Source organism: Vidua macroura, chromosome 27 (genome assembly GCF_024509145.1).
Source record: "Vidua macroura isolate BioBank_ID:100142 chromosome 27, ASM2450914v1, whole genome shotgun sequence".
In the NCBI taxonomy this organism is placed as follows: domain Eukaryota; kingdom Metazoa; phylum Chordata; class Aves; order Passeriformes; family Viduidae; genus Vidua; species Vidua macroura.
The window spans coordinates 2,717,869-3,153,161 of NC_071597.1; the positions used below are offsets into that span (position 1 = coordinate 2,717,869).

The window sequence follows — 435,293 nt, forward strand, 5'->3', positions numbered from 1 at the left end:
GAATTCCCATTCCAAATTCCCATCCCGAATTCCCATCCCAAATTCCCATCCCGAAATCCCATCCCAAATTCCCATCCCGAATTCCCATCCCGAATTCCCATCCCAAAATCCCATCCCAAATTCCCATCCCGAATTCCCATCCCAAATTCCCATCCCAAATTCCCATCCCGAATTCCCATCCCGAATTCCCATCCCAAATTCCCATCTCTGGAAGCGTTCAAGGCCAGGCTGGACTGGGGTATCGGGAGGGGTCCCTGCCCATGGTGGGACTGGGAATGGGATGGGGTTTGAGCTCCTGCCCACCCACCCATCCCGGAATTCCACAATCCCAACAAAAACCCCGTTCCCATATCCCTGTTCCCGGCCCCGCTCCCTCTTTTCCATCCCAGAGATTCCTCCTCCGGGATAATTCCCGCTTTCGGTGGCTTTAGCTGGATGTGGTGGGCGCCCTAAAACCGGGATCCATCCATTCCTTCCTCCATCCCTGCCCGGGAAAACCGGGATCGGATCATTCCCTCCATCCCTGCCCGGGAAAACCGGGATCGGATCATTCCCTCCATCCCTGCCCAGGAAAACTGGGATCGGATCATTCCCTCTATCCCTGCCCGGGAAAACCGGGATCGAATCATTCCTTCTATCCGTGCCTGCGAAAAACCGGGATCGGATCATTCCCTCCATCCCTGCCCGGGAAAACCGGGATCAGATCATTCCCTCCATCCCTGCCCGGGAAAACCGGGAGAGGGAAGTGGCGGGAGAGAATTCCCGCATCCCACACGGCAGCCGAAGGCGCGGGGTGACACCTAGTGGCATTTTCCATGGATTTGGGGACGGGGACCAGCCCTGACCTCCCCCCGGCTCCGTCCCCGGAGGCGGCGCGGGATGAGCTCGGTCCGGGCTCAGCTGCGCTCGGATCCCGGGAATGATCCCTCTGGGAACGGCGGGGAGCGCCGCGATGGCGGCAGCTGGAAGGCAGCGGTCACCCCTCGGTCACCCCCCAGTCACCCCTCGGTCACCCCACGGCCACCCCACGGTCACCCCGCGGTCACCCCTTGGCCACCCACCGGTCACCCTCCGGTCACCCCCTGGTCACCCCTGGTCACCCCTGGTCATCCCTCGGTCACCCCCGGTTATCCCCAGTCACCCCTGGTCACCCCTGGTCACTCCTGGTCACCCCTGGTCACCCCTGGTCACCCCCCGGTCACCCCTGGTCACCCCTGGTCACCCCTGGTCACCCCTCGGTCACTCCCGGTTATCCCCGGTCACCCCCGGTTATCCCCGGTCACCCCTCGATCAAGCCCCGGTCACCTCCGGTCACACCCCGAGGGGTGATCACCCTTCGGTCACCCCCGGTTATCCCCGGTCACCCCTCGGTCACCTCAGTCACCTCCGGTCACTCCTGGTCACCGCTGGTCACCCCTGGTCACCTCCGGTCACTCCTGGTCACCTCTGGTCACTCCTGGTCACTGCTGGTCACCCCTGGTCACCGCTGGTCACCCCTGGTCACCTCTGGTCACTCCTGGTCACCGCTGGTCACCCCTGGTCACCGCTGGTCACCCCTGGTTACCTCTGGTCACTCCTGGTCACCGCCGGTGATCCCCAGTCACCGCTGGTCACCCCTGGTCACCCCGGTCACCTCGGTTACCTCTGGTCACTCCCAGCCAGCCCTGGTCACCCCAGGTCACTCCTGGTCACCCGTGGTCATCCCTTGGTCACCCCTGGTCACCCCTCAATCACTCTCTGGTCACCCCTTGGTCACCCCGGTCACCTCTGGTCACTCTCAGTCACCCCCAGCCACCCCTTGATCACCCCCCCGGTCACTCCTGGTCACTCCTGGTCACTCCTGGTCACCCCTGGTCATCCCTGGTCACCTCTGGTCATCCCTGGTCACTCCTGGTCACTCCTGGTCACTCCCGGTCATCCCTGGTCACCTCTGGTCACTCCTGGTCACCTCTGGTCACTCCTGGTCACTCCTGGTCACTCCCAGTCATCCCTGGTCACCTCTGGTCACTCCTGGTCACCTCTGGTCACTCCCGGTCATCCCTGGTCACCCCCTGGTCACCCCTGGTCACCCCTGGTCACTCCTGGTCACTCCTGGTCATCCCTGGTCACCCCTCGATCACCCCCTGGTCACCCCCTGGTCACTCCTGGTCATTCCCTGGTCACTTCTGGTCACTCCTGGTCACTCCCGGCCATCTCTGGTCACTCCCCGGGACAGGGGCAGGGGCAGGGACGAGGCTGATCCCAAACCGCCCAATCCTCAGGGATTCACCTGCGCGTCCCCGGATCTGCATCCCAAAATTTCCTCATCCCCAGGAATGAATCCTGGGAGCTCCTGATCCTGAATCCCAAAATTTCCTCATCCCCAGGAATGAATCCTGGGAGCTCCTGATCCCGAATCCCAAATCTTCCCTCATCCATCCTCACCTGCACATTCCTGGTGCTCCATCCCAAATTTTGGTGTTTCTTCCCAGATTTTGGTGCTCCATTCCAAATTCTGGTGCTCCATCCCAAATCCCGGATGCTCCATCCCAAATTTTGCTGCTCCATCCCAAATTTTGGTGCTCCATCCCAAATCCCGGATGCTCCATCCCAAATCCAAGATGCTCCATCCCAAATCCAAGATGCTCCATCCCAAATCCCAGATGCTCCATCCCATATTTTGATGCTCCATCCCAAATTTTGATGCTCCATCCAAATCCCAGATGTTCCATCCCAAATTTTGATGCTGCATCCCAAATCCCGGATGCTCCATCCCAAATTTTGCTGCTCCATCCCAGATTTCGCCCCTCCGCAGGGATTTCACCCGCCCATTCCCGGGATAACCCCTGGGAAAAGCCGGAATTCCGTCCCACTCCCGGAATTCCGGGATCGGCTCCGTCCCTTCCTCACCCCGCGAATCCCGGGAGGCCCTCGGGGCCGGAATTCCCAGGAATTTGGGGAAATTCCCACATTTCCCTGGGAATTCATCCCTGGGAATTTCCCGGGATGAGCCTCGAGTGGGCAAATGAATTCACTTAATAAATGCAATGAACTCAATTAATTAATTAATGGAATAAAATAATTCGTTAATAAGCAGGGACATGAATCTATTCTAAATTAATTCTAAAATGTGAAATAATAAATTAATTAATAAACGGTTATTAATAGTTAATAAATAATCGTTAATTAAGTTTAAAGTAATAATAAATAGAGGATATAAATTAATTATAAATTAATAAATAAGCAGGTAAATTCCTGTTAATCAATTAATAAATAATCATGTAAACTAATGTTAATTAATTAGTAAGTAAACAGGGAAATAAATAAATTATAAATTAAGGTAAACAAAGAGGTAAATTAACGTTAATCAATTAATAAATAATCGGGTAAACTGATGTTCATTAATTAATAAAACAGGGAAATAAATCGATTATTAATTAATAAATGAACAGGTAAACAAACAGGTAAATTAATGTTAACTAATGAATAAACAGATATTTAAATACGTTATAAATTAATAAATGAACAGGTAAAAACCAGATAAATTAATGTTAACTAATTAATAAACAGATATTTAAATACGTTATAAATTAATAAATGAACAGGTAAAAAACAGGTAAATTAACGTTAATCAATTAATAAATAATCGGGTAAACTGATGTTAATTAATTAATAAAACAGGGAAATAAATCGATTATTAATTAATAAATGAACAGGTAAAAAACAGGTAAATTAATGTTAACTAATGAATAAACAGATATTTAAATATGTTTTAAATTAATAAATGAACAGGTAAAAAACAGATAAATAAATGTGAATTGATTCATTATCAATTAGTAAATAAACAGGTAAATTAACTCATCAATTAATCATTAATTCATTGTCAATTACTAAATAAAGGTGGAAACAAAGAGGCGAATAAATGAGAATTAATTCATCATTAATTACTAAATAAACAGGTAAATAAACGGGTGCATGAAGTCCTTAATTAATTATTCATTATAAATTAATAAACGAACATGTAAACGAAGAGGTAAAGAAATTGTAATTAATTTATTGTAAATTAGTGAGCAAACATGTAAACAAAGAGGTAAATTCGTGTTAATTAATAATAAATAATAAAAATAATAATATGAATAATAAACAATCAGGAAATTGTAAATAATAAATAATAATAAATAATAATAAATAATAATAAATAATAATAAATAATAATAATTAATAATATAAATAATAATAAAAATAATATAAATAATAATAAATAATAATAAATAATAAATAATAAATAATAAATAATAATATAAATAATAAATAATAATAAATAATAATTAATAATAATTAATAATGAATAATAATATAGATAATAATAAATGATAATAAATAATAATATAAATAATAAATAATCAGGAAATTGCAAATAATAAATAATACTAAATAGGGAATGGTGAATAATAAATAATAGAAAATAAATAGGATCTAATAAATAAAAATAAAAAATAATTAATAGCAAATGGCAAATAAAAAGAATAATAAATAGGAAATGGCAAATACCAAATACTATCTAATAAATAAAATTAAAATGAATAAAACTGCAATTAAAATAACAACAAATAGCGATTTAAAAGAATAAATGGCAGAATTAATAAATAAAGGGGAAGTAAACACATTTATTCATTTCAATTAAATTAAATTAAATTAAATTAAATTAAATTAAATTAAATTAAGTTAAATGAATTGAATTCAATGGATTACCCCGCATTAAATCTGGGATTTTTTTCCCGGGATTTGTTCCGGGGCCGGGCAGAAATTCGGGGTTGGGGAGCGGGGGCAGAGATTTTCTCTTTCCTTCCTGCTTGAATTTCGGATTTTCCATTTCTTCCTCCCTGTCTTGTACTTCAGAATTCCTCGTTTCTGTTGTCAAATTGACATTTTTAATTTTTTCTATTTATCATTTTTTCTATTCTGATTTTTAATTTCAATTTTTTTTTTACTTTTTAGATTTTAATTCCTAATTTTTATATTTATATTTTTATATTTTTATTCTTATTTTTATTTTTTAATTTTTTAATTTTTACATTCTGATTTTTAATTTCTTTTTTTTTTAATTTTTAGATTTTAATTCCTAATTTTTATATTTATATTTTTATATTTTTATTCTTATTTTTATTTTCTTAATTTTTAATTTTTAATTTTTAATTTTTAATTTTTTAATTTTTTAATTTTTTATTTTTAATTTTTTAATTTTTAATTTTTAATTTTTTATATTTTTTAATTTTTAATTTTTTAATTTTTAATTTTTGATTTTTATATTTTTAATTTTTAATTTTTAATTTTTTAATTTTTAATTTTTAATTTTTATATTTTTAATTTTTTAATTTTTAATTTTTATATTTTATATTTTATATTTTATATTCTATACTTTTGTATTTTAACTTTTGCATCCTACATTTGACACTTTAAATGTTGCATTTTATATCATTTTTCTATTTTTTTTTACATTTTACATTTTAATTTTTATATTTCTCATTTGATTTTTTTATATTTTACATTTCAGAGCTTCTACTTTATTTTTTGCATTTTTCTAATTTACATTTTCTTACATCTTTGCACTTTTCACCTTACAATTGATATTTCAGCCTTTACATTTAATTTTTTACATTTTCTCTTTGATTTTTTTTTTTACATTTTGCCTTTTATGTTTTCTATTTTTTACTTCAAGGTTTTTATTTTTATATTTTACATCTTACAGTGCAATTTTTTCCACTTCTTGTTTGATTTTTTTATATTTTAGAATTTATGTTTTGTGTTTTATATTCTGCCCCCAATTCCATCCTCCCGCACCCACCCCGCCGGCAGATTCGGGAATTTTGGAAATTCCATGGAAAAGCACGGGAAAAGCAGAGAAACTGGGGGGGAAAAACAATCCCAAAACATCCCAGAAATCCCCAAAAAATCCCAGAAATCCCAAAAAACCCAGAAATCCCAAAACATCCCAGAAATACAAAAAAAACCCAGAAATCCCAAAAAACCCAGAAATCCAAAACATCCCAGAAATCCCAAAAAAACCCAGAAATCCCCCCCCAAAAAAAAAAAAACCAAAAATCCCAAAACATCCCCGAAATCCCAAAACATCCCAGAAATCCCAAAAAACCCTGAAATCCCAAAAAACCCCAAAATCCCAAAACATCCCAGAAATCCCAAGAAATCCCAGAAATCCCAAAACATCCCAGAAATCCCCAAAAAAACCAAAATCCCAAAAAAAACCCAAAATCCCAAAACATCCCAGAAATCCCCAAAAAAACCAAAATCCCAAAAAAACCCCAAAATCCCAAAACATCCCAGAAATCCCCAAAAAAACCAAAATCCCAAAAAAACCCCAAAATCCCAAAACATCCCAGAAATCCCAAAAAAACCCGAAATCCCAAAAAATCCCCGAAATCCAAAAAAAATCCCCGAAATCCCAAAACATCCCAGAAATCCCAAACAAATCCCCGAAATCCCCGGGCTCCTTTTCCCGGAGCTGACCCCAAATCCCGGCGGGAATTCTGCAGATTCCGGAGATTCCCGGGCTCTGTTCCCTCCGGAATCCGCGGAATTCCCGATCCCAAACAAATCCCGAGTTTAAAACGATCCCAAAAAAAAAAAGAAACAAAACCAAAAAATCATCCGGGCTGGGGGAGCCTGGATTTGGGGGAAAATGGGAATTTCCCAGCTCCAAATCCCGCTGGCTCCGGCCTTCATTCCCGGTTTTTTCAAAATCCTTTTTCCAAGCTGTAAATGAAGGAAAATCCCGGTTTTCTGGAAGGGGAGAAGGGAATTTGGGATCCCTAAAAAAGGCTGGAATTCCGGGAATTGTCCCCAAGAAATGGGGATTTAATGAAAACCCCGGGAATCCAATCCCAGTAATCCCAGTTTGGGATCAGAGTTGGGAATCCAATCCCAGTAATCCCAGTTTGGGATCAGAGTTGGGAATCCAATCCCAGTAAATCCCAGTTTGGGATCAGAGTGGGGAACACATTCCCAGTAACTCCCAGTTCCAGATCCGAGAGAAAAACCCAATCCCAGTAATCCCAGTTTGGGATCAGAGTTGGGAATCCAATCCCAGTAATCCCAGTTTGGGATCAGACCTGGGAATCCAATCCCAGTAATCCCAGTTTGGGATCAGACCTGGGAATCCAATCCCAGTAATCCCAGTTTGGGATCAGACCTGGGAATCCAATCCCAGTAACTCCCAGTTTGGGATCAGAGTGGGAAACCCAATCCCAGTAATCCCAGTTTGGGATCAGAGTTGGGAATCCAATCCCAGTAATCCCAGTTTGGGATCAGACCTGGGAATCCAATCCCAGTAATCCCAGTTTGGGATCAGAGTTGGGAATCCAATCCCAGTAATCCCAGTTTGGGATGGAGAGGAAAACCCGATCCCAGTAATCCCAGTTTGGGATCAGAGTTGGGAATCCAATCCCAGTAATCCCAGTTTGGGATCAGAGTTGGGAATCCAATCCCAGTAATCCCAGTTTGGGATCAGAGTTGGGAATCCAATCCCAGTAATCCCAGTTTGGGATCAGACCTGGGAATCCAATCCCAGTAATCCCAGTTTGGGATCAGAGTGGGGAACACATTCCCAGTAACTCCCAGTTCCAGATCCGAGAGAAAAACCCAATCCCAGTAATCCCAGTTTGGGATCAGAGTGGGAAACCCAATCCCAGTAACTCCCAGTTCCAGAGCCCAGTGGGGAGCACATTCCCAGTTCCCCCTATCCCAGTTCCCCCTATCCCAGTTCTCCCAGTTCTCCCAGTTCTCCCAGTTCTCCCAGTTCTCCCAGTTCCCTCCATCCCAGTTCTCCCATCCCAGTTCTCCCATCCCAGTTCTCCCAGTTCTCCCAGTTCCCCCCATCCCAGTTCCCCCCATCCCAGTTCTCCCTTCCCAGTTCTCCCATCCCAGTTCCCCCATCCCAGTTCTCCCATCCCAGTTCTCCCAGTTCTCCCAGTTCTCCCATCCCAGTTCCCCCCATCCCAGTTCCCCCCATCCCAGTTCTCCCAGTTCCCCCTGTCCCAGTCCAGGCCCCTCTCCCAGTTCCCCCCCCACGGGTTCCCCCACCAGGGGTCCCTCCCCCTTTCCCCACATCCCCAAAATTCCCAATCCCGAGGGGAAAATTCCCAAATTCCCAACCTGAGGGGAAAATTCCCAAATTCCCAATCCCGGGGGATTTGGGATCACCAAATCACCGGGATCAGGAATCCTGCTGGAAGGAGCACGCGGCGCTTTGGGGAAAACCCCAAAATTCCCAATCCCGGGGGATTTGGGATCACCAAAACATCGGGATCAGGAATCCTGCTGGAGAAGGAAGCGGTTGGGATTGGGATTGGGATTGGGATTGGGATTGGGATTGGGTTGAAAATCCGGGAAGGCAAGGGCCGGTTCTGCCAATTCCCTATAAAGTTGTGACGCGTCCGTGTCCGGTTCCCAATCCCTGTCCCTGCGCTGCCCCCAAATCCCCTTTCCCTGCCCCAAATCCAGGGAATCCCCGGGAATAACCGCAGGGAATTCTGGAGGGGGAAGCGGCCCCGGGGTTTTGTCTGGAAAGCGATTTTTGATGGGATTTTTGATGGGATTTTTGATGGGATTTTTGATGGGATTTTTAATGGGATTTTTGATGGGATTTTTAAATGGAAATTTGATCGGATTTTTTTTTTTTAATGGGATTTTTAATCTGATTTTTAAATCGGATTTTGGATCTGATTTTTGATCCGATTTTTGATGGGATTTTTGATCCGATTTTATCCCGGAACCGGCACTCGCTGCTCCCAAATCCGCAGCCCGCTCCCTTCTCGGGGATTTGGGATTTGGGGTTCGGGATGGATGGATGGAATTATCCCGAACCCTCCCCGCAGCTCCGAGCTCCCCCGGCCGCTCCTCTCCATCAGGCGCGGCGTTAAAGCCGAAAATCATCGGCCTCAGAGCAAATTTGGGAACCGGAGCGCGCGATAAACCAAATCAAAATCACTCCCCGCTTTTTTATTTCATTTCATTTCATTTTTTTCCCCTTTTTTTTTTTTTTTTTTTTTTCCCGCTGGGATAGGCGGGAAAGGTTCATTTTTTATTTTTTTTTTTTTTTTTCCCCTCTCTCTCCCTCACAACTCTGCCATTGAACTCGAGCCGGGAAGTTGTTTTTTTTTTTTTTTTTCCCCCGTGAAAAACGGCCAATTTTGGTGTTGTTCTCCCCGCTCGGCAGCGGCGTTATTAAAATGCTAATTTAAGAGTGGAAGGGGAAAAAAAAAAAAAAAAAAGGAAAAAAAAAAAAAAAAAAAAGAACAACAACAAAAAAAAAAACGAGCTAAATATCTGGCGGTGCCGCAGCCTAATTGCAGCCCATAATGAGCTCTGGAAATGCGAGTGCCCCCGACACACGGAGAGCATCAACAGCCGCCGACACCTCATTAGCGCCCGCCTTCATTAATTCTGCCGGCCCCGCGCTGACCCCGCCGGGGGCCGCGGGGCGCAGGTGGAGCCGCCCGAGCGGCCCCCGGGGAAGCGGCGGCGGGGCCCGCTCCGGTTGCCGCGGCAACGCGGGGGATGCGGCAGAGCCCGGGCGCGTCCTCGGGGCTCCCCGAGCTGCGCTGCAGAGCCCCGAGTTCAGCGCCGCCACTGCCGGGGATGTCAAAGCCCCCCCCGGTTCTGGTGTTTCACCCCGATTCCGGAACGTTCCCCCCCCGATTCCAGCACGTTCCCCTCGATTTGTGCACGTTTCCCCCCAATTCCGGCACGTTCCCCCCGATTTGTGCATGTTTCCCCCCAATTTTCGGCACGTTCCCCCCAATTTGTGCATGTTTCCCCCCAATTTTCGGCACGTTCCCCCCAATTTCCGGCACGTTCCCCCCAATTTCTGCACGTTTCCCCCCAATTTTCGGCACGTTCCCCCCGATTTGTGCATGTTTCCCCCCAATTTTCGGCACGTTCCCCCCAATTTCCGGCACGTTCCCCCCAATTTCTGCACGTTTCCCCCCAATTTTCGGCACGTTCCCCCCAATTTCTGCACGTTTCCCCCTCAATTCTGGCACATTTCACCCCGATTCCGGCACGTTCCCCCCCAATTTCCGCATGTTTCCCCCCAATTTCCGCCACGTTCCCCCCAATTTCTGCACGTTTCCGCCCAATTTCTGCACGTTTCCCCCTCAATTCTGGCACATTTCACCCCGATTCCGGCACGTTGCCCCCCAATTTCTGCATGTTTCCCCCCAATTTCTGCACGTTCCCCCCGATTTGTGCATGTTTCCCCCCAATTCCGTCACGTTCCCCCCAATTTGTGCATGTTTCCCCCCAGTTTCCGCACGTTCCCCCCAATTTCTGCACGTTCCCCCCTAAATTCTGGCACATTTCACCCCGATTCCGGCACGTTCCCCCCAATTTCTGCATGTTTCCCCCCAATTTCTGCATGTTTCCGCCCAATTTCTGCAGGTTCCCCCCCGATTTGTGCATGTTTCCCCCCAATTTCTGCACGTTCCCCCGATTTCTGCACGTTTCACCCCCAATTTCTGCACATTTCCCCCCGATTTCTGCATGTTTCACCCCAAATTCCGGCACATTTCACCCCGATTCTGGCATGTTTCCCCCCAATTTCTGCATCCCTAAAACTCCAAATCCCATGGATCCTGCATATCCCCCCAATCCCTGCTCATCCCTGCACCCCCAAACCCTCCCTGCACCCCCGGATCCTCCCTGCACCCCAAAAATTCCTGAATCCCGAGCGTCCCCCAATCCCTGCAACCCCTGAACCTCCAAATCCGACATTTCCTGCACCCCCAAACCCTCCCTGCACCCCAAAAATTCCTGAATCCCGAGCATCCCCCAATCCCTGCAACCCCTGAACCTCCAAATCCGACATTTCCTGCACCCCCGGATCCTCCTGGACCCCAAAAATTCCTGAATCCCGAGCATCCCCCAATCCCTGCAACCCCTGAACCTCCAAATCCGACATTTCCTGCACCCCCAAACCCTCCCTGCACCCCAAAAATTCCTGAATCCCGAGCATCCCCCAATCCCTGCAACCCCTGAACCTCCAAATCCGACATTTCCTGCACCCCCAAACCCTCCCTGCACCCCAAAAATTCCTGAATCCCGAGCATCCCCCAATCCCTGCAACCCCTGAACCTCCAAATCCGACATTTCCTGCACCCCCGGATCCTCCCTGCACCCCAAAAATTCCTGAATCCCGAGCATCCCCCAATCCCTGCAACCCCTGAACCTCCAAATCCGACATTTCCTGCACCCCCAAACCCTCCCAGCAACTTTCCCGCAGATTTCTTTATTTCGATTTTTTTTTTTTTCCGCGCGCCTCCTTCTCTCCCCCCCAGCCCCCCTCAATCCCGGCGGCTCAGGACCCCAAATCCCTGGGAATTCCTCCCAAAGCCCACCCCGTGCCCTCCCCCTGCCCTCCCCGTGCCCCCCGTTCCGCCGTGCACTCCAGATGAACCGGCGCGGTGGCGGCAATGGCCCTTGAAGCGCGCCGGGGAGGTGATTTAGGAGAATATTAAAGGCGATGCGGAGCTTCGGCGGCGCCTCTCTCGGGGCGAGCGGCAGCAACGCGCGGCACAGATGGGCCCGGCAGATGAAACATTTCCCCCGCATCGTCCCCCAGCCGCGCTCGCCGCCTCGGGCTCGGCGCCGCGCTCAGCCGTGGAATAAAGATCAACCCCGCGCTCCCGAGGCCTTGGCCCGGGATCCAGGGGTGGAGTCCGGACCCCGGTGTCACCCCGGTGTCACCCCGGTGTCACCCCGCTGTCACCCCCGCTGTCACCCCGGTGTCACCCCGCTGTCACCCCCGCTGTCACCCCGGGGTCCCTCGGGCAGGGTGGGGCGGTGGCGGGGCTGTGGTTGGGTGTTTTTGTGGGGAATCGTCGACTGGATAAGTCTTGGATCTCTGGGACGTGTGGATTCGGATGGGTTGGGATGGGATGAGGAGACACCAACGGGATGGGACAGATCCCGGTGGGGTGGGACAAGGGGATCCTGGTGGGATGGGACATGGAGACCCCATTTGGGATGGGACATGGAGACCCCAACAGGATGGGACATGGAGACCCCATTTGGGATGGGACAGATCCCGGTGGGGTGGGACAAGTGGATCCTGGTGGGATGGGACATGGAGACCACAAAGGGATTGGACAGATCCTGTTGGGATGGGACATGGAGACCCCAACAGGATGGGACTGATCCTGTTGGGATGGGATGGATCCTGCTGGGATGGGACATGGCTACCCCAACGGGATGGGACAGATCCCAGTGGGGTGGGACAAGCGGATCCTGGTGGGATGGGACACGGAGACCCCATTTGGGATGGGACATGGAGACCCCAACAGGATGGGACTGATCCCGGTGGGATGGGACAAGTGGATCCTGGTGGGATGGGACATGGAGACCCCAACGGGATGGGACAGATTTTGGTGGGATGGGACATGAAGATCCTGGTGGGATGGGATTCCCAGTTTGGGGATTCCTGGGATGGGGAGAACAGAGTTGGGGTGATCCCAAATCCAGTTCCCAGCTTCGAAAGGGAATCAGATTCCCAACTCCCTGCTTCCTGCTGATTCCTGGAAACGGGGAGATGGAGTCAGGGTGACCCCAAATCCAATTCCCAGTGACCCCAAATCCATTCCCAGCCTTGAAAAGACGCCAGATTCCCAATTTCCCGACTCCTGCCGATTCCTGGGAATGGGGAGATGGAGTCGGGGTGACCCCAAATCAAATTCCCAGTGACCCCAAATCCATTCCCAGCCTTGAAAAGACGCCACATTCCCAATTTCCCGATTCCTGGGAATGGGGAGGACGCTGCTCCGCTTCCCAGTTGTTCCCAGTGCTCCCAGTGCTCCCAGTGCCCCCCTCACCACCCCCAGGATCCCTTTTCCCACCCATCCTCTCCTTTCCAGCCCTTCCCATAAAATCCCCGAAATCCCCTCCCCGCCCAGCGCGGCAGAGCCCTCATTAAGCCCTAATTAACCAAACTCCAACAAAACCCCTTCCTCCTCCTCCTCCTCCTCCTCCTCCTCCCGCTCCCCAAAACCCCGGAATTCCAGCGGGCCGGGAAGGAGCGGAGCAGAGTTCAGGCAGCTCCGCCGTGCCAGGGCTCGGCGTTAATGATTTAATAAAAATTAGCATAATTAACGAACATCTGCACGAGGCGGCGCGGGGCAATTTGGCAGCGCCAGCCGAGGCGCGAGCGCGGCTGCCGCGGGATTTTAATGCGCTTTTAATTCTTCCGGCGCCGCGCGGGGGGAAAAATTCCAGCTGGGCTGGAGAGAGCTCGGGGCTCTGCCCCGGCCCCGGGATTTAGGGAAAATCCCGGGATTTAGGCCCAGCTTTATCCCCGGATCCGGCAGAGCAGGAATCGGGATTGGTTTAAAATCTGGGGACTGGGGATTGCGGAATGGCCCGGCCTGCGGGGTTTTAGGGATAAATTTGGGTTTCAGGGATAAATTCGGGTTTTAGGGATAAATTTGGGTTTTAGGGATAAATTTGGGTTTTGGGGATTAATTTGGGGTTTTGTCCGTGCTTTTGGATGCTGGAAAATCCCGGGATTTAGCCCCAGGTTTATCCCGAGATTTACCCCGAGATTTAGCACAGAAGGATTCAAATTGGTTTAAAATTGGTTTAAAATTGGAATTGGTTTAAAATCGGGATGGGGGATTGTGGAATGGCGCGGCCTGCGGGGTTTTAGGGATAAATTCGGGTTTTAGGGATAAATTCGGGTTTTAGGGAGAAATTTGGATTTTAGGGATAAATCTGGGGCAACAATAAACATTTTTTCCCTCTCTTGGCCCAAATCCTGACCCAGAGGATTTGGGGTATTTCTGTGGGATTTGGGGTATTTTTGTGGGATTTGGGGTATTTTTGCTGGATTTGGGGTTTTTTTTTGTGGGATTTGGAGTATTTTTTGTAGGATTTGGGGGATTTCTGTGGGATTTGGGGTATTTCTGTGGGATTTGGGGTATTTTTGCTGGATTTGGGTTTTTTTTGTGGGATTTGGAGTATTTTTTGTAGGATTTGGGGTATTTCTGTGGGATTTGGAGTATTTTTTGTAGGATTTGAGGTATTTCTGTGGGATTTGGGGTATTTCTGTGGGATTTGGGGTATTTCTGTGGGATTTGGGGTATTTTTGCTGGATTTGGGTTTTTTTTGTGGGATTTGGAGTATTTTTTGTAGGATTTGGGGTATTTCTGTGGGATTTGGAGTATTTTTTGTAGGATTTGGGGTATTTCTGTGGAATTTGGAGTATTTTTTTGTAGGATTTGGGGTATTTCTGTGGGATTTTGAGTATTTTTGCTGGATTTGGGATATTTCTGTGGGATTTTGAGTATTTTTTGTGGAATTTGGGGTTTGTTGTCAGATTATGGGTATTTTTGTGGGATTCGGGGTATTTTTGGTGGGATTTGGAGTACTTTTTGTAGGATTTGGAGTATTTTTTGTAGGATTTGGGGTATTTCTGTGGGATTTGGGGGATTTCTGAGCCCCAGAGGAAGGGCCTGACCCCAATCCCGGTCCCACAGGAGTACCCCGGGTACGGTTGGTGGGTCGGGGAGCTCGGCCGGGAAATCGGGATCGTCCCGAGGGAATTCCTGGCGCCCGCCTTCGACCTGGAGCAGTGACCGGGACAGGGACAGGTGAGGGGCGCGGGTCAGGTGTGGGATTTGGGGTCTGGGGCGTGGGGTTTGGGGTTTGGGGTCAGGTTTTGGGTTTGGGATTTGAGATTTGGGATGTGGGGTTTGGGATTTGGGGTCATGTTTGGGGGCTGGGGTTTGAGATTTGGGGTTTAGGGTCAGGTTTTGGGTTTGGGATTTGAGATTTGGGATGTGGGGTTTGGGATTTGGGGTCATGTTTGGGGGCTGGGGTTTGGGGTTTGAGATTTGGGGTTTGGGGTCAGGTTTTGGGTTTGGGATTTGAGATTTGGGATGTGGGATTTGGGGTCATGTTTGGGGGCTGGGGTTTGGGGTTTGAGATTTGGGGTTTGGGGTCAGGTTTGGGATTTGGGGTCAGGTTTTGTGTTTGGGCGTTTGGGATGCGGGATTTGGGGTGCGGGGTGTGGGTTTGGAGTTTGGGATTTGGGGTTTGGGCTGCGGGGTTTTGGATTTGGGATTTGGGGTCCTGGATCCATCCCCGGTGTCTGCGGTGTCCTCGTCTCCATCCCCCATTTTCCCTGGAGCAGGCGGGACCGGGAATGGCAGCGCGGGGACAACGCCAGCCCGGCCCGTGGCATTCCCTGGATCCCAAATCCCACAGATCCCACAGATCCCACAGATCCCATGGGATTCATGCAGCGGAGCCACGCACGGAGGACCCAGCGCTGGCACCGAGCAGATTTATCCCAAAAATCCCATTCCATAGGGAAACTGAGGCACGCATCCAGCTTTTCCCAAAAATCCCAAATCCCCTGGAGATCTCCCGCTCTCGTTATCCTGCTTTTGCTGGGCCAATCCCAAATTCCCCGGAGATCCCAGATCCAGGTGTTCCCTATCCCAGATCCAGATGTTCCCTATCCCAGATCCAGATGTTGTCCTTCAATAAATCCCTTTTCCCTCTCCAAGTTTGGCTGCTCTGGGAATGGTTGGGAATGGTCAGAAAAAATTGGGAATGTTTGGGAATGACCAGGAATGGTTGGGAATGGCTGGGAATGATCGGGAATGATTTGGAATGACCGGAAATGGCTGGGAATGGTCGGGAATGGTTGGGAATGATTGGAAATGGCTGGGAATGGCCAGAAATGATCGGGAATGATCGAGAATGGTCGGGAATGGTTGGGAATGATCAGGAATGGTCAGGAATGGTTGGGAATGGTTGGAAATGGTCGGGAATGATCTGGAATGGCAGGGAATGATTTGGAATGATCAGGAATGGTCGGGAATGATCTGCAATGATCTGGAATGGCCAGGAATGGTCGGGAATGGTCGGGAATGGTTGGAAATGGTTGGAAATGGTCAGGAATTATCTGGAATGGCCAGGAATGGCCGGGAATGATCAGGAATGGTCAGGAATGATAGGGAATGATCAGGAATGGTCAGGAATGGTCGGGAATGGTCGGGAATGGTTGGAAATGGTCGGGAATGATCTGGAATGGCCGGGAATGATTGGAAATGGTCAGGAATGGTCGGGAATGGTTGGAAATGCTCGGGAATGGCTGGGAATGGTCAAAAAGGGAATGGCCCCTTTGCCGTGAGGGTGAATCCTGCGCAGCCGCCTCCTGCTTTTCCTGCTGCTCCCGGTCTCCCTCCCCTCCCGCACGTGGCTGCGGGGCCATGGACAGTGGTAGGGCCCTGCCAGCCCCAGTCCCTCTGGAATTCCCAAACTGGAATTCCCTCTGGAATTCCCAAACTGGGCACAGATCCCTCTGGAATTCAGCTCCAATCCCTCTGGAGTGGATCCCTGGGCACAGAGCGGATCCACGGGCTGGGATCGGATCCACGGATTCAGCGCAGATCCCTGGGCACGGAGTGGATCCATGGATTCAGAACGGATCCCTGGATTCGGGGCAGATCCCTGGATTGCAAGCAGATCCATCGATTCTGAGTGGATCCCTGGATTCTGAGCGGATCCATAGAATCTGGGCGGATCCCTGAATTCAGATCGGATCCCGGGCACATCTGCGCCATGGCAGCGATGCGCTCATGAATATTAATGACTCTCATGAATACTCATGAGAGGCTCAGCCAATCACAGCCACGCTCAGGGCCCTGAACTCCTCCTGCCATTCCCGCTGCGCCTCCAAGGCATTCCCAACATTCCCGGGCCTTCCCTGGAGCCAAAACCTCCCCAAAACCCGCCCCGAGCCCTGGCTGAGGGGGAAGAATTCCCAAATTCCCGAAATTCCCGGCGCTTCTCCCACCCCCGAGCCCGGCAGAACCCGGAAAATCTCCTCCACTTCCCTCTGGATTTTATTAATTTTATTTTTATTTATTATTACCTTTATTTCCTGCCCACACCAAGTGCTGAGGGAGGGGAAGACACCAAAACCACCCCAGCTGCTCCTGCTTTCCCAGAAATCCCTGGAATTCCAGCGGGAAGGGGACACAAACTCCAGCCCCATCCCTCCCTTTTCCCGGCAGGAAGCTCGGCTCCGATTGTCACAGTTTGGGAATTCCAGAGGGATCTGAGCCCAGTTTGGGAATTCCAGGGGGATTTGGGCAGGAGCAGAGTGAGGAAAACACTGCTGGGAATATCAGGGAATATCAGGAATGTGCTGGGAAAGAGCTCGGCCACGGCTGGGGCCGCATTCCCAGTGCTCCCAGTCCAACCAGTCCAGCCATCCCAGTGGCTCCGCGCTGATCCCTCTCCCAGCGAGGGCTGCGGGGCCTGGGGGTGTCCAGAGGGGTCACTCAGTGTCCAGCTGGGAATTCCGGGAATCCCAGGCTCTCCTTAGGGGTCACTCCATGTCCGGCGGGACTCTCTGGCCTGTCCAGAGGGGTCACTCTGTGTCCAGCTGGACACTCTGGCCTGTCCAGAGGGGTCACTCCGTGTCCGGCCGGACTCTCTGGGCTGTCCAGAGGGGTCACTCGGTGTCCGGCCGGACACTCTGGGCTGTCCAGAGGGGTCACTCGGTGTCCGGCCGGACACTCTGGGCTGTCCAGAGGGGTCACTCGGTGTCCGGCCGGACACTCTGGGCTGTCCAGAGGGGTCACTCTGTGTCCAGCTGGACACTCTGGGCTGTCCAGAGGGGTCACTCGGTGTCCGGCCGGACTCTCCGGGCTCTCCGGCCGTGCCTCGGCCGTGCCGAAGTCACTCCAGTAGGGGAAGCTCTCCAGGCAGCCCTGGGCGCTCCCCGGGCCGGCACAGCTGGAAAAGAGCAGGAAAAGGGAATTATCCAGGGAATGCCGGGATTTCCTGGGCACAGCCCCGCCCGGGCAGCTCCATCCCAGCTGCAAAAGGGGGATGTTCCCACCCCAGGGACATTCCAGCCCCCTGGCCTGGGCTCCAGTGCCCCGGGATCCACAGGGAGGAGCTGGGAATGCCATGGGATCCACAGGGAGGAGTTGGGAATGCCATGGGATCCACAGAGAGGAGCTGGGAATGTTCTGGGAGGAGCTGGGAATGTCCCAGGATCCACAGGGAGGAGCCGGGGCTGTCCCGGGCCGCTCCCCCTGTCCCGTGTCCGTTTCCCAGGGCACAATCCCAGCCCGGGATGCTCAGCCCGGAGCAGGTCCCTCCCCTGCAGGCTGGTTTGTCCCCTCACCTGGCAGCGGCCAGCCCCACACTGTCCCCACGCTGTGCCCAGGCTGTCCCCTCACCTGGCAGCGGCCAGCCCCGTGCTGTCCCCAGGTTGTCCCCAGGCTGTCCCCACACTGTCCCCTCACCTGGCAGTGGCCAGCCCTGCACTGTCCCCAGGCTGTCCCCTTGCTGTCCCCTCACCTGGCTGCGGCCAGCCCCACACTGTCCCCTCACCTGGCAGCGGCCAGCCCCGCGCTGTCCCCGCGCTGTGCCCAGGCTGTCCCCACACTGTCCCCTCACCTGGCAGCGGCCAGCACCGCGCTGTCCCCTCACCTGGCAGCGGCCAGCCCCGCGCTGTCCCCACACTGTCCCCTCACCTGGCTGCGGCCAGCCCCGCGCTGTCCCCTCACCTGGCAGCGGCCAGCCCCGCGCTGTCCCCACACTGTCCCCTCACCTGGCTGCGGCCAGCCCCGCGCTGTCCCCTCACCTGGCTGCGGCCAGCCCCGCGCTGTCCCCTCACCTGGCAGCGGCCAGCCCCGCGCTGTCCCCGTGCTGTCCCCTCACCTGGCTGCGGCCAGCCCCGCGCTGTCCCCGTGCTGTCCCCTCACCTGGCAGCGGCCAGCACCGCGCTGTCCCCAGGCTGTCCCCGTGCTGTCCCCTCACCTGGCAGCGGCCAGCCCCGCGCTGTCCCCAGGCTGTCCCCGTGCTGTCCCCTCACCTGGCAGCGGCCAGCCCCGCGCTGTCCCCGCGCTGTGCCCAGGTGCCGCCGGCCATGGCGTAGTGCAGGATGGCCTCGGTGACCGAGTGCGGGCCCCGGCCCTGCACGCAGGCCTCGATGGCCGGCACGGGCAGCTGGCTCTGCAGGAACAGGTGCAGGCGGCTGTCGGAGAGCAGCACGGCGCTCTGCACCACCCTGGGGACACAGGACACGGGCACGTCACCCCTGCCGCACCTGCTGGCACCTTGTCACCTGCTGGCACCTCCCACCCTGCGGGGACACGGTCACCTGTGCTGGCACCTTGTGAGCTCCCACCCTGGGGACATGGACAGGCCACCTCTGCTGTCACCTCCCACCCTGCAGGGACAGTGTCACCTCTGCTGTCACCTCTGCTGTCACCTCCCACCCTGCGAGGACAGTGCCACCTCTGCTGTCACCTCCCACTCTGCAGGGACAGTGCCACCTCTGCTGTCACCTCTGTTGTCACCTCCCTCCCTGGGCAGACAGAGAGGAAGGACAGCAAGGACAGCAGGGGGACAGGAGTGGGACAGCAGGGACAGCAGGGACACAGCAGGGACACAGCAAGGACCACAGGGGGACAGCAGGGACACAGCAGGGGGATAGCAGGGACACAGCAGAGGGACAGCAGGGACACAGCAGGGACACAACAGGGACAGCAGGGACACAGCAGGGACAGCAGGGACACAGCAGGGACACAACAGGGACAGCAGGGACACAGCAGGGACACAGCAGGGACACAGCAGGGACAGCAGGGACACAGCAGGGACACAGCAGGGACACAGCAGGGACACAGCAGGGACACAGAAGGGACACAGCAGGGGGACAGCAAGGACCGCAGGGGGACAGCAGGGACACAGCAGGGACAGAGCAGGGACACAGCAGGGACACAACAGGGACGGTCACCAGGGTCACCCAGCCCTCCCTGCTGCCACCTCCCGGCCACCCCTGGGCACTGAACCCTCCCCTCAGCCCTTCCAAAATCGCAACCCCCAAATATTCCAAATATCCCAAATGCCAAATAATGCCAAACCCCAAACCCCAAATATCCCAGACCCCAAATCCCAAATATCCCAAATGCCCAATGTCTCAAATCTCAGATGTCCCAAACATCCCAAACCCCAAACAAACATCCCAAACCCCAAACTCCCAAATATTCCAAACCCCAAACAATCCCAAATATCCCAGACCCCAAACCATCCCAAACCCCAAGCAAACCCAAATCCCAAACATCCCAAACCCCAAATAAACATCCCAAACCCCAAACATCCCAAATATCCCAAACAATCCCAAATATCCCAAACAATCCCAAACCCCAAGCAATCCCAAATCCCAAACATCCCAAACCCCAAACAAACATCCCAAACCCCAAACAAACATCCCAAACCCCAAACATCCCAAATATCCCAAACCCCAAATATCCCAAACAATCCCAAACCCCAAACAATCCCAAACCCCAAGCAATCCCAAATCCCCCAAACATCCCAAATCTCCCAAACATCCCAAACCTCCCAAACCCCAAACCATGCCCCAGCGCCGCTCCCACCTCTCCAGGAAGCGCTGCAGCCCCCGCCGCCGCCTCTCGATGAACTCATCCGTGCTTCCCACGAAAAACGCGGATTTTCCCGGCAGCTCCGGCACCGGCCTGGGAAAACGGGGGGGAAAACTTTGGGACTTCGGGCCCCGGGCGACCCCAGACCCGGCAGCGGGGGCGGAGTGCCGGGAGCTCTTACACCAGGCCGGCGTTGCGCTGGAGCTGCCGCCGCAGCCACACGAACTCGCGGTAGCGGCGCCGCACGCACGAGGTCTTGGCGGTGAAGGCCTTGCTGTTGGTCTGGGAAAATCGCCGGAATGGGAGGGATCCCGGGGGGGATCCGGGGGAGGGATCCCGGGGAGGGATCCAGGGAGGGATCACTGGGAGATAGATATCCCAGAAAGGGATCGCTGGGAATGACCCTGGGAGGGATCGCTGGGAGGGATCTCTGGGAGGGATCCCAGGGGGGATCTGGGGAAGGATCGCTGGGAGGGATCTGGGGAGATATCCCAGAAAGGAATCGCTGGGAATGACCCTGGGAGGGATCACTGGGAGGGATCTGGGGAGGGATCGCTGGGAATGATTCCTGGGAGGGATCGCGGGGAGAGATCTCTGGGAGGGATCCCGGGGGGGATCCGGGGAGGGATCCCAGGGAGGGATCACTGGGAGATAGATATCCCAGAAAGGGATCGCTGGGAATGACCCTGGGAGGGATCTCTGGGAGGGATCCAGGGAGGGATCACTGGGAGGGATTGCTGGGAATGACCCTGGGAGGGATCGCTGGGAGAGATCTCTGGGAGGGATCCCAGGGGTGATCTGGGGAGGGATCACTGGGAGGGATCACTGGGAGATATCCCAGAAAGGGATCGCTGGGAATGACCCTGGGAGGGATCTCTGGGAGGGATCTGGGGAGGGATCGCTGGGAATGATTCCTGGGAGGGATCGCGGGGAGATATCCCAGAAAGGGATCGCTGGGAATGACCCTGGGAGGGATCACTGGGAGAGATCCCTGGGAATGACCCCAGGAGGGATCTCTGGGAGGGATCCGGGGAGGGATTGCAGGGAGGAATCACTGGGAATGACCCTGGGAGGGATCCAGGGGGGGATCTCTGGGAGGGATCTCTGGGAATTGAAGGTTGAGGGATCCAGGATGGGAATGATCCCTGGGATTGATCTCTGGGAATCATCCACACAATTGAGGGCTGCATCTGAGGATCCAGGGTGGGAATTATCCCTGGGAATCATCCCTGGGATCGCGGGGCTGGATCTGCCTGGACAGAGCTCAGGGGCTGAGGGATCCAGGATGGGAATAATCCATGGGAATTATCCCTGGGAATTATCCATGGGATCGAGGGGCTGGCTTTCAGTCACCAAGGGATCCAGCATGGGAATCATCCATGGGAATTATCCATGGGATCGGGGGGCTGCATCTCAGTGACTGAGGGATCCAGCATGGGAATTAACTGTGGGAATTCTCCACAGGAATTATCCCTGGGATCGGGGGGCTGGATCTGGCCTGGACAGGGGATCCAGGATGGGAATTCTCCACGGGAATTATCCCTGGGATCGGGGGGCTGGATCTGGCCTGGACAGGGGATCCAGGATGGGAATTCTCCACGGGAATTATCCCTGGGATGGAGGATCAGGATCCCCGTCCCCGCGGGATCCCCTCGATGCCGGGTCCGGGAGCCAGCCCAGGACAGGATCCCGAGGATCCCCCCCGTGGCTCGGGACAATCCCGCTCCAGAGCCTCTCCCAGGGCGCATCCCGGTCCCGTCCCCGGCTCACGTGCAGGAAGATCTTGTAATCCACGTAGGAATTCCAGGAGCCCTCGTTCTGCACGCGCGGATCCTGCACCCGCACCGTGGTCAGCTCCTGCGGGACACCGGGATCGGGGTCAGGGATCCACCCGGCCCTGCTTCCCTGGAATGGGATCAGGGGTCAGGGATCCACCCGGCCCTGCTTCCCTGGAACGGGATCAGGGATCCACCCGGCCCTGCTTCCCTGCAATGGGATCAGGGATCAGGGATCCACCCGACCCTGCTTCCCTGGAATGGGATCAGGGATCCACCTGGCCCTGCTTCCCTGGAACGGGATCAGTGATCAGGGATCCACCCGGCCCTGCTTCCCTGGAACGGGATCAGGGATCCACCCGGCCCTGCTTCCCTGCAACGGGATCAGGGATCAGGGATCCACCCGGCCCTGCTTCCCTGGAATGGGATCAGGGATCCACCCAGCCCTGCTCTCCTGGAATGGGATCAGGGGCTCTGGCATCAGGGATCCACCCCATTCCTGCTTTTCCAGCTTCCTGGGAATGGGATTGAGGGCTCCAGATATTCCCATTCCCATTCCCACTTTTCCAGACATTCCCATTTTTCCAGACATTCCCATTCCCATTTTTCCAGACATTCCCATCCCTGCATTTCCAGACATTCCCATTCCCATCCCTGCATTTCCAGACATTCCCAATCCCATTTTTCCAGAGATTCCCATTCCCGCTTTTCCAGACATTCCAATTCCCATTCCCACTTTTCCAGACATTCCCATCCCTGCATTTCCAGACATTCCCATTCCCATTTTTCCAGACATTCCCATTCCCACTCCCAGCTGGCCCTGGACGCAGCCCCGCGGACTCCCAGGAATTCTCCACGGGGATGGAATTCCCAAGGATTCCAGAATTTGGGAATAAACCAGGACTGCTCCTCACTTCCTCTCGGTTCTCCAACATCCTAGAGCCAGAGCCCAGCGGGAAACATCTGGGAATAAAAATTAAAAAAGGGATCCTGAGAAATCCTTTCTGTGGGTTTTCCACGGATTCCAGAATTCTGGGATACAGCAGTTTTTGGGAAGATGGGAAATCCCCAGAACCTGGGAAAAGCTTCAATTTAACGATTCCCAGTTTGGGGTTGTTTTCCTCAAATTCGGGATTTTCCAAGGCTCTGCTGCCTCTCACCTGCCCGGGATTGAGGTTCAAGGAGAGAATTCCAGGGAAATTCCTCATTTCCAGGGAAATTCCTGCCAGGGAAAGCGCTCACTGTTATCTCGGGCTCCTTATCTTTCATCCTAATCCACCCCTGAAAACCTTTCCCAACCCTCTGGAACAGCAGGAATCCTCATTCCCACCCATGGAAAACCTCCAGAGCCAGAAAAACGGGAATGAATCCCAGTTATTCCCGATTTTCCCTGTGGCCAGTGAATTCCTGAGGATGTTCATAAACCCCATTTATTCCCTATTTTCTTTGGACACACTAAAACATTGGAAGTGGGGTTTTTTTGGTTTTTTTTTTGGTTTTTTTTTCGGGAATTCTTTTGCAGGCTCTTTTGCCTTCCAGGGAAGGAAAGGATTCCTCATCCCACCCCATTCCCCCTCCCGGGGATGCCCCGCACCACGACGAGCCCCCCCCAAAACCCCGGGGAAAACGGGAAGGAATCCCAATTATTCCTTTCCCACGCCGCCTGGAAAACACCGCGGGGGGAATTCCCGAGGCTGCTTCGCCTTTCCAGGGAAGGAGAAAATTCCTCGGGGCCGGGGCCGGGCCCAAGCCGAGCCCCGGGCCGGGAGAGGCCGCGGCCGGCGACCGCAAGGAGTCCCAAAAACCCAGGGAAAACCGGGAATGAATCCCATTTCTTCCTTCCCCGCGCCGCCTGGGGAACGCCGCGGGGGCAATTCCCGAGGCTGTTTGGGGAATTCTCGGCGCAGGGATCGGAGCCGCGGCCCGAGCCCACAGCCGGGCTCCGGGCGCTGAGGGCGAGCCCCGGGCCGGCCCCGCCGGGAGAGGCCGCGGAGCGGGGCTGAGGCCCAGCCCAGCGCCGCCGCCGCCTCCCGGGGCTCTGGGGACACCGGGACGCCCCGAGGGCACCCGGGGACCCCCCGAGGGTCCCGGGGACCCCCCGAAGCTGCGCCCTCCCCTCAGGGCCCCCTCACCTCGCACAGCCCGCGGCCCCTTTAAGCGGCGGCGGCGGCGCGCGGTTTTATAGCGCGGGCGGTGCCGGAACTTCCGGTGCGGGGCATGCTGGGAGTTGTAGTTCGGACGCCGCTGTGGGTCCCGGGTGCCACCCCCGCCCTGGGACAAGGAGGGGCTGGAGGGCCTGAGGGAGCTGGGAATGTTTATCCTGGAGAAAAGCGGGATCGGGAGGGACCTTCCGGCTCTCCGCAAGTCCCTGAGAGACGGGGCAGCTGTGCGGGTCAGGCTCCGCTGCCAGGGGACGGGGACAGGGGGAAAGGGAACGGCCTCAGGCTGGGCATCGGCGGGAATTTCTCCCTGGAAACGGGGATCCAGCACCGGCACGGAGTCCCCGTCCCCAAAAACACGAGGAAGCGGCGCTTGAGGGACCCGGGTTAGCGGTGCTGGGGGAAGGGTTGGCCTTGGCGATCTTTTCCAGCCTGAGCGATTCCAAGATTCCCTAAATAAGATTATTTATGGAGCCCATAAACCGGACCCTTCCCTGGGCGCTGGCACAGGCCGGGCACGGCCCACTGGAGGTGGCGCTCGGGGCTCTGACCTGAGGGACAAGGCGCTTTTGGGTCACGGCTTGCGCTCGAAGGCTTTCCCACCGTTAATTACTCTAATTGTTTAATTAACAACGGGCGGAACGGAGAGGCCTGACCATCCCGGACTACACCTCCCATCAAGCCCCGCGAGCGCCGCGGTCCACACCTCCCTCACGCCGAGCCGCCGTACCCCACGGACTACACCTCCCATCAGGCCCCGCGCCCCGCAGCGGAACGCACCGCGGCTCGGCGGCGGCGCGGACTACACCTCCCGGCGCGCCCCGCGCGGGCGCGGCGCAGGCGCGGTGCGCGCGGCGGGCAGCGGCGCTGGCCGGGCTCTTTTGTTCAGGGCGGCGGACGGAGCGCGGCCAGGCCCGGGCCCCCCCCGACCCCCGAGCGCGCCCCCCGCGCCCCTTCCCTCGGACACCGGCGGCGGGGCTGTGCAAGGTCAGCGGGGAACCGGCACCGCCGGCGGGGGGGGCTCGGCGGCGTGTGGGGGGGGGTCGGTGCTGAGGGGGGGGAGGGGAGGGGCTGAGGGGGGATGGGGGAGGGGAGAGGGGAAAGGGGGGTGGGGGTGCTGGGGGGGGCGGGAGTGGGGGAGGGGAGGGGGGAGGGGGATGGGGTCGGTGAGGGGGTTTGGGGTGGGGTCGGTGTAGGGAGGGATTTGGGGCTGGGGTCGGTGAGGGGGGATTTTGGGGTGATAGGGTCAGTGTAGGGATGGGTTTTGCGGTTCCAGGGATGGGGATTTGGGGCTGGGGTCGGTGTAGGGAGGGATTTGGAGCTGGGGTCGGTGAGGGGGGATTTGGGGGTGATGGGTCAGTGTAGGGAGGGATTTTGGGGTGATGGGGTCAGTGTAGGGAGGGATTTTGGGGTTCCAGGGATGGGGATTTGGGGCTGGGGTCAGTGTAGGGAGGGATTTTGGGGTTCCAGGGATGGGGATTTGGGGCTGGGGTCAGTGTAGGGAGGGATTTGGGGCTGGGGTCGGTGAGGGGGGATTTGGGGGTGATGGGGTCAGTGTAGGGAGGGATTTTGGGGTTCCAGGGATGGATTTGGGGCTGGGGTCAGTGTAGGGATGGATTTTGGGGTTCCAGGGATGGGGATTTGGGGCTGGGGTCAGTGTAGGGAGGGATTTGGGGGGGCTGGGGGTCGGGGAGGGGGGATTTTGGGGGTCAGTGTAGGGAGGGATTTTGGGGTGATGGGGTCAGTGTAGGGATGGGTTTGGGGCTGGGGTCAGTGTAGGGAGGGATTTGGGGCTGGGGGTCGGGGAGGGAGGATTTTGGGGGTCAGTGTAGGGATGGGTCTTGGGGTGATGGGGAGGGGATTTGGGGCTGGGGTCAGTGAGGGGGTTTGGGGATAGAGTCGGTGTAGGGAAGGATTTGGGGCTGGGGTCTCAGTGTAGGGATGGGTTTTGGGGTGATGAGGAGGGGATTTGAGGCTGGGGTCAGTGTAGGGAAGGATTTGGGGTTCTAGGGATGGAGATTTGGGGCTGGGGTCGGTGTAGGGATGGGTTTGGGGCTGGGGTCAGTGTAGGGATGGATTTTGGGGTGATGGGGAGGGGATTTGGGGCTGGGGTCGATGTAGAGAGGGATGTGGGGGTCAGTGAGGGGATTTGGGGCTGGGGTCAGTGAAGGGAAGGATTTGGGGTGATGGGGTCAGTGTCAGGATGGGTTTTGGGGCAGGGGTCAGTGTAGGGATGGGTTTTGGGGTGATGAGGAAGGGATTTGGGGCTGGGGTCAGTGTAGGGAGGGATTTTGGGGCGATGGGAAAGGGGAATCAGTGGGATGGGATGTGTGAAATGTTGGGATTTGGGTTCTGGGGGTGCCAGTGGGGCTGTGACCCCAAAAAGGAGCTGCACAGGGGAAAGGGGAGTTTTGGGGTCCGGGAGTTTTGGGGTGAGGCAGATCCCTTGGGAGAGAGAGAGACGTTGGGAAATGGGCAGCTACGGGGTGGAAATGGGGGTTTTTGGGGGGAAAAAGTGGAATTTGTGAGGGAGAAAAGGGGATTTTGGGGGAGAGAAAAAGGGATTTTGTGAGGGAAAAGGTGGGATTTGGGGGGGAAAGAAAGTGGGATTTTAGCAGGGGGAAAAGTGGGATTTGAGGGGAGAGAGAAAGGGGGATTTGTGAGGGGAAAAACGGATTTGTGGAGGAAAAAAAGTGGGGTTTGTGAGGAAAAAAAAGTGGGATTTGTGAGGGGAAAAACTGGGATTTATGAGGGGAAAAGTGGGGTTTGTGAGGGGGAAAACTGGGATTTGTGAGGGGGAAAACTGGGATTTGTGAGGGGAAAAACTGGGATTTGTGAGGAAAAAAAAGTGGGGTTTGTGAGGGGAAAAAAAAGTGGGGTTTGTGAGGGGAAAACTGGGATTTGTGAGGAAAAAAAAGTGAGGTTTGTGAGGGGAAAAACTGGGATTTGTGAGGGGGAAAGTGGGGTTTGTGAGGGGAAAAACTGGGATTTGTGAGGGGGAAAGTGGGGTTTGTGAGGGGAAAAACTGGGATTTGTGAGGGGCAAAGTGGGATTTGTGAGGGGGAAAACCGGGATTTGTGAGGGGAAAAACTGGGATTTGTGAGGGAAAAAGGGGAATTATGAGGGGGAAAGTGAGATTTTGGGGGACGGGGCTTTAAAACCCCCTTGGAATGAGGGGAGGGGGATGTGGATGGAAAAGCGGGAACCGGGCAGGGAGCGGGATCGGGGAGGGACAAGCGACAACTTTTGGCGGGAAGCAGGAAAAAAATCCCGGGAATCCGGGCTTGGAAGGGAAATTCGGGAATTTGGGGTGGAGCTGGGGTCGGGAACGTGCTGGGAAGGGAGGAGGAGCTGTTTTGGGGGAATTTTGCTGGAATTTCGGGAGCCGGGGGAGCCAAAGCTCTGAGAATTTTGGGAGCTGGAAAATGTTTTTGGAATCCCAGCGGGATTTGGGTGTCTGGAGAAGGAGCTGGGAAAGCTTTTCCCAGGAAAAAGTGGATTTGGAGCCAGGGTTATCCCGGGAATCTTCCCTGTGTCCCGTGGGGGAGTTTTGGGGGTGAGAAAAGAGGATTTTGGGGGTGAGAAAAAGGGAATTCTCCCTGGAATGCGGATGGGATTGGGTTTGGAAGCAGCTCCCTATCCTGAGGGATCCCAGGATAAAAACTGGGATTCTGGCAGGATAACTCTGGGATTCGCTGTGAAAGAGGCTGGAAATGCAGGAAAAGGACAGGGATAAATCCCAGAATTCCTCCGGAAAGTGAGAGGGGAGGGTCGGGCTCCTGGAATCCACGGAATTCAGCTGGAGCTGCTCCAGCCGCTGGGAAATGCCCAAAAAAAAAACAAAACAAAACTGGGAATGGGTTTGGAATGCAGCCCTTGGGAATTCCTTCTGGGAATCTGGGAAAAATGGATTCAAAAATGCCCCAAAATGTTCAGAATCCAGGCTTTTCCCATCTCGGGATCCAGAGCTTTTCCAGCTGGGAATTCAGGCTCTGAATCCAGAATATTCCCAGCTCTGAATCCTGAGTTTTCCTGGCCAGCAGTGGATGGAATTTCAGGAATTTTTGATTCCCTAAACAGCTGTAGGGTGGAGAGCTGGATAAATATCCCAGAGTGTCCGTGATCCAGCAAGGGAATGACCACGGAGAGGTCGGGATCTGGGAATGTGACCTGGGATTAACTGGGATTAACAACTCATGGAATTTGACTTCGTGGAAATCCCACTTTTCCCAAGGGCTGAAGGGCAGCTCCGGGAGGTCAGGAATGAGCTGGGAAAAATTTGGGAAAGGCTGGGAAAAAAAAAACTGAGTAGCTTTTAGGAAAAAAAAAAAAAAAAAGTATGGAATTGCTGAAATTAAAGAGTGGGGAAGGCAAAAATCCAAATCTTTGTGTCAAATTCCTGGTGTGAATCCACCGGGGTTGCTCCGGGAATTCCCAGGAAATTCCCACCTGGATTCCTGCCCTGATCCCAGCTTTTTTTCCCGTTTTTGGTGGGAATATCCCAGTGTTGCCAAGGAGCTCCAGTGGGGCAGGGAGAATACCTGGGATGGGAAAATCCCGGTGTTCCCAAGGATTTCCCATCCCAGGGAAAATCCCGGTGTTCCCAAGGAAAATCCCAGTGTTCCAGGTGGAAAAATTCCCATGTTCCCAAGCAAAATCCCCATGTTCCAGGGTGGGAAAATCCCAGTGTTCCCAAGGAAAATCCCAGTGTTCCAGGGTGGGAAAATCCCAGTGTTCCAGGGTGGGAAAATCCCGGTGTTCCTAAGGAGAATCCCAGTGTTCCTGGGTGGGAAAATCCCAGTGTTCCAGGGTGGGAAAATTCCCATGTTCCCAAGTAAAATCCCAGTGTTCCAGGGTGGAAAAATTCCCATGTTCCCAAGTAAAATCCCAATGTTCCAGGGTGGGAAAATCCCGGTGTTCCTAAGGAAAATCTCAGTGTTCCCAAGGAAAATCCGAATGTTTCCAAGGAGCTCCAGCAGAGCAGGAAGAGAAGAACCTGGGTGGGAAAATCCCAGTATTCCCAAGGAAAATCCCAGTGTTCCAGGGTGGGAAAATCCCAATATTCCAGGGTGGAAAAATCCCGGTGTTCCTAAGGAGAATCCCAGTGTTCCAGGGTGGGAAAATCCCAGTGTTCCTAAGGAGAATCCCAGTGTTCCAGGGTGGGAAAATCCCAATATTCCAGGGTGGAAAAATTCCCATGTTCCCAAGGAAAATCCCAGTGTTCCAGGGTGGAAAAATCCCGGTGTTCCCAAGGAGAATCCCAGTGTTCCAGGGTGGGAAAATCCCGGTGTTCCTAAGGAAAATCCCAGTGTTCCTGGGTGGGAAAATTCCCATGTTCCCAAGGAAAATCCCAGTGTTCCAGGGTGGGAAAATCCCGGTGTTCCAGGGTGGAAAAATTCCCATGTTCCCAAGGAAAATCCCAATGTTTCCAAGGAGCTCCAGCAGAGCAGGAAGAGAAGAACCTGGGTGGGAAAATCCCAGTATTCCCAAGGAAAATCCCAGTGTTCCAGGGTGGGAAAATCCCAATATTCCAGGGTGGAAAAATTCCCATGTTCCCAAGGAAAATCCCAATGTTCCAGGGTGGAAAAATCCCAGTGTTCCTAAGGAAAATCCCAGTGTTCCAGGGTGGAAAAATTCCCATGTTCCCAAGGAGAATCCCAGTGTTCCAGGGTGGAAAAATCCCGGTGTTCCCAAGGAGAATCCCAGTGTTCCAGGGGGAAAAATCCCGGTGTTCCTAAGGAGAATCCCAGTGTTCCAGGGTGGGAAAATTCCCATGTTCCCAAGGAAAATCCCAGTGTTCCTGGGTGGGAAAATCCTGGTGTTCCAGGGTGGAAAAATTCCCATGTTCCCAAGGAAAATCCCAATGTTTCCAAGGAGCTCCAGCAGAGCAGGAAGAGAAGAACCTGGGTGGGAAAATTCCAGTATTCCCAAGGAAAATGCCAGTGTTCCAGGGTGGGAAAATTCCCATGTTCCCAAGGAAAATCCCAATGTTCCAGGGTGGAAAAATCCCGGTGTTCCTAAGGAGAATCCCAGTGTTCCAGGGTGGAAAAATTCCCATGTTCCCAAGGAAAATCCCAGTGTTCCTAAGGAAAATCCCAGTGTTCCCAAGGAGCTCCAGCAGAGCTGGGAGAGAAAATCCCGGAAAATCCCACTGTGCCAGGGTGGGAAATCCCATTCCAACCTGGAAACAGATCCTGGAGGGATTTCCCCCCCTCAATCCCAGAGTGGGATGCAAGGAATTCTCCCCTGGGAAGGGAACACAATCCCACCTGGATGGGGCCAAACTTCCCAAATCGTGCATCCCGACATTCCCAGCGTCCCGCTGACGCCACACCCGGGATTTTTCCGCCTGCAGCAGCCCGGGAAAGCGGAGAAGCTGGCCAGCACAATGGGAAAAAAGCAGAACAAGAAAAAGGTGGAAGAGGTGCTGGAGGAGGAGGAGGAGGAATACGTGGTGGAAAAAGTCCTGGATCGGCGCGTGGTCAAGGGAAAGGTGGAATATCTGCTCAAGTGGAAGGGATTCTCCGAGTGAGTCCTTCCCGCCCGGATCCGCGCCTTTCCCGGGAGAAACGGGAGCTGGGCGGGGTCCTGGGGGTTTGGCCTGCCAGGGAGAGGGAGGGGACAAGGGGAGAATCCCAGTGTTCCCGAGGAGAATCCCAGTGTTCCAGGGTGGGAAAATCCCAGTGTTCCAGGGTGGGAAAATCCCAGTATTCCAGGGTGGGAAAATCCCAGTGTTCCTGGGTGGGAAAATCCCAGTGTTCCTGGGTGGGAAAATCCCAGTGTTCCAGTGTGGAAAAATTCCCATATTCCCAAGGAAAATCCCAGCGTTCCCAAGGAAAATCCCAGTGTTCCAGGGTGGGAAAATCCCAGTGTTCCAGTGTGGAAAAATTCCCATGTTCCCAAAGAAAATCCCAGCGTTCCCAAGGAACTCCAGCAGGGCAGGAAGAGAAAATCCAGGATGGGAAAATCCCAGTGTTCCCAAGGAAAATCCCAGTGTTCCCAAGGAAAATCCCAGTGTTCCCAAAGAAAATCTCAGTGTTCCTAAGGAAAATCCCAGTGTTCCCAAAGAAAATCCCAGCGTTCCCAAGGAACTCCAGCAGGGCAGGGAGAGAAAATCCGGGATGGGAAAATCCCAGTGTTCCCAAAGAAAATCCCAGTGTTCCCAAAGAAAACCCCAGTGTTCCCAAGGAAAATCCCAGCGTTCCCAAAGAAAATCCCAGTGTTCCCAAAGAAAATCCCAGTGTTCCCAAGGAACTCCAGCAGGGCAGGGAAAGAAAATCCAGGATGGGAAAATCCCACTGTTCCTAAGGAAAATGGCAGTGTTCCCACAAAAATCATGCTGTTCCCAAGGATTTCCCATCCCAGGCAGGGAGGGAGGGACAATCCTGGAAAATCTGAGTGTTCCCAAGGGAAATCCAAGTGTTCCCACAAAAATCATGCTGCTCCAAAGGATTTCCCATCCCAGGGAGAACAGGGAGAAGAAATCATGGAGAATCCCACTTTTCCCAAGGAACTCCAGGCAGGGCAGGGAGAGAGAAAAACGGGAAAATCCTGCCATGCCAGGGTGGGAATATCCCAGTGTTCCCAAGGATTTCCCAGGGAAAATCCCAGTGTTCCCAAGGAGCTCCAGCAGGGCAGGGAGAGAAAATCCTGGAAAATCCCACTGTGCCAGGGTGGGAAATCCCATTCCGACCTGGAAACAGATCCTGGAGGGATTTCCCCCCTCAATCCCAGAGTGGGATCCAAGGAATTCTCCCCTGAGAAGGGAATTTCCTGCTTTTCCTCCAGGGTTTTCCCAGCTCTGAATCCAGAGTTTTCCCAGCCAGCACTGGATGGATTTTCAGGAATTTTTGATTCCCTAAACAGCTGCGGAAGCTGAGAAAAACTCTGGGATGAAGAGCTGGATAAATATCCCAGAGGATCCATGATCCAGCAAGGGGAATGCCCATGGGGAGGTCGGGATCTGGGAACGGGATCTGGGAATTGGATCCAGCATTCCCACCTGGATCAGTCCAAACGTCCCAAATCGCCTCTGGTGATGCCACATCCGGGATTTTCTGGGCTGGGGAAACTGGGAAAACTGGGAAAAATGAGAGCCTTGTGTTTGCTGGCAGCGAGGACAACACCTGGGAGCCCGAGGAGAACCTGGATTGCCCGGACCTGATCGCGGAATTCCTGCAATCCCAGAAAACCGCCCACGAGAGCGAGAAATCCGAGGGCAGCAAGCGCAAGGCCGAGTCGGACACGGAGGACAAAGGGGAGGAGAGCAAACCAAAGAAAAAGAAGGAAGAGGTGAGGCTGGAGTGGGATCCTGGAGAGAGGATTCCGAGGAAAAGCCCTGGAAAAGCCATTCCAAGGGTTTTTTTCAAGGAATGGGAGGCTGGAGGTTTGGGAAGGAGGAAGGAGGTGATGGCTGAGCTTGGCTTGCCAAGTTTCCCAGTCTGGGTTCCCAGTCTGATCCCAGTTTGCTTTCCCAGTCTGATCCCAGTTTGCTTTCCCAGTTTGCTTTCCCAGTCTGATCCCAGTTTGCTTTCCCAGTTTGCTTTCCCAGTCTGATCCCAGTTTGCTTTCCCAGTTTGCTTTCCCAGTTTGCTTTCCCAGTCAGATCCCAGTTTGCTTTCCCAGTCTGATCCCAGTTTGCTTTCCCAGTTTGCTTTCCCAGTCTGCTCCCAGTTTGCTTTCCCAGTCTGATCCCAGTTTGCTTTCCCAGTTTGCTTTCCCAGTCAGATCCCAGTTTGCTTTCCCAGTCTGATGCCAGTCTGCTCCCAGTTTGCTTTCCCAGTCTGCTCCCAGTTTGCTTTCCCAGTCTGATCCCAGTTTGCTTTCCCAGTCTGATCCCAGTTTGCTTTCCCAGTCTGTTCCCTGCCCTCTCCCAGTTTAACCACCTCCCTGTGTCCTGTCCCTCTCCAGCTCTCCCTGGATCTTTCCCTTCTCCAGCTGAACATTCCCAGCTCTCCTGGAGCCCTGGGAGCATCCCCACATCCCTGGAACTCCAGCCTGATCCTCCCTGCCCATCCCAGAGCCGGGAACGTCACTCTGGGAATTCACAAACGGAATTTTCTCCCTTTTTCCACCCCCCCCACTTTTCCCAGTCGGAGAAACCGCGAGGCTTCGCCCGAGGCTTCGAGCCGGAGCGAATCATCGGAGCCACGGATTCCAGCGGGGAGCTGATGTTCCTGATGAAGTGGTGAGGGCTGCGGGGGGCTGGCACCTCCTCCCTGATTCCCAGGGCATCATCCCACTGCATCCGTGGCACCGGGAACCGCCTGGGATCAGGGATTGTCCCTCTGGGCCGTGTCCGCTTCTGGAGCGGCTGGAGCGTGGCCAGGGAAGGGTTTGGAGCTCCAGGAGCGGCTCAGGGAGTGGGAATGTTGGTCCTGGAGAAAAGGGGGATCAGGAGGGACCTTCTGGGTCTCCGTAAGAGACAGAGACAGGTTGGGAGATCCAGGAGCGGCCCAGGGAGTGGGAATGTTGGTCCTGGAGAAAAAGGGGGATCAGGAGGGACCTTCTGGATCAGGACAGGAGGGGACATCGGGCTCTGACCCCAGGGAACCGTCAGGGTCAGGGGTTGGGGTCGGGGTTTAAGTTTAGGGTTCAGGGTTAGGCTTTAGAGTTAGGGGTTAGGGTTTAGGGTCAGGGTTAAGGGTTAGGGTTTAGGGTCAGGGTTTAGGGGCCTTTGGGACATCCCGAGCCCCTCAGGAATTCCATTCTCCCCTGACTCCCTGTCCTGTCCCCTGCAGGAAGAACTCGGACGAGGCCGACCTGGTGCCCGCCAAGGGTCAGGGTTAGGGGTCAGGGTTTAGGGTTAGGGGTCAGGGTTAGGGGTTAGGGGTCAGGGTTAGAGGCCTTTGGGACATCCAGAGCCCCTCAGGAATTCCATTCTTCCCTGACTCCCTGTCCTGTCCCCTGCAGGAAGAACTCGGACGAGGCTGACCTGGCACCCACCAAGGGTCTCAGGGTTTAGGGTCAGGGTTAGGGTTAGAGGCCTTTGGGACCTCCAGAGCCCCTCAGGAATTCCATTCTCCCCTGACTCCCTGTCCTGACTCCCTGTCCTGTCCCCGCAGGAAGAACTCGGACGAGGCCGACCTGGTGCCCGCCAAGGGTCAGGGTTAGGGTCAGAGTTAGGGCTTAGGGTTTAGGGTCAGGGTTAGGGGTCAGGGTCAGGGCTTAGGGTTTAGGGTCAGGGTTTAGGGACAGGGTTAGGGGTCAGGGTTAGGGGTCAGGGTTTAGGGTTAGGGGTCAGGGTTAGGGACCTCTGGGACATCCCGAGCCCCTCAGGAATTCCATTCTCCTGCTGCTCCCCCATTCCTCACGTTCCCCTTCCCTGACTCCCTGTCCTCTCCCCCGCAGGAAGAACTTGGACGAGGCCGACCTGGCACCCACCAAGGGTCTCAGGGTTTAGGGTCAGGGTCAGGGTTTAGGGTTAGGAGTTAGGGTTAGGGTTAGGGTCAGGGTTAGGGTTTAGGGTTAGGGTTAGGGTTAGGCGTCAGGGTAAGGGACCTCTGGGACATCCAGAGCCCCTCAGGAATTCCATTCTCCCCTTTCCCCTTCCCTGACTCCCTGTCCTGTCCCCTGCAGGAAGAACTCGGACGAGACCGACCTGGTGCCCGCCAAGGGTCAGGGTTAGGGGTCAGGGTTTAGGGTCAGGGTTAGGGGTCAGGGTTAGGGGTCAGGGTTAGGGACAGGGTTAGGGGTCAGGGTTTAGGGACAGGGTTAGGGGTCAGGGTTAGAGGCCTTTGGGACATCCAGAACCCCTCAGGAATTCCATTCTCCCCTGACTCCCTGTCCTGTCCCCGCAGGAAGAACTCGGACGAGGCCGACCTGGTGCCCGCCAAGGAAGCCAACATCAAGTGCCCGCAGGTGGTGATCTCGTTCTACGAGGAGCGGTTGACATGGCACTCCTACCCCTCAGAGGACGATGACAAGAAGGAGGACAAGAACTAAGCCCTGGCTGTCCCCTCCTCGGGCAGCTTTCGGGGCTTTTTTTTTTTTTTGGGAAGACGATCCGAACTTTTGTGGGGTGTGAGCAAAGGAGGGGTTTGGAGGTGCCCTTGGAAGAGCCCCCCCAGCCCGGTTGTTGTGCCCTGCAGCCACTCCTCTGCTCCCGGCCGTGTCCAGATTCCCAGCAGAATCCCACGGAATTCCAGATTCCATCGGGGAGAGGGCGGGGGGGGGGAGGGAGAATCAAGGGGGATGTGGAAAGCTTGGGATCGGGTGGGAATTTTGGGGTGGGGAGGGGTCTCAAAGCAATGGGAGCGGAAGCAAAGCCCCTTCCATGAAGGACTCGCCGGGATGGCCGGGCTGGGCATTGGGACTGGGACTGGGATTGGGACTGGGATTGGGATTGGGAATGCAGGGGGAGCCTGCTTCCCCTCCAAAGCCCATCCCACAGCCCCCAGCCTTGTTCCCAATTGTGTTAACTCTGCATTTTTAAGGCGTAGCATGTGTGTAGGTCTTTTGATTCGGATTTTTATTTTCCTTTTTTTTTTTTTTTTTTCCTTTTTTTTTTTCTTTTTTTTTTTTTTTTTTGGCTATTTCCTGGTGTTATCCTTTGGGAGGGAAGGGAGGGATTTTGGGGGGAATTCCATCACTTAAGGAGGTTTGGTGATGACATTCCCAAATTGTTTCCATATTTTTGGGGTTGTTTTTTTTTTAAGAAAAAAAAAAAAAAAAAGAACCTGAATTCAGTCTTTTTTCTAAAAAAAACCCTGAATTCAGCAAAGAAAATCAATGGATTAAAAAAAAATAAAGGGAGAGAGGGAGAAGATCCCAGAATTGCTGCCAGAACTGGGGACAGAGACACTGAAACTGTGAATGTCCAAAATCTCCGGAGCTAATCCCGAGCGATTTTTAGGGGCAGTTTTTGGGGGAAAGGGGGAGGGAATTTTTGGGGTGGGAGGGGGAACGAAGGGGAGACTTTGTGAAAATGCAACTTTGTGATTCTGTATCGTCCTGCAGCAGAACTGCCACTCCTGACACGTGCATTGTATGGGGGGGATGGATTTTAACCCTTTTATTGCCTTTTTAACCCTTTTTTTTTTTTTTTTTTCCGTTCTAAGGTGCTATTTCTCCAAATTGGGGGGAGAAAAAAAAAATCCCCCTAAAAAAAAAAAAAAAAAAAGAGATTTCCTGAATTTCTGACCACTTGTTCTTTTTCCCACTCTGGATTTTCCTGCCAGCAGGGAGGGAATGTGGGAGGGAGAGGAACCAACAGCAGCACAAGGAAAAATCCAATCAATCCCAATTTCTCCCCAAAGCGAGGTTGGGAGCTGCTTTCCCAGAACCTCGGGGGTTTTTTTTTTGATTTTTGAAATCAGATTTATTTCCCAAGTCCTGAATTATTTAAGTGACTCCAGGGGTGGGATCTCGACGTGCATTGTACAAACCTTTTTTATGAGCATGTGTTTGGGTTCCTGTGCAAAACTCCGTGTGCAAATGTAAAAGTTCGTGTTTGGATTTTAACTTCATACCGAGCTCTGTCCAGTTTTTATTTTGGATTTTGTTTTGATTTTTTGTTGCTTTTTTTGTTGTGGTTTTTTTTTTTTTTTTTTTTTGGTCTCAATAAAATTTTAGATTTATAATCCCGATTTTTAAAAATTTTTTTTGTAAAATTTTTTTTATTCTTTTTTTTTTTAATCTTTTCTTTACCTTGCTCCCTTTCCTCCAGCGATGAGTGACCAGGTAGAGCAGGACACGGAGGGAAGGTGAGCCCTGAGCCAGGTTAGAGCTTTGGAGAAGGTTCTGGAGCAGGTTCTGGGGTTCTTTTGGCCTCCAGCTGCAGAAGAGAGGCTCAGCCAGAGCCCTGAGCCCGGGACTGGGAGCGTGGAGGGAGTTGCCAGCACCTCGGGTGGGTAAGTGACCTTTGGGGGGCTTTGAGGGATCCGGCAGAGGTTTGGGGCTGGAGGTGGATGGATCCTGTTAGCCTGGAGAGGAGGGGAGGTCCTGGGCAGGAGAGCGGGCTCTGCGCCTGGAGGAGGAGGAGGAGGAAGGTTCTTGGATGAGGAGGAAGGTTCTTGGATGAGGATGGAGGCTCCTGGAGGAGGAGGAAGGTTCTTAGAGAAGGAGGGCTCCTGGAGGAGGAGGAGGAGGAAGGTTCTTGGAGAAGGAGAGCTCCTGGAGGAGGAGGAGGAGGAAGGTTCTTGGATGAGGATGGAGGCTCCTGGAGGAGGAGGATGGTGGTTCCTGGAGGAGGAGGAGGAGGAAGGTTCTTGGATGAGGATGGAGGCTCCTGGAGGAGGAGGATGGTGGTTCCTGGAGGAGGAGGAGGAGGAAGGTTCTTGGATGAGGATGGAGGCTCCTGGAGGAGGAGGATGGTGGTTCCTGGAGGAGGAGGAGGAGGAAGGTTCTTGGAGAAGGAGGGCTCCTGGAGGAGGAAGAAGGTTCTTAGATGAGGATTGTGGTTCCTGGAGGAGGAGGATGGAGGCTCCTGGAGGAGGAGGAAGGTTCTTGGATGAAGATGGTGGTTCGTGGAGGAGGAGGAGGATGGAGGCTCCTGGAAGAGGAGGAGGATGGTGGTTCTTGGAGAAGGAGGGCTCCTGGAGGAGGAGGAGGAGGAGGAAGGTTCTTGGATGAGGATGGTGGTTCGTGGAGGAGGAGGAGGATGGAGGCTCTTGGAGAAGGAGGGCTCCTGGAGGAGGAGGAGGAGGAGGAGGAAGGTTCTTGGATCAGGATGGTGGTTCCTGAAAGAGGAGGAGGATGGTGGTTCCTGGAGGAGGAGGAAGGTTCTTGGATGAGGATGGTGGTTCCTGGAGGAGGAGGAGCATGGAGGCTCTTGGAGGACGAGGATGGTGGCTCCTAGAAGAGGAGGAGGATGGTGGTTCCTGGAGGAGGAGAATGGTTCTGGAGGAGGATGAGGCTTCCTGGAGGAAGATGATGATTCCTGGAGCAGGAGGGTTCTTGGAGGATGATGATGATTCCTGGAGGAGGAAGGTTCTTGGAGGAGGATGGTGGCTCCTGGAGGAAGAGGATGGAAGCCAGAGCTTCCTCAGGCTCCAAAGGCTCCGGGCTCAGCTGGAGATTCCCAATGGATTTGGGCACGGGGAAGGAGCTGTGAGAGCCCAGGAGCAGAGAGAGATCCCGGGAGGAGCGGTGGATCCCCTCAGTGGATCCCTTCCCTGTGAGCAGAGATCCCGGGAGGAGCGGTGGATCCCTTCGGTGGATCCCTTCCCTGTGAGCAGAGATCCCGGGAGGAGCGGTGGATCCCTTCGGTGGATCCCTTCCCTGTGAGCAGAGATCCCGGGAGGAGCGGTGGATCCCTTCAGTGGATCCCTTCGGTGGATCCCTTCCCCGTGAGCTCCATCGCAGGGAATCCTTGTGGGGTTTCCTGCCAGCTGGGATCCAGCCCCGAAGGAATGTCTGGAATCATCACCCAGGGGGAGAGCAGGGGGCACCTTGGATCCAGTGTGGATCTGATGTGGATTTATTGTGGATCTGATGTGGATCCAGTGTGGATTTACTGTGGATCCAGTGTGGATTTATTGTGGATCTGGTGTGCATTTATTGTGGATCCAGTGGGCGTTTATTGTGGATCTGATGTGGATCCAGTTTGGATTTAATATGGATTTACTGTGGATCTGATGTGGATTTATTGGGGATCTGATGTGGATCCAATGTAGATTTATTGTGGATCTGGTGTGGATCCAATGTGGATTTACTGTGGATCTGGTGTGGATCTGGTGTGGATCCAGTGTGGATTTACTGTGGATCCAATGTGGATTTACTGTGGATCTGGTGTGGATCCAATGTGGATTTATTGTGGATCCGGTGTGGATTTACTGTGGACCCCGCGTGGATCCCGCGTGGATCCGGTGTGGATTTAACGCCCCTCATCCCCTTGGCTGAGCTCAGATCCGGATCCGACACCGGGAGCGGGACTCGGCCCCTTCCCATCCCGAGGAGAAGGGATTTGGGCACCTCTGGGATTTGGGCACCTTTGGGGTTGGATTTTCCGCTGGGGCTCGGCCGAGGGAGGCGGGGATGGAACCCCTGGGGAAGGGCTCGGCAGGACAAAACGCTGGGAACAGCCGGGACTGGAGCCCCGGGATTCCACCCTGCAATCCCAGCAGCTCTGCACTCATCCAGCCCCACGAAGAGGGGCTTGGTGCTGCTTCTCCAGGGGAAATCCGGGCAGGATTGAGGCGCTGGAAGCGCTCCCAGTGAAGGATTTGGGGCAGGATTTGGGATATTCCACCCTCAGGACAGGATCAGCTCCGGCCGCGGGGACGTGAGGGACAGGAGGGTCCCAGGCTGTTCCCAGCAGGAATCCCAGCCCCTGGGAGTCGAAATTCCAAAGAGAGGGATCTGGGCCTGCAGCAGCTTGGGGGGCTCGGCCCCGGGACCCCCGAGCTGGGAATGCAGCCAGGAGCTCGCTTCTCCTGGGGTCTGAGGAGGAGAAAGGACAAAAGGGCCAGAGCTGGTTGTTCCCACAGAGGAGTTTTTGCTTCTCCTTTTCCTTCTCCTTCTTTCTTCTCCTTTTCCCTTCTAGTTTTTCTTCCTTCTCCTCTTTTCCTTCTCCTCCTTTTCCTTCTCCTTCTTTTGTCTCCTTTTTCCCTCTAGTTTTTCTTCCTTCTCCTTCTTCTTTTCCTTCTCCTTCCTTTTCCCTCTTCTCCTTCCTTCTCCTTCTCCTTCTCCTTCTCCTTTTCCTTCTCCTTCTCCTTCTCCTTCTCCTTCTCCTTCTCCTTCTCCTTTTCCTTCTCCTTCTCCTTTTCCTTCTCCTTCTCCCTCTTCTCCATCTCCTGCAGGGCTGGAACAACTCCCTCCCATCCAAGCTGGATCTGGAGCAGCTGTGATGGCAGAAAATCCCTGAATTCCCCCAATTTCATCCCCAAATAAAACCCCTCGGAGCCGAGGCTGGTACAGTGAATAAGCCGTTTTTATTTTTTTTTTTTTTGTCCTGTGCTCACAACAATCTCTCTTCTCTCCCTGACAGGTCACAGATCATTCAAATCAAAAAAAGTTTCTAAGAGGAAACAAACAAAAAAAAAAATAATTTAAACCACACGCACAGGGCTCTCTCTCCATTCCATCCTCCCCACATCCCAACTTGTGCTTCATTCCCGGGAAGCCGGAGGGGGCTCGAGGGTCCCACCCGGCCAATCCCAGCTCCAAGCATTCCCAAAAAAACCTGGAAAACATTCCCACAAACCCACACACATCTTGCCAGCGGGCCTTCCCTGCTGCTTTTCCAGGTGGAAGGACCACCCTGGAATCCTCCTTGGATCCCGTGCACAGGACTGGCTCGGAAAAGCCGTTATTTCATTTTATTTATTTTTTTAAGCTTTTTTTTTTTTTTTTTTTAATTATTATTATTTCTATTTTTTTTTTTTTCATTTCTATTTTGGTTTTTATTTGGTTTTTTTTTGTTTTTTTTGTTTTTTTTTCCGGTTGCTGGTAAAGTCAGAACACTCCCAGCTGTGCTATATGGAAATACAGCTCTAGGATGGTCTCCGAGGTGTGGAGACCTGACCGTGATCAAGGCACTACCCCCACCCCCCTCCTGAAAAACAAAGGAAGTCAGACCAACACCTCTAGGGACAGAAGAGAATCCTATAATGTGATCACACGGTTACACGGAGTCTTTATGGCAAAGAGAACATTGAGCAGCTTTGAACGTTTGGGCTTCTCCCTATTTTTTTTTTTTTTTTTTTTTTGGCTTTTTTTGCTTTTTTTTTTTTTGTAATTTTTTTTTTAGGGTTTTTTTTTTTTCTTTCTTTCTTTCTTTGTTTTTTTACTCAACACAAGCACTTCTAGACCCTAAAAGGGGGGAGGAAAAAAAAAAAAAAATTCAAGGCTGGAACCCCCCCCCAAAAACCCAAGCGTGGTTACGGGACGGGGACCTGCAGCTCGAGGTGACACCCCAAGGCCGGGGCTGAGGTTGGGATTGGGGTCCCAGCGCTCCCCTTGTGCTGTTCCTGACCCAAAATTCCTTCCCAGGAGAAGCAGGCGGGGGCTGAGTGCTCGGGAAGGGATCCTGCTGCTCCTCCAGCCCCGCTCCTCCCTCCCTTCCCCATCCCAAAGCTCTGCGTGGATCCCCCCTCGTCCTCCTTTCTCCCAGGATGGATTTTTGCCCTTTCCCCAGGCAGGAAAGGGTTAATGGGAGTCACCCCCTGGCTCTGCTCGTCCTCGGGCTGGAAGGGGTTAATGGAAGTCACGCCACTTCTGTGTCTCTCCACGTGTGCCCTGGTCTGATCTCCCATCGAGGAAGGAGAAATCTGGAATATCTCACACACACCGATGGCAGAAACGGGGTCGGGAAAAGGAAAAAGAAAAAAAAAAAACAAAAAAACAAAAGAATTTAAAAAAAAAAAGGAAAAACAAATTAAAAACAACCAACTACCTGAAATCACAGAACTTTGGAAGTTCAGAAAAACGTCTCTCCTATAACTTGGTTTGAAGTCCATTCGCTTAAATCTCTTTTTTTTTCTTGTTTTTTGTTTTTTTTTTTTTCTCTTACTTAAAGCCAGTTCCTAACAGTAGTTTGTTTTTTTTTTTTTGTGGGAATATTTTTTTTTTTTTTGTCGGGGTTTTTTTTTTTGTTTTTTTGTTTTTTGTTTTTTTTAACGCTTTATCCACCTCGTGCCAACCTCCCCAGCAGCGATGCCAGCTCGTCCCTGCTCTCCCAGCGCCCCGGGGGTGGCCGGTGGCAGCTGGGCTTGGGGTGGGCTCCGTCCCCCCACCCCCTTTATTCCGGGACGGCCGCTCCCGCAGAGTCCCCGGCGCGCGCCGCCGGCGCCGCGTGCGCTTGGAGAAGACAGAATCGGATAAGAAGGCATCAAAGTTCCCTCCGCAAGCACTTCCAGGCTCGGCCCTCGTCCCAGCTCTCCCTTCCGCCGCCGCCTTCACTTCCTCCTGTCCTTCTGCTTGCGCTCCTGGCGCCGCGGCTGCGGCTCGGCGGGCGCGGGCGCGCGCGGGATCAGCAGCACGCTGCCGTCGCTGCCGTACTGCAGCGCGTACCGGCTGGGCGAGTAGGGCCGGCCCTGCTCGTCCCGCAGCCGCCCGAACACCTCCTGGTACAGGCTCTGCACCTTCTGCTTCATCTGCCGGATGGATTTGAGGAACTCCACCTTCTCCCTGAGCAGTTTGGACTTGTCGCGCTGCAGCTCCTCCACGTCGCGCTCCAGGTTGAGGATGGTGTCCAGTTTCCTCTTGCGGCAGTTCTGGGCGGCCATCTTGTTCTTGCCGCGCCGGCGGATGTCGCGGATGAGGCTGAGCTGGGCCTCGCTCAGCTGGTACTTGGACAGGAGCTCGTTGAACTCCTCCACGGGCAGGTTGATGATCTTGTCGTTGGTGAAGGGGATCTTCATGGCCCTGGCGCGGTGCTCGTCGCGGCTCAGCTGCTTGTCCAGCAGCTCGGACGGTTTCTCCTTGCCGCTCTTCTTGCCGGCGCCGGGCGCTTTGGGCTCCTCGGGGTCCAGGGCGCCCGGGGCCATGTTGTAGGTGTGGTTGTGGCCGACGTGCTCCAGGTAAGGCAGGTAATGGAGCTGCGCCGGGTCCTGGTAGCTCATGCGGCAGAACTTGCTGTACTCTGGCTGGTAGCCAACCGCCCCTTCCGCTTCCTCAAAGTCCACGTTCTCCGAGTCCGAGCTGTAGCCCACGGCGCCTTCCTCGGAAAACGAGGAGGAGGAAGAGGACGAAGAGGAAGAGGACGACGAGGACGAGGCTTCGGAGCTGCTCAGGGACGCGGGGCTGTGGCCGGAATCCAGGGAAAGCCCCGAGTCGGAATCGAACTCCTCTTCCAGCTGCGAGGCCTGCACGGGGTTGAAGCCCTCCTCGATGGCCAAGTCCATCAGGCTGATCTCATCCAGCATGGCCTCGTCCAGCAGCCCTCCCAGGGGGTCGGGCAGCTCGGGCCCGGCCGTCTCGTTACCCGTGCTGTTCATCTGGGGCGGGAAGAAGATCCCGCTCAGGTTGGTGGAGCTGAAGGTGCTGTTGAGGCCGGTGGAGTTGTCGGGCGTCAGCTGCAGCAGGGCCGAGCCGCCCGCCATGGAGGGGCTCTCCATGTCCGAGCTGAAGAGGGAGAAGTCCTGGGAGCAGCCGCCCAGCGAGGCCTGATGCAGGCTGACGTTCTGGTTGATGGGCGTGCCGGGGGCCAGGCTGTAGTTGGACGCCAGGAGGTCGCCGCCGCCGCCGCCGCCGCCGTAGAGGCTCTCGGCGCTCGTGCCGTTCACCTCCATGGCCTGCAAGAGACGGGCACGGCTCGGTGGAGGACCCCCGCACGGGGAGCTCGGGGACGGCGCCGCGGCGTCACCGCGGCCGGGAGCCGAGCTCGCGCGGCCACGCCTGGAGGGACGAGGCCCTTCCCGCCCCTCCCGGGGCTCACCTGCATCTCCATGATGGACATCAGGTCCTGCCACTGCTGCTCCAGGTCGAAGGGCGACTCGGTCTCGGCCAGCAGAGGGGACAGCAGGCTGGGGGGGCCGCCCGGGGCCCGGCTCTGCCCGGGCACGGCTTCGCTCAGGGCGGGGACATCCGCAGCTGGGAACTGAGCACGCCAGGGAGTCAGGGCTGGCACCTCGGGGACACTCGGGGACGCTCAGGAACATTCGGGGATGCTCAGGGATGGACACTCAGGGATGCACAGGGATTCTCAGGGATGGGTGCTCAGGAATGCACGTGGATGTTCAGGGATGCACATGGATGCAGCCAACCCCCCAGCCCAGCGCCCTTCCCGCCTGCTTTGCCGTGAACTAACGAGGAGCAAAGCCAGGAGGTTTTAATTAACGGCGGCCCCCCCCCTCCCCGCGTGGTTTCGCAGGGGGCCTGGAGCCTCCTGGAGCAGCCAAACCCAATTTGCTGCTGCGGGAGAAGCACGGGAGGCACCGAAACCCCAGCGAGAGAGGCAGGGAGAGCCTGGGGATCCACCCCGGGGGCTCACCTCGGAATTGTCCCCGAAGGGGAAGGTGGCCTCCAGCAGCCTAAGGCACTCCTCCAGGGACAGGGCTGTCTGATCCTCCGCTCCGGGCACCTGGGGGGACAGCAAACACACGGGCTGGGAGGTGCTGCTGAGGAGCACCGCGGGCTTTGGGAGGTGCTGCTGAGGAGGAATCAGCTCCCTTCCAGCAGGGCTGGATCACAGCGCATCCAAAAAAGAGCCAGAGCCCCACCCAGTGCTCCTGTGCTGGCTCCATCCTCCCGCTCCGGGCTACGGGAAAGCGCCAACGCCGCCGCTCCCGGCCAGCCTGCTGTCCCCTGCTGTCCCCTGCTGTCCCCTCCGGCCACGCCGGCCAGGGGGACTCTGCGGCGGCCCAAGGGGACACGGCCGGCCCTGCCCAAACGCTGCTGCCCACCTGGGCAACCCCTGCTGCTGCTGCTGCTGCTGCTGCTGGAGCAGCCCCCGCGCAGGCACCGGCACCGGCAGCGCCGGAGGGCCCCGGGAGCGCAGCCCCAGCCCGGCCGGCCCCGGGCGTTACCTGCGCAGGGAAACTCTCCCCGGTCTCTCCATCAACTAGCGGGATTCTATCCAAGACCTCATTCCCTGCACTCCTCCAGCTGTCCCCGCGCTCCCTCCCATCGCTCAGCTCTTTGTCCACTTCGCTCTCTTTCTGACGGTGGCTGTAGTCAAAAATCTCTCGCCCAGCGCCGAGATCAATATCCTGTCTCCACAGGATGTCAATCAAATCGATGTCCTGCAAGACAGACCACATTTCCTTCAGCCCCCCTGGCCTGGGGGGGGGGGGGTGGGGGTCCCCACCCAGCGGCCCCTCCCCAGGGACCCCCCGCCCGGCCCGCAGCCCACCCGCCGGGCCCCCCTCGGCCGCCGCCGCCGCCGGGGCTCCGGAGCCCCGCGGGCCGGGCGGGAGCGGCTCTGCGGGCTCCGCATAGCCGGCGCTGCCCTGCCCGCCGCCCATGGCCGCCCGCCCGCCGCCGGGGGAGGCGGCGGGGGCCGCCCGGGCCCGCGTCGCGGCGGTGGCTGCGCCGTGCCCGCCTTGCATCAGCCCGTGGTGCCATCCCGGCCATTTGCATAAGGGGTGGGGTGGCAGGAAAATCCCCGCATTCCCACCCACCTGATGCAACTTGAGCCGCCGCCGCCGCCGCTCCGCCGGGCCCCTGCCCGCTCCCCGCCGGCACCGGGCTGCCCGCAGCCCCCCGGGCACCCCCCGCAGCCCCCCGCTCCTCGGGGCGGCCCCGGTACCTTTCTCATGTCCCCAGCTGCCGCCCGGGCCGCGGCGCACGCCGATCATGGTCCCCGGGGGAGGAAGAGGAGGAGGAGGAGGAGGAGGAGGAGGCGACGGCGGGGCGGGCTGGCCGGGGCGCGGCGCCGCGCACGCATCGCCGGCCGGGGCGGCGGCGGCGGCGGCGGCGGCGGCAGCGGCGGGGGGGAGCCGCGCTCCGCTCCGCCCCACCGGCCACAGGTGCCCGCGCGGCCCCGCTGCGGCGGCAGCAGCCGCCCCCGCCCCCGGTGCGGAGGATGCTGCTGTGGCTGCGGCGGCGGCCCCCGGGGCCGGGAGGGGCTCGGCGGGGCCGGGAGGGGCTCGGGAGGGACCGGGAGGGGCTCGGCGGGGCCGCCCCCCCCCCACCCTCCCCCCGCCGTTCCCGGCTGCGGCGGGCGCCAAGCCCCGCCCCCTCCGCCAGGCCACGCCCCCTCCCCGCCGGGATGCGGCGCTCCCGGGCCACGCCCCCTCCGCCGACGGCCCCGCCCCGCCCCGGGCGGTGGCCACGACCAATCAGCGCCAATGGGGGCCGCCGCCCTGACCAATCAGCGCCGGCGGGGGCCGCCGGCTCAGCCAATCAGCGCCCGCGCGGCGCCCACCGGGCCGCGCCCCCGCCCTGGCGCAGCGGGGCCGCCCCCCCCCCCCCCCCGGCCCCGCCCGCACCGCACCGGGAATGGGGAACGGGGGGCGGGGAACGCCGGGACCCCCGGCCCGGCAGCCCACACAGCCCGCGGTCACCTTGGCCCCGTCCCCCGGGACAGCCCGGCCCGGAGTGCGCGACCCCCGCTGAGCCCCTTCCCCTGCTGCCCCCGGTGCTCCGGGCACGCCCCGGCCCCGGTAACCGCGGCCAAGTGTAAGGAGATCCCCCGGCCGGCGGGGGGGGGGTGACGGCGCTGAGCCCCCGCAGCTCATCACATGCCCCACGTATTTTTATCCTCGTGTTGTGGAAACGGCCCCGGGCACGGAGCCTCCGCCGCCCTCCCCACCCCCAATGCTGCAGAGGGAAGCGCTGGGATTTAATCCCAGCTTTGTCTTTAGTCCCGGCTCAAAATGGGCATTTTTTTATCCGTGGGATAAAAATCAAGTGGATTTCATAATTCCCCTGATCCCCCCCCAACCCCCACTGCCGCCCCGCCCGCTCTCCGGGTGCTGCAACGCCCAAAAAAGAAAGAAAAAAAAAAAAAAAAAATCCCGCACAGCATTCCCGGAGCGAGTTCCAGCTTCCCGGAATTATTTATATCGCCCGTATTCCCCCGGCAAGGTCGCGCCTGGACCGCGCACAACCCACCGGGAGTCGCAATGTGCCAGGAAAAGTCATGGAAAAATTTCCAGCCCGGCCCCTGGAGCCATCTGCAGCTCCATCCCCGCCCGGGCCGGCGGGGAACAGCCCCGCGCCGCTCCCGGGGCATTCCCGGGGGGAAGATTCGCGGCTGCCCCGCGCCCTCCGCCGAGTCGGGGTGAAAAATCGCACCCTAAAACAAAAAAAAACCCAAAAGGAAAATGCGGGAGGGAGCAGCGAGCTGGGGGAGGAGAGCGGGATGGGGAGAGGGAGCGACGCGCGAGCCAGACACGGGATTTCCTGGAGCCACAGCGGCCTGGGGGAAATCGGGGAGAACAGAGCCTGGGAGCGAGCAGGGAAATCCGGGAGTGGGAAAATCGGGGAAAACACAGCCTGGGAGCGAGCAGGAAAATCCGGGATTGGGGGAAATCGGGGAAAAAACAGCCTGGGAGCGAGCAGGGAAATCCGGGAGTGGGGGAAAAAGGGGAAAAAACCGCCTGGGAGCGAGCAGGAAAATCCGGGATCGGGGGAAAATGGGGAAAAAACCGCCTGGGAGCGAGCAGGAAAATCCGGGATCGGGGGAAATCAGGGAAAACAGAGCCTGGGAGCGAGCAGGAAAATCCGGGATTGGGGGAAATCGGGGAAAAGAGAGCCTGGGAGTGAGCAGGAAAATCTGGGATTGGGGGAAATCGGGGAGAACAGAGCCTGGGAGCGAGCAGGAAAATCTGGGATTGGGGGAAATCGGGGGAAAAAACAGCCTGGGAGTGAGCAGGAAAATCCGGGAGTGGGGGAAATCATGGAAAAGAGAGCCTGGGAGTGAGCAGGAAAATCTGGGAGTGGGGGAAATCATGGAAAAGAGAGCCTGGGAGCGAGCAGGAAAATCCGGGAGTGGGGGAAAACGGGGAAAAAACAGCCTGGGAGTGAGCAGGAAAATCCGGGATCGGGGGAAATCATGGAAAAGAGAGCCTGGGAGCAAGCAGGAAAATCCGAGATTGGGGGAAATCATGGAAAAGAGAGCCTGGGAGCGAGCAGGAAAATCTGAGATTGGGGGAAATCAGGGAAAACAGAGCCTGGGAGCGAGCAGGGAAATCCGGGAGTGGGGGGAAAACGGGGGAAAAACAGCCTGGGAGCGAGCAGGAAAATCCGGGAGTGGGGGAAATCAGGGAAAAGAGAGCCTGGGAGCGAGCAGGAAAATCTGGGAGTGGGGGAAAACGGGGAAAACACAGCCTGGGAGTGAGCAGGAAAATCTGGGAGTGGGGGAAATCGGGGAGAACAGAGCCCTGAGGAAGAGCAGGGATCCTGTCCGGCACAGTTTTGGGAGAAATCACAGAAAACAGAGCCTTGGAGTGAGCAGGGATGTAGGAAAAGCTGGGATTGGGGGGAAATCATGGAAAACAGAGCCCTGAGAACAAGTAGGGATGCAGGAAAAGCCGGGATCAGGGAGGAAATTAAGGAAAACAGAGCCACGAGGACGGAGGGGTGCGGGAAGGGCCGGGATCGGGGAAGGTGCGGCCGCAGATCTCCCCCACCCAGCCCTCCCTGATTCCCAGCCCGGGTTCCACTCCCAGCACGTCCAGGCCCGAGGAGGCCTCTGGAAAACGGCAGCTCCCGGCATCTCTGCCCCCAAATTCCCTAAAAATCCTGGAAAACGGCAGCTCCCGGCATCTCTGTCCCCAAATTCCCTAAAAATCCTGGGAAACGGCAGCTCCCGGCATCTCTGCCTCCAAATTCCCTAAAAATCCAGGAAAACGGCAGCTCCCGGCATCTCTGCCCCCAAATCCCCCCAAAATTCTGGAAAATGGCAGCTCCCGGCATCTCTGCTCCCAAATTCCCCCAAAATCCAGGAAAACGGCAGCTCCCGGCATCTCTGCTCCCAAATTCCCTAAAAATCCTTGAAAACGGCAGCTCCCAGCATCTCTGCCCCCAGATTCCCTAAAAATCCTGGAAAACGGCAGCTCCCGGCATCTCTGCCCCCAAATCCCCCCAAAATTCTGGAAAACGGCAGCTCCCGGCATCTCTGCTCCCAAATTCCCCCAAAATCCAGGAAAACGGCAGCTCCCGGCCTCTCTGCCCCCAGATTCCCTAAAAATCCTGGAAAACGGCAGCTCCCGGCCTCTCTGCCCCCAGATTCCCTAAAAATCCTGGAAAACGGCAGCTCCCAGCATCTCTGCCCCCAAATTCCCTAAAAATCCTGGAAAACGGCAGCTCCTGGCATCTCTGCCCCCAAATTCCCTAAAAATCCTGGGAAACGGCAGCTCCCAGCATCTCTGCCCCCAAATTCCCCCAAAATCCAGGAAAACGGCAACTCCCAGCATCTCTGCTCCCAAATTCCCTAAAAATCCTGGAAAACGACAGCTCCCAGCATCTCTGCCCCCAAATCCCCACAAAATCCTGGGAAACGGCAGCTCCCGGCCTCTCTCCTGGCAAATCCCCCCAAAATCTGATCCCGGTTTTCCCGCCCAAAGCTCCCCAGAGCCAGGAACCCCAAATTCGGGAAGGGCGGCGGAGCCTCCCCCGAGTGACCTTGCACAAGGCAGGGATGCAGCCGCTGCCGTGCCCGGGGCCGGGAATCGCCTCCCTGGGAATGCCGGGGATCGGCACAAGGGGGGAACACGTTCAGCCTCTGTCCCGCGTCCCTCTGGCACCTCCAGCTCCGAGCAGGGAGTTCCCCTGGGAACAGGGAATTGGGGATGACGTTCCCAGGGCCGGCTCCATCACCTCCAGCTCTGTCTCTGCAGCGCTCCCCACAGCCCGACCCCGATCCTGACCCTGATCCCAATCCCAACCCTAACCCTGACCCCAATTCTGACCCTGATCCCAACCCTAATCCTGACCCTGATCCTGATCCCAATCCCGATCCTCACCCTGATCCCAATTCTGATCCCAATCCCAATCCTGATCCCAATCCTGATCCTGATCCCACTTCTGATCCCAATCCCAATCCTGATCCTGATCCCAAACCCGATCCTGATCCCAATCCCGATCCTCACTCTGATCCCAATTCTGATCCCGATCCCAATCCTGATCCCAATTCCAATCCTGATCCTGATCCCACTTCTGATCCCAATCCCAATCCTGATCCTGATCCCAATCCCGATCCTGATCCCAATCCCGATCCTCACTCTGATCCCAATTCTGATCCCGATCCCAATCCTGATCCCAATCCTGATCCTGATCCCACTTCTGATCCCAATCCCAATCCTGATCCTGATCCCAAACCCGATCCTGATCCCAATCCCGATCCTCACTCTGATCCCAATTCTGATCCCGATCCCAATCCTGATCCCAATTCCAATCCTGATCCTGATCCCACTTCTGATCCCAATCCCAATCCTGATCCTGATCCCAATCCCGATCCTGATCCCAATCCCGATCCTCACTCTGATCCCAATTCTGATCCCGATCCCAATCCTGATCCCAATTCCAATCCTGATCCTGATCCCAATTCTGATCCCAATTCCAATCCTGATCCTGATCCCAATCGTGATCCTGACCCCAATCCCAATCCCGATCCCAATCCCTGCTGCAGCACATGCCAGAGGCTCCCTGTGTCCCACTGGGAGGGCAGAGCCAAGCTGGCAGGACCTGGGGCCATGGATCAGCACTGACAGCCCCATTCCACACACCTGGAAGGACCTGGGGCCATGGATCAGCACTGACACCCCCATTCCATACACCTGGAAGGACCTGGGGCCATGGATCAGCACTGACCCCCTCTCTCCACAATCCTGGAAGGACCTGGGGCCATGGATCAGCACTGACCCCCTCTCTCCACAATCCTGGAAGGACCTGGGGCCATGGATCAGCACTGACAGCCCCAGTCCACAATCCTGGAAGGACCTGGGGCCATGGATCAGCACTGACACCCCCATCCCACAGCCCTGGAAGGACCTGGGGCCATGGATCAGCCCCCGAGGCCCCACAGAAGATGGGATGTGAGGAACCACAACCACAGCAGCAGCTCCCGGGGCTGGAATCGCATCCCGGCCTTCCAAAGGTCGTGGCTCAAGCAGGAAAACCAAACCCCTCCCAGCCCAGCTCTGCCCAGCCAGCTGGGGAGGAAAAGTGAGGGAGAAACTGGATTCTGGGGAGGAAAAGTGAGCGAGGAACTGAATTCTGGGGAGGAAAACAGGAACTGGATTCTGGGGAGGAAAAGTGAGGGAGAAACTGAATTTTGGGGAGGAAAAGTGAGAGAGAAACTGGATTCTGGGGAGGAAAAGTGAGGGAGAAACTGGATTCTGGGGAGGAAAAGTGAGGAAGAAACTGGATTCTGGGGAGGAAAAGTGAGGGAGGAACAGAATTTTGGGGAGGAAAAGTGAGGGAGGAACTGAATTCTGGGGAGGAAAACTGAAGGAGGAACCAAATTTTGGGGAGGAAAACTGAGTGAGGAACTGAATTCTGGGGAAGAAAACTGAGGGAGGAACAGGCTCCTGGGAGGAAAACTGAGGGAGGAACAGGCTCCTGGCCAGGCTCCAGCCCAGCAACCCAACCACCTGCTCCACACCTGGGCCAGGGCTCTTTCCCAACACTCCTGTTTATTTCCCAGCTGGATTGCTCGCTTTCCCAACCCCCAGAGTCACGAGGGGCCCCCCCCAGCTGCTTCCCCCTCCTTTCACTGCTCCTCTGGAGCCAGAACAGAGCAGACAAAAAGGGAAAACCACCCCGGAATTACCCCGGGAGCGCTGGAACCCAGCCCCGATCCGGGATTGCGACATCAAACGCAGCGACGTCCAAACCCAGGCCCCAAAAACCTCCCTGAAAACACCCCCAGAAACGCCCCTCTTCCCTACCTCCTTGGTGAGATCCCCATTGCCAGGCGCTGCCACGGCTCCCAGATCCTCCAGCTCTTCCCCGAATCCCTGCTCGGCTCCGCTCTCCCTCACGCCGCCGTCGCCGGCGCCGCCATCCTGCAGCCCGCCGCCGGCCCCGGGCTGCCCTCCGGACACGGATCCCTCGGGATCCCGGTGCACCAGCCAGGCACTGACCTCGGTGCTGGGCACCTGGAACCTGTCCAGAGCCCTCACCTGGCTGAGCAGGCGGCGGGCGGTGAAGTAATAGTCCAGCTCGACGCTCTTTGGGTGGATGCCATATCCGTCCAAGGTGTTGCGCAGGTTGTGGAACTGGGTCTGGGTGTAGGCCGAGCTCTGGCCCAGGATGATCTCCCGCAGGGGAGGGAGCTGGGAATTCAGGTAGGTGTCCACGTCCACGCGCACGCCGACGAGGCTGAGCAGGATGGTGAACTGGATCAGGCCTTCCGTGAAGTATTTCTTCAGAGAGAGCATCTCTGGTGGAGCAAAAACAAAATAAAGTTAATAAAAAACCCAAGGTTGGGAATGGGGATGGACAGCGAGGGGGCAGAACGGTGAACTGAAGTATTTCTTCAGACAGAGCATCTCTGGTGGAGCAAAAACAAAATAAAGTTAATAAAAAACCCAAGGTTGGGAATGGGGATGGACAGCGAGGGAGGCAGAACGGTGAACTGAAGTATTTCTTCAGACAGAGCATCTCTGGTGGAGGAGAAACAAAATAAAATTAATAAAAAAACCAAAGTTGAGGTTGGGAATGGACAGTGAGGGGGGCAGAACGGTGAACTGAACTATTTCTTCAGACAAAGCATCTCTGGTGGAGGGGAAACAAAATAAAATTAATAAAAAAACCAAAGTTGAGGTTGGGAATGGACAGTGAGGGGGGCAGAACGGTGAACTGAAGTATTTCTTCAGACAAAGCATCTCTGGTGGAGGAAAAACAAAATAAAATTAATAGAAACCCCAAGGTTGGGAATAGGGATGGACAGTGAGGGAGGCAGAACGGTGAACTGAACTATTTCTTTAGAGAGAGCATCTCTGGTGAAGGGGAAACAAAATAAAATTAATAAAAAGCCCAAGGTTGGGAATAGGGATGGACAGCGAGGGAGGCAGGATGGTGAACTCAAGTATTTCTTCAGACAGAGCAACTCTGGTGGAGCAGAAAAGTAAAATAAAATGAAAAAAAAAACTAAGTTGAGGTTGGGGATGGACAGCAAGGGAGGCAGGATGGTGAACTGAAGTATCTTTTCAGAGAGATCATCTCTGGTGGAGGGAAAAACAAAATAAAATCAAAAAACCACAAAGGTTGAGGTTGAGGATGGACAGAGAGGGAGGCAGGATGATGAACTGAAGTATTTTTTCAGAGAGATCATCTCTGGTGGAGGGAAAAACAAAATAAAATGAAAAAAAAAAAAAAAAAAAGCTTGAGGTTGGGGATGGACAATGAGGAAGGGCGAAGCCTCCACACAACAGGTCGGGTGGGTTTGGCTTTGCTCTGCCCCACTTTCAAGCAGCCGTTTCTGCCCTTCAGGGCAGAGCTGAAAACCGGGAGAAAAGTTTAAAGAACGCACGAAAAGGATTTTAGTTCAACGAGGCTCGGTTTTCCTCTGCTAAAGCCAGGAAATCGCTGCGTGGAGAAGTGGGGGAAAAAAATCAAAGTTTAGACGCGGGAGCTCCCCCCAGCAGCTCCACCCTCGCCTTCCCTTTTGTTTTTATCCCGCAGACCACGCGGAGACGCGGAATTCCCCGTCCCACGGGACTTACTGTCCGAGAACTCCACATGCAGCGACTTTCTCCGTGCCCCCGCAGCTCCCCCCGGCTCCGGGACGGGCTCCGCTCCTTCCAGCAGCTCCCCCGGCTCCTCTTCCTTCCCTCCCCTGCTCCCGACGCTTCTTGCGGGAGCCTTTTATGAGTCAAAGGTCCCGGGCATGGGAAGATCCAAAGACTCCGACGCTCCCGGCTGCGATTTCATCAGCAGCTGCCCTGTAACCAGAGAGCAAACACGCTGACACCGGGGGCACCACCCCGCTCGCACGGCGCCTTCCCCGCGCCGAATCCCGGGAATTGCGCTGGGATTCCCCGCTTTCCTGCCGGGGCCCCGTTACCTCCGGCGGCAGCCCCGGCCGCGCTCCCCCTGCCCGAGCTATTCTTAGGCCGGCGCGTCAACTTCCCGCCGGCCGAAGGAATCCGGCTGCTGTTCCCTGCTTAGCCCGGTTTCCAGCCGGGCCGGGCCTCTTCCATGGAGCACCGGGAACGCTCCCGGGCCCGCCCCGCTCCGCTCCCGCCGCCCCCGGCGCGCCGGGGCGGCTCCCGCGGTGCGGAGCCCTGAGCCGGGGGGACCCCGATTTTTGAGGGGGTTTTGGGGGGGGGGGGGGTGTCCCCGTTTTTTGGTTTTTTTTTTTTGGGGGGGGTCCCCGATGGGGGTCACGTGCGCGCCCCGTTCCCCCTTCCCGGGGCCCTTTAAGGCCCCACGTGACCTCACCCACCCCCCCCCCCCTCAAAACCCGGCGCGGCCACGTGACCCCGCCCCGCTCGCGCGCGCGCTCCCGCGGCCTCGCCGTCCCCCTCAGCGCCGCCCGCCCCGCCCCGCCCCGCCCCGCGCGCGCCGCCGCCGCCGCCACCACCACCACCCCCACCGCGACCTCCCGCACGCCACCTCCCCGCACCCTCCGCCACAGATTCCGGTACCCGCCGGGCTCCGCCGCCGCTCCGGCCCCGCCGCCGCCGCCGCCGCTCCCGCTCCCCGCCCCGGCCCAACCGCCCCCCCCCACCCTCCGCCCGCCTCGCGCGGCGCCGCCGCCAATCACCGCCCGCCGAGGGGAGGCGGGAGCGCGGCGCGGACCAATGGGAAGCGGGCGGCGCAGAGCGCCTCCCGCCTCCCCGGCGCCGCTTTGATTGGCAGGCGGGCTGACCAACGGGCGCGCCAGCAGGCGCGGGCGGCCCTCGCGCTCGGCGCAGCCGAGCCAATGGGAAATGAGAAGGCGGGAAGCGCGGCTCGCCCCGCTGCGTGATTGATTGACCGCGCGCCCACCCAATGGCGCGCAAAGCCCGCACTGAGTGACAGCGGCGCGAGCCAATGAGAGGACGCGCGGGGCCCGCGCGCCTGAGTGGCAGCGGCGCGCACCAATCGCGGCGGGGCGGCGGCACCGCCCCCTTCGCCCCGCAGCGGTTGCCAGGGCAACGGGCGGGCCGGGCCCTCAGCGGGGTGAGGCCGCCATGGCGCCCCCGGCGCTCTGAGGGGCCGGGAGCCGCTGCCGGGCTGGCCCCTCAGCCTTGCCTCCCTCGGGAGCGCCCAGGGCCGCCGCAGCCCTTGGGCATGGCGATGCTGGTGAACGTCCCCCCGTCCCCGCGGGGACAGCCCCGAGGGAGATTTGGGGGCCGCCGGGGGGACACGGGGACAGGCGCGGCCTCGGCCGGGACCGGCGTTCAGTGACTGCTGGGGTGGGCAGGGGGTGAGGGCCAGGCTGCGGCTCTTCCCAGCGCCCTCAGCTGCCCAAAAATCTGCTCCGGGCCAGGATCTGTGGGAAGAGAGTCGGAAAAGCGCTGCCGGCGCCAGAACCTGCCCTTCCCTTTCCCTCCCAGCGACGTCGAGCCCCGATGCGCCCTAAAACCCCAAAGCCGAGCTGAGCAACCACGGAGCGGGGCTCGAACCCGGCCCAGCTCCTTCACCCATCCCCACACGGAGCCACGCAGGATTCCTGCCCTTCCCACATGGATCCTTGTGGGATTCCTGCCCCTTCACCCATTCCCACATGGATCCACGCAGGATTCCCACCCATCCCCGATTCCTGCCATTCCTGCTTCTTCCCACATGGATCCACACGGAATTCCTGCCCCTTCTCCCCTTCCCACAGGATCCACACAGGATTCCTACTCCTTCCCGCATGGATCCATGCAGGATTCCTGCCCATCCCTGCTCCCTGTGGAATTCCTGCTTCTTCCCACATGGATCCACACGGAATTCCTGCCCCTTCTCCCCTTCCCACATGGATCCACACAGGATTCCTGCCCCTTCTCCCCTTCCCACAGGATCCACACAGGATTCCTACTCCTTCCCACATGGATTTGTGCAGGATTCCTGCAGATCCCTGCTCCCTGTGGAATTCCTGCCCTTCCCACATGGATCCACGTGGGATTCCTGCCCATCCCTGCTCCATGTGGGATTCCTGCCCCTTCACCCATTCCCACATGGATCCACGCAGGATTCCTGCCCCTTTGCCCACATGGATCTGTGTGAGATTCCTGCCCGTCCCTGCTCCCTGTGGAATTCCTGCCCCTTCCCACATGGATCCCTGTGGAATTCCTGCCCATCCCTGCTCCCTGTGGGATTCCTGCTCCTTCCCACATGGATCCACATGGGATTCCTGCCCTTGCCACATAGATCCCTGTGGAATTCCTGCCCACCCCTGCTCCCTGTGGGATTCCTGCCCCTTCCCACATGGATCTGTGCAAGATTCCTGCCCATCCCTGCTCCATGTGGGATTCCTACCCTTCCCACACAGATCCCTGTGGAATTCCTGCCTTTCCCACATGGATCCACGCAGGATTCCTGCCCCTTTGCCCACATGGATCTGTGTGAGATTCCTGCCCGTCCCTGCTCCCTGTGGAATTCCTGCCCCTTCCCACATGGATCCCTGTGGAATTCCTGCCCATCCCTGATCCATGTGAGATTTCTGCCCTTCCCACACGGATCCATGCAGGATTCCTGCCCTTCCCACACAGATCCCTGTGGAATTCCTGCCCGTCCCTGCTCCCTGTGAGATTCCTGCCCTTCCCACACAGATCCCTGTGGGATTCCTGCCCTTCCCACACGGATCCCTGTGGGATTCCTGCCCAAACCCGTGCCAGCAGGTGGGAGGCCCTGGCAGCACCACCCCAATCCTGCCATTCCAGCCCATCCCAGACAGCTCTTCCCTGCCCCAGAAACCTGCCGGGACAAACAGGATGCCACAGAGGCTGCTTCATCCCAGGGAAAAAAAAAAAAAACATGGAAAAATCGGCGTGGGATCCAACGCCTCGCGGCAGGGTGAGCTTGGCCAGGTTTTCCCAGGGTTTTCCCAGGGTTTTCCCAGGTTTTCCCAGGGTTTTCCCAGGGTTTTCCCAGGGTTTTCCAGGCTGATTGTGCCCCACCAAAAAAACCTGCAGAGATCCAGGGAGGCAGGGATGACTCCAGGGAGACGAGGGAAGGTTTGGAGAGGCTGGAAGTGCCCAGATCCCGGAGATTTTGGGTCACGTGCTCCCCAAACCCTCCCTGGATGCATTTTGGGGGTGTTTTCCATCCTGAACCCATCCTGCGTTGGATTTTGGGGGTATTTTCTACCGTAAACCCACCTAGGTTGGATTTTGGGGGTGCTTTTCACCCTGAACCCCCCCGGGTCGGATTTTGGGGGTGATGCCCACCCTAAACCCATCCTGGGTTGGATTTTGGGGTGTTTTCCACCCTAAATCCATCCTGGGTTGGATTTTGGGGCTGTTTTAGACCCTAAACCCATCCGGGTTTGGATTTTGGGGCTGTTCTCCACCCTAACCCCCCCCCCCCCCAGGTTTGATTTTTGGGGTATTTTCTACCCTAAACCCCCCCAGGTTGGATTTTGGGGCTGCTCTCCACCCTAAACCCCCCCAGGTTGGATTTTGGGGCTGCTCTCCACTCTAAATCCCCCCAGGTTGGATTTTGGGGCTGTTTTCCACCCTAAACCCATCCGGGTTTGGATTTTGGGGTTGTTCTCCACCCTAAATCCCCCCAGGTTGGATTTTGGGGCTGTTCTCCACCCTAAATCCCCCCAGGTTGGATTTTGGGGCTGTTCTCCACCCCAAACCCCCCCAGGTTGGATTTTGGGGCTGTTCTCCACCCTAACCCCCCCCAGGTTGGATTTTGGGGCTGCTCTCCACCCCAAACCCCCCCAGGGAACAGGGGGTGTCTGGCAGCCCCCCCAAACCCCCCGTGACTGCCCGGGGCAGTTTCCAGCTGGGAACCCGAGCCGGGCTGTCCCTCCCGGGTTATTTTTAGTGTCCCCAGGGCTCTCTGGGGACAGCTGGCCCTGTCCCCGTGCCCACCTCATGCCACTCAGGGGGGCACCGAGCCCCTTCCCCCTTTTTTAATCCCCAGGAAAACGCTCCAGCCCCAAAAATTAAAGGGAAAACCTTCCCAAACAAGGCAAGATTTGGGTGAGTCACCAGAAAATTCCAGGCTGGGAGAAGTCGGGGAATGGGAGCAGGGACATGGAAGGGTTGGAATTATTTGGGATGGATCCAGGAGCCCCTTCCCTTTTTATTTTTTTTCTCCCCAGGAAAATGCTCCACCCCAAAAATCAAAGCAAACAAGGCAAGATTTGGGTGAGTCACCAGAAAATTCCAGGCTGGGAGGGCTCAGGGAAGGGGAGCAGGGACTGGGATTATTTGGGATGGATCCAGGAGCCCCTTCCCAGGTCTGGGATCCTGGGAATATCCAGGATTAATTAGGCACTAATGAAGTTTGTCCTTCCAGCTGCATCCAGCCACAATTAAAGATTTTCCTGCCCAATCCGGTGTCGGGGTGGACCCGGCTCTTTCCCTCCTTGCCGGGGTGGTTTTTTGGGGTATTTGTGGGGTTCTCTTGTTAAATCCCAATCTTTATGGAGCGATCACTTCCATGGGTCCAGCTCAGGGGTCCCGTGGGGCTGGGACCCCCCACTCCCCATGGATGTTCCCGACAGACCCCCCCAAACCTTGGGACAGCCATCCTAAGGACACCCCAACATTGGGATCACCCCCTTTTTGGGAACCCCAACCCCACAGACCCCTCCCCACTTTGGGATCACCCCCTTTTTGGGAACCCCAACCCCACAGACCCCTCCCCACTTTGGGATCACCCCCTTTTTGGGAACCCCAACCCCACAGACCCCTCCCCACTTTGGGATCACCCCCTTTTTGGGAACCCCAACCCCACAGACCCCTCCCCACTTTGGGATCACCCCCTTTTTGGGAACCCCAACCCCACAGAGCCCCCCAGGCTGGCACAGCCTGTCCAGGGCCCCCCACGCTCCCACGGCTCCCCAAAATCGGCCCCTGGCCCCCCAAAATTCATCCCTGCTCCGCCCCCCAGCGCCTCTTTCCCAACGCGCCTTGCGACACCTGATTTTTATTTGCATGGCTCCGCCCCTTTCTACACGCACAATCCATATAAGGTGTGAGGCCACGCCCATTCCCACCGTGACCCGCCCCCTCGTGCCCCGCCCCGGGTCGCGCATTCGCGGTCCTGCGGCGCCACCTGCCGGCGGCTCTGCGGCAGCGCGGGGGGCCGCGCCCTGACCCCCCAAAACTGGGACTGCCCCCTGCGGGACCCTTCCTGACCCCCCCAAAACCGGGACTCCCCCCGTCCGGGACCCTTCCTGACCCCACCCCCAAACCACGACCCCCCCTCCGGGACCCCGCCCTGAGTCCCCAAACCAGAGCCCCCCATACAGGACCCCGCCCTGACCCCCCAAAACCGGAACTCCCCCCTCCGGGACCCTGCCCTGACCCCCCAAAACCGGGACTCCCCCCCTCCGGGACCCTGCCCTGACCTCCCAAAACCGGGACTCCCCCCTCCGGGACCCTGCCCTGACCCCCCAAAACCGGGACTCCCCCCCTCCGGGACCCTGCCCTGACCCCCCAAAACCGGGACTCCCCCCCTCCGGGACCCTGCCCTGACCCCCCCAAACCAGAGCCCCCCATACAGGACCCCGCCCTGACCCCCCCCAAACCAGGATCCCCCCTCCTGGACCCCTCCTGACCCCCCCAAAACCGGGACTCCCCCCCTCCTGGACCTTTCCTGACTCCACCCCCAAACCACGACCCCCCCTCCGGGACCCCGCCCTGAGTCCCCAAAACCGGGAGCCCCCCTCCAGGACTCCGCCTTGACCCTCCAAAACCGAGACCTCCCTTCCTGGACCCCGCTCTGAGCCCCCGAAACCGGGACCCCTACTCTGGGACCCTGTCCTAACCCCCCCCCAAACCGAGACCTCCCCTCCGAGACCCCACCCTGACCCCCCAAATCGAGATCCCCCCTCCTGGACCCCATCCTGACCCCCCAAACCGGGATCTCCCCTCCGGGACTGCCCTGAACCCCCAAACCGGCACCACCCTGTGCCCGAGACCCCCCACAACTCTGCCCCTACGACCCCCCTTCCCCTCCTGGGGACTCCCCAGTTGTAGCGACCCCCCTCAATCACAGGGGGTCCCTCCCCTGGGACCCCCCCCGGGACACCCCAAACCGGGAACCCTCCCCATGCACCCCTTCCCCCACACCCCTCCCTGGTGCCCCCCAAGCCCCCTGCCCCACCCCCCCCCGTGGTCACCCGCACCCCAAAGTTGTCCCCCCAAAAGGCGAGTGACACCCCAAACTGTCCCCAGCTCTGGGGGGGCTTCGGGCAGACAGTGACGGACGGGACCCCCCCCAGGAGCTCCCGTATCCCCCCCCCAGGGGGAACCCCTCAAAGAGACCCCCAGAGACCCCCTGGTGTCCCCTGGGTGTCCCCTGGTGTCTTCTGGGTGTCCCCTGGCCTGGGTGTCACCCCCTGAGCGGGTGACAAAGGCTCGCTGGGGCGGGGGTCGCCCCCTGGGGACCCCCAAAGCGGAGCCGCCGGGGGTGGGGCAGGGCACGCAGCGCCCCCCAAAGCCCAGCCCGGTCCCCTCGTGTCCCCGCGGGGGTGTCCCCATCCCCGGGGGGGCTCCGTGTCCCCTCCGTGTCCCCCCGGGTGTCCCCCCCCTCCGCAGCCCGAGAACAAAGAGGGGGAGGAGGAGGAGGAGGAGGAGGAGGAGGAGGAGCGCGAAGGCCCCGCGGTGCCCGGCGGTGGCAGCTGGTGCCCCGCGGGTGACACGGGGACAAAGGCACCGCTGCGGGGACACAGGGCCCGAGCGGGGGGGACAGGGCTGGGGGACAGCGGCCCCACGGCGCCCCACGGCACCCCAAAACACCCCACAGCGCCCCAAAACACCCCACGGCGCCCCACGGCACCCCAAAACACCCCATAACGCCCCACAGCACCCCACAACACCCGGGACCCCCCCAAAGCATTCAGGACCCCTCCCCAACACCCGGAACTCTCCAAAGCATTCGGGACCCCCCAAAACTGGAGACTCCCCCCCCAACTCCCGGGACCCCCCCCAAAGCATTCAGGACCCCTCCCCAACATCCGGAACCCCGCCCCCCCCAGCATTCGGGACCCCCCAAGTCTGGGGACTCCCCAAGGCATTCGGGACCCCCCAAGTCTGGGGGCTCCCCAAAGCATTCGGGACCCCCCAAGACTGGGGACTCCCCCCCAACTCCCGGGACCCCCCAACACCGGGGACCCCCCCCAAAGCATTCGGGACCCCCCAACACCGGGGACTCCCCAAAGCATTCGGGACCCCCCAAGACTGGGGACTCCCCCCCAACACCGGGACCCCCCAACACCGGGGACTCCCCAAAGCATTCGGGACCCCCCAAAGCCGGGCCCCCCCCCCCCCATGACCGGGACCCCCGGGCGGCTCCGGCCGGGCCGCGGCCCGGCGTGTCCCCCCGGCCCGCGCGGAGCTGTCGCCGGCGCGGTGACACATCGGTCCCCGGGCGCGCCGGGGCAGCTGCCGCCCCGCTCCGCGTCGTTTGAACGGGGAGATTTGGAGGCCGCGGAGCAGCTGCAGCGCCTGCCCGGGGGAAGGAGCGGGAGCGGGGCCTGGGGGGGCTCGGGGGGTCCCTCGGTTGTCCCCCTTCCCCGGGGGGATCTCGGGAGAGGCTGCCTGGTGCTGAAAATGTGCAAATGTGAGAGGGGGTGGAGAGGGAGAGGGGGAGAGCCCCGAGCGGGGAGAGGGATCCGGGGGTTCGGGGGTGCGGGAGGGAGGGATGGGGAGAGGGATGGACAGAGGGATGGACAGAGGAATGGACAGAGAGATGTGGGGAGAGATCGGGGAGGAAAGGAGGGAGAGAGGGATGGGGAGAGGGATGGACAGACGGATGAACAGAGAGATGTGGGGAGAGATCGGGGAGGAAAGGAGGGAGAGAGGGATGGACAGAGGGATGGGGAGAGGGATGGAGGGATGGACAGAGGGATGGAGGAAAGGATGCCAGAATGGAGAGAAGGACACCTGGGGGGCACCAACCCCAAATCCTGACACCCCCCACGAACACCGTGACCCCCAGTCCCGGGGGATGGGAGGGAGGGATGGACAGAGGGATGGACAGAGGGATGTGGGAAACAATGCCGGGAGAGCTGGAGGGACACGGGGATGGATGGACGGATGGATGATGGATGGATGGATGATGGATGGATGGATGGATGGATGGATGGATGGATGGATGGATGGATGACGGACGGATGGATGATGGATGGATGGATGGACGGACGGATGGACGGACGGGCGGGGCGTGCAGAGGACAGGCAGGGCCGGGTGGCCCTGGGGGTGGCCGCGGGGACAGCTGGGGACAGCGGGAGGGGGCTCCGAGCCGCCCCGCAGCTGGCGGGGCCGCGGGGGCGCCCCCGCAGCGGCTCCCGGCGTTAATGGAGCGAGCGGCGCGGGCAGCGGGGACGGGGCCGGGACAGATGGAGGGACCTTAATTGGTCATTAAATCCCTCCCTGGCAGGTGAGACGGAGCGGCAGCCGGCCCGGGGGAGGGGAGGTGACACCGCCGGGGGGGGAGGTGACACCGCCCGGGTCCCCGTTCCCGGCCCTGTGCCATCCCTTTGTGTGGACCGCTCCCCCCAGGCTGGGGACAGTCACCGCATGGCAGGGACAGCCGAGCGGGGGACAGGGACACACGAGGGACCCCCGCTTTTTGGGGGGGCTGGGACTGTGGGTCCCTTCTGTCCCTTCTGTCCCTTCTGTCCTTGTCCCGGGGGGGATCAGGGGCCGGGGGGGATCAGGGGTCGGGGTACCGGGGGGGATCAGGTGCCAGGGGTACCGGGGGGGATCAGGGGTCGGGGTACCGGGGGGGATCAGGTGCCAGGGGTACCGGGGGGGATCAGGGGTCGGGGTCTCAGGGGGGATCAGGGGTCGGGGTCCCGGGTACCGGGGGGGATCAGGGGTCGGGGGTCTCAGGGGGGATCAGCAGTCGGGGTACCGGGGGGGATCAGCAGTCGGTGTACCGGGTCCCGGGGGGTATCAGGGGTCGGGGGTCTCAGGGGTCGGGGGTCTCAGGGGCCGGGACCGGGTGACCCCCGCGGTGGGGGGGGGGGGGTCCGGCCGGAGGATAACGGCGCTTTATGGCCCGAGCCCCCCGCAGTGCCTTCGCCATGGTGACGATGGGGACGGTGACCCCCAGACCCCCCCGGAGCCCCCCATCCCCCCCGGGGGACCCTCCGCGGCTCCCGGCTCCGGGCGCGGCCGGCCGGCAGTGACAGGCGGCGGGTAATTAGTGAGCTCGTTAATCACCGTCCGCGGCGTAATGAGGGGCTGCCCGGAGGCCGGCTGTCACCGAGCGGGGACGGGGACGGGGACAGGGACGGGTCTGGGGACAAGGACAGGGACAGGGACAGAGGGGGGAGCGAGAGCTGGAGCCGGGCTGGGACCCCACAGCCCCACAAGGGGATCCCATGGGGCCAGGACCCCCCAGATCCCTGCGAAAGGGGCTCTCTGTGCCCCCCATTAGGGACCCCCAGCCCCATTAGGGACCCCCAGACCCATTGGGGACCCCCCAGACCCATTGGGACCCCCCCAGCCCCATTAGGGACCCCCCCCAGCCCCATAGGGACCCCCAGCCCCATTGGGACCCCCCCAGCCCCATTAGGGACCCCCCCCAGCCCCACTGGGGACCCCCCAGCCCCATAGGGACACCTCCAGCCCCATTAGGGACCCCCCCCAGCCCCACTGGGGACCCCCCCAGCCCCATAGGGACCCCCCAGCCCCATTGGGACCCCCCAGCCCCATTAGGGACCCCCCCAGCCCCATAGGGACACCTCCAGCCCCATTAGGGACCCCCCCCAGCCCCACTGGGGACCCCCCCAGCCCCATAGGGACCCCCCCAGCCCCATTGAGGACCCCCAGCCCCATTGGGACCCCCCCCAGCCCCACTGGGGACCCCCCAGCCCCATAGGGACCCCCAGCCCCATTGGGGACCCCCAGCCCCATAGGAACCCCCCCAGCCCCATAGGGACCCCCAGCCCCATTGGGACCCCCCCCAGCCCCATTTGGGACCCCCAGCCCTGTGTGGGGGCGGTCCCACAGCAGAGCCGGACCAATGAGCGGCCGTGACGTCTCAAGTGGGCAGGATCATATAGCGACAACAACCAATAACCTGTCGGAGTGGGTGCGGTCAGTGAATGACGTCAATGGGCGTGGCAGCCCCGCCCCAAAACCGCTGCGGAGCTCCCGCCCAGTCCGTCCCAGTTTGTGCCGGTCTGGGCGGGGTCTGGGGGGGGTCTGGGGGGGTCTGGGGTGATCGGTGGGGTCCCGGCGCTCCCCGCAGCGGTCCCGAGCGGTGTCACCGCGCCCGGGGACAGCCATCGGCGGCCACAGCGCCCACGAACCGCCCGCTCTGCTGGGAAATGGAAACCGCGGCACCCGCGGGGGCCGGGGGCTGCTGGGACCCCCCCGGGCACCCAAAGGAGGGGCGCTGGTGGCCCCGAGCCCGCCCAGAGCCGCGGGGCTGTCCCCAGGCCTGTCCCCGTGCTGGGCAGAGCCGCGAGTGCCTCGTGGAGGGCTAAGAGGGGGTCCCAGCCCGGCTCCAGCTCTCGCCCCACTCTCCTGTCCTTGTTCCTGTCCTTGTCCCTGTCCTTGTCCCTGTCTCTGTCCCTGTCCTTGTCCCTGTCCCCATCCCCATCCCAGTCCTTGTCCCCATCCCAGTCCCTGTCCTTGTCTCTGTCCCTGTCCTCGTCCCCTGTCCCCATCCCCATCTTCATCCCCGTCCTTGTCCCCCATCCCAGTCCCCATCCCTGTCCCCATCCCCGTGCTTGTCCCCTGTCCCCGTCCCTGTCCTTGTCCCCAGCCTTGTCCCCTGTCCCTGCCCCCCCTCGGTGACACGTGGCTCCTCTCCCCGCCTCACACCCAGCTCGATGTGACACCAAATCCGGGTTTATTCACCGACACCCCCAAACCCCGCAGCACCCCCGGGTGGGGCGGGACACCCTGGGGACCCCCCGTGTCCCTGGGGGGCACAGACTGGTGTCCTCGGGTGTCACACTCTGATGTCCCCAGGTGTCACAGGTTGATGTCCCCAGGTGTCACAGGTTGACGCCCATCAGGTTCACCGGGCGCCCCCCGTAGCGCTTGGAGATGTCGGCCTCGATCTGCAACGGCACCGGGAGGGGCTCAGGGGGGCCCGGGGGGCTCTTGGGGGGCCCGGGGGGCTCAGGGGGGCCCAGGGGGGCTCAGGGGGTGCCCCCATCCCTCACCAGCTCCTGCAGCTCCTTGGTCCTCTCCTGCAGCCGCTGCAGTTTGGGCTCCAGGGCCGCCTGCTCGGCCAGGGCCTGGCGGCGCCGCTGGCCCAGCGCGGCTCTCTTGGCCAGCAGCAGCTCGGCCTGCAGCAGCTGCTGCCGCAGCAGCGCGGCCACCCGCTCCACGTACCTGGGGACAGCGGGGACACGGGGTCACAGCGGCACGGGGGACAGCACCGGGGACACGGGGTCACAGCGGCACGGGGGACAGTGGGGACACGGGGTCACAGCGGCACGGGGGACAGCACCGGGGACAGAGGGGACACGGGGTCACAGCGGCACGGGGGACAGTGGGGACACGGGGTCACAGCGGCACGGGGGACAGCACCGGGGACAGCGGGGACAGCAGGGACAGCAGGGACAACAGCGGGGACAGTGGGGACAGCGGGGACACGGGGTCAGAGTGTGGGACAGGGGACAGCACCGGGGACAGCGGGGACAGCGGGGACAGCAGGGACAGCACCGGGGACAGCGGGGACAGCGGGGACAGCACCGGGGACAGCGGGGACACGGGGTCACAGCGCAGGACCGGGGACAGCGGGGACACACGGTGGGACAGGGGACAGCACAGGGGAGAGCCAGGACACACTGCAGGATGGGACAGCCCTGCATGGCCTGGGGACAGCAGGGACACCTGGGTCACGCTGCGTGGCCCCCCTGGTTGAGGGCTGGTTTGGGGCTGTTTTAGGGCTCTTTTGGGGCTGTTTTGGGGCTTCTTTAGGGCTATTTTAGGGGCAAGATGGGGTCTATTTTAGGGCTATTTCAGGGGCTGGTCTGGGGCTGGTTTAGGGCTATTTCAGGGGCTGGTTTAGGGTCTGTTTAGGGTCTGTTTAGGGCTGTTTTGGGGCTATTTTAGGACTGTTTCAGGGGCTGGTTTAGGGCTATTTTAGGGGCTGGTTTAGGGCTATTTCAAGGGCTGGTTTAGGGTCTGTTTTGGGGCTGGTTTAGGGTCTGTTTTGGGGCTATTTTAGGACTGTTTCAGGGGTTGGTTTAGGGCTATTTTAGGGGCTGTTTTGGGGCTGTTCTGGGTCTGTTTTGGGCTGTTTTGGGGCAGTTTGGCCCGGTCTGGGGCAGTCTCAGGCACCTGGGCGAGGCGAGGATCATGCAGAGGTGCTGCACGCTGCGGGAGCAGAGCTGGGCCAGCAGCTCCCGCGTGGTGGCCAGCTGGGCCTGCACCCGCTCGCGGCTCTGGCCCTGCAGCACGGCCGGGGCCAGCTGCAGCTGGCTCATGGCCACCACGTCGGCCTCGTCCTCCAGCTCCAGCAGCCGCTGCGCCAGGAACAGCTCCAGCTGTGGGGACAGGGCCACCGTCAGGGCCACCGCCAGGGCCACCACCAGGGCCATCTCTAGGGCCACTGTCAGGGCCACCATCAGGGCCACTGCCAGGGCCACTGCCAGGGCCACCGCCAGGGTCACCTCCAGGGCCACTGTCAGGGCCACCATCAGGGCCACTGCCAGGGCCACCGCCAGGGCCACCAGCAGGGTCACCTCCAGGGCCATTGTCAGGGCCATCTCTAGGGCCATTGCCAGGGCCTCCACCAGGGCCACTGTCAGGGCCACCTCTAGGTCACCGTGACGGTCACCTCCAGGGCCACCACCAGGGTCACCACTAAGGCCATCACCAGGGCCACCTCCAGGGCCATTGCCAGGGCCACCTCCAGGGCCATTGCCAGGGCCACCTCCAGGGCCACCACTAAGGTCATCGCCAGGGTCACCACCAGGGCCACTGTCAGGGCCACCTCTAGGTCACCGTCAGGGTCACCTCCAGGGCCACCACCAGGGCCACCTCTAGGGTCACTGCCAGGGCCACCATCAGGGCCACCAGCAGGGTCACTGCCAGGGCCACTGTCAGGGCCATCTCTAGGGCCATTGCCAGGGCCACCACCAGGGCCATTGCCAGGGCCACCGCCAGGGCCACTGTCAGGGCCACCGCCAGGGCCACCATCAGGGCTGCCATCAGGGTCACCTCCAGGGCCATCACCAGGGCCACCAGCAGGGCCACTGTCAGGGCCACCTCTAGGTCACCGCCAGGGCCACCTCCAGGGCCACCAGCAGGGCTGCCATCAGGGCCACCTCCAGGGCCACCACCAGGGCCACCACCAGGGCCACCGCCAGGGCCACCAGCAGGGCCACTGCCAGGGCCACCGGTGTCCCCCGGTGCCCACCTCCATCAGCTCGTCGATGAACTGGTTCCGTGTCTCGGGGTTCTCCAGCAGGGTCAGCGCGTCCGAGCCGCGCGCGACGTCCTCGGGGGCTGTGGTGGGGTGGGACCCCAAAGCCAGCTCAGCTGCACCCCGGGGAGCCCAAAATCCCTGCCCAGCACCCAAATCCCTGCCCAGCACCCAAAAACCCCTGCCCAGAACCCAAAAATCCCTGCCCAGAACCCAAAAATCCCTGCCCAGAACCCAAAATCCCTGCCCAGAACCCAAAATCCCTGCCCAGAACCCAAAATCCCTGCCCAGAACCCAAAACCCCTGCCCAGAACCCAAAATCCCTGCCCAGCACCCAAATCCCTGCCCAGCACCCAAACCCCTGCCCAGCACCCAAAAATCCCTGCCCAGCACCCAAAAATCCCTGCCCAGAACCCAAAATCCCTGCCCAGAACCCAAAATCCCTGCCCAGAACCCAAAAACCCCTGCCCAGAACCCAAAATCCATGCCCAGAACCCAAAACCCCTGCCCAGAACCCAAAAATCCCTGCTCAGAACCCAAAATCCCTGCCCAGAACCCAAAAACCCCTGCCCAGAACCCAAAATCCATGCCCAGAACCCAAAAACCCCTGCCCAGAACCCAAAATCCCTGCCCAGCACCCAAAAACCCCTGCCCAGAACCCAAAAATCCCTGCTCAGAACCCAAAATCCCTGCCCAGAACCCAAAAACCCCTGCCCAGAACCCAAAATCCCTGCCCAGCACCCAAAAACCCCTGCCCAGAACCCAAAAATCCCTGCTCAGAACCCAAAATCCCTGCTCAGAACCCAAATCCCTGCCCAGCCCCCAAATCCCACTCCCTGTCCCATCCCAAATTCTTCTGGGGTGTTCAGGGGCACTGGGGGATGAGGGAACAGGGATGGGACCCCCAAATCCAGCTCAGCTTCACCCCAGGGAACCCAAAAATCCCTGCCCAGCCCCCAAACCCTGCCCTGTGTCCCACCCCAAACCCCTCTGGGGTGTCCAGGGGCACTGGGAACGGGGAATTTGGGGGGATTTGGGGCCTTCCTGCGCCCCCGGGACCCCCCAGCCCTGCTCACCCTCAGTTCCAGCCTCCAGCACGGTGATCGTCCCCTCCTGTCCCCCCGCGTCACCCCAGTCGATGCCATCGTCACCCTGGGGAGCAAAGGGTGACAAAGGGGGACACCGGGTGACATCAGGGGGGTTTGGGGGACACAGGGACACCCAGCCCTGGGGGTGTCACCCACCTGGGGAATGGGCTCTGCTGAGATTGTCCCCTCCTGTCCCTTCTCTCCATCACCCCAATCGATGCCATCGTCCCCCTGGGGAGCAAAAGGTGACAAAGGGTGACACAGGGGGGGGTTTGGGGACACAGGGACACCCGGCCCTGGGGGTGTCACCCACCTGGGGACTGGGCTCTGCTGTGATTGTCCCCTTCTCTCCATCGCCCCAGTCGATGCCATCGTCCCCCTGAGGAGCAAAGGGTGACACGGGGGGGGGTTTGGGGACACAGGGACATCGCCCCAATCAGTGCCACCATCCCCCTGAGGAGCAAAGGGTGACACGGGGGGGGTTGGGGACACAGGGACATCACCCCAGCCAATGCCACCATCCCCCTGAGGAATGAAAGGTGACAAAGGGTGACACGGGGGGGTTTGGGGACACAGGGACATCGCCCCAATCCACGTCACCATCCCCCTGAGGAATGAAAGGTGACAAAGGGTGACACGGGGGGGGTTAGGGACACAGGGACATCGCCCCAATCAGTGCCACCATCCCCCTGAGGAATGAAAGGTGACAAAGGGTGACACGGGGGGGGTTAGGGACACAGGGACATCGCCCCAATCAGTGCCACCATCCCCCTGAGGAATGAAAGGTGACAAAGGGTGACACAGGGGGGGTTTGGGGACACAGGGACGTCACCCACCTGGGGGCTGGGCTCCACCGTGATGTCCCAGTCGATGTCCCCGCCCTGGGGCGGCTCCGCGGGGAAATCCCCCCAGTCAATCTGCGGCAAGAACCCCAAACCCCGCTGAGGCACGGCCCGACCCCGAGCCCGCCCGGCAGAGCCATGCGGGGGGGTCCCCTCTGTCCCCCGTGTCCCCCGGGCGGCACCCACCGTGTCCTCCCGGGGCGGCTCCGGTGCCCGCGGCGGCTCGGGCCGCTCCAGGCGCCGCGGCTCCCGCCCGGTGCGCCACCGGAACACCGAGGAGTTCCCGTTGGCCGCCACGTGCCGCAGCAGCGGCAGCGCCTCGGCCCCGGGGCTGCGGGACACGGGACAGCGGCGGGGACACGGGGACATAGAGTCAGCATTGGGGACACGGGACAGTGACGGGGACACGGGGACACAGCGTCAGCAGCGGGGACACGGGACAGCGGCGGGGACACGGGGACATAGAGTCAGCATTGGGGGACACGGGACAGTGACGGGGACACGGGACAGCACCGGGGACACGGGGACATGGAGTCAGCAGCGGGGACACGGGACAGCGGCGGGGACACGGGGACACGGCGTCAGCAGCGGGGACACAGGACAGCGGCGGGGACACGGGACAGCACCGGGGACATGGCGTCAGCAGCGGAGACACAGCGTCAGCACCGGGGACACAGGACAGCGGCAGGGACACGGGGACATGGGACAGCAGCGGGGACACGGGACAGCGGCGGGGACATGGGGACAGCACCGGGGGCACAGGACAGCGGCAGGGACACGGGGACATGGGACAGCAGCGGGGACACGGGACAGCGACGGGGACATGGAGGGGGACACAGGGACAGCGGCGGGGACACGGGACAGCAGCGCGGACATGGGGACAGCGGCAGGGACACGGGGACACGGCGTCAGCAGCGGGGACACGGGGACAGTGGCGGGGACAGCGGCCGGGACATGGATGGGGACAGCAGAGGGGACATGGGGACAGCAGCCGGGACATGGGGACAGCAGCAGGGATGGGGACACGGGACAGCGTCGGGGACATGGATGGGGACAGCAGGGGGGATGGGGACACCTCAGCATCCGCAGTGCCAGGGGCTGGGAGGGACCAGGAGCTGTTCTGGGGCAGTTTTGGGGGAGCTGGGGGATGTTTGGGGGCTGTTTTGGGGGGCAGGGTCTGTTTGGGGGGTGCCAGGGCTGTTTTGGGGCTGATTTTGGGGTGCCAGGGCTGTTGTGGGGGACATGGTTCATTTTGGGGCTATTTTGGGGGACATGGTTCATTTTGGGGCTGTTTTGGGGCTGTTTGAGGGCAGTTTTGGGGTGCCAGGGCTGTCCCCACCTGTCACACACGAAGGCCACGCAGGCCTGGTACAGCTCGATGGCGTCCCCGAGGGCGCTGGCGCCGTCCCCGACGCGGGACAGCAGCGATGGCAGCGCCTGCGCCTGAGCCAGCAGCTCCTGGCGCACGTCCTCACCCTGGGGACACCGAGGGGACACTTGGGGACACCTGGGGACGCCCTGGGGACATCGTGGGGACACTTGGGGACACCCTGGGGACATGGGAGACCACTTGGGGACACTGCAGAGACACTGTGGGGACAGTTGGGGACACCGAGGGGATACTTGGGGACATGCTGGGGACACTGTGGGGACATTTGGGGAGACTTGGGGACACCCTGGGGACACCACAGGGACACTTGGGGATGCCCTGGGGACATCGTGGGGACATTTGGGGACACCCTGGGGACATGGGAGACCACTTGGGGGCACTGCAGGGACACTGTGGGGACAGTTGGGGACACCGAGGGGACATTTGGGGACACCCTGGGGATGCCCTGGGGACACCACAGGGACACTTGAGGACACCGTGGGGACACTGTGGGGACACTGTGGGGACAGTTGGGGACACCGTGGGGACACCCTGGGGACAGCGTGGGCACACCCTGGGGACACCGCGGGCACACCCTGGGGACAGTGTGGGGACACCCTGGGGACAGTGTGGGGACACCCTGGGGACACCGCGGGCACACCCTGGGGACAGTGTGGGGACACCCTGGGGACACCTCGGGCACACCCTGGGGACAGTGCGGGCACACCCTGGGGACACCGTGGGCACACCCTGGGGACAGTGTGGGCACACCCCTGAGGACACCATGGGCACACCCTGGGGACACCCTGGGCACACCCTGGGGACACTGCGGGCACACCCTGGGGACACCGTGGGCACACCCTGGGGACAGTGTGGGCACACCCTGGGGACAGTGTGGGGACACCCTGGGGACACCCTGGGGACACCTCGGGCACACCCTGGGGACAGTGCGGGCACACCCTGGGGACAGTGTGGGCACACCCTGAGGACACCTCGGGCACACCCTGGGGACAGTGCGGGCACACCCTGGGGACACCGTGGGCACACCCTGGGGACAGTGCGGGCACACCCTGGGGCCACCTCGGGCACACCCTGGGGACAGTGTGGGCACACCCTGGGGACACCGCGGGCACACCCTGGGGACACCCTGGGGACACCCTGGGGACACCTCGGGCACACCCTGGGGACACCGCGGGCACACCCTGGGGACACCGTGGGCACACCCTGGGGACACCGCGGGCACACCCTGGGGACAGTGCGGGCACACCCTGGGGACACCGTGGGCACACCCTGAGGACACCGTGGGCACACCCTGGGGACACCGTGGGCACACCCTGGGGACAGCGTGGGGACACCCTGGGGACACCGTGGGCACACCCTGGGGACAGTGCGGGCACACCCTGGGGACACCGTGGGCACACCCTGGGGACACCGTGGGCCCACCCTGGGGACACCGTGGGCACACCCTGGGGACAGTGCGGGCACACCCTGGGGACACCGTGGGCACACCCTGGGGACACCGTGGGCACACCCTGGGGACAGTGCGGGCACACCCTGGGGACAGTGTGGGGACACCCTGGGGACAGTGCGGGCACACCCCGGGGACACCGTGGGCACACCCTGGGGACACCGTGGGCACACCCTGGGGACAGTGCGGGCACACCCTGGGGACACCGTGGGCACACCCCGGGGACACCGTGGGCACACCCGTTTTCGGGTCTGTCCGGGGCTACTTTGGGGCCCGTTCGGGGCTGTTCCTGCCCAGCCCGGGGCGATCCCGGCCCGGCCCGGCCGCGGGCACTCACGGCGATGCCGTACTGGCGGCACGAGCCCAGGAAGCGCTCGCGGAGCTCGCCCGCCCGCAGCTGGCACTCGTCCTCGCGCCGCGCCAGCTCCTGCTGCGCCTGCTGCCACCGGCCCCGCTGCCGCCGCAGCGCCGGCAGCTCGTAGGCCACGCTGCGCCCCAGCAGGCTCGAGAGCTCGGCTGCGGGGCACGGCCGGGTCACCCCACGGGGCTCGGGGCGTCCCCGGCGTCCCGGGGGGGCTCGTCCCGCTGGGATCCGGCGTTCCCAGAAACCCTGTGCCCTAAATGCCATCCCGGTCTGGGGGCTGGATTCCCCTTTAAATCCCATCCCGGTCTGGGGGCTGGATTCCACCCACCCAGGGGGTTCTTTGGGACACCTCGGGGAATTGCCATTCCCATTCCCATTCTTCCCATTATCCCATTCCCATTATTCCCATTTTTCCAATTATTTCCAATACTCCCATTCCCACTCCCATTATTCCCAATCCCATTATTCCCATTCCCATTATCCCATTATTCCCATTCCCATTATTCCCATTCCCATTATTCCCATTATCCCCACTATTCCCATGACCCCCGTTATTCCCATTTTTCCCGTTATTCCCATTTTTCCCATTCCCATTATTCCTGTTATTCCCGTTATTCCCATGATTCCCATTTTTCCCACTTTTCCTGCTGTTCCCACTTTTCCCCCCTCACCCAGGTAGGCGTTGTCCTTCTCGTAGAGGGACACGATCTCCTGCCAGTCCTGGGGACGGACACCAGGGTCAGCAGCAGCAGCAGGAGGAGGAGGAGGATGGGGAGGAAGAGGAGGAAGATGGGGAGGAAGAGGAGGAAGAGGGGGATGAGGAGGAAGAGGAGGAAGGAAAGGAGGAGGCAGAAGAGGAGGAAGAGGGGGATGAGAAGAATGAGGAAGATGACGAGGACGAGGAGGAACAGGAGTAAGACGAGGAGGAGGAAGAAGAGGAGGAAGAGGAGAAGGAGGAAGAGGAAAAAGAGGATGGAGGCAGAAGAGGAGGAAGAAGAGGAATAGGAGGAAGAGGATGAGGAGGAACAGGAGGACGAGGAGAATGAAGAGAAAGACGAGGATGAGGAGAAAGAGGAAGAAAAGGACGGAGGTGGAAGAGGACGAGCAGGATGAGGAGGAGGAGGAAGAGGAAGAGGAGGAGAAGAAGGATGGAGGATGAGGAGGAAGAGGAGGGCGCTCCCACCTTCATCCTCTGGGACGAGTAGCGCCCAAAGAGGTTCTTGGTGGAGGCCTCGGTGCCCTTGAGGATCTCCACGATGCGCAGGCAGTGGAAGTAGTGCAGGTCTGGGGGAGCAGCGGGGTCAGGGGGCCTGGGGGGCCCCTGGGGGAATTTGGGGGATCCCTGGGGGGCTTTGGGGGAATCCCTGGGGGGCTTTGGGGGATCCCTGGGGGGCTTTGGGGGACACTTGAGGGGCTTTGGGGGATCCCTGGGGGGCTTTGGGGGATCCCTGGGGGGCTTTGGGGGATCCCTGGGGGGTTTTGGGGGTCCCCAGGGAGATTCAGGGGGTCCTCAGGAGGTTCTAGGGCATCTCCAGGAGTTTTGGGGGATCCCTCGGAGGTTTTAGGGGTTCCCCAGGAGGTTTTGGGGGGTTCTTGAGCTGCCACCACCACCCCAAATCCCAGCTCTCGGTGGGGGGGAACCATCCCCAAATCTCCAAATCCCAATCCCCAAATGCCAAACACCAAACCCCAAACCACAATCCCGGACCCCAAACCCCAAACCCCAAATATGAAATCCCCAATTCCCAGTGGCCAGTTCCCAAACCCCAAATATCCCAGACCCCACACACCAAACCCCAAATATCCCAAACCCCACACCCCAAACATCCCAAACCCCAGACCCCGCACCCCAAATATCCCAAACCCCAGACCCCAAATATCCCAAACCACAATCCCCAAACCCCAAATATCCCCATCCCCAGACCCCACACCCCAAACCCCAAATATCCCAGACCCCAAATATCCCAGACCCCAAACATCCCAAACCCCACACCCCACACCCCAAATATCCCAGACCCTAGACCCCAAACCCCAAATATCCCAGACACCACACCCCACACCCCAAACCCCAAATATCCCAGACCCCACACCCCAAACCCCACACCCCAGACCCCAAATATCCCAAACCCCAGACCCCAGACCCAAAATATCCCAAACCCCAAACCCCAAACCCCAGACCCCGTTCCCGCTGCCGCCCGCACTGACAGGAGCCCTGGAGCAGCGCTCGGATCTCGGGGTGCTCGGGCATGTCCTGCAGCGCCGCCCGGATCCGCTCCCGCACCTGCGCCACCTGCGCGGGCCAGCGCCGCCCGCAGTGCCGCCGGTCCAGCAGCCAGTCTGCGCGGGACAGCGCCGTGTCACCGAGGGGACAGCGCCGTGTCACCGTGGGGACAGCGATGTGTCACCGAGGGGATGGGGACAGCGCCGTGTCACCGAGGGGACAGCGCCGTGTCACCCCCGGGATGGGGACAGCGATGTGTCACCGAGGGGGACAGCGCCGTGTCACCGCGGGGACAGCGATGTGTCACCGAGGGGACAGCGCCGTGTCACCATGGGGACAGCGCCGTGTCACCGTGGGGACAGCGCCGTGTCACCGTGGGGACAGCGATGTGTCACCAAGGGGACAGCGATGTGTCACCAAGGGGATGGGGACAGCGCCGTGTCACCACGGGGACAGCGATGTGTCACCGAGGGGACAGCGATGTGTCACCACGGGGACAGCGATGTGTCACCGAGGGGATGGGGGCAGCGCCGTGTCACCGCGGGGACAGCGCCGTGTCACCCCCAGGATGGGGACAGCGCCGTGTCACCGCGGGGACAGCGCCGTGTCACCGTGGGGATGGGGACAGCGATGTGTCACCGTGGGGACAGCACCGTGTCACCGAGGGGACAGCGATGTGTCACCACGGGGACAGCACCGTGTCACCGAGGGGACAGCGATGTGTCACCGAGGGGATGGGGACAGCGCCGTGTCACCGAGGGGACAGCGCCGTGTCACCGTGGGGATAGCACCGTGTCACCGCAGGGACAGCGCCGTGTCACCAAGGGGACAGCGCCGTGTCACCATGGGGATGGGGACAGCGCCGTGTCACCACGGGGACAGCGATGTGTCACTATGGGGACAGCGATGTGTCACCGAGGGGATGGGGACAGCACCGTGTCACCACGGGGACAGCGCCGTGTCACCGAGGGGACAGCGCCATGTCACCATGGGGATGGGGACAGCACTGTGTCACCCCCGGGATGGGGACAGCGCCGTGTCACCATGGAGACAGCCAGGTTTGGGGACAGCACGGGGTATGGGGACAGCGCCATCACCGTGGGGACAGTCCCGGGATTGGGGACACCCCGGGCTCTGGGGACAGCCCGGGGTTATGGGGACACCCCTGGGTTATGGGGACACTCCCGGGTACGGGGCCAGCGCCGTCACGGCGGGGACAGCCCGGGTTTGGGGACAGCCCGGGTTTGGGGACACTCCTGGGTTTGGGGACAGCCCGGGTTTGGGGACAGCCCGGGTTTGGGGACACCCTGGGTTTGGGGACACCCTGGGTTTGGGGACAGCCCGGGTTTGGGGACAGCCCGGGTTTGGGGACAGCCCGGGTTTGGGGACACCCCCCAGCTCTGGGGACACGGGGACAAACAGCGGGAGGAATTCCCGAGTGTTCTCCCAACCCCTGGGATGGATCCCAGCTCTGCCCCAGGTCAGGAGGGAAAACGCGGGAACTGGGCTGGGAAATCGGGATAAATTCCCGGTTCCTGCCCGGATCTGGAGGAAAAGGGGGATTGGGTTGGAAAACCGGGATAAATTCCCGGTTCCTGCCCAGTCTGGAGGGAAAGCGGAGCCGGCAGCGGCCGGAGTCGGGATTTGTCCCCGTACCCAGCAGCTTGCTGGTCTGGATGTCGATGGGAACGTTCCGGTAGTCCTGGGGAGCGGCCTGCGGGGGACAGGGCAGCAGCGGGGCTGCGGGAACCGGGGCGGGGCGGGGGTCGGGACCCTCCGCTCCTGCGCCAGGCCCGGGCCGTCCCCGCTGCCCTGGGCCTGGACCCGCTCCCGGCCCCGATCCCGCTCCCGATCCCGGTTCCGGTCCCGATCCCGGTTCCTTCCCCGCTCCCGACCCCTTCTCCGATCCCGCTCCCGCTCCCGGACCCTTCCCCGCTCCCGGTTCCGATCCTTCCCCCGCTCCCGGTCCCTTCCCCGGTTCCTTCCCGCTCCCGGTCCCGCTCCTTTCCCCGCTCCCGGTCCAGCTCCCGGTTCCGATCTCTTCCCCGCTCCCGGTCCCTTCCCCGCTCCCTTCCCCTCTCCCAGTCCCGGTCCCTTCCCCTCTCCCGGTCCCTCTCCCGCTCCCAGTCCCGCTCCTTTCCCCGGTCCCTCTCCCGGTCCCTCTCCCGCTCCCAGTCCCGCTCCTTTCCCCGGTCCCTCTCCCGGTCCCTCTCCCGCTCCCAGTCCCGCTCCTTTCCCCGGTCCCTCTCCCGGTCCCGCTCCCGGTCCCGCACCTGCATCTTTCCCGTCTCCGCCCCTCCACTTCCGCCCTCCCCGCCCCAGCCAATCGCCTGCCTCAGCGCCCGCGGCTCGACCAATCAAAACGCGCTCCGCCCAAAGGTCCCGCTTCCGCCAATCAGAAGGCGGCAGCTCGGAAGCAGCGCTACGTCCCTGTGCTTCGATTGGCTGGAAGGGAAAGGGGCGGGGACGGCTCGGACCAATCGGAGAGGGCGGTGGGAGTTTGGGGGTCCCGGTCCCGGTCCCGGTTCCAAACCGGGCACTGATCCCGATCCCGGTCCTGATCCTGATCCCGGTGCAAATCCCGATCCTGATACCGATCCCAGTCCCGGTTCCAAACCGGGCACCGATCCCGGTCCCGATCCCGGTCCCGGTCCCGGTCCCAATCCCGGTGCAAATCCCGATTCTGATACCGATCGCGATCCCGGTCCCGGTTCCAAACCTGGCATCAGTCCCAGTCCCGATCCCGATCCCGGCCATAATCCCAGTCCCAATCCCAAACTGGTCCCAGTCCCAATTCCGGCCTTAATCCCAGTCCCGGTTCCAAACCTGGCACCAATCCCGGTCCCGGTCCCAAGGTTCCCCAGCACCGAGCTGGGGCACCCAGCCCCGGGATGCCCCCCAGCCGTCCCGCGGGGATCCCCAGGAGGCTCCCGAGCAGATCCCAAACCCTGCGGGATCCCCGGGAGGCTCCCGAGCAGATCCCAAACCCTGCGGGATCCCCGGGAGGCTCCCGAGCAGATCCCAATCCCTGCGGGATCCCCGGGAGGCTCCCGAGCAGATCCCAATCCCTGCGGGATCCCCGGGAGGCTCCCGAGCAGATCCCAAACCCTGCGGGATCCCCGGGAGGCTCCCGAGCAGATCCCAATCCCTGCGGGATCCCCGGGAGGCTCCCGAGCAGATCCCAAACCCTGCGGGATCCCCGGGAGGCTCCCGAGCAGATCCCAATCCCTGCGGGATCCCCGGGAGGCTCCCGAGCAGATCCCAGATCCCTCCAGGCCCAACAATCCCCTCCAGAGCCGGGATCCCTGGGGAGCCGCTGGGATCATCCCCCCGGATCCGCTCGGGGCAGCGGCTCCGGCCCCCGGGGGGTCCCGCGGTGTCCCCGTGTCCCGGCGGGGCTGGGGGTGACCAAGTGGGGACACGGTGGGGACACGGTGACGGTGTCACAGCGGGGACAGCGCGAGCTGCGGTTCCCCCGCTCCCGGTGCCCGACCCTCGTGCCACCTCGGCCTCTGCTCGTGCCACCTTGGCCTCTGCTCGTGCCACCTCAGGATCTGCTCGTGCCACCTCGGCCTCTGTTCGTGCCACCTCAGGATCTGCTCGTGCCACCTCGTGATCTGCTCGTGCCACCTCGTGATCTGCTCGTGCCACCTCCGGATCTGCTCGTGCCACCTCGTGATCTGCTCGTGCCACCAAGCCGCTGCCACCGGGCCTCGAGGCCACCGTGCCCTGAGCGCTGCCACAGCCAGCTCGCCATGGTGACGGCCACCCAGAGTCACCCAGGGCCACCTGGGGCCACCCAGAGCCACACAGAGTCACCGAGAGCCATCCAGAGTCACCCAGGGTCACCTGGGGCCACCCAGAGTCACCCATGGTCACCGAGAGCCACCCAGGGCCACCCAGAGCCCCCCAGTCACCCAGGGCCACCTGGGGCCACCCAAGGCCACCCAGAGCCACCCAGTCACCCAGGGCCACCGAGAGTCACCGAGAGCCACCCAGGGCCACCCAGAGCCAGCCGGGGCCACTCAGGGCCACTCAGGGCCACCCTCCCGGGGCTGGCACCGCTCCCTGTCATGAATATTCAGCCGTGCCTGGCCCGGCCCCGCTGTTTGCTCCGGCAGGAGGGGTTTGGGAGCGGGTTCACCTTGACGGGAACACCGGGACAGCGGCAGGTGAACGGCACCTGCCCGCGCTGCCCCCCCGGGACACCCCGGGACACCCCGGGACACCCCCGGGACACCCCGGGACCCCCGGGACCCCCGGAGGCGGCAGGAGCAGGTACCGGGGTGCCGTGTCCGTGCTGGGGATGGTTTGTGGGACCCCCGGGGACACTCCGGGGACACGGCCGGGGATGCTCCCGCCTGGCTCTGGCACGGGCAAGGGGCGTTGGGGACACAGGGGCCACCAGCGGGGTGGCGGCCGCAGTGTCCGTGCCCTTGTCCCCACGTCGCAGAGGGACACGGGGGTTTTATCCCCCAAGCGATGCCCGAGGCGACATCGGGGAGGGATCGCTGGTGGCCGAGCGCCACGGGGACACGGATGGGGACAGGGACGGGGACGCCGGGCTGCGCTGGACGCCGGGACCGGGCCCTGGGAATCCCCTCCGTGCCCGCGGCCGGGGACGCGCCGGGCTCGGGAGCCGCCTTCCCTCGGTTCCTGCCCCGGGGCCACGCTCGGCTCCGGAGCCTTCCCAGAACCTTCCCCGGCCCCTGCAGCGCTGCCGCCCGGCCCCAGCGGGGTCAGGCGAGCCCCGAGCCCGGGGTGGGGCAGGTGGGGACCCCCCGGCAGCGCCCCCGGCACCTCCCCGGTGCCACCTGCGCCCCAGTTCCTGTTCCTGTTTGCTCACCGCGCTCCCTCCCCGCCTGCCCGGCCGCTACACGTGGCTGGTAAAGGCAGCTCCCGGCGCTGCCAGCGGCCTTTTCCCGGCTCTTCTCCGCAATTCCCGAGCCGCGGAACACCCGCCCCGTCCCGCTGCTCCCGGGGGATCCCGCCACGAGCATCCCACGGGAAGGAAGCGCCGCATCCCTCATGCAGCTGCGGGAGCGCAGCCCCGGGGAGGGCGGAGGGAGCTCCGGGAGGGAGCACGACCCCCGAAATCCCGTTCCAGGATGGCCGACGGGCACGGCTGGTGGAAGCTGACGTTCCTGCGGAAGCGGCAGGCAGCGCCCACGGTGCTGTACGAGAGCCCCGACGGGCAGGCGGCGCCGGGCGGGGACGGCGCGGAGGGGACGGGCCCGGAGGGGACACCCGGCTTCGCCGCCCGCCTGGAGAAGATCGTGGACAAGAGCACCAAGGGCAAACACGTCAAGGTCTCGCACTCCGGGCGCTTCAAGGAGAAGAAGAAAGTGAGGGCGACGCTGGCCGAGCATCCCAACCTGTGCGGGGCCGGCGAGCGCGAGGAGAAGTGACCCGGGCTCGTTGTCGCCCGCCGGGGACGCCGATCCGCGGGGCCGCCGGAGCGGGGAGGCCTCCGGATGGAATTTATCTGTGGGATAATCCGTGACCTGCAGGACTGACCCCGGGGCACAGCGGGGCTGGCGCTCCCCGTCCCTCCCGCTGCCCAGCGCGGACTGGTTCGTACTGGGACGAGGACACTCCCCCCGTGGCCCGCCTGGCTCTGCTCCAATCCCATTCTCAATCCCATTCCCATTCCCAATCCCCTCCTCCCGGCACTTTTTGGGGCCGAGCCCCGCTCGTGTCCCCGTCCCGAGGGGCTGCAGAGCCGCCCATGCCGCGTCCTTGCCGAGTCCCCCCCGGGAGGGGATGCGACACTTCCCTGTCCCGAGGGACCCCGCGGGACCGATCCCCCCGCGGGGACCGCGCAGCGCTCCCGGGAGGAGCCGCCGTTCCCCCGGGAATCGCTCCCCGCTGCTGGAAGCGGGGACCCCGCCCCGCCATGCTGGAAGCGCTCCCGCCTGCTGCTAATTAACTGCGGTTAATAAACCGAGCCTGGGAGCGGACACAGCTCCGGGAGAGCTCCGCTGGATCCCTGGATCCAGCCTGGGAGGGTGGGAAGGCTCCGGATCGCCGCGGGACGCGGGTGGGAGCGGGGCGTGCCGGGGAATCCCTGACCCGGTGAAGGACGAGGAAGCAGAGGCGGATCCGGGAGAGCTCCGCGGATCCCGAAACCTGGCATGGAAGGCCGGGAAGGCTCTGGATTCCTCTGGGATCTCTCCGGGAGCCATCCCGGGGAATCCCTAACCTCGAGGAAAAAAGGGGACACGCGGGACGTGGAAGCAGAGGCGGCTCCAGGGATTTCCTGCGGATCCCGGGATCCATCCTGGCAGGTCTGGATCCCTCTGGAACCGCGCTGGGAGCGCGGCCATCCCGGGAACATCCCTGACCCCCTGGAAAAGGGGACACGCGGGGCCGGCTGGAGCCCGGCGAGCCCTGCCAGCTCCCGGATCCCGCGGAGAAAGGGACGATCCGCGATCCCGGGATCCGCGACCCCGCGACCCCGGCTCCGCAGGGCGCGGCTGTTCCCCAGCTCCGCCCGAAGCCGGAGGGTGCCAGGAGCCCGAGCCCAGCCCCGGTTTCCCGGCACGGGGCCGGTGCCAGCTCCTCCCGGGGCCGGTGCCAGCTCCCCCCGGGGCCGGTGCCAGCTCCTCCCGGTCCCGCCCTCGGCTCTGTTTGCTCGCAGCCCGTCCCTTGTCGCGCTGGGATCCCGGATCGTGTCCCGGCGGCACCGGGAGGGGAGCGGAGCCCCTCGCTCCTTTCGCCCCCCGCCCCCGGGATTTGGGACAAGTCTGTGCCCCTTCCTGCGACATCACCCTGTCCCCTCGTGTCCTTGCCAAGGGACGGGCACAGCCGGGAGGGTCCAGAGCCACTCCGGGGGTTGTGACAGTGGCACAAAGGGGGCCACAGCCCCGTGGGCACCGTCCCGGCATGCCAGGGCTGCCCTGTCACCTCCCAGGATGGGAACTCCCAGGACAGGGTGCCCTTGGCACGATCCCGCTCCGGGACAGCAAACACGGAACCGGGGCGCGTTCCTGGGGTTGGTTTCACCCAGGGCCGGGTCCAGGGCCGGGATTCGCGGCAGCTCCGAGCTCCGGCTGTCCCGGGAGAGCCCGGCCCTGCCTGGCTAAACATTAACCCGGTATTAACCCAGAGCCTCCACAGAAATCCCGGTTTATTTTTTCCCAGGCGGCTGGAGGAGGGGACAGGGTGAGGGCCGGGGTCTCACGGCCCTGGGACAGCGGCGACGCGATTTAAGTTAATTAAACAACAGCAGTAATGAACTGGGAATTGAGCACATTCCACGATTCCAGTTAAAACGTGGAGAGAGAGGGGTGGCAGTGGCTGGACAGGGACAGCGCCAGGGACAGGGGGTCACTGGGGTCACAGCCGGACCCTGCACGATCATTAACACGATTAATTAACCACCAGGAGCGGCTGCAGATGGATTTGGGGACACATCGAGGTGAGGCCAGCTCCGGACCAATTCCCCAGTGCACAGCGAGGGACAGGGACAGGGCAGAGACAGGGACAGGGAGGGGGGTTACAGCTGGACCCTGCACGATCATTAACACGATTAATTAACCACCAGGAGCGGCTGCAGACGGATTTGGGGACACACCGGGGTGAGGGCAGCTCCGGCCCCGTTCCGCAGCACACAGCGAGGGACAGGGCGGGGCGGCCGCGACACCTGGGGACATTCCGGAGCGGCCGCGACACGTGGGGACATTCCGGAGCGGCCGCGACACCTGGGGCCGTTCCGGAGCGGGAGCAGCGGCGGGCTCAGGGCGAGAGGCGCTCGTAGACCCAGTCGCCGTGGCCCCGGTGGGTCATGGCCCCGAGCGGCGCCGCGGGGTCCCGCAGGCGCCGGAACACGATCCGGTCGTGCAGCCGGTTCGATTGGCCCTGCCAGAACTCCACCACCTCCGGCTCCACGAGGTACGCGCCCCTGCAAGGGTCACCCGGGCTCGGGAGGGGGCTCTGGGGGGCTCAGGGGGGCTCAGGGGGGCTCTGGGGGGCTCAGCCCCCCCGTGCTCACCAGTAGTCCGGCCTGGGCACTGCCCTGTCCCGGTAGAGCTCCTCCAGCTCCGCGTTCTTCTTCCGCAGGTACTGCGGGGCGGGAGGGGAACGGGGCCGTGAGGGGATCCCAGAGGGAACGGGGATCCCACGGCCGATCCCAAAGGGAAAGGGGCAGCGAGGGGATCCCACGGCCGATCCCAAAGGGAAAGGGGCAGTGAGGAGATCCCAGAGGGAACAGGGATTCCACGGCCGATCCCAAATGGAAAGGGGCAGCGAGGGGATCCCACGGCTGATCCCAAAGGGAAAGGGGCAGTGAGGAGATCCCAGAGGGAACAGGGATTCCACGGCCGATCCCAAATGGAAAGGGGCAGCGAGGGGATCCCACGGCTGATCCCAAAGGGAAAGGGGCAGTGAGGAGATCCCAGAGGGAACAGGGATCCCATGGCCGATCCCAAAGGGAAAGGGGCAGCGAGGGGATCCCACGGCCGATCCCAAAGGGCACGGGGCCCGATCCCGACCCCGCTCACCTCGCGGTCGGGGATGACGGAGCTCTGCCTGCTGACCAGAGCCCCGATCTGGCTCCCCCTGGGCCGGGACTGGAAATAGCGATCGGATTCCTCCTCGGGCAGGCGCCGCACCGAGCCCTCGACCCGCACCTGTGGGGCAGCACCGAGCCCTGAACCCGCACCGAGCCCTGAACCCGCACCTGTGGGGCAGCACCGAGCCCTAAACCCGCACCGAGCCCTGAACCCGCACCTGTGGGGCAGCACCGAGCCCCGAACCCGCACCGAGCCCTGAACCCGCACCTGTGGGGCAGCACCGAGCCCTAAACCCGCACCTGTGGGGCAGCACCGAGCCCTAAACCCGCACTGAGCCCTGAACCCGCACCTGGGCCAGCACAGCTCCAAAGGTGCCCCCGAGCACAGAACTGCCCCATTCCCTGATTTTCCACCCAAAAACCGCAGCCACCCCCACCCTGCCTCAGCCCAGCGCCCACCTGGGGGTGACCCCAGCCCCAAATCCCCCCCCAGGGGTGACCCCAGCCCCAAATCCCAGGCCCAGGGCCGCGGGACCCCCCTCACCTGCCGGCAGAGCGGCTCCCAGTAGAAGACGAGGGAGGCGAAGGGATTGGAGTCCTGGCGGGAAGAGGAGGGAGCTGCCCAATCCCGGAATTCCAGATTTATCCCAAAATTCCTCCTCCCCAGCCCTCAGCAGCTCCAGGAATTTGGGATTTATCAGGATTTATCGGGATTTATTAGGATTTATTGGGATTTATGTGATTTATCGGGATTTCTGGTGTTCCCCAACCCTCACCAGCTCCAGGATTTATCAGGATTTATCAGGATTTATCGGGATTTATCGGGACTTATTGGGATTTATCAGGATTTCCCAGATTTCAGGGTGATTTTGGGTGTTACCGGGTGTTTTTGGGCTCCCCAGCCCTCACCAGCTCCAGGATTTTCCAGGATTTATCAGGATTTTCCAGGATTTATCGGGACTTATCAGGATTTCCCAGGATTTATCGGGATTTTTCAGGATTTATCAGGATTTTTCAGGATTTATCGGGATTTTTCAGGATTTATCAGGATTTATCAGGATTTATCGGGATTTATCAGGATTTATCGGGATTTATCAGGATTTCCCAGGATTTCAGGGTGATTTTGGGTGTTCCCGGGTGTTTTTGGGCTCCCCAGCCCTCACCAGCTCCCGGCCCTTCCTGCTCTCGTAGTTGCTGAAGAAGCGCAGCCCGTCCGGCCCGAGGCCCTTCAGCAGCACCATGCGGGCCGAGGGCCGCCCGTCCCTGCGGGGACAGCGCGGGTCAGCCCAGAGTGTCACCTGTGTCACCTGTGTCACCTGTGTCACCTCAGTGTCACCTCAGTGTCACCCCTTCAGCAGCACCATGCGGGCCGAGGGCCGCCCGTCCCTGCGGGGACAGCGCGGGTCAGCCCGAGTGTCACCTGTGTCACCTCAGTGTCACCTGTGTCACCTGTGTCACCTCAGTGTCACCCGTTTCACCTCAGTGTCACCTGTGTCACCTGTGTCACCTGTGCCACCTCAGTGTCACCTCAGTGTCACCTGTGTCACCTCAGTGTCACCCGTTTCACCTCAGTGTCACCTCAGTGTCACCTGTGTCACCCCTTCAGCAGCACCATGCAGGCTGAGGGCCACCTGTCCCTGCGGGGACAGTGTGGGGTCAGGCCCTGTGTCACCTCAGTGTCACCTCAGTGTCACCCGTGTCACCTGTGTCACCTCAGTGTCACCTCAGTGTCACCTGTGTCACCCTCTGAGTGTTACCTCTGTCACCCCCTGTGCCCCCCTGTGCCCCGGTGTTCCCGGTGTCCCCCCCCGTGTCCCCCCCGTGTCCCCCCCCGTGTCCCCCCCGTGTCCCCGCTGTCCCCGCTGTCCCCGCTGTCCCCGTGTCACCTGCCGCAGGTGGCCAGGCACATGGCGTTGGGCTCGGCGATGCCGGGGCACTGCAGCGCCTCCTGCAGCCACGCCTGGAGCTGCGCCAGCGGCTCCAGCGACACCAGGTGACACTCCTCGAACGCCTGGGGACACCGGGACACCGGGCAGGGGTCAGGGACACCGGGGGGGGTCAGGGGACACCGGGGGACACTCCTCGAACGCCTGGGGACACCGGGCGGGGGTCAGGGACACCGGGGGGGGTCAGGGGACACCGGGGGACACTCCTCGAACGCCTGGGGACACCGGGCGGGGGTCAGGGACACCGGGGGGGGTCAGGGGACACCGGGGGACACTCCTCGAACGCCTGGGGACACCGGGCGGGGGTCAGGGACACCGGCGGGGGTCAGGGGACACCGGGGAGGGGTCAGGGACACCGGGCGGGGGTCAGTGGACACCGGGTGGGGGGGTTGGGGACACCGGGCGGGGGTTGGGGACACCGGGGGACACTCCTCGAACGCCTGGGGACACCGGGCAGGGGTCAGGGACACCGGGGAGGGGTCAGGGGACACCGGGGGACACTGCTGAACGCCTGGGGACACCGGGACACCGGGCAGGGGTCAGGGACACCGGGCGGGGGTCAGGGGACACCGGGCAGGGGTCAGGGACACCGGGGGACACTGCTCGAACGCCTGGGGACACCGGGCGGGGGTCAGGGACACCGGGGAGGGGTTGGGGACACCGGGGGACACTCCTCGAACTCCTGGGGACACCGGGGAGGGGTCAGGGGACACCGGGCAGGGGTCAGGGGGACACTGCTCGAACGCCTGGGGACACCGGGACACCGGGTGGGGGTCAGGGGACATCGGGGGGGTTTGGGGACACCGGGGGACACTGCTCGAATGCCTGGGGACACCGGGGGGGGGGGGGTCAGGGACACCGGGGAGGGGTTGGGGACACTGGGCAGGGGTCAGGGACACCGGGCAGGGGTTGGGGACACCAGGGGACACTGCTCGAACGCCTGGGGACAGCGGGCAGGGGTGAGGGGACACCGCGTGACACTCCTGGAATGCCTGGGGACACGGGGACACCCGGGGGGCGTTTGGGGACACGCGGGGGGGGCACACGGCGCTCGAGGGCACGGCCAGCGCAGGGGACAGAGCGGGGACAGCACTGGGGGACAGCGAGGGGAAGGTGGGGACACCCCAGGGCCTGGGGACACTCTGGGGGGGTCACCCTGGCTGGGGGTGTCACCAAGCCTTGGGGACACTCTGGGGAGGGGTCACTCTGCCTGGGAGCTGTCCCCAAGCCTTGTCCCCCCCGGTCCCACCGCGCTGTCCCCCCGTGCCAGGTGTCCCCCAGGCCCCCCCGGTCCCACCGCGCTGTCCCCCCACTGTCCCGGTGTCCCGGTGTCACCTCGCTGTCCCCCCAATGTCCCGGTGTCCCGGTGTCACCTCGCTGTCCCCCCGATGTCCCGTTATCCCCCCGCTGTTCCCGTGTCCCCCCGCTGTCCCCTTGTCCCCTCTCTGTCCCCGTTATCCCCTCACTGTCCCGCTGTCCCCTCGCTGTCCCCTCTCTGTCCCGCTGTCCCGTTATCCCCCCACTGTCCCGCTGTCCCGCTGTCCCCGTTATCCCCTCTCTGTCCCGCTGTCCCGTTATCCCCCCACTGTCCCGCTGTCCCGCTGTCCCCGTTATCCCCTCTCTGTCCCGCTGTCCCGCTGTCCCCTCACTGTCCCGCTGTCCCGGTGTCCCCCCGCTGTCCCCCGCTGTCCCCTCTCTGTCCCCCCGCTGTCCCCTCTCTGTCCCCCCGCTGTCCCCTCTCTGTCCCCCCGCTGTCCCCCCGCTGTCACCTCGCTGTCCCCTCTCTGTCCCGCTGTCCCGTTATCCCCTCACTGTCCCGTTATCCCCTCACTGTCCCGCTGTCCCGTTATCCCCTCACTGTCCCGTTATCCCCTCACTGTCCCGCTGTCCCCCGCTGTCCCCTCTCTGTCCCCCCGCTGTCCCCCGCTGTCCCCTCTCTGTCCCCCCGCTGTCCCCCGCTGTCACCTCGCTGTCCCCCCGCTGTCCCGCTGTCCCGTTATCCCCTCTCTGTCCCGCTGTCCCCTCACTGTCCTGCTGTCCCGCTGTCCCCCCGCTGTCCCCTCTCTGTCACCTCGCTGTCCCCCCGGTATCTCTTCCTCAGCCGCTCCAGCTCCATCGCGGCCTCGCGGAGCCCAGCACCGCGCCGGGGGCGTGGCTAAACACGGACACGCCCCTCCCCGTCCGACACAGCCAATAGGAAGCGGCACAGCGCGCGCGCCGCCGGAGGAGCTGGCGGCCCATTGGAGGAGGAGGAAGGGGCGGGGACAAGAGACCCGGAAGTAGTGGCAGGGTATGGAGAGGCACGCGCGGCTCTTAAAGGGGCCGCGACCTCGGGAGGGGACACGGGGACACTCGGGGACATTCGGGGACACTCGGGGACATTCGGGGACACACGGGGACACTCGGGGACACACGGGGGATGGGATCTCTGGGGATGGGTGGGGGGGATCGTGATGAGGGACAGGGGCTGGGAAATGTGGGGACAGCGATTTGGGGACATTGGGATATTTGGGATGCTGTGACAAGGGACAGGGACACGGGGACAGGGATTTGGGGACAGGGATGTGGATATGGCATGTCTGGGGTGTTGTGACAAGGGACAGGGAGATTTCGGGACAGGGATTTGGGGACAGGGATGTGGGGACAGGGATCTGGGGACAGGGATTTGGGGACATGGGGACGGTGGGAGGGGACGTTTGGGACAGGTGGTGACAAGGGACAGGATATGGGAGAGGTGGGGACAGGGATTTGGGGACAGGGATTTGGGGACAGGGATGTGGGGACAGCGATTTGGGGATAGGAATTTGGGGATAGGAATTTGGGGACAGGGATTTGGGGACACGGATTTGGGGACAGGGATGTGGGGACAGGGATTTGGGGATAGGAATTTGGGGACAGGGATTTGGGGACAGGGATTTGGGGATAGCAATTTGGGGACAGGGATTTGGGGACAGGGTTTGGGGATAGGAATTTGGGGACAGGGATGTGGGGACAGGGATTTGGGGATAGGAATTTGGGGACAGGGATTTGGGGACAGGGATTTGGGGATAGGAATTTGGGGACAGGGATTTGGGGACAGGGTTTGGGGATAGGAATTTGGGGACAGGGATGTGGGGACAGGGATTTGGGGACAGGGATTTGGGGATAGCAATTTGGGGACAGGGATTTGGGGACAGGGATTTGGGGACAGGGTTTGGGGACAGGGTTTGGGGATAGGAATTTGGGGACAGAGATTTGGGGACAGGGGTTTGGGGACAGGGATTTGGGGATAGCAATTTGGGGATAGCAATTTGGGGACAGGGATTTGGGGACAGGGATTTGGGGATAGGAATTTGGGGATAGGGATTTGGGGACAGGGGTTTGGGGATAGGAATTTGGGGATAGGAATTTGGGGATAGGGATGTGGGGACAGGGGTTTGGGGATAGGAATTTGGGGATAGGAATTTGGGGATAGGGATGTGGGGACAGGGGTTTGGGGATAGCAATTTGGGGATAGCAATTTGGGGACAGGAATTTGGGGACAGGGTTTGGGGACAGGGTTTGGGGATAGGAATTTGGGGACAGGGATTTGGGGACAGAGATTTGGGGACAGGGGTTTGGGGACAGGGGTTTGGGGACACTGAGCACAGGGATGTGGATATGGGATATTTGGGACGCTGTGACAAGGGACAGGAATTTGGGGACACGAGGACGGGGAGATTTTGGGGACAAACCCCCACTCCTGACCCAGCAGCTCGCGGAGAGGGGGGAGCAAATTTCCTGCAAAAATTCCTCAATTTTCCATCAATTCCTCCAAATCCCACCAGTTCCTCAATTTTCCCGCCACATCCACAAAATTCCCAGGAAAATTAAAAATAAAAAAAAAAGAGGGAAAAGGAGCCTGGAATTGCCTCTGGTGACTGAATTTATTTAGCAAGGAAAAGCTCCCGGCGGCCTCCGGGTAGAGCTCAGAAAACTGGGAACAAATCCATCACATAATCCAGGGAAACGCCCTCAGCCGGGCACAACAGCTACAAAATAAAGTGGATTTTGTTTAATTTAAAAGCTCCAAAGCAATATAATCTATGATACAATGTACACTGTACACGGAGGGGATGCACACGTGGGGGAAAAGGGGGAAAAAAGGGAAAAAAAGGGGGAAAAAAGGGGGGGAAAGGAAAAAAAAGGGGTGGGGAAGGAAAAAAGGGGGAAAGAAAAAAAGGGGGAAAAAGGAAAAAAAAGGGGAACAAGAAAAAAAAGGGAAACAAGAAAAAAAGGGAGAAAAAAAAAAGGGAAACAAGAAAAAAAGGGAGAAAAAAGAAAAAAAAGGGGGAAAAAAGGGGGGAAAAGAAAAAAAAAGGAAAAAAGAATAAAAAGGGAAAAATAGAAAAAAAGGGGGGGGAAAGGGCGGGAAGAAAAAAGGAGAAAAAATAAAAAAAGGGGAAAAAAGGGGAAAGAAGGAAAAAAAAAGGAAAAGAAAAAAAAAGGGGGTAAGGGAAAAAAGAATAAAAAGGGGAAAAATAGAAAAAAAGGGGGGAAAAGGCGGGGAAAGAAAAATGGGGGAAAAATTAAAAAGGGAAAAAAAGGGGAAAGAAGAAAAAAAGGGGAAAAGAAAAAAAAAGGGGAGGGAAGAGGAAAAAACAAAAAAAGGTGGGAAAAAGAAAAAAAGGGAGAAAAAGATAAAAAGGGGAAAAAATAGGGGAAAAAAGGGGGAAATAGGAAAAAAGGGGGAAGATAGGAAAAAAAGGGGAAAATAGGAAAAAAAGGGGGGAAATAGGAAAAAAAAAGGGGAAAATAGGAAAAAAAGGGGGGAAATAGAAAAAAAGGGGGAAAATAGGAAAAAAAGGGGAAAATAAAAAAAAAGGGGAAAATAAAAAAAAAGGGGGAGAAAAAAAAAAAAAGAAAGGATGGAGTCCCAAAATTGCAAATAAAATTTAAAAAAAGGGGAAATGCCAACGTTGCTCGGAAATAAAAATTGGGAGAGAGGAATTGCCCATTTGGGGGGGTGGAAATTGAGTTTTGGGAGAGAAATGAGGGGATTAAATAGATTAAAAAAGCACTCATGATGCACGGGGGGGGGTCTGGGGAGGGGAGTGTAAGGCAACGATTCCATAGAAAAAAAGGGATTTTTCCAAAGGGGTCATAGAGATATTTATAGCTATTTATAGACTTTAAATATAAAGTAGGAATGTGCTCTGGGGCCTCCGAGGGGCCCCGCTCCTGCCCCAGCTCCTGGGGGGCTCTGGGGGGGCTGGGGCACCCCATAAATCTGTGGGGTCACAGGGGGGAGCTGGGGTACCCCATAAATCTGTGGGGTCACGGGGGGGGCTCGGGGCACCCCATAAATCTGTGGGGTCACAGGGGGGGCTCGGGGCACCCCATAAATCTGTGGGGTCACAGGGGAGGGTCTGGGGCACCCCCTGAACCCCTGGGGTCACCCCCTAAACCTGTGGGGTCACAGGGGGGGCTCGGGGCACCCCATAAATCTGTGGGGTCACGGGGGGGGGGCTGGGGGCACCCCATAAATCTGTGGGGTCACAGGGGAGGGTCTGGGGCACCCCATGAACCCCTGGGGTCACCCCCTAAACCTGTGGGGGTCACAGGGTCACCCCCTAAACCTGTGGGGTCACAGGGAGGGTCTGGGGCACCCCATAAATCTGTGGGGTCACAGGGGGGCTCAGGGTCACCCCCTGAACCTCTGGGGTCACAGGGTCACCCCCTAAACCTGTGGGCTCACAGGGAGGGTCTGGGGCACCCCATAAATCTGGGGGAGGCTCTGGGTGACCCCACAAGCCTTTGGGGTCACAGGGGGGGGGCTTTGGGTCACGGGGGGGGGCTCAGGGGCAAACCCTAAATCTGTGGGGTCACAGGGAGGGTCTGGGGCACCCCATGAGTCTGGGGGGGCCTCTGGGTCACCCCCTGAGCCTGTGGAGTCACAGGGGGGGTCTGGGGGGGTCTGGGTCACAGGGAAGGCTCTAGGGCCCCCCATTAATCTGGGGGGTCACGGGGGGGGGGCTCTGGGTCACCCCCTGAGCCTGTGGGGTCTGGGGGGGGCTCTGGGTCACAGGGAAGGCTTTGGGGCACCCCCTAAATCTGTGGGGTCACAGGGGGGGCTCTGGGTCACAGGGAAGGCTCTGGGGCACCCCCTGAGCCTGTGGGGTCACAGGGAAGGCTTTGGGGCACCCCCTAAATCTGTGGGGTCACAGGGGGGGCTCTGGGTCACAGGGAAGGCTCTGGGGCACCCCCTGAGCCTGTGGGGTCTGGGGGGGCTCTGGGTCACCCCCAAACCTGCGGGCTCCCAGGGACACCGCCCCCCAGCCCGATTTTCGGGGTGCTCAGCGCGGTCGGGGGCCGGGGCCGTCCCCGGGGGTCCCTCCCCGGAGCGCTGCGGCCGGCCCCGGATCCGGGGCTCGGCGTTTTTGGGGTGGGGGCTCTGGCAGAGCCTACAAGTTCTTGGTGACCAGGTGGGTTTTGTAGTGCTTGGTCAGGTGGTCGGAGCGCATGAAGCGTTTCTGGCACTGCGCGCACTCGAAGCGTTTGTCACCTGCGGGGAGAGGGGACGCTCAGCGGTGGCACCTGCGGCCACCCCAGGTGACAGCCAGGAGATGGGAGGGAGGTGGTGGCACCTCCAGGGTTTGTCCCCATTAACCCCTGTCACCAGAGATCCCCCCCAAAATCCTCCAGTGCCCCCCAGAACCTGCCCAGATCATCCCTGTGGCTACCAAGGGGGTGGTGGCACCTCCAGGACACGTCCCCTTGATGTCCCCAACCCCTTCCCATGGCACCTCTGTCACCAGAGATCCCCCCCAAAATCCTCCAGTGCCCCCCAGAACCCAGGGAGAACCTGCCCAGATCATCCCTGTGGCTACCAAGGGGGTGGTGGCACCTCCAGGACACGTCCCCTTGATGTCCCCAACCCCTTCCCATGGCACCTCTGTCACCAGAGATCCCCCCAAAATCCTCCAGTGCCCCCCAGAACCTGCCCAGATCATCCCTGTGGATCCTGGGGTGGTGGCACCTCCAGGACACGTCCCCTTGATGTCCCCAGCCCCTTCCCATGGCACCTCTGTCACCAGAGATCCCCCCCAAAATCCTCCAGTGCCCCCCAGAACCCAGGGAGAACCTGCCCAGATCATCCCAGCCCTCCCCTGTGGCTCCCGGGGTGATGGTGACACCTGGGGGTCCTGCTGGGACCCGTTTGGGGGTTCTGTCCTGGGAATGGGAATGTCCAGGGATATCCCAGCCCCGTCTGGGGGTTCTGTCCTGGGAATGGGGAATCTCCAGGGATATCCCAGCCCAGTTTAGGGGTTCTGCCATGGGAATGGGAATCTCCAGGGATATCCCAGCCCAGTTTAGGGGTTCTGTCCTGGGAATGGGGAATCTCCAGGGATATCCCAGCCCAGTTTAGGGGTTCTGTCCTGGGAATGGGGAATCTCCAGGGATATCCCAGCCCAGTTTAGGGGTTCTGTCCTGGGAATGGGGAATCTCCAGGGATATCCCAGCCCAGTTTAGGGGTTCTGCCGTGGGAATGGGGGCCCTCAGGGGATGCAGACCTGTTTGGGGAGGCTGCCCTGTGAACAAGGGATATCCTGGGATATCCCAGCCCCATTTGGAGGCTCTGCCCTGGGAATGGGGGATATCCCAGCCCAGTCTGGGGGAGGTTCCTTGGGAACGAGGGACATCCCGGGATATCCCAGCCCTGTGTGGGGAGGTTCCTTGGGAACGAGGGACATCCCGGGATATCCCAGCCCTGTGTGGGGGTTCTGCTCTGTGAACGAGGGACATCCTGGGATATCCCAGCCCTGTCTGGGTGAGGCTCCTTGGGAATGAGGGACATCCCGGGATATCCCGGCCCTGTGTGGGGAGGTTCCTTGGGAACAGGGGACATCCTGGGGTATCCCAGCCCTGTGTGAGTGAGGCTCCTTGGGAACGAGGGATATCCTGGGATATCCCAGCCCCATTTGGGGGTTCTGCTCTGTGAACGAGGGACATCCTGGGATATCCCAGCCCTGTGTGGGGAGGTTCCTTGGGAACAGGGGACATCCCGGGGTATCCCAGCCCTGTGTGGGTGAGGCTCCTTGGGAATGAGGGATATCCTGGGATATCCCAGCCCTGTGTCGGGAGGTTCCTTGGGAACAGGGGACATCCTGGGGTATCCCAGCCCAGTCTGGGGGAGTTTCCTTGGGAACGAGGGATATCCCAGGATATCCCAGCCCTGTGTGGGGGTTCTGCTCTGTGAACGAGGGACATCCTGGGATATCCCAGCCCAGTCTGGGGGAGGTTCCTTGGGAACAGGGGATATCCCGGGATATCCCAGCCCCATGTGGAGGCTCTGCCCTGGGAATGGGGGATATCCCAGCCCAGTCTGGGGGAGGTTCCTTGGGAACGAGGGACATCCTGGGGTATCCCAGCCCTGTGTGGGGAGGTTCCTTGGGAACAGGGGACATCCTGGGGTATCCCAGCCCTGTCTGGGGGTTCTGCTCTGTGAACAAGGGACATCCTGGGATATCCCAGCCCTGTGTGGGGAGATTCCTTGGGAACCAGGGACATCCTGGGGTATCCCAGCCCAGTCTGGGGGAGTTTCCTTGGGAACGAGGGATATCCCAGGATATCCCAGCCCTGTGTGGGGGTTCTGCTCTGTGAATGAGGGACATCCTGGGGTATCCCAGCCCTGTGTGGGGCGGTTCCCCGGGCTCGGGCCCCTCGGGGGCGCAGACCTGTGTGGGTGCGCGCGTGCCGCTGCAGCTCGTCGGAGCGCGTGAAGCGCTTGCCGCAGAACACCCAGTTGCACACGAAGGGCCGCTCGCCCGTGTGCAGCCGCACGTGCGCCCGCAGCAGCGACGTCTTGCGGAACGTCCGCCCGCACTCGGGGATGTGGCAGATGTGCTTCTTCTTCCCGGGATCGCCCGGCCTGCGGGGAGAGGCGGGGTCAGCCCGGGACAGGCGGATCCGGAGGGAGGAACCGCTCCCGGGACAGGCAGATCCAGAAGGAGGAACAGCTCCCGGGACAGGGGGATCCGGAGGGAGGAACCGCTCTGGGTTAGCCCGGGACAGGCGGATCCGGAGGGAGGAACCGCTCCCAGGACAGGGGGATCCGGAGGGAGGAACCGCTCCCGGGACAGGGGGATCCGGAGGGAGGAACCGCTCCCGGGACAGGGGGATCCGGAGGGAGGAACCGCTCCCGGGACAGGGGGATCCGGAGGGAGGAACAGCTCCCGGGACAGGCAGATCCAGAAGGAGGAACAGCTCCCGGGACATGCGGATCCAGAGGGAGGGAGGAACAGCTCTGGGTTAGCCCAGGACAGGGGGACCTGGAGGGAGGAACCGCTCTGATTTAGCCCGGGAGAGGCGAATCCGGAGGGATGAGCCGCTCCGGGTTATTCCAGGAGAGGCAGATCCAGAGGGATAAACCGCTCTGGGTTACTCTGGGAGAGGCAGATCCAAGCGAGCCGCTCCGGGTTATTCCAGGAGAGGCGGATCCCAGCAGGATGAGCCGCTCCGGGTTATTCCAGGAGAGGCGGATCCAGAGGGATGAGCCACTCCCGGGAGAGGCGGATCCCAGCGGGATGAGCCGCTCCGGGTAATTCCAGGAGAGGCGGATCCGGAGGGATGAACCACTCTGAGCCACTCCCGGGAGAGGCGGATCCCAGCGGGATGAGCCCTTCCCACTTCCCGAACCCACCGCTTGTCGCCGTCCTTGCAGTTGGGGCAGGTGCAGGCCATCCTCCTCCTCTTCTCGCCCGGCTGGATGTCCCCGGATAACGCCTGCTCCATCTGCAGCTGGATCTGGGTGGGGCTCAGCCCGCTGATGGTCACGTTGTTGCCGGACACGTTCTGCACCGTCAGCTGCTGCTGGCCTGGGGAGGGAAGAGGGGCAGTCAGGACCCATCCACGCTCCTTCCACCGGGCCCTCGGGAGCAGGGAATACCCCGAATTTATCCCCGCATGCAGCACAGCCCCCTTTGCCACGTGCCTCTCCCGGTAAGTCCCTTTTTTCTGAATATACTGTGCGGTTTTTCAAAGTTTTCGAAAAAGTTTTCGACCCTTTTAGGGGGGCGGGGAAAAAAAGGCTCAAAAAGAGGAAACAAAAAAGAAACTTTGAAAAAACGTGCAATATATTGAGCAAAAAAACGGGACTTACCCCAGCAGCCTAAGGGCCGCTCCAGGCTCGGGCGTCCCTGGCAGCCGTGGCAGGGGCTGGAAAGAAGAAGACGGGGTCAGCATCAGCAAGCGGGGTCGGGATTGGGATTGGGATTGGGATTGGGATTGCTGCTCCCAGGGCAGCAGCAGCAGCAGGGGGAGGAGGAGGAGGAGGGGAAGAACAAGTGGGGTTTGGCAGCGGAGGAGCAGAGGCAGCAGGGAGGGAGGGAGAGCAGGCGGAGCGAGGGATCCGGCGGCAGGGAAGCGCGAAGCCGAGGGATGGGAATGTCCTGGCTGAGGCCTGGCTCAGCTCGTCACACCCGTGGGCAGCAGGTCCTACCGGTCCCCTCCACGTTCATTGGAATATCTAATTAAATTCAATCCCCCCCCACACTCTCCACAAAAGGCAGTCCTGGGAGAACAGCGGAGCGGGAAACCGCGCCGGGGTTGGGATTTCTGCCGAGGAGGAGCAGAGGCCAGAAACCACGGCAGGCAGCAGGGGTGGCTTTATCTCCCATAAAACGTGATAAAACTCCCTGCAGACACAGCTCCCTCCCCTCGGCTCCCTGGGAAGGGTTTGCCCGTGGAATGGGGACAGGGCGGCTGCAGGGACGCGACGCTCCCGGCACCGGGAGCAGCGGGGCCGTGTCCGGCGGGTCTGGGGCTCGGGAAGATCCCTGGAGTGAGGGGTTCACTCCTGGAATGGTGATCCCTGGGATGTGGAGCTGGACAAATGGAGCTGGGTGTGCGAATGTGCCTCTCCTGGGCTTGGGAGCTTGGGAGAGCTCCTCGATCCCAGGGGTGCAGAGGTTCCAGGAGATGGGGACCTGGAATGGGATCCAAGGGAGATGTTCCAGGGGATGGGGATCTGGAATGGGATCCAAGGGAGATGTTCCAGGGGATGGGGATCTGGAATGGGATCTGGAATGGGATCTGGAATGGTTTTCAAGGGAGATGTTCCAGCCCCGGGAAAGGGATCTGGAATGAGATCCAAGGGAGATGTTCCAGCCCTGGAATGGGATCTGGAATGGGATCCAAGGGAGATGTTCCAGCCCTGGAATGGGATCTGGAATGGGATCCAAGGGAGATGTTCCAGCCCTGGAATGGGATCTGGAATGGGATCCAAGGGAGATGTTCCAGCCCTGGAATGGGATCTGGAATGGGATTCAAGGGAGATGTTCCAGCCCTGGAATGGGATCTGGAATGGGATCCAAGGGAGATGTTCCAGCCCCAGGAAACCTCGGGTGCTTCCTGCAGCTTGGCACGGCCAGTTTGGGCAGGCAGCCATCGCTGTCACCCACAGCTCTCCAGGATGTGCTTGGAATCACCCAAAGGACACTTTGGGAAACGCTCCTGGCTTGCAGAAGGTGCTGACACTGCAGAGCCCCTGGGGGCCAAGAGGGATCTGATCTGATCCAGGGACATCCCATCCTTGGGAGGCTCAGGGAGCTGCTCACTGTCCCTGTCCTCCCTCAGGAGCATGAGGGATCTGATTTAATCTGATCTGATCCAGGGGGGATTCCATTCCACACTCCCATCCTTGGGAAGCTCAGGGAGCTGCCCACTGCCCATGCACCACTCAGGAGCACGAGGGATCTGATTTGATCTGATCTGATCTGATCCAGGGGTGATTCCATTCCCCATCCCCATCCTCGGGAGGCTCAGGGAGCTGCCCACTGTCCCCCTCAGGAGCACGAGGGATCTGATTTAATCAGACCCACTCGATCCAGGGGTGATTCCATTCCCCCTCCTGGGGAAGCTCGGTGATCCCCCCGCGCAGCCCCGTCCCCAATTCGCGCCGGCGGCGCCGCCCACCTCCGCTGTTGGTGATGGTGACAGGGACGCCCTGCACCTGCACGCCGTTGATGCTGATGGTCTGCATGGCCTGGGCAGCCGCTGCCAGCTGCGCCGCGCTCAGGCTCAGGATGCCCCCGGCCGGGGCGATCTTGGGCAGCGGCCGCTCCTTGCGCGGGGCCGGCTTGCGGCCGGGGCCGGCCCCGGGGCTGCGCGGCACGGGGCTGCCGCACGACGTCCCCGACGGCGGCACCATGGGGATGGACGAGGCCTCGTGGAGCACCACGGTCTGCAGCTCGCCGGAGGGGGTCTTGAAGTAGACCTGGAGGGGAGGAGGGAAGAGGAGCGGGATTTGGCGGGGATGGGGCGGGCCCGCGCAGCTCGGGAACGGTGGAGTGGTTTGGGTTGGTGGGATTTTGGAGGTTGTTTTGTTTTAACTTCGTTCTGCTGGAGGAGGGTGGTCCAAGCTGGGCTTGGACGCTTCCAGGGATGGGGAAGCCACAGCTTGTCTGGGAAATGCATCCCAGCGCCTCCCCACCCTCACTGGGAAGTAAATCTGGACCTCTGTGGGACCCCTGGAGAAAGGAGAAAGCTCCTGGATGTTGCCCAAGGCAACACAAAGACACCAACCCCTCTCCCACCTCCCCTCGTGTCCCAGGAGCTCCCAGCAGGATGGCTCATCCCAACCCCAGCTGCGGCACCGGGGAGCTTTCAGTGACACTGAAAAAGCAGCTGGAGCTCCTGAATCCCTGCAGAGGGCATGGCTGCACCCCCAGCCCCCAGAGAATCCACTCAGCAACGCCTGAAGCACCCTCCAAACCGGGAATATCTCACAAAACCCTCCAGCTCCTAAATCCCGGGGGAGGACCAGAGGGCAGCAAGAGGGAGAAGACTCCAAGGAGGCCTTACCTGGGTGGGGGTGGGCTCGGCCGCCTGGATCTGGAAGTTCTGGGAGGATTTCTGGGGCACGGTGGGCAGCGTGGCCGAGGCCGCCTGCACCACGCGCAGCGCCTGCTGCGGGATCTGCACCACCTGCTGCTCCTGCTTGGGCTGCACCACCTGCACCTGCTGCACCACGGCCGGCTGCCCCGAGCCGGGGCTCTGCACGATCAGCAGGTTGTTGCCGGCCTGGATGATGTTCTCCGCCGTGGTCTCGATCAGCACCGTCTCCACCTGCTCGGCCACGGCCACGGCGGCGGGCTGGGCTGGGGACGTGGCCTTTTTCCGAGGTTTCTTGCCAGGTTTGGAAGGGCTGTCCGTGAGCAGCTGGGCCTGCCCGCCCGCCTCGGGGCTCACCAGGTTGTTGACGGGCAGGGTCAAGGTGACGTTGCCGCCCGCGGGCAGTTTGACCACGCCGCCCGCCGCCGGCGCCGCTTTCTGCGCCGGGGCCGGTTTGATGGGCACGGGTTTGTGCGAGGAAGAGGAGGGCGCGAGGATGGCCTGGCTGGTGCCCGGGATGATCTGGATCTGGTTAGGCTGCACCTGGATGGTCTGAGCCCCGCCAGGCTGCAGCTGCGGCACCGCCTGGTACTGGATGTTGGAGGAGGAAGAGGAGGAGGAGGAGGAGGAGGAGGACGAGGAGGAGGAGGAGGAGGAACGCGAGCCTTTATTGAGCACGGCCGCGTTCTGGATGGCGAAAACCAGCTGCCCCCCGGCGTAGGAGGCGCCCACCTGGGAGCCCTGGATCTGGAAGAGGTTCCCCTTGGAGGACAGGATGCCGATGCTGCCCTTGGCCGAGCCCAGGGGCAGCGGGGCGGGTTTGATGGGCACCAGTTTGCGAGGGGCGGGCTGGGCCGGCGCCGGCGGCGCCGCGGCGGCTTCCACGGCCGGGGGACCGATCTTGCTGCATGTGGCTGCCAGCAGCGCCAGGGGAGAGGGCTGCGAGTCCTGGGGAGAGAGGGCACTCAGTGCCAGGCACCTGCAGGAGGAGCTCTGCTGCTTTCATTTTTAAAAGCCTTTTTTTTATAGTTTTTTGGGTTTTTAAAAGCTTTTTTTTTATAGTTTTTTGGGGTTTTTTTTATTCTTTTGTTTGCTTTTTGGTTGGTTGGTTGGTTTTTTGGGGGGTTTTTTGGGGTTTTTTTTTTGGGGTTTTTTTTTGGTTGGTTTGGTTTGTTTTGTTTTGGGGGTTTTTTTGGGGTTTTTTTTTGTTTTTTTTTTAAGTTCTAAAGAGAAAAAATAGTAAGTTTTATTCAAACATCTAATATTTATAGAATTCCAGAAGCAACCGTGGATTGGAGGATGGAATCACCACCTCTCCAACCACACTGGTCCAAAGACCAATCCATCATTTCTCTCCACTAACAGAGAAATATGTAGGCTTTTTTTTTTTGTTTGGTGTTTTTTTGGTGTTTTTTGTTGTTGTTGTCCTTGTTTTGGGTTTTTTTTGTTTGGGTTTTTTTTAAGTTCTAAGGACAAAAAATAGTAAGTTTTATTCAAACATCTAATATTTATAGAATTCCAGAAGCAACCGTGGATTGGAGGATGGAATCACCACCTCTCCAACCACACTGGTCCAAAGACCAATCCATCATTTCTCTCCACCCACAGAGAAATATGTAAACTATTCTATTTACACATGAAATTGTGTAAAAACTCTGACTCTCAAACATGTAAACATTATCCAAAAGCTAAAGAAGCTTTATAACAACTTTGAAACTTTCCAAAAAAAACGACAAAAGAAAACTTAACACTTTTAAAAATCAAACCAGCAGAGCTCACGAGACAGCCCTGATTAAGGCAGCGCATTAATTACCCACACGTGGCGGAATTCCCCAATAAATGAGGCTGGAAATTTGGGATTGTCCAGCCCAACCTGGGGGACACTGAGGGCCACGTCCAGTCTTCCCTTAAACCCCCCCCAGGTGACTCCACCACCTTTCTGGGCAGCTCATCCCAATTCCCAACTTTTCTGTGAAGGAATTCCTCCCCATGTCCAGCACCCCGCTGCTTTCGGCAGTGGTGACACTTGAAATCCCATCCTTGTGTCCTCAAATCCTTTAAAATCCCATCCTTGTGTCCTCAAATCCTTTAAAATCCCAACCTTGTGTCCTCAAATCCTTTAAAATCCCATCCTTGTGTCCTCAAATCCTTTAAAATCCCGTCCTTGTGTCCTCAAATCCTTTAAAATCCCATCCTTGTATCCTTAAATCCTTTAAAATCCCATCCTTGTGCCTTAAAACCATCCTTAAAATCATGCTAAAGCTTAAATCCATCCTTAAAATCATCCTAAAGCTTAGGACTATCCTTAGAACCACTCTTAGAACCATCCTAAAGCTTAGAACCACTCTTAGAACCATCCTTAGAACATTCCTAAAGCTTAAATTCATCCTTAAAATCATGCTAAAGCTTAGAACCACCCTTAGAACCATCCTAAAGCTTAAATCCATCCTTAAAATAATCTTAAAGCTTAGAACCATGCTTAAAATCATCCTAAATATTAGAACCACCCTTAAAAACATCCTAAAGCTCAAATTCATCCTTAAAATCATCTTAGAACCATCTTAGAACAATCCTAAAGCTTAGAACCACGCTTAAAACCATCCTAAAGTTCAGAACCAGCCTTAGAACCATCCTAAAGCTTAAATCCATCCTTAAAATCATCCTAAAGCTTAGAACCACCCTTAGAACCATCCTAAAGCTTAAATCCATCCTTAGAACCATCCTAAAGCTTAGAACCATGCTTAAAATCATCCTAAATATTAGAACCACCCTTAAAAACATCCTAAAGCTCAATTTCATCCTTAAAATCATCTTAGAACCATCTTAGAACCATCCTAAAGCTTAGAACCACGCTTAAAACCATCCTAAAGTTTAGAACCAGCCTTAGAACCATCCTAAAGCTTAAATCCATCCTTAAAATCATCCTAAAGCTTAGAACCACTCTTAGAATCATCCTTAGAACATTCCTAAAGCTTAAATTCATCCTTAAAATCATCCTAAAGCTTAAATCCAGCCTTAAAATCATCCTAAAGCTTAGAACCACCCTTAGAACCATCCTAAAGCTTAAATCCATCCTTAGAACCATCCTAAAGCTTAGGACCATCCTTAAAATCATCCTAAATATTAGAACCATCCTTAAAATCATCCTAAAGCTTAGGACCATCCTTAGAACCATCCTAAAGTTCAGAACCAGCCTTAGAACCATCCTAAAGCTTAAATCCATCCTTAAAATCATCCTAAAGCTTAGGACCACCCTTAGAACCACCCTAAAGCTGTGGACACCCTGGAAACTTGGTGGGATTTGCCCTCGGAACACCACAGGCAGCTCAAACCCCAAAGCCACCCCGGGACATCACTGGGGACATCCGAGATCCGCAGGGAGGAGGAACAGCAGCGGGATCAGGACTGGGATGGAGCCCCCAGAGAGGCCCCAGGGGCTTGTCCTGCCCCCCTGGCTCCTCCTGAATCCCGGGAAAAGCCCTGAGGAGGCTCCAATAGATTGTCCAGCCCCCCTGAATCCCAGGAAAAGCCCTGAGTGGGCCCCAAGAGATTGTCCAGCCCCCCTGAATCCCAGGAAAAGCCCTGAGGAGGCTCCAAGGGCTTGTCCTGCCCCCCTGGCTCCTCCTGAATCCCGGGAAAAGCCCCGAGGGGGCTCCAGGGGCTTGTCCTGCCCTCCTGTCCTGCCCTCCTTTTTCCTGAATCCCGGGAAAAGCCCTGAGGAGGCTCCAGGGGCTTGTCCTGCCCCCCTAAATCCCAGGAAAAGCCCTGAGGAGGCTCCAGGGGCTTGTCCTGCCCCCCTGAATCCCAGGAAAAGCCCTGAGGAGGCTCCAAGGGCTTGTCCTGCCCCCCTGGCTCCTCCTGAATCCCGGGAAAAGCCCTGAGTGGGCTCCAGGGGCTTGTCCTGCCCCCCTGGCTCCTCCTGAATCCCGGGAAAAGCCCTGAGTGGGCTCCAGGGGCTTGTCCTGCCCCCCTGGCTCCTCCTGAATCCCGGGAAAAGCCCTGAGGGGGCTTCAAGAGATTGTCCTGCCCCCCTGAATCCCAGGAAAAGCCCTGAGGAGGCTCCAAGGGCTTGTCCTGCCCCCCTGGCTCCTCCTGAATCCCAGGAAAAGCCCTGAGGAGGCTCCAAGGGCTTGTCCTGCCTCCCTGGCTCCTCCTGAATCCCGGGAAAAGCCCCGAGGGGGCTCCAGGGGCTTATCCTGCCCCCCTGGCTCCTCCTGAATCCCGGGAAAAGCCCTGAGGGGGCTCCAGGGGCTTGTCCTGCCCTCCTGAATCCCAGGAAAAGCCCTGAGGTGGCTCCAGGGGCTTGTCCTGCCCTCCTGAATCCCGGGAAAAGCCCTGAGTGGGCTCCAATAGATTGTCCAGCCCCCCTGAATCCCAGGAAAAGCCCTGAGGAGGCTCCAGGGGCTTGTCCTGCCCTCCTGGCTACTCCTGAATCCCGGGAAAAGCCCTGAGAGGGCCCCAAGAGCTTGTCCTGCCCCCCTGCATCCCGGGAAAAGCCCGAGGAGGGGCTGGGCTCACCTGGGCGGCGGAGGCGGCGGGCTGCAGGTATTCACTGGGGCTGACGGCGGCAGTGGCAGCCATGCTGTCCCTCGAGCTGTGGGGACAGGGCAGGCAGGGATCAGCCCCTCGGGGAGCCCAGCCCCGGGTGATGATCCCAAGGGATTTGCCTGGGATCCCCCCCGGGGACGATCCCGCCGCGCCCTCCCCGCGGTTTGGGGCTTTGTTGGTTTCCCCGCCGCAATCCCAAGGAGCGTTCCCGGGCTCCCATCGTTTTTCTGAATTCCAGCACAGCCTTGGAGCAGCCCCCACCTCCCCCCCAAAACGGGCAGAGCCCAACTTTAAAGCAGGTGTGCCCCGAGAGCTGCAATCTCCCCAGATCCAACCAAAATCTTCCCATTCCCAGCCCCAAATCTCCACATTCCCAGCCAGAAATCTCTCCATTCCCAGCCCCAAATCTCCCCAGTTCCAGCCTGAAATATTCCCATTCCCAGCCTGAAATCTCCCCAGATCCAGCCCAAAATCTTCCCATTCCCAGTCCCAAATCTCCCCATTCTCAGCCTGAAATCTCCCCAGTTCCAACCCCAAATCTCCCCATTCTCAGCCTGAAATCTCCCTACTCCCAACCCCAAATCTTCCCATTCCCAGCCCCAAATCTTCCCATTCCCAGCCTGCAATCTTCCCATTCCCAGCCCCAAATCTTTTTGTTCTTCCAGGGATTTTCTGTGGCTGTTCCCTCCCTTCCATTGGAATTTAGGGCAGAGCTGAGGATCAACAGCCCCAGCTGCGAATCAGAGTGGGGCTGAGCTGGCCAGGGAGATCCCATTTTCCTGGAGAAATCCCATTTTCCCAGGAGAAATCCCATTTTTCCTAAAGAAATCCCATTTTCCCTAAAGAAATCCAAATGGGAGAGATCCCATTTTCCTGGGAGAGATCCTATTTTCCTGGAGAAATCCCATTTTCCCTGGAGAAACCTCCTTCTCCCTAAAGAAATCCCATTTCCCCAGGAGAAATCCCATTTTCCCAGAAAAGCAAATTGGGATATGAATGCAGGGAAGGCCGGTGGGATCTCCCCGTGTGATTCCCACTCGTGGTGAAGCAGAGCCCCCTAAATTTGGGAACCATCCCAAATCCCAGCAGGGCAATGAATCCCAAGGAAATGAATCCCATCAGGAAAAACAGCCCAAAATTCCATGGGGGAGATGAATCCCCTAAGGAAAAACAGCCCAAATCCCATCAGGGGAATGAATCCCATCAGGAAAAACAACCCAAATCCCATCAGAGGAATGAATCCCATCAAGGAAATTCAGGAACCATCCCAAATCCCATCAGGTAAGTTCAGGAATCATCCCAAATCCCATCAGGGAAATTCAGGAATCATCCCAAATCCCATCAGGGAAATTCAGGAACCATCCCAAATCCCACCAGGGGAATGAACCCCATTAAGGAAATTTGGGAACCATCCCAAATCCCATCAAGGAAATTCAGGAACCATCCCAAATCCCACCAGGGGAAACAATTCCACCAGGAAAAAGAGCCCGAATCCCATCAGGGAAATGAATCCTACCAGGGAAATTTGGGAACCATCCAAAATCCCACCAGAGAAATTAATCCCATAAGGAAACACAGCCCAAATCCCACCAGGGAAACGAATCTCATTAAGGAAATTTGGGAACCACCCCAAATCCCATCAGGGAAATTCGGGAACTGTCCTGAATCCTACCAGGGAAATGAATCCCAGGGAAATGAATCCCACCAAGGAAAAGAGCCCAGATCCCATCAGGGAAATGATTCCCATCAGGGAAATTCGGGAACCATCCAAATCCCATCAGGGAAATGAACCCCATCAAGGAAATTCGGGAACCATCCCAAATCCCACCAGGGAAATGAACCCCATCAAGGAAATTTGGGAACCATCCTGAACCCCATCAAGGAAATTCAGGAACTATCCCAAATCCCACCAGGGAAATTCAGGAACCATCCTGAATTCCATCAGAGAAATGAATCTCACCAGGGAAATTCGGGAACCATCCAAAATCCCATCAGGGAAATGAATCTCACCAGGGAAATTCGGGATCCACCCCGAACCCCATCAGGGAAATTCGGGAACCATCCCAAATCCCATCAGGGAAATGAATCCCATCAAGGAAATTTGGGAACTATCCTGAATCCCATCAGAGAAATTAATCCCACCAGGGAAAGTTGGGAACGACCCCGAACCCCATCAGGGAAATTCGGGAACCATCCGAATCCCATCAGGGAAATGAATCCCACCAGGGAAATTCGGGAACCATCCCGAATCCCGCACGGAAATTAAACAAACCCCCCGTGCCCGGATCCCCCAGCCCTGTGAACCCTCCCAAGAGCCCCGACCCCGACCCGAATCCTCCCCCAACTCCCCGCAGAATTCCTCCCCAAATCCCCCAAAACGCCCCAAAAACCGGCGCGGCCTCCCGCCCACCCCGAGCCGGCCGCACGTGAGGGGACCCCGGGCCCGCTGCCCCGGGAGCATCCCCGGGGACCCCCCCCGAGCCCCCCGGGGAGCCCCGGCGCTGCCCCCGCCACCCCCGGGCCGGGACGAGGCGGCGACCCCCGAGGGGCCCCCCCGGGCCTCCCCCAAACCTCCCCGGGCGGTCCCGGGGGAGGCGGGTCCCAAAGGCCGGGCCCGCCCCCGACCGGGCCCCGCTGCCGGAAGCGCCGCCCGCGCGCCGGGCGCTGCCGGACGGCGGCTCGGGGGAGGCCGCAGGCCGCTCCCCGCCCCGGCGGCCCCGCGGCGGCCGCGCCCCGGCCCCGCTCCCCCCGCACTGACCGGCCGGCGGCGGCGGCGGCTCCGACCCGCTCACGGCGCCATCTTCCTCCGCCGGGCACCGCCCTGCTACGCCCGCCCCCTGCGGGGGTTTAGGCCAATCGCCGCCCGGATGCTTTGCGAGATGGCCAATGGGCGGCGAGATGGGGGAGCGGCGGCCAATCAGCGGTGGGATGGAGGTTGATGGGCAGCTGCGCCGAGCAGTAAGGCTCGTGATGGAGGGATGGCTCCGCCAATGGGCGCGGAGCTCTGAGGTGATCGACGGCAGCGGAAAGCCAATAGAAGAGCAGAGCTCTGATTGACAGCGCAGCCAGCCAATGGACGCAAGCCCAGCCTGTGGCCATCCGCTGTTTGATTGACAGCCATCAAAGAGGGGCGGACTTCCTCCTGGGCGTGACCCGCCTTGTGATTGGTCACCAGATTTTGATCGACGGATCGAGGAAGCAATGGGAGGCGCGAGGCGCGCGAGCCGCGCCTGTGATTGGCGGAGGGGGAGCCCGGGCGGTTGAAGCCGGATGACGTCACGGGGTCCCCCGGCGGGTGGGGAGTCCCGGGGATCCCCCTCGCCCCCCACCCAGCAGCGGCTCCTCGGGGCGGGCAGGGCGGGGGTCCGGGGGGTCCCGGGGCCCGCGGAGAGGGAGGGGGTCCCTGCGGAATCGGGGGGGTCCCTGCGGAATCGGGGGGGTCCCTGCCGAACTTGGGGTTCCCCCCAGGCCTCAGGGGGAGGGGGGTCCCCCGCGCCCTCTCAGATTTGGGGTGCTGGAGGAGATCGGGGTGCCTGCAGGGATTGGGGCGCCCTGCTCTCTTGTCGGGTTCGGGGGTCTCCAGCAGAGGTTGGGGTGCCCGGGGGGGTCCTCAGTCCCTCAGGAAGTTTTGGGGTGCCCAGGGAGGATCCCAAATCCCTCAGGAACGTTGGGGTGCTCGGAGGGGGGGGGTTCTGGAGGGGCTTGGGGTGCCGGGGGTTTTAGGGATCCCCAGCCCCCCGTGCAGACTTTGGGGTGCTCGGGAGGGTTCCCAGAGAGTGGGGGGTTCAGGGGGTTCAGGACTATTTGGGGGGGGGGGATGCGGGGGTGCCCGATCCTCTTCTAGGAGGGGATCGGGGTTCCCTGAGAGGATTGGGGTCCCGTGAAGAGGTTTGGGGGTTCAGGGTGCTTGGAGAGTTTTGGGGTGTTCAAGGCGCTAGAAGGGATGGGGCTCCCCAATCCCCTCACAGATTTCGGGGCCCCCAAAAGCGATGGGGCTCCCCAATCCCCTCACAGATTTCGGGGCCCCCAAAAGCGATGGGGCTCCCGAATCCCCTCACAGATTTCGGAACCCCCAAAAGCGATGGGGCTCCCCAATCCCCTCACAGATTTCGGGGCCCCCAAAAGCGATGGGGCTCCCGAATCCCCTCACAGATTTCGGAACCCCCAAAAGCGATGGGGCTCCCCAATCCCCTCACAGATTTCGGGGCCCCCAAAAGCGATGGGGCTCCCCAATCCCCTCACAGATTTCGGGGCCCCCAAAAGCGATGGGGCTCCCCAATCCCCTCACAGATTTCGGCGCTTCAGGCTGCTCGGAGCCTTTTGGGGTGTTCAAGGCGCGGGAAGGGATGGGGCTCCCCGGTCCCCTCACAGATTTTGGGATCCCCAAAACCCATCGGGGGGGGGGGGTCCCTCACCCTCCCCGCTCCCCCCAGGGGCGCTGCCAGCCCGGGGGTGCCCGGGGGGTGCCGGGGGGTGCCCGGGGGGTGCCGGGGGTGCCCAGCTGGCTCCAGCCCCCACGGGCCCGGCAGCTCAGCTCCCTCCCGCTGGAGCCAAATAATTGCCCGGTGCTTTGTTGCGCCGCGTCTGTGGCCGCGGGGCCTCCATTTGTGGGAAGCTGCAGCGGCGGGAGCCTCCCCGCCTCCCGTCCCCGCCCCGCTTACTCAGCCGCCCCGCAGCGCCGCCCCGACCCCCGCCCCGCACCCCAAAAAAAACCACCCCGTTCCCGGGGTCCCCCCGTGTGTCCCGCCCTGGAGGTGGCGCGGAGCGGTGGCGGCGTTGGGGACGCTCAGGGACACCCGCGGGGACAGCGCGGCTGCGCTCGCGGCTCGTAAAGGGCTCCCGGTGGTGGGGACGCGGCGACAGCCACGTGTGGGACGTGGGGACACCTGGACGGGACCCCGGTGCTGTGTCTGAGCCCCCGAGAGGGACCCCGGGGCTGGCGGGGACATCCCCCAGTGGCATTGTCACCCCCAAGGTGGGGACCCTGCGACACCAGCCACGGCTGGGGGGGGACATCCCCCAGCGGCACTGCCACCTCCCCGAGATGGGGACCCTGCGACACCAGCCCGGGCCGCCAGGGGACACCCCATGTGGCACTGCCACCCTCCAGGGAGGGGACACCGGGTGGGGACCCCGAGCAGGGGTCCAGGGGGTCCCCGCGGGCTCAGCCCAGGCTGCCGGGGAGGGAGGGGACAGGGTCGCCCCCCCGGGTGTGACAACTTGCAGGGACAAGTCGCGGCCTGTCGCTCCGTGCCTCAGTTTCCCCAGGAGGGAGCGATCCGTGTCACCGTGCCTGGGAAGGCGACATCGCCACCGTCCTGGGGGTGACACTGGCGAGCAGTGAGAGGGGACAGGGACGCGCTGGCTGGCACGGCACGGCTGCGACGGGGACACGGGGACAGCAGTGAGAGGGGACAGGGACGCGCAGGCTGGCACAGGGGACGCGGGGACAACACAGCGCAGCCAGGCTGCACCGGGGGGTCCCGGCGCACTCAGAGAATACGGAGCGCGGACACGCCATGCCTGCGGTCCCTCTGCCCGCTGTCCCTGTCCCCGCTGTCCCCGTGTCCCGCTGTCCCCGCTCCCCGCCCGTGCCGGGCAGGTTTCCCCAGGCCGTGACTGACAGCCGGGCCGGCTGGGCGCAGATACGGCAGCGAGATTAGCACGGGACTAATTAAAACTCAAATTAAAAATCGCATCTAACCCTCTGCCGAGCCGCCAGCTCCGTCGCCGCGTCGCAGAGGTCGAGTCCCGACAGCAATTGCTGCTCCCGCTGAGGAAACGCCGCCTCCGGGCACGCCGTGACCCGGCCGCGCCGCGGGCAGGGCAACCCCGTCGCGATAATCGCGATAGAGATCTCTGCCGGGCTGGCAGGCGGCCCTGTGCTCGGAGAGCGGGTGGGCAGCGCCGTGCCAGCTGTGCCCCGGGCACGGCGCCTGGCGCGGGGCTCCGTCCTTGTCGCCGCGGTGGCGCGGCTGGAGGGCAGCGAGGGGACGGTGTCCTAGCGGTTATTGGGACACCCCCGGGGGGGCTGCGACACCCCCTGGGGCTGCGACACCTCCATGGTGGCTGTGACACCCCCGTGGGGCTGTGACACCCCCGTGGGGCTGTGACACCCCCGTGGGGGCTGTGACACCTCCATGGTGGCTGTGACACCCCCGTGGGGGCTGTGACATCTCCGTGGGGCTGTGACACCTCCATGGGGCTGTGACATCTCCGTGGGGCTGTGACACCTCCATGGTGGCTGTGACACTCCCGTGGGGGCTGTGACATCTCCGTGGGGCTGTGACACCTCCATGGGGCTGTGACATCTCCGTGGGGCTGTGACACCTCCATGGTGGCTGTGACACTCCCGTGGGGCTGTGACACCCCCGTGGGAGCTGTGACACCTCCATGGTGGCTGTGACACCCCCGTGGGGCCGTGACACCCCGATAGTGTCTGTGACACTCCCGTGGGGCTGTGACACCTCCATGGTGGCTGTGACACCCCCGTGGGGCCGTGACACCCCGATAGTGTCTGTGACACTCCCGTGGGGCTGTGACACCTCCATGGTGGCTGTGACACCCCCGTGGGGGCTGTGACATCTCCGTGGGGCTGTGACACCTCCATGGGGCTGTGACACCCCCGTGGGGGCTGTGACACCCCGATAGTGTCTGTGACACCCCCTGGGGCTGTGACACTCCCGTGGGGCTGTGACACCCCCGTGGGGGCTGTGACACCCCGATAGTGTCTGTGACACCCCCGTGGGGGCTGTGACACTCCCGTGGGGCTGTGACACCTCCATGGTGGCTGTGACACCCCGATAGTGTCTGTGACACTCCCGTGGGGCTGTGACACCCCCACGATGTCTGTGACACCTCCGTGCTGGCTGTGACACCCCCGTGGGGACCGTGCCACCCCGGGGGGGCTGTGACACCCCCGTGGGGGCTGTGACACCCCCGTGGGGACCGTGCCACGCCGGGGGGGCTGTGACACCCCCGTGGGGGCTGTGACACCCCCTCTAGGACTGCTCCACCCCGCAGGGCTGTGCCCACCCAGTGCCACACCATCCCCTCCTCACCTGGCATCGTCCCCGCCGTGCCACCTCCAGCAGTCCCGGGGTCCCCCCCAGGCTCAGCAGGTTCAACGTCACCCCAGCGTCACCCCCTCGGGGCCGTCTGGGCGTGGGGCCCCCCAAAACCCGCGGGGAGGATCCCGGCACTTCCGTCTGTCCCCGTCTGAGGCCCCGCGGCCACCCCCGGGCTGTCCCCGCGGCGCGGGGCGACCCAGACGGCGCAGCCCTGTGGCAGCCGCGGCAGAGCCCCCCCCGGGGCACCCCGAGAGCGCGACCGGCACCCACCCGCGTGGGAGGGCGCGCAGGGACGTGCTCGGGGACAGGGATCAGCTGAGAGCCACGCAGTGACACCCCCCCCCCGTGTGACACAGCGACGGGGACAGTGACACGGGCACCCATTTCTTGGGTGGCCCCGGAGGGAATCGCCGCCTTCCCGGAGCCGGGAGCGTTCGGAGTGCTCGGCCCCGGGGCTGGCAGGGGGTCGGGATGTCCCTCTGTCCCCTCAGCGTCCCCCGGGGACCTGGGGGACATCGCTGTGCCTCTGTTCCCCCGCACACCTCCCCGACTGGGGGGACCACGAGGTGACCGCGCTGCTCCATCCCTCTGTCCCTCCATCCCCCAGCCCCATTTCCCCTGGGGACAGCGCTGTCCCCAACCCCCAGTGCCACCCCCCGCCCGACCCTGCCCTTGTCCCCCTCGCTGTCACCCACCAAGGGCCGTGTCCCCCCCATGCCAGCCTCTGGGGACACCCCGAGGTCCCGCTGCCGTTTTGGGGAGCACCGACCCCTCCTGTCCCCACCCCGAACCCCCCTGTCCCCCCCCGTCTCCCCCTGGTTCCCCCCTCCCCCGCTGCCTGATCACTCGGAGGGATTGGAGGCATTTGCCTCTTGCCTTATAATTTATGCAAATGAGCTCTGTAATTAGCCGTAATTTCAAGGCACGGCTCGGGGTTTCAGACACTCGGTGGTGAGAGGAGATCCCCCCTGGGATGCGCCGTGATTCCCTGCCCTGGGTGGTCCCAGCTCTGCTTGGGGGGGCTCCAGGAGCCCCCAGACCCCAAATCCTGGTCCCCAGTGCCCCCAGTCCTGTGCCACCGCCCCATGCTGCTCCCAGACTCATCCCAGCAGAATCCCAGCCTGGATCTGAGTTTTGGGATGGGTCTGAGGGTCCCAGTGGGGTTTTACCCCAAATCCTGATCCCCTCAGTCCCCCCAGTCCTGTGCCACTGCCTCCTGCTGCTCCCAGACTCATCCCAGCAGAATCCCAGCCTGGATCTGAGTTTTGGGATGGGTCTGAGGGTCCCAGTGGGGTTTTGGGGTGCGGTGCTGGTGGGATGAGGTGGTCGTGGCCCTCCCAGATCCCCATCCCTGTCCCCACGTGTCCCCCACATCCTCCCACCCTGCAGCCCCTCCTGGAGTGGGGAATGGCTGGGGTGGGAGTGCCTGGGATCATCCTGCACTGGGAGCACTGGGAGCACTGGGAGAAGCCCTGGAGCAAAGGGACAGGGACAGGCCACATGTGCAGGGTGGCTGAGGGGCAGCTGGGGACCAGTGGACACGGTACCTGTTCCCTGTGGTGGCACAGCAGGGATGGGGACTGGGATGGGAACTGGGATTGGGATCGGGGATGGGAATTGGGGATGGGAATTGGGATTGGGATTGTGTTTGGGATTGGGATGGGAATTGGGAGCTGCACATGCCAAGTCTGCCCCAGAGAGCTGTTGGTGGCCACGATCCGGCCCCCAGGGCCAGCCAGGGAGCCCAAGGCCACCACCCAAACCCCAGCAACACTCGGGGGTCTCCAAGCTGGAGCAGCCACAGGAACAGCCCTGGATCCTCCTGGGCAGGCAGAGGAGAGGAAACACAGTGGGACCCTGAGATTGGGGTGCACCCAAATCCCCCCAGATGTGCCCTAGAGAGCCGCAGGCGTGTGCTCACCCCCATTTCTGCACAACCAGGAACCCCATCAGCTGCTTGGCCTGCCCCTTCCCATCCCGGGATCCCCATGGCGGGATCCCCATCCTGGTGTCCCCATCCCGGTGTCCCCAACCCACCATCCCCATCCTGGTGTCCCCATCCCAGTGTCCCCATCCCAATGTCCTCATCCCCGTGTCCCCCATCCCTGTGTCCCCATCCCTGTGTCCTCATCCCACCATCCCCATCCCTGTGTCCCCATCCCCGTGTCCCCATCCCACCATCCCCATCCTGGTGTCCCCATCCCGGTGTCCCCTCCCGGGCCGCCCCTCCCGGAGCGCGGCGGGGCCGGGCCGCGGGGCCGCGCTCAGCCCACAGGGCCGCCGCGTTTCGGTGGCGGCGGCGGCGGAGCCGTCCCTGCCGGGATGATGAAAACCAGGAGAGTTTTCCCCGGGGCCAGGGAGGAGCTCCCTGCACCCTCCGCCCTGGCCGGGCGCTTGCCAGGCTGGCCGGGAGATGCGGGCTCCCACGCGCCAGCCGCGATCCCGGCGCTGCCGGCCCTGTCCCGGCTCTGCGGGGCCGCCAGCGCCTTCTCCCGTGGCATTTGGGGACCTGGGGGCTCCCACCGTGCCCACCGGGGTCCCCGCGGGGCTGTGGTGGCCGCCAGCCGGGCGCAGGGCTCGGAAATGGGGACACGACGCGGCGGTGATTAAGTGGCTCCAGCGGCCGTGGTGTTGTCACCCGGCAGCTCCCGGGGATTGTCCCTCCCGGCGGCCTCGGGGGGGGACACGGGAGACAGCGGGGTTGGACACTCCCGGCCGAGCGGGGACAGGCTCGGCCAGCACCTCCCACCTTTGGGCTGCCCCAAATCCGTCGGGGTCGCGGTGGGTCCTGTGTCCCAATCCCTCCTGCCAGCTCTGACCCCAAAATTGTCCCCTGTGTCCACCCCCGTCCCACTGACCCCGCGGCGCAGAACCGAGGCGCAACGGGGGGCACCGAGCCCCCCACGGGGACAGGTGACACCCCTGCGGGCGGGAGCAGGCGGCCGCCTCTGCGCGCCACCCCCGGCGCGGGCACACACACCGGGGGTCCCCGCGGGGCTGGCGGGAGGAGAGGGCGGCCACGCCCGTGTGTCACCCCTTGATGCGGGGACAACTCCGGGGGTCTCCGGAGGGGGTGGCAGGAGGAGAGGGCGGCCACCTGCGTGTCACCAACAGGCGAGGGGGGGGACAGCTGCGGTGCCGGGATGGGGGTGGGGACAAAAGGGGCGCCCGGGGGTCTCCGGGGAGCGGGGGGGGGGGTGGCGGGAGGAGGCGGCCACGGGCGCGGGAGGGAGGCGGTTGTTGCTTTCTTCTTTAATTACCCCCCTGTTTGCGGTGTCTGCTGCGAACTTCCCGTCCCCTCCCTCCGCTTTCATCCGCCGGATCCTGGGACCGGAGCCGGCTCCTGTCAAGCGGCGGGGCTGCGGCTCTGCCTCCAAGGGTTAAAATCACCGGGGCCGGGGGTGGAGCTGGGCGGGGGGGCGGAGGGAAGAGCCGGCCGCCGGGCTGGGACCCGGCCATTCCTGCTCGCCCGGCCCAGTGGGTGCCCCGTCCCTGGGGAGCCGCGCGGGTCCCTCGGGGTCCCCTCGGGAAGCAGCGCCCGCGCCACGCCGATGAGGACGGACCCGCCGGGACCTCGCTGCCGCTAGACCCGTAGGTACCCCCGGTGCTCCCGGGCGCGGGGATGGGACCCCCGGCATGGTCCCGGGGACGTGGCTGCCCTGACCGACGGCAGGGACGCGGCCGCGGCCGCTCCGGCCCCGGCAAGTCCCTGCTCGCCACCCCGCCGCGTCCGCTGGCCACCGAGCTCCGGGGCTCCCGGCCCCGCCACCCCCCGGGGCACCGCGCTGTGTCCCCTCGCTGCAATTTCCAGCGCGACCCCCTCCCCTCGGGACCGCGACTCTTCCCGTGGGTCTGAGACCCCTCCCGTGCTGCCGAGTCCTGCGGGGGGCTGGACAGGCTGGACCCCCCCCGCCGCCACCGGTGCGGCCCCGTTCCCCTCCCGAAACATCCCCGGGGGAGCGCTGCCGTGGGTCGGGCGGGGGGGGACAATCCCGAACCCACCGCACCCCCCCGGCCCCGCAGCGTCCCCCCGGCCCCGGGGCATCCCCCGGGACTCGCGGCATCCCCCCCAAACCTGCGGCATCCCCCGAGCCCCCGGGCCCGGCCCCGCCGCCGCCGCCGTGCCCCCCGTCGGGGCTCCCGGTGCTGGGGGCAGCGGCGCCCGCCCGGCCCCGCCGCGGGGCGAGGCACCGGCGGAGCTGGGAGACGGGGCCGGGCCGCCTCTGCCCAGCCCGGGCCGTGACTCACGGGACGCTTCACCCGCCGCTGCCTCAGTTTCCCTGCGGTGAAATGGCCAACGCGTCGCTGAGCCCCGCCAGGGAGGGAGGGAGGACGCTGGAGGCCCCTGGGGATTTTTGTCATCATTCCCGGATGGAAAAATGTCCTGGGAGGCTCCGTGCCCGGCTGGGGCAGGCCCGTGCAGGGGGGGTTCTCCCAGCGCTCCCCCCATCCCGGTCGTGGCCCTTTTGCCCCGGTTTGGAGCTGGCACGGGAGGGGGGGATGGTGCCGCTGGTCACGGTGGGGCTGCACTGGGGGGTCGGTGGGACCCCCGAGCCGGGGGGGGATCGATGGGATTGGGGTGCTCCAGGAGAGCCCCGTGCTGGATCTGACGGGGTGGGAGCGACCCCGGACCGCGCGGGGGGTCCCGTCCCCTCCCGTGGGGGTTAGGGGGGCTGGGGGATGTCCCTCAGCCCCCAGATCTGGGGGGGCCCTGTCCGTGCCGGCTGCCACCCCAAAGCCCCGTGACGGGCTGGCACCGCGGCGCTCTGTGGCTTCGACCCCAATTTGGGCAGCAGGGGCTGGGGGGGGGGTCTCAGGACCCCACCGAGCACCACTGCGGGTGGGAGCGATGGACCCCGGCAGTGCCAGCCCTCTCCGACCCCGCTGGTGTCCCCAGGAGGCGGGGACAGTCCCCAGGAGGGCGTCCCCAGGGTTGGGGTGGGGAGCAGGACCCCAAAATCTGCTCAGCTGCCACCCCGGGGGGCTCATCCTGCCACCAGCTCGAGGCCGAGCCCCCACCTGTGTCGGCAGCACGGGTACAGGCGGGTCCCGTCGGGGGGATTTTGGGACCCCCCCCAAGCTCCCACCCCGATCTTTGGGGGTCCCCCTGCTTTCCTGGGTGACGCCTGGCAGGGGAAAACGCGCAGCTGAGGGGTCTCCAGCTTTGTGGGGACCCTGGAATCACAGCGTTGGCATCGGGGGGCACTGGGGGTCCGTTCAGGGGATCCCCCACCCCAAATCTTCCAGCACCCCCAAGTGTGTCCCTGAGGGTCTGTCCCTGTCCCACGCGGGCTGGGGGGAGCAGTGTGGGGTGGCCGGGACAAGGGGATGGTGACGAGAGCGGCCAGTGGGAGGGGGGTTTCAGGGAGGGGGGGGTCTCGGCCGCCCCTCACCGCGGCGCCGGTGGGAAGCCGGGGGGCGGGAGCCGGTGGCGGCAGGTGGATTTCGACACCGGGGTGGGGCCCGTCCCCAACCCCGTGGGGTTTGCACAGCTCCCGCTGAGTCACGGCCGCCCTGCCGGGAGCCTGCGGGTGCCCGGGGGTCTGCGGCTGCCCCGGGGGTCTGGGGGTGCCCCGGGGGTGCCCCGGGGGCGCGGGTGAAGCCGAGCCCCGAGCCCGGCTTCAAAGCGCTGCCGGGGGCTCGGCCCGCGGCTCCGCTGCCTCATCCCGCTGCCAACCAGCCCGGGGGTGCAGCCCCCCCAAAAAAACAGCCCGAGGGCTCCCAGCTGGGCCCTGGCCTTGGGGCGGGAGCAGAGGGGGGTGATGCTTTCCCAGCCCGGCTGGGATGCGGGAGAGACAGGTTGGCCTCGGGGGGTGCCGTGTCCCCCCGTGGGCGCCGTGTCCCCTCCATGGGCTTGGGGATGCCACCTACGTCCCCTTGGGGACCCAGGCAGTGTTGGGGGACACAGTCGGGGAGGTGGCCAAGCAGATGTTGGGAGGTTTCCGCGGATTTTGGAATCAGGCACCGACCCCTCCGTGCTGCAGACGCGACCCACCGGCACCAGGGGCTGGCACAGGGTCCGCAGGGGGCGAGGACGGGTGTAAGGGGTGCCCCCCCCCCCAAACTGGTGCCACCATCCCGGTGTCACAGCGGTGTCGCAGAGCAGCGCAACCCCCTCGCTGGGGGCTCAGCGACCCCCAAACCGCGGCTGCCGGGCGCTGCAGACGCCGCCGGTGCCGGTGCCGGTGAGCGCAGGGACGGGGGGTGCGGAGCCGCGCCCCCCCCTCCTCTCACAGCTCTTCTCCCCTCTCCCCTCTCCCTCCCCGCCCGCCCCGCTTGGCCCCGCAGGTCTGTGCGCGCCGCCGCCCCGCAATGCTGACGGCGGTCTGCGGCTCCCTGGGATCCCAGCCCTCGGACGCGCCCCGCGCCTCCCCGACCCACCTGGACCTGCAGCCGCTCCAGCCCTTCCAGCCCCACGGCCCCGCCGCGCCGGGGGCCCCCGACTTCGCCTCGCCGCTGCCCCCGCCCGAGCTGCCGCTGCCGGGGCCCGACGACGCCGCCTTCGCCGCCGCCGGCGCCTACGATCCCCATGGCCCCCCGAGGTTAGAGCTGCCCCCCGACGGCCCCGCCGCCCCCGGAGCCTACGCCAAGCTGCTGCCGGCCGCCCCGGACATGGCGCATCCCTACGAGCCCTGGTTTCGGCCTCCGCACCCCGGAGCCCCCGGCGAGGAGGGCGGAGGTGTCAACTGGTGGGAGCTGCACGCCGGAGCCAGCTGGATGGAGCTGCCCCCCGGGCAGGGCGGGGGGCTGCAGGTGCCCGCGCACCCCGGGCTGCCCGCGGGCCTGGGCGGGTACGGCGGGGGCGAGCACCAGCTCTGCGCGCCCCCCGCCCACCTGCTGCCCCCGCCGGCGCAGCATCTGCTGGCGGCCGAGGGGGTGAAGGCGCTGGAGGGGCCCCCGGAGCCGCGGGGGCCGGAGGGGGAGGGCGGGGGGCGGCCCAAGGGGGCCCGGCGGGCCGTGCCCAGGGGCGGGGGGCAGGCGGCGTGCCGCTGCCCCAACTGCCAGGAGGCGGAGAGGGGGGGTCCGTGCCCCGAGGGGGTGAAGCGCAAGCACCTGCACAACTGCCACATTCCCGGCTGCGGGAAGGCGTACGCCAAGACCTCCCACCTGAAAGCCCACCTGCGCTGGCACAGCGGCGACCGGCCCTTCGTGTGCAACTGGCTCTTCTGCGGCAAGCGCTTCACCCGCTCCGACGAGCTCCAGCGGCACCTCCAGACCCACACGGGCGCCAAGAAATTCTCCTGCCCCGTCTGCGGCCGCGTCTTCATGCGCAGCGACCACCTGGGCAAGCACATGAAGACGCACGACGGGGGCAAGGACGGGGCCGAGCCCGAGGGCAAAGGCGCCGGGGACCCGTCGGCCGCCAAGGGAGGCAAGAGGGAGCCGGAGGGGGGCACGGCCGCCCCCACAAACTGAGCCGCTGAGCCCCGGGGGGGGACACGGATGGAGGTGGGGCGGGGGCCGGGGGGGGACCCTTCGGGGCCGGTCTCCGGAGGGATTTAGGGCGGGGGTGGGCGCAGGGCTGGCACCTTGTGCCGGGAGCGGTGGCGAGGCTGGGGACAGCGCCGGTGGCACGGCCCCGGCCCCCGCCGCGGCGTTGGGAGCGCCGCAGCCGGAGCTGCCCCGCGGCGGTTTCACTTGTCCCGCTCCCGCTCTCCCGCCCCGGTTCTCCCTCCCGCTTCTCCCCCCCCCCCCCCCACCCCCCCACACTCATCCTCCCCCGGCTTCCCAAATCTTTTTTTTTTTTTTTCGGGAGGCTGCTGGCAGGCGGCGGGGCTGTTTGGGAGGAACATCAATGGGAGCCGAAGGAGCAGGAGCTGCCCGGGCACGTCCAGCCCAAAGGGGAGGAAGGAGAAGGAGAAAGGGAGAGAGGAGAGCAGAAACCCGGGAGCCTCCGCTCGGGGAGGGCGGCCGCAGCCCCCCGGCGCCGTCCCCACGGTCCCCTCCAAACTGTGGCACCGCGGGCTCAGCCCCCTCCCCGTGCCAGCCCCGCTCTCCGGTCGCCCACGAGGTGTTGGCACAGCCACCCACGGGCGACGCGCGGGGGGTCGGGGGCTGGCGACATCCCCCTGCCCCAGCTGGGGATGCTGAGCTGGCCCCCACACCTTGGAGCCCCGCTTTGGCAGTGGGGCTTGAGGATGTGAAACCCGTTTTTGGCCTGAATCGTGGCTAAAATGGGGAAAAAGGGTGGGGGGGAAAGAAGTCCCGCGTGAATGTGAGCCGTGGGGAGTTCGGGGTGGGGGGGCTGCGGGGGCCGCGGCGGGCGAGCGGAGGGCGGCGGGCGGTTGCCCAAGCGCGCACCTGCAGCTTTCCCACACCCACCGCCGCGGCCCCGGGCGGGAAGCACCGGGGCGGCCGCGGGCCCGGGAGAGCCGGGACGGCCGCATTCCTCCGGCCTGGCACGGCCGCGCTGCCCGCCCGCCGCCCCGGGACCCCCGCCCCTCCCTGCGGGGCGTCCCCCACCCCCGGGCGAGCTGCCCGCGCCCCCCTTGTCCCTTCTGGGGACCGCAGCCGTCCCCCTGTCCCCTCAGGGACCCCGTGTCCCGTCCGTGCATGCTGCCTGTCCCCCTGTGGCCCCGTAGCCGTCCCTCCCCGGGATCCCGTAGCTCCAGGGAATTCTGCCTGGCCCCCCGTGCATGCTGCCCGTCCCCCCGGGGACCCCGTGCCTGTCCCTTCCCAGGTCCCTGCACCTCCCGGGGGCACCCCGGGCCTTCCCCCACCAGGGACCCCGTAGTTTTCCTGCCCTGGGGTCACCCCCTGTCCCCAGGGCACCCCGTATCTGTCCCACACCCCTGGCTGGGGGTCCGTGAATCTCGGTTTTTCGATCTTTTGGGGTCTTACACCCCGATTTTGGCAGAACCCCTCGGACATAGAAGGAGACGCTAAAGCCGGGACCTGGGGAGGGGGGTTTTGGGGGGGGGGTGGGGTTCACTGGCTGCTCAAGGCACCCGGGGGTCCCCCCGGCGCTGCCCCCCAGCCAACACCAGTTCAAACCAGTTGGGAATCTGGGGAGGGAGGGAGATTTGGGGGGCGCTGACCCCCCGGTACGGCCCCTCCTGGGGGTTCTGGGGGGGGGGCTGCCCAGGCTTGGAGCACCCCGAGATCGGGGGGGAAGGGGTAGAGGTGAAGTCAAGTGGGGTCCGTGCCCAGAGGGCGCCCCGAGGCCTTCGGTTTTGAGTGTTTTATTATTATTATTAATTATTAATTATTATTATTAATTATTAATATTAATTATTATTATTATTATTTTATTAAGGTGAAGCCAGGCTTTGCCGCTCGGGCAGAGTGGATGTCCCAGGCCGAAGCTGTGGCCGTGGGCTGTGCGGATGGGCAGGGGTCGGACCCCTCAAAGGGTCCCATCCCTGTCCCCGTCCCCAGGGATGTGAGGGGCTGGCAGCAGCCCCCTCCCCGCGCCGTGGGGCAGGGGCGAGCCGTGGGGCTGGGGTCCCCCAGCACGAGGTGAAGTCTCGCTGGGGGGGTCCACGAGGACGTGTCCCCAGCCCCAGCACGGCCACCGCTGTCCCTCCGCAGGACTCGGGTGAGCTGGGCTGTCTGCAGCTCTCGAAGGACGTCCCCGACTCCGGAATTTGCCTTTTCCAGCACAAAATTCCCCCCTCGGTGTCCCCCAGATGGGATTTTACCTCCCAAACATTGGGGGGGGCTCAGGACCCTCCCCAATGTCCCACAGGGTGGCACCAACGGGACTTCAGCGGCCGAGCCCGGCTCCAGCAGCATCTGGGGGGGCTCCGGCCTTTTGGGGAGCCGCAGACTGTGGGGGGCTGCACCAGGGGCACCCCACGGGTGGGCTGGGGAGGTCCCACGGCCACGCCGGGACTCGGGGTTCAGCCTCAGCGAGCTGTCCCCGCCTGGCTCAGAGCCGGGGGGCTGCGAGGGGGGGGCCCAGGTGCGCTCAGCCCCCCCAGGTGCGCTCAGCCCCCGCAGCCCCGGGGCTCTGCCTGCCGCGATGGGGCAATGAAGGCTGTAAAACCGGGTGGGGAAGGACGGCGGCCGGGAAACCAGTCCAGCCTGCTGCGGCGTGGGGATCCCGGCCCCGCGCCCCGAACCGCCGCGTCCCCCACCCACCCCCGGGCCGCCTCCCCGGGGCAGGGAGGGACCGGCCCGGCCGGGGCCCCGGGCTGGGGGCGGCTGCGGGGGGATGGAGCGGGGTGGCCCCGGGGGTGCCCGGCGAGGGCAGAGTTTGTGCTGTGAAGAGGCTGCGGGGCTGTGGGGTTTGGGTTTTGTACTGGAATAAACGCCGCGTGTTTTCCACGCTCCGGCTCTCCGGCTCCATCCCTGCCGAAGGACGCGGGGGTCCGGCACCCTGACCCCAAATTTTCGCTGTCAAATGATTCAGGGGTTCGGCAACTCGACCCCAAATTATCCCTGTCAAGGGACTCAGGCACTCCGACCCCAAATCAGCCCTGCCCAAGAGACTCACGGTCTGGCATCCCGACCCCAAACCATCCCCACCGAGGGTCCCAAGGGTCGGGAATCCCGACCCCAAATTATCCCCACCAAGGGTCCCAAGGGTCCAGCACCCCAACCCCAAATCAACCCTGCCGAGGGACCTGAGGGTCCGACATCCTGACCCCAAATAATTTATTTCAAGGGACTCAGGGGTCTGGGATCTCGACCCCAAATCATCCATTCCAAGGGACCCACGGGTCTGGGATCCCGACCCCAAACCATCCCCACCGAGGGGCTCAGGGGTCCCCCCCAGCCTGGCCTCGGCTCTCCAAAGCTTCTCAGGACGGGGACAGCGTCCGGGGGCTGCCGGTTGTGGGGGTGACACGGGCTGGGACCAGCCGAGCCCCCCACGAGGGTCCCATCCTGCACCCCCCGGGCCGGGAGGGTCCCCCCGCGGGCAGGGCGCTGCCCGGCAGGTCCGTCCGCATACCGCGGGCCGGGCGGGGTGCTGCCCACGCCGGTGCTGCCCACGCCGGTGCTGCCCACGGGGGCGCGGGGGTGTCTAGGGGGGCGCCACCCCCGCCGGTGCCGCCCACGGAGCTGTGGGAATGCGCACGGGGGTGCTGCCCACGCGCGGCTCTGACCCACGGGACACACCCGGGTCCGCCGTCCCTGATCCACGGGAGGAAATTCGGGACCCTCGTCCCCGGGCTCTTTTGGGAACCTCCCCCCGGCCCACGCGGGTCCCGGTGCCGGTGCCGGTCCCCGCCGCTGCCGCCGTGCGGCCTCCGGCCACCGGGCGCCGCCGTCGCACGGCCGGGGATGGACAGGGCGGGCCGGGGCGGGCCCGGGCAGCGGCGGAGGTGCGGAAGCGGCGGCAGGTCCGTGGGGACGGGAGGCCCCCGCGGGGTCCCGGTTACCGGCGCTGTGAGGGAGGGGGTCCCGTCCGCGGTCGGTGCTGGGAGGGTCCCGGTTACCGGGGCTGCGAGGGGGGTGGCTCCGCTCGGTGCGGAGCTGCGGGGTCCCGGGGCAGGGGGGTACCCCCCAGGTCACCCCGCCATGGGGTCCCTGATGTCCCCCAAGTTTCAGAGACCACGTCAGCCCCAGAGCAACCCTGGGGACACATCCAGGACAGGGACGAGGGGTTGCCATCCCCCTCGGTGCCTCCAGCCCACCCTGCCGTGGGGTCCCTGGTGTCCCCCAGCTCCAGGCCCCTCTTCACCCCCCAGCCGCCCCTCCACTCTCCCCCCGTCCGGCCCCAAAGGGACTCTGGGGACACATCTGGGGCAGGGACAGGGGGTTGACATCGCCCTCGGTGCCCGCCCTGACCCAGTTTAGGATGGCAGGGCACGGTCCTGTGCCCTCGTCCTGCGACTGCTTCGTGGCAATGCCACCGCACACGGCGTCCCCCGCCGTCATCTTCGGCAAGAACGCCGATCGTCCCCGAGACGAGGTGCAGGAGATCGTCTATGTCCCCGCTGCCACCCACCGTCCTGGGGACAAAGTCCAGGTGAGCGCGTGCTGGGGCCAAAGGGGCTGTAGGGGCTGTAGGGGTCAGTGCATCAGGTGCCAGGTGCCAGGTCACCCGTGTGTGTCCCCCCACTGTGCAGGGCCACCATGGCTGCAGGGACCGAGCACTGGGTGTGCCAGGTGTCACCCCTGTGTCCCCCCAGAGCACCTCGGTGTGCCAGGGTAGCTGCAGGGACAGAGTGCTGAGAGTGCCAGGTGTCACCCCTGTGTGCCAGGGTGGCTGCAGGGACAGAGCGCTGAGAGTGCCAGGTGTCACCCCTGTGTGCCAGGGTGGCTGCAGGGACAGAGTGCTGAGAGTGCCAGGTGTCACCCCTGTGTGCCAGGGTGGCTGCAGGGACAGAGCACTGAGCGTGCCAGGTGTCACCTCGGTGTGCCAGGGTGGCTGCAGGGACAGAGCGCTGAGCGTGCCAGGTGTCACCCCGTCTCACGCCGTGTCACCCCGTGTCACGCCGTGTCACGCCGTGTCCCCGCAGTGCACGTACCTGGAGATCGAGCAGGCGGAGCGCACGCACGCCGTGGTGCTGAGCCGCCCCGCCTGGCTCTGGGGTGCCGAGATGGGCGCCAACGACTGCGGCGTCTGCGTGGGCAACGAGGGCGTGTGGACCCGCGAGCCCCTGGGCGAGGCTGAGGCGCTGCTGGGCATGGACCTGGTGAGGTGAGGATGGTGAGCACGGTGAGGATGGTGAGGAGAGTGAGGAGGGTGACGATGGTGAGGATGATGAGAATGGTGAGGAGGGTGAGGACGGTGAGGACGGTGAGGACAGCCCCGTGTCCCCGTGCTGAGGACAGCCCCGTGTCCCCATGCTGAGGACAGCCCTGTGTCCCCGTGCTGAGGACAGCCCCGTGTCCCCATGCTGAGGACAGCCCCGTGTCCCCATGCTGAGGACAGCCCCGTGTCCCCATGCTGAGGACAGCCCTGTGTCCCCATGCTGAGGACAGCCCCATGTCCCCATGCTGAGGACAGCCCCATGTCCCCGTGCTGAGGCCAGCCCCATGTCCCCATAGTGAGGACAGTCCCATGTCCCCATGCTGAGGACAGCCCTGTGTCCCCATGCTGAGGACAGCCCCGTGTCCCCGTGCTGAGGACAGCCCCATGTCCCCGTGCTGAGGCCAGCCCCCTGTCCCCGTGCTGAGGACAGCCCCCTGTCCCCGTGCTGAGGACAGCCCCGTGTCCCCATGGTGAGGACAGCCCCGTGTCCCCGTGCTGAGGACAGCCCCGTGTCCCCATGCTGAGGACAGCCCTGTGTCCCCGTGCTGAGGCCAGCCCCGTGTCCCCATGCTGAGGACAGCCCCGTGTCCCCATGCTGAGGACAGCCCTGTGTCCCCATGCTGAGGCCAGCCCCGTGTCCCCGTGCTGAGGCCAGCCCCGTGTCCGAGCTGTCCAGCCCGGCGCTGTCTGATGACACTCCCGGCGCAGGCTGGGTTTGGAGCGGGGCGGCTCGGCCCGGGAGGCCCTGGAGGTGATGACGGCCCTGCTGGAGCGCTACGGCCAAGGCGGCAGCTGCAAGGAGGAGCCGGTGCCCTTCGTGTACCACAACACCTTCCTGCTGGCCGACCGCAATGAGGCCTGGGTGCTGGAGACGGCCGGGCGCTACTGGGCGGCCCAGCGGGTCCGCGGTGAGCGGGGACTGGGTGGGACCGGGAGCACCGGGTGTCCCGGAGCGCCCCGAGTGACCCCTGGGCCCCGGCTGGCGCAGAGGGCAGCCGCAACATCTCCAACCAGCTGAGCATCGGCAGCGAGATCACGGCCGAGCACCCGGGGCTGCGGGAGCGGGCGCGGAGCCAGGGCTGGTGGAGCGGGGCCGGCGAGTTCAGCTTCGCCCGGGCGTTCTCCCTGGAGAAGCAGCCCCCGCGCATGGAGGCGGCCAAGGCGCGGTTCCACGCCGGGAGGGAGCTGCTGCAGCAGCACGCAGGTGGGGACAGGGTGGGGACAGGGATGGGGACAGGATGGGGACAGGGATGGGGACAGGGATGGGGACAGGATGGGGACAGGATGGGGACAGGGATGGGGACAGGATGGGGACAGGGATGGGGACAGGGATGGGGACAATGATGGGGACAGGGATGGGGACAGGATGGGGACAGGGATGGGGACAGGGATGGGGACAGGATGGGGACAGGATGGGGACAGGGATGGAGACAGGGATGGGGACAGGGATGGGGACAGGATGGGGACAGGGATGGGGACAGGGATGGGGACAGGATGGAGACAGGGATGGGGACAAGGATGGCGATACCCGTTCATGGCTCCCCAGGGGCTGCTTCCACACTGGCAAGAAGCTCTTGTGGCAGCACTCAGGTGGGGACAGGGATGGGGACGGGATAGCCACCCATGGCTCGCTGAGGGCTGCGTCTGTGCTGGCACATCCCCAGTTCCTGGGGACAGGGCCTGGGGTGGGGACGGCCACCCTCGGCTCACCCACTGCGTCCCCACTGCCCACGGCCGAGCTGGCAGTGCTGAGGTGGCCCTGCCTGTCCCTCCAGGTCACATCACGGCGGAGACGTTGATGTCCATCCTGCGGGACAAGGACAGCGGGATCTGCGTGGACGCGGAGGGGTTCCGCACGGCCGGCAGCATGGTGTCCGTGCTGCCCCGCGACCCCGCCCTGCCCTGCGTCCACTTCTTCACCGCCACCCCTGACCCCTCCAGGTGAGGCCGGCGGTGGGGACAGGGATGTGGCGCTCCCAGGAATTCTGCTCTCTCATCCCAGCTTCTCCTCCAGGTCTGTCTTCAAGCCCTTCGTGTTCGTGGCCGGTATCAAGCCGGCGCCGCAGGTGAGATCCCCGACCTTCCTGCAGGATCCCGCCAAGCAGATCCCGAGGTTCCAGAGCTCCGTGGATCGGCGGCACGAGCTCTACCGCCGGCATCAGGCGGCACTGGAGCTCATGGAGCGGGACCGGGTACTGCAGATCCCACAGACCCCGCAGATCCCACAGACCCAACAGATCCCACAGACCCTGCAGACCCCGCAGATCCCACAGACCCTCCAGACCCCACAGACCCTGCATATCCCACAGATCCCACAGACCCTGCAGACCCACAGACCCCACAGACCGCACAGACCCTGCAGATCCCACAGACCCTGCAGATCCCACAGACCCTGCATATTCCACAGATCCCACAGACCCAACAGATCCCACAGACCCTGCAGACCGCACAGACCCCACACACCCTGCAGACCCCACAGATCCCACAGACCCAACAGATCTCACTGACCCTGCAGATCCCACAGACCCTGCATATCCCACAGATCCCACAGACCCCACAGATCCCACAGACCCTGCAGACCCCACAGACCCCACAGACCCCACAGATCCCACAGACCCTGCCGATCCCACAGACCCCACAGATCCCACAGACCTTGCAGACCCCACAGACCCCGCAGATCCCACAGATCCCACAGACCCTGCACACCCCACAGACCCTGCATATCCCACAGATCTCACAGACCCCGCAGACCCCACATACCCCGCAGACCCCACAGACCCCCACAGACCCAACAGAACTCACTGACCCTTCCCCACCCTGCAATGGGATCAAACTGCGAGCTCTCTGACCCCACCCTGGATTGGCCCAGACTCCCTGAGCTCTCTGACCACCCCCGATCCCATCAGGAGCGGGGCCAGAAGCTCCTGGAGACGCTGCAGGAGCTGGAGCAGCAGGGCCTGGAGGGGATGCGGGAGCTGCTGCAGGGCACCGTGAGCCCCTGCCCCGAGGAGCTGGCCGACCTCTTCTTCGACTGCGTGGAGGCTGAGATGAAGTTTTACACCTAAACCCCACACAGGTGGGTGGGCTCGGCTTCCCCCACAGCGTTTCTCATGGATAGGGAATCACAAAACATTCCCAGAGTCTGACCTTGACTCTTCCTGACTCCCTCCGTGGGTGCCAGCCCCCCAGTTTACCCTGGAGAAAGCACCAAGAGGTGACCTCAGCGTGGAATGAGGGGCAAGGGGAAGGACAGGGATAAGGGATGGGATTGGGAGTCCTGCCCACAGCCCTGTGTGTGCTTTCCCCCATTTCCAGCCCCTCAGGATGGCTGTAGGGTGGCATCCAGCTGGACTGGGGTGGGAATAAAGTCTTTATTCCGGGCTGCTGCTGCAGGGGATTTGGGATAACTGCCCATTTCCTGCTCCTTTGGCAGGAGTCTCCTTCTCCAGAGCCTCGCCTGGGGGCTGGATGGCCCCGGGAGCTCGCAGAGGTGACAGCGGTGCCCCTGGGTTCCCCTGGGGACAGAGCTGGGGACACGGCCGGGGTGTGGCGGTGCCGGCGGCTCCGTCCTGCCCCGGGGCCAGCAGCAGAGCCCGGCGCTCCCACAGCTCCTCCAGCCGGGCCCGGTGCTCCTCCAGGCTCGTCCTCCGCCGCCAGCGCACCCGCCCCGCCAGCTCCCGCCGCAGATCCACCAGGAAATCTGCCAGGGAGGCACGGAGGGACAGCGTGCCAGGAGATGTGGCACTGCCAGCCCTGAGAGCCAGAGCGCCGCGTGTCTGTCCCCATCGGGCACCTTTGTCCACAGTGAAGGGAACGCTCAGCCCAGGGAGCAGCTCCTCCTCCTCCTCCTCCTCCTCCTCCTCGCTGCTGCTGCAGGAGCCTCCTCCCGCCTCTTCCTGGGCCGTGTTTCCATGGACGGGCTGGGAATCCAGCTGCAGGAGCTGGGGCAGGGCTGCCACCACCACATCCCTGTGGGAAAAAATGAAGGAAAAGCCAAATTTTCTGCAGCTGTGGGATTGGGAGTGGGTGTCCCATCCTCCCTCAGCCCACCAGAGCCTGAGGGAGGAGAGCAGGGATTCACATCCCTGGGGTTTGAGCAGGGATTCAAATCCTTGGGGTTTGAGCAGGGATTCACATCCCTGGGGTTTGAGCAGGGATTCAAATCCCTGGGGTTTGAGCAGGGATTCACATCCCTGGGGTTTGGAGAGCAGGGATTCACATCCCTGGGGTTTGAGCAGGGATTCACATCCCTGAGATGAAGAGCAGGGATTCAAATCCTTGGAGTTTGGTGGGACAGGCTGTGTTTGATGTTTCATGTAATAGTTTGGGTGGGAAGGGACCTAAAATCCCATCCAGTTCCCTCCAGGGACACATTCCACTATCCCAGCGTGCTCCAAACCATCCTGGGACACTTCCAGGGATCCACGGGCAGCCACAACTTCCCTGGGAATTCCATTCCATCCTCTCCCCACCCTCCCAGCCAGGAATTCCTTCCCAAAATCCCCTCTGGCAATGTGAATCCATTCCCCCTCGTGCTCTCACTCCATCCTTTGCCCAAAATCCCTCTCCCAGCTCTCTTGGAGCTACTGAAAGGCCACCATTAGGTCACCCCGGGGTTTCTCCCAGTCTTGGGGGGTCGTTCTGCCCCCCCTGACCCACCTGTATCCGTCCTGCCGGGTGCACTGGTTCCCTGTCAGGTCCAGGATCCGGAGGCTGCGGGGCAGCTCCTCTGCCGGGATAAAGGGAAAGCACCGAGAGGCTGGGAGCCAAAATTCCTGCTCCCCCCAAACCCCCCAAAGCAGCAATTCACCCCCCACACCCAGGGAAACTGAGGCAGGGAGGGCAGGAAGGGGGACTCCACACGTCCTTGGAGGGGTTCCTGCTTTCCCACCTGTGTCCAGCACCTGGATCAGGTTGTGGGACAGGTCCAGGGCGCTCAGGTGGGGCAGGCCCTGCAGGTTTTCCACCCTCTGGATGCGATTCCCAGCCAGGCAGAGGAACCTGGAGAGCACAGGGAGGGTGAGGGGGGCATGTCACAGCCCCCCTTGGCTTCCCCAGCCAAGGAAATCCTTGGGAGGAGGAGCTGCTGTACCTCAGGCTGGGAAAAGACTCCAAATTCTCCATCTTCTCAATTTGGTTCTGGAAAATAAAATAGAAAAAAACCCCAATGTGTGGTTGGATTTTTTTTTTTTTTTTTTTTTTTTTTTGCCTACTGAGTGAAAATTCACATTTTTGGGAACGCTCTGGGATTGCTCCAACCAATCCCGAGGGCAACACAGGAGATTCTGGAGAGGACATGGAGAGATCCCAAAATTCAGGGCCCTGAGCCGAGTACCCTCATGTGGGTCTGGGAACACTGGAATTCCAGGGGGGTTGGAATGGGGGGAGGCTCAGAGACCCCCCGTGGTGGGACTGGGGAACAAAACTTTCTGGGATGGAGGGAAACTGTTCTCTTCTGGATATTGGGGAGGGAAACTCGAGCAGAACCGGGGGTGTCTGTGGGAGCAGAACCGGGGTGTCTGTGGGATCAGAACCGGGGTGTCTGTGGGGTCAGAACTGGGGGTGTCTGTGGGGTCAGAACCGGGGTGTTTGTGGGAGCAGAACCGGGGGTGTCTGTGGGGTCAGAACCGGGGTGTTTGTGGGATCAGAACCGGGGGTGTCTGTGGGGTCAGAACCGGGGTGTTTGTGGGATCAGAACCGGGGGTGTCTGTGGGGTCAGAACCGGGGTGTCTGTGGGATCAGAACTGGGGGTGTCTGTGGGAGCAGAACCGGGGTGTCTGTGGGATCAGAACTGGGGGTGTCTGTGGGAGCAGAACCGGGGTGTCTGTGGGATCAGAACTGGGGGTGTCTGTGGGAGCAGAACCGGGGTGTCTGTGGGATCAGAACTGGGGGTGACTGTGGGAGCAGAACTGGGGGTGTCTGTGGGGTCAGAACCGGGGTGTCTGTGGGGTCAGAACCGGGGGTGTCTGTGGGGTCAGAACCGGGGGTGACTGTGGGAGCAGAACCGGGGGTGTCTGTGCCCCCCAGGAGCAGAACCGGGGGTGTCTGTGCCCCCAGGAGCAGAACCGGGGTGTCTGTGCCCCCCAGGAGCAGAACCGGGGGTGTCTGTGGGATCAGAACCGGGGGTGTCTGTGCCCCCAGGAGCAGAACCGGGGTGTCTGTGCCCCCAGGATCAGAACCGGGGGTGTCTGTGCCCCCAGGAGCAGAACCGGGGGTGTCTGTGGGATCAGAACCGGGGGTGTCTGTGCCCCCAGGAGCAGAACCGGGGTGTCTGTGCCCCCCAGGAGCAGAACCGGGGGTGTCTGTGGGATCAGAACCGGGGGTGTCTGTGCCCCCAGGAGCAGAACCGGGGTGTCTGTGCCCCCAGGATCAGAACCGGGGGTGTCTGTGCCCCCCAGGAGCAGAACCGGGGGTGTCTGTGGGATCAGAACCGGGGGTGTCTGTGCCCCCAGGAGCAGAACCGGGGTGTCTGTGCCCCCCAGGAGCAGAACCGGGGTGTCTGTGCCCCCAGGAGCAGAACCGGGGGTGTCTGTGCCCCCAGGAGCAGAACCGGGGGTGTCTGTGCCCCCAGGAGCAGAACCGGGGTGTCTGTGCCCCCAGGAGCAGAACCGGGGTGTCTGTGCCCCCCAGGAGCAGAACCGGGGGTGTCTGTGCCCCCCAGGAGCAGGCTGGCCCCAGCCAGCTCCCCACCTGCTGCAGGTAGAGGCTGTGGATCTCCCCCCGCCTCCGGAGCCTCCCGATGGAGGAGATCTGCTCCCGGTCCAAGCGGATGGTGCAGGTGGGCAGCGGCCCCGTGGAGCTGAAGGGACACGGGGAGGGGGCGCTTTTGGGGTGCCCTGAGCCCCCTCCCTGCCAGCCCAGGCTCTGTGGGGTCCTCACCGGGTGCGGGCGATGACGAGGCTGTCACTGAGGGTCACTCCTGGGGACGGCTCCTCAGGGGCTGCGGGAATTCAGAGTGGGGGTCCAGGCCAGGGCTGCAGCCCCTCCTGCCCGGGAGGAGCCCCCCAACGTCTCGCTCACCCCCACAAAGGGTGTCCCCTTGCTCAGCCATGGCGGGGGTGGCCCGAGGGTCCTTGTCCCCTGCTCAGGGGCGCCGGAAGGTGTCACAGGGTGACAAACCTGTGGGTTGGGGATGTCAGTGGGGAAAGGATTCCTGGGGTGGGAGTCAGGGCTGGCACCCCACGGTGGGGCACAGGGGCTCTGTATCCTGGAACTGGAACTGGGGGGATCAGCGGGGCCAGGAGCCCCGGTCTGGGGATCTCAGAGACCCCCGCGATGGGGCCGGGGGGGGGTCACCAGGACCAGACCCCACTGGACGGGGGCTCTTTGAGTCCCCTGAGATGGAGCCACGGCAGCTCAGCGGGACCAGGCACCGCGGGTTTGGGGCTCAGAGACCCCCGGAGAGGCCAGGGGGGCTCACCGGGACCGGTTCCCCGGGTTTGGGGCTCAGACTCCCTCACTTTGGGGGGCTCCGCGACCCCCGGTCCGCGCTCCGAGCGCCCAGGCCGCGTCCAGGCCGCGCCGCCCGTTGCTATGGAGACGGCGCGCCGGAAGTGGCGGCTCCTCCGCCTTCCCACAAACCCTTGCGCGGTCGTGGCCAAGATGGCGGCGCTGGGAAGCGGCGGGACGCGATGGCGGCGGGGTGAGAGACCGGGAACGGGAACGGGAACGGGAACGGGGCTGGGACAGGAACAGGAGTGGGGATGGGAATGGGAATGGGGCTGGGACACGAACGGGAACGGGAACGGGGCTGGGACAAGAACAGGAGTGGGGATGGGAATGGGAAAGGGCCTGGGACACGAACGGGAACGGGGCTGGGACAGGAACGGGAATGGGAACGGGAACGGGAATGGGAATGGGAATGGGGCTGGGACAGGAACGGGAATGGGGCTGTGACAGGAACGGGAACGGGAACGGGAATGGGAATGGGACAGGAACGGGAATGGGAAAGGGGCTGTGACAGGAACGGGAATGGGAACGGGAACGGGAATGGGAATGAGAATGGGACAGGAACGGGAACGGGAACGGGGCTGGGACAGGAACGGGAACGGGAATGGGAATGGGAATGGGACAGGAACGGGAATGGGAACGGGAGCGGGAATGGGACAGGAACGGGAACGGGAATGGGGCAGGAATGGGAATGGGAATGGGGCGGGAATGGGAATGGGGCTGGGACAGGAACGGGAATGGGAACGGGAACGGGAATGGGAATGGGAATGGGACAGGAACGGGAATGGGAACAGGAATGGGAATGGGGCTGGGACAGGAATGGGAATGGGAATGGGGCAGGAATGGGACCGGGAATGGGAATGGGGCTGGGACAGGAACGGGAACAGGGGCTTGGAATGGGAACGGGGCTGGGAGGAGGAGCGGGAGCTGGGTCAGGATGCAGAGGGGACAGAGGCGGGGAGGCGATGGGGCGGGGGCGGGATGGCGGCCGCCGCGGAGCCGGGGCTGAGCGCTGCCCCGCAGCCTGGCTGCCCGCCCTGCAGCTGCTGCGGCGCGGCTCCAAGGCGGTGACGCGGCACTGGAAGGCCCTGCCCTTCCCGCGGCAGAAGCTGCTGGCCCTGACCGAGTACCTGCCCCCGCGGCCGGCCCTGCCCCCGCGCTGCCTGCCCCGCCTCGCCCCCCGGGCACGCCAGGTGAGGCACGGCCCAGCGGGCACCAGGGGGCTCCGGGAAGGCTGGGATCCCAGGGGGTGGGAAACAGGTGGGACCCCGCGTGTGGGATGGCACCTCGAGATCCAAGGGATCACCTCGAGATCAATGGGAACGCCTGGAGATCCATGGGAACACCTCGAGATCCAAGGGATGACCTTGAGATCCATGGGAATGCCTCGAGATCCAAGGGAACACCTTGAGATCTGTGAGGGCACCTCAAGATACATGGGATCACCTTGAGATCCAAGGGATCACCTCGAGATCCGTGGGAACGCCTTGAGATCCAAGGGATCACCTCGAGATCCAAGGGAATGCCTTGAGATCTGTGGGAATGCCTTGAGATCCATGGGAACATCTTGAGATCCAAGGGAATGCCTTGAGATCCATGAGAAAACTTTGAGATCCATGGGATCACCTCAAAATCCACGTCATCACCTCACAATCCTTGGGACCATCTCCCCCCGGCACCTCCAGCTGTGGGATCACTGCGGGGGTCCCACCCTGCCCTGCTGTCCCCACACCCACATTTGGTGTCCCCAAGAGGACAGCTCCACGCAGGTGCTGTGACACCAGGGCTGTCCCCTGTCCCCAGATCCCACACTCACTGTCCCCAGGGGTCCCACCCTATCCCCAAATCCCACATTCCCTGTCCCCAGGGGTCCCAGCCTGTCCCCAAATCCCACATTCCCTGTCCCCAGGGGTCCCACCCTGTCCCCAAATCCCACACCCGCTGTCCCCAGGGGTCCCAGCCTGTCCCCAAATCCCACATTCCCTGTCCCCAGGGGTCCCACCCTGTCCCCAAATCCCACATTCCCTGTCCCCAGGGGTCCCACCCTGTCCCCAAATCCCACATTCCCTGTCCCCAGGGGTCCCACCCTGTCCCCAGATCCCACACCCGCTGTCCCCAGGAGGACGGCTGTGCGCGGGCGCTGCGACCCCAGGGGTCCCCTGTGTCACCCTGTCCCAATGTGGTGTCCCCAGGAGGACGGCTACGCGCGGGTGCTGCGGGGCCAGCTGGAGGACACGCTGCGTGCCAGCCGCATGGTGGCCGTGTGCCACTACAACTCCATGGCGGACGAGGACGTGGCCACGCTGCGGCACTTCCTGCGCCGGCACGACATCCACGTCAAGTTCGTCCTCAACGAGGTGGGGCTGAGCCTCACAGGGGCTCGGGGTGTCCCGGGGGTGTCCTGGGGGTATCCTGGGGGTTCCAGGGCTATCCCGGTGGTTCTGGAGTATCCCGGGGCTATCCCGGGGGTTCCAGGGCTATCCTGGTGGTTCTGGGGTATCCCGGGGGTATCCCGGGGGTTCCTGGGCTATCCTGGTGGTTCTGGAGTATCCCGGGGGTATCCCAGAGGTTCCAGGGCTATCCCGGTGGTTCTGGAGTATCCCGGGGCTATCCCGGGGGTTCCTGGGCTATCCTGGTGGTTCTGGGGTATCTCAGTGGTTCCATGGTTTCCCGGTGGTTCCATGGGTATCCCAGAGGTTCCAGGGCTATCCCGGTGGTTCTGGGCTATCCAGGGGGTATCCCAGGGGTTCCAGGGCTATACTGGTGGTTCTGGGGTATCCCGGGGGTATCCTGGTGGTTCTGGGCTATCCCGGGGGTATCCCGGGGGTTCCTGGGCTATCCTGGTGGTTCTGGGGTATCCCGGGGCTATCCCAGGGGTATCCCAGGGGTTCCAGGGGTATCCCGGTGGTTCTGGGGTATCCCAGGGGTATCCTGGGGTTTCCAGGGCTATCCTCGTGGTTCTGGGGTATCCCAGAGGTTCCAGGGCTATCCCAGTGGTTCTGGGGTATCCCGGGGCTATCCTGGGGGTATCCCGGGGGTTCCTGGGCTATCCCGGTGGTTCTGGAGTATCCCAGTGGTTTTGGGGTATCCCAGGGGTATCCCGGTGCTTCCAGGGGTATCCGGGTGGTTCTGGGATATCCCAGTGGCTCTGGGGGGGGGTTGTCCTGGTGGTCCAGGGGTATCTCAGTGGTTTTGTGGTATCACAGAGGTTTTGGGGTATCCCAGTGGTTTTGGGGTATCCCAGGGCTATCCAGGTGCTTCCAGGGGTATCCTGGTGGTTCCAGGGGAATCCCAGGGGTATCCTGGTGGTCCAGGGTTATCCCGGTGCTTCCAGGGGTATTCCTGGGTGTCCTGATGGTTCCAGGGGTATCCTAGGGGTGTCCCGGTGGTTTTGGGTATCCCGGTGGTTCTGGGCCCAGTGGTTCCGGGGTATCCTGGTAGTTCCATGGGTATCCCGGTGGTTCCGGGGTATCCCAGTGGGGGTTGTGCCGGTGGTTCTGGGGTGTTGTCCCAGTGGTTCCATGGTATCCCGGTAGCTCCGGGGTATCCCGGTGGTTCCATGGTATCCCGGTGGCTCCGGGGCTCATCCCGGGCTGTCTCCCAGGTTGCCCGGCCGGTGCTGGCGCAGTCCAAGCTCCGGAACCTGCTGCCGCTGTTCGTGTGCCGGAACATCCTGCTGGTGAGCCCGGAGCCGCGGGCCAGGGAGATGCTGCGAGTGCTCAAGGGGGTGCCACAGGTCAACCTGCTGGGTGAGAGCCCTCCCTGCTCCCAAATCCCCGAGCTGGGATCATCCGGGGCTGGAATGGGGGCTCGGGGATGGGAATGGGGGCACAGGGTGGGAATGGGGGCACGGAGATGGGAATGGGGGCACGGAGATGGGAATGGGGGCACGGGGCTGGGAATGGAGGCACAGGGATGGGAATGAGGCAGGGGAATGGGAATGGGGGCATGGAGATGGGAATGGGGGCACGGAGATGGGAATGGGGGCATGGGTCTGGGAATGGGGCACAGGGATGGGAATGGGGGCATGGGTCTGGGAATGGGGCACAGGGATGGGAATGGGGGCATGGGGATGGGAATGGGGCATGGAGATGGGAATGGGGGCACAGGATGGGAATGGGGGCATGGAGGTGGGAATGGGGCACGGGGATGGGAATGGGGGCACAGGATGGGAATGGGGGCATGGAGGTGGGAATGGGGCACGGGGATGGGAATGGGGGCACAGGATGGGAATGGGGGCACAGGATGGGAATGGGGGCATGGGGATGGGAATGGGGCACGGGGATGGGAATGGGGGCACAGGATGGGAATGGGGTCCTGGGGATGGGAGTGGGGGCACGGGGATGGGAATGGGGGCATGGGGATGGGAATGGGGTCCTGGGGCTGGGAATGGGGACACAGGGACAGGAATGGGGGCACGGGGCTGGGAATGGAGGCATAGAGATGGGAATGGGGATCCAGGGCTTCTGGGGCTCATCCAGGACTGGGATTGAGGGCCCAGGGCTGGGAATGGGGACCCAGGGCTCGGGAGGCTCATCCAGGGCTGGGAATGCTAGCCCAGGACTGGGAATGAGGCCCCCTGACGGAGCTGCATCCCTGCAGAGGAGGGGTGGGCAGCCCGCAGGAGGCAGCAGTCCCTCCCCACGGGGCTCTGGAATTCCGTGCCCATCCCAAGCTCCCGCTTTGCAGGCGCCTGCATCGACGACACGATCCTGAGCCGCCAGGGGGTGGAGAACTTCGCCCGGCTGCCGTCCCTGGAGGTGTCCCAGGGGCAGACGGTGGCAGCCCTGTCCCTGCTGTCCTCCCAGACCTCGTCCCTGCTCCAGCGGGGTCCCGCTCACCTCACGGCGCTCCTGGACGAGCACATCCGGCGGCTGCGGGACACCGGCGGAGCCACGGAGCCTCCCCCGGGCCAGAGCGCCGGGAGTCGCTGATGCTGGAAACTGGGAACCAGTTCCTTGCCTGGCCATGGGAAACGGGGAGCCCCCTCGCCCCGCCGAGATGAGGGATTCAAGGATCATGGACACAATTCCCATGGAATTCTCCAGCTCCACGGGGGGGGGGTCAGGGACTGGAGGTTTGACTCTGAGGGTTTTGTGCCCCCAGCCCCAGTCCCGACAGGGAGTCGTGGCCATTCCCTTGTGCTCCCTTGGGATCATCCCAGCAGCGTTCCAGCTGTGGTCAGGGATCTCTGGGATCAGCCAGAGGAGGAGGAGGAGCACGGGATGGACCCTCCAGAGGGGATTTTGGGCACTCCAAGCCCCGTGCCTTCGGAATGGGGGTGTGCTGTAACACTGATCCCACCTGGGATCACTGTCCTGTCCATTAAAGTTTGTGTGGAGATGCCAAGGCCTCGTCTCAGGTTTTGGGGGGTGGGTTGGGGGGTGTTCCTGCCCCCCAAAGGTGGGGGGAGAGGCCAGGGCTGCTCCAGGGGGTCTGAGGGAGCAGAGCTGGGGGTGGGAGAGGGAAATCCCAGGGTGGGAACACCCCGGGACCACCCTGGGGGGTCGGTGATTCCCGGGATCCTCATGGGGTGGTGGGCCCAGGGACTCCCATGGGATGATCAGTCCCGAGACCCCCCCCCAACGGGATGATGGTCCTGAGACCCCCGTGGGCTGACGATTCCTGGGATGCCGGTGGGTCAGTGATCCCTGAGACCCTCGGGGGGTGGCAATCCCCAAGCCATCCATGGGATGATGATCCTGAGACCCTCAGACGTCCATCCTGAGACCCCCGCGGGTCGGTGATCCCCGGGACCCCCGTGGGTCAGTGATTCCCGGGACTCCTGCGGGTCGGTGATCCCCGAGACCCCCGCGGGTCGGTGATTCCCGGGACCCCCATGGGATGACCAACCCCGGGACCCCCGTGCGGCGCTGCTTCTCGCGGGGGTCCCCCCACCCCTTTCCCCGGGGCTGCCCCGGTTCCGTGCGAGCGCTCGGGCGCTGCCCGTTCCCGGTGTCCCGGCGGCTCCCGGTGTCCCGGCGGCTCCCGGCGCTGGCGGCTCCGGTCCTCCACAGAGCAGGGGGCAGAGCCGAGCGGCTCCGGACCGCCCTCCGTGTTCCGCTTCCTGCCGCCGCCGCCGCCGGGCAGGATGCGACCGGCCCCCGCCGCCCGCCCGCCGCCCGCCCAGGTGAGCACCGGCGACCGGGGGAAAAGTCCGACCGGCGCCGCGACCCCCGGCCCCCGCTACCCCGGGGGGTGACACCCCCCGCGGAGGGAAATACGGGGATGGGCTTTGCCCCGCGGGAGGGATGGAGACCCCCGGGGGGTACCGGCACAGCCCCGCTCCGCTGCGAGGGGTCGGTGCCGATCCCCTGCAGCACCTGCGGGAGAGAGCCGGGAGACCCCCGGTGCCCTCCCCTCGGAGCCGCCGTTACCGGTGCCGGGTTGTCTGTGGCAGCGTGGTTATGTGCCCGGTGCCGTGGTTACCGGCGCCGTGGCCGTCCGTACGGCGGTGACCGTGCCGCGGTTACCGGCACGGTGGTCACCGGTGCCGGGGCTTGGCCGCTGTCCCGGGGTTATCCCGGGATCCATCCTACACCAGCGGCTGGGACTCACGGATGCCCCGTCAGGGACAGCGCCAGGGGGGATGGCAAGGCCAGGAGAAGCTTCCCCGTGCCTCAGTTTCCCCCTCTGGAATCGTGAAGGGCAAAGGGAGCAAACGCCGTGCCGGGAGGGCGCGCGGCCACGCCGGGCTGTGGAGGGGTCGTGTCCTGGCTTGGGGCTGCCGGATGGAGCAGGGCTTGATCCCGGTCCTTGCCCCGGTGTCACCCTCCTGGCCGTGCCACGCTTGCCCCGTGGTAGCCGGTCCATGGGGCGGCGGGGCCGGACTCTGGACCCGGACTGGGTGGCACAGCCGAGATAACGCCGGGAGGGTCAAAGGCTCCGGCTCACGCAGAAGTTTCTCGGTGCCGCCGGCGGTGCCATGCAGAGCCCCCCGGGAGCTGGGGACGGGGCCACCCGTGCCACCCGCTGTCCCAGCCAGGCTGCAGGTGCCATCCCTGAGCTCCCTGACCGGCCGGGCCCTCCCCGCAGCCGCTCCCGCCGTGACGGCCGAGCTCGGACCCCCGGCCCCGCAGCCCGGACGGGAGGGGGGGCTCGGCCCGGTGCCCCCCGCTCCCTCTGCTCGCCGGCCATGGGCAGCCACGAGAAGGACCCGTGCTCTCCGAAAAGGGCCCTGTCCCGCTCCAGCAGCACCGTGTCTTCCAAGCACAGCAGCGTCCAGCAGGTTGGAGGGTTTGGATTTGGATTTGGGGGGTTCAGAAGGACCACGGGGAGGCTTTGGGGGCTTCCCCCTGCTTTACGATGGTGCCCCTGTGGGTACCAAATGTCCCTGCCTGGGGACAACGTGGGCAGCAGCCTCTGGTGCTCAGGGACCCCCACGCTGACCCCCGTCCCCGCAGGGCTCCGAGAGCTGGGAGGTGGTGGAGGAGCCCCGTGCCCGGGGCAGCCCCGGGCAGCAGCCGCAGCGGCACGAGGGGTACCTGCTCAAGAAGAGGAAATGGCCCCTGAAGGGCTGGCACAAGGTAACAGGCACAGCTGGCACCAGGAGCCGTGATCCCGGCTGGTCCTGGCACGATTTGGGTGGGGGGCGCTGGCTGTAGGGGCTGCTGTCTGCACCCCCTCCCAAAAAAATCCTTTCCCCTCCATCCCCAGCGGTACTTCGTGCTGGAAAACGGGATCCTGAAATATTCCACCACACGCCAGGACGTGAGTGTGTGCCCAGGCTGTGGCCACGCAGCCTCCCCAGGGGCTCAGGGCTGGGGACACCCCCGTGGCCCCCCTGAAAAAGGGGGGGGGTCTTCCCCCTGACAGGCGTCCCTGGGCTCCCCCAGGTCCTCAAGGGCAAACTGCACGGTGCCATCGACGTCCGGCAGTCCGTCATGTCCGTCAACAAGAAGGCCCAGAGGGTTGACCTGGACACAGAGGACAACATTTATCACCTCAAGGTGCCACTGGGGCCCTGGAGCTGGGGTGGGACAGGGCTGGGGACATCGGCTCGTGTCCCCTCCAACTCACCCCTGTCCCCCAGATCAAGTCCCCGGAGGCGTTCTCCAGCTGGGTGAGCAGCCTGTGCACCCACCACCACGGCGAGCGGCCGGAGCCGTGTCCCCCGGGGGGTCCCACGGGGACCAACACGCAGGTGGGTGACAGCTTGGGGTGACAGCGCCAGGCAGCGCCTCGGCAAGTGGCTCCTGACAGCGATCGATGCCCTCTGTGCCCGGCTGCAGGGCCAGTGGACACGGATCCTGCCCTCGGGCAGCGCCCCTGCCCTGTCCACGCTGGCCAGCTCCCGGGACAAGGTGAACGCCTGGCTGAAGGACAGCGAGGGGCTGGAGCGCTGCTCGGCCGGTGAGCGGGGCCCGAGGGGGTGCGCGGGACCGGGCAGGGTCCCTGTGCCCCCTCCCTGACCTCTGTGCCCCTGGCAGAGCTGTCGGAGTGCCAGGCCAAGCTGCAGGAGCTGACGGGAATGCTCCAACACCTGGAGGCCCTGCACCGCATCCCCTCGGCCCCGCTCATCTCCGGCAGCCAGGTGAGAGGGACGGCCAGGTGAGGGAGGGGGGTCCCGTGCCCCCCCTTCCTGGGGAGGGTCCGGCTGCAGCTCCCTTCTCTCCCTCACAGCCCTCGGCCGCCACGGAGAGGCCGAAGAAGGGCCGGAGGACCACCAAGATCTGGTGCACGCAGAGCTTTGCCAAGGACGACACCATCGGCAGGGTGAGGGTGAGCTGGAGCCCCCACCCCGAGCTCTGACACTGCCTGGGCACGGAGCCCCCCAGGTGACCCCGCTGAGCCCCGTGTCCCCCCAGGTGGGCCGCCTGCACGGCTCTGTCCCCAACCTGTCCCGCTACCTGGAGTCATCGCAGAGCCAGCTGCCCTTCAGCGTCCCCCCGGAGTACAGCCAGCTGCAGCGCAGCTTCTGGGCCCTGGCCCAGAAAGGTGGGAAGGGGCGGGGGGCTGAGCCTGGGCGGGGGTCCCGGGGCGGGTTTTGGGGTGCTGACCCTCAGCCTGACTCCCGCCCGTGTCCCCCGGCAGTGCACGGCTCGCTGAGCAGCGTGGTGGCCGCGCTGGTGGCCGAGAGGGCCCGTCTGGAGGAGATGCGGCAGGCGCTGCACCGGCAGTGTCCGGCCCCACGCCCCGGCAGCGCCGGCACCGCCGGGGTGAGGGAGCACGGGGCACCTCGGGTGCTGCTCTTGGAGTCTCAGCAGGGTGCTGGGTGTCCCCTGTCCCCGTCAGCCCGTTCCTGGCTGGAGGGGACCGGCCGGGGGGGCTCGGCTCAGTCTCACCCTTCTCACAGCCCGCCCTGCGCCGCTTCCACTCCCTGTCCGTGTCCTCCGACACCACCCTGGACTCCTTTGCCTCGCTGCACCCGGATGAGGTCAGGGAGGTGGGATGGGGCGGCCTGGGGGTGCCGTGGCCGCTCTGGGATGGGGGCTGAGCCGGTGGCTGTCCCTGCAGCCGGACGCGCTGCCCGCCAAGGGCCGGGAGCAGCAGCTCTCCAACCGCAGCATCGTCTCGCTGGCCGACTCCCACACCGAGTTCTTCGATGCCTGCGAGGTTTTCCTCTCCGCCAGCTCCTCTGAGAACGAGGTGAGGGGGCTTGGGGGGGCTCTGCTGGGGAGGGGGCGCTGCTGGCGAGGGGGCTCTGCTGGTGAGGGGCTCTGTGGACCCCCCGCCACCCCTCGCTGCTCCGGGTTCATCTCTCCCCTCTCTCTCCCCCGTCCCACCTCATCAGCCGGCCCGAGAGCCGCTCCCCGTGTCCCCCCCAGCCCCTGGATCCCCCCCGCTCCCCGTGTCCCCCCCACCCCCCCGCCGCCCCCTCCCTCCCCGTTCCCGGGGTCTCCGCAGTCTCTGAGCCCGGTGGCGGGGGCCGGGTGCTGCCGGTGCCCCCCCCGCCGCTGCTCCCCCACCGGCACCCGCCCCCCCATCCCGACACCCCCATCCCAGCATCCCGGGGCTCATCCCACCCTTTAGGGGGGGCCCTTCCCGGTAGCGTCCCACCCGCCCCCTCCATGGGGTCCCCCCCACATCCCCCCCATCCCCCCGGGACCCCCGAAGCCGCCGACGGTCCCTGCGCCTCCTCAGCCCTCGGAGGACGAGTCGTGCATCAGCGAGGTCACCTCCGGCGTCTGCGAGGAGGCCACCGAGCCGGGGGGGCCGGGCCGCCCCCCGACAGGTACCGGGAGCACCGGGGAGGGCACCGGGCAGGGAATGGGCACCGCTGGAGGCGGCGGCTTCACCCCCGGACCGGTGCGGGAAGGGGGAACAGAGGCGGAGGCAGCTCTGCCTCCCGACACGGGAAAGGGAAACACGGGACGGGGGGAACCGGGTGGGAGGGACAGTTCTGCTCCCCGACAGCTCCGGGGAAGGGAGGGGCTCACCGGGGACGGGGGCGGCTCCATCCCACCGGCCGCTGCCCGGCAGGAGCGGAGCGCCCGGGGGTGCCGGCGGAGCCGCCGCCGCTGGAGCCGCCGCTGGAGCTGCCGGGGCCGGACCCGCGGCGGAGGAGCCGCCTGCCCGCGCCCCCCGCGCCCTCGGGGGACGTGAGCCTGTGGGGGCTCCTGCGGAGCAGCGTGGGCAAGGACTTGTCCCGCGTGGCGCTGCCCGTGCAGCTGAACGAGCCGCTGAACACCCTGCAGCGGCTCTGCGAGGAGCTGGAGTACAGCGAGCTGCTCGACAGAGCCAGCCGCGCCCGCGACCCCCGGCAGCGCCTGGTGAGGGGGGAGCCGCGACACCGGGGGAGCGGGGACACCGGGGGGAGCTGGGGCAACCGGGGGAGCCGGGGCAACGGGGGGAGCTGGGACACCGGGGAGCCCGGAGCAATGGGGGGAGCCGCGACATGGGGGGAGCCGGGACAACAGGGGGAGCCAGGACAACGGGGGGAGCTGGGACACCGTGGGGAGCTGGGGACACCGGGGGCTTAGGAAGGATTGGGGGTCAGGGGCACAAGGGGCTGGGGGGCCTTGGGGGGATTGGGGACATGAGGGGGATTTGGGGGCAGGAGGACACAAGGGACTTTGAGGACAAGGGGGGTGCAGGGGGCTCATGGGGTGTAGAAGGGGCTCAGGGGGTCACAGGGGAGCAAGGGGACATGGCTTGGGGACATGAAGGACTTTGGGGACAGGGTGGGCATTGGGAGGTTGAGGGCACAGGGGATGTGGGGGGCTCAGGAAAGTCGGGGGCTTGGGAGACACAGCCCAGAGGGACACGGGGGCACTTGGGGAGTTTGAGGCTTGAGGGGTCTTGGGGGACACGGGGAAGCTCAAAGGATGTGGGAGTAGGGGGAGCTCAGGGGACACTGGAAGTTTGGGGGACACGTGGGGACAGGGAGAGTTGGAGGATTTTGGGGATATGGGGGATCCTGAAGACATGGAGAGACCAGGGGAGTTTGGGGATTTAGGGGGCTGTGGGACATCGGGGGAGCCCAAGGACGTGTGGGGACAGGGAGAATTTGAGGATTTTGGGGATATGGGGGACGCCGAGGACATGTGGGAACAGGGAGAATTTGAGGATTTTGGGGATATGGGGGACCCCGAGGACATGTGGGGACAGGGAGAATTTGAGGATTTTGGGGATATGGGGGACCCTGAGGACATGTGGGAACAGGGAGAATTTGAGGATTTTGGGGATATGGGGGACCCCGAGGACATGTGGGGACAGGGAGAATTTGAGGATTTTGGGGGTTCAGAGGTGCCTGAGGACACACGAGACTCCTGGGACTTGTGGGAACAGGGGAGGGCAGGCGTGTGCCCATCCCGGGCGTGGTGACAGCGTCGCGGTGGCCACGGTGACAGGTGTACGTGGCCGCCTTCGCCGTGTCCACCTACGCCTCCACCTACTACCGGGCGGGCAGCAAACCCTTCAACCCCGTGCTGGGCGAGACCTACGAGTGCGTGCGGCCCGACCGCGGCTTCCGCTTCATCAGCGAGCAGGTGGGCACCGGGGGGTCCCTGGGGGCACCCGGAGCTGGGCGGTGAAGTGCGGTGAGAAGTTAAAATCTATAATTGTAATGAAGATTTGTAGGGACGGTATGTTTATTACAGCGCTGGGTGTACGTGGGGATTGTTCTTCTTTAAAGGACATGCGTGCTTTTGAGGATTTTTGATCTTTTTTTATTACTTCTTACTAGTTTACACATGCATAGAACTTTACAATGGGATTATGCATATTTATTTTGCTGATTTTGCGCTATAACTTGCAATCAGTCTTTGTACAGAGAACTCTCTAATCTCTTTGTCTATCTTTTGTAGACTTAGCTTTGGTTTTTTTTCTTCGTTTTAGAGTTTAAGGGGTCTTTCTTTTTAGTTTGGAGATTTTAATTCTCTTTTTTTTTTGGCTGGGACAGTATTATAAGTGCAGTAGAGTATAGTAGATTAAATAGTATATTTTACTTATGCTAGTAAGCTACTATGTGGTACATTTTACTTAAATTTAAATGGGTTTTTATTCTGTTAAATTTTTACTTTGTTCCACCGGGGCGCTGGCACGTCCCTCCTTGTCCCCACAGGTCTCCCACCACCCTCCCATCTCCGCCTGCCACGCCGAGTCCGACAACTTTGTCTTCTGGCAAGGTGAGAGCCCGGCAGTTGGGCACTGGGAGAGTCCCCCCCAAGGTGGGGGGACTGGGAGGGGTCTCACCTCCTCCTCCTCCTCCTGTTCCTCCTCCTCCTTCTCCAGACATGAGGTGGAAGAACAAATTCTGGGGCAAATCCCTGGAGATCGTCCCCATGGGCACCGTCAATGTCCAGCTGCCCAGGTGAGACCCCAGCCCCACAGATAGCCCCCCGATATCTCCACCCCCGTGCCCCGCTGCCCTCCGTGCCCACCCACGAGGGCGGTGCCCGCAGGACCGGGGACCACTACGAGTGGAACAAGGTGACCACGTGCATCCACAACGTGCTGAGCGGGCCCCGCTGGATCGAGCACTACGGGGAGGTGCTGATCCGCAACACCCGCGACGCCTCCTACCACTGCAAGCTCACCTTCTGCAAGGTGTGCCCCCCCTGCCCCGCCCTGCCCCGCCCCTTCCTGCCCAGGCTCCGCCCACACACTGCTCCTGACTCCCCACCCCTCTGCATTATCACGGCCTGGCCCCGCCCCCTCAGGTGTGGCCCCGCCCCATCACCGACTTGGTAATTAAACACTGTATTGTTGCCCCGCCCCTTGTCTGACCCCACCCCTCACTTATGGCTCCACCCCTTCCCAATAGCCCCGCCCTTTCCCCAGTGCCCCACCCCTTAGTGCCCCACCCTCTTCCAATTACTCTGCCCATCACTCCTGGCCCCAACCTTTTCCCAGTAGCCCCACCCTTTCCAAATGACCCCACCCATCATAGCCCCACCCTTTCTAGAAGTCTCCACCCATCAGTCATTGCCCCTCCCTTTTTCAATAGCCATACCCTCTCCCAGTGGCCCCACCCTTTCCCAGTGGCCACGCCCCTTTCCAATTGCTCCACCCTTTCCAGAAGATTCCTCCCCATGGCCCCACCCTTTTCCTATGGCCCCACCTTTTCCCAATGACTCCACCGATTTCCAGAAAACTCCTCCCATCACTCCTGGCTCCGCCCTTTTCCCCCAATAGCCCCACCCTTCCCCAATGACCCCACCCATCATAACCACACCCTCTCCCACTAGCCCCACCCTTTTCTCAATAGCCCCACCCTTTCCCAGGACCCCACCCTTTCCCAATGACCCCACCCATCATAGCCATGCCCTCTCCCACCAGCCCCACCCTTTCCCAGGACCCCACCCTTTCCCAATGACCCCACCCATCATAGCCACGCCCTCTCCCACCAGCCCCACCCCTTCCCAGCGGCCCCGCCCTTTCCCACTGACCCCGCCCCACCCTCCCGGCCCCGCCCTTCGCCCTGGCCGCTCCGCTGAGGCGCCGGTGGCCGCAGGCTCGATACTGGGGCGCGGGGGCCAACGAGGTGCAGGGGGCCGTGCTGAGCCGCAGCGGGACGGCCGTGGAGCGCCTGGCCGGCAAGTGGCACGAGGGGCTGCACCGCGGGCCCGCCCCGGGCCACTGCGTCTGGAAAGCCAGTAAGGACCTGGGGAGACCGCCCGGGGGGGGTTACCCCAGCCCGGGGGGTGTCTCTCACTGTCCCCACGCCCCTCCACGCAGACCCCATGCCCCACGACCACGAGAGGAATTACGGCTTCACACAGTTCGCGCTGGAGCTGAACGAGCTGACGCCGGAGCTCCGCCGGCTCCTGCCCTCCACGGACACGCGCCTGCGGCCGGACCAGCGGTCAGCAGCGCCCCGGGGGTGCGGGCTGGGGCGGGCTGAGGCCGGCCAGCTGGTCACAGCCGTGTCCTGTGTCCCCCAGGTACCTGGAGGAGGGGAACGTGCCGGCGGCTGAGGCGCAGAAGCGCCAGATCGAGCAGCTGCAGCGGGACCGGCGCCGCGTCATGGAGGAGAACAACATCACCCACCAGGCCCGCTTCTTCAGGTCTGGGGGGCTCCCAGGGCTGGGGGGACCCGTGGAGCAGGGTGATGTGGGCTTCTAGGGGGGTCGGGTGCTGAGGGCAGCTCTTGGTTCAAGGGATGTGGGGCTCTCGGGGAGATGAGAGGCTCTTATGGGATGGGGAGACCCTTCCCAGGAGTCTTGGGAGCACGCCATGGCTCAGGGGGGTGGGGGGGGTTTAAGGGAATGGGGAGACCCCCTGGGAGTCCTGAGGGCACCCCATGGCTCAGAGGGGGGTGGGGCTCTTAGGGAAGGGGGAAACCCACTGTGGGTGCCCCCCGAGGGCACCCCATGGCTCAAGGGGATGTGGGAAATTAAGGGAATGGTGAGACCCTCTGGAGACCTCGTGGTTCAGAGGAGCGTGGGGCTCTCAGGGAATGGAAACCCCCCCCCCATTGGAAGTCCCAACCGTGCCCACCCCCTGCCCAGGCGTGTGACAGATGCCAGTGGCAAGGAGTCGTGGGTCACCAACAACACCTACTGGAAGCTGCGCCTGGACCCCGGCTTCTCCCACCTGGACAGCGCAGTGCTCTGGTAGCCACCCCCAGACCCGGGGGGTGCTGAGCCCCCCCAGCTCCTCACAGCAGTGCCCAGCAGTGGGGCTGGTCCCCCCAGCACTGGGGGTGCAGAATCCCCCCCCCCAAACACTTTCCGAGCCATTTCGCCGCCGTTTCAGTAAAACTGTGATTCAAAAATGGGAGGGGGGCACTGGCACTGCCTCCCCCCGGCCCAGGGCAGAGCCTTGGGGACAGCTGAGGCACTGTGGGGCAGGGGCTGGCAGTGCCCCCCTGCCCTGGGGGCACAGGATGATAAGGGGGGATTTAGGGGGTCGCAGGGTGCCCGCGGGCGGGGAGACCCCACTGCCCCCACCCCCAAATTGTGCACAGGGGCTGCTCTAATAAAGGCTGTGAAGGGTTGGGATGTGCAGAGAGATTCCTTCTACCCCCCCCCCACCATCACCACCCCCGGGGGCTCAGGATCCTCCTCCCAAATCAGGCTGGGGATGCACAAGTCCCTCCCACCCCGTGCCTCAGTTTCCCTCCCCCCACGCACAGAATTGCCCACAGAGCCGTGTCCCACAACGTCCCCTTTATTGCGATATGCTGCTGCCCCCCGCCCCACACCGGGCGCGCGGGGGGGGGGGGGGCTCAATAAATACTTCAGCATCAACCCCCCTCCCTTAAAAACCACCGACCCCCAAAAAATAACCTCACCGGCATCCCCCCACTCCCCGCCCGTCCCCTCCCCGCTCGCCCCCGCGGCCCCACCGGGGTGGCACCGGGGGCTGATTGTCACGCTGAGCCCCCCCCTCCGCTCAAGTCGTCCCAGGCTATGGGTGTGGGGGTGCACACAGGACCGGATTTGGGGTGCCCGGGGAGGCTCTGACCCCACCGTTCCCCCCGCCCGGTGTGGCTCAGTTGCCGTAGAAGCCGTAGTAGCCCCCGTCGGTGACCGGCTCCTTGTCGTAGATGTCGCCGTTGCGGGGCGGGGAGGAGCTCTCGGTGCTCGAGGGGTACGGGGACACTCGCCGCCGCTTGCACTCGTACAGCCCCGAGTCCGACGAGTCCCCCGAGGCCACAGCGGCGGGCGGCTCGGTGGCCCAGCCCTCCACCTCCTTCCCCTTCTCCTCGCGGGGCTCCCGGTACCAGCCCAGAGCCGCGGCGCCGCCCTTGGGGCCGTACTGCCCGGGGCTCCAGCCCCCCGTCACCCCGAAAGCCGCCGGCCCCTCGGGGTAGTAGGGCAGGGGCGGGTGTGGGGCGGGCGGCAGCGCGAAGGGCTTCACCCCGTAGGGCACCAGTTTGCCCCCCCCGTAGCCCCCGTCGTAGCCGCCGTACTCCAGCGCGCCGGGGGCGGGGGGCTGCTGCGGGGGGAAGTACCAGTGGGGGGGGTCTTTGGGGGGCAGGGGCAGCGCGGCCCCCCGCTCCCCCCCGAAGAAGCGGCCCGGGGGCAGCGGGTACTGCTCGGGCAGGAAGGGCTGGAAGCGCGGGGCCGGCAGCAGCTGCTGGCAGCCCGGAGCCTCCGGCGGGGACGGCGTGAGGCGCTCACTCTCCGAGGCCGTGTACATCCTGGGGGGGGGGGCACACGGTGCGGTTTTGGGGGGTTGCTCCTGCCAGATGAGGCCGGGAGGGCACCGGGGGGGACAGGAGGGAGGAGAGGGGGCGGCACTCACGAGTCGAAGTTGTCCCGGAATCCTTTGGCGAAGGGGTTGTGGTCGATCTTCAGCTGGGTGATCTGGGGGGACGCGGGTTTGGGGGGGCTGCTGGCAGCTTGTCCCTCCTCCGGGGTGTCCCCCCCGCTGTCCCTTTCCCCCCATCCCACCAGAATCCCGCCCTTTGCCAGGGCAGGGGGTGCTGGGGGGGCTGTGGGATGCTGAAGGGGTTCGGGGGGGGGGGGGTACTGGGATGTGTGGGACGGTCCTGGGGGGGTACTGGGGAATCCAGGGGGGGCCTGAAGGGATCCAGGGGACGCTGGAAATCTGAGGGGATCTGAGGGCACTGGGAGGCCTCTGGGATGCTGAAGGGATGCAGGGGGAGGTCCTGGGATGCTGCAAGATGCTGTGGGACGGTTCTGGGAGGGACGGTGGGATGCTGAAGGGATCAGGGGGTGGCTGAAGGGATCCAAGGGGAGGCTCTGGAAATCTCAGGGGATACGGGCGGCGCTGGGAGGCCTCTGGGATGCTGAAGGGATGCAGGGGGAGATCCTGGGATGCCGAGGTCGCAGGGATGCTGCAGGTGCTGGCAGACGGGGGTGGCCTGGGGGGAGGCCAGTGGGGTTTTCCTGAAGCTCAGGACACCCCGGGTGTTGCTGGGGGGATTAACGGGGCTGCTCTGGGCGCGGTTTTGGGTTGCTGTGGTGACACTGGCATACCCTAGCTGGTTTCTGGGAGGACGCTGGGGGGTTGCTGGAGTTTTTGTGCTGTTGGGGGATTTTTTTTTTTTTTTTGGTGGGGAGGGGGCTACATGCTCGGGACTGGCAGGGGGTCTCGTACTCACGTCGGCGTTCTGGTAGGCGGTGACGGCGATGAACTGGGTCTCGGGGAAGGCGAAGGTGTGGGTGTGCGGGGAGGGGTACCCGTCCTCCCCCTCGCCCTCCTTCACCTCCGTGACGTGCAGCCGCGGCTGGTACTTGTGCAGCGACTGCAGCACGATCATCTGGTGGGAAGGGGGGGTAAAATGGGACAGCGAGCGGTCAGGGGGGGTCACAGCGAGCTGCCACGGCGGCAGGACCCTCCCCTCACCTGTCCGACGTTGTTGGAGGCTCCTTTGTTGTTGGTGAGCTTCAGCTTCCCGAAGGAAACCTCCTGCCGCATCCAGTGCGCGCCCGTGTTGGGCGAGTCGGGGTGCAGGTACAGGCGGTTCCCTGGGGAGGGGACAGCGGCGACAGCGTCACCCCCCATCCCGGCAGCAGCAGGAGGGTGAGGGCGGGGATGAAGGGCCCGTACCTGGCATGCTGCCCTCGGCTTTCCCGCACTGCACCCATTTTCCGCCCTGGTAGCGCCAGTGGTGCTGGTCCACCAGCACCACGTCCACGCAGACGCTGTAGTGCGCCACGGGGTTGAGCCCCGACAGGTTGAAGCTGAGGAAGGGGAACATTCGCCTGGGGAGGGGACAGAGGCACAGACACTGTCACCCCCCCACCCCCCCGAGCTCGGCCCTTGGCACACAGGGCAGTTTGGGGGGGTGATGGGGAAACTGAGGCAGCGCGGTGCCTACCCCCCTCCCCCGCTCCCGCGGCCGGCTGGGTGCCCGTGAGGAGCTGAGTGACCCCGGCAGCTGGGGGATGCTGTCGGGGCCGATCCCCCCCCCCCCCGGTATCTTCCTCCCCCTCCCCAAGCACCTTCCGGATCGGAAACCAACACCGCTGCTGCTATTTCGGGCCGGGCGCCAGCCCGCGCCAAGGGCAGGAAGGGGACACGGTGGGACCGGGGGGGACCACGGGGCGGTAGCTGCCACCCCCCCGGGGGCTGCACCCCGCGTGCCCCACGGGTGTCCCCTCAAACCGCAGCGCTGCGCTGGGAGACCTCTGCTCCCTGCTCTGCCCAGCAGTGGCCGCTCGCCCCAGGCTCCCCAGTAGCCCCAGTAGCCCCCAGTGGCCAGCTCAGGTTGGCAGCGGGGCCTCCAGCCGCGGCTGCGGGCATCGGTTCAGCCCCCAGGCGGCTCCCAGCCGTGGAATTTTGGCGACTTTCTGGAGCTCCGATGGCCGGAGCTGGACAGCGGCCACGCCGGTAATGTCACCCCCAGCACAGAGCCACCACCGGGCACCCCTCACACCCGCACGGGGACACGGGGGTGTCCCCCACGCGGGGAATATTCACCCCGAATTCCTGAGGGGAGAGGGGACGCGAGGGGAAAAGGGTGGGGGGGGGTCCGGGCCCCCGCAGGAAGCGGGACTGGGGCAGCGCCGGGGGAAGAGCAGCGGAAAGAAAAGTCAGCGGGTGGAGGCTGACTCAAAATTGCCCTTGCGAGAGGGTGAGGAATAGAAAAAGAAAGAGAAGAAAAAAGGAAAAATAGAAAGAGAAAGAAAAAAAATGAGAAGAAAAGAAAAAAAAAAGAAAATTACAAGAGAAGATAATGAAGATTGAGAAAAAGGAAGAGAAAAATGAAAAATAATGAAAAAAAGAAGAGGAAAAATGAAGAATGATCAAGTGGAGAAGAGAAAGAAGGAGAAGATAATGACTAAAAACAAGAACATGAAATAGTAAAAATAAGAATAAAAATAAGATAAAACGAAAAAATAAAAGATAAAGAAAACGATAAAGAGAAAGATTAAGATAAAAAGAGAAGTAAAAAGAGAAAGAAGCGGAGAAAGCAGCAGCCGTGGCGAGGAGCTGCACGTGCTCAGGACCGACGCTGGCCCTGAGCACCCCGGGTGCCCCGGGGTCCCCCCGAGGCCTCGCAGATCCCGTTTTCCCCTTTGTGTCCCCAGAGGCGCCGTCCCCGCGGGCTCACAGCTCCTCTGGAGCGAGCACGACGCGGCCGCGCCGGGGACAGGGGGGTTCCAGCCGCTGATAAAAAATCGCGACCACATTAAAAACCACCGGGGAGCCGCCGGAGCGCCGAGCCGAGGCGCCGGCTACGGCCGGGCCGAGCTCCCAGCGTGGCTGCTGCACCAGCCCGGGCTCTGCAAGGAGCAGAGAGGAAGAAAACAGGGGTTTTTGGGCTGTTGGGTTTTTTTTCTTTTTTTTTTCTTTTTTTTTTTTTTTGCCCTTCGCTCCCACAGCGCGTTCCCCGGCGCTGCCAGCGGAGCACCGGCGCTCACACGCTGCCGCTGCCGCGGGGAAACCGCACGGCCCGGCAGGGCACGGCAGGGTGGGGGCAAGACCCGAAACCGCGCTCGCCTCGCCTTTATTTTTAAACCCCCTCGGCGCTCGAGCTCGGCTCGGGCAGGACTCGGCTCCCCCCGGTTCGGTCACTGCGGTTTGGGAGGTGCCCCCCACCCCCCAAAAAGGCGGGTGGGCACCGCTGGTTTCACCCTCGGAGGGTTTTGTTTCGGCGCTCTCGGGGTTTGTCCCTGCGTGAACCCCTCGGTTCGCGGCGGCACCGAGGGGACAGCTGGTGACGCGGGGACACGGTGGTGGTGGGGACACAGGGAGGGTGTCCAGGTGGGAGGAGAGGAGGTGCAGGGGCTCAGACCCCCCCAGAGGAGCCTCCCCAGCGCCCGCCCCCGGCAGGCGCGGGGGGGCTGCGGCTTCCTGAGCCTCCCCCTCCCCCGGCGGCAGCGCGGGGACCGCAGGAGCCACCAGGGCCGCGTGGGACACGGGCCAGCAGCCCCCGCTGCACGGCGGGCACAGGGGCAGGGCTGGGGACATGGCACGGTGCTGGCACGGCAGTGCACAGCACAGTGACACGGTGTGGTGACAGAGCGACGCATGGCACGGTGACATGGCATGGCTGCTGGACACGGCACAGTGACATGGCACGGTGGTGGCACACCAATTCATGGCACGGTGACATGGCACGGTGGTGGCACACCAATTCACAGCATGGTGACATGGCACGGTGGTGGCACACCAATTCATGGCACGGTGACATGGCACGGTGGTGGCACACCAATTCATGGCACGGTGACATGGCATGGTGGTGGCACACCAATTCACAGCACGGTGACATGGCATGGCTGCTGGACACGGCACAGTGACATGGCATGGTGGTGGCACACCAATTCATGGCACGGTGGTGGCACACCAATTCATGGCACGGTGACATGGCATGGCTGCTGGACACAGCACGGTGACATGGAATGGTGACACACCAGTGCATGGCACGGTGACAGAGCAATGCATGGCATGGTGACATGGAACAGCTGCTGGACACGGCACAGTGGTGACACACCGGTGCGTGGCACGGTGACATGGCATGGTGACACACCAATGCGTGGCACTGTGACATGGTGTGGTGGCATGGCAATGCATGGCACGGCGACATGGCTTGGTGACACTCCAACGCATGGCACGGTGACATGGAACAGCTGCTGGACATGGCACGGTGACATGGCAATGCACGCCGTGGTGCCACAGCACGGTGGCACAGCTGGACGAGTCCCGGTGACACGCGGTGGCACTGCTGCGTGGCACGGCACATCTGCAGAGCACAGCTGCACTGCCCGCCTGGGTGACAGGGTGACAGGGCACAGCTAAATGTCACAGCGCGGCAGGACGCGGTGACAAGTCACAACATGTCTGCACCAACCCCGCCGAACTGCCAGGCGGGCACCGCGTGTCCCCAGCCCCGCCACTGCCAGCCCCAGAGAGCCATCCCCCAGTGTCCCCAAAAGGCGCTGCCAGCTCTGGTGTCCCTCCTCATGCACCCCTCAAATCAAAGCCCCCCGCTGGACTTTGTGTCCCCAAAGCCACCCCCAGTGTCCTCTCCAAAGGCAAAACCGTCCCTTGTGTCCCCAAGTGCAGAGAGAGCCCCTGCACCCCCCAAAAGCAAGGTCGTGCCATCCTGAGCCACCCCCAAGTGCAAGGACAGCTCTTCTGTGTCCCCAAATGACAGGGACAGCCCCTTGTGTCCCCTCGAAATGCAAAGACGGGCCCTGTGTCACCTCAAAAGGCAATGCCAGCCCCTGAGTCACCCCAAAACTGCAGGGCCAGCCCCTGTGTCACTCCAAAAGGCAATGCCAGCCCCTGAGTCACCCCAAAACTGCAGGGCCAGCCCCTGTGTCACCCCAAAACTGCAGGGCCAGCCCCTGTGTTACCCCAAAAGGCAATGCCAGCCCTGTGTCACCCCAAAACTGCAGGGCCAGCCCCTGTGTCACCCCAAAAGGCAATGCCAGCCCCTGAGTCACCCCAAAACTGCAGGGCCAGCCCCTGTGTCACCCCAAAAGGCAATGCCAGCCCTGTGTCACCCCAAAACTGCAGAGCCAGCCCCGGCCCCGCTGCAGAACCCCATGGCAGGAATTCCCCGTGCCCGTCGCTGCCGGGGTGCCGGCGAGGCCTTGGGGGTTTCCGCAGGAATCCTGCCCTGCCCAGCCCCGAGAGCCGCGGGGGACACAGTGGGGACAGGGACGGGGACAGGGACGGGGACAGGGACGGGGACAGGCGTGGGAAACCGGCCAGGAATTGTCTGGACCGGGGTGGTTGGGGTGGGGTGGCTCGGGACAGGGTGGGATGGCTCAGGATGGCACGGGACAGCTCAGGATGGCACGGGACAGCAGGAACGGTGCCAGCGGGGTGAATCCCAGTGCCTGGCCGGCCTCACCCCAGTGCCACCATGTCCCCCCCAGCCTCAACTCCTCCCCGGGGGTCCACGGGGGGGCTGCACCCCAGCGGTGCTGAGGAAGCGGCGGGATGGGGCTGCAGAGGCAACAGCGGGATGGGAACATGTCCCCTGCCCTGCCCCAGAGCCCCCCAGCCTGGCAGGTCCCCGTTTTGGGGTTCAGGCCCCCCCTCGGGTCCCCGTTTGGGGCTCACGTCCCCCTCGAGCCCCGCTGGGGTTTTTCCTGTCTCAGCAGCGCTGCAGGCCCCGCACGCTGCAAAAGCAGCTCAGGGTCGGGGGAAACGGATGTTCTGTGGCTCTGGGTTTGACGTTCTCCACAGGCTGGGCTTGCCGTGAGCCCCCCCTGCGCAGAGCAAACCCCCCCTCAGCCCGCAGCCCCTCCACCGCGGGGGATGGAGTTGGGGAAAAAACCCCAAAATCGGCGCTTTCAGGCTGGGAGATGGAAGCAGAGGTGCAGCAGGGCGGGGGGGGGGGGTGGGATGGGATCTGTGGGGCCACCCCAATTTCCAGACCCTCAGCAGCAGCAGGTCCTGACGCAGCAGGGAGGGCACTTTCCCCAGCACCCAGCTGGGGAGGAGCGGAGAAAGAGGGGGGGAAAGCAGAATTTCAGCACATTCCTCCAGGGCCTGAAGGGTGGCGGGCGACCAACAGCAAACTGGGGTGCCCTCCAGCCCTGCCACCCCCTGGGGACGTGTCACCCCACCCGTGCCGGCGCTGCTTCGCTCGGAGCACCGCCGGGCAGAGCGGGGCCGGGCACGGCCGTGGCAAACCAAGCGGCCCTAACGTGTTTAGACTTCCAACACATTAAACAGGTTGGGCTCAGCATCGAAGTGACACCATCTGTCTCTCGGCCGAGCGAGCCGAGGGGCGCCGGGCAGAAAGGGACCCCCTGGGCGCGGGGACGGGGCTGGGCAGGGGGGGCAGCGCGGCAGGAGGGGCTGGGGGGGGGTCTGTGCCAGCTGCGGAGGGCACAGCGGGGGGAGGCAGCCCTGTTTCCCCTTGGCACGGGGTTTTGGGGGCCCCTCGGGGTGATCTGGTGGCGGCTGAGCTGTGTGTGATCCCTCCCGTTCCCACTGAGACCCCCAAAGTGCAGCCCAGGGTGGGGTTCCCCTCATCCTCATCACCCCAGAGTGGGGCTGAAGGACGGGTTTAGCATTCTGGGCTCCCCTTGCTGCAAGTCGTGGCGAGTCCACAGCCCCACAGGGTGGGCACCCAGATCTGCATGGCACCCAGATCCCCCAAACTGAGGCTTTGGCAGACACCCCAAAAATCCCCCAATCCTCTCCCGGCCCCGGGACCCTGCAGCCCAGCACGGAGGGGACAGCGAGTGCCCGGCTGTGGCGTCACCGAGGGCATTTTTGGCAGCCAGGACGTGGCCAAAATGCTCCCCCTTCTCCCTGGTCACATGCTGGGCAGCCGGGCTCTCTCTGCCCCACAGAGAGGGGGGGTTTCCACCCCAGAGAGGGGACAGGGAGCGGACAGGGTGTCACCCACCCTCCCACGGCGCTGAGGGGTGGCAGCAGCTCCTCACCACTTGTTGCAGCGCCGAGCTCCGGATCCGGCCCGTGGGTTGGGGCCGGATCAAAGCTGCCTGCAGGCCCTTGGCAGCGCCACCTTCCTGACACCAAGGGTCCGGACCCCCCTGTCCCTCCCTGATACAGGGGGGGACAGCCCCAGACCCTTTTCTCCTTCCCACAAGCCTCAACCCCGCAAGGAAACAACACCTGGGGACGTCTGGGATGCTTTGCATCCCCCTCCCAGGCTTTTCTTGAAACCCAACAGGAGATGGGGGTCCCCTCTTGCACCCCCAGCTCCACAAACACCTCCCACCCTTCCAGCCCTTTGGGGAGACGAGGCAGGACCCCTCAGCCCCTCACCGTGCCAGCCCCCCCGGCCTGTCCCACCCCCTCACTGCCGGTGTCCGCACCCCCGCACCCCCCGGTGCCCACACCGGACCCCCGCCATCCCCGGTGCCGGGTGGCGCTGCCCATCTCTGTCGCGGTGCCCCCGTCCCCGTTTCCCCGGTACTCTCAGGCTCCTTTCGGTGTCCCCACCTCGTCCCCTGCGTTACCTCACGCGTCCTGCGACGGTTCCCTGTCCCCGCACACCCCGGTCCCCGCCGATCCCCCGTCCGACTCCGTCCCGCTCCGTCCAGCCCACCCCAGTCCCCTCCAGTCGCTCCCAGTGCCCCGCCGCCCCCCAGCCCCGCTTCCCCCGGTGCTGCCCGGCTCTTCGCTCGTCTCCCGGAGCCCCCCCGGTTCTCCCGGCTCACCTGCCCTGTTTGGTGATGATCATCTCGGTCTGGTGCTTGTGGAACTTGGCCCAGAGCGGGTAATTGTTGAGCATCACCTGCACCTTCCCGGCCGCCCTGTACCCGGGCAGGGCACAGAGCGGGGGGCACAGCGGGGCCCCCCCGCCGCCGAAACCGCCCTCGGCGCCCGCGTAACCTTCCACCGGCGCGGCGGGAGGCGGCGGCGCCCGGTACGGCGGGCACGGCCCCAGGAACCGGCCGCCGAAGCCGCCGGGAGCGCCGTAAGGCAGCGGCGGGGCTGCCGGATCCGGTGCCCCTCCATCACCGAAAAAAGCGGCGGCGGCGTCCCGGGGGCCCGGCGGCTCCTTGGCGAAGCTGGCGGCGGCGCTGAGCATGGGGGCGGCGGGCCGGGGGGCTCCGGTGCCCGGCTCCAGCGCGCCCATGGACGGGCGGGGGGCACCGGCCCCGCTCAGCCGCTCATGGGGGTCCCCGCCGGCGGCGGCCCCGGGACGCGGCGCCGGTCAGCGCTGCCCGCCTGACCGGGTTCCCGCCGCCCCCTCCATGCCCGGTGCTACCGGGGGGGGGCCCCGAGCGGCGGCGGCCCGGGGACAGCCAAGAGGGAGCGGGGGCGAAAAAACCAACCCCGCAAAAAATACTCTAAAACCCCCAAAAGTGCCGGGGGGGGGGTTCCGTGCCCGGTGCCGGTGCCGGTGCTTCAGACGCTCCACCTGCCCATCCCGCGCCTCTTATCCAAAGAAGCGGCTCCGCGCCCGGAGCTCCGCCCTGCAGCCCCTCCCCACCCCCAAGCGGGGCGGGCCGAGGGCGGGGAGGGGGCAACGCGGGGACCGCGACACGCGGGGAGCCAGGGACGGGACGGGGGACACGTGGAGGGGACGTGGGAGCGGGGGTGGGGACACGGGAGGGGACAGTGTGGGGACAAAGTGACAAGGGGGGGCCACGCTCCTGCCCGTGTTTTGCGGCTCTGGGGGGACGCAGGGAAGGGACAATTCGGGTCCTCCCCTGCTCTGGTGTCACTGCAGTCACGGTTGGGGGGGTGACACGCCTGAGGGGTGGCGCTGACGGCTCGGTCCCTTCTGGTCCCCCCTCCCCTCCTCGGTTTTGGGGTGGTCTGAGATCCCCGCGAAGCTCAGCCAAGCCGTGCCACCCCCCGTGCCACCGCCGTGCCACCCCCGTGCCCACCCCGAGGCCAGGCCTTCCCGGCACCCGTCCTTGACCCCGCTGTGCCCGGGGAAGTCCCGGTGTCCCCTGGAGCCATCACCGAGGCATTTGGCTCTGCGGCGGCCGCTGGCCCTGGCAGATGCCCAGCTCGGCTCCCATCAATACTTTCCATTCCCAGTGGCTCGGTGACACCCCGCCGCTCCCACGCCGCACAGGAGGACGGGTGGCACTGCCACTGTCCCCCTCCTGGCAGCTGGGCCCCTTCCCCACACCTGCGGGACCCCCCTGGAGCTGGGGTGGGGCAGGAGGGGAAGGGGGAGCCGTGGGTCGGTACCGAACCCACACCGGAACCCCCTGGGACCAGGGTCACGGGCGGTGATCCCCCGGGGACAGCGGGATGGGGACAGGGATGGGGACAGGGGACAGGAATGGGGACGGGGATGGGGATAGGGACAGGAATGGGGACAGGGATGGGGATAGGGACAGGGATGGGGACAGGGGACAGGAATGGGGACAGGGCTGGAGATGGGGCCAGGAATGGGGAGAGGGATGGGGATGGGGACAGGGGTAGGGATGGGGACAGGGATAGGGATGGGGACAGGAATGGAGACAAGGAATGGGACTGGGAAAGGGGACAGGAATGGAGATGGGGTTAGAGATGGGGACAAAGGACAGAAATGGGGAGAGGAATAGGGACAGGCATAGGGATGGGGACAAGGGACAGGAACGGGGGCAGCGATGGGGATGGAGATGGGACAGGACTGGAGAGTGGATAGGGATGGGGACAAGGGACAGGGATGGGAATGGGGACACGATTGGAGACAGGAACACGGATGAAGATGGCAGAGGTGGAGATGGGGACACATAAGGGATGAGGATGTGGCCCGGGACGGCGACGGGTCAGTCACAGGGACGGAGATGAGGACGAGGAATGGGGACAGCGCTGCTTCTCCCCGGAGCGGCCCAGCTGCGGGGCAGGAGGAAATGGGGAGTTAAGGATGCGCAGGGCGGCCGTGGGGGATGGACGGCCGGGAGGACGGACCGCGGGGAGTGGGGCCGGGGCAGGCGCGGGGGGCTCGGGGGTGTCCCGGGGGTTGTGTATTGGCCCAGCAGACGCAGCTTAGCAGCCATTCGGGCCGGCTTTGCAGCGCTGCCATTGTTCAGAGGGGTCCCGGCCTTCAATCTCTATGCAAAGCCCCCCCCCTGCTGACCCCCACCGCCCCCTCCCCACACTTTTCCGGCTCCCTGAGGTCGGCAGTGGGGACAGCATCTCCCTGTTCAGCTGTCCCCACCCTCCAGGGACACCCCCAGACCACCAGGGCGCTGCCACCCCCTCCCCACCCACCGAGCTCTCAAGTGAGAAAAAGAAGGAAAACAAGGAAAATTCCAGAATTGTTTTTTTCTAGGAGGGAAAATAAAGGCCGGAGGGGGGTTAAGGATGGGGGGGAGCGACTCATTAACGGCGGGGGGAGCGAGGGCTGAGGCACAAGTGCTCCTGACGTCACCACGTGCTAATTCATTCCCGTTTTACCATCGCCGCCGAGGATAAATTCACAGGGACACCCCCCCGCTGAGGGATCAGCCGGCGTGGCCACCCAGAGGGTGTCGGGCTCGCCAGTGTCCCCACCGTGGCCACAGCTGGGGACCTGCCACCGCCACCCCGCGTCCCCCCTCGCCCTGGGGGTCCCGGTCCTGGAGGAGCGGGGTCCGGAGGGGCGGGACAAGGAGCGTGGCCCTGTCCGCAGGATGTCACGCCCTTGAGTCTCCCCCTGCCACGGTAAAGTGACACCAGGGACACTGGAAGACGCGGCAGGACTCCTGGGGAGATGGTTGTCACACGTGTCCCCGCGCAGGGAGCACTCGCGCAGGGCCAGGAGGGACAGGAGGGACAGGAGGGACAGGAGGGACAGGAGGGACAGGAGGGACAGGAGCCGTGTCCTGACCGTCACCTTGAGCAGCCACCAGCTGTCCCATTGGCCGGCGACAGGGATGCTCTGGGACACCCCGGCCACCTCTGGGACACAGCGTCCCCTGGGATGGGGCACTCTGAGCCTGAGCCCGGCCCTCCGCAAGGAGGGACCACCGGGGTTTGGGCTCCGACCCTCCCCGCAGCCGGGCGTCCTCCCCGGCAGGGCCCTGCCAGGAGCGCAGGAGCTCCGTGACCTCCCCGGCCTTAAATCCCCTCCTTCCCCAGCCCCGTGCCTCAGTTTCCCCTCTGTGGGTGGCTGATGCCACGCGCACGTCACACATCCGAGCGTCCCCGGGGTGGCCGGTGGTGGCCGAGGCCAGCACCTTGTGGTCGCCGCGCCCGGTCCCTCCTGGCCACCCTCGTGGCTTTGGCACTCGCCGAACGCCCCCACAGAGGGGCCAGGAGGAAGTGGCTCGGCTGCAGGATACGCCCGGGGCTGGGGACACATTTGTCACCACGGGCCACCTCCCTTCCAAAGTGGCGGCGCCAAGCCCGTGTCCGTGCCCGCCAGGATTCCCGGGATCCCAAACTTCCTTGAACCAAGCCTGGCATCGCCCCGTTCCTCAGTTTCCCTCATCCTTGGGGTCTCCAGCGCCGGGATGGGGGTTGGACCCTTCGCGGGGGGGTTATCCCGGATTTCCCCTGTCACCTCTGGGGATTGTCACCATCCTTCATGTCCCCGCTCATCCCGGGACCAAAACCCCGCAGAGGGACTGGGCAGAGGGTCGCACCCAGCCGGGGGTGCAATTCCGAAATCTCCAAAGTGTCCCCAAAGTGTCCTCAAAGTGTCCTCAAAGTGTCCCCTCCCTCCAGCCCAGCCCCCAGGCAGGTTCTGCCTCTGCCATGGAAGGACGCGGCAGGAATTTGGCTTCTGGGGAACGAGGGGAAACTTGGCGGTAATTTTCTTAGTCAGTGGCATTGTTCCTGTTTTCATTATTAAAATGAGCACGAGGGCACCGGGCACTAGCGGGGGCTAAATTTGGTCTCAGGGAAAACCAAAAATACTGCCCCCACCCCAGAGGAATTTGCATCTCGCTGCTGCTCGAAGGCAGCGCGGTGACGAGCGCTTCATGGAAGCATGAATTGCAAACCGCAGGGCCCCCGGGCCGGCCCGGCCACCTGCCACCCACCCGGGGGACCCCCGGCCCGGGGCCGCATCCGCCGCCCACCTGCAGCCAGCGCCGGCTGGGAGGGACGGAGCCACATCCCCGCTTCCCCCCGGAGCAGAGAGACGCTGGGAGCCCCCCCAAACCCCCCCCACCCCCGGGCTCCCACCTTGCAAAGCCCCCTCCTGTCCCACAGCCAGGCCACCCCAAGCACTTTGTCCCCCCCCCGCAGAAGCTGGCCAGGTCCCCCAAGTCCTCTGAGTCACAGCGGGGAAATCGAGTCACGGCTGGTGCCGAGTGGGCAACGGGCAGAGCCAGTGGTGGGTTTGGGGGGGCTCAGCTCCCCCCGTGGAGGGTCCCAGCCGCTGTCCCCCCCACGCCGCGGCTCCTCATGCTGCAGCGCGGGGTTGTCACCCTCCTCTTCCTGCCCCAAACCACCCGCGCTGGCAGGCGGGCGCTGCGCCCCACCCCGGGCAGCCCCGCTTTGGGGGAGCCCCACGGGGGGGGGGGGGGCGGAGGGAAGGAGGGGAGCGGGGGGATCGTGGCGAGTCCCCTTAAGGACCCTCGAACCCCCTGGCCAAGTCCTGAGCAGCAGCGCTGGGAGGATGCTCAGCCCCGCCGGACCTCGCGGGGAAGGGGCACCCAAGGGTGACAAGGGTGGGTGTCCCTTCGCCAGCGCTACCAGGGCCAGGCCTGGGCCAGCCGGGGGTGACAATTCGGTGACAGCTCCGCGTGGGGGGGGTGGGTCAGCGGCCCGGGGAGGGCGAGCAGACGGCTCCTTAATCTCGGGGAAGGAAGCGGCTCTGGTTACGGAGCTGCCCTCGGTGTAAAAGGAGAGCGACAGGAAGAAAAGTCATTAACATCGTTCCAGCCGCTGCCATCCAAAACCCTCCTGGTGCTGAGCCCCGCGCCGCCAGCACCCCCCGTGCCCCCCGTGCCCCCCGTGCCCCCTGTCCCCGCTGTCACTGCGCTGTCCCCCCGGGGAGCGCCGGCGTTGGGTGGCACCGGGGGTCCCGCCATGAGATCCCCCCAAAAACCCCTCCCCGGGGTGCTCCCGCTGCCGGGACTCGGCGGTGGCGGGACACTGGTCCCTCCTGTCCGCTCTCCCCCGGAGACCGATCAGCGCTTCGGCTCCGGTCCCTCCTCCTCTTCCTCACCCTGGCCATGGCAGCCTGCGTGGGAGGCGGCAGCGTGCGCGGGCAGCTTCCCACCGTGTCCCCGCTCCGTGACACCGCGTCCGGGTGTCACCGCGTCCGGGGTACCCCCCGCGCGTGGGGCGGGGACGCCGGGGGGGATCAATGGCAGCGTGGGTGTGCAAGAGCGTGCTGGGGGTGTCCGCGGGTGCGCAGAGGTGTGTGACGGGCTGGGGGGGTGTTGGGTGGGTGTGCAAGGGGAGCTGAGGGGGCTCGGGTGTGCAAGGGGCTGCCAGGGTGTGCGAGGGGGTCCCCGAGTGTGAGAAGGGGCCGGGTGGGGGTCAGGGTGTGCCGGGCACGGCCGCGGGTGTGCAAGGGTCGCAGCCACGGGAGTGCAAGGACGCAGCTGTGCCCGTGTGCGCGCATCAGGCCGCCACCGTGCGCGGCTCGGGGGTCCGCGGGCCCCCCCCGCCAGCACCCGCCGGGCCGGGGGGAGTGCGGGGGGAGTCCGGGGGGAGTCCGTTTCACCCCCCGCCGCCGTCCCCGGCCCCTCGCCCCGCTCCTGTACGAGGCGATTTTCTTCAGCGGGAGCCGCATCCTCGGCGAAGAGCCGCGGCTCCCTGGGGAGCGCCGGGGGGCTGCAGCCCCTGTCCGGCCGGCTTAGCGTGACGGGGGCGCGGGGGGCTCCGGGCTGGCGCCCCCGGCCCTTCCTCTTCGTCAGCGGGAGGCGAAGGCCGGGGAGTGATGTGCGCTGCCCGGGCGGGGCCGCGGCGGGCGAGACACGGGCTACAGCTTCTGACAACACGCGGCCCCCGCGGGCACGCGCGTGTGCGGGATCGCCCGCCCCGCTGCCAGCGCCCTCCCCAAAGTCCCCCCCCGGTCGGGGATCCGGCCAGGGGAGGGGTCCCGCGGGCTAGGGGACATGGGTGACGTGGGGACATGGGGGGCTGGACCCCTCTGGGATGGGGATGAGGATGGTCCTGCTCGGCGGAAGGGGTGGAGATGTGGATCCTGCCCCACAGGCACCGGTCCTGCCCCACAGCGAGCAATCCTGACCCACTGGGATCAATCCTGCCCTACTGGGACCAGTCCTGTCCCACTGGGGACCATTCCTGCCCTACTGGGACAGTCCTGTCCCACTGGGGACGGTCCCAGCTGTCAGATCCCATCCTGTCCCACAGCATCCCATCACGATCTGGAAGGTCCTGCCCTGCAGGAGCTGTAGGGTCCCATGTTCCCCCACAGCGTCTGATCCTGCCCCATGGGCTCTATTCCTGCTTTCCAGCCCCCCATCCTGCCCTATAGGGTCCAGTCCTGCTCCAGAGGTTCCCCTCCTGTGCTGCAGGGTCCTGTCCTGCCATCCTCACTCCCTGGGGAATGGGGTCCCACCCCACTCTGCGGGGTCTCACCCTGATTTTTGGGGGCTGATATCCCCCGTGGGATCCCACCCTGTCCTGCACATCCCCATCGCACTCTGTGGGGTCGCGCCCTGCTCTGATCATCCCCGATGGGGTCCATTCCTGCCCCACCAGTCCCAGTCCTGTCCCGTGCAGTCCCGGAGCGCCCGGCGCGGCTCCGGGGGGCGCGGTGCTGCCGCGGGGGGCGGCGCGGGCCGGGCCAGGCAGCTGGAGGCAGGGACGGACACTCAGAGCGTGCCAAGCGGCAGAGCCGGGAGTTAAAAATACCCGTGGGGGCCCTGCCGACGGAAGTGGAGGTGTCGGCACCGGCTGCTCGGAGCCGGGGGGGGGCCGGACTCGGGTGTCCCGGCCCCCGCCAGCGACCCTCGTACCCAGCACCGGGACCCCACCGAGGTGGGCGGCAGCAGCAGCGGCAGCCGGGTCCCGGTCCCCCCCACCCCATCCCAAAACCACGGGGCAGGAGGAGAATCCTCGTCCCCGCCACCCCGGGGGGGGTCACCCCCAGCGCGGCGTGCGCCCCCCGCCACCGCCGCGGCGACGGCGAGGTGGCCTTGGGGAAATGCGAAGTGACAAATGACGCCCCGCGCGCGTTAATTGATGTGACGCGGGGCTGACACCGCGGTCGCACCCGGGGCCGGCGCGCGGGAAGAGGGAGGAAAGGAGGAGAAAATAATAACAATAATAATAATAATAAAAAAAAAAAAAAAAAAAAAAACCAAAAACCAAATTCCAATCAAATGTTAAAAATAGGTCACGGGGAAGGAGCCGGAGCCGGTTTCATTTCAGCCGCGGGTTAAAAGGAGCCGCCCGCGGGTGCAGCGGCACCGCGAGAGCCCGGACGGTGGGGGGGGACGTAAAGGAGGGAGGGGAAGGGGACACGCCACCCACACCATGAGCCTCTGCCAGGGCCGTAGGACCCCAGCCCCAAATCCCACCTGTCTGACACCCGGCTCCTGCGACCAGGCGGGGCCAGATTGTCCCCAGATCGCCGCTGTCGCAGCCCTGGAGGGCTCTAGGACAGCCCCGGTGTTCCCGTGGGGGATCGGGGCAGGATCCACCCGGGACCGCTGGGCTGTGACCCCGGGAGGGTGGCCCGGTGCTGGGGTGGCCCCGCGGTGGCCGCAGCCACGGTCCCGGCGGGTCACCGGGAGTTCAGGCCGCCGCTGTCCGTGGCCCCCGGGCGCCCGCCGGGTGCCGGACTTTGGCCCGGCGGCCAGAGCGGGGCCAGCCGCGGGTCATGTCCCTCACGGCCACGCGTGTCCCCATGGCCGCGGTGACCCGCAGCGAGAGCTGAGGAGCAGCCCCCTGGGGACACGTCAGCCACGGGGCCACCGCCGTGCCTGGCCACCACCGCTGCTGTCCCCGAGAGCCACGCACGGACCGGGGGACACGTTTACCATCCCTCCCCAGAGCGCCACCCCCTGCGTCCCACCCTGGTGGCAACAGGGGGCAGGGGGTGCCGGGACGCGGAGGGATTTGGGGAGGGGGCTGTTCCTTTCCAGCAGGGCCCCCCTTTGGATGCTCGATCGGGGTGACCCCGAGTTTAACCCCACTTACGGCGCCGGCAGACGCCGTCCCCAACGCAGATGGGTTGTGACAGCCGAGAAGTCCCCCCCGGCGGGCGCTGGCGAGGCGCTGGCCGTGGCGAGGGGGGGTCCGCGAGCCCGGTGTCACGGCGCGTTGGCTCCGTCACCTCCCCGCAGCGAGGCGGCGGGTCCGGGGCGGCCCGCGGGTCCCCGAGGGGCCCGGTGGCACTTGTCTCTCCGCAGCAGCCGTGATGGCGCTGGGCACATGGCAGCCGGGGCTGTGTTTGTGCGTCCCCCCCCCCCCCGGCGCTGTCATTTGAGGCCGCGGCCCCCCGCCATGGCTGGGGACGGGGAGGGGGTCGCAGCAAAGAGCCGATCCCGCCGCGGGCATCAGGGACACCGCGGTGGCTCGGCCAGGAGGGGACACGGCGCGGCCTCCCCCAGGCCGGGATGTCCCGCGTGGGAAGGGCAGGGGGTGCCCGGGCACTGTGGGTGCCACCACCGCTGTCCCCCTTCCCCAGGTGTGGAAAACTCCCGGAAGAGCATCTGTGAGAGGTCAGGAGCTGCTGGCACCGCTGTGGGACAGGGACAGTGGGGACAGCAGGGCAGTGACAGGCGGGGGGCAGGAGAACTGGGGGGACACAAGGAGCAGCCCTGCTCGGGGTGTGGGTACCCCAGGGTGAGGTGGGGACAGGATTGAGGCACCTGGGAGGGATGCTGGCACCTGGAACACAGCTGGATACAGGTGCCCAGGGGTCATGCTGGCACCTGGAACACAGCTGGATACAGGTGCCCAGGAGTGATGCTGGCACCTGGGTGATGCTGGCACCTGGAACACAGCTGGATACAGGTGCCCAGGAGTGATGCTGGCACCTGGGTGATGCTGGCACCTGGAACACAGCTGGATACAGGTGCCCAGGGGTGATGCTGGCACCTGGAACACAGCTGGACACAGGGATGGCGCAGGGACGCCCTACCCTGCTGGACGCTGGTGCCCAGGGGCGACCAGGGGACCCTGGGGTGATGTGGGCACCAGGGTGATGGTGGCAGTGGGTACCCACCCCGGACGCAGCCGCCCTGGGGTGATGCTGGCACCAGGAGCCCCAGTTAGATGAAGGCACCCAGGGGTGACAAGAGCACCCTGGGCTGATGCTGGCACTGGATGTTGGACATGGGTGATGGTGGCCCTGGATTTCCAGCCCAGATACGGATACCCAGGGGTGATGCTGGCACCAGGAGCCCCAGTTAGATGAAGGCACCCAGAGTGACCTGAGGACCCCGGGGTGATGTGGGCACCAGGGTGATGCTGGCACTGGATTTCCAGCACGGACACAGCCACCCAGGGGTGATGCTGGCACCAGGCACCCAGCTGGATGAGGCACCCGGGGTCACCTCAGTGTGATATGGGCACCCTCGGGTGGTTTGGGCACTCTGGGGGGATCCAGGCGCCCCGGGGAGGGGCTGAGCTGCGAGGCCGAAGCGCAGCAGCTCCGGCCCCTTTGCAGAAAACCCGGGTTAAGATCCGAGCCCTGGAGCCAGAGGAGCCGTCCCCAAGGGCTGGTGGGCACAGCCGCGGTGCCAGCTGGGGGGGGTCCCTCCCCCCTGAGGGCAGCCCCTCCATTTCTTATAAACGCCTCTGGCGCGGCTCTCCCATGACACGGCAGCTCTGGGGGTTGTGGTTAAACCCCAGGGCTCCGGCTTTGACTCACACCGGATCCCCCGCACCCAGGGGCCTTTCGGGGCGCCCACGGCAGGAAAAAAACGCTCACCCGGGCACCAGAGCCGGGCACTTCCTCGCAGAGCCGTTTCCTATAAACCCCGACGGAGGGGACGCCGAGATGCCACCGTGTGCCCTGAGCCGAGCTGGGGGTCCCCGGAGCCCCCCTGGATTCGCTGCTTTGTCGGGATGGGTTTGTGCTTGCAGGTGATTCCTCTGGCAGGACAAAGGAGCGGCCAGGAATGAGATTCCAGAGGAATCTCACCTTAGAGGACATCAGAGAATCCCCTGAGCGACGCCTGCAGCCAGGGGGACCAGGACAGTCCCGTCCCTCCAAAGCACCCTCGGTCCCCGTGTCCCTCCCCCCTGCAGGGGAAAGCGGGGCCCGAGCAGTGAGAATTGTTTCGTTTTTCCCCTAAATGATAAAAAACACTGAGAAAAGGGGAAAAAAAAAAACCAAAAAACCCAACCCAACTGAAAGCTGGAAAAAGAAACCTTAAAGGTGCCCAAAATAAGAGGGGGTTTTGCTGGGAAAAACAAAAAAAAAAAATGAAGTTGTCGCCTAGGAAATGGTGAGGTGTGACCCACTGGCATGGGGACACGGGGGACACGGGGGACACGGGGGACACGGAGCCAGGTGTGCCCCACCAGGAGTGGGGGCACAGCCGGGGTGGGAGGGTGCTGCACACCCCTGGGTGGCCCTGGGGACAGCGCCCTGTGCCGCTGCTGTGACATCCCCGCCGTTTAGAGGGGACAATTCCCCCGGGGATGCTCCCAGTGCCCTCGGGACAGGCGGGAGGCGACAAACCCCAGCCCGTGTCACCGCAAGAAGCTCCCGCAGCCCACCCCTGTCGCGGCTGAGGCAGGCCTGCCTTGTCCCTTGTCACCGCAGCTGGCACAGCCAGGCCACACGGGGGACCTGCTGCCTCCAGCCGGGCTCGGGACGCCACCAAGAGCCACCAAACGCCACCTTGTCCCCTGCCCCGCACCGTGGGGACAGCGGGGCCACATCCCCCGCAGCCCCCTCCGGGCAGCGCAGCTGAGGGGGGGCTGCGGGGTGGCTTTGGGGACAGGGTGGGGGTGGCATCGCGGTGGCCGGGTGGGGAGGACACCCCGTGGGACAGTCCTGTCACCAAAGGCACAGCCCAGCGCTGCGGTTGGCAGCTCCCTCCGGCGGGGTGCAGCTCCGGGGGGGTGGGTCACAGGAAATGGGGCCACAAACGCCCTCCCCGGACACCCCCACTTCCCTCCGCAGTGGGCAGTGGAACGCGGCGGGGTGGGAAAGGGAAACTGAGGCAGCCGTGGGAGCCGCTCCCACTCGCAGTGGAGGGGGCTCAAAGTCTCCCCACGGGGCCGGGCGGTCCCCACGGGTGACAGAGGGGGTGCTGCGCCCCCACTCTGCTGGCGGGAGGCGACAAAACGCCCAGCGTGGCACCGAGCGACGGCCACCGAGCCCCGTGGCCACCACGAGCAGGGACAGCCCCCAGGCCGCGGCTTTGGGGTGCTGGGAGCCCCCAGACTGAGGCGAGCATGGCGGGGACGCTGCTGCAACGGGTGACAGCTCCTGAAGGGACGGAGGTTTTGGGGGGCCCGGGGGGGGTCCCCGGGGTGCCGGCGGGAGCCCGGCAGGTCCTGAGTCAGCGGCAGCCGCCCCCGGGGGGAAGCGGTGCCGGGAGGGTGCCGGGATGAGTAACGGCAGCCGCCGTTTGGCATTTATCACGTGATTTCAGAAAAAAAGAGAGAAAAAACCGGGGGAAAAGGCGGGCGGCGAGAGAAGGTGGGGGCCGGGCACCCCCTGACCGCAGGCAGGCCCCGCTGCGCCTCCATCCCAGCGCGTCCCAGTCCGAACTGGGGGACAGCCCGGGCACGGCCCCGTCACACCCTGGGCGCAGCTCAGGCGTCGTCCCCGCGCGGGCGCCTTTGGGGACCCGTCCCTGCAGCATCACCTCCCCGGGGGGGGTCACCGTGTCCCCCCCTCGGCTCTGCCCCCTCCTCCGGCCCCCTGGAGCTGCCGGTGCCCAGCCCGGGGGGCGGATGGTGGGAAGGGGCTGCTCTTCCTGCCCCGTGCCCGGGCAGACGCGGAGATGAGAGGCGATAAGGCTGCGGCACCGCGCCTTATCTCCTTCGCACCATCGCCCCCCGGCACTGGGAGCCGCCCTCGCACCCTGCTCGGGGCCGGGCCGGGCTCGGCGGGCCGGGCCGGGACCCTCCCGCAGCCCCCCGGGGCTCCCCGGCCCGAGAGCGGAGCTCAGCCCGTGCCTGGCCGGGCTCTGCCGGGGGCTGCCCCCGCCCGGGGGTCCCGCAGCGCTGGCCCGGACCCCCCAGACCACAGGAGGGACAAAAACACAGAGGAGGGAGGGACAGAGCTCCCCCTGCCCAGACCCTTCCCCAGGAAAACCGGGAGAATCCCCCCCCCTCCATCGCCCCCCCGGGTCCGGCCGTGTCCCTTCTGTCCCCACGAGCCCGGTGAGTTCTGTTTGGCCTCCGCTTGTCCCGCTTTGGGTCACTCACCTGCCCAAACAGCCCCAAAGGGGCCGGGTGCTGTCACCCCCAGGGCCACGCCGGCGACACAAGCTGGCTCTGTCGAGCCCCAGACTCGCTCCCGACCCCAACCCCATCCCCGGGGGGGCACCTCCAGCCGGACCCCCCCTCTCCTTCCACAGGAACCCCAAGAGAGGAGACGCCTCCACCCCCTCCGAGGCATTTCGGGCGCTGGAAAGGTTTTATTGGAGTCGGTGGCGTCGCAGCGAGGGTGGGCCCCTCGTCCCGGGGGTCCCGGCGTGGGGCGGGGGGGGGGCCACGCCCGGCCGAGCCCCCGGCGTGGGGCGGGGGTGTGCGCTGTGACACGGGGGGGACATGCAGCGCGGAGCGGCTCGGTGAGGGGGGGACAGTGCTGCAGACCCCCCCTCTCCCGGCGGCTTTGAGGTAGATCGAACGTGGGGGGACGGGGGTGACAGGGCGGGGGGGGGGGCTCAGGGTGAGCAGCCGCCTGCAGCCCCCGGCCGAAGCAGGGGGAGGGGGCTGGGGATTTGGGGGGGGGCTGCTGGGGGGGCTGCGCTGTCCCCACGCCGTGCGGGCGGGGGGCAGGGGGAGCCCCGGAGCCCAGTGCAATGCTGGGGGGGTGTGGGGGGGTCCATGCTGCTCCTCCGGGTTCGTTTCTCAGCAGCATCGTTGTGGGGAGGGGGGGAAATTTGGGGGGTAGGGGGTGCTTTTAATGTAAAAGAGAGGAAAGATGCTTGAACCAGCGGGACAAGGCAAAGGGGACCGAGAACGAGCAGCTGCCCCCCACTCCCAGCCCCGACCCCACCTCTGACCCCACGGGCCGGGGAAGGGGCGGCCCCCTCCCCTCACCTGCTTCCTGGGGGCCGGATCCGGGACCCGGCCCCTCGGATCCTCCCTGAGATCGAGCAGCGACACTCGAGGGGACAGAGGACAGCCAGGGGCACAGACGGGTCCCCTCCGGCCACCACCCGGCACGGCGTGATCCCGGTACCCCGGCCGGAGCATCCAAACCTGGCGCGGGGGGCGAGGCGGGCGGGGCTGAGCCCCCTCCGAGCGGGCTGGGGGCTCCGGGGGGCTCTGGGGTGAGGGCTGGGGGGGGCTCAGTCTTTCCGTAGCTACTGAAGACTTGGAGGTATTTCGGGAGCCGGGCGCCCCCGGTGTGTTTCCATGCAGCATCCAAAGGTGGGGAAGGGGGGCAAGGCTCAGATCTTGCTGTTCTCCAGGTGCGAGTCGATGTGTTTGACCAGGGCATCGTCCGGGTACCCGATGGGGAAGGCCAGCTGGCACAGCGGGCAGCTCCGCACCTCCGAGTCCACCGTCTCCAGCAGCAGCTGCGGGGGGGCACAGGGCGGTGAGACCCCCCCGCGCTGGCCAAATCCCCTCTGTCATCCCTCCCCCAGAACCTCCCCGCTGCCCCCCAGCCAGCCGGGAGGCCGGGTGACAAAGGGGGAAACTGAGGCACGCCACCTCGCTGCGGGGCGCCGCCGCGCTGGAGGGGTTCCCTCGATGCTCCCCACAGCTAAACCCACCCCAAAACCCCGCGGGGAGGTCGGGGGGCGTCCTCCTTACGTTGATGGAAGGCCAGGACTGGGCGTGCTCGGCCCGGGCGTAGGCGGCCGCCGTCCGGTGCACGGCGTCGGCGTCGGGCACGGGGAAACCGGCGCAGAAGGAGGCGCAGCGGATGGCCCCGGCCTCGGGGCTGGGCGGGCTGGGCAGCGCCCACTCCTCTTCGTCCGACGACTGCTTCTCGAAGCGGACGTGCTCCTCGAAGGGCTCGTGGGCGCTCAGCGGGGCCCCCGCGCCCCCCAGGTAAACCTCGCCGTAGGGCCGGTGCTTGGGGAGCGTGGAGGCCTCGGGCTGCAGCCAGAGCGAGCGGCTCTGCTGGTACAGGGCCACGTTGGTCACCTCCGAGTAGCTGCGGCGGCCCTGGAAGCCGGCCTTGATGTGGCGGCTCGAGGGTTTGGCGTAGCCCAGCTCCATCCTCTCGCCGGGCAGGCGGTGCGGGGACGCCGAGGTTGGCGACGGGCAGGGCGGCGGCGGCGGCGCTGGCGAGCGGCGCTGCTGGGCCGGCGACTGGCTGGGGGGTGGCACCGGGGAGCGGCGCTGCTGGGCCGGCGACTGGCAAGGGCCGGGGGCTGGCGAGCGGCGCTGCTGGGCCGGAGATTGGCTGGGGGGTCCCGGCGAGCGGCGTTGGAGGGCGGGAGATTGGCACTGGGAGCGTCCCGGAGGAACGGGCGAGGGGCACTGCGGGGCGGGCGAGCGGCGCTGCTGAGCCGGGGAGTGGCACTGGGACAGCGGGGAGTGGCGCTGGCCTGGCGTGGGACAAGGGGGACACACGGGAAATGCTCCGCGTTAGCTCGGCGGCGTGGAAAATGTGGAAAGTGTGGGAAATGTGGGAAATGTGGAAATTGTGCCTTGGCATCCAGAGGCATCTCCCACCAACTGTGGGGACCCCACGGGAGATTCCGTGGGGGATGCAGCCAGGGATGGATGGTCCCAGGAATGGATATTTTGGGATGGGATGGTCCCAGGGATGGATATTTTGGGATGGATACTTGTGGTATTTACAGTCTCTGTTCAGAGATACCCAAAATGTTCATACCCAAAATGTTCAGACCATCAGATAGTCCCGGGTATGGATATTTTAGGCTGGGATGGTCCCAGGTATGGATGTTCTTGGAATGGGACATTCCCAGGTGTGGATGATACCTGGATACTCCCAGGTATGGATATTTTGGGATGGGACACCCTTGGTGTGGGACGCTCCCAGGGCTGGACACCTCTGGGGACCGATACCCGCCGGAGCTCACTCCCACCCATTGGACGAGCTCACCCACCCCCTTTTCCCGGTGTTCGTGCCCCCCAGCCCCACTCAGCAGCCCCCAGGGCCCCTCTCACCCCCGTTGAGGCTCTTCTCCTGCAGCAGCGCCCGCAGGATCTGGCTCTGCAGGGAGCTGAGGTTCCGCAGGCGGCACAGCTCCTCCGTCAGCTCCGTGTAGGCCAGCGCCAGGTTCACCCTGCGGAGCAAAGCACGCCCGGGATCCATGGGATTCAGCAGGCAGAAACCCTTCAGCAGGGATTAAATCCTATTAAATCCCTCAGGAGGGGTTAAATCCTTCAGCGGGGGTTAAGTCCTCCAGTGGGGGTGAAATCCTTTAGTAGGGCTTGACCTCCCCCCCTGGAATTTCGGTTGTTTTGGTTTTTGTTTTGGTTTTGGTTTGGTTTTTTAAGAAATACAGCTAAAAAAGGGTTTTAGTGCTGCCACGTGGATGGTGCTTCCAGCATTCCTCCAGGGAATTCCTAAGGAATTCATGACCCAGGGAGAACAAAAAGCCACCTCAGGGTGTCTGAAGTTCCCTCTGTCCACCCCGGCCGACACCACCAGATCCAGAGAACAATTCCCAAAGGGGCCGCAGTGGCTCTGCGGGTGACACAGCCCCGCTGTCCCCCCCAGAACCAACTCAAAACCAACCCAAATTCATTTTTTTAACTCCAAAGGGAAAAGCTGCGGCCGCGGACGGCGCTCCGGGAGCAGCCAGGACGGGGCGGGTGCTGCTCCCCCGCCAGCTCCCGGCGCTTGGAAGCGCTGCCAAAATCATCAATTCTGCCCCAAGTTGGTGTCGCTTTCCGAGCCGGGATTCTCGGCGGGGACGCGAAGGGAGAAAGGAGCCGCGGGGCCGGAGCTCGGCGCGTCCCGGCGCTGTCCCGCTGAGCCGTTGTGACACCGCGGGGACCCGGAGCCGCCGCTCGTAACCGCAGCTGACAGCGCCGGGCCCGGCCGAGCCCCCCGGGGCAGAGCGGCCGAGAGAGAGGTGGGGAAGCAGGAGGAGAAGGGGAGAGTGAGGAAAGGAATGAGGGAAAGGAGGGGAAAGGGTGGAGGGGGAAAGGAGGAGGAGAATAGAGAGGGAAAAAAAAAAAAAAAAGAAAAGAAAATAGGTGAAGAAGAAAAGGAAAAGGAGGGGAAAGGAAAAGAATGAAAAGGAGGAAAAGAAGGAAAAGAGAGGAGGAGGAAAAGGGAAAGAAGGAAAAGGAGGAAAAGAAGGAAAAGGAGGAAAAGAGAGGAGGAGGAAAAGGGAAAGAAGGAAAAGGAGGAAAAGAAGGAAAAGAAGGAAAAGAAGGAAAAGAAGGAAAAGAAGGAAAAGAAAAACAAAAACCGCAGGGGACACGCACAGGATGTCACCTTTGTGTCCCCCAGACCCATTTTTGCTGCAGAGCTGGAGGAGCCAGGGGTGGGGACATGCCCGACATTGGCACCCATGGGTGCAAGAGTCATTAAAACCCACACAATCCCCCCAAAAACGCGGGGCGAGGAAGTGGGAGGGGTGGTCTGACCCCCCCGAATCCCCACCTTGCTCTTTCCAGGGCTTTCCTCAAGATTTGACTCCTGTTTTTTCCCGGGAGGGAGCGCAAGAGAGAACAACCGCGAGCTTAGAAAGCCAAAAAAAAAGTCGAAACCTCAGAAAAGAAACCAAAAAAAAGGAAGATCGGGACGCGGGGGGACCCCCGCCCCAAGCACAGCGCGACAGAAGCACCAGAAAATCACCCGGAGATGGAAAACGCCGATAAGGCGCTTTTCACACCCAAAAAACCAGTGGCGGAGAGAAGCAGGTGACAAAAAGGAGCTGAATCGACAAGAAAAGAGCGCGGAGGGAAAAGCTGTGCCCGGAGAGGGGGTGAGGACCCAGCCCTGCCTCAGTTTCCCCATGCCAGCGTGGTGAATTTCGGCTTAAAAATTAAAGATTTTGGTGATGGGGGAATGTTAATGGAAACGTTTGGGAGTTTTAATTTCCGTGGATGTTGTGGGAAGGGGGTGAGAGGGGTGGAGGGGGCGATCTGGGGGTGAGCTCGGGTGACGGAATTTTATGGAAATCGAGGGAATTAAGGAGGGGAAGGGAGAGGCGGGAGCCCCCCCGGGAGGGATCCAGCCCCCCCTGGATCCCCTCGCTCTGATCTGCGCCAGGACGACAGGAAACATCCAACACCTCGGGAGCAGGAGGGGATCCAGCCCCCAAAACAACAGCCCAGCACCTTCCCGGGCCCGCGTGTCACCTCTGATCTGTCCACAGCTCGGCCCCGCTGTCACCGCCCGGGGTGGGGACAGCGGGGAGCGAGGCCAGCGCCGGGACAACGCCCCCGACTCGGTGCCACCGGGAGACCTTCGGGGTTTGGGGGGTTCCGGGGACACCGTCACCACCTCGGTGCCACTGCTGGGGGTTTGGGGGGGGGTCTGGGGACACTGTCACCACCTCGGTGCCACTCGGGGCCGCTCTCTCGGCAGCCGCGAGCCGTCAGTGCCCTCTGGAGGCAGCGCCGAGCCCACACCGGGCACCGGGACAACGCAGGGACACCGGGAACCGGGAACCGGGCACCGGGACAATGCACGGCACCCAGCACCGGGTACCGGGACAACGCACGGACACCGGGAACCGGAAACCGGGCACCGGGACAATGCACGGCACCCAGCACCGGGCACCGGGACAACGCACGGACACCGGGAACCGGAAACCGGGCACCGGGACAATGCACGGCACCCAGCACCGGGCACCGGGACAACGCACGGACACCGGGAACCGGAAACCGGGCACCGGGACAATGCACGACACCCAGCACCGGGCACCGGGACAACGCACGGACACCGGGAACCGGAAACCGGGCACCGGGACAATGCACGGCACCCAGCACCGGGCACCGGGACAACGCACGGACACCGGGAACCGGAAACCGGGCACCGGGACAATGCACGGCACCCAGCACTGGGTACCGGGACAACGTACGGACACCGGGCACCGGGCACCGGGAACCGGACACCGGGACAATGCACGGCACCCATCACCCAGCACCGGGTACCAGGCACCGGGAGAATGCACGGACACCGGGAACCGGGCACCGGAAACGGGAACTGGGCACCGGACACTGGGACAATGCACGGCAGCCAGCACCAAGCACGGGGTACCAGGCACCGGGACAACGCACGGACACCGGGAACCGGGCACCGGAAACTGGGCACCAGACACCAGGACAATACACGGCACCGGAAACCGGGCTCCGGGACAACGCATGGACACTGGGCACCGGAAACCGGGAACTGGGCACCGGACACTGGGACAATGCACGGCAGCCAGCACCGGGCACCGGGAGAACGCACAGCCACGGGGCAGCGGATGCTGGGAAGGGGGCACCGGGCACCAGGACAACACTCGGCACCGGGCACCCCGTGCCCGCAGCCCCGCTCAGCCCCAGCACAGTTGGTGATTTTGGGGTGCGGGATTCCCCCCACTGCAACACTTCCATGTGGGGAACCCCCCGGGACCCCGTCCAGAGGTGTGGGGTGACCGCCGTGCCCCACAGCCGGTCCCGTGTGTCCCCACCCCGCCCTGCCAGCGCGGGGCTCCCCCAGCCCTCGGCCCTGTCCCCTCCCAGCACTTACTGGTCGTCGCCCACCTTCTTCACCCAGGCCATGTCCCGCTCCGACTGCTCCTGGGGACAGCAGAGCCCCGCTCAGCACCAGGACCCCCGCCCTGGGCATGGGGGGGGTCCCGTGGGGTCAGACCCTGCCCCACACCTGCTCCCAAACACCCCTCGACACCCAAACCGCACCCAGCAGGAATGAGGGGGTCCTGTGGGATCAGACCCTGCCCCATTCCTGCTCCCAAACACCCCTCGGCACCCAAACCGCACCCACCCAGGACGGGGGTGGTCCCCAGGGCCGGCCCAGCCCCGCACCTGCTCCCGGGTGTCCTGCAGGTGCTTCAGCTCCGCCTGCAGCCTCTCGCACTCGGCCTTGAGGTGCTCCTCGCGGTGCTGGGCGCGCTGGTTCTCCTGCCGCGCCGCCTCCAGCTCAGCCTCCAGCCCGCGGCTCTGCCAGCCCCCGGCGCGCTCCAGCACTGCGGGCACCGCTCGGCTCAGCCCCCGGCACCGCCGCGGGGTCCCGGGGGGCGCGGCGGGGCGGGGAGGGGGCGGCTCACCGTGGCTCAGGCCGGGGTTGGGGTGCAGGGCGATGAAAGGCACGTCCTGAGCGCCCAGCCCGGGGAAGGCGCCGCCGTCGCGCTGCCGCAGCTGCTGCTCCAAGCTCCGGATGCGGCTCAGGTGCGTCTCCACCAGCGCCCGCTGCACGGGGAGGGGACGGGGCTGAGCCTCGGCCACGCTGCGCCCCCTCCCCAGGGCTCATGCTACACCCCAGCCCGGCACACGTGGATTTTGGGGTGGCTTTTTTGGAGTGGGATCGATCTGGTGACAGTGGCAGAGCAGGAGTGGCTCCCTGGCTGGGAAAGGGGAGCCAGGGATGCCCGACCGGCACGGGGACACCGGGACACTCGGCACGGCGGGAGCGGGAAGACGGATAAATCTGAGCATCCCTAAAACCCCAACGTGGCCAAAACGCCACAGCCCCCCTGCATCCCCAAGGACAGGGACACCACGGGCCCGGGTGCTGTCGTGGAGAGGGGACAGGGGCCCCGCTGTCCCCGCCGGTGGCTGTCACCCACCATCTCTCCCAGCTCCGTCTCCAGGTCCGCCTTCTCCACGCACAGCTTCTCGTACGCCTGGATCATCTCCTCCAGCTGCTCCTCCCGCTCTTTGCTCTTCTGCAGCTGCCAGGCGAAGGTGGAGGGGATTTGGGGGTGGGTGGATGGCTCAGGGACCCCTAAAGGACCCCCAAACCCCCTGTCCCCGCTCACCTCGTGCTGGAACTGGTTGAGCTGCTGCTGCAGCGACGCCTTCTCGCTCTTGAGCAGCGAGTTCTCCTTGGCCTCGTAGAGGGAGAAGATGTGCTCCTCGCCGAACTCACCGATCAGGGGGTACTGCGGCCGCGGGGCAGGCAGTCAGCGGGGTCCCTCCGAACCCACGGCCCCCCCAAGCTCCCCCTGACCCCTCACCTTGACCTCGTACATCTTGAGGCGGCGCTTGAGCGTGGAGTTCTCCCTCTCCAGCCCCGTGAGCCGGTTCTTGATGTCGTCGTAGGCGGTGATGAGGGCGAAGTGCGAGGCCGAGCACATCTCGCCCGACAGGTCGGTGTTGGGGCTGTCCAGCCAGTCCTCGTCCGGCCCCAGCGCCTCCTGCGTCAGGATGCTGATGTCGTCCTCGAACATGGAGTCCATGTCCTGCCTGCAGGGACACACCGGTGACACCAGGCCAGGGGTGGGCCCGGCCAGGGCAGCGCTCGGGCTGTGGGGACACTGGGGAGGTGGTGACCCACCCAGCCCAGGTGGGTCACAGCGGGGTCTGCGGGAGCTCAGCCCGTCCCAGTGGCACCGAGTGACAGTCCCAGGAGCTGCCACTCCACGCCATCCCCTGGGGTGACAAGGGGACACTGGCCACGCCATCCCCTCCGTCCCCACCGGGGAAAGAGGGCACAGAGGTCCTCGCACCCCCCAGCCTCCACCAGCACGAGGGTGGGAGCAGAGAGCACCCCTGGCAGAGCCCCCCGGGGGGGACGCGGTGACTTTCCTCGCGTCCCCCCCGGGGAACGAGCACCAGAAATAGCGGCCGGTGCCGGCGCTCCCGCCCCGCGCCGCACGCGAGCTGCTTCCCGGCCTCCCACGCCTCGCGCAGCCTGCCCTAAATACCGGCGCTGCCGCTCACCCCCCGGGAGCCACCTGGCTCCCGGCACTGTCCCCAACCCCTCCCGGGGGACCCCACCCCACCCGCCGCAGCGCTGACCCCCGCACGGGGCTCGGTGCGGCCGAGGCTCCCGAAGCCGCCGCCTCCGGTGGCTCCCGGGATGTTTCCCGGCGGGAGAAGCGCCTCGAGGCAGCGCTGCCCGCCCTGGCGCTGTCCCCTGTCCCCGGCGGGGACCCCGCGGGCAGCGGGGCGGCTTGGCAGACATCCGGGAGCCGCCGCCGCACAAATAATTCATGGCACAAAGCTGGCAGAGGGAGGAGAGAGCTGCAGGGTGATGGGAGAGGGGGGGGACAGCGCGGCCCCCCCGAGCCGCTGGTGGAGCCTGGGGACAGCCCGGCCCCGCTGGCACCCCCAGGCCGGGGGTCCCGTGGGACACGGAGGATAAATCATGGACCGGGGGTCTTAAATCCACCCCCGGGGTGGCGACAGAGGGGACACACCTCTGCTCGGGCGGGCAGGGCACTGCCATCACCCGCCTGGGGAAACTGAGGCACCCCCAAAGCCAAGATGAGACTCCCCAAGCTCTGCTGACCCCCCCAAATGAAGATCCCCGGAGCCCTGGGGGGGGCTCAGGCCCTACCAGCAGAGGTACCGAGGTGACAGGACCCTCTTTGTCCCCAACACTCAGGGCCCGGAGGCAGCTGTGTGTCCCCAGCCCGGCCCAGAGCTCCCTGGATTGCCGTGCCTCAGTTTCCCCAGCCCGCTGGGACACCTGCCTTGCAGCGGGCCCCAGGCGTGGGGCGAAGCGGCGCGGGCTGGGCAGGGCTGCGGCGCGGGCTCAGGCGTGTCACAGGCGTGTCACAGGCGTGTCACCGGCGTGTCACGGGGCTGGCACAGGCGTGTCTCAGGAGCGGGACGTCCGGACATCGGCCACGAGAGGATCGGCGGGAGCCGGAGCCGCTCTCATCGGGTTCCAGGCGGGGTCCCCGCGCTCCCTCCGCGCTCCCGGCCCCTCCTCGAGGCCTGCAAATGCCTGGGGAAAAAAACCAAAAATGGGGCTTGGAAAAAAGCAGAAATGGGGCTTGGAAAAAAGCAGAAATGGGGCTTGGAAAAAAGCGAAAATGGGGCTGCAGCTCCCCGGGACTGGGACACTGCGGGAGGGCTCGGCCGGCTCAGGGCTCCGGTGGGAACGGGGACGGAACTGGGAACAGGAATGGGGATGGGAACGGGGATGGGAACGGGGATGGGGATGGGAATGGGGACTGGATGTGCCGGCTGTGGGTGCTGCCGGGCCGCTGGCACCCGGCTGGGTTAGGGACAGGGCTTGGCCCCCCCAAAAAACCTTTTGGGGGTCGGGAGGATGCACTCAGTAGGACACGGCCTAACACAGCCCCCCCTGCCCCGGCCCTCGGTGGCCGCGGCCGGGACGAGCCCCCTCCTCATTGCTGGGACCCCCCCCGGGCGCTGTCCCGGTTCTGCGGGGCTGGGGGGGCCGCGGGAAGGGGCTGGGGGCACCGCCGTGGCCACGAGCGAGGGCAGCGGGCATGGAACGGGGGGAGAACCGGGGGACAACCGGGGGAGAACCGGGGGACAACCGGCGGGGGAAGGGGGACGGGGCGAGCGCGTCCCTGACTTGGGGAGCCAGGCCCGGTGCGCGGGTGAGCGCGGACGGGGGTCGCAATCGGGTGAGCGGGGGGGGTCCGGCCTGCGGCGGCCCCGGAGCCTCCGGGAAACCGTCCCCGAACGCCCCCGGCCCGGCCCGGTGCCGCACCGCGCCGGGGGTCGCCGGGCGGGGGACGGGGACGGAAACGCAGGAGGGGTCTGGGGCGGAGCCGGGACGGGATGAGGATGAGGATGGAGCCGGGGATGGGGATGAGGATGGAGCCGGGGATGGGGACGGAAGCGGGATGGAACCGGGGTGGAGATGAGCGCGGAACCGGGGATGGGGATGAGGGTGGGGATGAAGACGCGAATCCAGCCGGGGATGGAGATGGGGATGAGGATGGGGGTGAGGATGAGGATGGGGACGAGGATGGAGCCGCGGATGAGGATGAAGCGGGGATGCTGAAGGCGGCGGGGGGAGATGGGGCTGGGCCCGGGGATGGGGTCGCGCTGTGGCGGGGGAGGACAGGCCCGGTGGGGCGGGGGCAGCCCGCTCCGCCGCCCCGGCCCCCTCCCGCTGTCCCCCGGCCCAGGCCCCGCACTCACCGGCGCTGCTGCTGCGCTGCGGCGGCGCCCGCCGGGCTGCGGCTCCGTCCCCGCCCCGCCGGGTCCCGCTGCCGCTGCCGCTCCCGTTCCCGGTCCCCGCCGCAGCCCCGGCCCCGCCGCCGTTTCTTCCGCTCCGGAGACACCGACAAACCACGTGGGCACCGGGCGGCCGCCAGCCCCTCCCCCGCCACGCGCCGGGGCCGCCCCCGGGGCTGTGACCCCCCCCCCCCCCCCCCCGGGGCACGGCCGGTCCCGGGGATGCTCCGGGGGCGACACCCGCGCTGGGGCCCGGACCCTGACACCCCTGCCGTGGCCTGCCCCGAGAGGGGCACCACCGACCCCCGGCCCCCCCCCCGTGCCCAGCGGACCCCCCCACGGGCGGTGGCGGGGCCGGGGGGCTTCTCCCTCCATCCCCGGGGGGCTCCGGCATCGCGGAGCCGCAGCCCCGGCGCGGTGGGGGCTGGGCTCCCCCCCTGCCCCCGCCCCCCCAATCCCCCCCCTCCCCCCTCCCCGAACATTTTATTCCCCGAATTGTTCTGGGAGCCGCTTCCATTACGGAATTACATCTTTTCCCTGTGTGCGCAGGGTTATTAATAGCTGCTCTCCTTTCGCCGCGGCTGCCGGGGGCTCCGGGGGACAAAAACCCCCCCGGAGGGGGGGGCACCGCCAGCCTGGTGCCCGAGGACAGAGCCTGGAATGGCACAGGCAGACCCACGGCACGGCTGGATCCAGACCCCTGCAGCCCCCCGGGGGGGTCACTGCCAGCCTGGTGCCCACAGAACCCCAGGACAGACCCCGAATGACCCATGGCATGGACAGACCCCCCCAAGTGGGGGCCACTGCCATCCCAGTGCCCACAGAGCTCCAGGACAGACCGGGAATGGCACAGATGGACCCACGGCATGGACAGACCCCTGCAGACCCCCCGGGGGGGTCGCTGCCATCCCAGTGCCCGAGGACAGAGCCTGGAATGCCCCACGGCACGGACAGACCCACCCTTGGACACATCCACGGCTCTGAGCGACCCCGGTGGCACAAGATTCCCGCCAGGGCCTCATCCCACCCCAGCAGAGCCGCCAGGAATGGGAAGCAGAACCCCAGGGATGGGGCCCAGACGGGATCTGCGGGACCCCGACATTCCAAACATCCCTGCCAAGGCCTCTGGGGGAACTTCGGGGGAAGAGCAGCTCCAGGGATGGGCACTGAGGGGGATCCGGCCCCAAAGCCGAGCTGGGAGATGTCAGCACGGAGAAATCCTGGTCCTGACCATGGCTCTGTCACGATGGGGGAAAAGGAACCGCTGAAAAATCCAGCTCGGGATTTTGGCTCCCACCAGGAGACTCAGAAGGAGCAAAGCTCCAAACTGGGAGCACCAAATTCCCAATCCAGATTCCCCTGGATATCCTGGAGAGGCTGGAGGGGATGCAGCACCCTGAGCTGGGAGCACGGACAGACCCCTGGCACTGGGGGGCACCACCCAGGGATGCCGAGATTCCAGGAGAATCCCATGGGAGCTGAAAACGCCCCACGAGGCCGGGAATATTTTGGGAGGCCAATGCCATGGGGGGCACCGATGGAATTTCCACCAGGGAATCGCGCGGGGCCTAGGGAAGGCGAAGAGCTCCTGGAATGTCACCTCAGGGTGGGACAGCAGCGGGGAAGGGCGGGCGGGACCCGCAGGGACCCGCGGGGAGCCGCAGGGACGGGATCTGCCGCAAACAGGGCCCCGGCGACAAAATCCCGAGCGGCCGCTCCCGGCTCCTGCCGAGGATTCGCTGCGAGGCGCTTTGAAGTGCAAATGAAGGATTTCCGTCAGCTCCCAAGTTAATTTGGAAGCGAAAACACCCCGCAGTGTCCTGATGGATGCAGGGACCCCCCCCTCTGCCTCGAGGGGCACAGGAGGTCCCTGGGCGCTGGGGACAAAGCTTGGAGCCACCCCGGGAGCTGTGACAGGCTCGGAGAGGAGGAGCAGAGGGAGGCAGGACAGATCCAAGCTGCTGGAATTGTCTCACCTGAGCCATTCCCTGGGATTTGGGGGATTTGGGGTTCCCAGAGCCTCTGTGGACAGCGCTGGACCCAACCTGGGCACCCCATGGGATTCCCTGCTCTTCCCAAGGCTGGGTTTTCCATGGAGCCCCATCGGGGGGAAAAGGGGAGCACCGGGAACCCCCCTCTGTCCCCCGTGTCCTTTTTTCCCTCTTCCCAACATTTTCTGGGAAGTTTGAAGGCAAGGGCAGCCTCAGGGAAGTTCCCCCTGGTGGGTGGGGACCCCTTGGACACCCTCTGGAATGTTTGGGATCAGCAAAGGGGATCCCCCCGGGGCCAAGGGGGGATTGCAGCACCCCCGGGCATTTGGGGTGCAGGGGCTGAAGGGACGGGAACGGCTCCGGAGCTGCCTCTGCAGGCGGATTCCATGGAAACGTCGGGAAAACGGGAAAATCCTCCCTTCCCAGAGCAGAGGGACTGGGACAGGGACAAGGACTGGGATGGGGACAGGGATGGGATCAGGGATGGGATCAGGGATTAGGACAAGGATGGGGACAGGGATGGGATCAGGGATGGGATCAGGGATTAGGACAAGGATGGGGACAGGGATGGGGACAGGGATTAGGACAAGGATGGGGACAGGGATGGGGACAGGGATTAGGACAAGGATGGGGACAGGGATGGGAACAGGGATTAGGACAGGGACAAGGACAGGGACAAGGACTGGGATGAGAACAGGGATGGGATCAGGGATGGGGACAGGGACAAGGACTGGGATTAGGACAGAGATGGGATCAAGGAAGGGATCAGGGATTAGGACAAGGATGGGGACAGGGATGGGGACAGGGATGAGAACAGGGATGGGATCAGGAATGGGATCAGGGATGGGATCAGGGATGGGGACAGGGATGGGGACAGGGATTAGGACAGGGATGGGGACAGGGACAAGGACAGGGATGAAAACAGGGATGGGATCAGGGATTAGGACAGGGATGAGGACAGGAATGAGGACATCACTTCCCAGGGCCCGGCACAAGGATCAAAACCACCTCGGCCACCAAGAGAAAAACAGCAAACCCGGGACTCCCTCGGCTGGAAAATCACATTCCAGAGGGTGGCACCGGCTCCGGGCCGTCCTGTTCCCTCCAGATGGGAAATGCTCAGAAAAAACTCCTGGATAAATCCACGGCAGGAGCTGCTGATCCTGGGAATAATCGCGGCGTCCCCGGGCCGGGTGGTGGCACGGATGGCTGATGTCACCTCCGAGGCTCCACAATCCACTCGTGGCTCACTTTTGCCACCTTTTCCAAGGAAAAGCAGCTTTTCCTCCTCTTTTAGGTGGGAGCTCAGCACATCAGCGTCGGGAAATGCAGATTCCAGGAATAATCCCGGGAATAATCCTGGGAATAACAGCGTGTCCCCGGGCCAGGGTGGTGGCACAGATGGCACTGGTGACACAGCGCTGTCACCTCCAAGGCTCCACAATCCACTCGTGGCTCATTTTTGCCACCTTTTCCAAAGAAAATCAGCTTTTCCTCCTCTTTTAGGGGGTATCTGGGATCATCAGGCCACGCCTGGAGCTGCTGATCCCGGGAATAATCCCAGGAACAACGGCGTGTCCCCGGGCCGGGGTGGTGGCACAGATGGCACTGGTGACACAGCGCTGTCACCTCCAAGGCTCCACAATCCACTCGTGGATTCTGTTCCCCACTTTTTCCGAAGAAAATCAGCGTTTCCTCCTCTTTTAGAGGGTAGAGACCATCAGGCCGCTCCTGGATAAATCCCGGGAATAATCCCGGGAATAACGGCGTGTCCCCGGGCCGGGGTGGTGGCACAGATGGCACTGGTGACACAGCGCTGTCACCTCCGGCTCCCCCGGAGAGGAAACGCGAGCTCGGCACTCCCCTCCCACGGCGTCTCCGAGCGGGGGCAGGAGCCTGGCAGAGGCTCCCGGGAAATGAAGCAGCAGGAAAAAAATAAATTAAAAAAAACCAAAAAAAAAATTAAAAAATGAGGGGAAAAATCAAAATAAAAGTGGGTTTTTAATGTCTGATTTGGGAGGTGAACAAATGGATCCTGCCCCGGGGTTTTCCCAGGGTTTTTGTGGAGCTGGAGGAGCGCCCTGGGGTGGTTTCTTTGCTGATTAATTGATAAGAGTTGATTGATGGGTTAATTAATGAAGGTGGAGCTGCAGTTTTGGGGTTGTGGGGGATTCATCCCGAGGGAAAGGGGTCGGGGTGGGACTGGGGGCCTCGCGCTGCTGACGGCACCGAACGGGGCCAAATTCTCAGGAATTTGGGAATCTCCAATGGGGGATCCCGAAATCTCCAAGAGTTTGGGATCTCCGGGAATGTGGGATCCCCCAGGAACCTGGGGATGTCCAGCAGCACCAAATTCCTCGTGATGCAGCCCAAAAGAGCCCCCCAAAAATCCCAAAAGATGCTGGAAGAGTTTGATCCATGCCCAGGCAGCGATGGGATCGGGGAGAGGCGGATTTGAGGAAGAAATTCCTTGAGATACAGCCCAAAACCACCCCCAAAAAAACCCCAAAACAGGCCCCAAAAAAGCCCCCAGGAAAGGCTCCAAAAAAAGCAAAAAGCCCCCAGCCCAACCTCAAAAAGGTCCCAAAAAACCCTTCCAAAAACCCCACCGCCAACCAAAATAATCCCCAAAACCTCCAAAAAGGCCCAAGAAAACCCGCCAAAAAAAACCCCAGGAAAGCAAAAAAAAAAAAACCACCCAAAAAATGTTCCCAATAACCAAAAAAGCCCCTTAGGAGGTGAACAAAACCCAAAAGAAAAAACCAAAGAAAAAGCCCCCAAAAGCCCCAAAAAAGTCCCCCATAAAGGCCCCAAAATACCCTTCAAGAAGCCAAAAAAAACCCCAAAAGAACTAAAGAAAAAGCCCTCAAAAACCGCCCAAAAAGGCCCCAAACCCCCCAAAAAGGCCCTAAAAAATCCTTCCAAAAGGCAAAAAAAACCCCAAAAACACCCAAAAAAGCCCTCAAAACCCCCCAAAAAGCCCACAACCCCCCAAAAAAAACCCCAAAAAATGGCCCTAAAAAGCCCCTAAAATACCCTTCAAAAAGCCAAATCCCCCCCCAAAAAAAGCCCTCAACCCCCCCAAAAACAGCAATAAAAAACAAAGAAAAGCCCTCAAACCCCCCCAAAAAGGGCCCTAAAAAACTCTCCCATAAGGCAAAAAAACCCCCAAAACACCAAAAAACCCCTCAAAACCCCCAAACTCCCCAAAAAGGCCATAAAAAACTCTTCCAAAAGGAAAAAAAAAAACCCAAAACACCCAAAAAAGCCCTCAAAACTCCCCAAAAAGGGCCCCAAAAAGGGCCCTAAAACTCTTCCAAAAGGCAAAAAAAAACCCCAAAACCACCCAAAAAAGCCCCCAAACCCTTAAAAAAAAAACCCCCAAAAATGGCCCTAAAAAGCCCCTAAAATACCCTTCAAAAAGCCAAACCCCACCCCCCAAAAAAGCCCTCAAACCCCCCAAAAACAGCAATAAAAAACAAAAAAAAAGTCCTCAAAACATCCCAAAAAGGCCCCTAAAAAACTCTCCCAAAAGGCAAAAAAAAAACCCCAAAACACCCAAAAAAGCCCTCAAAACCCCCCAAAAAGGCCCCCAAAAAGGGCCCTAAAAACCCTCCCAAAGGACAAAAAAAACTCCCCCAAAACCGCCCAAAAAAGCCCTCAAACCCCCCCAAAACCCTCAAAAAAACCCCAAAAAATGGCCCTAAAAAGCCCCTAAAATACCCTTCAAAAAGCCAAACCCCACCCCCAAAAAAGCCCTCAAACCCCCCAAAAACAGCCATAAAAAACCCCAAAAAAGTCCTCAAAACCCCCCAAAACCCTCAAAAAAACCCCCCAAAAATGGCCCTAAAAAGCCCCTAAAATACCCTTCAAAAAGCCAAACCCCACCCCCCAAAAAAGCCATAAAAACCCGCAAAAAAGTCCTCAAAACCCCCCAAAACCCTCAAAAAAAACCCCAAAAAATGGCCCTAAAAAGCCCCTAAAATACCCTTCAAAAAGCCAAACCCCACCCCCCAAAAAAGCCGTAAAAAACCCCTAAAAAAGTCCTCAAAACCCCCCTAAAAATCCCCAAAAAAGAGTCCGGAGCCGTTTTTTTTTTGCACTACTCTCAGTGTTTATTCTGCGCTGCCTCAGGCGGGAGCGGGCCCCGGCTCCTCCCGCCCGGGAACGGCTTTTTTTTTTTTTTTTTTTGTGTTTTTTTTTGTTTTTATTCCATTTTTTAACTGTTTTTTTCAATTTTTTTTTGTTGAATTTTTCTCTCATTTGGTTCCACCTCTGAAAAGCGCCGCCCCCGGGCCGAGGGAAAAGCAAAAAGGCATCGCTGGGAGGGGGAGCCCGGCCGGGTTTTCCCTCGGATTTGGGATTTTTTTTGGGGAGTTTTGGGTGGTTTTTGTCGGTTCTGCGCGTCGGGCAGAGCGCTGAAGGCACATTCATGATACCCTGTAGGAGCTGGGCAGCGCCGGCAGGAGCGAAAAGGGACTCAGAGGGAAGGGGAGGAGGAAAAATGGGGGAAAAGCAAAAAAAAAAGCACGGGGAAATGAAGAAATTGGTGGGGAAAAAAAAAAAGGAGGTGGAAGGGTTGGGGGAAATGGGAAAGTGTGGAAGGGGAAAGGGGGAATGAAGAGAAATGGGGAAAAAGAGAAGAAGAAAAATGGGAAAATGAAGAAAAATGGAAAAAAAAATGAAGAAAAATGGGAAAAAGAGAAGAAAAATGGAAAAAAAAATGAAGAAAAATGGGAAAAAATGAAATGGGGGAAAAAAGGAAGAAAAATGGGGGAAAATGAAGAAAAATGGGGAAAAAAAGAAGAAAAATGGGAAAAATGAAGAAAAATGGGGGGAAAATGAAGAAAAATGGAAAAAAACAAGAGAGAAGAAAAGTGGTGAAAAAATGAAGAAAAATGGGGAAAAAATGAAGAAAAATGGAAAAAAGATAAGAAAAATGGGAAAAATGAAGAAAAATGGGGGGAAAACGAAGAAAAATGGAAAAAAAAAGAGAGAAGAAAAGTGGTGAAAAAATGAAGAAAAATGGGGAAAAAATGAAGAAAAATGGAAAAAAAATGAAGAAAAATGGGAAAAAATGAAATGGGAATAAAGGAAGAAAAATGGGGAAAATGAAGAAAAATTGATAAAATGGAAAAGGGGAAAATGAAGAGAAATGGGGAAAAAATGAAGAAAAATGGAAAAAATGAGGAAAAATGGAAAAAAACCAAAGAAAAATGGGAAAAACAAAGAAAATGGAAAAATGAATGGGAACAAATGAAGAAAAATGGAAAACAAATGAAATAAATGAAAAAAGGAAAAAATGAAGAAAAAATGAAAAAAAATTGAAATAAATGAATAAAAGGAAAAAAATGAAGAAAAATTGAAAAAATGAAAAAAAGGAAAAAAGGAAGAAAATGAAGAAAAATTGAAATAAATTAAAAAAAGGGAAAAAATACAAGAAATGGAGAAAAAGAAAGAAGAAAAACAGGGAGGAAAAGAAAAATGGAAAAAAAGAAAAATGGAGAAAAAAGAGAAAGAAAAATGGAAAAAATGAAGAAAAAATGGGGATAAAATGAAAAATGGGAAAGATTAAAATAAATAATATTTTAAAAAATTAAAAGAAATGGAAGCAAAATGAAGAAAAGTGGAAAAAATAAAGCAAAAAGGAAAATAAAAATGGATAGGAAAAGAAAAATAAAGAAAAAAGGAAAGGAAAGTCAAAAAAAGAAAAATAAAGGAAAACAGAAAAATAGGAACAGGGAAAAAAAAAAACAAGAAAAATTAAATGGAAAAATTCTGAGAAAAAAAAAATCAAGGAAAAAAAAAGAATAAAGAGAAAAACAGATGAAATTTAGATAAAAAAAATAAGAAAAAAAATTAAAAGAAAAAGGAAAAATAAGAGAAAAATGGAGAAAATAAGAGAAAAATGGAGAAAATAAAGGATAAAAATGAAGGGGAAAAAATGGAAAAATGAAAGAAAAACGGAGAAAAATTAAAGAAAAAAGGCAAAAATGGATTAAAAAAAGAAAAGAAAATGCAAATTAAAACTTGCAGGACGTGAGGAGCAAATCCTGCCCATTTTCCTGCTCCCCCTCCCGGGAGCTTTCCCGACACCTCCACGGAGCTGTGGCCAAAGTGAAAATTCCAAATCTCCAAACCCTGAACCTCCTCAGAAAACAAAACAAAAAAAGCTTTTTTTAAATTTTTTTTTTTTTGTTTGATTTTCCCCCCTTTTTTTTTCCTTTTTCCAGAGGGAAAAAAAATTCCGCGAGAAATTCGGGAAGCGGCAAAGAAAAATTTCCTTGTGGGTTATTGGGGAAAAAAAAAAAAAACAACCCCAAATTCATTAAAAAATCCCAATTTTTTTTTTTCCTGGGGTTCCCTCTGGAAAAGAGCCAAGAGTATCCCAAAAAAAAAAAAAAAAAAAAAAAAAAAAAGGAAAATATTGGGGAATGTTTGACACCATTTTATTCATCTTCAACTGCAGTGGAAAAATAGAAACCTTTTACAAGCGCCGGCGTTGTCAGCTCAACTCAAGTTATATATTTATATATTTCATAGAAATTTCTTTTTTTTTTTTCTCCTTTTTTTTTTTTTTTTCCTGTTTTTTATTTTTTCCTTGTGTTTTTCCAAGTGCAGCAAGAGACCAAAAAAACCACATCGAGCCTGATCCGAATCGAGCCCCGAAAAAGCAAAAAAAAAAAAAAAAAAAAAAAATCCCAAATAATTCCAAATAAACAGCTTTTAATCCCATTGGTTCGTGTTTTTCTTCACATCCAATTTCCTCTCCCAAACATCACCTGAATTTTTAAAATTTTTCCTTCTTTTTGTGCATATTTTTCTTTTTTTTTTTTCCACCTCTTTTTGAACTCTTTGGCACAATTTTGATTCTGCTACAGTCCGAGTCAGGAGATCTCTTTTTTCCCAATTTGCAGCACTTTTTTTTTTTAAAAAAAAAATCTGATTTTTAGGTTTTTTTTTGTCCTGACATTTTTGATTTTTTTTTTTTTTTTTTGAAGCCTGAAACTCGCTGGACAAATGGATTTTTCTATTCCCTGCAACCCAAGAATTGTGTTTTTTCCCCCATTTCTACATTCACAGTTGAATATTTAAGGAAGGAAAGGCGCTTTTGTTGCTGAGCAGGACAAGCCAAGAGCTCCAAACATTCAGCATTCCCTAAAAATAAAATCCCTAAAAAAAGCGACTTTCCTTAAATTTCTTTTTTTTTTTTTTGTCTTTTTTTTTTCCCTCTTTTCTACTTTTTTTTCCCCATCTCTCACTGCCTGAACCTCAGTTATGAAATGCAACAACTGAACCCTTAAATTTTGTATATTTTAGATTTTTTTTTTTTGTCTTTTTTTTTTTTTTTTTTTTAAATCCGGAATTTTTGGAATTTTTTTTTTGGTGGTTTTTGGGGAAAAAAAAGAGAGAAACTGCAATGAAATTTTTTTTTTTTGTTTTTTTTTTTTTGTTTTTTTTTTGGGAAGTTGAGAATGTGGATATGACCTCACTCACACACACTCACTCCTCTTGAAATTCCTTCTCTCTCCTTTTGGGATTTGCCTCATCCCGGAGATTCCCAAATCCCTGGGAAATCCCAAATCCCTGGGAAATCCCAAATCCCTGGGAAATCCCAACTTTCCACCTTTTTTTTCCTCTCTCTCTCTCTCTCCAGCAGCCAAAACCTCACAGAGCACCACTTTAATCCCAATTTCCCCCGTTTTTCCCTCATTTTCTCCTCCGAGCTCAGCCGTTCTTGGGCTGGTGGGAATTTTTGCTTTTTTTTTTTTTTCTTTTTAATAATTTTGGTTTTGGAATTTTTTGGGGCACAGAATTCCCTCTCCTGGATGCCGGGGGTCACCAAACCTTGGGATTTTTGTTCCGAGCCTCACTCACTCATCCTCAGCATCCTCTCATTCCCAAACACTCCGCACACGTCCTCACTCCCGGGGGGTTTTGGGGGGTTTTGTAGGAGATTGGAGATTTTTCCTTTTTTTTCTTGGTGTTGTTGTTGGTTTTTTATCCTCAGGTGTCGTCCCAATGGTAATAGATCTGGAAAAGGGAAAAAAAAAAAAAAGGATTTAGGGGGGAAAATGGGATTTGGGGGTGGGGGGGGGGAAGGGATTTTGGGGAATTGGGGTAAAAAAGGGGGGAAAATAATTCAGGGGAGAAAGGGGGAGAAAGGGAATTCAGAGAAAAAAGGGAAATTCAGGGAATCGAGCAGAAAAATGGGAGTTAAGGGAAGTAACAGGAAAAAAAGGAATTCAGGGATAAAAAGGGGATTCAGGGGAAAAAAGGGAATTCAGGGATAAAAAGGGAATTCAGGGGAAAAAAGGGGATTAATGGATAAAAAGGGAATTCAGGGATAAGAAGGGAATTCAGGGGAAAAAAGGGATTCAGGGATAAAAAAAGAATTCAGGGATAAAAAGGGAATTCAGGGATAAAAAGAGGATTCAGGAATAAAAAGGGAATTCAGGGGAAAAAAGGGAATTCAGGGGAAAAAAGGGAATTCTGGGATAAAAAGGGGGTTCAGGGGAAAAAAGGGAATTCAGGGATAAAAAGGGAATTCAGGGATAAAAAGGGGATTCAGGGATAAAAAGGGGATTCAGGGAATTAAGTGGAAAAAGGAATTCAGGAAAAAAATGGAATTTTGGGGGAAAAGGGAATTAAGAGGAAAAAGGGGGATTCAAGGAATTAAGGGGGAAAAGGGAATTCAGGGGGAGAGAGAAGATTAAAGGGGAAAAAGGGCATTAAAGGGAATTCAGGGATTCAAGGGGAAAAGGGGAATTCAGATAATCAAGATGAAAAAAGGGAATTCGGGGGGGAAATGGGGAGAAAAGGGAATTTAGGGAATTAAAAGCTGTGGAAGTGTTTAAAAGTGTGGGGATGTGGCTCTTGGGCTGGGCTCCATTTTGGAGATTTTTCTAGATTTTACAATTCCAGGATTAAAACCAAAAAAACCCCAAACCTAAACACATCAAATCAGGAGAAAAAAAAAAAAAAAAAAGTAGGGGAAAAAACTGGGTTGGATTCAATCTTGGAGGAGATATTTTCAACTTTAACAATTCCAGAATTGCACAAAAAAAACCCTGAAAAAAACAAACAAACAAAAAAACACCAAAAAACCAACAACAATAAAACAAACACACACAAAAAAAACCCACCAAAAAACCACAAACAAACAAAAACAACAACAAATAAACAAAACAAACAAACAAACAAAAACCCCAAAACAAACCAACTCACTCAACACCCCAAATCCCAGAAGAAAAAAAAATTGAGAAAAATCGACTTTTTTGGATGGAAAGAGAACTAAAAACCCCCAAATGGGGCTTTTTTCCCACCAAAAAAACAGGACAACAGCCCCGTGGAAAACAGAACTTTGGGACTGTGACTCTTCCCAGGCTAAGCTGGGCCAATTCCATGATTTTTTAGGTGGGAAAAAAAATCGGGATGAGCCCCTCACCAAGCTTGGTTCTTGAGTTTCCTCAGCTCTTTCGTGGCCCAGGTCGCGAGGGTTTTCGTTTTGTTCGTCTTGGATCTCCTCCCTTCCGTTAGCAGTTCGTGGATCATGGGTCTGGCTTCTACTAATTTCAGGACATCCTTCCCAAAAGCTGTACACAAATCCCTGGAAGCAGAGGAAAAGCAAGGAAAAAAATGTGAGTGGCAGAAAATGCTGATCAGGGGTGCAGATTTTGGGAGAATTTGGATTAAAAAATGCTCATGTTCTTCTTCCAAGGTTGGTTTCTTGATAATTCTCCTTAAATTCAGCAGGAGAAATGAAAACACCTCAACTTGGCTTTCTCTGTTCCCTAAGGATGAGGGGTTTTTGATCCTAAACTCCTGGAAAAATCCTAAATCTGGGATGGTTTTCTCACCTGTGGAATCGCTTCACACCTTGAGCAGGACACCAAACTCCAACCCCAAAACTGACCCTAAAAACCTCAAATAGGCAGGAAAAAGAGGCAGATTCCAGGATTTCAACCTGACTCCCTCTGTTCCCTAAGGATGAGGGTTTTTTTGGTCCTAAACTCCTGGAAAAAATCCTAAATCTGGGATTTTTATGATGACTTTCTCACCTAGTCCCTTTCCTGTGGAATCGCTTCACACCTTGAGCAGAACACCAAACTCCAACCCCAAAACTGACCCTAAAACCTCAAAGAGACAGGAAAAAAGGGCAGATTCCCGGATTTGAACCTGGCTCCCTCTGTTCCTAAGGATGAGGGTTTTTTTGGTCCTAAACTCCTGGAAAAATCCTAACTCTGGGATTTTGGTCATGATTCTGGGATTTTTTGGTCATGACCTGTGAAATCCCTTCATACTTGGAGCCAAACCCCAAACTCCAACCCCAAAACTGACCCCTAAAAACCTCAAATAGGCAGGAAAAAGAGGCAGATTCCAGGATTTCAACCTGACTCCCTCTGTTCCCTAAGGATGAGGGTTTTTTTGTTCCTAAACTCCTGGAAAAATCCTAAATCCGGGATTTTGGTCATGATTCTCTCACCTGTGAAATCCCTTCATACTTGGGAGCCAAACCCCAAACTCCAACCCCAAAACTGACCCTAAAAACCCGAGGCAGGCAGGAAAAAAGGGCAGATTCCAGGATTTTTCCTGGGAGAAATGGGATGGGGAGGCCTCACCCTATGAGTCCGGCGGCGCACGCCACCACCCCGTCCGTGTGATCCTCGTCCCCCCGCGATGTGGTCGATGTAGGACAGGATAAATTCCACCCTGGGCTGCACCAGCATCACGTCAGCTGCAGGGGAAAGGCTTGGTCAGAACTTTGGGAAGGTTTGGGATGCTCCCAAAAAAAAACCTGGATCCTCCCTCTGGCAGGGAAGGGGAAATGACCCCCGGATTGTTGGGGGTTTTTTGGTGTTTCCTGCTCTGAGGGTTTGTTGTTGCAGGGGAGGGATGGGGCAGGGATGGGACAACCCCAGGAGGAGGCTCAGGGGGAGCTCCTGGATCCCTGGAAATGTCCCTGGAATGTGGGGATGTGGTACTGGGAATTAAGGGGGGGGAAAGGGGATTCAAGGGATTAAGGGGAAAAAAAGGATTAAGGAGAAAAAAAGGAATTGAGGGAATTAACAGGAGAAAAGGGAATTCAGGGAATTAAGGGGTAAAAAAGGGAATTCATGGGGGGAAAGGGATTCAGAGGAATAAGGGGGAAAAAGGAGATGTGGTTTGGAGTGACACTGGATGATTTTAAAGGAAGGGAGGGAGCAGGGATGTGCCAAGGATGTGACAACTCCAAAAGGAGGCTTAGGAAGATTTACATTGGATATTTGGGAATATTTCTCCACAGAAAGGGTTACAAAACATTGGAACAACTTCCCAGAGCAGTCCCCATGCCTGGAAATGCCCTAGAAATGTGTGGATGTGACACTGGGGGCCGTGGCTTGGAGGTGACACTGGATGATATTAAAGGAAGGGAAGGAGCAGGGATGTGACAAGGATGTGACAACCCCAAAAGGAGGCCGAGGGAGGTTTGTATGGGATATTTGGGAATATTTCTCCACTTGAAGGATATAAATGCCCAAAACCAGGTGGATATGCCACTGGGGAATGTGGCTTGGAGGTGACACTGGATGATTTTAAAGGAAGGAGCAGGGATGTGACAAGGATGTGACAACCCCAAAAGGAGGCCGAGGGAGGTTTGTATGGGATATTTGGGAATATTTTTCCACTTGAAGGGTTATAAATGCCCAAAACCAGGTGGATATGCCACTGGGGAATGTGGCTTGGAGGTGACACTGGATGATATTAAAGGAAGGAGCAGGGATGTGACAACCCCAAAAGGAGGCCGAGCGAGGTTTGTACGGGATATTTGGGGATATCCAGGGTTCCACCTGGGGACTGGTGCTCAGGATGGTTCCCAGGGTGGATCCCACAAGGAAGCCACTCACGGTGCACGTTCTCCTGGTCTCCCTTGAGGCCCTGGATGATGCCAGTGTAGGCCTCCAGGCAGCCCTCCCGCAGCTCGTTCAGGTAATCCACCATGTCATAGTCGGACTGCGGACAGACACACGGACAGAGCGACGCTTTCAGTTTTACCTCTCGTATTTTCCACGTCCTGAGCTGCCTTAGGGTGTGACTCTGAACTTCATATGAAGTGTCAGCAAGTTCTCCTCACAGTTCAGTCACACAGAACAATCCTTTTCCAGCCCCAGGACCGGGACACTGTTGCAGCTTCAGCCCCGAAAAGTGTAAACAACAAAAAGGCCCAAAAAGTGCCAACAGCAGCGAATTGAGGGGAGCAATCTGGGAGGATGGGACTGCATTACCTGGAGCTCCAATTGGACAGTTAACCCCAGAATGGAAATGGACCAAAACTTATAAAAGTGTGAAAACTCCTGACTCTGAGTCCATCTTGGGTGTAGCCATGGCCAGGCTCTTGTACTGCCCAAGGTGTATCCTTGAAGGGCTTTTTAATAAATCCCTACTTTATTCCTTGAACTCTGTGCAGGCTCTTTAGGCATCAAGGTGAGAGCCCAGGAATGTCCCCAGGGACTGGGGACAGCTCACCTTGTCCACCTGGGCCTGGGATGCCTGCTGGAGGGTGTTGAGCACCACGTCCAGGTACTTCTTGAACTCGCCCCCGATGGCCAGGGCGATGTCCCCGAACACCGAGAGGATCTGCGGCTTCACCGACCTGTGCACGTTCTCGTTCTGGGAAAAAAGAAAAAAAATCCCAAAAAGGTCCTGCATCAGTGTGAGAAGGGGGAAAGGAAAAGAGGGAATGGCCTCAAGCTGCACCAGAGGGTTTGTGTGGGGTGTTTCGGAATGTTTCTCCAGTGGAAGGGTTGTAAAATGTTGGAGCAAGTACAGCCAGGGGTTGGAAAATGCCTGGAAATGTCCCAGGAATGTGGGGGAAAAGGGGAGGAAAAGGGGAGGAAAAGGGGAGGAAAAAGGGGAGGAAAAGGGGGGGAAAAGGGGGGGAAAAGGGGGGGAAAAGGGGGGGGAGGAAGAAGGGAATCCAGAATTTGGAAGGAAGTCAAGAGGGAGGGAGGGAGGGAGGAATGCGGAAGGAATTCAGGAATGCAGAAAGGAATTCAGGAAGGAATTCAGGGAGAGAGAGTGGGAGAGAGGAGGGAATTTAGGAGGAATTCAGGAAGGAATTTATTTAGGAATTCAGCAAGTTGATAACCGAGACATTCCCCCAGAACCCAAACCCCTTGCCCCCAGCACCTCCTGGCCGCCGTTCAAACCGCGCGGCATCGCCAAACACGAGACATTCCCAGCGAATTCCTCCCACTTTTCCCAGGCTTCTCCCACCTCCCACTCCCCTGGGAAGAGTGAGCATCCAACTGTTACTCGGGAATCTCCCACTCACCCCCAGGTTCTCCAGGAGCAGCTGCATCACCTCGTCGCAGAAGGGGAGGATGTTGGACTGCAGGGCTCGGCACAGGTCCCCCACCAGCCCCACCGCTGACAGGCAGACCTGCAACGGAGCAGGGATCAGCTCTGGGATTTGGGATCGATCCCGGGGATTTGGGGTTGTCCCCCTGGGATTTGGGGTCGTCCCGGCGCTCCAGAGGGATGGGAGGGTGATTAAATCCTGGGAATAATGAGCTGGTTGACAGCACGGAGGTGAGGCACGAGGGCAGCACATCCAGGAGTGGCAGGGATTCGGGTTGGAAAAACATCCCTAAATTCCAGTTGCAAAGGGGAAACCCCAGCCAGGATTTGGGCTGGAAAAACTACTCCAAAATTCCCATGGAGGCCATCAGGATTGATGTTACAAGGGGAAATCCCAGCTAGGATTTGGGCTGGAAAAACATATCCAAATTCCAGTTTACAAGGGGAAGTTCCAGCCAGGATTTGGGAAAAAACACCTCCAAATTCCACAGTTTCACCCCATGGAGGCCACCAGGATTTGATATTCCAGGGCAAAATCCCAGACAGGATTTGGGCTGGAAAATCCCCCTCCAAATCCCCCTGGAGAACACCAGGATTTGACATTCCAAGGGGAATTTGCTGCCTTATCCACACTTTTCCTTGGAAGTAACTAAGAAAACATAAGAAATCAAAATTCCATGCTCCAAGGTGGTTTGGATTTGAGAATCCTGGGATTGTTTGGGTTGGAAGTCACCCCACTGGGTGGGCAGGGACACCTTTCACTATCCCAAAACTCATCCAGCCTGGCCCTGGAAAATTCCAGGGATGGGGCAATCCCAATTTCCCTGGAAAAAGGGAGAAATCAGATCCACACCTGGTACTCAGCGTAGTTTTTCAGCCCAATCCCAAGGAAAGGTTTGAAGGCATCCATGTACTTCAGGAATTCTCCACCCAGGACTGTGCAGGAAAAACATTCCAGTGAGAAGGAAAATCCCGATTTGTGGCATTTGCCATAAACAACAAATCAGATATCCCTCAAATTCCACCCAAACCCAGTGAAAACCAACTCTCCACTCGACAACTGAGAACAGTGAAACTATCCAGGTCCTCCAGGACTGGACAAATTCCCAAATTCTTGTTGGAAGTAATAAGAAAATACACCAGACCACAATTCCATGCTCCAAGGTGGTTTCAATTTTAGAATCCCAGGGTTTTTTGGGATAAAAGGGACCTTAAAGTGACACCTTCCACTAGCCAAAGTTGCTCCAAGCCCTGTCCAAGCTGGCCGTGGACACTTCAGGCATGGGAACACCCCCAGCTCTCCTTTACTGCCTTATCCACATTTTTCCTTGGAAATAATAAGAAAATACAAGAAGCCAAAATTTCCATGCTCTAAGGTGGTTTGGATTTCAGAATTCCAGCATTTCTTGGGTTGAAGGAGACCTTAAAGTGACACCTTCCACTATCCCAGGTTGCTCCGGCCTCGGTCACTTCCATGGCTGGAGCACCCCCACCATCCCTGCACCACAAATTACATTTTTCACCACTTTGCCCAAAATTCCCGGATCCAGCCCCATCCCTGACCTTCCACCAGGGTGCTGACGGCCATCAGGGCGTCCTCCTGCACCCCCCCGGAGCCGGCCGTGCTCTGGAACATTCTGAGCAGCGACGCCATCACCACGTCCGAGATCTGCAGCGCGTCCTGGTGCTGCACCTTCCGCAGCACGTTCTGAGGGAAAAATCACAGAAAATGGGCAAAAATCACTGCTCATCCTACAGGTAAAGCATTCCCACTGCCCTGGGTCTGCTCCTTCTGAGGGAAAAATCATGGGAAATGGGGAAAAACCATCACTTATTCTACAGGTAAAGCATTCCCCCAGCCCTGGGTGCTGCACCATCTGCAGCACGTTCTGAGGGAAAAATCATGGAAAATGGGCAAAAATCACTGCTCATCCTACAGGTAAAGCATTCCCACAGCCCCAGGTCTGCTCCTTCTGAGGAAAAATCATGGGAAATGGGGAAAATTCACTGCTCACCCCAGCATTCCCATAGCCCTGGGTGCTGCACCTTCTGAGGGAAAAATCATGGAAAATGGGCAAAACCCACCACTCATCCTAAAGGTAAAGCATTCCCACAGCCCCGGGTGCTGCATGCACCATCTCTGCAGCATGTTCTGAGGGAAAAAATCATGGAAAATGGGCAAAAACCATCATTCATTCTACAGGTAAAGCATTCCCACAGCCCTGGGTCTGCTCCTTCTGAGGGAAAAATCATGGGAAATAGGGAAAATTCACTTCTCATCCCAGCATTCCCACCCCAATGGGTGCTGCACCTTCCGCAGCAAATTCTGAGGGAAAAATCATGGAAAACAGGCAAAAATCACTCATCCCACAGATAAGGCATTCCCACAGCCCCAGGTCTGCTCCTTCTGAGGAAAAATCATGGAAAATGGGGAAAATTCACTGCTCATCCCAGCATTCCCACAGCCCTGTGTGCTGCACCTTCCACAGGAAATTCTGAGGGAAAAATCATGGAAAATGGGCAAAAATCACTGCTCATCCTACAGATAAAGCATTCCCACAGCCCTGGGTCTGCTCCTTCTGAGGGAAAAAAACATGGAAAATGGGCAAAACCCACCACTCATCCTAAAGGTAAAGCATTCCCAGAGCCCCGGGTGCTGCATGCACCATCCCTGCAGCATGTTCTGAGGGAAAAATCATGGAAAATGGGCAAAAACCATCACTCATTCTACAGGTAAAGCATTCCCACAGCCCTGGGTCTGCTCCTTCTGAGGGAAAAATCATGGGAAATAGGGAAAATTCACTTCTCATCCCAGCATTCCCACCCCAATGGGTGCTGCACCTTCCGCAGCAAATTCTGAGGGAAAAATCATGGAAAACAGGCAAAAATCACTCATCCCACAGATAAGGCATTCCCACAGCCCCGGGTCTGCTCCTTCTGTGGGAAAAATCATGGAAAATGGGGAAAATTCACTGCTCATCCCAGCATTCCCACAGCCCTGTGTGCTGCACCTTCCACAGGAAATTCTGAGGGAAAAATCATGGAAAATGGGCAAAAATCACTGCTCATCCTACAGGTAAAGCATTCCCACAGCCCTGGGTCTGCTCCTTCTGAGGGAAAAAACATGGAAAATGGGCAAAACCCACCACTCATCCTAAAGGTAAAGCATTCCCAGAGCCCCGGGTGCTGCATGCACCATCTCTGCAGCATGTTCTGAGGGAAAAATCATGGAAAATGGGCAAAAACCATCATTCATTCTACAGGTAAAGCATTCCCACAGCCCTGGGTCTGCTCCTTCTGAGGGAAAAATCATGGGAAATAGGGAAAATTCACTTCTCATCCCAGCATTCCCACCCCAATGGGTGCTGCACCTTCCGCAGCAAATTCTGAGGGAAAAATCATGGAAAACAGGCAAAAATCACTCATCCCACAGATAAGGCATTCCCACAGCCCCGGGTCTGCTCCTTCTGTGGGAAAAATCATGGAAAATGGGGAAAATTCACTGCTCATCCCAGCATTCCCACAGCCCTGTGTGCTGCACCTTCCACAGGAAATTCTGAGGGAAAAATCATGGAAAATGGGCAAAAATCACTGCTCATCCTACAGGTAAAGCATTCCCACAGCCCTGGGTCTGCTCCTTCTGAGGGAAAAATCATGGAAAATGGGGGAAAATTCACTGCTCACCCCAGCATTCCCATTGCCCTGGGTGCTGCACCTTCTGCAGCATGTTCTGAGGGAAAAATCACGGAAAATGGGCAAAAATCACTGCTCATCCTACAGATAAAGCATTCCCACAGCCCTGGGAGCTTTGATAAGGATGAAAGTGCTGCTGTTTGAACCCTTTTGCAGCCAAAAAAATCTGCTTTTGTGGCTGCAAAGTCCCGTTCATTTGGCTGCATTCAGATTTTCCAGCTGAATTTCCCTTTCCTGCTGCATGGGCTGTTCTCAAAGCTTTGCCATTTGTAAGCTGGAATTAAATGTGACCAGCCCAAATCTAGCCTATTAAAAAAAACATAATAATGAAATCCTTTTTTTTTTTCCTGTCGCAGTGAACTTGTAGGGGTTGAACCCGAGTTTGGCTTCCAAATTAAAGTTTAGAAATGCTTCAAGTGGTTAAAATACAACAGTTCCCAGGAAAAGAAAAAAAATTCCTTAATTTCCAGAAGAAAATAATTATTTAAAGTTTAATTTTTCACTCCACAAAGATGGACTTTGGCTGTTTATATAATTAAGATTTGATTTATGGAATTACAGGATGGTTTGGGTGGGAAGAGAGCTTAAAACCCCCCAAATTCCATGGACAGGAACACATTCCACTAAACCAAGTTGTTCCTTCCAGGGATGAGATTTTCTCACTTAATTTCCAATATTAACAAATGTTTGGTTTTTTTTTTTTTTTTTCTGTTGGATGTTCATAATTGCATTTCCAGCAAAACAACAAAAAAAAAATTGGGGAAAAAAACCATAGATTTAATTTTTTTAATACTGAAAAAAGCCCCTCTGCTGAGTTTTACTCAGTGGTTTTTAAGTATTTGCTGCAACTGGGTAAAAAATTCAGGTTCAGTTTCTGGGATAGTAAAAAAACACATTTAGAAATTAAAGTCAGCATCTTATTTCCACCTAGATTACACTCCCCAGGCAGTGCCCATCCTGTGAGATTCCAGGGTGAAAATTCCCCATTAAAACTCTTTCTAAGGACAGATTATTCCCACTTCCCATTATTTTCAAAAATTACCCTAAAGTTGGAGAGTGAAAACAACCACAAAGCTTTTGAGGATGAAATTAAGGACTTCTCAAATCAACCTGGAGACCACCTGGGTTGCTCTGAGCTGATTTTTTGGGGAAAAAACCATTTTCTGAGTGGTGTTTGCAGCAGTAAGCACCGCACTGGTGGCTCCTGCTCATTAGCAGATGTTTAATTGGGAATTCTGAGGACACTCCGAACATTTTAATTGCTGCCATTTGGATCAGGAGCACCAAGCATGAGAGGCAGATGAAGAAATCAAAGCCTTGAGGGAATTTATTTTTTTTTGTTGTCTGTGAGATTGTTGAGGCTGTAGCCAACCCAAGAACCAATCTGACAGCACAGACAATCTTTTATAAAATCCCCAGCAGCATTCTTTGAGTCATATTGCCCTGAATTTTGTCACTAGAGCACAACTTCGAGACTTCTGAACCTTGCATCACCTCCCACGTGTCAGCTGGGACCCAAAATCCACTTTTTTCATTCAATTCTCAGCACCAAGAGCTGGGGTTGGAGCTCCAGGGGCACAGAAACACCTCAAAAATCACTTTATTCCCACAGCAAACCCAGGAGAGAGGAATTTACCTGGAGAGTAGCACAGAGAAGGGACTGGAGGTCGTTGAACTGGATTCTGTCAGAGGTGCTCTGGATGTGAGACTGAAACAAGAACAAAATCCCACGTGTGAAGAGGCTGCCTGGGATCCTGGCAGCTCCAGGGAGAGCCAGGTTGTACTTTAAATATTTGTTCTTTTCAGATTTCAGAGCGGAGGGGCTGTGAAGGAGCTGAATATAGAATCCCTGAGTGGTTTGGGACCTTAAATCCCAAACGGGCAGGGACACCTCCCACCATGCCTGGATTTGGACACTCCCAGGGACAGAGCAGCCACAATTTTAAATCAGGATTTACCCACCTCCATCTGCAGCACTTGCTGGAGCCTCTCCATGATGACCAGGGTGGTTTTTTGGACAGCAGGATAACAGTCCTTGGCACTGTTTTTCACTATTTCCATCAGGGATTCATAGGCAGAACTCCTCAAGTTATTCTGGTGTCCATCAGGTCTGCAACAGAAGGAGGAAGATTTGCAGCTCCAAGTGTGTGGAAACAGATTTTTTTTTTTTTTTTTAATTTTAGTAAACCAGCAACAGCTCCATTTGAGTGCTGTGACAAGCAGGAGCCACTTGAAAAGCCTTGAAATAAAGGGAATTTGTGAAGCCGCTTCTGGCACATTTCTTTCTAATGATTTTCAGTTTTAAAAATGATTTTCAGTAGGTCTCACAACAAGGAGTGGGAGAGAAGGAGCCTCAGAGTTGGTGTCAGCACTTCAGAGCCCCGCCCCAGACACTCCTGAGGGTGTGAAATTTGGAATTAAGGCACCTGAGAAGATTGATGGGCTCCAGGGCCTTGAGCCAGACACTCCACTCCTGGCTGGATGTAAATGAAGACAGGGAAAGAGTTTAAATTTTGAACTGGGACAAGGTTTTTACAGAAAATCAGCAGCAAAATAAGCTCCATCAGTCCATGGAGCTGATCCAGGGATTGAACTTGGAGCTATCAGATTTATGTGACCTTCAAACCACCATAAAATTTGAGTTTTAGCCCTTTTTTCCTGCATTTGAGAGTAAAATATTTTGCCAAATCTATTTTCTGTTTCAGTTGGGATGGGAATGGGAGATCAAGTTGGTCCCTGGCTCTTCTGGGAGCACCTGGAGCTGATGGAAGGGATGGAACTCACACAAAAACAACCAGGAAAGGAACAAACAGGGATCCCTGATTACATCCTGCTGCAATTTCTGATTATTCAGGGGGCCTGCAGCCAACGGGGCTGAGTTTTGTGGCTGCACAAAAAGGGCAGAGTCTTAAAAGTGTGAGTTAAACTTGGAGATTTGAGGGAAAATGGGGGAGACGTGAGGGGAAATGGGAGAAATTTGAAGGGAAATGGGAAAGGGACAGTCCTCGACTTCCTAAAACCAGATATGGACAAAATGATGAGAAATTATTCAGTGGGAAGAGCTGTTTTCCTGGGATTTGCATCTTCTATTCCTCTGGGTTTTTTTTTTTTAGCACCCAATAAAGCCATGTTTTAATCCAACACCAGATCTCAGCTGCCAAGAAGAGCCCGAGAGCATGGAGTGGGAAATAAATGAAAAAAAGCTTTTTGGAGAGGTTGTTTTACCTGTCTGCAGTCTCCAGCAGTTTCTGCACTATCAGCTCAAAGGAGGAGGATAAGCAGTAAGTTGCTGGTTCTTCCTGATCATCAGCCACATCTGCGGCTTCATAGGCAGCTTCAGCAAGGCTGGAGAAGGCCTGGAACACAAAATATCAAAATATCAAAAATATCCATTGGTTTCCCACCCTCACAGCTCCAGAAATTCAGATTCCATCCGTTTTCATTCAAAAAAAACCCCAAATATACAAAAAAACCAAAATCAAAACAAAATTTAAAAACCCAACACCAAAAAAACCCAAACCAACCAAGTAAAAGCCAAAAAACCAACCAAACAAAAAACCAAAGAAAACCCCACAAAAACAACAAAAAACCCCAAGCAAGCAAATAAAAACAAACAGAAAAAAACAACAAATCAAAAAACCCACACCAAACAAAAATCCCAAACTAAAAAGTGTGCAGGGTGAACAATTCCAGAGCAGTTTAACTGTGCTACAGGTGGGTGAGAGGAGCTAAAAGCTTCCTGAATTTTTATTTTACTCTAAAAACACCCAGGAATCATCATCAGGAGACAAAAGCCACCTGGATTTTTGCCAGGATAACAGAGCAGGGAAAACCCCTTTGTGCTGGTGAGTCTTGGAACCTCTGGAATTGTAAAAAGAAGGGATTCTGTCATTTCTAGAAGTTGTTTTGACAGGAAAATCCTCCTCCCCAGCTCAGTCTGAAGGAGCAGCTCCTGGAAGGCAGTGGGGACGTGGAGACCACACAAAGCATCAGGGAAAAAAAAATCCTGCTTCCCAAATTATTTCTGGGATCGCTCCAGGAGTAGGTTTGGGTTTGGGCCTCAAGGCAATCCAAAAAAAGCTTAATCCAAAAATTCCTTTTTTTCAACCCCATGACAGCAGGGACAGCTCCCACAGCATTCCCAGACTAGAGGCAACTTCTACTCTCAGTGAATTATCAGCATTTTTTTCCTAAAATGCCACCTTTTTCCTTTGTTTTTTTTTCCTGCCAGAGGCACAAAATAGAGTTGGGAAAATTGAAGAGTTAACCAGTGTTTGCTGGGGGAGCAAGCCATGGATTAATTGTGGAATTCACTAAAGTGTGTGTGGCTAAATATATAAAATCACATTTAAAATTATATAAATATATAATTACATAAAATTATATAAACATATAAACCCATATAAAACAATATACATACATAATATAAATACAGAAAATTATGTAAATATGGAAAACAATATAAGGATATAAATGTGATGTGTTTATATATTAATTTGCATTTATATCTTTTAATTTATATTCATTAAAGCCCCTGACAGGAGGGTGGAGCCAGGTGGGAGCCAGGCTCTGGTTGAGGGAAAATGGGGGAGATTTGAGGGAAAATGGGGGAGATCCGTGAGGGGAAAATGGGGGAGATTTGTGAGGGGAAAATGGGGGAGATCCTTGAGGGGAAATGGGGGAGATCCTTGAGGGGAAATGGGGGAGGATCTGTGAGGGGAAAATGGGGGAGGATCTGTGAGGGGAAAATGGGGGAGATACGTGAGGGGAAAATGGGGGAGATACGTGAGGGGAAATGGGGGAGATTTGTGAGGGGAAAATGGGGGATATTTGTGACGGGAAAATGGGGGAGATTTGTGAGGGAAAATGGGGTAGGAGATCCATGAGGGGAAAATTGGGGGAGATTTGTGAGGCAAAAATGGGGGGAGATTTGTGAGGGAAAATGGGGGTAGATTTGTGAGGGAAAATGGGGGAAGGATTTGTGAGGGGAAAATGGGGGAAGGATTTGTGAGGGGAAAATGGGGGAGATTTGTGAGTGAAAATGGGGGAGATTTGTGAGGGGAAAATGGGGGAGATTTGTGAGGGGAAAATGGGGGAGATTTGTGAGGGGAAAATGGGGGAGATTTGTGAGGGGAAAATGGGGGGAGATTTGTGAGGGAAAATGGGGGTAGATTTGTGAGGGGAAAATGGGGGAAGGATTTGTGAGGGGAAAATGGGGGAGATTTGTGAGGGGAAAATGGGGGAGATTTGTGAGGGAAAATGGGGGAGATCCGTGAGAGAAAATAGGGGAGATCCGTGAGGGGAAAATGGGGGAGATTTGGTCAAACAAGACCAAACAACCTCAAGGGATGTCCAGGCTGGATATTAAGGAAAATTCCCTCATGGAAAAAGTCCCAGACATCTGAACAAGCTGCCTGGAGCAGGGCAGAGCTCCCAGTCCCTGGAGCTGCCCTCCAAATTCACGGATGAGCACACAAGAGCCAACACAACTTAGCGCTGCTGCTGCTGGCAGAACGCTCGGACTCGGTGGCACCAAAACCCTTCCAGGTCCCACCGGGAGCTGTTTTTCCCGGTGGATCTGAACTCCTGGCGGGGTTTGGGGGGTTCCTCACCCAGCAGACGTTGGTGGCCACCCTGGGCTCGGCGCTCAGCCCCTCCATCAGGCACTGCAGCAGCGGGGCCAGGTAGATGTCGTTGATGGCGGCCTCGGGCAGCATCTCGCAGATCCTGCCCACGGTCCAGGCTGTCGTGTCCCTGACCACCACGCTGGGATCCTTCATCAGCTCTATCAACGTTGGCATGGCCTGGAAGGAACCAGGAGAAACCAGGTGAGGTAAAAAAGCCTGCATTTGTCCCGGTCCTGTAGCTTATTTAGGACATATATTGTTTTATTTTGTATTAATGGCTCTATTCCCTAACGTGACCCCTCTTCCGAACACCTTCACCAAGGATGGTTTTACTCAACATGCCCAAAATGAAGGCAGCTTCTACATTCAGTAAATATTATAATTTTCACTCCTTCAAATGCATTTCTTCCCATATTCTTTCCTACCAGAGTCCCAAAGCGGATTTGAGGTAACTTAATCTGAGTGCTGGGTTATGGATCAAAATCAGGATTTGGATTTGAGATGTTCTCCTCCAATTAACCCCAGGATTTTGGGCTCTAAAAGCCTCCAAAACAGGTGATATTCTTCTGATTTTCCTTAAATTAAAAGCAGATGAGACATTCTCCTTCAATTAACCCAGGGGTTTTGGGCTCTAAAAGCCTCCAAAAAGGGGTTATAACCTTCTAATTTTCCCTAAATTAAGAGCATGTGCAAATCAAACTTTCTCCTCCAATTAACCCAGTGATTTTTAGCTCCAAAAATCCCCAAAACTAGATTCTATCTTTTTGATTTTCCTTAAATAAAGAGCACATGCAAATCAGGTATTCTTCCCCAGATAACCCAGGGATTTTGCGCTCTAAAAGCCTCCAAAAATTCAGAAAACTTGGGCTCTAAAACCCTCCAAAACAGGTGACATCCTTCTGGTTTTCCTTAAAATAAGAGGATGTAGAAATCAAACATTCTCCCCCAATTAACCCAGCAACACTATAAAACTCAGGCTCCAAAAGCCTCCAAAACAGGTGACATTGTTCTGATTTTATTTTAAATAAGACCATGTACAAAGCATACATTCTCTTCCAAATAACCATGTCATTTTTAAATCTAAAAACTCCAAAACAAGAGATTTTTACCTCTGAAACCAGATCACACCCTCCCAATTTTCCTCAAATGAAAGCCTCCCACCAAACTCAGGCTCCAAAAGCCTCCAAAACAGATGAAATCCTGATTTTCCTTAAAATAAGACCATGTACAAAACACTCATTCTCTTCCAAATAACCATGTCATTTTTAACCCTAAAAACCCCAAACCAAGAGATTTTTACCTCCGAAACCAGATCACACCCTCCCACCAAACCCAGGCTCCAGAAGCTTCCAAAACAGGTGACATTCTTCTGATTTTATTTTAAATAAGACCATGTACAAAGCACACATTCTCCTCCAAATAACTATGTCATTTTTAACTCTAAAATCCCCAAAACAAGATATTTTTACCTCCGAAACCACATCACACCCTCCTGATTTTCCTCAATGAAACCCTCCCACCAAACCCAGGCTCCAAAATCCTCCAAAACAGATGAAATCCTGATTTTCCTTAAAATAAGACCATGTACAAAACACTCATTCTCTTCCAAATAACCATGTCATTTTTAACCCTAAAAATCCCAAACCACGAGATTTTTTACCTCCGAAACCAAATCACACCCTCCTGATTTTCCTCAATGAAACCCTCCCACCAAACTTAGGCTCCAGAAGCTTCCAAAACAGATGCAATCCTAATTTTCCTTAAAATAAGACGACGTACAAAGCAGACATTCTCCTCCAAATAACCATGTCATTTTTAACCCTAAAAACCCCAAACCAAGAGATTTTTACCTCCGAAACCAGATTACACCCTCCCACCAAACCCAGGCTCCAAAAGCCTCCAAAACAGGTGAAATCCTTCTGATTTTATTTTAAATAAGACCATGTACAAAGCAGACATTCTCCTCCAAATAACCATGTCATTTTTAACCCTAAAAACTCCAAACCAAGGGATTTTTACCTCCGAAACCACATCACACCCTCCTGATTTTCCTCAAATGAAACCCTCCCACCAAACCCAGGCTCCAGAAGCTTCCAAAACAGGTGAAATCCTGATTTTCCTTAAAATAAGACCACGTACAAAGCAGACATTCTCATCCAAATAACCATGTCATTTTTAACCCTAAAATCCCCAAACCAAGAGATTTTTACCTCCAAAACCAAATTACACCCTCCCACCAAACCCAGGCTCCAGAAGCTTCCAAAACAGGTGAAATCCTGATTTTCCTTAAAATAAGACCATGTATAAAGCACACATTCTCCTCCAAATAACCATGTCATTTTTAACCCTAAAAACCCCAAGCCAAGGGATTTTTACCTCCGAAACCAGATCACACCCTCCTGATTTTCCTCAAATGAAACCCTCCCACCAAACTCGCTCCAAAAGCCTCCAAAACAGATGAAATCCTTCTGATTTTATTTTAAATAAGACCATGTACAAAGCATACATTCTCTCCAAATAACCATGTCATTTTTAACCCTAAAAACCCCAAACCAAGGGATTTTTACCTCTGAAACCAGATCACACCCTCCTGATTTTCCTCAAATGAAACCCTCCCACCAAACCCAGGCTCCAGAAGCTTCCAAAACAGGTGAAATCCTGATTTTCCTTAAAATAAGACCATGTACAAAGCAGACATTCTCCTCCAAATAACCATGTCATTTTTAACCCTAAAAACTCCAAACCAAGAGATTTTTACCTCCGAAACCAGATCACACCCTCCCATCAAACCCAGGCTCCAGAAGCTTCCAAAACAGGTGAAATCCTGATTTTCCTTAAAATAAGACCATGTACAAAACACTCATTCTCTTCCAAATAACCATGTCATTTTTAACCTAAAAACCCCAAACCAAGGGATTTTTACCTCCGAAACCACATCACACCCTCCTGATTTTCCTCAAACGAAATCCTCACTCACACCTCCCACCCTCCCACAAGATTTTGAGCTCCAAGCCCTGCCAGCAGCTCACCTGTATTACTAAAGGCTTGAGCTGGTTGGGCTCGGGCCCTTCCAGGATGCATCCGAAGGCCATGACGGCCGCATCCCGGTACCTCCAGTCGGGGTTTTTGATGTGCTCCTTGATGAAGGGCAGCACGTGGGGGACGATGTCGTCCTCGCAGCACGTGGCCAGCAGCATCAGGCACACCCCTGCTGCCTTGCAGGGGTTCCAGTCGTCGTCGTCGTCGTTCTCATCCTGCAAAAAATTTAAAAAAAACCAAAAAAATCCCTCTGGTGATGACTCTGAGGTTTTAATTTTAGTTTTTTTGGGTTTTTTTTTTTGTGCTGGTTTAGTATGTGGGTCTGGGTTTCATATTTAGGGTTGGTAAGCTCTCTTCATAGAGTAGGGAGGTAAAATAATTCCTTTTACAGCTTGGGAGTGAGGGCAATCATACAAGTTACAAGAGTATAATCTGTCAGGAATACAGGGAGTCACCAAACCCCTCCAGAAATCACAAATCTTGGGATGCACAGCTCCAATAAATCCCTGAAGTGTTTAATAGGGAGTAAATAAACCCAGGCCTCCAAAATCCCAGGAACTGGAGCCCACATGAGGCTGTGGAATATGTGGTTTCTATCCCAAATATTCCAATTAGGAATAGAGGGAATCACCAAACCTCTCCAGAAATCACAAATCTTGGGATGGACAGCTCCAATAAATCCCTGGAAGTGTTTAACAGGGACTAAGGCCTCAAAAATCCCAGGAATTGGAGCCCACATGAGGCAGGGGCTGTGGAATATTTGGTTTCAATCCCAAATATTCTGTCAGGAATACAGGGAGTCACCAAACCCCTCCAGAAATCACAAATCTTGGGAAGCACAGCTCCAATAAATCCCTGGAAGTGTTTAACAGGGACTAAGGCCTCAAAAATCTCAGGAATTGGAGCCCACATGAGGCAGGGGCTGTGGAATATGTGGTTTCTATCCCAAATATTCTGAATAGGAACAGAGGGAATCACCAAACCTCTCTGAAAACCACAAGTCCTGGGATGTGATCAGGGAAAAAGGAGGCAAGTCCCAGTCTCAGCCCAAAAATTGCTGCATCACTGGCTCAGAGTGGTGCATGAAAGCTCATCACAGACCAGGGACTGCCACTCCTGAGGCATTTTTGGGATCCAAATGGGATTCTGAGGAATCCAAAACCCCATTGCAGACAGAGCCAGGGGGGCAGGAAGAGCTCCTGAGCTGCAATTCCCTCAGGGCACGTGGAACTCACCTGTTTTGTTAAGGTCTGGGTTAGAATAGGGACCAAATATTGCAGTGCCCCCTTGGCATAGAACTTGCTGGTGTGCTCTGGGGGCCGTCCTTGTTCTGCTGCCTGGAGAGAAGGAAAAGAGGTGAAAAGTTTCTTTTCATCGATATTTTGATCTGGTTTTATATTATTTTATTTTTTTTCCCAGCATTAAGAGGTTGAATGATCAACTCCAAGAGGCACAAATTCCCTTTTTTCCCCCCCCCCTCTCCTCCCCAGCAGGAATCCTGAGTTGCCTCAAGGGCACTTTGCACCAAGTTAAATATTCCAAAATCCACTTTAAATATTCCAAAATCCACTTGAATTCCTCATCCCTCCTCACAGGGCACAATTATCCCCATTTTCACTTGGCTGTCAGGTGTAATTACCAAGTGACCCCGAGGTGAAGGAGCAAAAGGTTTGGAGCAAATAAACCCCACCCCACTGCTGCTGTCCTTTTATCCTTGATTTTTTTTTTTTTTTAATTTGTTGGGAATGCAAGCATGAATATAGATTTAGCTGCTTTTAAAAACAGGGATGTGATTCATGCAGAGCCCTTCAAAGTTTCAGCTGTTATTGATCTCCACAGATAATTCCTGCAAACAGCAGCTGCATGCAAACAAATCCCCCAAATTCCTCTCCAGCCCCAGCCATTCCACAGGGTAATTGATTTTATCTCATCCAGAATTTCAGGTTTGACTCACGAATCATGGATTTTAGGGAATGTGAACCATCTTTTGGAAGAAAAACCCCCTCGTGGCCGTGGCAGACCCCAAAATTTTGGACATTATTTCATGAATCTCATGGATTATTTCCAGGAAAAACATGGGAGAGCCCTGTGATAGGAGGTGCACGTGGATTTAGGTGGAAATAGAGAATAAAAATGATAAAATTGGGTTGTTTGAACAAAAAGCACCAGGTTGGAGAGGGCTGGGAGCAAGCTGGGAATGGATGGGATTTAAGGTTCTTCCAGCCCAAACCATCCCAGGATTTTGGGATTAACAGGAATTCCAAATGCAGAGCCAGCTAAAAAATCCCCAATTTTATCTCGGGGAGCAGAACCTGGGCCAGAACCACACGAGGAGTAAAAACTCCTCCCAAAAGAGGAACCAAAAACTCCCAAAGGAGGAGCAAAAAAAAAAAAAAAATCTCAAATGAAGAATTAAAAGTTCCAAAATGAAGAATTAAAAACTCCCAAAGGTGGAGCCAAAAACTCAACTCCCAGATGAGCTAAAAACCCTCAAAGGAGGAGCTAAAAACCACCAAGGGAGGAGCTAAAAGTCCCCAAAGGAGGAGCAAAAAACATCCCAAAGGAAGAATTAAAAATTCCAAAATGAAGAATTCAGAACTCCCAAGGGAGGACCTAAAAACTCAACTCCCAAATGAGCTAAAAACTCCCAAAAAGAGAAGCTAAAAAACTGCCAAGGGAGGAGCTAAAAAGTCCTAAATGAAGAATTAAAAAAAAAAGGTCCTAAATGAAGAATTAAATAAAAAGTCCTAAATGAAGAATTAAAAAAATCCCAAAGGAGGAGCAAAAAAAAAAAAAAAAAAAAACCCAAAAAGAGGAGCCAAAAGCTCCCAAAGGAAGAGTCAGAAATTCCAAAATGAAGAATTAAAAACCCCCAAAGGAGGAGCCAAAGGCTCTTTTAGGATCTCTCATTTGCTGCTGTGACCCCCAAAAGCACCCGGGAATTTCCCCATTTCCCTTGGGAAGGGCAGGAGGAGCTCCCGGGATGGACAATCCCAGGAATTGCAGCATTCCCAGGGAATTCTGGCATTCCTGAGAGAAGCTGCAGGGAATTCTGGCATTCCCAAGGGAAACCTCAGGAATTCTGGCATTCCCAGGGAATTCCCAAGAATTCGGGCATTCCCAGGAAATTCTCAGGGAATTCTGGCATTCCCAAGAATCCTGGCATTCCCAGGGAATTCCCAGGGATGCTGGCATTCCTGGGAAATTCCCAAGAATTCTGCTATTCCCAGGGAATTCCCAGGAAATCCCAACATTCCCAGGGAATCCCTGCATTCCCAGGAAATCCCGGCATTCCCAGGAAACCCCGGCATTCCCAGGAAATCCCGGCATTCCCAGGAAATCCCAGCATTCCCGGATCCCCACCTCGGAGGCCTCAATGGCCAGGAAATCCTGGCATTCCCAGGAAATCCCCAGGAAACCCCGGCATTCCCAGGAAATCCCGGCATTCCCAGATCCCCACCTTGGAGGCCTCGATGGCCAGGAAATCCCGGCATTCCCAGGAAATCCCGACATTCCCTGGCATTCCCAGGAAATCCTGTCATTCCCAGGAAATCCTGGCATTCCCAGGAAATCCCGGCATTCCCTGGCATTCCCAGGAAACCCCGACATTCCCAGGAAACCCCGGCATTCCCAGGAAGTCCCGGCATTCCCGGATCCCCACCTCAGAGGCCTCGATGGCCAGGAAATCCTGGCATTCCCGGGAATCCCCAGGAAATCCCGACATTCCCAGGAAATCCCGGCATTCCCAGGAAATCCTGGCATTCCCAGGAAATCCCGGCATTCCCAGGAAACCCCGACATTCCCAGGAAATCCTGGCATTCCCAGGAAGTCCCGGCATTCCCAGGAAACCCCGGCATTCCCAGGAAATCCCTGCATTCCCAGGAAATCCCGGCATTCCCGGGAGCCCCACCTTGGAGGCCTCGATGGCCAGGAAATCCTGGCATTCCCAGGAAATCCCCAGGAAACCCCGGCATTCCCAGGAAATCTCGGCATTCCCAGGAAATCCCGACATTCCCAGGAAACCCCTGCATTCCCAGGAAATCCCGACATTCCCAGGAAACCCCTGCATTCCCAGGAAATCCTGGCATTCCCAGGAAACCCCTGCATTCCCAGGAAGTCCCTGCATTCCCAGGAAGTCCCGGCATTCCCAGGAAACCCCGGCATTCCCAGGAAATCCCGGCATTCCCAGGAAATCCCGACATTCCCAGGAAATCCTGTCATTCCCAGGAAATCCCCAGGAAATCCCTGCATTCCCGGATCCCCACCTCGGAGGCCTCGATGGCCAGGAAATCCTGGCATTCCCGGGAATCCCCAGGAAATCCTGGCATTCCCAGGAAACCCCTGCATTCCCAGGAAGTCCCTGCATTCCCAGGAAATCCTGGCATTCCCAGGAAATCCCGACATTCCCAGGAAATCCTGTCATTCCCAGGAAATCCCCAGGAAATCCCGGCATTCCCAGGAAATCCCCAGGAAATCCTGTCATTCCCAGGAAACCCCTGCATTCCCAGGAAACCCGGGATCCCCACCTCGGAGGCCTCGATGGCCAGGTCCATCTCCTCGTCGCACACGTTGGACCAGAACTCGATGCCCTGCAGCGCCACCTCGTCGATGTCGCTCTTCATGGCCTCGATCGTGATCTGCCAGGGCAAACCAAAAACCCCAAATGGGGATTTCTCCCACCCGGAATTCCCCGCGGATCCTGGGGAGTTCAAGTTATTGTGTCGAAATTTGAAATAATCCCATTTTTTCCCTGTATTTTATCACCTCAAATTGAGGTTTTTGCTCCGTTTGGAATGCCAAGGTTTTGGTTTTTTTTGGGTTGTTTTTTTTTTTTTTTTTTTTTTATGGATTAGGATTCTCAAGGATGCAAAGGAAAATCAGGAATGGGTTTTGAAAGAGATGGTAGTCAGAAATAAAAATGGAAAATATAAATAGGAACTGAGGGAGATTAGGGGAAAAAATATCAGGAATATCAATATAAATAGGGGAGAACAGAGAAATAAATAGGAGAAATATAAATATGGGGAAATGAGAGAAATAAAGACGAGAAATAAATATGGGGAAATGAGAGAAATAAAAATGAGAAATATAAATAAGGGAAAATCAGAAATAAATAGGAGAAATATAAATATGGGGAAATGAGAGAAATAAAGATGAGAAATACAAATATAGAGAAATCAGAGAAATAAAAATGAGAAATACAAATATAGAGAAATCAGAGAAATAAAGATGAGAAATATAAATAAGGGGAAATCAGAAATAAAGATGAGAAATATAAATAAGGGAAAATCAGAAATAAAGATGAGAAATATAAATAAGGGGAAATCAGAGAAATAAAGATGAGAAATAAAAACATGAATCAATATGAGAAATAAAAATACAAATGGGGAGAAATCAAAGAAATAAATGTGAGAAATAGAAATAAATATCAGGAAAAAAAAATATGAATAAAAAGAGGAGATTGGCCAAAAATAACAGTAAAAAATAACAATAAAAATAACAAAAATAACAATAAAATGGGAGGAATTCAGAGAAATAAATATGAGACTTGTAAATACAAAACGAGGAAAAAGAGATAAATCATCATCAATAGAAATACAGGGAAATAAATCTCTAAACAGAAATCATTTTCAGAGAAATAAATTTCCATAAAAACACAGGAAGATCAGCTAAAACCAGGAAAAATGTAAATGCAAACAGGGGAAAATCAAGAGGAATAAACGTGAGAATTATAAAGAAAATTTATTTACTTATTAGAAATAAATTCTATATTATATACTTCATTATGACACATTAAGTCATTATTTAATATACTACTTAAATACTAATATATAACACTAATATAATATTAATATATCAATATATTTATTTGCTATATATTAAATATTTTTATATTCATTGTAAAGAAATAAATTTATATAAATTATAGAAATTATAAATTATATATAAATTTATAAATTATAAATTTATTATAAATCATATATAATATATATTATATATTACATAATATATAATAATTATAATTATATAATATATATGATACATATATATATTATATATTATTATAGTATATATTATATATTATGTATATTATTACATTATTATATTATATATACTACTATAATATATTATATTATAATATATATAAGAGAAAATAATATATAATATATATAAAATATATAATATATAATATATATTATATATAATAATATATATTAGATACATTATTATAATATATTATATATATAATACATACTATATAAAATATATTACATTATATTATATTATAATATAATATATACAAATATAATATATTACATATATTATATATAATTACATATAAATATATAATATAGAATATATATTATATATATTATATTCAATATATAGTATAATATATTACATATATAATTAAAAATACATAATAAATATATATAAAAAATATATATTATATTACTATATTATATTCATTATAAACCCCATCTATAAATCCTAAATGCTAATATATAATATTACCATTATAACATCACCACTGTATCAATCCATTAATTACCACACATCAACCAATCACCTGCTCATTACAATGAATAAATCACTCATTCCACACATCAGCCAATCACCTGCTCATTACAAATTAATAAATTACTCATTGCACACATCAACCAATCACCTGCTCATTATAAATTAATAAATTACTAATTGCACACATCAGCCAATCACCTGCTCATTACAATGAATAAATTACTAATTGCACACATCAGCCAATCACCTGCTCATTACAAATTAATAAATTGCTCATTGCACACATCAGCCAATCACCTGCTCATCACAATGAATAAATTACTCATTGCACACATCAGCCAATCACCTGCTCATTACAAATGAATAAATTGTTTATTCCACACATCAGCCAATCACCTGCTCATTACAATGAATAAATTGCTCATTGCACACATCAAACAATTACAAATTAATAAATTGCTCATTGCAGAGGGAATCAGGGCATTTTTTACTAAATCCCGGCGGATTTTGGACTCACAGCGAACAGGGCAGGCCCCATGTAGGTCTCCATGTACTGGTAATAAAGGGGACATGATCTTCACCAGGTTCTGCAAGGCAGCCACTCGCACCTGCGCCACAAAATTCACATTAATTCCCAGCTCCATTTTCACATTTTCACACCATTTCCTCAATTTATTTCATATTTTTTGGGTAGGCAGAAATTCGCCACGAAGGGAATTTGGAATTTACTCACCCTCGTGTCCGGACACTGTGTGGCTTCACAGACTACTTGCATAATAAAGTGCCTTTCAGACTAGGGAAAAACAAAAAAAAAAAGAGAAATAAAAGGACTTTAAAAGGGGGGTTTTAAAAGAAATTCAGCTTTTAAAGGTTTCAGTTCACACAGGGAGGGTGAATTTAGGTCTGGACCAGCACAGGCACAGGGCAACACAACCTGCTCTATTTTAAACCATTTTCCCCCCAAAAATGGGAATATTTTCCCCCCAAAAATGGGAATATTTTCCCCAAAAATGGAGTGGGGTTTTTTCCCCAAAATGGGAATATTTTCCCCAAAAATGGGAATATTTTCCCCCCAAAATGGGAATATTTTCCCCCAAAAATGGAGTGGGTTTTTTCCCCAAAATGGGAATATTTTCCCCCCAAAAAATGGGAATATTTTCTCCAAAAAAATGGGAATATTTTCCCCCAAAATTGGAGTGTTTTTTTTTCCCCAAAATGGGAATATTTTCCCCCCAAATGGGAATATTTTTTCCCAAAACTGGAGTGAGTTTTTTCCCCAAAATGGGAATATTTTCCCCCAAAAATGGGAATATTTTTTCCTAAAACTGGAGTGGGTTTTTTTCCCAAAATGGGAATATTTTTTCCCAAAACTGGAGTGGGTTTTTTTATCCAAAATGGGAATATTTTCCCCCTGTCCCAGGAGCATCCAGGGGGATCAGCCCTGGGGTCAGGTGGGATTTATGGGGGGAAAAGGAGGAAGGAAAAAAAATAAAGTGGGGAGGGAAATAAAAAAGGGGAGGGGGGGGAAAAGGGGAGGGGGAAAAAAAGGGGGGAGGAGGAAAAAAAGGGGGGAAAGGGAGAGAAAAAAGGAAAAGTGGGGAAAATGGGAGGAGGAAAAGAAGAAAGAAGGTGGGGAAAAAGGGGGAGGGAAAAGAAGGAAAAGGGGTGGAAAAAAAGGGGGAAAATGGGAGGGGGAAATTGGGGTGCTGGGAAAGGCCTTCAAGATGATAAAAGTGTTCTGGAAATCCTCAAGGGAAATTCAAGGTCAGGAAAGGCCTTGAAGATTAGAAAGAAGGGGAGAAAGGGGAGAAAAAAAGGGGGAAAAGGGGGGGAAAAGGAGGGGAGAAAGTGGGGAAAAGGGGAAACAAGAAGGGGGAAAAAGGGGAAAGAAAAGGGGAAAGAAAAGGGTGGAAAAAGGGGGGAAAAGGGGGGGAAAAGGGGGGAAAAAAGGGGGGAAAAAAGGGGGGGGAAGGGGGAAAAAAAGGGGGGAAAGGGGGAAAAAGGGGGAAAAAAGGGGGAATAAAAGGGGGGGAAAGGGGGGGAAAAGGGGGGGAAAAGGGGAGAAAAGGGGGAGGAGAAAAGGGGGGGAAAAGGGGGAAAAGGGGGGAGAAAAGGGGGAGAAAAGGATGAGAAAGGGGGGAAAAACAGGGGGAAAAGGGGGGGAAAGGGGGGGGAAGGGGGGAAAAGGGGGAAAAAAGGGGGAAAAAAGGGGAAAAAAGGGGGGAATAAAGGTGGGGGAAAGGGGGGGAAAAGGGGGGGAAAAGGGGGGGAAAGGGGAGAAAAGGGGGAGGAGAAAAGGGGGGGAAAGGGGGAAAAGGGGGAAAAAGGGGGGAAAGGGGGGAAAAGGGGGGGAAAGGGGGAGGAAAAGGGGAAAAGGGGGGAAAAAGGGGGGAATAAAGGGGGGAATAAAGGGGGGGGAAGGGGGGGGAAAAGGGGGGGAAAGGGGGGAAAAAGGGGAAAAAAGGAGGAAAAAAAAGGGGTAAAATGGGGGGGGAAAAAGGGGAAAAAAAGGGGGGGAAAGGGGAAAAAAAGGGGAAAAGGAAAAAAAGGGGGAAAAAAGGGGGAAAAAAGGGGGAAAAAGGGGAAAAAAAAGGGAAAAAAGGGGAAAAAAAGGGGAAAAAAGGGGAAAAAAGGGGAAAAAAAAGGGGAAAAAAGGGGAAAAAAAGGGGAAAAAAAGGGGAAAAAAAAGGGAAAAAAAAGGGGAAAAAAGGGGAAAAAAGGGGAAAAAAAGGGGGAAAAAGGGGGAAAAAAAGGGGGAAAAAAGGGGGGAAAAGGAACCCAGCGCTCCTCCGCGCCAGGGCCGCATCCCGGTCTCAGTCTCCACAATTTCTCCATCCAAGCTCAGCGTGGTGCATGAATCCTCATCACCGACCGTGGAGCAGCAGCCTGCAGTCCCAGCCTGGCACTTTTGGGGTTTTATTGGGTTTTTTTTTTTTGGTTTTTTTTTCCCACCTCTTTGTCAAAGTTTGCTTTGGTGAATTCCAAAGAGTTCAGGAGTGCGTTGGTAGCTGCAAGCTTCACATTGTTGCTGGGCTCCTCCTTTCTCATTCCCTGGATTATGGCAGTCAGGATTTCATTGGATTTGTCCTGGAGCTGCTCTGGATCCTGAAAAAAAAATTTTAAAAAAATTCTGGATAAAGTTATTTATGATTTCAATTGATTTTTTAACATTTATTTAGGATTTAAATAGATTTTCCCCTGTTTTTCAAGCAGTAGGATCTATAGATTACATATATATATAGATATATATATATATAGATATATATATATATATAGATTATATTGCCAGTATTTACAAATGAAAGTTTTAGGATAAACCAGGAAAATATGGAAAATCCAAGGAATTCCTGCAGCAGCTGGGATGGGAAGGAGAAGCCTGAACTGAGCACAAATCCTCCAGAAATCCCAGTGAAAAATGCCAAATAAATCCCACGGGATCAAACACAAACCAACAAACTCCAGGATTTGACTTCATTCATAAAAAGATAAAAAAAATGTTAATTTCCAAATAATTTATGGATTGGGCAGAGACTCTAAGTTGTAAATATTCCATTTTTTTTCAGATACAGAATACAGAACAAAAAATTGCAGTGCCTGGACCTGCAGCAAGGCCAGGAAATGTGAAACAATTAAATCTTTAAATATTAATTAACTGTGAAACCCCCAAGGTTTGAAGAATAAAGTTGTGAACAAGCACTAAAAGCTCAATTTGAATTGGTGGCAAATTTGAGACACGAAGAATGGGATGAATTCACCTCAGGATGGATTTGAGATTCCCAAACTCTGCCACAATTGAAAAACTTCAGGGCAGGATTTTAAATATAATATTTAAATCTATAAATATTTATAGATTTAATATTAAATATATAAAAATAAATGTATTTTTTTTAAAAAATATATATTTAAAAAATATTTAAATATAATATTTAAAATATTTAAATGAGCAAATTCAGCAAAAAAAAATCCATCAAAAAGAAAGGAAAAATCCTCCAGAATTCCAGGGATTTGTCACAACCAGATTTCCTCTTTGAATTCAGTTTTCTCCTCAGTGAAGCCAACCCCTTGAAAATAAAATCCAAATAAAAGCTGCGCACACAGGATTTCTCCTCCTGCCTCTCTGCACTGAGATTCCAGCAGGGAATATCCAGTGGATCCCAAAAAATCACCTCCCAATCCCATTTTCCAGTGGAGAGTTTTCCAAGAAATTCACACCAAATTTTGCAAATTCCTGGTAAACGCAATGGAGATTTTATGGAATTTGCCTCAAAGAGCGAAATATTCTCTCAAAGAGTGAAATGTTCCCTCAAAAAGCAAAATATTCCCTCAAAAAGCGAAATATTTCCTCAAAAAGTGAAATATTTCCTCAAAGAGCAAACCATTTTACTCAGAAAGTGGAATATTCCCTCAAAAAATGAAACATTCCCTCAAGAAGCGAAATATATTACTCAAAAAATGAAACGTTCCCTCAAAAAGTGGAATATTCCCTCAAAAAGTGGAATATTCCCTCAAAAAGCAAAATATTCCCTCAAAATGCAAAATATTCCCTCAAAATGCAAAATATTTTACTCAAAAAATGGAATATTCCCTCAAAAAGCAAAATGCTCCCTCAAAGAGCAAAATATTTTACTCAAAATGCAAAATGTTCCCTCAAAAAGTGGAATATTCCCTCAAAAAGTGGAATATTCCCTCAAAAAGCAAAATGCTCCCTCAAAGAGCAAAATATTTTACTCAAAATGCAAAATGTTCCCTCAAAAAGCGGAATATTCCCTCAAAAAGCAAAATATTTTACTCAAAAAGTGGAATATTCCCTCAAAAAGTGGAATATTCCCTCAAAAAGCAGAATATTCCTGCACCAAAACTCCTGAACCAACCACCAAAGGGCTCCTCTGGCCAGAGGAAATTCAGGATTTTCCGCAGCAGGAGGAGCCCACGGCTGATCCGGGCTGTGGACGCTGAGCTGAGGTTTTCCCTCGGAGCCTCCACATTCCCTGCAGGAATGGTGACCTGGATTTGGGGTGGGAAAGGAGGTCAGAGCTTCCAGGAACCTGCCAGCAGGGTGGGAGCATCTCCTGGAAATCAGGGAATCCCCAAATCTCCTGGAAATCAGGGAATCCCCAAATCTCCTGGAAATCAGGGAATCCACAAATCTCCTGGAAATCAGGGAATCCCCTCCTGGATCATAAAAAATCTCCTGGAAATCAGGGAATCCCCTCCTGGGCCATAAAAATCTCCTGGAAATCAGGGAATCCCCAAATCTCCTGGAAATCAGGAATCCCCTCCAGGGCCATAAAAATCTCCTTGAAATCAGGGAATCCCCTCCTGGATCATAAAAAATCTCCTGGAAATCAGGGAATCCCCTCCTGGAGCACAAAAAAATCTCCTGGAAATCAGGGAATCCCCAAATCTCCTGGAAATCAGGGAATCCCCAACTCTCCTGGAAATCAGGGAATCCCCTCCAGGGCCATAAAAATCTCCTGGAAATCAGGGAATCCCCTCCTGGATCATAAAAATCTCCTGGAAATCAGGGAATCCCCTCCCGGATAATAAAACTCTCCTGGAAATCAGGAATTCTTTAAGGTTGGGAAAGCTCTTCAGGATCATAAAAGTTTCCTGGGAATCCTTAAGGTTGGGAAAGTCCTCCAAGATAATTTTGAAGTCTCCTGGAAATCAGGGATTGAGGCCAGGAAAGGCCTCCAGGATCATAAAAGTCTCCTGGAAATCAGGAATTCCTCAAGGTCGGGAAAGCCCAAGATCATAAAAGACTCCTGGGAATCCTTGACATTGGAAAAGCCTTCCAAGATCATAAAATTCTCCAGGAAATCTGGAATTCCTTAAGGTCAGGAAAGTCTCCTGGAAATCAGGGAATCCTCAAGGTCAGGAAAGCCCTCCAGGGTCACAGGTGGGAGAATTGTGGAATGTCCTGAGTTGCAAGGGATGATCCAGCCCAGCTCGTGGCCCTGCAGGACACCCCAAAATCCCAGCCCGTCCCTGGGAGCGCTGTCCGAACGCTCCTGGAGCTCTGGCAGGTTTGGGACAACGACCAACCCCAAAAAACTCCAAGATCAAAAAACCCAATGCAAAGATTCCACGATAAAATCCAAGCCCGAAGATGCAACCCCAAAAATCCAAGCAAAACCCCAGCCCAGAAACCCAACTCCAAAAAACCAAAAAAATCCAACTGAAAAGCCCCAATCAAAAATCCAACCAAAAAAGTCCAACCTGAAGAATACAAGCCAAAATCCAACCCCAAAAACCCAAACTCTACCCTACAAACCCTACCCAAGAAACTCAAAAAAACAACCCAAAAAACCCAACCCAAAATCAAACCATAAATCCAACCCAAGAAAGTCCAACCCAAAGAACTCAACTCAAAACCCAACCCAACAAACCCAAAATAAAACCAAAACTCCAGCCCAAAAAAGTCCAACCCAAAGAACTCAACCCTAAACCCACCAAATCAAAAAAACTTTAACCTAAAAACCCCAACCCAAAATCCAACCCCAAAAATCCAAAAAACTCCAACTCAAAGAATCCAACCAAAAACCCAACCCTAAGCATCCAAAAGACTTCAATCCAAAATCCAAATTGAAGAATTCAAGCCAAAATCCAACCCAAAAAGCACCAACCCAAAAAACTCAACAAACCCAAAACCCAACCCAAAAAATCCAAGACTTCAACCTAAAATGTCGAACCCAAAGAATCCAACCCAGAGATCCAAAAAACTCCAACCCTCAACCCAAATAATCCAAGCCATAACCCAAGCTACGAAATCCAAAAAACTCCAACCCAAAGAACCCAACAAACCCAAACCTCAACCCAACCCAAAAAACCCAAACAACCTCAACATAAGAACCAATCCAACCCAACAAACCCAACCCACAAAACCCAAAAAACCTCAACCCAAGAACCAATCCAACCCAAAATTGAACCCAACAAACCCAACCCAAAAAACCCAAACAACCTCAACCTAAGAACCAATCCAACCTAAAATCCAACCCAACAAACCCAAACCTCAACCCAACCCAAACAACCTCAACCCAAGAACCAATCCAACCCAAAATCAAACCCAACAGACCCAAACCTTAACCCAACCCAAAAAAACCTCAACCCAAGAAGCAATCCAACCTAAAATCCAACCCAACAAACCCAACCCAAAAAACCCAAACAACCCAAGAACCAATCCAACCCAAAATTGAACCCAACAAACCCAACCCAAAAAACCCAAACAACCTCAACCTAAGAACCAATCCAACCTAAAATCCAACCCAACAAACCCAAACCTCAACCCAACCCAAACAACCCAAGAACCAATCCAACCCAAAATCCAACCCAACAAACCCAAACCTCAACCCAACCCAAAAAACCTCAACCCAAGAAGCAATCCAACCCAAAATCCAACCCAACAAACCCAAACCTCAACCCAAAAAACCCAAAGAACCCAAGAACCGATCCAACCCAAGATTGAACCCAACAAACCCAACCCAAAAAACCCAAACAACCCAAGAACCGATCCAACCCAAAATTGAACCCAACCCAACCCAAAAAACCCAAACAACCCAAGAACCAATCCAACCCAAAATTGAACCCAACAAACCCAAACCACCCGAACAACCCAAGAAACAATCCAACCCAAAACTGAACCCAACATACCCAAACCTCAACCCAAAAAACCCAAACAACCCAAGAACCAATCCAACCTAAAATCAAACCCAACAAACCCAAACCTCAACCCAAAAAACCCAAACAACCCAAGAACCAATCCAAGCCAAAATCCAACCCGAAGAACCCAACAAACCCAACCCAACGCCAGCAGCGCCTCCGACCCGTGCGACGCGGCGCCGGCAGACGCGCGGCCCGGGGAGCCCCTCGTGCCCCAGGTGCACTCACGATGTCCTGGCAGATGTAACCGATGGCCTCGAGCGTGGACTCCTTCATGTGCTCGGTGCTGTGCTGGTTGGTGACGTTGGCCACCAGCTGCGGGATCAGCTCCGGCCACTGGTTCATGGGGATCTCGGCGCAGGCGATGCCGGCCACGCACTGCGACGCCGAGCTGGGCCGGTACGTCTCCGTGCCCAGCGTCTGCAGCACCTGCACGTCCCACAGGGAACGGGGTCAGGAGAAACAGGGCTGGGAAAACGCCCCCCCAGAGACCCCAAATCCTTCAGCTTTTGCCAGAAATCGCTGGCGTTTCTTCTGGAAAAACGGTGTGAAGAGCCCAGCTGGGATTCCCGTGGGATTTTCCCTTCCCGTGGTGAAGGGAAATGGTAAAAGCTGAACAAATCGGGGTTGAGTTCACCCCAAAAAGTAAATTTTTTTTAATGCAAAAATGATCTGGGTAATTTTGTTAAACGTTGGGATCAATCAGGAGGATTTGAGAACTTTTCCTTGAAAGAATGGAGAGATGGGGATGGATTTTTTCAGCTTTTCCTGTTATACACCAATAAGATTTTCTTTAAAAAACAGAGGGAGGGATGTGCACTTTTCCATCATTTTTTGTTGCACACCAATAACACTTTCTTTTAAAAAATACAGGGATTTTTTTCAGCATTTCCCAGTCAGACACCAGCAAAATTTTCTTTTAAAAACAGAGGGAGGGATTTGCATTTTTCCATCATTTTTTGTTGCACACCAGTAATTTTCTCTAATAAATGGGGGGACAGGGGATGAATTCTTTTCAGCATCCCCAGTTATACACCAATGACATTTTAATTAAAAAATAGAGAGACTAAAATGCTTTTTTTTTTTGATCATTTCCACTTAAACACCACTAATATTTTCTACAAAAAACAAAGGAAGAGATTAGCATTTTTCCATCATTTTACACCAGTAAAACTTTCCTTAAAAAACAAAGAAATGAGGATTCATTTTTCAGCATTTCCAGTTCCACATCAACAACATTTCCTTTAAAACCTGGAGGCAGTGGGATGCATTTTTATCAGCATTTCCAGTCCCACACCTTCATTTTCCAAGTTTCCACCTAAATGTTGTATTTTTGATGTTGAAAACAGCAACAAATTGTTCAATTTCAGTGCACAAGGACAGCTCCTGACCCAGTAAAATTCCATGGAAATACAGGATCAAAGGTGCTCCATCATCTCTCACCCAAATTTATCCCTCTGCTGTGGCTGCCCCTGGATCCCTGGAATGTCCAAGGCCAGGCTGGATTGGGCTTGGAGCACCCTGGGAGAAGGAAAGGTGGGGATGGATGGAATTTAAGGTTCTCCCAACCCAAATAATTCTGGGATTATTGAGAGAGATTCTATTAGCACACAAAAAATAAATACAAAGCTCACGGCCCAGCTCAATCGGTCACAGAGCACTGCACAAATCCCAGCAACATTTTTTGCTCCCATCAGCCAAAAAAAAAAAATAACAACAAACCACTGAGCCACCACTTCTGTCCCTGCAGGCTCTGAACTCCAACTGGGCAAAAAGCATCCCCGGGAAAACACACAAATTTTTATTAATTTTCTATCTGGAACCTGCAATTTTTCCTCACTTTCCACTTTTAAACCTTCCAGGGCCTCATGGGAACATTGTTCAGACTCAGAGTGTTTCAAAGGTGTTGGTGGGGATTGGCGAGCACTTGGGGAAGCTCTTCCTCAGAAAGGGAAGAAAAATCTTCCTTAAAAAAGCATTTCCTGCAGAAAAATCAATGCCCAGCCCAGCTGCAGGGGAGGCCACGGAATCCTGGAGTGGTTTGGGTGGGAAGGGACCTTAAATCCCATCCAGGGCCACGGGCAGGAACATTTTCCACTCTCCCAGTGCTCCAAGCCCTGTCCAGCCTGGCCTGGGACCCCTCCAGGGATCCAGGGGCAGCCACAGCTGCTCTGGGAAATCCCTGCAGCCTTTCCAGAGCTTCACTCCAAAATCTTCTTCCTTTTAGCTCATCTAAATCAATCCTCCTCCAGTTCAAACCCACCCTCCCCTGTCCTACCGCAACCTTCCAGACATCCCAGAATATCCTCAGCTGGAAGGGACCCACAGGGGCCCAGCTCCCATCCCTGCAGGACACCCCAAAATCCACCCCTGCATCCCTGCCAGCGCTGCCCAAACACTCCTGGAGCTCTGAGAGCTTTGGGATCACGGCCATTCCACGGGGAACTGCTCCAGTGCCCGACCACTCTCTGGGGAAAAACCCCAAAATCCAACCCAAAATCCAACCCAGAGCTCCTGGAGCTCTCAGAGCTTTGGGATCACGGCCATTCCACGAGGAGCTGTCCTGGTTCCTGATCACCATGTGGGGGAAACCCCAAAATCCAGCTCAAGCTCCAACCCAAAATATCCACCCCAAAACTCCTGGAGCTCTGAGAGCTTTGGGATCACAGCCATTCCATGGGGAGCTGTTCCAGTGCCCAAAAACCCTCTGGAGTAAACCCCCAAAATCCAACCCAACAAATCCAACCCAAAGCTCCCGGAGCTCTGGCAACTTTGGGATCACAACCAATCCATGGGGAGCTGTTCCAGCACTCAACCAACCCTTGGAGGAAGATCTTTGTCCAAGTTCCACCCCAAAACTCACCCAGATGAAACCAAGAACCGAGCAGCCGCTGCTGCTCCAGAGACAAGAGAAGACTTTTTAGGTGGAAAACCACGGACGCCGTTCCTCACCGACCCCTCCCAAGGCACAACCAAGGGGAAAAGGAGGAGAAAGGCCAGGACTTACGAAGTTCTTGACCTCCCTGCGCGCGTTGGCGTCGATGGCGAGCCATCTCTGCTGGTACTGGGCCTTGATGTCGGGATCCTTGGAGGTCAGCGAGTTCTTGATCTGCAGCCCGGCGGCCACGCGCGCGACCTGGCTGTTCCCGGGGTTTGCCAGCACTTTGGACAGTTCCACCAGGAAGGTCGGCTGGGGAGACAGCGGGGTCAGCCCCAGGCACCCCACAAACCCGGCCCAGCCCCCCTAAAGCCACCCCCAGGCCGGATCTGGGCCGAGATTACGGCTTAAGCTCCTCACGAGAAGTGCCGGAAGCGCCGGTGGCTCTGCCGGCGCTGGGATTTTTTTAGAGCTGACACCGGAGCCCAGTTTCCTTCCCTGCTCCTGCCTGCCCTGAAAATTCCTTTAAGTAAATGGATTTATGGGTCAAAAAAAAAAAAAAAAAAAGGATTTTCTGGGTGGGAAGGAAGGAGGAATTCCCTGCTTGTTGTTTCGGTGATTCCACACCTGAACTGGGATTGGTAAAATGTGGCAACTCTGGTTTGTGACATTCCAAACTCTCTGCTGATCACAATGATGATTAACCCCCCAAAATGATGATTTACCCCCAAAATGAGGATTATCCCCCCCCAAAATGGTGATTAATCCTTCGAAATGATGATTAACCTCCCCAAAATTATAATTAACCCCCCCAAAAAAACACCTGAGTGCACACAAAACTCCCTGGCATTGGCGCCACTTCCTTTGTTAAAACCTTTAATTTTAAAACCTTTTCTTCTTTCAAACCTTTTAAAAATTCCTGCACATTTCAGAGGCTTCCCTGAAGCCAAGTGTCAGCAGAGAAGTTTTATTGTTTTCCTGAATATTTTCCCTCAAAAGCTTTTTGCCTGCTCAGAAAAGCCTTCCTAGAAAATCAGCTCAGGTGAAAAGGGATAAATGAGGTAAAAGGGGATGAATTAGCTAAAAAGGGCTAAACTAGGGGTGGAGAGGAGGAGGAAGGGGGATGAGGAAGAGGAGGAGACTCCAGCAGGGAAGTGGGAGATGCTCCCAAACCCCTGGGGCTCTCCTGCCCCTTCCTGGGAAAGGCTCTTCCCACCCAGGGACCACATCCTGTGGTGGGGACAGGCCTGAATCCCACATCTTCATCCTCCTGCTCCATCCTCATCCTCCTGCTCCATCCTCATCCTCCTGCTCCATCCTCATCCCCCTGCTTCATCTTCATCCTCCTGCTTCATCCTCACCCCCCTGCTCCATCCTCATCCTCCTGCTCCATCCTCATCCCCCTGCTTCATCCTCATCCTCCTGCTCCATCCTCATCCTCCTGCTTCATCCCCACCCTCCTGCTTCATCCCCACCCTCCTGCTCCATCCTCATCCTCCTGCTTCATCCTCATCCCCCTGCTCCATCCTCCTCTGGGACTCAGCCCCCTCCCAGCCTGGACCATTCCACCTCCCCACCCCACACAAGTCCTTGGTGCCAGCCCAAGCTCTGCTCTCACAAAGCAAAGTAAAAATGAAAGCTTGGAGTAATCCCACAAGGCTGAGAGGAGAAATGAAACCTTGGAAAACCCACATTTCCTCTCCCACAAGAGAGGAGAAATGAAACATTGGAAAATCCACGTTTCCCCAGCTCTTCCCAACACCTGGAAATCAGGACCACGAGCAGCTCCTGCCCATCACCCCGAAATCCCTCACACCACACAGCCCTGGCGCTCCAGGCACAGCCTGGGGGGTCCCGGGACTCCCCCAGCACCCACCCAGAGGGTTTTTCCCTGCAAAGTGAGCTTCAGCACAAAGGCTGCATCAATCCTCATCCCGAGGGCACCTCACGCTCCTTCCAACAGCAGCACAAACACGGAACCTCCGTGGCTTTCCCCGTTCGCAGCAGGCCAGGGGAGGAGGTGCTGTGGGGTGGCAGGTGCCAGTTTTGGGGGGTGATAACGGGGCTGTGACAAGGACAGCACCGAGACACCGGGAGCCAGCACCCCCCGGTGCTCCCCAGCCCTGCGGGGACCGGCCAGAGCTGCAGCCCCACAGCTTGACTAAGCAAAAACCCTTGTGAAGCAGCAGCAGCAGCCTCGGCCCCCCCGCTCCAGCACAGCCACACACCCGGGGCTTTGGGCTTTTTGTTCCCCTTTTCTTTTCTTTTTTCAGACTTCTTTTCTTCCTCGGATTTAAGGTCACCGGGGGTGCAACTCCCCCTGCCCAGCCGAACCTCCCTCCCCCACCAGACGTGCCTGAGCTCCTCCCCAGACTCCCGAAGCCGCGATCCCGCCGGGGCGGGGGGTCTCGAGGGGATGCGGCGGTGCCGGTGCGCCGGGCAGCGGGACCGGACAGGGGTCCCGAGGGCACCGGAACTGGGCAGCGGGGCTGGGCGGGGGTCCCACAGGCAGCAGGACCGGGCACCAGAACCGGGCAGCAGGGCCGGGCAGGGATCCCGCGGACTGTACGGCTGGGAGAGGGTCCCGTAGGAGCGGGCGCTAGAACCGGCCGGGGGTCCCGCGGACGCTAGGAGCGGGCGGTAGGAGCGGGCGGTCGGACTGGGCGGGGGTGCGGCGGGCACTAGGAGCGAACGGGGGTGCCGCGGGCGCTGGAAGCGGCCGGCGGGGCCGGCCGGGGGTCGCCGCGGGCGGCCGGGCTTTAGGACCGGGCGGCGCCCGGGGCCGCGATGGCCGCGGTGGCCGCACATGGCCCGCGGCCGCTCCCGCACCAGCCCCGCCCCCCGGCCCGGCGCCGCGCGCTGATTGGCTGCCGGGCCCGCAGGGCGCGCTGTGATTGGCCCGCGCGGCCGCCGGGCGCGGGCAGAGGCGGCAGCGGCCATGGCGGCCGGGCCGGGCCGGGCCGAGCCGGGCGGGGCGGGGGGGCCGCGGAGCGCTCGGGGCAGCGCCGGCCCCGCCGCCGCCGCCGGCCCCGCCAGCCCCGGGGCCGCCCCGAGCGCTCACCAGGTTCTCGATGGCCGCCTGCTCCAGGAACTTCTGCGCCGCCTCGAGCTCCGAGCAGTCTGCGGAGGGGAATCCGGCGTCAGCCGCGGCCCAACCGCCCGGGCCCTCAGGCTCCGAGCGCGCTCCTCGCCGTGCCCCGGAGCCTCCCCGCCGCCACGGATCCCGCCCGCCCCACGGCCTCTCCCGCCGCCCACGCCCTCCCCGGGGCTGCGGGCGCCGCCTCGGCCGCCCCGCGGGTTGCGCGGCCCCCGCCCCGCCCGGCCCCGCCGGGCCTGCCCGCCCCGCCGCCCTCAGCCCTCAGCCCGCGCCCTACCCGGCGAGACCGTCTTCTCTAGGATGGTGATGAGCTCCATGGCGGCGGCGTGGCGGCTCCGGCGCCGGCGGGAGGAGGAGGAGGAGGAGGAGGGGAAAGGGGGGGGGAAGCGGGGCGGGCCGGAGGAGGGGAGGGAGGGGAAGGGCGGAAAGCCGGGGCCTGCCCCGCAGAGGCGGCGGGCGGAGGCCGGAGCGGGGCGGGGTAGGTTGAGGCTCCCGGTGCGGCTGCGGGGCGGTGGCGGGAGATTATTTTCAAAAAAAAAAAAAAAAAAAAAAAAAAAAAACAGAAAAAAAAAAAGAAAAAGAAGACGAAGAAAAAAAAAAAAGGGAAAAAAAAAAAAAAAAAAAAGAAGGGGCCGCGCGAGCGGGGAGGCGGCGGCGCGCGCGCGCACCGGGCGGCGGAGGGATACGCCAGGAGGCCCCGCGCGCGCGCCCCGCGCCCGCCGCGCTGATTGGCCGGCGGGGCCCCCCCGGGCCGGCGCGCGCGCCTTCCTATTGGCTGGGCCGGCGGCGCGAGGCCATTGGCGGGGGGGGGGCGGGGGGAGGGGGGCAAAGGGAGGGAGCGGGGGAGGAAAGAGAAGGGGCGGGGCTTCCGGCGGCGCGCGGGGGATTGGGCGGGGCCGGGACGGGACCATTGCCGCGGGGGGGAGAGGGGGGCGCGACCACGCTGGGCCGCGCGTGGGGGCGGCACCGGGACCACCGGGAGCGCCGGGGCGGAGAGCGGGGTCACCGGCACTGCTGCTGGTCCCGGCCGTGCCCGCGGCAGCTCCGCCCGCGGCGGGCGCGGAAAGCAGCGGCAGCGGCACCGGAACCGGCTTGGGAGGAGCCACGTGCTCGGCGCGCAGCGGGAAGAGGAGCCGGCGCGGGTGTCCCGGGGCCGGGGGTGTGTCCCGGTGTGTCCCGGTGTGTCCCGGTGTGTCCGTGTGTCCTGCCCCGCCCGGCCCTGCAGAGCCGCTCCGGGACGGGCATCCCGCAAGAACTGGGATGTCCCGTGGGCCGGTGCCGGTGACCGGGCGCGGCCCCGGGCCGGTCAGCACCGGGCACCGGGGCGGGGGTGGAAGCGCTCCCCGGGGAGACAGCCCCGGCGGAGCCCGCCCTGCACCGGCTCCGGTGTCCCCCGAGTGCCCTCGGGACGGGCACCGGGGTCCCTCCGCGTCCCGGTGTGTCCCCAAACCGGGGGGGGCACCGGGCACAGCCGAGGGATGCGGGAGCGGGAAGGACGAGAGGGAAAACGGGACAGGTGGAGAGCGGGACAAGGCGCGGGTGACAATTAACGGGCCGTAACGCGAGCGGCAATTAGTGACACAAGCACAGAGACCGCGGGGACAAGCGGCAATTACCGGGACACGGCCCCGGCCCCGCCCGCGGCTGGGAGGCACCGGGAGAGGCGAGCACCGCCCCGGGCGGGGAGCGCCGCGCTCGGCCCCGTCATCATCCCTCGCTCCCGAAGGATTCCGGGATCCTGGGAAAGGGACGCGCTCCAGAAGCGGCATCCCATGGAATTCGGGGAAAAGGAGGAGCCCGGCTGGGAGAGGGCAGGGATAGACCGGGCTTGGGGAAGGAATTCCTGCTTGGAAGGGAGCGGCCAGGCTCTGGGACAGCTCCTCGTGGAATGGCCGTGATCCCAAAGCTCTCAGAGCTCCAGGAGTTATGGGATGGATATTTTGGGTTGGAGCTTGAGCTGGATTTTGGGGTTTCCCCCACATGGTGATCAGGAACCAGGACAGCTCCCCGTGGAATGGCCGTGATCCCAAAGCTCTGAGAGCTCCAGGAGCTCTGGGTTGGATTTTGGGTTGGATTTTGGGGTTTTTCCCCAGAGTGGTCGGGCACTGGAGCAGTTCCCCGTGGAATGGCCGTGATCCCAAAGCTCTCAGAGCTCCAGGAGTGTTTGGGCAGCGCTGGCAGGGATGCAGGGGTGGATTTTGGGGTGTCCTGCAGGGATGGGAGCTGGGCCCCTGTGGGTCCCTTCCAGCTGAGGATATTCTGGGATGTCTGGAAGGTTGTGGTAGGACAGGGGAGGGTGGGTTTGAACTGGAGGAGGATTGATTTAGATGAGCTAAAAGGAAGAAGATTTTGGAGTGAAGCTCTGGAAAGGCTGCAGGGATTTCCCAGAGCAGCTGTGGCTGCCCCTGGATCCCTGGAAGGGTCCCAGGCCAGGCTGGACAGGGCTTGGAGCACTGGGAGAGTGGAAAATGTTCCTGCCCATGGCCCTGGATGGGATTTAAGGTTCCTTCCCACCCAAACCACTCCAGGATTCTGTGATCCAGGGAAAACCCTGGAGTGAGAAACCCCTGGGAGCAGCTGGTCCCAACATTCCCATTCCAGCTGCAAACAGCTGCCTTTATCCACAAGATCCTGGCCTCCAGGTGCTTCCCAAGCCCACGGCACGCAGAGGAGGAGGAGCAGCTCCCAGAGTTTCCTCCCGTGGGGCCAAATCCAGGAGAATTCCCTGCCCAATCCGGCTGGAAGCTGGGGAAAAGCTGCCCCGACAGGTCCGTGCTGCCTGCAGGGCTCCCAGCCCAAAGCCCAGAGATTCCCACAAAGTGCAGCCGTTCCCTGGGGGAATTCCGTGGAGCAGAGCTCGTGCTGGCCCCGAGGGAGGATTTTATTCATTGCTGAGGAAATGGGTGCGCCCAGGGCTCCGGGGAATATCCGGGGAACATCCCTCATTCCCTGAAACAAAACCGCGTTGCAGGGAATATCTGTCATTCCCTGAAAAATCTGGGTTACAGGGAATGTCCATCATTCCCCCAAAAAAGCCAGATTATGGGGGATGTCCCTCATTCCCTAAAATACCCGGGTTACAGGGACACTTCCAGGGGTGTGGCAGCCACAATTGCCTCGTTAATCACCACAGTTCCCTCGTTAATTACCACAATTCCCTCATTAATCACTCCCTGAGCCCCATCTCAGCCCTTTCCTCACCCCAAAAGTTCCTCTGTCCTTGTCCTGCCCTTTTCCCTGGCATCACTTTGCCTCTAAAGATGTCCCGTGGAAAGGCAATCCCAAAGTTCCTTTAACTGGGAATTTTAACTCCTCTCAGGGCCTGCACAAGAGCTTTCCTCACCCCAAAACTCCTCTGTCCTTGTCCTGCCCCTCTCCCCAAGCATCACTTTGTCTGCAGTGATAAAAATCGAGATTTCCCATGGAAAGGCCAAATCCCGAAGTCCCTTTAACGGGGCCTTGAGCCTCTGTTTGCTGCTGGGGTTGTTGTTCCTGTGCCTCACTCCGGGGTTATTTTCATTTTGTCCCTGTGCAGGGAGCAGAAGGGAAAGCAGCTTAGTCAGGGGAAAGGCTGGTGCTGACAGAGGGAAATTCCCAAACCAGGCTCGTTCCCAGCTCCAGCCTCGGAATGCAACCGGCCAACAGCACAGAGCCTCAAAAATCCCATTTTTGGGGTGTTTCCCCAGCCTGGAAGTGCCTCCACGATGTCATTCCATCAATTTTGTGCTGTTTAATACAAATTTTTCGATTCACAATTAGGTTTTCTCTTTTTTTTCTCTGCTAAATCCAGTCCCGGGCAGTTCTGGAGTGCCTGAGGGTGGTTTTCAATCAGATCACACAGGCTCTGATCCGGCTCTGTCGGCCTAAACTCCACCCCTGGTGGCACAGGAGGGGTCCTGTAAGTGACACCTTGGCCTCCGCTGTCCCCGCACAGCTTTGGGTCCTTTCAGGCGCTAAATTAGACTCAGTTTTGGGTCCTTTCAGGCTCTAAATTAGACTCAGTTTTGGGTCCTTTCAGGCTCCAAATAAACCCAGTTTTTGGGTCCTTTCAGGCTCTAAATTAGACTCGGTTTTGGGTCCTTTCAGACTCTAAATTAGACTCAGTTTTGGGTCCTTTCAGGCTCCAAATAAACCCAGTTTTGGGTCCTTTCAGGCTCCAAATCAAACCCAGTTTTGGGTCCTTTCAGGCTCTAAATTAGACTCAGTTTTGGGTCCTTTCAGGCTCCAAATAAACCCAGTTTTGGGTCCTTTCAGGCTCCAAATCAAACCCAGTTTTGGGTCCTTTCAGGCTCCAAATAAACCCAGTTTTGGGTCCTTTCAGGCTCTAAATCAAACCCAGTTTTGGGTCCTTTCAGGCTCTAAATTAGACTCAGTTTTGGGTCCTTTCAGGCTCCAAATTAAACCCAGTTTTGGGTCCTTTCAGGCTCTAAATTAAACCCAGTTTTGGGTCCTTTCAGGCTCTAAATTAGACTCAGTTTCGGGTCCTTTCAGGCTCCAAATTAAACCCAGTTTTGGGTCCTTTCAGGCTCCAAATCAAACCCAGTTTTGGGTCCTTTCAGGCTCTAAATTAGACTCAGTTTTGTGTCCTTTCAGGCTCTAAATCAAACCCAGCTTTGGGTCCTTTCAGGCTCCAAATAAACCCAGTTTTGGGTCCTTTCAGCCTTCAAACAGAACACAAGGTGAGGACGTGAATTTCACATTGACATTTTTATTAACGCCAACTGTTTTAAATCTTTTTTTTTTTGTTTTGTACTCTTTTTTGTTGTTTTTTTTTTTTTTATTTTTTGTGGGTTTTTTTTTTTGTAATCTTTTTTTTTTTTTAAACAATAGCACAAAAATGTCTCGGGGGGGAAGCAGTCTGACAAGTTAAATCTGATGACCTTCTGAAAAAATTAACAGTTAAGCCACACCAAATACGAATTCCTGTTAAAGAAAATAAGGAAAAAAGGGAGGAAAAACCAAAAATAAAAAGCTGGAACTCCAACCTTTGTGTATTAGAGGGTGGCTGGTTAGTAGGACCACGCTGCTTTGGGAGGGGATGATGGCACAGCTTCTTCTTCATCATCATCATCATGATCATCATTGATTTAAGGCTTCTGAATCCAATTTTCCAGCGCAGTGATGGAGAGGAAGGAGCAGGGAGCAGCTGGATCCTCTGGAGAAGGAGGCAGGGCAGCCCTGCCCCAGCAGCAGCAGCCCCGTCCCCCTGCACGGGGAGAAGGGGCCAGGAGGAAACGGGAAATAAAATCAAACTGCACCAACCTTTCTGCTTTTAGTGTGGCTGTGAGAGGAGTTTCCTTTACAATCCCGATCTCTACACGAAGGACATCAGTGAGAGGGGATGGGGAACCCAGGAGAAACAGAACAGGGGGGGTTGGGGCTTTTTTTGGGGTTTTTTTTTGTGGTTTTTTTTTTGCTGAGAGGTAACACAAAAGGGAAAGGGGGAACCCTACTGTCCTCGGGGTAGGGAGGGGTTCAGGGACGTCTCCCCAAAACCTTGCACAGATCCTGTCCAACCACACCTGCCTGGCCCCAGGACCTGTTCCACACAAGGCTGAGGCCCCACTCCTGCCTCAGACTCTCCACTGACCTAAAAACCCCTGGTTTCCTCTTTTTTTGGGGGGAGGGAGGGTGTAAAAACCAGAACATCTGTCAATAAGAGTGTCAGGAAAGGGGAGAGGGGGTGTTAAATATTTTAACCACTGACAAGGCTGGAGGAAGTTTCACAGTTTTGTTATGCTCTATTTTATTACTATCATATTTACAGATTTTTCTCTCTCTTTTTTTTTTTTATTTTTGCATTTTTTTCTCTCTCTGTCTCTTTCTGCAGAATCGCTGATAGATTTTTTTTTTGTCGTTGTTGCTGCTGTTGTTTTGTTGTTTTTTTTTTTTTTTTTTTTTCCCGAACAGAATTTTCCCAAATTCTTGGAGTGTGTGTGAGCAGGAACCGATTTAAACTCTACATTCACGGTCCAATCCCCACGGGCTTGAGGAGGAGGAGGAGGAAATTTAAAAAAAAAAAAAAAAAAAAAAAAAAAAAAAAAGAGGGAAAAAAAAAAAAAAAAGAGGGAAAAAAAACCACCAAAACTCCCAAATTCTTGGCATGTGGGTCAGCGGCGGGGGCTCCTCCCCGGTGCCCGGGGCTGCGCTGGGGCCGGTGCCGGCGCGGGGGCTCACACGGGGGCGGGCGGGGCGCGGCGCTGCTGCAGGAAGTGCTGGATGCTGTCGGCGTCGCGCCGCAGCCACGCCGCGTTGAGCAGGATGTTCTCGCAGCACTGCTGCACCGTGCGCTCCGCCGAGGGCGCCGGGTGGCTCTCGAAGAAAGCCTGCGGGGACAAGGACAGCGGGCTGGGGGCGCTGGGGACACGCGGAGCTGCGCTGTGCTGCGAGCCGCGGTTCGGCGGGGGAGGACCGGGGGCAACACCGAGGCGTGGCTTGGGTTGGGTTGGGTTGGGGGAGATGAAAAATCACCCGGTGGTGGCCCCAGAGCTCCGGCAGAGGCAGGGGCAGCTCGGCCCTGGGCACCTGCAGGGGTGGGGAAACGCCTCCAGGGGTGGGGAAAGACTTCCAGGAATGGGGGGACACTTCCAGGGATGGGGAAAGACTTCCAGGGATGGGGGAACTCTTCCAGGGGTGGGGGAACTCTTCCAGGAATGGGCAGACACTTCCAGGAATGGGGGGACACTTCCAGGGATGGGGGGACACTTCCAGGGATGGGGGGACTCTTGCAGGGGTGGGGGAACTCTTCCAGGGGTGGGGGAACTCTTCCAGGAATGGGGGAACTCTTCCAGGGCTGGGGGGGCACTTCCAGGGCTGGGGTGTCCAGCCCGGCTCCTGGCCCTGCCCAGGATGATCCCCACAGCCCAGCCTGTCCCCGAGGGAGCTGCCCTGGAGCCCTGGAGCTCTGGGGATCATCAGTTCAAGGCCTGGCCCCGCTCACACCCCCCAAACCCCGCCCCGGACACTCCCCAACAGCTTCAGAGCAACCGCGGCACCCAGAGCTGCCCCAGGCAGAGCCACTCCAGGCTCCCGGGGCACCGCTGAGTTTCCAGTTTGGCCAGGCAGTGACTCCTGGCCCAGCTTGGATGGCCAGTGACACCAGGGGATGGCCAGTGACACCAGGGGATGGCCAGTGACCTCCAGGGGATGGCCAGTGACTCCAGGGGATGGCCAGTGACTCACTCCAGGGGATGGCCAGTGACCTCCAGGGAGACAGCCAGTGACCTCCAGACGATGGGCAGTGTGACCTCCAGGGGATGGCCAGTGACCTCCAAGGGATGGCCAGTGTGACCTCCAGGCCCAGTCTGGATGGCCAGTGACTCCAGGGGATGGCCAGTGACTCCAGGGGATGGGCAGTGTGACTCCAGGGGATGGCCAGTGACCTCCAGGGGATGGCCAGTGTGACCTCCAGGCCCAGTCTGGATGGCCAGTGACTCCAGGGGATGGCCAGTGACTCCAGGGGATGGCCAGTGACTCCAGGGGATGGGCAGTGTGACTCCAGGGGATGGCCAGTGACTCCAGGGGATGGCCAGTGACTCCAGGCCCAGTTTCTGGCCGGGCAGTCTGACATTGCCCAGGGCTGCTGTGACTCTGCATTTTCCAGGGCAGGAGCTGGCCCTGCCTCCCTCCAGGCAGCTTTTCCCAGGATTTGGCAGATCACCTCACGCTCTGCAAGGTGACACTGAGGCTCAGACGTGGGAAATTCCCCACTCAAAGGTCAGGAATCCTCTTGGAAATGAGCTGGGATTTAATTAGGGGTGGTTGATCCAGCTCAGTGTTTTGCCAAAAAAAAATAAAATAAAATAAATTCTAATGCAAAATTTCTCTGTAAAATCATTTCTGCTATTAAATCTTTCCTAAGAAAAGTCACTAAATGATAAAAGGGACAGAGCCAGCTCAGGGCTCAGCTGATTTTTGGGATAACAATTCCTCCAGAGTCTTCTCCTAACAGGGAAGTGCTAATTAACCAATTAACAGCCCTGTTTTAAAGTTTCTTCTTCCAAGATGTTCTTGGAAAAATGTGGGGAAAGAATAAATAATGAAATGCACACCCACTCTCAGAGCTCTACCAGTGACAGAAGTTGGGATAATTCTGAATATTTAAAAGTTTTCTCTTTTTTGGAAAGGCCCAAAGCTGCTGCCAAACTCTGCTGGAATTTATCAAAGTCAAAATCAATGAGGAATAAATCAGTGAAATTCCAGGTTACTTCCAAAATGCTCATTTAAGGTATTTCAGTAATATTTTATCCAACCTAAACAACAAAATCCACCAGGATTTGACTCTTCCACCCAGAGCACCCCAAGTTTATCAGGGACTAATGAATAAATTCTTTAATTAAAGCTTCTTACCTTCACTTCTGCAGCCATTTTATCATTTGCAAATCCATCCACTGTGAGCTGCAGGGGCAAACAAAACCCCCAACATTAAATGATGAATTAATTATTAAATTAAAGTCAAATAAATAAATAAATAAATAAATAAATTTAAAATTTTAGATTATGTATTTTATTATTTTATTTTATCTAATTTTAGTATTTTATTTTATTATTGATTCATGTAATAAAATTTATTCCTTTATTTATTAAATGTATTCTTTATTTAAAACAAATAATTAAATTTATACTTTAAATTATAAATGTAATGGTTAAATTATTTTTTATATTAATTAATTATTAAATTACATGGAATTAATTTCAACATTTGCAGTCGCAGACAGGAGGGAAGGGTTTTTCCTCATGCCCCACGTACCTTTATTAATCTGGATATTAAGAATCCACCTTGGTATCGATTATAGAGCTCCTCCCAGTTGTCCCTCACGAATTTCCAAGCAGCTTTCCTGCCCTGTTTGCTGCCTCCAGCCACTCCTCCAATCACTGACACCGTGTCCTGGGGACGTACCTCTTCCTGGGGAGGGAAATTTTACCAATATTCCACATTTTCCCAACAATTCCAGAGCCTTGCGTTGAGGTTTTAGGTATTTTTACACCCAATCCGTCAATGAAAGCAAATTTTTTACCCCCAAAATTGAATGTACAACTCAAAGATTGAATGAGAAGCAAACTCCTGAGTTATTTTCAAGTTACAGCCACAAAAAAAAAAAAAAAAAAAAAAAAAAAAAAAATCTTATTTTTACTAAAAAAAAGGAAAGATTTAGAGAGAACATTTTGGTAAATTGAGAGGTCGAAGTGCATTTTGGCTTCTCTCAGATTTTTCTTAATTTGGAACCAACTCACTCAGATTTTTTTTTCATCTGGATCCAGCTCACTCGAATTTTTGTTGATTTGGAACCAAGGCTCTCAGATTTGTGTTACTCTGAACCAACTCTCTCAGATTTTTGTTAATTTGGAACCAGTTCACTCAGATTTTTCTGAATTTGGACCCAACTCAGCCAAATTTTGGACCCAATTCAGCCAAATTCTTCTTAATTCAGTCAAATTTTGGACTCAGCCAAATTTTGGACCCAATTCAGTCAATTTTTTCTGAATTTGAACCCCCATCAGCCAAATTTTGGACTCAGCCAAATTTTGGATCCAAGTCAGCCAAATTTTTCTTAATTTGAACCCAATTCAGCCAAATCTTGGATTCAGCCAAATTTTGGACCCAAGTCAGCCAAATTTTGGTCCCAATTCAGTCAAATTTTGCTTAATTTGAACCTCCATCAGCCAAATTTTGGACTCAGCCAAATTTTTCTTAATTTGAACCCCCATCAGCCAAATTTTGGATTCAGCCAAATTTTGGACCCAAGTCAGCCAAATTCTTCTTATTTTGGACCCAATTCAGTCAAATTTTGGGCTCAACTCAGCCAAATTTTTCTTAATTTGAACCCAACTGGCTGAGATTTTTCTTCACGTGGAATTTCCCCAGAACTCTGAAGGCACAACTCAAAGCTTGACCCACGAGGAGAATTCCTGCAGGGTCAGCCCTGAAGCTGAGGGAATCCAGAGGGAAATTCCCCAGGAATATCCCAAAGGAAGGGAACTCACTGAAAGTGCAAAGGTGAGAACTTTTTGGATCAGCTCTGGCTGGGAGATGGCTCCGAGGACGCGCTCGATCCGGTTCTTCTCCTCCTGCATGTCGGCCTGCTTGTGCAGCTGCAGGGGGAAACACATCCAAATATTAATTCATCATTAATTCCACGCCTAATGAGCCCTCTGTGGGTGCCAGAGCTGCTAATTACTCGCCAAATCTAATCAGGGACAAATTGGCCTGGCTGGTGGTGCTGTTAATTCCAATGAATAGTGATTTTTCACCAGTGTGTAAATTCCCAAGGGAATTTCACATCCCCAGGGACTGGGTGTGGATAAATCCCAGCCCAGAGGGATTTTTTGGGGGGAAATGTGGGGTTTTGGAGAGTGAGCACCCACCTTTAGCATGGTGTCCAGGGTGGAGCTGTCCCCGTGCTTCAGCACAGTCACGTAGACCTGGGAGCAAACCAGAACAAAAAAACCCATCACACTTTTGGAAATGCAGGCATTTTTATGGAATTGGGTTGGAATTCCCACATCTGGAAGCAGCAGCACTGCTCCCTCCTGGCTTTTAACTCTGCAGTGGAGAGATGCTTCAACTCTTTGATGTTTTCCTCCATTTCAGGAGGATTTTGGCGATTCCAAAAGCAGAAAAACCAGCAGGATGACAAAAAGAGGGAGGCTCCAATTTCCCACCCTGCTCCCCTCTCATTCCCTACCCTTTGGAATACACCTGCCAAGGGGGTGGGGACAGATTTTGGGGAGCCCAAAGCCCCCCAGGACCTACAGGACTCCTCAGGTCAGCAGACAGGATGTGCTTCCCTTCCACGTGCTCCTTGAAGCGGCGCCGGGCCTCTTCCAGCGTCGCCTTGTGCCCGGCTTTTCCCAGTTTTCCCAAAACCAGCCCCCTCAGCAGGGCATCTAGGTGGCCTAGGAGAGAGAATAAAGAGAAAAATGGGATTATTTGGGAGCTTTTCCCGGTTTTCTCAAGACCAGAACCCTCAGGAGGGCATCTAGGTGGTCTAAAAGTGAGAAAAGAAAGAAAAACGGGATTATTTGGGAGTTTTTCCAAGTTTTCCTAAGGCCAGATCCCTCAGGAGAGTCTAGGAGTGAGGAAAAAAGAGAAAAATGGGATTATTGGGGAGCTGTTCCCAATTTTCCCAAAACCAAACCCCTCAGGAGGGTCTAGGAGAGAGAAAGAACAGATAAATGGGATTATTTGAGAGACAAAACTCAGCACTGAAGCTTTATTTTAGCTGTGTAATAATCCCTGAGGATATCCAGAGAATCCAGGCCTTTTGTCCCTCTTGTTTTAGGGAATAAATTGATTTTTTTTCACAGCAAGAGGATTCCAGCCCAAACCCAACAGGCAGGGCTGGAACCTAAGCTAAATCAGGAATTTTAATCACAATTAATTGACCAGGACAGGTAAACACACACACACACATGAATTTCCATCCTTGTAATCCAAGAATTTTCCTGCCCTCCAGCAGAGGGAAAATTAAGCAGGGAATTTTTATCAATGACAAGGAGGAAAAGTTTTTTCCATTGGAACTCTTAACTGGTTGTTCTGAGGATTTTTTTAAGTATAAAAACACCCCTGAAAGCCTCTTTCAGCCTCATTGTCCTCCCTTCTCTTCCGACTTCCCTCCAAATCCCAGATAATTTATTGACACAAGATTCCCAGCGGTTTCCCCCAAACCCCTGCTGCCCTATTCCCACCCCAAGCTGAATTTCCCAGCAGTTTCCCCCAAACCTCTGCTGGTTTTTCCCCACCCCAAGCTGAATTTCTCAGCAGCTCCTCCAAACCCCTGATGCTTTTTACCCACCCCAGACTGAATTTCCCAGCAGTTCCCCCAATCCCTTGCTGCCCTATTCCCACCCCAAGCTGAATTTCCCAGTAGTTCCCCCAAACCCCTGATGGTTTTTCCCCACCCCAATCCCCTGCTGGATTTTCCCCAGCCCAAACTAAATTTCCCACCAGTTTCCCCCAATCCCCTGGTGGTTTTTCCCCACCCCAAGCTGAATTTCCCAGCAGTTTCCCCCAATCCCCTGATGCCCTATTCCCACTCCAAACTGAATTCCCCAGCAGTTTCCCCCAAACCCCTGATGGTTTTTACCCACCCCAAGCTGAATTTCCCAGCAGTTCCCCCAAACCCCTGCTGGTTTTTCCCCACCCCAAACTGAATTTCCCAGCAGTTTCCCCCAATCACCTGCTGCCCCATTCCCACCCCAAACTGAATTTCCCAGCAGTTTCCCCCAAACCCCTGATGTTTTTTCCCCACCCCCAAATCGAATTTCCCCCAACCGAGTTTCCCCCAAACCCCTGATGATTTTTCCCCACCCCAAGCTGAATTTCCCAGCAGTTTCCCCCAATCCCCTGATAGTTTTTCCCCACCCCAAACCCCTGATGATTTTTATCCACCCCAAGCTGAATTTCCCAGCAGTTTCCCCCAAACCCCTGATGTTTTTTCCCCACCCCCAAATTGAATTTCCCCCAACCGAGTTTCCCCCAAACCCCTGATGATTTTTCCCCACCCCAAGCTGAATTTCCCAGCAGTTTCCCCCAATCCCCTGATGGTTTTTCCCCACCCCAAACTGAATTTCCCAGCAGTTCCCCCAATCCCCTGATGGTTTTTACCCACCCCAAGCTGAATTTCCCAGCAGTTTTCCCCATTCCCCTGATGGTTTTTACCCACCCCAAACCCCTGCTGGTTTTTCCCCACCCCAAGCTGAATTTCCCAGCAGTTTCCCCCCAATCCCCTGATGGTTTTTCCCCACCCCAAGCTGAATTTCCCAGCAGTTCCCCCAATCCCCTGATGATTTTTCCCCACCCCAAACCGAATTTCCCAGCAGTTCCCCCAAACCCCTGCTGGTTTTTCCCCACCCCAAACCAAATTTCCCAGCAGTTTCCCCAAACCCCTGCTGGTTTTTCCCCACCCCAAACCAAATTTCCCAGCAGTTCCCCCAATCCCTTGCTGCCCTATTCCCACCCCAAGCTGAATTTCCCACCAGTTTCCCCCAAACCCCTGATGATTTTTCCCCACCCCAAGCTAAATTTCCCAGCAGTTTCCCCCAAACCCCTGCTGCCCTATTCCCACCCCAAACTGAATTTCCCAGCAGTTTCCCCCAAACCCCTGCTGGTTTTTCCCCACCCCAAACCCCTGATGGTTTTTACCCACCCCAAACCCCTAATGATTTTTCCCCACCCCAAACTGAATTTCCCAGCAGTTTCCCCCAAACCCCTGCTGGATTTTCCCCACCCCAATCCCCTGCTGCCCTATTCCCACCCGAAATTGAATTTCCCAGCAGTTTCCCCCAATCCCCTGCTGGTTTTTCCCCACCCCAAGCAGATTGCCAGCCCCAGCAGAACTTTCCTACCCTCTCCAGGTTTGGGGTCCCAGCCCAGCCTCTCCCCGATGGGGGAGAAGACGTCTCTGACGAACCCCTGGATGTCCTCGTAGAAGTCGGTGTGGGACAGGAGCGTGCCCAGGATGCCCAGGTTGCAGCTCAGGTCGCTCCACACGGTGTAGTTGGGCTCGTTCACAAAAGCTTCCATCACTTTCAGGACCTCCACGGTGCTGATGATTCCAGCTCGGGCCTGGGGAAGAGGAAAAAAAAATGAGATGAATCCCATTATTGAATAGCTCAGCACGTTATTTTATTGGTGTTTAGGAAAATGCAGGGATTCATCCCATTTTTTATAGCTCATCACTTTTTTTCTTAATAATCAGTAAAATAGTGAAATTAATCTGATTTTTTAATAGCTCATCAATTTATTTTATTGATTATTAGGAAAACACAGGGATTAATCCAGTTTTTAATAGCTCATCAATTTATTTTATTGATTATTAGGAAAACACAGGGATTAATCCAGTTTTTAATAGCTCATCGATTTATTTTATTGATTATTAGGAAAAGACAGGGATTAATCCAGTTTTTAATAGCTCATCAATTTATTTTATTGATTATTAGGAAAAGACAGGGATTAATCCAGTTTTTAATAGCTCATCAATTTATTTTATTGATTATTAGGAAAAGACAGGGATTAATCCAGTTTTTAATAGCTCATCTATTTTTTTTATTGATTATTAGGAAAAATCCCATTTTATAATAGCTCATCAAATTATTTTATTGGGTATTAGGAAAACACAGGCATTAATCTGAGTTTTAATAGCTCAGCACATTATTGTATTGATTATTAGGAAAACATAGGGATTCATCCCATTTTTTAATAGCTCATTACTTTATTGTATTGATTATTAGGAAAAATCTCATTTTATAACAGCTCATCCATTTATTTTATTGATTATTAGCAAGACACAGAAATTAATCCCATTTTGTAATACCTCATCAATTTATTTTAAGGATTATTAAGAAAAACAAGGGATTAATCTGATTTTATTATTTCCTCATCAATTTATTTCGCCCCATTCCCAGAAGATTTTGCCCCAATCCCAACGGATTTTGTCCCATACACAGAGGATTTGGCCCCAGTCCCAAAAGAATTTTCTCAATCCCAAAGGATTTTCTCAATCCTAGAGGATTCTCTCTATTCCAGATGACTTTGCCCCATTCCCAGATCATTTTTCCCCATTCCCAGACTATTTTTCACCAATCCCAGATGATTTTCCGTAATCCCAGAGGATTTCCCCCCTCGTTCCCAGATGATTTCCCCCCATTCCCAGAGGATTTCCCCCCGATCCCAGAGGATTTCCTGCCATTCCCAGAGGACTCCCCCCATTCCCAGATGATTTCCCCATTCCCAGATGATTTCTCCCCCATTCCCAGATGATTTCCCCATTCCCAGATGATTTCTCCCCCATTCCCAGATGATTTCCCCATTCCCAGATGATTTCCCCCCATTCCCAGATGATTTCCCCATTCCCAGATGATTTCCCCCCATTCCCAGATGATATCCCCCATTCCCAGATGATTTCCCCCCATTCCCAGATGACTCCCCCCATTCCCAGATGATTTCCCCCATTCCCAGATGATTTCCCCCCATTCCCAGATGATTTCCCCCATTCCCAGAGTACTCCCCCCATTCCCAGATGATTTCCCCCATTCCCAGATGATTTCCCCCCGTTCCCAGATGATTTCCCCCCATTCCCAGATGACTCCCCCCGTTCCCAGATGATTTCCCCCCATTCCCAGAGGATTTCCCCATTCCCAGAGGACTCCCCCCATTCCCAGATGATTTCCCCCATTCCCAGATGATTTCCCCCCATTCCCAGATGATTTCCCCATTCCCAGAGGACTCCCCCCATTCCCAGATGATTTCCCCCCATTCCCAGATGATTTCTCCCCATTCCCAGATGACTCCCCCCATTCCCAGATGATTTCCCCCATTCCCAGATGACTCCCCCCATTCCCAGATGATTTCCCCCCATTCCCAGAGGACTCCCCCCATTCCCAGAGGCTTTCCCCATTCCCAGAGGATTTCCCCCATTCCCAGATGATTTCCCCCCATTCCCAGATGATATTCCCCCATTCCCAGATGATTTCCCCCCATTCCCAGATGATATTCCCCCATTCCCAGAGGACTCCCCCCATTCCCAGATGATTTCCCCATTCCCAGATGATTTCTCCCATTCCCAGATGATTTCCCTCCATTCCCAGAGGACTCCCCCCATTCTCAGATGATTCCCCCCGTTCCCAGATGATTTCCCCCATTCCCAGATGACTCCCCCCATTCCCAGATGACTCCCCCCATTCCCAGATGATTTCTCCCCATTCCCAGATGACTCCCCCCACTCCCAGAGGACTCCCCCCATTCCCAGATGATTCCCCCCATTCCCAGATGATTTCCCCCATTCCCAGATGATTTCCCCCATTCCCAGAGGATTTCCCCATTCCCAGATGATCTCCCCCACTCCCAGAGGATTTCCCCATTCCCAGATGATTTCCCCCCATTCCCAGATGATTTCCCCCCATTCCCAGATGATTTCCCCCCATTCCCAGATGATATTCCCCCATTCCCAGATGATTTCCCCCCATTCCCAGGGCTCACCAGGGAGAAGAGGTCGTTCTGCAGCCCCAGCCTGTCCACGGGGGGCAGGGACAGGTCCCTGATGGCCGGGATGAGGCTCTCCAGCATGGCCGGGCTGTACTGGGTGCGGTAAAACCCCACCGTGCCCAGGTTCAGCTGCAGCACAAACAGCACCAGGGCTCAGTCACAGCAACAATCCCACATTTCCCAGGGGTCCCTAGCTGAAACATGGCTGTGCTTCTCTAGAGCTCAATGAAATTCAGTTTATCTTTGTAGATTTAAATTAAAGTTGTTTATTGTTATTGGTAATTATAGAAAATGTGATTTATATTTATATATAGTTGTGTATATGTGTCCAAAATATGGCTTTGGATCTATACTTATCTGAACTTTATATTTATAGACATTTATATAAACTTTACATTTATATTTACAGGCATTTGTCTAAAACATCTTTGTATTTATATATTTATCTAAAAGATCTTTATATTGTTATATATGGAAAGAATTCCACATTTCCCAGGTGTTCCTAGCTGAAACATGGCTGTGCTTCTCTAGAGCTCAATAAAATTCAGTTTATCTTTGTAGATTTGAATAAAAATTGTTTATTGTTATAGGTGATTATAGAAAATGTGAATTATATTTATATATAATGTGAATATTATTTATATATTTATATATATATTTATATTATATTATATATAGTTGTGTATATGTGTCCAAAATATGGCTTTGGATCTATACTTATTTATCTGAACTTTACAGACATTTATATAAACTTTACATTTCTATTTACAGGTATTTATCTAAAACATCTTTGTATTTATATATTTATCTAAAAGATCTTTATATTGTTATATATGGAAAGAATTCTACATTTCCCACGTGTCCCTAGCTGAAACATGGCTGTGCTTGTCTACATTTCAATAAAATTCAGTTTATCTTTGTAGATTTAAATTAAAAGTTATTTATTGTTATTGGTAATTAGAGAAAATGTGATTTATACTTATATATAGTTGTGTATATGTGTCCAAAATATGGCTTTGGATCTATACTTATTTATCTGAACTTTATATTTATAGACACTTATATAAACTTTATATTTACAGGCATTTGTCTAAAACATCTTTGTATTTATATATTTATCTAAAAGATCTTTATATTGTTATATATGCAAAGAATTCCACATTTTCTAGGTGTTTGTAGCTGAAACATTGTCTGTGTCTAGATTTCAATAAAATTCGGGTTATCTTTGTAGATTTAAATAAAAAGTTGTTTATTGTTATAGGTAATTAGATTAAATGTGAATTATATTTATATATAATTGTGTATATGTGTCCAAAATATGGCTTTGGATTTATACATATTTATATAAAATATCTCTTTTTATTTATACTTATCTATCTAAACTTTATGTTTATAGACATTTATCTAAAATATCTTTGTGTATATATATATTTATCTAAAAGATCTTTATTTTGGTATACATGCAAAAAATGTAATATTTTATATGCATTTTTAGCTAAAATATATTCTATATTTAGGTATATTTAAATAAATTGTTATGTTTACATATTTAAATAAAATGCCATTTATTGTTATACAGTAATATAAAATGAAATTTATAAATTATATTAAATGTGATTTATATTTATATATAGTTGTAAAAAATATGTGTCTAAAATATGTCTTTGTATTTATACATATTTAACTACAATAGAGCTTTTTATTTGTACTTACCTAAAAATTTCCTTTATATTTATTCATATTTATTTAAAATCTGCCTGTACATATATTCATCTAAAATATATCTCTCTATATATGTGTTTTATATATAAAAAGTACATGTAGGAAAACTATATATAGAAAAAACTATAAATTATGTATTAATATGTAAATATACAAATTACAATTTTAAAGTCATGAATAGATTGTATATATGTGTATTAATTATAATAATAAAAATAATGTATAGATTTATAACATATATATATAGTTAGGAATTTAAATATATATTCTAGTAAGAGAATATAATAGATGGCATAAAGTATATAAGGATTGTAATAATTAGAATTATTATGATGGCAATGAGACAATAATAACAATGATTGCAATAATAAAGATAACAATGACTAAAAAAGCCACCACATCTCAACTCAAATCCTGCTTTTAATTTCAGAGTTTTTTTCCAGGCTTTAATTCCCAAAAAATTCCAGTTGACATTGTAGGAAAATGGGAAAGAAAGAGGAGGAAAAGGAACCAAAACTCCAGAGCAGCACAGGGAAGAAAAGAAGTTTTTCCAGAGGAAAACCAAAATTCCAAGGGAAAGAGAAATAAAAGAGGGAAGAGGAAAATGAAATGAAATGAATGGAAAATGGAAAATGAAAGGAAATGAAAAATGAAATGAAAAATGAAATTTTTCATTGAAAATGAAAATGAAATGAAAAATGAAATGAAAAATGAAATTTTTCCATGAAATGAATGGAAAATGGAAAATGAAAGGAAATGAAAAATGAAATGAAAAATGAAATTTTTCATTGAAAATGAAATGAAAAATGAAATTTTTCATTTTCACCTTGACCCACTGCTCTGGTTTGGTGTCCTTCAAGACCACGGTGAGCTCGGGTTTGTCCATCAAAATCTGCATTTTGGCACAGGTGGGGTCCTCGCTCGTGCAAATGCTGATGGGCACCATCCACATGGGGAAATCCTCCCCTGCAAAAGAGGGAAAACCAGGAAAAAATTGGGTGGAAAACACAGAGAAACAGCTCAAACACAGCCCGGGTTCAGCGCTGAAAATTCAACTGGAAAATAACAGCCCAAATCTAAAGGCCCGCATCTGAAATGTCAGTTTTTAGAGGTAAAAGTCTGAGGGAAAATCAGTTTTAGAGTCAAAAATCTGAGGGGAAAAAAATGTCAGTTTTTGAGGTAAAAAAAATCTGAGGGGAAATGTGACTTTTAGAGTTAAAAATCTGAAGGGAAATGACAGTTTTAGAGTTAAAACCCCCAAAATCTTGAAATCAAGTTTCAAGCCAAACATTTCAAATTAGATAAGCATGGCAAGCGAGTGGAATCAGTGCTGGGAGCAGCAGTTGTGCCCACCTGGGGGGTTTTTATTTCATTTAATTCAGCACCACCATACACCAAATGCTCCCCAGGCTCTCAGAGGGCCCTGGCCCTAAAATTGACATTTTTGAAGGAATTTTGAGACAAGGAATGCTGCTCTCCATGAAACCACAAATGGAAAAGGCCCAAACTTGGATTTCCTCAGGTTTTCCCACCTGGATCCAGGGAAAACACAGGCCTGAGGCTGTTTCAGCTCCCAAAACTGCTGCTTTTGGATGAAAAACAACAAAAAACCACCAATATCCCTTCAAAATTGGGATATTTTGTGGTTTTGTGCCTGCCCCATTCCTGCTCCCAGCTCTCCTCTTACCAGTATATGGTCCACTGGCACAGAATTTCTTCTGGACCAACTTCAACACTTTGTCATCTTCTTGCTGAGGGAAAAAAAATAAAAAAAAAAAAAAAAAAAAAAGGCAAGAAAATGAGAAAAGGGGATGATTAGCACGTTTCATTTCAGTCCCTGTGTGTCACTGCCCTCTGTTTCATGGAATAATTTGGGTTTTTCCCCTCAGAAAAAGGCTCTGTTTTAACAGCCACGGCCTGGATTTGCGGCCTGACTGCAGCTCCCGCCCCTGATCCTCCCTCATGCTGCAATCTTGTGGAAGAAGCACAATTGGAGTGGAATTATTCCCTCCCCACTACAAACATTTCCCAAAATCAGTGAACTCCAGGCATCCAGGGAGTTTTGGGATGAATCCACAGGGATTTGGCACCTCCACCCCCATTGGAACCAGAGCTGTGCCCACACGGAGCCTCCCCTGATCCAAGGCTCAAAACCAGGGAATATTGTTCAATTTTATCTGAAACTAAGGCACAATTCAATTTTTACCACCCCTGATCCAAGGGAATGCCCAAAACCAGGGAATATTGTTCAATTTGATCCAAAATTAAGGCACAATTCCATTTTTACCACCCCTGATCCAAGGCAGCGCTCAAATTCAGGAAATACTGTTGAATTTTATCTGAAACTAAGGCACAATTCCATTTTTACCACCCCTGATCCAAGGGAATGCCCAAAACCAGGGAATATTGTTCAATTTGATCCAAAATTAAGGCACAATTCCATTTTTACCTGTTCAGCCTCCACATAAATGAGTGGAAATCCCATTTGTTTGGTCCACGTGTTCATCACAGCAGCAATGGGTTTGCCACTGGCTTTTTCCAGGCTTTCCCAGAGATCCTCTGCAGGAGAAAAGGATTTGAATCAGGTTTTAATAGGGACAGCATAAGGAAAGTTGGGTTCTTACTCCACCTTTTACACTTTTGTGTTTTGTTGAAATTTAACAGATGACAGGCAAAAAAAAAAGATGGAAATAGTTTAAATCTCCTCAGGGAGGAGAGAGGGGAAAAGCAGCTTCTTTAGTGCTAAAAACCCCAATCAATACACATTGTGATACAAAAATTAACATTAAATATTCAAAGAGAACAACATTTCCCTTTAGGTTTTTTCATGTATTATTCAAAAATCGCTGACCAAACACCATGGATTGGATTTGGCTGATTGAGCTTTGATGTCCTCACTTCCACATTTGTGCCTGATACACAAAAATAGAAGGTTTAAAAGCAAAAATATCAGACTTTGGCCTGTTTAATCACAGGATCAATACTGCAGAAGGCTCTTTTGGCAAACCAAAGAATATTTGTAAAATATTTTTCAGTGGTAACTCAGCCCTTGGAGATCACCTCAGCCACACACTCCAGGGACAGAAAATCCCCAGGCATGCTGAATCCTCCCTGTGCAGGGCATAAAACTGGGAACAAGCCAGGAATTTCTTGGAATTTCAATTATTTCAGGTGCAAAACCAGCAGTTTTGAGTCCAAAATTAACTTTTGTGCCCATCCCAGTGACCCAGTTACCTGTGGCAGCATTCCTCTGCTGGAACTTGGTCAGGTACAGGTTCATTCCTTTCCGGAAATCCTGGGAATACACAAGTGGAGATGTCACAGGGATTTCCCATCCTCCTGCTCTGCATTTATCCCCAGGAACCAGGCAAGGAATCTTTGAAATCATGAATCCGTTTTGTATTTCCCATTATGTTGTTTTTCCCAGATAAGTTCAAATAGAGCTTGAAGTTGTTCAAAACACAGATCAACTTTTTTTTTTTTTTTTTTTTTTTTTTTTTTTTTTTTTTTTAACCCCAGTAATTTCAGCTGTAAAAAAAAAAAGAAGCCCTGAAAATCTCTAAATGTCATTCCTTTACCTCATCCCCAATGTAGTCGTGCAGCATCCGGATCACAGAGGCTCCCTTGCTGTAGGAAATGGCATCAAATATTTCATCCACCTCGGAGGGATGGCCCACGCTGACCTGTGGGAAGCACCACAAGCCTCAGTGAGAAGGATTTGGGCAGCCAAAAAATTGCATTTTGCTCGTGGCAGCATTTTAGAGTTGAAAATCTGAGGGGAAAATCAGTTTAGAGGTGAAAATGTGAGGGGAAAATTGGGTTTAGAGGTGAAAATGTGAGGGGAAAATCAGGTTTACAGGTGAAGATCTGAGAGAAATCAGTTTTAGATTTGAAAATGTGAGGGGAAATCAGTTTAGAGGTGAAAATGTGAGGGTAAAATCAGTTTTAGAGGTGAAAATCTGAAGGAAAACATCAGTTTTATGGTTGAAAATCTAAGGGAATATATCAGTTTTGGAGTTGAAAATCTGAGGGAAAATCAGTTTTAGAGTGAAAATCTGAGGGAAAATGTCCATTTTAGAGATGAAAATCTGAAGGGGAAAATCAGTTTTAGAGGTGAAAATGTGACGGAAAGTCAGTTTTAGAGGTGGAATTCTGAAGGATTCTTTCTCTCCTCTCCTACTGCTGGATTGTCTGAGAGCAATCTCTGCCCCCAGACAACAAAAATTCCCCAAATATGGTTGGGTCAGGGCTGGTTTGGAAGTTAAACATGGTTTAAGTTATGTTTTGCTGCTGGATCAGATAAATTTGGGGATCTTCCTTCAATCTTTGGCTTCCCAAAAGCAGCAAAACTTTTGTTAAATTAAGATTGTGAAATCCAGGGATAGGGAGCAAGGCACGCTCAGGGAGTGAATCACTGTAAAGTGCCATGCTGGACAAGGTCATTTCCCAAAATTTATTTCAACAGAGATTTCCTAAAACATTAGAATCCCATTGGAATCCTGAGGAATTAGATCTCTAGGAATTAGAAAACTGGGAATTCCAAGGGAGTTTTTTGGTGGCTCAGCCCCTCAGGGAGAGCAGAACCCACACCGCAGCTCCGGATTCCGCTTCGCTCAGCGACCACCACGAAATTCCCTTTTTAATTACAGGGAAAAGGCGGGGGGGAAAGGCTGGAAAATGAGGATTGACCTCGATGGGGTGGCTGTTGTCTAAGGCATCGAGCTCCTGGGCTCGGGTGTAGTCAGCAGACACGAACTGGGTCCAGATGTCGTACTCGGGGAAGCAGTGATCCACACACAGGTACTCGATCCACGAGGCAAAGCCCTCGTTCAGCCACAGGTGAGTCCACCACTCCTGCAGGGACACAAAAAAAAACAGGGATAAAGGACAAAATCCCCAGGGAATATTCAATTAATTATTTTAACACGGCGTGCTGCTGTTTAGGGGCACCCAAACACACGTTTTGGGCAGGATATGAAGTAAATTTGAATTAAAAAAAAGGGATATTTTAAAAAATCCTTTTTAAAAGATACCATAAAAAGTAATGGTACCTTTTTTAAAAGGTACCATTTTAAAAGTACCATAAGCTACCATTTAAATACTAAATTAATTCTTTTAAGACAACATGCTGCTTAATTATTTTAAGCCACAGGTGAGTCCACCACTCCTGCAGGGACAAAAAAAAAAAAAAACAGGGATAAAGGACAAAATCCCCAGGGAATATTTAATTAATTATTTTAACACAGCATGCTGCTGTTTAGGGGCACCCAAACACACGTTTTGGGCAGGATATGAAGTAAATTTGAATTTTAAAAAGGGATTTTTTAAAAAATCCTTTTTAAAAGATACCATAAAAAGTAATGGTACCTTTTTTAAAAGGTACCATTTTAAAATTACCATAAGCTACCATTTAAATACTAAATTAATTCTTTTAAGACAACGTGCTGCTTAATTATTTTAAGCCACAGGTGAGTCCACCACTCCTGCAGGGACAAAAAAAAAAAACAGGGATAAAGGACAAAATCCCCAGGGAATATTTAATTAATTATTGTAACACAGCGTGCTGCTGTTTAGGGGCAACCAAACACACGTTTTGGGCAGGATATGAAGTAAATTTGAACTTTAAAAAGGGATTTTTTAAAAAATCCTTTTTAAAAGATACCATAAAAAGTAATGGTACCTTTTTTAAAAGGTACCATAAAAAAGGTACCATAAAATCATTTTTAAAAGGTACCTTTTTAAAAGGTACCATAAGCTACCATTTAAATACTAAATTAATTATTTTAAGACAACGTGCTGCTGTGTAAGGGCACCCAAACCCAGATTTTGGGCAGGATAGGAAGCATATTGAAATAAAAAATGGGATTTTGGAGGGTTTAGGTACCATAAACCACAATGTAAATATTAAATTAATTATTTTAACACAGCGTGCTGCTGTTTAGGGGCATGCAAACTCAGATTTTGGGCAGGATAGGAGGCAGACTGAAATGAAAAAAATGATTTTGGAGGGCTGAGGTACCATGGTGACGAGGTTTCCAAACCATTGATGAGCCAGTTCATGTCCCACCACCAGAGCCACCCACTGGCGCGACGAGGAGCAGGAGTTTTTGGGATCGATGAGCAAAGCTGTCTCCCTGTGGTGGAGAGAAAACCAGAGCTCAGCAGGGAAGGGGACAACCCCAGGTGGATAAAAAAACCACAACCCAAAGGAGGTGAAATTACCTAAGAGAGAGGGAAAAAAAAAAAAAAAAAACCACCAAAAAAACCAACCCAAAATCTATTTCAATGTAGCCATGAAATTCTCAGGGTGAGTTCCACAGCTGCTGGAATGCTCTGGAGCAGGAATTATTTTATGGCATGCAAGTGGAAGAAAAAGAACCCAGGCAGAAGGAGGAAAATTTTGTTTTTATTTATCCAAAAGCTCCCCTTGGGTCATTTTTTGAAAGCTCAGCTCCCTCTGTGCTCCGGGGTGGGAGCAGATCCTGCCCCCCTCAGCGTTCCCAAAGGAATTCTGGCTCTTCCAAGAGGTGCCAGCAGCAATTTCTCCTCTGTGGCACCTCCCAGCCCTGCTCAGGGACCTCTGGAATGCTGAAATTCCAGGGAAAAACCTCCCCAAGGATGGTGCCTGCAGGTCCCCAAACGGGGCAGAGCAAACTCAGCACAAAGGGGCAAAAATTCGCAGCTCCATCCCAAAAATTCTCCTCATCCAGGATAAATATGTTTATTTTTTTTTTCCCCCAAGAAATAAAATATCAAATTTCATCAGAATTGCAATAAGCAGGGGAAAATTTAAAACCTGGGCTCAAATTTGTTTTGGTTTTTTTAAGGTCAAATTCAAAGCTAAGCAGAAGAAATCCCAAATTATTTCAGGACTGAAAGTCCAAAGCTTAGAAGCTGTTCAAAATTCAGAGAAATCCTCCTGACCACCAGCACAGAAAACAAATTAATATCAAACAAAAATGCAAAAGCTTGATCAGAAGAAGGAAAAAAAAATCAAACTGCAAAGGAAGGCAAGTTAATAGTTTTGATTTTCCCATCTCCACACCTTTACTCTGTGGCTGCCAATTTTACCCACACAGTAAAATAAACTCTCCCAGCTGTGTCAGGAGATTTTAGGGGGGAAAAAAGGGGCCAAGAAGGTTTTTTTCAACTTAAAACCCTCAGCCAGTGGCTGATTTTTGCCTTCCTGAGCTGCAACACCACCACCAAAATCATCCAAACCAAACTAAAAGTTGAAAGGATTGGCTCTGTCTGATTTGGGATGACACCCAGCAATTAGGGCTGCCTCAAATGAATCCAATTAACTCCAGGAATTAATGAACAAAGAGGGGGAAAGACAGTATTTTAACATCATACCTATAAGTAACAAGGCCCCAGTTCTCCATGGCACCTTTATAAAATAAATACAAAGGTTTATTGATATTGATCCACACCTCTTCCTAAAGGTTTTTTAAATAAAAAAATTCAAATAAAATACGATTTCAGCAATAAAGCGAGTTACTTTACCAGCAGCAAAGTCTGCAATAGCTATGAGATCAATTTTAGGAAGAGGGTAAGGAACATTGAAGTAGTCCTTATAAAAAGGCAGAGTTTTAGCAGCAACCTGTAAGAAACGAGAGGAGAAATGTTCTGTTAACCTGGCACTGGGAAACACTTGGGAAACTGTGACTGAAACTAAGAAATTGTGATTAAAACTAAAAAATCATGACTGAAATTAAGAAATCATGGCTGAAATTATGGAATTTATGACTGAACATAGGAAACTACAATTGAAGCTGTAAATTTATGACTGAAACGAAGAAATTACGACTGGAACAAGGAAATTATGACTGAAACTAAGAAACTGTGACTGCAATTAAGAAATTCGGATTGAAACTAAGGAATTATGACTGAAACTAGGAAAAAAAAACCAAAACCCCCAGATTTCTGTGACCAGATGATTTCCAGACCAGACCCCAAACTCCTCAGACCTGTCTCAGATTTACCTCCAGGCCCAACTTGCCCTGCTCGGCCTTGCCCACGGGCGTGTAGACGCGCACCAGGATCTAGAGCGCGTCTACAACCCAACACAACCCAAGAAAAAAAAAAACCAAATACTACAAAAAAACCCCAAAACTCCCAGATTTCTATGGGTGACCAGACCCTAAACCCCTCCAACCTGTCTCAGATTGTCTCAGGGCAAACTTGCCCTGCTCAGCCTTGCCCACAGGCGTGTAGACGCGCACTAAGACCCAGATCGCGTCTACAACCCAACACAATCCAAGAAAAAACAAACAAAAACCTACAAAAAAAACAAGAAAAAACCCCAAAACTCCCAGATTTCTGTGGGTGACCAGACCCCAAACCCCTCCAACCTGACTCAGATTTACCTCCAGGGCGAACTTGCCCTGCTCGGCCTTGCCCACGGGCGTGTAGACGCGCACCAGGACGCCGTCCTGCGACCGCGCCTCCACGAAGTCGTACTCGCCCACCACGAAGGCCACCAGGTACGTGGACATCACCGGCGACCGCGCGAACTTCACCTCCACCAGGCTCTCGTCGTCGGGGTACGGCCGCCGCTCCACCACGTTCTGGGCAAACAGGGTTTGGGGAGGGACATTTGGGGCTGGACACGCAGAGCAGTGGGGTTTTGGGGCTCCAGGAGGGGAATTTTTTATCTAAAGATTTGTTTTTTTTATGGCACAAAGAGCTTCGGAAAGAGAGTCTTGAAAATAAGACAGGAAAAAAAGCCCCAAAAATGGAATTTCTAAATGGGTTTCATTCTTGCTGCCTCACACAGTTCTGGACAGAAAACTCAAAAAGGATTTTTTTCTCCAGTCCCTCTTAATCTAGCAGCACATAAAATTAATTTTTATTATTTTTAAAAAATTTTTTTAAAACCACCACATTTGTCCTGACATCAAATTTTGTGTTTCTCTCCTCATTTATTGCAGATTTTATTCCCAGCTGTTATCAAGGCAAAATTTTAATTATCAATGGCATACTTAATGAAAATATTTCAAAACTTACCATATTTGACAAAGCTACTCTGTCTTTGGGAACCACCAAAGAAATATCAAATGTTGCTTTAATTGCAGGCTCATCCCAGCAAGGGAAAGCTCTGCGAGCATCAGTGGCCTGGAAAAAAGAGAATTAAGCAAATAAATCACAGCAGATTGTGGTAAAAAAACCACAGAAATCCAATTTATTTCCAGCAAAAAAGGGAGAATTGTTTGGTCTCCTCACTGCACTCCTGACCTCTGAATTAGCTTTTTTTCCTTCTTTCGCTCCGGATTTTCAATAAAAATTTCTCCAAATTTCGCAGACTCTGAATTAGCTTTTTATTCTTCTTTTTCTCCTGATTTTCAATAAAAATTTGTCCAAATTTCGCAGACTCTGAAGTAGCTTTTTATTCTTCTTTCGCTCTGGATTTTCAATAAAACTTTGTCCAAATTTCGCAGACTCTGAATTAGCTTTTTATTCTTCTTTCGCTCCTGATTTTCAATAAAAAATTGTCCAAATTTCGCAGAGTCTGAATTAGCTTTTTATTCTTCTTTTTCTCCGGATTTTCAATAAAAATTTCTCCAAATTTCGCAGTCTGAATTAGCTTTTTATCCTTCTTTTTCTCCGGATTTTCAATAAAAATTTGTCCAAATTTCGCAGACTCTGAATTCGCTTTTTATTCTTCTTTTTCTCTGGATTTTCAATAAAAATTTGTCCAAATTTAGCAGAGTCTGAATTAGCTTTTTATTCTTCTTTTTCTCCGGATTTTCAATAAAAATTTCTCCAAATTTAGCAGAATCTGAATTAGCTTTTTATTCTTCTTTTGCTCCGGATTTTCAATAAAAATTTGTCCAAATTTAGCAGAATCTGAATTAGCTTTTTATCCTTCTTTCTCTCCTGATTTTCAATAAAAATTTGTCCAAATTTCGCAGAGTCTGAATTAGCTTTTTATCCTTCTTTCCCTCCGGATTTTCAATAAAAATTTGTCCAAATTTAGCAGAGTCTGAATTAGCTGTTTATCCTTCTTTCTCTCCGGATTTCCAATATCACTCCGTGTGGATTTCGCGGTCACGGCAGGAGTGGCAGCACACACCAGCCCCCCGGCAGTCTCCGTGTGCCTCCTGCTTCCCTTCTGGAATGTTCCCTGCCCTTCATCCCCTCCCCGAAGCACGGTTGGGGCGCAGGGTTCCCCTTGCTGCTTCTATTGGACCTTACCCTGCACCCCTCCCAATGCCTTCCTAAAAGGTTGTGTCCTCCCCTTAGTCCTGCCTGAATGAATACTAATTTAAAATGAATTTAAAATAAAATTAACAGCAAAATAAAAAATGAAAAGAAAAATTTAAAAGAAAATTTTAAAATAAAATTCAAATATAAAAATTTAAATATAAAAATTGAAAATAGAAATTGAAAATAAAAATTGAAAATAAAAATTGAAAATAAAAATTGAAAATAAAAATTGAAAATAAAAATATATTAACATTTGAAAATGAAATAAAAGTAATAATAAAATTAAAATAAAATAGAAAATAGAAAATAGAAAATAAAAATAAAAACAAAAACTAAAACCTAAAAACTAAAAATAAAATAAAATGAAAAGAAAATAAAAAATAAAAATAAAAGAAAAAAAAGAAAATAAAAATAAATAAAATAAAGTTAAAATAAAATAAATAATGAAAAATAAAAATAAAGTAAAATAAAGTAAAATAAAGTAAAATAAAATAAAATAAAGTAAATTAAAATAAAATAAAGTAAAATAAAGTAAAATAAAGTAAAATAAAATTTAAAAAAAAGTAAAATAAAGTAAAATAAAATAAAATAGAATAAAATAAAGTAAAATAAAATAAAGTAAAATAAAATAAAGTAAAATAAAATAAAGTAAAATAAAATAAAGTAAAATAAAGAATAAAATAAAATGCAATAAAATAAAATAAAATAAAATAAAATCCAATAAAATGCAATAAAATAAAATAAAATAAAATAAAATAAAATGCAATAAAATAAAATAAAATGCAATAAAATCCAATAAATCCATAAAGCCAATCCCTGCAGAGCAGTGCAGGCGCCGAGCGTTACCTCGAACTGGGTGACGGCGGCGTAGCGCGTGTCGCCGCTGGCCGTGCTGTACTTGCTGCGGTAGAACCCTTTCATTTTGTCGTTCAGCTCCCCCACAAAGTCGATCTTCAGCGTCCCCGTCCCTGCGAGGCAACAGCGACCCTGGCAGCGGCAGCCGCGCCTCGCGGGGCTCGCAGGGCTCGCGGGGCTCGCGGGGCTCGTGGGGCTCGCGGGGCTCGAGGGGCTCGTGGGGCTCGTGGGGCTCGTGGGGCTCGCTGCCCGAGGCGCAGCCCAGGAGCCCGGCGGCTTCCCCGCGGGCTGCTGGCACCGCTCCAAACCCGCCGAGGTTTCATTCCCCAAGGGAACCTTGGAGCAAAGTTTGCAAAACTCTGGGATTTCTGGAATGGTGGGACATTAATTATGGAATCCTCCAAGCCAAGATGGAGCTCTGGCCCATCCAAAGCCCTGAATCAGGCTCAGGATTAATTCTGTGCAAAGAAGGGAATCCTGAGCTGGCCAAGATCCCACAGGATCAAAGATTCCAGCTTCATCATCATCATCACATAATGTCTTATTCTGTGCAAAGAAGGGAATCCTGAGCTGGCCAAGATCCCACAGGACCAAATATTCCAGCATCATCATCATCATCATCATCACCATCACACAATGTCTTATTGTGTTTATCCACATAAAATTATAAAAATATTAATTTTCAGGTCTGCCCTCGGTGTCTCAGTGTAAAAAAGGGAATCCTGAGCTGGCCAAGATCCCACTGGATCAAAGATTCCAGCTTCATCATCATCATCACATAATGTCTTATTCTGTGCAAAGAAGGGAATCCTGAGCTGGCCAAGATCCCACAGGATCAAAGATTCCAGCTTCATCATCATCATCACACAATCTCTTATCATCACCATCACACAATGTCTTATTGTGTTTATCCACATAAAATTATAAAAATATTAACTTTCAGGTCTGCCCTCAGTGTCTCAGTGTAAAAAAGGGAATCCTGAGCTGGCCAAGATCCCACAGGATCAAAGATTCCAGCATCATCATCATCATCACACAATCTCTTATCATCATCATCCCACAGTCTCTTATTGTGTTCATCCAGATGAAATTATTAAAAAAAAAATAAATTTCCAGAGGAACTAAAGTTTTATCCAAAGTGAGCAGCTGAGCTTTGACAACCAAGGGGGTTCCTCAGAGCTGGAGCAGCTTCAGAAAAATCCCAGAGTGGACAGGGAGGAAAATCCTGTGCTAATCCCAAAATTTCCTGTGCCCAGAGGAGAGGCAGGAATTGCTGCTGCCTCCCACCAGCAGGGAAATCATCATTGCTCAGGGGATTGGAGGCAAATTTCAGCACAAATCAGGCAAAATCTGCAGCTCCAGAGGCTCCAAAGCAGAGAGGACACACTGCCAGGGCCAAAATCTGCAGCTCCAGAGGCTCCAAAGCAGAGAGGACACACTGCCAGAGCCCAAATCTGCAGCTCCAGAGGCTCCAAAGCAGAGAGGACACACTGCCAGAGCCCAAATCTGCAGCTCCAGAGGCTCCAAAGCAGAGAGGACACACTGCCAGGGCCAAAATCTGCAGCTCCAGAGGCTCCAAAGCAGAGAGGACACACTGCCAGAGCCCAAATCTGCAGCTCCAGAGGCTCCAAAGCAGAGAGGATGCACTGCCAGAGCCACAGTGGGGAATTGCAGGGCAGGAATTGCTGGCCAGGGGCAAACCCCAGCAGGGAGGGATGGCTCTTACCTTTCTGCAGGGTGCTGGGGAAGGACAGAGTGACCTTTTCATCCTCATTTTGATAGTTGAACCCTGTGGCGTGAACTTCTGCAATGGGAAAAAAAAACCAAAAAAAAAACAGTGGGATCAGAACTGGGATCCTGGAAAGGGGTTTGGGCTCAAAACTCTGCAAATTCACCCAAAGCAGCTGAGCTGGTCAGCTCAAAATGATCCAGGCTGGGGATCTGAAACTGTCCTGGAGCTTTGGCACAGCCAGGAGGGAGCGCCTGGTGCTGCTTCTCCCTTCCTAATTCATCAAATCCTCCAAGGGGATGTGGCTCTGTTCTCCTCCAGCTAAAAAAAAAAATCAGAACCTCACTCTGCAAGTTCTGCTCCCTCCATGCTCAACCACTGCTGCAACCTGTAAGAAATTAGCATTTAAGAACTTGAAATCAGCATTTAAGAACTTTAAACTTCATTCAACTTTATATCTTAGCAATTAAGAACTTTAAACATTTAAGAACTTTACACTTTTAAGAGTAAATGCTAATTTAAGAACTTTAAATTTGGCATCTTCAGCTGCCAAAATCGGCAAGCCCGGACACATCGAGGCACTTCTCATCCCAAAACAAAAACCTGCCACTCAAGCAAGGCCTCGAATGACAAAAGCTGGGCTGAAGTGACAGTTTTAGTCACAAAAGGACTCATTTTCCGTGCTCAGGTGTCACTGCGAGTGTTGGGTTTCAGCCCCAGCACACTGCAGGATGCTCCACCCAGGACAAAGGTGTGAAAAATGCGTATTTTATGATTGGCTCTTGGCAAATATTAAATTCTGGAATTTCTGGGTACTTTTTCCTTTTATTTTCTCCAGGACAAATTCTGGAATTCCTGGGTGCTTCTTCCCTTTATTTCCATTTTCTCAGTGACAAATCCTGGAATTCCTGGGTGCTCTTCCCCTTTTTTTGAATGACAAATTCTGGAATTCCTGGGTGCTTTTCCCCTTTTTTTCCATTTTCTCAGTGACAAACCCTGGAATTCCTGGGTGCTTCTTCCCTTTATTTCCATTTTCTCAGTGACAAACCCTGGAATTCCTGGGTGCTTCTTCCCTTTATTTCCATTTTCTCAGTGACAAACCCTGGAATTCCTGGGTGCTTTTCCCCTTTTTTTCCATGACAAATTCTGGAATTCCTGTCCCTCTCCTCTTACCACCACTCATTGTCTCCTCGTTACTCAGGAAGAGAAATAACTCTTCATAAGTTATTTCTCTTAATAAGAGAAATAACTCTTAATTAATAAGTGCTTAGCAACCACCACACCGTGCCAGGGACAGCCCCGAGGTGCCAGGGACAGCCCCAAGCACTTGGGGACATTTTTTTCCCTCCTTGGTGGCCCCGTTCCAGGATCCTCCTGGGTCATTCCCGTCCCTGCCCGGCCCTTCCTGAGCTGAGCTCTGCTTTTCCACACACGCCCTCCTCCCAAAGCAGCTTCCTCATGCCCCAAAAAACCCTCTGGGTGCTTCAAAACTGAAAAAGAAATTCAAACCTGTTTAAATGCAAAGACTGGGTGGAGATGTTCTGCTTGGGATCATGGAATTGCAGAGTTTTTTTGGGGTGGGAAGGACCTTAAATCCCCTCCAGTGCCACCCCTGCCATGGCAGGGACACTTCCACTGTCCCAGTGCTCCAAGGCTGTCGGAATCACCCCCAGACTGGGGTGACCCCGGGTGGAAGCTGGAGGTTGTCTGGTAAATTGGCTCCTTGTCACAGCCCTCCAGGGACGCCAAGTGCTGGAATCACCCCGGATTGGGGTGACCCCGGGAGGTGGAAAAGTCTCTCCTCCACCCTGTGCCTTCAAAGAAAGGCTCAGCAGTCTTCAGTCGTGTGGTCTCAAGGCAGTTTCTTGCACGTTTTCTCAAGGCACACACACTCCCTGGCATTCCCTCTGACTCCTTCTCCCTCTGCGTCTCTCCCGCCCAAGGGCTGGTGCCATCTTTTATATCACACATTACTTATTAAATGTTTACAGTTTTTCCCCAATGCCTATCACCTACATTGAACAGTGACTTCCTACTCTAAACCAGTCTGGGAGTGCCAACATCCCCATGAACATGAAGGTTAGGAAGGAGAAAGAAGGAGGACAGGGCACGCCCAAATCCCTCCATCTTAGAACTTCTGACCCCCATGTACAAAACTCAGACCCCTCTGTACAAGGCCTAAACCCCCCTGTACAGCACTCAAAAATCCTTCCTTTCACTTTGTAACTACTTCTATTATAATATCTAAACTTTTGTGATTTTTTGTTCTTCCTGCAAGGTTGGTAAATTGTTCCATGGATCAGATTCAAAGCCACAGGGGTTTCCAGCTGCATGCCAGGGTCTCAAATGCTTCTGACCTGGGCCCGGAACATCCAAGAGTGTCTGAGGGACACCTTGGGTTCTGACACAAGCCCTGTCCAGGGACACTGCCAGGGATCCAGGGGCAGCCACAGCTGCTGTGGGCACCTGTGCCAGGGCCTGCCCACCCTCACAGGGTGGAATTCTTTCCCCAAAATCCCCTCCCCAGTCCATTTCTCCACCTGTAAAAGTGGAGCAGGGCTGCAAGGATCTGGAAAGTGGCATCGTGGAATGGTTTGGGTGGCAAGGGACCTTAAATCCCATCCAGTGCCACCCCTGCCAGGGACAGGGACACCTCCCACTATCCCTGGGTGCTGCCAGCCCTGGCTCTTCCCTGTACAAATCCATGGGCTGGATCCCAGGCTGGTCTCCTGCGCAGTCACCCTTTCCCATGTTGTCCAACACTCAGAAAATCCTCTGAATGCCAATTAAGTGTTTTCTGTGCTCTCCAAACCCTTTCCTGGCACTATTTCCTACTGCAGGCCGTTATTGATGCATTCCCTGTCAGGGATTTAGTCAATATTCCCAAATCCATAGGTACAGGTGATGTTCTTAGAAGTTTATACAATATCCAGATATAAAAATAATATCAAAGCAGCCCAGCATCCTCTGCCTACACCCCTCAGGAGAGGTGGAGGAGACTGAAGGAAAAAAACCACAAATGAGGGAATTCCTTCACCATAACACAGCTGAAGGAATTCTTCACCATAACACAAATGAGGGAATTCTTTACTATAACACAAATGAGGGAATTCTTTACCAGAACACAAATGAGGGAATTCCTTTACCAGAACACAAATGAGGGAATTCCTTCACCAGAACACAAATGAGGGAATTCCTTCACCAGAACACAAATGAGGGAATTCCTTCACCAGAACACAAATGAGGGTATTCTTTACCATAAAACAAATGAGGGAATTCTTTACTATAACACAAATGAAGGAATTCCCTCACTGTAACACAAATGAAGGAATTCCCTCACCATAACACAAATGAGGGAATTCTTTGCCATAACACAAATGAAGGAATTCCCTCACTGTAACACAAATGAAGGAATTCCCTCACCATAACACAAATGAGGGAATTCTTTGCCATAACACAAATGAAGGAATTCCTTCACCAGAACACAAATGAGGGAATTCTTTGCCATAACACAAATGAAGGAATTCCCTCACCATAACACAACTGAAAGAATTCCTTGCCCATAACACAAACAAGGGAATTCCTTCACCATAACACAACTGGCAGCCATGAGAGCCAGCATGGGATCAAGATAAGGAATTCTGTGCTTCCAGGGGTGGGGCTGATCTTATCAAACCATGACATCATTTTGCTGTCAGAGCTGCTGGGCTGTTGGCAGCAGCTCCAGAGGCAGAAACGAAGCCAAGCAGGGCTCCTACCTTCGTCTCCTTCCGGGGCGTAGGACGCGGTGATGATGTCGATGTCGGCGCAGTTCATCACAATTTGGTTGGTTGCATTTTTCACCTGGAAGAGAAACTCCGTCAGCATCAGGAAGAAATGGGAATTCTCACCTCTCATCCATCTGAAAAGCACCTCCAGCAGCAGCTGTTTGAAGGAGAGTTGGGTGTTTGGGATGGTGAAGGAGAAGGAGGTATTGCAGAGCAGGGGCTGTGCTCAGCCACTCATCTCCACTGGGAATTATTTAATGCTGGGTAAAAAACAGGCCTGAAGACTTCACAATGGGGCCCTTGTGCAGGCCTGGGAATCCAAACCCAATAAAAACAGATCCTGAGCCCATCAGCCTCCTTTGGGGATGGCCTAAGGGAGACCAGAGTGAAAATCTCTTTTGGGGATATCACCAACACAATCTTTATGCGTGCTCCAGGCTGTCAGAACTCCTCAGCTTAAAAACATCTGCCAGGAGATTCTCCTTCCCCTTTTCCTGGGAGCTTCCCTTCTGCTGGCTCTTGGCTCCACACACTTTGCTTTATTTACCAAGTGCCAGCTCCCAGCGTAGGAATAAACCGTGGGGCTGTGCCAGTTCTCTGTTTGAATGCGAGAGCCTGAATACAGAGGAATTCAAATTAAATAAAAATTAATTACAAAGGGGTAAAATATTTGGGAGTTAAACCAGAGAGTTATTCAGAAATTTATGGCTGGAACCACCAGAATGATCAGGCTGGATCAAGCTGGGAGTCCTGCTCGTCCAGGATAGGATTTCTAGCAGGAGGCACCAGCAGTTTCTTAAATAAAGGAGTAAAAATTTCTGGAACAACCAACCAGATTTAACACAGGCATGAAGAAACTGTTTCCTACCCCAGAATCAGCTCATTAAAGCCTAAGAAACTCCATCCCTTTTTTGTTTTTCCCTCATTATTATAAACTTAAAATGCCCTGTGAACACCTGGACCCATCATCCCAGGTATCCACGTCTGAAGTGGGAACCAGGAACCCACTGGAGCTGCCCCCAGCTCTGGGGTCTGGACAAGGAGAGTGATCAGAGGGATGGAGCAGCTCTGCTGGGAGGAAAAGCTGGGAAAAGCGGGATTGTTCAGCCTGGAGAAGAGCAGGTTTAGGGATGACCTGGGTTTAGGCTCCCTGAAAGGAGCCAGGAAGGAAAATGGAATTAATTTCCAAGGGTCTGGAGTGCCAGGAAAAGGGGGAATGGGTTTAAACTGCCAGAGGACGGGGTTGGATGGGATATTAAGAAGGAATCCTTCCCTGGGAGGAGCTGGGATGGGCTTCCCAGTGAAGCTGTGGCTGCCCTGGACCCCTGGAATTGCCCATTGAAGCCCCCTGGGAGGTAGCCAGGGATGGGATTTAAGGTCCCTTCCAACCCCAATTCCACAATTCCACACCCCTGTGCATGCTCACCTCACAGGCAGCACGCAAATTCCTATTTTATTTTGTTTGTAAAGCCACAAGAAAAGGCTCAGGTGGGCCCCAATCCTCCCTGTGCCACCAGGACGTGGGAGCTGAGCGAGAGGAGGAGCTGGGAACAAACCAGGAATGGTTCCTCGGTCATGTGGGACAGAAAACCCAAATTTGAGTCATTTCATGGAGAAGGGGGGATGAGGGAATTTAAATTTGTGATTTAAGAGGTGTAGGATGGTCCATCCATGAGCCACCACCTCATGCAGGGAGGACCAACCCCACACACCTCAACCCAGCCAGGAGTTTCTCCTTGACCTCTCTGACCTGACAAATATCCCTGGCTTATCCCCAGTTACGGAATTGTTTAATTAATAAATATTGTGTAAAGAAATATTATGTATTTACACTTTTTGAGCAGTGCCTGTTGGTGCCTCGTCCCAGCTCCTGCTCCCCTGCAGTGGTGTCACACCGAGAGGTGCAGCACAGTCGTTTTCACCTCTTGATGGAATTAAAATCAAATTAATTTGAATTAATAAACCCAACCTGACTGTGAAAACAATGTTTTTGCAAAGCAAGTCTAACAGCTGAGGTGACACAGGGTAGATTTGATTTTTCCAGGAAAGATTTACAACCTAAAATCCACTTTTTTTTTTTTTTAAATTATGAGTGCACAAAACTGAAAAATTACAACGTTCCCCCCAATGCCAAAAATCAAAGCTCAACAGTTTTTACCACAATACTGGAGCTTGGGGGTTTTTCAAGGTTTTTCTAAAACACAGAAAAATCAGGATGAGAAAAGCTTTTTATAAGTGTCTGGAGACCTTTATTCAATCTATAAATCCAAATCTCTCTGGATTCGGAGCTGTCCAAATTGCAGACAATGTGAGTTTAACAATGGGCTTGATCTTTAAAAAACAACTTTTCCCAGGACACAACATTCAGTGGAGCACTGAGCTGCAAAATAAGAAAGTTTAAGTTTAAGCAGAGAAAATCCAGAGGCTCCTTAAACAGGCAATTATCTATTTTTAGATATTTTTTCCTCACTTCCTACCAATATCAAGCCAGTTTTATGAGAGTAGTAGAAAATACCTAAAATTGAGACAGGAGAATAAAAAAGTTTATTTTTCTAACTATCCAAAAAAAAAAAAAAAAGGGGGTGAAATTCACTGTACAGGCAGAAATTCTGGCTGGAAAATTCTCCTTAAAAAGGCTGAAAATCACTGTACAGGCAGCTTGTAAATCTCCCCCAAAAAAAGGGGTGAAATTCACTGTACAGGCAGAAATTCTGGCTGGAAATTTCTGCTAAATTGGGTAGCAATTCACTGTACAGGCAGAAATTCTGGCTGGAGATTTCTCCTTAAAAAGGCTGAAAATCACTGTACAGGCAACTTGTAGATCTCTCTAAAAAAAAGCTGAAATTCACTGTACAGGCAGAAATTCTGGCTGGAAAAATTCTCCTTAAAAAGGCTGAAAATCACTGTACAGGCAGCTTGTAAATCTCCCCCAAAAAACAGGTGAAATTCACTGTACAGGCAGAAATTCTGGCTGGAAATTTCTGCTAAATTGGGTAGCAATTCACTGTACAGGCAGAAATTCTGGCTGGAGATTTCTCCTTAAAAAGGCTGAAAATCACTGTACAGGCAGAAATTCTGGCTGGAGAGCTCCCCCCCAAAAAAGGGTAAAATTCACTGTACAGGCAACTTGTAGATCTCTCTAAAAAAAAAGCTGAAATTCACTGTACAGGCAGAAATTCTGGCTGGAAAAATTCTCCTTAAAAAGGCTGAAAATCACTGTACAGGCAGCTTGTAAATCTCCCCCAAAAAAGGGGTGAAATTCACTGTAAAGCCACTGTAGAGCTCAGCACCTTCTGAGACTCTGAGAATTTAATTCCAAGGGGAAAATGAATTTTTCCTGTTGCCACTGGAGCCTCCTCCCTGCTGCACTGAGGTGCAGCCACACCTGTGAGAACACAAACAAAACAGGAGCAGAACCTGCCCCAGCACGGTTCACTTAGAACCAGGAACAGCTCAAAAATGAATTTATGGCTTTTATCCCTCCAAAATGCCACGTTCTGGAAGGAAGATATTCTGTTAATGCAGTGATTTTTATGTATTAAAGGCCAAAAAATGGAAAATTCTGCATAAGGTATAAGCAGTCAGCAAGGAGGATGTGTGGGGTTGTCACCCTGCTTCACCTTGCTCTGGAATATAAGAAAGAAATATATAAGAAAGAAATATAAAAGAAATAATATATAAAAGAAATAATATATAAAAGAAATAATATATAAAAGAAAGAATATATTAAAGAAAGAATATATTAAAGAAAGAATATACTAAAGAAATAATGTATTAAAGAAATAATGTATTAAAGAAATAATGTATTAAAGAAATAATGTATTAAAGAAATAATGTATTAAAGAAATAAGTATATAGACTTTTCAGCAAGGAAAGTTAATTAATTTAATTAATTGAGAGAAGAGCAGTTCTGCAAAGCTCAGAAATCAGGTGGGCCAAGAGAAATATCTGGAGGGAAGGAATGGTTCAGGATTGTAAACTCCTGGCTTTTGATGAATTAAATTGAATTCTGAATTAACCAGAATTCAAACACCTATTTTAAGGTCAGACTCAGGCACCACGAGCAGGGAAGGGAAAACTCATCCAGCAGGAGAAAACAGCTGAAATCCCCCCAAAAGTTTAATAGTTGATGGAAGAAGAGTTAAAAATGTCAATTATTTAGCTCTGCCAAACAAGACCTAAAGGTGCTGTAAAGCTTTTGGTGGTCAAAGCAGGAAAGGATTTGATGGGAAATATTTTTGCCGTTTTTTAGGGTATTAGGAACAGAGATTTGAACTCCAGCCTACCTGAAATACAGGATGAGGTGCATCCAAAGGGATCTCCTGGAGCCAAAATTAATTCCAGTCTTGGCACATGGCTCCAGAGCCCTTTTCTAAAAGCAGCACTACAACAACTGCGTGTGTTTTTAGCAATTTTCTCTCTAAAAATAGACACCTACATTTACTCTGGATTTGTGTTCCAGGGCGTGTCTTTTGTAAGAATTCAAACCTTCAGTGAGGAGAGCAATAAAGAGATTTATTAACCTGCATCTCCAGCAAATTCCAGTGGCCAAGGAGTAAAATTAACAAGGCCAGGACTAATTGGCCCACTGGAAAAATTCCCTTCGTTCCAAAGCACATCCAGCTCCAGAGGTGTGGGATTCACAGGGATGAGCAAATCCCTTTTGTGATTGACTTTGCTGCAAATCCACCCCGCTCTTAGGAACTGTGGGGCTCAAGGAGTATTTTTGGGGGGAGGAAGGGTAAAAAAAAAGCCAATTTTTGAGCTGATGACAGAAGGAGAGCCCGGAGGTGCTGCCGGGCCCTTTAACCCTCCACCCCAGGTTTAATTTCATGCGCTGGAAATGCAAATTCCAAGGTTGGATAGGAGAGGATTTATCCTGGACGAGTTCCCCACTCCCCAGGAGCACAAATACTACACCCAGCGAGCTCCATTTCCCCAGGATTCCACACCAGAGTGTCACAATTAATCTTTAACCAGCTCTATACATTCCTTAGGCCAGCAGATATTGCATAATTAACCTATAAAAAGCAGCAGACAAGCAGTTAAACATTGCTAAATCTGCCAGAGATGCATTAAATGCGCTGCAGAAGGGATTTGAAAGAGCCCAAGTTGTAAATTCTTCCCAGATAAGTTGTTCTACAATCAAGGAACACCTCGGTGGAGTTTCCAGGCAGGGGAGTGAATCAACTCCAAGGAAGGGAATTTATGGGCAGGGAAACACCAGGAAGTTGGGAGGCAGCCCTGCCCCTCACAGGTGATCCTCTGGAGCATTAAAAAAATTCCATTTAAAAGCCTAAGAGCTGGAGGCAGCTTTGTTTCTGCTGCTGGACAACACCAGAGCCACACATCCCTTCTTTGTTCCAACCCTCCCAAGAGCCAAAAAAGTGGAAAAAAAAAAAAAAGAAAAAAAAAAAAAAGAAAGTTTGACCCAGACACTGAGTAATGCAAGTGCCCCGTGCTGATAACCAGGCCCTGAGAGCCAGGGCTGGCGTAATTAAAGCTCCAACTAACAGAGGAATAATGAAAACGAACCATTTCCACCCCACAATCTTAATTGTGCTCGTGGAGAGGCATCCCCACGCCCTCAACAAATCAAGTTTAACTGCTGGGAGATGACATAAGTGGCAGAACAATCACAGGAGTGTGAGCAGGAGACTCTGTTCCAGCTCTGGCTCTCCCACGGCCACGCTTTGTCCCAGCTGGGACCAGGGCTCCTTGTGAAACAGTTCATTTAAGGATTTTTTGGGGGTTTTCAGCTGTGATAAATGGGAATTATGTACTGTCAGTTTATGTAATTGTTACACAACTGCACGGACTTCAAAAGTATTCGTGTGGCCGCAAATTATATCATTTAAAAATCTGGAATAACCGGTCAAAATTTTAATAGATGGGTTACCAGAGCCTCCAGAAGCACAGCTCCAAAAAGGGCTGTGAAATTCAACTCGTCAAGATTTCAGGATCATTCCTTTATCCAGGGGGGACAAAGCCCTGAGCTGAACACGGGAACAAACCACAAACGGGTTTTTCCTTTTCCCAGGCTTTGGAATCTGCTGCCCCCTCTTATCTTTTGCATCACCAGAGGTTTTATCCTCTGAAGATAATCTGGAGGTGCCATGCAAGTGGCAACATTTATTATTGTGGCACAAAGTGTTTCAGGTTATTTATAGGTCCTAAAGCCAACACAAGTGTCCTGCCCCAAAGCCAAGGCTGGGACAGGTTTTTTTTAGGGTTTGAAAGCCCCAAATTGTCCACAGAGGGCTGCAAATCCTATTACTGGAGTGAGTAAGAATAATCAAGTGTTTACTTGTAATACCTTGACTAAACACCACAGCCTGCACTAATTCCACTCTGCTCTTAAAGATGCCAAATGACAAAGCAAACAAAGCACTTTGGAGGCTCTGGAAACTTTTTTTTCCTGGTTTCTGGGGGTTTTTATTTTTGGTGCCAAAGCCTCAGAACTCACCCCGTGGGTCAGAAAGCATCACTGGTGTGGATTATTGCCATTATCCAGCCGGGATGGAGCAGAGGAGCTGGCAATTATTATTGCTTGCTATTAAAGAAACAACAACTGGATCTTCAAGAGGAGGCAGCACGGGTATTTTCCCCACTCAAAAATCAAAAATTTTGTGTTTTAACATAAACCCACTTTTGCCTCGATGAGTTTACAGAGACTCCAAAGCTCTCAGGTGGTGCTGGAAACAACATCTCTGCTGAGCTCAGGTTCAGCTAGAAAAGGTCCTTAATTGAAGTCATTTGACCCCAAAAGCACCCAAATGTCTTATTTTCTAGACCAGCTCAACAAAAATATGTTGATAATTATTAATTTTTGTCCATCGAGCCTTGTACAGAAAGCATCCTGTGAGTGAGCTGGTTGTTCCTCTCCCCATCGAGGTGCAGAGCAGTTCCCCTCTCGTTTTCTGGGATTTCTCTGTGCTTTGGGCACTTGGCAGCCCCAGGAAACCTCTCCAGATTCCCAGCCCTGCTCGGGCAGGTGAATTCACCCCTGATCCACTTCCCTGCCCTCACTTCCAGGCAGCTGGGAGGTGGCTCCTCCTGGGTTCACAGTGTTAAAAGTTATCCAAAATAAAGATACATTCTTTAGATCTGTTTCAAAAACCTTGCCCTCTGGGGTTTCTTGGGTTTTTTTTTCCCCCCTCCTCTCTCCGGTAGGAACATCAGAGCAGCTCTCCAGGATGTGAAAAGGATTTTTTTACAGCCTGGAACCTGTGAGGTCACTGCTTTTCCCTCAGCACGGTGCTGGTGGGCAAGTGCAGGATTCCACATCTCCAGGTGGAATCCTCTGCTCCAGCAATCCACCTGGACACTGCAGGATATTCAAAACAACCTCCCCGGGAATAAAACCTGCAAACCGACCAGCCCTGCCAGGAGGAACCTCCGGGCAATTCCTGCATCCCAGCGAAGTTCCCAAGGCTGCTGCTCACTGCTCCTCTCCTCAGCAGTGGCTTAAAAAGCCACTGCTCCCCTCCCCCCGAGTGTTATTTTTAACCTGGATGATTTCAGTGATCCCATTTACAGCCCCACAGCTGTAACAGGGCCGGGGTGTGAGGACAGGAATAGGTGGCTGGGATTAAAGAGGAAGAAAATGGGAATTTCTCAAACCGGCCTTTTTTAAACTGAAATAGCCCAAAAGGCAGCGGCGGTCCCGAGGTTGGAGCCAAACCCCTGAGCCAGGATCAAATCCGCGAGGAGATTTGGGTTTTCAATATTTCTGTCACATGACACAAAGTTACTCATGTCTGGTTGGGCTCCTGCAGGTCCCCAAAGTCACAAGATTCCCCATCATCCGCAGCCCTGGGCCTTCCCCAGGGAAGAACTCGCCTTCTTCTCTACCTGTGCTTCACATCCTGCAGGTTTTAATGCCTCCTTGCATTTATTACCTATTTAAAACCAGGTTTAACCACGCCTTCAGCACAGCAAGGCTTAAATCTGTTCACCTCTCAAGACTTAAAACCTCCCTCAAATATTTTTTTTAAGCTCTCTGTGCGACCATCTAATTTTCAGGGAAAAAAAAAATACAGTTATGCCATTACAATTCTGTACCTTTCTCAAATCGCAAGGAAAAAAAAAAAAAAAAAAAAAGACGTGAAAGCAAATTCGGGAAATCTTGGCAGAGCAGCCAATGAGAATGACTGGGAGAGACTTGAAGGATTTCACAGAACTGGTTCCGGCTCTGAAGCACGAGCACGGCGAGGAGGATTCTTCTCGCCTTGCAGAAAAACGCGGCGTTTCGGGTCCGCAAACCTCCCCGGCTCTCATCCCCAGCCTCTCTCTCCCCCCGCAGCTCTCCATGACACCGAGGCCTACCCTCACCGAGAGCCACACCGGGAGGACTTCTCCTTTCACGGCTTATTTGGCTTTTCCAGCAAAATCCCCATCCATCCGCACGCCCGCACGGAGCGCAGCACGGGGTGGGGGGGGGGGGGGTCCCCGAGGGGCGGGGGGCACCGGGGATCCCGGCCGGGCACAGCCCGGGGCTCCGCGGTTATCCCGCACCCCGGCCCGGGCCAGCCCTGCCCGGGAGGAGCCGCCCGGGGGGACCCGCGGGGGCCGCAGCGGGGCTGGGCGGGGCTGCCCCCCCCCCGGAGCCCGGCCGGGTTTAGGGGGGTCCCGGAGGGGTTTCGGGGCGTTTGGAGGAGGTCTGTCCGTCCATCGGGAATGGAAACACGGAGGAGACGCGGGGGGGAGCCCCGAGGGGCCTCCCTGCACCTGCCCGGCCGGGCCCTGAGGGTGAGCGCGGCGGGAATGGGGGGATCGGAGCCAGGGGGGTCCCTCAGGGCACGGCTGGGGAGGGGGCGAGGGGGCCCTGAGGGAGAAAAGGGGTCCCTGAGGGCGGGGAGGGGGGAAAGCACTCCCGGGGGGTGAGGAGGGGATCGAGGGGTCCCCCGGGAGCACCGAGGGGCGCCCTCGGCGGGGCGCGGGCTGGCGGGACCCCTCGGGGGCGGGGCAGGAGGAGGGGGATGAGGAAGGGGAGGATGAGGAGGAAGAAGCGGGGGGGGGGGCCCTACCTGCACGGCGGCCTCCAGCTTGCCCTCGAAGGTGAAGTCGATGAGGTCCGGCTTGAGGCAGAGCCCGTAGTTGAGGGGGGACACGTCGGCGGGCAGCCGCTCGAACGGCCGCTTCTCCGGCATGGCGGGAGCGCGGGGGGTGCGGGGCTGCGCCCCCCCCGGCGGGGCGGCGGCGGGGGGGGAGGGGGGGGCGGGGGGGGGGGGGGCGCGGGAAGGGCGACGAGGCGGCTCCGCACGGACACACCGAGAGGGAGCGGCGGCGGGAGCGGAGGATGAGGAGGAGGAAGATGAAGATGAGGAGGAGGAGGAGGGAGGGGCGGGGGCGCGCGCGCGCTCCCGGCTCGAGGCGGCCCCGGTGGGGGAGAGCGGGGAGCGGAGAGGGAGGGGGAGGGAGGGAGGGAGGGAGAGAGGGAGGGAGGCACGCGGACCGCGCGTGCGCGTGCGCGCGGCGGCGCCACGCGGCCGCGCACGTAGCGCGCGCGGGGGGCGGGAAAGGGGGGGGGGGGGGGAAGGAGAGGCGCGGGGGAAAAGGCGGCGGGAGGAGTTGCGTAAGCGCTGGCGGGGAGTGCGCCTGCGCAAAGCCACGCCCCGATCGGACACGCCTCCTCCGCTAGGTCACGCCCCTTCCCCGGCGCGCCTGGCCACGCCCCTTCCCTGATGCTGCGGGACGGGACAGCCCCGGGAATGGGGATCCCGGGAATGGGGATCCCGGTGAGCCCCGGGAATGGGGATCCCGGGAATGGGGATCCCGGTGAGCCCCGGGAATGGGGATCCCGGGAATGGGGATCCCGGTGAGCCCCGGGAATGGGGATCCCGGGAATGGGGATCCCGGGAATGGGGATCCCGGTGAGCCCCGGGAATGGGGATCCCGGGAATGGGGATCCCGGTGAGCCCCGGGAATGGGGATCCCGGGAATGGGGATCCCGGGAATGGGGATCCCGGTGAGCCCCGGGAATGGGGATCCCGGGAATGGGGATCCCGGTGAGCCCCGGGAATGGGGATCCCGGGAATGGGGATCCCGGTGAGCCCCGGGAATGGGGATCCCGGGAATGGGGATCCCGGTAATGGGGATCCCGGTGAGCCCCGGGAATGGGGATCCCGGGAATGGGGATCCCGGGAATGGGGATCCCGGTGAGCCCCGGGAATGGGGATCCCGGGAATGGGGATCCCGATAATAGGGATCCCAGTGAGCCCCGGTAATGGGGATCCGGTAATGGGGATCCCGGTGAGTCTCTAATGGGGATCCCGGTGTGTCCGGTCCGAGTGGGCCTGGCACAGTGCACCCCATTAACTGGGGCTCCCGGTGCTCCCAGTTTGGACGGCACCCCATTAACTGGGGGCTCTCAGGTCACCTGCCTGGGTGGGCATTGGCACAGTGCACCCAGGGGCTCCTGGTTTTGGGGTGACGCTGGCACGGGCACCCCGTTAGTGCGGCCTCCCAGTACTCCCAGTTCAGGGGGATGACGGCTCCCAAGCCTCCCAGTACACTCAGACTGGGGGGCAGAGCTGGAATGGTGCCCCCATACTGGGCACCCGGGTTTCCCTCTTTGCTCTCTGTATTTCGTAGTTTATTTCTCACTATTCCTTCCCCAACGAGATTTATTTTTGTTAAAAGTGATACTTTGCTGTTTAAAAAAGATAAGTTAGTGCGGGGAGGGAGCAAGCAGGGATTTGGGTTGGATTCGAGGTAGGGAGCAGGGATTCAAGAAGGGAATGGGAATTTGGGAATGAAAAGGGATTTGAGGAGGGAAAAGGGATTTGGGGAGGGGAGTAGCGATTCCAGGCAGGGGGGAGCAGGGATTTGAGAGAAGGAGCAGGAACTCAAGAGAGGGAGATGGGATTTGAGGGGTAGAATAGGATTCGAGGTAGAGAGAAGGGGTTCGAGGAAGGGAACAGGGATTTCGGGGAGGGAGCAGGGATTCACTGAGACCGGGAGGAGCCGGCGGCACGAACTGGGGCAGGGAGAAAGTACAGACAGCTCTCAGCACATGGTTACAAAAACCCAGCGCCGCCGAGCCCGGGTTCATCCGGGGCTGCCGCGGGGCCGCATTGTGCTGCAGGGCCCCGGGGAAGGAAAGGGAGACAAGGGAACAGCTGGAAACAGCTGGAAACAGCTGGAGCCGCGCGGGGGGTTCAGGCAGCTGCCGCCCTGCTCCATCCTGCCAGCTCCCAGCGCCGCGAAGGGGTGCGGAGCCCCGCGGGACACGGGGACACGGGCAGGCTGCGGGGTGGGGGGACATCGGCGCTGGGAGCTGGTCCAGGGAATGTTTTAGGATTTTATGGAATCCCGGCAGGGTGCTGGGCGGAAAGTCCCGTCCGCCCTGCAGCGAGGGAAGGGCTGGACCCCACGGTTTGGCGAGGAGGCTCCGTGTGGGATTTGCAGCCGGGATGGATGGAATTGGACTCAGCCCGGCAGTGCCACGCTGGGGACACCCCGAGGCCGCCGCAGCAGGACGGCAGGAGAAGCCACAGCCGTGCTGGGGGACTTTGCCAGGGCAAAAATCCCGTCCCCTCCCGCCTTGCCTCGGTGCTGGCACCGCGTGTGGCCGCGGGTGACTGTCCCTGGCAGAGCCACGGGAAGGTCAGGGGCAGGATAAAACTATTCCTGGAGCAGAGCTGCTCGGCTCCGCGGGAGGGAAGCGGAGGGGATTGTCTCCTCTGAGCTTTAATTCCCATCCCGGATGGCCGCGGGGTCACTGGGTCCCCTCCTGGCCCGCCGGGGGGGGGTCTCGGTAGCCGCGGTGGCCGCGGGGGTTGTGCTTGGCAAAGGGCTCCGGGCGCTTTCCGCGGGTGCTGCTCCGCACGGGAGATGCTGGGAGGTGACAGATGCTGCTGTCAGCAAGAATCCAGAAAAAAAAAAAAAAAAAAAGGAAGGAAGGAAGAAAGAGAGAAAGAGGCTCCACCGAGAAAGCCGCCGCCTCCGCCGTGTCCCGACCAAACCGGGTTCTCCTGTAGTGCCAGACTGTGGAGGGCCCGGGGACAAACGGACGGGGTGGAAGCCAGGAGTTGTAATTAGCCCAGAGCCTCTGCAGCCACCAACCGCTGTCAGTGCTCCTTTCTAATTAGGAAAAACAAGGGGGGAAAAAAAAGGGGGGGGGGTGGAAAGAAAAAAAATTAAATTCCCAAAAGAGGCTTTTCTTCTCTCTCTTTCGCCGGAGTTTTTGCCGTTGCTGCCGGGAGCGGGAGCAGCCGGAGGGCACCGGCTAATCCTGCCTCGCAGGTCTGGGCCGCCGGCTTAGGGCTGGAATCTCTGGTATTCGGGAGCACGGGGACAACAGCACTCGAAACTCTGGGGCCTCTTGCTCCGCGGGTCATTCCCGGGGGGTTGGGAGGCGTTTTTCCTTGGATTTTCCCCTCTCCATGTGTGCGTGCGGCTCTGCCCGTCCCTCCCGCCTCACCGCCGGGCACCTGGGACAAGTTAAACAAGGATGGAGGCAAACGTGGCCCAGCCCCTGCCTGGAGCTGGCGGGGACAGTTTGGGGTGGGTGCCGAGCCCTGATCCCAGCCCTGATCCCGCTCCCCCACGGGACAAATCCCCACGTGGTGGTTTTGCAAGGAGAAGGGCACAGGTGGGCTGGGGACATCATCCAGTGGCATCTCCATGGCCCCATCCCAAATTTCTTCAGGGATGCTCCCAGGCTGAGCCCCCCCAGAGCCCCCCAGCGCTGCCCACGGAGGTGAAACCGGCCGGGATGGCATCCTGGGGCAGCCGGGAGAGCCAGCTGGGCTGGGAAAATCCAGCCCCACGAGTCCGGAGCCGTGGGAAAGCGCCGGGGCCGTGGGGCTCTGGGGCCGGTGACTCAGCCCCGGCTGCTCCAGGATTGGCTCCACAGCTCCGGGGCTTCATCCCAGTTTTCCAGAGGGCTCCCCTTTTCCCACCGCGGGTGCTGCGGGTCTCTGCTATTTTTGCCCCCACCCCGGTGAGCATCACGCCGAATTTTGGGAGGCGCTGGCGGGCTGCAGACGCCATCCCCCCACCCAGCGGGGCCCGGCTCCCCCCGCGCCCCCCGGCCCGGCCCCGCACGGCCACTCCCGGCTCGTCCCCGCTCAGATAAGAGCACGGGCCGGGATCAACGGTCTCGGGCACAGCGGAGCCGTCACTACACATTAACCAGCTGTCCGATGGAGCAACGCGTCCTCGGAGCCAAGATCAACAGTCCCCAAAGCAATCTGGGAGCGGGGCCAGGCGCAGCGAGCGCGGCCGGAGCCTCCCGGCGAGCCCCCCGCTCCCGAGGGGCCCCCCCGGGCTTCGCACCCCCGGGCCGGGCTCGCCTTTGGCTCTGCGGGCCGGGCCGGGCCCGCGCCCTGCAGGCGTGGGCGGGCGATGAGCATCCCCAGGGTGTCCCGGCGGCTCCCAGGGATGGGGTTTCAAGGGAAGAGGGTTTGGGATGAGCTGGTTTGTGTTTTAGGACGGGGATGCCGCAGCCTGGATCGTCCCCGGGATATTCGGAGAGACCCCCGAGCCCCCCGCGCTGCTGGCAGCATGCCGGGGGTGCCGCATCCTGGGCTGTCCTGGGGGCACCCGGAGGGACCCCTGCCCCCGATATCACCCCCCCCTCGCCAGCAGCATGCCGGGGGTGCCGCTTCCCGGTGTGCCAGGCTGTTCTGGGGGCACCCGGAGGGACCCCTGCCCCCGACCCCCCTCCACCACCAGCGCCAGGGGCTGCCGCGATGGGAAATCCCAAACGCATCGCACAAACCCCACGGAGCTGCTGGGGGGGTGCAGGAACCTGGGGGGGGGGAGGTTCTGCGTGTCCGGGGGGGCTCTGGAAATCCGGGGAGGGGGTCCTGCGTGTCCAGGGGGAAATACGCAGATCTGGGCGGGGGGGGGGGGGGGGAGGGCTCTGCGTGGCTGGAGGGGCCCTGAGGGTCTGGGGGGACAAATCTGGAGGTCCGGGGGGGGGGGGGCTCTGCAGGTCCGGGGGGGGGGGGGGCCTGTGCAGGGGGAGCTCTGCAGGTCCGGGGGGGGGGCCCTGCGTGTTCCGGGGGGCTGTGCGTGTGCAGGGGGAGCTCTGCAGGTCCGCGGGGGGGGGCTCTGCGTGTCCGGGAGTGCCCTGCGGGTTAAAGTGGGGGGGGGGGTCACTACAGATCCGGGGGGGGGGGGCCCTCTGCAGGTCTGGGGGGGGCTCCGACACCCGCAGCATCCCCGTCACGGGGCAGGGTGGGGGTCCCGCGCCCGTGACCCGCGTGGGGGATGGGGGGGCCGTGCCATGCCCCCCTCCCGGGGTCCCCCCCCGCCCCCCGCACTGCACCACGCACGGGGGTCCCCCCTCCGCGCGCTCGGGGGGGTGGGCGGAGCCTCCCGCGCCGGCCCCGCCCCCCCCGGGCTCCGCAGCCGATGGAATTTTCCACTCGCGGGCGCGGCGCGGGCTCCCGCTGGCCACGCCCCTTCCCCGCGCGCGCGCGCGCGGGCGCGCCCCCCCCTCCCCGCGCGGCCCCGCCCACACCTCCCTCCCCCCTCCGCGCGCTCTCGGCCCCGCCCCCTGCCCCAGTTCCCGCCATCCCCCGCGGCGGGGCAAAGATGGCGGCCGCCATGGCGGCGGGGCTGGGCCGCAGGGCCCCGCGGCTCTGCTGGAAGGTGGGGCCGGCCGGAGCGGCGTGCGGGGCGCTGGGCAGCGGCTGTGGGGCCGCGGGGTGAGCGCTGCGGGCGCTGAGGGCGAGTGGGAACGCGGGGGTCGTGGCGCGTGCGAGGCGTGAGGGGAAATCAACGAGGGCGCCGGCGGTGCTGGGCTCACCCCGCGCTCTGCCGTTGCCTCTCCTCAGGCCGCCGGGTCCCTGCTCCGTCCCGCGGCGCTGCCGCCCTGTGTGGTTGTGGCGGTGAGGAGCAGGAGGAAGTGCCCGCGGGTGCCCGAGTGGGCTCGGGAGCTGAGCCCTGAGGAGAGCGAGAGGCGGCTCCGGTCCGCGGCGCCCGTCTTCCCGGACGAGCGCATGGAGCGCACCTTCTTCTTGGCTTGCACGGGTACGGCAACACGGCCGACGTGAGCGAGAGAGAATCAGGTGGAATTCCTTCCCCACCGTTCCGTCTGCCCGGGGGAGAGGCCTCCCTGCCTGATCTCCAGAGCTGTTGGTGCCTTTTTCTTGAATCCTGGAATCCCAGAGGGGTTTGGGTTGGGAAAGCCCCCCCGGTGCCATGGCAGGGACACCTTCCCCAGTCCCAGGTGCTCCAAGCCCCGTCCAGGGACACTGCCAGGGATCCTGGGGCAGCCACAGCTGCTCTGGGCACCTGTGCCAGGATCTGAGCACCCTCACGGGGAGGAATTCCTTCCCAAAATCCCCTCCCGAATCCATTTCTTTGCCGGTAAAAGTGGAGCAGGGCTGCAAGGATCTGGAAAGTGGCATCGTGGAATGGTTTGGGTGGCAAGGGACCTTAAATCCCATCCAGTGCCACCCCTGCCATGGCTGGAGAGGAAGGAAAGGAGAATGGGAAGGCCATTCTCCCAAAAAAAGCCACATTCCACCCAAAAACCCCCTTCCCATTCTGAGCCAGGGCTGGGGAACCCCACAGAACCCCAGGTTTGGAGGGAAGGGACCTTAAATCCCATCCAGGGACACCTCCCACTGTCCCAGGCTGCTCCAGCCTGGCCCTGGACACTTCCAGGGATCCAGGGGCAGCCACAGCTTCTCTGGGAATTCCATCCAGCCCCTCAGGGAGGAATTCCTTCCCAAAATCCCCTCTAAACTTCATTGGATGCCATTTCCCCACTCTTCCCTGGGCTGTGAGGGAGCAGCACCTGTGGACGAGCTTATCCCAGGAGCTCTCTGCTTGAAATTCCCGGGGATTCTCTCTCAGAAATTCTCCCTTCCCTGGGTTCTGAGCCTCCTCCTGAGCTGCTTTTCCCACCCCCAGCTGAAATCATGGATCCCTACGTCCCTCCCGAGGGCGATGCCCGCCTCACCTCCCTGTCCAGGGACGGGCTGAAGCAGCAGATGCAGAAGCTGAGGCAGACAGCGGCTTCTCAGCTGGCGTACGTACCCCTCGTTAGCTAATTACCTTAATTAGCTGACTGCAGCAGCTCTGCTCTGCCTGTCCTGGGTCTGTTCCTGAGGTATTTCTCCCCAAGTCGCCTCCAGGCCACCCAGGAACCCCAAATCCCCTCAAAACTCCCACAAACCCACCCAGGACCCCCCTGTGATCCCCCTTGTGTTCTCTCCAGGCCACTCAGGGCACCCCAAATCCCCTCAAAACTCCCACAAACCCACCCAGGTCCCCCCTGTGATCCCCCTTGTGTTCCCTCCAGGCCACTCAGGGCACCCCAAATCCCCTCTGGGATCCCCCTGTGTCTCTCCAGGTCATCTCCAGGCCACCCAGGACACTCCAAATCTCCTCAAAACTCCCCGGGATCCCCAAAAATCTCCCCAGGCCACCCCTGTAACCCCCCCTTGTGTTCCCCCCAGTCACCTCCAGGACACCCCAAATCCCCTCAAAACTCCCAAAAACTGCCCAGGAACCCCCCAGGACCCCCTGTGACCCCCCCACTTGTGTTCCCTCCAGTTCCCTCCAGGCCACCTGGGACCTCCCAAGATGCCCCAGATCCCCCCCCCAGGACATTCCTCTGGACCCCCAGGTCACCTCCAGGCCACTGAGACCCCCCTCAAATCTCCTCAAAACTCCCCCAGTCCCCCCCAAATCCCCCTCAGGACCCCCCTTTGACTGCCCCATTTTCCCCCAGGTCACCTCCAGGCCACCCAGGACCCCTCAAAACTCCCCCAGGACACCCCTGAGTCCCCCCCAGTCACCTCCAGGCCACCCAGGACCCCCCAGATCCCCTCAAAACTCCCCCAGATCTCCCCCCAGGACCCCCCTGTGTCCCCCCAGGTCACCTGGGACCCCCCAAATCTCCCTCCCAGGACCCCCCTGTGTCCCCCCAGGTCACCTGGGACCCCCCAGATCTCCCCCCCAGGACCCCCCTGTGTCCCCCCAGGTCACCTGGGACCCCCCAAATCCCCCCCAGGACCCCCCTGTGTCCCCCCAGGTCACCTGGGACCCCCCCAAATCTCCCCCCAGGACCCCCTGTGTCCCCCCAGGTCACCTGGGACCCCCCAAATCCCCCCCAGGACCCCCCTGTGTCCCCCCAGGTCACCTGGGACCCCCCCAAATCTCCCCCCAGGACCCCCTGTGTCCCCCCAGGTCACCTGGGACCCCCCCAAATCTCCCCCCCAGGACCCCCTGTGTCCCCCCAGGTCACCTGGGACCCCCCAAATCCCCCCCAGGACCCCCCTGTGTCCCCCCAGGTCACCTGGGACCCCCCCAAATCTCCCCCCAGGACCCCCTGTGTCCCCCCAGGTCACCTGGGACCCCCCAAATCTCCCCCCCAGGACCCCCTGTGTCCCCCCAGGTCACCTGGGACCCCCCCAAATCCCCCCCAGGACCCCCCTGTGTCCCCCCAGGTCACCTGGGACCCCCCAAATCTCCCCCCAGGACCCCCTGTGTCCCCCCAGGTCACCTGGGACCCCCCCAAATCTCCCCCCCAGGACTTCCCTGTGTCCCCCCAGGTCACCTGGGACCCCCCAGATTTCCCCCCCAGGACTTCCCTGTGTCCCCCCAGGTCACCTGGGACCCCCCAGATCTCCCCCCAGGACCCCCCTGTGTCCCCCCAGGTCACCTCCAGGCCCCCCACGTCCTCTCAACCCCCACCAAACCCCCTCTGTGAGGGGGCTGAGGGATCTCAGGATCATTTTTAGGATTAAAGGGTGGTTTCCTCCCTTTTTTTCCCATTTTTGCTGTTGTTCCCCTTCCCCTGGAGTTCCCACCTCTCCTGCTGGGAACAGCCACGCTGTGCACTCCCAGTTTTTTAGGATTCTTTGGATTTGGCTGTTTTATGGCCACCTGAAGGTTTTGTCTTAGCTGGAGGATCTCCAATTCTCAGCTGGGAAAAGCTGGGATTGAATCCTATAGGATCCAAACATCCAGGACAGCTCCAATTTTGTTCTTTCCTTAATTTTTTCTTTCCCAGCCTGCGGAAGATCAAGGATCACGACCCAGATTTCAGCCTCAAAACCTTCCCTGAGAAAGCCCAGGAGATATTTATTGAGGCCCACAACTCCCTGGCAAAGTAAGGCCCTTCCCTGACCCACGAGGAGCTGGAGTTTGTGGGGGAAATGTGGAATTTGTGTGGGGGGAAAAGTGGAGTTTATGGGGAAAGAGGGAAATTAAGTGAGGAATTTGTGGGGGGGGGGAAAGGGGGAATTTGGGGAAAAAGGGGAATTTGTGTGGGGGGGGGGAAGGGGGAATTTGTGTGTGGGGAAAAAGGGGAATTTGGGGAAAAAGGGGGAATTTGTGGGGAAAAAGGGGGAATTTGCGGGGGGGGAAGGGAGAATTTGTGTGTGGGGGAAAAGGGGGAATTTGTGGGGGGGGGGGAAAGGGGGAATTTGTGGGGGGGGGAAGGGGGAATTTGGGGAAAAAGGGGAATTTGCGGGGGGGAAAGGGAGAATTTGTGTGTGGGGGAAAAGGGGGAATATAGGGAAAAAGGGGGAATATGTGGGGGGGAAAAGGGGAATTTGGGGAAAAAGGGGGAATTTGTGTGGGGGGGAAATGGAGAATTTGTGGGGGGGGAAGGGGGAATTTGTGGGGGGGGAGAGGGAGAATTTGTGTGGGGGAATTTGGGGGAAAAGGGGGAATTTGTGTGTGGGGGAAAAGGGGGAATTTGGGGGAAAAGGGGGAATTTGTGTGTGGGGGAAAAGGGGGAATTTGGGTAAAGGGGGAATTTGTTGGGGGGGGAAGGGAGAATTTGTGTTGGGGGGAAAGCTGGGACTTGAGCGGGGTAAGGAGGAATTTGTGAGGGGCAAAACTGAAATTTGTGTGGGGGAAAGCTGGAATTTGTGGGGTAAATGCAAGAATTGGTGGGAGGAAAGGGGGAATTTGTGGGGGAAATGCAAGAATTGGTGGGAGGAAAGGGGGAATTTGTGGGGTAAACGCAAGAATTGGTGGGAGGAAAGGGGGAATTTGTGGGGGAAATGCAAGAATTGGTGGAAAGGGGGAATTTGTGGGGGAAAATGCAAGAATTGGTGGGAGGAAAAGGGGAATTTGTGGGGGAAAATGCAAGAATTGGTGGGAGGAAAGGGGGAATTTGTGGGGTTAATCCAAGAATTGGTGGGAGGAAAGGGGGAATTTGTGGGGTTAATCCAAGAATTGGTGGGAGGAAAGGGGGAATTTGTGGGGTAAACGCAAGAATTGGTGGGAGGAAAGGGGGAATTTGTGGGGTAAACGCAAGAATTGGTGGGAGGAAAGGGGGAATTTGTGGGGGAACTCGCAGGAATTTGTGGGGGAAAGCAGGAGTTTTTTTGGGGAACCTCTTGCCCTGTGCTGAGGTGACCGGGGGTTTTTCCTGTGCAGCTTTAACAAGCAGAAGCTTCACTCCCTGGTGACCGAGCGCTGCTACCCCGTAAGTGCCTGGAATTTTGGGATGTCTCAGCTGGAAGGGACCCCCAGGGATCATCAGTCCAACCCCTGGCCCCTGCACAATCCCAACAATCCCATCCCTGGGAGCACTGGCCAAACCCTCCCAGGTTTGGGGTCGTGACTCTTGCAGTGCCCACAAAACCTCCAGGATGAAGAACTTCTCCCTAAAATCCAACCTGGCACAGCTCCAGCCATTCCCTGGGCTCCCAGAGCAGGGATTGGTGCCTGGATCACTTCCACGGCATTTCAAACTCTGAATTTCATCCTCTGCCTCGTTTTTAATGGAATTTTTCCTTTTTTTTTTTTTTTTTTAAGGTTTTCTAAACCTGGCAATGCCTCATTTTTTTTTTTTCTGGACTCAGCAAAGAGCTGGGAGGGAAAACCCAAAACTCATCAACAACCAATGAAATGCTTGTGGTGTTTTCTAATTGCTCCAATTAACATCCAAACCGAGTTGTGCTGGAATCCCAGATGCTGAAAATGTTAAACTTCCTGTGCTGAAGAGCACAGACCCACAAGAAACTTCTATATTTGACCTAGGACCATTAAAAAACCTTCCAAAATTGATTAATAACTCTAAGATTGATTAGAAGTAATATCTGTAAGTAAAAAATTTAAAATTTTTAATGTATATAAGGCAAAATAGAAGTTTTAGAACAGTAACGAATTGTTCTTCACAAGATTAAATAATATTTTATAATTAGACAGAAAAGTTCATGTTATGGACTTGGAGTAATTAGTTATTAAGTGAAAAATAAAAATAACTTAAATATAATTTCTTAGTTAAATAATTTAACCTTAAAACACTTTGTAGAGAAACACAGTTAACTGTTTTGTAACTTATTAGTAAAATGCTGTAAAAATCACAACTTATTATATCAATAAAAATAATAAACATCTAAACATAAACAAAAAATAAGAACCACCTAAACCTAAACATAAATAAAATAAATAAACATCTAAACATAAACAAACCTAAACATCTACACCTAAACCTGAATTCCATCTCAAATACCTTCAATCCCAACCTTAACAAAAACAAACAAACAAAAAAAAAACGAACAAGAAGCAGCTGAATCGGTGCTGATTTTCGCTGTCAGGAGCGAGCAAATCATGAATAATTTAATTAAATTAATAAATTAATTCGGAGCTGATTTCTGCTGGCAGGACATGGTGCGTGGGAACAGGTACAAAACCATCCGCTGGAGGTTTGTGGAGTCCCTGGAGCCGCCCAGGGTGGTGCACGTGCGCTGCGAGAGCGTCCTGAGCCGGGGCAACCTCTACGGGCAGGTGACCGTGAGGATGCACAGCCGCCAGGTGAGCCCGGCTGGCCCAGCCTTCCTGCAAGGTCCCACTTCGGAGCCTTCTCCAGGATCAACAATCCCAAATTTCCCAGCCTTTCCTGGAAGGTCCCACTTAGGAGCCTTCTCCAGGATGAACAATCCCAATTTTCCCAGCTTTTCCTGGAAGGTCACAGTTGGATAACCCAGGAGCTTTCTCCAGGATCAACAATCCCAATTTTCCCAGCTTTTCCTGCAAGGTCACACTTAGGAGCCTTCTCCAGGATGAACAATCCCAATTTTCCCAGCCTTTCCTGGAAGGTCCCACTTAGGAGCCTTCTCCAGGATGAACAATCCCAATTTTCCCAGCTTTTCCTGGAAGGTCACAGTTGGACCACCCTGGAGCTTTGTCTAGGATGAACAATCCCAATTTTCCCAGCCTTTCCTCCTAGGAAAATCCATCCCTCCATCCTCCCTCACCAACCCCAACCTGCTGCCAGCCCAGCCCAGAGATCCCAGCCTTTTTTTGGGCTGGAAATCCCTTAAATCCCATCCCATGGGCAGGGACACCTTTCACTATCCCAGATCATTCCAAACCCCATCCATCCTGGGAGTTTTTTTTTGGATCTTCTGACAGACTTTGGCCATCTATGACCGCTTCGGGCGGCTCATGTACGGTGGGGAGGAGATTCCCAAGGATGTTCTGGAATATGTTGTGTTCGAGAGGTACCTGGTGAACCCCTACGGAACGTGGAGGATGCACGGGAAGATCATCCCAGAGTGGGCCCCGCCCAAGGATCCCATCATTAAGGTGGGAAAAGGCTGGAAAAATGGGATCATGAAGGGAAAAATGGGATCATTAAGGGAAAAGGCTGGGAAATTGCAGCTCCCTGGGGAAGTCGCAGCTCCCTGGGGATCATTCTGGACAAAGCTGAGCTGCCTGGGAGGGGAAGGTGGGAGGTTCATCCGCGGGCAGAGCTGTTTGGAATGTCCATGGAATTGTTCCCTGGAGCACCTGGGAGCTGGAATGGGAGGCTGAGGGGCCTGGAATGGCTGAGGGCAGGTGTGGGGTCGTTTTGGGAATTATTTCCCCCTTGTGCCCGACCTCGAAAAGTGTCTCTGCCTTCCTGTGTTACTAGAAATAGATCTTGGTGAAGAAGGAGGGGAGAATTCCAGTGTAATTCAAGGCTTCCCATCCCATTCCCTTCTGCCTCCATCTGATCCCCCTTTTTTCCCTTTCCAGAACCCTCTACTCCCCTTTTTCCTGCTGACTTTTGTCCCTTGCTTTTGCAGACCGTGATGATTCCTGGCCCAGCCCCAGATCCCTCACAGGAGCGTGAAACAGTGAAGTAGAAAGTTCTGGAACGTGGACAGGGACAGCAAACAGGCCAGGAGGGAGGACTGGGAATGCGTTGGACGTGGCTGTGCCTTTGGGAATGGGCTCCAGCCACTCTAAAATTTGTCCTTCAAACTGAAGGGACAAATCCTTCCAAATGAGCAAGCCTCACCCTCGCTGGGTTTCCATGAGGATGAGGAGCCCTGGGAGCATCCACAGGCCACCCTCTGTCCTGGAATTCCATGGGAGAGCCCTTGGAATATTTGTCACCTCCATGGGAGGTGTCACAGGCCTGCTGGTCAGTCATTAAAACTTCACCAGTGGCTGTTGGCACTGTTTTTTCCCATCTCTCTTTCCCAAACTCCTATTTTTTAACAGAAAGCAGGAAAACTTTAAATCAAGTTCTGTGCTGAGGGGGCTGCTGCTGTTGGAGTTTCCCAGAGGAGCTGCAGCACAGCTGATAATTTGATTTCGTTTCAGTTTTGATTCCTCACGAGGGGCTGGGGTTGGTGTTGGTGGCACTGAGGGACTGGCACCATCCTGTGGACACGGTGACATTTGCAGCTGTCCCTGCTTTTCCTGGGCTGGGAAAACACTTCTTGTTTTTTTTCCCCTTTGAGGCTCCTTCTCTATTCCTGCTCTGCTCAGCCAGTTCTCCTCACTCACAGTGCAAAATCCTCCCTGCTCACCCAAGAACAAGCCCTTTTCTCCTTCTTGTCCTGCTTTTTAACTCAGCCACTTCCAGAGCGTGGGAGAGTTCAGGGAATTTTTACTTCTTCCTTGAGAGGGGTTTTGCAGAGCTGTAAAAAGAAGAGCTGTGGCTCCTTTTTGCTTCTCAGTGTTCCTTTTGGGAGGGCAGGACCTCCTCTTTGTGCTGTGCTGGGAGAGGAGCCAGCAGTGGAATCCCTGCCATGTCCTTTGGGATGTCACAGGGGTGTCGCAATCCCTCTGTTCCTAAAAAAAAAAAAAACCTTTTCCATGGAGCCTCTGCCTTGCTCGGGAGCTGAGTGGGGGAGCTCAGATCCCTCCGTGGATCTCAGGGCAGGAGGGGATGGAATTCCTGAACCCAGAGGGAGGAGAGGATTGGGATTGTTCAGGCTGGAGAAGGGGATTTTTGGGGTGACCTCATGGAGGATTCCCTGAAAGAGCTACGGGAAAGATGGAGAGAGGGATGAAGGGACAGGACACAGGGAATGGGTTCCCTCTGCCTGGGGGCTGGGAGGGATGGAATATGGGGAAGGAATTCCTCCCTGAGGGGCTGGATGGAATTCCCAGAGCAGCTGTGGCTGCCCCTGGATCCCTGGAAGTGTCCAGGGCCAGGCTGGAGCAGCCTGGGACAGTGGGAGGTGTCCCTGGATGGGATTTAAGGTCCCTTCCCTCCAAACCTGGGGTTCTGTGGAGTTCCCCAGCCCTGGCTCGGAATGGGAAGGGGGTTTTTGGGTGGAATGTGGCTTTTTTTTGGGAGAATGGCCTTTCCTTCTAGTCAGCCCCTCTCCAGCCCCTGCCCTGGGGGTATCCCAGCTCTTCCCCACCTCCCTGTGAGCCTCTCCAAGCACACTCCGTAGATAATTCCGTTTATTTCCTGTATTTACACAAAATTACACAACCAGGACCTTCGGCCTCACACCCCCAGACCCCCCTGTCCAACACCGGGGCTGGGCAGGGGGAGCAGGATGGATGGATGGATGGAGGGATGGATGGATCCATGGAGGGATGGAGAGAAGGACAGAGGGATGGATCCATGGATGTAGGGATGGATGGATCCATGGAGGGATGGAATGGATGGATGGATGGATGGATGGATGGATGGATGGATGGATGGATGGATGGATGGATGGATGGATGGATTGATCCATGGGTGGATGGATCCATTGATGGATGATGGATGGATGGAAGGACAGAGGGATGGATCCATGGATGGATAGATAGATCAATCCTGGATGGATGGATGGATGGATGGAAGGAAGGATGGATGGATGATGGATGGATGGAAGGAAGGATGGATGGATGGAGGGATGGATGGATGGATGGATGGATGGATGGATGATGGATGGATGATGGATGGATGATGGATGGATGGATGGATGATGGATGGATGGATGGATGGATGGATGGATGATGGATCCATGGATGGATGGATGGATGGATGGATGGATGGATGGAGCCACTGGTGCTGGGATCCACTCACACCCCACCCCCATCCCGGGCTCTGCCCTGCCCGGGGCAGGTCCGGGAGGGATCCGTGCTCTCCTCCTCCCACGGACACACCTCAGAGCTTTTCCTCATGTCCAAACTGGGCTTGGCAGGTGCTGCTGGAGCCTCTCCAGCTTCCCAAGGACAAACCTCAGCCAGGCCAGTGCCAGGGCTGGGGCTGCTGCCCACGGCTGGGTGCTGGATGCTGGGCAGGAGTCGGCACAGGGGCTTGTGCTCGGCTTCCCCATGGGATCTGCCCCTGGATTGTTCCAGAAGTGTTGGAGACACAGCGCTGGCACCCAGCTGTCCCATCCCTGCAGGGGAAGCTCTTTGGGCTCCCTGTGGCTGCACATCTGGCTGGGAGATTTCCTCCTCCAACCCCATGGGCTCTGCTGCTTCCCAGGGGCAAATTTCAGATTTCCTGCTCTCGGTGCTGCCGCATTTCTTGGATGGCTCCTTCCCCACTGCAGATTTCAGGGACAGCTCCTCCGTGTGCAGGCTCTCCCATGGACAGATGGACTCTCGGTCTCTGCTCCCCTTCTCCACAGCTTTGGAGGCTTTTTTTGGTGGGAGTTTCTCCTTACCTGGGCCAGTTCCTTTCTCCAGCTGAGGCTCAGCCACCTCCCAGGGACAGATTTCAGATTTGCCACTGGATTCGACCTCCCAAGGACAGATCTCTGCCTTCTCCGAGCTCTGGGATTTCCCCGAAGGAGCTTTGGGCACTGCTGAGCTCCCAGTGTGGGATTTGGCTGGGGGCTGCTCTGTGTCTGGGCTCTCCCATGGACAGACAGACTCTCGGTCTCTGCTTCCCTTCTCCAGAACTTTAGGGGCTTCTCCTGGTGGGAGTCTCTCCTTACTTGGGGCTGTTCCTTTCTCCAGCTGAAGTGCAGCCACCTCCCAGGGACAGATTTCAGCTTTGTCACTGGATTTGGATCCCTGAGACTCCCAAGGACAGATCTCTGCCTTCTCCGAGCTCTGGGATTTCCCCAAAGGAGCTTTGGGCACTGCTGAGGTCCCAGTGTGGGATTTGGCCGGGGGCTGCTCTGTGTCTGGGCTCTCCCATGGACAGACAGACTCTCGGTCTCTGCTTCCCTTCTCCAGAACTTTAGAGGCTTCTCGTGATGGGAGTCTCTCCTTACCTGGGCCAGTTCCTTTCTCCAGCTGAGGCTCAGCCACCTCCCAGGGACAGATTTCAGCTTTGCCACTGGATTCGACCTCCCAAGGGCAGATCTCTGCCTTCTCCGAGCTCTGGGATTTCCCCGAAGGAGCTTTGGGCACTGCTGAGCTCCCAGTGTGGGGTTTGGCCGGGGACTGCTCCGTGTCCAGGCTCTCCCAAGGACAGACGGACACTCGGTCTCTGCTGTCCAGGGATCTCTCCGGGCTGGCCAGCGCTGCCTGGCGCGTGATGCGCTTGTCCCCCTTGGAGCCCCCAGCTGGGACCTGCTTTGCCTTTGGCTGCTGGGAGGGAGGTTCAGCCACCTCCCAGGGACAGATCTCGGCTTTGCTGCTGGATTCGACCTCCCAGGGACAGATCTCTGCCTTCTCTGAGCTTTGGCATTTCCCTGGAGGAGCTTTGGGCAGTGCTGAGCTCACAGTTCGCGGTTTGGTCAGGGGCTGCTCCGTGTCCAGGCTCTCCCAAGGACAGATTGATTCCCTCTCTCTGCTCCCCTTCTCCAGAGCTTTGGTCTCTGCTTTTCCTGGGAGTCTCTTCTTACCTGGTGCTGCTCCTTTCTCCAGCTGAGGCTCATCCACCTCCCAGGGACAGATTTCAGCTTTATCACTGGATTTAAGGTCCTGACTCTCCCAAGGACAGATCTCTGCCTTCTCTGAGCTCTGGGATTTCCCCGAAGGAGCTTTGGGCACTGCTGAGCTCCCAGTGTGGGGTTTGGCCAGGGGCTGCTCCATGTCCAGGCTCTCCCAAGGACAGACGGACTCTTGATCCTTCTTTCCAGAAGTGAAAGAAGCTTCCACTCCCTTCAGGAGGCCTTGACTTGTGGAAGGGCTTTTGCCCACCCTGGATGGCTCCTCTTTGTCCTGTCTGGGTTTCTCTTTGCCTGAGGGTTGTTCAGCCACCTCCCAGGGACAGATCTTGGCTTTGCTGCTGTATTCAACATCCTGAGTGTCCCAAGGACAGATCTCTGCCTTCTCTGAGCTCTGGGATTTCCCCAAAGGAGCTTTGGGAAGTGCTGAGGTCCCAGTGTGGGATTTGGCCAGGGGCTGCTCCATGTCCAGGCTCTCCCAAGGACAGACGGACTCTTGGTCTCTGCTCCCCTTCTCCAGAGCTTTGGTCTCTGCTTTTCCTGGGAGTCTCTCCTTACTTGGGGCTGTTCCTTTCTCCAGCTGAGGTGCAGCCACCTCCCAGGGACAGATTTCAGCTTTGTCACTGGATTTGGATCCCTGAGACTCCCAGGGACAGATCTCTGCCTTCTCTGAGCTCTGGGATTTCCCCAAAGGAGCTTTGGGCACTGCTGAGGTCCCAGTTTGGGATTTCACTGGGGGCTGCTCTGTGTCCAGGCTCTCCCATGGACAGATGGACTCTCGGTCTCTGCTCCCCTTCTCCACAGCTTTGGAGGCTTTTTTTGGTGGGAGTTTCTCCTTACCTGGTGCTGTTCCTTTCTCCAGCTGAGGCTCAGCCACCTCCCAGGGACAGATTTCAGCTTTGCCACTGGATTCGACCTCCCAAGGGCAGATCTCTGCCTTCTCCGAGCTCAGGGATTTCCCCAAAGGAGCTTTGGGCAGTGCTGAGGTCCCAGTGTGGGGTTTGGCCGGGGGCTGCTCTGTGTCCAGGCTCTCCCAAGGACAGACGGACACTCGGTCTCTGCTTCCCTTCTCAAGAACTTTAGAGGCTTCTCTTGATGGGAGTCTCTCCTTACTTGGGGCTGTTCCTTTCTCCAGCTGAGGCTCAGCCACCTCCCAGGGACAGATTTCAGCTTTGTCACTGGATTTGGATCCCTGAGACTCCCAAGGACAGATCTCTGCCTTCTCCGAGCTCTGGGATTTCCCCGAAGGAGATTTGGGCAGGGGTTTGGCTGGGATCTGCTTTCCTTTTTCCCGTGCTCTGGATCCCACTTTTTCTTCCCTTTTGGAAGTGCCATGCGTGTCCTGCCTCGATCTCTCCTTCCCCAACGGAGCTGCAGCCTCTTCCCAGGGGCAGATCTCTGTTTTTGGGCGCGGCTCACCCTCCACTTCCCAGGGACAGATGTTGGCCTTTTTGCTCTCTGTGGTTCCAGCCCGCTGGGATGAGGCTTTGGGCAGAGCTGGGGGTTTCCCTGTGAGCCTCATCCCAGGCTGCTCCACACCTTCTCCAGGTTTGGGGGATCTCTGCCCCTCCTGCTCTGGCAGGGCCCGCTCTGTGTCCCAGGGGCAGATTTCTGCTCGGACACTCCTCCCCTGTTCCCGGCTCTCCCACGGGCACACCTCAGCCCTCCTGCCCTCCGCTTTCTCCGGGGCCTCTTTCGGCAGCTCTGGTGGTTTTTCCAAGCCCGGAGAGCGCTGAGAATCCCCCTCACTGCCGCCCTTCCCAGGGCAGATTCCTGCTTTGGAGCTGGAATCTCCCCCAAGACTGAGCTCTCCCTGCGCACTCCCAGCCCTGCTCCAGCTCCTTCTGGGGACCCGCTCGGAGTCGGGCTGGCTGCTCCCCTCTTCCAGCGCCTTGTCCAGGCTCTCTGGGGTCCCTGCATCCTCCCGGGGAGCGATCGCCTCCTGGCGCAGCAAGGCTCCCCTTCCTGCCGGGATTCCGAGCGGTCCGGGCGGGCCAACCTCAGCCCGCGGCTTCCGCCCCGCCGCGCCCCGCACGCTGCTCGGGGTGGGCTTCGCAGGCGGCTGCTCCTCCGGGTGGTCCCGGGGCTGGAAGGACCTGCTGGTCCCCTCGAGCTCGTCAAGTGTCCCTTCCTCCGCTGTGACCCCAGGAACGTCCTCCCCCAGATCCACTGCAGGAGCCTCGTCCCCTTCCTGGGGCTGTACCCGGGCCACCTCCGGGGGACATTCAGCTCCTTGGTGGCCCGCGCTGGGTGGCTCCAGACGCCCACCAGTACCCGCGTCCCCTCGGGCAGCGCTGGGCCCCTCTGTCGCTTTGTCCCTGTTGCCTGTCCCCGCGGCCAGGCTGTCCCATTGTCCTCCTGTCCCGCTGTCCCCCCAGTCCGCGGCTTCCCCGGGGGTGGCGGCGTTGTTGTTGTGCTGGAGGGCGGGGGGCTCGAGGCTCTGCCCGCTCCCCTCGGGGATTTTGGCAGCGGGGTCTGGGCTGAGCCCCCCGAGGGACACGGCCGAGGCCTCTGCCAGGCCGGGCTTCTCGCTCCTGCTGCTGCCCCTCTTCCTGAGGCTCCCCTCGCTTTTCCCTTTCAGGATGCTCTTCCCCCTGGAGCGGTTGAGGGCTTTGATGGCGAGTCCCAGGCTCCGGAAACTCTTCGTGGGGGGCGGCTTGGGGCCGGGGGTGGCGGCCGCTGTGTCACCGGGGCTCCCCGACTCTGCTGCCTCGGCCGCTTTTTGTTTCCTGCCCAGGATCTCGTCCTGGACCAGCTCCCAGGGACAGACGTGTGCCGAGGTGGCCGTCGGGGTCAGCAGCCTGCCCTTCCCTGCCGGGGGGGACGCGCGCTCCGGGTCGTCCCCTGCTGTCCCCTCCAACTCTCCCGCCTGTGCCGGGTGGCCCGGCGGTGGCTCCGGGCTGTCCCCGAGCGTCCCCGAGCGCTGCAGGCTCTGGTAGCGGACGGGGGGTGGAGGGGGGGTTTTCTTCACGGTCACCCGCACCTTCCTGGGCGGGTGGGCGCTGTCAGCGCTGACGCTCTTGATGGGCGCGTAGGTGACATGTTTGTGCCCCTTGGCATCGCCCAGCGGGGCCGTGTCCTCCTGCGAGCCCCTCTCGGCGGGGCTCTGCGGTGTCGCGGTGCCGCTGGGGACCCCCGGGGCCGGCGCGGAGAGGTGGCGGCTGCCGTGCCACTGCTGGCGGGCGGCCGTGCGGGCGGCCAGCAGCGCCACTTCCCGCGCCCCGGTGACAACGCTGTGGGACTTCTGCAAGGGCGGGGCGCGGCCCGGGGGTCGCTGCCAGTGCCCCGCCAGGTTTTGGGCGCTGGCCGATTTGCACAGGAGCGGGGCGGCGTCCAGCGAGTCGCTGTCGGATTGCTCCAAGTCCATCACCGCCGGCGGCCGAGGCTCCTCGGGCGGGCTGGGGGTGCGCGACCCTCGGCGGGGCTCCCGCGGGGGCCCCTCGGAGCTGCGGGACTTGTGCAGGGCTGAGGAGCGGCGCCGGGAGCTTCCGTCCCGCATCCTCAGGCTGGTCCCGGCGGCATCCACGAGCCGCCTGGCCGAGGAGCTGCGGCGGGACAGGGTCCCCGCCCGGTCCCCGGCGCTGCTGCGGCGGGACGCGCTCTCGGCCAGCTCGGCTCCGCTGCGGCGCAGGATGGAGCGGGCGAGGCTGCGGCGGGAGCTGCGCTTCTTGGCCAGGTGCGGGTTGTTGGTCGCCATCCGCCACGTCTTGTGCACCTCTAGCTGTCGGTAAAGCTTCTTCAGCTCCTCCTGCGCCGCGGGCGGGGGGGACGCGGCAGAGAAAAGGGAGAGAGGAGAGCGCCTACAGCGGGGGCTGCGGCCGGGACCGCCCCGCCGAGCCCCGGGTTGTCCCCGTGTCCCCAGAGCCGCCCGCGCTGCCCAGAGGACGCAGCGGGTTTGCTCACCCGGGTGGGGTCACCCTGCACCCCCTTGTCCCCTCCCTCTGCTTTGCATCAGGAAAAGATTGCGAAAGGCACCTCTTACTCTGCACAGCTAGCGTCAAAAGAAGGTCCTGAGTGTGCCACCCACCCGAATGTCATCGGGGTCGAGACTGTGCTCGCTCCAGGCGGACGCGATGCTGCTGTTCATGCAGGAGCCCGAGCGCCGCATGTCCAGCTCGTCCTCGTACACCTCGGCCGTGATCTCCTCCCGCAGCGGCGAGCCCGTGTGCAGGAACTGCGCGGGGACAGTGGGGAGTCACCCAGGGGGTCCTGTCCCAGCTCCCCGAGTCTCTGGGTTGAGTGTTAGCAATGGAATCATGGAATTGTGGAGGCTGGAAATGCTCTCTGGGGTCAGCGAGTCCAGCTGTTCCCCCAGTGCTGACAAAGCCACGTCCCCAGTGCCACATCCACACGTTCTCGAGCACTTCCAGGGGTGGGGACTCCACTTGTTCCAATGCCTGGTCACCCTCTCCATGAGAAATTTCCCCGATATCCAACCCAAACCGCCCCTGGCACACCCTGAGGCCGTTCCCTCTCCTCCTGTCCCCATTCCCTGGGAGCAAAGCCTGACCCTCCCCAGGTCCTGTCAGGGACTTGTGGAGAGCCAGAAGGTCCCTCTCAGCTTCCTCTTCTCCCGACGGAGCCCCCCAGCTCCCTGAGCCTCTTCTGGTGTTCCAGCCCCTTCCCCAGCTCCGTTCCTTCCCTGGAATACCTTGGGAATGAAGAGCAGGGCCAGGGTCATGGTGATGGTGCCGTGGGTGTGAGCGAAGAAGAGCAGCAGAGTCCAGTCCGGATGCAGCGAGGGGACAATCAGGAACCTGAAAGGGACCAGGAGGGCAGTGCCAGCTCCCACCACAGCCCCCTCCCCACCTCCAGACCCCACAACCCCCTCTGCCTGGCCACCCAAACCCTTCCCACTCTGGGGGTCCCGAGCACCCAAACCCCCTTTTCTCTGGAGACCCAGAGCACCCAAACCCTTCCCACCTCGGGATGGTTCCTGAGCATCCCCAGGGGTGGGAACCTTGGTTCCTGGCCCTACCTGACCACGTGGAAGGTGGCAGAGACCATGAGCTCGTTGTGGAGGGCGATGCCCATGTAGCGGGGCTCGTGGAAGGCCGAGGGCACGGCGCGCGTGGCGTAGCACAGGAAGCTGCCCCACAGCAGGAACAGCATCTCGGCTGTGGGGCAGAGCAGGACACACCCTGAGCGGGCACACCCAGCCCCTGGGCAGCTTTTGGGGTGCTCAGCTGCTGCCCACCACCCTCACCCCGGAATGTGCTGGGTCAGAGCTGGGTCTGGAGCGTCCCCCAGCGTGGCCTTCCCAAAGTTTGGGACTCAGCACCAGGGGATGCTCAGAGGGGAGGGTGGGAGGCAGCTGGGGGACCCCAACTCTCCTTGAAACCTCCAGGAGGATTAAAGGGACAAGGGAATGAAAGCCCCAAATTGTGGGATGGGGTCCTGGGGCTGTGGGGATCCCAGGTCCTTGCAGCCTCCAGGAGGATTAAATAGACAAGGGAATTAAAGCCCCGCAATTATGGGATGGGGTCCTGGGACCATAGGGACCCCCAGATCCTTGCAGCTTCCAGGTGGATTAAACAGGCAAAGGAATGAAAGCCCCACAATTATGGGATGGGGTCCACAGGACTCCCAGATCCTTGCAGCTTTCAGGAAGATTAAATGGATAAGACAACGAAAGCCCCACATTTCCAGGGTGGGGGGCCGTGGGGACCCCCAGGCCACACCGGGGGCCGGTCTCACCGATGACCATCATGTAATCCCAGCAGTCGTGGCCGCAGATGGAGAAGTGGAGGCCGCGGCTGGTCTGGGCGCGGATGACCAGCGGGATGTTCTTGTGGGCGTTCTCCAGCATGCCGATGGTCCAGGCTGCCAGGAACCACAGCACCAGCAGCAGGATGGGCGCCAGCATCCGCAGCACCCGCCCGCTCGACACGTAGGGAGCGCGCTGCGCCGTGCGCGACAGGAACACCTTCAGCACCCTGCCGAGGGGCGTGCAGCGTGAGACCCCCGCCCATCCCACTGGGACCCTGCCATCCCACTGGGACCCTGCCCATCCCACTGAGACCCCGCCCATCCCACTGAGACCCCAATCCACCCCACTGAATCCAGCCCATCCCACTGAGACCCCCGCCCATCCCACTGAGACCCTGCACATCCCACTGAGACCCTCGCCTATCCCAGAGAGACACTGTCCATCCCAGTGAGACCCCAATCCACCCCACTGAATCCGGCCCATCCCACTGGGACCCTGCCCATCCCACTGAGACCCTGCACATCCCACTGAGACCCTCGCCTATCCCAGAGAGACACTGTCCATCCCAGTGAGACCCCAATCCACCCCACTGAATCCGGCCCATCCCACTGAGACCCAGTCCATCCCAGTGAGGCCCAGCCCCTCCCAGTGAGACCCCAGCCCATCCCATTTTGGGAGTCCCATGCTCTCCCCACTCTGGGGGTCCTAAGTACCCAAACCCTTCCCCCTGTGGGGGCCCTGAGCCCCAAGCCCTCCCCACTGTGGGGGTGCCAAGCCCCCAGCCCTTCCCACCACAGGGGTCCCAAGCCCCCCAGCCTCCCCAAGCCCCCAAGCCCTCCCTACCATGGGTATCCTGAGACCCAAACCCTTCCCGCTCTGGGGGTCCTGAGACCCAAACCCTTCCTGCTGTGGGGGTCTCCAGCCCCCAGCCCCCGTCCCAGCTACCTGTAGAGCTTGAGGGTGATGGTGCCATAGACGATGGCGAAGCCGAGCATCCGCACCCAGCGCAGGACGATGCAGCGGAAGATGCTCGGCTTGAAGTACAGGATGAACACCTGGAGCAGCGGGAGAGAGGGATCCAGGCTGGATCCCACCTGCCCCAGCCTCAGGAACCACCTGCTTTTCAGGCCAGCCCTGTGCCACTCTCCCCCGTGACCCTGCAGCACCTGCTGCACTCGTGCGGGAGGGGAGAGGGGATTTGGGCAGGGATTAATTCCCGCAGCCAGCGGGAGAAAAGGGATTTGGTTTTCTGAGAAGGTTTATGCAGCAGCCCCCAGGGACCATGCCAGCAAAATTAACAATTAGGTGGAGCCGTGCCCGTGCCCTGCTTAGGGCAGCTCCATCCTGGAAACCCCATCCTGGAGCTTTCCAACCTGGGGACAGCTGGATACTCACAGGGAAGTAGAGGAGGAGGGACCCGAAGAGGATGGTCTCCAGCAGGATGATTCCTGATGTCCGGATCCTCTGCAGGGATAGGAGCATGAGGGTGCAGCCTTGGAGGGGACAGGGACAGGGCAGGGGGACCCCTGACCCCGCAGGGCTTGGGGTGACAGTGGAGCAGGGGGACACGGGGACACCTTGCCTTGCTCCGTCGGAAGCGGTAGGACACGAGCATGCTGAGGAAGATGGCCAGCATGCAGCAGGCCTGGCACGACAGCACCGCTGCCCGCAGCACCTGGTCCTCCTGGATCAGGCAGGGCGTGTCGTCCTCACAGGTGGCACAGCCCGGGCGGCACGGCCGGCACCCCAGCCGGGACCCCCCCGTCCCTGCCACACCTGGGGACAGAGCGACGCCTGGGTGGGATCATGGCATTGGGGTGGGACCAGCACACATCCCCAGGGCCTGGTGGCACCCCCTAAACCAAGGCACGTGTTCTGTGTCCCCAGAGCCCCCCAGCCCTGGCCCCCACTCCTGTATCCGTGTGCCACTGGGGACAACAGGGACCCCGGGGCCTGGTGGCACTCACCTGCCCAGGCACCGCTGGCCACTCCGCCGGCCCTGTAAAAACCCGGCTTGCACCTGCACAGGTACCTCCCGAGGACGAAGCCACGGCTCTCCTGGGGGACACACTGAAGGAGACAGCCTGAGACACGTCCCCCACCCCCTGTGTCCCCCCGTCCCTAAATCCCCCCGGCCCAGGGGCTCCAGCAGACCCCAGCTCACAGGCACCTGACCCCACGCCATCCTCCCCCACAGCCGTGAGGAATCAGTGGTTAAACATTTCAGAATTAAAACCCAAAGCTTGGCCCCAAATCCCTCCCTAAAACCTAAATGGACACCTAATGCAGCCGAGCGCCCTAATCCTGCCCAGCCGTGACGGCAGCCTCGGGCCGGGCCCTGCTCCATAATCCCCCCCGGCCGCATCCTGCCCCGAACGGGCCGCGTTGGCAGCTCCGCTGGGCATTGTTGTTTTCTGGAGGGATGCCCAGCACGGAGCCCGGCCCTCTGGAAGGCATCGCTGGTAGGAAACAGGAGCTGGCGACGCCTTTCCCGCTTGGGGACAGCTCTGGATGGGACCCCAAGGCTGGGGGGCTGCGGGGTTCGCCCTGCCTGGGGGTGCTGCTGGTTGTGCCAAGCCCCGAAACGCTCGGGCACCGCTGTCTCGCCGGGGTGGGCACTGCTGGAGGGGCCGGGGTAATGCTGCCACCAGCTTCCAGGCCCCGTCCCCACTGTCCCCGCGGTGCCAGGGCAGGGCACAGCCGGGTCACACGGTGCGGCTGGCAGTGGGGAGGGAAGATTTGCACAATAAACCTCTCACTGCGGTGTGAGAGCAGCTGAGCGAAGCAGATGGATCGCCCGGGAGAGGATAAAGCTCAGCCCGGAGGGAGGGACGCGGGGCACGGGCAGCCCGGCGGGGCTACGGGGGTGGTTGTGGGTGCGGGGTACCCCGGTCCCGGCGGGGGAAGGGATGGGGTGCAGGGTGCCAGGGCCCGGTACCTGGGTGCTGTTGAGGTCACAGCGATGCGTGTCCGAGAACCAGCCCGGCCCGCTGGAGCACTGGTCGATGGCCACGTCCCTCAGCTCCACGTCCACCCGCACGACCCCCCTGTGACCAGGACGGGGTCAGCCCAGGGGGTGGCGTGGGGCATCCCTGTGCCCACCCTGTGCCACCCACCCGGTGGGGCCAGCCGTGGTGGGGCTGGGGCACGGACCAGGGGGACAGTGACAGCGGTCAGCGATGTCCCCAGAGCCCCGGACAGAGGTGTTGTCCCTCGGAGCCGTGTCTGGGGAGGCTGGAGCTGGGGCAGGGGCAGAGGCAGCGGCTCCTGGGTGTGAATTCTGCCCCTCGAGAGGGATTTTAATGCAACCGATGGGGAAATGGGGCCCGCTGGGGTGGCCCCCACCTTCCCCGCGGGACCAACGCTCTTCCCTGGGTTCTCCAAAGGGGACACGGATTTTGCCTTGGAAACGGGGCCGTGTCCCTGCTCTGGGACTGATCCAAGCTGACCCTTCCCTCCCCACCGCGTCCCCCTGCAGCTCCCCGTGCAGTGGGGTGCAGTAGGACACTCCAGTCCCGGGAGGGGTCCCAACCCGGCTCACCCACCCCCAAAGCAGCAGTGACAGGGGGTGGCAGCGCAAGGTGGGCAGCACAGGGGACACCGGGAGGGGACAGGGAGTCACCTCCGTGCTTGGGGATATGCGAAAACACCCGCACACCTGCACAGGGACACGGGCAGGGCGCCGGGGACACCCCGGGGTGGGTGACACATCCAGCTGCACCCCCAGCACACACACGGGGCACCCCCCACCCCTTTTGACACCTCCCAAACCCCTCCGGGCTCCACTTACTTGAACTCGGGGCTGAGGTCGGGCTTGAGCCCGTAGAAGGCGGAGGAGAGCGTGACGGCCCAGGTGGGCAGGAAGCGGCCCTCGCGGCACTCCAGGAACGGCGGCGACCAGCGCACGTGGCCCGGGTCCCCCACGTAGCTGTCCCCCCGCTGCCACTTGGGGGTCTCCAGGCTGCGCAGGTCATTGCTGAGCACCCGCTTGCGGAGCGCCGGGACCCGCTGCGACTTGAGGGCGTTGAACCACTCGTTGTCCCAGCTGAGGTTGCCCAGGCTGGGAGCGGCGTTGGAGACGTCCTGCAGCAGGATCTGGCCGTCCCCCTTGGTGGCCTGCAGCATCAGCCGGGGCTTGGGGGCCAGCGGGTGGGCGTCGAGGGCCAGCACCGCCCTGCGCACCCACGGGTGCCCCTCGGCCAGGCTGCGGACCAGCGCCTGGTACCACTCCACGTCCTCGGCCACGCTGGCCTCGCGGATGTCGTTGGTCTGGAAGAGCATGTTGAGGAAGTTGGCGGCGTGGGCCAGCGCCTCGGGGGCGGCTCGCAGGGCTGCCCGCAGCGCCGGGGGCGGCCCGGGCGCGGGGGCCCCCGCCGCGACACCCCCGCTGCAGTTGGCCCGGGCCAGGCGCTCGGCATCGCCCGTGCGCAGGAACGCCAGCGCTGCCGCCGAGCCCTCGCTGTCCCCCGGCGCTCCCGGCTCCACGGTGGGCGCCCACGAAGATGAGGGGGCCGGCGACCATCCCGCCGGCCGCGGGGGTCTCTCCTGCGGGCGCTGCCCCGCCGTGAGCACGGCCACCTGCACCAGCACCGCGTGGAAGCCCCAGAGCGGCGCCCACCGGCACGGCCCCATGGCTGGGGCTCAGCGGAGCCCCCCGGCCCCCGGCGGCCCCCCCGGCCGGCCCGGGGGGCGCATGGCGGGCAGGGACCCCGAGCTGCCCGGAGCCGGCCCCGCGCTCTGCCGCCCGTTCTTCTCCCTCGGCGATGCCGGAGCAGACGTCACCGGCTCCAAACCGTGTTCAGCGGCTGGCGCTGCCCGGAGCCCCCCCCCGCCTGCCCCCGCGCTCCCGCTCGGGCGGCAGCGCTGCCCAGAGCCCCCCGCTCTGAGCCCCGGGGGGACCCCGCTCTGAGCCCCGGGGGGACCCCGCGCCCCGGCCCCTCGGGCTGGCCGTGATGCAAGCGCATCCTGATGGGAAGCCATGGCAACGGCAACCGGAATTTTCCTGCCCGTATCCCCCTCCCCGCGGCCCCTCGGCAGCCGGGGGGAACGGGGCGCCCGCGGGGTCCCCATGCGGTCGCGAGATCCAATTCCGCAGTGACCGGTGCCCCCCCCGCCCGGGCCGTGGGGTGGGAATGGGGGGTGGCACCCACGCGGGGTGTCCCTGTGGGGCTGGGGGTGCTGGGTGCGGGCAAGAGCAGGATCTGAAGCCCACCCCCCAAGTGGGATGTCCCGCGCAGCAGACCCGGGGTGCAGAGGGGAAACTGAGGCACGGGAGGGTGCTCAGTTTCCTTGCTCCAGCCTCAAGCAACGATGACCTTCCCCATCCCCAGCCCGCGGGGAGGCGTGGGGAGAGCCGGTCCTCGTCCCCTCTGCTCCGGTCGGGACGCGCCGCCCGCCAGAACCGGGCAAGAGCCGCGCAGGGCTCGCAGTACGAAGCGGCGCGTGCCCGTGCCTCAGTTTCCCCCACCGCATTCCCCTGTCCCGGAGCGGGGGATAAGTCCCATGGGTCACGGCTGGAGCTGCGTGTCCGGGAGCCTTCGGTGCCCCCCGGCCCCACCATCCGTGACCCGCCCGTCCCCGTGGGTGCCGGGACCGCGGTGGTGTCGGGTTCGGAACCGGTCCCGCCGGTGGGTACTGGGGACTCGGAGGGGCTCCCGGGGCTCGGCGCGGGTCCCGCCCGCGGATGCCGGAGCCACCCTTGGGTGCCGGTGCCGCCGGTGGATGCGGGGGCTCGGAGCGGCTCCCTGTGCTCCGTGCGTGTCCCGCTGCCCGCAGGGTGTCCCCTCGGTCCCCGCGGTCCCTCCACGTGCGGTCGGGGGGCTCGGGGGCGCGGCCTCCACACCGGGGAGGGACCACAACCACCGGGAGAGGCGGGACCGGCACCGGGGGGCGCGGCCAGCGGCGGAAGCGCGGGGGCGGGGCGGCGGCGGCGGCGGCGAGGGGGGGGCGCCGCGGCCGTGCGAGGGCGGCGGCGGCCGCCGGTGCCGGTGCGGTCCCGGTCCCCGCGGGCCATGCGGCGGCCGTAGCCATGCAGCGCGACGGGGATGCGGCGGCGGCCGCCGCGGCCTCGTACCGGGTGCTCAGCCGGCTGCTGGGCTATGGCACCGGGCCGGAGGCGGGCGCGGCGGGCGGCGCCGGTACCGGTGCCGGCGCGGCGGGCGCGGGGCCCGGCGGCGGGGGGCGGCTGCCGGGGGCCGGGCCGGCGCTGCGCAGCCCGCGGCCGCAGCTGATGGTTTTCCGCAACGCGGCGGCCGAGGGCCGGCCCGGTGAGGACTGCGGCCCGGCGGCGGCGGCGGCGGCGGCGGGCGGGGGGGTCCCGGGGGGCGGCGGGGCCGAGCTGTGCCCGCGGCACCGCTGCGCGCTGGAGCCCAAAGCGGCGGCGGGCTGGGGAGCGGCGGCGCAGAGCGGGCTGGAGCTGCAGCTGGCGGCGCTGGGGCTGCGCCCGCCGGGGCTGGGGGCGAAGGGGGCGGCGGGCGCGGCGGGCACCCCTTGCCCGTGCCTCGGGCCGCCCGCCGGCGAGGAAACCAGCGATGCGCTGCTGGTGCTCGAGGCGCTGGAGCCCGACGAGGGCGGCAGCGGCTCCGAGGACGAGCCGGGGTCCCCGGGGCGCGGGGCCGCCCGCGCCGCCGGCAGAACGGCAGCCCCCGGCCCCGCGCCGCCGCCCGCGGGCACCGGCACCGGCACCGGCACCGGCCCCGGCGGCAGGAAGGGCTCGCTCCGCATCCGCCTCAGCCGCCTCTTCCGCACCAAGAGCTGCAGCGGCGGCTCGGCCACCGGGGACGCCGCCAGCGCCGCCGCCTCGGCCGGGAGCCTCACGGATGTGTGCGGGGCCCGCGGCCGGGAGCAGGAGCCGGGCAGGTACGGGGGTACCGGCGGCGGGATGGGGAGGATGCCGCCGGGGCAGCGCGGGGTGCGGGCCGTGTCCCCGCGGCCGGGGGTGTCCCGGGGCTCTGCTGTGATGCTGTGCCGCTGTGCCGGAGAGGGATGCGAGGCTCCGGGGCCATCCCACGCGGCGGGTCCCGGTTGGGGTCAACCTCTCGGAGCAGCTGCCGAGGCCTCGTCGCTCACACTGGAGCCCGGGAGAGGCCGGCGGAGCAGGGTCGCGCTGATTCAGGCCTGCGTCTCTGATGGAGATGGTGGAAAAACCTCTGGGAGCGGGGCTTGGAGCATCAGTCCCATGAGGAGCGGCTGGGGGGGCTCAGCCCGGGGAGGAGGGTCAGGGGAACCTTCTTGCTCCGCAAATTCCTGACAGGAAGGAGCAGCCAGGTGAGGGTCGGGCTCTGCTCCAGGGAACAAGGGATGGGGTGACTCAAGTTGTGCCCAGGAGAGGTTTAGGTTGGATGTTGGGGAAGATTTATTGGTGCAAAATGTGGTGAGGCACAGGCTGTCCGTGGAAGTGGTGGAATCGCCGTCCCTGGAGTTGTTCAGCAGATGTGAGGATGTGGTACTTTGGGGACACGGGCTGGTGGCCGCAGTGGGGTTGGACCCGCTGATCTCAGAGGGCTTCTCCAGGTTCTGTGATTCCATGGCTGATGAGGGGACGGGTGGCTCGGGCTGCTGCAGGTGCTGGGGCAGCGCTGTCCCCTCTGCTGTCCCCACGGGACTGGCATTGTGTCACCTCAGGGTGATTTCCCCAGGCTCTGCTGCTGTGGGGGGCTCAGCTCTCCCTCCCTCCGTGCAGGAGGAATCATTGCCAGCCAGAGCTTGGCTGGGATGGGGGCACAAATCCCGGGATTTCTTGGTGTGGGACCCCACAGGTCCCTCCTGTCCCTCATCCCTGTTCCATCACCTCTGCTGCTCCAGCGGGGCAGGAGCTGCTCAGTCCCAGCTGTGACCAGTCCAGGGCTGCTCCATCCCTGCTTCCCGGGCTCCTGGAGCCACTCTCCGTGACATTCCCGGCAGCAGAGCCGAGATTTCTCCCGGAGAGGGCCAGGTCTGTGCAGCAGGGAGTAAAGGGGTGGGTTCAGTGCTTTCCCTGCGGGGTTCCTTCACCCTCCGCAGGGATTTTGGGGTGCGCTGCCTCCTCCTCCTGCTGCTGATGGATGAGCTTCAGGAAGCTTTTCTCCAGGCTGGAGCTGCTGACCCGGGGTCAGGCATGACCTGCAGCCCTGGCGTGTGGGGACAGCGCCCTTTGGCAGCCCGAGGAGGCCAAAATTACCCCAAAATGAGCTGTGCTTTGAAGCAGGGGCTGGGTGGGGAGCTGGCAGCTCCCAGCCCTGCAGCCTGGCAGGTGCTGAGGCCTCTCTGGAGCTCCCGTGGCCCTGAGGAGCCTCCCTGGGCACGTGGGCAGCTGGAGCAGCCTCAGACGGTGGCTCCTTGCCCACAGGTGACTCAAACGGCCCCAGAGGAGGTGCCTGGAACGACAGAAAGCTTTGCTCTTGGGATTGGGGTTATTCCAGCAGTCCTGGGACCTCCCGGGGCTGGGATTGGAGAGGGCTGGGAGCAGGGAAACACCTGGGAATCGCTGCCTGCTCTTCCTCTGGTCTGGGACTTTGGTGGTCACTTTGGTGGTCACTTCTCGTGCAGCTCCTCGCACTGATTTGGCATTTTTTAACAAAGGTTACTCCAGGGTGCCCGATGCAGCAGCTCCTGTGGGTCAGACAGGGCTTTGCTGCCTTCAGTTCCAGGAATCCCATCCTGGTGCTGAGGGATGGGTCATTCGTGGTCCTTTTTCCTCTGGTGGGATGAGGATGATGATGATGAAGAACCAGGACCTTTCCTTGGTTCTGCTGGGAGCTGGAAGTTGTTGCCTCCTGACCTGTGGCCCCCATGGATATGGGATGGATCTGGTGGGAGCTGGCAGTTACAAAACTGGTTGGGAATGCTGCTGTTCCTGGGAATGCTGCTGTTCCTGGGAATGCAGGTGCTCCTGGCCCTCTCCAGGGCTGCCCTTAGAGCTGTTCCCACCCATTTTGGCCTCTCTGGGCTGAGCTCCCCCACCCTTCACTCACATCTTTGGGGTGCTCCAGGCAGAGCCCCTGGATTGCTCTGGGACCCAACCCTGTTTTGCCCCTGGAATTTGGCAATTCCCAATGCCGGGAAGCAGCGTGAGGTCTGTTGTGAAACAGCTCCGTGGCTCCCTGGCACCTGCTCGGGGTTTTCTGTCCAAAATCCTGATTAATTCCCTGCTCAGGGATTTGCTTTGGAGCAGGGCGGAGCGCCAGCTTTTCCTGCCCTGATTAGGAGCTGGAGAAACACGTGGATGGAGGTCCTGGGAAGGATGGAGAGGGTTCTTCAGGCTGGAGGAGGTTCTCCCATTGGGAGAAGGTTCTCGAGGCTGGAGAAGATTCTCCTGCTGGGGAGAAGATTCTCCTGGTTAGAGGAGGCTCTCAAGGCTGGAGAAGGCTCTCCTGGTGGGAGAGGGTTCTTGAGGTTGGAGAAGGCTCTCCTGGTGGGAGAAAGTTCTCGAGGCTGGACAAGTTTCTCGTGGCAGTGGAAGGTTCTCCTGGCTGGAGGAGGTTCTCCCACTGGGAGAAGTTTCTTGAGGCTGAAGAAGATTCTCATGGTCAGGGAAGGTTCTTGTGGCTGAAATTGCTCTGGTGGGAGATGGTTCTTGTGGTGGGAGAAGGTTTCCCTGGTGGGAGAAGGTTCTCCTGTTTATTTCCTGCTGGGATTCCGAGTCTCCTCATCTCTCCTCACGCCACTTTCCCCTGTTTTTCCCCACAGGAAACACAGACTGACAAGAACCCAAAGTGCCTTTTCCCCGGTTGTGTTCAGCCCCCTCTTCACAGGTGAGGATTTGGGGGGGATTTGTGCAAGTTTGGGTTTTTTTGTTTTGCTGTGGGATGAGCGGGGAACGGGGAATTTTGCTTCTGTGGGATCCCAAACCAGGATCTCTGAGGTGTCCCTCGGTCCTGCTGGCCTCAGACCCAAAAAGGAGACTCCAAAGAGAGGATCTGAGCCCAGGACAGGGCCTAAACCACCAGGAATGGGGTCTTAAGCCCAAGGACAGGGCCTAAGACCCCCAGGAGAGGAGCTGCTTTTCCTCAAAAGAATCTGCAGAGGAAAACCTGGAGATGTAAAAGTTTTGCTTTAATCTGGGAGGTTGATTTTGTTAATTATTAGTTTATCTGATTATTTTTAAAATGACTTTTTAAAATATAATTATTTTTAAAATGACCGTGTCCCTGGTGCCACACATGGATCAGCTCTGCTCGATGTGGGAATTCCATGCTGGAAAAAAAATCCCTTGGAGCCTCCTCATCCCATCCAGCTGCTGGGCTTGGGGCAAATTCCCTCAAGACCTCTCCAAAGACGGAGAAATTTATTTTGGGAGCAGCACACGGGAAAAATCTCCCAAACCCTGCAGAATTCCTTTCCCTGTGCTCATCCTGGGGACCAGGCCTGCCTGATCCCAGCCCTGGCTGGGCTTTTCCATCTCCTTTTCCAGGTGAGACGGTGTCACTGGTGGACGTGGACATTTCCCAGCGAGGGCTCAGCTCCCCTCACCCTCCGACCCCTCCGCCGCCGCCGCGCCGGAGCCTCAGCCTGCTCGGTACTGCCCTGGGGATGTCCCTGGAAACCTGGGAATTGTCCTTGGAACCTTGAAAATCATCCCTGGGGTCCTGGGAATGGTCCTTGGAAACCTGGGAATGGTCCCTGGAGCCCTGAAAATTCCAGTGCTGGAAAAGGAATCCCTGTCCTCCAGCAGTACCCAAACCAGAGAGGAGTTGTCACTGGGAATCCCCAGATTCCCTTTTCCAGGATCTGGGGCTCTGCTGGGAATCCCCAGATTCCCTTTTCCATGCTGTTTTCAGGGCTCTGGGGCTCTGTTGGGAATCCCCAGATTCCCTTTTTCCGTGCTGTTTTCTGGGCTCTGCTGAGAATTCCCAAATTCCCTTTTCCATGCTGTTTTCCGGGCTCTGGGGCTCTGCTGGGAATCCCCAAATTCCCCTCTCCAGGCTGTTTTCCGGGCTCTGGGGCTGTTCTTTCCCTGTTTCCTGACCTGTCTCTGCTCTCTCCTAGATGATATCAGTGGGACGCTGCCTCCGGCTGTGCTTGTGGGGCCCATGGGCTCTTCCCTGCAATCCTTCCCTCTGCCTCCGCCTCCTCCGCCCCACGCCCCAGGTCAGCTGAGCTTGGCCAGCTCCGCTTTTTCCCTCCTGGAATTCTGCTTTTTCCCTCCTGGAATTCTGCTTTTTTCCCCCTTGCAATCTCCACTTTTTCCCTCCTGGAATTCTGCTTTTTTCCCCCTTGCAATCTCCACTTTTTCCCTCCTGGAATTCTGCTTTTTCTCTCCTGTATTCCACTTTTTCCCCTCCTGGAATCTCCAGGTGTTTCTGGGTGACAGTGACTGTGACAGGGACCCTGGGCTATCTCTGGGTGACAATGACCCTGGCTGTCTGTGTGGGTGACAATGACCCTGGCTGTCTCTGGGTGACAATGACAGTGACCTTGGCTGTCTGTGTGGGTGACAATGACAATGACCCTGGCTGTCTCTGGGTGACAATGACAGTGACCCTGGCTGTCTGTGTGGGTGACAATGACAATGACCCTGGCTGTCTCTGGGTGACAATGACAGTGACCCTGGCTGTCTGTGTGGGTGACAATGATCCTGGCTGTCTCTGGGTGACAATGACAGTGACCCTGGCTGTCTGTGTGGGTGACAATGACCTTGGCTGTCTCTGGGTGACAATGACAGTGACCTTGGCTGTCTGTGTGGGTGACAATGACAATGACCCTGGCTGTCTCTGGGTGACAGTGACCCTGAGTGACAGTGACAGTGACAATGACCCTGGGTAACAGTGATGGTGACCTTGGCTGTCTCTGTGTGACAGTGACAGTTACCCTGGCTGTCTGGGTGACAATGGCAGTGACCCTGGGTGTCTCTGGGTGACAGTGACCCTGGGTGACAGTGACAGTGACCTGACTGTCTGGGTGACAATGATCCTGACTGTCTCTGGGTGACAATGGCAGTGACCCTGACAGTGACAGTGACCCTGACTGTCTCTGGGTGACAGTGACAGTGACCCGGCTGTCTGGGTGACAATGATCCTGACTGTCTCTGGGTGACAATGACAGTGACAGTGACCCTGACAATGACAGTGACCCAGCTGTCTCTGTGTGACAGTGACAGTGACAGTGTCCCGGCTGTCTCTGTGTGACAGTGACCCTGACAGTGACAGTGACCCGGCTGTCTCTGGGTGACAATGGCAGTGACAGTGACCCTGACAGTGACAGTGACCCAGCTGTCTCTGGGTGACAATGGCAGTGACAGTGACCCTGACAGTGTCCCGGCTGTCTCTGGGTGACAATGGCAGTGACAGTGACCCGGCTGTCTCTGGGTGACAGTGATAGTGACAGTGTCCCGGCTGTCTCTGGGTGACAATGGCAGTGACAGTGACCCTGAGAGTGACCCGGCTGTCTCTGGGTGACAATGACAGTGACAGTGTCCCGGCTGTCTCTCCCTGCAGACGCCTTTCCCCGGATCGTGCCCCTGCGGCCCCCGGAGGCCCCGGGCCAGCCGCCGCCGCCACACCTGCAGTGTCCCCTGGCCCGGCCCGACCCCAGCAGCTTCGCCGCCAGCCTGAGGGAGCTGGAGAAGGTACCGGGAGCAGGCGGGAAAATCTGAGCCCCCAGGGACTGGGATCTGGGAATGCAGCCCTCAGAGACTGGGACTGGGGAATCTGGACCCTCAGGGACTGGGACTGGGGAATCTGGACCCTCAGAGATTGGGATTTGGGAATACAGCCCCTCAGAGATTGGGATTGGGGAATCTGGACCCTCAGAGATTGGGATCTGGGAATGCAGCCCCTCAGAGATTGGGATTTGGGAATGTGGCCCCTCAGGGATTGGGATTTGGGATTCTGGCCCCTCAGGGATTGGGATTTGGGATTCTGGCCCCTCAGAGACTGGGATTAGGGAATGTGGCCCCTCAGAGATTGGGATTTGGGAATGCGGCCCCTCAGGGATTGGGATTTGGGATTCTGGCCCCTCAGGGATTGGGATTTGGGAATCTGGCCCCTCAGGGACTGGGATTAGGGAATATGGCCCCTCAGAGGTTTGGATTAGGGAATGCGGCCCCTCGGAGATTGGGATTTGGGAATGTGGCCCCTCAGGGACTGGGATTTGGGAATGTGGCCCCTCAGGGACTGGGATTTGGGAATGCAGTGCCTCAAGGATTGGGATTTGGGAATGTGACCCCTCAGAGACTGGGATTTGGGAATCCAGGACTTGAGTCCAGGAAAACCTTTTCTGTGCATGGAAGGGGGGTCTGGATCCGCTCTGTCCCCTCAGGGCGTCCCGTCCCGTCCCCTCATCCCTCAATGCCAGCCGCCCACACCGGGTGAAATTCCACACGGGGGGCGACCTGCTGGGAGTTTTCCCATTCCCAGGGAATCCCCATTCCCAGCTGCCGCTCTCTGTTCCCAGTGCGGCTGGTACTGGGGCCCCATGAACTGGGAGGACGCCGAGATGAAGCTGAAGGGGAAACCGGACGGGTCCTTCCTGGTGCGGGACAGCTCCGACCCCCGCTACATCCTGAGCCTGAGCTTCCGCTCGCAGGGCATCACGCACCACACCCGCATGGAGCACTACCGAGGTGAGCCCTTCCCGGGATCCCAGCATCCCTGGGATGCCATTCCCAGCTCCAGTAAATAAATACCCGCATGGAGCACTACCGAGGTGAGCCCTTCCCGGGATCCCGGCATCCCTGGGATGCCATTCCCAGCTCCAGTAAATAAATACCCGCATGGAGCACTACAAAGGTGAGCCCTTCCCATGATCCCAGAATCCCTGGGATGCCATTCCCAGCTCCAGTAAATAAATACCCGCATGGAGCACTACCGAGGTGAGCCATTCCTGGGATTTCAGAATCCTGGGATGCCATTCCCAGCTCCAGTAAATAAATACCTGCATGGAGCACTACCGAGGTGAGCCATTCCCAGGATTTCAGAATCCCTGGGATGCCATTCCCAGCTCCAGTAAATAAATACCCGCATGGAGCACTACCGAGGTGAGCCATTCCTGGGATCCCTGGGATGCCATTCCCAGCTCCAGTAAATAAATACCTGCATGGAGCACTACCGAGGTGAGCCATTCCCGGGATCCCAGAATTTTTGGGATGCCATTCCCAGCTCCAGTAAATAAATTCACTCACCACACCCACATGGAGCACTACCGAGGAACAAAGAGCTGGCAGTGCCCTGGAAAAATGGGAATAGAGAGCTGGCAGTGCCCTGGAAAAGTGGGAATAAGGATCTGGCAGTGCCCTGGAAAAATGGGAATAGCGAGCTGGCAGTGCCCTGGAAAAATGGGAATAAGGAGCTGTCAGTGCCCTGGAAAAGTGGGAATAGAGAGCTGGCAGGGCCCTGGAAAAACGGGAATAGAGAGCTGGCAGTGCCCTGGAAAAGTGGGAATAGAGAGCTGGCAGTGCCCTGGAAAAGTGGGAATAAGAAGCTGGCAGTGCCTTGGAAAAATGGGAATAGAGAGCTGGCAGGGCCCTGGAAAAATGGGAATAAGGAGCTGGCAGTGCCCTGGAAAAGTGGGAATAGAGAGCTGGCAGTGCCTTGGAAAAGTGGATTTAAAGGGAATTCTGACAGATGGAGATTTTGGGGAGAATTCATTCCCGGGAAGTGTGGTCAGCCGTTGGAACGGGCCGCACGCGGAGTCCCCGTCCCTGGAAGTGTCCAGAGCCCAGGCAGAGCTGGCACTGGGGACACGGTGCCACCGGTGCCCGCGGGACAGCTGGGATTGTGCCCCGCCTGCAGAATTCCCGGATTTTGGTGGGAGGGAGGAGGGGATGTCCGGGCCGCTGTGACCCGCCGGGAGCTCTGGTGTCCCCAGCTCCAGTTTCATCCTGGGCCACCTGGGCAGCTCAGGTGGCTGAGGGGCACCCAGGGCCTAATTAACAATGCCGTTAATCAAGGAGCAGGAACGTGAAACTGCTGCTGTGGAAAATGATCCCAGGGCTGGGGAATGGGGACAGCAGCACCTGGAGCTGGGAATGCTCCGAGGTCACCTTCCTTTGGGAATGCTGGCATGGAGCAGGGACACTCCAGAATATCAGAACATTTATGAAATATTTATTAAATAAAAGGATATTCAATTGATTAAATGTAAGGATATTGAATTGATTAAATAGAATAGTATTGAATTGATTAAATAGAAGAATATTTAATTTATTAAATAGAAGAATATTTAATTTGTTAAATAGAAGAATATTTAATTTGTTAAACAGAAGAATATTTAATTTGTTAAATAGAAGAATATTGCTTAAATATGAAAATACTTGAATGATTAAGTATGAGACTATTTAATGTATTATATGAGTATTTAATTTCATAAATATGAAATATTTTGAAATATTTCAAACATTTAATGTCTTATATAAGAGTATTTAATTTCCTAAATATTAGAATATTTAATTGATTAAATATAAGAATATTTATAATACATAATAACTTATAATAACAATAACAAGAATATGAAATATAAGAATATTTATTTGATTAAATACTTATTCAATTGATTAAATATAAAAATATTTGATTTGCTAAATATAAGAATATTAAATTCACTAAATAGAAGAATATTTAATATATTCAATAGAAGAATATTTAATATATTCAATAGAAGAATATTTAATTTATTAAATATATGAATACTGAAAAGTTTAGCTGTTCCCAAATCCATAAAACAGAGCCCATTCCAGGGGATTTTGGGAATGCCAGATTTGTCACTGAGCGCCCTCCCCCTGTTGCTTCCATGATGGTGCTGGGGAAGCTGCTTTCCCAAAAATTCCTTGGAATAACAGGAATAATTCCCCTGGGATTTCCCAAAAATCCCCTGGGATAACAGGAATTATTTCCCTGTGCTTTGCCAAAAATTCCTTGGAATAAAGGGAATTATTCCCCTCTGCTTTTCCAAAAATCTCCTGGGATAACAGGAATGATTTCCCTGTGCTTCGCCAAAAATTCCTTGGAATAATGGGAATAATCCCCCTATGATTTCCTGAAAATCCCCCTGGAATAATGGGAATTCTTTCTCTCGTGAAGGGACCTTCAGCCTGTGGTGCCACCCCAAGTTCGAGGACCGCTGCCAGTCCGTGGTGGAGTTCATCAAGAGGGCGATCATGCACTCCAAAAATGGGAAATTCCTCTACTTCCTGCGCTCCCGGGTCCCAGGTGAGCCTGGGAATGGGATGGTCCAGGGATCCAGGTGAGCCTGGGAATGGGATGGGATGGTCCAGGTGAGCCTGGGAATGGGATGGTCCAGGCTCCAGGTGAGCCAGGGAATGGGATGGTTCAGGTGAGCCTGGGAATGGGATGGTCCAGGAATGGGATTGTCCAGGTGAGCCTGGGAATGGGATGGGATGGTCCAGGGATCCAGGTGAGCCTGGGAATGGGATGGTTCAGGAATGGGATTGTCCAGGTGAGCCTGGGAATGGGATGGTCCAGGGATCCAGGTGAGCCTGGGAATGGGATGGTTCAGGAATGGGATTGTCCAGGTGAGCCTGGGAATGGGATGGTTCAGGAATGGGATTGTCCAGGGCTCCAGGTGAGCCAGGGAATGGGAATGTCCAGGTGAGCCTGGGAATGGGATGGTCCAGGGATCCAGGTGAGCCTGGGAATGGGATGGGATGGTCCAGGGCTCCAGGTGAGCCAGGGAATGGGATTGTCCAGGTGAGCCTGGGAATGGGATGGTCCAGGGATCCAGGTGAGCCTGGGAATGGGATGGTCCAGGTGAGCCTGGGAATGGGATGGTCCAGGTGAGCCCGGGAATCTAATCCTGCCTAATCCTGATCTCCAAAATCTCCTTTTTTCTCCCAAAAAAGGTCTCCCTCCGACGCCCGTCCAGCTCCTGTATCCCGTCTCCAGGTTCAGCAACGTCAAATCCCTGCAGCACCTTTGCCGCTTCCGGATCCGGCAGCTGGTCCGGATCGACCACATTCCCGAGCTCCCGCTGCCCAAGTGAGTCCTGGCATTCCCCCATGGATCAATCCCGGGAATTCCCTCCCAGGCAGCGGGAAGGGATCCGTGACCACAGATCCAGCAGGGAATTGTTGGCTTTTCCAGCTTTGGGATAGCGGGATCGATGTCCTGTGGGGTTTAGGGGTGCAGTGGGAATTCTGAGCGGCTCGGGAATGAGGAATTCCCTGCCGTGCCAGAGGTTTGGGAAGCAGCTCCTGTTCCTGCGGAGGTGCTGGGAGGGCTGGGAGTGTTGGAGGGGTTGTGCTGTGGGATCCGGCTCTTCCTGGTGTTTTTCCAGGGAAGAGGCTCTGGCTGTGTTTTGGGAATTCCTGGGGGGCTGTGTCTCAGGGATCCAGCTGTTCCTGGTGTTTCTCCAGGGAAGAGCCTCTGGCTGTTCTCTGGGAATTTCAGAGGGGCTGTGTCTCAGGGATCCGGCTCTTCCCGGTGTTTTTCCAGGGAAGAGCCTCTGGCTGTTCTCTGGGAATTTCAGAGGGGCTGTGTCTCAGGGATCCGGCTGTTCCTGGTGTTTCTCCAGGGAAGAGGCTCTGGCTGTGTTTTGGGAATGTTTCAGAGGGGCTGTGTCTTAGGGATCCGGCTGTTCCCGGTGTTTTTCCAGGGAAGAGGCTCTGGCTGTATTTTGGGAATTCCTGGGGGGCTGTGTCTTAGGGATCCGGCTGTTCCTGGTGTTTCTCCAGGGAAGAGGCTCTGGCTGTGTTTTGGGAATTTCTGGGGGGCTGTGTCTCAGGGATCCGGCTGTTCCTGGTGTTTTTCCAGGGAAGAGCCTCTGGCTGTTCTCTGGGAATTTCAGAGGGGCTGTGTCTCAGGGATCCGGCTGTTCCTGGTGTTTTTCCAGGGAAGAGGCTCTGGCTGTGTTTTGGGAATGTTTCAGAGGGGCTGTGTCTCAGGGATCCGGCTGTTCCCGGTGTTTCTCCAGGGAAGAGGCTCTGGCTGTGTTCTGGGAATTTCTGGGGCGCTGTGTCTCAGGGATCTGGCTGTTCCTGGTGTTTCTCCAGGGAAGAGGCTCTGGCTGTGTTTTGGGAATTCCTGGAGGGCTGTGTCTCAGGGATCCGGCTGTTCCTGGTGTTTTTCCAGGGAAGAGGCTCTGGCTGTGTTTTGGGAATGTTTCAGAGGGGCTGTGTCTCAGGGATCCGGCTGTTCCTGGTGTTTCTCCAGGGAAGAGGCTCTGGCTGTGTTTTGGGAATGTTTCAGAGGGGCTGTGTCTCAGGGATCCGGCTGTTCCCGGTGTTTTTCCAGGCCCCTGATCTCCTACATCCGCAAGTTCTACTACTACGACCCGCAGGAGGAGCAGTACCTGTCCCTCAAGGAGGCCCAGCTCATCTCCCGACAGAAGCAGGAGCCCGAATCCTCCACGTAGCGGAGCCGGCCCGGCACTGACGGTGCGGGAATGACTCGGGAGTGGTCTGGGAATGGTCTGGGATGATTGGGAATGGTCCAGGGATGGTCAGGATGGTCTGGGAATGATTGGGAATGGTCTGGGATTGTTGGGAATGGTCAGGATGGTCCGGGGATGATCTGGGAATGGTTTGGGGGTGGTCTGGCAATAGTTCAGGAATGGTCTTGGAATGGTTCAGGAATAGTGTGGGAATGGTCTGGGATGATCAGGGAATGGTCTGGGAATGGTCCTGGAATGGTTCAGGAATGGTCTGGGAATGGTTCAGGAGTGATCCGGGGATGATCTGGGAATGGTTCAGAAATGGTCTGGGGATGATCAGGGAATAGTCTGGGAATGGTCCTGGAGTGGTCTGGGGATGGTCTGGGAATGGTTCAGGAATGGTGTGGGAATGGTCTGGGATGATCAGGGAATGGTCCTGGAATGGTCTGGGATGGTTGGGGATGGTCTGGGAATGGTTCAGGAATGGTGTGGGAATGGTCTGGGATGATCAGGGAATGGTCCGGGAATGGTCCTGGAATGATCTGGGATGGTTGGGGATGGTCTGGGAATGGTTCAGGAGTGATCTGAGGATGATCTGGGAATGGTTCAGGAATGGTCTGGGAATGCCCCAGGAATGGTGCCTCATCCCAGGATCCGACCCACGTCCTGCTGTTCCCTCAGAACCACAAACCCCCCTGGAGAAGCCGTGGCTCCTCCCTCAGGGGTCTTTTACCATTCCCAAACTTTCTTTGGGAGGGACAACAACACTTCCTGGCCTTTTACCATTCCCAAACTTTGGGAAGGAGAGCAAGTCTTCCTTGCCTGTTACCCCTTGGGAATGGGAACAGCATTCCTGGCCTTTTACCATTCCCAAGCTTTCTCTGGAGAGGAGAACAAGGTTTCATGTTCTTCTACCATTCCTGACTTTCCCTGGGAAGGGGAACGAGGCTTCCTGGCCTTTCACCATTCCCATCTTTCCTCGGGAAGGGGCCCAACCCTCCTGCTCCTCCCTTGCTCCCACCCCATTCCCATTCCCACTCCCATCCCCATTCCCCCTCTTCTCCAGGCCCCGATCCCTCCCAATCCCATCTGATCCCAATTCCCGGTGTTTTTTCCCAGCAGGAATTTGGTTGTTGCCCTCCTGCCGTGGTGGGGAGGAGGCTGAGCTCCTGCTGCTGCTGCTTCTGCTCTTTTCCCTGGAGGAGAGGGCCCAGCATTCCCAGGAATCCCAGCATTCCCAGGAATCCCAGCATTCCCAGGAAACCCAGCAGAGCAGGATCCGGAGCCCCGGCTCCTGAGAAAAGGAATCCTGGGGAAGTGAGCCCGGCCCCGTGGGATCCCTGCGGAACACAGAATGTCACGGCACTATTCCCAAGCTTTCCTGGGAGTTTTCAGTTTGGATGGCTCTGGATTTTTGGTGTTTTTTTTTTTTTTTTTTTTGGATTTCAGCATGAGGAACACTGGATTTTCTGATCCCACCTTGGGAATTTCAAGGTGGGGGAGAGGGAGGAAAAAAAAGGGGGAATTTTCTGGGAAGATCCCTCTGCTCCGAGGCGTCGTGGCAAGGCTTTGATCCTCACTGGAGAGCTGCAGGGGGATGGAATAACCCCTGGGAATAAATGAAGTGTGGAATTCTCAGCAGCTCCACAGCTCCCCCACTTCCCAGGATTTGGGAGAAGAGAGCCAAACCCTCCAGGTTTGGCAGGAGCATCCTGGGAAAAGCTTGGAGCCACGGAAGAAGAAGAGGAAGGAAGAGCATGGGATGTGGTGGATCCAAAGGGAACATTCCTGGAAGATTCCCCTGGAGCCCTGGGAAGGTGGAAAAGCTGCTGCTGGAATTGCTGGAGCTCTCCCTGGATCCTGAGGGATCCCAAACTTGGGATGGGCTCTCCCAGCCTGTCCCTGGTGGATTCCAGAGGCTGGGAATGGTGATTTCCTCTGGAGGATCCTCCTGGAGCAGCTCCCTCCTCTCCCCGGGACATTGGGAACAGCAAATCCAGGAGAGTTGTGGATCTTTCCCAGTTTTTGGGCACAAATTCCCTCCCTCACCCCTTGGGATCCCGGGCTGCTGCTCCATCCCTTGAGCAGGAATTCCGTGGGGGAACTTCCAGCTGGGAATTCTGGAGAATTCTTCCCTGCTGTGTTTCAAGGAGCAGCATTCCAGTGCTCTGAATCCAAGGAATTGCCCCATCCTGCCGGATCTGAGGATTCCCTGGAGCCCTGGGAGCTGCCAGGACCTGGGGGGATGATCCCAGACCTGGAATTCCTGTGGATTTTAATGGAAAAAAAAAATTCCAAGCTGCTTTGCCACGAAAGGTGCTACAAATCCTGCCCTGCCTGCCTCCTCCAGCTGGGATTTGGAGGAAAAAAAAAAAAACCACAATCCTTAAAAAAATTCCAGGTTTCTGGGTGAAACTGAGCTTGAAAATCCATGGAAATACCTCATGGGACTGTGTGAGGGAAAACCTTCCCGGGAGCCAGGCCTGCTCCAGCTTTCCTTCCCAAAAAAACCCCAAGAGACCCTGGGAAAAAAAAAAGGAAAACTGGATCAGGGATGGATACTGGGATGAAGGGAATTGGGAAGGTGTGAGGCAATCCAGGGAAAATCCAGGGAAAATCCTGTTCTCTCCATGGGGTGGTGGTGGCAGCATTCCCACTCTTCTTTGGGAATGGGGAGAGGTTTGGGAAGGGGGAGCAGCAGATCAGGGAAAAGTGGAGCTGGGGGGCTCTGGGAATGGGAGCTGGGGGGTTTTGGGGGCTTTTTTTTGCCACCCTGGGGTGTTCCCAATCCCCCAAAACCTCATCCTGGGGTGTTCCAGTGCCCCAAAATCCCACCCTGGGGAGCTCCCAGTGCCCCAAAATCCCACCCTGGGGAGCTCCCAGTGCTCCCAGTGCCCCAAAATCCCACCCTGGGGAGCTCCCAGTGCTCCCAGTGCCTCAAAATCCCACCCTGGGGAGCTCCCAGTGCCCCAAAATCCCACCCTGGGGAGCTCCCAGTGCCCCAAAATCCCACCCTGGGGAGCTCCCAGTGCTCCCAGTGCCCCAAAATCCCACCCTGGGGAGCTCTCAGTGCCCCAAAATCCCACCCTGGGGAGCTCTCAGTGCCCCAAAATCCATCTTGGGCCATTCCCAGTGCTCCCAGTGCCCCAAAATCCCACCCTGGAGAGCTCCCAGTGCCCCAAAATCCATCTTGGGCCATTCCCAGTGCTCCCAGTACCACCCTGGGGTGTTCCCAGCGCTCCCAGCTCCTCAAAATCCCACCCTGGGGTTCTCCCAGTCCCTAAAAATCCACGCTGGGGTGCTCCCAGTGCCACCCTGGGGTGCTCCCAGTACTCCCAGTCCAGGGCTTCACCCCAAACCCCAGGAATTTCACAGGATCCAGCCTCACCTTTGGAGGAGGAATGAGCAGATTCCAGCAACTCCCAGGGCAGGAGATTCCCAGGATTTTGGGAATCACCCTTTGGAATTTAAAAAAAAAAAAAAAAAAAAAGCAGCTTTTGCTTCATTTTATTTTTATTTTTATCCCCCCTTTTTCTAATTTTTAATTTTAATTTTTTTTTTTTGGTGTGTGCTTAATTTATTCAAATAGTGGCTGTATAATTTATTTTCATAAATATATGAGAAAAGTTACTAAATGGTTAAAAAAAAATAATAATAAAAAAAACCAAACGGACTTTGCAGGCCAATCTTTCAGATTTAATGAAAAAAATAATTAATAATAAGAATATTAATAATAATGGGTTTTGATATGAACCACAAATGCACTTTTGGGTGTGTTTGGTTATTTTTTGGGGTGGGGAGCTCTGGGGTTTGTGTGTAAATATTGTATTTATAGGCATGTTTGGCCTCTTGTGGGGGATTTTAGGAACTGCTGGCGTGGAATTCCTGGATTTTGGGGGTTTTGGGGTTTTTTTGGGGGGTGTTTTTTTCCCTACGGGGTCAGCCAGGAAGAGCTGACTTGGTGTTTGTAAAACTCATTTTTAGCGTCGATTTTTGGGTGTTTTTTTGGGGGGTTTTTTTTGGGTTGTTTGGGATTTTTTCTTATTTTTTTTTTTTTTTTTTTGCTGTCGCGGGGGTGGGAAGGGAAGAGAGAAAGGGTTTGAAATAAAAATCTTGGAAACTGTTGGATGTTTTTTGTGGTGGATTCCGAGTCCTTGACCCCCTCCCAACCCCTCCAGGTCCTTTTTTTGTCCCTTTTTTTGGGGCATCCTGGTACCCCAAAAATCCATCAGGAAGTTCTCAGTGCCCCCCCCAAAATTGGGAGAAAACCCAAAAATCCATCGGGAAGTTCTCAGTGCCCCCCCCCCCCCCCCAAAATTGGGAGAAAACCCAAAAATCCATCGGGAAGTTCTCAGTGCCCCCCCCCCCCCAAAATTGGGAGAAAACCCAAAAATCCATCGGGAAGTTCTCAGTGCCCCCCCCCCCCAAAATTGGGAGAAAACCCAAAAATCCATCGGGAAGTTCTCAGTGCCCCCCAAAAATTCAGGGAGAGACCTGGGTGCCCCCTCAGGAAGCCCCAAAATCCATCAGGGATCTGCCAGTGCCCAAAAATATTTGGGGTGCAGCTCTGGGTGCCCCAAAAATCCATCAGGGAGCTCCAAGTGCCCCAAAATTTTGTTTGGGGAGGAGCTCTGGGTGCCCCCCTGGGGTGGTCCTGGCACCCCAAAACCCATCAGGGATCTCGGGGTGCCCTCCTGGGGTGCTCCCAATTCCCAAAAATACATTTGGGGGATTTCTGGGTGCTGCCAGGGTGGTCCTGGCACCCCAAAACCCATTCGGGGGGTGCTCCCAGAGCCCCCCCGGCTGCCCCCGGTACCCCCACGGATTTCGGGGTGCCCCCGGTTCCCCCATCCCCGTGGGGTGGCTGAGACCCCAAAGGGCTGGAGAAGCTCAAATCCCTCTCTTGTCCCCCCCAAATCCCCTCCCCGGCCCCTTCCCCAGTTTCCCTCCCCCCAAATCCCCCTCTGCCCCCCCAAATCATCCTCCTGTCCCCTCAAAACCCCCTCCTGGCACCCCAAATCTCCTTCCTGTCCCCCAAATCCCCTCCCCAGCCCCTTCCCCCCCATTTCCCTCCCCCCAAATTCCCTCCCCAACCCCTTCCCCCCCATTTCCCACCCCCCAAATCCCCTCCCCAGCTCCTTCCCCAATTTCCCTCCCCCCAAATCCCCTCCCCAGCCCCTTCCCCCCCATTTCCCACCCCCCAAATCCCCTGCCCAACCCCTTCCCCAATTTCCCTCCCCCCAAATCCCCTCCCCAGCCCCTTCCCCCATTTCCCTCCCCCCAAATCCCCCTCGGGCCGCTTTGATCGCCCCCGGCCGCGCAGCGACACAATTGGGGTTGGGGGGGTTTGTGGGGGCTCGGAGCCCCGGGGAGCTTCATCTCCCCCTCCTCCTCCTCCTGCACCCCAAACCCGGCGGGGCCGGGGTCCCCTGCCCCTGGGGACAGCGGCCGTGTCGCGGTGGGCGCGGGGACAACGCCTCTGACAGGGCCGGGCGGGCGGGGCTCGATTTGGGGTTTTAACTTCGGCTGCCGGAACGCCCGAGGACCCTTCCCCACCGCACCCCACGGTGGGGAGTGGGGCGGGTCTGGGGTCCCCGGCATGGGGAGGTTTGGGGTCCCTGGGATGGAGAATTGGGCAGATTTGGGGTCCCTGAGATGGAGAATTGGGCAGATTTGGGGTCCCTGAGATGGGGGATTGGGCAGATTTGGGGTCCCCCGGGTGGAGAATTGGGCAGATTTGGGGTCCCTGAGATGGGGAATTGGGCAGATTTGGGGTCCCCGAGATAGAGAATTGGGCAGATTTGGGGTCCCCGAGATGGGCAGATTTGGGGTCCCTGAGATGGGGAGGTTTAGGGTCCCTGGGATGGAGAATTAGGCAGATTTAGGGTCCCCTGGATGGAGAATTGGGCAGATTTGGGGTCCCCGAGATGGAGAATTGGGCAGATTTGGGGTCCCTGGGATGGAGAATTGGGCAGATTTGGGGTCCCCGAGATGGGGGATTGGGCAGATTTGGGGTCCCTGGGATGGAGAATTGGGCAAATTTGGGGTCCCTAGGATGGATAATTGGGCAGATTTGGGGTCCCCGAGATGGAGAATTGGGCAGATTTGGGGTCCCTGGGATGGAGAATTGGGCAGATTTGGGATCCCTGGGATGGAGAATTGGGCAGATTTGGGGTCCCTGAGATGGAGAATTGGGCAGATTTAGGGTCCCCGAGATGGAGAATTGGGCAAATTTGGGGTCCCTGGGATGGAGAATTGGGCAAATTTGGGGTCCCTAGGATGGAGAATTGGGCAGATTTGGGGTCCCCGAGATGGGGAATGAGGCGGATTTGGGGTCTCAGGGATGTGGCAGATTTGGGGACCCCGGGACCGGCAATAGGGCAGATCTGGGGTCTCAGGGAGGGGAGTGAGGCCAATTTGGAGTCCCCTGGGTGGGGAATGAGGTGGATTTGGGGTCCCCAGGATGGGGCAGATCTGGGGTCCCTGGGGTGGGGAGCAGGGCAAATTTGGGATCCCCAGGATGGGGAAAAAGGCGGATTTGGGGTCTCAAGGATGGGGAAGCGAGGCCAATTTGGGTTCCCCACAGCCCGGGGAAGCTTTGGGGTGGTGCTGAATGCGTGACCCCGGGAATGCTCCGGGAATTCGGGACCCCGGGATGCGCCCACGGCACGGAGGAGCCCGTGGGGACCCGGGGCACCCCCTCGCTGCCCCCAGGCCCCCCCAAAAAAGCCGCTTTTGTCCGGCCGCCCCCGAGCGGGGCTGGCCGAGGCCCAGCAGGGCTGGAGCTTTATTTTTACCGCCTCATTAGCATCAGAAAGCGGCGCGGCCCCCGCGGCCCCCGGACAAAGGGCGCTTTCTTCCCGCTCCGCCTCCCCCCGACCCCAATCCCAATCCCGCGGGTGCTGCTGCGCCCTCGGGCCCTCCCGGGACCCCCGAATGCAGCCCCGGCCTCGGCGGGGTCAGGGAGAGGGGGGTGATGCCCACCCTGTGGAAAAATATCCCGTTGGGTGGCAGGGTGTTGCTCCCCGTCCTTGAATCGGGTCCCTAATCCCATTCCAAAATTCCGTCCTTAAATCCCATCCCCAGATCCCGTCCCTAAATCCCATCCCTAAATCCCACCCCAAAATCCCCCCCCTCAGTCCCATCCCCAGACCCCACCCTTGGCCAGCTCTGCCCCAGCCACGGGCCCGGGACTGGCCCAGGGGTGGGTTTGGGGTGCCCGAACCCCCAGTTTGGGGCTGGGTCCTGTGGGGGGTGTATGTGGGGGGGCGCTACCCCTCCTCGGCCTTGCTTGGCCCGATGTGCTGGGGGAGTGTGGGAATGAGGGAAACTGAGTCACGGGGTGGGGACATCCGAGGGAAACTGAGGCACCGCCTGGGATCAATCCAAGGGAAACTGAGGCACGGCACGGGATCAGTCCAAGGGAAACTGAGGCACAGCATGGGATCAATCCAAGGGAAACTGAGGCACGGCACGGGATCAATCCACGGGAAACTGAGGCACAGCACAAGATCAGTCCAAGGGAAACTGAGGCACAGCATGGGATCAATCCAAGGTAAACTGAGGCACGGCCCAGGCCCACGCCAGTGCAGCGGGGGCCGTGCCCAGGGATGGGATGACAGCGCCCGCCGTCCCCGGCCGATCCGCGCCGGGCGCTGGCAGTGCCCCAGGGGTCAGCGGGCCGCGCTGGGCTGGCACCGGCGCCGCTCCGAGCTAACATTTACCCAGCCCCGAGGGCTTGGCACGGCCCCCGGGACAGGCCAAGCCCCGGCCAGGGGCCACCAACCCAGCCCGCGGGGGGGACACACAGTGCCAGCCACCCCTGCCACCGGGCCACCCCCGCGCCGGGCACTGCCAGGGGCACCCCCGGGAGCGCCACAGCCCCGGGAAATGTGGGAGAGGGAGATGGGAGAGGGAGGGAGGGAGGGATGGAATCCACGGAATCCATGGATGGGTGGATGGATGGACAGACGGACGGATGGATGGAGGGAGGGAGGGAGGGAGGGATGGATGATGGATGGGCGATGGAGGGATGGAATCCATGGATGGAGGGATGGATGGATGATGGATGGATGGATGGATGGATGGATGGATGGATGATGGATGGATGGATGGATGATGGATGGATGGATGGATGGATGGATGGATGGATGGATGGATGGATGGATGGATGGAGGGGTGGAGGGATGGATGGATGGATGGATGGATGGATGGATGGATGGATGGATGGATGGAGGGATGGATGGAGGGATGGATGGAGGGATGGATGGATGGATGGATGGATGGATGGATGGATGGATGGATGGATGGATGGATGGATGGATGGAGGGGTGGAGGAGGAGGAGGAGGAGGGAAGCAGCGGGATGAGACTGGCGGGGTCCCGGGGGGGCCGGGCGGAGGGGAGGGAGGGGAGGGCGGCGGCGGGGTCCGGGTGGGGCCGGGGGGGCCCCCTCCCGTCGCCGCTCACATGACGCCGCTCCCGGGATGCGCCGGGAGGCGCCGGGCGTGGGCGGCGGCGGCGGCGAGAGGCGGCGGCAGCGGGGCCGCACCGGGGCGCGCCGGCTCCGCCACCGGCACCGGGACCGACACCGGCACCGACACCAGCACCGGCGGCGGGACCGGCCCATGGCCCGCGGCCGGACCGCCGCGCCCGCCCCCTGAGCGGCCCCATGGAGCAGGTAGGATCGGGACCGGGATAAGGAACGGGACCAGGACAGGGAGCGGGACCGGGGCCGGAGCCGCCGTGGCGGGGACCGGACGGGTCCAGCACCCACGGGCGCGGCGCCGTTCCGGGGGTCCGACATCCCCGGGGACCCCACCTGCCGCCGGAGGGACCCCACCTGCCACCGCTGTGCTTCCCACCTGCTGCTTTCTGCCCCTCTCACCTTCCCCCGGCCCTCGGCGTCACCCCCCGCCCTCTCCCCGCCACCCACCAGCTGCCCCGGCACCGCCTGAGCCCCTCCACAGCATCGCCCACCGGGGACCCTCGGCAGCACCCCCTGAGGCCCCCAGCGCCACCCGTGTGCCTCACCCAGCCCAGGTGTGCGGCGGGACCCCGTCCCTGTCCCTGTCCCTGCTCTGCCACCGCCTCCTGCCACAGCCCGGGGTGGGTCCCGCCCGCCATTTGGGGACGGGGTTTCTGCTCGGGGAACGGGCTAGAGCCGCCGTGGGGTGTGGAAAAACCTCGGGGGGTCTTTTGCTCTGTCTCCCAATCCCGTTATTCACCGGCCAACGCCTCCAGCCCTGTCCCGCTCCCGCCGGGCTGTGCTGCCCCTCCTCGCCGCCCACCCGGGGCTGGGGGTCTCTCGGACCCCCCATGCCGTGGCTCTGCGTGGACAGGAGGGTCCCTAGGGTGGGGGTCAACCCCTCCCGACCACCCCCCCCCCCTCAATTGTGGGGTCCAGCTCCCTCTCCGCAGCCCCCGGGGCTCTGCCTCGTGTTTCCCCCGCCTCCCCCGTCGCTCGGGCTCAGCCCAGATCCCAGCGCAGGATTTGATGCCTCGTGGGTGCCCCGCACCGCCCGACCCTCCGAAGGGCCTGAGGGGCTGGGGCAGCGCTGGGGACCCGCGCGGAGCCACCGCTGCGGGCACGGCACGTCCCCAGCACGCAGCGAGCCCCGGCCGCACGTTGGGGGCCGCGTGCTGCAAAATCCACCCCCCCCTCCCCCGAGCCGCGGCGGGGGCGGGGGGGGGAGCACCGGGGGTGTCACAGCGTGGCCATGTCACCCAGCTGGGTGACCACCCGCCATCACCAACCGCACACCCCACAGCCCGGACCCCCGGGATGTCCCCCGCCCCACCGGCAGAGCCACCGCGCGTGGCCCGCGGGGACATGGCGGGGTGCAGCATCCCCCCGGGGGCTGCCAGCGCCCGGCCCCCCGCTGCCGGCTGCGTTTCCCCCGCTGGAAAAATCCCTCTCTTCCCACATCCAGCTGCAATGCAGAGGAGCTCCCGAGCCGCCCGCACGCCTTCCCTGCCGCCCTGATTGGCGGCGACGCCTCTGGAAGGGGCCGTGGTAATTTTAGGCCGTGAGCGGCAGCAGGTTGGCATGTGCCCGCCGGCACCCGGCACGGCCGGGAGGATCTGGCAGCGCTGCCCGGCCGCCCTCCCTCCTCCCGGGAGCGGCACCCACAGCCCACGGCAGCCGGGGATGCTGCGCAGCGCCCGGGGCACCCCAAATCCCGGCAGCATCGCGGCCCCTCCCTGATGTGGGATGAGCACGTAAGTCCTCGGCGGCCCCCCCGCCGCCCTGCCCGGCTTTGCGCTGCCTCGCTGCCGGGATTCCCGGCCGCTCCCGGCCCCGAGCCCCCCTGGCCTCGCTGTTGTTTATCCCGACGGCCCCGCTGGCGGGCAGGGAAGGAGGGGTTGGGGCCGTCACCCTTTCGTCTCGCCGCCCGCTCAAAATGGCTTCGTGCTGCTGCTGCCGCCAGGGAACGGGAGCTGCCAGCTGGAAGCGCCTGCCTGGAGCCGGGAGGGCGCTGGGGGGGGGGCACCCGGCGAGACCCCACCCCAGCGGGGCACCCACGCCACCCCCGGGTCACTCTCCGTGCCCCGCCCCGATTCCGCTGCCCCCCCCCCCCCGTCCTCCTCCCCGCGCCCCGCTTTTGCTTTTCTTCATTTTAATTCCCGGGATTAGGTTAAAACCCATCTTCCATCCAGGCTGGCTTCCCCTCTCGCTGCCTTTGTCTGCGGCGCGGAAGCGGCTCCGCGGGGAGCGGCGGGCGGGGGGCTCCTGCTCCCCCGGATCCGCTCCGGCGGCCGCCGGGATTTGGGGTGGGGGGGGGGTCCAGGAGCGATGGATCTGCCCCGCCAAGGGCGGCGGGGCGGGCAGCGGGCGGGGGCGGCTGTCCGGGCAGCGGCAGGGAGGCAGGGCGGTGATTTTGGGGTGGATGGTCACGGAATGGGGCGTGGGGGAGCCCTGGCAGGTGTGTGCCGCTGTCCCACCCCGCGCGTGGGGACACAGGGGCGGGGTGTCCCCGGGGGGGGCTGCGGGGTGGGGCTCAGAAGACAAAGAATGGGAATTCTTTGGAGTGGGGAGGGAGCGTCCGGGGCACGGTGGCACCTGAGCCTGGGGGACACCTGTGGGGACAGTGCCCAGGGGTGGGGACGGGACTGGGGGCTCTCCTGGGGGCTGTGCACCCCAGGATGGGGCTCAGCCCTCGCCGTGTCCTTGTCCCCGACCTCGTGCCAGGGTCAGTCCCTGTCTCTGCAGGGTGAGTGGCCACGGGGCCAGCTCAGGTTGTGTCACCTCCTGGGTGGCACTGGGGACACCAAGAGGGGACTCAGAGTGCCGGGATCCACAGCAGCGTCCTGCCGGGGGCGTCACAGGCCGGACGTGGCCGTGTGTCCCCTGGTGGGGGACGCAGCAAGAGGGACCCCCGGGAGCGGCAGTGCCACGAGGGGACGGGAGCGGGTGGCACAGCCGGAGGAGGGCTCTGCCCCTCCCATGGCCTGTCCTCGGGGCAGGGCCGGGCGTCGGTCAGGTTGGCCCTCGGTGCCAAAGCCAGCCGGAGGGGACATTTCCTGGAAAGTCCCTCTGGAGAGTGGCCAGCGGGAGCCAGCCGGGATGGCCCGTGCTGCGTGGCCGGGCAGGCAGAGGGCAGCCGTTGGCACATCCCAGGGAGGTGTCCCATGGATGGGACAGCAGACAGGGAGGTGTCCCTATGTCTGGTGACACCGGGACCCCCTGTGGGTCCTGGGGGTGCCGCAGTTGGGGGTGGGGGTGTCCGGCCGTGCCCTGTGGGGAGCAAACTCCCGTCACTCCCATCCCACTGTTTGTCCCCTCCTGGTTCCCGGGGCCGGGCAGGGGACAGCAGTGGTGGCAGTGACCCCCTGGGTCCCCTCAGTGCTGGCACCCACATTTCCAGAGGAAAAACACCCTCCATCCCACCCCTGCACGCTGTGGGTGGCACCAGGGTGGCACCATCCCTGGGTGACCGCTGTCCATCCTTGTTTTCTGGATGTCCTTTGTGGTCCCATCCCTGCGTTCCCCTGGATGTCCCTTCTCTGCTCCCGTTCCTGGCTGTCCCCTGCCCATCCTGGAGTGACAGATGTGGGAGCTGCCACCCCATGAGCGGCTCCGGCCCCCGTGGCCTCGGTCCAGCCCCGAATTCCGGCGCTCCCGCGGCGGCTCGGGCGTTTATTTGTTCTGGGGGCGCCGCGCCTGCTCCAGAGCCCGGAGGAAGTTGTTGTTGACACAGGATTTTCTTAATGGTGTCACGGAAAACTCGTGCTTGGCAGCCGCGGTGTCGCGGGCTGGCATTCCCGGGAATGTGGGGTGACACGGGCTGGCATTCCCGGGAATGCTGCGTGGCATGGGCTGGCATCCCTGAGGGCAAACCTGGGATGCAGGCAGGGAAACGCCCGCTCGGGAGGGACTCGGGGAGTGGCTTGGGGCTGGCAGTGACACGGGGACATCGCGTGGAGGTGCCCGAGCCCTTGGCACCGTGCCAGCTGCAGGATTGGGATGCTGCGTCCCCCTGGAATTCTGGGGTGCTCTGTGGGTTTATTCCAACCCCCACCTCTGTCCCACACATGCAGCTCTGACCCTTTTGGGGACAGAGAGGGGACAATGACACCCACCAGTGGGGGAGCCATCTCGGGGTGCTGTGGGGGCACAACGGGAGATGGTCCCGCTGTGCCCTGCCCTGAGCCCCTCCCTGGGCTCGCCTGCCCCCGGCCTGGGCCCTGCTGGCTCCAGCCCTGTCACTGAGGTGGCTCTGTCCCCTCCCTGCCGTGTCCCTGTGTCCCCAGGGGTTGTGGCCGTCATTCCTCCTGGTTTTCTTCACCTCCTCCCGCTTTCCTGTCACAAGTGGCTCAGTTTCCCTCCCAAAATCACCCCCCCATGCCACCCCAGGTCCAGTGCTGGGTCCTGGCTGTGCCAGCTGGTGCCACAGGTGACTCAGGGCTCCTGTCACGGCATTGATGTCACCTCCTGCCACCGCAGAGCCTTTGAGGTGCCGTTTGCACCCTGAAATTTGGCTGTGGGACTCGTTTCCTCAGCAGTTTCTCCCTGCTGGTTTTGGGATATTCTGCTGTGCCCAGGCAGCCTGAGCCAGGCCAGGTTGTGCTGGCTGTCCCCATCCCAGCTGTCCCCATGCTGGCTGTCCCCATCCCTCTGTCTGCCAGGCCAGGCTCTGTCTGTCCGTCTGTCCAGCTGTTTCCCGTCCTCGCTGTTTCCTTTCCCCGCGGCTCTGTGTCAGCCTTTGTCCATCTGTCGGCCCCAACCCGGCTGTTTCCGTCCCCACGTCTGCCTGTGCCAGTCTCCGTCCCTTCTGTCCCTCTGTCCTGGCGTTTCCTGTCCGTGTGTCCTTCCGTGCCTGGCCTCCGGCAGTGCCCGGCCATGGCCTCGCCCTGCTGCTGCTTGTCCGGCTTTCCCTGTCCTGCTTCTCCTGGTGTCCCTGTGCCAGGTGCCCTGTGCCTGCCCTGCCCTGTGCCTCTGTCCTGGCCGCTCCTGGCCTTGGTGTCCCCTGCCCATCACTGGGTGACACATCTCCATGCCTGTCCCCATTCTCATCCCTGGCTGTCCCAAGACCCTGCCTGGCCTGGTTCCTGGATGTCCCTTGCCTGGTCCTGGTCCCTGGGAATGTCCCCTGCCCATCCCTGGGTATCCCCACCCCTGTCCCAGTGTGTCCTATCCTTGTCCCAGTCCCTGGATGTCCCTAGCCAGGTTCCTGTTCCTGGGTGTCCCCTGCCCATCCCCGGGTGTCCCACTCCTGTCCGGGTCCCTGTGTGCCCTGTCCTGGTCCCTGGATGTCCCTTGCCTGTGTTCCTGGGAGTCCCTCGCCCATCCCAGTGCCAGCTCGGTACCGGTTCCTGCTGTCCCGGTGTCGGTGCCCATTCCCACCCCACTGTCCTTGTCCCCACTGTCCCGGTGCTGGTTCCCGTCCCACTCCTCTGTCCTGGTGCCGGTTCCTGCTGTCCTGGTGCCAGTGCCGGTCCCCGTTCCCCCCCCACCACCCCGGTGCTGGTCTTGATTCCCACCCGGGCGGCTCCTGCTGTCCCGGTGCCGGTCCCATTCCCGTTCTGCCATCCTGGTGCCAGTGCTGGTTCTGCTGTCCCGGTGCCAGTTCCCGTTCCCACCCCGGTGCCGGTGCCAGTTCCAGCTCTCCCAGTGCCGGTTCTGCTGTCCCGGTGCCGGTTCCCGTTCCCACCCCGCCATCCCGGTGCCGGTGCCAGTTCCAGCTCTCCCAGTGCTGGTTCCACTGTCCCGGTGCCGGTTCCCGTTCCCACCCCGGTGCCGGTTCTGCTGTCCCGGTGCCAGTTCCCGTTCCCACCCTGGTGCCGGTTCTGCTGTCCCGGTGCCGGATCCCGTTCCCACCCCGCCATCCCGGTGCCGGTGCCGGTGCCGTGCCGGTCCCTCCCGCCGGGCGGGCCGTACCGAGCCGCCCCGCGCCCCGCCCGCCGCCGCGGGCGCCCGGAGGAGGCGGAGCCGCGACCGGGGCCGGGGCCGCCGCCGGCCCAGCCCGAGCCGAGCCCAGCCGAGCCGAGCCGGACCGCGCCGTGCGGGGCCGGGCCGGGCCGAACCCAGCGGGAGCGCGCCGTGCGGGGCCGCACCGGGCAGCGCCGTGCGGGGCTGTGCCGAGCCGAGCCGTGCGGAGCCGGGCCGGGCCGAGCCGAGCCCGCCCGCCGCGCCCCGATGAATGGGATCGCCTTCTGCCTGGTCGGGATCCCGCCGTCCGCCCCCGCGGTGAGCGACACCGGGGACACCGGGGACACCGGGGACGCGGGAGCAGGGACTGGGAGCGGCGCTGGGGGATACTGGGCGGACTGGGGAGGGTGTTGGCTCGGCAAAGCGGGGTCTGGGAGGAACTGGGGGATACTGGGTGGACTGGGGAGGGTGTTGGCTCGGGGAAATAGGGTCTGGGAGGAAATGGAGATGCTGGGTGAGCTGTAGGTTTGGGGGAATAGGGACTGGGGGAACTGGGAGCTACTGGGAGAGTGTGGGGCCGGGACTGGGAGTGCTGGGATGGCGCCGAGGTCTGGCAGTGGGGCCGGGTGTTGGGTGATGCCCCTCGGGGACAGGAGCGGGGCCGAGCCGGTCCCCGGGGCTGGACTGTGGGTCAGGGCCAGCGGGACCGGAGGGTGTCCAGCCACCCACGCCATGCCACAGGCGTTGGTGGCCGCGGTGGCCTGTCCCCAGCCACAGCGGCGTCGTGGCAGGGTGGAGGGGCTGCGGCGCCTGGATCCGGCCCCGGAGCCGAGGGGGAGACCCCGGGAAGGAGCTGCCCCTTCCCGGTCCGAGACCCACGGACACCCACGCACTTCCTCCAAAACTCCCGGCCGGGCTGGCTCCGTGTGGCTCCGGGCGGATCCATCCCCGCCAGCGCTCGCCTCTAAGGCAGGCAGCAACCCCCCAGCGTGCCCAGGAGCCCCTGGAGGTCAAATCCATCCCCCCCAGCCCCGAGCAGCCCCCCAGGATTTGCTGACCCGCGGGTGGGCATCGGCATCGCCCGGCGCCGCTGCCCCGGAGGGCGATTCCCGTCTCCCGGAGGTGCCGAGGAAGGCCAGCCCAGCCCTGGCTAAATCCCCATTTCCTGCCCGTTTGATGCCAAATCCCGGCGAAACCTTGGCGTGGGGATGAGGACAGCGCTGGGGGACATGGGGCGGGGGTCTGGTGGCCGTGGGGACCCCGCGGTGTGGGACTGGCACGTCCTGGCCCCAGAGCTGTCCCTCAGTTCCTGGTTTTTTGAACTCGGCTTCCTCGGCCGCGGCCATGGGGGTAATAACCGGCCTGAAAGGATTAATTGGGGTGTGCGGAGTGGCTCGGGGATGAGGAGCTGCTGAGCATTAATCATGGTTCCTCCTCGGACCCGTCCCTGCTTACCCGCTCGGAATTTTGGGATGGGGGTGGGTGTGTGTTTGTCTCAATCTTGAAATCGGCTTTTCTGCTGCGTTTTGGGGTGAAATGTGCCCTCCTGGGGGGCAGCACCTGGGGCAAGGCTCGGGTCGCTGATTTGGGGTGATTTGGGGTGCTGGGGGATTTGGGATGCTGGGGGATTTGGGGCGCTGGGGGATTTGGAGTGACTTTGGAGGGGTTCATTACCCACCACGTGTGGGGACGAAGGCTCTTTGCCATCCTCCTGTGAGGATTTAGTGCTGTGCCAGCAGAAATCCTGCCTGGCGGCCACCCCCAGGGCTGTGTGGCAGGGACGGTGTCCCACTGTCCCCAAAGCCCTCACCCCTTTATGGCTCCTGCCCCGAACCCCTTTTTGCTGTCTCTGCTTTACAAATTGAATTTCTTAACGCCTTTTTATTTTTTCCCCCCCCCTCCTTTCTCTCTGAACCCTGAACTTGAAAGACAGGAAAAGCCTGTGCTCGGGGCTGCTGCCGCAATCCCGCCTCGCCAGCGCGAAACCTGGCACGGGCACCGGGCTGGGCCACGTGGTGCCACCCCGGGGTCCCGCTGGTCGCCCCGGGGTCCCGCTGGTCACCCCGGGCTTGTGGCAGTCCTGGCTGTGAGGGCTCTGACCTCTGTGGTTTAACCTTGGCGTGTCCCGTGTCGCCTCTGGCTCCAGGCCCCGCGGGGGGACAGGGGGGTGATGTGTGATCCCAAACCCGCCCCGGGCTGGCAGCGCTGCCCGGCGGCATCGTCCAGGGTGGGCTGCCAGGCCAGGCGTTATTTGGGGCTTGGGGGCTGTGGGCTTGGGGACTTTGGGTTTGGGGATTTTAGGTTTGGGGACTTTGGCATGGGGACTTTGGGTTTGGGGACTTTGGGTTTGGGGACTTTGGGTTTGGGGACTTTGGCATGGGGAGCAGCTCGGGTTGTGGGGGATGCTGAGTGTGGGACAGGCTCCAAACTGGAATTTGGATCCTCTCCCCAGTTCACGAGGAGCCACTCACTGGGAGAAAACACACAGGGATGAGGGGGGGTTGTCCTGGGAAGCTGCCGAGCCCCGGGATGGCCTTTTATTCTCATTAAAAGGGAAAAAAACAGGATTAGGTTTCAAGTCGGTGCTGTCCCATTAATAAACCAAGTTTGTCTTCAGCAAGGCAGCAAGACCTGATTTAAAAAGGAATGGAGATAGATGACCTATTTTAAGCTCTCAAGTTGGAAAATATCGACCTGGCTGCCTCCAGCCTGCCAGCGGCAGGGCTGGCTGTGCCAGCTGGGCCACAGCACGCTCCCAAAACCCTCCCAGATATCCCAAAACCCTCCTGGATATCCCAAAACCTGCCTGCTTATCCCAAAACCCACCTGGATATCCCAAAACCCACCCGGTTATCCCAAAACCCTCCTGGATATCCCAAAACCCTCCCAGATATCCCAAAACCCACCTGGAAATCCCAAAACCTGCCTGCTTATCCCAAAACCCAGCCAGTTATCCCAAAACCCTCCTGGTTATCCCAAAACTCTCCTGGCTCTCCCAAAACCTGCCCGGCTCCCCCAAAACCTGCCTGGCTCAGGATGCCCCAGGTGGCTCCTTCAAAGGCGCCGCCGACCTCCTGCCCGGAGCTCCTGGAGCGGTCGCCTCCTTTCTCCGCGGCGACTTCTCCCCAGAAGTTCATTAAGTCCTTGCTAATTGCCAGCCCGGGCACACCTTGGCGTGGCGCAAGAGCCGCGGTGGCGCGGGCCGGCAGCTCGGTGCCACTGCGGCCACACCGGGGATCGGTCACATTCCCGATGGGTTCGGTGTCGCCAGGGTTTGGGGAGAGGTTTTTGGGATGGTTTTAGGGGTGGTTTTAGGGATGGAGGGTGTTGGGGTGTGGGGTCGGTCCCGGTCTTTGGGGGGTGAAGCTGGAGCTGGGCTGGCCTTGGGGAAGAGGGGGTCCCAAAGTGACCAAAATGAGGCAGCGGTGACCGTGGGGATGGCCCTGGTGGCCATGGGGGTGGCCCTGGTGGCCATGGGGATGGGACCTGGTGACCGTGGGGATGGGACCTGGTGACCATGGGATGGCTCTGGTCATCATGGGGATGAGCCTTGGTGGCCATGGGGATGGGACGTGGTGGTCATGGGGATGGGACATGGTGACCATGGGGATGGGACCTGGTGACCGTGGAGATGGGACTTGGTGATAGTGAGGATGGAGCCTGGTGACTGTGGGGGTGGCCATGGTGGCCATGGGGATGGGACCTGGTGACAACAGGGATGGCCCTGGTGTCTGTGGGGTGGCTCTGGTGGCCACACGGATGGCCCTGGTGGCCATGGGGATGGAGCCTGGTGACAGTGGGGACAGCCCTGGTGACAGTGGGGACAGACCCTGCTCTCACCCCGGGATGGGACCCGGTGGAATCCCTTTTCCAAAGGCAGCAGGAAGGATTTGGGATCCCAAGAGCCATCCCAGGGTAGGGAACAGGTTCCTGCCATAGCCCCGAGCCCCAGGCTCGTGTCCCCTTCAGTGACCAGCCAGGTCCCCATCGCCCCTCTGGTCACCCACCACCGGTGGCACCCCCCGACCTGTCACCGCACACCCCGGGGTGCCCCCGGTGACCGTGTCCCCCCCTGCCATCCCCCGAGGGCAACAGAGGGTCCCTTGATGGGGCCGAGCGCGTGGGGCAGCCCCGGGGCGGGTGGGACAGAGCCCGGTGGCTCCGGGGGACAATCGGGCCATTGTGGCACATAGTGGCTCTTTCTCTGCCGCGCCGGGCGGGGGCCGGGCTGCGGTGCCAGCGCTTTTCAGGGCCAAGCGTGGTCCCCAGCGGGGCTGGCGGTGACTGGTGTGGCAGCAGGGGCAGGACATCGATGTCCCCGGCCGGGGAGGGGACACGGACTGGACGTTCGGCCGATGGACGCGTGTGGGTTGAGGAAAAATGTTGGGCTGCTCCTAATCCCAGGAAAACGCTGCTGGGGTGCTGCCGGAGCTCGGTGTCCCCAAAGCCGTGTCCCCAAAGCCACCTCCTGTCCACGCTGTGCCCGGGGGAAGCTCAGCACCCCTTTTGGCTCCTTATTCCCACCATCCGGTGGGGGCTGTGGGATTTGGCTCTCTCAAACCCTCAGGCATCACCCCAAGGGTGTCCCTCACATTTGTGGGGGGGTTCATGGGGGGGTTCCCCACCCCAGACCCCCCATCCTTGAACGGGGCGGGGGCTGGAAGGAGCTGCAGCCTCCCCCTGACCTCCCTGGGTCGGATTTTCCGCCGCGGAGGAGCAGGAGCGGAGCGCAAGGTGCCTCTCGGAGCCGCCGGAGAGGAAATGGCTCATTGTTAGCCCGGCTGAAAAAAACAGAGACCCAAAAAACGGCCGTAATGAGGCCAGCTTCTATTTGAGGGTTTCCATGGGAAAAACAGGAAACGGAATCCTGTTACTTTTCTAGGGCCCGCTGCCGATAACGCCGGTTTTAGGATGGGGCAGAGGAGGAGGAGGAGGAGGAGCTGGCGATGAAGGCAGCCCCAGCATGGCCTTCGTGGTCCCGCTTCCTCCTGGGCTGGGAGATGAAAACTCCTCCTTGGAGCGGCTCTGGCTCTGTGGTTCCCGTCTTTGCGCTGGCTCTGGTTTGTCCCCAACCTTGTCCCTGCCTCGGCGCTGCTGGCACCGGGTGCTGGGGACAATCCAGGAGGGATGAGGAGCTGGGAGAGCTGGGACGTGGGGATGGACAGAGCACAGCGCCGAGGAGAGGCGTTCGCTGCCTTTAGTGTCCCCAGAACTGGCCCTGGCTGTCCGGGGATGTGTCCCGCGGGTGTCCCGCAGCCCTGTGGGTCCGTCCCCTGTCCCCAGCACCCGTGGGATTTGGGAGGGCCGGGATGGAGCCGCGTCCTGCCTGCCCTGGAGCTGTGGCGTGGAGCAGCCACGTGCACGCTGTCACTTCAGCGCGGTGACATCGGCTGGTGACACCTGCGGGGCTGTTCACAGGGACAATCCAACAACCGGGGCCCAGGAATTCCGCCAGGGACGCCAGCAGTGGTGGGGACCGGCAGGGACAGAGCCACGTGGCCAGAGAGCCACAGTGGGCACCAGACCGGCGAGGAGAGGCCGGGAAAGGGAATGAGGCTCTCAGGCCACAGTCCCAAATTTCTCTGGATGTGGCAGCAGGGACCCCCTGTGTGGGCGAGCTGGAGCTGCTGCTTCCAGATGTGTCAGGAATGAGATCCCTGCGGATCCAGGGGTGGCATCTTGGGGTGGCAGTGCCAGGAGGGAGCTGGGTTTGGTGACAGGATGGAGCCACCGGAGTGGGCCGGGGAGGAGACGCTGTCCAGGGAAAAATTGGTGTTGGGAGGGAAGGGAGGGAAGGGAGGGAAGGGAGGGAGGGAGGGAGGGAAGGGAGGGAGGGAGGGAGGGAGGGAAGGAAGGAAGGAAGGAAGGAAGGAAGGAAGGAAGGAAGGAAGGAAGGAAGGAAGGAAGGAAGGAAGGAAGGAAGGAAGGAAGGAAGGAAGGAAGGAAGGAAGGAAGGAAGGAAGGAAGGAAGGAAGGAAGGAAGGAAGGAAGGAAGGAAGGAAGGAAGGAAGGAAGGAAGGAAGGAAGGAAGGAAGGAAGGAAGGAAGGAAGGAAGGAAGGAAGGAAGGAAGGAAGGAAGGAAGGAAGGAAGGAAGGAAGGAAGGAAGGAAGGAAGGAAGGAAGGAAGGAAGGAAGGAAGGAAGGAAGGAAGGAAGGAAGGAAGGAAGGAAGGAAGGTGTTTTTCCCTCCTGTTCCCTCTTTTCCCCTCCTTATCCCTCCTTTTCTCAGCACAGCTGCTCCTGCCGGGGATGTGCCTCCACTCCCAGGGCTCCCACCCTGCTTTCCCCCCCATTCCCAGCGGGATCCAGCCGTGTGGGATTGGGCTGGGGGCATTCCAGGGGCCCGGAGCATGCCGGGGGGCGCTGCAGCATGCGAGCACCCCCCTAAAATCCCCGCTGAGCTGCAAAGCTCCTCAGCCCCGGTTTGAGTTAAAGAGAATTAAAACGCTTTCTCCCGCCGATCCCTAATCCCAGAGGCTGCGGCACGGCCAAGGGGGATGCCCGGATGCTCCCGGCCTGGTCACCTGTCCCCACCCCCGTTCCGCTGTCACTTCACCCTCCTCCCCCGGCTCAGGTCCCGCTGTCGGAGCATCCCCGCCCTGCCCGGGGGTGTGGGGGGGTGCGGGCAGCTCCTGCCGGCGGGGAAGGGTCGATCTCGGCTCTTTTTGGGGGTGCAGCCCCCCCCCCAAACGCTGCCTGGAACCCAGGGAGGGCGTGCGGGACCCCCGACCCCCTTCCCCATCTCAGCTTGGCCATAAAAGGCCTGGAAATGGGTTATTGTCTCAGCAGGGCTTTCTCCTCCTCCCAAATCCTATTAAAACCTCATTTTTCTGACCCTAATCTCAGCTGGCCCTTCTGGGGGGAGTGGGGGATTAGCGGCTGTGTCCCCCCCGCCCCGGCCCCGCTGGGTCCGTGCGGGAGAAGCGCGGCCGGAGGAGGGCGGCTGTGTCGCCGCGGTGGTGGCAGCGCTGCCTGTCCCTGTCCCTGTCCCTGTCCCTGTCCCTGTCCCTGTCCCTGCCCAAAGGGTGACGTTATCCCCGCCGCGTGCCAGGGCGATGGCGCCGCTGGCAGGGACCCACGGCCGCAGCTGGTGACATGTCCCCAGCTGGGACCAGCGGCTGCAGCCCGGCGATGTCACCGCGCTCAGGGCAGGGAGGGGTCGGTGCAGGAGCGGCAGGGGTGGGACAGGGGGGTGGCATCGGGGTCAAATGTGGAGATCCCTCAATACAGGGAGCATGGCCGTGTGTCCCCCTGTCTGCATGTCCCCATGTCCGTGTGTCTCCATGGCCGTGTGTCCCCATGTCCGTGTGTCCCCCTGTCTGCATGTCCCCATGGCTGTGTGTCCCCCTGCCCGTGTGTCCCTGTCCATGTCCCCCAGGCCGTGTCCCCCTCTCCATGTGTCCCTCTGTCCGTGTGTCCCTCTGTCTGTCCCTCTGTCTGTATGTCCCTGTCCATGTCCCCTGTCCGTGTCCCCCTGTCCGTGTGTCCCTGTCCGTTTCCCCCTGTCCGTGTCCCCAGTCCGTGTCCCCGGAGCCTGCCGGGAGCTCCGTTGGGAGCGTATTTAGGACACTCCTGTGCAAGCGGAACATTCTGGAAGGCGTCCAGGCGCGCTCGCATTCCTCGGGGTGGAATCTGCCCCCGCCAGCGCCGCCTGACCTTTCCCGCTTTGGGCTGCGGGAACAATCCCAGGGATCGTCCCCTCCCTGTCCCCTCCGCCAGGGCTTGGGGACCCCTCCCCAGGCACCCTCCGGGCTGCTGGGACAGCTCTCCCCGCCACGAGGGGCTGAGGGAGGTGACAGGACGGCACCCGTTGTCCCCGGCGCCGCTCCAGCTGTCCCGGGAGCCCCGGCCGGCCCCAGCCCCCCGTTCCCGGCTGGGTTTCCCCGCTTTGGGGCGGGAAGCGAAGCCCCCCCCGGGCGCTGCTCGCACCCACAGCCCCGGCTGGTTGCTCCAGCCGGGCAGCTCTGCGAGCTGGGACACGCCAGCTGCCTGTCCCCGGGCTGGGGCGAGGCCACCGGGCTGCCCCGGGGTGGCTTAGCGGCGGACCCGGGGCACAGGGACCGGGTGACACCAGGGTGGCCCCGGGGGTGCTGCTGGCCGGGGTTTGGCTCCCACCTTTCTCCATCCTGGCTTCCCGCGGCTGTGCCGGTGTGGAGGCACCGGGACGGTGCCCTGGGTGTGCAGAGGGGTCCTTGGGGACACTTCGGGACCTTGGGGACACGGCTGCCACCGGGCCACGCCACCCAGCCGGCCTCGGGGCGGCTGCTGGAGCCGTTTTGGGGCAGATCCGTGTCACCTGAGCGGGGGGACACTGGGGACATTCCGGCCACCGCCGCGTGCCCCCGTGTCCCCTCGCTGGTGCCAAGCTCAGGGGGGTGTGTGGCATCAGCCTGGCGGGGGTGGGGGGCGGCAGGGGGTGCCCCGCACGGCGCGGGGGGTGCCCGCGGGGCTGCAATGCCAGCAATGCCCGGCATTTCCCCGGCGTGGCCGCACGTGCCTCGCTCCCCTCGGCCTCCAGCACGGCAGGAATGCGGCGCGGGACCCCCTCGAGCGGGGACAGGGACAGGCGGGGCGGGAGGGGACAGCCCGGGGGGACGCTGCCACCCCCCGGCCCCAAGCCGAGCTGTGCCGGGCTCCTCGAGGTGCCGCTCATTTCCTAATTCCTCCCAAATTTTGGCTGCCGTGGTTCGGGGGCGCACGGAGGGGGTGCGGGGCGGGCAGGGGAAGGGGATTTGTCCCCGTGCGGGCAGCAGCGACAAGGGTGGCTTCTTGTCCCGCGTGTCCCCAGCGCTGCCAGGGGGCCCGGGTGGAGCCGCGGGGGGTGGTGGTGGCGCTGTGCCTGGGGGACAACGGGGACCCGCCAGGCCTGGGTGTCCCCCAGAATGAGAGGTGGGGTTGGGAGGGGGCTCTCGGTTTAATTCCTGCTGGGAATTGTCCTTTGACCAATTTTTTTAAATTTTAAAAATTTTTAATATTTAATTTTTCAAATTTTTATTTTAAGTTTTTTTATTTTTTAATTTTTTAATTTATTTTGTAGTTTAAAAATTATTTACTTTTTAAATTTTTCAATTTTTAATTTTTTAATTTATTTTGGTTTTTAAAAATAATTTGCTTTTTAAGTTTTTCAACTTTTAATTTTTAAAATATTTTCTTTTTTTTTCCCATATTTTATATTTTTGCCCCCTTTTTGCCACAGGCACTGAGAGGGCCGTGAGGTGCTGTGTGTGTCTCTGGGGGGGATATTTATATTTTTGGTCTCCACGGGGCTGTTTTGGTCCTCGGGGTGCAGGATACGTGTCCCCCCAACCCCCTACTGCCAGAGGGGGACAAAGCTGGGGACACAGAGGGGACCTGGGGTGTTCCGCAGCCCCCCCAGCTGTCCCCGGTGGTGACAGAGGGTGACAACTCGCTCCGTGTCCCCCTACTCCGTGTCCCCGGCATCGCCCGGTGCCCTGCGGGAAGGAAGGAAGGAAGAGGCCGGGAGGAGGGAGAGGAGGAAGCGGGGAGGGTGAGATGCTGCCCGGGGTGGTGGAGGAAGAAGGGGGCGGATTGAAAAAAAAAAAAAAAAAAAAAAAAAAAAAAAGAAGGGAAAAAATTGAAGGGGAAAAAATGCAAGGGAAAAAATGCAAAGGGAAAAAAATGCAAGGGAAAAAGATGCAAGGGAAAAAAATGCAAGGGAAAAAATGCAAGGGAAAAAATGCAAAGGGAAAAAAATGCAAGGGAAAAAATGAAAGGGAAAAAAATGCAAAGGGAAAAAGATGCAAGGGAAAAAATTCAAGGGACAAAAATGCAAGGGAAAAAAAATGCAATGTTAAAAAACAAAATAAGAAAAAAGGGAAAGTGCTGGCAAAGTGACACCGGGGGCGGCGGGTGGGGGGGCTGGGGGCGGGGGTCTGGCTGGGGGCGGTGGGCTGGGCACTGATCCCTGCCGGCAGCTGGAGCCGCAGCCGGGACGTGTGGCTGCCCGCCCTCCCTCCGTCCATCCTTCCATCCCTCCCTCCGCCGGGGGGGCCGTGCTGGGTGGGGGCTTTGTGGCTCGGGGGGCGCTGAGCGAGCGCCCGAGCGCCGCTGCGAGCGTGAGGCAGCTCCGCCGGCCTGCGAGCTCCTGGGAGAGGGGGGCTGCGACCCCCATGGGGGTCCCGACCCCGGGCTGAGAGCCGCTGAGCGCCGGCGGGATGGTGGAGGAGAGCGCGGCCGGGGCGGCGCGGGGGTCGCGGCGGGCGCTGCGGGGTCCCTGCCGGCCCCCGCCGGCCCCCAGCCCCAAAAGGCTGTGGAGCGTGGAGCGCTCCGGGAGGGGCTGGCGCCTGGAGCGGCCGGTCGGGGTGGATTGCAGCTCCCCCGAGCCCCGCTGCATCTGGCTGAGCAGCCTGCGCCGCCTCGCCGCCGCCCCCGAGCCCCGGGCGCCCCCCGGCCCCCGGCCCGGCCGCGGGCCGAGAAGCGAGCGGTGCCGCCGGGTGAGAGCAGCGAGCCGGGGGCGCGCCCGGGAGCGGTGGGGGGAGGATTTGGAAGGGTGGAGGGGGGTCTGGAGGGGGGGTGGGGTGTCTGTCGCAGCGCCCGGGTGGCGGTGTGTCCCCTTTGTCACCTCCTGTGCCCGATCAGCGCTGGGGTCAGGGTCCGGCTCCCGGATCCTGCTCCTGCGGCGCCGTGTCCAGGGGTGGGGACAAATCCTGAGCCCCAGGACGCAGGGACAGCGGGGACAGCGCTCCTTTGTTCGGCAGGAGTGGGACACCGGCAGGAGGTACCTGTCCCCACTGTGTCCCCACGGGGGTGGCTCGGTGACGGGGGGGACAGGGGCTTGGTGACACCTGTGCTGGAGGGGTGGAGGAGCTCATAGGAATTGGGGTGACCCAGCTGGGGGGGGGGTCTGGATGTCACAGGATGATCAAGGGGCTGCCCCCATCCCTGCAGCGCTCCTGGGACGGGGATCTGGGACTGCTGGGATGAGGACACACGGCAGGAGCCACCAGGGCGAGGTTAAAATCCAGCCAGAAATTTGGGAGGAGGGACAGGGCTCTGAGGACAAACGGCCGAGGTGACAAACTGTCTAGAGGAGCTGGAGTATCTCAGCCAGCACTGGGTGGGTGCCCAAGGCCACAACTGCAGGCTCCGAAACCCAAAAACCTCCAAATCCGGGTGGCGAGGAGGGAAACTGAGGCACAGCAGCCAGGCAGGATGCCCCTCCCCAGGTCACCTCGCACTTGGGGACGCGTCCCCGAGCTGGAGCCGCCTTCACGGCCGTGACACGGGGACACGTCCCCGTCCCCGCGGGCCGGTGCTGCCGATGTCTGCAGCCATCCGAGCCCTCTCTGCGGGGCCTGTCCGTGCCGGTTAAAATCAGCGGGGCACATTCAGCTGTCAGCTTAAAAATAATCCGGCGAGGCGGCGGCCGACACAATGGAGGGCGCAGATGGGGCCGGGCGCCGCCGGGGATGCTCCCGGACCGGGGCTGAGGGCTGGGGGTCCCCCGGGAGCGGGGGGCGCCTGTTGCCAGCTGGGTTGGGGTTATCCCTTGGGGTTTTTGGAGGGGTTGTGGTGTTGGCAGCGGGGTTTTGCGGCTTTCCCGTGGCGGTGTTCGGGGTTCTGCGTGGTTTTGGGGGGGGGCGCAGCCAATTTTTGGAGGGGGTCAGTGCGGTGGCAGAGGTGTGTGGTCAGCACGGGGACCCCGTTCTCAGGGGGACAAGACCCCCGTGGTCACCCAGGGCTCCGTGTGGGACGTGCTGGCCAGGGGACACAGCCCGGCCCTGCCGTCCACCGGCAGCGAAAAGGCCCACTCAGCACAGGCACACACAAAGGCTTTTTGTGCCTTGTCCCTTTGTGTCCCTTGTCCCCGTCCCCTCCCATCCATCGCTTCCACCCAGACAGCCCCTGAATTTTAACACCCTCATCCCAGCACGGGCTGACTCGGGCTGCTGCAGCAGGGAAGGAGCCAGGACTCGGGCAGGGTCCCTGTGGATCCCTGCCTGGATCCCTGCCTGTCCCTCCTGCTCCCACATTCCCAGTTCCCCCGGTTTTGGCAGAGCTGGGTGATTCCAGGACATTAGGCAGTGCCCTCTGCTCCTCTCACCCCAGCCAGATGTTCTGCCAGATGTGCAGCCACGGGGCTGTGCTGGGCCCTCCCAAACTCATCCCATCCTGAACTCCAAGCTCCTGGAATTTGGAACATGGAATTCATCCCAGGTGTTAGCACTCCGGCTGTTTCTCCGAGCTCCTCAGTGCCAGGAGAGGTGCCCGTGGCTGCTCCGGCTGTGCCACAGCCCCATTCCCTCTCCTGGCACCGGCACTGGGAGCTGTGGGATGGAGCCACATCCCCTTGGCCCCGTCTGCTGCTCTGGGCAGCGTCCCCTGCCAGATCCCAGCGTGCTGCCAGGTCCCTGCCCCATTTTGGGAAGCCTCTCTGGTCCCACCACCTCCCAGGCTGCTCTTTCCGGCTTTGCCCGAGGTTATTGCTGTGGCATCGGGGACCTTTTGTCCCCAAGTGCCGCGTCCCGTCCCCTGATCTCCCCTCCTGGGTCCCATCCAGACCCCCAGGCACAGCTCATTTATTTTGATTTCCTTTCCATTCATCTCCTTCCCAAAGGCCCCACAGGAGGAGTGGCGGGGGGGGGGAGGGAGAGGGGCTGGAATTCACTGGTGGGGGGCTGGGATTAGGGATGGGAGGTGGGTTTAGGAGTGGGGGCAGCTTTTTGAGCAGGGCTCAGCCCCCATCATGGGGCTCGGCATGGGCACACGGGGTGACACCTTCCCCAGAAGTGACACCTTGTCCTTGTCCTTGTCCCTGCAGCCGACGCCGGCCCGGAGAGATGGGGCGTCCCCGAACGCCAACGCGCCCCCGGAGGGGGGATCCTTCCCCTGGGTGGGCCCCAAGACGGTGGCGCTGCGGAAGAGCCCCCAGGGCGGCTTCGGCTTCACCCTCCGCCACTTCATCGTGTACCCTCCGGAGTCGGCCGTGCACTCGGCCAAGGTAGGGCTGGGAGCCGGGGGAAGCCGGGAATGCTGCAGGGGGAAGCGCTGGATGCAGGATGCTCCTGCTGGGGCCGGGGGCGGGCAGGGGGATGAGCAGTGCAGCGTCCATCGCCTGCTTTGTTGGGATTCCTGGAGCTGCCCCCGCCCCACCATGGTGATCACCCCCCCGTGGTGATCCCACCCTGGGATGGAGGAGCCCGCGGGGCTGCTGGAGCTGCTGGAAGATGAGCTCTGGGCAAGCAGCACCTCTGGAGACATCCCAGAGCCTTTTGGGATATGGGATTGTTTGTGGGAACGGAGAGGATCCCTCAGCTCCCAACAACGGCTGCAGCATCACTGGGAACGGCAGGAAAAGGCACCTCGGAGCCCCCGGGGCCAACCAGGGCTGGCGGAGTTTTGGTTCCCTCTCTCCTGACTGTTGGTGGGGATTTTCCAACTGGATCTGCCCTGGGATCTGTGTTTTTGTCACCCCTCTGAGTGACGTCTTTTGGGAGGACACAACCCTGGCTTGGCACCTCTGAGCCCGGATCTGGGCAGCGCCTTTCCCCTCAAGGATGCAGAGATCCCATGGAGCCTCCCAGCAGCAGCTTCCAGCGTGGATGGAGAACCCTCCACACCCCGAGGCACGAACCAGCTCCAAACTCCTGGAATTCTGGAATTCGGAACCCCCTTCTCTGCCCATTTTCTGTGGATGATGGGAGGAGAGCTTGAGACCCACACGTCCCTTTCCCTGCTCCAGGCTGGGCAGATCCTGGATGATCCCATCACCCCTGGAGCTCCACAGCTGCCCCACGGCTCCGGCTGCCCCACGGCCCGGGCGCTGGCAGACAGGGAAGTGAGTCACAGGGTGGGGAGAACCGACTCGCCGGAATCCCCGCTCGCCATCCTCCGGCACCTCCGGCTTTTCCCAGGCTCCTCATTCTGCCTCTCCAACCCCTTCCTGCCTTCCTGCGCCGGGAACACGGCCCCGTCCCCGCCAGCGTGACTCTGCCGGGGAGATTTTGTCATGGGAACGGCCTGAAGCTCCTCCAAACCCGCTCCCACCTCTCCACTGCCTTCCAAAAGATTGCTCCTGGGCACCCGGGCTGAGCCCTGCCCGGGCGGGGGCACCCGGGGCCGCGTGGGATGGAGCCGGATCAGCGCCGGGAGCTGGAGATGCTCTTGGAAAGAGGCTGGGAATAGCTCCCGGCCGCCGTGCGAGCCGGAGCCGGCGGGGCAGGGCGCGGTGGGGCTGGCTCAGCAGCAGCAGCCGCCGCCGCGGGGGCCGGCACCCCGCCAGCTCCGGGGGCTGAGTTTCGGTGGGTTGACTCAGCAGGGAGGGGACCGGGAGCCTCGCTCGCCACGCTCGCCGCGCTCATCGCCCTGGCAGCGGGGCCGCCGGGATGCCCCCGGGGCCGGGAAGGGCTCTGGGGTGCTACAGGGCGAGGGCGGGCAGGGAGGGGCTGAGCCCGTGCCCGCAGGGGCTCTCGGTGGCCCCACGGTCTCGCTGTGGGCCCCGCGGAGGCCGTGGAATGTGGCTTTTCCTTGGGCACCTGCAGCGGTGCCCTGGCTGTCTGCTCCTTGTCGCTCACCCTGGTGCCCTCCCGGCACCCTGGGGGCACCTGGCACCTTGGGGACACCAGGGCTGTGTCCCCACCGGCTGGAGGCTGTGGCCAGGCCTGTGCTCCCAGCCGGGCGTGGAAAAATCTGGCGCTGATGGAGAGAGAATTCCCCTTCCAGGTGCCCAAATCCCTCCTTGGGGGGGACGTGAGACCCACCCCGTGCCCCACCCCGACCTGGCACCCCCCGCCCGGGCAGCGGGGCTCTGCTGGGGCTCCCCACGGGGGGTTTGGGTTAAAAGGGCAGGGATTTGGCACAATTCCCACCCCACGGCACAGATCAGCGCCCACCGCAGCCCTGGCAGCCCCCGGCATGCACCGGGAGGCTGCAGGGATGGGCAGGGATGAGGATTTATCCAAGATGGGCTGGATCCCTCCCCTGGAACCCCGCGGCGGGGCTTGGGCTCTCCCCGGCCGGGCTCTGCGGCCCGGTGTGAAGGGCGAGATGCCACCCCGGGGCTGGCAGGGCCGCTGCCCGCTCCCCTGCCCCAAACCCGGCCCCAAACCGGCAGCTGGGTGCGGGGGGCTGCGGCGGGTCCCGCTGCCGGGGCCGCGCGGGCGGCCGGATCCGGTGTCAGGAGGTAATTTTAGCCGGGGGCGGCGGAGGGCAGAGGGATGCGCCGGTCCCGCGGGGCTTCGCGGGGCTGCCACCCCCCCAGACCCCTCCCGGTCCCCTCGTCACGGCCCCGCCACCAAATCAATGCTTTTCTCTTTCTTTTTTCGGCAGGAGGAGGAGAATGGGAACCGGGCAGGTGAGCACCGGCATGGGGACCCTGGGGACAGCAGCACAGGGTGGCACAGGGCGGCACAGGGTGGCACAGGGTGGCACAGGGGAGGGGCGGCTGTCACAGGTCGCAGCGCGTGTTGCTGTTGTTGTCACCGCAGCCCTAAATATCAGCTGGCGGTGAAGCCACGCGGTGCTTTGGTGGCGGTTTGGTGGCCCCAGGCACCGGCGATGGGCTCGGTGTCCCCAAACCCTGCGGGAGCTTTGCGGGATGTCACACCCGGAGGGGCTGCGGCGTGGCCAGCACCGGCCCCCGGCGAGCGCGGGGTGTTTGGGGACAGGGACGCGGCCCCGCTGTCCCCTCGCGGAGGCTCAGGGTGATGTGAGCGAATGTGAAGGTGTCAGAACGGATCGGCGCTGGCGCGGTGACGCGGCGCCGGGGCCGCGCTCCCCGGGCAGCCGGTGCGGGTGGCCGTGCCAGACCTGGCACCCGGTACCCGGTGGGGCTGGGGGACCCCGACCTCGCTCCGGGTGGGATTTGGGATCCCCGGTGGGCACCGCGCCCGCCCGGCAGCACCCGGTGGCTTCGGCTCTTGGAGGTGGTGGGGTCGGGGATGTGGGGGAGGACAGGAGGTGACTCTGGGGGAGGATGGGAGGTGACTCTGGAGGAGGACAGGAGGTGACTCTGGAGGAGGACAGGAGGTGACTCTGGAGGGGGACGGGAGGTGACTCTGGAGGAGGACAGGAGGTGACTCTGGGGGAGGACAGGAGGTGACTCTGGGGGAGGACAGGAGGTGACTCCCCGGCCCCGGGAGGGTGCAGGCTGTGGCGGCAGCTCCCTGACACGCTGTCCCCACGGAGCAGGTCCCCCCCGGAGCCGCCTGGAGCCCATGGACACGATCTTCGTGAAGAACGTGAGGGAGGACGGGCCGGCGCACCAGGCGGGGCTGCGCACGGGTGAGTGGGGACGCGGAGCCGGGGGTGGCTCCCGGCTGCTCGCGGGATCCCGGGAATGCTCCTCCTCCTCCTCTGCCGGGGAATTTCTTGCTTATTCTGCTCTTTTTTTCTGGCGTTGCTGCTCTTTTCTGCCGCTTCTCTCTGGTTCTGAGAGCGCTCTGCTCTCTCTGGTGCTGGGGTGCTCAGAGCAGCCTTGGGGGCCCCGGGGGTTCTCCTGGGTTTGGGGTCCCCCTTTGCTCCCTTTGCCACACGGGGTCTGGCAGGGATCTGCTCAAACCCTGGGTGACTGTGGGGACATCCTGGTGCCACCACTCCCTCATGGTGACACTGTCACCTTCCCGGGCCCTGCAGGTGACCGGTTGGTCAAGGTGAATGGGGAGAGCATCATCGGGAAAACCTACTCCCAGGTGATCGCCCTGATCCAGAACAGGTGAGTGCCCTTCCCGGATGGGAGGTGACAGCATGGGGACACGTCACAGCAGGCTCTGTCCCTCTGGGATGTCACTGGGATGTCACTCTGTCCCTCTGGGATCCCTCTGTCACTGGGATGGCCCTGAGGCGTTTGGGTGACCAGGGACAGGCAGCAAGGTGCTGTCACCGTCGTGTGGGGACAGGGACCTTCATCTCGTGGGGGATCCAGCCAGGTGTGAGCTTGGGGACAGGTGGGGACTGACCCTTCTGTCCCCTGTCCCGCAGTGACGATGTGCTGGAGCTCTCCATCATGCCCAAGGACGAGGACATCCTCCAGCTGGTGAGTTTGCTGGGCAGGTGCCTTGGGGACACTTGGGGACACTTGGGGACACTTGGGGACAGGGCTCCAGCGGCATCCCTGGAGGAGCAATGGGTGCAGAACTGGGAGTACTAGGGCAGGAACAGGGTGGGTGGGCCCCTGAGATTTTGGGGGAGCACCTGGCTCAGCTGGAGGATGAATTGTCCCAGGTTTTGGGGTCTGGCTTATCCTTGGACCCTTCCCAAGTGGCTCTGCCATGGCTGTGCCAGGATCTGGGGGTGACAGTGGCCCTGGCAGCGTGGCCTGAGTTTGGGGCTCCTCCTGATGCCCCTCCCGTCCCAACGTGGATATTCGGTGGCTTTTGGGGTCCACCACTGCTTGTCCCCAGCCTGGAGGACCCCTTCCTGTGGGGCTGGGGGGGGTTTACAGGGGGGTCTCCATCTGTGCCTGCTCCAGGCTCTGGGAATCCCCCAGCACGGAGTCAGGGGCACGTGAAAAGTGAGCTGGGCCAGCCGGGATGGCCGAGCCGGGGTCTTTTGGGAAGGAGGGGAGGGGACAGCAGAAGAGCTGCGGCTGCTGCCAGCGCTGCTCAGAGCCGGGGGGACCCCGTGGGAAAGCGGGATGGGTGTGGGGGGGCTGCATCCAGCCCAGCTGACCCCACGGGAGGTTTGTTCAGGGGTTGGGGGATGCAGAGAGCATCCCTACGGTGGGAATGTGGATGATTGTGACCCTGTCCCCCCTCCCTTACCCCCTGTCCCCCCCTTCCCCAGGCCTATTCCCAGGACGCCTACCTGAAGGGCAACGAGCCGTACTCTGGGGGGGCTCAGAGCATCCCGGAGCCCCCTCCCATCTGCTACCCACGGAAAACGTACCCCTTCCAGGCCCGGGGTGTTGAGCCCGCCCCGGGCCAGCCGCCGGACCCCCGCGCCCCCCGCTCGGCCACCACCGGTCCCTCGTCCCCGCTCGGCGCCCGCAGCGACACCGGCGGCAGCCCCGCGCACCGTCCCGAGGAACTGCAGCCCGGGGGTCCCCCCCCGCGCCCCGCCGCCCCCCACGGGCACCCCGGCTCCTTCTCCCGCCCCGCCTGCCCCGCCAACGTCGCATCCTCCGTGCCCGACCGCTACGGGATGTCCCCCGCCACCGCCTCCTGCTACGGCGCCCCCAAGCACCTCCCGGAGCACCGGACTCACTGCGGCTTCAAGGAGGGCGTCGGGGGGCTCTCGGGAGCCGGGCGGCCCCCCCGGGACGTGTCGGGTGCCCAGCATGTGCCCGGTCGCCAGGAGTGCCAGCAGGCGCTGTCGCGCTGGTTCTGCAGCCAGGAGCCGCGGCGCAGCGCCTCGGAGGAGCGGCGGCACGCCATGCCCCGCTACCGCAGCGTGTCCCACGACCGCCTCGGGGGCTCCGGGGCCGCGGCCCCGCGGGGCTGGCCCCACAGCGCCTCGCACGACACGCTGCTGCAGCCCAGCCGCGAGGGCTGGGCCCCCCGCGCCCGCTCCGACCACTACCTGGGCAGGTACGGGCGCTCCATGGAGGCGCTGGAGCCCGGCGCGCTGCTCTCGTCGCACCTCGACCGCTCCGCGTGGCCGCCCGAGAGGCTCTGCCGGGCCGCTGTCGCTGTCACCGCCACCGCCGGGCAGCCCATCCCGCCCGCTGCTTCCTCCTCCTCCTCCTCCTCATCGCGGGAGCCGGTGCAGAAGCACCCGTCGCAGCCCAACCTGCAGAGCGTGGATGACTCGGGCTACATCGGCTACCGCAGCTACAGCCCGTCCTTCCAGCGGCGCACCGGGCTGCTGCACGCCCTGTCCTGCCGCGACCCGGCCTTCGGGGGGCTGCCCACCTTCAGCATCGCGCAGCGGTCGGCGGCCCCGCTCAGGGACAGCGTGGTCAGCCCTGCCGCCCTCGCCGCGGCCACCCCGGCGGCGCCCAGCGCGCCCCGGGAGCCGCGGCCGGAGGGCGGCCGCGTGTCCGAGCAGCCGGAGGAGCGCAGGGAGGAGGTGGTGCTGCGGCAGAAGCCGCCCACGGGCCGCAAGGTGCCCGCGCCGCTGCGGCAGATGAACTTTGTGTTCCCCGAGGGGGTGAAGGAGACGGACATTTGTGACCCCACCGGGGCCGCGGGCAGAGGGGACAGGCCGGGGAGCGAGCGGCCGGGCCGGCGAGTGGCTCCCTTGGCGGCCCCCGAGGACTCGCTGGCGTCCATCCCCTTCATCGGTGAGTGCCAGAGGGCTCGCTGGGCACCTCCGGGAAGGGATTTAGGAGGTCCCGTGCCAGGGAGAGCACGTTTGGGGCTCAGAAGTCCAGAGCATCCATCTGTGGCCAGCGTGGAGAGGGGAAGGGCCAGCAGTGCCTTCAGTGCCTGGCAACCCACAGTGTCCTGCACCCCACAGTCCCCCACACCCCCCAATATCCCACACCCCACAGTGTCCTGCACCCCACAGTGCCCCACACCCCCCCAATATCCCACACCCCACAGTGCCCCACACTCCCCCAATGTCCCACACCCCACAGTGTCCCACACCCCCCCAATATCCCACACCCCACAGTGCCCCACACCCCACAGTGTCCTGCACCCCTCTGGATTTTCTGTCCCCAGGCAGGGCTGGGGTTGGTGATGGGGTGCCACAGTTCGGGTTTGAGCACCCTCACCCCTCCTTCTTGCCCTGCACCCCCTGCCCAGCTGCTGGAGCCCTGCATGCTCCTGCTCTGCTCTGAGGTGGGGATGGGGCTGTCCCTGTCCCTGTCCCTGTCCCTGTCCCTGTCCCTGTCCCTGTCCCTGTCCCTGTCCCTGTCTCACCTGGGATCTCCCTGCCCAGGACCCAGCTGGGTATGGGAAGCCACAGCTCTGCCCTGTTGCTGCTCCCAGGGAAGGAGCTGGGTGGGATGGGGCAGGAGGGGATGGAAGGGGGGTCTCAGGGTTGCTGTGGGTGAGGGTCTGGGTGCCCCATCAGCTCCTGGGGGTGGCAGCGTGTCCCCAGCCCAAGCCTGACACCAAACCCACCATGCTCAGAAGCGCTGGGGGGTCCCAGCAGGGACTTGCCCTGCCCCAAACCCCCCTCCAACACTGCCCACCCCCCTCACAGATGAACCCACCAGCCCCAGCATCGACCTGAAGGCCAAGCACGTCCCGGCCTCCTCGGTGGTGTCCAGCGCCATGAACTCGGCGCCTGCCGTGGCCACCAGCCCCGCGTCGCCCACCTTCGCCTTTGCCCTGTCCCGGCACTACTCCCAGGACTGCAGTAAGTGCTGGGGAGAGGGAAATGCCCTGGGAGTGTCAGAGGGGAGCAGCCCCCCGCCCCAGAGCCCTGCCCGGCGCCCCCGGGCTGAGCAGGGCGGGTTTGCCCCCTCCCCACCGCAGGCAGCATCAAGGCCGGCCGCCGGTCCTCCTACCTGCTGGCCATCACCACCGAGCGCTCCAAGTCCTGCGACGACGGTCTGAACGCATTTCGGGATGACGGGAAGATCCTAAGGTAGGGCTGGAGCCCCCTCCCGGTCCCACCGCCCCCCAGCTCCCACCCCCCTCCCGCTGACGGGGGCTGCTCTCCCCCCAGGAGGATGCCCAGCAGGGTCCCCAGCCTCCGCATGCTGAGGAGCTTCTTCACCGATGGGGTGAGTGCCGCGCCGGGGGCTGCCCTAAAAGACCAGGGAGGGTTCCCTGGTGGAGCAGGGGGTGTCGATGGCCTCGCCCCAACCCCTCCCTCCGGCCCCTCGCAGTCTCTGGACAGCCTGGGCACGTCCGAAGACGCCCGTTCCAAAAGACACTCAACCTCCGACCTCTCGGACGTGCCGTTCAGCGCCGTGAGGAAGGAGGGCTGGCTCCACTGCAAGCAGATCCTCACCAAAAAGGGGAAGGTAGGCGGGGGCTGCCCCCAGCCCGGAGCCCCGCGGCCGGCGGGGGGGCCGCTCCCTGAGGCCGGCGCTCCATCCCTTCTCCCCGCAGAAGGTCGGTGGAGGCATCCGGCAGTGGAAGCGCGTCTTCGCCGTGCTGCGCACCCACTCGCTGTACCTGTGCAAGGACAGGCGGGAGGCGGTGACCTGCGCCCCGGCCCCAGGTGAGGAGGAGCCGCCGATCAGCATCCAAGCGTGCCTGGTGGACATCTCCTACAGCGAGACCAAGAGGAAGCACGTCTTCCGCCTGACGACCGCTGACTTCTGTGAATATCTCTTTCAGGCAGAGGATCGGGAAGACATGCTGGCCTGGATCAAAGTCATCAGGGAGAACAGCAAGGCTGAGGGCGAGGTGAGAGCCACATGGGGCTCCCGGCTGCCTCTGGCTCTCCCGGCACTAACCGCCTCGGCTCTCTCCGGCTCTTTGCCTTGTGCTGCTTCCCCAGGCCACGGCCAGGCCCGTGCCGTGCTCCCAGGGGTGCGTGGGGGCTCGTGGCTCCCAAGAAGAGCGTGACCCCACGGCCTCGGCCGGGGCAGGGCGCACGGGATGCTCGGCAGAGGGGCCGTGGCTCTGCAGGCGGGGCTGGCGCCGGATCCGCTGCGCCGGTGTTCAGTTGTGCGGTGGCAGAGGAGCCTGTGTGGCTCTGCCGAGGTCTGGCGTGGCTGTGCCAGGGTGTGTCCTGGCTTTGGTGAGGTGCGACGTGGCTGTGCCATGGTGTGACGTGTCCCCACCACTGTGCGATGTGGCTGTGCCGTGGTTTGACATGTCCCTGCCATGGTTTGGCGTGGCTGTGCCAGGGTGTGACTTGTCCCTGCCATGGTGTGACTTTTCTCTGCTGTGGTGCGATGTGGCTCTGCCATGGTGTGACCTGTCCTTGCCATGGTGTGTCCTGTCCTTGCCATGGTGTGGCCTGTCCCTGCCATGGTGTGGCCTGTCCTTGCCATGGTGTGGCCTGTCCCTGCCATGGTTTGACTTGTCCCTGCCATGGTGTGGCCTGTCCGTGCCTGGTTTGACATTGCTCTGTTCTGGAGAGACGCCAGGCACGGTGCCCGTGTGGTGCTGCCGAGGCTGAGCCCTCCCTGGGCAGCCGTGGCTGTGCGAGGTGCCTCTGGTGTGAGATGGGCAGAGCCGCAGGATGGCTGTGCCAGCTCTGGCTGGCCACGTGGCTCGGTGGCTCGCTTTGGTGGCAGTGGTCACTCCGGGCTTGTGGCAGGCTCCGGCCCTGGAGGGCGCGTTGAGCTCGGAGCGGTCTCTGGCTGTGGCACAGCCTCGTGACGGAGAGTGCGGGGGGCTCGGCGGGGACGGTGCTGCCGGGTCAGAACCAGATGGTGCTGCCGGGTCGGAACTGGATGGTGCTGCCATGGTTGGAACTGGACAGTGCTGCCGTGGTTGGAATTGGACAGTACTACTGGGTTGGAACCAGACGGTGCTGCTGGGTCGGAACTGGATGGTGCTGCCGGGTCAGAGTAGGACGGTGCTGCTGGGTTGGAGCTGGACAGTGCTACTGGGTTGGAACCAGACGGTGCTGCCGGGTCGGAACTGGATGGTGCTGCTGGGTCAGAGTAGAACAGTGCTGCCGTGGTTGGAATTGGATGGTGCTGCCGGGTTGGAGCTGGACCGTGGTGCTGTTCAGAACTGGACAGCGCTGCCGGGTTGGAATAGGATGATGCTGCCGGCTTGGAGCCAGATGGTGCTCCAAGGTCGGAACCGGATGGTGCTGCCGATTTGGAGCTGGACAGTGCTGCTGGGTCGGAACCGGACGGTGCTGCTGGGTTGGAACTGGATTGTGCTGCCGGGCTGGAACCGGACGGTGCTGTTGGGTCAGAACCGGTGCTCCAGGTTGGAACGTGCGGAGCTGTCTGGGCAAACCCCGGCGCTGCGGTGCTGTCGGGAGCATCCTGTGGGGATGGCTCCGTGTCTGTGGAGGCTTTGCCGTGCAGCGGCGCGGGTTGGTGGAGGTGTGCGTGCCATGGAAGGACACACCTGTGTCCGGCTCGGACCCTGCTCTGTGGCCTGGAGTGATGGACAGCAGTGGGGCTGTCCCGGGGCAGCGGGGACCTGGTGCTGCCCTTGCCCGGTGCCACCCGGCCCCGCGGAGCGTGGACTTGCCCGGGGGTGTCCCGTGGACGCGCTGCTCAAGCTCTCCCTTCCCCTCTTCTCTCTGCCTCCCCAGGACCCCGGTTTTGCCAGCCAAGCCCTTATCAGCAAGAAGTTAAACGACTACCGGAAAGTGAGGTACGGACCGGGGTGGTGGGCACCGAGACCCCCGGGGCGTTGGTCACCCTGGTGTGACGGTGACGGAGCAAAGCTGGCGGCTCCCTGGATGGGGCAGTGATGGAAGAGCCGCCCGCACCCGGCGTGGCCTGGGGTCAGCCAGAGTGGCACCTGGCACTTGTAACAAGGGTTGGAGCAGCCCGGTGCTCCCCAGGTCTCTGTAGGAAGCCTGGGGGTGATGCTGGCAATGTTTACCGGGAGGTTTTGTGCCGGGCTGGTGCCCCTGGCCGTGCCCCACCTGAGCCCTCCCCGCTCTCCCTGCAGCCCTGCGGGCACCAAGCCCGACTCGTCGCCCAAGGGCCCTCGCGGGCTGGGGATCCGAGCCGAGTTCCTGAAGCAGACGGGAACCAGCACGCCCCGGTCCCCCAGGCAGGACGCGGCCATCACAAAAGGTATGTGGGACACCCCAGGACAGCAAACCCAGGGTGCTTCGTGTCCCCCAGGGCTGCTGTGGTGCTTATCCCTGTAGGCTGCTCTTCCCATTTAACCCAAGTGATCCTGTGGGTTTTTTCCCCCCCCACTCCAGATGAAAGCAGCACCCAAAAAGCCCCGTGGGGCATCAACATCATGAAGAAGAACAAGAAATCTGCCCCGCGCGCCTTTGGCGTGAGGCTGGAGGATTGTCAGCCTGCCCCGGACAACAAGGTATGGCCATGCCACCACCGCCAGCCCTCGGGGACTCTGCACAGGCCTGGCACCCCCTGAGCCTGTCCCTGTCCCTGCAGAATGTGCCCCTGATCGTGGAAGCATGCTGCAAGGTGGTGGAGGACCGGGGCTTGGAGTACATGGGCATCTACCGCGTGCCCGGCAACAACGCGGTGGTGTCCAGCCTGCAGGAGCAGCTCAACAAGGGAGCCACCGAGATCAACCTGCAGGACGAGGTGAGGGCAGGGCAGGTGACTGTCCCCATGGCTGGCCCCATCCTGCTCCCCATGCCTGTCATGCCTCTGGAATGCTTTCCTGGTCTGTGTCATTGTCCCTGTCCCCGTCATCATCCCTGTCCTTGTTATCATCCATGTTCCTGTCATCATCCTTGTCCCATCATCATCCCCGTCCTTGTTATCATCCATGTTCCTGTCATCATCCTGTCCCATCATCCCTGTCCCCATCAACATCCTCGTCCCCACCATCCCTGTCCTCATCATCCCTGTCTTCATCATCATCCCTGTCCACATCATCATCCCTGTCCTTGTTATCACTCATGTTCCTGTCATCATCCTGTCCCATCATCCCTGTCCCCATCATTCCCCCCCCCCATCATCCTGTCCCATCATCCCTGTCCCCATCATCCCTGTCCCCATCATTCCCATCCCCATTGTCCCTGTCCCATTGTCCCTGTCCCCATCATCCTTGTGCCCATTATCGTCCCTGTCCCATTATCCCTGTCCCCATCATCCCTGTCCCACTGTCCCTGTCCCCTCCAGCCCCGTTTCTGTCCCCTGGAGTGGCAGGGCCGCCTAGCGGTCGCTGCCAGCACTGGAGGTGACATCCTGGGGACACTTCTGTCCCCTTGCGTCTCGCCACGCCGCTGCGATGGCTCAGGACTTTCCCTGCCTGTCGCCGGGGCTGTCCCTGGTTTGGGGACTTCGTCCCGCTGTCCCCTGGGTGTCCCTGGTTGTCCCTCTGAGCAGCGTCTTCTGTCCCCCGCAGCGGTGGCAGGACCTGAACGTCATCAGCAGCCTCCTGAAATCCTTCTTCCGAAAGCTGCCCGAGCCCCTGTTCACCGACGGTGAGTCCCTGTCCCCCGGGGCCACCAGAGCCCCAAACCCCACCCCCCGTGTTGGGGACAGGCCCCCAGACCCAGTGACACGACCACCCATGGTGGGGGACCACGCAGACCCCCTGTCACCAAGGCCACTAGTCCTTGTCCCTCCTTGCCCTGCAGTGGGAGCAGCACTGAGACCCTTCCCCAGTATCTCCAGCGGGTTCACCCGGGGGTCCCTGACTCTGGGGGGGTGGTGGCCTGTCCCCTCCACCCTGCAGTGACACCCTGATGTGCCACTTCCAGATAAATACAACGACTTCATCGAAGCCAACCGGATTGAAGATGCCAGCGAGAGGATGAGGACGCTGCGGAAGCTGGTAGGGACGTGGGACGGTGGCTGGGGTGGGGACACCGCCCTGGAGCCCCCCTTGGGTGGGGACAGTGAGCAGAGGGGTGACACAACGCGTCCCACAGATCCGGGACCTGCCAGGCCACTACTACGAGACCCTCAAATTCCTGGTGGGTCACCTGAAGACCATCGCTGACCACTCGGAGAAGAACAAGGTAGCGACCCCCCCCACCCTGGGAATCTCCTGCCCCACCTGGAGCCCCCCGGCCTGGGCTGGGCTGCAGCTCTGAGCCGGCTCTGGGCGCAGATGGAGCCCCGGAACCTGGCGCTGGTGTTCGGCCCCACGCTGGTGCGAACCTCCGAGGACAACATGACCGACATGGTGACGCACATGCCCGACCGCTACAAGATCGTGGAGACCCTCATCCAGCACGTGAGTGGCACCCCTGGGTGGGCGGGGGGGGACAGGATCTGCACCCCAGAAATGGGGACGGAGCTCCTGACCCCTCTCCCGTCTCCCCCACAGTCAGACTGGTTCTTCAGTGACAAGGAGGACAAGGGTGAGAAGGTGAGGCCTGTCCCCGCTCAGGGGGTCTCGCTGTGCTTCAGGGGGGTGCAGACCCCCAGATGGGAGCTGGGGGGCTCTTGGCAGCGCCCTGATCTCTTTTTTTCCCCCCCGCAGACCCCCGTGGATGAGAAGGAGGCTCAGTCCGTGCCCAACATCGAGTACCTGCTGCCCAACATCGGCAGGACCGCGGCGCCCGGCGATGCCGCAGGTGAGGGGTGGCACCCGTGACATCGTCCCCTCCGCTCCTGGCACCCCGGAGTGCCCCTCCCGACTCTCTGTCCCCCCCCGCCCACATCCGTGGGCACGGCCACGGCCAACCGGTGTGTGCTGGAGTGGGACATCCCAGCGCCCTCCTGTCCCAAGCTGGGAGCACCCCCGGGGATGCCCGAGGAGCCCCCTGCCCGCCCTGTCCCGTCCCCCTTCTCTCCGGTGGCCACTCCTTGTCCCTCAGGGCAGCGCCCACCCCGCGGGACCCCCCCGCCCGTGCCCGCGCTGCCACACCTGGAGACCGGGAGCCTTTGACGTTGGACTGATTTCTTACGTTCTTTCCTTGAACTTCTCTGTGCTGTCCTCTTCCTCCTCCTCCTCCTCTTCCTCCTGCAGCGGATCTCCTCGAGAGCTAGAGCGGGTACAGTCTGATCCCGGGTGCATTGCTCACGCACTAACCCTCGGGGGGACCACGAGAGAGGGGGAGCGGGGGGCACCGCGGGAGGGGAGGGGACCCTGCCCTGCCTGGCACTGTCCCCAGGGTCCCCAACACCAGCAGGGGAGAGCCCCAAATCCTTCTCCCTCTGCTCGTCGTTGGCCAGTGCCTGTGGTGGCATCCCGCCGCAGGGATGGCTGTGGGGTGTCCCAGAACCCGCAAATTCTGGGGTGTGGGGTTCCCAAAGCCCCGGGGAGGGTCAGCACCCCCTTTCTGCCTCCCCCTCTCTCGTTGTCAGCACTGCTAACCCCATCCCGGGCATGCGGGGCGGGAGAGGGGTCTGTGTCCTGTCCTTGTCCTTCACACAGCAGGGCCAGGGCTGCCTGTCCCCTGTGTGTCCTCTCTGTGTCCCCTCTGTGTCCCCTCTTTACCCCGTAACCCCCTGGCCTGTCGCAGCCCCCTCCGGCACAGCCCCCGCTCCGAGGCTGGCTGCGGCACGGAGCCACCTCCCCGCCCTCCCTCCCGGCGACGCGGCAGTGGCAGCGCCCTGTCCCCTCCGTGTCCCGTGGCCGCGGGAGGGTTGGGGTCCTACCGCGGGGGTCCTGGCTGTGTGTCCCGGCTGCGTGTGCCTGCGTGTGTCCCCCTTGTCCCCACTCCTCACCCTGGGTGAGGCGAGCAGTGCCAGGGACCCCCCCCGCAATGACCACCGGAGCCCCCTCCTGGCACGTCCAGCTGCTGTGACAGCCCCGGCATGTCCCCGTCCTGGTTTGGGGGAACGGAGCAGCATCCCCAAAGAGACCCCAGACCCCTCCCCAGCACATTCCCCCCGCCGGGACCCCTCTAACCCCCCTCTCCCCTCTGCTTTCCAGGCTCGACCCGCAGCGGCTCCGCCAAACCGAAGGTGAGCGGGGTCCCGGGCTGGGGCTGGCAGGGCGGGCACGCGGGGCTGGGGACACTCAGCCTGTCCCTGTCGGTGTCGCCGCCACCCCTGACCCGCTGTCCCCTCGCCCGCAGGGCACGTGGCCGTCGCGCAAAGCGCCGCCGCACCGGGAGCTTCTCGCCATCCCCTTCGTCTCGGCCGCCGCCCGCAAGAGGAAGAAGAGGAGAGAGGCCGAAGGCGTTGGGAGCAGCACCGACGACGACGCGGAGCGCAGGGACAGCCCGGGCCGGCAGCGGGAGCAGGAGGGCCCCGCGGTGACACCGGGCAAAGCCCCCCGCGGCACCAGCACCGAGCCGGCGGCTTCGGGCCCGGCCGGGATGGAGCGGGAATGCTCCGCCGATCCCGCGGGCACCGGCTCCGAGCCGGCACCGGACGCCCGCTCCATCGTGTCCGGCTACTCCACGCTGTCCACCATGGACCGCAGCCTGTGCTCCGAGGTGCACTCGGTGGCCGGGAGCCGCGGGGAGGAGGCGGATGACGAGCGCAGCGAGCTCAGCCACATGGAGACGGACACGGAGAGCCGCGAGGGGGCCCGGCCGCGGCCGGGACAGGCCGGGGCGGGGACAGGCGACGAGGACAAGTCACCCCTGGGCCGCCCCTCCTTCAACTCGCACCGCCTGATCCAGTGCGACACGCTGGCCCGCAGGAAGCTGGGGCGGCCGCGGCCGGCCGGGGACAGCGCGGGGGCGGCCAGCGGCGACGAGCAGAGCTGGGTGGCCCCCGGGCGAGCGTCGCTGCGGGAGCAGCTCCGGCAGCACCTGCGGGGCTCCGCCGATGACATGGGGGTCCGCCTGCGCCGGGCGCACTCCCCCGAGACCCGCCGCAAGAAGAGCAGCTGGCGCCGGCACACGGTGGTGGTGCCCGGCGGCCTCAAGGACCTCAACTTCAACGAGTGGAAGGACCCGCGGGGACTCGAGGGGACACCGGGACCCTGTCGCGACAAGGACTCGGGGCTCAGCAGCCTGGAGTCCACCAAAGCCCGGCCTGTGGCTTCAGCCCCGGCCCCGCCTGGCACTGCTGGCCCGGGCACGGCCACCAGGAGCCCTCCGGGTAGCCCCGGCCCCGCGGCGCCCCTGCGCTTCCCGCAGTGTCTGTGACCCCCCCCCCGGGCGGTGTTTAATTTAAGGACTGTCCCTTGTCCCCGTATTTAATTGTGCTCTGGACGAGCTGCTGGTGTTATTTAACAGGTCCCGGTGGCCCCGCGCCGTGGGGGGACAAAGCCACCCCGTCCCCCACGCTTTGGGGACCAGTGGCGGTGCCACCGCACGGTGCCCCAGCCCCCAGGCAGTGCCAGGAGGGGCGTGGGGGCTCAGGGGAATGTCCCCAGGGGTGGCCCTGCTGTCCCCAGCCGCGGCGGAGCGAAGTGCGGGCACTTCCCTGGGCGCTGCGGCTGCTCCGGCTGGGACCTGGCCCGGGTTGGGGACCCTGGGGACCCTGGGGACACTGGGGACACTGGGGACCTCGGTGTCACACACCCTTGCTCTAGGGCACCCTGGGGACCCTGTCAGAGACCCCTACCCTTGGGGACATCAGGGTCAGAGACCCCTACCCTGGGGACCTCGGTGTCACAGAGCCCTGTGCTGGGGGACCCTGGGGACATCAGGGACCCCGGTGATCCCGATGCCAGACCCCTGCCCTGGGGACCTTGGGGGTCCCATCTCAGAGACCCCTCGTGGGCTGGGGTCCCTTGGGGACTTCAGCACTGTCACCCTCACCTGGGGGGGCTCTGCAGAGCTGGGGGAGGCTGGCACTGAGGGGGGACACCCTGTGACAGGGGGGACACCGCCACCCTTTGCCCCCCGTGTGTGGCACGTCCTGGAGTGTCCCTGTCCCCTCCCATCGCTGTCCCCTTCCTGCCCCCCCAAGGCCAGAAGCACTTTAGGAAGGGAGTCTGGGGACCCCGGGCGTGGCCACGCGGGGACACAAGTGCCACCACCTCGGTGGCCTCGTGTCACACCCTGTCACCGTCTCTCCGTGTCCTTCTCATACGTTAATGCAAATATTTGCTGTAAAGTCGTTTGGTTTTTTTCCTTTTCTTTTCGGATTTTTTTTTTTTTTTTTTTTTTTTTTTTTTTTTGTTTGTTGTTGTTGTTCCTTTCCCCCCTGTAAATATCGTCCCTGCCCCTGTAACATATCCCAAAGGATTTCTAAGGATTTTTTAAGAAGTTTTGCTCAGCGGGAAGGCCAGCCCCGAGCAGGGGACGTGCTGGACCAGTGGTGACTTTTTAAAACCCTCCTGCATGTCCCCCCCCCAAAATCCCTTCCCACCCCAATTCCCGGCCCCATCGGGATCTGCAAAACTGCAAAAAAAACCCCAAACCAACCCAAAAAATCCCCCTTGCTTTGCCCCCCCAGCTCCAGTCTATGTATGGGAAATAAACTGGTTATTCAAGGTTTTGTTGGTATTAATTCCCTTTTTTTTTTTTTTTTGGTGGGCAGGAACCCTCAAATTCCTGGTGCTGGGAATTTTTATTCCTGGGTTTCTCCATGGGAGGATAAATCTCATTTTTCTCTGAGCCTGTGGGGAGGAAATAACAGAATTGGGGCTGCCCCATCCCCATCAAATTTCTCAACTTTCAATTTCTCAGATTCCTCAAATTCCTCAAATTTCTCAGATTTCTCAAATTCCTCAAATTTCTCAAAATTCGGGGAGAGAGGGGATAAAAGTGAGAGAAAAAAACCGCCAGAAAAAGACAGAAAAGGAGGCAAAAAAAAAAAAAAAAAGAAGGTAATTTTATTAAAGCCGGACACTCTGATAGAAAAGAAAAATTAGAAAGGGAAAAAGGAAAATAATAAAAAGCAACCCTTTTGTCACGGGAATTACAACGGTCACACACAACTACCCATGGCATCCACGGTGACACGGGGGACACAGCGGGGGGGTGGCACAGGGTGGGGGGGTCCCCCTCCCTCCCCTCCCCCGCTTTTCCCCTGCGCCAGGCTTTTTTTTTTTTTTTTTCCATTTTTCTTCTTTTTTTTTTTCTTCTTTTTTTTTTTTTTTTCTTTTCTTCCCCTCCATTTTCAACTCTTTTTTTTTTTTTTTTTTTTTGTACTTTTTTGTTCCTTTTATTTCCTTTTTGAAAACAGTTCACGAGAAAATTCATGCGGAAAAGAGAGAGAGAGAGAGACACGACGGCGTAGAAACCCCAAAACAGCCTCTAAGGAGAACCAGAAATTCGGTTTTTTTCCTTTTTTTTTGGCGTTTTTTCACTTTTTCTTCTCAGTCCGTCTTTTTTTTTTTGTCCTTTTCAGAGTCGTAGCCTTTTTTTTGTTTGTTTGTTTTGAAACAACATCCAGACGAGTAAAGCGGGGAGCGCATGCAGCGGGCGCCTCCGACACATGCACGATGTAGGCAGCGCTTGGATTTGGGCTTTTTTTGTGCTTTTTACGCATTTTCCTCTTTTTTTTTTAACCATTTTTTAAAATATTTTTTTCCGGTCTGAACCAGATTCGAGTTGTTTTGGTTTAAATTTTGATTTTTTAATTTTTTTTTTTTCTGTTTTTTTGCTGTTTCTTGCTTCGGCGAGGGATTTGAGCGATGCCATGAAGGGGACGGACGCACACGCACACGCGGGGACATCACGCTCACGGGGACACCAGCTGGGACAAGGGGACATTGCGGGGGGGTTTGGGGACAGCTTGGGACCTGCCACCCCCTCAGCTGGCGTTGTCACCCCCTCACCTGGTGCTGTCACCCCCTGGTTTGTCACTGTCACCTCCCTGCTCTGGGAGGGGTGGCCTGGAGACAAAGCGGGGGTGGGAAAAGGGACAAGCCCCAAAATCGGTGACAGCTTGGGGACACCGAGGTGGGGACACCGCGGTGGGGACATCAAAGCGGGGACACCAAGATGGGGACATCGAGGTGGGGACACCGCGGTGGGGACATCAAAGCGGGGACACCGCGGTGGGGACATCAAAGTGGGGACACCAAGATGGGGACACCGAGGTGGGGACACCGCGGTGGGGACATCAAAGCGGGGACACCAAGATGGAGACACCGAGGTGAGGACACCGCGGTGGGGACACCGAGGACAGCCCCCTCCAGTGTCATTTTTAGGGGTGTCCCCATGGAGGGTGGCACTTGTCACCCCCCCATGACATTTTTGTGGGTGTCCCCAAGTGGGTGGCACTGTCACCCCCATGTGGGTGTCCTCAAGGGGAGGTGACATTCTTCTCCCCCACGTGGGTGTCCCACAGGGGTGGCATTGTCACCCCATGCGGGTGGCCCCAAGGGGGTGGCATTGTCACCCTCAATGAGAGTGTTCCAGCGGGGATGGCATTGTCACCCTCAATGTGAATGTCCCCAAGGGGGTGGCATTGTCACCCCCATGCGGGTGTCCCCACAGGGGTGGCATTGTCACCTCAATGTAAGTGTCCCCACAGGGGTGGCATTGTCACCCCCATGCGGGTGTCCCCATGGGGGATGGCATTGTCACCTCCATGCGGGTGTCCCCAAGGGGGTGGCATTGTCACCTCCATGCGGGTGTCCCCAAGGGGGTGGCATTGTCACCTCCATGTGAGTGCCCCCAAGGGGGTGGCATTGTCACCCCATGCAGGTGTCCCCAAGGGGGTGGCATTGTCACCCTCAATGGGAGTGTCCCCAAGGGGGTGGCATTGTCACCCTCAATGCGGGTGTCCCCAAGGGGGTGGCATTGTCACCTCCATGTGAGTGTCCCCAAGGGGGTGGCATTGTCACCCTCAATGGGAGTGTCCCCAAGGGGGTGGCATTGTCACCCTCAATGGGAGTGTCCCCAAGGGGGTGGCATTGTCACCCCATGCGGGTGTCCCCAAGGGGGTGGCATTGTCACCCTCAATGCGGGTGTCCCCAAGGGGGTGGCATTGTCACCTCCATGTGAGTGCCCCCAAGGGGGTGGCATTGTCACCCCATGCAGGTGTCCCCAAGGGGGTGGCATTGTCACCCTCAATGGGAGTGTCCCCAAGGGGGTGGCATTGTCACCCCATGCGGGTGTCCCCAAGGGGGTGGCATTGTCACCCTCAATGCGGGTGTCCCCAAGGGGGTGGCATTGTCACCTCCATGTGAGTGCCCCCAAGGGGGTGGCATTGTCACCCCATGCAGGTGTCCCCAAGGGGGTGGCATTGTCACCCTCAATGGGAGTGTCCCCAAGGGGGTGGCATTGTCACCTCCATGTGAGTGTCCCCAAGGGGGTGGCATTGTCACCCCATGCGGGTGTCCCCAAGGGGGTGGCATTGTCACCTCCAGCCAGCAGAGCTTGGGAGCTGTCACCGCGCCCCCTCCTCCGGCGACACAAGGTGACAGAAGGTGACACGGCGTGGGGGTGACGGCGGGGCGGGGGTGGGGACAGCGCCAGGTGCCACCTCCCGCCCGGCCCCGGCAGCTGCGCCTTTGCTACAGCGAATTCACTTTGGTTCCGAGAAAAGAAATTAATTAAAAATCAAATTAATTCCGGACGCATCCGCGACTGCTATTGCTGCTGGCACTGGGGCACGGGCCGGTGTCCCCGGGGCCACCAGGGGACACCTGGCGACACCTGGGGACAAGGAGAGAGGGCGGGGACTCAGTGCGAGGGCGACGAAGCCGCTCTGGAAGCCACGAGGAGCTCTAAACCTAAGCAGGGATTTGAAATCCACCCCCTAAATAATACCGGACGTGATTGATTTATTTCTCTTCTTTTTCCTTTTTTTTTTTTTTTTTTTTTTTTTTTTTTTTTTAAGGTTTTTTTTTTTTTAGATCTTTTCCCCCTCTTTAAATATTTATATATAGATTTATATTACGTATATTATATATATATATATAATATGTAAATATATTTTTTAAAACAATATAAAATGTTAAGACACTTCACTTAAATGTAAAGAGTTGCTTTTTTTGCAATCCAAAGAAATTGCATCATGATTTTTTTTCCTTTTTTTTTTTTTTCCTTCCTTTCTTTTTTTTTTTTTGGTCTTTTTTTTTCTTTTTTTTTTTTTGGTCTTTTGTCCTTTTTTGTGTGTGTTTTCTCTTTGTTATTCAAAAAAAGGCTCTTGTTTCTTCTGTACAAAAATGATCGAGATAGAAAAACAAACAAACAAACAAAAAACAAACAAAAAAAATCCCAAAAAATCAGAGGAAGGGGGGGAAAAGAAAGAAAAAAGGAATAGAAATTGAAAAAAAAAACCAAAAATAATCAAACAATCAACCCAAGGACGAAATAGAGAACAGAAGGAATGATCGGATCTTGTGCTGCACACGCAGAGCACACGCACGCACACACCTGGGCACACCTGGGCACAGCTGGGCACAGCTGGGGCACATATGGGTACACCTGGCCACACCTTGAATGCACCTGGGCACAGCTGGGTACACCCGGGGCACACCCAGAGCACAGCTGGGCACAGCTGGGCACAGCTGGGGCACATATGGGTACACCTGGAGCACACCCAGAGCACACCTGGGCACAGCTGGGCACACCTAGAGCACACCTGGTGCACAGCTGGGCACAGCTGGGCACAGCTGGGTACACCTGGGTACACCTAGAGTACACCCAGAGCACACCTGGGCACAGCTGGGGCACAGCTGGGGCACATATGGGTACACCTGGCCACACCTTGAATGCACCTGGGCACAGCTGGGTACACCTAGAGCACACCCAGAGCACAGCTGGGCACAGCTGGGCACACCTAGAGCACACCCAGAGCACAGCTGGGCACAGGTGGCTACACCTAGAGCACACCTGGTGCACACCTGGGCACAGCCGGGTGCACCTGGTACACCTGAGGAGCACCCGGGCACAGCTGGGCACAGCTGGGGCACATCTGGGATGCACCTGGCCACACCTTGAATGCACCTGGGCACAGCTGGGTACACCGGGGCACACCCAGAGCACACCTGGGCACAGCTGGGTACACCTAGAGCACACCTGGGCACAGGTGGGTACACCTGGGGCACACCCAGAGCACACCTGGGCACAGCCGGGTGCACCTGGTACACCTGAGGAGCACCTGGGCACAGCTGGGCACACCTGGGACACATCTGGAATGCACCTGGGCACAGCTGGGCACAGCTGGAGCCCACCTGATGCCCACCTGTGGCACACCTGGCCCGGCCGCGCTGCAGGGAGGTGGCCACGGGCCACCCGCCCGGTGCCCCCCCGGCTGGGCAGGGCCGGGGCTGCTCCCCCGGGGCTCCGGGTCCCCGTCCCGCCCGCTCGTCCCCGCGGGGAGGGGACAGAGCCGCGGCCGGGTGACCCCGCCCGGCATCACCGCACCCCCGCGCCCCCCCAAACGCTCGACCTCGGACCCCTCCCCAATTCACACCCGCGCCCTGCGGCCCCTCCGGCACTCCCGGGGCCCCCCCGGCCCCCCTCGAGGGGAGCCGGGCGCGGTGGCGGCGGCGGCGACAGCGGCCGGGATGTCCCCGAGCCCTCGGCCCCGCCGGCCACGCAGCGGCGAGCCCTGGCCGGAGCTGTCCTCTCCTCCTGCGGGGACAACGCGGCGGCTCCCGGGGCGCTCGGGGGCCGCTCCGGGGGTCGCTCCGGGGGTGTCTTCGGGCGCCGCTGCTTCCCGATTTTCCGCGCGGTGGGAGCTGGAAGCTGCTCCTGGCCGGACGCTGGTGGGGGGAAGCTCTGAGAGCTCTTAAATAAAGAGAAAAAAAACCAAAAAAAAAACCCAAAAAAAAGGCGGGGAGGGGAAAGGGGAAAAAAGAAGGGAGGGGAACAAACCAACAGCGATCCAAAGGGGAGGGAAAAAAGGAGAAAAGGAGGAAAAAAAAAAAAAAAAGAGAGAGAGAGAGAGAAACAGAAAGTGGCTGGTTGGCCATGGCGGAGCGGGAGGGGACACAGAGGTCGGGCCGAGGCGCGGCACAGGCGAGACACAAAAGTTCTTTTGGCTGAGCGGAGGCGACAAAAACACGGATCAAACAGAAAGAGGAGGGGACACAGGTGGCAGATTCCCTCCAGAGCGCCTCAAGGAGAAGCCAAGTCCCAGGGAGGAAGAGGAGCCCGAGGAAGAGAGGAGGAGCCCCCCGGAGCAGGAGAGCGGCCGGGCGGAGCTGGCAGAGCTCAGAATGAGATGGAGGAGTTCCTGGCCCCAAAGGAAGTCAATACGGGGATGGATGTTCTGCCAGCTGCGGGTTTTTCTGAGACCGTGGGGGAGGTCTCACTGGCCTCTTTAGATGGTCTAGTGGCCTGGAAAGAAAAGCAAGATTCAAGGAGGACGAGGAGGAGGAGAAAGGGGTGGAAAGTCCAAAGAAAAAGAAAAGGGAAAAAAAAAAAATAAAAAAAAGAAAAAGACAAAAGAAAGGAGAGAAAAAGAAGGGGGGGAAAACCCAACAAAACAAGGACAGAAAAAAAAAAAAAACAAAAACAACCCAGAAGCAAAGGGAGCTCGTTCAGAAGCAGCACTGAGTCAGGCCTGAGGTCAAGCAGCTGGAAAAGGGCCACCACAAAGAGCACGACAAGAGCGGGTCCCACGTGTCACTGCACGGGCAGGGGACGTCCCCGAGAGGAAAGGACAGACGGACAGACGGGCACGCGGACACACAGGCACACACAGCCGGGGGCGGCACAGGGGACACGGGGGAGGCACAGGGGGGACAAGAAGGGCAGCGTTAGAGCGGGCACAGCCCCCGGCAGCGCCCGAGGGTGGCGGTGCCCACCGTGTCCCTGTCCCCGCCGTGCCAGGGGGGCACGGCCCGACCCGGCTGGAAATCCCACAGGGATGAGGAGAGGGATCCTCCGGCCCCGCCTCGCCCTCAGGCAGGGGTTGGGCTGCTGGGGGGAGAGGGGTGGGACACGGGTAAATCCTGCTCGGGGACAAAAGTGACGCGGGAAAGTCCTGCTGTGGCCACCCCGGCGAGGGCCATGGGGGACTGAGGGGTCACCGCGGCGGTGACACCGAACAGCCGGGGCTGTGCTGCCGGGTGGCCTCCAGGGGAGGGGACCTGGTGGCCTCACGGAGTCAGGAGATGCTTCCTGGCCCCTCAGGTTTGTCCGGTGTCCAGTCCAGGGGGAATCCAGAGGGAACTCTCTGTCTCTCCCTGATTCCACGGGGTGGGACAATCTCGCATGCCAGAGGGGACAGTCAGGGACACCCCGACCTTGAAAAACCTCAAAAAACCCTCAAAAAACCCTCAAAAAATCTCAACAAACTTCAAAAAACCTCCTCCCTGGGGAGATTTTTCCACTGGGAATGGAGCAGCCTAGTGGGGGTTTGACCCTTTTTGCCAACAGGTGCCCATTTTGCTCATTCCACATTTTTTCCCTCCAAACCCTGCTGTGAGGAGCTGGGAAAATCCTTCGGTTTGTCCGACGGACGCACGAGAATGAGCAGAATTGGGTTTATTGCACGGTTTGGGGGGTGGAAAAGGGATCGAGACACAGAGCCGGGGCAGAGGAGGGGTCAAGGTGAACCCGCTCGTGGTGCTGCTGCCCGGTGAGGGGGAAAGGGGCGCTGGGAGGGGGGGAACAGGTCAGCAGGGAGGGAGGGAGGGCACCCAAGTGGCCGTGATCCCCTGGCTTGTGGCCTGGGCCAGCTGGGAATGCATGAGCAGCACTGGGGCGACAGCAGGGACAGAGTGGGGGGAGCCCCGGAGCTGCCCCCGGGGTGGGGAGGGGTCAGTGCTGGCCGCTGGGTGCTGGGGGTGCTCCATCCCACCCCCAAAACGCTTCTCTTCCAGCTGCTGTGGCCCTGCTCACCCTGTCCCCAGTGCCACCACCCCGCCTGGGACACCCACAAGCTGCTTCTGTGGATGCACGGGGAGGGGCCCGGCTCCCCAAAACCTTCCCTGGCAAGGAATCCCCATCCCCAGAGCTCACGTGGCTCTGCCACGCTCATCAGCACGGCCACGGAGGTGGCATTGTCCCCCGGGGTGAGGGGACAACGCCGGGGCTCAGCCACCCCTCAGGGCGACACCCAGCGCTGGGCGACAAACGCGGCTTCAGCCTCCCCCCACAGCGAGGAGGAGTTTGTGACTGTCCCGTGCCCCTGTCCCCAGCGGCCAGGGCGGGCACAGAGTGTGGCAGGAGCCCCTCCCGCACCGCCACCACCGCGTCCCTCTGTCCCCAAGCCCGCCGGGCTCAGCCAAAGCCGAGAAGGCACCGAGAAAGAGAGAACGCAGTCCCAAAACTCATCACCCTGCGGGTGTCCCCGGCTCAGGCCGTGCCCGAGGGCGGTGCCAGGGCGGCGGGCAGCCCTGGGGCGGCTCTAGGGGTGGAGTACCTGCTGCTGGCCCTGGATCCGCATGTACTCCATGCGCTGCTTGATGTGCTTGCCCTTGTCGGGGCTGCCCTGCTGGCCCTGCTTCAGCCGCGACGCCGGGTTCACCACCTTCATGGCCGGGATGGAGACGCCACCGCTCTGCCGGGACACAAAACCCAGGGGGCAAAGGGTTAAAATTGGCTGGCGGAGCCCTCGCCGGCACCGCTGGATGCCTGGAGCTGCGCCACCCCTGCCAGCACAGCCCGTGGGGACGATGCCAGGCCAGGACGAGGTCTCGCCGTGAGCTCCGAACCCCGCCGGGACTTACCGGGAGCCACCCGAGAGGGGGTTTAGGGCACACACGGCAAACAGCGGGACACCGAGGGCGGGACGGGACAGCCCGCGGGGCCAAGAGAGAGGGAAAGAGGCGGCGGTAGGCAGAAGCAGATTCCAGGTGGGAACGGCGGCAGTGGGAATACAGAGGAGTTTATTTACTGTGCACAGGTGAGGATACACAGACGGCAGTGCTACACACCCCCTGTGTCCCCTCCCGTGCCAAGGCCCCCTCCCGGTGGCCTCCTGCCTGTCCTGCTGCAGCCCAGGTTGGGGAATCCGTGGCTCAGGTGAAGCTCTGGGATCCTCAGTGGTCCCCACAGATGGGACACGGGGGGTTCCCGCACCCCGCAGCACGAGGAAATCATCAAAGGATGGAAAATCCTCAGCTGGGAGGGACGCACGAGGATCATCAGAGTCCAAATCCCAGCCCTGGAGAGCCCCACAAGTGCCTGTGCCACACTATCCGCAGCATTCCCAGCCCTGGGAATCTTCCCAAGCAGCTCAGAATCCTTGGAATGTGACACCAGCCCCGCCCTGCCCTGCTCTGCTTTAGGACTGACCCATCACAGCCTCTCCCGCCTAACCCTGAGCCTGGCTTTGCCCAGCCCCAGCCATAAATCCATCCCACAGCTCCACTTCCCGTTTCCCGGGAAAAAAAAAAAAAAAAAAAAAAAAAAAAAAAAAAACGGGAAAAATTGCAGCTACACCCCCGTTCACCCAGCGAGAGCCCCCCGAGGAGGGAGAGAGCGGCTCCAAGTGGAAAAGGAGATTTATTCCCCAGCGCTGACTGTTAATAAAGGAGCAGGTTGTCGTCGCAGCAGAGCTCAGGGCATTTTTCCCCCCCTCCCTGCTTTTTCCCAGATATTCAGCTGGATTCCAGCAGAAAGCAATTTGGGATGGCTTCAGGGAGCTCGTGCTGTGGTTTAATTAGGAGAAACATCTGCCAGGCTCCAGCTGCCTCTCGTTAGGAGAGGGATTTTATGGAAAATGGTGAAACTGAGAGCGGTGCTTCGGCACCCAGCCCTGGCTGCCCCCGTGGGATGCTCGTGGATCCCGTGGGATGCTCTTGGACCCTGTGGGATTCTCATGGATCCTGTGAGATGCTCTCGGACCCCATGGGATGCTCCTGGATCCCGTGGGATGGTCTTCGACCCCGTGGGATGCCCGTGGATCCTGTGGGCTGCTCTTGGACCTCATGGGATGCTCATGGATCCCATGGGATGTTCTTGGATCCCATGGGATGCCCATCCTGGACCTGGTGCTTCAAAATCCTGCCAGGACAGAAGAATCCCCCTCATCCAGGCTGTAATTCCAGGACGGGATCAGCCAGCACCACCCAGCGCCTTCTCCCTTCCAGCTCCTGCCTCGCTCACTCCTGCCCTTCCCAAAGCCCTCCAAGTGTCAGGGAGAAGAGGAAGATTCGTTCTCCAGAGTCACAGAGAGGGAGCAGGCAGAGGAAGAGACATCAGAGTGAATCCAGGGCAGAGCAGGGCACGGGGGAGAAGAGAAAATGAACCTGGGGAGTGCCGGGGGGCAGCTGCGGCTTGGGGAGCAGCGCTGGCTTGGTCCTGCTCAGAAGGGGACTCTTGGCAGCGCCATCCTTGGCCTGGCTGAGGTCCAGCGCGGTGTCACCGTCGCACCCTCCGTGCCCGAGGTCCTCCAGGCTCTTCCCAGCCTCCTCGGAGCCCAGCGCGTCCTTGGGGAACGCGAATTCCACGGCGGGGTGGCTGCTGATCTCGCTGATGGTCATTTCCAGCTCACGGATGGTTTCCTCCAGGCTGTCCAGTCTCTGGTAGGTGTCCTCATAAATCTCCTTTTTGCCCAGGGCCGCGGGGGATAAGTGGCCTCTGCAGAGCCCCTCCACCGTTCCGGGGTTGCCCCCGGCAGCCGGAGCCCCTCCATCCCATCCCGGAGGTGCCGTGGCGTGGCTGGAGTGGGCAGGGAGCAGCTCCAGGGGCTGCTGCTCCGCCCGGGAATGTCCTGCTGCCCGCGGGGCTGGGTCCCTGCCCGCGGGACCCCCGGGATGTGTCCCCGGGCGGGCCGGCGGCTCTCGGCCCGGGGCTGGCGGGCTCTCCTCCCTCCACGCGGCTTTGGGAACCCCAGCTGAGCGTCCAGGGCTGAGCCTGGCTCCTCTTTGGGAGTCCCCATCGCCATCGGGAATTTCGGGAATGATCCCGGCACGGACGGAGGGGAGCGCGGCCTCCGCAGCTCCGGCACCTTCCCCGCGGCTCCGAGGAGGCTGTGCAGCCGCGGGACTTTGGGGACAAATCTTGTCGCTGCCTCCTGGCCTGCTGGCAGCGTCCAGAGCCGCGTCCCCTCCTCGTCCCCCCATTTTATCCCTCGGGGCTGCCAAAGGAAACGCCCGGGATGCGCTGCCGGGGGACCGCGGGGCTGGAGGGGGTTCCTGTGCCGGCGGGGACTTTGGGGAGCTGCCAGGAGCCGCCACACGGCTTCTCCTTGTCCCCTCGGGTGGCAGCTGCCCTCCTGCCGCTGCGCTGCCCGGTGCCACCCACAGCTCCGGCTCGGCTTCGGGGGACGGCGGCTCCGATACCCACTCGGTGAGCACGATCTGGGGCAGGGAGAACGCCCGGGGGGCCGGGGCTGCCGGCGCCAGCGGCTCCTAGGCAGAGAATTCAGAGAGATTAGGGGCCGGGCGGCAGCGCGGATTGCCTGGGGAGGCACCACGGGGCGCCACAAATTATTGGGGTCCCCCCACACCGGTGCTTCTGGGCACGGCAGAGTTCCAGGTGGGAGTTTGGGAAGGGAGGGGGGCTCAGCTCCCTCCTGCCCATCCCAGCGGGATTCATGGCATGGACAGAGAATGGAAGGGGATGTTCAATTCCCTCTTGTCCAGCCCTGACATCCCACAGGGATCCAGAGCACGGGCAGGGGATGGAAGGGGATGTTCAATTCCCTCTTGTCCAGCCCTACATCCCCCCGGACCCAGAGCACGGGCAGGGGATGGAGGGGAACTCAGCCCCCTCCTCCAGCCCTCACATCCCATTGGAGCAAAACACCAAGTTGGTGTTCGTGCACCTCCCGAACACCTTTGGAAATCCCGCTGCCACCAGCAGAAATCCAGCCAGGTACAAACTGGGAGCACTGGTGTGAGCTCCAGCGGGGGCTGAGCCATCCCAGCGGAGCTGCCGAGGGACACCCGACCTCTCCCACCCTGAGGGGCCAAAAATCCCCCAGAAAATGCTGCTCTTCCTGCCCCACTTCCCTGTTCCTGTCCCGAGGAACATCCTCGGGATGCCTGAGGGCCCCGAGCAGGGCAGGGGAGCTGGAGGATGCCCGGGCAGAGCTGGTGCCCCTGGAGCTGCCCCCGAGCCTGAGCACCAGCGCTGGGGAGGCCACGGAGCTCTGGGGCTGCAGCCGGGCCCATCCCAGCTCTGGAGCAGAGGGACAGAGGGACAATCCAGCCCTGGTGTCCCAGGAGAGGAGGCGACTCAGCAGGACCCCTGCGAGGTGCCAGACCCCCCTCTTGAGCTGAGCTGAGCCAGAGCTGCCCTCGCTGCTGGCAGGGCTGGAGCCTCTGGCCTGCTCTTTGCCCCCCATCTGGGCATTCCCTGCTCCATCCTGGCATTCCCTGCTCCATCCTGGCGTTCCCTGCTCCATCCTGGCATTCCCTGCTCCGCTCCAGCCACTCTCCAGGTGTTTTCCTCCTGCTCTCTCCATTCTGGCATTCCCTACTCCATCCCATTTTCTCTCCAGGCATTTTCCTCCTGCTCTTCCCACCCTGGGCATTCCCAATTGCATCCAAGTCCCTCCTCCAGGCATTTTCCTCCTGCTCTTCCCATCCTGGACATTCCCTGCTCCATCCTGCAATTCCCTGCTCCATCCTGCCATTCCCTGCTCCATCCTGGCCATTCTCCAGGCTCTCTCCAGCCCAGAGCCCAGCACGGATCTCAGGAGGGCCGGGACGGGGCCGGACCTGACTCCGGGCAGATCCCAAACCACCGGACCCTGCTCCACCCCTTCCCTTTCCATGCTCTCGGGACAGGGTCTCCCGTGCACCGCCCACCCCCCGGGCGTGCCGTGAGAGCGGCGGGCGCTGCCCGTGCCGTGCCCGGTGCGGTGCTGGGGCGGCCCCGGGAGCCTGCCGGGAGCCACGGCCGTGGGTTAGTGCCGGCTCCGGTGCCGTGTCAGTGCCGGGAGCGAGGCAGTGAGGAGAGAAGGCGGTGATTAGTCGGTTAAATCAGAGAAAAGCAGCGCAAGTGAGCGGAGAAGAGGCAGAGGAGGAAGGTGAGAGCGCAGCCCCGTGGGGCCGTTACCTTCCATCCTTCGGCTGCCACCGCGGCTCCGTCGGGCCACGGCTCGGAGTGGCCCGGGGACACGGCCTCGAGGGGGTCACAGCGGGGCGCGGGGAGGGAAGGGGAGGCGGCGCTCCGCTGAAACACCTGGGGAGTCAAACACGGCCATTGCAGGGACGGAGGGGCAACCTGGGCCGGCAGCGGGCTCGCGGTGCTCACGGCCTGAGCAGGTGGGATGGTGGCGGCTGGCAGGGGCAGAGGCAGCATTGTCCCCTGTGCTGGTGGCAGTGTCACCTGTCCCCTGTGCTGCTGGTAGGACCACCCGTCCCCTGGCCAGCAGCGTCACTATTCCCCCAGCCAGGAGAGTCACTGGTCCCTTGGCCAGCAGTGTCACTGTTACCCCAGACAGTAGTGTCAACTGTCCCCTGGCCAGCAGTGTCACTGGTCCCCTGGCCAGCAGTGTCACCTGTCCCCTGGCCAGCAGTGTCACTGGTCCCCTGGCCAGCAGTGTCACCTGTCCCCTGGCCAGCAGTGTCACTGGTCCTCTGGCCAGAAGAGTCACTGGTCCCCTGGCCAGCAGTGTCACTGGTCCCCTGGCCAGCAGTGTCACCTGTCCCCTGGCTAGCAGTGTCGCTGGTCCTCTGGCCAGGAGAGTCACTGCTCCCCTGGCCAGCAGTGTCACTGGTCCCCTGGCTAGCAGTGTCACCTGTCCCCTGGCTAGCAGTGTCACTGGTCCCCTGGCTAGCAGTGTCACTGGTCCCCTGGCCAGCAGTGTCACCTGTCCCCTGGCCAGCAGTGTCACTGGTCCTCTGGCCAGAAGAGTCACTGGTCCCCTGGCCAGCAGTGTCACTGGTCCCCTGGCTAGCAGTGTCACCTGTCCCCTGGCTAGCAGTGTCGCTGGTCCTCTGGCCAGGAGAGTCACTGCTCCCCTGGCCAGCAGTGTCACTGGTCCCCTGGCTAGCAGTGTCACCTGTCCCCTGGCTAGCAGTGTCACTGGTCCCCTGGCTAGCAGTGTCACTGGTCCCCTGGCCAGCAGTGTCACCTGTCCCCTGGCCAGCAGTGTCACCTGTCCCCCGGCTGGCAGTGTCACTGGTCCTCTGGGCAGCAGAGTCACTGCTCCCCTGGCCAGCAGTGTCACCTGTCCCCCGGCTGGCAGTGTCACTGGTCCTCTGGGCAGCAGAGTCACTGGTCCATTCTGGCAACATCACTGGTCCACTTCCCCTGCCTACAGCCCCATCATCTGTCCCACACCTGCAGCATCACCTGTCCCTTGTGTCACCACGTTTGCCCTGCCCAGCTGTGCAGTGCCCAGGTGTGCAGTGCCCAGGTGTGCATCACCCAGCTGTGCAGTGCCCAGCTGTGCAGTGCCCAGGTGTGCCTCACCCAGCTGTGCCACACCCAGCTGTGCATCACCTGTCCCTGGCAGTGCCACCTCTCCGTCCCCGCAGCCCCAGGCGGAGCAGGGACCCCCGTCCGGTGCCGGTGCCGTCACACCCTGAGCCCTGCTCAACCTGTCCCCGGAGCAGAAGGGCGGGGCAGTGTCACCTACGGGCTGGTGTCACCTGTGGGCTGGTGTCACCTGCGGGGCAGTGTCACCTGTGGGCTGGTGTCACCTGCGGGGCAGTGTCACCCGCGGGCCGGTGTCACCTGCAGGCTGGTGTCACCTGTGGGGCAGTGTCACCTGTGGGCTGGTGTCACCCGCGGGCCGGTGTCACCCGCGGGCCGGTGTCACCTGTGTGCCGGTGCCACCCGCGGGCCGGTGTCACCTGTGTGCCGGTGCCACCCGCGGGCCGCGCTCCTGCTGCGCTCACCTCCAGCTCGGCCAGGATCCGCTCCTCGTCGTCGTCGTCCTTGAGGCCCGAGGCGATGACGGGCGGGGTGGAGGCCGGCCGGGCCACCTCGGACACCGCCCGCCGCAGCTTCACCTGCGGCTTCGGCGTCTCCAGCTCCTCCGACTCCGCCTTCTGCCGGGGGAACGGCCGTGAGCGCCGGGGGCACCGGGGGGCACCGGGGGGCACCGGGGGGAGCGGGGGATACCGGGGGGGACACTGGAGAGCACCAAGGGGAACCGGGGGACACCGGGATGCACCGAGGGACACCGAGGGACACCGAGGGACACCGGGGAATACCGGGGGATACCGGGAGGCACCGGGGGCACTGAGGGGACACTGGAGAGCACTGAGGGGAACAGGGAGATACCGGGGGGCACTGAGGGACACCGGGATGCACCGAGGGACACCGGGGGACACCGGGGGATACCGGGGGATACCGGGGGGCACCGGGGGACACCAGGAGGCACCGGGGGCACTGAGGGACACTGGGACGCACCGAGGGACACTGGGGGATACCGGGGGACACCGGGAGGCACCGGGGGGCACCAGGAGACATCGGGGGACACTGAGGGACACCGGGAGGCACCGAGGGACACGGCGGGGCACTGAGGGGACATCGGGGGGCACCAGAAGATATTAAGGGACACCGAGGGTCACTGAGAGACACCGGGGGACACCGTGAGGCACCGAGGGACCCCGGGGGACACGGAGGGACACCGGGAGGGGTCGCGCTGACCAGCCCAGCCCAGCCCCCAGCCTCACCTTCATAAAGCCGGGCTCCTTCTTGCTGGTGACAATGACCTCGCCGCTGCGGGTCGTGGTCAGCCCGTGCGACGAGGGGAAGCTCCGGCGGGGCGGGGGAGGCGGCGGCGACTTGGAGGGTTTCTCGGTGCGGTACCGCGGCACCGTCAGCTCGTCTGGGCACAGAGGGGACCCTGAGGGCACCGCGCCTGGCCCTGCCCCTCTCATCCAACCCCCCCCACCTCGGGGGCAGCACCGCGCACCCCCAGCCCCACCTCTGGAGGCCACCCCGTCCTTCCCCACCCCGTACCTGAGCCCCGGCGGCCGTTGGGGTCCCCTTTGCCCCCCGATTTGGGGGTGTGCTGTGGCTTGGAGGGTTTGTGCTCGGGCGTGGAGGCGGCGCTGCCGCTGCCCGGGGTTTGTTTGTGCTTGGCGGCGAATTCCAGGTCGGGGATGGCCTTCATGAGCTCGGCCTGGGTCTCCTCCAGGAGCCGGTTGATGTCCTTGGCGCTGTACTGGGTGAGCGCCGCCCGCTTCTCCTCCCAGTCCCGCTCGGCCGCCTGCGGACACAGAGCCCGCTCCAGCCCCGTGCCTGGCGGGCACGGCGTGACCCCACAGCGCCGTGACACCCCCAGACCGCTGCGAGGAGCTGGGGGCGCGGATTTTTGCCCCCATCCCCAAATTTCACAGAATTTACAGAATCACTGGGCTGGAAGAGGTCTTTAAGAACATCGAACCCAGCCCCAACACCTCAACCCAACCCTGGCACCCAGTGCCACCTCCAGCCTTGTTTAAACACCTCCAGGGATGGTGACTCCACCACCTCCCGGTCCTTGGGAATTCCCAAAATTGCCCCAAATTCCCAGAATCCCCAGAATCACTGGGTTGGAAGAGACCTTCAAGTTCACTGAGTCCAACCCAGCCCCAACACCACAACCCAACCCTGGCACCCAGTGCCACCTCCAGCCTTGTTTAAACACCTCCAGGGATGGTGACTCCACCACCTCCCCGGGCCGCCATTCCAGAACTTCAACACCTTCCTGTAAAAAACCTTTTCCTGACATCCAACCTAAACGTCCCTTGGTGCAGCTCGGGGCTGAGTGCTCTGGTTCTGTCAGTTCCTGGAGAAAGAGCCCAAGCCCGGCTGGCCACAGCCACCCTTCAGGAGCTGTGGGGAGTGCTGAGGCCACCCCTGAGTCCCCTTTTCTCCAGGATAAACACCCCCAAATCTCATCCAACCCCCCCCTGCAGCAGAGGCGCTGCCAGGACTCCCCAGCCGAGGAGCAGCAGGACGGGCACCGCTCCCCTTCCCCTTTTCACCTTCCCAGACTCTCCGGGGGAGCCCCCCCAAGCTGAGCCCCCCCCGGCCGGGCTCTCACCTCCACGGACACGGCTTTGTCCGCGCTCTTCTTGCTGGGGGTCTCGGGCCCCGTCTGCGTCTTGGCGGGCACCATCTCCGGGGCTCGGGAGGGGTTATTGCTCTTGCCCGGGTGGCTCTGGGGCTGGGGGGCGAAGCCGGGCACGCCCAGGGGCTCGGGGGTGCCCGTCAGGTGGTGCAGGCTCACAGGAGGGCTGGTGGGCATCTCCAGCTCCAGCCCTTTGCTGAAATCCGTCTCCGGGGCCACCTTCTTGGGCGACTGGCTCAGGCTGCTGGGCGAGCTCCACACGCCCTCGTCCACTTGTCTAGGACAGAGCGGGGGCACTGAGGGGCCGCGGGCACGGGGTGGGCACAGAATCCTCATTTCCTGAAGGCTGAGGTGCCCTGAGGGCTGGCAAGGGCCCGGGCTTGGTGCTGGCTTCGGGGACGAGCTCGATCTGTTTTACCCCCTGGAACCCCGCAGGAAATGGGGTCCCCCCAAACCCTTCCCCGCACCAGATCCCGCTGGAGCTGCCCTCGGCGTGGAGGGCTTATGAGGGATGAGGGCACTGCGTGATCCTACAAGCTCGTTGGCATGGAAAACCGGGCTAGGGCAGAGCCCGGGGCCATCCCTCATGGGATCCTGATGGGATCCTCATGGGATCCTAATGGGATCCTAATGAGATCCTCATGGGATCCTCATGGGATCGTAATGGGTTCCTAATGGGATCCTCATGGGATCCCAATGGAAACGTAATAGGATCCAATGGGATCTTAATGGAAACCTAACAGGATCCTAATGGGATCCTCATGGGATCGTAATGGGTTCCTCATGGGATCCTCATGGGATCCCAATGGAAACATAATAGGATCCAATGGGATCTTAATGGAAACCTAATAGGATCCTAATGGGATCTTAATGGGATCCTAATGGTATCTTAATGGAAACCTAAAGGGATCCTAATGGGATCTTAATGGAAACCTAATAGGATCCTAATGGGATCCAATGGGATCTTAATGGGATCCTAATGGGATCCCAATGGAAACCTAATAGGATCCTAATGGGATCTTAATGGGATACTCATGGGATCCTCATGGGATCCCAATGGAAACCTAATAGGATCCTAATGAGATCCCAATAGAAACTTAATGGGATCCTAATGGGATCTTAATGGGATCCTAATGAGATCCCAATGGAAACTTAATGGGATCCTAATGGGATCTTAATGGGATCCTAATGAGATCCTGATGGGATCCTAATGGGATCCTGATGGGATCGGGCAGTGGAATCCACCCCGCGGCTGCTCCGGGAGTGGATTTTTCTCTGGGGGAGGATTTTTTCCCACCACAGAACGGCTCCCTGCTCCTCATGAAAGAGGTTTCTGCTCACGCCAAGGGCTGTGTGTCCATCCTGATGTAAAATCCTGCTTTATTCCCCAGGAAAAAATGAGGTTTGCATCAAAAGAGGGGGTCCCACGCACACCTGGGAAGGGCTGAGGGTGCTTTTGGGGTTCTTCAACACAAAAAGGAGGTTTTTATGAAAAGAGGGGTTCCCACCCACTCATGAAGAGGCCCACGAGGATGTTTTTGGGGTCCTTTAGCAGAAAAATGCAGCTTTTATGAAAAGAGGGGGTCCCTCGCACACCTGGAGAGAACCACGAGGATGTTTTTGGGGTCCTTCAGCAGAAAAATGAGGTTTGCATCAAAAGAGGGGGTCCCACCCACACCTGGAAAGGACTGAGGATATTTTTGGGGTCCTTTTTTTGGGGTCCTTCAGCAGAAAAACCATCATTTTATGCACTCCCCTCGGATGCACTCCCGTCGTGAGAGTTTGGGACAGAAGGGACACCGAGGGGTGGCTGTGCCCTCGGGGCGGGGGTGGCAGGCTCGGGGCTCACCTGCGGATCTGGGCCAGGGTGTCGGTGACGCTCTTGCAGCGCTTGAGGAGCCCGTCCAGGCGGTTGGGCTCCTCCTTGAGGAACTTGACGGCCTCCACCTCCACCCGCAGCACCACCCGCATCTTGCTCTGCAGGCCGGGGAACTGGGCTGCCAGGGGACAGCGCTGTCACCGCCCTGTCCCTCCCGCTGCCCGGCTGGCACTGCCAGGGCAGCCGGAATGCCGCGGGCACGGAGCGGGGTGGATCCGGGGGAAGTCTGGATTGAGGGGTCCGTCCCTGCTCCGGCCGAGTGGAGCTGCTGGAGGTGGCCCCTCCACAGCTGTGGGCACCGGGGGTGGCACTGACGGGCACCTGGGAGGGCAGGGCGCCACCCCGGCAGGGGCAAACCCGCAGAGCCGGGGGCAGGGAGAACCTGGAGGATCCCAGGGGAAAACAGAAATCCAGGAAATCCTGGAGCATCCCAGGGGAAAACGCAAATCCAAGAAATCCTGGAGTATCCCAGGGGTCCAGGAAATCCTGGAGCATCCCAGGGGTCTGGGAAATCCTGGAGAATCCCAGGGGAAAACACAAATCCAGGAAATCCTGGAGCATCCCAGGGGAAAACACAAATCCAGGAAATCCTGGAACATCCCAGGGGTCTGGGAAATCCTGGAGAATCCCAGGGGAAAACACAAATCCAATAAATCCTGGAGCATCCCAGGGGTCCAGGAAATCCTGGAGAATCCCAGGGGAAAACACAAATCCGGGAAATCCTGGAGAATCCCAGGGGAAAACACAAATCCGGGAAATCCTGGAGAATCCCAGGGGAAAACACAAATCCGGGAAATCCTGGAGAATCCCAGGGGAAAACACAAATCCAGGAAATCCTGGAGAATCCCAGGGGAAAACACAAATCCAATAAATCCTGGAGTATCCCAGGGGTCCGGGAAATCCTGGAGAATCCCAGGGGAAAACACAAATCCAGGAAATCCTGGAGCATCCCAGGGGAAAACACAAATCCAGGAAATCCTGGAACATCCCAGGGGTCTGGGAAATCCTGGAGAATCCCAGGGGAAAACACAAATCCAATAAATCCTGGAGCATCCCAGGGGTCCAGGAAATCCTGGAGAATCCCAGGGGAAAACACAAATCCGGGAAATCCTGGAGAATCCCAGGGGAAAACACAAATCCGGGAAATCCTGGAGAATCCCAGGGGAAAACACAAATCCGGGAAATCCTGGAGAATCCCAGGGGAAAACACAAATCCAGGAAATCCTGGAGAATCCCAGGGGAAAACACAAATCCAATAAATCCTGGAGTATCCCAGGGGTCCGGGAAATCCTGGAGAATCCCAGGGGAAAACACAAATCCGGGAAATCCTGGAGAATCCCAGGGGAAAACACAAATCCAGGAAATCCTGGAGAGTCCCAGGTCCCAAAACCCAAATCCAGGGGGCAAGGAAAACCTGGAACATCCTGGGTGCAAACCCACAAATCCAGGGAAACCGGGATCATCCCAGGTGCAATCACGGATCCAGGAGATCCTGGAGCATCCCCAGGCAGAGCTGGAGCAGGGAAGCTCCGGAAGGTTCCGTTTGCCCCCGCCAGCCCCCTCCTCACCCTTCAGGTCTGTCAGGGTCTCCCCCAGCTGCTTGAGCACCACGGCCTTTTCCTCCAGCTCCTGCGCCGGGATCAGCCGCTGGCTGTGCGCCAGATCCTTCTGGATCTTCTCCACGGACTTCTCCAGGTCGCTGGGAGGGCAGGGGGAGGGCAGGGGGGTCACTGGGGGTCACTGGGGGGGTCACTGAGGGTCACTGGGGGTCACTGGGGGTCACTGGGGGGGTCACTGGGGGTCACTGGGAGTCACTGGGGGTCACTGGGGGTCACTGGGGGTCATTGGGGGGGTCACTGGGGGTCACTGGGGGTCACTGGGGGTCACTGGGGGGGTCACTGGGGGTCACTGGGGGTCACTGGGGGTCACTGAGGGTTCACTGGGGGGGTCACTGCTGTGTCAGGAGGGTGGAGAACCCCGAAGGTGGCAGCGGGAGAGAGGAACACTGGGCTGGGGACCCCTCCTCATGCTGGGCTGGGACCCCTCCTCATGCTGGGCTGGGACCCCTCCTCACTCAGGGATGTGGTCAGTGCGTGGGGACCCCTCCTCACGCTGGGCTGGGGACCCCTCCTCACTCAGGAATGTGGTCAGTGCATGAGGACCCCTCCTCATGCAGGGCTGGGACCCCTCCTCATGCAGGGCTGGGACCCCTCCTCGTGCAGGGCTGGGACCCCTCCTCACTCAGGGATGTGGTCACTGTGTGCGGACCCCTCCTCATGCAGGGCTGGGACCCCTCCTCATGCAGGGCTGGGACCCCTCCTCATGCAGGGCTGGGACCCCTCCTCACTCAGGGATGTGGTCACTGTGTGCGGACCCCTCCTCATGCAGGGCTGGGACCCCTCCTCATGCTGGGCCGGGACCCCTCCTCGTGCAGGGCCGGGACCCCTTCTCACTCAGGGATGTGGTCAGTGCATGGGGACCCCTCCTCATGCAGGGCTGGGACCCCTCCTCACTCAGGGATGTGGTCACTGCGTGGGGACCCCTCCTCATGCTGGGCCGGGACCCCTCCTCATGCAGGGCTGAGACCCCTCCTCATGCAGGGCCGGGACCCCTCCTCACTCAGGGATGTGGTCAGTGCATGAGGACCCCTCCTCATGCAGAGCTGGGGACCCCTCCTCACTGAGGGACACGGTCTCTGCATGGGGACCCCCTGATTTGGGGACATGGTCACGGCGTGGGGACCCCCTGATTTGGGGACATGGTCACGGCGTGGGGACCCCCTGATTTGGGGACATGTCACGGCGTGGGGACCCCCGACCCGGAGCCAGGCCCCGGGCAGGGCAGAGCCGCTCCCTGCCCCGCGTCTCTCGCAGGGCCCGCAGGCCGGGCTCACTTGAGCTGCTGGGTGATGAGCTCCTCCTCGTTGAGGTAGCGCAGCCGCTCCTCCTCCACCAAGCTGCGCTGGCGCTGCAGAGGGTCCTCGTGCTTGCGCATCGTGTCCGTCACCCGCACGCTGATCTCCGTCTCCGTCCGCCGCAGCAGCGACTTCACCGTCTCCTGGTTCTGCAGCTGCGGGGGGAGGAGGAGGAGGAGGAGGAGGAGGAGGAGGAGGAGGGGTCAGGCTGGGAGAGACCCCTCAAGATGGAAAATGGGTCCTGATGAGAGAGCAGCCCTGAGCTGGGCACGGGGAGGGATCCCTGAGCCGGAATTTGGGAAAGGTCTCCGAGCTGGGAGTGGAGAGAGATCCCTGGGGGTGGAATCGGAGGGGGTTCCTGAGCTCACAGTGGGGAGGGATCCCTGGGGTTGGATTTGGGAAGGATCCCTGGGGTCAGTCTGGGGAAGTTTGGATTTAGGAAGGATCCCAGAATTTGGATTTGGGAAGGATCCCTGGGGTTGGAAACAGAGGGGGTTCCTGAGCTCAGAGTGGGGAGGGATCCCTGAGCTCAGGTTCACGACGGATCCCTGAGCTTGGATTTGGGAAGAATCTCTTAGCTCAGAGTGGCAAAGGATCCCTGAGCTTGGGTTTGGGAAGGATCCCTGAGCTTGGGTTCAGGAAGGATCCCTGAGCTTGGGTTCAGGAGGGATCCCCGAGCTCAGCTCCAGGACGGATCCCCGAGCTCTCCCACACCAACCCCAGTGCACAAAGGGGATTTTCCCGTCCTAACCCAGGAAGAGCTGGCTCAGATTCGGGATCCCCCCTGCCCAGGCGCCCACCTGCAGCTTCTTGAGCTGCTGCAGCTGGTTGCGGAGGTCGCTGGCGTTCTGCTGCAGGTCGTGCAGGTGCAGCTGCATGTGCAGGCGGGTGATGGCCGTGGGCTGCCCCGCCGGGGTGCTGGTGGCCGAGGGCGGTGGCGGCGCGGGCACCGGGGTGCCCATGCCACTGCGGCTGGTGGCTGGGGGGGCAAGCAGAGGATGCTGAGGGGTTCTGGTGCCTGTTTCTTTTCTTTCCCCACCCAATCCTTCAGCTCTGGTGGTCCCCAACATTCCCCTGTCCCTGCTAAGCCCACCCTGAGGCCACCCCAGAGCAGCATGGGGGGGTCCCGCTGGTTGCCAGTGGTGCCGTAGGATTTTAGCTTTTATATTTTTTCAAATCCTGTGTTACTTTAGGGAATAATTCTAAAACTCCATGGCCTGTCAGCTGCTGCTCTCCTGTTTTATTCAGACAAAACAATTCCTTTCCAGGCCTGTAACTCAAGGACATCTCACTACCTCAGGCCCCAAAAAATATTAAAAAAGTGAATTGGAGGGGGGGGGACCAAACTGTGAGCAAATGACTTCATTACCTGAAGCTGTAATTGGAGGATTAACCCCAATTACATCAATTAATATCAATTAATTGATACATGAATGGATCAAACTAGTCTGAAAAACTTGTGGCCATCATCCATTTTGGGTGTAGCCCCTTGAGGAAGCTTCATCTGCCCTTAATGTACCCGGAGGGCCTTCATTAAATAGATCCACTTTTGTTCTCTTAATTCTGGCTTTAGGTAAGCCCGAAAAAGGCATCACCAGCACGTGGGGGGGCTGCAGAGCCCACCCTGGGACACCCACGGGGCCCACGGGGGGTCCTGCAGGGCCAGGGGTCACTCACACGCTGACGGGGGGGTCCCGCCGTTGGTGGCTTCAGTCTTCTCGCTGAAACCAAAGTGAGGAGGGGGCTGAGCGTGGGCCAGGCACGGTTGGTGTCCCCTGGGAGGGGGACAAACCCCCCAGGAGGGACATCCTGGCCCACGGGGTCCCACAGCTGCCCTCACCTGGGGGTCTCGGCCTCGGAGCCGCGGAGCAGCGCGCTCTGCACCAGCCCCGTCAGGCTGGCGATCTGCTTCTCCATGGCCTCCATCCGCTCCCTGCGCCGGGAAAGGGACGGGGACGGGTCACGAGCGGCATCTGCCACCGCGGGCCGCTCCCGGCCCTGCTCACGGCCCGTCCCTGCCGCCCCCAGAGCTGGGGACACGGCTGTCACCACTCTCCTCATTCCCTCCCTGTGCCCGCATCCTTCACCTGGTGCCTGATTCCCCATCCCGGCACCTCTACCGCGGTGGGGACGGGGCAGGGCCTTCCTCTGCTCCTCCTCCTCCTCCTCCTCCTCCTCCTCCCCGTCCACTCCTCTTCCCCCTCCAGCTGATACCAAACCCCAAACCCATCGGGGAACCCAGGCGCAAACACTCAAATACAAAGGCGATGGAAAACCTGGAGCATCTCAGGTGAAAATACAATTCTAGGACAAGCTGGATCATCCCAGGTGCAAACACAACCTGGAGCATCCCAGGTGCAAACACAAATCCAGGACAACCTGGATCATCCCAGGTGCAAACACAACCTGGAGCATCCCAGGTGCAAAACACCAATCCACCAAATCCTGGATCATCCCAGGTGCAAACACAACCTGGAGCATCCCAGGTGCAAACACAAATCCAGGAGATCCTGGATCATCCCAGATGCAAACACAACCTGGAGCATCCCAGGTGCAAAACACCAATCCACCAAATCCTGGATCATCCCAGGTGCAAACACAGCCCGGAGCACCCCGGGACAAGCACACCACCCCACCTCTCACCTGGTCTCCGTGTCCTTGGCCGGTCCGGGTGATCCGAAGCCCGAGAGCGGCCGCTCTCCGGGGCCGGGGAACATCTCGGGGGGCCCGGAGGAGCTGGGGTTGCGCGTTTTGCCCACGGGGCTGTCCATGAAGACGGAGGAGCAGGAATCCTTGCGGAAGGACTGACGGACAGGCGAGGAGCGGCTCGGCGGGCCCGAGTAGGGGCTGTGCGGGCTCTGCCCGGGCTCCACCATCTTCTGCGGGGACGAGGGCGGCATGCGGAAGCCCAGCCCGGGGCCGTACGTGTCGCTGTAGATGGGCGCGTTGGGCTTGTACAAACTGTCCTCCAGCTCCGTCTGCAGCGCGGCCGCCGAGTAGGTGCTGAGTGACCGCACTGACCCCCGCTTGTAGAGCCCCCCCGAGTAGCCAAAGGGGTCCCCCATGCCCGCCAGCGACTGCGTGGAGGTGATGCTGAGCCGGCCCTCGTGCACCATCCCGTAGGGATCGGCGTAGAGCCCCTCGTTCTTCACCAGCACCACGTTCTTGCCCGCCAGGTCCTCGTCCGGTTTGACGTCGCGGCGCTCCAGGATGGCGCTGGGGCTGGGGGACACGCCCTGGGCCGGGGGCAGGCTGGACAGGCGCTCGCCGTGGTGGACGGGGCTGCCGGCGTACGAGGGCGGGCGGCCACCGCTGTAGGACATGCGGGAGCGGGACGGCGACGAGGACTGCAGCACGGGCGGAGGGGAGCCGGAGGCCAGGTGGGAGGCCGGGGAGATGCTGTTGAGCCGGCGGGTGGGAGAGGATTCCCGGGAAGTGTAGACCATGTCTCGCTGTGGGAATGGGGTGTGGGGGTCAGCACGGAGTGAGCCCCGCCCTGCTGGGCCCTCCGCCCCGCCAAGGACCAAACCCTTGGCAAAGCCTCGGCAAAACCTCGGCAAACCCTTCCCTTGGAACACAAACCCTGTGAGGAACGGCTGAAGGAGCTGGGGGTGCTCAGCCTGGAGAAAAGGGGACTCAGGGGTGGCCTCAGCACTCTCCAAAGCTCCTGAAGGGTGGCTGTGGCCAGCTGGGGTTGGGCTCTTTCTGCAGGCAGCACTGGCAGAACCAGAGCACACAGCCCCGAGCTGCACCAAGGGAAAAGTTTTTTACTGAAAGAGTGATAAAGTTCTGGAATGGCTGCCCGGGGAGGTGGTGGAGTCACCTTCCCTGGATGTGGCACTGGGTGCCAGGGTTTGGTTGAGGTGTTGGGGCTGGGTTGGACTCAATGATCTTGAAGGTCTCTTCCAACCCAGTGATTCTGGGATTCAGTAATTCTGTGATTCTGTGATTCTGTGATTCTGTGATTCTGTGATTCTGTGATTGTATGATTCTGTGATTCTGTGATTCTGTGATTCTGTGATTGTATGATTCTGTGATTCTGTGATTCTGTGATTCTGTGATTGTATGATTCTGTGATTGTATGATTCTGTGATTCTGTGATTGTATGATTCTGTGATTCTGTGATTCTGTGATTCTGTGATTCTGTGATTCTGTGATTGTATGATTCTGTGATTGTATGATTCTGTGATTGTATGATTCTGTGATTCTGTGAATCTGTGATTGTATGATTCTGTGATTCTGTGATTCTGTGATTCTGTGATTCTGTGATTCTGTGATTCTGTGATTCTGTGATTGTATGATTCAGTAATTCTGTGATTGTATGATTTTGTAATTCTGTGATTCTGTGATTCCCAGCCAGCAGTGGGGCAATTTATCCTGACGATTTATCCGAATGAACTATCCCGATGATTTAATTCCCTAAAAGCCGTATTCACGACCCCGCTGTCAGCCCCCGCCCAGCGCTGGCAGCAGGCAGGATGAATCCCACCCACACGCAATTCCCAATTCCCAATCTCTGCCGCTTTCTCTCCTTACTGCTCCCACTCCGCCTGGCCCCGCCACCCCCCCGGGCTGTCCCCGTGTCCCCTCTCACCCTCAGGTCGCCGTTGGTGATGTGTGAGGCTGGGAACGAGGCGTAGAGCGGCTCTTTCCGGTAGATTTTAATGATGCTTCTGTCCTGGATGTCTCTGGAAGCAGAGGCAGAGCCTGAACACCTGGGACAGACCCCCAAAACCCCAAGGCCGCACCCACCACCCCCTTTTGTCCTTCATCCCTGTCCTGGGTTGTAAGATGTGAGTGTATTCTATTACTGTGTCAGAGGTGGGGCCGTTATCTTCTGCTCATTGGGCAGTTTTCTTTATCTCTTCCACAACCAAGCCTCCCTCCAGGAGATCTCTGCTTTTCATGGGCCATTAATTATTAATTATCTTCTGTTCATGGGCCACTGAGTGTCCCTGCCTGGCTGAGAAAATTCCAGCATCCCATGGGGAGGAGCCAAACATTCCTACCTGGATACAATCTGAGATTTTGGGACACCACAGCAGCCTGTGCCCACTGCATTCCCAGAGGAGCAGCTTTCTGCCCCACTGCATTCCCAGAGGAGCAGCTTTCTGCCCCACTGCATTCCCAGAGGAGCAGCTTTCTGCCCCACTGCATTCCCAGAGGAGCAGCTTTCTGCCCCACTGCATTCCCAGAGGGAGCCCAGGCCCATCTCCAGCAGCCCTGGAGCTCCAGAGGAAAACTCCAGCCTTGTCCAGGATCCTGCTCCAGCAGAAGCACAGCTGGCACTGCAGGAGGGCTGAGCCCCCATGGAATGGCACTGCTGCCACCACCCTGACCCACAGGTGCCAGGGCCTGCTCTGACTCTGGCAGTGGTTTGTTTCCTTTTTTTGTACTATTGCATTTGTATTTTAAATTTTCCCAGTAAAGAACTGTTATTCCTATTCCCATATCTTTGCCTGAGAGCCCCTTTGTTTCAAAATTACAACAATTTGGAGGGAGGGGATTTACATTTTCCATTTCAAGGGAGGCTCCTGCCTTCCTTAGCGGACACCTGAATTTTCAAACCAAGACAGTTTGTAATTTTCCTATTAAAGAACTGCTATTCCTATTCCCATATCTTTGCCTGAGAACCTTCTCATTTTAAAATTATAACAGTTTGGAGGAGGGGGTTTACATTTTCCATTTCAAGGGAGGCTCCTGCCTTCCTCAGTGGACACCTGTCTTTGCAAACCAAGACAATTTTTTATTTTCCTAGTAAAGAACTGTTATTCCTACTCCCATATCTTTGCCTGAGAGGCCCTTAATTTCGAAATGATAATAATTTGAAGGGAGGGGATTTTCCATTTCAAGGAAAGCTCCTGCCTTCCTTCGCGGACCCCTGTCGTTTCAGACCAAGACAACCCCACGGATTTCCCGGCTTGTGACGGATTTAAAGGACGGGAAGCCAGCCCGGGGCGGGATTCGAGCCCTCCCTGCTCACCGGACATCCTCCAGCTCGTAGAAGACGTTTCGGGACTCGTCCTTGATGAGGATGGCGGTGTTGGGGGACTTGAGCATGCCCATGGTGAGCTTCTGCGGGAACATGTGCACGATGAGGGCGTGCAGGGTGTCCATGCTGCTGATCTCGTGCGTGATGTGCACCCGCCTCGTCTCGTCCCCAAACTGCAGGAACAGCACCCCTGGGAGCACAGGGGGCACGCGGGAGTCAGCTGGGACCGTGCCCCTTCTCCGTGGAGGTGACAGGGTCTTCCCAGCCAAAAAAATAAAAAGGGGTTGGGGGATGTCTGGCCATGCAACCTTGTCCTGGTGAAGGTGGAAAGCTCAGGGGCACCCAAAAAAAGGTTTTGGGGAGCTCTGACCACCCAACTGTGCCCTGGTGAAGGTGGAAGGCTCAGGGGCACCCAAAAAAAGGTTTTGGGGAGCTCTGACCACTCAACTGTGCCCTGGTGAAGGTGGAAGGCTCAGGGGCACCCAAAAAAAGGTTTTGGGGAGCTCTGACCACCCAACTGTGCCCTGGTGAAGGTGGAAGGCTCAGGGGCACCCAAAAAAAGGTTTTGGGGAGCTCTGACCACCCAACTGTGCCCTGGTGAAGGTGGAAGGCTCTGGGGCACCCAAAAAAAAAAAAAAAGGGCTGGGGGATGTCTGGCCACTCAACCTCTCCCTGGTGAAGGTGGAATGGTTTGGGGCACCCAAAAAATGAGTTGGGGGACACCAGGCCACCCAACCTCGCCCTGCTGAAGGCTGCTCATCCCCCTGGGCCACCCTGAGGTTCCTCCCTCTCTTCCCGGGGATTTTTGTGCAGATGGAGACCAACCCCACCGTCTGCCAGGGAGGTGTTGGGATCTCCGGGGGTACCTGGGGAGCGCGGCTTGGTCTGGAATTTTGGGTGGATGGAGACCAGCCCCACCATGCACCACGGAGGTTTTGGGATCTCCGGGGGTACCTGGGGAGCGCAGCTTGGTCTGGAATTTTGGGTGGATGGAGACCAGCCCCACCATGCACCACAGAGGTTTTGGGGCCTCCAGGGGTACCTGGGGAGCGCGGCTTGGTCTGGAATTTTGGGTGGGTGGAGACCAGCCCCACCATCTGCCAGGCAGGTTTTGGGATCTCCGGGGGTACCTGGGGAGCACGGCTTGGTCTGGAATTTTGGGTGGGTGGAGACCAGCCCCACCATCTGCCAGGCAGGTTTTGGGATCTCCGGGGGTACCTGGGGAGCACGGCTTGGTCTGGAATTTTGGGTGGGTGGAGACCAGCCCCACCATCTGCCAGGCAGGTTTTGGGATCTCTGGGGGTACCTGGGGAGCGCGGCTTGGTCTGGAATTTTGGGTGGGTGGAGACCAGCCCCACCATGCACCACGGAGGTGTTGGGGCCTCCGGGGGTACCTGGGGAGCGCAGCTTGGTCTGGCTGGCCGAGCGGGACAGGGGCAGGCTCTGCCGGAACCGGTTCATCCTGTTGAAGGCCAGCGGCAGCTCCGCCTCTGACATGGTCTCCAGGGATTCGGCCGAGGCGAAGGAGAGCTTGGCTTGGTCGGCCAGGCCAGGCTGGGAGCCCTGGGAGTGCCGGGAGCTCCTGGTCTGCAACGGGACAGGGGACAGGGACAGGTCAGGGGGGACGGGGATGGGTGGCTCAGCACCCCTGCGTGTCAGGGATCCAGGGATCCTCCATCCCAATTCCAAGGAGGCTCCATCCCAAATCCAAGGATGCTCCATCCTAAATCCAAGGATGCTGCATCCCACATCCAGGGGTGTTCCATCCCACATCCAGGGATCCTCCATCCCACATCCAAGGATACTCCATCCCGATTCCAAGGATCCTCCATCCACATCCAAGGAGGCTCCATCCCACATCCAGGGATGCTCCATCCCAATTCCAAGGAGGCTCCATCCCAATTCCCAGGATGCTCCATCCCACATCCAAGGAGGCTCCATCCCAATTCCCAGGAGGCTCCATCCCACATCCAGGGATGCTCCATCCCAATTCCAAGGATGCTCCATCCCAATTCCAAGGAGGCTCCATCCCAATTCCAAGGATGCTCCATCCCAATTCCAAGGATGCTCCATCCCAATTCCCAGGAGGCTCCATCCCACATTCCCCCCCCAGCTCAGGCTCTGCCATGTTTCACCCCCCGTGCCAGCTCCACCTCCTGCTCCCAGCACAGACGCCATTCCCAATCCCGTCCCTCTCCAGGATGAGCATTCCCAGCTCCATCCCAGTGCCTCCGGACTGCCACACCGGCAAAGCCCTGGAAGCGAACCCGGCAGGAGCCGCGGCTGCCGGAATGACCGCAGCGATTCCCGGAGCTTGCACGTCCATTGCTCCGCTCCCGGGAATCCCGAACGCCAAGATCCTTCTGGAAGAAAAGCTCTGGGAAGGTTTATGGCTCTGGGGGCTGGGGGGATTTAATTTTCCGGGAGCCCCATTCCACAGGAGCCAAGAAGTTTGCGCCACAGACGTGGAAAATGTGGATTTTCCAATATCCACAAATACCCTCAAATATCCACAAATATCCACAAATACCTACCAATATCCCCAAATATCCACAAATATCCACAGATATCCACAAATATCCACAGATATCCCCAAATATCCACAAATACCTACCAATATCCACAAATATCCCCAAATACCTGCAAATATCTCCAGATATCCACAAATATCCCCAAATATCCACAAATATCTCCAGATATCCGCAAAACCCCCCAAATTTCCACAGATATCCCCAAATATCTACAAATATCACCAAATATCTACAAATATCCACAAATACCCACAAATACCTACCAATATCCCCAAATACCCACAAATATCCACAAATACCCACAAATATCCACAAATACCCACAAATATCTCCAGATATCCGCAAAACCCCCCAAATTTCCACAGATATCCTCAAATATCCCCAAATATCCCCAAATATCCACAAATATCCCCAAATATCTACAAATATCCACAAATATCCACAAACATCTCCAGATATCCGCAAAACCCCCCAAATATCCCAGATATCCACAAATATCCACAAATATCCACAAATATCTGCAAATATCCCCAAATATCTCCAAATATCCACAAATATCCACAAATATCTCCAGATATCCGCAAAACCCCCCAAATTTCCGCAGATATCCCCAAATATCCCCAAATGTCCACAAATATCTCCAAATATCTGCAAATATCCACAAATATCCCCAAATATCTACAAATATCCACAAATATCCACAAACATCTCCAGATATCTGCAAAACCCCCCAAATTTCCACAGATATCCCCAAATATCCCCAAATATCCCCAAATATCCACAAATATCCCCAAATATCTACAAATATCCACAAATATCCACAAACATCTCCAGATATCCGCAAAACCCCCCAAATATCCCAAATATCCACAAATATCCACAAATATCTGCAAATATCCCCAAATATCCCAAATATCCACAAATATCCCCAAATATCCACAAATATCCAAAAATATCAAAAAAATATCCAAAAATATCCAAAAATATCCCCAAATATCCCCAAATATCTACAAATATCCCCAAATATCCCCAAATTTGTGGCCATCCCCGGCACTGCTGCCCGTTAATAACCCCAAAATCCCGCGCCTGGATTTTCCAGACACTTGTTGGAGGTTGGCAAACCCAGCAGAGGGAACAAACACCTCCCTGGGAGTGGAACAGGGACAACAGCTCTATTTAAAGATGAGGAAAAAAAGGAGGAGGAGGGGGGAAAGCAAGCAATCAATATGAAATGATAACAGCCATCATCGCCATTTAAACGAGACATTAATTGGGAGATTTAATTAATCCTGCCAGGCGGGGTTTGGGACGACTGGAAATGTTAATTGCCGGGGAATTGCCGCCTGGGCTGGGTTGTTGTTGCTGGAGCACAAAGAGCCCTGGCAGAGCCTCCCAGGCTGGAAGGGATTCGGGCACGGAGCAAAACAAAATTCCATCGCTCGGCACGCAGCTCTGACCCCGCGTGGGGCTGGTTTTGGGGTGGGGAAAGGGGATTTTGGAGCTCCTCGCGCTCAGGGTTGTGGGTTTTAGGGACCTTGATTGGGTTTGGGGTGATTCCAGCCCGGGGTGGATCCTTAGGGGAGGACAGGGCTGCAGCTCAGCCTGGCTCTGCTCCTGTCCCTGCTGGATTTAGGGATTCTCTCCATTCCCGGCTCTGCTGCCTCCTCCAGAGGGGCCAGGGGTGCTCCTGAGTCGGGAAATTTCCCCTGCCTCTTCCAGAGGCTCTGGGGGTGCTCCTGACCCTGCTGGAATTTGAGATCCTTCCCCATTTCCTTCTCCAGAGGCTCTGGGGACGCTCCTGACCCTGCTGGAATTTGGGATCCTTCCCCATTTCCTTCTCCAGAGGCTCTGGGGGTGCTCCTGACCCTGCTGGAATTGGGGATTCTTCTCCATTTCCTTCTCCAGAGGCTCTGGGGATGCTCCTGACCCTGCTGGAGTTGGGGATCCTTCCCCATTTCCTTCTCCAGAGGCTCTGGGGATGCTCCTGACCCTGCTGGAATTGGGGATCCTTCCCCATTTCCTTCTCCAGAGGCTCTGGGGATGCTCCTGATCCTGCTGGAATTGGGGATTCTTCCCCATTTCCTTCTCCAGAGGCTCTGGGGATGCTCCTGACCCTGCTGGAATTGGGGATTCTTTCCCCCTGTCTCATCCAGAGGGGCCGAGGTTGCTCCTGACCCTGCTGGAATTTGGGATCCTTCCCCATTTCCTTCTCCAGAGGCTCTGGGGATGCTCCTGACCCTGCTGGAATTGGGGATTCTTCCCCCTGTCTCATCCAGAGGGGCCGAGGTTGCTCCCGGCCCTGCTGGAATTGGGGATTTTCCCCCCCTGCCTCCCCCAGAGGGGTTTTTTGGGATCGGTTTTTCCCCGGGACCATCACCTCGAGGGCACTGCCAGGGATCCAAGCTTTGCTCCAGGGGATTCCTTCTGCTCAGGAGGATCCCAGGGAGGGGGGGGGTTCCATCCGAGCAGGTTCAATCCCGGGGCACCCCGAGCTCGGTGCCCTTTGCCCACCCCCCTCTGCCCCAAAATCCCACATTTTTCCTGGCCCAGCCTTGAGCCGTGGCCTTGAGTGGTTTTTGTTGTGGCTGCGCTCCTTCCTTCCCTCCCTCCCTCGCTCCCTCCCTCCCTCTCTTCCCAAGCGTTCCCCGCTGGAATTCCCACGCAGGAATTCCAGGATGCAGCTCCAGGATTGCCGCCCTGGGGCTGCCCCGGCACCAAAGGGGTCATTTCCCAGCTGGGGACAGGAGCAGGGGGGCGGCGTCCCCTCCCTTCCCTCCCTTCCCTCCCTTGATCTCGGTGGCTTTTTGGGCTTTCCTGGGGGGAATTTTGGGCTGCAGAAGCCCCCGGGGAGGGTCTGGGTGTGGATAAAAGGAGGGGCAGGACTGAGAAATGGGGGGGACGAGGCTTTTATGGCCACGCTGGGGTTTTAGGGTGCGGTTTGGGGTTTTAGGGGGCGGTTTGGGGTTTTAGGGGGTTCTGTGCCCATCTCTGGGGGGCTCTGTGCCCATCCGGAGGGCTCTGTGCCCATCCGGGGGTCTCTGTGCCCATCTCTGGGGGGCTCTGTGCCCATCCGGGGGGCTCTGTGCCCATCCGGGGGTCTCTGTGCCCATCTCTGGGGGTCTCTGTGCCCATCTGGGGGTCTCTGTGCCCATCTCTGGGGGGCTCTGTGCCCATCTCTGGGGGTCTCTGTGCCCATCCGGGGGTCTCTGTGCCCATCCGGAGGGCTCTGTGCCCATCTCTGGGGTCTCTGTGCCCATCTGGGGGGCTCTGTGCCCATCCGGGGGTCTCTGTGCCCATCTCTGGGGGGCTCTGTGCCCATCCGGGGGGCTCTGTGCCCATCCGGGGGTCTCTGTGCCCATCTCTGGGGGGCTCTGTGCCCATCCGGGGGGCTCTGTGCCCATCCGGGGGTCTCTGTGCCCATCTCTGGGGGTCTCTGTGCCCATCTGGGGGTCTCTGTGCCCATCTCTGGGGGGCTCTGTGCCCATCTCTGGGGTCTCTGTGCCCATCCGGGGGTCTCTGTGCCCATCTCTGGGGTCTCTGTGCCCATCTCTGGGGGGCTCTGTGCCCATCTGGGGGTCTCTGTGCCCATCTGGGGGGCTCTGTGCCCATCTGGGGGTCTCTGTGCCCATCCGGGGGGGCTCATCTGGGGGTCTCTGTGCCCGTCTGAGGGGGCTCTGTGCCCATCTCTGGGGGGCTCTGTGCCCATCCGGAGGGCTCTGTGCCCATCTGGGGGGCTCTGTGCCCATCTCTGTGGGGCTCCTGTTCCCCTCTGGGGTGCTCTGTGCCCATTTGGGGATCTCTGTGCCCATCTCTGGGGGTCTCTGTGCCCATCCGGGGGTCTCTGTGCCCATCTCTGGGGGTCTCTGTGCCCATCTCTGGGGTCCCTGTGCCCATCTGGGCGTCTCTGTGCCCATCTGGGGATCTCTGTGCCCATCTCTGGGGGGCTCTGTGCCCATCCGGGGGTCTCTGTGCCCATCTCTGGGGGTCTCTGTGCCCATCCGGGGGTCTCTGTGCCCATCCGGGGGTCCCTGTGCCCATTGGGGTGGTCCCGTGCCCCCAGGGGTGCCCGGCGTTCAGGGCAGGGGGCTGCGGTGGCTCTGCCCCGCTGCCGGGGACAGTCCTGGGGCAGAACGGTCCCTTCCGGGCTAAAATCCCATTAACTCCCATCCCGCCTGCCTTTCTTTGGGGTTTTTTGGGTTTTTTTTTGGGGGGGCTTTGGCTGATTCCATAAATTATCCACAGCGGGGGAGCTTCGGTGCCAGGGGCAGCTGCGGGGGGCGCTGGGCTCACCTGGCACCGGGGGGGTGTCCCTGTCACAGCCGGGCTGCTGGGGACACCCGGGCACCGGGACCGGGGGATTTGGGCTGGGGAAGGGCCGGGATGGATTTAGGGAAGGATTTAGGGCCGGGTGAGATCCCAGGGAACGGGAACAGGGCAGGGACAGGAGCAGCCCTGCCCCCTCCTCGGGAGCTTTATATAAAAATGGTGGGATGGGAATGGAGGAAGGCTCGGGGATTTGGGTTTTTTTTAGTCCAGATTTTTTTAGGTTTTTTTTTGGTTTGGTTTTTTTTTGGTTTTTTTTTGGGGGGGGGGGTTTTGGTTGTTTTTTTTTTGGTTTTTTTTTTTGGTTTTTTTTTGTTGTTGTTGTTGTTTTTCTTTGTTGTTGTTGTTGGTTTTTTGGGGGTTTTTTTTTTTGTTGTTGTTGTTTGTGTTTTTTTTTTTTTTTTCTGGTTGGTTGGGGTTTTTTTGTTTTTTGTTTTTTTTTTTTTTTTTTTTTGTTTTTTTTGTTTTTGTTTTTGTTTTTGTTTTTGTTTTTTGGTTTTTTGGTTTTTTTTGTTTTTTTTTTCCTCTTGTCTCCCCAGAACTAAACCCAGCCACAATTAAGGGATTCTTTGAGCTCCTAAAAAGCCCCGATCATCCCTGCGGAAGCAGCTCCATTATCTCTGCCTGGAGATAGGGATGCTCCTCGTTCCTGCCTCATCCTCATCCTCATCCTCATCCTCATCCTCATCCTCACCCTCACCCTCCGCACCCCTCTCCCAAATCCCCGCCCCAGCTGGGAATGCTCGGAGAGGAGCAGGGGAGGGTCCAAGGACCCGGCGGATTTTTGGGAAGCCCTGAAAGGAGCGGGGTCATCCCTGCGGATGGGGAAAAGCCGTGGAGCAGCTTGGATGGAGAGGGGGGAGAGGGGTCAGGAGAGGGACAGAGGTGACAGGAGCAGCCCTGGACCCCCCCCGGGACACTTCAAAGACAGGAGGGGGAAAAAAAACCGAGGGAAAAATGCGTGGGGAAGGAATTCTGCCCCGGGATGGAGCAGCTGCTCCCAACAGCGCCCGGAGCAACGCCAGAGGCACAGATTTCCACCCTCCCACCCTGTCAGGGACCTCGGGGAGGGGACACGGGGATTGTCCCAGCCCCACAGGCTGCCAGGGCTGTGCCCGACCCTTCCCAGGGAAAACGGGTCCTGTCTGATCCATCCCAAAGGAAAACGGGTCCTGTCTGACCCTTCCCAGGGAAACGGGTCCTGTCTGATCCATCCCAGGGAAAACGGGTCCTGTCTGATCCATCCCAGGGAAAACGGGTCCTGTCTGATCCATCCCAAGGGAAACGGGTCCTGTCTGATCCATCCCAGGAAAACGGGTCCTGTCTGATCCATCTCAAGGGAAAACGGGTCCTGTCTGATCCATCCGAATGGAAACGGGTCCTGTCTGATCCATCCCAAGGGAAACGGGTCCTGTCTGATCCATCCCAAGGGAAATTGGGTCCTGTCTGATCCATCCCAAGGGAAACGGGTCCTGTCTGACCCATCCCAGGGAAAACGGGTCCTGTCTGATCCATCCCAGGGGAAAACGGGTCCTGTCTGATCCATCCCAGGGAAAACGGGTCCTGTCTGATCCATCCCAGGGAAAACGGGTCCTGTCTGATCCATCCCAGGGAAATCAGGTCCTGTCTGATCCATCCCAGGGAAAACGGGTCCTGTCTGACCCATCCCAGGGGAAACGGGTCCTGTCTGATCCATCCCAGGGAAAACGGGTCCTGTCTGATCCATCCCAGGGAAAACGGGTCCTGTCTGATCCATCCCAGGGAAATCAGGTCCTGTCTGATCCATCCCAGGGAAAACGGGTCCTGTCTGATCCATCCCAGGGAAACGGGTCCTGTCTGATCCATCCCAGGGAAAACGGGTCCTGTCTGATCCATCCCAGGGAAACGGGTCCTGTCTGATCCATCCCAAGGGAAACGGGTCCTGTCTGATCCATGCCCCAAAACTGCCAAGACCAGCCCCAAAACCACCGAGATCAGCCCCAAAACCACCGAGATCAGCCCCAAAACCACCGAGACCAGCCCCAAAACCACCGAGACCAGCCCCAAAACAGACCTGGGCTGGAGAATCCCTCGCTGTCCCAATGCCACCAGCGGCGCCTGTCCCCAAGCTTGGCCTCCCCTCCTCTCCTGTCACCGGGAGGAGACTCCCGGGCCGGGCTGAGCTCCGGGGTGGGGGCTGCACCCTCCAGGAGCCCCCAGACCCCCCCAAATCGCGCCCCATGGGCACCGAGGGTGCTCCGGAGAGCAGCCGGGCACGGCCCTGGCAGGTCCTGGCAGGTCCTGGCAGCACCTTGCCCCCTGCAGGTCCTCGGCGGGATGGGGATAAAGGCGAGGGAGCCCTGAAATCCCTGGAAAACAGCTGGCACGGCTGGCACGGCCAGCCCCGGGCGCCGTTATTTACCGAGGCTCCGGCCCCTGGTTGGACACAGATCGGGATTAATCCCGGCTCATCCCGCTCTCATCACTTAATCCTGGTGTCCCGCCCAGATCCCATCTGGTGCTGAGCCCTGGGGTGGGATCCATGGGGTGAGATCTGTGGGGTGGGATGGGATCCATGGGGTGGGATGGGATCCATGGGGTGGGATGGGATCCATGGGATGGGATGGGATCCATGGGGTGAGATGGGATCCATGGGGTGAGATCTGTGGGGTGGGATGGGATCCATGGGGTGGGATGGGATGGTATCCATGGGGTGGGATGGGATGGGATGGGATCCATGGGGTGAGATCTGTGGGGTGGGATGGGATCCATGGGATGGGATGGGATCCATGGGGTGGGATGGGATCCATGGGGTGAGATGGGATCCATGGGGTGGGATGGGATCCATGGGATGGGATGGGATCCATGGGATGGGATGGGATCCATGGGATGGGATGGGATCCATGGTGTGGGATGGGATGGGATGGGATCCATGGGGTGGGATGGGATCCATGGGGTGAGATCTATGGGGTGGGATGGGATCCATGGGGTAGGATGGGATGGGATGGGATGGGATGGGATCCATGGGATGGGATGGGGTCCATGGGATGGGATGGGGTCCATGGGGTGGGATGGGATCCATGGGCTTTGATCTATGGAAATCAGCATTCCCAACTGGAATAGAACATCCCTGAGCAGAACCCGGAATTCCCAACTGGAATAGAACATCCCTGAGCAGAACCCACCATCCCTGATGAGAAACCATTATTCCCAATTTGAACAGAGCATCCCTGACCAGAGCCCAGCATTCCCAACTGAAATAGAACATCCCTGACCAGAGCCCAGCATTCCCAACTGAAATAGAACATCCCTGATCAAAAACCAGCATTCCCAAGAGGAATTCAGCCTCCCGAGCCTGTGTCTCCTCCCGCAGGTTCCAGCTGCATCCCCGTGCCCGACATTCCCGGCTGTGGCGCCGCCCTGCTCGGACACCTGATCCCGGCTGGAAGCCAAGCCCTCCGCTCCGCCTTTCCCCTCAGCCGGGAGCGATGGATTCCACCAGGAAGGAATTCCAGCATCCCAGCTCCTGCCTCTGCAGGCGGAAAACCGGAGGGAATCTGGGGCAGAAGTGGAAGAAAGGAGAAGCCCGGGGTGCTCTGAGCAACAGCCAAAGGGTTTTAGGAAGAAAAAGAGGGAAAAGTGGAGGGAATTTGGGCAGAAGTGGAAGGAACGAGCGATGGATTCCACCAGGAAGGAATTCCAGCATCCCAGCTCCTGCCTCTGCAGGCGGAGGAGGAGCCGGGAGATGCCGAGCTGGGCAGAAAAGGAGGGAAAAGTGGAGGGAATTTGGGGCAGAGGTGGAAGAAATGAGAGGCCTGGGATGCTCTGAACACCCAAAAGGTTTTGGGGAGAAAAACTGGGAAAACCGGAGGGAATTCGGGTGGAAATGGAAGGAATGAGAGGCCCGGGGTGCTCTGAACTCGCCCCAGAGGGTTTTTCCCGGAGTCTCCCCCATCCAAGGGGTTGTGGCCTCTCCAGCGCCGCCTCCCCAGCCCCCTCCCCTCTCCCCCCGCCCCCAAATTAAAATCGTTCCCGCTGCCGGCAGCAATAACTCATCCCGCGTCTAATGCTGAACATTTTGTCAGGATTATCCCGATTAAGCCGGAATTAATCCCGATCTCACCGTTAACAGGATTAGCGTTCAAATCGGATCAGGGCTTTTAAACCCGACCCCTGGACTAAAGGAAGGGGCCGTCCCCTCCCGGTGCGAGCGGGACTCCCGATCCCAGAAACTCCGGGATGGGGCATTCCCAAACCCTGATCCCGATCCCAGAAACTCCGGGATGGGGCATTCCCAAACCCTGATCCCGATCCCAGAAACTCCGGGATGGGGCATTCCCAAAACTCTTTCCTCTGCTCTAAAAATCTCCCAACACCAAATTCCAGCTTGGGAATCCCAAAACTCTTTTCTCTGGTCCAGAAATTCCCAACACCAAATTCCAGCTTGGGAATCCAAATTCCACTTTGGGAATCCAAACTCCAGCTTGGGAATCCCATTCTTCTTCCCTCTAAAACTCTCCCAGCACCAAACCCACGCCTGAATTCCCCGTTCCTGCTCCCCTTCCATCCCTCCTGCGCGGGGCTGGCACATTCTGAGCCTCCCGAGCTCATCTCCTGCCCCCTTCCCTGGGATTTTTTTGGGAATGAGAGGGACGAGGAGCCTGGAACGGGAAGAGGTGCTGGGCAAAGGGACTCGGAGCAACGGGAGAGGCGGCAGATCCCAGAGGCCGGCAGGGAAAAGGGGCAGGGTCAGCTCCAGGGGGAGGAGGAGGAAGAGGAGGAGGAGGAGGCTGGAAACCAGAGCAAGCCCCGGATCCCCACTCCGAGCTTCCAACCCCATCCAGAACCGGCCTTTTCCCATCCTTTTCCCATCCTTTCCCCAACCTTTTCCATCCTTTCCCATCCTTTCTCATCCTTTCCCATGCTTTTCCCATCCTTTTCCATCCTTTCCCATGCTTTTCCATCTTTTCCCATCCTTTTCCCATCCTTTTGCTTTTCCCGCCCTTTTCCATCCTTTCCCATGCTTTTCCCATCCTTTTCCATCCTTTCCCATCCTTTCCCATCCTTTTCCATCCTTTTCCATCCTTTCCCATGCTTTTCCCATGCTTTTCCATCTTTTCCCATGCTTTTCCATCTTTTCCCATGCTTTTCCATCTTTTCCCATCCTTTTCCCATCCTTTTGCTTTTCCCGCCCTTTTCCATCCTTTTCCCATGTTTTTCCTATTCTTTCCCATCCTTTTCCACTCACAGCTCACCCCAAACCCAAAAATCGCCTCTCACCACCTCCAGCTTCAGCTGAGCCAAGACCAAACAACTTCAGCTCAGGAATTCTCATCCAACAAAAAATCCCACCCTCCTCCTCCAGAGCCACATCCACATGCATTTCCAAGAGAAAGCGGGAAAAATCCGAAATACTGACCTTAAAGCTCCAGTAGTTGGGTTGCTAACAACGACAACAAAAAAAAGATAAAACAGAAAGAAAAAAAGAAAAGAACAGAAGAAAACACACACACACACACAAACAACAACAAAAAATAAATTCCATTAAATTCCATTCCATCTTGGTTTGATTCTTGGTGTTTTTTCTCCCTTTGAGAAGCTCTGAGCTCGGATTTAAACCTGCCCTGGTTCCTGCCCCTCCCAAAGGGCCGCTGGAATTTCGGGGAGCAGGAAAGGGGGTGGGGATTGAAGCAAATTGGGGTGAAAAAGGAGGGAAAAGGGGGTGGCACGGCGTGGCTGCTGGTGGCGCTGGAAGTCACGATAATGTTCATTTCCCAGGGGATTTTCCAAGCCTTCCCGGCCCCTGCCAACGCTGTCACCGCGATGTGCCACCCGCCGGTGACGGCAGCTGGCACCGCTCCCGAGCTTCCCTTCCCGGGGATGGCACCGGAACCCCCCGGGGCCGGGCCGGGGCTGCGGGAAGTTCGGGAAGAGCTCGGCTGGGAAGGGATTTGAACTCCTCTGTGCTCCAGTGGGATCCCAGAATTCCAGGCTGTTCCCAGCCCCATCCAAGCCCCAGCTGGAGGGAAGGTGGATCCGGGAAGGGGAGTGGGGTTTAGGGACAAGGAGTGGGATATTTCTCATTTCAGGACGAGTGTGGGTTTTATTGCTGATTTCGGGATGAGTGTGAATTTTATTTATTATTTTGGGATGACAGGGTGGATTTTACTTCTGATTCTGGGATGACTGGACAAGCTTCTCACCGAGCCCCAGGTGGGGCAACTGAGAGGCATTTTAAAAGATTTTACATCATTCTCAGTCTTGATGGACAGCGAGACACAAGAGATGTAAAACTCAAAGCTATTCTATTCAAAGCCAACCCATTTCTTGGTTCCATTACCTTGAGAATGTTTTTTAGCCTATTAGCTTTTGCTGCACAATGCTGCTATTGCTTTTAACACGGATCACTTCTATTTTTTCTTCATGTGCTCTTTTTGCAAAGTGTCTTTCACAGTTCGAATTCTCTAAAATATCTGGTCTTTTTGTAAGGCCACCTTTGAAACTTGTTGAAAGCTGTTTCTGGTTCAGTCTCTCTCTCAATAATGTCACCTCTGCTCCATGGCCCTCCTGAGCCAGCACACCCCGGCTCAGTGTTTACACACAAATACACAAAACTATGGAAACTTTCTGCCAAGAAGGTTTTATCTTTCTACAAAACCAAATAAACTTTCTATTTGCATCTTTGCAAGTGCATTTCCCACACTCGGGCAGCTCCTCCTCCTCCTCCTCCCCACCTCTCCTTTCTGCCCTTCCCCTCCTGTGTCCTCCTTGGTCAATACTGAGATGGGAATGATCCCAAATCCCAGATTTCCCAATCTCCTGCTCTGTCAGCACCTGACCCCGAATCAGGTTCTTTCACAGTTCGAATTCTCTAAAATATCTGGTCTTTTTGTAAGGCCACTTTTGAAACTTGTTGAAAGCTGTTTCTGGTTCAGTCTCTCTCTCAATAATGTCACTTCTGCTCCATGGCCCTCCTGAGCCAGCACACCCTGGCTCAGTGTTTACACACAAATACACAAAACTGTAGAAACTTTCTGTCAAGTTCTAAAAATCCTTTGCAAATGCATTTCCCACATTTGGGCAGCTCCTCCTCCCCTCCCCACCTCTCCTTTCTGCCCTTTCCCTCCTTGGCCAACACTTGTGGGAGTCCAGCACATCCCTCTGGCTGCCCTGGCTGTCTGAGACCCTGGAGGGGGCTCGGGGACCTTGGCACGAAATCAAAACCACCTGTGGCTTCGATTTTAGCCCGTGGAAAAAAGCTGCCAGCTCTGTGTGAGGAATTACAAACCACAAGGGTTTGAGTGGTGTGGTAGGTGAATTAACACAGGGTGGAAAAGTGGAATTTTGGGGTTTTTGGAATGGGGTTTGAGGGGACAAGATGGAGGGATTTGGGTGTGTCCTGACCTTCTTCTCCCTCTCCTTGCCCTCCATGTCTCGCTGTGCTGGTGACACTTTTCTGTTGGTTTCAGGCACAGACACACTGCCCAACATCAATGACAGACATTGGCACGTTATTGTAACCACGGCACACGGAGTTTTGGGTATAAAATGTGAGCACTGCCCTAAGGGCAGACAGAATGCCATGGCCGAGCATGGACAGAGCTCAGCAGGGCAGAGATAGAATGTTCTAGATCAGGGAAATGAACACCCTTGAGAAGCTGATGCTGCACATTCAGATTCCTCCTTTGGCCGCGGGGCTGGGAAACAAAAGGACTTTGACACTCCCGGGGTCACCCCGAGACGCACAGAGGTGGGAATGATCCCAAATCCCAGATTTCCCAACCTCCTGCTGCGTCAGCAGCCGAGCCCAAATCAGGGGTGCCCCTTCCCAGCCTGGGTTCTAAGCCCGACCTCGCCCGTGCAGGATCCCGGCCTGGCTGCCCTGGCACCGCGCGGGGCACCGCGGCGCGGGCACGGGCTGGCACAGAGCCGGCGCCTGCCCTGGCACGGGGATGCCACGGGGAAAACGAGGTTCAACCCCATTGCAGAAACCCTGCTGAGAAAACGTGAAACAACCCTGATAACGGACGGGGGAGATAAAGAGAACAGAGACTGGCACGGCCCCAAGGGCACGCGCGCCTTTGGAAGCACTTTTTAAGATATAAAAAGTGATAAGAAAAGATATAAAAGTGATAAGAAAAGATATAAAAAGTGATAAGAAAAGATATAAAAGTGATAAGAAAAGATATAAAAAGTGATAAGAAAAGATATAAAAATGATAAGAAAAGATATGAAAAAGTGATAAGAAAATGTATAAAAAGTGATAAGAAATGATATAAAAAGTGATAAGAAAATATATAAAAACTGATAAGAAAATATATAAAAAAGTGATAAGAAAAGATATAAAAAGTGATAAGAAAAGATATAAAAAGTGATAAGAAAAGATATAAAAGTGATAAGAAAATATATAAAAAGTGATAAGAAAAGATATTAAAATATTTTTTAAAATTTTGAATGTTTTTGATATTTTAAAATACTTTAAAAAATATTTTAAAATATTAAAAATATTTCAAGTTTTTTTTTAATATTTAAAAAATATTTTAAAAAATTAAAAATATTTCAAAATTAAAAAAAATATTTTAATATCTTTTCTTATCACTTTTTATATCTTTTCTTATCACTTTTTATATCTTTTCTTATCATTTTTATATCTTTTCTTATCACTTTTTATATCTTTTCTTATCACTTTTTATATATTTTCTTATCACTTTTTATATCTTAACATTAATTAATTTAATATTTATCTATTTTATAGCTATTAACTTATATTTATTATATTTATATCTATTATTATATTTATTAATTTAATATTTATGTATTTATATATTTAATTTTTTTTATTTTTAATATATTTTAAACTGTTTTTATCTATTAAATTCTACTATATTAGCTTGCTGTATATTTATTCTATTAAGTGTTAATTATATATTTTTATATATAAAAATAAATAATATAGAATAGATATAATATATAAATAATATAAGTATATAATATCATCTATAATAATATTTATATATTATTTAATACAATAATATTATTTAATAATGTATAAAGATATAAATATAAATATAAATATAAATATAAATATAAATATAATAAATAATATAAATATAATAAATAATATATATAAAAATATGTGTATTATATATATTTATCATATTTTCTACTTGAAAATATTTTAAATCCTTTAAAATATTTTTAATACTTTAAAGTGTTTAAAGATCTTTAATATTTTTTTTAAAAAAACCTTTAAATATTTTTAATATTCTAAAATAGTTTTTAAAATATTTTTTGAAAATACCTTGAAATATTTTTAATATTTTAAAATATTTTTAAAATATTAAAAAAAAACTTGAAATATTTTTAATATTTTAAAATATTTTTTAAATATTAAAAAAAAAAACTTGAAATATTTTTAATATTTTAAAATAGTTTTAATTTTTTTTTAAAAAAAACCTTGAAATATTTTTAATATTTTAAAATATTTTTTAAAATATTTTTAAAAAAACCTTGACATATTTTTAATATTTTAAAATATTTTTAAAATATTAAAGAAAAACCCTTGAAATATTTTTAATATTTTAAAATATTTTTAATTTTTTTTTAAAAAAAACCTTGAAATATTTTTAATATTTTAAAATATTCTTTAAAATATTTTTTAAAAAAACTTGACATATTTTTAATATTTTAAAATATTCTTTAAAATATTTTTTTTTTAAAAAAAAACCCTTGAAATATTTTTTAACTATTTCTGAAATACCCGAACAATTACCAGGAGCCGATATGGCAGCATTCCCCCTGACGCCAGCTGTCCCTGGCAGCCCGGCGGGGTGGCACTGCCCGGGCACAGCGGCGCGCTGCCCGTCCCCTCCGCGGTGCCAGCGCTGGCAGCCCCGGCGGGGTGGCACTGCCCGGGCACAGCGGCGCGCTGCCCGTCCCCTCCGCGGTGCCAGCGCTGGCAGCCCCGGCGCTGTGGCACTGCCCGGGCACAGCGGCGCGCTGCCCGTCCCCTCCGCGGTGCCAGCGCTGGCAGCCCGGCGGGGTGGCACTGCCCGGGCACAGCGGCGCGCTGCCCGTCCCTCCGCGGTGCCAGCCCGGCGCTGCTGGCGGTGCCAGGCGGGCCGTGCCCAGCGCCACGGGGCGCTCGCGGGGCTCCGTCTGTCCCCGCTGGCACTGCTGGCACCGCGCAGCCGTGCCCAGCCCGCCCGGCCCCCCCAGCGCCCCAAAACCCGGCGTGCGCCAGGCGCAGCCACGGCCCACAACATATAAATATTATATGTCTAATAGATCATAGTAGATATTACAATATAATATAATATAATATAATATAATATAATATTAGATATTAAAATATAATATAATATAATATAATATAATATAATATAATATAATATAATATAATATAATATAATATAATATAATATAATATAATATAATATAATATAATATAATATAATATAATGTAATGTAATGTAATGTAATGTAATGTAATGTAATGTAATATAATATAATATAATATATATATAATATGATATAATATAATATAATATAATATAATATATATATGATATGATATGATATGATATAATATAATATAATATAATATAATATAATATTATATTATATTATATTATATTATATTATATTATATTATATTATATATATAATATATTATATTATATAATATTATATAATATATATAATATATATAATATATATAATATATATTACATATATATTACATATATAACATATATAATATATATTATATTATATCATATTATATCATATTATATCATATTATATCATATTATACTATATTATATTATATTATATTATATTATATTATATTATATCATATCATATCATATCATATCATATCATATCATATCATATTACATATTATATCGTCTATATTATATCGTCTATATTATATATAATATAGTATATAGTATATAGTATATAGTATATAGTATATAGTATATAGTATATAGTATATAGTATAGTATATATTATATATATTATATATATTATATATTATATATTATATATTATATATTATATATTATAATATGTAATATAATTATATGTTCTATAATATATATTATATAGATATTATATAAAAATATAATTTTTATATTTTTTCTGCTTTAGTTTCTGGGTCTGGGTTTTATATTATGGGATGGCGAGCTCTCCGCACTGGAATTGGTGCAATTTGGCGCTGGGAAATTTCTGGACCAGAGGAAAAGAGTTTTGGGATTCCCAAGCCGGAAGTTGGTGTTGGGAGATTTTTAGAGCAGAGGAAAGAGTTTTGGGAATGCCCCATCCCGGAGTTTCTGGGAGCAGGGAGACAAAACAATTCCTGCTCCAGCTGGGACCAAGGACAAATGATCCAAACCTCAGCCCAGGAGCACAAACAGCGTGGGCTGGAGAGAGAAAAACAAGGATGGGAGTGCAAGGGCTGGAGCTGGAATGGGACAATGAACTGCAAGGTGCAAATGGAGCAGAGCTGATCCCAGTGAGAGCCCCCGGGAGCACTCGTGCATTTTGGGACCATTTGGTTCCTCTTGGGTTCATTTTGGTTCATTTTGTGACCATTTTGGGTCCATCTTGGGTTCATTTTGTGACCATTTTGGTTCATTTTGTGACCATTTTGAATCCATCTTGGGTTCATTTTGGGTCCATCTTGGTTCATTTTGGGTCCATCTTGGGTTCATTTTGTGACCATTTTGGTTCATTTTGTGACCATTTTGGTTCATCTCGAGTGCAGCCCTGGCTGGGCTCTGGTGCTGCCCAAGGTGGATCCTTGGAGGAGATCTTTTAATGAATCCCTGCTCTGTTCTGTAACTCTGCCCGGCCAATCTCTCCATGGAGGAGATCCTTTTAATTAATTTATTTTCTAACTCTGCCCAGCCAATCTCTCCATTGAGAAGATCCTTTTCATAAATTTATTATCTATCTCTGCCTGGCCTCTGCTTTATTCTGTAACTCTGCCTAGCCAATCTCTCCATGGAGGAGATCCTTTTCATAAATTTATTCTGTAACTCTGCCTGGCCAATCTCTCCATGGAGGAGATCCTTTTCATAAATTTATTCTCTAACTCTGCCTGGCCAATCTCTCCATGGAGGAGATCCTTTTCATAAATTTATTATCTACCTCTGCCTGACCAGTCCCTCCACGGAGGAGATCCTTTTCACAAATCCCTGCTTTGTTCTCTAACTCTGCCTGGCCTCTGCTCTAGGTCAGGCTTGATAAGGCCTCACCCCCAGCCCCACCAAACCTGGGGACAGAGCAGGGACAACCCCAGGGCAGTGCCCAGGTCCCTGTGATGCCTTGGGAAGGCTGAGCTAGGACAGAGACTGGATAGAGCTAGAGAACACAGCAGGGATTTATGAAAAAGATCTCCTCCATGGAGAGACTGGCCAGGCAGAGGTAGATAATAAATTTATGAAAAGGATCTTCTCAATGGAGAGATTGGCTGGGCAGAGTTAGAGAATAAATTAATTAAAAGGATCTCCTCCATGGAGAGATTGGCCAGGCAGAGTTACAGAACAGAGCAGGGATTCATTAAAAGATCTCCTCCAAGGATCCACCTTGGGCAGCACCAGAGCCCAGCCAGGGCTGCACTCGAGATGAACCAAAATGGTCACAAAATGGACCCAAGATGGATTCAAAATGAACCCAAGGTGGACCCAAAATGGTCACAAAATGAACCAAAATGGTCACAAGATGAACCAAAATGGTCACAAAATGAACCCAAGATTGACCCAAAATGGTCACAAAATGAACCAAAATGAACCCAAGATGAACCAAATGGTCCCAAAATGCACGAGCGCTCCCGGGGGCTCTCACTGGGATCAGCCCTGCTCCATTTGCACCTTGCAGTTCATTGTCCCATTCCAGCTCCAGCCCTTGCACTCCCATCCTTGTTTTTCTCTCTCCAGCCCTCGCTGTTTGTGCTCCTGGGCTGAGCTTTGATCATTTGTCCTTGGTCCCAGCTGGAGCAGGAATTGTTTTGTCTCCCTGCTCTGTGCAGAGAGCTCACCATCCCATAATGTGAAGCCCAGACCCACACACCAAAGCAGCTCAGAATGTGAAAAATAGAAAAACTAAAACTGAAGCATCACCTGCCAGCCCCTTCCAGGCTGGATTTGCCAGGAGAGGAGAGGAGAGGAGAGGAGAGGAGAGGAGAGGAGAGGAGAGGAGAGGAGAGGAGAGGAGAGGAGAGGAGAGGAGAGGAGAGGAGAGGAGAGGAGAGGAGAGGAGAGGAGAGGAGAGGAGAGGAGAGGAGAGGAGAGGAGAGGAGAGGAGAGGAGAGGAGAGGAGAGGAGAGGAGAGGAGAGGAGAGGAGAGGAGAGGAGAGGAGAGGAGAGGAGAGGAGAGGAGAGGAGAGGAGAGGAGAGGAGAGGAGAGGAGGGAGAGGAGAGGAGAGGAGAGGAGAGGAGAGGAGAGGAGAGGAGAGGAGAGGAGAGGAGAGGAGGGGGCCGAGCTGGAATTAACATTTCGCTGGCTCTTCAAAAGCATCAAAGGGAGATAATGGGCCGGGAGAGGATTGGAAGCGACAGCCTCGTTCCGAGCCATAAAGCAGGCGGCTCCTTGCAGCAGCAACTCTGCAAAAGGTGCGGGGAATTACAGAGGCTGTGATTTATAATTACAATGAGAGTCATGTCCGTGGTGCTGCCAAACGAGGGAAGAACGAGGAGCTCAGGGTCCCCGAAGCGCGGGGAGGAGGGTGGAGATGCTGCCGTGAACCCTCCGAGGGATGGGCACACACACGAGGCAGGAAAGCAGGGCTGGAGTGATGTAATCGGGAATATTTTGGGAGTTAAGTTTGGAAAAAAAAGAAAAAAGAAAATGTTTTGGGAGTTAAGTTTGAAAAAAAAAAAAAAAAAAAAAAAAAAAAAAAAAAAAAGAGAAAATAAATGAAATGGTTGTGGCTGTCCCAGGAGCAGACGGGAGGTAAATGAAATGAAATCCAAGTGAGTCAGCGCCTTGACCGAGGGGGACTTCCCCTGAATGGCAATTAAATCACAAATCTGTGGGTGATTAACGAGGCACGAGCGTGTCCCCCTCGAAAGGGCAGCAGCGGCAGCCGCGCCCCGGCACGCTGCGCTCCGAGGGAGGACAGAGGCAGCTTCATCGGCTTTTTAATTAACTCATTTCCAGGAGTTCCAGCTTCCGATCGAGTCCCCCACCCTCAGGCACCGCGTCTTGACAAACAAAAATCTCCTTGAAAAATAACGGCGAAGTGAATTTAATCTGTTTCTGCTTATTAAAGTTTTTTTTTTTTTTTTTTTTTCTTTGTTTGGGTTTTGTGATTTTTTTTTTAATGCTTTTCAGCGCCAGCAAAAGTGAATTAAAGTGGAAATAGCAGCATGACAAGACAGGGAGAAGAATGCAAACAGTGACCAGAGAGAGCGGGCGCTGCAGATTTTGTCACCTGAGGCCCCGCAGTTGTTGCAGGCACCTCTCGAACGTGACCAGGGGAGGGGACACTGGGGACATGGGGTGCAGGAGGGCTGGGGCTCATTCCCGTCACACCTGGGCTCCTCAGGAGGCTCCCAGAGCCCACCGTGAGGTTTTCAGGCCGAGCCTTGGGCTCTGCTGCCCCTCCACCCACAGAGGGCTCTGACGGCCACCGAGGTGACATCAGAGATGCCACCGCCGCCTGTCACGGCGGCTGAACGTCAGGCTTCCCGCACAGACCCCCAGCACAACCACGCGGCTCCAACTTTCCCCTCCAGGCCCCTCCAGCTGCCCCCGCACCTCCTCCTCCCCAAGCCCATCAGCGCTAATTACAGCCTTGAGCTCCGCCGCGGCCCCTGGGGACAGCGCAGGTGACACCAGAGCCCCAACCCCGCTGGCCAGGGGTGCCTTTTTTTCCCCCTGGCCCTGGCTCCAGCCTCCTCCTCTCCCGCTGCGAGGAGGCGAATCCGCAGCGCCTGCTCGGAGCAATGCATCAGGACGTGCTCTGCCGAGGAGCAGCCATGCTGGGGCTCCCAAATCTCCCTCGTGCAGCAGCCCCGGCCAAGGTCAGCCCCGCTCCCCGCCGCAGGTGCCCTGGGGGCCGCATTTAGCTCTGGGCACAGCCTCCCGAGCGGAGCGGGGGGCTCGCATCTATCGCTGCCCGATGCGGGAGCGCCCCGGAGCCCCCGCAGCCGGGGGTCAAGGTGTCCCCGGAGGTGGGGGCCGGAGGTTTTGGGGCAGGGCAGGGCAGGGGAAGCTGGCAGGAGCCGGGCAGATCAGATGGCACGGTGGCCATGGCAACGGCACGGCGTAGGTGGACCAAACACAATAGGGACGGGCAAGGTGAAAGCCGGCAGCGAGCAGCGCGCCGCTCCCGGCCGGCCGACCCCCGGCAGCTCCGGGGTGACCCCCCCCCCGCTCCATCCGGCACCCCCAAAGCCGGCACGGGTGGGTAAATCCTTGAGAAACGCAAAGGACAAGGGCTGGGGTCCCCTCGGGGGGTCACTGCAGCCGCTTCCCCACCGCAGGGGCCCCTGGGGGGCCGCGGCAGCGCGGGGGGGGCTGAGCACCCCCGTTGGCGGCAGAGCTGGGGGTGAGGAAGACCCCGAGCGGCAGCGGCTGCCGGAGCCCGCCCTGCCCTTCCTCTGTCCCCTCGGAGCCGCAGGGACAGCGGATTCGCCGCCCCGGCAGCTGCAGGGCTTCGGGGTCCCCTCCCCGAAAAGCCACCCCCGGCACAGCGGGGAGCGACCCGCCACCAGCCCCGAGAGAGAGAGGAGCAGAGGAATTTGGGTTAGGGACAGCGGGAAAGTTCAGGGCAGGGAGGGAGGGAGAGATGGAATCCATGGATGGATGATGGATGGAGGGGGGATGGATGGATGGGATGGATGGATGGATGATGGATGATGGATGGATGGATGGATGGATGGATGGATGGATGGATGGATGGAATCCATGGATGGATGGATGGATGGATGGATGGATGGATGGATGGATGGATGATGGATGGATGGATGGAATCCATGGATGGATGGGATGGATGGATGGATGGATGATGGATGATGGATGGATGGATGATGGATGGATGGATGGATGGATGGATGGATGGATGGATGGATGGATGGATGATGGATGGATGGATGGAATCCATGGATGGATGGATGGATGGATGGATGGATGGATGGATGGATGGATGATGGATGGATGGATGGAATCCATGGATGGATGGAGGGATGAATGGATGGATGGAAGGACGGACAGACGGACAGATGGATGGATGGATGGATGGAGGGATGGAATCCATGGATGGATGGATGGATGGATGGACGGATGGATGGGGGGTGGATGGGGGGTAGAGGGATGAATGGATGGATGGAAGGATGGACAGATGGACAGATGGATGGATGGAGGGAGGGATGGATGGATGGAGGGAGGGATGGACAGATGGATGGATGGATGGAGGGAGGGATGGACACATTTACCCTGCCCGTATGTGCCAGGGAGAGCAGGAATGTTCACAGCCCTTCCAGGGGGAGCGCCGGGAGCTCGGCTGTGCAAAGGGGAGCATCCCACCTCCAATTCCTGGTGGGCACCTCCTGGGCATCTCCCTGCCCGACTCCCACAAACTCATTCTGCCCCCCCGGGGCTGTCATCGCTGTCCCCAGCCTGTTTTTTACCCACTCCCTGGGGACTTCCATAAAAAACCCAAAACAAGGAGAAGTGGGGTGCCCCGCGGAGCTCCACCTGACTCCAGAGCCCCCATTCCCAGCCAGCTCTGCTGGAACGAGCCGGGAATCGCTGGCGAGGCGGGGGAGGGAACTGAGGGAATCGATAGGGCCGGCTCCGGCTGCAGTCCCAGGGACACGCACGCAGCGCTCGTGTTACTCCCGGCAGCCGCGCTCCACCATTTCAGCGCTTCCCAGCGCCTCCCGTCACTCTCCACCTCTGGAGACCAAGATGACACCGCGGGAAGAGCCCCGAGGGACCCCGCGTCGCCTCTGCCACCACGCTGCCGCCACCCGCGTCGCCTCAGCCAGCGCTCACCGTCCCCACTGAGCGCCCCGGTACCCCCAAACCCGCCCGTGCCGGGCACTCCCAGCCCAGCCGGGCACCCCGACGGCGCCAGGGCCGTGTGCCGCCTCTTGGAGGGGTTTGGAGGTGAGGTCAGACCTTTCCTGCCGCCGCAGGGCTCCGCTCTGGGGGCGCCCCGCGGGGAGGACGCTCGGCCAGGAGAGCCGGAGGCGACAAGAGCGCCCGCAGGGCGCGGGGACGCTGCGTGCCCAGGCCACCATCTGCCCCTCTCCGCTGCCCGAGGCAGGCAGAGGGAACCGGTGTCCCCTGCAGGGGCACGGGGACGCGGGTGACAACGCGGAGCGGCCCTGGGACAGCGGGGGGTGCGCAGGGGGGGCGGCGCGGGCACCACCAGGGCTTTGCACGGGGACAAGGGGACAAGGGGAGCCCCCCCGGCTGCTGCACCGAAGGGCAGCGCAGGGACGATGGCAGACACAAAGTGCCACCCCCTCCCCGCCGCGACACCGGGGACGGGGGGGACCCCCGGGGAAAGGGGGACAGGGGGAGGCTGAAGGGAAAGGGGGGCTGGGGGAAAAGGGGTGGCTGGGGAAAAGGGGGGGCTAAAGGAAAGGGGACGCTGGAGGGGCTGCGTGTCCGGTAGGGACCCCCCCGGTTGCCGACGGGAACCGGGAGCTCGGGGTGGGAATTTTGGGGAGGGCGATACTGGGGTGGGTAGGAGCGACAGCAGGACAGCCGGGGCAGGGGGGATCGGCGGGGGAAATGCAGCAGCGGGTGGCGGACACCGGCTCCGTAAGCACCCGAAGGGATGCGCCCCGCGCCATCCCGCGCCATCCGCGCCATCCCGCGCGTTCCCGCCCGGTACCTGCGGCAGGTGAGCGCTGCGGGTCGGGATCTGCAGCGCCGCTCGGCCCCGCTCGGCTCGGCTCGGCCCCGCTCGGCCCCGCTCGGCCGCGCTCGGCTCGGCTCGGCCCCGCTCGGCCCCGCTCGGCCCCGCTCGGCTCGGAGCCACCACCTCCCGCCTCCGGGCCCGCCCCGCCCCGCCCGCGGCGCCGTCACCATGGCAACCGCGGCTCCGCCCCGCCCACACGGCGCCGCCGGCAGGGGGCGCTGAGAGCGCGGGGGGCGGGGCCTGCGGGGGGAGCGGGGCGGGCACGGGAGGGAATAACGGGGAAATACCGGGACAAGGACGGGGAAAAACCGGGACAGGGACAGGGAAATACCGGGACAAGGACGGGGAAAAACCGGGACAGGGACGGGGAAAAACCGGGACAGGGACGGGGAAATACCGGGACAAGGACGGGGAAAAACCGGGACAGGGACGGGGAAATACCGGGACAAGGACGGGGAAAAACCGGGACAGGGACGGGGAAAAACCGGGACAGGGACGGGGAAATACCGGGACAAGGACGGGGAAAAACCCGGATAGGGACGGGGAAATACCGGGACAGGGACAGGGAAATACCGGGACAAGGACGGGGAAAAACCGGGATAGGGACAGGGACAGGGACAGGGACAGGGACAGGGACAGGGACAGGGACAGGGACAGGGAAAAACCGGGACAAGGACAGGGAAAAACCGGGACAGGGACAGGGACAGGGACAGGGATGGGGACAGGGACAGGGACAGGGACAGGGACAGGGACAGGGAAATACCGGGACAAGGACGGGGAAAAACCGGGACAGGGACAGGGAAATACCGGGATAGGGACAGGGACAAACCGGGATAGGGACAGGGACAGGGACAGGGACAGGGACAGGGAAAAACCGGGACAAGGACAGGGAAAAACCGGGACAGGGACAGGGACAGGGACAGGGATGGGGACAGGGACAGGGACAGGGACAGGGACAGGGACAGGGACAGGGACAGGGACAGGGAAATACCGGGACAAGGATGGGGAAAAACCGGGACAGGGACAGGGACAGGGATAGGGACAAGGATGGGGATGGGGACAGGGACAGGGACAGGGACAGGGACAGGGACAGGGACAGGGACAGGGACAGGGAGAGGGATGGGGACAGGGATGGGGACAGGGAAATGCAGGCATTTATTCCAGGCAGATGTGACCCTGCTGCTCTCCGGCACGGCGCGCTCGGCTCCGGCCCTTCCCAGCCCCGGCCCTTCCCAGCTCCGGCCCTTCCCAGCTCCGGCCCTTCCCAGCTCCGGCCCTTCCCAGCCCCGGCCCTTCCCTGGAGTTTTTTGTCTCCTTGCTGCACAACAGGACAGGCTGAAACCCAAGATTTTGGACATTTCGTTTTTTTGGGAGCCTCAGCTCCAGGTGGGCTCGGCCGGGAGAGGAAGGGGTTAAACCACAACGCAGCTTTTCCCTGGTGATGGGTGGGAAATGGGTCCGTAATCCCTTTTTTTCCTAGGATTTATGATCCATCTGCAGATGGAATCCCGCATTTTCCTGGCCACTGTGGATATCCGAAATCAGCGGGAAATTTGAGCCGGGGACGGGGGATGGAGGGACTGCCTAAACCACAGAATGATTTCCCTGAGTTTTCCTTATTTTTCCAACTTTTCCTTATTTTCCCACCTATTCCCTCGTTTTTCCAGCGGTTCCCAGCTTTCCATACCCTCAGCACCAGGCACCACAGAGCGGCTCCACCCGAATCCCACTCCCAGACCATCGGCCACGGGATCACGGCACAATCCGGGTTGGAAAAATCATCTCCTCCACCCCTCTCCTGCCGGAGCTTCCCCTCCCAGGGCAGGATTTACCCCCAAATCCTACAGCCAACATTTCCAGTGGCCTCTCATCCCAATCCCAATCCCATTCCCAATCCCAATCCCATTCCCATTCCCATTATTCCCATTATTCCTATTATTCCCATTATTCTCATTCCTGTTCCTATTCCCATTCCCATTATTCCCATTATTCCCATTATTCCCATTATTCCCATTATTCTCATTCCTGTTCCTATTCCCATTCCCATTATTCCCATTATTCCCATTATTCCCATTATTCCTATTATTCCCATTATTCTCATTCCTGTTCCTATTCCCATTCCCATTATTCCCATTATTCCTCTTATTCCCATTATTCTTATTCCCAGTCCCATTTCCATCTTGTTTTTCCTGTTTTTCCTTTTTCCCCCTCCTTTTTCTTTCTTTCTTTTTTTTTTTTTTTTTTAATTTTTTTTTAATCCCAATAAAACACCAAAACCTGAAATCCCTTCGAGGCTCCTCTGGAATATCAAAGTGATTTTCAAACATTCCAGGCAGGGCTGGATCCCAATGTCATTTAAAGGTTGGCACCTGAACATCCCAGAATTCCTGTAATTATTTACTGCCTGCCAGGGAAATGACGAAGGGGGGGAGAGGATTAAAAAAAAAAAAAATAGGATTTTGTAGGATTTTGGGGTGTTTTGGTGAGGAATGAGCTGCAACCAAGCCCAAAAATCCGAGTGGGTTTGGCTGGAGCCAAGTGGTGCCCAGACACCCACCACGCTCCCTCCGCCTCGGGAATAAATTCCCAAATAATTCCCAAATTACTATTCCCAGATAATTCCCAAATCCAGATCGTTCCTTCACCTATAAAAATCCTCAGCAGCTTACCAGACCTGAGCCAACCCCAGCTGGATTTTTTCCCCCTTTACTTTTTTTTTTTTTAGAGCTGCTGCTTATTTAAAAAAAAAAAAAGGAAAGTCTTTAAATCCCTGTAATAACAGGGGGGAAAAAATCCAATTTATTTTCTGGGAAGCAGCGACTTCTCCGTGCCTGGAGATGCCCCAAACACGGATTGTGACAGCAATTATTGTCCCCTCACCAAAATTTGGGGGGTTTGGGGGGCAGCAGCTCCAATGGCACCGGTTTTCCTGGCAAAGCTGGATTTCCTTCCAGCATGCCAGTCCTGGGAATTTTGGGGAAATTTGGGATTTTGGGAGTTTTGAATTTCAGGGATTTGGGGATTTTTGGGATTTTGGGATTTTGGGAGTTTTGGAATTTTGGGACCTTAGTCCCCTGGGGATTTGGGGAATTTTGGGACTTTGGGAATTTTGGAATTTTGGGACCTTAGTCCCCTGGGGATTTGGGGAATTTGGGGATTTTGGGATTTTGGGAATGTTAGGGAATGTTAGGGATTTTAGAATTTTGTGAGTTTTGGAATTTTGGGACCTTTGTCCCCTGGAGATTTTGGGAATTTTGGGAATGTTAGGGATTTTGGGATTTTGGGGATTTGGGAATTTTGGGACCTTTGTCCCCTGGGGATTTTGGGAATGTTAGGGATTTTGGAATTTGGGGAATTTTGGAATTTTGGGACCTTTGTCCCCTGGAGATTTTGGGAATTTTGGGAATGTTAGGGATTTGGGGATTTTGGGGATTTGGGAATTTTGGGACCTTTGTCCCCTGGGGATTTTGGGGTTGATTCAATGTTTCCTGCTCCGGGTTCTGCTCTCCAGGGGGAGGTGGGGATTTATTGCCGCCACATCGGTGTCACCGTGGTGTCACCGGAGCCAAGTGAGGGGTTTGGGGTCACCAGAGCACCCCAAAGCAGGATGGGAACCCCCAGAAGTATCCCCAGGACTCTGCTGGTCTCAACAAGTGTCACCAGATGTCACCTGCCCCGGGGACCAGCAGGGGACACACAGCCACAGCACATCGTGATGGACACGGCACCGACCCCAAGGGGTTTGGGGTCCCCAGCACACCCCAAAACAGGATGGGAACTCCCCAGACAGTTCATCCCTGAGGCCCTGCTGTGCTCAGCAAGTGTCACCAGATGTCACCTGCCCCAAGGACCCCAGCAGGTCCCTGGGGACACCGCCAAGGGACATTCTGCTGGACACGGCACCGACCCCCCGGTCGGGGTTTGCTGCCCACCCCAAACCGCCAGGACCTGGACTGGGGGTCACCCCCGGGCTGGGGTCACCCCTCTGTGGGGCAAAGCCAGGGGCCAGTTGTCCCTCAAGGCTGTCACACCCCTGCCACCTCTGCAGGGACGAATGTCCCGCTCCTGTCCAGGCCAGCAGGACTGAATCCATCCGTGGGGCAATCAGGGGAATCCACCTGGGGACTTGGGAGGGGTGGGGGCTCCTCTGTGGGGCTGGAGGGGGCTCCCCCCACACCTGGGGATCGTCTTCTCACACCTGGCCTGGGGGATTCTGCTCCTCGCACCTGGGGGATTCTGCTCCTCACACCTGGGCGATTTTGTTCCTCACACCTGGAGGATTCTGCTCCTCACACCTGGGGGATTTTGTTCCTCACACCTGGAGGATTCTGCTCCTCACACCTGGGGGATTTTGTTCCTCACACCTGGAGGATTCTGCTCCTCACATCTGGAGGATTCTGCTCCTCACACTTGGGGGATTCTGCTCCTCACACCTGGGCGATTTTGTTCCTCACACCTGGGCGATTTTGCTCCTCACATCTGGAGATTTTGCTCCTCACACCTGGAGATTTTGCTCCTCACACCTGGAGGCTTCTGCTCCTCACACCTGGAGGATTCTGCTCCTCACACCTGGGCGATTCTGCTCCTCACACCCGGAGAATCTTCTCCTCACACCTGGAATATTCCCTCCCTCACCCCCGGAAGACGCCCCCCCATCACTGCTGCACTGCCCCCTCACCTTTTCACGCACATCCCCCGCCCCCTCGCTCCTCTTCTCCTCCAGCCAGCCCCACCCATCCAGGAGCGCTCCCCACCCCCCGCAATCCCGGGAAATGCCTCACCTGGTCCCGCAGACGCTCCTGCTGCCCGCGCAGCGCCAGGGCGTGCTGCGGGTACTTGCTCTTCAGGTGGTCCATGAAGGCGTCCCGCTTGCGCTCCATCTCCGTCTTCTGGAGGCCGGTGAGCGCCTCCAGGCTCTGGGCGGCGATCACGGTGTGCCGGCGCTCCGAGGTGTGCACCAGCCCCACGTTGGAGAAGCGCCGGGTGCCGTTGCCCAGGGTGCGGTACTCCCGCGGGTACTCGGCATCGTCCGCGGAGATCATGTGCGAGCTCGTCCTGTCGGGATCTGCGCGGGCAGCGGGAGAGCACAGCGGGGTCAGGGGAGGGTCCCCCGGCCGTGGGGCAAAATGGGGACCATCCCCGGCCGTGGGGCAAAGAGGGGGGACAGTTCCCTGCCGTGGGGCAGAGGTGGGGACTCGTCCTGTCAGAATCTGCGCGGGCACCACGAGAGAGCAGCGGGGTCAAGGGGGGAGCCTTTGGTCGTGGGGCAGAGGTGGGGACAGTCCCCTGATGTGGGGCAGAGGTGGGGACTCGTCCTGTCAGAATCTGCGCGGGCACCACGAGAGAGCAGCGGGGTCAAGGGAGGGGCCTTTGGTCGTGGGGCAGAGGTGGGGACAGTCCCCTGATGTGGGGCAGAGGTGGGGGACAGTTCCCTGCCGTGGGGCAGAGGTGGGGACTCGTCCTGTCAGAATCTGCGCGGGCACGAGAGCACAGCGGGGTCAGGGGAGAGGCCCCTGGCCGTGGGGCAGAGGTGGGGACAGTGCCCTGATGTGGGGCAGAGGTGGGGACAGTCCCCTGATGTGGGGCAGAGGTGAGGGACGGTCCCCTGATGTGGGGCAGAGGTGGGGGACAGTCCCCTGATGTGGGGCAGAGGTGGGGACAGTCCCCTGATGTGGGGCAGAGGTGAGGGACGGTCCCCTGATGTGGGGCAGAAGTGGGGGACAGTCCCCTGATGTGGGGCGGGGGGAGGGACGGTCCCCGGCCATGGGGCAGAGCGGGGGACTCGTCCCGTCGGGATCTGTGCGGGTTCCGGGAGAGAACAGGGGGGTCAGGGGAGGGTGCCCCGGCCGTGGGGCAGAGGGGGGGACGGTCCCCAGACATGTGGAATGGGGGGGTGACAGTCCCCTCCATGGGGCGGGTGACAGTCCCCTCCATGGGGCAGAGGTGGGGACGGTTCCCTGACGTGGGGCAGAGGTTGAGTGTTGGGATTTGGGGCTGGGGAGGGGATTTCAGCAAGGAGTGCTGGCGGAGCCTTGCTGGGAGTGGCATCACCCCTCAGTGGGGTGCCCAGAGTGGGATCACCCCTCAGTGGGGTGCCCAGAGTGGCATCACCCCTCAGTGGGGTGCCCAGAGTGGGATCATCCCTCAGTGGGGTGCCCAGAGTGGGATCACCCCTCAGTGGGGTGCCCAGAGTGGGATCACCCCTCAGTGGGGTGCAGGGGAAGGGGTGGGTGCCCGGTTCATCCCCCTGCGTTGGCAGCGCTGTCCCCACTCCTGGACGCGCGGCAGGAGATGAGGGGACGGCGGGGATGGAGGGGCCAGGGGGTGCAGGGGCTGGGATCCCGCCAAAGCCGCGATGATCGGAGCGAAACGGGAATGAAACAGCGCTGGGTGACTGAAAACAGCACGGACGGGACACAGGACAGGGACACGGACACACGGGGGACACGGGGACACGGGCACGGCTCTGGAGCACGGACACACGGGGGACACGGACACAGGACAGAGCGAAAAGAAAATGAAATCAGGCAGGGTAGGGGAGGGTCGTGTGCGGGCACTGTGCTGAGGGAGGGGGACAGGCCCACCCATGTCACCCCAGAGACCCTGGGGGGCTCAGTGCCCATCCTGCAGCCATTGCTCACAGGGGCCAGCCCGGCCCGCGGGCACCAAACCGGCATCGCCGGGATGCTCTGCCCCATCCCAGCCCTTCCCGGTGCCCACGGGTACCAAACCGGGATGTTCTGTGCCATCCCAAACCCCTCACTGAGCTCAGCCCAGCCCGGGAGCACCAAACCTGGCATCACGGAGATGCCCTGCCTCATCCCAGTCCCTTCCCGGTGCCCGCGGGCACCAAATCCGGCATCTCTGGGATGCTCTGCCCCATCCCAGCTCTTCCCGGGGCTCAGACCAGCCCAGGGACACCAAATCCGAGACCACAGAGACGCTCTCCCTTATCCCAGCCCCTTTCTGGCACTGGGGAGGTCACAGCGGCACCAGGAAGGTCACGGCAGCACCAGGGAGCTCTCGGTGGCACCAGGGAGATCATGGTAGCACTGGGGAGGTCACTGTGGTACCGGGGATGTCACTGTGGCACCAGGGAGGTCGTGGTGACACCGAGGAGATCACAGTGGCACTGGGGTGGTCATGGTGGCACCGAGGAGGTCACAGTGGCACCTCCACCACACCAAACACCCCAAACTCCCCCGGAGAAGCGTCCCGAGGGGACCCTGATGGCAGAGGGGACACGGGCAGTGCATCGCCCCGGGCTCCCAGCAGCCGCCGCATTCCAGCCCTGATGGGCAACCCCACTGGGACAGCTCGTCCTGACCCCCCCGGGACACCCTGAGCTGCCTGCCCCTCTCCCCGCTCCCGTTTTCCAGCTGGAAAACTCCTCCCCCGCCTCGGCTCTCCCCAGCACCGTGTCCGTGACCCCAGAGCAGAAATTTGGGCAGGAGCTGCACCCAGCAGCCAACACCCAGCGCAGCCACAGCCTCGGAGCCCTTGGAAAGCTCTGGAGAACCCTCGGGGTGCGGGATCGGACCCCGGGCCACCCCCAAGCCCACCAAAACAATCCCTGAGGAATGCCGGGTCCTGAGCGCCGCAGAACTCCCGGATTTCTCCCATCCCACGGGAATTCTGTGTCCGGGGACCGGGATGAAGGCGCGCCCCGCTACAGCTCCTCTCCCTCCCGGAGCCGGAGGAAGCTGCAGGGACGGGGATTTTCGGGGTGACAGAGGGGTTTGTTCCCCGCCACCAGCTCCCGGTGCCTGCTCCAGCCCCGCTGCAGCAGCGCCGGGCTGAGGCCGCGTTTGCAGCTCCTTGCCGGCCCCTCCCGCTCGCTGATGAGCACGCAGCTCCCCGCTCCCTAATTACACGCTCCAGGAGCGGAACGCGCCAGCTCCGCTCGCCCGCTCCGAGGGATGATCTGAGCAAGGGCAAGGAGGAGCTGGAGCCCCTCAGGGGCTCTTCCAGCCCCGGCGCCATCCCCGGAACGCGGAGCCAGCGAGGACGAGGCGGCCCCGACCCTGCAACATCGCGAATGTTGTGATCCGCGAACCCCCCCGGGGCCAGGGGAGGAAAAGTCGCCACAGCCACGTGCGTTGGCCGCATGTCAGCGCTCCAGAGATGCCACCCGCAGCGGGCGGGGATGGTCCCACAAGGAAACAGCCAACAGCGCGGGGCGAGGGAAAGGGACCTGAAAACCCTCACGGCCAGGCTGAAGGAAAGGCTGTTAATCCTTCCCTCCCGGGGGTAATTCCACCTCAAATCCCCTACAAAGTTTTTTCCTTCTCCTGCTGCAGCAGTTCAGGAATGCAGCGGTTCCCGCACGGCCGCAGCAGATCCCTGGAAAGCGCTTCCCGAGGCTGCTTCCAAGTAGGTCACTGGGGTGGCGGAGCCGCTGGCCGCAGCCTGGCCGAGCTGCCCAGCCCAGCTGGACACCCCTCCGGGCCGTGTCCCCCACCAGGGCACCGTCCCCTCGCTTACCCGCGGGCGCAGCGCGGCTCCCACGGCGCTCCGGGGGCACGGAGGGAGCAGCGCTCCGCTCCGCGGGGGCTGCGGGCGGCTCCTTGGCCGGGCGCAGCGCTCCCACGACGGCCAGGATGCCGCGGTAGATCCTGGCCAGCCCCTCTCCGAGCAGAGGGAGGTTGAGGGAACGCGGTTCTCTTTGCCGATTCATCCACCCATCGTCCCCACCTGGCAGCAGAGGTGTCACCCGTGCCGGGGCCGGAGCCCCGGGCTGCTAGCAGGGCACGGCCATCGCGTCCTTCCCGGGAAAACAGCGATAGCGGAGGCACCGGTTTGGGTGAAAATCTCCAGGAACGGCGCTGGCGGGAGCTTCTGAGAGACGGGGCAGGGAAAGGCCCCCAAAAAACGGCTGGGATCCCCCCTTTAGCAGCGGCTCGGCGGGGTTTTATCCCCCTCAGGGATGTCTCAAACACAGTTTATTACTGCAGTCCCATAAATCTTCAGGAGGCAGCGAAACCTCGCGCGGGTCGCGGCAAGAGCCGGCGATCAGCGGACCGTGGAAAATCGCCCGTGAAAGCGCTCGCACAAAAAGGGGCGAGGGGAGGGGAGGCGGGGAGTGCATTTAGGGAGAGAGGCAGCCGCGAGGGTGGAAGCCCCTCGGAGCGATGCGGCTCCCCCGCGCCCGGCCATTAGCGCGGCCGGAAGAGCGGGATGCTCCCGCTTCCTCCCGGAGGCTGCACTGCCGCACTGCCCGGCGCCCAGCGAGCCTGCCCGGCTCCCGGAGCCCTGCCCGGTGCTAACCCCTTCCCTGCCGAGCTGCCGGGGGTGGGAGGAGGCGTGGGGAGAGCGGGGGGAGCTCCTGAGCCGCGCGGTTTAACTCGTGTGGTGCTGCAGAGATGCGCGCCCAGGCCTGCGGGAAATCGGGGAATTCTGGGGTGGTTTGAGGTGGAAAAATCAGCCAGATCCCATCCGTGCAACGGGCGGGGAGATCCCAGCACGCCAGGTGGCTCAGAGTCAGCGGCCGAGCCGTTGCTGTCCCTGTCCCTGGCTCGGCCACCTTCGTGTCCACTCCTTTGGGATGGTCAAGCACCTTCCAGGACCCGCCCTCACACCCAAAAAGTGCTGGGAGCTGCCCAGATGCCCAAGTTCTCCAAGCAAACGGTGCCCAGGAGCAGGGACAGGGCAGGTGACACTGGGGCACACCGGTGTGCCTCACTCCCGACACTGCCATGTCCCCGACGGGGCCAACCCTGGCCGGGTCTGGCCACTTCGAGCCAATTCCCGGAGAATTCCAGCCTTGGGGCCGCGGGAATGCCGGGAGCGGGGCAGACCCAAGACTGGAATGTGGAAGTGAGGGGACTTCGGGGCGTCCTTGTCCCTCTCACAGCGACACAGGAGCGAAAGCTGGCGGCGACCGGGATAAAAATCCCGCACCCTCCCCTCGCTGCCGGGCTCATGGAGCGGGCACCGAAACCCCTGGGAAAAGCCAGGTGACGCCAAGGCCACCCGCAGGGGACCGTGAGCACCCAGCAGGGGACAAAGCTCACCGTGATGTCCCCCGGGATGTCCCCCGGGATGCGGGAATTGTTCTCCCGCCTCATCCCTCTGTTCCCAAGTTCCCAAGGATCCCTGCCGGGGCTCAGCGGGCTCCCCGCTGCTCCTTTCACTCCCAAATTCCAGTGGAACGGCGGAAAATTAAACCCCCCACCTCCACAAACACACACACAGCTCCATTGGGAACTTCCCAGGCGGGACCCCACAGATCCCCCTTGGCTTTGGGCAGGGGCACCGTGCCCGCTCACGGTGCCAGTCCGGATTCTCCGCGTGAAATCCTGGGATCCTGCCCGTTCCCAGCCCTGGGCACCGCCTTCTCCCTGCCCGCGTCCCGCAAATTCCCACCCCGGAGCTGCGCCGGGGCACGGAGCTCGCCCCAAGGCTGCAGCTCGGAGGAGCCCAGCTGGCATCATGCCGTGGCACTGCCCTGCCAGGAGGCTCCTTCCCTTGGGAAGCGCCGAAGGCACCGGATAAATGCTGCATGTCACTTGTCAGAGCCCGGTGCAGGAGGGAGAAATCCCATCTGGCTGGCCCTGGAAAAAGCAGCAGCCGCCACTTTTTCCCACCTCGCCGGGTGTGATCGCGCCCACGCGCCCACATGGAGACGGGAGACGAGTTCACCTCCCAAAATCCCGGGGATCCAGTGCCAAGGGAAGGGCCCGCACACCTGGATGCTCGCTTGGAGCCATGCAGGAAGGAGCAAGCCAAGGAAATATGAGGGGCAGAGGGTGGGAAAGGCAAATTCCAGCTGGGAGAACCTGGAAAATCTGGACACTGCCCTTGGAAAGTCAAGGAAAAATGAGGAGCAGAGGGAATGAGGGAAGGAGAAATTCCAGCTGGAAAATCTTCCCGCTGCCCTCGGAAAGCAAAGGAAAAATGAGGAGCAGAGGGAAGGGCAAATTCCAGCTGGGAGAACCTGGAAAATCTTCCCACTGCCCTTGAAAAGCCAAAGAAAGATGAGGAGCAGAAGGTGGGAAAGGCACATTCCAGCTGGGAGAGCTGGGAAAATCTTGCCACTGCCCTCGGAAAGCCAAGGAAAAATGAGCAGCAGAGGGAATGAGGGAAGGAGAAATTCCAGCTGAGAGAGCTGGGAAAATCTTCCCGCTGCTCTCGGCTCTGTCCGCGGCCGGAGGCTGAGCTGGGGCATTCCTGGCACATGGAAAATATTCCCTGCCGGGGGCAGAGCCGGGAGGAGGAGGAGGAGGCCGGAGCCCTGCATGCCCTGGCAAGGGTGACATCCTCGGCTGGCAGGGCTGGGGACGTGCCAGCAGCTTGGGGACACGGGATAAAAATACAGGCGAGGCGAGGCTGGCCAGCGCCGCGCTCCTCGCGGCTCCCACAGAAGGAGCTTTGTGGTCTCGTCCCCACCCCGCGGCACAGCCGGGGCCTGGCAGCTGCCATGGGAACGGCCCGGGCATCTCCCTTGGCACAGGGAAACTGAGGCACGGAAGAGACAGACACGGCTCCGGCTGCTGAGAGGGGAGGGGGTCAAACCCGGGGTGGGAGCAGGGGGAAAACACGGTCGGGATGGAAAGGATTTTCTGAGGATTTTGGGGTCCTGGCAGGCTCCGTGCGGGGTGGGTGAGGATGTGGGGCCGTGACTCAGCTGTGGGGCCGTGACTCAGCCACGCTCGTGTGGGCAAGCAGAGCCAACTGCCCCTGCGAGCCCCATCCCACCCCGACCCTCATCCTGCCAGGAGAAGCTTTTGGGATGAGCCCAAGGCAGCAGCAGGACCCGGAGCCCGGAGCCCCCATCTCCCCCCGCAGCTGCGTCTCCGTCCCCATTTCCCTGGGAAATTTTGGGGATCTGGGAGAACCCAGCCTGCCCTGAGAGGGCTCCCAGCTCTGAGCAGTGCCAGCAGTGCCACAGCTCGGGGTCACCGCCCTGGACACGGCTGTCACCTCCCCAGCCTGGAGACCGAATCGCAGATTCCTGACTCGAGCTGTCCAAGGAAATCGCTCTGGAAATCAATTCCCATGGATCAGCAGCGGGAAAGGGAGAAGCTGCTCCCGCAGGACGCGGGATCGATGGCTCCCAGGGCGGGGCAGGGGGCACAGGGAGGGCACGGAGGGGGATTGGGATCGTGATGGAAAATGGAAACAGCCCCAAAACAGAGCTGGGTGTGGCAGAGGGCAGGGAAGTTGGGAACCCATGGGGAAAAATGCTCTGGGGGTGGAGGGATGGAGGGATGGATGGATGGATGGATGATGGATGGATGGATGGATGGATGATGGATGGATGGATGGATGGATGATGGATGGATGGATGGATGATGGATGGATGGATGGATGGATGATGGATGGATGATGGATGGATGGATGGATGGATGGATGGATGGACGGATGGACAGGGAAAAATCAGAAGGCTCTGGCTCCAGCCTTTCCCAACTCCCGGGGTTTTCTGGGATGAGCCAGGACTCCATCCCAGGGCTTGGGATTTGGTTCTGATCCCATCTCTGGACAGGCAGAGCAAAGGGCAGGGGCTGGAGAGGCCACAGAGCTGGGCAGGGCAAAGCCCAGAGCTGGGCACGGGGCCCTTGGCATCCCAAATCCCTCTCCATGAGGGATGAATCCTCGCAGGGAAGCCACGAGAGGAAGGATCCAAGCCGAGCCCGCAGCGTTTCCAACCCTTCGCCCCACAAGGCCGGAGTCTCCGAAGGGCTCAATTCCACCAGGGAGCACTCAGGAAGGGCATTTTTCCTGGCTCAGAGGGTTTGGGACCACAGCAATCCCACAGCCACGCTCAGCCCAGCCCCATCCTTGGCACAGGAGACCCAGCTCGCCCAAATCTTGGCTCTGCCACCCCCACGGTGGGCTCGGAGCCCATCCCGGAGCTCAGCAGCTCCATCCACAGCACCAAGCTGTGATCCCACAACCTCCAGGCAGGATTTGGGTGGCACTGCCCCTGTGCGTGACTCCTGCTGGCAGCTGGGCACTGCCGGGCGTGGGAGAGGCTGGGAAAAGCTGGGTGGGTGTCCCGGGGGGGGGCTGGGGAGGCCGGGAATGCTCCTGGCGGGGGTGTGGAGAGCAGCCCCTGTTTCTGAGCGCGCAGGTAGCACGTTGGTGGTTGGTCACCGCCTGCCGTGCCAGCCCGGTTAGTCACAGCTCGTTAAAAATCAGAAAAGCTGGGGAAAAAAATATCTCAGAGCCGCGGCTGAGGCCTCTGAGATGCAGGAAAACGTGCTCAGGGATGGAAAACACGGGGTGAAATCCTGCAGGGATTCGCTGTCAGCCCGAGCAGCCACGGGACAGGGACACCGCGGGCACATGTGACACATCCCTCGGCCGCGGGGCACGGGGACACCGAGCGGGTCCCTGGCGGGGCTGGTAGCACATCCCACCTCGAGAGGCTGCGGGTGACGCGAGGACAAGGCCAGCGCGCTGTGCCACCCCTCGGGCCGCTGAGCAAGCCCTGCTGTCCCCTGCTGTCCCCTCCTGTCCTGCCGGGCACATGGGGGGCACAGCCGCGTCCCCCCCCCGCCCGCCGCCTCCCACCAGCGGCAGTCAGAAGCTGTCCAGGCAGCGGGGCTTAGTCAAGCAAAAGGAGGGCAGCAGCAGCTGCCTGCAGCCCTGCGCCTCCTCCTCCTCCTCCTCCTCCTCCTCCCTTCAGAGCCAGGCATGGCACAGCCCACGCCATCTGTGCCCACCTGTGAGGGGCCGGGACCACCCCCAGGCCACCCCGGAGGTCACCTGTGAGGGGCTGGGACTGTCCCCAGGCTGGGCCTTCTGTTCCTTCCCGGGGCAGTGTCCACCTGTGAGGGTCTGGGACCACCCCAAGGCCACTGCAGAGCCCATCTGGGACCACCCCAGCCCACACCATCTGTCCCTTTCATGGGCAGAGCCCCCTATGAGGGTCTGGGACCACCCCCAGGTCACTCCAGAGCCCCCTATGAGGGTCTGGGACCACCCCCAGGTCACTCCAGAGCCCCCTGTGGGGGTTTGGGACCACCCCAAGGCCACTCCAGAGCCACCTGTGGGGGTTTGGGACCACCCCACGGCCACTGCAGAGCCCCCTGTGAGGGTCTGGGACCACCCCCAGGCCACTCCAGAGCCCCCTGTGAGGGTCTGGGACCACCTCATCCACCCCATCCATCCTTCCCAGGGCACAGCTCATCCCGGGATCCTGCAGACCCTGCACTCCCCCATCCCCACGCCCCCCCCCGGTCCATACCCACGAGCAGCGCTGGCAGCCGGTAGTCCCCGGGCTCGCTGGCTCTGCCCGGCTCCCGCAGCCTCGCCACGATTTGGGGGGAAGCTCCAGGGGGCTGCTTTGCCCAGCGGGGCAGCATCGCGGGGGGAGCGGCGGGCGGCTCGGAGCGCGGCTGGCCGATCTGCGCGACAAACACACGCGGCTCATCGCATCTGCTTAAACCGGGCCGGGCACGGTCTCGCCGAGCATTTTTGGCATTTAAAGCCGCGCTCCGGGCCCGGCAGCTCGGCTCTGAGCAGCCGGATCGGGCGGAGCTGGCTGCCGCTGCTAATTAAACGCGGGGTGGGCTCGTTACGGAACCACGGGAGGGTGGCACCGACCCGATCGCGCAGCTCTGACCTCGCAGGCGTGCGGTGGCTGTCACCTCGCATCCAGCGCCGCCACCGCCGCCTCAAAACCAGCGCCGCCACCGCCACCTCACATCCAGCGCCGAGTCCTCCGCGCCGGGGAGCGGAGCCGCGGCGAGGCCGCGCTGCTGCCGAGCGCTCCCCGCTCCTGTCCCCGCGCTACCGAGGGCTTCCCGGGGCCGGCATTCCCCTCTCCCGCTCCTCTGCCAGCTGCCATCGCTTCCCCTCACATCCTGGCCCTGCCCTGGCAACTTTCCCCCCGCCCGCTGCCGGTTTGTCCCTCTGCTCTCTCCGCTGGGCGCGGACGGCTCCCGCTCTGTTTTCCGCCGTTCCGGAGCTCCCTGCGGGTCCTCCGGGGATGTTTTTTTTTCCCCCCCTCTCCTTCTCCTGGAAATGTCAGCGTGCCCCCTCAAACGCATCACATGGGCCGGGCAGTGCCAGCAGCCGGGCAGTGCCAGCAGCGCCCGGATTGTCGCGCTGCCCTCCCCGTGTCGCTGGCACCAGCTGCCAGTGCCACCCGTGGGGCTCTGCCCGTGCTGCCACCACCCCCAGGAGCCAGCACCGAGGGAGCCAGCCTGTCCCTGGTGTCCCCGAGATGTGCCCAGCCCCGGGCACGGGCACCCCGAAACGTGCCCGGCTGTCCGCGGGTCGATCCGCAGCCGATCCCCCGCGGGAGCTCGGGGAAGGAATTCCAGCGGTTTTCTGGGTTTGTCCCCAGGACACGGCGCTGGTCACTCCAGCAGGGTCAGGTCACAGCCTCCACGGACGGGACTGACCATTCCCAAAATTCCCAGGGTGAGGAGATGCTCCTGAAGGAAGGAGGAGCAGTGAACACCTGAGGGGCGCAGCCCGCTCCGCCTGCTCCATCCAAACCCATAAAACCATCCCTGCCCCCACATTTTGGGGGGTTTTTGCACGACGCCACCCCCAAAAGTTGCGAGGAGATGCTGCCCCAGCCAAAGGGACCCCAAGCCCAACCTCAGCCCACCCCACAGGGCTGTGACCCCCCCAGGGTTATCTCAATCCAAATGCTGATGCCACAGGATAAAAAATCTTGGAATTTTGGGATCGATAAGGCTGGAAAAGCCCACCAAGCATTCCCCCAGTGCTGATGTGTCACCGCTAACCCGTGTCCCCAAGTGCCACCTCCCCGTGACCTTTAACCCCCTGCAGGGATGGTGACTCCACCCCTCCCTGGGCAGCTCTGCCAACCTTTTCCCTGAAGAAATTGTCCCTAATATCCAATTTAAACTTCCCCGGCGCCTTTCCTGTCATCCTAATCCCACCAGGACATTCGCACCGCATTGTCCTGTCATGCTGGGAGGCCTCACCCACCTCGACACTTCCAACTTTTCCCAGTTTCCCTCATTTTTTTTCCAGCACTGGGAAGAATCTTGGAGAATTTCAATCTTATTTCTGCCTTCCCCATCCCTGCCGTTTCTCTCTTCTGGCGTCCCAAAGGTTCTCCCCGAGCCTCGATGGCTCAGGTGGCTCTAGGTGAGAAGAGCTGGGAATTCAGGAATGCTCACACCCCCTTGGATTTTCCCGATTTTTGACGCCGGGGAAACTGAGGCATGGAAGGAGCAGCAGCAGGGGCGGTCACGGTTCCCAGCCCAGGCGGAGCAGGGCAAGAAGGGAGAAATTCCAGAGCCCTGAGCTCCTGCTTGGAGCCTCTCCAGGCTCCCCAGCAGCCGCTGCCGTGAGTCACAGCTGGCACAGGCGGCACTCACGACACCAGGAACCTTCCCAAAAAATTCCTTCTCCTCACAGCTGAGCGCTCTGGGCCGGTTCCCGCACCCCACATGCGCCGCGGGGGATTCCCCCCGCCCTTCTCTCCCTGTCTTTGGGGCCGAGGGGATTTTTCCCCGCACGTTTATGTCCTGTTAATATCCGATATTATCCACGCGAGGTGGATTCCTGCCTGGAGGAGAGGCGGGAATTGCTCCCAAAAAAAAAAAAAAAGGGGAAAAAAACCCCTTGGATGCACAAACGGCGAGGAGAGGTGACCAAGGACTGGCATCAGGACAGGGACAGGGACAGCGACAGGACAGGGACAGGGACAGGGACAGGGACAGGGACAGGCCCGGGACGTTTCCCAGGACCCGCAGCTCCAGGGAAGGCGCTCCCTGCCCCTGGAATAACTCGGGAATAGCGGAGATTTTCCCGGGAAAATGCTGCAAGACAAACACGACTCGGATTTATTGTCCTTCCCGTCATCTTTTAACTGTGATTGCGCTGCTGATGAGGGGTTAATGAGCTGCCACCTCCCTGTCACCCACTGTCCCCGCGGTCCCCATTCCACAGGGACTGGAGCTGCCGCGCTCCAATCCAAACAAGATTACGAAACAAGGCTACGATTCATTTTCTTTTATTGACACGTAGACAGAAATATATAAAAAAAAATTGTCAAAGAATCTATTATATAAATGCCATTATGTATTATGCCACGGGATGGGGGAAGGAGCCGAGGGCAGCTCCAGCACCCGGGTTTATCCCGGGATAAATCCCAGCCAGCATCACCCGCACCTGACACTGCTGTGCCATCACGGGGACAGTCCCCGGCACGGTCCAGCTGTCCCCAGGGGAAGTGCCACCATTCCCTGCACCCTGAAACCCCCCGGGAAGGAGGGAAAAGCCTGGATTTTACAAAAAACCCGTTTTTTTCCCCCCCACTTTGGGCTTTCCCAAGGTGGTAACTTCCCTGTGGCACAACCTTGAGCTGGCAGGGTGGTGACAAAGGTGTCACCCCAGTGCTGGTGACACTGCGGGAGCCGCGGCGTGTCCATGAGGCAATTCCCAGGAAAAAGCCGCTAAAAGCGGCTCTGACATGTCGGGGTGAGACATCCTCATTCACACCTGGGCTCCCGGACACGATTTCGCTCTCAGCAGCTCCCGGGGAGCTGCTGGATGCTCTGTTCATTCCCAGCTCCGTTCATTCCCTGCTCCATCCCTGCTCCATCCCTGCTCCATCCCTGCTCCATCCCAGCTCTATCCCAGCTCCATCCCTACTCCATCCCTGCTCCATCCCTGCTCCATCCCTGCTCCATCCCAGCTCCATCCCTGCTCCATCCCTGCTCCATCCCTGCTCCATCCCTGCTCCATCCCTGCTCCATCCCAGCTCTATCCCAGCTCCATCCCTACTCCATCCCTGCTCTATCCCAGCTCCATTCCTGCTCCATCCCAGCTCCATCCCTGCTCCATCCCTGCTCCATCCCTGCTCCATCCCTGCTCCATCCCTGCTCCATCCCAGCTCCATCCCTGCTCCATCCCTGCTCCATCCCAGCTCTATCCCAGCTCCATCCCTACTCCATCCCTGCTCTATCCCAGCTCCATTCCTGCTCCATCCCAGCTCTATCCCAGCTCCATTCCTGCTCCATCCCAGCTCTATCCCAGCTCCATCCCTGCTCCATTCCTACTCCATCCCTGCTCCATCCCTGCTCCATCCCTGCTCCATCCCTGCTCTATCCCTGCTCCATCCCTGCTCCATCCCTGCTCCATCCCTGCTCCATCCCTGCTCCATCCCTGCTCCATCCCAGCTCCATCCCAGCTCCATCCCTGCTCCACCACTGCTCCATCCCAGCTCCATCCCAGCTCCATCCCTGCTCCATCCCAGCTCCATCCCTGCTCTATCCCAGCTCCATCCCTGCTCCATCCCTGCTCCATCCCTGCTCTATCCCAGCTCCATCCCTGCTCCATCCCTGCTCCATCCCAGCTCTATCCCAGCTCCATCCCTGCTCCATCCCTGCTCCATCCCAGCTCTATCCCAGCTCCATCCCTGCTCCATCCCTGCTCTATCCCAGCTCCATCCCTGCTCCATTCCTACTCCATCCCTGCTCCATCCCTGCTCCATCCCTGCTCCATCCCTGCTCCATCCCAGCTCCATCCCAGCTCCATCCCTGCTCTATCCCTGCTCCATCCCTGCTCCATTCCCGTTCCATTCCTGATATATTTGGGGTGGGAGCAGTGGAACAGTCAGGGATCGGGGTCGGGACAGGGACAGTGGGGCAGTCACGGCCGGGGAATGCGGGTGCCCTCCCGGAGCGGGCACGGACAGCGGGGCTTTGTGCCCTCGCCCAGTCTATAGAGCAATATTCGCACAGACGGTGCCCTCACAGTGGCACACAGGGGCCTTTGTGCCACCAGCACGGCCACCAGAGATGGGGACAAACAGAGCCCTGGAGGGGGAGGATCGGGGATGTGCCACGCCAGGGGTGGCACAGAGGGGCTGCCCAGGAGGGCAGGGACACTGCGAGGCCAAAAACAGCTCGGCCGTGCTGCCCGTGGTTGGGTCAGCCCATGCCCAGCACGGCTTAGGGCGGGGTGGGGGTGCCAGGCGGGGATGGATGTGCCCATTCCCTGTGGGATGGCAGTGCCAGGTGTGGATGGCTGTGCCCATTCCCTGTGGGATGGCAGTGCCAGGTGGGGATGGATGTGCCCATTCCCTGTGGGATGGCAGTGCCAGGTGGGGATGGATGTGCCCATTCCCTGTGGGATGGCAGTGCCAGGTGTGGATGGCTGTGCCCATTCCCTGTGGGATGGCAGTGCCAGGTGTGGATGGATGTGCCCATTCCCTGTGGGATGGCAGTGCCAGGCAGGGATGGATGTGCCCATTCCCTGTGGGATGGCAGTGCCAGGTGGGGATGGCTGTGCCCATTCCCTGTGGGATGGCAGTGCCAGGTGTGGAGGGTTGTGCCCATTCCCTGTGGGATGGCAGTGCCAGGTGTGGATGGCTGTGCCCATTTCCTGTGGGATGGCAGTGCCAGGTGTGGATGGATGTGCCCATTCCCTGTGGGATGGCAGTGCCAGGTGTGGATGGATGTGCCCATTCCCTGTGGGATGGCAGTGCCAGGCGGGGATGGATGTGCCCATTCCCTGTGGGATGGCAGTGCCAGGCAGGGATGGATGTGCCCATTCCCTGTGGGATGGCAGTGCCAGGTGGGGATGGCTGTGCCCATTCCCTGTGGGATGGCAGTGCCAGGTGTGGAGGGTTGTGCCCATTCCCTGTGGGATGGCAGTGCCAGGTGTGGATGGCTGTGCCCATTTCCTGTGGGATGGCAGTGCCAGGTGTGGATGGATGTGCCCATTCCCTGTGGGATGGCAGTGCCAGGTGTGGATGGATGTGCCCATTCCCTGTGGGATGGCAGTGCCAGGTGGGGATGGATGTGCCCATTCCCTGTGGGATGGCAGTGCCGGGTGGGGATGGATGTGCCCATTCCCTGCGGGATGGCAGTGCCAGGTGGGGATGGCTGTGCCCATTCCCAGATACCGGTGCCAGGTGCGGATGGATGTGCCCATCCCTGCGGGATGGCAGTGCCAGGCAGAGATGGATGTGGCCATTCCCTGTGGGATGGCAATGCCAGGCAGGGATGGCTGTGCCCATTCCCAGATACCGGTGCCAGGTGTGGATGGCTGTGCCCATTCCCTGTGGGATGGCAGTGCCAGGTGTGGATGGCTGTGCCCATTCCCTGTGGGATGGCAGTGCCAGGTGGGGATGGATGCCGGTGCCAGGTCGGGAGGGATGTGCCCCATTCCCTGGGGCGGTGCCAGGTGCGGATGGATGTGCCCATCCCTGCGGGATGGCAGTGCCAGGTGAGTATGAATGTGCCCCATTCCCTGTGGGATACCGGTGCCAAGTGGGCATGGCTGTGCCCCATTCCCTCGGGCAGTGCCACGTCAGAACCTGGTCAGGAAATGCTTCCCCAAATCACCAAATCCCCGCTCCTCGCGCCGCAGCCCCAATCCCTGCTCCGGGAAAGGCCGCGCCAGGACCCGAGCTGTGCCCCGAGGCGGGGACAGCGACAGCGGCACAGCCAGGACACACCAGCCCCTGGGGGTCCCGAATGGGCACAAACCCCTCTCCAGGCGGACACAAAAACCTCTTCCCCTCGGAGGCGGCGAGTGCCGGGGAGGCATCGGATCGGGAGGAACCCGAGCTAAGCAGTGGCAAAAAAAAAAAAAACAAAAAACAAAAAAACCCTTTAAAGACCTTTTGGCACCGCGCGGCTCCGAGCCTGTCACAGCTGAAGGGCCCGGAAATGCGGCTCCTGAGCAAACGCAGCCAAGTGACGGCTGCTGAGCTCTCAAACCGCACCAAAAAAACTCCTCAAAGCCCCGGCAGAAGCAGCCGGAGGTGTCGCGACAGCTCCGGGGATGGCTCAGCCTGCTCGGATCCGCGGGCAACATCTGCCGAGCCTGGCATCGCCCTCGGCGCTGGCAGCGCCCGGCGCCGCTCCCAGGCGGGAGCGGCCGAGCGGTGCCAGGTGGAGCCGAGGGGATTTTGGCACCCGCAGGTCCCCTCCAGCCTCCCACGGCCCCGCTCTCATCCCAAGCTGTTCCCGCGGCCGCCCCGGCACCCTCTGGAGCAGCCCGTGGATTTGGGGCTTTGCTCCCCAGCTGGTGGCGGAGCCCAGCCGCTCCTGGAGAAGCGAGAATTTGTTCCCCGGCGCCGAGCGGAGCCTGGCACAGCCTCCCGGGGCTGCAGCGACACCTCCGGGGCCCGGCTGGCACCCGGCGCGCCCGGCGCCCACCGCCTGCACCCGGCGCCCTGGCACGGCCCCAAACCCCGCTGCTCCAGAACCTTTTTCCCGTTTCCTTTGCTCACTTCGCTCAGATCGGCCGCAGCATCGGGAGATGTGCCCGGTTCTGCCTTAAAATATCCCAAAAATCCACCCGCGGGAGGGGGAAGGGGAAGGGACAAGCGCCAGGAGCAGCGCTGGGTGCAGGGCCCGGGCCAGGAGATTCCAGATTTGGGGAGAGGAGAGAGGGAAAAGCCTCGGCAAGGGCAGCGCTGCGGTTTGGGGGCACAAATCCTCCCCTCACGAAGCTTTGGGATCCTTGGGAGGATCCCAGGAGGGTTTGGGATGCAGGGAGCCCCAAAGTTCACCTCCTGCCATGGTTGGGGACATCTCCTGCTGTCCCAGGCTGCTCCAACCTGGCCTTGGACGCTTCCCGGGATGAGATTTTCTCCCCTTTTCGTGCAGGAAGATCCCAAAATGCCACATGAGAGGTCTCGAACCTCCTGGCTGTGCCACTGCCAGGCTGTCCCTGCTCCCAGGGGACAATCTGCAGCATGGGATAAATCCAGGGGGTCACTCCGACCCCTGGGAGCTGCTCCCGCCGGGACCATCCCGTTCCAGGGATGCTGCTGGAGACCCAGACCTCACCAGGCTTGAAAAATTCCATTTATTTCCTTCGGACTGAACAATTTCCAAAGCCCCAGCGATCCCGGGGGCTGTTTCCAGGTGTTTTGGCAGCTCCCAGCTCCATCCCCTGGGGACGCCCCGGCAGCTCCCACCTCACCTGGGGACCTCTGCTCTTCCTCCAAAGACAGCGCCGGGATTTCAATCAAGTCCGGAGCTGCTGCCGGTGCCAAAATCAGCGGTTAAACGGCATTTCCCGACCTCTCCGTTTATACCCCCGCGCTCTTTGCCCGCTCGGAAACTGCAGGAGGGAGCGATTTAAAGGCATCCGAGAGCAATTCTCAAATTAACGATTTGCAAATGGCTTAATTGAGGTCCTGGTCTGGCTCTTTTGCAGCGGAGAGGTTCTGAATCATCGCTGTTTGTTGGGTTTTATTGTGAATTTCAGGCCCTGGGCTCCGATAAAAGCTTTAAAACCTCGCCTAGGGCTGGGAGTTGTGGCTTAAACTGGGCTGGGAGTTGTGGTTTAAACTGGGCACGGGCGGATGAGGGTGAGGAAAAGGGAATTGGGGGAAAAATAGGAGAGGGGAGCAGGAAATGAGGGAGTTGGGGGGTGCTCACTGCCCTCCTGGGGAATTTCTGTGGCTTTGTGTAAGGATTTTGCGCAGATAAAAATAAAATTTGGGGTGGTTGGAGGGAGGGGAGGCTCAGCCCTGTGGTTCGGGATGAGGGATCCCCGCTGAGGGTGGGGATTTGGGGTTTTAGGGATGAAATGGGAGTTTGGACAGGGCTTGGAGCAAGCTGGGATGGTGGGAGGTGGCCCTGTCCATGGCAGGGGGTGGGAATGAGTGGGCTCGGAGGTCCCTTCCCACCCAAATCCTTCTGGGATTCCAGAACTTCACACATCCAGGGATTGCAGATGGAGAAATGGACTCGGGAGGGGATTTTGGGTGGGGAGGGGCTGGGGTGGAATTCCCAGAGCAGCTGTGGCTGCCCCTGGATCCCTGGAAGTGCCCCAGGCTTGGAGCCTCCTGGGATGGTGGGAGGTGGCCCTGCCTGATGGGATTTAAGGTTTTTCCATCCCAAACCATTCTCTGACCCCATAAAGAGCCCATAAAGAGCCCATGAAGAGCCCATTCCCCACCAACATCGCAGATCCCAGGTGTGGGGCTCAGCCCCTTGGTTTCACACCTTTCCCAAAATCCATCTCCCGGCAGGGCAGGAGGGGATGGAAGGGACTGGGATGGGGTGGAAGGGACTGGGATGGGATGGAAGGGACTGGAAGAGGGTGGAAGGGACTGGAAGGGGGATGGAGGGCACTGGGATGGGATGGAAGGGATTGGTAAGGGGTGGGAGGAACGGGGAAGGAGGCACCGGGAGGGGCTGGAAGGCTCCGGGAATGGTTGGAAGGAACCGGCAATGGCTGGAAGGCTCCGGGAGGGGATGGAAGGCTCCAGGAAGGGCTGGAAGGCTCCAGGAAGGGCTGGAAGGAACCGGGAACGGCTGGAAGGAACCGGGAATGGCTGGAAGGGACCGGGAATGGCTGGAAGGGACCGGGAATGGCTGGAAGGCTGCGTGAAGGGCTGGAAGGAACCGGGAACGGCTGGAAGGAACCGGGAATGGCTGGAAGGGACCGGGAATGGCTGGAAGGCTGCGTGAAGGGCTGGAAGGCCTCGCAGGCAGCCAAGGCCTCTCCCGTCTGCTCCAACTCCTCTGCCGGCGCTCTAATTGCGGCACATCAGACGGTAATTATAGGTGCAGTAATTATAGGTACAGCTCTGACGAGGCTGCAGCCGTCAGGCGGCTCTGGCAGGAGCAGCCGCGGGGAGCCGGGGCCGCATCCTCCCCCCGCTCCCGGCTCTATTTTGGGGGAGCTCTCGGCGCTGCCCCCGGCCCCCGGCCACCTGCTCATCGCTCCGGGTGAGCGCCGGCCCCATCCTGCTCTCCGGCATGGAAAAGCGGCTCCAGGCCGCGGATGGCGGGGAATTTCCACCGGGGAATTGTTTCCACCGGGGGATTTTTAGCGGGGAATTAATTTCACCGCACCCGGAGCTTCTCCCGGGGTGGATCGCGTGTGGATGCGGCCCGGAATTCCCAGGGGGGAGGGTCTGGAGCGTGGCTGGGATTGAGGAAAGCAGGGGGAAAGCAGCGAGGGTGGCCAGGGGGCAACCGGGGCCAGGAGCCAGCGAGGGAACGGGAGCGCAGACAGCCCCAGGGAGGAGGAGGAGGAGGGTGAGGAGGATGGGGAGAAGGAGGAGGAGGAGGAGAATGAGGAGAAGGAGGAAGAGAATGAGGATGAGGAGAAGGAGGATGAAGATGATGAGGAGGAGGAGGATGAGGAGGATGAGGAGAAGGAGGATAAGGATGAGGAGGAAGAGGATGAGGAGAAGGAGGAGGTGGATGAGAATGATGAGGAGGAGGATGATGAGAAGGATGAGCAGGATGAGGAATATAAGAATAAGGAGGATGAGGACAAGGCAGATGAGGAGGAGGAGGATGAAGACGCCACTGTTGTCCCCCAGTTTTACAAGAGGGAGATGCCCGTGGGGGAGGAGCGATAATTGTGGTAATTGTGATAATTGTAATTAAAAGACAAACAGCAGGAGGGAGTGCCAGGCACAGGAGAGGGCAGTGGGGACCGGGGGATGGGGACATTTCCCTGTCCCACTGGGGTGGGGACGAACTTCCTCTGTCCCACGGGGTTGGGGACAATATTTTCCTTTCTCCCAGTGGGATGGGGACAGTCCTTCCCCTGTCCCAGCACGGTGGGGACAATCCCTTCCCCTGCAGGCTGTTTGGGGACAACCTTTCCTTGTCCCATGGCATGGGGACAACCCTGCCCCTGTCCCTGTGGGATGGGGACAACCTGCCTCTATGGGATGGGGACACTTTCCCCTGTCCCACAGGTTTGGGGACAACCCTTCCCCTGTCCCGGGGACACTGTGGCACCAGGGACACGCTGTCCCCTGCTCTGGGACACCTGTGGCCATCACCCATTCCCCTGGGAAGCCACGAGCCTTCCCACCATCCCCACTCAGAATTCCCGGCTCATCCCATCCCAGCCGCCTCCTGTCACCTTCAGCAGGACTTTGGTGACAAAACCCGAGGACTTTTGGTGACAAAAGCCACCTCCACCCCCTCCCTGGCCGCCTCCAGGGTTTTTCCGGTCTGGAACGCCGGGATGAAAACGGCGCCGGTTTCCTCCAGGTGTTCGCAACCCTCGGGAAGGGTCAGGAGGTGCTTTGGGGCCGGGAGACAAAACTCATTAATGTCCCCATTAGCAGTGGCCTCGCTGGCGCTGTCACCTCCGCGGCGCTTTCATCCCCCCAGACAGAGGCGGAAAAGCAGACGGGAGGCAGGGAAAATGTTCCAAAGGGTCGGGAAAAGGTTTTTTTTTTTTTTCCCCCGTCATTGTTGCTCCTGATCCCACGTAATGTCCTTCGGGATGTCACCCTGGCGCTCGTGACTCAGGAGATGCCACTGAGGGTTTGTGGGCCCTGGGGCGGGGGGAAGAGGGGTTGGGAGGGGCTTTCCTGGTTGGAAAAGATTCCCCAAATCCCACAAATCTACAAACCCTACACTCAGCTCTCTGTGATTCCTGTGCTGGGTTTGACACCTCCAGGAGCTGCCTGAGCCATTCAACCGCTGGATCCCGAAGGATCATCACCGCTGAATCCCAAAAAAACCATCACCACGGAATCCCCAGAACTGTAGGATCATCACTGCTGAATCCCAAAAAACCATCGCCACGGAATCCCCAGAACTGTAGGATCATCACCGCTGAATCCCAAAAAACCATCGCCATGGAATCCCCAAAACTGTAGGATCGTCACCACTGAATCCCAAAAACCATCACCACCAAATGCCAAAAAAAGTCACTATTGAATCCCAAAAAGACATCACCAATGAATCCCAAAACTCCACTGAATCCCCAAAAACATCATCATTAAATCCCAAAAAACCATCACCACTGAACACCAAAAAGTCACCACTGAATCCCAAAAAAGTCACCACTGAATCCCTAAAAACTATCACTGCTGAATCCCCCCCCAAAAGTCACAATTGAATCCCAAAGAATCACCATTGAATCCCAAAACGTCACCACTCAATCCCTAAAAACATCACCACTGAATCCCAAAACTCCACTGAATCCCAAAGAAACACCACTGAATCCCAAAAAAGCCACCACTGAACCTGAAAAACCCATCACCACTGAATCCCAAAAAGTCCCCACTGAATCCCAAAGGAGCATCACCATTGAATCCCAAAAACCCACCGCCATTGAATCCCGAAGAAACACCACCAAAAAAATCCCAAAGAAGTCCCCACTGAATCCCAAGAACCATCGGCGCTGAATTCCAAGAAAACATCAGCACTGAATCCCAAAGAACCATCACCAGTGAATCCTCCCCAAAAATCGCCATCGAGTCCCCAAAACCCATCGCCACTGAGTCCCAAAACACCACTGAGTCCCGAAAAACCATCGCCACCAAATCCCAAAAACCCATCACCGCTGAATCCCAAAACGTCACCGCTGAATCCCAAAGGAGCATCACTGCTGAACCCCCCTCAAAAATCACTGCTGAATCCCAAAACGGTGGGACCCTCTAAAACATCCCAAAACCAGGACAAGAATCTCCTAAAAACATCCCAAAAATCGGGCAGGAACCTCCTAAAACATCCCAAAAAATGGTGTGACCTTCTAAAATCATCCCAAAAATCGGGCAGGACCCTCCTAAAACAACCCAAAAATCAGGCAGGAACCTCCTAAAACATCCCAAAAATCGGGCAGGAACCTCCTAAAACATCCCAAAAAATGGGTGTGACCTTCTAAAATCATCCCAAAAATAATGTGGGAACCTCCTAAAATCATCCCTAAAAAATCAGATGGGACCCTCTAAAACATCCCAAAAATCAGGCAGGAACCTCCTAAAACATCCCAAAAATCATGTGGGAAACCTCCTAAAATCATCCTAAAAAATGGGATGGGACCTTCTAAATCATCCCAAAAATCAGGCAGGAACCTCCTAAAATTATCCCAAAGAATGGGCAGGACCCTCTAAAGCATCCCAAAAATCAGGGAGGACCCTCCTAAAATCATCCAAAAATTGGGTGGGAACCTTCTAAAATCATCCCAAAAATCATGTGGGAACCTTCTAAAATCATCCCAAAAATCATGTGGGAACCTCCTAAAATCATCCCAAAAAATGGATGGGACCCTCTAAAACATCCCAAAAATCAGGCAGGAACCTCCTAAAACATCCCCAAAATCATGTGGGAACCTCCTAAAATCATCCTAAAAAATGGGATGGGACCCTCTAAATCATCCCAAAAATCAGGCAGGAACCTCCTAAAATCATCCCAAAAAAATGGGCAGGACCCTCTAAAGCATCCCAAAAATCAGGCAGGAAACTCCTAAAATCATCCAAAAAATGGATGGGACCCTCTAAATCATCCCAAAATTGGGGCTCCAGGTGCTGCCCTCACCCACCGCGGGCCCAGCTCCCGGGAGAGGGGCGGGGAAAGAGTGGAAATCATGGAATTGTGGAAAATCCAGGGAAAAGGGGAGGACGCTGCTGGCCCCCGGTACTGACCTGGAGACTTTAAACAAAGGGAACACAGTCCTGGCTTCTTCCCGCCCGCAATTCCATGGAGCCCTGGGTAGGGACAGGAAAGGAGGAGATTCATGAATGTTCACCTGGGAAATTCCAGCCGGGAATTTTTCATTTTTGTTGGTTGCTTTTTTTTTTTTTTTTGCCAGGAATTCGGATGGGGAGAAAGAAAGAAATGAATGGGAGCAAGCGAAACACAGAGAAAAACCCGAAATAAAAGAGCGGGGGGAAAGGGGTGGGAGTGGAAGGTGGAGAGGGATGGGGAAAAGAGGGAAAATCCCGCTGGATCCCATGGATCACACGGATGTAGGGTTGGGAATGGTGTCCCTGCAAGCGGGAATTTGTTCCTGCTTGTGGGGACGGGAATATCCCAACCAGGGAGAGGAATACCCCAAAATAAGGAGAGGAATTTCCCAAAACAGGGAGGAGAATGTCCCAAAATAAGGAGAGGAATATCACAAAATAAGGAGAGGAATATCCCAAACCAGGGACAAGAACATCCCAAAATAGGGAGAGGAATATCACAAAAACAGGGAGGGGAATATCCCAAAGTAAGGAGAGAAACATCCCAAAACAGGGATGAGAATATCCCAGAACAAGGAGAGGAATATCCCAAAAGAAGAAGGGGAATATCCAAACAGGGACGAGAACATCCCTAAAGAGGGAGAGGAATATCCCAAAACAAGGGGAGGAATATCCCAAAAGAGGGATCAGAATATCCTAAAACAGGGAAGAGAACATCCCAAAATAGGGAGAGGAATATCCTAAAAGAAGGACAGGATTATCCCAAAAGAAGGGGAGGAATATCCCATAACAGGAAGGGAAGTATCCCAAGCCAGGCTGCAAACCGACCCCAAAAGATCCCATTCCACATCTTTGGGGGTCCCGGGTTTTATTGGGAAGGGTTAAGGGCATGGAAGGACAAAAATCTTGGGGTTTTTGTGGGTTTTGTTCTGGGGAATGCCCAGAAAGGATCTTTTTACCCCAAAGTGAAGCTGCATGGGCTCGGTGTCCTGCTGGGCCCAGACCCCAAAATCCCATTCCCAGTCCCAGTTTTGGGGTCTGACCCCATGGACTTGCCCTGACACCCTCCCCGCGAGCCACCACGACCCCACAATGGATATGGGGGAATCTTTTTGTGGAAAAAGGGGATGCTCAGGGCTCTCCCCCATGGATCCAGATCCATCCACCCATCCTGCCAGCCCCAAATCCCAAAAAATCCCATTCCCATGCCCAGTCTTAGGGTCTGAACCCTATTCCCTCACACCGCCACTGTGAACAGCCATGATCCCATAACGGATTTGGGGGAATTGGGGGAGGGAAAAGGGGATTCTCAGCCCCTTCTACCCCATAGATCCAGACCCGGAAAATCCCATTCCCAATCTGCTGATCCCAAGGCATTCCCCGATCCTACAAAACATCCCAGAGCTGCTCTGAGCCTTTGTTTTTGGGGTTGTGGGGTCACGGCGTGACCAGGACAGGGCAAGAGGGGACACAGACCCCACAAAAATCCCTTTTTCTGCCAGGACAAGGCTGGGAAAGGGATCCATGAAATTTCCTGCACCCCCAAAACCCCCCCAGAGGACAAAAAACCCGGCCAAACCCTTTTATCCCCGTTTCCCCTGGAGTTTTGGGGCGGTTTTGAGGATTTTGGTGGCTCCTGGTGATGGATCCGAAATCTGGGAAGGAATTTCACGGCTGCTGCGAGTGAATCATCTCCGAGGCGTAAGAAAAGCAGGGAAACAAAAAAAACAACAAAACCCATGGAATGTGAGTGGAAAATCCTTCGGAAATTCGCTTTATTCCTTTGTTTTGATAATTGAGGAGGGGATGAATTATTTACGCCGCGTTTTGCAACCTGCCAGGGAAACCTGCGGGAATCTTCTTCCTCTCCCCGGTGACACCTGAGAGGCAAAAATTTGGGAATTTTAGGGGGAAAAAGAGAAAGGAGGAGGCCAAAGGCGGCTCCGTTGGTTTTCCAGGGAGAACGGAGCGCTTCAATCCCCTCCTCGGGATTTTGGAGGGAAGGGAAGGCCGGGGGTGTTCCCAGCTGGATCATGAATTCCCAACTGGAACCATGAATTTCCAACTAGGATCATGAATTCCCAACTGGAATTGTCAATTCCCAGCTGGAAACATGAATTCCCAACTGGGATAATGAATTCCAACTGGGACAGTGAATCCCCAAGTGGGATCATGAATTCCAACTGGAATAATGAATTCCCAACTGGGATAGTGAATTCCCAAGTGGGATCATGAATTCCCAACTGGGATAATGAATTCCCAACTGGGATAGTGAATCCCCAAGTGGGATAATGAATTCCCAAGTGGAATAATGAATTCCAGCTGGGATAGTGAATCCCCAACTGGGATAGTGAATTCCCAACTGGAATAATGAATTCCCAGCTGGGATAGTGAATTCCCAAGTGGGATCATGAATTCCCAACTGGAATAATGAATTCCCAGCTGGGATAGTGAATTCCCAACTGGAATAATGAAATCCCAACTGGGATAGTGAATTCCCAACTGGGATCATCAATTCCCAGCTGGAATCATCAATTCCCGACTGGAATCATCAATTCCCGACTGGAATC

General features: G+C 58.3%; 23 protein-coding genes across 44 annotated transcripts in view; 10 read left to right on the top strand and 13 right to left on the bottom strand.

Moving 5' to 3' along the window:
- SKAP1 (src kinase associated phosphoprotein 1) overlaps positions 1-15,540 on the top strand; it is a 108,329-nt gene extending 92,789 nt beyond the window's left edge. Inside the window, exons 12-13 of the mRNA XM_053999801.1 lie at positions 14,520-14,633; positions 15,259-15,540. Of these exons, the coding sequence (XP_053855776.1) occupies positions 14,520-14,618 (99 nt within the window). The 3' untranslated portion in view covers positions 14,619-14,633; positions 15,259-15,540. The remainder of the gene's footprint in view (positions 1-14,519; positions 14,634-15,258) is intronic.
- A 1,352-nt stretch (positions 15,541-16,892) lies between these two features.
- SNX11 (sorting nexin 11) lies at positions 16,893-24,959 on the bottom strand. 5 transcript variants are annotated; one of them, XM_054000421.1, is made up of 8 exons: positions 24,942-24,959; positions 23,392-23,453; positions 23,146-23,194; positions 22,227-22,361; positions 20,638-20,738; positions 20,451-20,549; positions 18,887-19,081; positions 16,893-17,796 (listed from the first exon to the last, which is right to left on the bottom strand). In XM_054000421.1, the coding sequence occupies exons 3-8, from the start codon at positions 23,164-23,166 to the stop codon at positions 17,340-17,342; spliced, it is 1,008 nt and encodes a 335-aa protein (XP_053856396.1). In that variant the 5' UTR covers positions 23,167-23,194; positions 23,392-23,453; positions 24,942-24,959; the 3' UTR covers positions 16,893-17,339. The 5 variants fall into 5 exon arrangements, with proteins under 5 accessions (XP_053856396.1, XP_053856395.1, XP_053856394.1 ...); XM_054000420.1 differs by lacking the exon at positions 24,942-24,959 and adding an exon at positions 24,364-24,915; XM_054000419.1 differs by lacking the exon at positions 24,942-24,959 and having other exon boundaries at positions 23,392-23,785.
- Positions 24,960-25,251: 292 nt separating this feature from the next.
- On the top strand, positions 25,252-35,549 carry CBX1 (chromobox 1). 2 transcript variants are annotated; one of them, XM_054000275.1, is made up of 5 exons: positions 25,252-25,377; positions 30,746-30,918; positions 32,505-32,682; positions 33,483-33,577; positions 35,190-35,549. In XM_054000275.1, the coding sequence occupies exons 2-5, from the start codon at positions 30,779-30,781 to the stop codon at positions 35,332-35,334; spliced, it is 558 nt and encodes a 185-aa protein (XP_053856250.1). In that variant the 5' UTR covers positions 25,252-25,377; positions 30,746-30,778; the 3' UTR covers positions 35,335-35,549. The 2 variants fall into 2 exon arrangements, with proteins under 2 accessions (XP_053856250.1, XP_053856249.1); XM_054000274.1 differs by having other exon boundaries at positions 25,306-25,377; positions 30,749-30,918.
- A 4,694-nt stretch (positions 35,550-40,243) lies between these two features.
- NFE2L1 (NFE2 like bZIP transcription factor 1) lies at positions 40,244-54,350 on the bottom strand. 4 transcript variants are annotated; one of them, XM_054000378.1, is made up of 7 exons: positions 54,312-54,350; positions 53,388-53,606; positions 51,609-52,102; positions 44,799-45,014; positions 44,264-44,353; positions 43,709-43,870; positions 40,244-43,565 (listed from the first exon to the last, which is right to left on the bottom strand). In XM_054000378.1, the coding sequence occupies exons 3-7, from the start codon at positions 52,098-52,100 to the stop codon at positions 42,228-42,230; spliced, it is 2,298 nt and encodes a 765-aa protein (XP_053856353.1). In that variant the 5' UTR covers positions 52,101-52,102; positions 53,388-53,606; positions 54,312-54,350; the 3' UTR covers positions 40,244-42,227. The 4 variants fall into 4 exon arrangements, with proteins under 4 accessions (XP_053856353.1, XP_053856354.1, XP_053856351.1 ...); XM_054000379.1 differs by lacking the exon at positions 54,312-54,350 and adding an exon at positions 53,729-53,971 and having other exon boundaries at positions 44,856-45,014; XM_054000376.1 differs by lacking the exon at positions 54,312-54,350 and adding an exon at positions 53,729-53,971.
- A 10,259-nt stretch (positions 54,351-64,609) lies between these two features.
- CDK5RAP3 (CDK5 regulatory subunit associated protein 3) lies at positions 64,610-77,015 on the bottom strand. Of its 3 annotated transcripts, XM_054000281.1 has the most exons (16): positions 76,784-77,014; positions 76,167-76,224; positions 74,495-74,626; positions 73,473-73,573; positions 72,961-73,009; positions 72,263-72,441; positions 70,428-70,564; positions 69,275-69,419; positions 69,083-69,163; positions 68,560-68,625; positions 68,403-68,477; positions 68,235-68,310; positions 67,153-67,241; positions 66,072-66,277; positions 64,946-65,117; positions 64,610-64,840 (listed from the first exon to the last, which is right to left on the bottom strand). In XM_054000281.1, the coding sequence occupies exons 1-16, from the start codon at positions 76,787-76,789 to the stop codon at positions 64,775-64,777; spliced, it is 1,638 nt and encodes a 545-aa protein (XP_053856256.1). In that variant the 5' UTR covers positions 76,790-77,014; the 3' UTR covers positions 64,610-64,774. The 3 variants fall into 3 exon arrangements, with proteins under 3 accessions (XP_053856256.1, XP_053856257.1, XP_053856258.1); XM_054000282.1 differs by lacking the exon at positions 68,403-68,477 and having other exon boundaries at positions 76,784-77,015; XM_054000283.1 differs by lacking the exon at positions 76,784-77,014 and having other exon boundaries at positions 74,571-74,626; positions 76,167-76,179.
- A 1,520-nt stretch (positions 77,016-78,535) lies between these two features.
- Positions 78,536-80,470, top strand: PRR15L (proline rich 15 like). 2 transcript variants are annotated; one of them, XM_054000286.1, is made up of 2 exons: positions 78,536-78,682; positions 79,618-80,470. In XM_054000286.1, exon 2 carries the CDS (start codon positions 79,619-79,621, stop codon positions 79,916-79,918), a length of 300 nt encoding a protein of 99 aa, XP_053856261.1. In that variant the 5' UTR covers positions 78,536-78,682; position 79,618; the 3' UTR covers positions 79,919-80,470. The 2 variants fall into 2 exon arrangements, with proteins under 2 accessions (XP_053856261.1, XP_053856260.1); XM_054000285.1 differs by lacking the exon at positions 78,536-78,682 and adding an exon at positions 78,735-78,788.
- Positions 80,471-81,622: 1,152 nt separating this feature from the next.
- On the bottom strand, positions 81,623-87,116 carry PNPO (pyridoxamine 5'-phosphate oxidase). Its single transcript, XM_054000284.1, has 7 exons — positions 87,040-87,116; positions 84,909-85,033; positions 84,186-84,285; positions 83,567-83,620; positions 83,012-83,140; positions 82,504-82,574; positions 81,623-82,413 (listed from the first exon to the last, which is right to left on the bottom strand). Exons 1-7 carry the CDS (start codon positions 87,082-87,084, stop codon positions 82,248-82,250), a joined length of 690 nt encoding a protein of 229 aa, XP_053856259.1. The 5' UTR covers positions 87,085-87,116; the 3' UTR covers positions 81,623-82,247.
- Positions 87,117-88,862: 1,746 nt separating this feature from the next.
- SP2 (Sp2 transcription factor) lies at positions 88,863-105,187 on the bottom strand. 3 transcript variants are annotated; one of them, XR_008440737.1, is made up of 7 exons: positions 102,339-102,479; positions 97,791-98,768; positions 96,903-97,203; positions 94,630-94,804; positions 93,665-93,858; positions 91,236-91,491; positions 90,955-90,982 (listed from the first exon to the last, which is right to left on the bottom strand). XR_008440737.1 is itself a non-coding variant. In XM_053999977.1 (7 exons), the coding sequence occupies exons 2-7, from the start codon at positions 102,399-102,401 to the stop codon at positions 91,391-91,393; spliced, it is 1,812 nt and encodes a 603-aa protein (XP_053855952.1). In that variant the 5' UTR covers positions 102,402-102,414; positions 105,127-105,187; the 3' UTR covers positions 90,964-91,390. The 3 variants fall into 3 exon arrangements, 2 of the variants coding, with proteins under 2 accessions (XP_053855953.1, XP_053855952.1); XM_053999977.1 differs by adding an exon at positions 105,127-105,187 and having other exon boundaries at positions 90,964-91,491; positions 102,339-102,414; XM_053999978.1 differs by lacking the exons at positions 90,955-90,982; positions 91,236-91,491 and adding an exon at positions 88,863-88,978.
- A 10,540-nt stretch (positions 105,188-115,727) lies between these two features.
- Positions 115,728-116,878, top strand: SP6 (Sp6 transcription factor). Its single transcript, XM_053999989.1, has one exon. The coding sequence runs from the start codon at positions 115,751-115,753 to the stop codon at positions 116,852-116,854; it is 1,104 nt and encodes a 367-aa protein (XP_053855964.1). The 5' UTR covers positions 115,728-115,750; the 3' UTR covers positions 116,855-116,878.
- A 1,499-nt stretch (positions 116,879-118,377) lies between these two features.
- Positions 118,378-120,997, bottom strand: LOC128819653 (basic proline-rich protein-like). The gene is made up of 3 exons (XM_053999891.1): positions 120,134-120,997; positions 119,135-119,323; positions 118,378-118,443 (listed from the first exon to the last, which is right to left on the bottom strand). Exons 1-3 carry the CDS (start codon positions 120,995-120,997, stop codon positions 118,378-118,380), a joined length of 1,119 nt encoding a protein of 372 aa, XP_053855866.1.
- SCRN2 (secernin 2) lies at positions 120,687-125,602 on the top strand. Of its 2 annotated transcripts, none has more exons than XM_053999983.1 (9): positions 120,687-120,726; positions 121,184-121,355; positions 121,849-122,030; positions 122,793-122,992; positions 123,073-123,288; positions 123,860-124,025; positions 124,099-124,276; positions 124,991-125,160; positions 125,518-125,602. In XM_053999983.1, the coding sequence occupies exons 2-8, from the start codon at positions 121,185-121,187 to the stop codon at positions 125,147-125,149; spliced, it is 1,272 nt and encodes a 423-aa protein (XP_053855958.1). In that variant the 5' UTR covers positions 120,687-120,726; position 121,184; the 3' UTR covers positions 125,150-125,160; positions 125,518-125,602. The 2 variants fall into 2 exon arrangements, with proteins under 2 accessions (XP_053855958.1, XP_053855956.1); XM_053999981.1 differs by having other exon boundaries at positions 120,696-120,726; positions 121,179-121,355.
- On the bottom strand, positions 125,437-129,573 carry LRRC46 (leucine rich repeat containing 46). The gene is made up of 9 exons (XM_053999984.1): positions 129,505-129,573; positions 129,105-129,203; positions 128,964-129,024; positions 128,775-128,883; positions 127,177-127,223; positions 126,976-127,085; positions 126,744-126,813; positions 125,878-126,053; positions 125,437-125,784 (listed from the first exon to the last, which is right to left on the bottom strand). Exons 2-9 carry the CDS (start codon positions 129,133-129,135, stop codon positions 125,456-125,458), a joined length of 933 nt encoding a protein of 310 aa, XP_053855959.1. The 5' UTR covers positions 129,136-129,203; positions 129,505-129,573; the 3' UTR covers positions 125,437-125,455.
- Positions 129,530-134,896, top strand: MRPL10 (mitochondrial ribosomal protein L10). 2 transcript variants are annotated; one of them, XM_053999987.1, is made up of 5 exons: positions 129,530-129,726; positions 130,557-130,726; positions 131,726-131,890; positions 133,138-133,282; positions 134,223-134,896. In XM_053999987.1, the coding sequence occupies exons 1-5, from the start codon at positions 129,618-129,620 to the stop codon at positions 134,465-134,467; spliced, it is 834 nt and encodes a 277-aa protein (XP_053855962.1). In that variant the 5' UTR covers positions 129,530-129,617; the 3' UTR covers positions 134,468-134,896. The 2 variants fall into 2 exon arrangements, with proteins under 2 accessions (XP_053855962.1, XP_053855963.1); XM_053999988.1 differs by having other exon boundaries at positions 129,663-129,726; positions 130,640-130,726; positions 134,223-134,895.
- A 725-nt stretch (positions 134,897-135,621) lies between these two features.
- Positions 135,622-144,902, top strand: OSBPL7 (oxysterol binding protein like 7). 3 transcript variants are annotated; one of them, XM_053999973.1, is made up of 23 exons: positions 135,622-135,663; positions 136,569-136,761; positions 136,937-137,059; positions 137,190-137,243; positions 137,369-137,482; positions 137,566-137,676; positions 137,765-137,885; positions 137,963-138,066; positions 138,156-138,254; positions 138,341-138,470; positions 138,567-138,691; positions 138,829-138,909; positions 138,990-139,121; positions 139,617-139,707; positions 139,956-140,245; positions 141,326-141,463; positions 142,039-142,102; positions 142,209-142,287; positions 142,379-142,523; positions 143,431-143,572; positions 143,655-143,781; positions 143,861-143,983; positions 144,428-144,902. In XM_053999973.1, exons 2-23 carry the CDS (start codon positions 136,669-136,671, stop codon positions 144,534-144,536), a joined length of 2,595 nt encoding a protein of 864 aa, XP_053855948.1. In that variant the 5' UTR covers positions 135,622-135,663; positions 136,569-136,668; the 3' UTR covers positions 144,537-144,902. The 3 variants fall into 3 exon arrangements, with proteins under 3 accessions (XP_053855948.1, XP_053855946.1, XP_053855947.1); XM_053999971.1 differs by lacking the exon at positions 135,622-135,663 and having other exon boundaries at positions 136,415-136,761; XM_053999972.1 differs by lacking the exon at positions 135,622-135,663 and having other exon boundaries at positions 136,415-136,761; positions 138,156-138,248.
- A 427-nt stretch (positions 144,903-145,329) lies between these two features.
- On the bottom strand, positions 145,330-154,410 carry TBX21 (T-box transcription factor 21). Its single transcript, XM_053999980.1, has 6 exons — positions 153,989-154,410; positions 147,441-147,595; positions 147,237-147,358; positions 146,992-147,150; positions 146,169-146,230; positions 145,330-146,064 (listed from the first exon to the last, which is right to left on the bottom strand). Exons 1-6 carry the CDS (start codon positions 154,408-154,410, stop codon positions 145,413-145,415), a joined length of 1,572 nt encoding a protein of 523 aa, XP_053855955.1. The 3' UTR covers positions 145,330-145,412.
- A 12,322-nt stretch (positions 154,411-166,732) lies between these two features.
- On the bottom strand, positions 166,733-177,467 carry TBKBP1 (TBK1 binding protein 1). The gene is made up of 11 exons (XM_053999979.1): positions 177,285-177,467; positions 175,849-176,109; positions 174,392-174,616; positions 174,194-174,316; positions 174,002-174,106; positions 173,483-173,624; positions 173,241-173,401; positions 172,945-172,994; positions 169,416-169,534; positions 168,087-168,829; positions 166,733-167,848 (listed from the first exon to the last, which is right to left on the bottom strand). Exons 3-11 carry the CDS (start codon positions 174,611-174,613, stop codon positions 167,720-167,722), a joined length of 1,794 nt encoding a protein of 597 aa, XP_053855954.1. The 5' UTR covers positions 174,614-174,616; positions 175,849-176,109; positions 177,285-177,467; the 3' UTR covers positions 166,733-167,719.
- Positions 177,468-185,743: 8,276 nt separating this feature from the next.
- On the bottom strand, positions 185,744-225,612 carry KPNB1 (karyopherin subunit beta 1). Its single transcript, XM_053999975.1, is given in 24 exon segments — positions 185,744-187,345; positions 188,760-188,921; positions 189,934-189,986; positions 189,988-190,049; positions 191,200-191,305; positions 191,819-191,962; positions 192,627-192,734; positions 193,506-193,588; positions 194,216-194,360; positions 197,982-198,053; positions 198,308-198,455; positions 199,571-199,701; positions 201,958-202,149; positions 205,002-205,226; positions 206,247-206,348; positions 209,538-209,648; positions 212,051-212,098; positions 212,100-212,141; positions 212,267-212,326; positions 214,486-214,638; positions 219,421-219,621; positions 222,200-222,382; positions 225,132-225,190; positions 225,445-225,612. Coding segments are annotated over 24 exon segments (2,631 nt in total). The 5' UTR covers positions 225,485-225,612; the 3' UTR covers positions 185,744-187,344.
- Positions 225,613-231,034: 5,422 nt separating this feature from the next.
- On the bottom strand, positions 231,035-268,789 carry NPEPPS (aminopeptidase puromycin sensitive). Its single transcript, XM_053999976.1, has 23 exons — positions 268,464-268,789; positions 259,426-259,510; positions 255,665-255,742; positions 253,930-254,051; positions 251,884-251,991; positions 251,244-251,444; positions 250,381-250,477; positions 250,231-250,264; positions 248,894-249,008; positions 247,564-247,728; positions 246,453-246,557; positions 246,109-246,169; positions 245,324-245,433; positions 244,562-244,625; positions 243,701-243,840; positions 241,147-241,281; positions 238,515-238,734; positions 235,921-236,063; positions 235,533-235,589; positions 235,152-235,259; positions 233,917-234,072; positions 233,517-233,564; positions 231,035-231,493 (listed from the first exon to the last, which is right to left on the bottom strand). The coding sequence occupies exons 1-23, from the start codon at positions 268,584-268,586 to the stop codon at positions 231,341-231,343; spliced, it is 2,628 nt and encodes an 875-aa protein (XP_053855951.1). The 5' UTR covers positions 268,587-268,789; the 3' UTR covers positions 231,035-231,340.
- Positions 268,790-273,943: 5,154 nt separating this feature from the next.
- On the top strand, positions 273,944-281,808 carry MRPL45 (mitochondrial ribosomal protein L45). 2 transcript variants are annotated; one of them, XM_053999985.1, is made up of 8 exons: positions 273,945-274,041; positions 274,227-274,422; positions 275,311-275,428; positions 277,418-277,516; positions 278,797-278,845; positions 280,030-280,179; positions 280,780-280,953; positions 281,436-281,808. In XM_053999985.1, exons 1-8 carry the CDS (start codon positions 273,985-273,987, stop codon positions 281,493-281,495), a joined length of 903 nt encoding a protein of 300 aa, XP_053855960.1. In that variant the 5' UTR covers positions 273,945-273,984; the 3' UTR covers positions 281,496-281,808. The 2 variants fall into 2 exon arrangements, with proteins under 2 accessions (XP_053855961.1, XP_053855960.1); XM_053999986.1 differs by lacking the exon at positions 280,780-280,953 and having other exon boundaries at positions 273,944-274,041.
- A 1,772-nt stretch (positions 281,809-283,580) lies between these two features.
- GPR179 (G protein-coupled receptor 179) lies at positions 283,581-295,773 on the bottom strand. The gene is made up of 11 exons (XM_053999892.1): positions 294,932-295,773; positions 294,080-294,188; positions 293,109-293,211; positions 292,724-292,917; positions 292,537-292,605; positions 292,087-292,196; positions 291,129-291,367; positions 290,410-290,548; positions 290,083-290,188; positions 289,459-289,605; positions 283,581-289,179 (listed from the first exon to the last, which is right to left on the bottom strand). The coding sequence occupies exons 1-11, from the start codon at positions 295,771-295,773 to the stop codon at positions 283,663-283,665; spliced, it is 7,575 nt and encodes a 2,524-aa protein (XP_053855867.1). The 3' UTR covers positions 283,581-283,662.
- A 1,396-nt stretch (positions 295,774-297,169) lies between these two features.
- SOCS7 (suppressor of cytokine signaling 7) lies at positions 297,170-312,146 on the top strand. Its single transcript, XM_053999893.1, has 10 exons — positions 297,170-297,999; positions 300,808-300,872; positions 301,532-301,636; positions 302,107-302,208; positions 303,555-303,685; positions 304,513-304,681; positions 307,137-307,265; positions 307,916-308,051; positions 309,306-309,448; positions 310,567-312,146. The coding sequence occupies exons 1-9, from the start codon at positions 297,170-297,172 to the stop codon at positions 309,424-309,426; spliced, it is 1,788 nt and encodes a 595-aa protein (XP_053855868.1). The 3' UTR covers positions 309,427-309,448; positions 310,567-312,146.
- Positions 312,147-318,052: 5,906 nt separating this feature from the next.
- ARHGAP23 (Rho GTPase activating protein 23) lies at positions 318,053-353,541 on the top strand. Of its 4 annotated transcripts, none has more exons than XM_053999969.1 (24): positions 318,053-318,122; positions 336,594-336,773; positions 339,101-339,125; positions 339,962-340,054; positions 340,406-340,484; positions 340,751-340,805; positions 341,555-342,992; positions 343,862-344,017; positions 344,137-344,248; positions 344,330-344,387; positions 344,493-344,630; positions 344,719-345,018; positions 346,841-346,902; positions 347,206-347,333; positions 347,468-347,586; positions 347,667-347,822; positions 348,592-348,670; positions 348,950-349,023; positions 349,121-349,210; positions 349,303-349,428; positions 349,522-349,563; positions 349,678-349,771; positions 351,076-351,107; positions 351,221-353,541. In XM_053999969.1, exons 1-24 carry the CDS (start codon positions 318,114-318,116, stop codon positions 352,241-352,243), a joined length of 4,668 nt encoding a protein of 1,555 aa, XP_053855944.1. In that variant the 5' UTR covers positions 318,053-318,113; the 3' UTR covers positions 352,244-353,541. The 4 variants fall into 4 exon arrangements, with proteins under 4 accessions (XP_053855944.1, XP_053855942.1, XP_053855943.1 ...); XM_053999967.1 differs by lacking the exon at positions 318,053-318,122 and adding an exon at positions 324,057-324,131; XM_053999968.1 differs by lacking the exon at positions 318,053-318,122 and adding an exon at positions 324,057-324,131 and having other exon boundaries at positions 344,722-345,018.
- A 4,874-nt stretch (positions 353,542-358,415) lies between these two features.
- SRCIN1 (SRC kinase signaling inhibitor 1) lies at positions 358,416-414,048 on the bottom strand. Its single transcript, XM_053999966.1, is given in 22 exon segments — positions 358,416-358,508; positions 358,511-358,738; positions 361,323-361,460; positions 363,154-364,257; positions 365,912-366,037; positions 367,702-367,854; positions 368,485-368,639; positions 368,774-369,023; positions 369,843-370,146; positions 371,719-371,866; positions 373,317-373,447; positions 374,642-374,817; positions 375,463-375,641; positions 376,340-376,383; positions 376,503-376,595; positions 377,306-378,114; positions 379,257-379,350; positions 380,646-380,844; positions 382,049-382,241; positions 392,907-392,930; positions 410,153-410,436; positions 413,856-414,048. Coding segments are annotated over 22 exon segments (5,118 nt in total).
- Between the last annotated feature and the right edge of the window lie 21,245 nt (positions 414,049-435,293).

Excerpts from the sequence above, each read along its gene's own strand:
- SNX11 (XM_054000421.1), bottom strand. The coding sequence starts at position 23,166 with ATGTTGGAGAACCGAGAGGAA. Across the intron at positions 20,739-22,226 it reads ATTACAAGATCTTCCTGCAC|ACCAACAGCAAGGCCTTCAC; the intron begins GTGAGCCGGGGA and ends CGATTTTCCCAG. Across the intron at positions 17,797-18,886 it reads GCGGGGCTGGCCGCTGCCAG|CTGTGCCGGCCCGGGGAGCG; the intron begins GTGAGGGGACAG and ends GCTCTTTTCCAG.
- CBX1 (XM_054000275.1), top strand. The coding sequence starts at position 30,779 with ATGGGAAAAAAGCAGAACAAGAAAAAGGTGGAAGAGGTGCTGGAGGAG. Across the intron at positions 30,919-32,504 it reads AAGTGGAAGGGATTCTCCGA|CGAGGACAACACCTGGGAGC; the intron begins GTGAGTCCTTCC and ends GTTTGCTGGCAG. Across the intron at positions 32,683-33,482 it reads CAAAGAAAAAGAAGGAAGAG|TCGGAGAAACCGCGAGGCTT; the intron begins GTGAGGCTGGAG and ends CACTTTTCCCAG.
- NFE2L1 (XM_054000378.1), bottom strand. The coding sequence starts at position 52,100 with ATGCTCTCTCTGAAGAAATACTTCACGGAAGGCCTGATCCAGTTCACC. Across the intron at positions 45,015-51,608 it reads ATGGGGATCTCACCAAGGAG|GACATCGATTTGATTGACAT; the intron begins GTAGGGAAGAGG and ends TCTGTCTTGCAG. Across the intron at positions 44,354-44,798 it reads GGGAGAGTTTCCCTGCGCAG|GTGCCCGGAGCGGAGGATCA; the intron begins GTAACGCCCGGG and ends CTGTCCCCCCAG.
- CDK5RAP3 (XM_054000281.1), bottom strand. Across the intron at positions 72,442-72,960 it reads GAAGGACAACGCCTACCTGG|CCGAGCTCTCGAGCCTGCTG; the intron begins GTGAGGGGGGAA and ends CGTGCCCCGCAG. Across the intron at positions 66,278-67,152 it reads TCATCGACGAGCTGATGGAG|CTGGAGCTGTTCCTGGCGCA; the intron begins GTGGGCACCGGG and ends CTGTCCCCACAG.
- PRR15L (XM_054000286.1), top strand. The coding sequence starts at position 79,619 with ATGGCCGACGGGCACGGCTGGTGGAAGCTGACGTTCCTGCGGAAGCGG.
- PNPO (XM_054000284.1), bottom strand. The coding sequence starts at position 87,084 with ATGGAGCTGGAGCGGCTGAGGAAGAGATACCGGGGGGACAGCGAG. Across the intron at positions 85,034-87,039 it reads GATACCGGGGGGACAGCGAG|GCGTTCGAGGAGTGTCACCT; the intron begins GTGACAGAGAGG and ends CGGTGTCCCCAG. Across the intron at positions 83,141-83,566 it reads GGGAGCCGCTCTGCCGGCAG|GTGCGGGTCGAGGGCTCGGT; the intron begins GTGAGGGGGGTC and ends GCTGCCCCACAG.
- SP2 (XM_053999977.1), bottom strand. The coding sequence starts at position 102,401 with ATGGCTGCCACTGCCGCCGTCAGCCCCAGTGAATACCTGCAGCCCGCC. Across the intron at positions 97,204-97,790 it reads CCGAGCCCACCCCCACCCAG|GTCTACTTCAAGACCCCCTC; the intron begins GTAAGGCCTCCT and ends CCTCCCCTCCAG. Across the intron at positions 91,492-93,664 it reads GCACGCGCGCACCCACACAG|GTGACAAACGCTTCGAGTGC; the intron begins GTCTGCGCCCCC and ends CTCTCCCCGCAG.
- SP6 (XM_053999989.1), top strand. The coding sequence starts at position 115,751 with ATGCTGACGGCGGTCTGCGGCTCCCTGGGATCCCAGCCCTCGGACGCG.
- LOC128819653 (XM_053999891.1), bottom strand. The coding sequence starts at position 120,997 with ATGGCAACCCCTCGTCCCTGTCCTGGATGTGTCCCCAGGGTTGCTCTG. Across the intron at positions 119,324-120,133 it reads GGGGACCCCTGAGCCCCTCG|CCCCCCGGCTCTGAGCCAGG; the intron begins GTGGGGATGGTT and ends CCCCCCTCGCAG. Across the intron at positions 118,444-119,134 it reads CGGCCGCTGAAGTCCCGTTG|ATTCCCAACTGGTTTGAACT; the intron begins GTGCCACCCTGT and ends CTCCCTCCCCAG.
- SCRN2 (XM_053999983.1), top strand. The coding sequence starts at position 121,185 with ATGGCAGGGCACGGTCCTGTGCCCTCGTCCTGCGACTGCTTCGTGGCA. Across the intron at positions 122,993-123,072 it reads GGCGGCCCAGCGGGTCCGCG|AGGGCAGCCGCAACATCTCC; the intron begins GTGAGCGGGGAC and ends CGGCTGGCGCAG. Across the intron at positions 124,277-124,990 it reads AGCTCATGGAGCGGGACCGG|GAGCGGGGCCAGAAGCTCCT; the intron begins GTACTGCAGATC and ends CGATCCCATCAG.
- LRRC46 (XM_053999984.1), bottom strand. The coding sequence starts at position 129,135 with ATGGCTGAGCAAGGGGACACCCTTTGTGGGG. Across the intron at positions 126,814-126,975 it reads GATCCAGGTGCTGGACACAG|AGGAGCTGCCCCGCAGCCTC; the intron begins GTGGGAAAGCAG and ends TTATCCCGGCAG. Across the intron at positions 125,785-125,877 it reads TCCCTTCACTGTGGACAAAG|ATTTCCTGGTGGATCTGCGG; the intron begins GTGCCCGATGGG and ends CCTCCCTGGCAG.
- MRPL10 (XM_053999987.1), top strand. The coding sequence starts at position 129,618 with ATGGAGACGGCGCGCCGGAAGTGGCGGCTCCTCCGCCTTCCCACAAAC. Across the intron at positions 129,727-130,556 it reads CGGGACGCGATGGCGGCGGG|CCTGGCTGCCCGCCCTGCAG; the intron begins GTGAGAGACCGG and ends GCTGCCCCGCAG. Across the intron at positions 133,283-134,222 it reads GCCACAGGTCAACCTGCTGG|GCGCCTGCATCGACGACACG; the intron begins GTGAGAGCCCTC and ends CCCGCTTTGCAG.
- OSBPL7 (XM_053999971.1), top strand. The coding sequence starts at position 136,459 with ATGCAGAGCCCCCCGGGAGCTGGGGACGGGGCCACCCGTGCCACCCGC. Across the intron at positions 137,677-137,764 it reads CCACGGGGACCAACACGCAG|GGCCAGTGGACACGGATCCT; the intron begins GTGGGTGACAGC and ends GCCCGGCTGCAG. Across the intron at positions 142,103-142,208 it reads CAACTTTGTCTTCTGGCAAG|ACATGAGGTGGAAGAACAAA; the intron begins GTGAGAGCCCGG and ends CTCCTTCTCCAG.
- TBX21 (XM_053999980.1), bottom strand. The coding sequence starts at position 154,410 with ATGGGCGCGCTGGAGCCGGGCACCGGAGCCCCCCGGCCCGCCGCCCCC. Across the intron at positions 147,359-147,440 it reads AGCCGAGGGCAGCATGCCAG|GGAACCGCCTGTACCTGCAC; the intron begins GTACGGGCCCTT and ends TCCCCTCCCCAG. Across the intron at positions 147,151-147,236 it reads CCTCCAACAACGTCGGACAG|ATGATCGTGCTGCAGTCGCT; the intron begins GTGAGGGGAGGG and ends CCTTCCCACCAG.
- TBKBP1 (XM_053999979.1), bottom strand. The coding sequence starts at position 174,613 with ATGGACTCCATGTTCGAGGACGACATCAGCATCCTGACGCAGGAGGCG. Across the intron at positions 174,107-174,193 it reads TCAACCAGTTCCAGCACGAG|CTGCAGAAGAGCAAAGAGCG; the intron begins GTGAGCGGGGAC and ends TTCGCCTGGCAG. Across the intron at positions 167,849-168,086 it reads AGTCCTGGCCTTCCATCAAC|CTGCTGCTGGAGACGGTGGA; the intron begins GTAAGGAGGACG and ends GCCCCCCCGCAG.
- NPEPPS (XM_053999976.1), bottom strand. The coding sequence starts at position 268,586 with ATGCCGGAGAAGCGGCCGTTCGAGCGGCTGCCCGCCGACGTGTCCCCC. Across the intron at positions 259,511-268,463 it reads AGCTGGAGGCCGCCGTGCAG|GTGAAAAATGCAACCAACCA; the intron begins GTAGGGCCCCCC and ends TTTCTCTTCCAG. Across the intron at positions 251,992-253,929 it reads CCGCCGTCACCCAGTTCGAG|GCCACTGATGCTCGCAGAGC; the intron begins GTAACGCTCGGC and ends TCTTTTTTCCAG.
- MRPL45 (XM_053999985.1), top strand. The coding sequence starts at position 273,985 with ATGGCGGCCGCCATGGCGGCGGGGCTGGGCCGCAGGGCCCCGCGGCTC. Across the intron at positions 278,846-280,029 it reads TGACCGAGCGCTGCTACCCC|GACATGGTGCGTGGGAACAG; the intron begins GTAAGTGCCTGG and ends TTCTGCTGGCAG. Across the intron at positions 280,180-280,779 it reads TGAGGATGCACAGCCGCCAG|ACTTTGGCCATCTATGACCG; the intron begins GTGAGCCCGGCT and ends ATCTTCTGACAG.
- GPR179 (XM_053999892.1), bottom strand. The coding sequence starts at position 295,773 with ATGGGGCCGTGCCGGTGGGCGCCGCTCTGGGGCTTCCACGCGGTGCTG. Across the intron at positions 294,189-294,931 it reads GACCTCAGCCCCGAGTTCAA|GGGGGTCGTGCGGGTGGACG; the intron begins GTAAGTGGAGCC and ends TCCTGGTCACAG. Across the intron at positions 290,189-290,409 it reads GCCACCTTCCACGTGGTCAG|GTTCCTGATTGTCCCCTCGC; the intron begins GTAGGGCCAGGA and ends GGTCCCTTTCAG.
- SOCS7 (XM_053999893.1), top strand. The coding sequence starts at position 297,170 with ATGCAGCGCGACGGGGATGCGGCGGCGGCCGCCGCGGCCTCGTACCGG. Across the intron at positions 298,000-300,807 it reads CGGGAGCAGGAGCCGGGCAG|GAAACACAGACTGACAAGAA; the intron begins GTACGGGGGTAC and ends TTTTCCCCACAG. Across the intron at positions 308,052-309,305 it reads CCCGAGCTCCCGCTGCCCAA|GCCCCTGATCTCCTACATCC; the intron begins GTGAGTCCTGGC and ends GTGTTTTTCCAG.
- ARHGAP23 (XM_053999967.1), top strand. The coding sequence starts at position 324,081 with ATGAATGGGATCGCCTTCTGCCTGGTCGGGATCCCGCCGTCCGCCCCC. Across the intron at positions 344,631-344,718 it reads TCCTCACCAAAAAGGGGAAG|AAGGTCGGTGGAGGCATCCG; the intron begins GTAGGCGGGGGC and ends TTCTCCCCGCAG. Across the intron at positions 348,671-348,949 it reads CGAGCCCCTGTTCACCGACG|ATAAATACAACGACTTCATC; the intron begins GTGAGTCCCTGT and ends TGCCACTTCCAG.